The sequence below is a fragment of the Neovison vison genome, chromosome 13 (genome assembly GCF_020171115.1).
Source record: "Neovison vison isolate M4711 chromosome 13, ASM_NN_V1, whole genome shotgun sequence".
Lineage (NCBI taxonomy): Eukaryota > Metazoa > Chordata > Mammalia > Carnivora > Mustelidae > Neogale > Neogale vison.
The window spans coordinates 131,007,343-131,584,058 of NC_058103.1; the positions used below are offsets into that span (position 1 = coordinate 131,007,343).

The 576,716-nt window shown below is 44.8% G+C and overlaps 2 protein-coding genes, 1 long non-coding RNA gene and 2 pseudogenes across 5 annotated transcripts; 2 read left to right on the plus strand and 3 right to left on the minus strand.

The window, feature by feature from the left end:
• Positions 1-10,186: 10,186 nt before the first annotated feature.
• LOC122893656 lies at positions 10,187-10,848 on the minus strand. Its single transcript, XR_006381661.1, has 3 exons — positions 10,732-10,848; positions 10,560-10,616; positions 10,187-10,261 (listed from the first exon to the last, which is right to left on the minus strand). It is a non-coding gene; the product is annotated as an uncharacterized LOC122893656 (long non-coding RNA).
• A 29,507-nt stretch (positions 10,849-40,355) lies between these two features.
• On the plus strand, positions 40,356-46,556 carry LOC122894675 (annotated as a pseudogene).
• Positions 46,557-55,102: 8,546 nt separating this feature from the next.
• Positions 55,103-432,309, plus strand: OTUD7A (OTU deubiquitinase 7A). Of its 3 annotated transcripts, XM_044229897.1 has the most exons (15): positions 55,103-55,269; positions 246,391-246,518; positions 260,121-260,149; positions 272,030-272,125; positions 274,203-274,357; positions 341,414-341,596; positions 347,415-347,633; positions 376,113-376,214; positions 379,934-380,061; positions 380,810-380,922; positions 403,170-403,297; positions 405,878-406,027; positions 426,518-426,632; positions 426,813-426,897; positions 429,259-432,309. In XM_044229897.1, the coding sequence occupies exons 5-15, from the start codon at positions 274,207-274,209 to the stop codon at positions 430,708-430,710; spliced, it is 2,826 nt and encodes a 941-aa protein (XP_044085832.1). In that variant the 5' UTR covers positions 55,103-55,269; positions 246,391-246,518; positions 260,121-260,149; positions 272,030-272,125; positions 274,203-274,206; the 3' UTR covers positions 430,711-432,309. The 3 variants fall into 3 exon arrangements, with proteins under 3 accessions (XP_044085832.1, XP_044085831.1, XP_044085833.1); XM_044229896.1 differs by lacking the exon at positions 260,121-260,149; XM_044229898.1 differs by lacking the exons at positions 55,103-55,269; positions 246,391-246,518; positions 260,121-260,149 and adding an exon at positions 267,390-267,770.
• LOC122894845 lies at positions 341,233-341,358 on the minus strand (annotated as a pseudogene).
• Positions 432,310-524,241: 91,932 nt separating the features above from the next.
• On the minus strand, positions 524,242-568,750 carry KLF13 (Kruppel like factor 13). The gene is made up of 2 exons (XM_044230770.1): positions 567,785-568,750; positions 524,242-524,559 (listed from the first exon to the last, which is right to left on the minus strand). The coding sequence occupies exons 1-2, from the start codon at positions 568,374-568,376 to the stop codon at positions 524,270-524,272; spliced, it is 882 nt and encodes a 293-aa protein (XP_044086705.1). The 5' UTR covers positions 568,377-568,750; the 3' UTR covers positions 524,242-524,269.
• Positions 568,751-576,716: the final 7,966 nt, after the last annotated feature.

Here is a 576,716-nt window from a genome sequence, read left to right on the forward strand (position 1 = left end):
CTTCTACAGTTTTTACTTCTTATTGCTTTTCTTATAACCTGCTAAGTACATGCTGCGTGCCAGGAACTGGGTTAAATTCTTGACTTGAATTATTCGGTAGAACCCTGTAAATGAGGTAATATTGCCCTCAACAAGGGAGAAGAGCTGAGACCTTCAGGTCAGGGGCTTACTGGTAATGGGTCAGAGAGAGTGCAGGCAGAAGGGGTCAGCCCATGGCCAAAACTCTGCCCTCCACTCTCCTCAACTTGTCAAGCTTTCCTGCTCTTGTGATCTTGAGCTTTGATTTGCCCTCCTCCAGGGGTCTAACCGCAGACTCAGTTCTACCTCCACTGTAGACAGCTGAAACCCCTCTGCCTCCAGGAAGCCTTCCTGGGGTCCAGTCAGAGATACTTCCGTCTTCTTCTGGACAAGGCTGGCACTCCCTGCAGTGGTTGAAGGTGCCCTACCCCCCCCTTGCTGGTTACTAGGCATTGAAAGACGGCGTACTCTGTGTATTTCCTACTCCTCAGAGAGTGCAGCACAGAGCTGGGTATGTAGTAAGTCTGCAGTACAGACGCCCAGCTGGAATAAAGAGCTAATGCTCAATGTTTGCATGTTAAGAGGCATGTGGTCTGATCCTCCACTGCCAAATGCTTATGCATGATTTGGAGCAGTGTCCTGTCGAAAGGATTTTTTGGGGGTGGATGGATGCAGGGGGTCTTAACATATCTGAAAGCTAGAAGACACCTATGATATCCAAAATTGTGTCATTATTAAAAGTCAAAAAAATTAGCATCTCCATAGCTAGAACACTTTTATATCCACATTTTTGTCTCTTCAGCAAGCCATCTGCTTGCATAATTTCATTTCTATTCTACAGACACCCACAGGCAGTCCTCCCCTGGAATCAAACTCCTGGCTTGTCCTGTCCTAATTCTCAGGAAAGATCAAATGAAAAGCCTGCAGTTCTCCCTCAGTTAATCCTGAGGACTACTTTGAGGCTTGTTTTATTATCTAAAGCTCGATGCTTAAGGAAAACTTGTGACCTGCTTGCTGTGAAGGAGCTGTGATCTCTGATTCCTGACCACTCAGCTCTACTGCTTTCTGCGGACACCACCTCGCTCTGCTCTCCGGGGCTCTACCTGTGTATATGGATCCTTTGCCACCTCCTCATACACCCCACACTTTCTTCTCTCACTGGGTTACTGTGACAGAATCTCTGAGCCCTGGAAATTCCTCTCGGAAAGTTGCTATAGAAACTCCCGATGGAGGTGTTCAGTAGGATGCAGTGTGAATCCTCCCGGCTGATGCAAGGAGCCTTAGAGCTGTGTGCGTGGCAGCTCCAAATCAAGCCCCCAGCATTTCTCACCCGACATGTGTTGTCCCAGAGGGTGGAGGAGGAAGCCACCCCGCTTCTTTTCTGCTTAACTCCAGCATTGAAAAGAGAACCTTACCTCCTCGGAGCTTGGACAAGGTAGAAAGTTCCTTGTGCCCCAACACCTCAGCTCCAAGTTAGGGAAACTGAGGCTGAGTGGTCCCCAGCTGTTCTGGGTGCCAGGGATTGCCAATAGTCAAAGTAGAGTAACAGGCCAACTCTCATGGAATGCCAACATGTCACATTCTCTCTACTGGCAAGGTGGTGCATAGGGGAGGAGCCTGCGCCTAGCTGGGTCTGGATGATAAACTACTACTCCTGCATCTCCTCAGAGAGTCCTGGTTTTTGCCCTAAAGCCTTTAGGTTCCACCAACTCCAAACTCATTGAAGGCTTGCTGCAGCCAGTGGAAGACCAGCCACTTCTTCATGACTATTTCCAGAGAAAGTCAGTGGATCTTGCTGGTCAGAGTAGTTCAGTCTAAAGCACTGGGTGTGGTGAAAAAATAATGAATACTGTTTTTCTGAAAATAAATAAATTGAAAAAAAAAAAGATGGAAGAAATCATAAATAAATAAATAAATAAATAAAAGAACCTTGACTGTGGAAACAAATGGCCTGAGCTCAAAGTCTAGATTGACCATATTATAGTTGTTCCCTCAGTTTTCCCATCTGTGATAGAGTCATAATGATTTATAAGGTGGCCTTATAACTCGGTGATGTGGTATGTATGTTCCTCAACCATGTTGTTCCAGAGAAGTTACACCTGACTGTGGTCAGGGGCCCCTGAGAGCAAAGGAAGCAAAGGTATTCTGGTGGACACATAGCTGCACGGCAGACTCAGAAGCAGCAGGTAAACCAAGGAGAACTACACCTCAGAGGTGACTTAGGGTGGGCAGGGCCAGAGGCTGCCAGACAGGCATTCTGGGCCCTTGATCCCACATGTTGACAAATGACTGGATTTTCACAGGGTTGCCTGTGAGATTTTCTCTTTTCACATAGTTCTTAAAATAAATCTCACTGGAGGGAGGGTTTCACAGAAGAGAAGTGACAGATATATCTTGTTCTACATAAGATGACTAATAGCCCACAAATGTTCCCAAGAAACATAAGCTGGAGAATGTCAGAGACACAAAAGGCTTCAGAGACATGGGGCCTTTTGGCCCGTATAAGGAATAGGAGGCCAAAAGCAAGGGTGACTTTTCCATCAAGCTTAAAGTCCATTTATCTTAACAGATATCAAGTACCTACTATGTGTGAGACTTTATGCTGGAAATAAGGCAATCTCAGACATACATATAAAAGATGGTCCTCTGTTCCATGGGCATTATGGTATAGTTAGGGAGGGTAAGAAACAAATATACTACTGGGCAGAGTAGTGAGAAATACCAAAAAAGTTGTATAAGCTATGGCTCCTGGAACCAGGATTGAGTTAATTACTTAACTTTGAGGGTGAGGAAGATTTGAGGGTGAGCCAAGTAAGATACATCTGAAGGAGCTTCATCAGAATTATGGCTTCCTGAGACAGACCACAACAAATCAGTAGAGCATTTGTAAGAATCCTGTTTAAAAAAAAAAAAAAGACAAATACAAGTCAAATTTTAAGGGAAAAAAGCCTATCTGAATATTAGTTAAAATAGTGAAAACTGAGGGTAAGAGAGAAATTTTAAAAACAACATGTTATGGGAGATTAGGCAGTCATGTTTTCAAAAAATATTTACTGATATCAAGAAATGTATCAGACAAAATTGTAAAGGGCCTTGACTAGCCCCCTATCTCTAACTAGTGTGGTACTCAAAGGAGAAAAAGGAATGCCTGGCTGAGCTCCAGCAGACTTGCAGAGATCCTGAACATTCTGTGTAGTCCCCTAACTTAAACTCAGAAGCATCAGCCCAACTGGACCAAGATGTTTAAGCACAAGCTCTGGCTAATCAGTAGACAATCACTAAATGATGCTGATTCAGGGGCATTAGCTGGGAAGCCTGGCTTAAACAAACGAACACACACACACACACACACACACACACACTGTTTTTTTGAGCAGGACGTCTTCAGCTTCATACCATCATGGGGGAGACCAACCTAGAGAGTTAGTCCGGACAAATCAGTAAACAAGTTTAAAAAAAAAAAAATGTAAAGGACAGGAAAACCAGCAATTCTGGGAAGAGAAGATGGAAACAGGATCCAGTGTTGCTACATCTAAAATGTTCAGTTTCCAGTGACCATAACAACAACAAACCAGGAGACAGGCAAAGAAACAAGAAAGTGTTCAAAATACAGGAGGGAAAGTGGTCAGCACAAACTCCTGCTTTCAGGGTCCAGATGTTGGACTCCGCAGACAAAGACACCAAAGCAATCATTTACAAACATGTTCAAAGACTAAAGGAAGCTATGTTTAAGAATACAGGAAAAGTACGGTGGCTTATCAAGTAGAGAATAGAAATAAAGATACAGAAATTGCATTAAAAAAGAATCTAATAGAAATTTCAGAGTTGAAAAGTATAGTCATTGAAACAAAAAATGTACTAGAGGGAGTCAACAGCACATTAGAGCTGACAGAAGCAATAATATGCAAACCAGAAGATATGGCACTAGAGAACATCCAAACTAAACAGAGAACATTAAAACAAAAAAATTGAACAAAGCCTCAAAGAAGAGGCTCAAAAGGGACTTAAAAATTATTTAAAAGAACAATAACCAAAAAAGTCCCAAATTTGATTCAAAGAAAACAATCTACACATCTAAGTTCAATAAACTTGAAGTAAGATAAACTGAAAAAATACACACCTAGACAAATGATCATCAAATTGTTGAAAGAGCAAATCTTCACAGCAGCAAGAAAAAAAAATGGTTCAAGTACAGGGAAACCACAATTAGTTAATATCTTATTCTAATGAGAATTCTCATAAGAAAAAAATGGAGTCTAGAAAGCAGTGGGATGACACACTCAAGAGGCTGAAAGAAAAAAATAGCCAACCAAATAGTCTGTATTGAATAAATCTACCTGTCAGAAACAAGTATGAATTAAATACATTCCCAGATAAACAAAGAATGACAGAAGTCATTGCTAGAAGATCTTCCTTAGAAATACTAAAACAGTCCTTTGGGCTGAAAATAAATGATACCAGACAGTGACTTGAATCTGTATGAAGAAATAAAGTGGACTGGTATAGGTAATTATATAAGGAAATATAGATGACAGTATATTTCATCCTTTTTTCTTCTCAACTCATTTAAAACACATTTGCATAAAAATAATTGTAATTCTATATTGATCGTCGAATTTTAACATATGTGTGTGTAACATAAATGGTGATAATAGCACAAATAAGAGGGGAGAAAACAGCCTTATTGGATATCTATATTTTACTTAAATGACATTAGCATTGATCTAAAGTTGGTTGTGATAAATAAAGACACATAATGTAATCACCAGAAAAAAAAACACTGAAAATAATATACTGAAGACAGCAGTTATATAACAAAGTAATTAAAACAGTGAAATAGAAAGTTTCTACTTGCTGCCAAAAATATACAGTAAAGAAACACAGGAAATAAAAAGATATGAGAAATAAAAATTAAATAGCAAAATGACAGATATAAGTCCAATCATATCAATAACTACATTAAATATAAGTAGATTGAACACTCCAATCAAGTCAGAGATTTTTAGATTGGGTAAAAAGAAATGAAGATCTAAAATACAGCTTTGAAGGGCACCTGGGTGACTCAGGGGGTTAAGCCTCTGCTTTCAGCTCAGGTCATGATCTCAGGGTCCTGGGATCGAGCCCTCCATCGGGCTCTCTGCTCGGCAGGGAGCCTGCTTCCCTCTCTCTCTGCCTGACTCTCTGCTTACTTGTGATCTCTGTCTGTCAAATAAATAAATAAAATTAAAAAAAAAAAAACCTTAAAAATAAATAAATAAATAAATAAAATACAGCTTTGAGGGCACATGGGTGCCTCAGTGGGTTAAGCCTATGCCTTCGGCTTCGGTCATGATCTCGTGGTCCTGGGATAGAGTCCCGCATCCGGCTCTCTGCTCAGCAGGGAGCCTGATTCCTCCTCTCTCTCTGCCTGTCTCTCTGCCTACTTGTGAACTCTCTGTCAAATAAATAAATAAAATCTTTAAAATAAAATAAAATACAGTTTTGATCCAAAGATGCACATAAGTTAAAGACAAAAGAATAGAAAAAGCTGCTATGCAGATAGTAACCATAGGTGAGCTGGAGTGGCTATTTAATATCAGAAAAAATAAAACTGTGGAATATCAAAATTTATGGACTGAGCTAACACAGTGCTTACAGGGAAATATATAGCTTTATACTACTGTATTAGAAAAGAAGAAAGATCTAAGTTGATTTTCTAAACGTCCACATTTAAAAAACAAAAAAGAAGAAAACTGAACCTAAAAGAAGAGGAATAAAAGAAATAATAAAAATTAGACAGGAAATCAATTAAATAGACAGAAGAAAAACAATAGAGAATATCAGTGAACTGAAAGTCCGTTCTTCGAAAAGATTAACAATATTGCTAACCCTTTAATTGATCAAGAAACAAGGAAAATTATGAAAACCATGGTAAGAGAAGGGAGACTTCAGTGGTGAATTTATGGAAATGAAAAGGAAACTATTATTACTATTACTATTATGATAAATCATTAAAAGGGAATATTATCAACAATGTTATGGCAACAAATTAGACGACTTAGATGACCTGAATAAATTTGAGACCAACTCAAAAAGAATTTGAAAATGTAAATAGATCCATAACAAGTAAAAAACAAAAACAAAAACAAAAACAAAAAAACCTGAATTCTCACAATTTAAAAATCTTCCCAGAAAAAAAAAAAATGATGAATCTTTCCAGATTCCTGGTTTATTATTAGTCCACTGGGGCTCTTGGCTTGACACCTTCATGGTTTTTCCTTCCTCTTTCTCTGTGCTTTCCTCTTGTGCTTTTCTTTTGTACTTTTCTTTATTTCCTTGTGATTATTCTCTTCTTATAGCTTTGTTTTGAAAACTTAGCTCAATAATGGCCAATATTTCTTCTTTTCTAATGGATGCACTTAGAGTTACATTTTCCTCTAATTATCATTTTAGCAGCATTACTCATATCTTGATACATACTCATTCTTTATCATTTACTCATAAATATTTCATCATTTCCATTGTGATTTCCTTATCCCTTGAATTATTCAGCAATGCATTTTTTCATTTCCAAAGAAATATGGCGCTTTTTTTGCTGCATTTTATCACTGATTTTCATTTTGAATACTTATTAGATACAATTATCTATATTAAAGAAACTACTTAGTATTCACTGAGATTGGCTGTGTGGTCTAGTATCTTCCAGTGTTGCTAAAATTTCAGACTTCTCTTGGGTTCAGGGTTCTAAATATGCTCATTAAGTCAAACTTGCTAATTTTGTTGTTCAAGTATTCTTTACCCTTACTAATTTTTGGTCTGGTTGTCTTATTGAAATTTCCCTTTATACATGTGATTATATCATTTTTTGTTATAATTCTGTAATACATATTTACTTCATTAATTTTCAGTTTGACTAATGTAAGTACATCTGAATATTGTTCTTACATTTGTGACCCATTTATTGTTCCTCCTCTGTGACCTATTCATATCCTTTGTTAGTTTTAATATTGGTTTGTTGGGTTTTTTTCATTGACTCATAGAATGATTAAGGAAACTAATTATTTGTCTATATAATTGTTTGGTTATTATTAGTATATCAGATGCAAATATATTTCCCAGTCTGACATTTCTCTTTGGGTTTGGTCATGCATATTACAGAGTATAGAAATCAGCTTGCCCAGTTTCACTAAGTAAGGAAACTTGCTGGAATGTTTATTGAGATTGGATTGCAATATTAAGTCCTCTCATCTGTGCACATGGTATGTCCTTTCATATTTTAAATAAAATGGACAGAAGGAGATTATAAATAAAAGAGCAGAAATTAGTAAAATAAAAATGCAAACATATAATACAGAAAATTAGCTTGTTCTTTGAAAAGACTTACAACACTGGTAAGTTCTGATAAGACTAATTATAATAAAAAGAATGGACAAAAATAATCAGAAACTAATAAAGGGAGTAAGCAACTTCCTGTCCCCTTCCCCACCAGAGGCAAATTTAAACCACAATTGACATAGGATAAAAATATGAATAATAGTGCAAAAAAACCTTGTGTCTACATTCATTAGCCTTCCAATGAAAACTGTACAGGTCTGAAGGGCTTCACCCACAAGTATTACCAAACCCTTGTGGAAAGAAATAACACCAATCTGACATGATCTCAGAGCATAAAAATTGTGCTTCCAAATAATTTTATGAGGCCCGCAAAATCTAGATATCAAAACAATTCCAGTCCAAATTGGGGAAGATAACTAAAGGCCAATTTCATTTCTGTACCTAGCTAAATATTCTATAAAATACTACAAATTTCGATCTGCCAATGTACAAGAAAGGAGAACAAATCATGACCAAATTGGTTTATCCAAGGATTGCAAGGTTGCTCTTACACTGGAAAGACAATCAATGTATTTTACGACCACTGATTATATCAATAGTTACAAAGAAAACATCACAAAACATACCTAATGAAGAAATTTTGAAAGTTCTCCTTTTAGTGAAAGGAGCAAGAGGTACATTTTAGTTCATACTGGAGATTCCAACCTGTGCAATATGTTCAGAAAGAGAAATAAAGAAGGGTTAGAAAGGAACAGTGAAACTGCCATCACCTGTAGATGATAAAGCTATCATACAGAAAATCCTAGAAAATGTGAAAATTCAAAGGAATAGATTGATAAATTGCACAAAAAATGTAAAATATTGGTTATACTTCTATTTGCCAACCATAAAAACTTAGACAATGAAATTTATACTAGCCTTCACATACACAAACAATAATCTGTTAGAAGGCATAATAGAAGAGAATATACTTCTTATAATATAAAAAATAAAATATTAGGCATTAACCTAACAAAAAACAGTGTAAAACTTAAAGGAGGAAAGCTATTTAAAAAAAACTCTAAAAGAACACAAAGGTTGACTTGAACAACTATAAATACAATGTTATATATAACATTGTTAAATAGGAAGAAATAAAACCAGAACACTGTCAAAACAAAATAAATGTTTCCTTTTACTTTGATATATAACATAATAAAATGTAAATACATGATAAACTTTTAATTTGATATATAATATAATAAAATATAAAACATGTGATAATTATATATACATTTATATATAATACAGCATAACAATATACGTAATTATATATACATATATATTCACACATTATATACAAATGAATACACAAGCAAGAGCAGCTCAGTTTTTCGTGAAAAAAATAGTAGCAGTGGGATGGGCGTATTCCTACCTGATATAAAAACGTATTATAAAGCATCTATGACTAAAATAGTATGGCAATGGTACATCAACAAACAGTGGAACACCATAGAAAAATCCTGAAATGCACATACCTGTAAATAGAAATTGAATATTTAATAAAGGTCATATCTAAGATCAGTGAGAAGAGGTGGCCTTTTCACTAAGTGACTTTGGGAAAATTATACAGCCAGATTAAAAAAAGGAGACAGATCCATCACTCAAATTAGGATAAATTGTAAATGGATCAGAAACAAGCATGTAAAAATTAAAACCGTATAAGTTATAAAGTTAAAAAAAAAAAGTGAAAGCTTTCATAACCTGAAAGTAATGTGTTTTAAAGTATGACTCAAATTACTTAAAATTATTCTCAAATTAGAAGCAAAAAAGGAAAGGACTGATAAACTTGACCACATTAAAATTTCAAAATTCTTGAAAAGAAAACACCATAAGCAAAATAATAAAACTCGGGGCAAACTTGGGGAAACATTTGCAACTTAATCACAGGCAAGAGGTTAAGAGTTTAATATTAAAACATTCCCAAAAAAATGCTCTCATAATTGGAAGAAAAAGACAAACAACCCCATCGAAATATAGCCAAATGTTATGAAGAAACAATTCACAGTAAAAGAAATGCAAATGTTTCCTAAAACATTAAAAAAAATTGCTCATGATTAAGAAATGCAAATTAAAATGATACTGGGATGCTATTTCTTACCTATCAGATTGGCAAATCCCAAGAGTCTAAGAATATACCCTATTGGTAAGAGTTTGGGAAAAGACACTCACATCAGATAATGAGGGAATGCAAAATGTTCCAGTGCCTAGGAGGAGAATCGGACAAAATCAAGAAAAAAATCTGTATCTCTTAGCCAGGAATCCAATGTCTAGGAATCTATTCCTAAAATATATTGGCAAAATATGTACTGACATATGCACAAGGTTATTAGTTGCACAACTGTTTATGACAGCAAAAGATTGCAAGCTACCAGAATGTCCATTAGTACGGACCAACAGGACTGACCCTGATTGAATAGACTAACCCTGAGGGAAGAATTATTTCCTGTGATTCCAAACCATAATATTTTCATTGTATGTCCTTAGTGATACATAGTGATAGTGATTTTACAAAAGTAAAAGAACTATGAAAGAATATTATTCATTGGCATAAATTTTAATATTAGTATTATTTCAAAATGATTATATGTGTATATATATGTAGCATAACGAAGCAGAAACTTATTCTTATCATAGGATACCAAGATTTCTGATGTAAGTAAATGGTTAAGTAAAAATCCAATAGGCTTCAATTTGAATTGTAAATATTAGTAAAAACCCATGTCTGTGTCTGTCATTTACCAAAAAAATTTCTTAATTCTGCCCACCAAAGGTTTAAAAACCTGGACTACACAGTTGAAATGAGTACCTCTGGCACACGAATTGTGGTCTCTGTCATTTACCATAAAGAGTGAGCCAGGAGTCTTCAGAGAAATTGCTGACAACAGGTCTGAAATAGAAAATATATAAGAGTAAGGTGGACATTCTTTTTGTGTCGGAAAGAAGTCAGCTATCGAAGACTGATAAATCCATGCCAAAGGAACACAGAAGCCAATCTGAGAGCCTAAGAGAGACAGTTTGAACATCAAGGAGTAAAATAACAATAGTTATTTATGTTAGTATAAATATTAAACAATTATTTGGTAACTGACGAGGGAGCAGAAGGTTAGGTGAGGACAAATACAAGCTGAAACCCGCAAATCCCCTCCAATCCCCTCACCCACCCCCACCCTTCCCAGTCTGCATACCAGGCTTCCCAGGTGGGTTTGTGTGACATTCCTCCCGCACTCCTGTCTGTCCTGAAACTAAGGGAAGGTAAAAAACAAATGGTTCACTAGTAAAGATCCCAGTCCAGCAAGACAGGAGTCTCCCTCAGTTTACAAATGTCTTAGTGATTTACAAGGAAAAAAACATTCTTACCAATAGTGTAACTTCCAGAGACCTATAGACTCAATTCCCTGAATCCATAACATCACCAACCCATCCAGAATGAAGTGGGAAACCAAGGTAGAAGGGCATATACATTAAAAAAAAAAAGAAAGAAAGAAAGAAAGAAAAGAAAAGAAAAAAGAAAAAAATGTCCTAATAACCTACAGCCCTCTGGCAAGGACTTGTGATAGGCAAAATACAAATAACATTCCTCTAGGAAATTCCCAACTATCTTAATGTTAATGCTTTACTAGAGAGAAAAACAACTTCGCCTTGACAATGGCAAGGCCTCCAGTATCTTGTAGATCCTTTTTTGCAGACAAAAGTCCTTTTGAAAACCTCCCTTTTTCCTTACTCCCAGCTCCCAAGTCTATAATGAGTCACTCCTCACAACCCCAGTGTAGTCTCCCTTTCTGCCCACAGACCTAGTCTTCATGCTTTAATAAAATCACCTTTTTGCTCCAAAGATGTCTTGAGAATTTCTTCTTGGCCATCAGCTCTGGACTTCACCTACATTCCAAACGCTACATCAGTAATGACATTCAAAGTTTTTTTTTTTTTTTAATTATTATTTATTTATTTGACAGAGATCACAAGTAGGCAGAGAGGCAGGCAGAGAGAGAGGAAGGGAAGCAGGCTCCCCACTGAGCAGAGACCCCAATGCGGGGCTAGATCCCCGGACCCTGGGATCATGACCTGAGGTGAGGGCAGAGGCTTTAACCCACTGAGCCACCCAGGCGCCCCGACACTCAAAGTTTTAAAAATAACCAAACACCTCATCAGTCCCTCTTGGAAGTTGCTGGGACACCAACTCATAACCATGAAAAGGGATAAAGGAAAAGAATCAAACATTTAACCTACCTTTCCTGCATGAATGGTATTTCAGCATAACCAAAAAGATGATGAAGGAAGTTCTTACAGGAAAAAACCAGCTAATATATGCAGGGGGAAAAAAAATAAGAGAGGGTTGCACAATTTTGCAACCTCTAATGAAATGATGGATCCTGTCTAAAAAAACGCAGACTGGGTGGATTAGACAACATAAATTGTTTCACAGTTCTAGGGCCTTGGAGTTTCAGAACAAGGTGTCAGCAGAGCTGAATTCCTTTGAGGCATCTCTCTTCGGTTTGTAGAGAGCCATCTTCTTGCTGGTGTTCTCACATGGGAGTAGGAAAGAGAAAGCATGTTCTGGTGTCTCTTTTTATAAGACCACTAATTCTAGTTTAAAACCTTACCCTCATGACCGCAGCTAAACCTATTTACCTCCCAAAGGCCCCATTCACAGGACTTATCTTTAAAAGATTCTGAAATTATTGAGAGACGTTAAAAAGAACAGAAATAGGGGCACCTTTTAGCTCATTTGGTTAGATGTCTGCCTTCAGCTCGGGCTGTGATCTCAGGGTCCTGGGACAGAGCCCCGTGTCAAGCTCCCTGCTTAGTAGGGTGTCTGCTTCTCCCTCCCTCCCTCCCTACCCTTTGCCCTGTCCGTGCTCTCTCTGTCTCGCTCTGTCTCTATCTCTGTCTCTCTCTCTCTGTCTCTCTCTCAAATAAATAAAAATCTTTTTAAAAGAGAAAGAGAACAGAAATAGAGTCTGGAACATACTTTGTCCAGAGTTTGGAATAGTGAATACTGTTGAAATGCAAATTCTCCTCAACTTAACCTGTGAATTCCATGCAATTTCAGGCAATTCTCTATAGTTTTCCCCACCATGGCACTCAAAAACTAATTCTCCAATTTTTATGGAAATGAAAAATGCCAAGAATAGCCAAAATACTTTTCAAGAAGAACAAGATACGAAGAATTGTTTTATTGGATATCAAGACATAATATAAAGTTTTGATAATTAAAACAGGTTGGTGCTGGCATAAAGATTTTTTTTTTTTTTTAAACCCCTGGAACATAAGAGAAAGCCTAGATATGGGACAAAGATGTGACTGCAGAATGGTGGAGATAGTGTGGTCTTTCAGTAATGAATTAACATAATGAAGTATTTTTACCAAGAAGTGAAAAGGCATATCTGATTCACAGTACACATAAAATCAATTCCAAGTGGCTTATAAACTTAATGCAAAAGGCAAAGCAATGAAGATTATAGAGCGAATATGGGAGATTAACTATAACTGCAAGGTAATAAAAATTTCTTAGTGACATAATGGGGTCAGAAATGATAAGAAAACAGAAATCTACATGGAGCTAGAGTTGGTCCTAGGGGTATATTCTGACACCTCTTGGCTTACAGCTGTGTTTTTCTAAATTTCTTTTAAACCACAACATACATTAAGATAGATGTTTTATTTCTTGATATATACATCCCAATACACACACACACACACACACGTGCATGTACATACACACACACCACCTGAAACCAAATTTCACAAAACAATACACACCCTTGAATGTGAGGAATCAAATATTTTCTTTTTTTACTCTATTATTCCGATTTATCTTTTTAACCCTGTTTGCTATCCATTAAAACGAATATGAACTACTAGGGGGTTGTAGCAGTTTAAAAATTGTTAGTCTGGGGTGCCTGGGTGGCTCAGTGGGTTAAAGCCTCTGCCTTTGGCTCAGGTTATGATCTCAGGGTCCTGGGATCGGGCTCTCTGCTCAGCAGGGAGGGGAGCCTGCTTCTCCCCTCTCTCTTTGCCTACCTCTCTGCCTACTTTTGATCTCTGTGTGTCAAGTAAATAAGTAAAATCTTAAAAAAAAAAAAATTGTTAGCCTAAAACAGCATTTTAGCAGGCAACTTAGGTGCAAAAGGGAATAAAGAACCTGATCATGCAGCAAGCTAGTGGGAGGCTGGAAAGGGACTATCACAGTCCCATGTCTGAAAGAGCTGGGGTAGTGTATGGCAATACATTTAGAGATAAAGCGTGGTCTTTGGATCAAGACTTCCTGGCTTTAATGCAAGCCCCTGTGACTTTAGGCATGTGACTTTAGGCAAGCCCCTTATGGGATCTGTGCTTTTAAATGAGAATCATAATGGGGCTTGCTTCGTAAGGTTGTTGAAATGTAAGGTGTTCTTACCTAAAGGGTCAATATATCTAAAGTATTCAGAATAGTGCTTATCTTGGTGAAAGCACTACACCATCCAAGTTGTGAAGCAAGACTAGCAAGTTAATCTTATAATCTTATTTATGGTTGGAGAGATGGTAACCTAGTAACACATGAGTTTTCAGATTCGAGGTGTGAGATTTGAGCCTTGAATGAATAAGGTAGAACTACTCAATCTATTGGAATAACTGATCTCACTGGATTTGTGAGGTTGCCTGTGAGATAGAGATAAGTACCTTTTTCTGGGAGTAGCACTTTGGAAAAGATGGATAGGATTAGTGACAAAATCATGGGGGAGACATTGTAACATTTGTTTTCCCCAAACCTCTAGGAAACCAAATCACAAGCTCCCAGTCTGGATGTGAGCTGTATGTTACCACAGGTGACATATAGGCTGTTGAGGGTTTCTGCTGGTTAAACAGAGTAATGGGGATTTTACTTCTTAGGATGTAAAAGTTTGCAAGAAGCTATTACTCACAATATAGCAATGATAAAAACCCAACTTATTTCAAAATCATCCTATATGATACCCATTAGAGACGTAGAATGCAAAGAAGTCTAAATATGCGTATTTCAGGAGGGGATGGGCCCTTTTAAGGTAAGGGTTTTCTATAACTGCTTTTATCTCTGGAGCATGGCAGAAAGAAAAATAAACCTGCTATTAAAAAAAAAAAATGTGGCCAAGATAAGAAGAACCAACAGAACCTGTAGGTCATCACGATGGATTAGACTCAAGAAAAGCATGAAAACCAGGCTAATCTAGACACCCCATCAATTCTTTCCTTCAAACATTTATTCTCAAATACAGAGTGGTACATGGAAGGCTGGGATGGGGTAAGAGGGCGAAGGGGAAGAGAGAGGTAGGGGGATCCCGTGGTGTAAAAAGCTAGGGGTAAGATTATAAAATAGTTCTCTGAAGTCATAGGAAGCTGGAGAAATGAGTAAGAAAGCAAAGAGAGAGGTGTTCAGAGTCTTGGATCCCAATTCCTAATTGAAAGAGGGACCTGAGGGATGCCTGGGTAGCTCAGTTGGTTGGACAACTGCCTTCAGCTCGGGTCATGATCCCGGAGTCCCAAGATCGAGTCCCACATTGGGCTCCCAGCTCCATGGGGAGTCTGCTTCTCCCTCTGACCTTCTCCTCGCTCATGCTCTCTCTCACTGTCTCTCTCTCAAATTAAAAAAAGAAAGAAAGAAAGAAAAGAAAAAAAAAAAGAAAGAGGTACCTGATTCTTTTTTTTTTTTTTACGATTTTATTTATTTATTTGACAGAGAGAAATCACAAGTAGATGGAGAGGCAGGCAGAGAGGGAAGCAGGCTCTCTGCCGAGCAGAGAGCCCAATGCGGGACTCGATCCCAGGACCCTGAGATCATGACCTGAGCTGAAGGCAGCGGCTTAACCCACTGAGCCACCCAGGCGCCCGGGGGACCTGATTCTTACCATCAAAGTATATGAAACCCATAGCAAACTAAAATTAACTGCAACTGCAGCCCATCCCTAGATGAGCTCAACTCCAGATTGAGGAATAAAAAGAATTACATGTTTGGAAATTTCTTACATTTTTTTTATTTTATTTTATTTATTTGAGAGAGAGAGACAGTGAGAGAGAGAATGAGCGAGGAGAAGGTCAGAGAGCGAAGCAGACTCCCCATGGAGCTGGGAGCCTGATGTGGGACTCGATCCCGGGACTCCAGGATCACGCCCTGAGCCGGAGGCAGTCGTTTAACCAACTGCGCCACCCAGGCGTCCCAAATTTCTTACATTTTTTAATGAATCATCATAATATTAAAGATAGAATGTGACAACTGAAAAATGCATGATGTAGAGCAACACTAGAAAAATCTCTAAACACTCTGAAAATAAGTAACACAATTTTAAATAATCCATGGATCAAAGAGAAAGTCTAAAGGATAGTTTAAAAAAAAATAGACCTGAAAAAAAATGAAAAGAAAATATAAAAATGCGTGGTATGCAACTAAAGCAGACCTGAGATGGATTTTATAATATGAAATGCCCATGTTAGAAAAGAGGAAAGAGGAAGTTCTCAAAATAATAATTTTAAGTTACTACATCAAAAAATTGGAAAAAGAAGAGCAAAATAGACCCAAAGTAAGCAGAAAGAAAGAAAGAAAGATTGGATCGGAAATTAATGAAAGTGAAAGCAGGAAATAATAGAAAAGCTAATGAAACAAAAAGCTACTTCCTTAAACATATTAATATAATAGATAGAACCCTCTATCAAGACTGACAAAAATAAAATCAGAAAAGACACAGATCAACAGTACCAGGAATCAAAGGATATCATTATGGATCCTACAGTCATACAAATGATGCAAAGGGGAAGGGGCACCAGGATGACTCAGGTGGTTAAGCCTCTAACTCAGGTCATGATCTCAGGGTGATGAGACTGACCCCCACATTGGGCTCTGCCCTCAGCAGGGAGTCTGCTTAAGATTCTCTCTCTCCCTTTCCCACTGCTCGCTCCCCCCACAATTTGTGTGTGCTTTCTCTCTCTCTCAAATAAATAAATAAATCTTTAAAAAAAAAAAGATACAAAGGGAACGTTGTAAACAATTTTACACTTCTAAATTTGACAACTTAGAAGAAATGAACTGACTACTCAAAAGCCTTAAAATGGCCAAAATGTAATCACCATAAAACAGATATCTGAATAGTCTGGGAACCATTACAGAGGTCAAATTCATGATTTTAAAACTTCCAAAAAGGGGCGCCTGGGTGGCTCAGTGGGTTAAGCCGCTGCCTTCTGCTCAGGTCATGATCTCAGGGTCCTGGGATCGAGTCCCGCATCAGGCTCTCTGCTCGACAGGGAGCCTGCTTCCCTCTCTCTCTGCCTGCCTCTCCATCTACTTGTGATTTCTCTCTGTCAAATAAATACATAAAATCTTTAAAATAAATAAATAAATAAAACTTCCAAAAAAGAAACCTACAGTCCCCTTTGGTTTCACTGTCAAATTTTACCAGATGTTTATAGAATTGACAATTTTATATAATCTTCGCCAAAAATAGGAGATAGGAATACCTCATATTTCATTTTAGAGGGTTGTTACTAAAACAAAGACAATATGAAAATACACACACACACACAAACACTCTCTCACACACACACATGCACACATACACAAACACAAATATCTATGAACTTTGATGCAATAGTCCTCAACAAAAATATCAGCAAATTGAATACAAAAATGTATAAAAAGAATTTTATATATTCACCAAGTGGGATTTATCCCTGAAATATAAGGATGATGTAATATTTGAAATCAACCAACAAAACCTACCATATTAATAGGTTAAAAAATAGATTGACCAAAAAACAAAAGAAAAAACAAAACAAAAACCCTGACAAAATTCAACACCCATACATGAAAAAACTCTCAGTAAGGTAGGAATATAAGGGAAGTGTCTGAACTTCATATGGAGGATTTACAGAAACCTACAGCTGATGTGGTATTTAATTATGTAAAACAGAATGTTAGCTCCCTAATATCAGGAACAAGGCAAGGGTATCTTCTTTTAATACTTTTATTCAGCATAGCACTGAAAGTTGTAGCTACTGCAGTAAGAAGAGGAAAGAAAAGACCAACAGAACTAAAAAGAAGAAATAAAGCTGCCTCTAGTTGCAGATGACATGATTGTCTTCATAGAAAATCTCAAGGAATATACAAAAATAAAGACCTATAAATAAGAACTGAGTTTAGCAAGAGTGCAGGATACAATATCAATAAAAAAATACCCATCACAGTTCTCCATGCTAAAAAGTGGTATGCAGAAACTGCAATTAAAAATGTAAAACCAGGGGTTCTTGGGTGGCTCGGTCAGTTGAGCATCTGATTCTTGGCTTCAGCTCAGCTTATGAGCTCATGGGTCATGTGATCGAGGGCTGCATCAGGCTCCCAGATGAGTGGAGGGTCTGCTCCAAGATTCTGTCTTTCTGCCCCTCCCCCCACTTGTGCATGATCTCTCTCTCTAAAATAAATAAATATTTGAAAATAAATAAATAAAATGTGAAATTATTTATAATCACACCAAAGAAAATCAAGTGTTTGGGTATAAACTCAACAAAAAATGTATAAGGTATGAATGCTAAAAATTAAAAATATTGATAAAAGAAACAGAGAAGACCTAAATAAGTGAAGAGGTGTACCATGTTAACATATTAGAAGACTCAGTGTAATGTAGATCATTTCTCTCCAAATTAACCTAGAGGTGTAGTATAATTCCCCTTAGCATCCCAGGAAGGTTTTTGTAGATGTAAACAGTGTCATTCATTTATATGAACAAGCAAAAAACCCAAAACAGCTAAAAACAATCTTGAAAAATAAGAATAAAGTGGGAGAAAAAACTGTATCCAATATTAAAGTTTGCTATATAGCTACAGTAGTGTAGACAGTATTGTATTGGTGGAAAGGCAGACATGTAGAGTAGTAGATCAAAATTAAAAACTCAGAAATACACTCTTATAAAGATGGTAAACTAATTTTTGACAGAAATTTTGTGTTTTCTTGGCAAAAGCAACTCAACTGAAGAAATATAGCCTTTCTAAAAAATGGTGCAGGAACAATTGGACATCCATAGGCAAAAAAGTGAACTTGGAACTTGACCTCACATTTTATGCAAAAATAAACTTGAAATGGATCACAGGCATAAAATTAAAACTATATAATTTTTAGGAAAAAAAAAGCAGAAGAAAATATTAGAATCGAGGTCTAGAAAAGACACCTTAGGCATTAAAAGCATAATTCATAAAAGACAAAAATTAAAAATTAGTCCTCATCAAAACTAAAATATTTTGCTTTGCAAAGGATCCTGTGAAAAGGATAGAGAAACAGGCTACAGACTGGTAGAAATTTACTACAAAACATTCAACAAAGGATTAGTATCTATAATATGTAAAAAAAAAAAAAAACTCTTAAAAACACAGCAGTAAAATAAAAAACCCAATTTGAAAAACAAACATTTCACTGAAGATAAACATGCCTACAAAAAATGTTTAACATCATTGTCTATTGGGGAAATGTAAAATGAAACTACAATAAGATATCCCTGTACAATGATCATAATGGCAAAAACAAAAAAGTGACACTACCAAATTCTGGTAAGAATGCAGAGAAATTAGATCACTCATTCATTGTTGGAAGGAATGAAAACTGGAACAGCTACTCTGGTAAACAGTTTGTATTTCTTATATAGCAAATCCGCAATTACCACACAACTTAGCAGTTGCATTCTTGGGCCTTTGTTTCAGGGAAGTGAAAATTTATGTTCATTCAGAACCTTTACACAACTGGGATAGTAAATTTACTCAAAACTGCCCAAAAAAAAAAATTACACCTGGAAACAATGCAGATGTCCTTAAACAGGTTAGTGGTCAAACAAAACAAAAGGGTGATACAGCATACCATGCAATACTACTCAGCAATGAAAAAGGGAATGAACTACTGATACATACACAATGTAGATAAATCTCCAGAGAATTACACGGAATTAAAAAAATCAATTTCCAAAAGATTACATACTATAGGACTACATGTATATAACATTATTTATATGTTATATAAATAGAGGTGGAGAACAGATGAGTGGTTGTCAGGATAACAGGGAATAGAAGGTCAGTTGGGAGAGAAATGAGTACTCTAACAAGAGGGCAAGATGAAGGACACTTGGGATGGAACTACTCTGGATCTTAACTGAAGTGGTAAACGCACGAACTACACACGTGAGACAATTGCACAGAACTAAATAGACACACTGAAAGGCACACAGATAAATACATGGAGAACTGGGGGAATCTGGATAAGATCAGTGGACTATGTCCATGTGAATTTCCTGGGTGTATCATAGTTTGTTTTTTGGTTGTTTTTTTTTAAGATTTTATTTATTTATTTGACAGAGAGAGAGATCACAAGTAGGCAGAGAGATAGGCAGAGAGAGAGGAGGAAGCAGGCTCCCTGCTGAGCAGAGAGCCCGATGCAGGGCTTGATACCAGGACCCTGAGATCACGACCTGAACTGAAGGCAAAGGCTTAACCCACGGAGCCACCCAGGCGCACCTATAGTTTTACGAGATGCTATATGTGGGAGGAGAAGGGTAAAGGGTACACAGGATCTCTGTGTAATTTCCTACAAATGAATGTGGATCTCAGTACTAAACGGTATGTGAACTGTCTCAAGATGAAAAGCTTCATAAAAATGTAAGTTGTAATAGACAGAGCACTGAGGACTTTTAGGGCACTGAAACTATTCAGTATGATACTATAGTGGTAGACACATGTCAACATGCATTTGCCAAAACCCATAGAATGTACAACACCAGGACTGAGCCCTAAGGTAAACTATGGACTTTGGGTGATCATGATTTGTCAGTGTGGGTTCATCTATGGTAACAAATGTATTGTGACAGTGTGGAAGATTGGTAGCAGGGGAGGTTGTGCATATGTTGGGGATATGGGTTATGTGGGAACTCTCTGTAATTTCTGTTCAATTTTGCTGTGAACTTATAACTGCTCTAAAAATTGGAAGTATATGGTTATAAGGTTCCTTATATTAAATGTAAAGCAGTGTAATATTATTTGAAGGTGGGCTCAGAATATTTATAAATGTATATGGTAAATCTAACTAATGGTTAAGGAGAAGTTTAAGTATTAAGTTGATAGAAAAATGAAATAAAATCATAAAAATGCTCATTTAAGCCAATAGAGGGCAGAAAAATGGAAGTAAACAAAAATGAAACAGCAAGATGTTAGATTTTAATCCAACTGTATTAATAATCACTTTCAATGTGAATGGTCTTAAAGGAGTCAATACAATAACAAATTTTCAGATTGATAAAAACGTAAGACCCAAGTATTGGTATAATCTGGTAATATCTGCATTAATATCCAGCAAAGTAAATTTCAGAACAAGTAATCTAATCAGGGATGAAGAGGTCTATTGTATGATGGTAAAGGGATCAATTTTATAAGGAAGTATAGAAATTCTAAATGTTCCTGTACTATCAGCAGAGCTTGAAAATGATGGATCTAAAAGGAGATTATAGGAACACCTGGGTGGCTCAGTTGGTTATTCGGTGATTTCAACACAAATCATGATCTCATAGGTCGTGGGATCGAGCCCCACATCAGGTTTCATGTTCAGTGGGGAGTCTGCTCAAAATTCTCTCTCACCCTCTCCCTTTGCCCCTCCCCCATCTCTTAAATACATAAATAAATCTTTAAAAAAAATAAAAGGAGAATACAGACAACTCTACAGTTACATTTGGAGGTTTCCTCACTCCTCTGTCAATAATTTGTAGAACAGGCAGACAAAACAAAACAATCAGCGAGGATATAGGTGATCTGAACAATACTGTCAATATTGACCTAACTGACATTTCTAGAACATCCCATCCAACAACAGCATACTAGACGTTACTCTCACAGTACATTGAAACAGTCACCAAGAAAGACCAAAGAAATTAATCTGGACCAAAGAAATTAATCTTGAATTTAAAAGAACAAAGATCATACATAGTTATTGTAAAAACACAATGGGATTAAAGTAAAAGTCAGTAGAAATATAGCTGGAAAATCTCAACATATTTGGAAATTAAACAACACACTTCTTAAAAAAAAAGAAATGGATCAAAGTAGAAGTCTCAAGAGAAATTTAAAACATTTTAAGCTAAATGAAAATGAAAACAATTAAGATTTGTGTGAGATAGCAAAGCAGTGCTTAGAGGGAAATTTACATAAATAAGTACTTATATCCTAGAAGAAGAAAAATCTGAAATCAATAACATAAGCTTTCATCTAAGAGACTGGAGAAAGAAGAGCAAATTAAACTCAAATCAAGGAAAGTAATGGAAATAATAGAGATTAGAGCAGATATAAATGATAATGAAAAAATAGATAAAAATTAATGAAACCAAAATTTGGCTCTTTGAAAGAACAATGAGGTTGATAATATTCCGTACAAATTGACCAATGTGAAAAAGGAAGACATAAGTTACCAATATGAGAAATGAGGGAAAGGTTTTAATGTTGACCTCACAGACATAAAAAAAAAAAAAAACTACTGTAAGAAGGCTGTGAATAACTCTATACCCATAAATCTGGCAACTTAGATGAAATGGACAAATTATTGAAAAGCACAAAGTATCAAAACTCAGGCAAGATGTAAATAACTCAAATACTTTCATATCCATTAAAGGAAGTGAATTTTTAAATATTTGTAACAGAATGGTTTTTTCCTCCAAAGGGGGAAAAATCTAAGCCTTAAATGAACATTTAAGGAGAAATAATATTAATTCTATTAAACATCTTCCAGAAAAATAAAAGTGGGAAACATCTTCTACCCCTTAACAAGAGGCCAGATATTACCCTAATATCTCTTTGGGCATAGATACAAAAATCCTCACAAAATATTTGCAAATCAAAGCCAGCACAGTATAGGAAAGTATAATACAGTACAACCAAGTAAGATTCATCCCAGGAATGTATTTTGGCTCAATATTCAAAAATCAATCAATATAATTTGCCACATTAATAGAATAAAAAGAAGAAACCATACAATCCTCTCAGGAGGTACAGAAACATATTACAAACCCCAACTATCCGGACAGCATCAATCCCAAGATGATTCACATGGGGCACCAGTAGAATGAGCCTTTGTTTCCTGCAAGCCCCCAGTCCTTCCTGGCAGCACCTACTGCTAAAAAGTAGAAGGAAAAAGATGTGGATGTGTATTTCTTACATTCAACAGGCTCAAATCCTAAGAAAGGCAAGAAATTACCAGGACCCATGGGTTCCCTGAGTCTGCAGGCAAATGTTATCCTTTGACACATATCTCAAATCATCTTTTCTTCGTCTTCTTCTTTTTTTTTTTTTTTTTGCATCAAGCTCCCTCAAATTCCTTCCCTTATGATAGAGTTTTTTATCTCTGGTTGGCTCTGCTTTGATTTCAGTTTCTCTTATTTGCACATAGTCTTTTCATGTTACAACGTTATGAACACAAAAAAAGAACCAAAGTACCAAAACCAGGACAACTGAGAAAAAGAGACAAGTCTTGGTCTTGAATAGACACTCAGTTCTGCTTGGTAAAAATTTTACTGTGGGCTTCACTCATTTCACTGTTATGGACACAATAATATTAATTTTTTTGCACTTTCTTCTCCTGAATTTATTGAAATTACTGACTTCGCACATTCTCAATCTCTTCCAAAAGTCTATTGTGTCGTGGGATGAATAATCACCTTTTCATAAAGTCGTCTTTTGATCCTTCCGAAGCACTAGCAAAAAGTTGAACAGTCACACTATGCTTGTCTCCAGAGGATGTATTCCTGACAGTGAGTTTCTTCTTTGTAGTGTCTTTTGCTATCTGGATAGACTGCCAATTTTCCAAACCATCCGGTCCTTTTCACTTCTTGCTTGGCAGGTCTTCCCTCAATTTATCTCTCCCTTCTCACATTTTCCTATAAACAGCACGATGAAAACAGGCTGCACCTTTAACACTGAGATTGAGACTCTCCTCAGCTAAATGACCAAGGTTGTCATTTACAATTTCTACTTTCTGCATAACCGCTAAGCACAATTTCACTAAGCTCTCTGCCAGTACATAATAAGGATTCTTGACCTCCAGTTTCCAATCACATTTCCTCACTCTGTTCTGAGCCTTGAGATGCAGCATTACCCGAGCCTAACTCTGTGCGTTCCCACCAGCAGCCGGCTTCAAGTGCATGTTTCTAACGTCTGTCTGTGATGCTTAGGCATCCTGTGAGGGAACTTGGGGTTTCTGTACAAAGCTTTTCACCTCCTCTGAGTCCTCACCACCAGAACCCTTAACATTCCTATCTCTGCTAACAGTCTGTTCAAGGCAGTCAAGACTTGCAGTAATATCAGGCTCTTCAAGGATCCTTCCCGCCTCTGGCCACTGCCCGATTTCAAAGCTGCATTCATATTTTTAAGTATTTCTTACAGAAGCACCTTACTTCCAAGAACCAAAATCTGTATTTGGGTTTTTGTTGTTGTTATTGTTGCTGTGGTAACATATTCACAGGTATAACATCAGATGGTGAGGACTGGGGGTCATGGAAACCAACATCCTGCCTCCTGCACAATCACTCCTACTAAGATCCAAGTGAGAGCCCTGAATAGACAATTATAATTCACCAAAGCCTAATCTGAGATGTGGAAAGGAGGAAGACAGTGGTGCAGCACTTCCTGGGTGGCTCACAAGAGAAGCCCACTGATGCCTGCAGGCTGTCATGGAGCTTCACCGAACCAGAGACTACTCAGTAGAATCTCAAACTCAACCAGTAGAGGAAGGAGTGGAGAAACCGACTCAATGATTATACCAACAGAGGCGAATTACATTGAATATGCATCTTCCTTCCAAAGAAGAACTTAACGTGATGGAAGAATGAATTATTAGTTTTCTTCCTTCCCGTTGCTCCCTCGAAAACACATATGCATGCTTGTTCACACATGTGCACCCTACACACACACACACACACACACACACACACCTCTGCAAATCACTGCGTTTACAGGAACTTTTCACTCTTCAGGTGGGTCTATTAGTTTCCAATAAACACACTTGGCATCTATTTTTGGATCTCATCACCCTAATGAAAGGGTTGCTGGATGCTTTGCAGCCAATTACAGTGTGCAAGATAAATGCATGTATTTATTCATTCTCGATAGTGATGATTAAGAGGGAGTCATTTCACCATAGTCTAGCAGATGTTTAAAATATAAATGAACTGACTGCAACAGAGAATACTTTCTCCACAACCCAACCTGAGGAAAGTGCCACGCTGGATAGGGCTCTTTTGTCCAGTCCTATTAGCATGGACTTGCTCTTTTTTTCCCTTAAGTATCAGTGGGAGGATGAGATTAAACAGATGCATACAGATACCTCTCAATAAAGGGGGTCCTGGCTCTCTTTCTTTTTTCATCTGAGGATCCCAACCTCCTGAGTCTATTCTCCATTCTGGATTTTCCTTTTCCCTAATTGTTTCTCTAACACAGTGCCAATAGGCTGCATTTGATATTATTTCTCTACAGCAGAAGAAATACATTGATACAGAAAAATTATCTTTAAATAAATCTACTTTTGAAGTTATTTACTGAGAGATAAATTCTAAGCAGTGATGTGCGATTATGGAAATATGCTACCTGAAACCTTATCTTTTTGAGGCCCGCTGACAATTCCCAGTCCACTTAGGGCGAAAAAGTCCCCTGTCTGTGACATGATCATTGCTTATTTGATCTAGATGGATGTATTGATAATGGATAGCCTTGCTTACAATGTGCTAAGTGTTGTTTCCATGTGACCGGTCCACCAGAGCAGCTCGACTGATATAGGTGAGAAGCATGTTCTCCAGACCCGAATATTCCACATGATAGAGTTAATGTATTTGGGTGTCAAAATGTACATCTTATATGGCAATATAAACCATATTCACACTCAGCCTAGGTTGTTAGTGTTTTGTGGATACTGGATTTAAACCTTTCTCAATGGCTGAATGACAATTGCTATCGTTAGGTCTTTGGAGGTCCTCATGGCTCCAATAGAGCTGCCATCACGTTTCGCTCTTGGTTTCTCCCACTCTGGAAGCTTGCACTGCATCCACCCTATACACTTGCTCCAACTCTGGCTTCCCTGAGCTGATGTTCTGGAATGCTCAAGAAAACTCTGATAGAAAGGTGATAGAAAAGTTATGAAGTTGGTACTTAATGTATGATACTATATAGCCAAAATATTTCCCACACAGTAATGACCATGTTTTGGGGGCATAGGAGGTGGTGCTAGAAGATCTTGTCTTTCTTCCTTCTCTCCTCTCTGTAAAGCAGAGTGAATAACAGATATTAACAATCAACTTTGCCAATAAAAAAAGAACACAACAGGGTCATGGGGTCAAAGTGCATATGTAACTGGTAAATACTGTTTTTTGTCTCTTTTGCTTTATGAATATATTATAAAATATATTATAACCAAATACAAAGTGTTTTAAATGCTCACAAATATGTATACATTTATATGTTAAAATAAAATATGCATATAATAAATAGTATTTATTTAAATTAAGTAAGTTACTATTTTTTAAATTCAACACAAAATAGTTAGCAAACCAAATAATTCTAACACCAATGAAAAGTTCCAGTTTCTCCCCATTTAGACAGGGTATTCTTCTTCAAACTAGCACTTAACTTAGCTGCTGGGGAGGCAGAGGCATCCAGGAAGTTGTGTCATCTATGTGAGCTCAAATGTCTTGTTCCAACATGGGAGCTACAATCTCAGGACTAGAAGCAACACATGAAATGGACCCATCAGTGCCTGTGCACAGACCACAACCAGAGGCCAGTTGCTATTGTTTATATTAGTATTATGTTCGGGAATGTAATAGTGGGACCCTCTTACACAATTCTTCTTCAGAGATTTTCATCTTAACAAACTTTGAGTTTAAATTCCATCTTCCTCATTTATTTTTTCCCCATCTTCCTCATTTCTATTCTGTGTTAGAAATTCATATAATTGATCTCAGTGATGGCAAATGAATATGTTTTATCTTCCGCTGAACTTGCTCAGGGAAGAAGAAGGCGTGGAGGCATGTAAGCACTTGCCTTGGGAGCAGCCAAGGAAATTACCAATTCTCTCCGAGATTTTCTGCTAACACATTTCCTCCCACTCTTATCTTTTTTTTTTTATTACAAACTTCAAGCTTCTAATTTCCCAAACAAAACTACCTGATGTCACTCACCTCATTGTGGTGCAAGTTTCAAGGGCAGCCTTCCCCATGAGCAGCCAAACAAAATGTAAGATAATTGAGATTTTTTTTAGGAGTTACACAGCATGTAATCAAACTATAATTCTTTTTTTTTTCAAGATTTTTTATTTATCTATTTGACAGAGAGAGGTCACAAGTAGGCAGAGAGGCAGGCAGAGAAAGAGGAGGAAGCAGGCTCCCTGCCGAGCAGAGAGCCCGATGCGGGACTCGATCCCAGGACCCCGAGATCATGACCTGAGCCGAAGGCAGCGGCTCAACCCACTGAGCCACCCAGGCACCCCCAAACTATAATTCTTCATCACAGAGTTTCTACACTATCTGCAAGTGGCGCCTATCATGGTTCCTTTGCAATAAATGGAGCCATGATTCTGCAGGGACATAGCCCTGGCATTGCCACAGTGCCCTACCACAGCAACCTCTGGGTAGGCAATCATCCTTATTGTGTGATTGGTATTTTATAGACTTCATCTTTGTGTAATATCCACCATTGCCATAACTGTTCTTCCTAACAGGCACACAAATATTGTCTTCATTTTGAAAATAGGGAAGTTGAGGCTCAGAAAAGTTCAGTACCCAGGGTCAAATTATGTTCATAGTTAATATAGTAACATTCAAGGATACAAAGATAAGAGTTTAAAGACCTGGCTACATAATTCATATATAGTAATTATATAGTATAATATAAAACTTATAGTATATATTAATATACAATAAGTATGCATTATACATTAATATATGCTAATATCTTAGTATAGTAAATAAAGTATATTAGTATACACCTATAAATATATAGTAATATAATTATATATTTAATGTATATTAAGTATCTTAAATATTCAATATCTTTATATTAAACATAAAATAATAATCTTAATAATATATTGATATTTGTTACACATATTAAATATAATATATTAATATATAATTAGATATATAAAATCATTATATGTTGCCATATATAATACAATATAAAATGTAACTGCATATGATATAATAAAAATAATATAATAAAAGTATCATAAGTATATATTAACATATAACTTTACTTATATAAAAATACATATATTGCATATTAATGTGTACTATATGTAATACATAATTACTATATATTAAGTAAAATTATTAATTATATTTTAACATAGCATGATACATTATATTAATGTAGTATGAAAACAATCATACTTATATTAATAATTATATAATTGTTGAAAGTTTATAAGTAATGTTAATTATAGTTATTAATTAGATTACAAATTGTTAATTATATCAGCACATGATCAATTAATATACAACCTGTTTATTTCATACATACATTAATTAATGTGTACATTACTATTCCCTGAAAACAACAAAACCATACAAGAGGAAGTAAGGGGTCTCATAGGCTCTGTGGCCTATCATGGTTTCAGCTATGTGATGCCTTGTGACTTTCTTGTGCTTCTGAGCCTCTGTGAATGGGTGATACAGAGTTCTTATTGACTGGAGGCTGACAGAGGGAAGAAGTGTCAGGCTACAGCTTGAAGATTTTAAGTTGGATGGGGAGGGTGATTTATCTGTGCAGAGGTGGAAGCCTCAGCATATGAAGTACTGTAATACATGGGCCCAAGATGAAGTCTCCTTTCCTTTTCCCCTTACATTTATGTTCGATGATGCTTAATATTCTTTTATTTCTTTTTATATTGTCTTGAAAAATGTTAAGTGACTGTTATAGGCTAAATTATGCAACCCCCCAAATTCTTTTGTTGAAGTCCTAAGTCCCAATACCTCAGAAAGTGACTGTTTGGAAATAGAAGTTTCCTTTTTTTTTTTTTTTTAAAGATTTTATTTATTTATTTGACAGAAAGAGACACAGCGAGAGAGGGAACATAAGCAGGAGGAGTGGGAGAAGAAGAAGCATTCTTCCTGCCAAGTAGGAAGCCTGATGTGGGGCTCAATCCCAGGACCCAGGGATCATGACCCAAGCGAAAGGCAGATACTCAAGGACTGAACCACCGAGGTCCCCCTTAAGATAGAATATTTCAATGAGATAGTTAAGTTAAAATGAGGTCATTCAGATGAGTGAGCCCTAACCTACTATGTCTGAGATAATTATAGGAAGATATCAGAACACAGATGCATACAGAGAAAAGACCACATGGGAATACACAGGGTGACCATCTTCAAGCCAAGAAGAGAGGCTTTTGAAGAAACAAACAAACTAATCCCTTGATCTCGGATTTTTAGCGTCCAGAATTGTGAGTATATATATTTCTGTTGTTTAAGTCACCTCACCTGTGGTACTTTGTTATGGCAACCTTAGCAAATTAATACAATGATCATAATTGATTTAATATTCCTGCAAGTTTGTAACGTAGAGATTGGGCTCAATTTGCATAATTCAGTATTTAGTAATTATTTGATGATGATGATGATGAGAATTGCAAACATAAATGTTCAGCAATGTTTTTGTCATTCATATAGCTGGATACCTACATCAGCATACTTGGATTATATCTGAACAGCTAAAATCCAAGCAGATCCAAAAATCCAAAATATTTATTTGACAGAGAGAGATCACAAGTAGGCAGAGAGGCAGGCAGAGAGAGAGGAGGAAGCAGGCTCCCTGCTGAGCAGAGAGTCCGATGCGGGGCTCGATCCCAGGACCCTGAGATCATGACCTGAGCCAAAGGCAGCGGCTTAACCCACTGAGCCACCCAGGCGCCCCCCAAAAATCCAAAATAAAGCAAAGCAGAGTGGTGCCACACTTTAATGTAATAAGAAAGCCAGGGTTGGGTCCCAGATCTACTAACAATTTACAGTCGATCTTGCCTGGATCTTTTTTACTTGGGACTTCATTTCTTCAGCAGAAAAATGAGGATGTTTGAGTCTCTTCTACCTCTGGGTAAATATTTTAAGTGAAAAATGATCTTCAAGTCTCACTCTCTGGAACCAGCCATTGTTATCCTAAAACCGAAAGAGAAAAGACCATTGTTTAAAGATTCATATTCTGGCACTGATCTCTTCTAAATTGATCTGTTACTTGAATCTTGTATTATATAATCTGAGATGTGCCTTGCCTCACCAACAAGAATATAACTTCTTTGAGAAGAATGGATGGATCTTATATCAATTCACATCTCTTCCTGCATCTAGTCCTGTTCTATAATCGTACTAGAAGTTTGACTAATGTCTATGCAATAAATTACAAGGATAATTTGTGTGTGTGTGTGTGTGTGTGTGTGTGTGTGTAGTAATAGTCTAGATTTTGTTGAATAAACTGAAATTAAACTAACTTGAGTCAAGAAGGGAATTATTGGCTAATAGAGCTGAGAGGTCAAGGAGCCCAAACAACAATGTCATCAGGACTCCAATCTGCTTCATCATCACACCTACTATCTGTTGGCTGTAGTCATTAGAAGGTCTGCCACAAGTCTATAAACCATATACCTATCTTGGGAAAATAGCCAAAAGATAATTTTGAAAGAAGATAAAAGCAGAAGAAAATAGACATCATAAGATGGAGGAAATAACAAGGAAAACAAGTGGAATGAGGGACAGTAGGTGAGCTCCATCCTATCAATCCCTACCCACTTCAGGAGTTTAAGCACTGGGGAGCTGCCCAGGCTTCTTACCCTCCCCCACTGGTTCCACAGCCTAGTCTAGCCTAGTCTAGCCAAGTCTCATGGAGAACATGGGTGAGGGTGTGGCACAGAACTCACAGATGGTCACCCTGTGTATTCCCAACTGGGGAGAAGTTCCTTATTAACATATCCAGAGATAAAAATCAACAAGTCCCCATTTTTCAGAGAACATTAGGTCAAGAAGAAAAATCATCTTTGACTTGATAGAAAGTAGCTTATACCTACAATTGGTGGGGTTTAGCATTCACAACAAGAAAATCTACTTTAGCCTCCTGAATTGAAAGCCTGGGGACAGGGGACAGATCGATCTCCCTGGCCCTCTATTTGCCCACAGAATGATTTGAATTGAGAATAATGGGAGTGGTGGAACCATTGGAACACATCTACAAACCTCCACACCATCAAAAATTAAAACCAACTCCAGTGTTTTATCAGCTTCAGCCAAATAAATGGGTTTACAGAGCCATGGCCTCCTGACAGCACAAAGCTAAGAGGAAGTGGGCTCAGGGTGGACGCCAACATCCATTTAGAGGATTCATGGGGACAGCCAAGAGTGCTTCCCACAGTTCCCCATCTTCCCAAGCCAAGAGCCGCATTGGGGGCTGAGCCAGTATCTTCCCAGAAGAAGGAGTGAGTGGGAAAGAGGAAAGACAGAGCATAGCAGTGGTTACCAAGCACCGGGATGAGCATCAGCCACTGGGAACAGACTGGAGTAGGGACTTCATGCTGAAGAGAAGAACGTTTGACTCAAAAAGTGTCCTGTGCACTGTTCTTCCCTGCATGGAGACATTGGAGCAACACCACTAAAGTCCCCTCTGAGCCCACCAACACCATCCCAATTCCTAAAACTCCAATGTCACTGTGGTCTCAAGCCTCACCCTCTCACCTCTTCCAATCTGTCTCTAGGCCATACCCACCACTCTATTCTGTCCTTACTGGTTCTTCTTTGCCTGTCACCTTACATACCAGAAAGCCTGGATGAGGCTGCCCCTCAGAGTAAACCAAATTGACCCCATGGCTTCTGCTCTGGGAGAGCTGGGTTCCTGCTCTCCTTTTGTTGGCTGTCCACCCTACTCCCAGTCTTTTAGATAACTGACTTCTTCAGCAATGTCATCTGTTCATCTCAGTTCAGCCTTGTTTTTCATTTGCTTCCAGACCTGGCTCAGGGCAGGCTGGACATCTAATTCAAGAACACTTCCCCCCCCCCCCGTATCCCCTTAGCTTCAGGGAAGATAACCATGAGTGCCAAAACCCTGGTGAGCATTGGAGGAACCTCTTCAGGGGTGGTTATCACAGCTTCTCTTCCTGAGAAAGGGGGGGATCCAGACATCCCTGGCTAACTCCCTTCCCTCCATACCTCTGCCCATGCTGTTCCTGTGCCCAAAACACAATTGGCAGATCTCTGTGTCCCTTCACCCCTGCTGAAATGCTAAGTAAGTGCCCCATCCAGGGACCCAGTTTCTGATACTAAGGAATTCTATTCTTCCTCATTTGACCACTTCTATTGCACATGACAGTCTGCCACACTGCTGCAGGTGTGTGTGTGTGCGTGTGTGATGATTTTATAAACAAAGTAATTGATATTATAGGTTTTACAGATGTGCTTTCAGGTAGAGGAAGTGGGTCGTGTGTCTACCTGAAAGCACAATTATTATGAAGCCCCTAACATCAATTACTTTGTTTATATTTTACCAATTCAGTAATTCGATTCTTATTTTTTTAAGTGATGTCTGGCTGAATAACCTATCATAACAGTGGCAGAATTCTGCATGAAAGCAAAAGGTCCAGCAGGAAAGTAGTAAAGGTGGCCTGTGTCTAGTGTTTTCTGCATGTCAGGCACTCGGTGCTCCATGGGTGTTAACCCATTTCATCGCTAGTCAACTTCATGGGGTATCTACTATGATCATCCTTGTTTGCACATAAGGAAAATGAGGCAAGGATAGGACACATAACTTCCTCAGAGTCAAGCCAGCACCCTCATTTTCAGCCATTTTGTACTGTTTAGCAGCAGACGATCAGCCATGCTCTGGGCTCAAAGCTGGCACACCAAGGATGGAGCACCAGGAGGGCTCCTCCCTGGCTCTCCAAGGAATACTAACATCCCCTGAAAATGAGAAGCTAGAGGGTTCTGTGCCTCCAACCCTCTCTTCAACATGTGTAGGAATTTTTAACCTCCTAGTTAGTAATCACCCAGGGAAAGACAGAAAATGCTGCTCCTTGTGCTTGCTGAACTCAAGGTTCCAAAGGGTGACTCAGCAAAGCTGAAAACCGAGAGGACTCTTTCCGCCCCCCCCACCCCGTTACTTAGAATCCTATGTGCACACCGTAGAGTCCCATAGAGGAACTAAGCCTCCCTTTAACAGTCAGCGCCAGCTTGCCAGCCGTGTGAGTAGCTGCCTTTGAGGTGGATGCCCCATCCAAAGCTTCGGATGATGCAGCCTGAGCCATCAGCCTGATTGCAACCCCATGGGAGTCCCTGAATGAGATGTACCCAGTCAGGCTTCCCTGGGATCCTGACCCAGAGAAACTGTGCACGTTAATAAATGTTTGTTGTTTTAAGATGCTAAATTTGGGGGTAAATACACTAAAATTGATAATTAGTAAGATTATGAATTTGCATGTATTATTTCCTGCATTCGATTTTAGATTCCTTAAAATGATCATTTAGGCACACCATGTTGCATCTAGCACAATTTCTAAAACCTGATATGTTCTCCAGAAATGTTTATTACATGCATGAATAAATGAATGGATTTCTGATTCACTTCAGGGCTGAATTTGTTCATCAAAAATTTATTAAGAACCTGGGGCTCCTGGGTGGCTCAGTGGGTTAAGCCGCTGCCTTCGGCTTGGGTCATGATCTCAGGGTCCTGGGATTGAGTCCTGCATCGGGCTGTCTGCTCAGCAGGGAGCCTGCTCCCTCCTCTCTCTCTCTGCCTGCCTCTCTGCCTACTTGTAATCTCTCTCTGTCAAATAAATAAATAAATAAATAAATAATTTATTAAGAACCTAACTGAAGCCAGACATTGACCCAAAATCTGGGACCTCCTTTTTGGAGTTGGGGTCCTCAGAAGTCAACTATGAGATGAGGATATGAACACGTTCAGAGTCATCCCAACCAAGACTAGTTGTTGGGTTCTCACAACTCCCCACAAAATTCTCTGGTTGAAGGCTGTTTCAGGGTATTCACATCCTGCTATTCTTGGCTTATCCTGTGAGTGAGTCCAAGCATACTCCCAACATGAGAACACAGGCACTCAGGAAGAGAACCTCAGGCACAGGCAGCCTTTGGTACCAGCAGGACACCAGTAGCATCTGCCATGAAATGGAATAAAGCAAATGTCGAGATCTTTAGGAGTTCAGACCATAGTTAAAAGAATGTATAATTATAGTAAAATATTAGCAGTAAAAAACTGTGGACTCTGAAAAACAATCTGAGGGTTTTGAAGGGGCAGGGGGCGGGAGGTTGGGGGATCCAGGTCGTGGGTATTGGAGAGGGCACGGATTGCATGGAGCACTGGGTGTGATGCAAAAATAATGAATACTGTTACACTGAAAAAATAAAAAATTAATAAAAAAATTTTTAAAGTTGCTGGAATTATGAATGATTTCACTGCTCAGTGGGTTGTAGAAGCTTTCACAAGGAGGGGACTTCAAGGTGAGTGAGAATTTGCCAGGAAGACCATGAAGGGAGGGTGTGCTTGGAGGAGAGAACAGCACATACAAAGGCATGGAAGTGAGAGCACACAGTCAGGGAATGGGACATGTACCTCAGCTCCCTGTTGCGAGAGAGCCACTGAGAAAGGGTAAGTTTGCAACTAAGGACTCCTTAGCTGTGAAGGAATTTCCTGATGGCAAAAGTGCCACAACTAGCAGGAAACCTGAATACTTTGAGGATTAGAGTCTATATTGCTGACACTTTCAACTTTCCCAACACTCCCAATATCCCACAAATTCCCGACATTCTCAATACACCCAACATTCCCAAACTCACAACATTCCTAACACTCCTAACATTCCTAATACCTCCTAACATTCTCAATATTCCAAACACCCCCCAACATTCCCAACACTCCCAATATTCCCAATACTACTAATATTCCCCAAATTCCCAATATATCCCCAACATTCCCAATATTTCCAACACTCCCAACACTCCCCCAAGATTCCCAACCCTCCCAATATTTTAATACTCCTAATATCCCCCAATTCCCAACATATCCCCAACACTCCCAATATTTCCCAAGACTCCCCAAATTCCCGACATATCCCCAACACTCCCAATATTTCCAACACTCCCAACACCCTCCAACATTCCCAACACTCCTAATAGCCCCCAAATTACCAACATATCCCCAACACTCCCAATATTCCAAACATTCCCAAGACTCCCCAAATTCCCGACATATCCCCAACACTCCCAATATTCCCAACACTCCTAATATCCCCCAAATTCCCAACATACCCCCCAACACTCCCAATACTCCCCAAATTTTCAACATTTCCAACAATCCCAACACTTCCCCTATCCTGACATCCCCAACACTCCCGGAATTTCTAACAATTCAATGCTCCCTCGAGGCAGCATCACATGCCAGATGAGATTCTGGCCTCTGGAGTTAAATAACTCAGGAAGCAGCCCTTGCTATGATGAATAAGGATTGGAGTCTCTCCCATCTGTTTTGTGACTACTGGGCAATTGAAACCCTTGCCTCTATTTGGATACTGTTAAAGACAAAATGTTTTCATCACACAAAACCTCCTATGTTGAAGCTCTGACCCCTAGTGTGATGGTATGAGGAGGTGAGACCTTTGGAAGGTGATTAGGTTTAGATGACTTCATGAGGGTGGAGCTTCCATGATGGGTTAGAGACACCTAAGACAAGACACCACAGAGCTTTTTTTTTTTTTCTTTTTAATTCTCCTGCCATTTGAGGACACAGTGAGAAGGTGACCATCTGCAAACCAGGAAGAAGGTCCTCACCAGAACATGGCCATGTTGGCACCCTCCTTTTGGAGTTTAAGCCTCTCGAACCATGAGAAATAAATGTCTATTGTATAAGCTACCTGGTGCATAGTATTTGGTTGTGACAGCCCAAGCTGTCTTACAGAGACTGTGCTGGAATATTAGTCTTAGAACAGTAGGGCCTTGCTTTCAATGGCAGAATCCTGGAGGGTTCTTATATTCCTGTTCTCTACCCACAGAAGCTGGACTACCAGCTGGAACCTGGGCCAGGCCCATGGCATGCAAGTCTGCAGAGAACATAAAAGTCCTGAGGCAGTTTTCAGGTGACAGTGACACCCGGGGACCAGAAACATCATCATGGCCCTTTGCTAGAGTGGGGACACCTGAGGGGCTGGTAATAATAAATGGAGCCTGGTTCCGGCCTCTCACAGGGAAGGGCATTGCTGGAACTGTGACTACGTCATGTAAGGTACTCCTAGTACAGTCACAATTCAATTCGTGGCTATTGTTGCTTTTTCATTTTTTGCTAGTGATTTGTGGACTTCTCGATAGGGATCTCTTTCCACATAGGATAGATGGTTTTGATCTAACCCTGTTCTTCTTAATTAAAGCTTTGCTTTCAAGGCTGGTTCTTCATGAGCTACCACACACATGCCAAGAGGCACACCAAAGGAACTGAATTGCTACTCAACAGTATTGTGGTTTGAAAGTCTAATAGATTTATAATTTTTGTGTATGTTTTTGTCCAAGTTAAAAAAAAAACTGTGGCAATTTTATATGTCTTTGTTTTTTGGTAGTTCCCATAGCAGTAAAATAGTCACTCAATAATGACATTTATAACTTTTCAACTACAGGTAGGATTACATCTATTTGAGGTTTAAATCCTTGGCAATAAAGCTTTCTCCCATCTATATCTCTGTTTTATTATGTGCTTAAAATTTGCTCTAAAAGATAAATAAAACGGAGTCGTAGGTTATGAATCTAGAAGTTTTCAAGAAATGCTGATTTATGTTTGTATGACATAATTTATTTTTTAAGCACCTTTCCACTGGTGGCCAAAATGAAATTTTAGGCAGGTCAGGACACACACACGTGCACACACACACACACACACACACCCCACATGTGTATTCTTCTTCCAGTCTTCTGCCAGGTTATGGCTGTGTTTTATATGGTTCCTTGGTGCCATGGCCTCAGAACTGGGTGGAGATGGGTATCTAGCCTTTGTTATGTCACCTTCAATCTGCTATCCCCTGAGAAGTGCATCTCCATAGCTAGTCTCTGGTGTGTGCTGGCTGCTGGTTGCCTCTCACTTCTGAATGCAGGGACCCTTCAGTCCAACCTTCTCCCAGCAACTTTAGGCTCTCTTAGGGACCTAGAAGTAGTCCCCTAAAGCCTATGCCATTCTGGAGCCTCAAGAACTGGGGTAGGAGCTGGGTACCCTCTGTGGTACTCCTGACACAAGCTTCTTAGGCAACTCTGGAGTAAAAGGGAGCTCTGTGATGCTATGTATCCAATAGCCTATGTGACCACAGATCCAGGACCATGTCTATGCTGGGGTGGGGGTAAGGCACTCAGATTTTCCAAGTAGGTGGGCTCTTCTATACTCCTAGATTCCCTGAGTCATCTGGATTCTGCCCTACCCTCTGGTCATCTGCACCTATTCTCTCTGCTAGGGCTCGGACTTCTGGGGGAGTGCCCTGGGATCTTGCTCAGAGTTTCATGACTCCACATTTCCCCTTTTCTTCTCTAAATTCTCCATCCCTCTCCAGCCCATGAAAATTTGATCTACTCTTCAGGACAAAAAAAAAAAAAAAAAAAAAGAATCAAAATGAACACACATTGTTTGTCAGGGCCTAAACTTTGAAACTCAAAATGCTTTTTTCATCTCAGACTATAGTTTCAGATATGATTTGCAAAAGTCCAGTTTTGAGATGTTAAACGATTGTGTAATGCAAATTCTCTCTCTTTCCCTCTCTCTCCTGGCCCCACCCTTTTTCTCTGCCCCTCCCCACTCTGCTGTGCATGGTATACACTGCATACCCTGGCTGATGCCTCACTGGGGGTAAGGCCAAAGATGCTTGGGAGTACTGTGGGAAAAGAATTTGTTGTTTCTCTATGAAATGTTAATCCCACTGCACATGTAAATATTTGAACACCATCTGGAAAGGGCCTTTTGCATCTATCAGATTCCTTGGTAGTGCTAATGATGGCTGGATTATGAGGTGTTGAAGATCACAGGAGACCAGGTTTCACCAGCTGCTGTGGGAGAAGCTTATGATGTGGTCTTTGGGTATCTGGTCCTGACACTCAGTATGATGGCAACTGCCTTGAGGACTCCTCTAGAGGCATGGTTCCAGGGGTTCTGTGTGGAGGAAAATGGGGAGGCTTAGAAACATTTGGCTTGGGAATTTAATCACACAGCATGAGTGCATTCCTCATTTGTCTCCTTCCTTATCCTGCCATAATGTATAAGAGAAAATAGGCACAGTGGAGGCTGAAGGGCGTTCTCAGCCTCTCTGGACACTCCCCATACAGGGCTTCCAGAGACAGGTATGGACGGAGCTGGGGACAAAGGTTGATCTGCCTGGATCCAGATCTTCTTAACCTCTTCACTCTGCCCACACACATGCAGCCCTCCGCCCTCCACTCTCTTTAAATAAAGATATCAATATTGATCTCTTCTTCCTCTTGCTCCTTCAGAGCTAAACTGATATAATAATTTAAGCTGGATTGTTTCTAGTTTAATTACCACTGCTCCAGACTGGGATTGCATCTTCACCGTGGGCCACGTGGAGTTTACTCACCTCCCCTGAGGAAGGGATTTCTACTGCAGTTGGCAGAGAACATTCTGAACTCTGCCCTCACGTCACACACCACATCTCTTTTGTGCTTTTTCAGGCTGGCACTGAATGGCCAAAATCACCATGCTTCCCCCTATAAGAGGTAGAGAGAAATACAGAAGGTGGGTGCTGATGAGCTAGGCTTGAAGGTATCTGGGTTAACAAAGTCTGATATTTGGAAGGAATATATAGGAGCAAGAAAAGTGTGGATGAAGTTATGGAATTTGGGAAATATCACATGTACTTAGAATATTAAAAACAAACAAACAAAAACCTGTGTCCATCATGTGAGTTTTTAAATGCTCAGCACCCCCATCTCTCTGGGGCATTATGTGTGACTATGGGTGCCTCCCACACTAATCGCACCATGGCACACTATCAGTCCTTCAGGGTTCCCTCTTGCTGCTTGGATCTGGGGCTTTTGACTTGGACTCAAGGATGCTTTTAGGGACATTACCCATACCGGCTCCTGTGGCAGAAAATGCCACACTCAGAGCCTTATTCTGTATTCACCTATCCTGAGAAACCTGGGCTACCACCATTCAGTAGGGACCTTCAGCAAATTGAGAAAAATGGTTTCCAAACACAGCTCCCAGGAGGTACGACAGACATTTTCTCTGGAGTTTGGAGAGATGGTTGAATTATGAAACAAGATGTTGGCTTATGAGCTCCACAGAGTCAAGTTATCTGAACTGATGCGAGAGTCCAACATCCCCAATCCACAAAATGTTAGATTTTGCAAAGGAATACAGAAATCTTGATTTTGACTCTTTTTATGGTTTTGAGGATTCTGGCTGGGCTGCCACAACAAAGTACTGTATACTGAGGGCTTAAACAACAAACATTTATTTGCTTCACAGTTCTGGAAAATGGAAGTCCAAGACTGCTGTGTCAGCAGGACTATTTCTCCTAAGGCCTTTCTCTTCAGCTTGTCTCACCTTTGTCACCTTCTCACTGTGTCCTCATGTGGCCTTTTCCCTCTGTGTCCATCACTGGTATTTCTCCCTCTTCTTATAAGGACACCAGTCACATTGGATTAGGGTCCTACTCTATGATCTCATTTAACCATAATTACCCCTTTTAAGGGTGCTGTATCCTAATATAACCAGATTGGGGTTAGGGTTTCAACATAGGAATTTGATGGGGAGGGCATGGTGCAGTTCATAACAATGATCCATTCTGCTACTTTGTGATTTAAAACAAGACAGCATTGCGTTATCTGCTGTCTCCAAAATAACGGTATGAATAGAATGGGATAGACGGGGCACTGAAAAATATTCAGAAATGAAATTTTCATTGAAGATTTCTTCACATCTTCATTGTGAAGATTTCTTCACATCTTCATTGAAGCAGGCCTCTGTAACCCACTGGTTGAGACAAAGCAAGTCACTTTGCCTCCTTGAGTCAGTATTTCTTCACTGGGGAAACAAGGAAAGTGCTATCTAGCCTGCATGGATGGGAATATTAGAAATCATGTTTGCAAAACAGGTACTGACAGAAGATATTGTGAACCAGTGGCATCATTCTGGACACTCCATGGGATCCGAAGTTGCAGTTAAGTCCTTGCCCCCTTTGAGAGGCATTTATCTGAAGGATTCCTGAACATTGTGCTGTAGGACCATGCAACCTTGGATACACAGGCTTGACCGTGAGCCAAAAGCTAAATACACTCAGGAGCGTGACACACATTACTTCTCCTGTGAGAACATTATGGAAATTTTTTGTGGGATCTTGAATGAACATCTGACTTCCCATGAAGACTGGATGTGAGGCTGAGCATGCACCCTATGCTTCCCCACATCTGCCAGTATTCTAACACAGACTTCCTCATATGTGATCTCCTTCTGCATCTTATAATCGAGAAAAAAAATTTAATTAAAAATAAATAGATACCTTTCATAATAATGAACAGGGGCACATGAGGGACTTCTTCAGGTTGTAAACTAGAACATGGATTTTACAGAGTTACACTGAAATTCCTATCACTGCAGAAATATTTAACCAGGATCTGGAGTCAAGGAAAGGGCTGAGGAAGGAGGTCAAGCAGAAAAAGGGAAAGCTGGAGTGACTGATCACAATGACAAAGGAGTCCACACATTCGGGCAGGGATGACTTAAAAACAGTTAACTTAAGTTTCCAGATAAAATAGAGCAAAATGCTTTCATGCTTGAAAGAACAACTCTTAAAAAATAGATAAAACAAATGAAACATGGCTTTACAGCAAAGGATAGTAATCCTTGAGAGATGGGAAATGATAGGAGCAACACTTAACAATTGCCTCAAGTTTCCAGATTACAACACAGAGAGGTAAAACCCAAGCAGAGTCCAGGAGATTGCCTGAATGGAGGAGACAGAACTGAGATTCCAGAGCAAGGCACATAGAGTACATGCAACAGAGTACCAGAGAGGAGAGAGCTACAAAAAGTCCTTGAGTGGTCAGCAGATTATGATCAAGGTATGCATGTGAAGAAACTACCAGAGGTTGTAAAAAGGCCTCCTAAAAGGATCAGAGGAAACAGTGCCTGCATTCCCATGGGCCCCAAATCATATATTTCCCCCAAACCATATTGGTGGATAATTTATAGGGTATTGGGTAGAATCCTAAGAACAGACTTGCCTCAATAAAATTAACCCTTTATTGAACACTAGATCCTGTCTAGCAAATCTTAAAGCACAACCTTAAAGGATCAAACTGTGTCCATGTAACCTAACAGCAAATTGAGCTCAAGAATATTTTTAGGGGCACCTAGCTGGCTCAGTCAGTAGAGTGCAACTCTTGAGCTCAGGGTAATGAGTTCAAGTCCTATATTGGACATGAAGCCTACTTAGAGGAAAAAAAAAGAATATTTATAGGAATACAAAAAGTCCATTGTGTAACAGGAAAATATTCACAATGTCAGACCACAATTAAAAATAATTAGACATGCAAAGAAGCAGGAAAATGATCTGTGAAAGATACATAGAAAAGAACATTCCATTGTTACTCTATTCCAGGTGCTCAAGAAATTTAAATGGAGACATAACCCAAATAAAACTTCTAAAAATGTAAATGATAAGCCTGAGACAAAAAATGAAATACACTTCATGAATCAAAGGGCATATTAAACATTGCAGATAAACAGATTTGTGATTCTGAAGACACAGCAATGGAAGCTATCCAAGAACAAACACATAGAGGAAAAAAATAATTAATGAATGAAAAGAGCATCAGTGAGCTGTGGAACAAAACCTTGAGTGGTCTAATATGTATGTAACTGGTATTCATAGAGGGGGAAGGGCAGAAAAAAAGTATCTGAAGAAATAACAGCCAAAAACATTTCAAACTTGATAAAAATTATAAAGCCAAAGATCAAAGATGTTAAATTCCAAACACAAGCAATATGAAAAAAGAATACACCAAGGCACATCAAAATCAAATTGCTCAAAACCCATCAAAAAGAGAAAATATAAAAAATAGACATGAAAATAGACTTGTCATAGACACAGAAGCAAAAATCAGGGTGATGGTAAATTTCTCATTAAAAACAAAAACAGATGTAGTGAAAAGAAGGGCCATCTGTACCCCAATGTTCATAGCAGCAATGGCCACGATCGCCAAACTGTGGAAAGAACCAAGATGCCCTTCAATGGACGAATGGATAAGGAAGATGTGGTCCATATACATTATGGAGTATTATGCCTCCATCAGAAAGGATGAATACCCAAATTTTGTATCAACATAATCTGGAAGAGATTATGCTGAGTAGAATAAGTCAAGCAGAGAGAGTCAATTATCATATGGTTTTACTTACTTGTGGAGCATAAGGAATGACATGGAGAACATGGGGAGATGGAGAGGAGAAGGGAGCTGGGAGAAATTGGAGGGGGAGTTGAGCCATGAGAGAATATGGACTCTGAGAAACGATCTGAGGGTTTTGAAGGGGTGGGGGGAGGGGTTGGGTGGGCCTGGTGGTGGGTATTATGGAGGGCATATATTGCATGGAGCACTGGGTGTGATGCATAAACAATGAATTCTGGTACACTGAAAAGAAATTTAAAAAATAAAACATTTAAAAAAAAAAAGGAAAGCACTAAGACAGGGGAAATTTTTAAAGCACTGAAAATAAAAACTGTCAACCTAGATTACTACATCCAGAGAAAATATATTTCGGGCGCCTGGGTGGCTCAGTGGGTTAAGCCGCTGCCTTCGGCTCAGGTCATGATCTCAGGGTCCTGGGATCGAGTCCCGCATCGGGCTCTCTGCTCAGCAGGGAGCCTGCTTCCCTCTCTCTCTCTCTGCCTGCCTCTCTGCCTACTTGTGATTTCTCTCTGTCAAATAAATAAATAAAATCTTTAAAAAAAAAATGAAGATAAAATAAAGATATTTTCAGACATACAAAGCCAGAATAATTCATTATCACAAAACAAGGAAATCCAACAGGCAGAAGAAAGATAGAAATATGGATCTACACATTGAATGAAGAGACCAGAAATGATAACTACATTGGGTAAATATACAAGATTGTTTCTTATTATTTAAACCCATTTAAAAGAAAATTGTTTAAACAACAGTAATAGTAATGTACTGTGGAGTTTATAAAATGTATAAAACCATATGGATAACAGCAAGAGCACAAAGGACAGGATAACTAAAAAATATACTTTGTACAGTTCTTATGTTCTACTAAAATTTTTATAAGATCACGTGAAGATATACTGTGATAGGTTAAAGATGCAGTCTATAAATCCTAAAGCAACCACCAAACAATAACACAAAGAGCTATAACTAATAAGCCAACAGATGTTAAATTGTAATCATAAATAACACTCATTTTACCCAAGAAGAAATAGGAAAAAAGGAAAACAAAGTACAAAAGAGATAAACAGAAAAAAATAGCAAGATTTAAAGCTAATTTTGCCAATTATCACAGTAATTTTAAAGGGTCTGACCACTCTGATTAAAAGTTGGGGATTGGCATATTAGATTAAATGTTCAAGATCCAACTATATGCTATCTACAAGAAAAAAAAAAAAGAAAGAAAGAGAGAGAGAAACAGAGAAGCCATGTTTTACATATGAAGATACAAATAACTTAAAAGAAAAAGGATAGAAAATTGTAAACCATATTAAAAATAATAGAAATAGTACTAAATTTGCTCAACTATCAGAAATAGTCAATTCCGGATGATAGAATGCTATCAAAAATAAGCTTAATTCACAATGATAAAGAGGTCAGTTAAAGAGGACGTGACAATCCTAAATATGTATGCAACCACCCATTCAAAATACTTGAAGCAAACTCTGACAGAAATGCAGGGAGAAATAGACAAATCAATAGTTACAGTCAGAGATTTAAATAATTATTAATATTTATTAATTTTTAAGAATTAATAGAGGGACACCTTGCTGGCTCAGTTGGTAGTACATGTGACTCTCAATCTTGGGGTCATGATTTCAAGCCCCATATTAGGTGTAGAGATTACTTAAAAATAAAATCTTTAACAATAAGAATTAATAGAACAAATAACAGGAACTCAGTAACAACACAGAAGACTTTAATAACACAGTTAACCAACTTTTCTTAATTGACATATAAAACATTCCAATAACCAACATCAGAATATTTTTTTCATGTGCTGCAGAAACAATATTAACCAAGGTAGAACATATTCTGGGTTCTAAAACAAGTCTCAATAAATTAAAAGGATTTAAGTCTAACAAAGTACATTCTCTAGCCATAAACAATTAAATTAGAAACCAGTCATAGAAATATCTCTGTTGGGAAAAAAATCTCTAAATATTGGAAACTAATTTACACATTTATAAATAACACATAGGTCAAAAAAAAAAAAGAAACCACAATGGAAACTAGAAAGTATAAATGCAAATGAAAACACAACACATCAAATTTGTGGGCTTGACTTTAATTACGTTAGAAAAAGAAAAGGTCTCAAGTCAATAACCACAGAGTCCACCAGAAAGAAAAAAGAGCAAACATAGTGGATTATATACAGAAGAAATGGAATTTAAAAATAGAAACTAATGTAACAGAAAACCAACCAAAAAACAAATTGATGAAATCAAAAGTCAATTCTTTTAGAAACTCAATAAACTGATAAACCCCTAGCCAGACTGATCAGAAAGAAAGAAGATGCAGATTACACCTTCAAGTGACATTACTACAGATTCTATAGGTTCAAAGAAATATATGGACTATAATTAATAATTTTATATCAATAAATTTGACAAGTTACATGAAATGGACAACTTTTTAAAATATATAAATTAGAAACCTCACTCACGAAGAAACTGATAGCACGAATTGTCCTCTATCAAGGAAATTAAAATTATACTCAACATCCATAAAAAGGAAACAAGTGAAAAAATGCTACCAGACCCAAATATCTTCACTAAGGAATTTAAGCAAGAAATAATATTAATTCTACATTAACTACAAACTCTTACATAAAAATCAAAGAGGAAGGAGTACTTCTCAATCCATTCCATGAGACAAGAATTACTCTGATATGAAAACCAGGAGAAGATATTACAAGGAAAGAAAACCACAGAGAATTGCTTTAATGACTATAAACAAAAAATCCCTGAACAAAATACAAAGAAATTGAATCAACATGTGAAAAAGAGCAAATGTGTGGCCGGTTTGGATTAATCCTAGCACTGTATGGTTGATTTAACATCTGAAAATCAATTAATTAATATACCATGAATTCCAATCATTTCACACCTAGGTATTTATTTACCCAAGAGAAATTGAGGCATATATTCATACAAGAATATGCAAATGAATTTTTATAGCAGCTATATTTGTAAAAGCCAAAACCTATAAAATCTAAAATTCTCATCAATGATTGAATACACAGAATGTATTATGTTCATACAATGGACTATTACTTAGCAATAAAAAAGAATGAACTAGTGATACATGCAACAACATAAACAAATCTCAAAATAATTATGCCCAATAAGAGAAAGAGAACTTTATTTAAATTCTACAAAGCACAAACTGCTAACAGAGCTATCAGAGGTTGACTAGGGATAGGGGCAGACTAGAGAGGTGAAGGAACAAATGATATAAAGCAGCATGAAAAGAATTTGAGGGGATGTCATATATATTTACATTCTTGATTATAGTGATAGTTTAACAGGTATATTCATATGTTAAAACATATCTTTTTGTGTACTTTAAATGTATTCATATTTTTTAAGTGTGAAATATACCTCAATAAAGCTATTTTATTGAAAAAATAATAACAAACGTTAAAAGGCCAGGATGCTTTTGGAAATGTGTGTTGTGGTGGCCACATGTTTGCACCAACCAAAACTTGGGGCCATTGGCACCGCAGAGTGAACACAATACAGAAGCAATGTGCTATCTGCTCTGCCCTGGCTGCCTCAGCCTTACCAGCACTAGTCATGTCTAACGGTCATCATATTGAGGAAGATCCTGAACTTCCTTTCATGGCTGAACATAAAGCTGAAGGTTGCAAGAAGACCAAGAAGTCTGTTTTGCTTCTTAAGAAACTTAAATTATATCAAAAAGGTCTATGATATCAATGGGGTGATATAAAAAAGTTCTATGATATCAAAAAGGAACGATATCAAAGAGGTCTGTGCTTCCCAGTGAATGAGAACTGTCAAGGGCAAAACAAGAAACCATCATTGTATGCAGCACAGGGGACCCTACATCACCTACAATGAAGACAATGGTATCATCGAGGATTTCAGAAACATCCCGGGAATTACTTTACTTAATGTAAGCAAACTGAACATTTTGAAACTTGCTCCTGGTGAACCTGTGAGACATTTCTGTATTTGGACTGAAAGAGCTTTCTGCAAGTTACACAATCTGTTGGCACTTGGTGTAAGGCTGCCTCCCTCAAGAGTAACTACAACAGGCACTTGGGTGGCTCAGTGGGTTAAAGCCTCTGCCTTGGGCTCAGGTCATGATCTCAGGGTCCTGGGATTGAGCCCCACATTGGGCTCTCTGCTCAGTGGGGAGCCTGCTTCCTCCTCCCACTCTGCCTGTCTCTTTGCCTGCTCATGATCTCTGTCTGTCAAATAAATAAATAAAATCTTAAAAAAAATTTTTCAAAAAGAGTAACTACAACATTCCCATGTATAATATGCTTAATACGGACCTTAGCAGAATCTTGAAAAGCCCAGAGATTCAAAGAGCCCTCTAAGCATCATGCAAGAAGATTCATGACAGAGACCTGAAGAAGAATCCACAGAAGAACCTGAGAATCATGTTGAAGCTAAATCCATATGCAAAGACCATACACGAGAACAATATTCATCGCCAGGCCAAGAATTACAAACTCTGGATGGATAAGGCAGCAGCAAACTTAGAAGCCAAATCAGATGAGAAGTGGGGTCTGGGTGAGAAGCCCACGGTAGGAAAGAAAAGAAAGAAGACTACTGGTGTACAGAAGAAGAAGAAACCTTTGGAGGGAAAAAAAGTCGCAGCTACCAAGAAACCAGCAGCTGACAAGAGGCTGCAGAAAAGAAAGACACCATGGAAGATAAGAATCCTGCTGCCTAAAAACTTACATTTATTTGTTCCATAAAAGTCAAATCATTTAGACAGCTAATTTTGAATAAAGACCTGATCAAAGACAGTGGGAAAAAGAAAGATAGAAAATATCCCCAAATTGATCTACAGATTCAACATAATTCCAAATAAAATTCTAGAAAGGTTTTTTAAAGAAATTGACAGGAAGAGATTATGCTGAGTGAAATAAGTCAAGCAGAGAGAGTCAATTATCATATGGTTTCACTTATTTGTGGAGCATAACCAATAGCATGGAGGACAAGGGGCGTTAGAGAGGAGTAGGGAATTTGGGTAAATTGGAAGGGGAGGTGAACCATGAGAGACTATGGACTCTGAAAAACAGTCTGAGGGGTTTGAAGTGGCGGGGGGGTGGGAGGTTGGGGTACCAGGTGGTGAGGTGGTGGGTATTATAGAGGGCACGGCTTGCATGGAGCACTGGGTGTGGTGAAAAAATAATGAATACTGTTTTTCTGAAAATAAATAAATTGGAAAAAAAAAAAAAGAAAACTGTTCCTATTAACAGAATATAATATTATCCATACATAAAATCCAATTGAATTTATGAAAAATAACAAGAAATAATAAGGCTGTAGGATATAAATTCGACACACAAAAGTCAATCATATTTCTGAATAATAGCAATAAACAATGGAAACGGGAACTTTTGAAAATTCAGAATACCTTTAAAAATTACTTTGAAATACTTACAAATAAGTTGACCAAACCACGTGAAGGAACTTGATATTACCAAACATTGATGAAAGAAATCAAAGAAAAAATAAATAGACTTATGTACATACATGTAGCATATCAGTTCTCCCCAGACTGATCTACAAATTTAACTCCATTCCAATCAAAACCTCATCAAGTGTTTTTGTAGATACAGATAAGCTTGATTCTGAAAGTTATATAGAAAGGCAAAGGAACAGGGCACCTGGGTGGCTTAGTCAGTTAAGCGTCTGCCTTTGGCAGGGAGCTGGACCAAGGGTCCAGGGATTGAATGCTTCATCAAGCTCCCTGCCAATGTCTGGCTCCTCCTTCAGTGGAGAGCCTGCTTCTCCCTCTCCCCACTTCTTGTGCTCTCTCTTGCACTTTCTCTCTCATAAATAAGTGAAGTCTTTAAAAAAAAAAAAAAGGAAGTAGTAAAGCCAAATATTTTTGAAAAGAAGAGTCATAGGACTCACAGCATTTGATTTTTAAAATTAATATAGAACTACAGTAATCAAAGAAGGTGAAGGGACATATAAATCAATGCAACATAAAATACATAAATTAATCCACACAATTGATTTTTGGCAAAGGTGCAAAGGTCATTCAATGCAGATAGGAAAGTCTTCAACAAATGTTGAAAAATTAGGTATCTACACAGAAAAAAAAAAGTACCTGGACCAAATCTTCACACCTATTACAAAAAATTAATGAAAAATAGGTGATATATAAATGTAAAATGCAAATCTGTAAAACGTTTTGAAGAAAACATAGAGGATATTTGTTACATGGAGTTAGACAAAGAGTACTTAGGTATCTCACCAAAAATCTGAGCCATAAAATAAAATAAAAAATTCTAAATCAGACTTCATCAAAATTGAAAATGTTTGTTTTATGAAAAAGAAAACCTCTTAATAGAATGAATAGATAAGCTAAAGAATGGAAGAAAATATTTACAAATCATATATTTGATAAAGGACTTGTATCCAGAATTTATAAATAACCCTCAAAACTTAACAGAAATAAAATAATACCATAAAAATGAATTTAAGACTTGAACAGAAAATTCACCAAAAAGAATAGAAAGATGGCAAATAAGCCCATAAAAAGAGGTTCACCGTCATTAACCATTAGGGAAATGCATGTTACGACCATAATGATAGGGAGACATCTGGTCTGGGGTCTGGTGTGTAAAGAACTTGCAAATCATTGTTGTCTCTACAGAAAGAACTGGACAAATGGAAAAGCAGTGACTTTTCCTGGACCCCTCATAAAATTGGTGTTGCAGGAAAAACTACCACCTGAAATCTGAGAAGACAGGTGAATCTAGAAAGTCACACTGAGATCTGCTCACCTGGAGAAGCTACTGGAGCCACACACTGGTAGAACACGTAAACGATAATTTTGACAAATTACAAGAGGCTGAGTGTGGACCAGTTTGAAAGTGAGAAACTCCTGGGGGTCCAATCTTAAGAGGACTCCCACACTTTAATGTACATTACCTCTAGAAACCTTGCCAGGTTCTCACAATGCAGGTCCAAAGAAGATTCCCTTTTGGCATTCACAGGGAGAGAAAGGCTAATCCTTGTGAAATATACCAGAGACTTTTCCATAAAAGAAGCATACTTTCCAGGGGGAAAGCTTTTATTGGAGCCCTGTCCCATTACCATAAAAAAAAGAAAGTCCTCTCAATCCATCCCCTAGAGCCTGCCTGTCTTACCTAAAGCATGAGGGAAGAGGAATCCATAGAAAAAGAAACACCTGTCAAGGTCACAGGGCAGAGAAACATGTGTGCTAAAAGACTCAGTATAATTGGAAGATTATGAAACTCTCTCCCTCACCCATACCTTACCACTATACTGACAGGGTTCGATACTAACAGTGGGTAACAGATAAAAGAGCTGCACAACACAGATTCTTTGAGGAGGAGTCCTTAGGGAAGCTCAAAGAGAGAAGACAACAAACAAGGACAACAGAAGAATTTGCAGCCTCTGGTAACCTACAAACACAGTTGTAAAAACAGAGCATCAATCCTACCCATATTAACATCAATCCTCATTGTAGAGGACAATTTACCTCAGTTCTCATTACCCATAAAAATTTACAAGTCATCATAAAAGAGGAGAACACCATCTTCCATTGTGTATATATACCACATTTTCTTTATCCATTCATCAGTCAATGGATATGTGGGCCCTTTCCATAATTTGGCTATTGTTGATAATGGTGCTATAAACATCAGGGTGTATGTACTCCTTTAAATTAGTATTTTTGTATCCTTCGGGTAATACCTGGGATGACAATTGTTGGATCTAGAGTAGTTCTATTTTTAACTTTTTAAGGAATGCCCATACTATTTCTCACAGTGGCTACACCAGTTTGCATTTCTTCCAATTATGCAAGAGGATTCCCCTTTCTCCTCATCCTTGGCAAACCTGTGTTGTTAATTTTAGCCATTCTGACAGGTGTGAGGTGATATCTCATTGTATTTTTGATTTATATTTACCTGAAAATGAGTGATGTTGAGCATGTTTTCACATATCTGTTGACCATCTGTATGTCTTCTTTGAGAAAATGCCTACTTAAATCTTCTGCCCATTTTTAAACTGGAATATTTGTTTTTTGGGTGTCGTTCTATAAGTTCTTTATAGATTTTAGAGGCTAATCCTTTATCATATATGCCATTTGCAAATATCTTCTCCCATTCTATAAGCTGCTTTTTAGTTTTGTTAATTGTTTTCTTCTTCACAGAAGCTTTTTATTTTTTATGAAGTCCCAATAGTTTATTTTTACTTTTGTTTCCCTTGCCTCAGGACAAATATCTAATAAGAAGTTGTTGTGGCTAATGTCAAAGAGGTTACTGCCTGTGTCCTCCTCTAGGATTTTAATGGTTTCATGCCTCACATTTTGGTCTTTAATCCACTTGGAATTCATTTTTGTATATAATGTGAGGAATATAACTAAGCCATCAAAAAGAATGAAAGCTCACCATTTGCAACAATGTGGATGGAGCTAGAGAGTATTATGCTAAGCGAAGTTAAGTCGGTCAGAGAAAGACCAATACCATATGATTTCACTCATTTGTGGACTTTAAGAAACAAAACCAATGAAACTACAGGGAGAAAAAAGAGAGGAAAACCAAGAAAAAAACTCTTCACTGTAGAGAACAAATTGATGGTTACTGGAGGGGAAGTGGGTGGGGGATGGGTTAAATAGGTGATGAGTATTAAGGAGGGCACTTGTTGGGATGAGCACCAGGTGTTACATGTGCAAGAATCACTAAATTCTGCACCTGAAACTATTATTACACTATATGTAAACTAGCAGGAATTTAAATAAAACTTGGGGAAAAAAGAGAGGCAAACCTAGAAGCAGACATTCAACTATAGAGAAGAAATGACGGTTATGGGGTAGGGGTGGGGGGTTTATTAAAAAAAAAAAACAAAAACGAAAAACAGAAAAACATAAAGAAAATTAAAAGAAAAAGAAACCAACGCTGGTTCTTTGCACAGATCACTCAAATTTGTAAAACTGTGCCAGGCTTACCAAGAAAAAAAGATACAGGGCACAGTGTAACAATATCATAAATGAAAGAGTTTTCATCCCTCCTGACTTCATGAACATTAAAAAAAAAAAAGAATGACAATCAACAACTTTATACCCACAAATGTGAATGTTTTGAAGAAATGAATCAATTCCTTTAAAGACAACTACCAAAATATATGCAAAAACAAGTAGATAAACTAAATGAGTCTGTATTTATAAAGAAATTGAATCAATAATTAATAGCTTTCCAAAATAATCACCGACCTAGATGGTTTCAACAGTGAATTTTACCAAAGGTTTAAGAAAGAAATTATACTAATTTTTTACAATCTCTTCCAGAAGGTAGAAACAGAAGGAGCACTTCCTAACTCATCCTATGAGTCCAGCATTACCTTAATATCAAAACAAGATATAGATTTTACAAGAAAGGAAAACTACGAACCAATATCTATCATAAACATAGACATAAAAAATCTTGAATAACAAAACAGCAAACTGAATCTAGCATTGCAGGGTGCCTGGGTGGCTCTTTCTGTTAAGCGTCAGCCTTCAGCTCTGGTCATGATCCCAGGGTCCTGGGATCAAGTCCTGCATGGGGAATCCCTGCTCAGTGAAGAGTATGCTTTTCCCTCTCCCTTTGCCCTCACCCTGCCCATGCTGTCTCTCACTCTCGCTCTCAAATAAGTAAATGAATCCAGCACTGTATAAAAACAATTACATACCCCAACCAAGTAGGATTCAACATACTTATGCAAGACTGACTCAACATTCAGACATCAAATCCATCACATCAATAAGCTAAATAAGAATTATCATGTGATCATATCAATAGATGCAGAAAAAGCATTTGACAAAATTCAACACCTATTCATTAAAAAAAAAAAAGCTTTCAGCAAACTAGAAATAGAAACTTCCTCGATTTGATAAAGAATATGCACCAAAAACCCTATAGTTAACATCATACTTAATGGTGAAAAACTGGATGTTCCATTCTAAAATCAGGCACAAGGTAAGGATATTCTCTTTTATCACTTTTATTCCACATTATACTGGAAGTCCTGACTAGTTCAAGAGGACAAGAAAAGACAATAACATCCATGCAGATTGAAAAGGAAGAAATAAAACTGTCTCTATCAGTAGATGATAATATTCTATGTAGAAAATCCCAGAGAACCTTAAAAAATACTCCTGGGGCAAGTATAACATATTTGTGAGATATTCAAGGTCAATATAAAGAGTCAACTGCTTTCCTATATTCCAGCAATAAATAATTAAAATTAGAAATTAAGAAACAATTTCATTTACAATAACTCCAAAAATACTTACATGTAACTCAAAATATTCATAGAACCTTTATACAGAAAACCATAAAATATTGCTGAAAAATTAAAAGAAGATCTAAATGAATGGATAGATATTTTATTTCCATGGATTGGAGGACAAAATCTTGTTAAGACATAAATTCTTCCAAACTTGATCCATAGATTAATGGAATCTCAATTATAATCTGAACAAGCTATTTTGTAGAGATCTACAAATTAATTCTAAAGTTTGTATAAAAGGGGGATGGGGTAACTGGGTGATGGACATTAAAGAGTGTACTTGAAGTAATGGGTATTGTATGCAACTGATGAACCACTGAAGTCTACCTCTGAAACTAATAATACAGTACATATTAAATTGAATTTCAATAAAAAATAAAAGTTTATATGAAAAAGCAAAAAGAGCTACAATAACCAACATAATACAGAAGAATGACACTACCCAACTTCAAGACTTACTATAAAACTACAGTGATCAAGACAGTCTGATATTATTGGTCAAAAAATAAACATATGGATCAATGCAACAGAATATACCAACATAGCAATAGTCAGCTGATTTCTGACAAAGAAGCAAAGGTAATTCAGTGGGGAAAGAATAGTTTTCTTGAAATGATGCTGAAGCAACTGAACATCCAAATGCAAAAACAAAACAAAACAAGCAAAAAAAAAAACAACAACAACAAAAAACAAACAGCAACAACAGCAAAAAAAAGCAATTCACCAAAACAAAGAATCTTGAGATAGATCCTAAACCCTCACAAAAATTAAGTTTAAATGGATCATACACCTAAATGTAAGATGTAAAACTATAAAATGTGAAGAAGAAAACATACTTAAATCTATGTGACTTAGGATTTGGTGATTTTTTTGATATAATACCAAAAGTATGATTCTTGGAAGAAAAAAATGCTAAGTTAGACTTTTATTAAAATTAAAAACTTCTGCTCTGCAAAAGACACTATTTAGAGAATGAAAAACAAGCCTCACGCTGGCAGAAAATATTTGCAAAACACACATATCCTATAAAGTACTTTTATCCAAAATACACAAAGAACTCTTAAAACTCAAAAATAAGAACATTTAAAAACCCAAATTAAAAATCAGCAAAGGATGTGAACAGATTCCTCATCAAAGAAGATACACAGCTAGCAGATAAGCATATGAGAAGATGTTCAACATCATTTTTATAAGGGGATTGAAAATTTTTCCCCCAATTTATTTATTTTCAGAAAAACAGTATTCATTATTTTTTCACCACACCCAGTGCTCCATGCAAGCCGTGCCCTCTATAATACCCACCACCTGGTACCCCAACCTCCCACCCCCCACCCCCCCCACCCCCCCCCCCCCCGCCCCGCCACTTCAAACCCCTCAGACTGTTTTTCAGAGTCCATAGTCTCTCATGGTTCACCTCCCCTTCCAATTTTAAATGACAACGACATATGACTCCAGAACTATGAAAATGTCATATATTCCTACATATACATATATATGTATAAATTATACACATATATATCAAATATATTTTAGCATATCAAGGAGGCAGGAAGGTGAGACTCTACATTGCTAGTGGCTATGAAAATGGTGTACACACTCTGGAAAACCATAGGATTCCTATAATGTTAAATGAGTTTTCCATTGATACTCCAAGGTATTTACCGAACTAATTTGAGAACTTTTGTGCATACAACATTCTGCATGCAACTGTTTGAAGAATATCTATTCACAATCGCCAAAAACTGGAAATCTCCCAAATATCCTTCAGTGGTTGAATAAACAAAATGTGGTACAAAGAATGGCATAGCATCCAACAATAAAAAGAACCACTGATACACAAACAACATCGATGAATCTCAAAGGCATAATGGTGAATGAATAAAGTCAGACTCAAAATGCTGCATATGGCATAATTTCATATACATAACATTCTCAAAAAGGCAAAACTATGGCCAATGTCTGTGTATTCGAGTTTGGGGAGGGTTTGGCTATAAAAGGACAAGACAGAATTCTTTGGGTGATGTATCCTAATTGTGTTGGTGGCTACAAGAATCCAAACAAGTGTTTAAACCCCTCCCTCCTCAAAAGGTCAGTTTTACTGTGTATCAATTTAAAAAGTCAAACAAATTCTAAACAATTACTAAACATATATGTAATGTTCAAAACTAAACAAAAAGTCCTAAACTAAGCAAAATAGCAGTTGTCAAGAAAAGCACGAGGATGGTATTAACTAACCTGTAACTTAACGCATTGTTTGGGAGGAAGGGCGTGGTTACACCCACAGAGTGATGGAAGAGTGAACAGAAAGCAGTGAACAGGCCTTGGTATCAGCGAGAGGAACCAATGGAAGTGGTGGCATGAAGAAGTATTAAGAGGAAGGCAAGAATAAGGAAAGGTCAGAACAAGAATTTAGGAAGCAAAAGGAGCAACTTCGCATTAAAGTGATGCATTGGCCAAGCAGGGCTTGGAAATGGAGCCGAGACAGGATGGGTGAGACAAAGTTTGGGAAGAGTAAGCAGGGCGAAGAAGTGAGAAGGGTGGAAAGCACATAGTGTGAGGGTGCAGAAAGCAAAGGCAGACTATTTATGGCAGCTTCTCCTGCAGTACCCCAGGTGCCAAAGGGCAGGTGCCAAGGAGCACCAAGAAGAGCGAGCACTCCTGCGCGGGAGTAACGTGCACTTTTCCTGGAGGTCCCGCGCGCGGTGCAGATCGTAGCCGCGGGCGCGCGCGCTCCGAGGCTGGCCCCGGAGGCGCGGGGGGGCGGGGGGCGGTAGGCGGGGGCGGGGCGCGGCGCGCGCTCGTCCACGAGAGGTGGGGGCGGGGCACGGCTGCGGCCGGTGACGTCAGGGAAGGGCGCGCGCCGGGCGGTTGCGGGCGGAGCCGGGAGGCGGGCGCTGCGCGCGGCCGCGGGCGGAGCGGAGGGGCGCAAGGGGCGGAGCGGAGCGCGGGAGGAGGCGGGGGAGGAGAGGCCCCCGAGACCGCGAGCGGCAGCTGAGGAGGGGGCCGCGGAACCGGAGCGCGAGCAAAACAGCTGATCTGATTTTCCTTTAAAGCGAGAGAAAATGGAAGTCGGGTAGCGGCAACTGCGGCGCTGCAGGCTGGCAGAGCGGAGCGGCGCGGCGCGGCAGGTGAGACGGCGCTGGCCGCGGTGCTGCTGGCGGCGGCGGGGCCGGGGCCGCGGACCCGGCAGGTGCGCTGTCGGATCGCGGGCGCCGGGTCCTTCCGCGCTTCGCGGAGAGGCAGGTGGGCTCAGAGGCCGGGCGATCCTGGGGCCAAAGCGCGAAGGCACAGGGGGCGCGGGGGTCGCAGGCTCCACGCAGGGCTCGCGACGCGCTGCATTGCGGGCTCCGTTCTGGACCCCGCGAGCGCCGCGGGCGCCGGCTCCGGATCGGCGCGCGTCTCCCAGGCAGGGCGCGGCGCTCTGGCTGGGTCCGGGCCGGCGTCTCCTCCGAGCCCCTTAGCTGTCTGCACTGGAACGTGATGACAGGCGTGGGAGGACCGCCCCCCCACCCCCCGGAGTCCGTGTGGGCGCTCCGGGGGTCCCGCGGCGCCGGCCGACTCCCGGGCACGGAGGGGCCCAGAAGCAGCGCGTGAGGCCGCTAGCCGGTGCCCGGGCTGTGGCTGCGTGGGCCACTGTGGCCCGGCGCACCGCTCGCTCGCTTGCTCCTTTGGCTCTGGCTGGACAGCAGGGGAACCGTTAATGCAATTTGGCTGTAAACCCGGAGGCCTTCCCTAGTATCTTCTCACTGGAGGGGAAAAAATTGCATCTGCTGTGCTTTAAGTGCTCCTTTAAATTTGAGAGATGTCAGTGATGTCATCATTAACAAAAACTTTCCTTCATTGGACACAACCGCTCAAGTGTACCCTCCTCCCGGTGCAGCTATTGCAGCCCTTTGAGAAGCTTTGTAAGAGAATGGATTTGCCTTTGCTTCCTAAACTCAACAGCATTGCACAAGTGAAAAAGATACTTATTTTTATTTATTGGCTTGAGAATCAATAGATTTGAGAGTAGCTGAAAGGAAACTTGTTAGATCCCAGCGGATCTGGGAATCGCTTCATCCACACCAAAAGGATCCAGAGGAAAGTGGCTTGCATGACACTTACATGCTTATTGGCTTGCCTTGTCTTTATAAATGAAAGTGAGCTGTGAGATTAAAAAAAAAAAATGAAAGGATATTTTATTTGATGTAGCACATGATGTGTCCAGGAAAAGGTGGACAGTGTGGCCTAAATTTGTACAGGCCTTGAAGGCTTCAGGAAAATCTGTAGCTCTTCTTTTTTCAGCACCCCTACCCCCTCCAGGATGGGTCTGGGAGCAGCCTGCCCTAGGGAAAGGAGTGGCTCCTTCTGTGGGGCCCTCCCTGCCTTTCATTTTCTTACTGTAGCAGCTGGTGTGTCCCACCATCCTTTAGGCCAATTCATCACCCAGGGAGAGTGGAGAGAGTGCAGAGCCTAGAGACCTACCTGCACGGCACATCAAGTTCTGCGGGAATTTTGCCCCTAAATGCAAGCAGCAAGCCATCATTATTGTGTGTGTGTGTGAGTGTTCCATTAGTACTGATTGTTATGGGAACAAAAGTGAGCAAGTTCCCAAGACAGTCTGAATATCTACTTAAGCCTATCATATTGAAAGGATATTCAATAAGGGACAAAAGTATTGACATTTTTGTATTTAATAATTCATGACCACCCCTAATTGCTTAAAATAAGCATGCCTTAAATTATTAGTGTGAGCATATTGGGTCTGTAAAGAAGTTAATACCATATGCCATGTAAAAGTTTGAGTCTGGTCAAGAATATGAAGCTTTGAAATGCTGGAGTGGAGCCAAGAAAATGGGGAAGCAGTGGTTTACTTTAGGGTGATGTTCAGGGTGGCAATGGATGGAGCCCATTGCCTCACGGTATCTTGCCAGCTGTGGGTCTCAGCCTGGTTCTGGTATTGCGGGTGTCTTCATAGGAAGTAACTGCTGGGGCCCCCAGCCTTGGTGGAGGCCAACAGTGGAATTGTCAAGAAGCTAAACTGTGTGTTCTCACCTTGTGGAGAAGTGGAGAAGGGGAGGTGTACCTCCCGCTGAAGCAAGCAGTGTGTACACAGCCTCGCACTTCTGACAGTTGTCAAATATATTCACAATGGCAAGACTGGATGAGACAGGAAGCCTGGTAGCAGAATCTTTACTGACATTTCTGTGACTTTGGTCCCACAGCATGTCGTTGCTCTGGAACTCGAGCTCCTAAGTCATGGCTGAGATTTTTCTATAATTGAAGTGTTCCCAGGACTGTGTGAAATAGTATGAAAATTGTTTTCTTCAGGTTCCAAGCTACGAACTCTTCAGAAATTGAGACTGTGAAATCACTCTGGCTACATATCCATTTTTTTTAACCTGTAGACCTGTGAAAATATTCGCCATAATTTTATTTAACTCACTGCAGTACTTGTAAAAGAAATGTGTTTCCACTAAATCTTTAGGTAGTCATTTATTTCTTAAAAAAACTTCAAAAACAAACACTTTAAAGCCTCTTCATCCCATTTGTATGCTTAGAGTATCATGTCTTCTGTTTCTGAGAAGCCAAAATTGCCTTGCTTTTCTTTTTGTTCCCATCGGATCTTAAGGTCATGTACTTGTGTCTTAGGCCTGGAGACTAAAGGCTGAGTCAGCTCCCGCAGGGCCAGCAGGGGGCGTGCTAAACGCGGGTTGGCAGCCCGTTCTCTACCTGAGCCACCTTGGAAGAGGATCTGGGATGACCAAGTTGAGGGGTGTGTGTGTGTGTGTGTGTGTGCGCGTGTGTGTGTATTTGTGTGTGTGCACACGCATGTCAGTGTGTGCTTGTGTGCACCGCACCTCTGTGTGCCTGTCACCCGAAGGGTGAAAACTGAAGGAAGGATGGGCAAATTACTTGAATGGCCAGAAACTGTGGCTCCAGAACTCTGGCCTCCCTCAAAGAGGCACTGCGATTACTCTCACTTGAAGGGCTCCTGGTCTTTGGAGAGTGGCTGTTGGTTCTAGTCTGAAGGCTCCTTTTGAAATGCCTTTTCAAACTGCAGAAGGGAGGGTGTTGGCTTGGGGAGGAGCTTCTGGCCTCTATCCTGATCCTGGTGAGGACATGACTGCCACCCAGGACAGCCAGAGGAAATGCCACCAACGTCCTGCCAGATTTCCTCTTGGGTTTGACTCCTGTTCACTTAAACCCTGGGACTGTGGGTGGCACCTCCTGGAGGGTTTATTTGCTTGTCTTACCAGGGTTATTGGCCTGGGGTTACTCTGATGGAATGAAGCAAATGTTTATTTACAGTATATTTCTTTTCCCATAGAAAATGAAAACAGGAGAAAAGAGGCAACTGTGCTTTTTGCTTACATGTGCTTAATCTGACACTAGGTATATGCAGGTAGTTCATCGGCAAGTTCCCTGTGAGGCTTCTCCTTGCAGGAGCTGAGTTCCTGAGTGGAGGGTCATCTTGTTGGTTGGGATGGGTGGATGGCTTTGATGATCACTGCAGCATCTGGAGTGGTACTGAGCATCAGATACGCCTCCCTCTTCCCCAGGTCCCTCATGGCACTCACATGCAAAAGGGAAACATAATACTTTAGAAGGGAATAGATTTTCTGCTAGAGAATTCTCTAAATGCTATGGCTGGCTATTTCTTGATACTTCTTGTTCCATCAAAAAATGCATGTAAACCAAATTATTGATTTCAAAGGGGCAAATGGGAAAATTTTTTCAGCTTTGTGCTGAAGCACACTCTTTACTTAGAGCACTGTAGATGGCTACAGGGGGAGGGATGTGCCACTAGTAAGGTAACAGGTGGCACCTTATCCTTTTAGAAGATGTCCATCCCTGAGGATGACCAAAGAACATCTCATTCAAAGGGAGCCCTGAGATCCACAGGAGTTTAAGTGGAAATAAAACATGCTAGCTCCTACTAATAATCTAATTTGAAAATATTTTACCCTTGAAAGTTGGAGGTAGAGTTTTATTGGCCCTTGGTTATACTGCTGTATCCCAAATAGTGTATATGTCAACCCAAGCGCAAGACAGCCTTCATGCAGATGAGACAGAGCAGATGACGTAGGAGCTACTTCATCCACACCTTGGAAATAGGTTCTTTATCATTCGTAGTAACAGGCTGGAGAAATGGTTGAAATCATTCTTTAAATTCTGAAATTGAGAAATGCACTGGACACTGCCTCGCTTCATGTCTGTATTGTGGCGGTGTGTTTAGCTGTCTGACTTGGGAATTATATCTCTTGACCGGGAAGTGGGTAAAGACTGCATTTCCACCTGCGTCAGCCACAGCTTACCACCCTGGACAGCACAGAGTGTGACCGTGCTCTAGGTTCCTTGTGGGAAAAGGAGAGAGCTAGCTTTCTGTCTCTCCAAGGCCTTATCTAATAAAATCATTCTCTTCCATGAGACCCCAGCCCTTGCTATTAAGGATTTGTGTTATCCATCAACCCACATTGTGAGAAGTCAAATGCACATTCCTGCTGATGGAAATTCTAAAGGCCTCTCTCAAGTGGTTTAAGTAGATAAGTCTAAAGTAAACTCATTTTCTAGCTTTGAAGGATTTTGAGTCTCCCTCCAGGGAATTATTTTCTATTTGAACTTAATTTAATCTTACCTCGTTTTCCTTATAAATGTAATAGAAATTTGATGTCTGAATGAATATGCATGAGTAAGATGTTATATTGATTTTTATGAAATATAAAATGAGAACTTTGAAATTAATTTCCTTTTCTGTTTGGTGTTTCACTCAATTGTTTCATTAGATTACTGTAGAGTTTCATATGGCACTCAGGATTGGTATGACTAAACCACCCACCCACCCCTTGGTGAGATTAGATTAAGTTTCTCAGTTACTGAGACGAGTTGAGGAGTTCGTCCCAGAGAAGGCAAATGTGTGGAGCTGAGGAAGATACCCCACATGCCATCCCTGCCAAGTTGAGACTGCTGCCTCTGGCAAGACCTTGCTCTGCTACCCTTGGGGCTGACAAACCCATGGTTTATCCCCATCATCTCCGTGCTTCCATTCTAGGAACTGTCCATGACATGAGCCTCTCCTGGTTCTTTTTTTTTTTTTTTTAAGATATTATTTATTTCAATCTCAAGTAGGTGGAGAGGCAGGCAGAGTGAGAGAGAGAGGAGGAGGAAGCAGGCTCCCCACTGAGCAGAGAGCCCGATGCGGGGCTTGATCCCAGGACCCTGAGATCATGACCTGAGCCAAAGGCAGAGGTTTAACCCACTGAGCCATCCAGGTGCCCCCCTCTCCTGGTTCTTAAAGTAAACTCACGGTTGGCCTGGCTTGTCCTTGTCATGCAAGAAGTCTCTTACATGTCTCTTACACAATGCACCATGTCCTGGGACATGAAGTGCCCCTTGTTCTGCAGACCACCCCTACCCCCAAGCTGAATTGTACCCCTTTATCTTGGGAGTCCAAAAGCCATGGTGACAATCTATTTCCCCACAGTTCCTCTAGTAATGATTTGAAGTTTAGAAAAAAATGCGCATTATTGAGATATGGGCAACACATTTGCTTGTATAATATTTCATGCCTTTAAAACACATCTTTCCAGGGACACCTGGGTGGCTCACTTGGTTAAGCATCCAACTCTTGATTTCTGCTCAAGGTCCTGAGATGGAGGCTGGCATCAGGCCCTGCGCTCAGTACAGATTCTGCTCGAGATTCTCTCTCTCCCTTTGCCCCTCCCTCTGCTTGTGCATGCATGCGCGCGCATATGCACATGCTCTCTCTCCAAAATAAATAAACAAATCTTAAAAAAAAAAAAAACTCTTTCCACATTCCAAGATATACATAGTTAACATTTTCTTTTTAAAATTTAAGAGTTGGATTTTTTTTTTTTGCCAGTCTTTTAAATAATACCATGCTAACCCTTAGAAGAATCACCACTAAGCAATAAAAATAAAATGGACAAGTTCACGTCTCTGACTCGGATGGGGTGATGATCTGTGTGACCTTGGGCACAGTCCCAGGCAGCCCCCTGGGGGAGAATATCTGCCCTAGTCCTCCTGCAGGCTCTGGGGGAGGATCCGCTGGGAGTGTGTGCAGAGAGTTCTTAAATTCTAAGGAGCCATCAGTTGTTCCAATAAAAGGAATTGGAGATTGATTATGCCCGTCTCACTCATCACTAGCCTATTTCTCTCTCTTGTCAGTTGATGGATTTACAGTTTGTACTTGTAACTCAAGGCATTGCTTGAATGAACTTGCTTTGTCTTGTTTTGTAGAGGAAGAAGGAAGCCTGGGTAAGAAGGATAGATGACTTCCTATGGCTTTAGTGATTCTTACAGTTTATCTAAAACTGTGAACCTGCTCTGTTAAAAATACCAAAGGAAGGGGCACTAGGGTGGCTCAGTGGGTGAAGCATCTGACTCTTGGTTTCCACTTAGGTCATGATCTCAGGGTTGTGAGGTCTAGCCTTGTGTTGGGTGCCACACTCCGTGGGGAGTCAACTCGAAGATTTTCTCCCTCTGCCTCTCCCTCCGAGCTGGCATGCATGTGCGTGCTCACACTCTCTCTCTAAAATAAATAAATCTTTAAAAAAAATGCTAAAGGGAATTCCTTTAAATTCAAATAAATCACAAACTTCCCCCAAACTGGGCTGCGTCCCCTGTGCCTTGGATGCTGCTGAGCCCCCAAGGGCTCATTGGATGGTTACAGAGCGCATTTCCTTACTCTTGGAATTGATGAAAGATTGGTTGTTTGCATGAACAACTTGGGGCTGGGGAGAGGAAAGAGAAGAGCGTTCCAGAGGTGGAGTTGTGCCCATCAGTGTCAGTGATGGGCAGTGACTATGACCTACAACCTTGCCAGCATGGTTGGTCCTGGCATTTACCCCTGGCGAGAGGGTGTGCCCAGATCAGTGTCTACACCACTCTCCCCACCCTGAACACTCTCCCTTGTAGGACCTGCTGGCATTCCCAGAACAAGTTTTTGGGCTCTGAGACCATGGAATACCCCTTGTCACTGGCACTGGCTGTGGTGAAGTGTCCAGAGGTCTCTGTGCCACCTCAGGATAATGCAGGCGCATGAGGGAGGAAGTGGCTTTTTTGCAAGCCCTGTCACTTATTAGGTTGACTGAAAGCTCTGTGGCTATTTAACTTGGCACCATGGATGTGCAATTATTGGTAGGCAAATTGAAAGGCCAAACTGAATCTCTTGGGTATCTGTGGCCTGGAAATGCAGGAATGGATTGCAGTTCACATACACATTCCTTCATTATTCTCTTTGCAAAGTCTGTCTTCTCTGAGGTACTGACTGAGAACTAGGTCCTTAGGTCCACTTGGCCAGAAGTGGGCAGTCAACCCTGGGTTATTGGGTGTGTGCTGTCAGCCTGGGCTTCTCTTTGGGGTCTTCTGACTGTACTGGATGAGGTAGGCAGGGTTTCCTTAGGTTTCTTCTGCCACAGTTGACTTATCCCTAGGGGGCTGAGGGAATGGGCCAAATAAGGAAGGGGATTAAGAGGCACAGACTTCCACTTATAAAATAAGTAAGTCAGAGAGATGAAGAGCACAGAGTAGGGAATACAGTCAATAATACTGTAATAACATTATATGGTGGCAAATGGTGACTACACTTCACCATGGTGAGCACTGAGTAATATATACAATTGTCAAATCACTACAGTGTGCACCTGAAGCTAATATAGCATTGTATGTCAACTATCCTTCAGTAATAAAAATGAAGATAAGTTGATCTATCCTGTGGACGGCCTCATAGGGAGGGTATTCAGAAATACATTATCACAAAAGGCAGTTAAGACTTCAGGACCCCCCCTTGGGAGGGGACAACATGGAGGAGAAATTTTGCAGTTTAACATTTGGGGCTCATTACCAGAAGATTAGTGTGCAGTTGCATTTAAATTAGACTCCCTCTATCCCCATGGAGTGACTGGAGGGCTAGGTTACAAACATGGACATGAGTGAGCATCTGTTTGTAGCCTACCAGCTGCCCTGGTGAAGGACAGGTCCTGCCTGCTGGGGAGAGAACTCCCAGCCCAGAGGTGGCCTCCTTCTTGCTTTAGCCTCCACTTTGGGCACATTTCCGAGGTCTAATCTCACATGGCGAAAGAAAAAAAAAATTTAGCTGCCTGTTCTCTGATTATCCCATTAACTCCATGATTCCTTGCAGAATAATTTCCAGTTCTAAGTGCTGAGTAATCAGGGCAAAGAAAACCCAGCTCATTGTTGAGAGAGAACAGGTAGGAAAATTCTGAGGTCTCTTCAAAAGATGTGTATCCGTTTCTTAGGTGGAGGACAATACAGAGCACTTTCACAAGTATGTGTCCTTAGAAATGAGTTGTGTGGACAGCATTCCTCCTCCTGACCAGTAAGCTCCTGGAAGAGATCTCTGATGTACCTTGTTCAGAAGAGACTCTCAACTTGTGTTTGTTAAATGCACTTAACGAGTCCTGTGGGAATTAAAATTAGACATTTAACTATTCTTTCCAGAATTGGTTAGCTCCCATGAGTTCAAAAGCACTGTAGTTGAGAATACGGTTCACATAAAATTTGAAACATTTCCCTGCTGTAGTCCCCAGTTTGCTAGCATGTAAAATTTTTACATGCTAGATTATTTACTGATAATAATCATTATAATAATAATGCATTATTTACAATATATAAATTGTAATATTGCAATATAATAATAAGCATTATTTATTGATTATTTACTGATTCACCTTCTTGGGACTTGCTTGTCACTCAGCAGAGGATAAATTCTGAGAGGAGTTATAGTTTCATATTTTCCATTATATTTTAAAAAATATTTTATTAAGTTATTAGAGAGAGCAAGGGAGCAAGAGAGCAGGGGCTGTGGCAGTGGGATAAGCAGACTCCCTACTGAGCTCAGAGCCTGATGTGGGGCTCGATCATAGGACCCCGAGATCTTAACAGGAGCCGAAGTCAGATGCCTAATCGACTGAGCCAACCAGGCACCCCTTTCTGCTATATATATCACATATATTCTATGCAGTTTCAGGGAATATTGGCTGTATCTGTTTGATAAGACAAATTATTATACTCTAGAGTTTTTTTTATTCTTTTATTTATTTGTTGGAGAGAGAGTGCACACATACAGAAGCAGGGGGAGCAGCAGGCAGAGGAAGAAGCAGACTCCCCACTTAGCAGGGAGGCCAACATGGGGCTCGATCCCAGGACCCAGGGATCATGACCTGAGCCAAAGGCAGATGTTAAACCAATTGAGCCACCCAGGTGTCCCACTCTATAGAGTTTAAAAAAAAAAAAAAAAGTCCTCCCAACCTCAATTTTTCCTGTCTGGGGTTTCAGAGGAGCCGAGAAAAATGAAGTGTTCTATACTATCTATGCAAGGGACTAACTCTTCCTTTGGGTCTCTCTCCACTTCCTGCAGACTGGGGCCAGCGACTGTGCTGTCCCACTTGGTCCCTTGCCCTCTTGGTGCCTGCCTCTGCCTCTGATGAGCTCATCTTCCTGCTCTAAAGGGTCCCCTTGGGGCTACGGGGGCCCTTGGACCTCAACTGTCTGCCACTGAGAGAGATTCCTTATCACCTGCCTTAATGTTATTTCAGTTTGGCAGGAGAGTAAGAGCGACTGGACCGGTGGTAACAGAACACAGCTGTGCCGCTGTGATGGACAGGTCTGTCCCCAAGGTACTGAGTGGGAAACGACGCTTCTGGTTAAAGCACTGCTGGGAAGTTTTTCTTTCAAGCAATTAGCCTGTTCTGTCATTGTTCCATTTCAATATTCTTAATCCTGCCAAAGTGGCCCAAGAAAGAAAGAACTGAACCACTGTATCCTTGATGGTAAAGGGAGGGCTCACAGAAATGCTGCTTGAAAAGCCCTCTATCAGAATGGGAAATCCGTGGTCCTCCTCCTTGCCCCACAGGAGGCACCTGCAGTGGGCTCAGGAGGCCAGGTGTGGCACCCTGGAGGGAGCAAAGAAGGGGCATTACTAAGACAAGGAACGCAACCTCGTATAGACCCTCTGTGGTGCAGGAGGGTATCAAACAGGGTAAAGTCAAGTGTTTCAGATGCAGTGAGGTCCAGAATCTGAGCCACACCCCCAGCCCCCACAGTGTGTGCTCATCATGTCCCACTCTTCCTAACAGGAGGAGAGGCAGGCACGGTTTCTGATTAGGAAGGCATGTTGGCTGCCTACCCCCCGGTGTGATAGAATGACCTGTGTCCATTCACAGAGCTGCCCAGCCTGCAGCAGGGCAGACCCCCAGGTTCCTGATGGCCCTACCCATCAGTTCTCCATGTGTCCCAAGGAGCAGGTAGTGGCCTTTTACCCTGGATTCCCAGTGGCATTCCATGAGCAGCGGAGAAGGACATGAGAAAGCGCCTCTGGAATGGACATCTGGCTGCCACAAGGGAGCTCCCCCAAGGGCTTGGGGTGTGGGCCTGGGCTGAGCATCAGTGACAGAAGGCAGACCCGGCCACTGCACCAGCTTTGGGCAGCTACTGCGGTGGTGGGGAGGCCACACATGAAGGCACCACATGGGGAGAGGACGGGCAAGGGGCACGTTCTCAGGGGAACCAGAGCCTTCAAACCCCAGCTTTAGTCTTCATCTGCACATGAAGCTGTACTTTATAAATTGTCTAAGACTGTACGAATGTAAGAAGCATTTTTTTGGTTTTGGTTTTGGTTTTTTAATGTCGGCGTTGTCATCACATGACTCCCAGTGGCTCATAGAGAATGTCCCATGGATGTTTGTTGCTGGCGCAGCTCGGCTTGTGGGCTGAAAGTAGATTGCAGGTCATTTCTGCAGGGACTGTGGGCATGAGGCTGCCACCTCTGTCTTTGGGGCCCTCCTGTATTCTCCCCATGGATTACTGCTTTCCCCAAATCCCTGAGCGCATGAGACTTGACCCTTCTGCTTACCCTGAGTATTTTCAGGAACTTGACTCAGGCCAGCCCCATGTACGTCCATTAAATGGACCCCCCTTTTAGGGCACTGAGCCCAGAGGGTCCATGTCAGCCCCTGATGTGACTGCCCAGTGGTCTTGCACTTGCTCTCTCCAGCTACTTCTGTGGGATCCTGCCTTCCCAGCATGCTCTGCTTCCTAGAGTGTCTCCAGGGGAGGATGTGGGCATCTGAGTGTTTGTGCGGGGCCATATGAGCTCCCAGGCTGGCTTGGGTGAGATAACTCCAGCCCGGGGGGTCCTGGGGGCTGGAGTCCAAGAGAGGCTTTTCTTTGGGCCTGGACACCGTGGGCTCCATTTCTGTTGGTGCTGCCTCTCCTGCAATGGGTCCCTGGCTGCGTCAGATCCTCCCCAGCCTCAGTGTCCCCACAGTTGACCTTTGTCTCACAAATGACAGCAGGTTCAGGAGACCTTTTGGCTTCCTATGGCTTCTCTCCCAGGCCCTCTTCAGTCAAGACTGAGCTGAAACCATCTGGGCATTAATTCCTTCTCAGTGGGGTTGGGGGAAAGCCTGTGCCATTGCTGCAGATCTCGGGGACCTTGCCGATAGTCCGTATGACTCTGAGCCTCTGTTTCCTCATCCTGGAATGACAGTGAGAGAAGGGACCTCATGGGGTTGTTGCAAGGTCTACAGAGGCCAGTTGTCAGCTGCCTCTGGGAAAGGGAGGAGCTCGTCCAGGAGCTCCAGAGAGGTCTGGCAGGCACGTTCATGAGCTCACAGGAGGCTTTCAGCAGAAAATAGCCTGGAGCTGGAGAGGGCAATCTGGACCCTTCCTTCTGGCATCCACCAGGATTTACTTCTTTGCTTTCCTATGAGGGAGTATACCAAAGAATCGTTCAAACTTGTGTTCAGTGCACATCACTGACATGAATTTTTCAAGCAGACTATTGATGAATTTAATTAATGTGTCAGGAGAGGGAAAGTTGAGAAGGCAGCCCGGAGTGAACTTCACTTTGCTCTTGCTGTTTTGAGTAAAACCATCTGTTTTATTTATTTATTTATTTATTTACTTTTGAAGATTATTTGAGAGAGAGCGAGTGAGCAAGAGAGAGCATGAGCAGGGGTAGGGACCGAGGGACAGAGTACAGAGTACTGATGAGTACAGAGACCACCCCACCGTGGGCTAGATCCAGAGACACCAGGATCATGACCTGAGCCCAAGGCCACTGCTTAACCCACTGGGCCACCCAGGCACCCCAATATAACAATCGATTTTGGAGAAATTTTTTGTGAAACATGCTCCTTAGGAAGTACTGAAATATAGAAAGATTAAATCAGTGCAGAACTTCCCCAGGCCTGCCGCCAGTGTCACCGCGCTTCTTGCACATGCAGAAAGGTGGAAGCCTGGATATTATACATAAAAATAGACCATACTGTTTTTTCCTTTTGCTTCATCAGTCTTTTATTTTGTGAAAATCTAGTATTTGTACAAGTTAAAAGAATTCAAATGAATATATAGTAAAACGTTTTATTTTCAGATCCTAGACCCAAATCTCTTTCAAGAGGCACTACTGTTAATTACTCCTGTGTATCCTTCTAGAAATATATTCTGTGAATGTCTAAGGATATGAACATCTTTTTTTTTTTTTAATTTAAATACATAGGAGCATACAGTACCCATCGTTCTCTGTTCTCCTTTTCCTCACTTGGTCATATAGGAGATTATTACATTTTTAGTCTCTAGTATATGCTATTTATTCATTTATTTGTTTATTTGTCTATTTTGCATTTTATTTTTTATTTATTTTTTTGCCTTTTTTTAACGTCTTAATTTTATTTTTTCCAGTGTTTCAAGATTCATTGTTCATGCATCACACCCAGTGATCCATGCAGTCCATGCCCTCCTTAATACCCACCACCAGGCTCACCCATACCCCCACCCCCCTCCCTTCTAAAACCCTCAGTTTGTTTCTCAGAGTCCACAGTAATATACAATATTTTAGAAAGCATTCATTTAATTTTTTAAAAAATTTTTATTTAAATTCAAATTTAGTGAACATACAGTGTATTATTAATTTCAGAGGTAGAGTTTAGTGATTTGTCAGTTGCGTATCACACCCAGTACACATTACGTCATGTGCCCACCCTAATGCCCATCACCCCATTACCTCATCTTCTCATCCCCCTTCCCTCCAGCAACCCTCAGTTTGTTCCTTAGAGTTAAGAGTCTCTTTATGGTTTGCTTCCTCTCTGTTTTTATCTTATTTTATTTTTCCTTCCCTTCCCCTATGCTCATTAGCTTTGTTTCTTAAATTCCACATATAAGTAAAATCATAAGCACTCATTTAGATTTTGTTTTTATTTAATAATTGAAGGATTTACTGCATGTAAGCCAAATATCTTTATTTCTTGGAGTGTGAAGGTTCCTAAAACATCTCTTTCCCGGTTGGGTAAGTTAGACTTTGGTTACGGACACAGCCCCAGATTTCCCAGTGGCCCTCCCAGGTGGCACTTCCTGCAGCAGGGCCCAGCCTCTGTCCCCTGGGCACACACCATGCGGGTGAGCAGAGGATGCCCAGGAGGAAGAGGATGCGGATTTGGGAGCAGCTGTAGTCTCATTCAGTTCCTGTAAAATTTAGGGAAAACTGGGATACAGATTTGCTTCTACCTTGTGTTTAGAGTTGGTATCAGCTAGCTCCCTTCTGCTTTGAAAGAGGAGGAAATCATGTGGCCACGTTGCCTTCAGACTCCTCCCCTCCCCCACTGGTCTTCCCTTGTGGTTAGAATCCCTTACATCACCGAGACACACACACACCGTGTGCCCTCTCTTAGTTAACCTCAGTTTGCACAGTTACTTGGTCTTCATGAAATATTTACGTGGATTCTAGGATCACACAGAAATCAGTGCTTTTATTAGGCATTCTGGAGGAATTCTCAAGGGCTTTCTTGCAATTCCTCTTTCAATGATCTGAAGTTCATTATAAAGTTCGTTTAGGTCCCTTATTCCCATCCCACATGGCACTTGACACCCACCTGCAGAATAATTGCAAGTTTCAAAGTATAACCTGAAAATTTAAAAAAAAAAATTAATTCTCTTGAAAATTTATGTCAATATAAAATTCTCAAGTCACACTAATCCTTTAAAACTATACAGAAATATTTTGGGAGTTTATAGTTTTTCAGCACTGAGCATGACTGTGGAGAAATTTGAACTACTCCTGTTTTCAGCCTAGTTGTTTGCATGATTGTGTTGGTTCAGTGACTTCATGGGGCTGTTTCTGGATGCTGATCTTTCTGTGTCACTTTCCTTTAAAGAAGCAAAATATAGGGGCGCCTGGGTGGCTCAGTGGGTTAAGCCTCTGCCTTTGGCTCAGGTCATGATCTCAGGGTCCTGGGATCGAGTCCTGTATCAGGCTCTCTGCTTGGTGGGGGGCCTGCTTCCTCCTTTCTCTCTCTCTGCCTGCTGCTCTGCCTGCTTGGTCTCTCTCTGTCAAATAAATAAATAAAATCTTAAAAAAAAAAAAAAAAGCAAAATATACCCTTTCAATTTATGCACACAAGATACTTTATTTCAGGAGTTTTATTTTATTCTATCATTGACCTTTTTCTGTTAATAATTCACAAATGTTAATTATGTAAGTACTGTTTCTTTGGTGTCCTATCTGTCATCTCTTTAATCAACTTGATATTTCATGTCCTTTCACGTCTCATTTGCTTGTCTCTTTGGGTGATTGTTTTCATTCTGTTATTTAATTGTTTCTAGTGTGGTTTTCCTCCATAGCCCATTTATTTTATTTTTTATTTCTCCATTTCTTTCCCAAGTTCTTCTTCTCTTTCTGTTGGTTTATATTATCGTTTTTGATTTCTTAAATCTTTTTAGGAGAGTAAGATAGGCAGGATAATGGTCCCTTAAAAATGTCACTATCCTCTGGATCCCCAGAACGCCTGAATATGCTACTTTACAAAGAAGAGGAGAATTGGAATTGAAGAAAAATAAATTTCGATATGGAATTCATGCTGCTAATCAGCAGACCTTAAAATACAGAGCTTATCCTGGACTGCTGGGAGGGCCCAATGTAATCAGAAGGGTCCTTCAACACGGAAGAGGGAGAGCCAGAGATCTGTCAGTGTGAGAAAGACTTGTCCTGGTGTTGTTTTAGACCTGGACCACAAGCCAAAGCATGTGGGCTAGATGTTGGAAAAGGCAAGGAAAAAGGTTCTTATGTGGTAGGCAGAATAGTAACCCCCAAAGTTGTCCATTTACTAGTCCCCAGGACCTGTGAGTATGTGGTTTTATATGTTAGAGGGGACTTTGCCAGTGTGATTTAGAGTCTTGAGGTGGGGGTATTGTGCTGAATTATCTAGGTGGACCTATTGTAATTCCAAGGGAGGCAAGAGGGTCAGAGTCAGAGAGGGAGAGGTAAGGACAGAACCAGAGGTTGGGTGATGTGGTTCCTGGAAGGAGACTACAGGCACAGGAACCAGGGGTGGCCTATAGAACGCATAAAAATGGGGAGTAGATTCTGTCCTGGAAACTTCCAAAGGAATACAGCCTTGCCATACCTTGCTTTTAGCCCAGTGAGACCCATTGCAGACTTCTGACCTCCAGAATGTTGTTTTAAGTCACCAAACTTCCCAATTTTTATTATAGCAGTAATAGGAAACTAGCAGAGACTGTGGGAGATTTTTTACTAAAAAGGCTCTTCAGCTATTTCCTTATGAGTATTTCTTCATAATCTCCATCTGCCTTCCTTCTCTATCCCCATTTCTATGTCTCAGTCCTTTGCTGGTTACTTTGTGGTGTTAGTCATGCTTTAGTGTAGGCAGATCTTTGTTGAAGGATGGAGCTAAGGCTGACACTGGGGCAGGTGCACACTCGATTCAAGGTTGTGGTCTGGAATATACTTTCGCCAGATGGGTTTTCTTTTCCTTATTAAGTTGGATGTGGCTCTGAGCAGACCTTTTGTCTTGAATTTGCTGCCTTCTTTTTTCTCTATGAGGCCAAGTCCACAGGTGGAGGTTTATGCCGCGGCTCTGTCTCTACATCTGCAAGATCTTTCGTGACTAGTTATATCCACGCCAGGCCATTTCTCCCAGTGGGGTCTGACCCCCCCCCCCCAACCAACGGATCATCAGGTGTGCCCTGGCTTGCTGTGTGCTTTCCTGACTACGTGGGTTCTGGTACACTCAGTGGTTTGTGCTGTATGCTTGTCTGTCTCTCTGATTCATTGAAGACAGAATATAACTTTATAGCGCTTTCTCTCCCTTTTCATTGTTTGGGGGGCTTTCAAAGAAAGTGTGGGAAAGTAAACCCTTCAGGAGAAGCTGCTGTCTCACCAAACCATGGGTCTGTGGATGATGAGGGATTTTGCTTATAATTTTGGGGGACCCCTTGTCCTTTGAGTTAGAGAAACAGGTCACAGTTTCTCACAAGAGCTGAACATTGTTTAGTGTCTGGAATTTTGGAGCTCCTTTTCTAAGAGGTTTTATTTGACTCTAGAACACTTCTGCACAAAAGCCTTACTGTTAGAGGAGAGAAGCTATCATATTAGAGAGTTAGCATCCTAGGCCCTCCCCTGCATAGCAGCCTGGAGGAAGGATGCAGACAGGTTCTGTGCTGGAAATCTGACCCAGGCCTCCTCTGCCTCTGTGGCCTCATCCCACTCCTGCTGTGTCTCAGTGTCCTTGGAGTGACTAACCACCTACATCTCGGAAATCTACATGGCCTTTTGGACATTAATCGATAAAGACTTAAATGAATACTTCCTGCTTTAATCAGTAATGAATATTAAAGTAATGCTGTACTCCCTAAGCAGCAAGAGTGGTTGTCACTGACTGTCATGGGCTTTATTGACTTTATTTGGTTTAAATTTCACAGCCACTCTGGGAGGCAAGTGTCACTGTTCAGGTGAGCCTAGTAGGAGAGCACACAATTTGCTAGCCACACATCTCTGGAAGTACAAACTGTCTTTTACAAACTCCCCGATTAGTTCTTCACACCTGGGAGGTGGGCCCTTGCTTTGTTGGGTTGACTGAAGCTTGTGAACATTTCGTATTCTCTTACAAACTCTTTGTGCATGCAAATCTATTGACCTAAGTATATTTTGGAACAGCTTACCTGCAGTAATCTAAGATAGAGTGCTCCTACAGCCTGTTGTTCCTGTGGCACCTGCCAGGCATGTGGTGTAGGATGAGGAGAGCACACACACTCACTGTCTTCACTTGCTTTGCGGGGACGTTCACCACGCACAAAATGACAGTAGGGTGAATCTCTAGATATTTTTCTTCTTTCTCAGCCTGCCACTGGTTTATAGAGTAAACAGAGGTTGTCAGTCATGGGGATGAGTAACCTGTGGGCCATGTCTTCAGAGAAGCCAGCAGGGCTGAGCCCCACATCCCTGTAGAGACAAGAAGTCAGCAGCACCCAAGAATCAGTTGAAATGATCAACACCATCACTGTGCTGTCTCAACTGTGGAGAAAGAGAAAAATATATTTGGCGTTTGGGAAGAATGACATCCTGGGCTCAGCTATGCAATCAGAATGTGTGAGATCTTGAAGAATGTAGCCCTCCGGAAGCTTCCTTGGATACCTGGGAGGATAAGAGAATGAGCCGTCCCATCTAGTGACTTCTGTGAGCCCTCCCCCACTCCCCACCCCCGTGGATGATTCACGGCTGGCATCAATTCTAGGACATTATTAGCCACTAGCTCTTCAAAGATGGCCTGTTACTACTTTCCTTCTTTCTTTTCTTTTCTTTTCCAGTTACTCATTTATTGGTCTTTTTTGTTCCATTCTTGTTTTATAAGCCTTCTCTTACATTATCTTTCTTCTGGCTTTCTATACTTCATTCTGGATAGTCTGAATCTGCCCTTCATGTGATGCATGTCAATTCACTGGAAAACCTCACCAGCTGGTTTTTTTGTTTCTGTATTAGTCATTTCCATGAATTCCCTTAATTTCCCACATCCTTGGTCTTTTTAAAAGTGTCATACTGTTTACTGATGGTTTTGATCATTTTGAAAAATGCCTGACTCCATCACTTAAAATAGTATGTTACAGTTTGTGAGTAATAGCCTGTTACCTGAACATCGTGGTCGCCAAGGGGGTGTCTGGTCCTACTCTGCTGGATCTGCTGGTCCCTGTTTTGGGGAGCTGCTGCTTATTGTGTTTTCTCACTTGTTTACAGCCTCATCTTTGCCTTGGCTTCAGGGTGGGTACACCTGGCCAGGGAGGTTATATTTGTTTTATTTCCAGCCCCCAGGGCTGCTGTGAGCCTGGGGCCATCTTGCATGTTAACTCCTTGGGTGGATGGTTTTGGCAGCTCTGGGGGCTGGTCTGAGCTGAGGCTCCTCTGAGCCCCTCCCCTTTGTTTATAGTCATGCAGCCTATGGTGAGAGCTGTGGAAATGCTTTCTATGAGACAGGGATGTAGTCAGTGTGGAGGTCAGGACAGAGCTAGCCACATGCCACAGACACTGTGTATGTGTTGAGTGGATGGTTGTCCTGAAGTTGGGAACCGCTTAGAAAGTAAACCCACCAAAGGACAGGCCTAGGAATGTGCAGGGAGCACTTTTCTTGACTGAGTGCTCAGTCATGGCTGGAAGAGTATTGGTTACATTGGGGAACTCTGTCAGTTGCTCTAAGGCCAAGTATTGGCTGACTCTTTGCAACTAAGTGTGTTAGAAGTTTACTTGTTTCCTTCTTTTTATCATAACAACAAGATTGAAAATGCAAAGCTTGGGTGTAGAAGAGCACATAGTGCTTCAGCCCCTGAGTGCTGGGTCAGTGCAGAGAAAGGAGGAAAGCAATCCATACCTTAATGGCTGGAATGTTCTTGAACCTGTTGTGCAGAAGATATGCAACTGAGGTTTCTTTTGCATTTTTCTTGATTGTAGAAAACTTAAAAAAAAAAAAAAGCGCACAGAACATTTGAGAGTATTCCCTACCATTGGGAAACCATTATATGAAGTTCAAGGTTAGACACTGCCCCCAGGCAGATTGTCTACCCCAGCTGCCCTCATTCCAGCTGTGCCACAGTACATAGCTGCCTTGCTCTGATCTTGGCTGCTGGTTTCCCTTCCCCTTTCTTTTTTTTTTTTTTTTTTTTTAAAGATTTTATTTATTTATTTGACAGAGAGAAATCACAAGCAGGCAGAGAGAGAGAGGAGGAAGCAGGCTCCTTGCTGAGGAGAGGGCCCGACGCGGGACTCGATCCCAGGACCCCGAGATCATGACCTGAGCCGAAGGCAGCGGCTTAACCCACTGAGCCACCCAGGCACCCCTCCCTTCCCCTTTCTAGGTGTCTGTAGAGCCTGCCTTTCAAGCACCCCTTCTCTATGACACTTTTTATGGTTTTCCTTCTGAAGGCATTTCCCAGCTTGCCCCCATCCCTGAACCTTTAAAGTATGCGCTCACATCACAGAGTGTGTGCCTTCCTGGGAACTCTACACTTAAGGTCCTGGCTTCCAAAGGGCAGGTTGCAGATTTTCGTGTGTTCATAAATCTCACTCACGGGGTGCCTTCCTTATGGAGGATGGTGCTTTTCACGGTCATGGCATAGGAAAAGCTCTTTAGATTTCCAAAAGCAAGTAATTATTTGTTTTGCACTCCCTTGCACCATTAGTGCCCCCCAAAGTCTTGCAGTATTTTATCCCTCCCCCCCAAAAACAAAAACAAAAACAAAAACATGTACATAGTAGATTTGGGGTCTGAAGTCACTCTATTACTTCTTTGGAGTGTAGAACCCTTACCAGGTCACTATGACTTGGAGTCTTTACAACTAGCCTCCTTCTCCTGGTAGTTGAGGGGGGACACTAATAGTTGTGCATAGCGTTAGAAAACACTTGTCTTGCCCTTTGTCCTTACTGTACCCCTTTGTTCATTTCTGTCTGCACTCCCATCAGGCAGGTGTTTGCCTGGTCCTGCTCTGGCTGCTGTCCTTCTGCATGTTGGGAATGAGGTGGGATAGTGGGAGCACAGACCACTCATTACCTCTTTTGACTCGTGGAAGGTTTGACATGGTCATGAGTTTATGTGACATGTCTCCAGGTGCCCCCCTGTTCTGTCTTAAGCTTTCTCTGTAGTCTGAGCATGCCCTGACATTGAGCACGCATTCCCTGCTGCCTGATTCACCCAAAAGATGACAGAGACAGCAGACCCACTGGGCATCCAGCTTCCTCGACGGAGCTTGGGGGAGGGTGAAAGGGAGTCTCCACTGTCCCCTCTGCACGAGGAACAGGCACGGCATCTCTCGGCGTCTTACTGACTCTCTTCCTGCATTTCATCTTGGCGAAAATGAGCTGCCCTTGGCTTCCTGTCACCTCATTCATTCAACTGACACTTTGTCTCGACATATTCTCCCTCATCAAAGTAGAAAATACTCTCTGGAAAAATACCCATTGGAAAAGAGGTGACCATGTGCGCCAAGGAGGTTTCGTCCAGTTTTGTTTCCCTTTTCACCTGGAGTGATTTCTGGAGGCTTTTCCACAGTATTAAATATTCCTTTTAAGCTGAGGTTTCTGTGGTCACATGGCCCTGCCTCAGCTGAATGTGCTGTGGGTGGTGGAGGGACTATCGATTGAGGGTTCCCTGAGGACAGGGCTCCGTGGCCCCGCGGTGGATGTGTTCCAGGTCAAGAGGGTGCATCGCTCAGCGTGGCCTATCATGTGTGGGGCACCGTGGCCACACCGTGGACATGTTCCAGGTCAAAAGGGCGCATCGCTCCAGCGCGGCATGTCGAGGGTGGGGCTCTGTGGCTGCGCGGTGGACGTGTTCAAGGTCAAGCGGGTGCATCGTTCCAGTGCCGCAGGTCAGATCACCACCACCGGGAGAGCCGCACTTCCTCCCGTTTCTGCTCGAGTGCCATTGCCAGAGCTCTCCCTTTATTTCTGTTCTCTTGGTTTTCAGTCGGCCCCCTCGGCAGTTGTACTCTGGTCTCTGCTATACCCCCTCCTTCCATCTTTCTAAACTTTGTCAGCGGCCGTGTGCTCAGACTTTGCGATGCCGCATCCTCTCTCCAGACCTCCTGCAAAGAAAGCTAAACGATGGTCTGTGTAAGGGCCTACTTAGCCAGAGGGAGCCATTTTGTTGTTTATGCAGTAAACTTAGATTGACCCTGTGCAGTAAACTTAGATTGACCCCGCCCCTCCCAGAGGAACTTACTTGCAAAGCCCAGATACAGGGGCAGGTCAGGCCAGGTGGAGACAGCCAATCAGTGCGGCGCGCATACTGTCTCCCCTGCTGCCAGGGAGACTGGGCCCCGCCTCTTGGGCACCAATTCTGACCAAGGTAATAGGCTAGTTCAAATATCTACTAAGGTAAATTGTAACCTGTGTGTAGCCAGGCTCAACCACATGGCCTTTGCTCTATAAAACTTAGTCTGTGAGACGGGCAAGGGTCGCCTCTTTGGCCCTGACTGGTCAGTTTGATTCTCGATGCTTGACACAAAATAAAGCTTTGCTTGACCTTCACTTTGATCAGTCTCGTTCCTTTGATTACAGACCCAACAGTCTGCACCCCAGAGGGAACAGTGGCTGCTTTTGGCCTCTTAGGAATTGCTCAGCTGACCAGGAAGGAGTTGTGTGGATCAGATTCCTGAGATCAGGACTTCTAGGGGGTCCGAACCAGTCTGAGGCAGAGAGAGGAGCAGCTAGAAGCAGGAGGAAACAGCCCTCAGAACAGCGAATCCCTGAGATCCTGGGGGCCATGGGACTGAGAACTGCCTGGGGTGTAGCCCTAGGGCCACGGACCTACTTGTGCTCTGGAGGTCCCAGGACAATATCTCCTCTTCCTCCTACTCCTCCCCATCCTGCTCCCACTCCTCTTCCTCTTCCTCTTCCTCCACAGGGCCGGCTGACCCTCTGTTGCTGGACTCAGAGTTCTTTGCCTCTCCAGACCTGCATGGGCCTTTCCTCATCTTTCTATAGGGCCAGCTTAGAACATGGGGTACTGGAAGATCTTGGGGGAGGTGTAGGAAGTGCAGGAAGGGCAGGGTTATTTCCAGAGGCACAAGGTGGGTCCTGGTAGGGAGAGAACTGGGCAGTCAAAGATGTCCCAGGCTGGCCTCATTGTGGGCCTTCCACAAGGACCTCATTGAGGTCTCAGGACCTGTGAAGAGGGGCCCATGCTGAGAGGGGGTCTCCTGCCCTGTCCCTAGGGGGCACGTTATGGAGAGCTACAATGTAATCAGCTTCATGGGGGCAGAGGACCAAAAGGCCTCCTCTGCCAGCACTGCCACTGTGTGGTTACCAAGGGAAGGTGTGTCTGTTTAGCTATTGGAAAGGCTGGTATGGAGCAAAGGCAGGAGAACCAGAGGCTCAGCAGCCTCTTTCATTTTACCTCTCCTTGAGATAGACAGACTTAGGACATGGGACAAGGTGTGTATAGACATCAGGAAAATGGGTGTATACACTTCAGGCCCAGTGAAGGAATAGGCGGTGCCACGTGAGACGGGGAAGGCTGACACATCCAAGAATTCTGCTTTTTAAAATTACCATTATTTTATTTTATTTATTTAAAATTTTTTTTTAGTGGGGGAGAGGGGAAGAGGAGCTGAAGGAGAGGGAGAGAGAGGGAAATTTAAGCAGGCTCCATGCCCAGTGAAGAGCCTGATGTGGGGGCTTGATCTCACAACCCTGAGATCGTGACCTCAGCCAAATTAAGAGTCAGACACTTAAACAACTGAGCCACCCAGGTGCCCCCCAATTACTATTGTTTTAAAATAAGCAGTAAGATGTGAATAGGAAGGCATTTGGATGGCAAGAAACCAATTTATTTATAGGAAAGTTGTAGAAGGCATTTCAAATGACGAGTGTTTAAGGGTCATCATCATCTTTCCTTGATTTTCAAATTCCTCATCAAAGTGAATATGTCCTTGGAACTTTGGGTAGTCTTTGGAATGAATAAACTTTAATTTGAATGCTCTAGTGTGTGTCTCCAATCCCCCTAGTTCACGGCCTTTCTGTCCTGGGTCAGGGGGCGGGGGTGGAAAGGCGGTCCTCCCTGAGGCTGTGTGCATTAGGTGGGAGGTACCCTGCCGTCAAACACCAGGTGCAGAGCTTAGAGCCCATCCCACAGAGGATGGAGGGGCGTTCCTAGGCCGCATACCCCATGTAACAGGCAAGCTCTGCCAGTCCTTAAACTGTTTGGTTTGAGTTATAGAACAGGGGGGAAGAAAAAATATAGATAGATAGATATATAGATAGATGCCAAAAAGAGTAACTGACATAGTTAGGCTTTGAGCATATTACCCAGCTCAGCAAAGGTTCTTTTGCGATGCTGTCACCACAGATGTTTGCAGGAAACATGGGCATGACCTGCCATAACCCTATTAGGTGAAAATGGTACAGACTTTAATTTTTAAGTTGTAAGTTTTTAAGGGAAGAACTGGAGACATAGCACAGGTAGAAAAAAAAAAGTCACTGTGGAACATGTTTTAAGGAGGGCTTGATTGGAAGCCTTAAGTGAATCAAGCCTTAAGTGAAGGCTGAATTGGAATTTTTATTGTTGAGAAAAACGTTTAAGATTGTCACATGTAAGATTAAAACTCCTAAGAACAGACTCCCAAGAGTTGTGTAAAAGGTTTGTTTCCAAGTACTTTTAGAGGGTCCTATCCCTCTCAGCCATCAGGACGGTGGTCCTGGTTGGGGCGTGGGCAGTCTTCCAGCCACAAGACCTGGTTGGATTTCCTCTTGTTCCTCTGTAGAGTGGTGACTAAGGTCTGCATAGAAGTGGTGTGAAGGTGCACATGTGGACCCAGGGCTCGGTGGTGTCTCACCCACACCTTCTGCCCTCGCCGTTGGGGAACCTGAGGCATTAATTACCATGCATGTCACATGAGCATTTGGGATCTTTGGGAGGACAAGTAGCAAATGTAAAACCATCTTCTGGAATGCAGTGAATTTGGGATTTTCTTCTGGTCTGCTCTTGCTTAAGTCATGAGAGACATACTTTAAATAGGGAAGCAGCGATGTCATTTAGAGGCACTTTCCTAGCACTAAATAGGTCAGGGTTTTGTCACGGTTTTGACAAGATCACAGGTGAGTCACCGTAAATTTGGAGAGAGTCACGAATCTTGTCAGAAGTCAGAGTGCATTTGCAATCTAGTTAAATAACATGCCTTAATTTCTGACCTGCAGGATGTCCTCTTACCTGCCCACCCACCCACACACCCCATACGGTCTCTGCTGAAACCGGTCATCAGAGGGCTGGGTACCTGCTGGGCCCACAAGGGTCTCCCCCTCAGCAGTGGCTGAGGAAATTATTTCCTCTTGCCTACTTGACTGTAGGAAAAACCAAGTCCTGGGATCGGTATGAGAACCATTTTCTCTCCCTGGCTTACATCTTTTTATAGAAGCATGACCTCACCCAGAAAGGTGCACATCATAAATGTACAGCTTGGTAAATGTTCACAAACTAAATGTACCCTGTTTGCACCCAGATCAAGAAACAGAACACGCCAGCACCCCAGGAGCCCACCTGGGGTAAGCGCGGTCATCACTTCTTATACCGTAAATTGGGGTGGCTTGTTTGTGCTTTCTGCAAGTGAGATCCACAGTGTGTATGCTTCTCTGGCTCCTCCTACCCCTCATGTGTTGGCAGAGTTTGTCTGAGTCCTGGTGTGTCGCCGGAGATCATTCAGTCTCAGTGTGTAAATACACACTATTTACCATGGATGGGCGTGGAGGGGGTAGTTTCCAGTTTGGGCTCTTCTAAGCACATGTCTTTTGCTGAACATTTGGATGCCTTCCTGTGGGGCACATACCTAGGAAGGCAATCGCTGGGTCACAGGGATTCCTAGCTTCAGCATACAAGAGAACTTTAGCTTTCCAGAAATACCACACTCTTTCCAGCCAGGTAGAAGCATGAGTGAGGTTTTTCAGGTAGAGTAAATAAAGTTAACGGCAAATGGGGATTGATACTGAGTCAAGCAAGAATCTAAAGGCACTTTAGTAAGCAGTGATTCTTAGAAATCTGGGAGAAGAGAATCGGATTTTGTAGAGACCAGTTCTGCATTTAAATGAGGAGTTTTTATTCCCACATGGGCTTGTGCAACTCAGTTTACTTTCTTACTGTGCTCAGATGATGTCACCTGCCCACAGAGCACATCCCAGGTCTGATAAACCTACTCTGGGTGGGGGGTTAGGAATGGGTCCTGTAGATGGGTAGATGGGCAAAGGCAGAGCAGACTGCCGAGCTGTCACTGTGGGTTTGTCACATAGGCTCCGGAGGCTAAATCTTGAATTAGGAGACATTTCAGAACAGCCCTCTGAGCTGAGGGAACCTTCCACTCCCATGAGTCACATTTCCATGGCCCTTCAGGATTGAAGCCCGGCTTCCCACAGCATCACCTCCCATATCCTTGGAAGCAGGGAGGAGCAGGGACAGTGTTCCCCTCCTGTCAGAGATGATGAAACTGATGTTCAAGTTCAGTACTTTGCCCCGGGGGCAGGGGGTGTCTCAGCGTGACTCAGAAAGGGGGTCCGGGCTCATGTCTTCTGGCCACAGACCTCATGATAAGCTGCCACACCACAGCCCCCTCCTCTCTTTACCAAGCAGGCAAATAAAGGTGGCGCTCTATTTTACAGTGACTATTAATATGTTTATCTGAGTGACCGTCCCCTTTGGGCATGGTGGAGCTTTGCCTTCCAGCCCCCATCTTGCACAGATGATGGCGAATGTTCTTTGGCAACAGGACGTGACTCTCCAGCAGTCTGTCCTGTCAGCATGAAATCACACAGACCTGTTAACCTTGAGTATCCCTTTGATGTGCTCATTTGTACAGATTCTAAAACGTCATTTGGGGAAATCTGGATAATGGGATGTAGTTGATCAGGTCATGTGGAATCTAGAGATGATACAGATCTTAATGGTTCTTGTTCATGTGTGGTATTTTCTGAAACCTGAGAATTAACTTTAAAAATGGGTTTTCCAAAATTGTTGATTTTTTTAAAAGGAAAAAAAAATAGACCAAAAATAAATAAATAAATAAAAAACCAAAACCATCTGGTTAACTTCAAGGTATGTCTATCATTAAAGGAAGCTTGATAATGTCCAAAGGTTCAATGTTACCTTTGATCGTTCTAATTGAAAACAGACTGCTGTTGTCTAGAGAATAAGCTTTGAGCTCTCTTTGAATAACATCCTGGAAGATTATTTCAGAATCTACTGCTTGTGTCTTGAAAGTGTTAATGGGGAGACTCTTAATTTTACAAAGCAAACTGAGGGTTGCTGGAAGAGGGGTATGGAATGGGTGGTTGGGTTACAGACATTGGGGAGGGTATGTGCTATGGTGAATGCTGTGAAATGTGTAAGCCTGACTATTCACAGACCTGTACACCTGTGGCAAATAATACATTACATGTTAATATAAATAATAAAAAAAGAAACTGTTAATGGGGAATACCAGCCAAAAGAGGTAATATTTCTATTAACAGAAAAGATTTTACTTTGTGCAAATAATTTAGTTCACATCCGACCAAATTAAAGAGCTAAAAACAAAACAGCAGCAAAAACAACAAAAACGCCCAAAGTTTATTTTTTAAGTAAATAAGGCAACTTCTTAACCATGTCATTTATGATTTGCATCTCTACATGTGACCCCTTCACGGCATCTCCCCAGAAAGTGATTATGATGTTTAAGGTTGTTTAAGAATCCCAGCCTTGACGTGAGTGTTTATATCCCAAATCCGCCCCACATGGCTCTTGTCACGGGATGGGTGTTGTTGTTTGTGCCGAAGAGTCCTACAGTGGAGACGCCCCTGTGGAGCTTGTCTGTGTCCCCTCACACGTATCAGTTCCTCAGTCCGGCGACAAGACCCTGCATGTTAGTGATCTGGCTACAGAAGCCCAGGGTAGAGCTTCTTTCTTGCACTATTGGTCCAACTGAACGCCCCGATTTTCACATTGATGTGCTCTTAACGTTATGAAATACGGTCATGGCAATGGAAGTTCCCCTCAGGCATTGCATCTGTGAGGAGGTGTCCACCATGCACTGTGCCCTCCAGGCTTGCCCTTACCCATGTTCCTGCACCCCTGCTGAGTGGATACCAGTGCAAACTTCAGGCAGGAGCTGTGTCTTTGGAAGGTTCTTGTGGCTCCAGGGTATTAGAGCCCCTAATGAGGATCTATTCCCTTTAGAGTTCTGTTTAAAGGTACTTTTCATCCTGCTGGTCCCCTAAGGTCTTTTTTCATTTGGTCCAAGAACCTCCAATGTGCTTACAGTCCTGCCGGCAAGCAAGCGGAAAGAGGAGGAACAGGAACAAGAGGGCCCTGCTCCCCAAAGCGCCACCTCCTGGTAGCTTTGTCACTGTGTGGTGGTGACATCAGGTTGCTGAGGTCAGCCCTCACCTGCTGTGGGAAGCAACGTTGTCACTGAGGCCTGGGGCTGCTGCTGGCCCAGAAAGAAGAGGTGGAGGGAGGAAGCCGCCTGCCTCAGTGTTGCTCTTAAACGTGTCCTCTGAGCCATGGCTGCTCTTGTGGGAGTGCCACGGACCCAGGGGCTGGGAGAGCAGCACACCAGCATCTTAGAATCCCCACCCTAGTCCAGCTCTCTGGTTGGTTCACCCCAATCCATCACATCTGTTGTAATGTTTGGGGATTTCAAACAGTAAGTACTGGATCATGGTCAGAGTTGCATTTGGCAAAGGTTCCTTTGGCTGTTACATGAATTGTAAAAGGGGCCCTACAGGTCAGTTAAGAGTAGTGGGGGCTCCAGATCACTGAAAAGGAGGCGGGTCCTCCAGATCACCAAGGAGGAGTGGGGGGTCCTCTGATCACTGTGGAGGGGGGAGGTCCTCCAAATCACTGTGAAGGAGGGGGTTCCTCCAGATCACTAAGGAAGAGCTAGGGTCCTCTAGATCACTGAGCAGGAGTGGTGGTCCTCTGGATCTCTGTGAAGGGGGTCTTCCACATCAGTGTGAAGGAGGGGAGTCCTCCAGATCACTGAGGAGGAATAAGGGGCCAATGAGATTGGATGGGTCAAATGAGAGGTAAGGATTATGTAATCATGGTCTCTGGCCTCACCCGCTAGGGGTTATTCCTGAGCTGGAGATGATGACCAAGCTTTTACTTTCTGCTAAAGGGTTTTCTGCTGAGCAAATGTTTTTTGGTTTTGTTTTAATTTTCATGAAGGACAATTTATTATTTTTAACTTTCGTGTCATGTCTAAGAACTTTTCACCTAGGCCTAGGTACTAAAGATTTCCTATGATTTCTTCTAAAATTTTATAATTTTCCATTTAACACTAAAACTTATGATCCACTTGAATTCATTTTTTTAGTATCAGGTCTGATGTTTAGGTCACATTTCAATTTCTTTTTTCCTGTGGATGTTCAGTTGCTCCTGCACTACTGAATAAAAAGGCTATTTTTTCCTCCACTGAATTGTTTTTTGCCTTTGTCAGTTTCTTTGCCTTTCTGTAAATATCTTGGAATAAGCTTGTCTATGTCCACAAAAAACACCTTGCTGAGATTCCAGAAGGAATTTGGAGAAAATTGACATCTTTACTCTGTTGAGGCTTTTAACTCACGAACATTGTACATTTCTCCATTTGCTTAGATTTCTTTGGTAATTTCCAGTCTATAAGTTCCATATATGTTTTGCTTATTTTATACCTAAGTATTTTATTTTGAGTGTTTTTGAATTATAATGTGTTTTATTTCTGTTTCCATGCGTGCACTGCTAATATGTGGAAATGGAGTTGATTTTTCTGTTGATCTTATATCCTGTGACTTTGATGAATTCATTTAGTTCTAGGAGATTTCCTGTATATTCCTTAAGATTTTCTAGGTAGACTATTACATCATCTATAAATAGCTTTATTTCTTCTTTTTCGATCTCCGTCCCTTTTATTTATTTTCCTGGCTTTACTGGACTTGCTAGATCTTCTAATACTCTGTCAAATAGCAATGTGAGAGTTATACATCCTTTCTTGTTTCTAATCTTAGGGAGAAAGTGTTCGGTATTTGGTCATTAGTTGTGATAGTAGCTATAGTTTTTTCAAGGATGCCCTATCTGTTTGAGAAAGTTACCTCATATCCCTAGTTTGCTTCGTGATTTTTTTCATCATGAATATATGTTGGATTTTGTTAGATGTTTTCCTGAGGCCATTGATATGATCATGTGGCTCTAATATTTTGGCTATGGATTATATTGCTTGAAACCCAAAAGACTCCACCCCCAAACTACTAGAACTCATACAGCAATTCAGCAGTGTGGCAGGATACAAAGTCAGTGTGCAGAAATCAGTGGCTTTCTTATACACTAACAATGAAAATACAGAAAGGGAAATTAGAGAATCGATTCCATTTACTATAGCACCAAGAACCATAAGATACCTGGGAATAAACCTAACTAAAGAGGTAAAGGATCTATACTTGAGGAACTATAGAACACTCATGAAAGAAATTGAAGAAGACACAAAAAGATGGAAGACCATTCCATGCTCTTGGATCGGAAGAATAAACATTGTTAAAATGTCTATACTGCCTAGAGCAATCTATACTTTTAATGCCATTCCGATCAAAATTCCACCGGCATTCTTCAAGGAGCTGGAGCAAATAATCCTAAAATTTGTATGGAATCAGAAGAGACCCCGAATCGCTAAGGAAATGTTGAAAAACAAAAATAAAGCTGGCGGCATCACCTTACCTGATTTCAAGCTTTATTACAAAGCTGTGATCACCAAGACAGCATGGTACTGGCATAAAAACAGACACATAGACCAGTGGATTTTTAAAAAATCAAACTAGCCTTGTATCCCTGGCATGAAACCCTCATGATCATCACGTATAATTCTTTCTAGGTATCACTAGATTCGGTGTATTAATACTTTGTTGAGGTTTGTTCTGCCTCTCTTTGTTCATGAGAGATGTTGGCACTTCTTTGCAGTGTCTTTGACTGGTTTTGGTATCATGGAAGTATGCCACATAAAAGGAGGTGGGATAATATTATTCTTAGTAAGCATTTCTGTGAAAGGAATCATGAATTAAATGTTGCACTGTAAAAACTTTTTTAGATATTCTCAATCTAAAATAATATGCTTATGGGAAGTGTTAACAGGAGGGGGAAAAAAGTACTTCAGAAGAACCAAGAAATAATTAAGTTATGTGAACATCTCTTTCCAGGTTCTAAAATTGACCATCCCAGAGAGATTGTGAACACCTATAGTTCTGCGTTAGAGAGAGGATATAAACATTTTATCACCTTTGGAGTTTGATTGAAACATGTGTCTTGAGGAGTAAGAGGGAAATTATGTAACAGTGGTGAATTTCAGGGAGAGGTTGGGGACCAAAGGATTTTTTTTTTTTTTTTTGGCTTTACAATGTTGTGGTCATGGTGAAACGCTTTAACTATTGAGTAAGTCTCCTAAAATCACATATGTAATATTTAAATCTGGGTCCAAAATAATAGCACAGTTTAGAAACAAAGAGATAAATATAATCTTAAAAACTGATGAAAACAGGGGTCCTTGGATGGCTCCGTCAGCTAAGCATCTGCCTTTGGCTTAGGTCATGATCTCAGGATCCTGGGATCAAGCCCCACATGGGGCTCCCAGCTCAGCGGAGAGTCTGCCTTTCCCTCTCCCTCCTGCTCCTGCTCTCTTTATCTATCTCTAGCTCTCTCTCTGTCAAATAAATAAATAAAATCTTTTTAAAATATTGATGAAAACAGGGGCGCCTGGGTGGCTCAGTGGGTTAAAATATTGATGAAAACAGAGTAGCTGTACTTGTGGTTCATGGCCAGTCCTGGGCTGCCTCTCCCTCACCATTTGCAGTGACAACTCAGTGACAGGTCTGCCTTGTTCCATGCTGCTTTAGCATTCTATACAGTGACCAGCAGAGAGGGTTTTAGGAAGGTCAAACAAATTTGTGCTTCCTCTATGGTTGCCAGATGTAGCAAATAGAAATATAGGGTGCCCAGTTAAATCCGAATTTCAGATAAATAATGGATAACGTTCTAGTTTTAGTTTGTCCCAAATAGTGCATGGGGCATACTTATATAAAACATTCATTGTTGATCTGAAATTCAAATTTAAGCATACGTTCTCTATTTTATCTAGCAAGCCTCACATTTTTCCATATTTTTTCCCGTACTTTGAACCATGCTCATTTTCATTCAAGATAAAAGCAAAAGAAGTTAGAGAAAATGTCAAAATTCCATAGCAGTTGTTTTATTGAATATAGGACAGCTGTCTTTTCCTGGCAGGTGTACATGGTGACAGACCTTGTATAATGTTTGTTTCTTTTTTCTCTTAGGGGGCCTGTGACAGGGTGTTCAGTCCCTGGGCAGGGATTATGCCCCTCCCAGTGACGATTCGAGCCCCACACCCCCAGTGCCCACTCACACTTTCTATTTGCAGTGATCTCACTTCATTGGTCTTGCCAGCATCTAATTATTCAGAAAGCTTCTTACTCATCCACACAGTCGCACCTCAGTCCTATTTGCAATTATCCTTTTAGAGTGCTGCCTAAATTAGTGCCCATACACTACAGATACATAATATCTTTTACATACTTCTGGGTCAGATATATAAGTAGAAACAGAGTTTATCCATTGCATGCTTTACTTAAACGATCCATCCTTGGTTCTGACGTTATTTGTAGTGTCTAGATTGGATGATTTGCCTAAAGTAGACCTAATAGAATTTCTCTGTCAACACAGATTTCAGATGTCAGTAAGAAGAGGTCTGCCTGGGAGAGAGCTTATGGAGCTCATCCTGCTGTCTCTCTTGATAGCAATGCTGGTCTCTAGAGCTCCCTGTACTGTTCCCTTTCACATTCATTCTGTTCCAGGCAGCTGACAAAACCACTCAATGAACTTGAGCTACTTTGCTAGGAACAGTGTTTTTATATCTGTTAGAATTTGTTTCATGCCAGAGGAAGGAAATGCCCCCGACTCTAGTTTGTATTTCTGGCTAGTTTTAGGGCCCTGGAGGCCATTAGAACTACAACTGTGGTAAAAAAACAAACAAACAAAACAATGCTGAAGAGTTTTACTCCCATAAAGGCCAGATACCCTTTAATTTCAAGTCAGAAAAAACCAGTCAGAATGGCTAAAATCAACAAGTCAGGAAATGACAGATGCTGGCGAGGATGCGGAGAAAGGGGAACCCTCCTACACTGTTGGTGGGAATGCAAGCTGGTGCAACCACTCTGGAAAACAGCATGGAGGTTCCTCAAAATGTTGAAAACCAGTAAGATAAAATCAGAGAGGGAGGCAAACCAAGAGAGACTCGACTCTGAGAAACAAACTGAAGGTTGCTGGAGGGGAGGTGGGGAGGTGGACGGGGTAACTGGGTGATGGGCATTAAGAAGGGCACAAGATGTAATGAGCACTGGGTGTGATATGTCACTGGTGAGTCACTAAAGTCCACCCCCGAAACAAATAATACACTATATGTTAACTAAATTGAATTTAAGTAAAAATTTTCTAAAAAAATTAGAGGCGATTGACAAGCAACTAAAATGAAGGCCCTCCATGGCCTTCCTGTTTCATTTGTAAATCCAAAGAATGTGGGGCTCTGGCTGGGGATAAGTCAGGGTGCACTCCCTAAAAGCAAAGTGGCCGTGTCTAGGGTCATTTTCTGCATGCCTTACGAAAACTGAGCTAGCTATCATCAGGTTTCTGATTGATTCTCAGATTTCTACAATTTCCAACTAAATTCACTTAGGATACAAGTTAAAATTGTTCTTTGTGATGGGTTATTTTATTCATTCAAAATACAGGAATAAGAAATTTGATAATTGCTAATATCTCTGGGATTTTGAGGATGTTTAAGTGTGTCCCAGTTCTAAAAGTTTCAAAGAATTCTAAATATAACACTTTTGTATTGAATATGTTTTATTGGTTAATTTACATAAATATATATTTGTTAAGAATTAGTCTTTTAGTGGGCAGAATGGATATTTTCCTACAATTTTGATGTGATATAAAGGGGAAAATGTTTGCTGTGATTCTATTCAATTTTTGAGAACATTTCTATAACCATTAAACCTGAATAAAGATATTTCCAAGTGGAAATTGCTTCTTTTTTTTAATTTAAATTCAATTCGCCAACATATGGTACATCATTAGTCTCAGATGTAAAGTTCAGTTCGTCAGTTCCATATAACACCCAGTGCTCATTACATCATGGAGTCTTCTCAATGCCCATCACCAAGTACCCCATTCCCTTATCTACTTCCTCTCCAGCAACCCTCAGTTTGTTTCCTATAGTTAGTCTCTTACAGTTTTTCCCCCTCTTTGCTGACTTCCCATTCATTTCCCCCCCTTCCCCTATGATCGACTGTGCTGTTGCCCATATTCCACATGTGAGTGAAACCACAAGATATTTGTCTTTCTCTAACTTAATTTGCTCAACATAATACCTCCAGTTCCATCCAGGTTGATGCAAATGGTAAATATTCATATTTTCTGATGACTGAGTAATATCCATTGTATACATGAACTACATCTTTATCCATTCATCTGTTGAGGGACATTTAGGCTCTTTCAACAGTTTGGCTATTATGGATATTGGGCTGCTATGAACATTGGGGTGCAGGTAGCCCTTTGAATCACTACGTTTGTATCTTTGAGGTAAATACCTAGTAGTGCAATCACTGGGTCATAGGGTAGCTTTATTTTTAACTTCTTGAAGAACATCCATACTGTTTTCCAGAGTGCCTATACCAGTTAACTTTCCCACCAGTAGTTTAAGAGGGTTCTCCCTTCTCCATAACCTCATCAACATTTTACAGAGCTAGAACAAACAATCCTAAAATTTGCATGGAACCAGAAAAGACCCCAGATCACCAGAGGAATATTGAAAAAGAAAATCAAAGCTGGGACATCACAATGCCTGAACTCAAACTCTATTACAAAGCCATGATCATCAAGACAGCGTGGTACTGGCACAGAAACAGACACATAGATCAATGGAACAGAAAAGAGAACTCAGAAACGGACCCTCAACTTAATGTCAACTAATCTTCGACAAAGAAGGAAAGAGTATCCAATGCAAAAAGGACAGTGTCTTCTATACAGGTGCTGGGAAGATTGGACAGTCACTTGCAGAAGAATGAAACTGGACCATTTCTTTACACCATACACAAAGATAAACTCAAAATGTATGAAAGGCCTCAATGTTAGAAAGGAATCCATCAAAATCCTAGTGGAGAACAGAGTCAGCAAACTCTCAACCTCAGTCGCAGCAAATTCTTGCTAGACCCATCTCTAAAGCTGAGGGAAACAAAAGCAAAAATGAACTTTTGGGACTTCATCAAGATAAAAAGCTTCAGAAGAACATAGGAAAGTCGGCAAAGTTAAAAGGCAACCTACAGAATGGGAGAAGATACTTGCAAGTGACATTACAGATAAAGGGCTGATAACCAAGATCTATAAGGAACTTCTCAAACTCAACACCCAAAAAAAACAAAGAATCCAGTCATCAAATAGGCAGAAGCCATGAACAGACGTTTCGTCAAAGAAGACCAAAAATGCCCGACACATGAGAAAATGTTCAACACCACTAGCCATCAGAGAAATACAAATCAAAAGCACAATGAGATACCACCCACCTCACACCAGTCAGAAGGGAAATTGTTTCTTTTGTAAATATTTTGTTTCTTAACTTTATTGCTTAAACCTAATGAAATCCCTTGGTTTCTAACAACTAGGAATTATCCACATACTTGCATCAAATATATACAGTATTGGCCAAACTTTGTGTGCAGATTTACGAGGAAACTTACCAAATTTGGGCATTTTGAGGAGATAGGGACCCTGTTTTAATTACCTGCAACTTCCTTGCCTCAGTTCCTAACTGTGAAGCTCAGTGCTCTGCCCTCTTATTTTTTCTTCTGGGAAAGAATCATAGAATTGCTTCTTTCTTTAAAAAATATTAGGAATATCATCTCACATATATTAGGATAGGTACTATCAAGAAGGAAGACAAGAAAGCAAGAAAAAGGGAGAAAGGGGGCCCCTGCGTGGCTTAGTTAAGGGTCCAACTTTTGATTTTGGCTCAGGCATGATCTCAGGGTTGTGAGAGTAAGCCATGGAGTGTGCTTAAGATATTCTCTCTCTCTCTTTCCCCCTTCCTCTGCCCTTCCCCCACTCTTACTCTCAAAAAAAAAAAAAAACACGTTAGTGGGGCAGGAGGAAGGAGGAGAGAGGGGGATGAAAGAAGGAAGGGAAGTGTTGGTCAGGATATGACCTTGTGCATGGCTGGTAGGAATATAAAATGGTGCAAATCCCATGGAATATAATTTGGTAGTTCCTTAAAAAATTAGAAAAAGGATTTACTGTATGATATAGGAAGCTTTCTTCTGGGTATATACTCCACAGAAGTAAAGACAGGGACTCCAAAAGATATTTGTACACCCATATTCATAACATTATTCACAGTAGCCAAAAAGGGGAAAGAGCCCAAGTGTCCATTGACCGATGAACAAATAAATACAATGCGGTATAGACATTAAATGGAATATTAGCCTTAAAAAGGAAAGAAATTATGACCTATGTTGCAGCATGGATCTTAGGACATCATGCTGAGTGAAATAAGCCGGTCACCATAGGACAAATATGATCAGATCCCACTCAGTAGGTACCTCGAGTAGTCAAATAGAGATAGAAAGTAGAATGGTGGTTGTCAGGGGCTAGGGAAGGGGTAGTGGGGAGCTAGTGTTTGATAAGTGCAGTTTCAGTTTGGGGAGATGGAAGAGTTCTCGAGATGGGCAGTGGTGATGGTTGCAAGACAGTATGAATGTACTTAATGCCCCTAGTCCATGAAAAATGGCTTACATGGTAAAGTTTATGTTACATGTATATTCCAGCAGACTTTTTTTAAAATTTTTTTTTATTTTAAAGATTTTATTTTTTTTAATATTTTATTTATTTTACAGAGAGAGAGAGAGAGAGATCACAAGTAGGCAGAGAGACAGGCAGAAAGAGAGGGGGAAGCAGACTTCCTGCCGAGCAGAGAGCCCCATGTGGGTCTCGATCCCAGGACCCCGAGACCACGACCCGAGCCAAAGGCAGAGGCTTAACCCACTGAGCCACCTAGGCGCCCCTAAAGATTTTATTTATTTGACAGAGATCACAAGTAGGCAGAGAGGCAGGCAGAGAGAGAGGAAGAAGCAGGCTCCCCTCTGAGCAGAGAGCCCTGATGTGGGGCTTGACCCCAGGACCCTGAGACCATGACCTGAGCCAAAAGCAGAGGCTTTAACCCACTGAGCCACCCAGGTGCTCCCCCAGCAGACTTTTTAAAGATTTTATTTATTTATTTGACAGAGAGAAATCACAAGTAGATGGAGAGGCAGGCAGAGAGAGAGAGAGGGAAGCAGGCTCCCTGCTGAGCAGAGAGCCCGATGTGGGACTTGATCCCAGGACCCTGAGATCATGACCTGAGCCGAAGGCAGCGGCTTAACCCACTGAGCCACCCAGGTGCCCCCCAGCAGACTTTTTAAAAAGTATTAAGGATGCATGCCTATCATGGTCCTGGGTGGCTCAGTTGGTTAAGTGTCTGCCTTTGGCTTAGGTTAAGATCCCAGGGTCCAGGGATGGAGCCCAGATTCAGGCTCCCTGCTCAGCGGGGAGCTGGCTTCTCTCTCTCCCTCAGCTGCTCCCCCAACTTGCTTGTGCCTGCTTTCACTCTTTCTCAAGAAAAAAAAAAAAAAATAGGATGCATGCTTGTCTGGAGATCAAGGGACCACTCATTCCTTCCTGGGGATTACATATGCTTAAGCCCTTTAGCTTCTATTTCAGGTCACTGTTCCCTGAGCCGCCATAGATTTGTCCTGCCTCCCCATCCCTTAACGCCAGGGTGGTCAAGGATGCACCAGTAGTGGGAGAAGGACGATGAGTGAACACCTATAGTTCAGGCAGGAGGGGAGGGGGGCAGTTCTCAGCATACCAGCCCAGCTGTTTCTTTTTCTTTTTTTTTTTTTTAATTAAAAATGAAATGCACAAAATTTAAGTATACTTTTAGGTGAGTCTTGACAGATGCATGCATCTTTGTAATATGTTAATTATTACACCAGCAAGTTCTCTCCTGCCCTGCCCCCAGTGCCCTGAAGGCAAAGCCCCTTTTTTGATTTCTCCATTAGAGATTGATTTTGTCCGTTCTGGAACTTCCTGTGAAAGGGATCAGGCAGTAGGCATTCATCTCCGCGTGGCTTCATGTTTCTGGGATTCATCTATGTTGTTGCTTTATGTGTGGCTTGTTCCTTTTCATCGCTGTGTACATTCCATTGTTTCACTGTGCCAGGGGCCGTTTGGCTACTTTCTTGTTGCTGAACTGCTGGGCTGTTTCCAGTTTGGGGCTGGTATGAATAAGGCTGCTGTGAACATTGGGATACAAGGCTTTTTGTGGACAGATGCCCCCATTTCTCTTAGGTTAATACCTAGGAGTGGAATTAAGGGATCCTAGGGCAGGTTTCTAGAACACCACCAGACCATTTTATACTCCTGCCAGGACGTAAGGTGCGAGGGACCTGGTTGCTCTCCATCGTTGCTCACATTTGGCACTGTCAGCCTTATTTCCTTCACGACATGCCAGGAGGAGCATAGTGGTAGATCACTGTGGTTTCCATGTGCATTCCCTAGGTAACTGGTGATAATTGAAGTGTCCAGCTCTTCAATTCATTTTTGACTAGTGGGTCTTTACACTACTAAGTTGTAATTGTGAGTTTTGATAGGCAGAATTTCAACACTTCTATGAAACTAACTTAGCACTATTTATGGTTATTGCTTTCTGTGTCCTGAAAAGCGTTTTGCCTACTCTAGGCTGTGAAGACATTCTCCTATATTTCTTCTTAAAGTCTTTAGTTTAGCTTTTACAGGGAGGTTTGTGGTTCATCTTGATTAATTGTAGCATACGGGCTGAGGTAGGGGTTGAGGTTTATTCTTTTCTGTCTGCAGCTCCAATTTTTTCTAGCACTATTTGTTGAAAAGCCCATCCTATCCATTCTGAATTATAATGGTACCTCTGTCAAAAATCAAATGGTCAGGGGCGCTTGGGTGGCTCAGTCAGTTAAGCATCTGCCCTCGGCTCAGGTCATGAACCCAGGGTTCTGGGATTGAGCCCCGCATCAGGCTCCCTGCTCAGTGGGGAGCCTGCTTCTTCCTCTCCCTCTGCCCTTCCTCATGCTTGCTCTCTCTTTCTCTGTCAAATAAGTAAATTAAATCTTTAAAAAATCTAGTGATCAGATAAATGAGGGTCTATTTCTGGCTTCTTTTTTTTTTAAGATTTTATTTATTTATTTGACAAACAAAGATCGCAAGTAGGCAGAGAGGCAGGCAGAAAGGGGAGAGGAAACAGGCTCCCCACTGAGCAGAGCACCTGATGCGGGACTCAATCCCAGGATCCTAGGATCATGACCTGAGCCAAAGGCAGAGGCTTTAACCCACTGAGCCACCCAGGCGCCCCTATTTCTGGCTTCTTTATTCTCATCCATTGATTGATTTGTGTATCATTATGCCAACATCGTATGACCTCGGTTACTATCACGTTATAGTTAACAGCCTGTACTTGTACCCATCACATTTTTGTGGCTCTGCTCCAGAGTGGTACAGTAGATAATGTTAACATTGTTTGTTCGCATTTGCTTTCCTTACGTGTAAACAGCAAAGATACCCCTGAGTGAAGGTAAGGACTACGTGAATGACCTGTCGTGACATCGGGCATGGTGACACACACAGGACGCCTTCAGTAAGCGCTTATATCCCTCTTTGATTCTGTGAGGGGCTCCCACCTTTGTGTACCCTCATGCACCTCTGACATATGGCTGAGAGGCCCGTAGAGGAGCAACGGGATGACATTATTTTAATTACAATCTTTGATTCTGTGACAGAGGGAAAAACTAAGCTGCAATCTACTTAGCTTCAGTGTTGACACTAGTGGTTTTGTTTTGCAGCCTTCTCCAATCTTTCAAAGTTTATTCTCGGAATCTCAGTTTTCTCTTATGTAAAATGAAGATAAGACACCCCCCCCCCACCCCGCCCAAGCTCATTGTCAGACACATTCGCATTAAGACACGTGAAAGCGCTTTGTAGGGTATAAAACATTAACAGCATAAACAGACATTCTCCCCATCCTTCCTCCACTGGGACTGAAACATTGAGAGATCAGGGGATTCCCCCCCCCCATCTTTTGGGTGTGACTTAGATATGAAGACTCAGATCATTAATTTGTCACCTATTTCATTTTTTTCATTGCCATTAAAGTAATTGTTTCTATCAGGATTTTCTCAAGGACTAGAGATAACAGAGCATATTTGAGTCTCTGTTGTCGCACTTTATGAGCATCATATTTAAAATAATTTACCAGAAGTGTTTAGACTCCAAGAGCAAGCTATTGCCTTTTTGGAGATTTTGTTTAAGACCCAAAGCAAGGCAGGTCTGTGGAATGTGGACACTCAGCCTCGAGTAAGCAACAGATGGTAGTGATATGACTGACCGTCCCCTCTTGAACCATCCAGGACTCTTGGGTCAAGTCTGGAAAAATCCCTTAATCCCTTGACTAGAAGTAGAGTGAGAGCCCCAGGCAGGGGTGGGGTGGGTGGGGTGGGTGGAGGGAAGATGAAGAGAGGGTCAAAAAGTGGTTCCCTGGAGGCAGAGATTGCTGAGGTCACTTGGAGTTCCAGCAGTGGCTTTAGGGACTGTTGAGGAGCGTTTTAGGATAAGTGTGTCTGGAGGTCAGGGAGCCAGCCAGCTCAGGTGTTAAGGAACAGCCCTTCTCATTTACTGTCTTAGATTTTGCGCTTCCGTGTTGCCAGGCCGACAAGCCCAGTGCCATCATGATTTTGGGTGTCCTCTGCCTCCCAGGTTTGTGCTAGAGGATCTCTGGAGCTAAAAGAGGGTGATCTGCAAGGGGGCACAGTCACCCTCAGGCAGTGGGCACTGGTCCACATGGGTGAACTTTGAGGTGTCCATTCTCCTGCCTGCCCAATGCTTATAGGTATGAGTATGAACGTGTGCCATGTTTATGGTGACAACCTGACTTCTAGTGTCCTCCTATCATTCCATGGCGGTCTCTATCCCTGCAGTACGCAGAACCAAGAGCGAAGCCTTCCTCCATCTACTCAGGGTGTAATTTCCAGAACAAAGCTAGCGTGGATGAAGGATAGAGTGTTTGAAGCCTCCCTGTGTTAAACCCTTCTTTTACTGTATTGATAGCTCCAGGCTAAGCCTGAGCCAGAATTTTCTGGAGCTGCAGGAAGTACAAGCATATCAGCCAGGCCTGCCCTGTCCTGGAGGAGAGAGGGGGTGATTTCATGCCTCTAGACTGACTTATAGGCTCTCCTGCTGCCATCTCCCAGTTTGCTGCCTTGCTGGTCATGTCCTGCTCTCCACTGTTAGTCTTCTTGGTTTTCTTTATAAGTTACTTGTTGGCACAGTGATTCTTCATTTAACTGAAGATAACTCAGATACTTGCGGAGGCTGAACTATGAACAGGGACACAAGTGCAAGAGTGGGTGAACCCTTTCTCCTGCCCCAGTGGAGACAGTTTCATGCCACTAGACATCCAGAGGCTTGGCAGTGAAGAAGAGGACCGTGCCCTACGCTATCTGGCTTCTGGCTTAGGGACCCACCCAAGGTGAATAAGACAGAGAGGTGTGGGAGGCAGCAGAGGCAGATCTCCACCCAGAGGGCACCTGGCAATAATTGCTTTGTTTTTATCCAGCCCTACCCTGGCAGTCTGAAAACTCCCAGGACAGAGAAGGTACAGATGGGTGAGAAAATACACCAGACAAATTTGAATCAAGGCCTTACAGTTTCTCAGCTTCACCCCCCATCCGCAGTTTACTCTGCATTATACCTCTCCATGAATAGCGGATTTCATTCTGAGATGACGAAGGACTACAAAAGAACTAGCTAAAGGGGGTCAAGAGCACATTTATCTTGATGAGCACTGAGAAATATCTAGAACTGTTGAATCATTATAATGTACCCCTGAAGCTGAGATAACACTGTGTGCTAATCATACTTGAAGAAGAAAAAAAAAAAAAAAAAGTAAATAAATAAATAAATAAGAGCTAGCATACAGAAAAACCTGAAAGATAAACAAGTAAAAGAAAAATATAGCAAAAGCCTGAAGAAAAATGAAGATGGCTCAGAGACCAGCTCTGGAGTTTAGAAAAGTTAAGTTCTCAGACTCTTGAAGAAAATGCTGATGTGATCTCTGAGACATAAATTGAGCATAGACGATTCAGAGGAGTGAGTGAGACAGAGGAAATCAAGGCCAAAGCTGGCAGAATGCACAGCCAAAGTAAGCAGGCAAAAAAAAAGTAGAAATGATATGGACACAAAGACTAATTCAGAAACCACAAAACAGGAAGCCTCATTGAAAAAAAAAAACAATCAGCAAAGACAGCCTCAGGAAACTACACAAAAGGAACCCAGTATCACCATAATTTGATTTCCTAACATAGAGTTTTAGAAAAGAGGAGGAAAATCTAAGTATATGGTAAGAGAAAACTGTAAATATTCAGGCCAGACTTGACTCTGTCATTCACAAGGACTTAGGTACACATTAAAAACAATGACCAAAACTAGACTCCTATCCTATACAGCATATACAAACTCCAACTCAAAGTAGGTTTTAAATTTGAATTTTAAGACCTAAAACCCATAAAACTTCTAGAAGAAAACGTAAGGTGTAAACTCCTCGACGTTGGTCTTCACAGTGGCTTTTGGATTTGAGACCAAAAGCAAAAACAGTTAAAGAAATATAAGCAAGTAGGACTATATCCAACTAAAAGCTTCTGCACAGCAGAGGATACCATTAAGAAAATGTACAGGCAGGGCATCTGGGTGGCTCCGTCATTTAAGTGTTTGATTTTGACTCAGTTCATGCATGATCTCAGGGTCCTGGTGGGGTTTCCTGGTCAGTGGGGAGTCTGCTTCTCCCTCTGCCCATCTCCTGCTCTGCACTCGCACAAGCTCACGCTCTTTCTCTCAAAGAAATAAACAAAATCTTAAAAAAAAAAAAAAGGGGGAAACGCAAAGGCAATCTATGGAATGGGAGAAAACATCTGAGAATCATATATCTGACGAGGGGTTAATATCCAAAATATATAGTGCACACAAATCAATGGCAAAAAACAAAGAACAAATTAAAAATGGGCAGAGGAACCAAAAAGTCATTTTTCTGAAGAAGACAGACAAATAGTAGCTACATGTAAAGAAGTTCAACATCACTAATCCTCAGAGAAATGCAAATCAAAACCACAATGAGATACCGCATCACACCCATTAGAATGGCTACTTTCAAAAGAGCAGAGATAAGTGTTGGCAAAGATGTGGAGAAACCCTTGTGTACTCTAGGTAGGAATGTAAATTGGTGCAGCCACTATGGAAAACAGTATGGAGGTTCCTCAAAAAATTAAAAATAGAACTAGGATTCAGCAATCCCACTTCTGGGTTTATATGCAAAGGAAATGAAAACAGAACCTTGAAGAGCTATCTGTACTCCTATGTTCATCACAGCATTATTCACAGTAGCCTAGATATGGAAACAACCTAAATATTTGTCAACAGATGAATAGTTAAAGAAGGTGTGATACATATGTCTGCCTTTGGCTCAGGTCATGATCTTAGGGTCCTGGGATCAAGCCCTGCATCGGGCTCCCTGCTCAGTGGGGAGCCTGCTTCTTCCTCTGCCACTGCTGCTCCCCCTGTTTGGGTTTTCTCACTCTCTCTTTGTCAAATAAATAAATAAAATCTTAAAAAGAGAGAGAAAGAGTAGAGAAGTGGTGGCCAGGGGCTAGGAGAGTGGGCGAATACTGAAAAAATGAGAAAAGAAAAACAAAGGAATGACTGATAGTGAGTCATAGTGAATTTCTTGATCTCCTTGGTGCTGGTCACTTGGCACTGAGGCAGAAAAGGTAGGGGACATAGTGGGACGGATCTCAGGTTCTTCCTCTGCCAAGCTACACTTTCTGAAAGGATACTGAGGGATTCTGAGTAGAACAAAGGATGTCCCAATAATTTCTTATTTAGCCAAATTGTTTTAAGTATAAAGACAGAGACAAGGGACAGATATTTTTAAGCACGCCAGAAATCAGAGCGCTTAGCTGCTGTGAGCCCTTTTGATTAAGGGTTCTGAATAAAACTATTGAACGTCAAAATCCAGCCAAAATAGAAGTGAATAAAAGTACGGAGTTTGGTATAAGATGAGTGGTGAACCTGAATTCTGTTTAAATATTAAAAAAGAAATATTGACCATGTGAGTTATTGGCAGCACATAATATAAATGATGTAAACCGTACAAATAGTAAGATACCTTAGGAAAATCATTGGGTGGGAGAAGGGAGGAGCCATGCAAGTGTATCATGTCTTCTTTCCTTTTAAAAAAATTTTATTTAGGGGCGCCTGGGTGGCTCACTGGGTTAAAGCCTCTGCCTTCAGCTCAGGTCATGATCCCAGGGTCCTGGGATCGAGTCCCTCACCGGGCTCTCGGCTCAGCAGGGAGCCTGCTTCCCTTCCTCTCTCTCTCTGCCTGCCTCTCTGTCTACTTGTGATCTCTCTCTGTCAAATAAATAAATAAATATCTTTAAAAAATAAATAAATAAATAGATTTATTTTCTTTTTTACCAACATGTAATGATTTGCTTCAGGGGTACAGGTCTGTGAATCATCAGTCTCACACAGTTCACAGCACTCACCATAGCACATACCCTCCCCAAAGAGCATCACCCAGACACCCTATCCTTCCCACCCCCACCGTTCCAGCAGCCTTCAGTTTGTTTCCTGAGATTAAGAGTCTCTTACGGTTTGTCTCGTGTCCTCCTTCTCAGCTGAAGAATCAATAGTCACTGAGTTGAAAATGTGTTAAGAAATGAGGGCTCTTCGCTTAGAGTTTTATTGTATTTTTGCTACCCTTAGAACAGCCTTTTAGAAAGCCATCTCTCACAGTGAAGAAACATTTCTCTGAACTTCATGAATTCTTTGTGATACTGTCACATGTCCCCCCTTTTCTAAATTTTATTTATTTATCTATTCATTGTTTTGGTCGTTACTATTTACCCGATGCTGTGTGTGCCGTCAGGGATTGGATATAACTGGTGAGCTAGCATTCATGAACAGGTGATGTTGCTATGGAAAGGGAGCCGGGGAAATGATGGTGAATCAGAGGTGAGATGCGGCTAAGGCAGGCCTCTCTGTGGGATGTTTAGGTAAGATCCAGATGCTGAGCGGGAGGCAGCCCAGCTAGGAAGCACAGGGCGCTATCCTGAGCAGGAAGAGGCCTGTTCCAGAAAGAGAACAAAGGCCTTGTTTTGGTGCCCTGTTTTGCTGGGACTCCAGCAGATGGTCAGACTACTGCACAATCCTGTCCCTACCATACTCTTCATGCCTTGGACTGTGTCTTCGGTTTTGCCTATCCAGCTTTTAATCTTTTAAGACTGTCTGGGAGATGCTCAATGAATATGTAAAGCTAGATGAATGAATGAATGAATGAATGAATGAATGAATTCTTTGAGAATGTCAGATTAATGACATATCACAGTTTGTGACATTAGCTTTTTTATATTACAGTTTAATCTGTTTTTAAAAGGTTTTATTTATTTGACAGAGAGCAAGCAAGTGTGAGTGGGGAAGGGGCAGAGGGAGAAGCAGACTCCCCGCTGAGCAGGGAGCTCAACTTGGGGCTTGGTCCCAGGACCCCAGGATCGTGACCCAAGCCGAAGGCAGACACCCAACCGACTGAGCCACCCAGGTGCCCCTAAAATTTAATATTTTTAGAGGAGGTTGCCTTTTGGAAACATTTTACAGCATGTAATATAGGCTTCTATATAACAGCCTACGAAACCAGACAGTTCAATATTCTCTCATCCTCTGGTGAACCACGTGCATTTGTCTTCTAAGACATTTAGGTTCTAAGACACATGTGCAGTCAGAGAAATTAAATTCATGGCCAAGATCCTCATCTGTATTCATTTGAGAAAACAGTACGTTGAGATATTTTCTGTCAGGCTCACGAGGACCTTTTGGAAGCAACACCTTTGCTAATTCATGCTCACCTCTTCTTTGTCCTATGGGTATTGAAACCTCAGTCATCAATAGGATGACTCTTGAAAGCAGGGTAATGAGTCATTTTAGTTCCTTTTTTAAAAATTTTTTTCTTTTTAGAGTTAAGTACTTTTTTTAAAAGATTCTATTTATTTGATAGAGAATGAGAGAGAGCACGAGATGGGAGAGGGTCAGAGGGAGAAATAGACTCCCCGCTGAGCAGGGAGCCCGATGCAGGACTTGATCCTGGGACTCCAGGATCATGACCTGAGCCGAAGTCAGTTAACCAATGTCACTTAACCAATGTTAAGTGCCACCCAGGCACCCATTTTAGTTCCTTTAAAATAAATGTATCTTCGCTGCTTAGTGGGAATTTGCATTTTGACAAACAAATATACAGATTCATTATTTTGTTTAAGTTGGCCGTGATTTACTGGCGTGGAACGCTCTGAGTCTAAACCCCATAACAGAGAGGGACAAAAATGGTCTCCACCCTAGATGCTCAGTTTAGTAAGATTAGTGGGAGGTCACTGACAGAGGTGGTGGGGAGAAGCCCCAGGAACAGTATTCTATGTATAAGTTATTTTTGTCTTTGAAACACAGGCTGGAACGTCCTTTGAACCAGTGTTCTTCAACATGAAATGAAATCTATATCCCACTGATAAGAGAATTTTGCCCCATTTCCCTCTCTTTAGTTTATATATGAAACAATAGGTATTTCAGAGTTTCCATACAAAAAAATCTATAAAATGCATTTTGTCTTGACTAGCTATGATTTAGGGAGATTTTGGTGGCTTCCATTGGGGAATGAGTCTTGCCAACTACCTTGATATCTATCTGCAACTGTGCATTTCCTGGACACGTGTGTGACTGCATTGTCCCCAGGATTTGTTCCCTTGGTCCTGATGGCTTGTTTTCCTTTCTGAGCAATTGGATTGGCATGGCCAGCGGGGTATGAGCTTTGCTCCTAAAAAGGCCACTGGCCTCCTGGATTTAGGATGAAATCTGTCCTGACTCTTCGGTTCCCGATCTTTATTGTGTAATAATGTTCAGACAACTGACATAGTGTGCTGGTTAAACAAAGTTTTCTGTGAATCCTTTGCAAGTGAAGAGAAGCTTGTCTGCTTGTTTGTGATGCTCATTCACTGCCCACAGAGAGGCTGGGAAGCCAGGCTGGGGCATGAGCCAGCATTTGAATCCCCATCTCTAGACGGCACCTGCTTTGTGACCTGACCCTCTCAGAGCCTCTTTTTTCTCTCCTCTAAACGGAGTACACTAGTCCAATTTCTTGTTTTCCTTGTTGTTGCTGTTGCTTCTTTGTCCTTAGGCCAGAAAATACCAGAAACTGGATAGCACTGGAAAGCAGGTCCTTGGAGTCCTGAGGTATCCTGGTCAGATTCAGCTGGGTCTCAGGACGTGCTGGCTCAAGAAGTCAGTGCCGTGGGGAACGCAAGCCTGTGTCTCCCTGACACAGCTCCTTTTCCTGTTGTGTGACTGTCATTCTCTCTCCACGCTAGGCTGGCTTCCTCCCAAGTTTCCACATTCACACAGGGAGCACACAGCCCCCCGCAGCTAGCTCCCTCACTTCAGACAGTTATGACCTGTGACTCCCACACCAGGAGCAACTAAAGTAATAAATAAATAAATAAATAAATAAATAAATAAATAAACTGGACCACATGAAAATTGAAGCCTTTGTACCACAAAAAATACCTTCAAAGAGGCAGGATGGGAGAAAATATTTGTAAAATCATATCTGATGAAGGACTCCTATCCAGAATATATAAAGAATGTTTACAACTCATTAATAAAAAGACAAATGGGGCACCTGAGTGGCTCAGTCTGTTAAGCAACCGACTCTTGATTTCAGATCGGCTCATAATTTTAGGGTTGTGAGGTCAAGCCCCCCATCAGGTTCCACACTGAGCATGGACACTCTCTCTCTGTCCCTCCTGCTCATGTGCTCTCTTTCTCTTTCTTAAAAAAAAAAGACAAATAAGAGCCCAATAAAAAAATAGACAAAAAATTCAGATAAGCATTTCTCCAGAGAAGATATACAAATGAGCAACAAGGACATGAAAAGATGCTGAACATATCCATCGTCAGGGAAGTGCAAATCAAAACCACAGTGAGATACCAATTCATACCCACCAGGATGTCTAGAACCAAAAATACAAGCAAGCAAACAAATAAACAAACAAAAAAACCAAGAGAAACAGGTGTTGGTGAGGAGGTGGAGAAATTGGAACCGTTGCACATTGCTGGTAGGAGTATATAATGGCACAGCCTCTTTGGAAACCAGTTTGGCAGTTCCTCAAAAAGTTAAATGTAGCACTTCCATATGACCCAGCAATTCCACTCCTAGGTATATACTGAAGAGAAGTAAAAACCTATGTCCCCACAGAAACTTCTACATGATTATTCATTAGTGCTTTTTATAATAACCAGAAAGTAGAACCAACCCAAATATCCACTGATGGATGGATAAATAAGATAGAGCATATTGTGGGATACTGTGTATTGTGGTGTATGGCAGAATCGTATGCAGCAATGAAAAAAATGGGAGAACTGGTATGTGCTACAGCAGGAATGATCCTTGAAGACATTATGCTAAGTAAGAGAAGCCTGTCCCAAAAGACCACATATTTTGTTTCCATTTTTATGAAATGTCCAGAACAAGTAAATTTATAGAGGCAGAAAGTAGATTAGTGGTTGTCTAGAGCTGGGGAACTCGGAGAGGATGGCAAGTGGTTGCCAGTAGGTACAGAGTTTCTTTTGAGGGAATGAAAATGTTCCAGAATAAGATTGCGGTGATGGTTGCACGTCTCTGAATGTACTGAAACTCATTGCATTGTGACATTAAATAGGTAAACCTTGCAGTCAGTGAATTGTATCTGAATGCTCAGTAATCGTTTTTAAGAACTTTAAAAATAAAAAGAATCTATATTAAATCTTGATTCCAAATTCCTGGAAAAGGACCCTGATCCAGTTTTGGGGGGGGGGGGCATCCCTCCCTGGTCCCAGAGTTGGATCCTGGTGTAAGAACATGGTTACCATGAGGTTCGCATACCATTACCTGGCAAAGCAGGGCGGCAGAGCGCAGAATAGAGAGAAGAGTGGGTTCCGCACGTGAAGATCACACTAGTGTCTGCCTCAGGGAGTGATATTAGGAGGAAAATGAATAACTACATGTGAGTCATCTAACACAGAGCCCGGTGCACCATACGTGCTGGTGGTAATGGCCGCATCGGGATCATGGTGCTCCTGGAAGAATGGCAAGATTTAGTGCATATGTCAAAGCTCAAAAAATAATTGAGTAATGAACTTAACCTCAAGGAACCTGCAGATAAAACCAAGAATGAGAAGGATCTTTTTTTTTTTCTTCAATTTATTTATTTTCAGAAAAACAGTATTCATTATTTTTTCACCACACCCAGTGCTCCATGCAAGCTGTGCCCTCTATAATACCCACCACCTGGTACCCCAACCTCCCACCCCCCCCGCCACTTCAAACCCCTCAGATTGTTTTTCAGAGTCCATAGTCTCTCATGGTTCATCTCCCCTTCCAATTCACCCAAAAGCACATACCCTCCCCAATGTCCATAACCCTACCCCCTTCTCCCAACCCCCTCCCCCCAGCAACCCACAGTTTGTTTCGTGAGATTAAGAGTCACTTATGGTTTGTCTCCCTCCCTATCCCATCTTGTTTCATGGATTCTTCTCCTACCCCCTTAAGCCCCCATGTTGCATCACCACTCCCTCATATCAGGGAGATCATATGATATTTGTCTTTCTCCGCTTGACTTATTTCGCTAAGCATGATACGCTCTAGTTCCATCCATGTTGTCGCAAATGGCAAGATTTCGTTTCTTTTGATGGCTGCATAGTATTCCATTGTGTATATATACCACATCTTCTTGATCCAAGAATGAGAAGGATCTTTAATTGATAGGCAATCAGGTCGATTGCCTGCTTGCCTGAGAATTGTTCCAGGTTTCTGTCTGTATTGTATTGTCATTAACATTCTGTTGTTGCTGCCTCCAATATTATATATTCAGGGGTGGCCACCAGAAGCAAATAACCAGAATGAGGGTGCAGCGAGATGGGAGTGAGCTTTCCATAACGAACCTTTGTGTCTGACACTCACAGCAGGTTCCATCGTCTGCCATGTGAATGGTACCTACTTCACGGCATTGAGGTAAGGAGGAAGGAACAGATATTTAAAACGTGGGTATCTCACAGACAATCACAAAGCTGTAAATACTGTGATTGTCGTCTTAATAATCACAGTGTGTATAATACACATATTATATATATACTTATATATACTGTATAAGTAATATAGCTTTATATGAAAGTGAAATTTTCGAATTATGGGGGCGCCTGGGTGGCTCTGTCGGTTGAGCATCTGACTCCATTTTGGCTCAGGTCATGGTCTTGGGGTCACAAGATGGAGCCCTGCATCGAGGCTTCCCACTCAGTGGGGAGTCTGCTTCTCTCTGTCTCCCTCTCCTTCTCACCCCTCCACTCACAAGAGTGCTGGCATGCATGCTATCTTTCTAAAATAAATAAATAAAATCTTTAAAAATTCTTTTTGAATTATGCCGGTAAAAAACTTCACAAATAAACAACAACAAAAAAATTGAAATCCCCAAATTCTAGTCTCCCAAACAACTACTGTATTGGTATCTGTTTGGAATGATTGTATTTATTTATTGCTGTACAAAGGTATGGACAGGCTAGTAGTTTCCTTTTCCCTGAACATTTGCTAAATATCCTCATAAGCTAATAGATACGGATTTGTATCATCATTTTGAGGATTATGGTTTTGGGTTTTTTTTTCCACTTTTTGTTTTCAGATAATTTTAGACTTATAGAAGTTTGTGAAAATAGTACTTACATCTTTCTAAGACTCAGCTTATTGGCAGCTCCCTTTGGCCTATCAGGCTTTCACAGGCTTCTTACCCTTAGTTTTTAGGTTTTATTTTTTCCTCTAAGCCCTTATTCCGGCTAAAAAATATTGCTAGATTTTGAATCTGCCCATGATTTATAACAGTAGAGTAAAAGCCCTCACCTTATTAGATCCTTGTTTCTAAAATTTAGTTCTGTAGCAGAAATCCTTGGTTTAATCTCTTATTTTGAAAATTAGAAGTTGTTTCATCTTCCCACTTGGTGGGTCCCTGAATTTATGGCTTCTGTTTCCCCTCATTACTGTTTGCAAATCAGCCAGTTCTTTTCCAAGCTCACCTCTTTCTTGTACCACTCAACCTCGCTAACAGTGACCGCCCTCCCCAACACACGAGTGAAATTCTGCCTTGTACCCCTTATTAAGTGCAGGATCTGCCCTCCAGGTGTTCATTGGAAATCGTTTTAATAACTCATTCATCATTTTCCCAACTCAGATAAAAGTGTCCTTACCACTCTCTGCCCACCCCCTGAGGCTATATCTACATAAATTAATATGTGTTACAAAAGCAGCCCGTGAGTAGATACCTGTTTCTGTATCAATCATCATAAACTCTTTTATGCTTTAATAGTCCACAACTTCAAAATCTCAGTGGCTTACAAAAGTTTGTTCTTATTCCCATTCTATGTCTGTCCTCGGTAGGCTGTGGCCCCTGGGCTGCAGACTGATGGAACCGTCCCTCCACAAAACATGGCAGGTGGCCGAAGGAAAGAGTACAGCCAGAAAGCAGCACAGCACCTCTGCCTGCCCGCTTCGTCAGCCTGAGCAAGGCCATTGGCCTCATGCCCAGGGGTGGAGAAGCTGTGGTCACGAGTCACTCAGAAAGAGGGAAGCCAGACATGCTTGGTTAGCCTCACCAGGGACAACCACAACAGCGTCTTGTTTAAAATGTTAGCTTTCCATCTGCCTTCTGCTCAGATCATGATCCCAAGGTCCTGGGATCGAGCCCCGCATCGGGCTCCTTGCTTAGCAGGAAGCCTGCTTCTCCCTCTCCCACTCCCCCTGCTTGGGTTCCCTTTCTCACTGTGTCTCTTTCTGTCAAATAAATAAACATTTTTTTTTAATTTTAAAAATAAAATAAAATGCTAGCTTTTGAGATGCCTGGGTGGCTCAGTCGGTTAAGTGTCTGCCTTTAGGCTCAGGTCATGATCCTGGGGTCTTGGGATGGAGCCCCATGATGGGCTTCCTGCCCAGCGGGGGAGTCGACTTCACCATCTGTCCCTCCCCCAACTCATGCTAGCTCTTGCTCTCTCTCTCAAATAAATAAAATCTTTAAAAATAAATAAGTAAATAGATAAATAAAATGTTAGCTTTCATTTTTCTCCTTATAAACAGAAATGCAGCAAACATCATCTTTTCTTCATGCTTGTTTTCTCCTTTTTATTTTCTAAGGATAAATTTATAGCCTAGACTTATTCTGTTAAAACGTTTGGTGTCAAGGCTGCTGCGACCCCATCTGGTGTCTCTACATACAGATTAGCCGGCAGGCACTGGCTGGCCAGGTGGGTGACAGCTTGGTGTGAATAAGGCAGTATCTTTTGCAACCCAGGCGGGGGATGTGGCTTGACAGGTGGGTGGTGGTTCCACTCACCGCCCCTCAACGAGAAGGTAGGGCAGTGCACTGTCTTGTTAGTTGTGGGCAGGACTTACCAAAAATCCCAGAAAATGCAGGTTGCCATCCAGAGCAAGTGCAGGCTTTCAGAAACTACTCATGTGTCCTGACTCGTGGGGCCCAGAGAAGAACAAAAACCCTGGGATTTTCATAGATCAGCAAAGGAAAGGCATTCATTGTATAGAACTCATTCTACTCAGTAAATTATATTGAGTTTCTGGATAGAGCACGACACAACAGAAAAAAATGTGACTAAAATGCACCTTATCTCCCGGTGTTCGATTTCTCATTTGCGAAATGGGAACTGCCTTCCTTAGAATTCAGTTCTTTTATTAATCCTGACAACAGAAAAGTTCTCCAGACTTCTAACAAAATCTCACTGGTCAGCTGTGGGTGATGGGGAAATGAGTTAGAATGGTCTGAATACAAAGAGGAGGAAAGGTAATGATTTAAATTGGATAATAAAACTCTGGACAACAACCTGAGTGACCTTGAGATAGACTGGGCTTGGAAAAACCACCCTCCTGGGCACCCGGGGAGACCCTGCTCCCGGACAGAAGCAAGGGTGTTCCCAGCCGCAGTCCAGAAACATTCCCAGGAGCTGCATCTCTTCCTTATTTTATTCTGAGTTGAGTTCTGAGAAGATGATTCTGTGCTTCTGCTGTCAGCCTGAGCTGAGCTAGTTGAGGGCAGTGTGTGGGGGATTTTTGTTTGTTTATTAGTCTGTCTTTTCAAATGTGTTGTCACACGACAGATGCCTTCTTGCTGTTCAGGTTCAGGTCCCCTCTGAAGCATCCCTCCTGGGAGCAGCTAGGTGGGCGGACCCTGTTGGCCATCGCCCACCGTGACTCCCTGAGGGCGGGGGCCTCATTTCCCCCCACGTGGACCCTCCCCTCTCTCAGCACCTGACTTAGTAGATGTGTACTGTTTTGATTTTTTTATATCTCATTTATAGGCTTCATTGTTTAAAAAAAAAAGCACTTAAGTCAGATATAAATCAAGTTCTGCTGGATATTTGCTTGCCAAAGATTTTACTCTAGGATAGCTTCAAGTAATAAGCATCTCAGTGTACATTTAACACATGATTCTAAGTTTTAAAATAATTTTCTTTAATATAATAGGATCGGTTAAGTAAAACAGACAAAACCACACAAAACAAATGGCATTGTGGTTGAGATGGCTTTTTTTTCCCCCCCTTCTCTTTTCTGGCCTTCCAAGGAAAGAATAAAAGATCTTATTTGCGTAGAACAAAAAAGGCAAGTCTGCACCTGGACCCACCACCCAAGGCTTAACGTTACCTTACATTAATTCAATGAGTAGACTTTCCCGATGCATGTCACTCGTAATCTTCTGATCTGAGGAAGGACAGCAGCCGAGTGCACAAAGCAGTGTCTTTGCCTCAGCAAGGAGCAGTTTTTTGCCTGGAGGCCTGTGGGGGCCCATGCGGGATATGTGCCACCCCTGGTCCGTCAGCATTGCCAAGAGGAGGAGCAGGGCTAGCAGCATCAGGTGCCGCCTGCCCTGTGGGCGAGAACCGTGGGGGTTCCAGTTCTCCGCAAAGAAGCCCTAGTCCTTTGGGCAGGGAGAAGGAACCTGCCCGGTCCCTCGGGAAGCTGCCGGTTGGTTATTCTTACAGATGGCACATCACGATACCTCTGATGAACAGCTGCCTATAGGAGTTAGGGGAGGGAGTGCTGCCTCTTTTCCCAGTGGGAGAGGACCTCAGGGCCTCTCCCAATTTCTTCATGTCCTGGTGTTCTGTTTCCTGAATGAATCCAACTAGGTTCCTTCCAGTACAGACTGGGTTCTGAGGATCTTCTCAAATGAGCTCCCACAGAACGCACCATCCCCTCAGGGGCCATGGGGGAAGGCCAGTGGCAGAGGGGCCGGAAGCCCTAGATCCTCAGTGTCCTTGGGTACACATTAGCCAAGTGACCTTCAGCTAGTTCCTTGCTGGATAGATGGCTTTGTTCATCTATAAGAGAGGATGATTTTACGTCACCCTGATGCCCTTGAGGGATGGCTGTGATGATTAGATGGAGGACAGATGTGAGGGGTCACCCAGATTTGGGACCAAGGAGCTGAAGGGAGTTCTGGGTCCTGTAGCAAGATGCTCCCTACTCAGGCATGTTGCTTCTACCTGCTAGAATCTGATGCCTGTGAAGAACTGCTCCCCACTGCCAGAGAATCACGGAAGTCCTGGCTGAGGGCATTTGGAGGGACATGTCCACACTGCATGGATTTGGACAAAGGCACACATAGGCATGTCCTACCAGAGGCCCTTGGCGGGGCCAACAGGAGGGCTCAGAGTTTTCATGCATGCCTCGGATAAGGGACGGGGAACAAATGCTGAGAAAAGCCAGGTGCCTCCTTTGTAGCCCGTCGAGAGTCAGGGCAGGTGGCTTAGAGGATGTGGGGGTTCATTCCAGCCTTGACAAGGCCCCGTGCTGTTGTATAACAGAGAGACACTTGGCCATTATGTGCATGGATTCATACCTGGGCAGACATGAACCACTCAGTAAGCTTGGTTGGAACTTCAGCATACCTTTAAATACCATTTTCTTAAAAGTTAGGGTCCTTCCTTACATCTCCCTATTGCTGGAGTTTGGGTGTGTCAGACGATGGTTGCAGCAGGCTTATCTCCCAGGGTTGTTGTTGGCTGTCTTTCCAGCTCTTTGTCTTTGTCAAGTAATAAGCATCTCATTGCACTAGCAGGGCTGCCCAGGGGCCTATGCTGCCCCATGAGTTGTCAGCTGGAGTGACAGGTGTCACTTCTGGGTTGGGATACTTAATTGCTAGAGTGTAATCCTTCAGAGCTCTCCTCTCTGCATGGTCATGGGTAATGTTTGGGGTTGTCTGCCCCACCAGCCAGCAGCTCAGAGTAGGGGATTCTGGGGCACAGCCTCAGCTGGCCTGCAGTGACTCTGTAGCAGGAGCAAGAAATGTGCCACCAGAGTATTAGCTGGGATTGATACTCTCATTCCTTTTTTTTTTTTTTTTTCTTTACAAGCTGTTATCAGACTGATCCTGTGTCTTAAAACCAAGGTAATCTGATTATTCCTCTGGTGGCTTTTCGGATTTTCCAATAAGGAATCTTTTCAGTCATTCTCAAAAAAACAGGAATGCAGCCTCTCAACTGCAGAGGCAAGAATTGGATGTGGATATCCCAGGACATCTATGTTCACAGAAGCATTTTGGAAGCTAGAAAGCTCTGTGAAATGGTGAAACTGGAGATTTCCCTCATTTTTGTTTCATGATGCTAAAATATGTTCCATTGAAAAATAAGTAAGATTCCTTAATCTAGTAAGTTTGGGAAATGTTAGATGCTCTCATTTGGTTTTAAAGATATACACTGCCCATTAGCATACCAAAGGCTCTGAGAAGGCCTGCAGTAAAGAAATTGTTTACTCTAATGGAGACCTGCACATCCCGGGCCTGCACCATCACCTGCACAATGGGATCCTCTCGGCATGGAACCTGGGAATCTGCATGGAGAACACACCACATGTGATGTTCTCCAGTATTTGAGAAGCTTTGCACCAGATGCATTCTTCCCACTTTTTCTTGGTTCAGGGTCAGGTTCTAAAAGTGGTCCGTTTGGTTCCAGCCTTGAGGCCCAGGGGTTAGGGTCACAAATTTGCCCTAGGGATGTGTCAAGGCCTCATATCCGTGTGTGTATTGAGTTTTGTGGCCTATGGAAGTGACAGCTAAACGCCTACATTTTACAGGAGGCTGCTACTTGCCGGTTAAAGCCCAGAGTGCTGAGGACCAAGTGGTGAGGTCACTAAGGTGGTTGCTGTGGGACTCAGGGGCTGCGTGCCTTGTGCAGAGCTGAGCCTCATCTTCCATGACAATGCTGTGGCTCAGACTGGCGAAGCCTGCCCCACAGTTGACAGATCCAGCCTTCACACATGTGGCTGATCGCCCACACAGTGCCACAGTAAAGGGTGATACGGTTGGAGACAGCCGGGCGTGGGAGCAGGGGAGGGGGCTCCGTGGCCGCTGGTCCGGCTGTTCTTCCTCTTGGATGCCTTTCATCTCAGCCATCCACGTGGTGCGGGAGTTCTTGATGCCTTTGATGAGGCAGTTCTTCTGGAATTTGTTCAGGCACGAAGGAGAGAAATTGGACTCTTTTAATCAGCCCATGAAATGGCTTCAGGGCTTGCATTTCCTTGGGGGCTGTTATTCATGTCACTCAAGTCTCCCCCAAGGCTATTTTCATCTCTCTTTTAGGAAGGGCACCTGCAAAGGAGGGAGAGTACAGATCTTCCTCGACTTATGATCGGGTTACGTTAATAAACACATCGTGAGTTGGAAAGAGCCTCAGCTGAGATGCATCTGCTACACGCAACCAGTGGAACATCATAGCTCAGTGTAGCTCACCTGGGCGGGCTCCGGACACGTACATTAGCCCGCAGTTGGGCAAAATCATCTAACACAAAGCGCATTTTATAATAAAGTGTTGAATATCTCACGGAATTTATCGATCACTGTACTGAGAGTGAAGGACAGAATGGTTGTAGGGGACAGAATGGTTGTAAGGCAGTCGGTTGTTTATCCCAGTGATGGCACAGCTGTCCGGGAGCTTCGTGATGGAGGATTGTACTGCATTTTCACCAGCCCAGGAAAAGATCAGAATACAGTACTTGCACCATCACAAAGTCAAAAAGATCATAAGTTGAACCATCCTAAGTTGAAATTGTCTGTAATTTAAATTCTGCCCCTTTTGTATTCGGATTACTTCGCAATGGCTGACGGCCGGGATGGCCTTTCGAAAGGGATTGCCTTCCGCCGGCTGATGCTGTACCCACCTGATTTCTGCAGATCAGAGTCCTGGGCCAGGGGCCTCCAGGGGGAGTCCTGAAGGCATAGACAGATGGGCTTCCCCAGGGACAAGGTCCGTGGGAACATTCTGGTTTGATGGAGCTCTGAGTCTGGTAACTCGGGGAAGCGGAAGGCTGTACTGAGTCTGGGGTCCCACCCTCAGGGCACCTTTGTTACTGGTCCCCAGGTCAGTGGGTTGTACAGCCCTGGGGTTGTGAGCATGGATAAAGGACCAGCTCAGAAGGACCCAGGTCAGTGCCCCCTTTGTCCCTGTGAAGACTGGGAGCACAAGGTAGTGGGACCCAGCTTCCTCAGGTCTCTTCTGGGCCATGTTGTCCAGATACTGGTGACAGTGAAGCTGACCCTTTAGCACCCCACTTGTCCTGCTGCCCAGCCCCAGCCTACTCCCCTTTCCCGGCCTTTCTGCACCCCACATGGTAGCTGCCGGACCCACAGGGCTGGGCCCTCTTCTTTCTAACACCATGAGCTTTGGGAACATCTGTGGCTGATTGCTCCCCTGTCCCCACCTTCCTTTATATGTCAGAACTGTATTCTGGTTTCCTCTCACTCTCAAAGGAACAGAAAACACACTCCCTCACATGCACATAAACCACAGCATACACTCTTACGTGTTCACACACTCACACACCTGAACACATCACACAGGGGAAAGTACACAGGTCTGCACCTGCACTCACACAGTGTGCATGCACAGGCACGTTCACACATGCACACATGTGCCACAGAGCTGCACATGTATGCCGCACATGGATGCAAACACCAAGACACACAAGTGGGTGCACAGCCTGTTCACCAAGGTCTCACGTCCCCATTGCATTTCCTGGTCTCCCTTGGGCCCCAGACCTTAGAGAGTTGTCAGCCTGTCCTTTTCCTCTGCTCTCCACCCAGTCCCTCACCGAAGCTCAGCCTCAAAGCATATCCTGAGTCAGCCCAACCTCCTGACTGCTCTCTGCGTCCGCTCCACACAGCTGCCAGAGTGATTTTTAATACCATGAGCCAAATCCTTTTACCCTTCTGCTTATAACTGCCTCCGACCAAGGCTTCTCGTGCTAGAAGTGTGAGAATCTCCCAGGATCTACATCCTGCCTACAAGCCCACACTCAGTCCTACCTCAGGAGTCTCCAGGTCCCTGGGCAGCAACCCTCCTTCTCGCACCTCCCAGAGTGGCTGGAGCATCCACAGGGTCTGGGCCCATGTGGATATCCCAGAAGGCCCTTCTTAACTCCCTGTCATAGTGGCCCCAGCACCCTTCTGGTACCTTCTTTCCTATGAGCACGCTCTGCAAAGGGTCTCTTTGAGGGGGTCTCTTTCCTGTTCACATCTGTCTGCAGCCCACGGAGGGGAAGCTCTTCACCAGGGACCTCCTCGTGTAGCCCTGAGAGTGACTGGCGTCCCCCCGCCCCCAGCCGTGCCTCCTGGGCAGACCACCTTATGGCTCTGAGCCCAGTTTCCTCATCTCAAGGAAAAAGCTTGACCTCTGGGGTGTGCATGTGTAACCTTTAATGAAATGTATTGTCGTGATCGTGTAGCAGTAGTCTGCCAGGACTTGCAAAGCAGTGCAGTGAAGGAGAAGATTTACCCAAGATCCTGCCCATGTGCCGGACTGCCTTGCTGTGCTCTCCAGCCATGTGGGAGGTTGTAGGAGGCACAAGTCGCTGATAAGTATTGATTCTTTGGAGCTGCATCTGGAGAGGGTATGAGACCTGGTGCAAACCCACTAGCCCTTCTTGTCACTCCCAGACTGCGGGTTGCTTGGGTGCAGGTGGGTACAGGACTGTACAGGCTCCAAGCTTCCTGGGATGTATTACAGGACATTCAGCGATACCTGTGCTGCCAGAGGCTGGGCGAGGGTCCGCATTTGCCTTTGCAAATTCAGACCCGCCTTCCTCCTGCTCCACTGTCCCCATGGGCTTCCTCAGTGGGCTCTGCGGTCTCTGGCTTTCTGCCGGGTTGGACCTGTGTACCTTCCCCTGTGTGATGTGTTCAGGTGTGTGAGTGTGTGAACATGTAAGAGTGTATGCTGTGGCTTATGTGCATGTGAGGGAGTGTGTTTTCTCTTCCTTTGAGAGAGACAGGAAACCAGAACACAGTTTTGACATATAAAGAAGTGAAGTCCAGCAGGAGCTTGGTGGGGTGTTCCTGACTTCTTGCCTTCTTTCCTGAGGTCACCACTCTGCTCCAACCTATTTTGGCATATGGTCCATGTAGCTCTCTCCTGCCTCTGTCTGTGGGGTCTTATACTCTCCCATGTGGGTCTCAGTGGTCCTTTGCCCCCACCTTTAGGAATAAACCTTTATTAACCCCTTCTTGAATTGTCCTTACCCCTATGCTCTGCTGTCCCTTTCCCGTCTGGAATCTTCCCCATCTTGGCCTGAGCTTTCCTCTCAGCATCACAGCACACAGCCCAGAGTGCAGCCCTTGATCGAGTCCTCCCCACCTGCTTTTCTGAACAGACCATGTGCGTGTTTGCCTCAAACCTAGCTGTGGGTTTCTCTAGCACTTAGCGCGAGAAAGCCCGGACAGCTTAGTGGAGAAGTGCAGCGTGGATGGCAGGCTGGGTCCGGGAATGTGTGGGTAGAGTACATGGAGGACGGTTTTATTATCCTGAGCTGGGATACACACAGTCATAAAAGGAATTCCCACAGAAGTCCTCTAAATCATGAACTTCTCTAGCTCTGCCTTTGCTGAGATTGGGGGGAAAATTCCACTTCTGGTTCCTCTTCAGAATACTTTCTCCAGGGACGCCTGGGTGGCTCCATTGGTTGGACGACTGCCTTCAGCTCAGGTCATGATCCCGGAGTCCCAGGATCGTGTCCCACATCAGGCTCCCAGCTCCACGGGGAGTCTGCTTCTCCCTCGCTCATGCTCTCCCTCATGGTCTCTCTCTCAAATAAATAATAAATAAATAAATAAAATATTTTTGTAATTTATTTTTTATTTATTTTCAGCATAACAGTATTCATTATTTTTTCACCACACCCAGTGCTCCATGCAAGCCGTGCCCTCTATAATACCCACCACCTGGTACCCCAACCTCCCCCCCCACCGCCACTTCAAACCCCTCAGATTGTTTTTCAGAGTCCATAGTCTCTCATGGTTTACCTCCCCTTCCAATAAATAAAATCTTTAAAACAAAAAAAAAAAGAATACTTTCTCCAGCAAGTGAGGTCCGTGTGCCTTTTCCCCTTGAACAGGTGAAAGGGGAGCTGGTGGGGTCCCATGATGGATTTCCATGGTCTGTGTTGATGGGTGAGAAGGAAGGGGGTGATGAGCCCAATCAGTTGTCGCTGTTGGACTTCCCAGGTGCCCTCAAGGCCCCCTGAAATGCAGCATGCTGAGGCCTGGGACACAAGTGTCAAGGCCAGACTAGATATCCTCCAGACCTTGGAGGAGAGGCAGGGGCTCTGCACAGCCATCAGCCATCAGTGGTTAGTCCCTAGCCTTGTCCTGATGATTCCTCTCCTTCTGAAAGCCGTGGAGCTGGACCCTTCCCACCCCATTTCCCTACGGACACCCGCCAGCATTGTTCACAGCCCACTCACAAGATGTTGCCTCCTGTGGATCACCTCTGTCCTGGTGCTCAGGCTGTCAAGGACCTTTTGCTCCTTTAGTGGCTGTCACCTCCCTCCTAGGATATTAGTCACCTGTCATGTCTCCCTCCAGCTCATGGAAGACAGGACCGCTCTTCCCACCCCATAGGCCTCATGCTGGGACACAATGAGCCAGCCCCCTGTTGCTGATGAGGATTGATTGTCTCTGTTGCTCAGGAGGCTGGTCCTTGTTGACATCCTGCCTCCCAGGTGGGACATGCTCCTCATTTGGCCTATGGCTCCGTCCTTCTCACCATTGAAGTCCCAGCCACATGTCTGAAGTGGCCCTCATGTCCCTGCCCTGTGTTCTGCACAGCACCTCCCAGAGTCGTCTGCTCATCTGTCAGTCTGCACCCGAAGCGTGTGTTTATTGCTACTGCCGTCACTGGAGTTTCTTTCCTTTTGTTTGGTTTTTGGCCTGTCTTCCTCCTACTGGAAAGCTGGCCCCAGGCAGGTGCCATGTACCCAAATACCCATTGCCCCAGTATATGATTAGATCTCAGCTGCCTTTGTGGGTGGAATGAATGACTGAGTGAATGAATGAATGCATCGTCGCATCTCTGTGTGCAGCCCTGAAAGGCTGGTAGGGAAGAAGCACGTTGCTTTCGTCCAGGGGACATCATGTTCTGGCTGGGTCACACTGCCTGCAGGTGGGCCCCTGGCCCGTTGTAGCACCACGCACGTGGCTGGCTCTTGTTGTGTCCCAGTGTCCTCACTGTGGAGTGAGGACAGTGAGGCCATTGTTGTGAGAGTAGATGGCCACCATGTGCAGCCCTTTAGATCAGAGCCTGGAGGCTAGTGCTAGTGGAGAGAATCTGATTTCCACTGCTTCTGCCCGTCTCCTCCTGCATACACAGACTGGATGCATGCCCCACATATCACATGTTATAGACCCCACACACCAGGCACACAGATACTGCACACACGCACACACACCACACATACACATATGCACCACACACGTACCCACCACACATACATATATGTACCACCCACACCATGTACACATCACACTCATGCACAAACCACACATACATATATGTTTCATGTATGTACCACACACTGCATGTGTTGTGTGCATGTGCATATGTGCCACACATGAGTGTCACACACAAATGAACCATATGCATATCATACACATGCACATATGTATCACAGTTCACACATCACATATATACCACAGACACATACCACAGATATGCACAGGCACATACCACCCGCATATACCATAACCACAAACACCCCACATACATGCTACAACGCTCCATACCACCTACCATACACAACTCCTATCCCACATCTACAGACACACACACACAATATACACACACCGTATATCACTCACCACACACATACCTATATTCTTCACCCCACATACCACACACGCTTCGTACACCACGTGCCACAGACACACCATCATACCATATATCACACCACACAGACACACCCCACATACACACCAAAGTCCCAAGCACACCATGTATCACACATAGTACACACACATACACCATACCGATACACACCCCCCACACATCATAGACCCACACATGCACCACATACCACACGCACTCCATGCTATATACCACACATACACAATACCCCACATACCACAACATACCCCCCATACATACCATATATCACACACCACACCCACATACCACGAACACATCGCACCCCCAAACAACACACTACATGCACACCATACGACACATACATATGCACACCATATATCACACCATACATACACTTACCACATATGCCACACACCACAAACACACCACATACCGCACACACCACACACACCATATACCGCATACAAACCACACACCCCCATACCATATACCTCACACAATATACACCATACATCACACATCACACATGCACTGTATACACACATCCCCACATATACCACTTATTACACACAACACACACCACACAGACACACATACACACCTATCCCACATAACACACATCACAGATACACATACACCACACACACACACACACACACACACATCCCACATGATGCATGTACACATACCACATATGCAGACCATATATACACACACCCTACAGACACAAATACACCACACAAACACAACACACCCCATCCTATTGCACACGTACACAACAAATCAATCAAAAGGTCCCATAATTCATTTCCCCAAACATCTCGCACTCTGTCTGCCTCTTTCCAATTGTTCCATCCTGGCTGCAGCCATCACTGTCTCTCCCTGACTGAAAATATTATTATCTTTTCCTCCAAATGTAATTTAAATTGCTCTTAATGGTAGGGACTGAGACAGGATGTTGAATCCATGAGGTGCCCCCGCCCCTGCAGTGCCTGATCTAGGTATAATGTGTTTTCGACTTGCTCTGCCCTCCCGTGTCAATAGGAAACCCTCAGACCCTGCTCTGGAGACAAGAGCAAGGCACACTCTGTCCAAGGGCATACAGTATGGGGCTGCCTGATAGATTTGGGGCTTTCTCCTCAGAGGGCCCTTGGCCTTATCCTGTTGGGTATCCTTTAGGATTCAGACCTTCCTGGGCATGAAGGTCTGGGCTGGCAGACACTGCAGAGCTAAGGGACTGGCATTTGTGAGCAGTTCCAGAAGGGACCAAGTTAGTCCTTGGAGCACCCAGGCTCCAAGTGTGGGTTCAGAGCCATCACAAAAATGACTCACTTACGGTGATACACATACACCACAAGTCACTGCCACCAACTCTTGAGGTTATGTTAGTCTTCTTGGGCTGCCATAACGCAAGACTGGGTGGTTTAAACAGTGAACATTTATTTTTTCATGGTTCTGGATGCTAGAAGTCCAAGATCGAGGGCTGTGGAGACTTCTCCACTTGGCTTGCAAGCTGCCATCTTGCTGGGTTTTCCCATGGCGTCTCCTGTGTATTGTGGGGAGGGAAAGAGAGAAAGTAATCTCTGTTTCTCTTTTTCTGCAGAAGGACACTAATCCTGTCCAATTACCTCCCAAGGGCCCCATCTCTAAAGACATCACTGTGGGAGTTAGGGCTTCTACATATGAATTAGTGGGACATGCTGTTCAGTTCATAACAGTGGTGGGGTTTCAGCTAGGTTTTGCTGTGCCCCTACTGTCCTGCATGTACTGTCTGTCTAAGTGGACCCAGATCCTTGGAGCTCTGAATGTGGGCTCATGGCCAAGCCAGCATGTCACATATAGAGGGGGATTCTCCTTGTCTGCTGCAATGACCTCCCTTCTCCTGCTGCCTGTTGAACTGTGCTCTTCTTTTTAACCTGGTACATCACAGTGATTCCATGGAAAGCCTTGGACAGGGTTTGGCTGGGATTCCATTGGACTTACCACTTTACCTTTCTAAGTCTGTGTTCTTATCTCAGAAATGGGGAAAACACACTCACCTAGTATCAGAATATCAGTGGTCTAGTTAAAGAAATACTGCAGAAGTCTTTAGTAGATTAAAAAATGCTTATACACAAGAAAGGAGTTATTATAGATGCTATCACTGAATTACTGACATTCATAAATAAAATGTTTCAGCAGGAAACATAATATGATGTACTATTGGGATCTGAGTAACAGAAAACCAACCAGCTAATGACTTGTTTTCCACAGCTAAGGAGGAGTCCCAGGGTTACTGTCTGGTTTAGAGATTTGACCCATCTGCTTGACATCTCCGTAATTCTCTGGACTCGTGGCCACAAGATGGCTGCTGAAGCCATAAGCATTATGTCCTAGTTCAAGGGAGAAAAGGGGGCCAGTGCTGGCTGCTATCTGATTCCGTTTTATCAGGATTGCAAAGATCTTCTGGAAGTCTGCCAGGTAGTTTACTGCTTAGGTTTTATTGACCAGAACTGGGTCACGTTGCTACCACTAGCTCAAAGGGAAGCAGGGAATGTAGGAAACACTTTTGTCACCATTGGCTTGTGCTAACCAATACCCATCACCTGAGGCCAGGCATACTCACCACCACCACCACCACCACCAAAATCAGGTTTCGATGGTAAGGCAGAAGGAGGAGAATGGGTGTTGTATAGACAGCAAGGAAAAGGTGTGGCCCTCATAGGCTCATACTTTGCTTCCTAAGAGTTGGGATTCAGAATTGCCCATGGTTGCACCTGAGATGGGAATAGAAAACAGGGTTTAGGCTAGTTTAAGGTTAGATATGAGTCTCATTTGGCAGTGTGCAGGTGTTGGAAAGGGGCATGCCCTCCATCAACTGTACCTGGTGTTCTGCCCTCCACTGTATGCCTGCTTTCTTTCCTGTTGGTATCTGTCTTGCTCTCCTCCACTATCCCTTGGTCCTTTGACTTCCTTTGGCTTTGCTTTTCATTCAGTCTCCACTTTGGTCAATTGTGCAAAAAGTTAAAAAATGTGATATTGGTTCTACTTCAAAGTCTTTCATCAAAAAACACAAGACGGTGCTAAATGTAAGTGGAAGAAGCCCAGGCTTCAACCAACCCATGTGGAGGCTAGGGAGACCAGAGCCAGGCTCCCTTGGACACCTGCTCTGCTGAAGGAGGTCAGTACAGCTGCCCAGCAGTTTTGAGGCCCAGGAAGGGAATGTGTGTCTTTCGTTTGTTCTCACACTGATGTGAGTACCCTTGTGGGCAGAGCCTGGCAAGGCCTCGGGTCATGCTGTCCCAACAGCAAAAAATATGAAAGCGAACCCGATGCCACAATTTGGTATCTCTTAGAAGGAAAGTGTTACACTTTGCCTCTGAAAACATAAAGGAAGGCCCTAGATAAATATGGATGGTGATCTTGAGGCTGATTCTAAGAAAAAAGATGGTAGGGTCAAGAAGGATAACACAGCAAAGCTCAAATTGGACCTCTGGGTCAGATACCTTCTTCTGTTTCCAAATAGTCTGTTCCCTAAGTTTGTCCCAGCTCATGTTCCTGAAAGTGCTCATCTGAATGGGGTGCATGCTGGGAAGATCCAACAGGTGTTACTGTTAATACTTGGCTGTATTTCAAGAAATGTGTGCATTCCCTTGGGGTTCTTCTAACAGAAAGGCAAAGTTTTGTTGAAAAAGAAGATGCTTTCTTTGCTTTGAAAGTTTATCCTGGTATCTTGCTGATGGTTTGACCATTCTTGAATTAGGTTTTAACTGAAAATTTGTGAAGAGTATTTGAGGGCTTTTTTTTTATTGGCATGAAATTTTTACCCCAACGTATACAGGCATTTCTTTTGGGGTTCCTAAAACCAGTTCCTGTGTGGGGAGTTTCCTTCAAACATGACACCATACAATTCTTGGATACCAGTAGGGTGTCTGATAATTCAACTTTGTTCTGACACTGTCTACACAGAGACAACATCAGATTCTGTTGTTTAAGGGTTCAGTCCTATAGGGTTGCTCCCATCCCTAACTTAAGATGCATGTGGTATGCCTCGGGCTGCTGTTGCTGTCCTTCTGACCAGCTGGCTGCAGATTAGAGGTGCTGCCTGCTTGAGCTCCTTTAATGTGCTAGAGCGGCTCATAGGACTCAGGGAAACACTTACATTCATCAGTTTATTAAAGGATGTGATCAGTTTGCAATGACATGCATGGAACTAGAGGGTATTATGTGAAATAAGTGAAGTAAGTCAGTCAGAGAAAGACAATAATGAGATCTCACTTATATGTGGGATTAAAGAAACAAAACCAGAACATAGGGGAAGGGAGGGGAAAATAAGACAAAATAGTGAGGGAAACCTTAAGATTCTTAATCATAGGAAACAAACTTGAGAGTTGCTGTAGGGGAGGAACATGGAGAGATGGGGTAACTAGGTGATGGACGTTAAAGAGGGATGTGGTATCATGAGCACTGGGTGTTATGTAAGATTGTTGAATCACAAAACTCTACCTCTGAAACTATTAACACACTATTTGTTAATTAATTTAATTTAAATAAGAAAGAAAGGGATAGAAAGAAAGAAAGAAGAAAAGAAAGAAAATAAATGATCGAAGATAGGAATCAACATCCAGATAAAGAAGTACACGAGATGAGGTATGGGGAAAGGGCAGGGAACTTCGTCTCTGGCTGGGCCACTCTCCCTACATCTCCATGTGTTCTTCAACAAGGAATCTCTCTGAACCCAATCCTTCTGGGTTTTTATGAGGACTTCATTGCATAGTCATGGTTGACTAAGTCTTTTAGTCAGTCAGTTATGGAACAAATTCTTGTGTTTGGATTTTCTTTCTTTTGACCCTGTCTTAGTCTGTGCTGGTTGCTATAACAAAATACCACACTGGGCTGCTTCTAGGGGGCTGAGAAATTGTATTCTCTCAGCTCTGGAGGCTGGGAATCTGAGAACAGAGCACCAGCATGGCTGTCTTCTGGTGAGAGCATTCTCCTAGGTTGCAGACCTTGTGTCCTCCCACAGTGGAACACAGAGGGAGCTCTGTGGGATCTCAGTTGTAAAAACACTAATCCCATTCAGGAGAGCTCTACCTTTATGATTTAAACACCTCCCAAAGACCCCACTACCTTAATACTCATCATCTTTGGAGGGTAGGATTTCAAACATGAATTTGGGCAGGACACCAACATTCAGGCCATAGAAGACTCCTTTCTTATGTAAAAGTATTACATTTTGAGGGGTCAACCAACAAATGAAATGACATCTATTATTAATTTTTAAAAGCTTAAATTATAAAAATGGCAACTATAGGTAGGGAAATTGTCTCAGTACCGTTAAATGCCGAAACAGCACCTTAGTAGAAGCAGTACCCTGAACTCTGGATGGTTTCCTCCTAAATTTTGGGGAAGCATTCAGGTGAAATGACATAGATCATGAGATAGACCACATCCTATGAGGTCCCAGGCAATTTCCCAGAGTTTTTTGGTTGGGTTTTTGCTCTGTGATCTCAGCTCCATTTTACTATTTTTTTTTTTTTTTTGAGAATGCAAGCATCTCATTAAATGTGGCACATTCATTACAGGGAGGCTGACTCCAATGGGCTCTGCTCACGTTTAAACCTTCTTGGGGGAACAGGTGTTCCTGAGCACAGCTGTAGTGCCAGCGGAAGCCTCCCAACTTTGCCAAGTCCACAGTGGGGATATCCAAACTCTTCCTCCAGAGATCTGGTCAACACTGGAGCAGTGGCTTTTCCACGGCAACACCCCAATCACTTTAAACCCAATTAGGAGATTAGGAATATTTCTTCATTTTTCGTTGCATCTCTTGGACCAAATCAGAACGAAATCTGGAGATACTCAGAAAAAGCATTATGTAAGAGCTTAATAATAGGAACTTAGAATTAAAAACAGAAATGAAACATATCCGTAAACCATAATGAGTTGTAGCAACTCATAGTAACTCACACAGACTTTGTCACACATCTTTTCATAGTCACATGTTGTGTGCATGTGAGTGTATGTATGTAGCTGTGTGCGCACACACTTGTTTCCTTACTGGGCCATGTGACTCTGAACAAATCTACTGTGGGCAAATTACTTAGCCTCTCTGAGACTCAGCTGCAAATGGGAAAAATGGTACTGACCCTTCCAAGCCTGGAGGGGATTAAATGAGGCGATGCTATAGAAAGTCTTGTACGTTGCCTGGCACATAGGAACTGGCAAGTAAAGGATAATTGAATTGAATAGAAGTGAAATGACCCACAGTATTACTGAGTCTACAAGTGAGAGAGGGAATTGTGGGGTTGGATGTCACAAGTGGCCAAAGGCCACCCCTCTTCATTCTTGGCAAGTAAGTGAGCCCACATCCCCATGATGCTGGGTGACAGTATCTGTGCACTGTCTGGACCCTTGCCATCTTGATCTCTCAGGATTGTAGACCATATGCACAGCAGCTCCTAGCGGTGGGACGAGGACAGCAGCAATATCTTTCAGAAGAAACTCACACCCCCTTGTTTAACCTTTATGCTGGACTATAAGATGCTCTGTGGTCACTTTTAATTATTACTTATTTTGATAAGTTCTCTCATTTTGATAAAAAGAACTGTTTTCTCTCCATGACCTTAAGACAGGAGGCATAGAAGCTGGTATTGATGGAGTGGTAGGTGGGTTAGTAACTGTTAGCTGCAGGCTGGCAGTGATCACTGGGGGGCTCTGGGAGGGCTCATCCCCTTACTAGGCCCTCCAGGAGGGTCTTAAGAGAAGACTTGAGTGTCAGGAAAAATCTGAATAGGTCTTTTTAGTCATAGGGGCCTTGAATGCCTAGTGTGGTATATTTAACAGACTAAATGGATCTTTGAGTCATTCTCCAGTGCATTTAAGAGATTGACTTGGATAGTCCCTTCTTAAATGTGTTGCTGAGAGAATTGAGAGACTTCCTGACTCACAGGAAAAATCTCTTGTTGTTGCACATGTGGTTTCTTGAACTCCTGAAAGGCACATCACTGAGAGCCCTGGTGGGAAGCTTCCTGCCCAGAGATGCACTGATTCCTACAAGATGGGCCACGTGCTGTTGAGATTGAATGAGACTCAGGAAAGGGTTTAACACCAGCAAAAATCTTACCCAGACTCTTAGTAGCAGAAAATGATCCTAGTTCTCTAGACAGAATGAGCCTCAAAGGGTTTAGGGTTTGGAAGCTAACAGCAGTTTTGCATAAAGCAGTTTACAGGTTTATGGTCACGATCACAATAGATTAGTCGGAATGCCACGCTGAGCTTGTAGAAAATGTCCAAGTTCGTAAACTGCTTTGGTGTATTGTCACATAGAAACTTTCTTAGAATGTGTTTTACGTAATAGGATGTTTTGGCAGTTTGGGGAGGTCAGAGAGTCTGGGAGACATTCACCTCCCGCTGGTCCCGTGCCAAGCTTGGTAACTGACGGTGTATTTTAATTGGTTTGTATTCATTAATTAAATGTAGACATTTGTTGTTCATTTTGTTGGGTTTCAGAGGAAGGAGATCTCAAGAGACCCCAAGCTGTCTCTCAGCTGTCAGCCTCCTAGAGGAGGCCCACAGGGGCCGTTCTTCCTGGGGACTGTGGGTTGAGACCACACACACACCCCCTTCCCATTCCAGAGCCTGTTGCTCTCTTTACACATGTGTGTTCTTAAGTAAAGATGGTGAGTGTGATGAATTAGTTCTTGGACTTTGCCCGATATAACTGTTAGTTCCTGCCTGTGCCTCTGACTTCAGGTGACACAGCCCTGTCTTTGGAAGTGGTGCTTCCACATTCTCTGGCCATGTGCCTGTATGGACAGAGGCAGCCATCACTGCCATCACTGCCCATTGCAAACGGAGAAGGGAGAAATGGGGGAACACGTATCCTGTGCTGAGCACCAGCCTCCCAGACACTAGGCTAGTCCCTGTTGTCTTGCCCTTCCTCCTCACAGAGGCCTTTAAATGTCATTCTCAGCATTCAGGGAGGGCAGTGGGCCCCGGGGGGGGGGGGAGGCAGAAAGAGTCCAGGCCTGTCCTGTGCCACGCCTGTATTGGCAAGTGCCTGCCAGTGCACGTTCATTGCTAAGCCACCCGTGCTCTCTAGGTTACGAGAAAGCCTACACTTGACTGATCCTTTTCAGTTAATTAAAACCAGACTTAATAATCCAGCACGCACAGTCTCGGGGCTGGTAGAGCCTCTGCTGGGATCCACCTCTCACTTTCAGACTGATTCGGGACCCCACTCCTCCTCAGGAGCTATGAGGGGTGTGGTCGTCATGGACCTTCTAACAGGTGGTCTTGGGAAGCATTTCCTTCTTCAGCTCAGTTTAGGGGTAGGAGAAGGTCAAGAGCAGCCCTTCATGGGCGGTTTCCAATTCTTTGGTCTGAATGCCTGTGGGCCAAGGAGGAGCCACGCATAAAGCTGCCTTCTGATCCCTGTCTTCTTCCCAGGCCCCTCCATATGGGGCACTGATGTATTCCTAGTGTTTAGTAATCCCTTCACTGCTTCTTTTGTGCTTTTTGTGAGCACTTCTAGATTTCAATGAAATTATCTAGTCCGTGCTTGAACCAGAGTGGTCTCTACAACTGTGAGCCTGATCTTTTCTCAGGTAGGCTGGGTTGAAATGGCTCACACACATCCCTTGTGGTGTGTATGTCTGCAGGTGACATTCAGCCCTGGGGCCGGGGGGCGGGGCACATGTTCATGGAGACCCACTATGACTGCTCCTCTCTAGGGGGAGTCTGTCAGCCCCCTCGACCCCCGCCCCACCCGAGGACACACAAGTTCTCCTTGATGACTGCCCTGTTTCTGAAATCAAGCCCAGCTCACCGCACAGACACAGAATTGTCTCAAACTAGAGGGAGGACGGGCAGGAGCAGGGGGATGGCGGTGACGCAGAAATGACTCCTGGCCTTGCGGCCTCCTGATGTCCTGTCTTGGGCAGCTGGAAAGGAGAGGATGGACAGTCCCCAGGACAGAGGTGGGCAAGGCAGGAGAAGGAGCCAGCCCTGAGGTTCAGGAAGGGGGAGGTTTCTTTTTTTTTTTTTTTCCAATTTATTTATTTTCAGAAAAACAGTATTCATTATTTTTTCACCACACCCAGTGCTCCATGCAAGCTGTGCCCTCTATAATACCCACCACCTGGTACCCCAACCTCCCACCCCCCCGCCACTTCAAACAAGGGGGAGGTTTCTGGGGAGACTCTCACTCAGAGGGTCAGGTGGGGCCTGAGAATTTCCCATATACCACAAAAGTGGGAGCCCCATGAGAGCTGTGCTTAAGGTCCCATCCCAGGGCTGTCTCCGGCACTCTATGGGAGGAATGCAGGGAGAAGGACACCCCTCTCACCACCCACTCTGCATTTTCAACATCCTGAAATGTTGTCTGTGCAACTTTATCTGAAGAAAGGGTCTGCTCCTAAAAGGGTTTGGAGTAAATGTAGGCCAAGACCGCCTACTGTACCATGATTTAATTAGATCAAATGAATTCATTTCACTTCCAGCAAGACTGAATAACATTTGTCTCTTACCCCTGCTACACTCTACTCCACTGTAGTTTAAAAAAGCTTCTGTCATCCCCCAGCCAAGGGCTTAACCTCATCACCCATTGTCACTGCCTCAGCAGCAGTGGTGGGGAAGCTTCTGGTTCCTTAGGCAGATATGTGGAGTTGGGTTATGCCCTTGTGGGTAAGGAGTTCATCTTGAAGAGTCTACTCATGGGGGTCGTTCCCACAGGTTTATGCCTGGTCCAGGGCTCACCAGGGCAGGCATGCTCTGGACATCAGCTGCATGAGAACCTTGCTTTCAATATCCTCACTGAGGAGGACACTTCTTGACTCACTGCAGTTACAGAAACTGCCTGAGAAACGGGCCACAGACCTCAGACAGCCAGTCCTTCAATTTCAGTTAAAACTCTGTGACTTCACGGGTGCCTGGGTGGCTCGGTTGGTCAGGCAACCGCCTTTGGCTCAGGTCACGGTCCCGGAGTTCCGGGATCGAGTCCCACATCAGGCTCCCAACTCCATGGGGAGTCTGCTTCTCCCTCTGACCTTCCCGCCTCTCATGCTGTCTTTCTCAAATAAATAAATAAAATTTTTTTAAAAACTCTGTGACTTCAGCAGAAGGGCTCAGTAACACCTATGGAAAAGAAATCCAGTCTTTGTTCCTTGTGAAATTCCAGCCAGAGGAGGGACAAGATGGCTTTAAAAGAGATGATAGGTAGATAGATAGATAGATAGATATTTAAAAAAATAAAATGTGTGCAGACCAGTGTCCTCCAGAAGACGATCATAGTGGTGTCCTCTCACCTCCCCGGAAGCCTGTTTACCAAGCACAGAAAGGAGGTATGTCAGTGGCATACTTTGCCAGGGAATCTGAGCCAACAGTGTTGTCAGGACAATAAGAAATAAACTTAAGATACACAATTTTATTTTATCTAGATTTTCTATTTATTTGAGAGAGAGCACAAGCGGGCGGAGAGGGCAGAGGGAGAGTGAGAAGCAGACTCTGCGCTGTGCAGGCAGCCCATTGTGGGGCTCGATCCTGGACCCTGAGATGGTGCCCTGAGCCAAAAACAGACGCTTAACTGACTGAGCCACCCAGACACCCCTAGATACACAATTTTAAAGAAATGTTTTGTGAAAGGGGAAGAAACAAAAGAAAAATGACATTTTTACCCAGTTCTCTTAAGGATTTTGAAGTGATATTGCATAAAGATGTGGAAAGATGTTTTTATTTCTCTGCTCTGAGCATCAGGCAGGGCAGAATGAGGGCAGGATATTTTGGGCCTGCAAATTTGAAATTGCCAGTCTCCAGTCTAGAGTGGGTTGCTAAGTGACCCAGCGACTTGGTCCACTCTGAGCTTCTGTCTCTTTCTCTAGAACATGATTATTGATTGTGTGAATTAGTGGTTTTCAGCTGTGTTATTTTTTCTTGACCTGAAATGCCCTGCTCAAGTGAAGTTTTACCCACAAAAGTAAACAGACAGGCCTATCCACTGATCCTTCCTCCTTCTCTCAGCCAAAAGGGCACCAGGAAGCCTGGGAAAGAGCCTTATGATGGTGATTTCTGGGGATGCCTCTCACTCTGGAAAGTTGTGGGATCTACCCCCTCCCAGCAGTGTTTACCCTGATTCCTATTTGGGGTTCAATTCAGGCCTGAAGGGTTTTGACCTGAAATGATCCCTATGGTAAGTATTTTTATATCAAAGAGGTGGCGATTGCCTTTCAAAGAACCAATAAAAAAGGAAAGAATGGTGACTTCCTGTCTTATTTCCTATATAATAAGTCAGTCCATTAAAAAACGTGTAAGATGTGAATATTACCTGAGCCTACTTAACCCCCGCATTTCAGATGTCCTACAGCAGGACTGAATTTTAGTAACATCAAGGTTATCCCATAAATAGTTACTTCTAATATGAGTATCAGGATAATTGCATTTAATATGCGGTTGGGTATTATTCTGTTTTATTTTGTGACTTCAGGTAAAAGCCAGAGAGAGTAGATGAGAAGCACACTGTTGGTACATGAAATTCTGTGACCTGAACGTAGTGTTGCTTTAGCACAATATATGGACACACGTTTGCTGTGCAACTGATTTTTTAGGTATTTGTATGTACTTGGTTTTATGTTTATTATCATATAACATAGAGGTATATATTTGTGTTATCTTATTCTATTTCATGTTTGTATAAAGACCCATTAGCCATATAACATAGGTTCAGTATTTAAAGCCATTCTGATTTCTTTGGGCTTTTAATCATGGATTGAAGAGTGAACCTCATGTCCTTGTATGCACACACACGTGTACACACACACACACACACACACACACACACATACACACAGGACCCATTTTTATCCTCAGGCAATTTTAGCACCCACAAAGTAGATGATATTTCCTCTAATTTGCTTGATTTAAAAAAAAGAAAAAGAAAAAAAAGACTTCAGGAGCCCCTGGCTGGCTCAGTCAGTGGAGTGTGCAACTCTGGATCTCGGGGTTGTGGGTTCAGGCCCCACATTGGATGTAGAGATTACTTAAAAATAAAATCTTAAGAAACAAAATAAAACCTGAAAATTGTTGCTGTTTCTCCAAAAATGCAATTTTATGTACCTTGAGAAAATGTCTCATGTATCCATGGAGATGTGCCCCTGCTGGCCTGGAGGGCGGCGGCCCAGAGGGCTAGCCAGGGGACCTCCGAGTGCCAAGCACCCAAAGGGCAAGGATGGGAGGAGTTCTGTTTCCTGAGGCAGCCCTGAGCTCGGGGCAGGGACAGCTGCGTCAGGGCCACTCCTGTGTGTTCCTGCCCATCCTGCGGGCCTGGGGAGAGGAGAGCCCTGCCGGCCTGAGAGCCTGGGGGTCTGTCCTTGCACCTGGCCTCCTGTCACCTGGAGCACGAGGCTGCCTCAGCCCTACCTGCGGGCCCTGCCAAAGCTCTGTCCCGCTTGTGTTCAGTGCTGAATGCTCCAGCGATTATTCACTAGGAGAACTAATTGCAGGGTGGAATTTCTGGCCGTATCTGCTTTCCAGAACAATTTGTGGAAACCTGATTCTGTTCTTTTTAAATAATGGGGCTGCCGGGTAATGCTGTACATTAAGCTCTGTGTGTGTGTGTGTGTGTGTGTGTGTGTGTGTGTCCTTTCATTGGTTGTTGTTGCCTGGTTTTTTCATTCCTCCAGCTCAGCAGTGAGAGGCTCCGAGACTGTTCCTCAGGACTCGTGGAGGGGTCCACAGCCAGGGTACCCGCGAGGGCCTGTGTACATGGGCAGGGACTCTAGGCAACCCACAGCAAGAGTGGATTTGTTATGGACGCTGGGACTCCTGTCAGCAGAGAGCTGGGCCACCCATGGGTCAAGGAGTCTTAGGATGAATCAAAGAACCTCCTGGGCCTCATTTTTTTTGGCTTGTGAAGCAGGTGTAGGATTACATTCCCAGTTTCTCTCTCTGAAAGACGGGAAGAACTTGGGATTAGGATGTCATGAGGCACCCATGAGTGGAGAAGGACTCAGCCCTGGACCGGGTTCCAATGCATTGAGAGTGTGGGCCCTCAGGGAGGGCCATGGAGAGCTCAGGCTGTCCCCAGGGTCCAGCCATTGGGTGAGTCAGATAGCAGTGTCCCCAGTGACTCCATCACTGTGACCTTAAACACACTTCCTGATGGCCCTGCAGAGCCCCCTCGACTTCCAGCCTTGGAGAAGGTAATAGGCTTGAGGCCCAGCCTCCCTGGTCTACCCCGTCAGTAATTTGTTATAAAGTGTTAAATGCTACATGAGTGCAAACCATGTTGTTATACCGTGTTTGACCGACCCTGCAGGTCCTATGGAACAGCAAATCCCTCCCTGAGACATTCAGCATTCACAATAGGCAGGGCCCCTTGGGTCTCATACCTGAAGCCCCCATTTGATAACCCAACCCTCCTGGCGAGACCGTTGCATTCACATTCAGGGTGAGATTTCAGTGCACACTGGGTGCCTTGTGTCGTTAGCAATCATCCAGCCACAGATGGGACATGTGCTCCTACTATCAAGGACAGATTTCTGAGTAACCACCTCCTTCCAGCCTACTCCCTGTCTGCAGTTTCTGTTATAATAAACACCCTCCTTGCTATGTGTCTAAGGTGTAGTTCCTGTGACTAGAATATAACACGAGTACCCTGGTTGACCTGAAGGAAACTTTGGGTTGTGTGTGAAGAGATCCTTGACTCAGTGGCTCTCCACCCTTCACCTCAGGCTTCCAGTCTCCCCGGCTTTGTGAGGCCTTGGCTGAAGGGAAGCCCCACCTCCCGCGTTCAGCAGCAGCAGAGCACTGGGAGAAACTGGTGTGAGCCAGAAAGGGTTTGGATTGCAGCCCAAGGCCGTGATCGTATAGTGGTTAGTACTCTGCGTTGTGGATTGCAGCCCAAGCCCGCCACTCAGGGGCCAAGGGAAGGTATACCTTGCTTCTGTCTCTGACTGTACTTTCTCTTCTGCAATTTGGGAATGAAGCATAGCTCCAGGGCTGTTATCAGGTCAAAAGGGACAGTTTGTGCAGATGTTGGCTGGGGATGATGGCTCAGTGGGTAGCTGCTGATACAGGCTCTAGCTGTTAGGATCACACATCCCTGCCCGTGAGCTCTGACCCCCTGACGGGCCCAAACCCAGCACGTCCGTCTATTGCCAGGGATGCCACACGGGCCCAGACACACTGCCCTTCCTACCTCATAGGACTTGACCCATAATTTTGTTCCTACTCTGGAACTACGGCTAGAGAGATCTTCATTCACACATATGAGATTGTGCTTCTCCTCTGTGCAGCTCCCCGTCATGCTGAATGAAGCCCGTGCCCTGAGACCTCCTGGGCTTCTGTCTCTGTCCAAGTGCCTCCCCATCCCCTCCTCCTTACTCGTCCACACCAGCCACTGTGGATGTCCCTCTATTCAAGGAACCACCCCAAACTTGCTCTTGGCTTACAACTTTTGCATTTGATTTTCACTCTGCTCAGGAAGCTCTTTCTCCAGATCCCCACCATGAGGCCCTCAACACATGTCTCCCCCTTGACCACCATGGCCACCTTGGCACCCAGGCCTTCTGCTGGGCCTACTGACCCAGCATCCCTAATCCCATCTACCTCTATGGGACTGCTTTCTGTTCTGCTTTCTCAGAATGATTTACGGAATCGGTGATCTCTAGAGCTGAGAGGGAAGCTCCTCCCAGACAACGAGCAGGCTTAGGTTCTTCTCACTTTTAAAATGCAGGGCTCTTCATCTGTGATAGGGTCCCAATGGCTATGGCATTCCTCACAGGCCCTGGGGACCAGGGAACGGAACACAGAGGCTGGTGCTGTTGTTTGTTGTGCTGGGGGTAGCCAGTTGTCTTGCTGGGGTGAATTAAGTCTCATTGTCTGCTTTTGTAGTTTGTAGCAACTTTCCTTCTGGCCATCCACTATGAGGTTTTGGTTCTTGCCTGACAGATGGCTGCAATGAGCAGCAGAAAAATAAAATCTCTGGCCTAATACTCTCTATTTTTCTTCTTAACCCTGTCTGACAGTCTCCATCATACCCACCAGCACCAGAAGCTTCTCTAATACTGTATGAGCGTTTTCCTCCACTGCCCATAAGCCCCAACCCAGGAACATGGGAATCTGCTCTGACATGCCATCGGCCTCACCCTGGACACCTGGAACAGCAGCCCCAAACAGGGTGTCAGGTAGCACCCAGTAAGCACTTGCTGAATGAGATAATGAACTGTGTGCAGGACAGCAGGTGGCTCAAGGGACCATCTTTATCTCAGTGATGACCTCCACCTCAGAATTTCTGGGAAGGTCATGTTTGTCATGGACTGGATTGTGTTCCCCGTGTGTTCCCCCACCCAAACTCATACAGTGAAACCCTAGCCCTCAGTGTGAGAGAGGACCTTTACAGAGATAATTAAGGCTAAATGAGGTCATAAGGAGGGACCTGAATCTAATGTGACTGGCATCTTTATAAAAAGAGGGAGACACATCAAAGATGTGTGTACATACCGAGAAACCACCAGGGGAGGACACAGGGAGAAGGGATCTGCAAGCCAAGGAGAGAGGCCTTGGAAAATCCAGGCCTGCCAACGTTATGATCTCAGACGTCCATCCTTCAGAGTCGTGAGAACATCTGCTTCTGTTGTTTAAGCCACCAGGTCTGTGCTGATTTGTTTCGGCAGCCCTAGCAGACGTGCTGGAAAGAAATACAGGCATGCCTTGCCTCCTCGCACCCCACAGATAACCGTTTTGTTTTGTTTTGTTTACAAATTGAAGGTTTGTGGCAACCCTGCATCCAGCAAGTCTGTCAGCACCATTTTTCTATTGGCATTAGCTCACTTCGTGTCCCATTTTGGGGAATACCACGATTTTTCTAACTTTTTCATTGCTATTATATTGTGATGATCTGTAATCAATGATTACAACTCATTGAAGCCTCAGATGATCAGCCTTTTTTAGCCATGAAGTATTTTTAATTAAGACATCTCCATTACCTTTGTAGATGTAATGCTGTTGCATACTTGATAGACTCCAGTATAGTGCAAACATAACTTTTGGGAAAGCAAAAATTTCACTGGGCTCACTTCATTGTGCTTCGTCTTATTGTGGTGACCTGTTACCGAACCTATCATGTCTCCACGACCATTTCACGCACGTGGGCTATTTCTTAGAACACTGGAAGTAGGAGCAGATCTCTGATTTTGCTAACTTACTTTAACTTTTGTAAACCTGAATCCAAGTTTGGGAGAGAACATGGGTCCTAAGGCAGGTAGCTCACTTCCAAGTGTAATTGTGATTTATGGATACAACCTAAGGGATAGGGCTCTTCATGCATCATGGGAGGCCTGGGGGCTTGGCTGCACTGGAGAACAGGACATGGCCCTGGTTACATGAAGTCTGTCCTCTGAACTTGGAGACAAAGAGGCCATAGGGAGACACACTGAGAGCAAAGCCAGGAGAGGTGAGAAGGGAGCCCAGTGGGGTTTCAGGCAGCTGGACAAGGAAGACCACCCTGGGGGTAATGTGCAGTGGGAAACCAGGGTGATCAGACTAAAGTTCTCGTGGGTGGCTCCCAAGACTGGCTTGAACTGAAATACCCCAGACATGCCTTGAGCCTAGGGAGCATGGTCTGCTGTGACATAGGAAAGAGGAGGTGTGCTCAGCTGGGAGTCAGAAGACCAAGGCTTTCCTTCCAGCTGTGCCACTGGATGGCCCAAGCTCACGTCTCCATTGTAAGGAAAGAGAGTGTGATCAGAGCAGCCAGACTCAGGTTGTCACGGGTGGAAAATCCAGCCCTAACACCAGACGACCACAAATGCAAACTTTGGAACTGGTTGAAGAATGGGGAGGAGAGCCTTTTGCTTTCAGAATCTGGCTTAAATATAATTAAAAACATTAGTTATGAATCCTTTGAGAATACAGTGAGATGATTCCAAGGTACATCCATGAATTGTTCCTGGCTTCAGGGGCTTCTAGTCTTATAGATTGGAATTGTCCAAAATGGGACACTTTGGAGAGCAAAAGAAGTACTGCTCATAATTTACTCTCCTGGGAAAACGGAGTTGTGTGGTCAGCCTGTTGATAAGGGAGACGACATATATTTGAATAATGATATGTCAGCGAGAAATTAAGAGTTGTTCATAAAAAGGTAATATATTATGCAAATATGGGTGATGTTGTACCGCCCCCACCGTCCCCAGGAGGTTGTTTCTCATTCATTGGGTGAGTCTGCATAAGTCACTCTCAGAAACATTCATGATCCCCAAAGTTGTCATTGACCATCCTCCTCCTCCTCTGAGTCCCCACAGAGAACACCTGAGTGACAGCGCCTAGCGTGAAAGAATCGGGGCAGGCTCAGACAGACTGTAATGAAGCATGACTGAGGGGAAGAGTGGGGGACTGAGGAGCTGTCTGTAGACCAACCCTGGGGTAAGGAGTGTGGTCCTGGATGGGGTGGCAGCCACGTTTGAAGATTCTGTGTCTCTAGTGCAGGAGTAGTAATAATAGGAATCAGAGCAATGCCTCATGTCTCCCCCTGCCCCCCATGTTATCATCCCTCAAGTTTTGGCAAGTTGTGCCACCCCTCAGGTCTGGGCAGTGACTGTGACTGGTCACCGCAGCCCATGTTTTTGCATACTTGGTCACGGCCATTTGTGGTGTCACCACTTGGCACGTGTTGAGTTTGAAGTGGCAGTTACGATGTCTTTGGAAGGGTTACACTTGATTGTGCTGAAGAGAGATGGTGCAGGAAGACCGGGGAAACAGCAGCAGCATGTAAATTTTATATTAATGGACCGATTACTCATCCCTGAGAAATGACCATAAGCCCACATTCCCTTGCCCCCATCAGAACTGTGTTTGCATCAGAGTGACAGCTGAAAGAAACCACTGACTGAATACAAGTATGGAAGAAATCCAGAAGTGATACAGAAGTATGAGGTCATAGTTTACTTGGCCACTTACTTTTGTTTTTATTGCTGTTTAACATAAATGATGTGTCCCGCAATCACAGAGACTGCAGTGGGGAAGTTTATGTCGACCTGGCTAGGTCATAGGATCCAGGTTTGGGTCAAAGACATCTGAAGGTTGCTGTAGAGGTATTTTTTTAAATGTAATTAACATTTTAGGATTTATTTTGCTTATTTGAGAGAGCGTGGGCACATGAGTAGGGAGAGGGGCAGAGGGAGAGGCTCACAGATCTCAGACTCTGTGCTGAGCGTGGAGTCTGATGTCAGGCTCCGTCTCATGACTGTGAGATCATGACCTGAGCTGAAATCAAGAGTTGGACACTTAACCAACTGAACCGCCCAGGTGCCCCAAATGGGATTAACATTTTATTTTATTTTTTATTCATCTATTTTTAAAGATTTTATTTTTTTATTTGACACAGAGAGACACAGCAAGAGAGGGAACACAAGCAGGGGGAGTCAGAGAGGAAGAAGCAGGTTTCCAGCCAAGCAGGGAACATGATGCAGGGCTTGATGTGGGGCTCGATCCCAGGGCCCTAGGATCATGACCTAAGCTAAAGGAAGACACTTAATGACTGAGCCACCCAGGTGCCCCTGTGATTAACATTTTAAATCAGTACACCCCTGAGTAAAGCAGATCACCTTTCTTAAAGATGGGCCTCAACTGATCAGTTGAAGGCCTTCTAAGACAGACTTAGGTGACCCTAGGAAAAAGGAATTCTGCCTTCAGAGTGCCCTTGGTGTGAGCCATAGGATCGACTTTTCCCTAGGTCTCCAACATGCCAGCTTACCCTGCAAATCAGACTTGTCAACCCCCACAATTGTGCAAGCCAGTCCTTCAGATCAGTCTCTATCTCCCTAGATAGGCAGGTGTATAAGTAGTTAGAGACATACAGATAGAGATATGTAGATGGAGGTAGATGCAGATGTAAAGACACGCACATACCCTCTTCAGGTTCTTGTTCTCTGGAGAGCCCTGACTCGTGCAGACACTCGGATTCAGTAAACATGGTGGCGGTCCGGCTCTGGAGCTTCTTGCATCTTGGGCAAGCCCTCCACACCTCAGCATAGCCTGTGATGAAACGAGAACAGTGCTCCATCCTCACGGGGCTATCAGGAGGGTTCCAGGAGACCACGCAGTCGGAGCATTCTCCCAGGAGCCAGGCTCCAAGAAAGCTCGGACGCCAGGTTCCAGGGAAATCCCTCAGCACACACGAACACATTCATTGTCCTCTCGCCCCGGGAGGGTTACCCGTGAGCATGCTGCTCGCTTCACAGAGAGGAAACTGAAGCCCGGAGAAAGGTCAGGGTGTGCTCCAAGTCACCCAGCTGTGCTCCCAGCCCCAGCGATCTGTAAAGCGAGAGCCTCACGCTCGCAGCCCACTCTGCTCCACGCTCGGTGGACCTTCCTGGCAGGACATAGGAAATTCACAGGAATTCCAGCCCCCTATTTTCACCTCCCGGAAACAGGAAAGAGCGCAATCAGCTCACAAGCACTAGCTGTACATTTCATGTTTTCTCCTCCTCCCACCTCGGTTCTCTCTCATTCCACACCTCTTTGGAGCAGTATAAACACAGCTCCCCCAGGGGAGCCCCCTGATAGGAGGAAACTAAAACTGATGAGTGTGTCCGCACGGGTTGATGAGACTGTTTCTGAGCAGAAGGAAGGTGCAAGCACCACGGTGATTGAAACGCCAGCCGACCTCCCTTAAGATGCGCGTCCGGTAGAATGAAGACCTCGGTCATCCTGTGAGGAAGCTTTGACTTGGGAGAGAAATTTTCCTACAGCAAAGTCTGTCCCTGTCACGTAATCTCAAATGAACTGCGTTAACTCTTCCTCTCGGAATCAGAATGGGAGTGCAGATCTGAATTTGTCTAGATTTCTTTCAGCCCAAATTTCTTTCTGCAGAATATAATCTCATTTCCCATCTTAAAGAATTCATTAAAAATAACTAAATTTTATTACTGTTTAAAAGATTTATGGCAGCAGGTATTTTTAATCTTCAGTTTTACGGATCTTTAATCAATGTTAGAACAATAACTGAACTGTAGAGATACAAGAAACTACCTGTTATTTCATTTAACCTAATTGCATTGACTTTGTTTTTAAATTAAATCTTGAGTAAATTGGAGCGCCTGGGTGGCTCAGTGGGTTAAGCTGCTGCCTTTGGCTCAGGTCATGATCTCAGGGTCCTGGGATCGAGTCCCACATCAGGGTCTTGCTCAGCAGGGAGCCTGCTTCCTCCTCTCTTTCTGCCTGCTTCTCTGCCTACTTGTGATCTCTCTCTGTCAAATAAGTAAATAAAATCTTTAAAAAAAATCTTGAGTAAATTAATTTATATATCTGGGTTGTGTATAAAGCTGAGGAGAAACAATAATATTTTATGTATTTGCAGATTAGGATGAGCCCTGTTCTCATGAAATACTCACTCAGGAGGCTCCGACTTCCTACATGCCCTCAAGAGACAAGGCACTCCCTAGGCGGTGGGCGAGGGGGGTGGGGAGGGGGAAGATCCCAGAAGTGATTTCCTGATTTCCAACAGTAAAACGTAAGTTCTATGAAGGCAGGACTTCTCTTCTCTTCTCCTCTCCTTTCTTTCCGTCTTTCTTTCTGTTGTCACTTTGCAAACTGGAGGGTTTTTTGGTTTGTTTAATTGAAGTATAGTTCACATACAATGTTATAGTACTTCAGGTGTACAACATACCAGCTCAGCAACTCCACACATTACCCATTGCCCACCATAGTACATGCACTCCCCACCCATCACCAGACAAGGCCACCACAGTATCACTGACTACATTGCTCGTGCTGTACCCCGGCACCCTGTCCCCATGGCTCATTTACTGCACACATGGAAGTTTGTATCTCTTAATCCACTCTGTCTGTTTCTCCACCTGCCACCTCCCCTCTGGCAATCTGTATTTTGTTCTCTGTATTCAAGTGTCTGTTTTATTTTCTGTCGGTTCTTTTGTTTTGATTTTTAGATTCTACGTAAAAGTGACATCATATGGTGTTTGTCTTTCTGTGTCTGGCGTTTTTCACTTAGCATGATACTCTCTAGCTCCATTTGTGTCATTGCAAATGGGAAAATCTCATTCTTTTTGGTCGAGTAATATTGCATTGTATATTACATACCACATCTTTATTTTTATGGACACTTGGGCTGCTTCCATATGTTGGCTATTGTATATAATGCTACAGCAAACATAAGGGTGCGTGTTATCTTTTCAAATTAGTGTTTTCATCTTCTTTGTGTAAATATCTGGTGATGGAATTACTGGGTCATATGGTATTTCTATTTTCAATATTTTGAGGAGCCCCCATACTGTTTTCTACAGTGGCTACCCTGATATACATTCCCACCAACAGTGTAAGGATGTTCCTTTTTCTTGTTGACACTTGTTATTTTTGTCCTTTTGATTCTAGTCATTTTGACAAGTGTAAGGTGATATCTTACTATGGTTTTGATTTGTGTTTTCCTGATAATTAGTGATCTTGAGCCTTCGTTCATGTTTCTGTTGGCCATCTGTATATCTTTGTAAAAATGTCTATTCCAGTCCTCTGCCCATTTTTATTTGGATTATTTGTGTTTTGGGTGTTAGTTTGTATAAGTTCTTTAAATGTTTTGGATATTAACCCCTTATTGGATATACCCTTTGCAAATAACTTCTCCCTTTCAGTAAGTTCCCTTTTTGTTTTGTTGATAGTTTCCTTCGCTGCACAGAGCTTGTTTTATTTTGGTGTAGTCTCAATAGTTTATTTTTGCTTTTGTTTTCCATGCTCAAGCAGACATATCTAGGAAAATGTTGCTATGGTCAATGTCACAGAAATGACTGCCTATGTTTTTTTCTAACAGTTTTATGGTTTCAGTTCTCACATTTAGGTCTTTAATCCATTTTGAGTTTATTTTTGTGTATGGTGTAAGAAAGTGGCCTAGTTTTATTCTTTTACACATAGCTGTCCAGTTTTCCCAGAACCATTTATTGAAAAGACTGTCTTCTCCCCATTGTATGTTCTTGCCTCCTTTGTTGAAGGTTAATTGACCATATAAGTGTGGGTTTATTTGAGGCGCTCTCTCTCTCCTCTTCCATTGATCTGTGTGTCTGTTTTTATGCCAGTACCATACTGTTTTGATTACCACAACTCTGTAGTATATCCTGAAATCTGGGATTGTGACATACCCAGCTTTGTCTCTTTCTCCAGATAGTTGTTGTTATTCAGGTCTTTTGTGGTTCCATATAAATTTTAGGATGGTTAGTTCCAGTTCTGTGAAAAATGCTCTTGGTGTTTCAATTGAGATTGCATGTGGGCTTTTTTTTTAAATTTAAATTCAGTTGGCTAACATATAGTACATTATTAATTCTTGATGTAGAGTTCAGTGATTCATTAGCTGCATATAACATCTGGTGTTCATCACATCACATGCCCTCCTTCATGCCTGTCACCCAGTTACTCCATGCCCCCCACCCACTTCCCTCTCTGCAACCCTCATTTTGTTTTCTGGAATCAAGAGTCTCTCATGGTTTGTCTCCCTCTCTGATTTCTTCCACTCAGTTTTTCCTCCCTCTCCCTATGATCCTCTGCGCTATTTCTTACATTCCACATATGCATGAAACCATACGGTAATTGTCTTTCTCACTGCTCCCTCATCAGCCTTTAGAATAATGCCAGCTAGCACTTAGTAAGAGCTTAATAAAGATATGTTGAATGAATTAATCATTTGTTTATCAATTTATAGTTTTCTACAATCCACCAGTATGATACCAATGATGATTGGCACTCAACAAGAATAAGAGGTGACAATTTTATATCAGAATATGTGTCTATATTACTGAGATTGTCACATTGCCTTCTGCATGGTGAGATAGAGTTATGAAATAATCTCTTTAAAGATAAAGCTGTCAGAGTAAATTTACTTTTTCAGATACTAAGGCATACCACAAATCTATAGTGATTAAAGATTGTGGTCTTGGTACAAGAACAGGCAAATAACTCTGTATCACAGAATAGGGTGCCCAGAGTCAGACTTCCATGTAACAGGAGCTTAGTGTATGTTTAGGTAGACCCACAAATCAATATGGAAAATTCCTATATAGAAGCTTCCCATATAGGGTAGAGAAAAACAAAACTGGATCCATACCAAACACTACGTACAAGACTTACAGACTTCACTGTGAAACACTATAAAGTTCGTTGAAGAATTCTGATTTAGGTATGGGAAGGACTTCTTAAATAAAACTTCAAGAGTACAAATTATAAAGCGAAAATTAACTTGATCACACCAAAATTAAGAATTTCTGATCAATGGAGGCTACCTTGGATAGCATTAACAGGCAGATGACAGATTGGAAGAAAACACCAGCAATATCAAGTAACAATATGCAAGGAGGAGCTCTTCCAAATCAACAACCAAGAGGAGCCCAGATGGGAAAACAGGCAAAGTATGTAATCAGACATTTTACATAACAGGAAAGTCATAAGGCTAAAAAGCAAATGAAAAGATGCTCCAAGTCATTTTTAATCGGAGAAGCATGCATTGGAAAGCAATGGAATGGCCTTTTATAAATAACAGAGAAAATGTGCTATCTCTTGCCCTAAGCCTTCACTGATAACTCTGGCCACAAGAACAGGAAGACTTAAGAAAATGGTATCTCCTTACCCCTTCCAGAACTGTGGTTTAATAATAACAAGGAATGAGAAGGAACAAAGTTTAGTTTTGGTTCATAAGATGCAGAGAAATGCATGAGTGGGGGTGCTCTCTAGGAAGAAGGTGACAGGGGACCATAGAGGGGTATTGGAAGACTCTGTGGGTAGAGAAGCTGCTGCGAGACCAGATTGGGCAGGAAGTGACCCTCTGGCCCAGTGGAAAGCCATAGAGGCTGGAGGGAAAGAAGAGGAAGTCCCTGGCCTCCCCTCTTGCCCCCATATTGCAGCTGCTCCCACATCTTCTTCACTTCTGCTCAGGCAATCCAGGCAGATGACAGCTCCTGTAGCTGTCCAGAAGGTAGGGATTGAAGAGAGAAAAGACCCCCTCCCCCTGCCACCCACCCAATGGAGAATAGGACAGGGTCTGCCCTATCCCATAGAAAGGGCATTCCTGGCCACTTCCTGGGGAGGTTCTGGGAAGAGTTAGGAAGCAAAGCAGTACAGGTCCCCTGAGCATCCTCACAGATAGTGGAGGTGGTAAGGTGAGCTGGTTTTGTGGTCATTTTCAGTGTCCACATGCCATCTGCCACTTTGTGTTTGGGGCAAGGTGTGTGTGTTTTCTGTGGATGGTGATGAGGAAGACATCAGTCTTGCAGGACTACATGGTAGAATTGCTTAGAATTCCCAGGCATGACGGACAAGCCAACCTGGAAGGAGCCTGTATCCCCTTGGCCCCTGGGGCTAACGCCTGGGGGTTGCACGGAAGAGCTCCCTGATGTTGCCCTGTCACCGCCGAGTCACTGAGGTCCCATTGAGTGTTCACCAAGCACTCTTGGGGGTCAGTCATGACCCTGGCTCTGAGGATGCAGAGGTGGGCAAGCAGAGGAAGCCAGCTCTAAGAGCTTATGTTCTTGTAGGGAGACATACCATACATATATTCTTAAACAGAAAATGATCTGGCAGCGAAAACCACTGTGCAGAGAACTGAAACAGCATGATGTGGTACAGAGGGACTGAGAGCTGCTCCAGCCTGAGTCATGGGCAGAGGGTCTCAGAGAAGAAGCCTTTCAAGGTGGGACGCAAGTGAGGTGAAGAAGCCAGGGAGCTCGATGCTGTGGAGAAGGGGGCAGGGCCAGAGCCAGGGGAGCTTCTAGGAGCCGGGCCATGGGGTCTGGATTTTAACCCAAACACGATGGGAAGTTGTTGGGAGGGTTTAAACTGGGGATGGTGACATTTGGTTTCTGCTTTTTAAGACACCACCTCCTGCTGGGTGGGGCTTGGATTGTAGGTAGGTAGAGTAAATCCTGGGATATCAATCAGGAGACAGTCAGCCAGGCAAGAGATGCTACAAAGTACATAAAGTGGCCGCAGAGAGATAACAAGAGGAGGAGAGATTTGATACATGTGCTGGGTTTTCCCACTGATTGGATGTGGGGCCAAGAAAAGGAAGAAATAAGGCAGGCTTAGGGTGGAATGCTGGTGTGGTTTATCAAGCAGAGAAGAAAGGGATAGGGACAAGTTTGGGAGGGGGCAGGAGCAGGAAATCAAGAGTTCTATCAGGGGGGTGTTGGGCTCGAGGTGAGTGGGAATGTCAGGCAGGCAGTTGGATATGGAAGTCCAGAGTTCCAGTGACTGGCCCATGCAGACGAATGCATTTCGGGAGAGGGTAAGTGGAGACAGAGACTAGAAGCAGTCCAGGCAGTCCTGCATCCTGGCACATTTGTCAGCGGGGCTGCAAAGAACCTGGTGAGGAAGGAAAAGGACCCGGAGAAGGTGGGTGGCAGGAAAGCCTTGGGAAGGCAGTACTTCAGAAGGAGTGAGCAGACAGCTGTGTAGAATATTCTTGAAGGCCAACGAACATAAAGCATACCTCCTGGCAGATTATAGAAATGCGTATCAGACCGGTGAGCCCAAAGCAGACGAGGGAGACTTTCAGGTGCTGGGGCTGGTCTGGGATCTTTTACACCTCACGCCCTCTTCACATGCCTATGGCACGAACACCCATTTGGTTAACTAAGCTTTTGCTATTCTACAAAATAGAACGTAGGTATTGCTTCGACCCTCTTCTTCACAAAAGGGGTCATACCAAGGAAGCCAAAAAGAAAGTAGAATGATGCAATAGAAAATTTGAAAGATCCCTGAGAAGCCCCTTTGAAAATCACCTTCCATATGTAACAAAGCCCTACTTCCTAAAGACCGAGCAACTCACATGAGATTATAGTTGCAAGGTCAGGCTAGAACACAGTGCTTCTGCCTCTTCACTGTTGCTATGATGAATATTCTGGGAAAAAAAATATGTCACTTCTGTAGTTGTTCTAGTTGTCAAATTCTTACCCCAACTTAAAAAGGGAGCCTCCACCTCTGACCCTGTCTCCTTGAGACCTTCTTTTTGGTACTTGTATGCAGGGGCTGTTCCCTCCTGCAGACTTGGGGAATCATGAGGCAGCATCTCCAGCCCCCGAGGCTACCATCAGTGTGCACAAGGGGGATGGTCCCAGGAGGTCTGCAGACCACAGGAGGCAGTTCTGAGTCTGAGTTGCTATGAGGTCATCACCCAGAAGGCAGCTCACTGCATGTGCCAGAACTGGGGTCAGAGGCCAAGTGCACACCTGGAAATCCTAGCATCCCAGGATTCCAGGGTGGACCTGTGCCCCCTCCTTCCACACACTCAGATTTCAGGGAGCTGTTTGTGCTTTCTCCTCTTTTTCTTAAGGTCATCTATTTAATGTGTTCCTTCCCTCTCCATTTTTTTTAAACCTTTCATTCTTGTGAAAGGATTTCTAACCTTTGAATCAAGAGGCTTGGGTTTCAGGCATTAACCTCTCCTTTGAGGGCCTCAAGGTTCTCATGCTTAAAACAAGGGCTCGGGGATACAACAGGGCCGTTCTCCCATCCAGCAGCGTCAGAATCATGCAGACACTTGCTAGAAGTGCATATTTTCTTGCCCCCAACCCCAGCTATACTAACTCAGAATCTCTGGGGGTGGGTCCAGCCACCTTGTTTCCCCAGGCCCTGCTGGGATTCCAACACCTGCCATGGTGGGGGGGGGGGAGGTGCGGCGTTAGAGCTCTTGGCTCTTGTCCCTGGTATGTCTGGGACGAATGACGTGCTTTCATCCCTGCTGACGTCCTAGAGCAGTGATGGCTGTCCCGCTGCGTGGCAGAATCTTGGAATCTAGAGATGGATTCAGCTGCGTGGATTTTAAACCGTATCCTCACCTTTCTGTAGCTATCGAGAATCCTGAGACCCCGTAGGCACTGGTCATGCCAGCGTTGGCACACCTTAGCTCAGATTGCAGGAGAGTGGGGATGGAGGACGTGGGTATTAGAACAAGGGCGGGGTGGGCTGAACTGCAGCACTGGCTTTTTAGATTTTTCCCTCTTTCTTCCCCCCCCCCCCACCGGTGTCTCTTTGGTGATATAATTGTGACAGGGATGAGAGAATAAGAAGGATTGGCATTTTCTGCTCCCTTTTCCCCATTGGCTTCTCTGAGCCACCTTCCTCTTTGTGGCTCTGCTCTGGGGCCCGTTGTGATGATCAGGATAACAGATGGATCTGATACATAGAGGAAAATTAGAGGCTGGAGTAATTTATGCTAGAAAGAGATGAAAGCTATTGCCGAAGGGAAGATTGGAACAGTCAGAGAAGTGGACATGAGGAAAGCCTACAGCTGGGTGGGTGAGGGAGCCTTAGGGCAGCTGATTTAATGTTGGGGTTTAGAGAATCACGTAAGCACAAAGAAGTGACTCAAGCTGGGCGTCTGGGTGGCTCAGTCAGTTAAGCGTCTGCCTTTGGCTCAGCTTGTGATCTTGGGGTCCTGGGATTGAGCCCAGATTCAGGTTCTCTGCTCATCAAGGAGGCTGCTTCTTCCTCTGCCTGCAGCTCCCCCTGCTTGTGCTCTCTCTCTCTTTTTCTCTCTCTCTGTCAAATAAATAAATTAATACATCTTAAAAAAAAAAAAAGTGACCCAGGCTCCTTGTGTCTCATGGTACAATTCCCTGTTCTTAGGTGATCATCAGTGAAGGTATATGCTACACATTTTCTTGCAGAGAGAGTTATGTTTCTTTTGGATGTTCCATCTGCTGAAATTGGAATTAGGGCACGAGCAAAAAGGTCCAGGATTTTTGAGGTATGTGATGTTAAGCCTCAGTAACACCAAACTAAGTGGGAAGAATTTGAGGTTTGGGAAATAAAATCATGGACTAAGATAGATGTGTTATCCTTATTGCTACATCTTTTCAGCCCAGTGAGTTCATATAAAAGAATTGCCTGACTTCATTTTTTATTTCTAAACTTAACAGTGCTAAAGACATTTAGAGGGTTGAAGTTTTGGTAGGGATTACTTTCAGACATGTTGAGATCAATTGGATTTCTTAGGGGATACCACAGTAAGGAAGGAAACAGTTTTCCCATTTGACTGAACATACTCTGATTACCAATTAATTCCTCAGCTGATTCTCTCAGTCTCTCCCCCATGTGAAGAAAGATGTGGCTTGGAGATGTTTAGTGTTGCTTATAGTAAATGCTGGTAGATCTTCTGAGCATCCATTACACAGTGTTTAATGGGCTATATCCTCCCTTGAAAGTGTCATAAAATTGAAATTCATTACCAGCCTCTTTAAGACTTTAATGATGCTAGAGACCTAACTAGGTATAAAATTATGGTAATAGCTATATGACAACAGCCAGAGAGACTGAAGAGAGGATAGAATTTGGAGTTTGGGTCCCTGGACTTTGTAATTATATGGCATTGGCAAAGTCACTGAACCTCCTTGAGTCTCATTCTGTTCATGCATGTGGTGGGCCATTGAGCTAATATGAGGTGTTCTTTTAAACTACAGGGAACTATACAAGTATTTGCTCTATTCCATGGAGAGCTTTGAGTCACTTTCTCAGCACCTCTGTGAGGCCCTTTCCCTCACCACTCACACTGTTGCATTGTGTAGAAACAGCCTTGGCCCCTGGTACCCCTTTCCCATTATCGCAGTTGATTGGCTGGTGGCTTACCCTAGAGGAGACCAACACAGTTCCAACTGTGGAATATGGATGACCCCCACAAGAGGTACCTAAAGGATAATGGATAATGTGGTTTTTTTTTTTTTTCTGAGACTTTCAAAGTGGTTCCTCAGGAGAGTCATCTCTGGAACCATCATCTGTTGTCTATGGCCATCAATAGTCATTTGGCTACCTGAGAGCACTGCTGTCCAGTCTGAAGCCTAGATCTCTTCTGGCCTTAGAGCATCTGCCCTCCCCTTATTTGCTTAAGCTCACCCATGTGGGTTTCTGTAGTTGCTGCCCAAAGCATCCTTTAGCATGATAGCCTCATATTTACATCAGTATAATATTCTCCTGTTTCTCAGCATCTGAAATTGTGGTTTAATGCATTAACACAAGGGAGGGAAAAAGTAGGTATAAATATTGGACAGAGACAAAACTAGTAGCCTTTGCAACCAATATGCTAATTTACTTAGAAAATTAAAGAGGATCCGTTCATTCAGCCAGTTATACAAAAAAAATTAATTCTTGAGTGGTATTCAGGGTCTGGCTTTGTGGATTGACTTAGAATTAGGAGAGCATTCAACAAAGTGGCCAATTACAAGGTAATTATATAACAGTGGGCTTTCATGTTAAATAAAGCATATTACAGGTTCTTTGATGTTGGTTAAGTCTTGGGCCATTACTGGACACTACCCGGCATGAGATTTATTCCTGGGGTCTTGGGCCAGTAGGAACCCCATGATTTCTTCTAAGGAACAAACCATTATCTAAAGACCTTTCCATATTCTATTCATTAGAGGGATTTTGCACTGCTGTGAAGTTGATAATACGTGTGACATTGCCTGCAATTTCTGTGTACCTCTGCCTTGTTTTTATTCAAAGAGTTTCTCACTGTTATGAATTCTGTGATGTACTGTGGAGCTTGAGTTAAGTCTAAAGAACTTTCCACATTTACCACATTCAGGGGGTTTCTCAGCAGTGTGAGTGTCCTGACTTGCAGCATGTTGTTGATGTACATGGGATACCTTGCCATGTTAATCACAGTCATGGTGTATCTCCCCAACCAGAACTCCCCGCTGGGGTCTAAGGCTGCCCCCTCGACTAAAGGCCTGCCAAACTCCTTACAGTCATTGGGTTTCCCTCCTTTATGAATTTTCCAATGCAGATTAGAAGTATGTTTTTTCTAGGTGGACATTTTTTTCATAGCTGATCAGTGCACATCTTCACCGAAAATTTGGAAAATCTGTAACTCCTATTAGAGAATCAAGTCCTCCCCTGTTGTTCCCTTTAAGAACTAATTTTCCAGGTAACCATTACCTCCACTCACTGAGCCAACAAATATGTACTGTCTTCTCGTTCTTTCCCTCACAACCATCCAGGGCCTTTTCACGGCTCCAGTAAGGGGATCTCATGTGGCTTAGAAATATGACATCCTGCCTTGAGACTAAGTTACTAGTTTTCCATGATCACATGCTGGTACAACTTCCTTGGAGCAGGATCCTAAGCCCCACTGTCCCTGTGACACATACATGGCCACATCTCTGCATGTCATTGATCTCTGTGTTGTGGGTTTTTTCCCTGCAAGATCTGATCAGTCCTACTTAGGTTTCCCCACCGGAGACATCTCTAGAGCTAAACAGTGATATTTCGATGTAAAATATGTTCCTGTCTCCTTGAGATCTTCTTTTGGAGAGGGGGCCTCACACTCAGAGTGAGCTGGATTGAGGTGGCTGGACTCTGTCTCTGAGTCGTCAGAGGGCTCCAGTCACAGCTCTGGGGGGGCCATGATTCTGGGTAGCTGCCCCATCAGAGCTCCTGAGGGAGGCCTCCCAGGCTATCCCCTCTCAGAGCTAATGCCTTTATACTGGAAATATCTGTTCTAGGGATCAAAATCTGCCTTCCTTCTTGGGCACATTTCTTCACACCCACCCTGTGCAGCTATGAGGTGAGATGATAGAGGTTGGAACAGAGCCCTGAGGACTGTGGGGCCTAGTGGTACACCCCACAGTACTGAGCTCACAGAGAGCCATGCACCTGTCACCTGTCTTCCAGGCACTGTGCAAGGATCACCACCACACCCACAACCCCTGCAACACACCCCATTGTGGTCACACACTTGCTCCCACGTGCTCACTCCCACCCCTCCCCCCATCTGTCTCGGGCACTGAGGAGGAAGTTCTAGGAGCGATGTATCCTGTCCACACTCTGGGCCTTTTTGCCTGAACTGTCCAGGGGGATTTAGAAAGAAGTACTGCTGGTGGATGGAGCCCTTGCTGTATTAGATAAGAACATTTAAAAAATAATAATAATAGTAGCCAATATTAAATTGTGCTTATTATATGCCCAGCTCTGTTTTGTGTGCTTTGCAGGTACCATTCAATTCTCTGATCAGCCTTCTTTGGAAGATGCTACTCTCCCCATTTTATATGTGGGACAACTGAGGCCCAATATTGTTATGTCATTTGTGCAAAGTGACACAGCTAATTGGTGGCTTACATGGCTTGAGTGCAGGGATGTCATTAAGTTATTTTGTTTTCTGTTTGTTTTTTATTTTTTTATTTCTTTTCTGCTTTTGTTTTTGCAACTGACTGGTGCGAGGACCCCAAAGACTACTGGCACTTGGTATTTTTTTTTTTTAAGATTTTATTTATTTATTTGACAGACAGAGATCACAAGTATGCAGAGAGGCAGGCCGAGAGAGAGGGGGAAGCAGGCTCCCCGCCGAGCAGAGAGCCCGATATGGGTCTCAAGCCCAGGACTCTGGGATCATGACCTGAGCTGAAGGCAGAGGTTTTAACTCAGTGAACCTCGCAGGTGCCCCGATACTTGGTATTTTTACCCACCATTGTATTTGCACCATCAGTATCAACATAGTGAAAAGACACATACGGCTTTGACCTTGTGGAGCCCCTGAAAGGGTGTTGAGGAACCTCTGCTCTGGGATTCCTGCCTGGCCGTAAAGATCCCGTCCCAAGATGTGGGGACACTGCCCCCTCCACACTTGTCCACAACAAGTGTCTGGGCTAAACTTTCATTAATCATTTCCTCTGGCTTCTCACAACAGAGGAAAGCTGCACCCCTTTGCTTCCTAGTCCTCTCTAGACTTTCTTCTCCCGTGCTTTCCAGAATGCCTCGGCTTTTTGGTTTCCCCTCAGCTCAGTGGCCACTCTGTTTCCATCTCACTCACTGGTTCTTATTGCCTTCTCTACCTGACCTACTGTTGGAAGCTTGAAGCCTCAGCCCTCAGTCCTGTTGTCTTTTAGTTTAGCTCTTGTTCGGGGGTCTCAAGCCCCATGGCTATAATCCTCAGTTGTGTGCAGATGCCCAAAGTTACACATCCAGGCAGAAGGTGCTCCCAAGCTCACCAGTCTTCCAGTTGCCTTTGGGACATCTCCATGTCAGTGCCTCACAGCACCTACCATCAGGCGTGCCTGAGGGAGCGCTCCACCCCGCCTGTCCGCCATCCTTCTCCTCTCGGCTCCCCCATTTCCACAAATGGCGTCTCCCCACTGAGCTGTGCCGGATGTTAGAGTCACGTGAAGCACCTAACTCTCAGCACGGCCGATTCATCATGAAGTCTTGAGAAATTATTTCCAGAATTACATTCTTCCTCCTGTCACTGCCATTCTGCCATTCTACCGCCCTTGGGACCTCTGACCCTTTGGGTTAGCACCATCCACCCACTGACACAGCATCCCCAGCACCTAGCACAGGGCAGAGGCACAGAGCGGGCCACTGACTGCACGTCACAAATGTAGGCATGCCAGAAGAGCCCCGACGAGTCAGTGAGAAGACACAGGCCTGCAAACGGCTGGAGGACTGGGGCAAACCGTTCACAAAAGAGAAATAAAAGTGACCCGTGTGGTTTAAAACTCTATTCACCATCACTAGGAATTGGACCCTGGAAAACCAACTGGCAATATGTATCAGGGTCCTTAAAACGAATGCATGACGTTCCACAATTCTGCTTTTAAGAATCTTTCCTGGGGGCCCCTGGGTGGCTCAGTCGTTAAACGTCTACATTTGGTTAAACATCTGCCTTTGGCTTAAGTCATGATGCCAGGGTCCAGGGATCGAGCCCCGCATCGGGCTGTCTGCTTCTCCCTCTCCCTCTCTGCCTGCTTGTGTTCTGTCTCTCACTGTGTCTCGGTCTGTCAAATAAATAAAATCTTAAAAAAATTTTTTTCTAAGGAAATGACTAAAAGTACAATATATAGATTTACATGGAAAGATGTTCATCCTTATTTGAAATCTGTCTTAAATAGCTGAGAGCAGTAAAATTCCCCTCAGTAGGATAACGATAATGAATTGCCCTCAAGCTCGGTGAGGTGAGTGGCCCACTGCGTCTGGAGAACAGACAGTGCCCTGGAGGATGAAAACCCTGTGTGGGGTCCAGGCATTGCCAGGCACGGGGTTCCCGGTGAGCAGTCACAGCAAGTGCTCATTGGCAGAGCTTAAGGAGAGAGCAGCTTGGTGCTAGCTGACCCAGAATAGACCTGGGGTGTGTTTTGCCTTTAAATGATGTACACATTGGCATAGTCAGGTTTTAAAATATATTTGCGTGAGATTACAAGACCATGCCTTTCAGGGGACAGAGCTGGCCAAGCATGGTCTCACAAAGCTGGGGGGTGCCTGGGAAGGGGAGGGGTCAGAGCACGGCTGCCGCCACTGCAGAGCTTCAACCTACCCCAGCTGATGCGGTCCAGTGTTCTGATCACTACTCTTCATGGCCAATGACCCCAAAACTTAGCAGTTCAGAGAACCTTTTTATTAAGCTTAAATTAAGACTGAGCACATTGGGGATGGCTTGTCTTTGCTCCGTGAAGTCTAAGGCCCCAACTGGGAAGGCTTGAAGATTGAAACAGTCTGAAGGTTTATTCTGAGCCCTGGCTTTGGACAGCTTGGATGCTAAGATTGCCAGTTGAGCTCCAATCCAGGGCCTCTCCATGTGGCCTGGCTTTCTGACAGCATGATGGCCTCAGGGTCTTTGTTACTTGGGGTCCACAGGTCTCTAGGCCTGCGTGCAGCCAAGGATACATCGCCTAAAGACCTGCCCTTGGAAGCCACATCACATGTGTCTGCTGTGTTCTTTTGATCCTGTGGTCCTGAGCTGACTCAGAATCAAGGAGACAAGTCATCGACCTCTCCTCTCAGTGGGACAGTTGGTGGGGCCATACTGGAGAGGACCAAACGGGACTGGGGCATAGCAGTGACAGTAGAAATGCCCCATCCTGTTAGAAAACATAGTTTGCCACAAGGGGTATTATGAACAGTAAGCAACCAAACAAGAGGCCAATGTATAACCTTCTTTGTAAATTTGCCATGAAGAATATAAGTGCTAAGTAGATCCAGAATGTTTGTGCCTGTGGTCACTGCATTCTTTCCCTGTGGAAAGCTTGCAGAAGCTGCCAGCTTTTTAGAACACGGGGATGGAAGGACTTGAGTGACCATCAAACCAATGGTTGGCCCATCTTTTCTGTAGAGAAAGCATTTTCAGCCATCAAACCAATGGTTGGCCCATCTTTTCTGTAGAGATGGAGGTAGCAAACATACTTGGTGGAATAATCATGTAGGTTCCTTTGTCTTCCTCCTGCACGGAGGGCAGCTGGAGGACCTCTTTCGTGTTGTAGACCATCTCACTGCGGAAGACTCCTTTCAGTGGTTCCTCTTCTTGTTTAGCTGCCGTATTCTCCCCACAGCAGATGCTCACATGACTTTCTTCAGTCACTAGGAGGATTGTGAGATACCCCTTGCTTAATCCCTTTCCAGGCCCCCTGTGCCTGTACCTTCTGGAACCACCAAGAGCTCAGGTGGCAGAGTCGTCAGGCCTGTGTTCAGAGAGTCATGCTTCCAGAGCTCAAGGTGCTCACTCCATCCTTGCAAGAGTATCTGCCTGTAAATGAGATTTGTTTTAGGATTTCTTTACTTGTTAGTTTAATTCAGGAATTTAATCCAGGGTGGGATTGATTATAGCCCTATTTTTCAAAAGACAAGTAACTGTTTCTTAACATTGCTGAAGCCCCTTTGAGAATTTTATATGTTTGGGACACCTGGGTGGCTCAGTCAGTTAAGCAGCTGACTTTGATTTCGGCTCAGGTCATGATCTCAGGATCTTGGGGTCCAGCACCACGTCTGGCTCCTCGCTCAGCTGGAAGTCTGCTTCTCCCAATCTCTCTGCCCCTCCCCCCACTTGTGCACTCTCTCACAAAAATAAATAAAACCTTTAAAAAAAGAACTTTATACACACACGTATGTGTATATGTGTATACACATTTTATATATGTGTGTACACATATATAAAAGCTAGGAGCTAGTTTGAATGTTAAATGCTTATGTGTATGTTATTAGAAGTGAAGAAAACAACAGAAAAATCTCATGGGGTGAGCTAAATTGATGCATGGCAGCTTTATTTTTAAGTGATTCCAAAAGCAGAGGGGCTGATACGGAGAGTCTTAATTACAGCTCCTGCAGCCTGCCTGCTTCCGCCACGGTCATTTTGTAATCACGCCAGGCACTCTCTTGTGTGAGGACTGCACTGCCCCACCCCCCACCCCGGAGGGGTAAATTACAGCACATGGTACTGCTCCTGCCCTGGCTGTGGAGACCTCTGGGCTGCACTAAGTACACTTCAAAGGCCCTTATTGGCAGTCTGTGGGATGGGTGATTCCCAATCCTGGCAGATCGGGTCAGCAGGGACCTTTGAAAGCCTAAACTCCAAACCCCATCTTCCCCGTGATAGACCTGAGATGGTCAGGCCCTTTCCCATTACACAATGCAGTGTAGCCCTACCCCCTCACATCGACCTCCACGTCTCCCTTACTTACTCCTCCCTCCCCCGGCCTCCACAGTGGCCCAGCAAGAAGGCTCTGGCAGCTAGAGGTTGACAGTGACAACCTGGGTTTAATGTCCTGGGAGTTTCCCCCAAGAACCCAGATCTGTGCTTAAAAAGGTGTGACAATACATGGAGATCTTTTCCTGGGGTTTCAGACCCAATCAGGCATCTGTTTTCAATATTCAGAAGCCCTGGCTGAGAGCAGAATTCTTCTTCTACCTGCTTCTTTCCCAGGACCTACCTCGTTTGCAGGAATGGTGCCTTTTCTTTTCCTTGTATAACAAATGCTATTTATATGAGGTGATTTGCTTTATTATACCTGTGAAATCATTCTAACATAATGGGTTTGCTTTATGGAAAGTAAGGGTTTTTCATGCAGCCTCTAAGACCGTGGATACATGCATATGTTGCCTAGCTGACCGGGAGTGGAAGCTTAAATCAGTGAAGCTTACTTTTCAGTCTGCATTAGCTCTGTCATGACTACTCTTTTTTTTTTTTTTTAAGATTTTATTTATTTACTTGACAGACAAAGATCCCAAGTAGGCAGAGAGGCAGGCAGCGAGAGAGAGAGGAAGCAGGCTCCCTGCTGAGCAGAGAGCCTGATGTGGGGCTCGATTCCAGGACCCCAGGACCACAGGACCATGACCTGAGGAGAAGGCAGAGGCTTTAATCCACTGAGTCACCCAGGCGCCCCATGTCAAGACTACTCCTAATGCCAGTTACCTTTAGGTCAGGGCCAAGTGGTGGTTTGGGGTCACAGCAGAGACTACAGGGGGCGCACTTGACCTTGGGCTCATCAGTGCACTTGGCTTAAGAAAGATGTTAGATTTTGACAGTGAATCGAAAGGGAACAGCCTTTTTCTTTTTCTTTTTTTTTTCTTTCTTTTTTCAAAATGACTCTGCCTCTTCTGTGGAAATGAAAAGTTTAAATGTATTAAAAATTCCTAAAATAAATTCTTATTTTCTCCGAGTAGATTTTTCCATTTAAGACATAGTTGTCTGTGTAGCTATCCTTCCCCGGTACCGAAACACTGCATTTTTACTCCAAATTCACCTGCACGATGATCTCTATGTTTCATTGACCATGTTTAAATTGCCCAAAATGGAGTAGTGAAAGCATGACTCTTGGTTTCGGGGTGGAGGGGGGGGGGCAGGGAAAGAAAGGAACGCTCCTGGCAGCTGTGTGTGTGTAGAATGCATGTGTATCTCTCTTCTGTATTTTTTTTCAAAGAAATTGTTTCATCTTTCCCTGACGCTCCCAGCCGAAGAGGGGTTTCCTCTGCTGCCAGGACACCCCTCATCCACACAAGCAGCCCACCCACGTGGGGTGGGCAGGCCCCGGGACAGGGCTACCTCCTGGTTGCTGGAACACAAACACGGCTTCTTGCTGAGGCCGTGCTGTCTGCAGGGCTTGGCATCTTCCACTTGGGCTTCATTTGTTAGATAAGTGAAACATCTTTTTCTTTCCTATTTTTCTTTTTGAAATGCAATTCGCAGTGAGTGAGTTTGGTAGTCCAAGTCCTTCCCATCACTTTGGGGGATGCAGATGACCCCCCCATCCACCCATTCCCCTCAAGACATAGTCCTTCTTATCGGTTGTCATTTCCTGTGCTTTTATCTGCAAACATAACTGCAGGAGTTCCTGCAGAGGACCCTTGAGGACAGGGCTAGGACTGCCCTGAAGCTCCTTTGGTGTGGTTTTGTATTTCCCTGTCTCTCTGTCTCTGTCTCTGTCTGTCTCTGTCTCTGTCTCTGTCTCTGCATATTCTTGGGCTCTTGTTCTTAGATTTAATGTCTGCTCCTTCTGCCATTTCCAGGTTGCTAATGCCTCCCTCAAGTCCATCTCTCCAGCACAGGCCTCTTCCCAAGACACGCGCCCTTCAATCCCATTGTCCCACACAGTGTTTAAGAACCGCCCCCTTTCTTCCCAGTCTGTGCCTCCTAGGGAGGCCTAGGGAGGCCTCTTGCGCAGCCCGCAAGAGCGTTCCTCTCCATACCTACCTCAAAACACAAACCGGAGACTGGGGAAGAGTCCTGGGTTCCTTTTTCCTTTCTTCTGCCACCTTTTTGTGCATGACCAAGACTGCTCCCCATTGCCACCTGCTCCACCTCCCCGTGCTTGCCCCCTTTCTCCCCTCGGTCTTATCACCTTGGGTTGGGGTTCTTTGCTCTTAGAACTGCAACTGTCCTCCGACCTGGCTTCTGCCTCTGGCCCATTGAGAGTACAGCTGCCAGAGTGGTCCGCCCCTGGAAGGCCTCTGCTTAGCCCTCTTTAGGCAGAACCCACTCCTCCCCCCCGTTCCTAACCCACTTACTCCAGGGCTTGCTGGGAGGTGTTGCTTAGTGTACATTTGGGGCGAGGACCCCTGTCTGGGTACCCACAGGCCCCAGCCTAATGGCAGAGAAACTTGAACCAGTGCCAAACCCCTGCTGCTAAGTGCTATAGTCTACACATGCTGGCCCGGCTCATATGGCCCAGCTTCCCACACCAGCCTCTTTCCTTGACGGGGATTAAGGAAGGGCATTCCTTCATGGCCTGGCCAACCTGAGTGATCTAACCGAGACCTCAACAACCCTGTAGCCCCTCCAGGGACAACACTAGTGCCCTGGCACACCTACCCCCCTTCCCAGGCAAGGATCACATTTAATTATGGTTAAACATTTACCTTGAACCTATGAAATACCCGCCATTAGGAGAGTGCTATCAACTGAATGTTTGCGTCACCCCAGAACTCATGTGTTCAGTCCTAATGCCCAGTATGATGGTATTTGGAAATGGGGTCTTTGGGAGGGGATTCGGTCGGGATGGCAGAGCTATCATGAACAGGATTCATGCTCTTCCAGAAAAGACCCCCCGAGAGCTCTCTGGCCCTTTCCGCACTGTGAGGTCACAAAGACAAGGCACCACTTAGGAAGTGGGAAGTGGGTTCTCAGCAGACATTGAATCTTCTGTCACCTCGATCTTAGCCTTTCCAGCCTCCAAAACTATGAGAAATAAATTTTGTTTGCGTATAAGCCTCTCGGTCTATGGTATTTTTTATAGCACTGGGGGGACTAAGACAAGAGGTCAGATGGCTTTAAAAGAAGACGCTCCATTTCATGAAAGGCTTGACAATAGGAACCTATTAAATAGAAGGCTCTCCTAGTATACACTTAAAGCCCAATTCCATTTACCAGAAAATTAAATGACCACTTTTATGGAGAAACTAATGTTAAGGTTTCAGCTTACGAATCACACATCCCCTGAAGGGTGCTTTAAGGACCCTTCAGATCCTGCAGGCTTTGGTAGTCATTGTGTCGCAAAGCTGTTGGATGCACAAGAGATGCAAGACTTTTTCCTCGGTGCTCTTAAGTTTTATGGTCATTTGACTTTAATTTGGTCGAAGTTTTAGTAGAGCAAAGCAGGTCCCCACTGCTGAAGAGCCTGCCACTGTCCCAAGCCCATCTGGTGGAAGGATGTCCCTGCAGGAGGCTGACCATGGTAAGGCTGTAACACTGTGCTTTGACTGGAGGCATTTCTTTTCTTGCAATCCAGCAGTGTTAGGACACATCTCTGAAAGGGTTCCTTTTTTGGTCATTTTCCCCGTTAATGCTCAACAGATTTTATCTGAGGTTTTCTTCATTGGATTTCTCCCTTTCTGGATCAGATGGCTGGATGTGACTGTTGAATCCTGAATGCGGACCACCCAGAGTCAGCACAGACCCCCAGGTTAGGGGGCTCAGTCCCCATTAAGATGTCCCTTCCTTCAGACATCAAGCACAAGTTGGGTACACGTCCCAGACCCCCTGTATTTCTGACCAACTGGCTACAAATTATAGTTTTATTGTGAAGGATGCAAATAGAACTAGCTAAATGGGGAGACATAGAAAGTGAGGTCTGGGAGCTTCTATGCCTTCTCCTTGTGGAGTCAGGACATGTCACCCACCCAATAAAGGGATGTAGTCACCAACTGGAAGCTTACCTGAGCCATGGTGTCCACTGTTTCTATTGAGCTTTCCTTAAGAAGATACGATTGACTGGATCATCGGCCACATAAAACTCAATTTTTAGCCCTGTTTTCCTGCCAGGAGGTTGGTACATTTGGCTAACACCCGGTTCAAAGACCGAACCGTCTAATAACGTGGCTGGTCTTTGTAGTCCGGTCTTCTGGCCAACCCCTGTTCCGAGTCACCATGTTAGCGTAAACGCAGTTAGGATCAGGGAGCCCACCACGCATGACAAAGATACCCCCATCGCTCAGGAAAACCCAGGGATTTAGACGTTACCTCCCAGGAATCTATGGTAAGAACCAGACAAATCTTTATCATTCAACAAACTGTCTGTCATTCGAGGATGATAGATTGTGTTGTGATCACTAGTGTAGATCTGAGAGCCAGACTGGGAAGTTTCACACCAGCTGTGTTACTGAGAGCAAGGGACTCCACCTTTCTGAACCTCAGTTACCTTATCTGTGAATTGGGGATGATGATATTATTTCATAAGGTAAGTGGACACAATAATATAAAATAATACTTGGTAACTGCTTATAACATGCCCTCACAAATAATACGTCTTTAGTGTTACCTGTCACTGTGTTTAAAAAGATGTACAATCAGGGTCTTAAAAATGCATATATAGGGACACCTGGGTGGCTCAGGTATTAATTCTTCTTTAAATGTATGGTAGAGGGGCACCTGGGTGGCTCAGTGGGTTAAAGCCTCTGCCTTCGGCTCTGGTCATCATCTCAGGGTCGTGGGATCGAGCCCTGCATCTGGCTTAGTGCTCGGCAGGGAGCCTGCTTCCCCCTCTCTCTCTGCCTGCCTCTGCCTACTTGTGATCTCTCTCTCTCTCTCTGTGTCAAATAAATAAGATAAAGTCTTTAAGAAAAATGCATATATACACAAAGCCTAACTTTAAAATGCTGTCTTTCCTTAGCTATTGCTTTATACATCAAAAAATCAATTGATTATCCCTGGTTAGCCAAGTTTAAGTGACCAAAAATGCTATTAAGTGGAGGAGACAGTTCAACTCCAATTTGAAGACCTTCCTTTGTCCATCTGTTCAAGCCTTCCCGGGCCTGCTGTTCGCCAGCAGCTGTGCTGGGAGCTGGGCTTGTACCTGTGGGCAGATTCCAGCCCCGTGTCAGCCGCGTTACAAACTCCTGTAGTGGGAGTGTCTACAGTGGGGCTGCTGTGACACAATACTCTACACCGGGTGGCTTCCTTCTCACAGTTCTGGAGGCTGCAATTCTGAAATCAGGTCACCCACATGGTCAGGTTCTGAGGAAGATTGTCCTCCAGACGGCTGACTTCTTGTCCTAGCCTCACATGATGGAAAGGGTGAGGGAGCTCTGTGAGGGTGAGGGAGCCATCCATGAAGGCTTGACCCTCATGATCTAATTTAGTTCCCAGTGGCCCCCACCTCCTAATACCTTCCATTGGGGGTTGTGGATTTGGGGGACGAAACATTCATTCTATAACAAAGAGTGAGGGACTAGCATCCCGGGGCCCTTCTTTCATTTCTGCCCCCTTTTCTGGTACAGTTTGGGCCTCCCTTCCTGTCACCACCCATCAGCTGGGTCAGCAGATTCCCTCCATCAGCTCAAGTCAGGCTTGAGACTACCCCTCCACCCCCCGCAGAGATACCCAGGGACTGAAATCCATTTGGTATATCTTAACCAGCACTTTTTTCTTAAATGAGATACAATAGAATGAAAAACATATGTGCCCTACAGGATAGTGAGGGTAGCTTTTATTTCATACAAAAGGGCCCTGACCCTCCTACAAACTGCATTTCCTGTAGTTGATGGTGAATTTTAGAACAGCTCAAGGAGGGGCACCTGGGTAGCTCAGTCTGTGGAGCAGCATCTGACGCTTGATTTGGGCTCAGGTCATGATCTTAGGGTCCTGGGATGAAGCTCCACATCAGGCTCTGTGCTCAGCACGGAGTCGGCTTGGGATTTTCTATCCCCCTTTCTGCTGTCCCTACTCCCACTCATGCCCTCTATCTCTCTCTAAAATAAATAAAATCTTTAAAGCTGAACTCAAGGAAAGATGAAATGGCTGCCTTTTTTCACTGGGTGGTTCTGGAACCCCTTGAGGAAGGACCTCCATGAGAAGAGCCCACACTTCCTGAGCTTAGGAAAGCAAGAACTGTACTCTAGCAAGGAGCTCAGGAAACCAGCCCCAGGGTGACCCAAGTCAGACTCAACCGAGTAGCTAGGGCAGCCCCACCCCATGGAAGTGGTTGGGGCTGACAGGCTCTCCAGCCGGCAGCCAGTTCCCCAGATTCTGAGAGTCACCAGCGAGAAGCCCCAGTTGGGGTTTCAAGTGCCAAGGGTGCCTTCAAAGCCAGCCTGGGCACCAGTGCAAGGGAACTGCTAGCTGTCTGCAGAGGAAGGTGAGCAAAGGAAGAGATATGCTCAGACACATAGTTCCAGCATGTTCCAGAACTCTGCCAGAAAGTAAGAAGATGCATGCCTGTGTGTGAGAGAGAGTGTGTGCCTGCATGCGTGTGTGTGTGTGAATGTGTATGTGTACCTCTGTGAATGTGTGTGCATGCATGTTTGTGTGTTATGTGCAGGCATGTGTGTGTCTCTTAGCTTTTAAGTTTCTAGACCAGACCTGCCTGATTTGCCAGGGGACTTTTATGTGAAATCTATGTTCTCTAGGCGGACCTCATCGCAAAATCCCACTGTCGGCTTGGCTCTTTTCCAGCACTCCTGCAAAGCCCAAGTGCTTAAAAGTAGGTTTGTCATTATCTCAAGGCACACTTTGGAATGAGCTTCTGCAGCCCGGTGGGGGGAAGGGGGGGCTTCAGGCCCTGTTGGGAGCTCTGCTTGTGGCTGTGGCAAGGAGACATGGCCTGGGGCAGCTGTCAGAGGCCATGCCAGAGCTCCTAGCCCTTGAACCCTTGCTCCTGCTTTTCTGAGGTGCAGGACAGTAGGCATCTGTGTCTGAGTGGCCGTGGGACGTGTCTGTTTCCACCCACATGCACATTTTCCTCAGGAAGCATTCTTCAGGGTTTTTTTTTTTTTTTAATTGTTTTACCTCAGATAGTAATTGTGTGACTTCTGGACTGAAACTAAGCTTTTCATGCACTGCTGTTGGAAATCAAACAACTAAACTGAGAAATCAAGGGGCGCCCAAACTTACATTCTTCTCTTTCTCTAAAATTATTCCTGTAGGCCTCCGGCAATAAGTCTTTGCCCTGCTGAATGAATGGCCTCTTCGTCAGGATTGAATTAGAAGGGTGGCGTGCTCTATTAAAAAAAAAAAAAAATCACATATGGTTTCTTTAAAAACCAGTTTTCAAATAATGTCTTCCTCCCAGATATTTGCACAGCGAACCACATCATCTTTACATTTCTGTGAACACGTCACCTTCTTGGTGAGACTGTTTGATGTTGTACTCGCCCTCCCCCACACCCCCCTTCTTCTTGTGCAGCACGCCGGGTCCCTTGTTTTATTGATAGCACTTACAGACTTCTTGTTGTTGAATTCACATGGAGTTCTCACGCCAGTTGGTTGTCATCTGTCTTGCCTTCTAGAATATAAACTCCACCAGGGCAGGGATTTGTGTCTGCTCACCTGTAAGTGCAGAACACCTAAAATAGGTTCCATCACATGGTTCTTTGTTCAGCAAACAAGTACATGGCTATTTTAAATGAATCCACGCAGGTGATCTTCAAAATGTACCTGGGCCCGTATATTTTGGCATTTTATCTTTTTAAGCAGCTGTGTCTTCAAGAAAGCAAATAAGGGAGATAACTATTGTATTCAGACCCTCCAGAACTTCGGAGTTGCTAAGGGTTGAATGGGAGGAAAGGTGTATGTGTATGTGTGCACAGACACACCTGGGAGCATACATGAACGTGACTATGTAACACAGAGGAGAGGACAATTGTGTTTTTGGATGGAGCTGTGTCTCTCTTTCCAGTAGCATCACCATTTATGATACTCTTGTTAATCAAAACCAACCTACTGAGAAGTTACCTGGGCCACCCTTCATGGGGCGAATGGCCTGGCCCCACAAGGAGGCTGCTGACAGCTTCAGATGCTGCTCTGGGTGGTCCATTGGTCATCCTGTGTTGGTTGACACTTCATAAGGAAGTGTCAAGGAAGTTGGTTGACTTCCTTAATAAGGAAGAAAAGCACCTCCAGCTTTTTGTTGTTTCACTGCAAATATCTCTTCCTCTCCCCAATTCATTTACGGGCCTGATTGTTTCTCCTGAAGACCCAGGATCACTTTTGAAGCTTTCCTGAAACATGTACTGGGTAGTACCTGGACACCCCATGGAGATGGACAAGGTAATCAGCAACTAGCAGTGAGGATCTGAGAGCCGCCCCTCTGGAAATACATCTGACTCCTTTCTGGGCCTGATATGACCACATCCTCACTGGCAGGCTTGATTTTCATTTCCAGGTGGCAGATTCCAGCCAACATGGCTCACTGCACACAGATGGCCATTTGCTTGTCTTCCGGGATGGTCTTTCTTAGTTCTATTTTTCTCCTTCTCAGAGGATAGTATTTTTCAAAGTGTTGGAACATCCTGATGATAAAGGATGTCAAATGAGATGGTGAAGAGCTGGGACAGAGGCTCCTGGGCACAGACTTGCAGGTGGAGGTGTAGAAGGGGCCAGGAGCTGGTTTAAGGTGGTCTAGGGGCTGGCTGCAACACTTCAGGCAGCAGGCAGCCTGCTTCCGTCTATTCCCAGGCTGCAGAGAGCACCTGTGCTAACCTGAACTTCCTGCTGACTCATGGTTTTCAGTAAGACCCAGGACGCCTTTGGGCAGCCCTCCACCAAGGCTGGCATCCTCTGCCAACTCCAGGACCTGTGGGGCACCACAGAGAAGGCTCTGTCTGGGGGAAGAAAAGAAGCCTTTCATGATGCTTTCTCATGGCATATGGCTACGTACAGTTCATCTCCCGAGGCCTTGATTCCAGCCTTTTACCCATCACGCTGATAATTCCGTTTCAGTAGGACTAATGCAAAGTTTTCTTTTTGACAAACAGTGCAGTTGCCTGTAATGCGTTCTTTGTATTATTGGTTTAAAGATGCCGGTGATCAGATTTTGTTAGGTTAGACATTGCCTCTCCCAACCTCCCACCACCATATACTGTATTTGTAGGACAGGTAAATGTGCTGCAGGGAGGCAGAAAGCCTGCACAGGGTCCTCTGTTGATTGGCTGGAAGTATCTATATATTAGATAGTATAACTTTGCTTATGTCATATGATTTAAGCCCATCAAAAGCTATAGCATCCTGTGGGCTCTTCTCAATTTTGGGGTGAAAAACTGAAACACAAAGATTAGCATAGTCACCTAAATTTATATAGATCGTAAATAGAGCAGCGTGGAATTGAACTGGACTGGTGGGAGAGATGTGGGTACACCAACCAGGCAGTGAATTCAGTTAAATCATGACTTACTCGTCATCTTCTAGAACTGTCAACATATAAATGCATGATATCAATAAAACTCCATCCTCAAGCTCCTGAATTCTGGAACACTGAGCTATGTACCTGCAATAAAAGTTAATTAAATGTTTGTGAAATACACACACACACACACACACACAATTATAACAGCCATGTAGTATCAAATTTTAAGCAATAAAATCAGCTACAGGTTGAAAATACTACAGGAAAAACACCACTTTCAACATTATATTGGAACAAATGCTTACATCACTTTACTTGACATTATATACAGACTTCTTGAAGTCAATGCAAATGAACGAATAAAAGTGGTCATCAATATTTACTGTAGTTACAATTTAGCGTAACACATCTTTATATGCTGTTTGGGCTTAGAAAGTACATTGCAGGAGCCATTTTAACTTCGTACATACATGATGCAAATACAAGGATTATGTTTTTCTTTTGAAGACTTTACTTTCCATGCTTTTATTTTAAAGGGTTTGAGTCAATGACTTTTAACTTGGACTTGGAACATCATGAAGTTGTTGGTCACTTTTAAGCAAGGGAGTAAGGAGGGGCAAGACACAAGATTTCAATAAACCATTTAATTTATTTTCTGAAAAGAAAAATGTTTAATTAGCCACTTAGTCAAGGTGATTTTTTAAAAAAAAGTTTTCTAGAGGACCAGATGATGGATGGAATGGCTATATTGTACCTCTGTAACTAATATAGCACTGTATGTTAACTACACCAGAATTAAAATTTTAAAAATCCCAGTGAATCATTTTAAAAGTTGTTGGTGGAGGCTCTGCATTTATTAAAGTGAGAAATGATAGTAGATGGAGAAATGTTGTAGTGGAGGTGGAGGGAAGCCAGTAGTGGATTCACCATGTATTTTTTTTTTTTCCCCAATTTATTTATTTTCAGAAAAACAGTATTCATTATTTTTTCACCACACCCAGTGCTCCATGCAAGCTGTGCCCTCTATAATACCCACCACCTGGTACCCCAACCTCCCACCCCCCTGCCACTTCAAACCCCTCAGACTGTTTTTCAGAGTCCATAGTCTCTCATGTATTTTGAGGTAGAACCCACTGGAGTTGCAGATGGATTACATGTATGGTACAAAGGATGGAAGGGATCAAGGATAGTTCCAGGCGTTTTACTTGAGCAACTAGGTGACTCGTGCTGTCATGTAGTGGGAAGGGAGTTAGTTGATGGACATTTGGGAATGAATGCAGATTTGGGAGTAACATCAATTATCTATGTCATATTTAAAGTTTAAGACACTGTTAGACATCTGAAGGAAATGACAAAGTCTGTTGAATAAACTAAGACTCAAATCAAGAAAGAGAACATTACCAGCTCCCCAGAAATTTCCTTGTTCACCCTTTAGTAACTACCCTCCTCTGAATCTGCTACATATGGACTAGTTCTGCTAGTTTTTCTGTGGATTTCTTAGAATTTTCTGCATGTAAGCTCATGTCATCTCCTTGTATCTTAGTTTGCTGGGAATTTTTATCATGAAGGGATGCTGGATATTTTTCAAATGCTTTCATTGCATTTTCTGCATCTTCTGAGATTTCTATTTTTTTTTGTCCTTTATTCAATTATATGCTGTATTACATCATTTATTTTTAAATGTTGAATCCACTTTGAATTGTTGGGATAAAGCCAAATTGGTCATGCCATATAAATGTTTCTATGTTGATGAATTTGGCTTATTCATACTTTGCTAATGATGTTTTATGTCTTTGTTCATGGACGATATTGGTCTGTAGTTTCTTGAAACTGTGATGTCTACATTTGGCTTTGATGTCAGAGTAGTACTGACTTCATAGAATGAGTTGAGAAGCATTCCCTCTTCCTGTGCTTTATAAAAGTTTATGAAGGATTGGCATTGTTTTTTCTTTTAAATATTTGATAGAGTGCACTAGTAAAGCTGTTTTGGATTAGGATTAACTTTGTGGGAAGATTTTTTATAACTAATTCAATTTCTTTGCCTTTTATTGGTCTGTTCATGTTTTCTGTTTTCTTTTTGTATAATCTTTGGTAATTTGTGCATATCTAAAAATTTCTCCATTGCATGTGAGCTTTCTAAATTTTTTTTGCTTAAAGTTCTTCATAGTATTCCTCTGTAATACTTCTGATATCTGTAGATTTGGTACTGGTAGCCTCTCCTTCTTTCATGATTTTGATAATTTGTGTCTTCTCTTCTGAATTCTTGGTCAGCATGGCTCATGGCTTATCAGTTTTGTTAATATTCTCAAAGAAACAATTTTTTATTTTTTTCTGTTGTGTTTCTGTTTTCTATTTCATTGCTTTGTATTCTTATCATCATTATGTCATTTGTTCTCCTTGTTTTGTGTTTAGTTGGCTCTTCTTTTCTGGCTTCTCAAGGTGGAAGCCTAGTTTTTATTATTTTGATACTTCTTTGTTATAAGCTTTTAATTTTTTTAATCCTATTTCCAAACTTAGCGTATTGTACAATTGGCTTATATTTGTATACAGTTAGGAGTTAACACACATGCAGGTTTCATCACCACTTCCATAAAGAGTGTGCAGAACAGTTTGATTTCTCCACAAAACTCCCTAAAGCTGACCCTTTGCAGTCAACCCTCTCTTGTGCCTAACCAAAACCACTGCTCAGTACTCTGTCCCTACAGTTTTGCTTCCATACATTTGAAGTCCTACACTGTGTCAGCTGGCGTCTTTCACTCAGCATGGCACAACTGAGATTGATTCATGGTGTGTGAATCAATAGTCCATTCCTTTTTTTAAAATTTTATTTGAAGAACAGAGAGAGTGGGAGAGTGGAAGAGAATCTCAAGCAGCCTCCCCACTGATTGTGGAGTGAGAAGCAGCGCTCCATCTCACAACCCCAAGATCATTACTGAGCCTAAATCAAGAGTCAGACCCTTAACTGACTGAGCCACCCAGGTGCCGCAATAGTTCATTCCTTTTTATTGCTGAATAGTGTACCATTGTACAAGGGTACCCTGGTTTGTTTATTCATTCACCCTTTAAAGGACATTTAGGAGTTCCCACTTTTAGCTGTCACAGGTAAAGTGGGTGTAAACATTCCTGTACAGGGTATGGGGAGAACTATGTTTCCTTCTGTCTTGAATAAATTCCCAGGAGTAGGATCACTAGGTGACATATGAGTGTATGTTTAATTTTATAAAAAACTGATGCACTATATTCAAAGTGATGTTTGCCTCATATATTTTGAAGCTCTGTTTTTTGGTGCCTATGCATTAAGATTGTTATATCTTCTTGGTAAATTGAATATCATTATATAACATGTCTTTTAATCACTGCTAACTCCCCTTGCTTTGATGTCAGTTTGTATCTGATGTCATTAAATCTGATGTTAGTATAACCACTTAGGCTTCTCTCAGTTAATATTTTCATGGCATGTTTTTGCCATCATTTGCTTTTGACCTGCCTGTCATTATCCTTAAAGTTTCATGGAGAGAGCATATCGTTGGATCTTTTCTAAAAAATCCATTCCAGTAATCCATGTATTTTAATTGGTGTTATTTCAACCATTTGCATTTAATGTAATTATTGATAATAGTTGAATTTAGGTTGACAATTTTATTATTTGCTTTCACTTTGTTTTCTCTTTTTGTCTCTTTCTCTTTTCTTGTCTTTTGGTAAAATACTTTCATATTTTTTATTATTTCAGTATTTTTTTCAAATTCTGACACTTCCCATTGTAATTTATGTTTTATTTTATCCCTTTGTATAATTTTTGTTTAGTTCTCTAGAACATACAGTATTCATATTTACCTTTCAAATTCTTTATAGAATTAGTATTTTAACACTTTATGTGGAATGTAGAAACTTTACAACCATGTAGATCCTCAACTTCCCCACCTTTATTTGTGGGTGTCTTATTTTTACATCTGTATAAAAACCCCATCAGGCAGTGCTATCACTTTTGCTGTCAATCATTACAGATATGTTATAGAAATGACAAAGGAAGAACAATATGTTATATTTACCCAGATATTTGTCATTTCCATTACTTCTGTTTTTTGAAGTTTTAAGTCTCCCTTTCATGTCTTCTCCTCCTGTCTGAGCAACTGCCTTTGGCATTTCTTTTAGAGCTGTTCTAGTGACTAATTCCTTTAATTTTCCTTCATCTGAGAGGATCTGCATTTCATCTTCATTCTTGAAGGTTATTTATGCCGGATGTAGAATTCCGGGTTAACATTTCTTTTCTTGTATCCTTTAAAAATGTTGTGTCTCTGAGATGTCTGATGAGAAATCTGTAGTCATTCAAATCATTGTTCTCTTCATAAATGCAGTGATTTTTCCTGGCTGCTTTCAAGATTTTTACCTTGTTTTTGGTTTTCAGCTGTTTCATTATAATGTGCTTCAGATTGGATTTCTTTGATTTCATTTTGTTTGGAATTCCTTGAGTTTCTGGAATCTATAAGTTTGGTTTACACTACATTTGGGAAGATGTCAGCCATTATTTCTTCAAATATTTTTTTCTGCACCAGATTTTCTTCTCTTGGAACTCTGATAACACAAATGATCAATTTTCTTCCCCACAGGTGCCTGAGTCTCTTGATTTTTTTTTTTTCAGTATTTCTTTCTGTTCAAACGAGACAATTTCTGGAAGTCTCTCTTGAAAGTCAGTGAATCTTTCCTTTGTCACCTCCATTCTGCTGTTGGGTCCATCTGATCAATATTTTTAAGCTTATTATATTTTTCACTTCTAAAATTTCCATCTTATTCTTCTTTGTCTATTTTACTTCTTTGCTGAGACTTTCTGTGTTTTGAATTATTTGTCCTCACTTCTAGGATCATGGTTTAAATAGCTGCATCTGTCTGGTAATTCTGCCATTTCTGTCATTTTAAGGTTGACATGTTTTGATGTCTTTCTCTTACAAGTTGAGATTTTCCTAGTTGTTCATATACCAAGTAATTTAGATTGCATGCTGGAATATTATAATATGAATATCTAGGTCTTGTTCAATTGTAAAGCAAATGTCAATTTTTTGTTTGTTTTAGTAGGCAATCAACCCAGGTAAGTTCATGCTTCAAGTTCTAGCAATTCTTCATTGGGATGCGGTTCTAATGTCAAGTCTGTTTTCAGAAACTTTACAATGCTATTTGGATCTTTCTAGCATATGCTTTACTCAGTGTTAAGTGTGGGACATAGACAGTGATTAATCCTACAGTTCTATTATCAGAGTCTTTGCTGTTCTCTTCAAGGTTATCTATGCATACACAGGTTGAAGGTGAGCCAGAAGGTCATATATAATTTATGGAGTCACTTTCTTGAACTCCTCCTCTTTGCAATTTTCCTGACATATTCTGACTCTTGACTTCTTTCAAGGTCCTCTGATCAGAAGACCAGAGCTTTAGTATATCTTCACTGTTTTACCCTTCCCATGACTTTACCCTGTATCAGAGATCAAGTAGTGAAAGGTCAGAGAGAAAACAAGAAACAATCATTCGCTCCAAACCCTGTGAACACAGCTCCTGTGGGCAAACAGAAGGTTCCCCTCCTTGAGAGTTTAAGGTGCATACCTGGAAGCTACTGCTATTGCCACTGTACCACTGCAAGCCACTGCCAAATTAGACCTCTCCATTGGCTTGTTACTTTTTCAAAAACTATTTCACTGTTTTTTTCAAAAACGTTATTTCACTGTTACTTTTTCAAAAACTATTTTTGTTGAGATATAATTCATATATCATAAGATTCACCCATTTAAATTATACAGTTCATTTGTTTTTAGTTCATTCACAGATTTGTGCAACCATCAATACAGTTTAATTTTAGAATATTTATCACCCCCAAAAGAAATCCTATTCCTATTAGCAATAACTCCCTAATCACCTCCCCCCAGTTCTAGATAACCATTAATCTATTTTTTGTTTTTATAAATTTACCTATTGTGGACATTTCATACAAATGGAATCATATAGTATCTTTTGTCACTAGCTTATTTCACTTAGAATAATATATTCTGGGTTCATTCATGTTACAGCAGGTATCAGCACTTCATTCCTTACTATTGAAAATAATATTCCATTGTATAGATACCACATACTTATCTATTAATCAGTTGATAAACATTTGGATGTTTCTACTTCTTGGCTATAGTGAATAGTAAGGCTACAGAAATTCATATACAAATATGTTTTCATTTTTCTTGAGTATATAACTAAGAGTAGAATTGCTGGTTCTTTAGGCAACTCTATCTTCAACCTTTTGAGAAACTCCTATTTTCCAAAGTGGCTGTATCATGTTACATTCCTACCAGCAGTATACAAAGGTTCCAGTTTCTTCATATCCTTGTCAACACTTATTATCATGTCTCTTTCGTTATAGATATCCTAGGAGGTGTTAAGTGTTATCTTATTGGGGTTTTGATATGCATTTCCCTAATGACTAATGACATTGAGCTTCTTTTCATGTGATTATTGACCATGTGTATACATTTTTTGGGGAAGTGACTGTTCCAATCCTTTGCTATATTTTTATTGGATATTTGTCTTTTATAAATGAGTTGCAAGGGTGTTTATATATTTCAGATATAAGTCTCTTATCAGATATAGAATTTGCAAATATATTTCATTTGCAAAAATTCTTCCATTCTGTGGGTTATCTCATCATGTTCTTTATGGTGTCTTTTGAATCATAAACATTTTTTATTTTGAAGCAATCCAATTTATTTTTAATTTGTTGCTTTTAATTTTGGTATTGTAACTAAAAAACTATTGCCTAACCCAACATCACAAATATTTTCTCCTGTGTTTACTTCAAAGAATTTTGTAGTATTAGCTTTTACTTTTTTTATTCTATTTATTTATTTATTTTCAGAAAAACAGTATACATTATTTTTTCACCACACCCAGTGCTCCATGCAAGCCGTGCCCTCTATAATACCCACCACCTGGTACCCCAACCTCCCACCCCCCCGCCACTTCAAACTCCTCAGATTGTTTTCAGAGTCCATAGTCTCTCATGGTTCACCTCCCCATCCAATTTACCCCAACTCCCTTCTCCTCTCTAACACCCCTTGTCCTCCATGCTATTCGTTATGCTCCACAAATAAGTGAAACCGTATGAAATTGACTCTCTCTGCTTGACTTATTTCACGCAGCATCATCTCTTCCAGTCCCGTCCATGTTGCTACAAAAGTTGGGTATTCATCCTTTCTGATGGAGGCATAATACTCCATAGTGTATATGGACCACATTTTCCTTATCCATTCGTCCGTTGAAGGGCATCTTGGTTCTTTCCACAGTTTGGCGACCGTGGCCATTGCTGCTATAAACATTGGGGTACAGATGGCCTTTCTTTTCACCACATCTGTGTCTTGGGGGTAAATACCCAGGAGTGCAATTGCAGGGTCATAGGGAAGCTCTATTTTTAATTTCTTGAGGAATCTCCACACTGTTCTCCAAAGAGGCTGCACCAACTTGCATTCCCACCAACAGTGGAAGAGGGTTCCCCTTTCTCCACATCCTCTCCAACACATGTTGTTTCCTGTTTTGTTAATTTTGGCCATTCTAACTGGTGTAAGGTGATATCTCAATGTGGTTTTAATTTGAATCTCCCTGAGGGCTAATGATGATGAGCATTTTTTCATGTGTCTGATAGCCATTTGTATTTCTTGATTGGAGAACTGTCTGTTCATATCTTCTGCCCACTTTTTGATATGTTTGCCTGTTTGGTGTGTGTTGAGTTTGAGGAGTTCATTATAAATCCTGGATATCAACCTTTTGTCTGTACTGTCATTTGCAAATATCTTCTCCCATTCCGTGGGTTGCCTCTTTGTTTTTTGGACTGTTTCCTTTGCTGTGCAGAAGCTTTTGATTTTGATGAAGTCCCAGAAGTTTATTTTCGCTTGTGTTTCCTTTGCCTTTGGAGACGTATCTTAAAAGAAGTTGCTGTGGTTGATATCGAAAAGATTACTGCCTATGTTCTCCTCTAGGATTCTGATGGATTCCTGTCTCACATTGAGGTCTTTTACCCATTTTGAGTTGATCTTTGTGTATGGTGTAAGAGAATGGTCGAGTTTCATTCTTCTACATATAGCTGTCCAGTTTTCCCAGCACCATTTATTGAAGAGACTGTCTTTTTCCCACTGTATATTTTTTCCTGTTTTGTCGAAGATTAATTGACTATAGAGTTGAGGGTCCATATCTGGGCTCTCTACTCTGTTCCACTGGTCTATGTGTCTGTTTTTATGCCAGTACCATGCTGTCTTGGTGATCACAGCTTTGTAATAAAGCTTGAAATCAGGTAACGTGATGCTGCCAGCTTTATTTTTGTTTTTCAACATTTCCTTAGCGATTCGGGGTCTCTTCTGATTCCATACAAATTTTAGGATTATTTGCTCCAGCTCTTTGAAGAATACCAGTGGAATTTTGATCGGAATGGCATTAAAAGTATAGATTGCTCTAGGCAGTATAGACATTTTAACAATGTTTATTCTTCCGATTCAAGTGCATGGAATGGTCTTCCATCTATTTGTGTCTTCTTCAATTTCTTTCACGAGTGTTCTGTAGTTCCTCGAGTACAGATCCTTTACCTCTTTGGTTAGGTTTATTCCCAGGTATCTTATGGTTCTTGGTGCTATAGTAAATGGAATCGATTCTCTAATTTCCCTTTCTGTATTTTCATTGTTAGTGTATAAGAAAGCCACTGATTTCTGCACATTGACTTTGTATACTGCCACGTTGCTGAATTGCTGTATGAGTTCTAGTAGTTTGGGGGTGGAGTCTTTTGGGTTTTCCATATAAAGAATCATGTCATCTGCGAAGAGAGAGAGTTTGACTTCTTCATTACCAATTTGGATACCTTTTATTTCTCTTTGTTGTCTGATTGCTGTTGCTAGGACTTCTAATACTATGTTGAACAAGAGTGGTGAAAGTGGGCATCCTTGTCTTGTTCCTGATCTCAATGGGAAGGCTACAAGCTTTTTCCCATTGAGGATGATATTTGCTGTGGGTCTTTCATAGATAGATTTGATGAGGTTCAGGAATGTTCCCTCTATCCCTATACTTTGAAGCGTTTTAATCAGGAACGGATGCTGGATTTTGTCAAATGCTTTTTCTGCATCAATTGAGAGGACCATGTGGTTCTTCTCTTTTCTCATATTAATTTGTTGTATCACATTGATTGATTTGCGAATGTTGAACCATCCTTGTAACCCAGGGATGAATCCCACCTGATCATGGTGGATAATCCTTTTTAATGTGCTGTTGGATCCTGTTGGCTAGAATCTTGTTGAGAATCTTAGCATCTATATTCATCAGTGATATTGGTCTAAAATTCTCCTTTTTGGTAGGGTCTTTGCCTGGTTTGGGGATCAGGGTAATGCTGGCTTCATAAAAAGAGTCTGGAAGTTTTCCTTCTGCTTCAATTTTTTGAAACAGCTTCAGGATAATAGGTGTTATTTCTTCTTTGAAGGTTTGGTAGAATTCCCCAGGGAATCCGTCAGGTCCTGGGCTCTTGTTTTTTGGGAGGTTTTTGATCACTGCTTCAATCTCGTTATTAGATATCGGTCTATTCAGGTTGTCGATTTCTTCCTGGTTCATTGTTGGTAGTTTATATTTTTCCAGGAATGCATCCATTTCATCTAGGTTGCTAAGCTTATTGGTATATAACTGTTGATAATAACTTCTGATGATTGTTTCTACTTCCTTGGTGTTAGTTGTGATCTCTCCCTTTTCATTCATAATTTTATGAATTTGGGCTTTCTCTCTTTTCTTTTGGATTAGTGTGGTCAATGGTTTATTGATCTTATTGATTCTTTCAAAAAACCAGCTTCTAGTTTCATTGATACGTTCTACTGTATCTCTGGTTTCTACCTCATTGATCTCAGCTCTAATCTTGATGATTTCCCTTCTTATGTGTGGAGTTGGTTTTGATTTGTTGTTGATTCTCCAGTTCTTTAAGGTGTAGAGACAGCTTTTGTGTTCTAGATTTTTCGATTTTTTTGAGGGAGGCTTGGATGGCTATGTATTTCCCCCTTAGGACCACCATTGCTGTATCCCATAGGTTTTGGACCGAAGTGTCTTCATTCTCATTGGTTTCTATGAATTGTTTCAGTTCTTCTTTGATCTCCTGGTTGATCCAAGCATTCTTAAGCAAGGTGGTCTTTAGCTTCCAGGTGTTTGAGTTCCTTCCGAACTTTTCCTTGTGATTGAGCTCCAGTTTCAAAGCATTGTGATCTGAGAATATGCAGGGAATAATCTCAGTCTTTTGGTATCGGTTGAGTCCTGATTTGTGACCCAGTATGTGGTCTATTCTGGAGAAGGTTCCATGTGCACCTGAGAAGAATGAGTATTCTGTTGTTTTAGGGTGGAATGTTCTGTATATCTATGAGGTCCATCTGGTCCAATGTGTCATTCAATGCTCTTGTTTCTTTATTGATTTTCTGCTTCGATGATCTATCTAATTCTGAAAGAGGCGTGTTAAGATCTCCTACGATTAGTGTATTCATATCAATATGACTCTTTATCTTGATTAACAGTTTTCTTAAGTAATTGGCTGCTCCCATATTGGGAGCATAGATATTTACAATTGTTAGATCATCTTGGTGGATAGTCCCTTCAAGGATTATGTAGTGTCCTTCTGTATCTCTGACTACAGTCTTTAGTTTGAAGTCTAATTTATCTGATATGAGAATCACTACCCCAGCCTTCTTTTGAGGCCCATTGGCATGAAAGATGCTTCTCCATCCCTTCACTTTCAGTCTGCATGTATCTTTAGGTTCAAAATGGGTCTTTTGTAGACAACATATGGATAGGTCCTGTCATTTTATCCAATCTGCAACCCTGTGCCGTTTTATGGGTGCATTTAGGCCATTCACATTGAGAGTGATTATTGATAGATACGTTTTTATTGACATCGAGTTACCTTTGAAGTCTTTCTGTAGACTGTCTCTATATTTCTGTTCAATGCTATTCTTGGGATTTTTCCTCTTTTATAGAACCCCCCCTTAATATTTCCTGCAGTGTCGGCTTGGTGGTTGCATAGTCTTTTACGCCTTGCCGGTCTTGAAAACTCTTTATCTCTCCATCCATTTTGAATGTCAGTCTTGCTGGATAAAGTATTCTTGGCTGCATGTTCTTCTCATTTAGTGCCCTGAATATATCTTGCCAGGCTCTTCTGGCTTGCCAGGTCTCTGTGGACAGGTCTGACGTTATTCTGATGTGCTTCCCTCTGTAAGTAAGGAGCCTCTTTGCCCTGGCGGCTTTCAAGAGATTATACCTACAATTATAATTCCTCAATTTGACTATCAGGTGTCGTGATGTTTTTTTGGAATGTATAATCTTGGGTGGAGACCGTTCAGCCTCTAGTACATGAACACTGGTTCCATTCGCGAGATTGGGAAAATTTTCATGAAGGACCCGTTCCACTATATCTTCTAGACTTCTTTCTTTCTCCTCCCCTTCAGGGATTCCAATAATTCTGACGTTGGAACGCTTCATGGCATCATTTATTTCCCTGATTCTGTTTTCGTGGTTTCTAAGCTGTTCGTTCCAGGCTTCCTCCTGATCCTTTCTATCTGTTTGTCTTCCAGATCACTAATTCTATCTTCTGTCTCAGTTACCCTAGCTTTGAGAGAGTTTAGATTAGATTGGAACTCATTGAGAGCATTGTAAACCTCCTCCCTGGTAGCTTCAGGCTCCGCCCTAACATTGTGAGCATTATCTCTGGTCGCTTTCAGTTCGGCCCTAATCAATTCTGTTTGGTCATCCATGGCTTTCTCCAACCTAGCTATTGCCTGGATAATTGTTAGCCTGAATTCTCTTTCCGACATATTGTCTAGGTTGATAGCTGTTAGCTCTGTTGCAGAAGGTCCATCCTCTGTATTTTTCTTCTGTTGGGCATTCCTCCTCCTAGTCATTTTGGTGGGAGAAGACTGAACAGATGTAGCTGGATGTATCAACTGTGGTGCAGTCAAGGTGCACCCTGGAGTGCTTCTGAGCAATCAGGATTCCCCACCCAAACAAGAGACAAAAAGAAAGAAAAAGAAAAAGAAAAAAAAAAAAGAAAAGAAGAAAAAGAAAAAGAGAGAGAGAGAGACAGGAAAGAAAGGGAAGATGAAAAAGAAGTTTCAGCCCAGATGGGCCCCAAGTTAAGATTTATGAAGTAGACAAACAAAAAGAGATAAAAAGACTGCTACCAGGTGGTGGGTATTATAGAGAGCACGGCTTGCATGGAGCACTGGGTGTGGTGAAAAAATAATGAATAATGTTTTTCTGAAAATAAATAAATTGGAAAAAAAAGACTGATACAAGTATATGACAAGAGAAAAGTATATATATATGCAAATAAAGAAAGAACCTCGTCAAAAAGAACCACAAATGTAAAATTTATATGCTATCAGGACAAACACAAAAAACACAGAAACACTGGTGGAAGAAGATGGGGGAGTTCTTATAAATTCTCAGTGTGTGCGAGGAAGGTTGTTTTGATTCTTCCTGGATGTATCTTGATATCTTTGTTAAAGGACTCAACTTTCCTAAGATAAAGGGGATTAAAAACTGGGTTACCTATAGGAGTAGTATTGATTGGGGAAAGGGGATTACTTTGAAGTTTAACTCTATATGAATATTAGAGGATAAAAATAAAAAGGAAAAAACTAGACTAAACTAAACTAAAATTTTAAAAAAAGAATTCAAAAAATAAAAATGCAAAAGAAAAACATAGGTGTATGTATCAAAAAGTTCAGGTTAGAAAGGTATTATGGAATTTGATGTACTGTACAACTCGCTGTAATGGTAAATAGGTTAAAAAAATTACCTATGTGTAAAAAAATATATATATATATGAACCGGAATAGTGGGAACGAGTGAACAATACAAGTTTTCCTATGAAGTAGTGGTTGTTCTCTTATAGTCCTTTTTTTTTTTTTTTTCCTTTCTTGGTTTGTTTACTGGGTAGGGGCCTGCCACGTGGGTTGTCAGTCAATGATGTTTCCTGAGTTAAGTCCTCCCGCCCCCCTCAAGGGGGTGGGCTCTGAGGAAACTGGTTTTTTTTCAGGCTTTTGTTCTCTGGCGGTTTTTATGCTTGTTCACTTTTTTTTTTCTCTCACCTTGACCGCCTTTGATGGTTTTTGTAGTATTAGAGGAAATCAAACCGCACCCTGATCTCCCTCTCAGAGAGAAGCCTCAGTCTGGGCGCAGAACCTGAACAAGTTCCCCCTTGGCCGCTGGCAGAGCAGGTTCCACGTTGCAGACCCTGGGGGTGCAGGATCTTTTGCTAGTCCCCAAAGCCAAGGCAGTAGCGGCTGTCTGGGAGCTCCCGACCGCCAGAGAGGTTCCAAGCAGCGATCGCCCACTGAGATTTTGCCGGCGGCCCGGGCTGGGAGTGCCCGGCTTGCTCGCACCTCTTTTCAGAGGCGGCTATGGGTCGGGCATGCGTCTCGGGCACTGAGAACGGGGCGCTGGTCCATAAGCCCCAGGCTGGGCTTGTGCGCACCTCTGTCAGGGGAGAGTTTGGGGCGCGTAACTTAGGCTTTGAAACAATGGCACAGGTCAAAGAGCGCTGGCTGGGCCTTTGTAACTCAGGGGAGCATGAGGGACGTGCGCGCATCTCAAGCTTTGTGGTAGGGCTAGCGCGCGTTCTGCCCACCGGCGGGGCTCCCATCCCCTCACAGGAGTCGGAACCCACGCATTCTCCGGCGCGCTGGCGGCTTAGGGACCAAGAGCTGGTTTCTCCGCCGCACTCTCTCTACCTCAGCGCCGGGGAGGCCGTCTGCGACCAGGACTTAAGTCCCTGTCCCTAGCCGCCCCAATTCCCACAATTTCCCCCCGCGATCCTTTGCTCTTTTGGAGTGCTTTCAACCAGCCTCCAAGTTAATGCTGGTCCCCAGACGCAGGGCACTCTCGCTCGTATCGGGATATTACTTTCCCACCGGTCGCCTCTGGTGGCTCCCTCCCCCTTTTGTTTATCTTCCGATATCAGTCTGCTGTTCCCATTCCGCTTTACCTGCCCACTGGTGTCTTCTGCCCCTGTAGAGATCCAGATGTGTATGATTCTGATCTCAGGCTGATTTCATGGGTGATCGGAGTTCTTTGGTACGTAATCAGCTCACTTTGGGGTACCGGCTGAAAAGGCGCCTCCTCCTACTCCCCCGCCATCTTATCCCCGTATTAGCTTTTACTTTTAGGAAATCTATGATATATTTCAAGTTAATTTTTGTGTAAGGTGTAAGATAAACATCCAACTATATTATTTTGAATATTAATACCCAGTTAATCAAGTGTCATTTGTTGTCAAAAGACTTTTTCCCCTCACAGAATTGTCTTAACATCTTTTTCAAAAGTAATTGACCATAAATGTAGGGCTTTATGCAAATACCACACTGTCTTGATTATTTTAGATTTGTAGTAAATTTTGAAATCAGGAAATGTGAATCCTCTCTTTTCAAAGAGTGTTTTGGCTATTTTTGGTTCTTTTAATTTCCTTATTAACCGTAGGATCACATTACCATTTTCTTCAAAAAGCAACTGGGATTTTTATCGGGGATTTCACTGAATCTGGTCATCAAACTGAGAACTATTGCCATCTTAACAATATAACAGTGTTCTGATCCACGAACATGGTTGTCTCTGAACAAATCCCTGGGAGATAGAAGACCATGGATTAATAACTTCAGTGTGTTCAAGCAAATACCTGAAAATCTAAAATTTTATTCCCAGTGCAAACATATTTACAAAATGAACAGTAAAGAATCAAACATTTGGTGACAGAGTATAGATAAATCTTTAAAGATTGTTGCCACAAAGGAGAGCAGAAAAAGAAGAGGGAGCTGGAGGAACATATTACATCTGTCTTCAGGATGAGAAATTTGAAAGCATAATCAAATCATCCACTCCTGATACAGTAGAAATGGGATAATTGGAGGGATTTTATCCCCTAGTAATCTTTAGTCAGTGAAGAAGGTAGCATACAGAGGGAGGTAATGTAAGAGGAAATCAAAGGATGAAGGTATAGAAGCTGGAGTTGATGATGGAATGATCGAAAGTTTCTGTACAGACCATTGTATGGATTAGGTGACAAAGTCACCAAAAGATCCTGAAAGGAGGGAGGTTTTTGAAGATTTGAGAGGGAAGGACAGATATGAAATAGACATCATGGGAGAGTGAGAAAGTGAGATTTCTAAGGAAATATAACAGTTTGGAAATTTTGAGTGCTTATCTGAAGTATATGGTATAAATTTGAAGACTCGTCATCAGCATTAAGATTTTTCCCCAGCAATGTTTAGAAGCTCTATTACAAGTGCAAGTAAGTGCAGTGGTGTGGAGGAGAGGCTGTGCTAGGCATTAATCTTATATGAAAAAGCAGGGCCATGAGTTGATCCAGTCTTTTAGACTAGGCAATTAGAGGAGCAAGGAGGAGGGTGAAGTATGCACAGTGACACAATCAGCAAAGTGGAGGTCCTGAGAAGTGGCAGACACAGGGGCACACATGGTCATTGGATACCTTGCAGAAATTATTCTCTTTGGTATAGTTGCCAACCTACTAAATAAGTGGTACATAATTCTGGCTGCACATCATAATCTCCTGGGGAATTTTTAAACAATATATCAGGGGGTTCCAACCCCACTGATTCAGAATCTCTGAGCCTCAGTGTCTTCTAAAGGTCACAGATGATTTGAATATGCAGACAGAGCTCATAAACACTACAAGAGAGCCTGTAGTTCTGGGTGACCCCAGGGCTGGAGAGGCAGAGCTGCCAGATTGTATAGCACCTAAAGGCACCTCATTCACACAGATTGTAGTGACAGTGACCATATGTGGAAGGTTGTAGCAGTTGAGAGTTTTCTATGATCAAAGGCCCATTCGAGGAGGAATAGACCCATTCTAGTATTGGGAATTTAAAATATCTAGAACAGTGATGCTTAGTCCTAGGGAGGGGCAGCTTTTAAAGAAATCTCAATGCCAAGATAACATCCCAAACTAATCACATCAGAACCACTGGGGATGAAACCCAAGCTAAATCAGAACTTCTAAATGCTCCTCCAGATAATTCCATTATTCATCCAGAAGCCTTGTGGGGAGGGATTTGCCATTTTTTCCCATATAGAGAACACTGGACAGGGTACAGGTTTGGGAGGGGATTTGATTATTTCTTTCAGGATCATGCCAAAATTGAAGTAGCTGGGCTTCACCTAAGGTGGAGACATCAAAGAGGCAGTCAGTGCCAGGTCTGGAGTTCAAAGGGAAGTCTTGGACTGATTCAAAAAAAGTCCCCAACTCTGAGTGAATTGTTGATTGCTATATATTTTTAGAGCCTATTAGTTGTGTGATGTTCCTGTGAAATCTCTATTCCTTATAAATAACCACATGTCTGCACTCTGCATTGAGCAGCATTTGCATACCATAGAGGAGAACATGGTTTTGGTGCAGAAGCAAGAAGCTTATTAAATACAGTTATGAAAGAGGATGTCGTTGGGAGAGGGGGGTGGGGTTATGGACATTGGAGATGGTATGTGCTATGGTGAGTGCTGTGAAGTGTGTAAACCTGGCGATTCACAGGCCTGTACCCCTGGGGATAAAAATACATTACATGTTTATAAAACAAATAAAAAATAAATTAAAAAAAAAAGAGGATGTCAAGGAGGGATGGATTCTGTAGAGTTTGTCTGGTTTGTACTACTAATTCACGGAGTTAGAGGCCCAGATTGGTAAAGGACTCAGGTCCTGTGAAGTCAGTAAAGGGATGATCCAAATCTTCTGACCTGCATAGCAGCTTCAACCCTGGCCATGTGTTTAGAAGGAGATGATAGCATACTTAAGCAGGAAAGAAACTGTTATTTCCCTTTACTTTTGTGAAGTTTTCTTTTTTGTTTTGAATGACCAATATGACGATATTTTTCTTTACCCAAATTTTACTCTCCCATTCCCACATTTCTAGATAGATTGAAAAGGAAGTTGCTATCTTGAAGTAGTTTTTGAACTTCACAACATGATTAGGACTCTCGATCCATTTTGATAATTTTCCAACATTAAAACTATACAAAGCCTGCCTTTTTGGATTCGTATAAAGTAAAAATCAGAGACATTAATTTTTGTAGATTCCATTGAAAAACTTCAGACCACTTGGTAGTGTGTATGTTTTTAATTGCTTCCAGTTAGAATCTGACCATTACTTCAGGGTCAGGCACAGTGTTTGCCTTGTCCGTCGTAAGGATCATCAGTGGATCTACAGTATTTGTGGAAGCTGATTTACATTCTCACACTTATTTCATAGGATATGTCTTTATTTTGTAAAGGCTCAGAGCATTTGATAGAATTAGTTTAAACATCGTTCTCATTAAATTCTAATTTTTCATGTGAATAGTATTTTTCCCAGATTACAGTGATCCGTAAGTACATTTAGAAACTGAATTGTGCTTTTGGGTAAATTGGAAGGGGAGATGAACCATGAGAGACTATGGACTCTGAAAAACAGTCTGAGGGGTTTGAAGTGGCGGGGGGGTGGGAGGTTGGGGTACCAGGTGGTGGGTATTATAGAGGGCACAGCTTGCATGGAGCACTGGGTGTGGTGAAAAAATAATGAATACTGTTTTTCTGAAAATAAATAAATTGGAAAAAAAAAAAAAAGAAACTGAATTGACATTTTAGTACTTTAGGTGGATGCCTTGGGGCAGAGACTATCTTTTCAGGGGAAGAACATGGTAGAATTCCAATGAAAATGTTACAGTAGGCCAGTAATATCCTGGAGGCTGGTTCCCCAAACTCCTTCTTATATTGTTGGTTAGCCTATTTCTGTCTCAAGTTTGTGTGTATCCTTGAGGTTCTTTGAAATAATATTGGATGTTTTCCCTGGACCATTATGTTCCACTGGCAGTGGGGACAGTGGCACTAGGGATAATGCAGTGAAGTCTAGTTCTCTATCACATCCTTCATCTGTGCCAGGCACCCTTGACATGTTCACATATGTTGTCTCATTTCCTCTCTTTGGTAACCCTGTAAGGAAGCTGACATTTCTACCCTTCATTTGCAGAGTAGAAGTTAAGTGACTGGCCCAGGCTTTGACATGGAGGAATTATAACCCCGGCCACATTTGCTCTGATTTAAGAATCCCGGAGGTTCAGCACCTAGGACAGTACCTGGAGATGGGCCATTACTGAGATTTGCTTCTGCCCTACACAAGAGCAGGAGATGGGGTATAGGAGTGAATATAATACTGCAGTCAGGTTGGGTTCATATGAACAGGCATGGAGGGTAAAGAGCTTTCACACAATGCATGCCCCTACCTTCTGTCTCTGTTCAGTCTGCCCTCTGTACGGGCATTACAGTTGCTCCTTGAGGGAAGCTGGAAAATTCTGCTTGGAGGACAGAAATGGTCTCCTACCATCATTTATATAACATGGAACAACAGCAGTGGCTTCCGTATAGCCAGCACATTGTCTACTACTTTCCTGTGCAGACCCTTCTTAGAAGCAAGAAGGGTGCTGGGTAGTAGCCCTGAAGTAGCTGTGGTAGAGAGCCACAAGAGTTGGTAAACATTAACCAGCCTTGTTGAATTCATTGATTTTGCATAACCCCAGGCTATTCTAGATCTCTGGCTGGTTCAGGATTAATAAAAATGGAGTATACATGTGTGTTTGTGGGGTCTGATGCATTTGTGTCCCCAGAAAGGACTGAGTGGGAACACGAGAGAGCAGCCTGCCTTTGTGGTTCTGACCTGCGACGACTTTGGCAGACAGAGGACTGAGGTCCATGGGTTGTCATGCAAACAAGGACAGTGGCCTTTTGTATCAGCACTGACTTTACAGCCATCTCTGAGATCACAGTGACAAGACTTTTGAGGCACTTTCAGGGCCCAGAAGGCACCTGTGAAGGGACAAGGGGGCTTACTTAAGGCATTGATTATCCTCACAGCTCTGTCTGCACTGGTACTTCTTGGTACTGACTTAACAGTTAAAGAGGGAGATAAAATAATGATGAGAAGTGATAATAAAAAATAAATAAATAGAAAATAAAAACATAAAAATAATAAAACAAAGTAAAATAAAATAAAAAATAAAAAACAGAGACACCATGAGGCCCTTAGTCAGAGGTTTGCTGGTTGGAAGCAGGTGCCCTCAGGCCCTCCAATGGGCACAAACACAGCTAGCTTCCTGGGCAGGAAGGAAGTCAGGAAAAGGGGAAGCAGCAGGGTCTGCTCATCTCCAGCACAGTCCCCACTGGAGATGAGGCCTGAAGGCCTCCAATTTGCCCTCCTGCTGTTGACCTGACTCTACAGATGGTGCATGCCCCCATGACCCCCTTCAGTTGGGCAGCAGATCCTCATGCTCGGTAGAGAGTAGACGATGCCAGCCATGTCACACCCCAGCCCCCTTGCTCCCTGGCTGACAGGCTGTTACTGACTCATCTGGGGACAGATCTCGGTCTGCACGGGCCAGAAAACAAGACAACAGGTGAGACTGGGAAGCATTTCAGTGAAAACATCATTCTCACTTGAAGATTTCCTTGATATTCGAGACAAGTGCTATTGTTTAAACGACTCCAAATTTAAGTTTTCCTTTTAGTGATGTCTCACATCTGATACTAATTGACAGGAAAGGCCCGTGTAAGTTTTTGCCCTGTAGCATTCTTACTCAAGAAGCCTTCCTGTATTTGCTGATGTTCCTGGGACCACATAATACTGGCTCTTCCTTCCTCCCCCACCTTACGCCCCTGTTCCCTCCCTCTTTTTCCTTTTGTCTCACCATCTTCCCTTACTCTCCTTTTTCTCTCCGTGCCACCTTCCTTTCGTCTCCCACCCCTCTCCTCCTTAAACAGATGTCTCCTATAACTACGTATCTTCCTGGGTGCCAGCCAGGTACCCCTCCTGTGAGACTGGTAAGGAAATCACTTGGTTGTTCTGGAACCACTGCCTTCATACCCTTAGGCCAGTGCTCCTCAAAGTGTGGTTTGTGGAACCCTGGGTTCCCCATGAAGCTTGGAGGGGATCCACAAGGTCAAAGTCATTTTCATAATAATATTAAAATGTCATTTGCCTTTTTCACTGTGTCGACATTTCACCAACTATACAAAAACAATGGTAATAAAACTGCTAGAAACAACACGAATCAAACCAATGGCATCAAAATAGGGTAGTAATTATTGTATTCTTTATCATTTTCCATAAAAATAAATGCTAATTTCTTTTAGAAATGTCCCTGATGGAACAGTACAATTATTAATTTTATTAAGCTCAGATCCTTAAATATAATTTTTTTAAAATTTGAATTAAAGTTAGTTAACATAGAAACAGTCAAAAAAACAAAGAGGTAACCCACGGAATGGGAGAAGATATTTGCAAATGACAGTACAGACAAAAGGTTGATATCCAGGATCTATAATGAACTCCTCAAACTCAACCCACACGAAACAGACAAACACATCAAAAAGTAGGCAGAAGATATGAACAGACAGTTCTCCAATCAAGAAATACAAATGGCTATCAGACACATGAAAAAATGCTCATCATCATTAGCCCTCAGGGAGATTCAAATTAAAACCACATTGAGATATCACCTTACACCAGTTAGAATGGCCAAAATTAACAAAACAGGAAACAACATGTGTTGGAGAGGATGTGGAGAAAGGGGAACCCTCTTCCACTGTTGGTGGGAATGCAAGTTGGTGCAGCCTCTTTGGAGAACAGTGTGGAGATTCCTCAAGAAATTAAAAATAGAGCTTCCCTACGACCCTGCAATTGCACTCCTGGGTATTTACCCCAAAGATACAGATGTCGTGAAAAGAAGGGCCATCTGTACCCCAATGTTTATAGCAGCAATGGCCACAGTCGCCAAACTATGGAAAGAACCAAGATGCCCTTCAACGGATGAATGGATAAGGAAGATGTGGTCCATATACACTATGGAGTATTATGCCTCCATCAGAAAGGACGAATATCCAACTTTTGTAGCAACATGGACGGGACTGGAAGAGATTATGCTGAGTGAAATCAGTCAAGCAGAGAGAGTCAATTATCATATGGTTTCACTCATTTGTGGAGCATAACCAATAGCATGGAGGACAAGGGGCGTTAGAGAGGAGTAGGGAATTTGGGTAAATTGGAAGGGGAGGTGAACCATGAGAGACTATGGACTCTGAAAAACAGTCTGAGGGGTTTGAAGTGGCGGGGGGGTGGGAGGTTGGGGTACCAGGTGGTGGGTATTATAGAGGGCACAGCTTGCATGGAGCACTGGGTGTGGTGAAAAAATAATGAATACTGTTTTTCTGAAAATAAATAAATTGGAAAAAAAAAAGTTAGTTAACATATAGTGTAGTATTGGTTTCTAGAGTAGAATTTAGTGATTCATCATTTACATAGAACACCCAGTGCTCATCACAAGTGCCCTCCTTAATACCCGTCACCCGTCTAGCCCATCTCCCACCCTCCTCCCCTCCAGCAACCCTGTTTGTTCTATATAGTAAAGTCTCTTTTGATTTGTCTCTCTCTCTGCTTTTATCTTATTTTATTTTTCCTTCCCTTCCCCTATGTTTATCTTTTCTGTTTTTTAGATACAAATCATTTTAGTATTCTGAGTACTTCTGCTGCAGATGATGGTGGTCTTGAGACAAAGCACAGTGCAATTGTTTTGAGTTGTAAGTTGAGTTATGCCACTATTTCCATGGGGCACAATTTTTACCTTTAAGAATGACTGACAAACTATGTTTACTTAAACTTGGTTATTTCGCAGATATTTTCTCAAAACTTTTGAAGTGAGACTGTCACTTCAAGGAAAATAATAGTGATTGTCAGTGATAAAATTGAGCTTCAAACTAAATGTTGGAATTTTTGAAAATGTGATCTAAGGGATATCTGGGTGGCTCAGTTGGTTAAGGCTCTGCCTTTTGCCTAGGTCATGATCCCGGAGACCTGGGATCGAGTCCCGCATCGAGCTCCTTCCTCAGCGGGGAACCTCCTTCTCCCTCTGCTCTCTCTCTCTCTCTCTCTCTCCCTCTTGTTCTCTTTGACAAATAAATAAATAAGATCTTAAAAAAAAAAAGAAAGAAAGAAAAGAAATTGTGACCTAAACAGCTTAATAGTATTTAAAATCTTGATTAGCCTTGGTGGTAATGTCAATTGTATGTGAATTTTTTTCATATTGCATAATAAAAATATGTCAATATTTAGAAAGGCTTTATAACTCAGCAAAACAGTATCCTCCTTATGAGTAATGCATGATATAATAAAATCATGTATTGATAAAAGATTCGTTCTAAATTTAAGCTAGACCAATGGATGGTAGAGTAACAAAGTACAGAATGTTCACTGGTGTGGTTTCAGATTCTACACTGAAACTAGCCTTTAAGCAACTTTCCTTGTCAAGTTTTGTCAAGTATCAAAAAAGACTACCCCATAATTATTTGAAGAAAACTGAATTACACCTCCCTTTTCCAACTACATATCTGTATAAGGCTGTATTTTCCCCATGTACTTTATCCAAAACAACAGAAGCAGAGATAGATAGATAGAAAGAAATAGAGATAAAGGGATATATAAACTATCCATCTATCAAAAAATAAGAGTTTCTATTGATACTTCCAACTCCAGCCTGCATTATGAGTTCCATATTTGTAACTCCTTTTATCAGTAGTGAGACACCTTGCTTTCAATACCCTTAATGTATTTACTCATTTACTCAATCTAGAATATATGGAAAGTGGTATCAGAATTGTTATTAAGTACCAAAGGAAAAGAATAAACCAACTACATAGTTTGGTATTTGCGTGGGAGTATTTTTGAGTTAAATTTACATTAGTAAAATGTACATTTTAATTGCATAATTCAAAAAATTCTGATGAATGTGTATACCCATGTAAATGAAACCTCTATCAAGATATAGAAATTTTCTGTCACCCTAGAAATTTTCATTGTGCTCTGCCCCAGTCAGTACCCCAAGAGACAACCATTTTTCTAAAATTTTTTGGATCTAGATTCATTTTGCCAAATCTTAAATTTCTTGTAAAAGGAACCACACACTTTGATTTCTCTTATTACCAGCTTCTGTGGGATTCATCTGTGTGGCTTCATGTATCTATAGTTCATTCCTTTTTATTTTTGAGTAGTAAGTATTCTATTGTAAAAATATACCAAAAATCGGTTACCTGTTCTCTTGTTGATGAACATTGGACATGTTGTTTTCAGCTTTGAGATATTGTAAATAGCATTGCTTTGATTATTCTTACACAAGTCTCCATGTAGACACATGTTTTCATTTTTCTTGGATAAATATCTAGGAGTGATATTACTGGATCATAGGGTTGGTGTATGCTTTATTTTTGTAGAAAACTGCCATATATTTTACCAAATTAATTGCATTATTTTTGTGCTACCTCCAGCATTTTAAGAAAGTTCTAGATGCTCCACATCCTTGCCAACATTCGATGTTGTCACATTTTTTAATTTTAGCCATTCTAGTGGATATCAACCATGCCTATTTGTGGTTTCAATTTTCATTTTCCTGATAATTAAGTATATTGTGCACTTATTGGCCATTTCTGGATCTTCCTTTGAAGTTCCTGTTTAAATAGTTTGCCTATTAAAAAAAATTGGGTTGTTAAGAGGTGAAGAGGAGTGGGAGATAAAGGCTTCTGGTTATGGAATTAATAAGTCAGGAGGAGGGAAAGTACAGCATCGGGAATATAGTCAATGTTATTGAAATAGCATTGTGTGGTGACAGATGTTAGCTACAGTTGTGGTGGGCATAGGATAATAAATGTGGAACTGTCAAATTACTGAGTTGACCCCTGAAATAATGTAACCCTGCATGTTAGTTATACTTTAACTGAAAAAAAGGGGGAAAAGTAAAATTGAAAATCACAAAAACCAAGACATTTTATTTTTTTAATAAAAATATACTCTATTCCAAAAGGTCCCACTGACATTTTTTAATGATTCCCATCAATGTACCTGAGAGATTAACTCTTTAAGAAAAGAAGGTGATAAAATACAGCCTCTGCAATTCTACCCTCCATTGCACACAGCCATGTCCTTAGTTAAGTGATCAGAAAGACACTGGATTCACTTGAATTGGCAGGACAATTAACAAAAAAATGGGTTTGTTGAATACTACATCTAAAACTAATAATGTACTATATATTGACTAATTGAATTTAAAGAAAAAGAATGGGTTGTATGTACTTTCATTATTATTACAGAAGTTTCTAAAAGATTCTAGATAAGTGTTTTGTCAGGTATATGTCTTATGAGTATTTTTCCTTATTATGATTTGTCTATTTTCTAAATAGTGCTTTTAGATGAGTTGAAGTTTTTGAATTTTGATAAAGTCCAATATACTTTTTTCTTTTAGGATTATTGCTTTCTAAGTCCTAAGGTATCTTTACCTCCCCGTAGGTTGTTTCATTCTAAAAACTTTATAGCTTTAAAGTCTAGTCGTGTGGTCCATTTGTGGTCCATTAATTTGAATTAATTTTCATGTGTGGTATTAGGTAGGATTGAGGTTCATTCCATTTCTGTATGAGAACGCAGCTCTTCCCATCTTCATGTGTGAAGTCTTCTCCTTCACCTCTGAAGTGTCTTGGCATGTTTGTGGGTCTGTTTATGGACTCTCTGGGGTCCCATTGCTCTACTTACTTATCTTCAAACCCTCATCCAACTGTCTTGACTACTGTAGATTCATAGTAACTCGAAGTTTTATAAGACTTCTTAATTCTTTATCAAGATAATTTTAGATATTGTGGGTCAAATGCATTGTCATTTAATTTTTGAATCACTTTGTCAGTGCTTACAAAAAGTGCTGTTAGAATTTTTTAATAAAATCACATTGAATCGATAGATCAGTTTTGGAGGAATTGACCCACAGTATTGACTTGTTGGATTCACAAATAGTGCATATCCCTTCATCCACTTACATCTCCTCTAGCTTCCCTCAGCAGAGTTTTGCATTTCAGTGTAGGAAGTCTTGGCATCTTTTGCTAAATTTGTTGCTTATTTTTTCATGTTTTTCAAAGCCATTGTAAATTTATTTCCTTTAATTTCACTTTCAAACTGTTTGCTGCTAATAGGTATAGATACAAAGGATTTCTCTTTTTTTTTTGTATCAACCTGGTAATTTGCAGTCTTGCTAAGTACATTAATTAGTTGTAGAGATTTTAGAATTTTCTACAGTGACATTCATGTCATCTTCAAATAAAGAAACTCCTACTTTTTTTCTTTCTAAACCTTCTCCCTTATCGCACTGGCTAGGATCTCCTCTACCAGTATTAAGACTGGATGTGCAGGGCAACTGGGGTCTCAGTAGTTGAGCAACTGACTCTTGAGCTCAGCTCAGGTCTTGATCTCAGGGTCATAAGTTCAAACATTGCATTGAGTCTACCTTGAAAAAAAAATTGGATATACCATCCTTGTTCCTAATCTCAAAGGGAAAAGTATTTCACCATGAAGTATGTTAGGCATAGGATTTTTTTATATAAATATACTGTATACTGTATCCAATAAGGAAGTTTTTTTTTTAATCCAAGATTGCAGGACTTTTTCTTTAAAAAATCATGAATACCTTTTGAATTTAGTCATCTGTTTCTTACTTTATTTCTCCTAGTATGGTGAATAATATTAAACAGTTCTTGAATGTTAACCCCATCTTGCATTTATGGAATACACTATGTTTGGTCATCATTTTTTTAATTTAAATTCAATTAGCCAACATACAGTACATCATTAGTTTCAGATGTAGAGTTCAGTAATTCACCAGTTGCATATAACACCCAGTGCTCATCACATCATGTGCCCTCCTTAAGACCTGTCACCCAGTTACCTCATCCCCCACCCACCTCCCTTCTAACAACCCTACTTGTTTCCTATTATTAAGAGTCTCTCATGCTTTGTCTCCAGCTCCAATTTCTTCCCATTCAGTTTCCCCTCCCTTCCTCTGTGATCCTCTGTTATTTCTTGTATTTCACATATGAGTGAAACCATATGATAATTGTCTTTCTCTGATTGACTTGTTGCGCTCAGCATAATGCTCTCCAGTTCCATCCACGTCGATGTAAGTGGTAAGATTTCATCCTTTTTGATGGCTGAGTAATATTCCATCATAAATATGTACACACACACCACATATTCTTTCTCCATTCCTCTGTCAATGGAAATCTGGGTTCTTTCTATATTTCTATATCTTTCTATAGTTTCTATAGTTTTATAGTTTATAGTTTCTATAGTTTCTATAGTTTTTATAGTTTTTCTCTAGTTTTTCTTTAGTTTGGCTATTGTGGACATGGCTATAAACACTGGGGTACAGGTACCCCTTCAGAGCACTGCATTTATATCTTTGGGATAAATATCTAGTAGTTCCATTGCTGGGTCATAAGGCATCTCTATTGCTAACTTTATTTTTAATAAAGATTTTTATTTATTTATTCGATAGACAGAGATCACAAGTAGGCAGAGAGGCAGGCAGAGAGAGAGGGGGAAGCAGGCTCCCCACTGTGCAGAGAGTCCAACTTGGGCCTTGATCCCAGGACCCTGAGATCATGACCAGAGCCGAAGGCAGAGGCTTAACCCACTGAGCCACCCAGACGCCCCCCCCTTTTTAAATTTTATTTATTATTTGACAGAGAGAGAGATCACAGTTAGGCAGAGAGGCAGGCACAGAGAGAGGGGAAAGCAGGCTCTCTGCTGAGTAGAGAGCCCGATGCTGGACTCGATCCCAGGACCCTGAGATCATGACCTGAGCCGAAGGTGGAGGCTTAACCCACTGAGCCACTGAGGTGCCCCTCTATTGAGGAACCTCTGTACATGATTCATTTTATGTGTTGCTGGATTTAACTGGTAGTTTGTTATGAATGATTATGCCTGTGTTCATGATGGCTATTGATTGGTAATTTCTCGAATTTTGGCTGGTCTTGTACAATAAGTTTGACAGTATTTCCCTTTCTTCCCTATTTTTAGAGTTTGTGTAAGGTTGGTATTATTCCTCCCTTAAATGTTTGGTAAAAATTTGTGAGCAAAATCATGTGTGTCTTTTTTTTTTAAAGTAATATTTTCATAATGAATACAATTCCCTTAACAGATTCAGATTCAAATTAAAATATACCATTCATATTTTCCATTTCATCTTATAGCTCATTTAGTTAAGTTGTGTTCTTGAAGAAATGTGTCCATTTCATCTAAATTTTCTAATTTATTATACTGTACATAGTGTTTCATTGTTATCCTTTTGTATGTCTCTGGAAACGGAGGTTCTATCTCCTCTTATTTCCTCTCTCTCTCGTTAGATGTTTATCAATCTTACTAACCTTCCAAGGTACCACGTTTTAGTTTCTGTTATTCTCTCTCTTATTTCTTTTCTTTTTCACTAATTTTAGTTCTTGTTTTTTTACTTATTTTGGTGTTGATTTGCTTATCTCACATAAAGGATACTTAAGGTGAAAACCTAGATTATTGATTTTAAGCATTTGCTCCTTTCTTACAGGCATTTAATACCATAAATTTCATTCAAAGCATTTTCCCTGTATCAGCAACATTCTGCTATGTTCTCAGTATTTTCAGGTTTAGGGTGTTTTCTCATTTTCCTGTGATTTTACATTCATCCCATCTTGACATGTTTTATCTTGCAATTTGGAAGGTTGTCTAACTTAATTCTGATTTCCTCTTTGACACATTAGTTACCTATGTAATACCTAGTTTCCAAATATTTAAGAATTATTTGATTCCTTATTGGTAATGATTGCCAATTTAATCCTATTGTCATAGAACATACTCCGTACTATCTCAGCATTTTGAGTTTTATGAAGACATGTCTTGTGACTCAGCATATGGCCTATTCACCAGAGACAAATGTTCTTTCTGCACTTGAAAAGAATTGATACTCTGCAGTTTCTGAGGTAGAGTATTCTGTAAATGACAGCTGGGTAATTTTTGTTGATGCTGTTTTTCAGATATAGATATCCTTACTACTATTTTTTTAACCTGGTTGTTCTAGCAATTCCTTGAGAAAGAGATTGTAAATCACCCACTATGGTTGTAGATTTGCCTATATCTCTATATCTTCTTTTAATATTTTATATATGTTGAAGTTATATATTTACACATATTTATCATTGCCATGTTTTCTTGGTGAATTGATGTTTTTCATCATAATAAAATGTTTATCACCAGTAATACATTTTTTCCTCAAAATCTACTTTGTCTGACAGTAACATAGTCATTCCAGCTTCCTCGTGCTCAAAATTTGCATGGTATATATTTTTCTATCTCTTTACATTCAAGCTACCTGTGTCTTCATATTTAAAACGAAGGTCTTGTAAATTGCATAGGAGTGGGTCTTGCTTTTTTTAATGAGTGTGACAATTTCTGACTTCTAATTGAAATAAATGTTCTAAGTGCAACTTGAATGTAGGCTATTAACATGTAATTTAATTATTTATATGTTTGGGTCTAATTGTTTTACTGTGCTAGGAAAAGCTTTTGACATTTTACAAATATGAATAATATTTGTGTCATTTTCTTGCTTTGTAAGGAACCTTTTACCAGGTTAAAGAAATTTTCTTCTTTTTCAAGTTTTACAAAATCTTAAGTGAATGTCAGGCTTTTAAAATGTTTTTTTCTACATTGTGTGTTGAAATAACGATTATTTTATTTGTTTCTCTCCTTTAATCTCTTGATGTAGTCAGTTTTATAATGCTATACCATACGTCCATTCCTGGGATAGGCCCAATTTGCCATGATATATAATAAATATATGTCATCATCTCTGTGACTGAAGTTGCCTTCTATTTCTTTTTCTTTCCCTCTTACCACCCTGGCCACACTTTTGTACCAAGATTATGTGCCAGCTTCATAGCATGAGTTGAGGATTATCCCCTCTTTTTCTGTACCCCGGATTAGAGTTTAGAATCTAGACTGAGTTATTTCTTCATATTTTGAGGAAACGGATGTGGGCCTGGAAGTCCTTTTTTAGAAGGAGAAAAACACTGTGTATTGATTTGTTTAACAGTTATAGAACTATTCAGGTTTTCTATTTGACTTTAAAGTCAATTTTGTTGAGTTTTATCTTTCTTTTTGGAATTTGTCCATTTTGTCTGTATTTGGAAGTCTGTGTAAGCATTCTTATTAGAGTCTTATCAATAGTATTATTCTTTTCATAAAACTAATGATAGATCCTATCTACCATCTGTTTGCTTTTGTTTCATGCATTTCTGATCTTCACTACTGTCCTCCCTCCAATTTCTTTGTGTTTATTTTGCTGATTTTTTCCCCAACTTATTGAAATGGCTGCTTGACTCACAAATTTTTGGTCCTTCTTATTTTCTTGCATATACATTTAAAGCAATAAAACCCCTTTTATTAATTTATTCATTTGAAAGAAAGAGAGAGAAAATGAGAGGGGGGAGGGGCAGAGACAGAAGCAGGCTCCCCACTGAGCAGGGACCCCCCCCCCAATACTGGACTGGATCCCAGGATCCTGGGATCATGACCTGAGACTAAGGCAGCTGCTTAACCAACTGAGCCATCGAAGCACCCCAAAGCAACAAAACTCCCTTTAACTACCGCTTTCACTATACCCGACAAATTTTGATTCGCTATTTTTTATTATCATTAAGTTCATACTATTTTATTATTTCAGTCATGGTTTCTTCTTTCATCCTTGGGTTATTGTATTTTTCTAGTGATATTTGCTGACTTTATTTTGCTTACATTTTTGAACATTTAATTATGGAAAATCTTAAATATCTATAAATATACACAGAACAGTATAACGAATCCCCATGTCCCCATCACCCAGCCTCTATAATCACCAAGTCGTATCCAGTCTTGTGTTTTCTATGCCTTGCTTATTGCCACCACAACGTCCTATATTATTTCAAAGCAAATCCTATGGGTTATTTAGAAATGTGTGTTAAATTCCTAACTGTAGTGGGACTTCCTAGTTATCTGTCTAATTTAATTGTAGTATGTTCACAGAACATTGGCTGTGTAATTGCATCCTTTGAAATTCTGTGTGATTTGCTCTATGTCCTTAAATACATATTCTGTAAAGATTTCACATTGTATCCTGCAGCTCTTGGGAGTAAAACTCTGTATGTCCCTTAGATACAGTTTGTCAGCAGCATGTTCAAATCTTTTTTGTCCCAACTCTTACAATGTCTGATTATGTCATTATGAAGTAGTTCTCTTCATCACTAGTAAATGCTTTTTTACCCCCAAGTCTATTCTGTCTGATATTAACATAGCTATACCAGTTTCCTGGTGATTATGACTTGCATAGTATATTTCTTAACTTTTCAGTTTTTATCTTTTCTGTATCTTTGCCCTTTCGATATCTTTTATAAAGAGCCTATTGTTGAATTTTTGTATTCAGTCTGCCAATTCATTGCTTTTAACTGGAGCATCTGGTGTCTTTACATTTAATTTAATTAGTGATGCATTTAGGCTTAAATCTACCCATCTCGTTTTGCGCTTTCTCCTTGTTTCACATCTGCTCCCCACTTCTTGTTTATTGCCTCTTTTCAGATTCTTTTTAAAATTGATTTTCAAAATACATCAAGAATTCAGCCACTTCTCACCACCCCCACTGCTGCCACCTCACCCAGACCATTCTCCTCCTTCCTCTGGATAAGGCAGTGGCCTCCTGACGCATCTTTCTGCTTCTCTCCTTCCTCCCACTTCCCACCTTCCCCCGACCATCTGCTCCCTGAGCAGCCGCCAGAGTGAGCCTCTTAACAAGGAAGCTCCATCATATCACGCCTCAGCTCGAAAGCCTGTGTCTCGGCTCCTCGTTTCACACAGTGAAAACCGTGAATGTCATGCTCAGGGGGACCGCCGGCAGCCTGCTGGGCCTGCTCCCCTCACGTTACATGGGCCTCTGCTCAGACCACCACCCTTGCTCTGTGTACTTCAGATACACCCGTCCATGTGCTGTTCTTCTGACTAGTCAGGGCACCTCCAGCCTCTCCCGGGGTGAGCCCTGCACCCTGGCCAGGTACCCAGCTCACCCACTTACCCCTTCCACATCCTCGTTCCAGACTTTCTCAGTGAGGTGAGCCATGACCACGCATGTAACATGTCCTCAGGTGCACCGTCAGCCCTCCTCCTGCCATTGACCCTGGTCTCGTTTCTGTTCAGTCAGTCAGTCACCGTCTGCCCCCCCATGCACTGTCCTGATGATGGTGTTAACATTTTTGTTTCTCTGCCTCTTTTGGAAAAAAAACTCTGTCAAGGGTGAGGGGCATCTACCTGCTTTGTTCACGGACACATCTCAAGCTCCTCCAATAGGGACTGGCTCAGGGTAGGAGCTCAAAAGATACTAGTGAACAAATGTGGGAATTGCATTTCTCCCCTTACAGTTCTTTGAAAATTATATGCCCTTGTGTTTCTTATTTTTGTATTTCCATAGAAATGACAGTATATAGATTTGACAGACCAAAGTCTAACATGAGCTGATACTGTTACTATCTTCCTCCTGGATTTTACAATGACCTATGAACGCTTTTAATGTGTTCCATTTAATTTGTTTGGGGGGGGGTTGTGGGGTTTTTTTGCGGGGGTGGGGAAGTTGTTTTATTTGTTTGTTTGAGGAAGGGGACAGGCATGGGAGAAAATTCAGTTTTGTGGGAAACTGAATCCAGTATTTTAAGTCTTAGACTGACAACAGTGAAGGACTAAAAAAGTCACTGTGCCTCTACTTGTCTTTTTTATAGAAATCAGCCAAGTAAGAGCAGGTGTTTATCAGGTGCCTGCATTGGTTTCAAGAACTTGTCTGTATGCTAATGGCTTTCAGTGGTTTCCAAAGGCATTTGATCCAATGTGAGTGGGATAAAAATACCTCAGGTGCTTGTAAAAACAGACATTCCCAGATCTCCCCACTCAGAAGTTCCCCTTTGGGGGTGCCTGGGTGGCTCAGTGGGTTGGAACCTCTGCCTTCGGCTCCGGTCATGATCCCGGGGTCCTGGGATTGAGCCCCGCATCAGGCTCTCTGCTCAACGGGGAGTCTGCTTCCCCCCCCCTCTCTGCCTGTCTCTCTGCTTACTTGTGATCTCTGTCTGTCAAATAAATAAATAAAATCTTTAAAAAAAAAAGTTCCCCTTTGATAAGTGTGGGCTGCTCCTCAGGAATGTGTGTTTTTGCAAGTCCCTAGCCTTTCTGAAGCCCCACCCCGTGGAGAGTGGTCTGCAGCCTCCCTAGAGACCATGACACACAGCCCCTGGTCAGAGTCAGCGTGTCATCTGTAAGAGCTTGGTAACAGAACAGCAGTAATTTAGGGAGCCACGGAGATGGCAATAGAAGTTTAAAACCCTCATCAGAGGAACGATTTGAATAGTCTTTTTTTTTTTTAAGATGTCGTGAAAAGAAGGGCCATCTGTACCCCAATGTTTATAGCAGCAATGGCCACAGTCGCCAAACTATGGAAAGAACCAAGATGCCCTTCAACGGATGTGAATGGATAAGGAAGATGTGGTCCATATACACTATGGAGTATTATGCCTCCATCAGAAAGGACGAATATCCAACTTTTGTAGCAACATGGACGGGACTGGAAGAGATTATGCTGAGTGAAATCAGTCAAGCAGAGAGAGTCAATTATCATATGGTTTCACTCATTTGTGGAGCATAACCAATAGCATGGAGGACAAGGGGCGTTAGAGAGGAGTAGGGAATTTGGGTAAATTGGAAGGGGAGGTGAACCATGAGAGACTATGGACTCTGAAAAACAGTCTGAGGGGTTTGAAGTGGCGGGGGGGTGGGAGGTTGGGGTACCAGGTGGTGGGTATTATAGAGGGCACAGCTTGCATGGAGCACTGGGTGTGGTGAAAAAATAATGAATACTGTTTTTCTGAAAATAAATAAATTGGGGAAAAAAAAGATTTTATTTATTTTTTTTAACAGAGAGAGATCACAAGTAGGCAGAGAGGCAGGCAGAGAGAGAGAGAGGGAAGCAGGCTCCCCACTGAGTAGAGAGCCTGGGATGCGGGGCTCGATCCCAGGACTCCGGGATCATGACCTGAGCCGAAGGCAGCAGCTCAACCCACTGGGCCACCCAGGCGTCCATGAATAGTCTTAAACATAGGGAGGCTTCTTGCATTTTCCAATCCCAGATGGTCAGAGCATCAAGGTATAAATGTTGCAGGTGTGGGCCTGCCTGATACCCACCACATTATACCCGTGACCTCTTGGAGGCTCTCAGAACCAGGGTCAGGCTGCAGGGTCCATATGCCATGGGAGGGCAGCAGTGGTCCTCTGCGTACGGCCCCAGAAAACAAAATTATTTGGGGGTTATGCTCCTGTTTCTTCCTGGATTTCAGGTTTCACGTGCTTTACATCACAAGGAAAGATGGACAGCAGGAGGGCACACGAATGTGCCTTGGGAGTAGCTCCAGCCAGTAGGTGGTCACTGGTCCTTTCCTCCCAGGAAATCTTGACACTTGCCGGTTAGCCTATCATTGCCGGATTGTCGAAGTTACTGGGCTCACTGTGTTGCTCTATAGGAACGCTCCTGGGATGGTCTAAAAAGGTGACAGACTGCCGGGGGCTGGGTTCATGCGGGGGGCAAGGGCAGGGCTTGGTATCTCCCCCTTCCCTCCATTCTGGCTGAATACATACTCAGGTCTTCATCTTCAACCAAATTCTTTTCTCTCCCCTTTACAGTTAGTTGGGATGCTAGTTACCGAAATAGGAAATAATAGTCCCACAGGGCCCTCTGACCCATGGAATCCATCATTTGCCCCACATCCCCAGCCACACCCCCGCCGCCTTCTGTGCCTGTTCCAGGCATAACCAGGCTCACCCACTTCGCCTGAGGCTTGATCTTTATTGGCTCTTACTTAACTACTTATCCCTTCCTTGAAATTCTTCCCTCCACCCACTTGGGTTCCCTGGCAAAATGTCAACCTTTTACAAAAATACTCTTAATTTTTTTTAATCACAAAAGTAATAGACGTTTTTATAGCTAGTGAGAGAATGAAAAGGCAGTTTGAAAATGTTAATAATACGCCCCCCCATTTATACTTCCCTTAGCTAATAGATGTTATGTAGAAATTACTAGCTACACCTGTACTCATGTTCATAAGGACAGAAGTGTCTTTTGTACTTGTTTTTACAACCACACGTCTGTGATTCTGTACAGTACATATACCTGTGAAGCTTCTTCTCCTCAGGCAGCTGTGCATCGTAGATGTCCTTCCAGAGCAATAAACCAGATCTGATTCATTTTTTTAGCCTAGGAGCACATCTAATATATCAAGTTATTCTTCATTGGGAAACATTCTGATTTTCAAATTCTAATTTGATATCACTGAACACTTTCTAATATACTACTGACTTCCTTCTGTAAGAAATAGTTCCCAAAATGGGACTGCTAAAATCTTCTCTTTTGAATTTGAATCCTTTTCAGATCACTTCTCAAAAAGAGCTCGGAAATTCACATTCCCACCAAAAACCGCAAAGGTGTGCAGCGTTCCCTATAGTCCCTCTGTCTCCAGATGTCATCACTAGGTTTTTTTGCCCGTCTGCCTGAAAATTATATTACATTGGCAGTTTGCATTGTTTCCTCATGACTAGCACTCACGCGAACATCGCTTTCATGCATTGTTGGCCTTCTGCATCTTATTTCCTATAAACTGCCTGTTCATGTCTTTTGTCTGAGTTTCTATTGGGTCACTGTGCGATCTTTATCTCAACAGTGTATAATATAACCCTTTTTTAGAAGGATTTTACTGGTTTTCAGGCATATGTTACACCTATTTTACTAAGTCTTCTAATGTCTTTATATTTTTTCTGCCTGATTTAAGAACTTTATGTGGTTAAATGTTTTTATTATTCGTAATTTCTGGACAGCTTGTATTGCTTAGGAAAGTCTTCCTCACCCCAAAGATACAAACATTTTGTTGCATTTTTCTTGTAATATGCTTATAGTTAACTGTTTAATATTCATATCTTTATCTGGAATTCTCTGGAGCCATGAGGGTGGGGTGCAAGTCTATTTTGTGCCAACTGGATTTATTAAATGGACCACTCTTTTCCCTGGGAACTGAAATGCCACTGTGGACACACATATGTGTCAGAATATATTGATTAGCTCAGCACTGTGGTGAAGTAAACCCTCCCTTACTATTATTCCATTCTTTGGTTTTCTTGTTTGCTCTTAGAAACATGTTAATAAGGGTGCCTTGGTGACTCAGTCGGTTGAGGGTCTGTGTTCAGCTCAGGTCATGATCTCAAAACCTTGGGACTGAGTCCCGCATCGGGCTTCCTGCTCAGCAAGGAGTCTGCTTCTCCCTCTGCCTGCCACTCCCCTTGCTTGTGCTCTCTTTCTCCCTCTCAGGTAAATAGATAAATCCTTGAAAAAAAAAGGGGGGGGGGAGTGCACCTGGGTGGCTCAGTGGTTTCAGGCCTCTACCTCGGCTCAGGTCATGATCTCAGGGTCCTGGGATTGAGTCCCTCATCGGGCCCCCTGCTTGGCGGGGAGCCTGCTTCCTCCTCTCTCTCTCTCTCTCTCTCTCTCTGCCTGCCTGCTTGTGATCTCTCGCTATCAAATAAATACATTTAAAAAAAAAAGTGGTAATAAATGTAAAGACTTTAGGACGGTGGCTCTTTTTTGTTTCCTACTGACCTGATTTTACTGCTATTTTAACAGTTATGGAAAATACTGAACATCTATAACTGTATCAAAAAAATATATTGAAGCCCCATGTGCCCATTATTCAGCATTTGTAATTAGCAAGTCACGGCCAGTCTTGACTTTAGTTCTATACCCTCACCCACTGCCACCACGAGTATAAAAATGTTCACTGCTTTTATTAATGTTCTTACTATTCTCATCAGTTCTTTCCTTCACACTTCAAAATCATTATATCCAATTCCCCAAAAGACATTAGAAATCTGACAGACACTGCCTTCCAGTTTTGCCTTAGTTTTGAAAGAATTGGCATTTTTGTGATGTCCTCTCATCTTTCTTGCTGAAATGCAGTCAGCTGTACCATTTTGTCCTGTCTCTGAACCCTGTGGCTTTCAGTCTTCCTCTGGTTGCTCTGGATCTGGGTGGCCTGCTAGTGTTACCCGCTCTCTTGACCTTTTTTTTTTTTTTTTTTTAAGATTTTATTTATTTATTTGATGGAGAGAGAGAGAGACAGCGAGAGAAGGAATTCAAGCAGGGGGAGTGGGAGCAGGCTTCCTGTTGAGCAGGGAGTCCAATTTGGGGCTTGATCCCAGGACTCTAGGATCATGACCTGAGCCCAAAGCAGACACTTAACGACTGAGCCACCCAGGCGCCCCCCAGCTCCTCCCTTTTCTCTCTCTCTCTCTGGATTTATGATTTTATTTCCTTTACACGTGGCTGAGACTTGAGCCCTGAGTTCTTTTTCCCAAAGCACTCAAACATTATCTATCTACAGCTGATTCCCAGGGAGACCGTTCCAACCATGACTTTTCATTTATTCAGCAGATGTGTGTTGAGCATTTGCTATGCCTGTGCCCTGCTTCATGCTGAAGAGACAGTGGTGAGCACAGCAGATGCACTGTCTGCTCCCTGGTGAGTGGAAGACACACTCAGGGCAGAGAGCAAGAGGCTGCCCTAACCTGGCTTTTGCAGCCCAGGAGGTCTTCCTGGAGGAAGTAGTGTTTAAGTTGAATTCTAAAGAGCTGATCAGAATGTGCTTGGCAAAGGAGCAGGATGTGAAAGTTGGGCGGGGGATGGGTAGAGGAATGAAGGTGGGAAGAGTATCCTGATCCCAAGAACAAGGGCCCCATGATGAGTCTGGGAGGGTGGGTCACATCAGCACCATCTAGTCCCACCCTTTGTGCGTGGTCTCTGCCCTGAGCCCTTGGCGTTGACCTCATTTCACCCATGCAACCATCCAAAAAGGTAAAGCATGCTCTCAGGTCACCCAGTTGGCCAGGTTTATGTAGTCAGAAGGATCCTGGGTCAGGTTTGAAACCTGGACTCTCGAGCCTCCCATGGCAAGCCAAATGCATCTGAGGAGCCTTTTGCGGCAGACTGAGCAGCTTCCACTTGCGGTGTTTGGGCTGCTTGTGAAGGAGCAGTTCGATTGTGCCGTAGCTGCAAGGAGAATGTGTGGGCTGCGGTTGGATAGGATCATTGTGGCCACAGCAGAACACACAGACTGACCCCCAAAGGAAAATGCAGCTCAGAAAATGCAGGGTAACCCTGAGAGCAAGTTTCTGGGAGAAAAAGCGCCAGGAGAAGGAAGCGGGACATGGAAATAAAGACAAAATGAGCCTTTGCACTAAATCTACCTTGATTAACAAATATTTTACAAAGGACTGTGCTGTCGCTGGAGGAGCCACCTTTATAAAGTAAAACCAACATGCTGGTTTGGTCTGCCTTCGGAATCTGTGTGGCAGCTTCTCCAGGGAACTGGAGTGCACTTCTCCAAGAATCAACTTTTTGGTTATTTTAGCCATATGTTATGAATAGCTTCCTAACACGAATTGTATGTCTCAGTGGCTTATTAAGCTGAAGTTATGCAACTAAATTTATCCCCTCCTTGACATAAGTATGAAGCATGGCATAATTAAAAGCACATTTAACTAGGAGGCGGGACGTGCTGTTTCAGCTCTGGCTTCCCCTGGGGCCATTCTGGGCATCTCTCAGCCTCCTCTTTCTCACAGTTTTCTCTAGCCCTGCGTACCAGTCAGTGGCAACTTTTCTAGAAGAGTACAGTGTTTACATCTAAAGAAAATGGCCATAGGAAACTGGCCGTGGGGTGAGAGAGAGTCCAAGGGGATGATTATTCTGTTTTGTGATGCCTTTTAATTTTAAAGAAGAAATTTCAGGGAAGACAGGAGGAAAGAGTCTGGACTGCCCTATACTCTCCCTGTCCTGTCTCACCTCCTCCTGTCTGGGATTCTGCTCCTCAAAGGACTAGAGCGTGTTCAAGAAAGAGTACGGGGGGTACCTGGGTGGCTCAATGGGTTAAGCCTCTGCCTTCGGCTCCAGTCATGATCTCAGTATTCTGGGATCGAGCCCCACATCGGGCTCTCTGCTCAGCAGGGAGCCTGCTTCCTCCTCTCTCTCTCTCTCTCTCTCTCTCTCTCTCTGCCTGCTTCTCTGCCTACTTGTGATCTCTGTCAGTTGGATGAATAAAAAAAAAAGAAAGAAAGAGTATGGGAGGGGAAATGTCTGTGTTCATGTGTTTGCGTGCTTACTTGTTTTTCCATTGGGAATAATTTCTTACCTTACTCTTTTGAAAAATAGATTTGATGGTTTAAGTCAGGTAGAGGTGTACAGCAAAATTAAGAGCAAATTACAGAGAATTCTTATACCCTCTGCCACCTTTCACACACATAGCATCGCCCATTATCAACATCGTCCACCAGACTGGTACACTTGTTACAATAATGAACCTACGTTTTCGCATCATAATTACTCAGAGTCTGTAATTTACATTAGAGTTCACTCTCTCGGTGTTTTTCATTGTATGCATTTGGACAAATGTTCAGTGATATGTATGCACCATTGTAGCAACAATCCTAAAAATCCTCTGTGTTGAGCCTGTTCAACCTTCTCCCCCAACTACCCCTGGCAGCCACTGATCTTTTTACTGTCTCCATAGTTTTGGCTTTTCCAGAATGCTACAGAGTTGGAATCATGCAGTGTGTAGTCTTTTCAGATTGGCTTCTTTTACTTAGCAATATGCATTTAAAGTTTCCTCCATGTCTTTTAGTCGCTTTACAGCTCATTTCTTTTTAGCACTGAATAATATTCCATTGTCTAAATGTACCACAGTTTATTTATCCATTCACCTACTAAAGGGCGTCTTGGTTGCTTCCAAGTTTTGGCAGTTATGAATAAGCTGCTATAAACATCTCTGCTTATCTTACTCCTTTAAAATGCAAAATCAGAATATAACCCCCAACTTCTGAATATGGAAAAACTCTTTGGAATGTAAAAAGGGATCTCCCTTAGAGAAGGATTTTTTTAAAAAAGGGTGTGATCTAACTGCATTTAGCTAAAACATCAAATAGTAATGATATTTTTTAAAGATGTATTTATTTATTTTAGAGAGAGAGTGCTAGAGAGAGCGTGAGTGGGGGTGGGGGGAGGCACAGAGGGAGAGGAAGAGAAGGAATCCTCCGTGAAACTCCCCAGTAAGCACAGAGCCCGACACAGGGCTAGATCCCAAGACCCTGAGATCATGACCTGAACTGAAATCAAGAGGGATGCCTAACTGGCTGAGCCACCCAGGCACCCCTCAAATAGAAATGATATTTAAACTGATAAATCAGTTTCTGGGGCTTACATCACAGCCTGACCAAATTAGGCCACAAATGCCCTATTCCAGTAGCTTTCAATCATGCACCTGCTGAAACCCTTAGGTTGAAGAGAAAATTTCAACCATTTGGGAAAAGGGGAACATAGATCTATTCCTGGTTACATTTTATATTTATGTTTTTTTTCCCCCCCTTGGACATTTCAGTAACTTGATCAGGGAGCTTCTTAATTCTTCTCCAGTGCAGAAAACATCACCTATCTGAGCTTGAACTATGTGTGGGCATCTCTACCCCTTCCTTCATCCCCATAGTCACCGTGCTGCCCAGATCCTGGGAGGCCCCTCTCTGCCTGCCCCCGTCTGAGTGCCGTGTGATGAGAGCTGTCCTGTGACATACTCCCATGTACGAGATGACACCAAGTTTTAGAAAGCCTGAGAATCCTGCCCAAGGTCACACAGTTAAGGCCTCATCTGTACTGTCCATTGGCAGGAGTCATGCTTGACCCTCGTTATTTACTGTTGTTGCTGCAGTTTATGCTCTAGGACATAACAGTCCCCAATGCACAACTAAAACATGAGCTGAATCTGAATTGCTCTGCTTGATCAAAGTAGACATTTCAGAGCCAAACACATAGAGGGTATTTTAAGCCTTGGAAATAGACAGATGAACTCTTGCAAGGAAGGTGTGATAGAGGTCCGCAGTAGGGGCGTGAGACAAGGAGAACCAGTGTCAAAGGCAGTCGATGACAGGCACTCCAGAGAAGAAAAGAAGAGTAGAACAGCTTACTGGAAGGCAAGAACTGGAAGCATGAAGGATTCTATCTCACAGTCCAAGCTTCTATCACAAAACACCACACCTTGGATGCTTAAAAGTTAGAAATGTGTTTCTTACCATTTTGGAGACTGGGAGTCTGAGATCAGGGTGCATGGGTTGGCTTCTGGTGAGAGTTCTTTTCCTGGTTTGCAGACACCACCTTCTTGCTGTGTCCTCACATGGTGGACAGAGATCATGAGGCCCCCACCTTCTAAGATCACGAGGCCATTAGGAGGTCAACATGCCAATTTGGGGAGAACGCAAACATTTAGTCCATAGCAGGAATTACTGGTATTGTGGGGAAGAGAGTAAAGGAAAAATAAAACATCCCTGAGACCTGGTAAAAGAAATAAGCATGGAAGACAACCAGCAGGGGGTTCAGGAATGTGCAAAGAAAGAGGGAACTGATAGGGCAGCTGTGGATGGAAGGCTGGGACAGGAAGCTCGGTTTACAGGAGGGTGTGAGCTGTGCCTACAGGAGGGCGCTCGTGAGCGCCGTCCCGGGGGAGGCAGGGGAGCAGACTTCCCCCAGGAAGGTGAGCAGATAGGATTAAGGGTACAGAAAATGAGGCATTAACGTCTGAAAGAGGAAAATGAAAATAAGGCCCAATTTTAGCTGCATTTACTTTGGTTTGTTTGCTTCTCCAGGTGCCACATGGAATGCCCTGGAAGCTACACTAGGTGTCGGGTCTGTTATATTATTTTAGCTCCAAAAGGAAAATCATTAAATGGCCACCCCTTGTTCTGAGCACTCCATGAGCTGCCTTCCCAGGTCGTCGGAAAGCAAGCTTCTGTGCCACGTGACTCGCCGTGACAATAACGGGTTGCTGCTGACGTCGGCACATTATCATCTTTCTCTCCTGACAGTGCCAGAGCAACGACACGACTGGTTACAAACTTCCGTTATCTCTTTATGTGACAAATAGGCATGTTGGTGCTTATTTGGCACTTCCTAGGTGTCTGTGTGCTAGGTATTGTGCCAACTGCTGGGTTCTCGGTGGAGATGAACAGACATGATCCAACCCTTCCTGGAGCTCCCAGTGTAATGAAGGATAGAGATAATAACATGCACACACACATGCACATGGTTGCAATCCGTGCGAAGCCTCGTAGAGGAGAAAAGTGGGTTCTATGAGAAAAAAAATCAGGTGGGACGTAATTTAGCTAAGTTAATTGGGAAAATCTTTTAGCAAATGACATAGGACCTGAAGGATGTGTGCGTGTCATTACAGGAAGAATGGCAAGCAAGGAGGAAGACTACTTAGAGAGGCTGAGGGAAGAATCGTGGGGGTGGGGAGGAATTGTTGGCATTGGACGGTATTTCAAGACATGGGTGCTGACTACATCTATGAAGAAAATGTAAGCTAGAGCTCAGGATGGGGCTCCAACGAATGTGTCATTTACAGGTCAGACATCTGTGGAAGAGCCAGAAAAAAATATTGAGAAGTGGAAGCTTAGAAGTAGTAGGGAATCAGGAGAGCAAGTATTATGGAGCCAATAAGGGAGAATGTTCTAGGAAGGGCTCCTCAAGGGCATTGAACACTGCACACAGATCTGATAAAATGAGGAGTGAAAAGCCCATGGGATTAGAAATGTGAGTCTTAGCAAGAACAGTCTTAGAGGAATGACCAAAACTGAAACCACTTGGCACCAGTTTGGAAAATGAATGAGAGTTACATCCTATTCTTAGATAGGAAGGCCTGGTGCATTGGGTGAGAGTTCCTTTTTTTTTTTTTTTTTAAGATTTTATTTATTTATTTGACAGTCAGAGATCACAAGTGGGCAGAGAGGCAGGCAGAGGGAGAGAAGGAAGCAAGTTCCCTGCTGAGCAGAGAGCCTGATGCAGGGCTCGATCCCAGGACCCTGGGATTGTGACCCAGGCTGAAGGCAGAGGCTTTAACCCACTGAGCCACCCAGGCGCCCCTGGGGTGAGAGTTCATACGAGTCAACCTCCAGATGCTATTGAAATCCCAGAATTTCAGCATGACTTTTTATGGAACTTGATGAATGCTATTGAATAGAAGGTCTATAACCAAGGCAAGTGGAAAAGAGAAGAAGGGGGTAGATTATCTAGTAGAAATCAAAGTTTTAAATTAATAGTGACATAAGTATATGGTATTCACATATGGGATAGGCACCACGGAACTGGAGAGCCTAAAAATGGACGGAGAAGTATGCAGGAACTTGTACAAAACACAGGCAGCCCTAAAAAGCAGCTAGAGTTCTCTTGTGGGAAGATGGGGAAAGTAAGGGTATGAGGGTGAGGTGGAGGATGAACCCACCAAGAGTATGGAGTACCAGGATGGGAGATTTGGGATGGTCAAGATATTGTGCTAAAGGTGAGGAAATGATGGATTTGAGACCTCATAAGGAAGTAGGCAAGCATCTGGACCTAGCATGGTGTTCCTGGAGGCTGCCCAAGACGGCATAGCCCTAACCCATAACCTACCATCTCCATCACAATTGGCCTCACCATTCTGATTACGGGTCAAAATAAGCTTGATGGGAGATGGTAAGTGGAGATCTCAGACCTTTTCCATCTCTCTTAGGACGTACTGAGGCAGGTCGAGGGTGTTTTTCTGTTACTGTTGCCATTTTCCATCTTAGATTCAGACAACTTTCCTAGAAAATGATTCCCATTGCAAAGCATTGACAGAGAGAGCCTTGACCTGCCACCATCGGCTCTCACATTCAGATCTCCTTCAGAGTTTGCTCTTGGCTGGTGGGTACCATGACTCATTGCAGCTAATGGGACTCTGGATGCAGTATGCTGGTGACTTATGGGCTTTCCATGAGCAGTGCCCTCAAGGGCATGTTCCTTGAGGAATGTATGTCATGGGAACATGGCTGGTTTCAGTTTTCACTTGCTTCTCATCTGTGATTGTTGAAGAAGGTTACTGATGATAATGTTCTGTTTTCAAATTTTGCATTTTCTGTTTGACGTGATAAAGCATTTACTTTTCTTTTTCTTCTTCTTCTTCTTCTTTCCTTTCTTTCCTAGTTATACTATACAGGTTATTCTTTTTAATTATTACATTTGTTCCACATATTTTTACTTACGTGAGGAAAGAAAATTTAAACACTTTTTTTCAATGGGTGTGTGTGTTTTGACATTTTCAAAGGTCCTTTTTATATTAGGCAGTATTGATTGATTTAAGAGTCAAATTCAGGAGACAGGAACAGTGTTCTTATTCAATTTCAAGAGTCCAGGCTAATGTAAGCACCATGTAGGAATGAAGTACAGTGTCCTGGAAAGGTGTTAAATTGGAACATTTGAAATTTGGAATACACTGGTAAATACGATATTTCAGGAGACAAGATTACTGAGAAGAGTGTGGATTAAAGAAGAGAAAGGAGCTCAAGATGAAAAAAACAAAAAAAAATTTCCTAGTCCAAGGGGTGTGGACTGAGCTGTCTGAGCAGTCTGAGAATCATCGGTATAGGGAGACTTGAAACCTGGAGATGAATGGAAATACTTGGTTTATCAATTCGCTTAAGTTAGATACAGTAACAAATACCCCCTACATCTCAGAGGCTGCACCCACAGAGGTTTATTTTCATAGGTCTGCTGGGAGCTTGCTTCATATCACTCTCACACAGGCTGACAGAGCAGCTGCCGTCTGGAATGTCACCAGGCTCGGTGGCAGGAGGAAGTGAAGGACTGCAGAGTCGAGGCCCAGCAATTCTATGTACTGACTCAGAATTACGCACGTCATCTCACCTCATGTTTCATTGGCCAAGAAAGTTTATTTATTTACGTATATTTATATATCTACATATATATAAATAAAAAGTATATTTATATATATTATGTATATATACATATATTGCATATGTATATATTATGTATTATGTATATACATTATGTATATATAAATAAAATTATTGTATATATAATATATACAAATTAAATATATATATATGAGAACATATATACATCTCTTCCGTGTATAGCCTCAGGGAAAACAAGAAGTACAATTTTTCTGAGAGCCCAGAAGCAGAAGAAACTCAGATATTAGTGAATAGTGAACAGTTTTATTTTTTTTATTTTAAAAAAAATTTTAAAGCATTTTATTTATTCATATGGCAGACAGAGATCACAAGCAGGCAGAGAGGCAGTAGAGAGAGAGGAGGATGCAGGCTCCCCGCTGAGCAGAAAGCCTGATGTGGGGCTCGATCCTGGGACCCTGGGATTGTGACCTGGGCTGAAGGCAGAGACTTTAACCCACTGAGCCACCCAGGCGCCATAGTGAACAGTTTTAATGTCCACCACAGCCCACCCTTCTGCTCACCAAATATTTGATTTGGTCTTTACACACAAAGAGCAAATGTAATTGCTCCCCATGAGAGACAACTCTAAAGTCTCATCAGCTTCAAACTCAAGGATTTCTGGTTTTGATTTTTGCATTTGTATAATTAATGTCACTAATTAATGTAAGATAAATGTAATTTTCAACATTTGCCTACTGTAATCTGTATGGTGTTCATCCAGTAGTTGCTTTGTAAGATCCAGATACAGCTTCTCTTACTCTGAAGACCTATGGACTAGAAAACAAATCAGCTGGCACCCTGCAATCCCTGCACACACACACAACCATGCAACTGCACGTACTACACCCACACAACCATACATACCACACTGAAACACACACACACACACACACACACACACCCCTCCCCACCCCTCACACATAGCAGTGGATTAGAACAGTATAACCACAGTGGACACTCCTAAAATGGGGGAAAGGTGGCAGTCACTGGCCATAGAAATTCTAGAATTCCACTGGGCAGAGCTGTAAGGGCCCCTTCCCCTTGACCTGGTCCCAGTGCTTCCCAGCAGGGACTACACCATCTACTATTCTCCTGGTCTCAGCTTCTCCCATTTTGGAAGAGAGGGCATTGAATACCGTGGCCTCCTTGGGGCCGACAGCTATGTGTGGATCAGTCTTAGAAGAACCATAATCCAGAGAACGTTCCTTCAGGGAAAGTCGGTCACTCTGTTCCCTTTGGTCTCAGGACCAAGGATGGCTGATGCCTTCATCCAGGCATTTGTCTTATGACTATAGAAGATACCATCTCGGGTGTTCACAGGTAAACAGCTACCTTAGCTTCTACATGAGTTCCCAATCTGTGAGCCACAGAAACTGAATCTCAGTTCCTTGAAGCCCTCACCTGCCCCACCAAAGCTCCCACCACCCACTCCTTGTGTAAGGATTGCATCAAAGGCAGATTTAGTGTATGATAAATGTGGTGTTTATCAGTGATGAAAAGGAGACCATGAAGTACACTAGTTACTAGACCATGAAGTAGCACTTGGTTATCCATATGGAAGCAATTCACTACCATAAATCTCTTCTACATACAAATGTTCATTCCAGATGTATTCAGGTATGAGCATTTGCGGGGGAAACACTACAAGAACTATTAAAAAGAAGCATCAGAGACTAGCCTTTATTTGGGGGGTAGGGCTTTCTAAGCAAGCCACAAAACTTTAAAAATAGAGAAGAGAAATAATGCAGGTTTTATTTAATTCTCTACTTTCATGGGTGAAAGTGATCATAAAAAGAGGAAAGGTAAGCAACTGATGATGAGAAATTAATTAAAAATATTATATCCAGGGGCACCTGGGTGGCTCAGTCGTTCAGTGTCTGCCTTCGGCTCAGGTCATGATCCCAGGGTCCTGGGATCAAGCCCCGCATCACGCTCCCTGCTCAGTGGGAAGCCTACTTCTCCCTCTTCCACTCCCCCTGCTTGTGTTCCCTCTCTTACAGTCTCTCTCTGTCAAATAAATAAATGCTTTTTAAAAAAATTATATCCATAATACACAAAGAGCACCTCAAATCAATAAGAAAAATAAACAAGTAAAATTAACCAGAAAGTATACACAGGCAGTTCACAGAAGAAATAAAAATGGCCTGAGGACAAGTGAAAAGTTTATCAATCCATGAATAATCAGAAAAATGCAAATTAAAAAAAATAAGCTCGAAGATACAACATTTTGTTCACCTAGTTGGCAAATATCTAAAAGACTGAAGATGCTCAGTCTTGGGGAGGGTGTGGGAGGCAGACACTCACATGGTTCGTGGGTGGTGGTATGTAAGTTGGCATATGATTTTCTCTTTAATTTTAGTGAAATTTATCTTCTCTGGTTTTTTTGAGATATAATTGACGTATAACATTGGAGAAGGTGTACAACATAAGCATTTGCTGTATGTATATGTTGTGAAATGATGACCACAGTACATTTAATGAACACCCATCTCCTCACAGTTGAATATTCTTTTTCCATGTGATGCACGAAGGACCTTGTGCTAGAGTCCAATTTAACATCTAATTCCATTTTGTTTAAAGACTTCATTTATTTGTCTCAGAGAGAGAGAGAGCACAAGCAGGGGGAGCAGCAGGCAGAGGGAGCAGGGAGCCCATAGCAGAACTTAACGACTGAGCTACCCAGGTGCCTGTGGTTGTGGTTTTTTGTTGTTGTTGTTGTTGTTGTTTTGAATCACACACACACACACACACACACACACACACAATTACAATTTATCTTTGATGGTAGTACTAGTGTTACTCAGAGCACAACAGACCGCTACTGGAATCTACACTCCGCCCCTCACTTGCATGACATCGTGGCAGGGGTTTGGGAGTTGTGGGGACAGGGAACTTCAGCTAAGGGACAAGCCTTACCGAAAGAAATGCTGGTCCTACATCCTTCTGGACCTTTCCTTTACAAGCATATAATTAACATATCAAGGATAGAATTAAGATCCTCTTGTAGAGTCTTGGGTGGCTTGTTTCTCCTAACTATGGCTGTTTTCCCATGCCAGCAGACAGAGCTCATTCATTTCCCCCCACGGGCCACAGAACTTTCCACTGGGTCGATGTACTGGGGATCACTGAGCTGCTCCCTTGCCTTAGGCTTTATCTTATTATAAAACAAGAGTGAAATGGGGACCCTTGTCCAGGTACCTTGGCCTGCATAGGCAGAAATGGCTGTAGGAAAGATTCCTGGAAGTGGAAGTGGTTGTTAAAATGGAATTAGGTGTTGGGGACGCGTGGGTGGCCTGTTGGTGAAGCATCTGCCTTCAGCTCAAGTCATGATCCCAGGTTCCTGGGATCGAGGCCCACATCGGGCTCCCTCTCGGCAGGAAGTCTGCTTCTCCCTCTCCTGCTCCCTCTGCTTATGTTCCCTCTCTCGCTGTCCCTCTCTGTCAAAAAAATAAATAAAATCTTAAAAAAAAAAAAAAGACACACTGAATAACGAGGAAAAAAGTTCTGAGAAGATCGCAATGTTCTGTAGCAAAGTTGAACTCTCTGGTCTCCTGCTGCCTGGGTGGCGGCCACTTGCAGGCCTCGTTCTGTCATGGCGCTCTAGGGCCTCGGCTCCAGCAGCCAAGCCTCACCACACGGCTGCGCATTCAAGCTGTGCTTGCGTTCAGAAGCACGTTTGCACACCTGCGTTTCCAGCCAGGGGAGCTTTGGAGCCAGCTAGTGGGCATCCCTGAGGAGCTGCCCGCTTTCTGAGCACTCCATGAGCTTCTACCAAGCAGCTCTGTGCCATGTGTAATGTGCACACCCCTGGCAGCCCGGGTGTCTCCAGCGGGGGGGTTGTGTCAGCCTCAGAGACCTCACAGTGGTTCCAGGGCGGCTGAGGCGAGAAGGGACAGGGTGTTCTGGGGACCACCCTCCCCCTACCAACCAGACCCCCATGCGCATGGCCACTTCCAGTTCCTGCCATGGGTTCTGGGCGAACCGCTTTCTTCCCTTCCTTTGCCGGCTTCAGAGAGATCCCAGAGCCTTGTGTTCCCCATAGTATCTGTGGGCTGAATGCCCAGAATCCATGCAAGGAACGGAGGATGAGCTTTTACCACAGGCTGGGGCCAGCCGTTGTGCTCCGACAACTGTTAGCACACCCAGGTCCTGTCTCCTCTTCAACTACATACTCATTCACTCCGCCAACAGACTTTTATTGAGCACAGACTTCAAGTTGCACGTTGGGAAAGTGGTGCCAAATACACCGACCATGACCTCAGGGAACCCCGGGTTCAAGGTGGCGGTCAATGTGCAGAACATCTGCCTTGACTTTTGTATCACGGGCACGCCGGGCACAGCAGCTGTGGCTCGGTCTCTGTGCGGGGGAGCCGCGTGATCTTTTCCGTGTCCTTCACTAACGTCATATGAAATGTTAACTTCACGGGCAGAAAGAGGAAACCAAGCAATGGTGCCATTGATTTAGAAATCATTAACCTTATTTTGTGTTCGATGAAATTCTTAGGGACTTTCACACAGAATGCCGGAGAAAATGAGTAGTAAGGATTTTTGACTTGATTTTCAATTTTTGTTCTCGAAAAATGCTCTCAGAGGCTCACTGTGGCCCAAAGATTGTGCCCTGAGGGAGGAGAGCACAAAAGGTGTATTGATGTAGAAAAGAATGGGAACATGAAAATGGAAGAAATTACCTGAGGCCACTTATTTTGACTCTGCAGGACACAAGTGGTTGCCCAGAGGCCCAGAGCTCCTACAAAATGTGCATTTGAAGCAACATCGATTTTGACTTCATTTAAACCTAATGATACTGTTCTCGTACCTTCTCCCCCGTCCCACCTTATAAAGCCAGTTGCTGTCTAATGCTGTACTCTCACACCCTGATTATCCCAAGGTAATACACACTGATTATTTAGAAATAGCTACTTTATTGGATATGACACAGAAGGACATTACTGAAACAGTCTATAACGTGTGGGCGAATCCTGCAACACCTGTCTCATGGTGTCTTGTGAATGGCTGTAAACTCCCCCACGATTCTTTCTCTGTTCATAATATCTTAATTAATCATTATTAATATTAATATATATCGTCATTAAGCCTTTACAAGGATCAGCTACACTTCTTACTCTCTGCATGCAACATGTATTAGTATTTAAGCTTAAAAGCAAAAAACAAACAAACAAAAAAGCAAAAAAACAAAACAAAAAAAGGACAGATGGGTCTGACTGTCTCTAACTTGATGTTGTTGGATTCCCTTTGCTTAGATATGGGCAGTACCATGACAGTTTTTCAGCCTGGTTTAATAGGCCAAGAGCAGCCCAAGTCCACCTGTTTTTCCTTTTAAATGAAAACATGCCATAGATTTCCAAAGAACACTGCACTCGACACCCTGAAAACTGTGCCTCTAACTAGAAAGGGGAGTTAGAAACATCCTTTCAGATGGAGAACTCATTGCATTTCCATTTAATTTTTTAAGTATGTATTGTGTTCCTATTTGGGGCCAGGCACAATGTATTAGTGAGCAAATAGAACTCCATATCCTCATGGAAATTCTGTTTTAGTGGGCGAAATGGATGAAAAAATAGATGTGTGTGACATATAGATTGTGAGTGATCAGTGCTGAAGGGAACAAGTAAAGCAGAGAATAGAGATTTGAAGCTGTGAAGACCCACGGGACAATTGAGCGTTTAGACAAGGGGGTCTGGGAAGGCCTCACCCAGAGGTGATTGTGAGGAGGACCTGAAGGAGGAGAGGACAGAGCCGGGGGCAGGAGAGGGATGTCTGTCCCAGGAAGAAGAAACATCCAGGAAGAGTATGGCTAGTTGGGAGAGAAGGGGGAGAAGCAGATGGGATCAGAGTGGAACCAAGCATCATGTCATCAGAAGTGTTATGGAGACTTATAGGACTTCGGCTTTTCCTCTAAGTAAGATGGGACACCATTGGAGGGTCCTGGGCAGGGGGCCTTGCTAACCCTAACCCAGTGTAGGGTTAGCAAGATCCCTGGGGCTGCTGTTTTAAAACTAGATGTCAGCCTTTCTGGGAAGGGAGACTAGTGAGGAGACAGTTGCAATAAATAATCCAGGTGAGAAAAGGATTCCCTGGATGAGAATGTGGGCAGGGGAATCCGTGAGCGGCAGGCAGCATTCAAATTGTATTTAGAACCCAGCAGGACTTGCCGATGGGCTGGATGTGGAGTGGGAAAGAAGGTGTTCACATTGACTCCTACAGTGTTTGGCCATGAGAAAGGGAAGCCTGGGGTTGCCCTGCAACAGAGACAATAGGGTTGCCCTGGAATCTGGAATATTCCAGAAAGGTGGATTTGGAAAGAAGTATCGAACTCAGTGAGTTCGAGATGAGTACATTTCTTCGAGATGCATGTTACACATCCAAGTTATTAAGAAATCACTCATTTGTGGAGCATAACCAATAGCATGGAGGACAAGGGGCGTTAGAGAGGAGTAGGGAATTTGGGTAAATTGGAAGGGGAGGTGAACCATGAGAGACTATGGACTCTGAAAAACAGTCTGAGGGGTTTGAAGTGGCGGGGGGGTGGGAGGTTGGGGTACCAGGTGGTGGGTATTATAGAGGGCACAGCTTGCATGGAGCACTGGGTGTGGTGAAAAAATAATGAATACTGTTTTTCTGAAAATAAATAAATTGGGGAAAAAAAAGAAAAAAAAAAAAAAGAAAGGGAATATTTTGGGACCAAAACTGAAGAAGGAATTTAAAACATGATGGTCCAAGTCCCAACATATGAAATAAGAATGCAAATTGTAGTGAGAGACTAATCTGGCTCTCTCCGGAACTTCCAACAACAGGGAAAAAATTAGGAAGGGTACAGAAGATCTCAACAACACAGTTACAAGACTTGATCAAATATATAGAACACTGAAGAATTATATGTTGTGTAGAATAAGAGGGTTCCCACTGTTGTTTTGTGTTTTCCCTGTTCACTTGTTCAGCAAACATTTACTGAGCTCCTCCTATGGACCTGATAGGTTCTTTACAGGGGTAGTAAAGAAATTTAAGTCACAAACCCCACTGCTTAAGCCTAAACAAGTGGGCAGGGTATGGGATGGAAGAGAAGCATGAGGGTATTGAGGTCATGGCAAGATTTGAGAAGGGAGGATAAGAGAAGTTGGGGAAACTTACTAAACTGGCTCTTTAATGAAGAGCAATACAAATTACCCAGCAAAGATGTAGAGGGTGTCATGAGAAGAGAGTCAGAGAAGCATGGTGTGTTTACAGAATTCGAACTTCAGGAAAAAAAAGCACCGCCATAAAGCAATGGGGGAAATTCAGGTGGACCTGGGGACAGTTTGAGCCTCAAACTAATCATAATAGCAACAGGTCATTACTTATTAAGTAGATAATGATTCCTAGTGAAGAAAAATGCATATGTCTGTACTAATGTAAATAAAGGAGTAAATAGAGAAATAGGAAGGGGGTAAAGAAGAGCTTCCTCTTATAGTGGAATACCAGCTAGTAAGTGTAGAAGAAAGAAAGGAATTAGAAAATCATTTGACAACCACCAAAGTTTTAGCTGTTATAGACAAGAATATATTGGGTGCTAAGCCAGTGGAGGCAAATTCAATGAGATGTAGAATATTTACACAAACCGTCTCCATACAAGGTAATATTAATTACAGATGAAGACACAGTAACATTACAGTGGAGGAACCAGACAGACATCCTGTTAGGGAGAGATCAAATCAGCATCATCAGGGATGAGCAGAACTAGAGCCCGGGAGGCATCATGTGTCTCCCGGTGCTTGAGACTGGGGACAGACCCATCACTTCTGTCATCTTCTTGCCAGAAATGTACAATGACTAAGCACGAGACATCACAGGACATACCCAAATGGAGAGACATTCCATACATAAGTAGGGTGGCAAGGTCATGAAATGAAAGACTGAGAAGCTGTCTCAGATTTTTAAAAACTAGATTAGACACATAATCATGAAATACAATGTGGGATCCTGGACCAGAAAACAAGTGTTTTGCAACAAATGACATTGTTGGGACAATGGGTAAAACTTGAATAGGATATTTAGGTTAGACTCATACATAGAATGATAAAGTCAATGTAAAACTTTAACATTTGGGGTGTCTAGTTGTATATAGGTAAATGGGAATTCCTTGTCCTGTTTCTGCAACTTTTCTCTATGTCTGGAATTGTTTCAAAATTTAAAAAATTCAAAGCAAAGTAGACAATATTAAAGCAAAGAAGGCCATTTGCACTGCATTATAGTGGTGTATATGTAAATTATTCTGCCATCTTCATGGTTCATGTGAAATGGTGTGGCCCCTGAGTGGCTTTCAGAGGGAAGTAACCTGTTCAGATTTCTGTGTGTCCATATGCACCGATTTTACAAAGTTCCTCATGGAGGGGTGCCTGGGTGGCTCAGTCGGTTGAGGGTCTGCTTTCAGCAAAGGTCATGATCCCAGGATCCTGGGATTGATCCCTGCATCGGGCTCCCTGCTCAGTGGAGAGTCTGCTTCTCCGTCTCCCACTAGCCTTTTCTATATAGCTCATGCTTTCTCTCTCTCACCCACTCTCAAATAAATAAATAAATAATCTTTAAAAACAAAACAAAGTGCATCACAGGGAACATGCCATTTGGTTGTCTTCATTTTTTAGATAACTTCTAATATCTGAAAAATGTTCCACCAAAGTCGATAGATCAGATGTCCTAACAGTGTTCCTTGGTGCTGGGTCCTCCCCTCGTATCCCGCGTGTCCTCGCGATGCCATGGCGAAGGTCTTTGAGCACCGTCTGAGAGCGCATCCTTTCTTTCCTGCAAGACATTCTCATGGCGCTCTTGCTGGTCCAAGTATGAGCACTTCACTGGTCTCTGCTCCTTTCTGCCCTGTTTCTTCCTGTGAGCGCGGTGCCCATTCACACTTCCTGCACAATTGTTTAGTCTGTTTTCTTTGTCAGGGCATCTCAACAATGTAATGTTTTAGACCACAGGATAAAGGTGTTAAACTGTATTATTGAAGTAATTAAGCAATATTCTTTTAAAGATTTATTTATTTGAGAGGGAGAGGCAGAGAGAGCGCAGGGAGAGGGGCAGAAGGAGAAGTAGACAAGAAGACTCCCCACTGAGCAGGGAGCCCTGCTGCAGGGATCAATCCCAGAACCCTGAGATCATGACCTGAGCTGAAATTAAGAGTCAACACTTAACCGACAGCGCCACCCAGGTACCCATAATTAAGCAATATATTTTTTTTTAAATTAGTAGGTCAATATAGTTACCAGTAAAACTTTTTAAATGCTTTTCCTCTGGTTGTTTCTTGGGTTTCTGACCCCCCCAAAAAATGATTGGTTTCATTTTATAATAATTTTTACATTTATATAACTTCATCACAAACCAGTATGAAGTACAGTAATTTGTGTCTCACTCCACCACTGAAATGTGGGCAGTGTGCATATCTTAGTGTACCCTCAGCAACCTGCTGAGCCAGGAAGTACTCAGGGCAATTTTGTTGCAGTGGCATTGTACTCTTCAAGAAAGTCTCACTTTGGAGTTTAGGGGGCAATGCTCAGGTGTAAAGCAGAGGAATACATTGAATAGTTAGTTGCCCTTATAATTTTCCTTAACTTCTTCAACATACTTTTACTGAATAGCCATGACCCTGACCTGTGCTGTGTGCCAGTGCTAGATCCCAGGGAGAAAAACACAGGCAAATTCCAAGAATTTAAATTCTCCAGAGAGCACACATACAGGCTAAATGGACAGATGAATGGATGGCTGGGTAACGTTATTACAGATGATGGTAGTTCTCCAGAAGTCGTAATTGGTGTGGTAATGAAATAAAGGAGACGGCAGTTTAGATGGGAGTAAAGAAGGCTTCTCAGCAGTGGTGAAATTGACAAGGATGCTAGGAATGAAAGGAAGAGGTTGAGGAGCACTGTGGAGACTCTTCCTGCAAAGTCAACCATAAGTGCAGGAAAGGCAGTACCCCGCATGTGTAGGATACAGACCCAAAGTGCTGACCCAGGACAGCCCTGGTGCCCGGTCAGGCCGGAGAAGTGGATGCAGGAGGCAAGGCAGTGCAGGACAGAGAGACAAAGACATTAAAGGCTGAGCAACAGTCTGGATTTTATTCCAGTGCAGTGGGAAACCATTGGTGGGTTTCAAGCCGGGAATGATGTGATACAATGTGTATCTTTTAAAGATCTGTCTGGCTGTGGGGAGAAGGGCTTGGAGGAAGGTGCAGACTGGTTTGCTGATGTGGATAAAAGTGTTCAGACTGAGTGAAATGATCAATAGTGTGCTAGCAAATGTCCAGCTACGTGCCAGGAAGGCTGTTTTTCAAAAATGTGCGTAGACAGAAGTTGGATTGGAGAAGTCCTTCATGAGCCTATTTATTAGGTTTCCATAAGGGCTCTTTTATGGCTCACAGATTTTTACTGCCCATCTTTTTTATTGAAGTATAACATACCTACAGAAGAATGCACATCAAAGTGTACAGCCTTGTGAGTTATAGAAATGCAAATATCCCTTTGTAATCACCAATCAGACCAAAAAATAGCTCATTAGCTGTGTCCATTCTGCCCCCTGGTGTTTTTCCCCATCACCCCCTTTTTCCTCGGTCCACTCCAGCCACTGTTGTGACTTCTAGTCTGTAGGTTATTTTTAAACTTCGTGTGATGAGTGAGATAGTGTATTGTATATAGCATGAGGTCATTCGTTCATACTATGCTACTTACATATACTCTGTCTGTGTGGGCATATATACCAATCTGTTCATTTTATCATTGGTATTCATTTGGGTTGCTTCTAGTTCTTCACCCTGTGAGTAATGCTGCTATGAAAATACTTTTCAATGCTTTGGTGCCCCTATGTACACGCTGTGGTTGAGTATATACCGAGTACTGAAATTGCTAGTCATAAGGGTGTATGTGTGATTGGTTTGGGTAGATCCTGCCAAGTAATCTTCCAAAAGTATTGAACCAGTTACACTCTCACTAGCCCTGGAAGAAAGGTCCAATTGCTTCACATCTTCACCAGCACTTGTTTTTTTTGTTTGTTTGTTTGTTTGTTCTAGTAGTTTTAGATCTGGCAGGTAACTAGTTTTGATTTTAATTTAATTTGGGTGGAAACTGATGAGCCTGAGCAGTTTCATTGATTCTTAGCCATTCAGGTGTCCTCTTATGAAATGTTCAGGTACCTTTCCACTTTTCCATTGGATTAACTATTTCTTATTAACTTCTTTCTGCATTCTGTGGGTATTGGGGAACTTTTCTATCTTTCTTTGGTTTACCTTACCCCCTATTAATGATGTTTCCTGGTGAAAAGCTCTGCCAGGTCTAGGGGGCATAAGGGGAGGTCTGGGGTACACCTCCAGTTCAAACTTTTCTTCCCCTGCCTCAAATTTAGCAAAATATGCCAGGGTTTACCCCTTTACAGCAGGCAGGAGCCTCCAGATCAGGCTTAGAGGGGCAGGAAAAGGCTTACCTTAAATGAAGATTGAAAGGTGGAGATGTAATGAACGCAGTGGACAGAATTCATTCCACTTAGGATGCAGACCATGTTTGTAAGTCGGGGTATGCCAGATTCCCATCCAGTGGAAAGAACAACTCTTTTGAATTTCCTCAGCTGAATTCCCTTTTTAAAATAGGAGGTCAGAAGGAGAAGAAAATAAGGTTCCTCTTTGATTACTTCCCCATGTTATGCTAGTTGAGTTTCCCGGAGTCGTTACGTGGGGAGCTAACTCCCTACTTAGCACTCAATATCTATCAGACCTGTGGCCCAGACAGGCCTCCAGGGCAGGACCCCATGTGTGCCTTGTGGCATAGCTGTCCTTCCTCGACACAGCTTTGTGAGTGCTCAAAATGTCTTTGCCCAGGAAATAGAGAGAGAAACACATACCCATCTGCTGAAGGAGGCAGGAGCAATCCCCTTTGGGGCCACTGTCCTGGTCTGTGGCCTCCCAGTGACTCAGAATTTACCCACAGGGAGAGCCTCAAAGAATGCCAGTGATACACCCCAACTGGAGATGACACCCAGTACATTATTCCCAATTATCTCAAATGTGTATTGTTCTCATATGTCCTTTGAACCTCCGTGCCAACCGTGGAATCGATTCTCAGACTTAAAATTAGTGGTTTTGCAACTTTGCTAGGAAGAAAAAAAAAATGCCTCGTTCTAAGAAGTGTTAGGGAGGTAAAAGCTTTCCCATTCTTGAGTTTGTATTTTCCTATTTTCAAGGCTTTGTAGGTATTACAGATATCATCGTGCAATTTGGATTTTATTCCCCGTGGAGAACCAGGTGACTTCAAAGTGATTTATAGCAAGTGAAGTTGGCAGAATTATGGAGATTAGTGATAAGAAGTAAGGCAAGGGGGAGGGAGGAAAAGAGAAGGAAAAACAATTTTGAGCAGGGGATTTAGGACGAGGCAGTGTGATTTAAAGCAAGGGGAAGAAAGTGAGACGCTCAGACCCAGCAGGCATCACCATAGCCAGAGGTGCTGTGCTGCTTTTTGAGCGAAGCCAGCGCTGGGAGGTGGGCTGCGGTGTAGAGAAAGCGATGACATCACCCAGGTCTATACCCTGAAGGAGTAACTGAGAGCTGACAGCCTATTTCACATCGCTGTGAAGTCAAAGGCCTGCTGGAAAATCAGCCTTTTTCATCCGTCACACCTTTGCATGATGGGCTTGTCCCATTACTGGTTCGGAAAATCAGGCTCTCATCAGCTCACGAACCAGCTGGTTAACATTGAGCCTGAGGCTCATTTCCTCACTGCTCATTCTCATTCTGTCTTAGTCACCTCAGCCCTTCCGCTCTGTGTGTGACCTCGTCTGAACTGCAGATGGAATGGATGGAATATTCAGCATCCTCAGACTCTGCTCTGGACCTCGCATCATCCCCCGCTGCTCCCACGCTGGGTGGTCTCGCCCTCTGTACCAGGCAAGACTTGGCCCCACAGTGCTTTACTGTCTAAGGCGGGCACTGACTTTCTTTCCACACTCTGGAGACCAGTCCAAGGGGGCTGGCTTAATTTCGTTATCCATTTTCTAAAGGATCCCCTTTAATTTGATGGAGCAGCCAAAAAGTCTTAGGAAGGATGGAATCATGTTATAGAAAAAGAGGCTGAGGGGCCCCTGAGTGGTTCAGTGGGTTAAGCCTCTGCCTTCAGCTCAGGTCATGATCTCAGGGTTCTGAGATCGAGCCCCACATTGGGCTCTCTGCTCAGCAGGGAGCCTGCTTCCCCCTCTCTCTGCCTGCCTCTCTGCCTGCTTGTGATCTCTGTCTCTGTCAAATAAATTAATAAAATATTTTTTTAAAAAAGAGGCTGAATATGTGCAGTTTAACTGGTCATAATCCCAAATACAAGTTCTTTAAAATATAGTATTAATAGAAATTTTGAGACATAGTAAGGCCAACACATCAGGGAATGACTGCTATTCAAAAAGCAGTTGTTAATCACAGCTCCCAAGAAAAGAGGGCACACCATGTCACAGAGGGTCATAAAGGGAAGTGCCAAGGTTGGTCAGGAGGTAGAGAGAATACGGGGAAAACGTGGGCACGAGGATTTACTGTGGTTTCCGTGGGAAGGAATGGGCGAGGCAGGGTGACAGGGTGACTGACTAATGTGGATAATTCCAGTGGGCCCTGGGGCATCATGGCTGTCCCTGGTTGTCCAGTATCTGGTCCTGGGGGATCACAGAAGCTGGACGGTGGCTTGGAGTATCCTCCATAGGGGGAGTGGTTGGGGTGTGGTCTCTGATTGGTTGGTTTGTATAGGAAAGGCATGCTTGAGGGTGAGTTCTTTACTATTTCTAGGAATTGGCTAACTCTGGGAAGGACTTTCCTGAACTTCAGGATTCTCAAGGCCCCAAGATACCAAAGCATCAAGTATAGGAGATTGAAGACACAGTTAAGATACAAGTACAACCCTTGGTCTGTGCCAGCTCATTTTGGGGTGGGTGGAAGGAAATGCAGAGCCAACCAGGCATGTGATCTCCTGTTGACTATGACCCCTCCTTCCTAATTCAAGGTGGATTTGCAGAGATGCCAAGCCTGAGGGGCACCTCTGCCTTGCTCACCACACCCTTCCGAATTGAGGCGTTGGGCATTCTCTGACCCACTTTTGTATTTCACCCATCTGGAGAGGTGCTCCTTGAAGCTTTAATTCTTTCTCCCCTATTTACTGTGTTTCGATTTTAATTCTGTGTAATTTACATCTGTTAAGTAGGGCCAAAGGATGGTGGATGGTAAGTCACATTCAACAAAAGACGACAAGAGAAATTAAAATAGAGTTCATTACTCTACATGTCCCAGAGGAAGTACGTGTATGCCTCTAGGGACCAAAAGGAGAGGTCAAAGAAGGGTGCAGAAAAGGAGAAAAAAATAGCAGGACCTGGGGCTCACAGGTTCATATTAAGGTTGGTTGTGGGAATGCTTTAGGCAATGCTGAAATAAGGCCAGATGGTTCCAATCAAACCAAAAAGACGGGGGTTTTGTTCAGTTCCACAGGTGGTCTTATCTAAGGAGCCTAGGAGGGGAAGCCATGGATGATGGCAGAGACTGTCTATCACGAGGGCTGTTGGAGAAGTCCTATTAGGAACTTGCATTTGCTTGTGACGCTGCAGACTACTGTCTAGGACATGTGTTTGCAAGAGGCGGCCGGTGTCAGTTAGGGGCCCTGCAGGATATCTGACCAAACAAAATGGATGCTGGGGCACCAATGCCATGAAGTAGCGGAGCCAAACTCTTGAGAACCTGCCAACACTAGCGAGCAAGAACGTCTTGTCTTTCTCCCCAATGCCTGGCACAGCACGGCTATAAAACACTCATTAATACACGTCATGGAATCCATGACTTGGGTACTTGGGACCACCAGGGACCTTGTGCATTCCATGCAGCACTCTTGGAAAGTAGATGCCATAAATGCAAAACAAAACAAAAAGTCTTCGTGTCCGCTTAAATTGGCTCAAGATCAGATTTAAGTGCTTTAAGCAGATGGGGCTGGTTTCGTCTGCCCCCACTGGTTATGCCCTTGTGCCCGCAGTGCCGAGAGGTTCGGGTGAGTCCCCTTCCCCATCTCTGTGAAGTTTCATGGTCTCTCTGGTTCAGCAGTTGCAGCGGAGAAAGGCCCAGTTGTAGTGCGGGCGGCCATGACCTTGGTCCCTTGTCGTTGTCCTTCTCTACGGCCTTTTCTGAGTTGCATCTTCAAGCCTCCCTGGCTGCAGGGCCTGGGGTGCTGCTGTTGAATCATTTTGTGCTCTATTTACATACTGGCTACAGGAGCAGAGATAAAAGCATTTCTTTATATACAGCCTCTTTGGGGCTATTGCCCACGTTCTAATTGGATTGTTTGTCTTTTAGAGTTGAATGATGAGATTCTTTATAAATTCTAGATAGGAGTTTCTTGTCAGGGATGTGGCTTGCAAACCTTTTCTCCCAGCCTGTCATTTTGCCTTCTTAACAGGGTCCTTTCCAGAGCGGAGGGCTTTAATTTCAATAAAGTCCGATTTATTGATTTTTGGCTTTTGATTTGTCACCAAGCCCACCATCCTGAAAATTTTCTCCAATTTTTTTCTTCTAACAATTATGTAGGTGTGTGTTTTACGTATGAAACTGCAACCCATTTTTACTTAATTTTCTCTATAAAATATGAGGTTGAGGCTTTTTGGTTTGGGGTGGGTTTTTTGTCTGTTTGTCTGCTTGTTTGTTTGCTCTTTTGTTTTTGGCTGATAGATATGCAATCAGCAAACAATATCTGTTTGCCCAAAAGACGTCCTTCTTCCATTGGATTACTTTTCCACATTTATCAAAAGTTGATTGGCCAGTAGTCTCTTTGGCACTACGTGCCTGTTGGGGTCCATTATCAAAGGGTTGAGACTGAGACAAAGTGAAAGTTATGCAAATCCTTATTCCATACCAAGCATTAGAAGTCAGACTGACCGGCCAGGGCAGCCTCCAAAGAGAGCGACCCCCTCCCGATCTCACAAGCTGGTTTTATAGGGCATAACTGCAGACCCAAGATACGTGGCTTCTATTGTTAAGGTGTTTACTTCCAGAATCGATACCCGGAACCATACCAGGAACTACTGGGGTGTTTGTTCCTGGAATGAAGTCCATGGATGCAAACAACAATATGGCTACCTAGGCAATATGGAGTTGTTCTGGCTAAGCAGGCCTTAATAGTTAAATAGGTTTTAACATTGAATTGGCCCTGACAGTGTACAAGAATAGGACTGATACAGAGAAAATGACTATAGGCCATGTACAGGAATAACATGTAATTTCATGAAGTACTTCATTTTTTTTTAAGATTTTATTTATTTATTTGACAGAGAGAGAGGTCACAAGCAGGCGGAGAGGCAGGCAGAGGGGGAAGCAGGCTCCCCCCTGAGCAGAGACCCTGATGCAGGGCTCAATCCCAGGACCCTGAGATCATGACCTGAGCCAAAGGCAGAGGCTTAACCCACTGAGCCATCCAGGTGCCCCAAGCCCTTCATATTTTTTAAATGTCACTGAATTGCTTACTTAAAAACAGTTACAGTGGCAAAATTTATGTTACATACATATTTCCATAATTTTTAAAAATAATGTAATATTACAATAATCATGGAATTATATACTTTTAGTGCAATAATTGTATGGTACATGAGTTATATTTCAATAAAGCTCTTTAAAAATGCAGCTAAAGCAAAAAAAAATCAATTGGTTGTACCTGTGTAGGTTTATTTCTGGGTTTTCTATTCTGTATTGCTGATCTATGTAGCTATATAATAAACTACACCTGTATAATTAGTCTTTAGTTCAGGCAGAGTGATTAATCCCATGTTATTTTTATTTTTCAAAATTGTTTAGATTTTCTAGTTTCTTTGTCTTTCCATATCTATTATATAATACAGTGTCTATCTCTACAAAAATCTTGCTGGGGTTTTGATAGAAATTACATTAAACCTATACATCATTTTAGAGCGACATCTTTACAATGGTGAGTCTTCTAGTCCTTGAACATGATATGTTTCCCCATTGATTTAGATCTTCTTTTATTTCTTTCATCAGTGTTTTACAGTTTAAGCATGTAAGTCCTGTACACATTTTGTTAGATTTATACCTAAATATTTCATCTGTTTCCTGAGTGAATATTGTACAATAACATTGTGAGTGTTATTGTATTTTTAATTTCAGTGCCCATGGGTTCATTGCTAATGTTTAGGAATAACAGTTTATTTTTGTGTATTGATCTTATATCCTGTGACCTTGCTGAAAACTGACCTATGCTAGGAATCTTCTGTAGCTTCTTTGGGGTATTTTCTATATAGACTGTGATGTCATCTGCAAGTAGGAACAGTGTATTTCTTCCTTTGTCCTGTTCCTTTTCTTGTCTTATTGCTATGGCTAGGGCTTCCAGTACTATGCTGAATAAAGTTGTGAGGACAAACATCATGCCTCAACCCTAATTGTAGTTAGAAAACATTCAGCCCTTCACCATTAAGTATGTTAGCTATAGTATTTTTACATAATTCTGTATCACATTGAAGAAATTCTCCTTAATTCCTAATATTCTGAAAGTTTTTGTAATGAATAATGTAATTGTGTGATTTGTCTTCTTTAGCCTGTTAATATGATTGATTACAATGATCAGTTCTTTAATATTGAACCATCCTTGCATCCCTGGAGTAAATCTGACTTGGGTTTATATGTATATAATTTTACACATACACATATATGTTTTTTATACTATGACCAAGTAGGGTTTATATTATTTATTATACATATTTATATAATACATTATTTATGGTATATAAATAATATTTGTGTTCATATTTATTAAGAATATTGTTTTAATTTGAATCTCCCTGAGGGCTAATGATGATGAGCATTTTTTCATGTGTCTGATAGCCATTTGTATTTCTTGATTGGAGAAGTGTCTGTTCATATCTTCTGCCCATTTGAGATATCACCTTACACCAGTTAGAATGGCCAAAATTAACAAAACAGGAAACAACATGTGTTGGAGAGGATGTGGAGAAAGGGGAACCCTCTTACACTGTTGGTGGGAATGCAAGTTGGTGCAGCCTCTTTGGAGAACAGTGTGGAGATTCCTCAAGAAATTAAAAATAGAGCTTCCCTATGACCCTGCAATTGCACTCCTGGGTATTTACCCCAAAGATACAGATGTCGTGAAAAGAAGGGCCATCTGTACCCCAATGTTTATAGCAGCAATGGCCACAGTCGCCAAACTATGGAAAGAACCAAGATGCCCTTCAACGGATGAATGGATAAGGAAGATGTGGTCCATATACACTATGGAGTATTATGCCTCCATCAGAAAGGACGAATATCCAACTTTTGTAGCAACATGGACGGGACTGGAAGAGATTATGCTGAGTGAAATCAGTCAAGCAGAGAGAGTCAATTATCATATGGTTTCACTCATTTGTGGAGCATAACCAATAGCATGGAGGACAAGGGGCGTTAGAGAGTAGTAGGGAATTTGGGTAAATTGGAAGGGGAGGTGAACCATGAGAGACTATGGACTCTGAAAAACAGTCTGAGGGGTCTGAAGTGGCGGGGGGGGGTGGGAGGTTGGGGTACCAGGTGGTGGGTATTATAGAGGGCACAGCTTGCATGGAGCACTGGGTGTGGTGAAAAAATAATGAATACTGTTTTTCTGAAAATAAATAAATTGGGAAAAAAAAAAAAAAAAGAATATTGTTTATTTTTTGTATACCGTATTTCTTAGATTTTGGTATTAAGATAATACTGGCTTTATTAACTTAATTGAGAAGTGTTACTTTTCTGTTTTCTGGGAGAACTTATATAGAATTGTTATTCCTTTTAAACATGTGATTGTATTTTTCTTTTTTTTTTAAACATGTGGTTGTATTTTTCAAAATTCTTCAGAAACAGTGTGAGCCTGGATATATCTCTTTAGGAAGATTTGAAATTGCAAATTAAATTTCTTTGATAGGGAAATATTCAAATTATCTGTTTCATATTGAGTGAGTTGTAGAGCTTGTGCATTTCAAGGGATTGGTCTATTTCATCCAAGTGACCAAGTTTATCTGTATATAGTTGTTTGTAATATTCCCTTACTATGCTTTTGGTGTCTGAGAATCTGTAGCAATATCTCATTATATGTAATTTGTGTCTTTTCTTCTCTTCTTTGTCAGTTCTGCTACAGGTTTGTCAATTTTATTGATGTTTTCAAAGAACCAGTTTTTGGTTTTAATTGATTTTTCTGTGTTGTTTGCTGTTTTTGATTTTACTGATTTCTATTTTTTATTATTTTCTTCCTTTTGCTGGCTGTGTGTTTATGTTGCTAGTTTCATTAAATGGGAGCTTAGATTATTGATTGGAGACTTTACTCTTTTCTAATATAAACATTTAGGGCTATAAATTTACCTTTTAGTAGTACTTTAGCTGTGACTTACAAACTTTGTTATGTTGTATTTTTATTTTCTTTCAATTCAGTATATTTATTTTATTTCTCTTGAGACTTCTTCTTAAACCCATAGATTATTTAGAAGCCTGTTGTTCAGTTTCTAGTATTTGAAGGCTTTTTAATATTTTTTTTCTATTATTGACTTCTAATTTTGATTCTACTCTGGTTATAGAATACACAGTATGAGTCAATTCTTTGGTTTTTTAATAATTTCTCCAGGTATTACATTGTATATATGTAACTTACACAGTATACTGTTGTTGATATTTTACCAATTTGAATAAAATATAGATACCTTCCTCCTTTTAAGACCTTTTACGTTCTCCTATTTATAATTATTTTAAATACTTCTTCTATGTAGTATTTTGAGAATCAGATCAAAGTTAAAATTTTTGCTTCAAAAATTGAATATGATTTAGTAAATAAGGAAAATGTCTTGTATCACTCAAATTTTTACTTTTTCCATTGTTTTTTCCTTCCTTCCTGGTGTTCTAAGCTTGGGGGGATCTGTTGTTGTTGTTGTTGATTTCTTTTCCATTTTAAGAAATTCCTTAGTCATTCTTTTAAAGTAGGTCTATTAGTGACATATTTTCTTAGATTTTATTCCTCTGAGTATGTCCTAATTTCCCCCTTTACTTTTGATGGTTATGTTTGCTTGATCTAGAACTCTGGGTTGACAGTTCTTTTCTTTCAGCACTTGACAAATGTTATTCCACTTCCTTCCAGTCTTTATGATTTCTGAGAAAACAATTGTCACTTGAATTGTTTTTTCACTATAAGTGAGATGTCATTTGTCTCACTCTCCAGGGGTTTGATTATTTTATGTTTGGCATTGATTTTTTTTTTTAATCTTTCAGGTTTGCTCAGCTTCTTGAAACTTTGGGTTTATGTTTTTTGCCTAATTTGAGAAATTCTAAGATGTTATTTCTCCAAACACTTTTCAGCCCCAGATTCTTTCTCTTCACCTTTTGAGACTTTGATGACACAAATTTTATGTCTTTTGCTATATATGCACAAGTCCCTGAGGCATGCTTATTTTTCTTTCTATTTTCTCTGTTGTTCAGATTGGATAATTTCTATTGTTCTATCTTTAAGTTCAGTGATTCTTTGCCCCGTCCTATTAATTTTGCTTTTGAGCCTATCCAGTAAGTTTTTCATTTAGGTTATTGTATTTTTTTCAGTTCTGAATTTCCATTCGCTCTTCTTTCTATCTTCTGTTTCTTTACTGATACTTTCTACTACCTCATTTGTTTCAAGCATACTTGTAATTGCTTGTTGAAGCATTTCTATGATACTTGCTTTAAAATCTGTTAGAAAATCCCATCGTCCCTGCCACATAGATGTGGCATCCATTGATTGTCTTCTCTCATTCAAGTTGAGATTTTCCTGGTTCTTTGTATAAGTGATTTTCAATTATACCCTGCATATTATGTTATGAGATTCTGAATCCTATTTAAAATTTCTGTTTTAGAAGTCCTCCTAGGACAACAGGCTGGGAGGGGAAGGCGTGTTCCACCTCATTATTTCCAGGTGGGGATGGAAGAACGATTTCCTGATTCCACCTCCATGGACACCCTAGGGAAACGAGAAGGGATACCTTGTAACTGCTGGGCTGAGGTGGGAGTCCAGGCTTCCCACTGGGCTTCAGCTGCTACACCCCTGGCTTCAAGGAGGGGGAAATCCCTCGTACTGTTACCCATTTAGTCTCTACAGACACTACTTAGGTGGAGAAGAGTGCTTTGTTACTTTTGGGATTTCAGCCTCCGCATATAGTTACAGCTGACAATATAGGTAGAGAAGGTCTTCTTACCACCAAACAAGGGTGAAAGTCCTGCCCCCCCTCTTGACTTTCTCTGACATCACCTTTGTTGGGGAGATAGGGGTGTCTCATTTCAGCCCAACAAGGGTAGAAGTCTAGGTTCCTTACTCAGGAGTTAGGCGGAGTCACAGTTTTTTTCCATGGTGTTTGGCTAGTGTAGTGAGGTCATTGCCTAAATTTTTTCTATCCTGCTAGGCTGCCTCTTTCTTGTCCTTTGGCCAAAGAGAGCAGGCTGTTTTTGAGAGTGTCCATTGGCATAGCCAAGTTGCTCTCTTGTCCAGCATCCAGTCCAGTATATATTAGATATAAAGGAACCCCAGGGACCTCACTATTGTGTTGTCTTCCAGGTCCCAGAGTCCCTAGCCAGTCTGCCTTTTACTCCCTACCTTTCAGTATTCCTAGACTTGTTTATTGTTTTTGTCTGTTTGAGTCTTTGTTTTAGTATAGAAAGCCCAGAGTTTTAAGCTGTTCTCAGTAATGAGAACAGGTGAAAAATTATCTATTCTGTCTTTTCCTGGAACTGGAATGTCACTTTGTTAAACTATTTTATTTCATCCTTTCAGGCTGGCTGTGTTCAAGGACAGCTCTATCATTGTAAACCATGCTCTGTTGTTCTGACACTGAAGACTTCCCTTCTAACCAGTGTTCTGCAGCAAGTATGGTGGTCAAGTGTCCTCCTCCTCTGAGGACTTTTTTCATCTTCAGGGTTTCTCATTTTAAACCCTATTTCTTCATGTTGATTAAATCATGGAAGTAAACAGAGGATTTTACAGGAATAACTACACATTCTTCATGTTTTTTCTCTTATTTGGTGTTTACAAGGCCACAGCCATAACAGCCCACTGTTACCAAGACAGGTGTGGCTGGCTGTGCAGCCCAAGAAGTAAGCCCAGTGATTTTCTCTAGTGTTAGCTCCCAGAACAGGTAAGTATCTTGAGGCCCTAAACCACAAACTGGGGAGGGTCCTCCTTTCTTTGTTACTGCCCAGGTATTAGTCTTGTCCTCTCATTTCTCCCTCTAGTGTCCGCCTTGCCTGAGGACTTGCTCTTACCTCTCTGCACCACCATTCATTGTGGGTGGCCAGTCCACAGACACCAAACACGATAGCGGGGGAACAGGCCTGCCTCCTGATGTAGTGGGAATCTGCTTCTCTAAGAACCAGATCCTGCTTTTCAGGGATATATATTCCCATGACAGAGCAACTTAATCAAATTCAAGTCTTGGCACCTCATTTGCAGAAACTGGTTTTTCAAGATGTGTACCTGGGACACTCATTCAGTTGTGGATTTAGGTTTGTGATCATTCTGCTAATTTGGTTGTAACCTTATTAGGGAAAAAAAAAAGAAAAACTTTTCTGTAATGAGTAGCAAAAGGATTTAAATGCCTTAATGCCTTTTTGTTTTTTTGTTTTAATGTCTATGTTTTTCTGATCACAAAAGTGGTATAGGACTATATTAGGGAAAATTTAGAAAACACATAAAAGACCAAAGGTGATACCATTTACCTATCATCCTGTCACTCAAAAGCTTATGACAGATAACATTTTCATTCCTGGTTTTTATTATAAGAGAATATGTATTCATGTATCAGTCTATACTCTCTCCTTTAGCCTCTGTCTCCCTTCCTTCCCTTCTCTCTCTCCCCACCCCTCTATCCTTCTATCTCCACCTCTATGTCTCTCTCGTTCCCTCTCTCCCCTCGCTCTTTCTCCCTCTGTCTCCCCCTTCCCTTCACTCTCTCTCTTATGAATGTCTTTCTGCAAAACCCCATTATACTGCTGCATTCTACTTAGAATCCGAGAGATCTTCTCCCATAATCACAAAAAATGATCAAAGTATTGTTTCCATCCCACTGGTGCTTTTACTTACTCCCTTATCTTCTTTTTTTTTTTAAGATTTTATTTATTTATTTGACAGAGAGAGATCACAGTAGGCAGAGAGGCAGGCAGAGAGAGGGGAAGGGAAGCAGGCCCCTGCTGAGCAGAGAGCCCGATGCGGGACTCGATCCCAGGACGCTGAGATCATGACCTGAGCTGAAGGCAGCGGCTTAACCCACTGAGCCACCCAGGCGCCCCTCCCTTATCTTCTTGACATTCCTCTCTACCTGGTTCTTTGGCCCAGAAAGAGTACAGGATGACTATATCTCCTAGAGTCCCTCCCCCAACTTTCTCTCTGCCAGAGTCACTGCAAGTAATGGGCTTTCTACTCCTTCATCTTGAAGTCTTGGGGCCTCTCTGTCCCTGGCAGTAGTAAAGTTCTCTTTAGTGACTGATGTATGTTTCCCTCAAAAGGCCTTGGAAAGCTCCACTATTGGAATTCATACAATTATTTGCTTGCCTTCTCTGTCTCCAATAAGCCTGGATTTCAAGACAGAATTCTTACTAAGGAGTTAAGAAAACCCAGCATTGGGACTCAGAGCTGGGGGGGTGATTTCTTTGATTCTGAGTTTATGTCAACCTTAAAGGGGAAAGCTGCAAAGAAAACATGATTTAAGGAAGAAAGGTGTAAACCTTCTCATTACAATATCATGTGGCTATATGGATATAAAGGATATATGGCTATATCCCCTATGGATCATGTTCAGACTTGCTGTCACAAATAATGCTGGGCATGGCAGAGCCTATTCGATATAGCTTATTTTTTTTTTCCTGTTCTAGAACTCTTAACTTCTGTTGGATAAGATCTTTGAAGTATGATTCAAAGGGCATGTGCATTTTGAGGCTTAGTATGGGCTGGCACACTCTTTTCAATTTACACTTCCATCAGTAATGTGTGAAGTGCACATCTTCACCGCCAGTGGGTGTTAGAGATTCTTTTTAAGTTTTACAAATCTCATCAGAAAAAAAAATAGTACTTTGTTTTGCTTTGCATTTCCTTCATTGTTTATGATGTGTGGTAGGTGGTGCATTCCCTCTCATCCTTATCAGCCATCCTCTACGCCTCCTTTATAAGATTAGCTTTTGCAGAGGCACCTGCTGCCTTCAGCTCAGGTTGTGATCCTGAGGTCCTGGGATCGAGCCCCTCCGTGGGGAGCCTGCCTCTTCCTCTCCATCTGCCTTCCACTCTCCCTGCTTGTGCTCTCTCTCTCTCTCTGTCAAATAAATAAATAAAACCTTAAAAAAAAAGAAAAATAAGAATGACTTTTGCCTACTGTCCTCTGTTGTTCTCTATCATCTGTGTAAGGTTTTTGTACATTAGGAAGTCTAATTATTATCCAACTAATAATTCTTCCCAATCTCTTTTCTACTTTGTACATTTTATTTGTATTTTGCTGCAGGAATGCATACCAAAAGCAAGAATCGTGCAAAGTATGAATTTTTAATTAAAGGACTTTAAAATCTACATAATAAGAGATATACTATGCTGATGGGTAGGGAACCTAAATTTGAAGACATCAACATTTTTGAAATTAATATATAAATGTAATGTACAGCTTAGATCAGTACCCTAGATTTTTGTTTTTAGTGAGGCCCAAATTTACAAATATTAGCAAGAACTGCTTGAAAAATAATAGCAAGATGGACTTATGTCATATACTAAAAGTATCAGGGCATCTGGGTGGCTCAGTTGGTTAAGCAGCTGCTTTCGGCTCAGGTCATGATCCCAGGGTCCTAGGATCTATCCCCACATTGGGCTCCTTGCCCAGCAGAGAGCCTGCTTCTCCCCTGCCTGCCTGCTGTTCCCCCTGCTTGTGCTTGCTCTCTGTCTCTCTCTCTCCTTTGCTCTCTCTGTGTCAAATACATAAATAAAATCTTAAAAAAAAAAAGTTAAAAGTATCACATAGCATACCAGACAAAAGGTTGAAGCATTGGTACCGCAATGAAAAAATAAAAATAAAAATCACTGAAGGTGAGTAGGAATTGTACAAGCAGATTGAAGTATAAATGTATTATAACTCAACAGGAAAATATGTCATATTTAATAAATATTGTCTTAATCAATGACGTTAGAAGAAAATAGAATTGGATGCCAATAATATGCCATGTAGATGAGTAAATTCCAGATGAATTTTAAATCTTAATATAGGGTAAGAAGTCAGATTATAAAAATATTAGCGAAAGTTTAAAAGACTGCCCCAGGAGGCCTTCTTAAGTCAGGCAGGAATCCCAGAATGATAAAGGAATCAATTGGCAGATTAAGTGTATGATAATATGTTGCCATAATTTCTTTGGGGTTTTTTTTTGTATATACATTTTTTTTACATTTTTAAGGTGATATCATATATGTGGTTTTCTCTTAATTTTTCTAGTCACTAAGTATTTCCCCATGGCATTTAAAATTTCAGAAATGTAATTCAGTGTCTTTATATGTTCTACTTTATGCATATGCTGTCATGCATTTAGAACTTACAATTTTTAAACAGAAATCACAATTCTTTGGAACAATATTTCAGAAGTAGAAGGCACATTCCGTAGTGTCTTGAATAAAAATCTGACCTGCAAGCTAAATGGCTGCCCCACAGCACGGTGCTTTCGTCCTAACTCAGAATGAAGCAGCTGAGGGCCATATGGCAAAACAGACCTCATGCTCTCACATGTAATCTAGTGGGAAAACAGTGTTCAATAAACTGTTAGCATCATTTAGTATAAATCGGGAAGAAAATTAATAGGTCATTTCCCCACACCATATATATATAGATAATTAGAAGATGAAGTAGAGTGTTCCAAGAACCGGGTGCTGATTACAGATGTGTTGCAAAATTAATGTGTAAAATCAACAATATATCCAGGAGATTTCTCTCCAATAGTACCCCGAAGAATTTTCATAAACACTTTTTGTCACTTTTTTTGGAGATATAACTGATATTTAGCATTATCTTAGTTTTAGGTGTACAACATGATGATTTCATATATACAGAGTGAAAGAAATCATTAGTTAACATCTCTTGCCTTACGTAGTTACACATTTTTTCCCTGTGGCGAGAACTTTTAAGATCTACCTTCTTACAGGAGTTTTCAAATATATAATATGATGTTGTTATCTGTAGTCATCATGCTATATGTTAGATCCCCAGAATTTATCTTATAACTGGAAGTTTGTACCCTTTGACCCCCTTCACCCTTCTTGTCCACCACCCTCTCCCATCTCTGGCAATGATTCATCTGCTCTGTTTTTTAATTAGTTCAATTATTTTTTTTTAGATTGCACATAAAAACTTTTTAGGAGTTTTAAGAGGAAGGATAGAAATTTGATTCTCCAAATGATGGCAATAATGTCCATATTACATACTATGCTGGGACAGGTAGCTATAAGAAAGGAGGGCATCTGTAGGGAGAGGGTGGTTGGGTTATGGACATTGGGGAAGGTATGTGCTGTGGTGAGTGCTGTGAAGTGTGTAAGCCTAGTGATTCACAGACCTGTCAGACCCCTGGGGCTAATAATACATTATATGTTAATAAAAAATTTAATAAGTAAATAAATAGAAAGAAGGGCATCTGGTGAATTGTCTCAGTAAAGAGGAAGCATAATGTGATGGTTAAAAACACACACATCTGGGGCGCCTGGGTGGCTCAGTCATTAAGTGTCTGCCTTCAACTCAGGTCATGATCCCAGGGTCCTGGCATCAAGTCCCTCATCGGGATCCCTGCTCAGCAGGGAGTCTGCATCTCCCTCTGCTCCTCCCCCTGCTTATGCTCTTGCTCATTTTCTCTCTCTCTCTCTCTCAAATAAATAAAATCTTAAAACACACACACAACCATATTTTAATCAGAATATTTAGGTTCAAATCACTAAGCTTTCAGTTACCTGTTGTTAATCTTGGAGAAGTCAGATCACTTCTGGGTCTGTTTTTTTTTTTTTCATTTATAAAATGAAGATATTGGATTTTAGATTATTTCTGAGACCCCTTCAAGCTGTAACACTGAACTTGTAAATTCATCATGACAGTCCTGTAACAATGGGAAAGTGTAGCCTGGATTTCAGTTTAAAGAGATAGGATTCACCATTGTCAGTTACTATAAACAAAGAACACATTATCTCTTAGTCATTTAGTTAAGCCTAGAAATGGGTCTGTAGCAGTTTGCTACAAGGCTATGCCTTCCTTCCTGTCTAGCAATTTTAAAAGTGCTATAGAATAGGGATTGGCTAACCTATACAGGGAAGCAGGGAACTGGGAGCCAAAAAGAGTTAAGACGACTTCTGAAAGGTGGGAACTATGGTGTGTCAAATCTAACAAGATGAAAATCAGTACTGATGAAATAGAATGATGAGTTTAGATTAGAAGGTAAAAATCAAGAAAGGAAACAAACAAACAAAAAAAACAGCTATTTAAGCAGAAGCAAAAGCTGTTGCTTATCTAGTAACTTCATATGAGTTTCTGAAGGTGCAGAAACTAGAATGGGACAAAATGGGTCTCAATTAATCAAGGCACTGAAATTTTCTGCCCTGTGGGCTAAATCATGTCCGAAGCTTTTCTCATTTCTTGGTCAGAGCAAAGAAGTCTAAGAAGGAAGTAATTTCCTTCTAGAAATCAGATACTAGAGCTCTGATGGAAAGGGAAAGAATAACCACTGGCTGTTGAATTATCCATCATAAAAATCAGTTGGGCATATTTGTGTGGCTCTACTTCTGGTTTCTGTGTTCTTTTCCACTGATCTGCATGTTTAGCCCTCCACTAATGCCACAGTCTGATGACTGAAGCTCCGTGGTAAACCTTAATATTGGGTAGATGGATCTCTCCCTCTTGGTTCTTTTTTTTTTTCCTTCAAAATCATTTTATTAAGAATTTTTTTAAAAGATTTTTATTTATTTGATAGAGAGAGACACAGCAAGAGAGGGAACACAAGTGGGGGGGGGGAGAAGCAGGCTTCCCCCCAAGCAGGGAGCCCTATGCAGGGCTCGATCCCAGTACCCTGGGATCATGACCTGAGCCAAAGGCAGATGCTTAATGCCTGAGCCACCCAGGTGCCCCTCAAAATCATTTTAACTGTTCTTATTCCACTGCCACTGCCTTTCCATGTAAATGTATTACATTAATCTTGTCTGTATCTACAATAACTTTTGCTGGGTTTTTGACAGGAGTTTTATTAAATCTGTTTATCAACCGGAGGAGTTTTTGCACCATTAGTATTTTGACTCTTCCAAAACATGGACACATCATGTTTCTTCACTTATTTAAATCTTTTATTTCTTTCATCAGTGTTTTGTAATGGTCAGAATATGAGTCCCACCCATGTTTACTAAGATTTACAACTAAGTATTCATTTCCTTAATGAGTGATTATAAATGACAGTGTATTTTTAATTTCAGTGTCTGCATGTTTATTGCTAACATAGTGTTAAACCTATACATGGGTCTTTGTGTGTTTATCTTGTGACATATGACCTTGCTGTGCTCATTAGTACTAGAAGTTTTTGTAGATTCCTTGGGATTTTCTACATAGAATATCACGTCCTCTGGAAATAGCAACATCTGTGCTTCCTTCCTTCCAACATGTATGTCATTTATTTCCTTCCCTTACCTTATTGCATCAGCTGAAACATTACATCAACATTACATGAGAGTAATGAAAGCAGACATCATGTCTTATTTCCTGTTGTAGGAGGAAATCATTGAGTCTTTCACCTTAAGTATAATATTAGCTGTAGATTTTTATAGATGCTCTTTAAGCTGAGGAAGTTCTCTTCAAGTCTTATTTTTCTGAGAAATTTTGTCTGGAAGGGGGGTTGAATTTTGTCAGGTTTTTTATATATGTCAATTGATACTATCATGTGATTTTTCTTCTTAGTCTATTAATGTGGTGGATGATACTGATTGATTTTCAAATATTGAACCAGCCTTGCATCCTTAAAATAATATTAGTATTAATACTAGTATTATACTAATTAATACTAGTATTAATTAATATTAGCATTAATTAGTATAATTAATTAGTATAATACTAGTATTAATACTAATATTAATTTGTATTAATTAATACTAACTAACTCTGCTTGGTCATGGTATGTAATTATTTTTATATATACTGAATTCTATTGGCTAATATTTATTAAGGATTTTGCATCTGTATTCCTGAGGAATGTTTTAGATTGCCTACTTCTCCTAAGATCCTCACATAATATAAAAAGAACAAGAGAGCTCTCTGGGGTCTCTTTTATAATGCTCTAACTAATCCCCTTCATGGGAGCTCCACCCTCGTGACTTAAGCACCATCCAATGTCCCCTCATCCTAACATTATTGCAATTGGAAGGTTTGAGTTTCCACATGATTTTTTAAGGGGGGACAAAAACATTCAGCTTATTGCATTAACCTTGATCACTTGATTAAGGTTGTTTCTGTGAAATTTCTCTAATGCAAAGCTACCATTTGTAATTAATAAATGTCTTGTGGGAGATACTTTGACACTGTGATGCAGATGCTCTTTTTCTCATCATAATTCTGAGTCTGAGGAGAGTCTTCAAGCCCTCCTGTTACACCACTGCATGAAGTCAGGCAGGCCACCCAGTGATGGTGGCACCAAGAGAATGGACAGAGGAAACAGAAGTCCATTCTCTATCAGTGTCAGAATTGTGTGATTTCTGGGGCTGGGGATAAGAGAGGAAGGGTGGGAGACATGGAGAAAAATGGAGAAAAAAAGAGAAAGACTGACTCACAGAGAAAGACATGTAACAGACCCACTGAAATAAAGAGATAGAAGTTGAGGGAGAATTTAATTATTAAGTCTTGACTGACATGGTGAATAGGCAGTTTTTCAAGGAAGATAGATCTTAAAGACTCTGAGGTACCATTGAGATGTTCAAGTAACTCACCATCAGGGAGTTGCGGATCAAAGGGTAGAAAAGACAGTAAGGCTAGAAAGAGAGACTTGGGGGCCATCTGAACATAGGTGGTTATGAACATTTAATGAGCATGATGAGCTATCTGAAGGGAAGAGCTGACCTAAGGATAGCTCTAGGAGAAAACCCATGGTTTATTGGGAAAAGGAATTAGTGAGACAAACTAAAGTGGTCGGGAGAGGAGTAATAAACAGATCATAAAGAGGATGGTATCAAATATAAAGAATATTCCAAGACAGTAGTTGTGGGCCGCTGGTTAACTACAAGTTGCTGGTGACATTTGTGACTATGATTTCAACTGAGTAGTCAGGATGGGATTAAGATTTGGATAGAGGAAAGGGGAGTACAAAGAATGGAATAAGTGATGAAGAAATCAATGGCCAACAATTCTTGTGAGCATTTCAGCAAGGAACTGTGTGAAAACAGTGCAGAAGGAAAGATAGCTATCATGTCACCTACCCTAATAGTGGCAGCCCGATAGGGTTTTATTGCTAAAGAAGATCCACAGGGCTTCAAATGACAATGCTTATGAATCTACAGTTTATTGCTGAGAAAGGATATGATATAGCCAAAAATAAAACAAAAAAAACACAGAAATAAGGACCTACAGCATAGCCAAAGACTGCCTATCAGTGAGAAGTTTGGAGAGGACAAGGTCTACACAGGCTCCCCACAGTTGTCTTCCTTTTGCATGGGTATACCAGATGTACTTTTTCTGAACCACCAACCTATCCAAATTAGGGAGCCCAAAAGAAATTTCAGCTGGAACTTCTTATATACCCTTGTCATGGAAGCACATAATTACTAAAAGACCAGCCCCAATGTTGGAGCTTTCTTCCCTTCCCTACCCTACACACTCCACCCCTACAGTGAAACTACATATAAACCTTCAGTCTCATGATTATCAATAAATGTTACTAACAAACTAGCACAGCCTACCCTGAAACTCATTTTGGGTCCATGAGTAAAAGGCAGCAATATTAGTCACATTTTATCCTTTGACTAAGTACATCTCTTACTTCAGCAAAGCAGCTCAGGCTAATTCCAGGCCTCTTAAAATTAACCCTCATAGCCCATCCTTATCCTATGTTACTTCATTAAACTCTTAGTTTAGCCTATTTAGTAGATACTGTCACTCCTAGAGACTGTGATAACGCAAAAGGATAAGTGGCCAAGGTGGCAGAGGTAGGAAGGAAGAGAAGAGAGTTGAATATATGGCACAGGAGGTCAAGCAAAAGATGCTTTTTCAAGAAGAGGACTCCTGAGTAAGTTTGAAACAGGCTTGGAGAAAAAAGTAGAGAGGAAGAGCTTGTAGGAATGGGGGAGTGAAGGGATAATTGCAGAAGGTTGGTCTTTTGGGAAACAAGAAAGAATGAGCTCCTGAGGCTGCATGCAAAGAAAGAGAAGTGGGGGGTGTTGGGAGAGGACATTCCCAGGCTCTCTGTAGCCTCCAGCTCAGTGGTTCTGCACTTGGAGGGCTTGTGAAAAACCCAGATTGCTGGGCAGCATGCCCTGGGTTTTTGATTCAGCAAGTCTGGGAGGAGCTAGAGAGCTTGCATTTCTTTTCTTTTCTTTTCCTTTTTTAAGATTTTATTTATTTGTTTGTTAGAGAGAGAGCACAAGCGATGGGAGCAGCAGCCAGAGGGAGAAGCAGGCTCCCTGTTGAGCAGGGAGCCCCACACAGGGCTCAATCCCAGGACCCTGGGATCATGACCTGAGCCAAAGGCAGAGGCTTAACCAACTGAGCCACATAGACATCCCAGAGAATTTGTATTTCTAACAGGTCTCTGGGTGATGCTGATGCTACAGTCCAGACACTCCACTATGGAACTGCTGCTCAATGCAGGGGTGGTTGGGTCATCTGGAAGCAGCGGAACTGGGTATGGTAGGATGGGGGCCTGGAGAAGGGGCCTCTCTGGCATGGTCACCATGGGGAGCCTGGTCACCTGGTCTGCCTGTCTTTTAACAGAAACATCAACAGGTCACAATACTAGGGAAACAACCACAATTAAAGGTGCCAGGGGCACCTGGGTGGCTCACTGGATTAAGCTTCTGCCTTCAGCTCAGGTCATGATCTCAGGGTCCTGGGATGGAGCCCTCCATCGGGCTGTCTGCTCGGCAGGGAGCCTGCTTCCCTCTCTCTCTCTCTGCCTGCCTCTCTGCCCACTTGTGATCTCTCTCTGTCAAATAAATAAAATCTTTAAAAAACAAACAAACAAAAAAAAGGTGCCAAAGGTTGATAAATGCCAGAGTATTAGAATGAAGCATGTTTGAGCTGCTCAGCTCTGATGTGAAAATTTCCCAGTTTAATAAGAGCAAAAAAAAAACAAAACGAAAACAACAACAAAACAAACAAAAAACGGAGACTAGCAGACTATTTTCTTGCTAATATGAAAGAAAAAATTTCATCTTGAATAAGAGATGAAATTGTCATAGCATAATTTCAACCTTTTCAAAATAGAAAATATCCCCAGTGGAGGAGGGAGGGCTTAGGAAAGAACGTTGGGCTGCTGTTGTGGGAAAAGCAGGTAAAGCTTGTTTCTTGAGGAGCGGTAACAGGACTCTGGACTTGGTTATGGGGAGGACGTTTCAGGTGGGCAGAGTACCTTTGGAGCTCCAGGAAACAAGGGGAGTAAGGTGCCATGAGAAAGAGCTTCATTAGCATCTCTGCACCTCAGGAAGTGGCGTAGTAATGTTAGAGCGGGAGCTTTGATTTTGCTATTCAGCTTCTAGGTGACTTACTGCAGTAGGACCTTGGGTAGGTTTCTCACATCCTCTGGCCACAGGAGAGGTGGCATTTAAAGAAGGCATGCTTGCCCCTCAAGTGTGGATTTGTGGTAAAATGTAAGGAAGAGACATATGGAATGTAGCTAGCATATTGGAGACACTCAAAAAAGTTCTTGTCTGCTTCAAGGTCACACAGAAAACTCTTCACTTTCCAGCAGCTGTAGCTCTGATTGTTCTCAAAACCTTGTCAACAATTGCTTCCAGAGCCTGAAAACCAGTGTCCGTGGGCCTTGGTGGCCACATGGAGGCCCAGCCAGGTCCTGCAGGACCCTCCCTGCGGTGGCTGACTTCGCTGGGGCAGTGTCAGGCCCCAGAACAGCCTTGAGATGATATTGAGTCGGGTCAGGTCTGCTTCCAGACTGCTGTGCTGCTGGCCATTCTGTCCCCAGATCACCGTCCCAGCCTTCTTCACACCTCAGCTGCCTGAGCTTCCCAGGCCCACCTGCCCAAGTGCCGGGCTCTGACTTGGGTGGAGGACAATGCTGTGATGTTGCTCCTGCCCCCTGTGGGCTGGCATCCTGCTTCTGCGTGGACAGCCCTGTCCACCTGCACTTCCCGGGCTCACCTGACCCTGACCTGGTCTAGCTCACTGCTCACTCAGTGCCACTTAGAGCCTCATTGACCTTTATTTTTTTTTTATTTGTATTTATTTATTTGACAGCAAGAGAGCAGAAGCAGAGGGAGCAGCAGGCAGAGGGAGAGGGAGGAGAGTCTCCACTGAGCAGGGAGCCCAAGGCGGGGGCTCGATCCTAGGTCCCCGGGATCACGACCCGAACAAGGCAGACACTCAAATGACCAAGCCACACAGTCGCCCCCTAATTTACCTTTAAACCTACAGGTAGAGAATACTAATATAGCCAGAGCTCAGCCCACCCAGTGAGATTGTGACGTGTTAGGAATACTGCACTTTCCTAAGTACGCTGGGTGACGACCCCACAGTCCATTGCAGGATGTCCTTAGATACCATTAGGCACAGCGCCTTCCACTGAGGAGGGGAGGTGATTTTGAATTCCCCTGGAGAGAAGTGCTTGCAGGCTGGGACTCTCTTACAGTGAGGGGTCTCAGCTTTAATTTGCATGGGGCCTGAGTAATGCATTGCTCACTTGACCTCTATCCAGAGAGAAGGCTGGAGGGGGAGAGGGAGATGGGAAGGCTGACCGACCCAAACATCCAGTCCTGCTCCCAGACCCAGGCACAGGACAGGGTAGGCAAGCAGTGCCTGAAGGGCTGGGATGACAGGGGCTGGTGTAGCTCTCCCAGCTGTGGAGAAGCACTGCCCAGGAAGTAAGCTAGGCATCCCAGGGGAGGTGGCAGGAGGGACCCGAAGGTCAGGTGCTCGTGTCCCATGCAGCCCAGAAGGGAGCTGTGCATGCAACAAAGATATGTATTCAGGTTCGAGCTATTTCATACCGAGCGCCTCCCTATGAGAGAGGTCCTATTATTATCCCCACGCAGGAGTCACGAAACTCTCCTGAGGCCACAGAACTCATGAGCAGCTGTGCGAGGACTGGACCCAATAGTGCTGGCTCGGAGCCCACCCCAGTCTCCCCCGTATCCCCCCTTAAGACCTGTGCCATCTGTTCCCTGTTTGGGCATCCCCTTGATCTCTCCCCACCCCGCCTCAGCGGAAAGCCAGGGACACTGTGTGCCCCTACCACACCCCTGTGCTTGGCTCCTGCGAGCTCTCGAGTGCTGTGGAACAAAGGGAATCTTATGTTGGGGCGGGGGCGGGGGGAACATTCAGATATTTTTTCATTGGTAGGTCCTGTCCCACTCTTGGACCCAGGCCAGGGAAGCTATTAGGGGCTGAAGGACTCACTTGTAAGTGACAAGGGGCAACAGCTAGGCCCCAGAGACCAGCAGAAGTGCATTTGCCTCTGTCTAGGATTGGTCTCTGAGGGCCACAGTGTTCAGATCCCCCCGCGGCAGAGCAGCCCTGCCTGTCCTGGAGCCTCGCGCCTGCCCAATTCCAGTCAGCTCTAAACGAGTCTCGGAGTTAAAGGTCCGGCTGGTTGGATCTGCCCAGACCTAGATCACGTTGGTTGGATTCCCACCTGCTGCCCCAGGAACTACTCTTATTCAGTTTTAACCTGCCTGCCTTTAAAGGTCCTATGATGTCCTTGAGGGGAAAGAGGGATCCCCCTCCTCTCTCCCATGCTGCAAGCTTGTTTGTTTCCTTCTGCTGATAAAGAATGTTCCCAAATGATGGTCAGAAGCAAGAAGGAGCTTCCACGGGAAGCAGTCAGGGCAAAGGGGAGAGAGGAGTCCAGTCCGAAATCCTGGTGTCACCTTGACCCACCACTGGGCCTCTGGGTCCACGTGAAGGTCAAATTCAAAGCAAGAAGAAGCCAAAAGGAAAGGGAACATCCATCTTCAAACTGGGGAATGGGGCCAGCTATGGGGTCAGGAAGCCTAGGAGGGCAGTGACACCTTCTTTCTCTTGGGAAACATAAATGTCATCTTAGAAGTGAATTCCCAGACAAGGAGTAAGTGGATGTTTGGCTCCATGACCCGTGACAGAGACCCTCTCACAGAGCAGCAAGACTTCCTTCCTTTTTATCTCTCCTTGCTGTGGTCGCTGTCAAGAGTTACCACCTGGCTCCGGGCCCTCCAAGGTGGCCAGGACGCCAGACACCTAACCCCTTCCAGGCAACAGAGGCCGCTGCCCCCTGAATCACCCATCACCTCCTTGGGTCCCATGCTCCACCTGGCCGGCAGACGCGCCTCAGGCCAACAGCAGGAGGCTTGGACCCACCCTTCAGAGCCACCCTGGCTAGCTCTTCTTTGAGCTTTCCTCCTCTGGAGCTGTCCAATGGACTCTCCTGGTGGGCACGCGGCTCCCACACGTAGATGGCACAGCAGACACAGCGTGTGCAGGTAAAGGATGGGTTGCGGGCCCGTGAGTGAGCAGAGCCAGGCAAGGCCACAGGGTGAGAGAGAGAAGCCTGTGGAGGCCCTCAGTGGGGGGACAAGATGGTGTGTCCCCCAGAGCCCCTTTCCTCAGCTGTATTTGTGAGATTACCTGAGAGGACTCACAACCACTGGTCCAGGGAGTGACACAGAATAAGCCCTTGACCAGCGCTGGTTCTGTCGCCCACTTCTCTTGGGAATTCTGTAGGACTTGAGTTCTAGGCCGAGTGTCTTTTTCTTTCTGGCCCCTGAGGCAGATGGCACAAAGCACCGTGGCTTCCCCTGGACTTGGAGACATGATGATTTCCTGCTTGTCTCCTGTTTGGGGCCGCAGGATACACAAGGGCAGATACAAGCCTGCTTTATGTCTGCCCCCCGCCTGCAACTCCTGGTAAAGTAGGTGCCCATCAAAGGTTTGCTGGTTGAATGAGCAGCAAAGATTTATTAAGAGAAATGGGGCTCGAAGGGACCCTGGCTGGCGAAGGGGCAGGGGCATTCAGAGAAGTAGGGGAAAGGGAACCAGATGAAAAAATACAAAAATATCTAGGTGGTCGTTGGGAAACATAAATGTCAAGAGAAGGAGCAAGAAGGCCAGGGCCTGGGCAGTCTGGAGAGAGCCCCTGGGCATGATGAGACATTCACACACCTCCCTGGGTCCATCCTGGAGTCTCTCCAGCAGCCCTGGGCACCTCCAGCCTTGGCTCCCCTGCTGGATGATTGCTACCCTCTTTGCTCCTGCTATTTACTTAGCAGCCAAATCTGGGACATAGTGGACTTTATCTTTAGCCCCCTATGTGCCTGCATTTTTTACCTTAGTATAATATCCCCTTACAATTGTGAGCCCCTTCAGGTCCCTAGAGCATTTTCAGAGTCCTGTCTCCAACAGTCTTCACCGGGAGGCTTGGAACCATCTGAGCCCCATGCTTGGAACCATCTGAGCCCCATGCTTGAAATGGCTTCCCAGGACGGCAGGCAGGCAGGGAGCTTGGAGGGTATCAATCCCAGGTCATCCCAGAGGCTTTTCCAGTGGACTCTGCAACAGAATGGAGGTAGAGGCAAAGGAAAGAGAATCCAACAGAGCAGCATCTTTCTGCTTTCACGTGGGAGTTATTCTAGGCTCTCACCTAGAAGCTTCCAAACATGTGGTGTGTCCTTGGTTTCCAAGGACACTCCCAGGCGCTGTCTGCAGTCAGGGGGCGTCATAGAAAGCACTGCCAGCCTTATGATGATGACGTCTGCTGTCTAGCCACATTCCAACGTTCAGAAACCAAGACACAGAACTAAAATGGCTATTTTATTTAAAAAATTATTTTTCTCCCAGGAGTTCCCACAAAGCATCCGTCCCTTTGTTTTGGCTGATAGCCTTTCTCCTCTCTTCGTTGTGTTTCTGATCTGCATTGTTCTTCAATCGCTAGAAATTTTCTTGCATTTCCCTCTAGAGGAACTTGCATTTTGAAAAGCAGTTCAGCGTACCCGAACTTTACACCCTTATTCTGGACATATTTTGCGCTCACAATATCTTACGGTACAAAAAGGAAATCTCCCCTTTATTTACAGAAGTGGTCACACTTTTCCTGAATGTTAACTTCCCGAAAATTTAGCCGGGACCTGCTGCTGCAAGTTTTGATTCTGTTAGAGAACCAGAAACAAAAATGCATACCCCAGGCCTGAAGCCGCTGTGTTTTGTTTTTTGTGACTTCTTGAGTGACAGACTAATTGGTGATCAGTATGTGAATTAAAACTCATTTCCTAGAAAAAATATTTCTCTTAAAGCTCTCAGGAAGACCAAGAAATAAAGCTACCCCTTATATGCCTATACCAACGCATTTGGCTATTGCAAATAATTTTGTAAATATCTGCTTCCGTCCCTGCTTTCAGTTCACATAAGCATATATCCAGAAGTGGAATTATGTGGTAATTCACTGTTTAATTTTCTGAGGAACTACTATATTGTTTTCCTTTGAAGCCTTTTTACATTCCCACCAGCAATGCACAGGGTTCCAATTCTTGTGTATTCCCACCAACACTTGTGATTTTTAATTTTTTTTATAATAGCCATTTTTAATGTGTGTGAAGAGCTATCTTATTGTGGTTTTGGTTCGCATTTCTCCAATGATTAGTGATGTGGAACATCATTCCATGTACGTATTAGCCATTAGGAGAAATGGCTATTTGCCGAATTTTGAATTGGGATGTTTGGGTTTTATGTTGAATTGTAGGAGCTCTTTATATATTCTGGATATTAATCCCTTATCAGATAGATATATGATTTGTAAATATTTCTTCCCCTTCTGTGGGTTGCCTTTTTCTGTTGATGGTGTCTTTTGATGCATAGGACATTTTAACTTTGATGAAGTCCAACTATTTTATCACTTGAGCTTTGAACCCCAAAAAATCATCATCATAAATCCAGCATTATGAAGTTTTTCTCCTAATTTTCTTCTAAGAGTTTTATAGTTTTAGCCCTTACTTGTATGTCTTTGGTCCATTTCAAGTTAATTTTTATATATGGTGTTAGATAAGAACCCAGCTTCATTCTTTTTCATGTGAATATCCAACACCATTTGTTGAAAACATTGTCCTTTCCTCATTGAATAGTCTTGACACTCATGTTGAAAATTGTTTGCCCATAGATGTGAGGGTTTATTTCTGGATTCTCCATTCTATCCCAGATAGAATCCTCATATGTCTGTCTTTATAGACATACCACACTGTTTTGATTCCTGTGGCTTTGCAGTAAGTTTTGAAATCAGGAACTATTTCACCTTCAACTTTGCTCCTCTTTATCAAGATGGTTTACCTATGGAGTCTCATTCTTTTGTATTTAGTCTCTTCCCATTTCTTTTTTTTTTTTCCCAATTTATTTATTTTCAGAAAAACAGTATTCATTATTTTTTCACCACACCCAGTGCTCCATGCAAGCTGTGCCCTCTATAATACCCACCACCTGGTACCCCAACCTCCCACCCCCCCGCCACTTCAAACCCCTCAGACTGTTTTTCAGAGTCCATAGTCTCTCATGGTTCACCTCCCCTTCCAATTTACCCAAATTCCCTACTCCTCTCTAACGCCCCTTGTCCTCCATGCTATTGGTTATGCTCCACAAATGAGGGAAACCATATGATAATTGACTCTCTCTGCTTGACTGATTTCACTCAGCATAATCTCTTCCAGTCCCGTCCATGTTGCTACAAAAGTTGGATATTCGTCCTTTCTGATGGAGGCATAATACTCCATAGTGTATATGGACCACATCTTCCTTATCCATTCATCCGTTGAAGGGCATCTTGGTTCTTTCCATAGTTTGGCGACTGTGGCCATTGCTGCTATAAACATTGGGGTACAGATGGCCCTTCTTTTCACGACATCTGTATCTTTGGGGTAAATACCCAGGAGTGCAATTGCAGGGTCGTAGGGAAGCTCTATTTTTAATTTCTTGAGGAATCTCCACACTGTTCTCCAAAGAGGCTGCACCAACTTGCATTCCCACCAACAGTGGAAGAGGGTTCCCCTTTCTCCACATCCTCTCCAACACATGTTGTTTCCTGTTTTGTTAATTTTGGCCATTCTAACTGATGTAAGGTGATATCTCAATGTGGTTTTAATTTGAATCTCCCTGAGGGCTAATGATGATGAGCATTTTTTCATGTGTCTGATAGCCATTTGTATTTCTTGATTGGAGAAGTGTCTGTTCATATCTTCTGCCCATTTTTTGATGTGTTTGCCTGTTTCGTGTGGGTTGAGTTTGAGGAAACAGTCAAAAAAACAAAGAGGCAACCCACGGAATGGGAGAAGATATTTGCAAATGACAGTACAGACAAAAGGTCTCTTCCCATTTCTATTTAGGAATCCAGAAAATGTATTATCCATGAAACCATTTTGAAAGAGCTACTCAAAAACTCCCTGTAGTAATATAAAAAAATTAATTAAATAAAAGAGAAACAAGATATGTAAATTATCTATGACTAATTAACAAACAGTGAAACATAATCATGTATTGTAATTATTAACAGTGTAGCCATGAAGCTTAAGGCGATTGTTAAGAACTGATCCCTAAGAAACTACAAGCATGAAAATTAAAAGCAGTTCAGAGTATTTTAAATAATTTTAACAAAATATACCAGATAGCAAAGGAAGGAAAGGAAATTACATTGAACTAATGGTCTTATCCTGTGTGGAAATTAGAGGTTGTATCTGTTCATCAATTCTCAGGATAAAAAAAAAAAAAAAGATTAATATACCTGTGTGTGTAACAAATTTAAGACAAACACTAGAAGGAAAAATAAGATATATAACTTCTAGAAAACGAAAAATAAGACCAATCAAGTCAACTGAAGACAGTAAAGAAAATAACACCATAAAATTTGAGAGACAGGAAGTACTAAAACAGATGTTGGGGAAAGGGACAAATATACCAGTCATCTCCCTCTCTTTCTCTTAATGCTACTCAAGAAATAAAAATGGAACGGGTTAAATTCCCCAATTAAAGGACAGATACTGGAATGAAGAACTGAAATTGAGTAAAAAAAAAAAAAAAAGCCTAAAGAGGTTAAAAAATACAATGGCATAAGTAAAACTATTACAAGCAGTATTATAAAAAAAAAAAAATGAGGAGTAACAAGACCAGTAACAGAGTGGAATTCAAGGTGGGAAGGTAAACACAAGACCAAAATATATTTAGTAAGAGGTAAAAACCACCAAAAACAGGGAGTGCATTGCATTAGCTTTGAAATGTTGAAAGTAAAGCAGTTATGCTTATGAAGACATGGTATTTCTCCAACTGGGTGGGAGATATCAAAGGGGAAGCCAGCCAGGGATCTGGAGTCCCATGGTACTTAGAACTACGGGGACAGGACATACCATCCCGGGCCTCTGGGAACACCATAGACATTCCATAGACACAGGCAGGATCCCCAGACTTCACCCACAGCCTAGCTGTGATCATAGAGGAAGGAGGGGCTCCTGTACCCCATGGTGTAGTCTGTGTAGGGTGCACAGATGTGACCCAATTCCCTCCATTCACCTGTGAAGTCGCAGGCCTTCTAGCTTAAGAGCATCTTAGGGCTCTGATAATTCCACATGGCATATAAGTGAGTGGATCTCAGGAGTCAAGATGCTGTAGAACAAGTCGAACCCACCTGGATGGAGGTGTGGTCCACAGGGACCCTCTCCATTCCCAATGCTCTTCATGACCCCCCTGCCCTCCATATGGAGGACAGTGCACCCTGCCAGGACCAAGGTGTGGTCATCACTGTGACCACCTAGATGCCCCACGGTCCAGGCAGGAGTTACTAACAGCTTCCTGACTTCGAGATTCCTCATAGACCACACCACCTGTGAGTCCCATGGAATGTCAGAAAGGAGGCTTTGTTTGTAAGTCCCTCTGGGAAGCACTGGGCTCCTCTCCTGGGACATCAGCATAACATATGATCTCCTCGTGTGTTCTCACCCACAGTCACTTCTCACAGTCACCCACTGGGGAGACCTTTCACATTGATCCTGACCTCCCTCCAGATGCCCGCACTTATTTCAAAAAGAGTGGGAAGGTGTGTTAAGAAGCGGGGCACAGGGATGTGGGGTTCACTATCAAGACCGTTTCAAGTTCATACTGAATATTTAAAATGATGTTTAAATTTGAAATTACATTTAATTTTTAAAATATATATTTTTAAAACTTATATTTTAAATTCTCACTTTGAGTGAAATGTGAACATTCTATTTTTATTCTTGTGTTTTCTCCAGAGTTCTCAGGGGCTGCAGTCTGACACCATCCATTGGGGCAACAATGGGCCATTTCCAGCAGGGACGGTGCGCCATTTCCCTGGATGCCTGACGGCCACCCGCCTCCAGAGAATCACAGTGTCTGAAAAGTAAGTCTCATGTTTGTGGGTCCCAAGCGACTGTGCTGGAGGGGCACGTGCAGTCAACGCCTCTAGCAACAGACCTGGTACTGGTCCTTGGAGCAAATTGCCTGGAAATCAGATCTAAAGCCAAGGATGGGGTTATTTATTCCCTGAAATCCACTGAGAACGAGTTATGAAATGAGATTCTTATTGCACTAGAATTTGCATTTAGAATGATAAACACTATTCTCAAAAAAAAAAAAAATGACTGTAGTGAACAACAGAAAAGTAATTTGATTTACACCAGCACTAGTACAAAATTTATGAAGTAATTCTGTTGCCCTCTGTAGCTATCATGATTGATTTGTAAAGTATTATAAGACTAATCTAAACAACAGTAGTCTTATCACTTTCACATACTTTCCTTTTTAATGTTTCCTCTTAGTTCTTATCCCAAAATGCAGTTTTTATCTAGTTGATTAATAGCATAGTAGTTCCTTTGCCTTATGACTCTTCGAACAAACATTTTACTTTCAGTTTGCTTTTCATTTTTTTTTAAGATTTTATTTATTTATTTGACAGATCACAAGTAGGCAGAGAAGGGTGTGGGGGGGAAGAGGCTCCCTGCTGAGCAGAAAGCCCAATGCCGGGCTCAATCCCAGGACCCCGGGATCATGACCTGAGCCAGAGGCAGAGGCTTTACCCACTGAGCCACTCAGGTGCCCCTGATTTTCATTTTGATAAATTTTACATCTATTAAAAAATGGAAAGTGGATGCTTATATATTCTTCACTCAGATTTACCAGTTGTTTACCCACAAAGACAAACACACACACACACACACCACACACACACGGTATATGTACTCATGTGTGGTATGTATGTGTGTTCAGTGTTTCTCTCTGAATCATTTAAATTAAGTTGCCGACACATGACATACTTTGGGAAACATCTCCTCCATCCATAGGTTTTCTTCTTCAAAACTGTAGCACCATTATCACTGGGGAATTTAACATCGATAAAGTCATCTTCTCCAATGTACAGTTCCTATTCAAATGCCTCTGGTTGTCCCCAAAATAGTCCTCATAGCTGTTTTTTCTATGCAGCATTTGGCTAAGCATCATGTCCTGAATTTGGATCTGTCTCTTTACATCTAAAGCAGAACACTGCTTTTACTTTTCTCTCTTGTGATTTTGACATTTTGGAAGAACCTAAGCCATTTGTTTCCAGGAGAGTCTGGATTTGTCTGGCTGTTTGTGCTTAGGTTCAGCACACATTTCATGTGTTTACACAACATCCATGGGTCCAGCATGTTCCTGGGACCTGGTGTTGGTGAGGACTAGTTTGTTCACGTGGCTCATGTGGTTTCTGCCAGAGCTCTCCTTTATAAATTACTATTATTTCATTCCTTATAATGAATTAGTAATCGGTGGGGTGAACTTTGAGACCATGTGAACATTCTCTTGTTTAGTTCATTTTTCACCCATTACAGCATCCACTGAAGGTTGTATTATGATTTTCAATTAATCAGTTCACCAGCACCATGGTCTTCCTTCCCTGTCCAACGGTTTTGTTATTTTTTTCATTTTTCCACGGTTGTGAGCTGCCACACAAGGGAGTGTCTCGAAGCAGTCAAGAGAAGGGCTCTGAAATTAGACCGTCTGGATGCGTGTCTAGTAGGCACCCCGTCTCCGACACACACTCGCTGGGTGACCTTGAGCAAATGTTGCATCTCATAAACCCTCAGTGACCTTAGGATTAAAATTAGGAGGCAACAAGTGACCACAGAATGAGTGTCTGGTCGGGATGGAGCCCATGGTGGGCCTCACTAACTATTGGCTAATAATTATCACAGCGGCAGAGGACGGGCTGCGTGCCTCCTAATGCTGCTTCACTCCCAGCATCTTCTGTAATCTCCGGCTGAATAAGACTTTGGGCAAAAAAAAAAAAAAAAAAAAATGCTGATAAGACTGAGTGATGGGATGGAGGTCCCCCAGGATGTGACTGGTCATATTTTTAAGTCTCTAAAGTTAGAAGGTGGCCTTGAGGAGCAACACCGTCACGACAGGAAGCATGCGTCATCGAATGGTGTCCAAATGGCGTCCGCTCTGCCATGCTGGTTACTTCTAGCCTCCTTGGTTGGCTTCTGCCCCTGGCTAGGCCTGGATCCCCCTAGTCTGCTGGTTGCTTTGCCTTTCAGTCACTAGCAACTGATTGAAGGTGATTAGGATTCTTTCCGTTTAGATCTGGTCACCATGGCTTTATCTGAGCTCCATTGCCTTGGAATCTTCTTTGAGAACCTTTGAAAATTCTACCAAGAAAATAGCTTGGGGATATACATGTTAGTTTTTGAGCTGCACATGGGCATGGATTAGGCTGAGTCTTTAAAAAAAAAGATCGCCCTTGGAGAACATTTTTAGCTAGCATATCTGAAAAATGCTTCCTCGGAAAATGTTACTTGCCTAGATTTTTTTCCCCACGACTTTGGGAACAGATGAGGGCTGGTTTTCATAAAGAGGGGCTGCTGGCAGCATGCATCCTATATCCAGCATGTTTCCTGCCTCATGGCTTGCTAGGCTGGGCTTGAGGGAGGGCCCTGCCCCGAGGTGTCACGTGTTCTCCTGCTTTCTGGGTGATGCCAACCCGGCCAGCCTGAGGTTAGCTGGGGCAGAGAATGGGCCCTGCAGACCCAGAGGTAACAGCCCTGCATAGGCACCAACCCAAAGTCTCCCCCAAAGGCTCCCCACCTCCTCCTTCTATTTTCCACCCTTTCAGCTGATTGCAGGCCGGGATCCTCTGCCTATCTCTGTGTCCCCTTGACAGACTCCTCGGGGAAGGGACGGTGGTGTGGGCACAACATAATAGTTTATACGTTGACTGAAGTACAGTTGAAAATTAAATCTGCAGTTCTGCATGAACACAGAAGGCTCACTTAGGTGTCCTGTGACTATGTGGGTGGAAATATTAGGGCTGCCTTTTTTCTGTTCTATAAGTGCTTTCTGTGAAGTTCTATCCACTTGGAAACCTGAGTTATACTCTTAGATGAGAAGCATACTCCTAACCTGTGTGCTTGAGCCTGACGTGGATCTGTGTGAAGCCCTAGCCATTGTCTTTCTGTTTGTGGGGTCCGGGATCTGGTGCTCATTCCCTGCTTCCTAGCTGGGTGACCATAGTCTCCCATCTGCCCAATGGGGACAGCAGCCCCTGTTGGGTAGGTCTCCCAGGGCAGATTGGGGATGGTGTTTCCCTCGGTTCCAGGGACTGAGTGTTGAAGGGCACCTCCTTCTTCTACCTTCATTCTCCTATTGGTGCATCTAGCAGCACTCAGCACTGGGGATTCCACAGTTTTCATGGCAGAAGGGAGCTGCATAGAGCAAACGCTAAAGCCCATGGGGCCCATATGGGGCTGTCCCGCAAAACATCCTAAGGTTTTCTTTGAACTGTTATAAATGGAAACACACTGACATCCCCACTTCCTCCTTGAGCAGAGGGAGCTGCAGATGGAGAAGGATGAACCACCGTCTCAGCGTGGCACCACGGCTGCCACTCCTCTCCTGGGGTGGAGCTAAGGTCTCCTGTCCCCTGGGGCTGCCAGGGATGCACCGATGTCGTTTCCATCCATAGAGCTCGGGCCCAACTCCTGGCTACACCAAGGCCAGGCTGGGGGCTTCAGTGTGGATGAGCTCTGTAGATCTCAGCTTCCTCGTCTCTGAAATGGGAATGGCGATGGTGGTGCCTTCCACCCAGGGCCCAGGTGAGGACTAAGTGAGTTCCTTCATGCGAAGTTCCCGGAGCCGTGACACCTGGTAAGAATGCTAGAACTCACGGTTGTAAGCATGAGGGCCTAGGCCAGTGCATAGCTCACAGTGAGGAGTGACTTTCAGGTCCCTGTCCCCTGTCCTCCCACACACTTTGACTCAGTTACTAGGAACACCGGTGTTGTGAAATAGCAGAGTGCTGTTCTGGAGGTCACTTTGTGGTGAGCGGAGTTGTACCCCCTGGGTCAAGCCCTGAACGGAATGCTTTATTATTTTGGTCTGTTTTTCATGGTTTTCTTGTGTGCCCAGAATTAAAGCTCACTGTGCCCACCAAAAGCACTTGAGGCTTTGGACTGGACTTGGAGCCCCTGGCCCTGTGCCACCAGCTGTATCTTACCTCTCAGGTGAGTGACAGGGCTGCTTAACACCAGTCCCACCTGAACTTCCTCCTGTGCCGTTGTTCCTTGGCCCTCAGATCCTCCCCTGGCCTTTCCTTCAAACCAGACTGTTCCCCAGGCCCAGGATTGCTCCAGAGACTGTGGGAGCTAGCTGCCTCTGCTTATGAGCCTTTCTTCTGACATTCCCAGATAGGTCTGCCCGTGACCCAGGCTGAGTCCCTCAGCTAGTCCTTTGCTTGTGGGTGCACACCTGCGTGCCCATCTAACATTGTGCATCATAAATTTAAATAGGGACAAAGATGTAATTTCTAGCGTATTGTAAGTAATGACATTTAAAACAACACAGGTATGTCACTTTTTAAATAAAATTTTATTTATTTATTTGAGAGAGAGAGAGAGAGAACAAGCAAGCACAAGCAGGGGGAGTGGCAGAGGCAGGGGAAAAGCAGGCTCCCTGCTGAGTAGGGAGTCCAGCGTGAGGCTCGATCCCAGGACTCTGGGATCAACACTTGAGCCAAAGGCAGACACTTAACCAACTGAACGACCCCGGCACACTGATATGTCACTTTTTTATTGAAGTATAGGTGACATATATTAGTTTCAAGTGTACAACATAATGATTCAGCAATTCTATACATTATACAGTGCTCACCATGATAAGTGTAATTACCGTCTCTCACCATACACTGTTACTATAATTATTATTGACTGTATTACCTATGCTGCACTTTTCATTCAGATCTATCGTTTTTTAAAAATATGCACAGTCAGGGCACCTGGGTGGCTCAGTCATTTAAGCATCTGCCCTCAGCTCAGGTCATGATCTCAGGGTCCAGGGATGGAGCCCCATGTTGGGTTTGCTTCTCCCTCTGGTCCTTCTCCCTATTCATGTTGTCACTCTCTCTCTGTCTCCTCTCTCTCAAATAAATAAATAAAATCTTTAAAAATAAATAAATATGTAACAAGATACCCAGTCAAATATAAAGACCATCCATTCAAAATACGGAATACATGATTCTTCCTTCACTTTGAAAGTTTATATACCATTTTGTTTCCTCCTTGAATTCATGTAGAAATAGGAATAGAAATTCCACCTGCTCCACAACTTTATCATAATTTTCTTCCAGAAAGACATTCACTAAAAAAAAAAAATGAAAGGCATTCACTGGTGATTCTGTCACCTGTTTTTTGCATATTTGTTCGTGTATGTATGGTACACAGACCTATATATAGATATACATATGTATGTTAAAATATTTCATGGGGCTGTTATTGATACTATTTATAGTATTGATTAGTCACAGATTATCAGAACAGTATAATTAAATACAAAATAAAATATATCAGAGGAGAGGCTCTTGATGAGACGGATGACAGAGAGGTTCCTGGGGAGACCTGGGTAACGACTCACTGGCTGTCCCTTTGTGTGGTGTCTGGATGTTTCCACTCCAGAGAGATGTAGGGTGTGGGAAAAAAGACCGTACAGGGCAGTCATCTTATCCACAGATAAGTTTTAGGATAGATTATACAGGGACTTGAGAATTCGGAATTTAATTGTTTGAAAGTGTTCCACACTTGTCACCCCTTGAAGAAACTTAATGTGCCTGGGGTGCCCAGCTTCAGGCTGAGAGCCACAGGCTTTCCCTGCTCACTCAGATCTAAATCCAGTCTCCCTGCCAAGGTCAGATCCCCTGTCATTACTGTCCTTACCTCTGTGTCCCTTCCGTGTGACCCAAACCACCCCCACCCCTACAGCTTCCTTTCAAGCCATAGAATCTTCTAGAATGCAATTGTGTCCTTTGTCTCTTTATGGTCTTCCCAGGATCTGTGTGGACTAAGTCTCCAGAGGAGTTCAGAGAGAACATTTTGGTTTTGATACTTTAGAGTATATAGTATGTCATATTCTAGATCTTTCTTTCCTGGAGTCAACATACTTCTCCATGTTAGCTGCACCTTCACAGGTAGCATTTCCGGATGTGGCTTTTTCTGTAGACCCATGGCAGTGTGTGCATCTCAGTGTGAGATTGTTGGCATCACCAGTCAGGAAACCCTGGTAACCAGGACTCTGCTTCAGAGCTTCCTCCTCCAAGCCCAGGTGCTGAGCCATGTAAAAGAGGCACAGTCCCCAGTGAGACAGAATGAATATCAATTCTTAAGGGGCTTCCATGCCCAGGGGAAGTTCTTGAATCTTCTGTAACCAGAGAGGCCTGCTATCCACATGGACATTGTGCCACCATGAACATGTGCTTGTGGTTTGGCCAGTTAAGATAATGCCAGGAGAGCAGTTTCTATAGGGTTCATTTTCCAGTGCTTTGCTAAATTCCTTCTGTGCTTTCTAGGCATTCTTAGAGCATGGAAAGCCCAATTCTCTCACGAAATCATTTGTTAGCATGTACCAAAACTTAATTTTACTCATTGATAAGAGAACCAGCAAAAAGATAAATGGTCTGACTCCAAGTATATTTGAGTAACTAGAACTTATAAAGTCATTTGGAAAAGAAATATAGAAATCAGATGCTAAGTTAAGCTGAGTCTCCGGGGTTGGGGGGGGGACCCTTGTCTGGAGTTAACATTTAACTGAGGGCAATAAAAATCATAATAAGTTATCAATTTCTGCAAGCTAGCCTCTAATTTTATAGAACTACAGAAACTTTTCATCTTCATCAGTTGTTAATTATTGGATAATAATAAAAAAAATTTTTATTGGAAATCAGTTGCTTCAGACTTGCTGTGACTGTTTCCTCCAGAGAGGCAATGCTTCTCATGCAGTCTTAAGCCAATGTTTAGTGTTTGAGTGCAGTTGGTTTCAGCGTTGTTTCCTCAGGGGAGTGGAGACATATATATTTTCTGCTTTAAAAGGCATTTTCTTTCTTGACTTGAACAGCTGATCCTGTAAATTTGAACTTCATATTCATCTGTTTCAGTATAGAAACAACTTTTTTTCATAACGGTAAGTTCTTTTAATATGATACATAAATTGCCAAAAGCAAATTTTTGAAAGAGTGGTACTCCAGAGGGTTTTATTGGGTTTCCAAAATTATTAGTTTGAGAACACACTGGCAAAGAAGTAAATAGATAATAAGAATCATAATCATACCTAAGCTTTTTTGGTGCTCCCTATGAGCCCAGCACAATGTTTCATAACCACCACCACAACTGCATAAAATAGGATCTGTTATCCTTGTTTCGGAGATGAAGCAATGAGAACCAGGGATTAGAAGTACGTTGTCCTAGTTTTATTTCATACTGGGGCGGATTTGTATCTTAAGGCAGGTGTTTCTAGCGACTAAAATTTAAAACCCGGGTAGCTCAAGAAGAACAATTAGTAGATTAACACTTTGGGTCACCAGATTGCCTGATAATTAATTATAGAGAAAGCTGGACGCATTCTTAAAAATCCATTTATCTCAGTGCTATCTTCTTTAAGTTTTCAGAGTCATCTAGGATAATGTCATCTGTAGGGATATATGTTTTCTTTTTTCTTTGGTTTGTTTATTTGTCTAGATAAACTGGCCTATCCTATTCGAAAAGACAGATGTTTAGATAAAACACACTGAATTGTACCAGTCACTAGCATGTATAGGTATTCAACTAATATGGGCCTAAAAAAAAAATAAGTAAAATACAATAAAATGAAACTCCCAAAGCTGAAATTGTCCTGTACTTGTTAAATTTAAATAATTTTGATAGAAAAAACTATGGCATCTGCTGCCTTTGTTTCACTTACCATACGTACACTGAAAACTTCCAAGTGCAAATGTGTGGCCAACTGGTACTTCTCTCCAAAGTTCTCTTAGACAGCTTTCCCCACATTACCCCTTGCACACACAGACACACACAGACACACACACACTCCTGAACACATGAACACTTACATGGACACATATACATGCACACATACAAGCATGTGCTATACACATAAGACACTTAAAAACACATGTATATGTGGCCTATGACCCATTTATAATTAATTTATAATTAATCAATTTTTTTGTATTATGTGATATGTAGATTGAGTTTCTTTGTTCTTTCTTTCCTTCTTTCTCCTTTCTTTTTTTTTTTTTTGGCATATTGATGTCCGTTTTTTTCAGTACCACTTGTTGAAAAGTTGGTATTTTTTGCACTGGATTATTTGTACACCCTTGTGAAAAAGCTGTTCTCTATTTTCCATTCCATTGATCTATGTGTCTAACCGTTGTCCAATACCTACTATCTTCATCAGTGTAGGTTTATAATGCATTTTAAATTAGGTGGTGTGGATCCTCAAACATTGTCTTCTTTTTCAAAATTGTTTTGGCCATTATAGGTCCTTTATCTTTCCATTTAAATTTTAGAAAGAGCTTGCCTGTGTCTACAAAGAATCCTGCTGGAAAGTTGATTGGGATTATAGATATAGATCAATATAAGAATGATTGACATCTTTTTTTTAAGATTTTATTTATTTATTTGGCAGACAGAGATCACAAGTAGGCAGAGAGAGAGGAGGAAGCAGGCTCCCCGCAGAGCAGAGGGCTCGATCCCCAGGACCCTGGGATTATGACCCGAGCCAAAGGCAGAGGCTTTAACCCACTGAGCCACCCAGGCACCCAAGAATGATTGACATCTTAACCATACTATATCTTACAATCCATGCAAACATTACATCTTACCATTTATTTAGGTTATCTTTGGTCTCTTTTGTATGAATTTTTGTAAACTTAGTTTTTTTTCTGAAATAAGTCCTTGCTCTGTTGTCCTCCAAGGTTGTACACATCCTGTTCTATCTTTTTGAGTCTGTCCACACTGCCCCCACCCAACACCCACACAAAGACCCGCCCTCTTCCTCTTAACCTAGGCAATCCCTAGGCCTACAGTGGTTTTCTGATGAGAGATCTCTTCCTCAGAGTCACTCTCTTTCTCTCCTACTCTCCAGTGTAGAGCAACTTCCCTGCCCATGAGTTTCTGCCATCTTGTCTCTCTAATAGCAGAGTGTGATGGAACTGCTGCTTTAATATTTTTAGGCCACTAAACTCAATATTCTTCAAAGGCAGAGACCATATCTGATTTGGGGTTGTATCTTTGGCACCTAATATAGAGCAAGGGCTCAGTTAACAGCAGTTGATTAGACAAATGGGAAAATAAAGGTGCCTAGGTAGCTCAATCAGTTGAGTATCCAGGTCTTGGTTTCAGCTCAGGTCATGATCTCAGGGTCATGAGATCAAGCCCCAAGTTAGGTTCTGCACTTAGGGTGGGGTGGGGATGCAGCTTGAGATTCTCTCTCTCCCTCTACCCCTTTCCTCTCCTCCAAATAAATGTTTTTTTTTAAAGAAATGGAGAAATAAAGGAATAATGGGAAAAGAAAAAGGGGTGAAGATAAACTAGTACTCATTGTGGCTCTGCTCTGTGTCTATCACTATGACAGGGCAAAGCGAGATGATAGTTAGAGGGATGGATGGATGGTTAGATGGTTGGTTGGATGGCTGGATGGACAGATAAATAGATTTTTCTTTAAGTTTTTGTCAAGCCTTTTTTAAAAAGATTTTATTTATTTATTTGGTACAGAGAGACACAGCGAGAGAGGGAACACAAGTAGGGGAAGTCCAAGAGGCAGAAGCAGGCTTCCCACTTCCCAGGACCCTAGGATCATGACCTCAGTTGAAGACAGATGCTTAATAACTGAGACATCCAGGTGTCCCAAGTTTTGTTAAGCCTCACAAAATTCTGATAAAGATGTGGCATCTTCCCCATGTACAGATGAGGAAGGAGATTCGAAGAGGTTTAGTGACTTCCCCAAATACCATACTTGCAGAGAATGACAGAGGAAAAATTCAAAACTGTCTCTACCTTTCTCCAAGGTTTATTCCCTACACACCATCTCCTTTTATTCTCAGACTTTATACATATATACTTTAGCACAGTCCCTTGTCGTATCTTGCTTATCTTCTTATTCAATAGCTTCAGTGGAACATGATGTTTAAAATACAGTATATTACATGAGCACAAGGGCAAAGAGCTTAGAAGACCAGAAAGTCAAATTGACAACCCCACTCCACTCCTTCCCACAGCCCCACACTGCTGAAAGGCCGGTACAGTCATCAGGTGTGCCTCCTTCAGATATTTGTCTACATGAGAATTTTTCTCCCTTTAGCAGTTGTAAATTACACTGTAATACATGTGTCTTACAGAAATTTCCATTTTAACACCCATATGATAGGTCACATTCTAGATGTGTCATACTTGTTTCAGCCAACCTCCTACAGACAAATGATTGTTTTATTTAATACTTCTAGCCATGCTGCAAGGAGCATCCTTATACATGTTTCTTGATGTACATGAGCAAGGTTGGCTTTAAGGAATATAATGGGAGACAGAATTGTAGAGTTAGAGGGTATGCACATTAAAAAAAAAATTTAGACACTGAGAAAAAAAAATGTCCTCAATTGACCTTGCTAACCCCATATATCCCCCCCATAGTAATATAAACAAGTGCCCAACTCATCTCATTAGGAGTCATGTTTTCAAACTTAATTTTTTAGGCAGCCTTATGGGTAAAGGAGGTATTTTTTTTTGTAAGCACATTTTTATTTACATATTTTTATTTTTTTATTTATTTCTGAAAGCACATTTTTTTAAAGATTTTGGGTTTTTTTAAATTTTATTTTATTTTTTCAGTGTTCCAAGATTCATTGTTTATGCCCCATACCCAATGCTCCAGGCAATACCTGCCCTCCTTAATACCTACCACCAGGATCATCTAACCCCCAGCCCCTCTCCCCTCAAAAGGAGTCTTATGGGAAAGGGACTTTTATGGGTAAAGTGTGGGTAGGCATGGCTCGTGGTTATCTTATACTTTTATTTGTACTTCCCTTATTAACTAAGGCTGATTATCTTTTCACATGATGATTGGTCATTTGGGTTTCCTTTAAGTTGCACATTCATGTAATTTGCCACTTTTTTATTGTTCCATGTATCTTTAATCACTTGGGATTGTTCATCATCTATTCTAAATGCAAACCCCCTATTCATTATACATTTTTTCAAAATCTCCTGTTCTGCTATATAACATTGACATTCTTATGGTATTTTTTGTGAGTTCAGAAGTTTGTTTATTGATTCTGTTTTAGCTATTAATAGTTTTAACAATTTTTTCTTTATGGGCTTTTTTGCCTTAGGAAGCCTTCCTGTATTAGTCAGAGCAGACTAAATGCTACATCAAACATTGCCCCAAATCCCAGTGCATTGAAATAATACAGCCTTATTTCTCGCCACATGAGCTAAATATGTGTAGCATAGAGAGCCCAGATTCACACTCCCATGCAGGAAATTCATCACCTGCCAGGGTCTGGTCTCAGACTCTCCAAGGAATCCTCTCTAGGGAGGTTGCAAATGAGAGATAAGAGAGAAGTGGAAGTTCCAGTTGGGGAGAGGGGTTGGGATCAGTCCTAGAAATGGCCCACGTGACTTCCATGTCAAATTGCATTGACTAGAACTTAGTCACATGGCCACACACACCTGTGTGAGGACCAGGAAGTGGAATCTGAGGAAGAGGAATGGGATGTGGTCAGCCTCAAGCAGGTCCTCCAGTGCTCTTCCCTACCTCAAGGTCTTAAGCATATTCACGTCCATTTTTCTCTCATGCTTTTATCATTTTATTTCTTTTCTGTATGTATTTAACTCATGTGGAATCTGTTGGTCAAGGGAGTGTGTAGTTTCCAAATGTACTGCCTACTTATTTTATAGTTTTGTCCTCTCCCCCAGATTTCCGGAAATGTGAGGAATTCCCCCCGTTTATCATTCTGTCAGATAGCCACGCTGTCGGCCTCATATGATGGGCAAGTTAACTAGCAGGGGCTTCCCTGAACGTTATGTCTTCTTTCACTCAACAGAGAGTCTGGAGTCAGTGCTAGCCTTGGGGTGGCTGCTTGGTGATGTCAGGGCAGCACCTTTTTTTTTTCTTTTTTTTTAAATTCTAGTTTTAAGTAATCTGTACACCCAACATGAGACTCGAATCCACAGCCCCGAGGTCTACAGTCTCGTGCTCCACTGACTGAACCAACCAAGCACCCCTCAAGTTCTCTTTACATTTCCCTCATGATCACAGACTGGCACCGCTTCCCTTTTGCATCCCTTTCAAGGGGAGAATAGGGAATTCTCTGCATGCCCCTTTTTGTTAGAAAAGCAAAATATTCACTTAAGTGGCCTAGCAGATTTCTTTTTTGAAATTTTGGGGCTTGTAGAGAGGGAAGAAATTATCAGGACACTTTCAGCTGCAAGAAAAGTTGGTGAAGCAGAAATCAGAATTGCCTTGATTGGCTTAGACCAGTCGTGACTTATTAGATGGGGCTGAGTACATTGCAGCCAGGAACAAAAGCAAGTAGCTGTGAACTAATAAGAAGAATGGGTATTAGATTGAAAATTAAGAGCGCCTGCCACCTTCATATATCAAGTTCTCTTCCTGTCTCCCTCTTTTCCTTCCCCTCCCTTTCTCTCTCCCTGTCTCCTTCTCCTCCCCCTCATTCTTTCTCTCTCTCTCATGCTCATGCACACATACGCACATAGGGACCTGTCTCTGCATTGCTTGCCCTCCTCCATTGGTCTATGTGAGTCTGTCTGCCCCCGGGCCACTCTACTCTAAGCCCAGTGCATTTATGTTTGATATGGGGTAGGACAAACTTCTGCATCCACTTTGGTCTTTCTCAAAATTGTCTTCAAACGTGTTACTTATTTAGTCTTCTAAATTTTAGAAGTTGTTAACTTTCAGGGTGCCTGGATGGCTCAGTGGGTTAAAGCCTCTGCCTTTGGCTCCTGTTGTGATCCCAGGGTCCTGGGATTGAGCCCTGCATTGAGCTCTCTGCTCAGCGGGGAGCCTGCTTCCTTCTCTCTCTGCCTGCCTCTCTGCCTACTTATGATCTCTTTCTCTGTCAAATAAATAAATAAAATATTTTTTTTAAAAAGTTGTTATCTTTCATAAAACCTCTGTCGGGATTGCACGGAATTTATTATAAATATGAGATTTGGTGTCTTAAAAGTATAGCCTTCCTACACATTTATTTTTCTTCAATAAATATTGTATGCTACAAACAAAAATAAAAACAAAAGAAGTTTATCTCATTTTGTTGTGTTATCCCTAGTTAATTATAGGAATTTCTTTTTGGTGTTGGCTAATATAAAGTGACCTTCTATTTTTTTTTTTCAGTGCTTAGGTGGCTAATGTTGGTATGTAGAAAAGGTATTGATTTTTGTATGTTCATCTTGTTCCAGCCATTTAAAATGTTTGTATCTATTCTAATATTTAGTCATGCTTCTAAACTTTTCATTATTAGGTAGGATAATTCTTATAAGTTGGGGATCAATTCTTTTCTTCCAGTTTTACTGAGAAGTAATTGACACACATCATGGTATCAGTTCAAGGCACACAGCATGATGGTGTGATTTATATATATTGTGAAATGATTGCCACAGTAGGTTCAGCTAACTTCCATCTTCTCTTACAGATGCAATAAAGGAAAAACGTTTCCTTGTGGTGAGAACTCTTAAGATTTACTCTCTGAACATCTTTCCTGTGTATCATGCAGCAGGGTTCACTATAGTCCTCTCGTTGTGCATTACATCCCTAGGACTTATTTACCTTATAACTGGAAGTTTGTACCTTCGTGACCACTCTCCAGGAGTCATCTCCAGCCCCTGTGGTCAGATTGGGCTGGAAGATGGTCTCCACAACTCCCCAGAGCTGGGGCTATGATTTGGCTGCTTGCCTGGGTGTAGACAGGCCAAACCGTAGGGCGGCACAATTCCTGCCTGAGGAACCAATCAGGCAGATCTACACCCAGCTGAGTTCCCTGGTCAGTGTGTTTCCTACACACACACACACACACACACACACACACTCTCTTAGTTATGCAGATGAACAAAACCACTGGTTGGGATTTCTGCTTGGGACACTGCAGGTATGAACTCTGTCTGCTAGGATGGTCTTGTCTTTTTATGTCTTTCTCTGCTGTTTGGATTTGTTAATTATTGCAAGCTCCTCCCTCTTCTCTGTCATAGTCAGAGCCCCCTGTAATTCCCATGGTGCCATATCAGAATAAGAGCTCCAGCCAAGTTACCCCAATTGCTGGGGGCAGTTGGGTGTCCCCCCTGGGTTCTCTTTTCCCTCTGGAGGAAGCAGAGGATAAGGGGAGACTTCTGTGGGGGAGAGGCAATGTGGTTAATGTGTAGCCATGTTACTTCCCCTTCTGAGGTAATCTGTCTTGCTCTCTGTGCTGCAAGGGGGCTGCTTCAGCCTCACTCCCCCAGGATTCTCTCAGTGGTGTCTTTTCCTGAACAGTTCTTAGTTGTTTGTCATGTGACAGGGGAGTATACTCAGAATAACCTGTGTTACCCTCTGAGCATTGTCACTCTCCAGGATCAATAATCCTTTAATAACCCCTGGTTTGTTTTGAGTTGACATAATGAATGAATGTGGACTTTTCAGCATCTTTTGAGTTGATCATTTGATTCTTCTCCTAGAATTTGTTAATATTAACATATTAGCATTAGAATTATGTTTGGCTGTTAGTAAAAGGGAGAAGAAATAATAGGGGGTTTAGTAAGTGGGGAATTTACCTCTCTTGTGTGGCTCAGGAGTGAGGCCTTCTAGGGATGGCTGTGGCAGCTCCTGAAATTCCCAAGGACTATTCTCTTTCCATCTGAATGCTGCAGTTCTAGGTCCCTTTCTTTGTCTTTTTTTTATGTCTTTTTCTATAGCTTGGATTCACTTCCTAATCTTTTCTTTTAAATTTTACATAAATGTTAATAAATGACAATAGCCTATGATTTTTTCTGTTACTTCGTTTCTAATTCTGACTTCTGAATTATTCTACCTTCATGGAACAACTAGGAATACATTTAGCTACAAGTAAACAAGTACTTGATTTACTTGGCTTGAACAAATAAGTGTTTATATGAGAAAAATAATCAGAAGTCCAGAGGGGTAGTCTAGGTCTGGTACAAATATTCACTGATGCCATGAAGGATAAGCTTTCTATCATCTTTGCATGTTGGGTCTTGTCCTCTGACTTTCTTCCTCAGAGTCCCAAGATGATGGGTATACTTGTAGATATTATTTCCTTGCTTAGGAAAGGCAAAGTAAGAAAGGACTGTTGTTGGGTTGAGCCTATCCCTTTTTATCAGTGCAGTTGACTTCCATTTCCATCACATGGACCTGAATCATTTATTATGGCTGCATTGAGACTGATGAATCCCAGGTCAGGGGGGAAAGATTAGCAGTGACTGGCTTTGGCCCATTTTGATTCATCCCCTGCTGTTTGGAATTCAGTCTTCTCAGAAAATCTACTGCTACCTGATAAAGCAGTAGAGGAATGGGTATAGGGTATAGGGTGGGCAACATCTAGGAAAATGAGTGAGCAACTTTTCATTTCTTTATGTGCCTTTGATCCATTTTTCACTCTGTTACCAAATTTTTGTGTCTTTGTTTTCCCAAAGCTCATGTAATTTTCTCTCTTTTCCTCCCACTGGCCTCGTGTTACAGTCTAGCTAATTATCCTGTTAGCCCAGAGGGTCTGAATCTAACCTTCACCTCTAGTCTCTGTGCCCACTGTCTTCCCTGCTCTTTGTACCACTGGCCCCTGGACATGCAGATGTGTTCATGCTTCTTGGTCTCTGTCCATGGTGCTCATCCCGCTTGCAGCGTCTTTTCAGTCTTCCTAAATCCTTCTAAAAAACTCATCTTCCCTTTGGTCCTCTTCATTTTGTTGGTCAGAAAGATCTGTTCCTCTCTAGTATTATAATGGTTTTCCACACAAACAATAATATAGTATTTATCCCAATCTGAGTTGAATTACAATTATTTTCATGTCCACCCATCAAAATGCAATAGGAACTTGGATTTTAATAATTTTAAGTTTCATTTTATTCATTCACTCAGTAGATTTATTTATCATCTGGTATAAGACATCTAAATATGAAGACAAATAAAAGATGAACTCTGCCCTCCAGGAGAAAGAAAAGGAGGCAAACAGGCAGAGGTAGCAACCCAGAGCCTAGATGCAATATTCAGAGTGTTCCCCTCCTGTCATGACAAAGAGGGAGGTGCAGGGGAGGGTCTGACCCTTTAGACTAGGCTCTTTTAACTTGATATGAAACGTGTTTTTTTTTTCCCCAGAAAAAGAGCTAAAGAAAATGATGAAATAAATAGTAGAAATATAAACCTGATTATGACTAGTGAATTGTTCAGATCTTTTTAAGCCCTTGTTGATGGCACATTGGTCTGGTTCAGACTCATATTTTCTTCTAGTGTGACAGCTAGATTTGTGGGCCTGGAGAATAAAAACATAAATCCTTCAAAGCAAAGCAGTCTTGTAAGAATTCCAGTGCTGGAGGCTTGGACTTGTGCAGGGAAGCTTTGCTGCAGATTTGCAAGGATGAGATAATGCCTCTAACATCCAACTTCCCTCGGAACGTGATCATCCTGGGGTGGAGGCACATGACACAGTGGCAAGGATGTAGCTGTTCTTTACAAGTCACAACGACTGTCTGTCTCAGGGCCTTAAAATTGAACTTCCATGTTCAAATACTATAGTCAATATTAGTGATTATGATTCCTTGTGCATTCTTTAAGAATTGCTTAGTCTTTAATATGAGTTCAAGGTAGAAGTGCCATGGAAAGAATAGTCTGTAATGGGGATCATGAGCCTTGAGCATGATGACAGTTGTATACCTGCTTGCACATTAAGAATCCTGAAGAATTAGATAGTTCACTGATTATTATTTCAAAGATTTTTTGTTTATTTTAGAGAGAGAGGTGGGGACGGGGCAGGGAGAGGAGAATCCTAAGCAGACTCCACACTAAGAACAGAGCCTGATGCGGGGCTCGATCCCAGGACACAGATCATGACCCAGGCTGAAACCAAGAGTCCATCATTTGGCTGACTACAGTACCTGGGGACCCCGTATTATTTCAATGCATACAAGAGAAAAACCTCAGTAGATCCTATACTCGCTACTATTCCCCAAAATAAACATTTTAAGAGAGACTTTTCTTCCATCTTTCCATACTGTGAGAAAATCATTAACAGGTATAATTGAGTGTCACCTAAGGAAATGTGTCCCTTCTGATCATGCATCTGTGCACATAGTGTATTTCAAAAGTACCAGATATTTTGACTTGGCAACATTTGAGGACCCCTGTACCGTTGTAACGGGAAGGTGAATGGTGACGTGTGGATCAAAGTGGATCTGTGTGGGAATCATAAGTGTGCCACTGGGCTCTCTGGTTTTCAGTAAAAGGAGAAAAAGCTTTATGGCTCATGGAGTTATTGTCTGTATTGTAGTTAACTCACCCATATAACATTTAGTACAGTTGTCATCGAGGGCACTCAGCAAGTTGTAGTTACTTTTCTCAGATAGGATTTAAACCCATGAGGAGAATGGCTTTCCTTGTCCAACTCTGTTCAAATAAGTTTGAAATCCAAGATAAAATGGATAGAACTGTAGAAAAATAGAATCTAACAAAATTGAATCCTACTGAGGTAGAAAGCCTAAACAGAGTTATTTCCATAGGAAAACAATAGAGAAAGTTGTAAAGGAGTTTACCCCAAAAGAAGCCTCAAGAACATATTGATTCACAGGGAACACTGGCTAAACCTTCAACAATCAAATGACCCCAATGTTACTTAGCTTTTGGTGAGAAAGTTGAGAAGGAAAATAAACTTTTAATTTTGTTTTATATATATAACGTTAACTGTAAAATTTGACAAAGATTGCATGTAATCAGGTGAACCATGAGAGACTATGGACTCTGAAAAACAAGCTGAGGGGTTTGAAGTGGCGGTGGGGTGGGAGGTTGGGGTACCAGGTGGTGGGTATTATAGAGGGCACGGCTTGCATGGAGCACTGGGTGTGGTGAAAAAATAATGAATAATGATTTTCTGAAAATAAATAAATTGGAAAAAAAATAAAAATAAAAAATAAAATTTTATTCCTAAAAAAAATTGCATGTAAAAATAAAAACCATGTGTCAAGCTAATATATTAATATTTATGTAGGAATTTTATTTTATTTTATTTTTTGAGAAAGAGAGAGCACAAATGTGGGGGAGGGGCAGAGAGAGAGAGAGAGAAAATTTAAGTAGGCTTCTTGCCCAGTGTGGAGCCCAACATGGGGGTCGATGTCATGACCCTGAGATCATGACCTGAGCCAAAATCAAGAGTCAGACATTTAACTGACTGAGCTACCCAGGTGCCCCATCAGTGTAGGAATTTTAAATAAAAATTAGCAAACTAAAAAAAGCCACATAAAAAAGAAATACCAATGAATGATTAAAGAAGTTTTATTCCAGAAATATAAGTATGGTTCAATATTTAAGTCTGTTAATAGAATGTATCATATTAATAGATCTTAACAAAAAAGTCATGTGAAAGTCAACATCCATTCATCATAAGACCACTCATTCAGGTATATGGATACTTTCTAAACATATGTATGGGTATGTGAGCATATGTATGTAGTTCAAAAGCCAGCACTTATCATCTTAGTCTGTGTGGAAATACCAAAATTATTCCCCCTAAATTTAGGAGCAAAACGAAGATTCCACTGCTTCTACTAATATTTATTATTATACTGAATTAGTCAACTCAACCAGGCAAGAAAAAATGAGGCTTGAGAGTTGAAAATTAAGATGGTAACACAATCTCTACTTGCATTTGATATGCTTGTATATCTGTGGAAAACTATGGAAAATTTTCTATAAAATTTAGGAATTTAGAAAAATAGCAGAATACTGAGTTAACATCCACAAATCAATAACTTTGTTTGTTAATATGATAACCAGTTAACACACATAATGGGAAAAAAAGATACCTTTTATGAATACCTAGGCATATATCTAACAGAAAAATCAGAAATAGACCTAATCGTGTATGCAAACGTGGTGTATAATAAGGGAGGCATCGGAAATCAGTCGGGCTTACTCACTGGTGGATGGCCTTTTCCATAAGTGGTGCTGGAATTGTCGGATAGACATAGAGAAAATGATAAAATTGGATCTATTCTTCACTTGATGCACTAGGACCAATTCCAACTGCATCCGAATTTTAAGTATAAAAAATAAAACCCTTCAATTTGTGGAAGAAAATGAGTGAATTCTCTATAATCTGGCAATGAGAAAAAAATTTAAATTAAGACTCAAAATCCAGAAGCAGTAAGGAAAAGAGACAAAGCTATATATAAACTGTTTTTAATAGACTTGATCAAGCTTTTCAACAAACTTAAGGAAAAAGAAGATGGAGGCAAAAACCTATAAATTAAAAAAAGATTTATCAACCAGTTACAATGCATGGACCTTATTTGAATCCTGGTTCAAACAAACTGAACAATTAAAAATAAGTATATGTGTAGCATTTGAGATCATTGGAAATTTGAACACTGTCTAGATAGTAATGACGTTCAGGAAGCATTGTTAATTTGGAGTGTGATAGTGGTACTGTGGTTATGTTTGAAGGAGACTTTTCAGAGATACTAGCCATCAGGTAGCAAACTCGGGACGTGTGCCCATGCTTGCCCACCATTTGGAGCCTGAGGCAAAGGAAGAGTTAGTCATACTGATCCTACCTTCATTTAAAATGCTGATATTTTGTTCATCAAGAATATTTTGGGAGGGGCGCCTGGGTGGCTCAGTCGTTAAGTGTCTGCCTTCGGCTTAGGTCCTGATCCCAGGGTCCTGGGATCGAGCCCCACGTTGGCCTCCCTGCACAGCAGGAAGCCTGCTGCCCCCTCTCCCACTCCCCCTGCTTGTGTTCCCTCTCTAGCTTTGTCTCTCTGTGTCAAATAAATAAATAAAATCTTAAAAAAAAAAAAGAATATTTTTCCACTAACTTTTTTTTTCATGTGGTACCAAACCATTATTCATCTTGATTTCTGAGATTTTTGTCACCCCTTTAGTTTTGCACCTGACAGGGGCCTCACCCTTGTCACCTAGTCCTGATCCTGCTGGGTGCCAGGTACTGTGAAGCCTGGAGAACAGAAAGGAGAAGGAAATTGGATTCAAGCGCTCAGACAGCAGGCCCTCCTTTGGGATAAACAGACGTAACATACAATGATATGCAAGGCATTGACTAGCTTGTTTGTGACTCTGGAGGTGGAGAATAACCCTCAGGCACTCATTCTTCCCACGATCTTCCTCTGTCTGTCCCTTGAGGTCAGACCGCCAGCTTCTGCCTCCATCTCCCAGTCTAGACCCATCCATCCCGTCTTGCCACCTTCCAGTTTCTGGTTATAACATCTGCAGACAAATAAAATAGAGATGTGCTTTATTTAGGCTCAGCTGAAAGAAAGTTAACGAGAAATGGATCCCGATGCAATTTTAGTCTTATCCCGCTGCATCTCTTCCCTAAAATTATGTTCTCTCTGGTTAGACCAATTCCTCCGCCCAACAATGGCCCAAATCTGGCAGTCTCTAAGGCCTGCACCTGTTTCTGCATCTCTCTCTCTGCCTGCTGGAAAGCTCCTGGGGAAGCCCAAGGAGCTCATGGCGCCCAGCATTTGAGTCTTACACATTCATGAGAATAGCAATTAAACAGAGGGACAGCCCAGTGATGCTCATTGCTTGAAAGATAGACGAATGCAGCCACCTTGGATACTGGAAAGAAGGTGGTATTGAAGTCATGAACATCCATACAGCATGAACACCCTGTGATTCCAAGCCAAGGCACTGGAGGCAGGCCTTGAGCTGAGGTCTGAGAGCAATAGCCCTAAGTGTGAGGAGGCAGGGACCCTCCTGGAACCTGTGCAACAGGATTAGTGTGGCCAGAAAGGACAACTCTGAGTGGGGAATGGAGACTGTGAGCAACACTGGGAAGGAAGGCAGAGCCTCAGCAGGAGCTGGGCATCCCTTCCTGGACCAGCAGCCAGAACTGTCCTGGAGGGGCATCAGCGAAGGGTGGGGGGGAGGTGGAACAAGAAGTTTGTTGAAACAAGGCCTGAGTTCTGAAAATCTGGCCAATTCTGTGTTTCAGCTGAAGAAGGAAGGGAATGATTTTTTTTTTTTTTTTTTTTTTTTTTTTTTTTTTTTTTTTTAGGGAAATGGGGAGGCAGAAGTCAACAGAAGCGGAGAAGGCAATTATAAAGGGGAAAAAAAAGGCCACCATGTTCGTTCTGATGCTGTATCATTATTTTTACCTCTTTCCAAAATGCCCATGAGCAAGCTAAATTCACATCTCCGAGAGCAGTACCTCTGGGACCTCAGCACACAGCAGAACCCCCGAACGACATGTAAAACCGGTTGGCAGGCCTCCCCATAGAGACTCTGATTCAGCAGGTCTGGGGCGGGGCCTGGGAATGAGCATTGCTAGCAAGTTCTCAGAGGAAGCTGCTGCTGACCTGAGAAACACGCTTTGAAAATCACTGTTTTAGAGGCCGTGGCTCTAACCCCCCGGTAACAAGAGGATGAACTTAAATATCTGTATCGCCTATAAATGTTTACAGAACACTTTCACAGACATGTAATTCACTTAATCGCTCATAAACCTTGCCTTGCCTGAGAGAGATCGGCCATCAGCCCAGTCAAGGTCAGCACTTATTAGGATGTGGCCAAGCTAAGGAGGGTTCTTCCCTGCTCAGCCTCTTGGCGGGGAGGGAACAAAGTCATATACTCCTGCCCATACTTAATTAAACTAACTTAACAAAACTAAGTATTTTATATAAATGCGTGGAGTACTTTCTAGGAAGGTGGATGGTTCTTTGCTTCATTTGGTTATTTTAGCCTATAGGAGCTTGTAAACTTGACATTAACCTTCCTACTTCATAGAGAACAAAACTCCAATGTGTAACAAAATGTATGGATAGTGTATTCCGGCAATATTTCAGTTTTGGCAGTATTGCCCAAAGTGTGGCATAGAACAGCCCCCATCAGAATTGCCTCATGTGATTCCCCAAGGGGATGAGCCCTTCCACCAGCCGCCCACCTATGACATGCGTTCTGGTGTGTATACATGGGCACACGTGCTTGCGCTCACGCCACAGCCCAGTACAGAGACGCAGAGGCAGAGAGCCACGGAGATCTGCAGTTTAGGAAGACTGGTAGCAGGCTTTTGTCTCCTCTAGTCTGTGGGTAGGTAGCATGACAGCTTACACTGTCACAGGAATTAAGGGGACACCAATGGGACAGAGTATGGCTGGGGGTTGGACAGGGGTGAGGCACTCAGCCTTGTCCCAGGAAACTCTGATGGGAGCTACAGGAGGAACATCCTCAGTGAGAGCCAGCCAAGAGAACACACTTGGGAGTGTGCAGGAAGCTCTCCACGGAGGGTGACCTCAGGGAGTCCAGCGCCTGGGAGGGAGGGAGCCAGGGGCTGGAAGAGGGGCAGGCCAGCCCAGACTGCTGTGGGACACCAAGATGGGCATGGGAAGGGCTTCTGTGTTCTCAAGGTCATGGTCAGCCCCGCCTTGCTGCCTGAAGGGAAGATGGAGAAGGTCATGGACCACTCTTGAAGCTAGACGTAGAGGACAACATGGGGAGACCCGGCCTATCCCAGTAGTGCCCCCCCCAGAGAGCTCTCCCCTTCTCCAGACCTCTGTAACCTCACAAGTAAAGAGGAGTAGTGAGAATACCTATTCACTACAGAGGATGTTCGGTGAAATGGTTTTCAGGAAAGTGCCTTGCCAGGGATTTTGTATTTGGGATCGTGTAGTGACTCTAATCATTCTCAGACAGTCACCACTGTCCTGATGGTCTGTGACCAGAACCAAGGCTGCAGCCCTCCCTCGAGCCACACAGGTGGCCCCAGGAAGATAACGGGCCACTGGCCATACCCCACGTACCCTGTTAAAAGCCATCTCTCAAGCACTCAGGGAACATTGCTCTCCTCCAATGTGCCCCTTACCCGCCGCATAAACCAGGGAGACACGCCACCCCCAGTGAGTCTGGGTCAAAGGGCTGCTTGCGAACCGAAAGTGGCAGACACACGCACACAGGTAGAAGTAACAGAGAAGAGATTTCTCAGCGTCATTTGTCATCACTTGTCACATAGCAAATGGAAACCTATGCTCCTCTCTCTTTTTTGAGACATCCAAACCCTGGGATGTTCTAACATAAAGGGTCCTTACTCACCTAGTCAAAGCACGGTATTGTGCGGGGAGGGAACTGAGCACGGGCCTGAGGTGAGGCCATCCAGGCGGTAGTGATGGGGACACTTTGGCACCAAGAGATTGATTCCAGGACCCAGATGTACTGCTTCTCTGAAGGCAAAGTCACAGCAAAAACAGCTTGACACACCGCTGTTCCCAGGGTGAGACCCTCAGAGGAGTTCTGTCCAAGGAACAAGATGAACAGGCATAAGCCAGATGGCGGAGCCAGGACAGGGCCCCCCTGGAACCTCACATCAATAGTACCATGCCATGTGCATGCATTGGTTCATGAAGGCTGAGCGGCCCAGTGGTACGCTTGAAGAGGTGGTAGGGAAAGTGGGGTAAGTGTGGCCAAGGTGGCCAGGAGCCCATAGTCCCATGACCCATCTCCCTGTCACCACACTGCATGACTATGAGGCCTTGGAGGCGGTGGGGTATTGGGTTTAAAAAAGAAGTCTTTGAGGGGATAGGCAGAGTAACTTCTTGCCATGCAAGTGTTTATATTTGATTGTGACCCCCCAAAAATTGTATTTTAAACCCATTCTTTGATCTCTGCATGGAGGACAAGGTACAGAGGAGGAGGTGTGGACACAATCCTGGACTTTAATGCTGGTGAAAGCTTAACATGGTCACAGCATGGTGACCTCTATAAGTGGAAAAGTGATTTAGACTGACCTACTCCCAATACCGAAACGTGGAAACAACACAGACACCCAGCTACAGATCAATGGATAAACAGAATGTGGTACTTCCATGCGATGGATATTCCTCAGCCTTGTTGTGGACTGCATCCGGGGGTCCCCCCAGAATTCGTATGTTGAGGCCCTACCCCTCAATGTGGTATAGTAGGAGCTGGGGTCTTCGGGAGGTAATTGTGTCTAGATGAGATCATGTGGATAGAGTCCCCATGATGGGATCAGTGTCCTTATGAGAAGGAGAAAGAGAGCTTTAGTCTCTCAGTCATGTGAGGACAAGCAACCAGGCGGCAAGCTACAAGCCAGGAGTGGGCCCTTACCAGACACCAGTTCTGCCCACACCCTGATCTCGGACTTCTCAGCCTCCAGATGGTGAGAAATCATTTTCTGTGGTTTAAGCTGCCCGGTCTGTGGTATTATGTTACAACAGCACACAAGGACCAAGTCAAGCCTTAAAAAGGAAGGAAATTCTGATACCTGTTACAACACAGATGAACCTTGAAGTCATTATGCTTGAGCAGAACAAACCAGTCATGAAAGGACAACACCATATGATTTGCTTATACAACACACCTAGAATGGCCAGATTCAGAAACAAAGTTGATGGTGGCGGCCAGGTTCTGGGGTTGGGGACAAAAATGAACGTGAGTGTTTAATGGGGACAGAGCTTTGGTTGGGGAAGATGAAATAGTTCTGGAAATAATGGTGGGGACATTTGCACAGCAATGTAAATGTCAATGCCACTGACGTGTACACTTCAGAAAGGTTAAAATGGTAAATTTCATGTTATGTGTATGTTTTCACAACGAAAAAAATAACTAAGATTCAGTGTATTCATATGGTGATTGTAGTAAGGTTTTAAACAGCTCTGTAGGGGCTCCTGGGTGGCTCAATGGGTTGAAGCCTCTGCCTTCGGCTCAGGTCATGATCCCAGGGTCCTGGGATCGAGCCCCACACTGGGCTCTCTGCTCAGCAGGAGCCTGCTTCCTCCTCTCTCTCTGCCTACTTGTGCTCTCTGTCTGTCAAATAGATAAATAAAATCTTAAAAAAAAAAAAAAAAAGAAACAGCTCTGTAGGCGCAGCTGGGTGGCTCAGACTGTTCAGTGTCTGACTCTTGATCTCGGTCATGATCTCAGGGAGGTGAGATCGAGCTTCACATCGGGCTCCGTGCTCAGCTAGGAGTCTGCTTGAGATTCCCTGTCCTTCTCTCTCTGTCCCTTGCCCCCGTGCTCTTGCTCTCTGTCTCTTTCTCTCTCTAAAATAAATATTTTTAAAAAACAAATACAAAATAAATTAAATCGCTCCATATTGTGAACAGGATACTCATTGAAATATAGATACTTGCTAAAACAAGGAACGCTGGGGATCCCCCTCCCTTGCAGAAACCACCCCCACAGATATGGGGGTGGGCCCATGCTGATGGTGGGCCAATACGCAGGTGCCCGTAGGGCTCAGGAGAACAGTGGTACACCACAAACAGTTGGCCTCAAACGCAGTCTCATGTGACAAGAAGCAGAGCCTTCAAGCCTTCAGCTTCTGCCTGCAAATAAGAATAACATGCTCTTATTCTCTGATTTGTCCCCCAGGTAGAAGAGTGACAAGAGAAGAAACCTCCCAGGCGAGGCTCTGGTCCGTGGGGAGAAGGAAGAAGGCAATCTCCTAATTGGTACCATATACATCAGGTCCAATAATTTTCTTACTTTCTAGCAACACCAACTGAAAATTTCACCCAAGGAAGAGTCACGTGCAAGATGGCATAAAAAACAGTGAACAGCTCTGAGGTCGCACACCTCCCTGCCTGATCCCCCATCCCCATGGTCTGGAACCTTAGATAGACTTATTTCCGCCAGGCTTACAAATGCAGAGAGGGGCTCTGAGAGGTTAGACGGCATGTCCCAGCTCGTCAGAGTGGCGGGTCAGAGTAGGCCAGCGAGCCTGACTCTGAAGTAGGAGCACCTGTCAGAGAATCTGTCCCCCAAGCAGAGCATCCGAGTTTTACCTGGGAAGAAGGAACGGGGGCATTCATCAGTAGCATGGGACTTAAGCCCACAGCAAGTAAAATTAATTACATGCTTAATGAGATGCTTACTTTATACAGGTATAACATTTTCCGTGGGCTTTCAGATCCGGATAAAATCTGCAGTGGGCTCAGCAAACTTCCCCTAATGGTCCAGCTCATTCATGTTTTTACTTCAGTGGTTCTTATGGTCTCTATTTTAACTGCTCACCTTAGCCGTGTGCCAAAGCAACCAGAGACAACATGTGAATGAGTCGATGTGACTATGTTCCACTACCACTTTATGTACAAACACAGATGGTAGCTCCCACTTGGCCCATGGGCCATCGTTTGCCCAGCCCTTGCGTATGCAGATCTAGGGAGGCATTTCCATTTTGTCAGCCCTGACCAAGTATCCACTGGTGACCCAGCACTGGTTCCCAGGTATGAGCCTCCCAGGCCAGGTGCGGGCTGCTTTCCTCCAGCAAAATTGGCAGGTGCGTTCTGTGGTCAAGCTGCAGGATGCCTCTTGTCTCTTTCTAACCAGGACTTTGTTCTACCTGGGAAATCTCACATCTTTTTGAATTTTGTTGGACTGTGCCTGTGACTATGACGATCCTTGGAGAGATGACAGACAGCGTAGGTGTGGTACTTCAGTCGACTCTGGATTGTGTGGACTCTTTCCTGAGAGCCAAGTGGGGGGTGAGAGCCGAAGGAGTGGGTTGGCTCACAGATAAAGCCATAATTGGGATGTAGTCGGCAATGCAATCACCGGAAGTGGAAGTGTTGTGTGCTTTGTTAACTTCGTTAACTTGGAAATATATTGGAAATCTAGTAACCCCAAATTAATCAATGTGTACGAAGATGTTTGATTTTTTAAAAACAATGTAGTCTGTCTTCTTTTAAAATCTTTTTTATTTAAATTCAATTTAATTAACATATTCTATATTATTAGTTTCAGAGGTAGGAACCAGGGATTCATCAGTTGTATGTAACACCCATTGTTCATTGCATCAAAGGCCCTTCTTCATGCCCATCACCCAGTTACCCCAGACCCCCACCCACAACCTCTCCAGCAACCCTCAGTTTGTTTTCTATAGTTAAGAGTCTCTCATGGTTTACCTCCCTCTCTGATTTCATCTTATTTTATTTTTCCCTCCCATCCCCTATATTCATATGTCTTATTTCTTAAATTCCACATATGAGTGAAATCACATGGTGTTTGTCTTTGTGTGATTGCTTTATTTCACTTAGCATAATAGTTCCATCCACATCATTGCAAATGGTAAGTTTGCATCCTTTTTGATGGCTGAGTAATATTCCATTGTATATCTATACTACATCTTTCTCCATTCATCTGTCAAGGGACATTTGGGCTCTTTACAGTTTAACTGTTGTGGACATCTCTGCTATACACTTTGGGGTGCAGATGCCCCTTCGAATCACTATGTTTATATCCTTTGGGTAAATGTCTAGTACTGCAATTGCTAGTTTGTCTTCAGTCTGCTGTCATTGGAATGGACAAAATGTAAGGTTGGAAGCGCTGGAACTGGTAATGCCCCCTGGGCTCCCATGGAGCTCCCAGAGGGGTGATACTTGGGTTTGATTTTTATTCAGTGTCTTCCCTGCAGAATGGGGTGTTTGTCCAACACGGGCAGAAATGGTTTCGGCTCTCCATTCTCTGCATGTGTGGTCACTTGCGGGCACTTTTGCCTCCTACATCCCCGCTTACAGCCCTATGGCTTCTCTGTCCTTTCTTGCAGATGGATGGTTTCTAGCCTGCTTGCAGACCCCACCTCGGCTGAGTGTTGGGCAGCCCGTCTACATGAGCCTATGACTCTTGATATGGACGCAGTCCTGTCAGACTTTGTTCGGTCCACGGGGGCAGAACCTGGTCTGGCCAGAGACCTGCTGGAAGGTAAGCTGGCCTGGTCATCCTCCTGCCATTCTCCTGGGCGTAACGACCTTCTAACCGGTGGGGGGAAAAAAAAAGATAAGAAGGCTTTTGTTACCTGACAGTGGTACTGGGCTCATAAAAGGAAAAAAAAAAGTTGATGAAATTTTTGTTAATCTTGGCTTTATTTTGAGTATGGAATCGATTATTCAGCTCTCTACAGTCAAAGTAAAGAAGGCATTAGTGGCTTGGCTTTGCAGTAAAGTTTAAAGATAGTCAAAATTTATCAGAAATTACTTTTTTAAAGGAAATAGAGAACAGCAGAACTAAAAGAACATTGAAGAGAACACTTTTGTTGGAGACCTGAACGTTTCTTATCTCTATCGTGACTGAGACAAAAATACCTCAGGCCAAAGTTTTTGGTGAAGAAAAACCACATTGTAGCCAGTAAATAGATGGTAATAATTCATACGCAAGAACGCCAAATTCCTCCTTAAACCTTAAGTGTAGATATCATTTGTTCCATGGGAAATGTGCAGTTTCTGTCTCAGGCTCCAAAATGGATTTACTTTGTTTATTTTAAAAATCTCTTTGTGTGCCTGTGTGTGGTGCAGTAGAGATAAGAGGTGGGAAGAGCCTGTCGTAGCTTCTCGGAACAAGCAAACGTGAGAGAGCTTTTGAATGATTTCTCTTGGCTTCCGATGTATAAACTGTTGTTTATGGAATTAGCTAATTCTTGGTTAAGTATCCTAAGTCAAATTATCCCTTAATTCATTTAGGGGGCAATGTGGGTTAGTACACTTTTTTAAAATTATTTATTATTTTTTATAAACATATATTTTTATCCCCAGGGGCACAGGTCTGTGAATCACCAGGTTTACACACTTCACAGCACTCACCGAAGCACATACCCTCCCCAATGTCCATAACCCCACCCCCCTTCTCCCAACCACCCTCCCCTCAGCAACCCTCAGTTTGTGAGATTAAGAGTCACTTATGGTTTGTCTCCCTCCCGATCCCATCTTGTTTCATTTATTCTTCTCCTACCCCCTTAACCTCCCCATGTTGCATCTCCACTTCCTCATATCAGGGAGATCCTATGATAGTGCACGTTTGCATGAAAGATGGAAGTAACTGCTGAAATCCCATGGAAAATTAAGAACCACCTCTTCGAGGTACTGAGAAAATGCCAGTAGGGCGGTAGCCGGTGTCATTTTTAACTTTCCCTGAAGCTCCCAAAATTTCAAAGAAACTCAGGGTGCGGAATAAAAATGGGCAGCGAATGTTTGTGGTCTACATAAATCAAAGTGCGATTCGCACCCCCCTCCCCCGATTGCCCATCTCCTCCCTGACAGATCTTCCTCCCTGAAGGGAGCAGCTGTGCAGAGAGACAGGGCCAAATCCTGACCCAGCCACTTACACGCTCTGCCGCGCAGGGCGGACTGTTTTCTTCCCTTAATCTCATTTTTTTCCCAGTATATTGAGCCTAACCCTAACCCACCTTCTAGGATGATTGTGCACATTGGAAGCTGTGATGTCAAATGCTTGCTGGGGTGACTCGCGGGTAACAAAGGCTGCAAAAGCGGTCAGTGACGACCCCGATTGTCACTTCAGTCCTTGTAACTGATGCTGACGTTGCTCTGAATGTCTGGATGGCCTTAAGCAGGAAACAAGAGTTGCCAGTTCTTTTCTTCCTTAATCTTATTTTTTAAATGAAAATACTGAAAAACTGACCTTTGGGGGTACAGTTCTAAGAATGATGCATCGGTTTATGTTATTACTATCACTCTAAGACACAGAACCACCTCGTCCCCCACACCCCTGCCATCTGCCCTCCTGCTGTGCTGGGGCGTCCCGTCTCCCACCCCGTCTGCTGGCAGCCGCTTTCTGTCTTCCGTCACATTCGCTCTGTCTCTTTCAAGACTGCCATCTAAATGGAGTCAGGCAGAACCTAACCTTTTGAGACTGGCTTCTGTTCACTCAGCATCATTATTTCGAGATTCGCCCAAGTCGTGCCTGTCAACAGTTTGTTCCTTTCTATTGCTAAGTACGACCGGTCCTCGAGAAGGACGACAGCTGGGTTCTCCAGTTACCTGTGCAAGGGCGTTTCAGTTGCTGCCAGTTTGGGGCAGGTACGACTAGAGCTGCTCTTAAATGTGTATTAGACAACGGGGCTTTCTGGGAACATCATTTAAATTTTTCCACAGTGCACGTGCAAGAATGGGATTTGCTGGTTTATACGGTAACTGTGCATTTCACTTTATTAGAAACTGCCCAACTGTTTTCCAGAGTGCTGAACCGTTTCGCATTTCCACCAGCAGCCTAAGAGAGTCCCAGCTGCTGCACATTCCCATCAGCACTTGGTGTTTCTCTCCTTTTTTTATTATTTTCTCCATTCTCCTAGGTGTGGATGATATTTCTCCATCACTTTGGTTTTCATCTCCCCACTGAATGATGATGTTAAATGTTTTGTTATTATTCTCCATCCGTATCTTCTCTTGGGTGAAATGTTCACTCAGTTCTTTTGCCTATTTCTAAATGGAGTTATTTGATTTCTTGTAGTAGAATTTTGAGAGTTCTTTTATTTATTCTGAGAATAAATCACTTATTAGAGATGGGATCTGCAAATATTCTCCTCTGGTCTCTGTCTTGACTTCTTATCCTCCTGCAGGTACCCTTTGCAGAGCAGAAGATTTTGATCTTGATAAAGTCTAATTCATCATTTTTTTCTTGTATGGATCATGTTCGGGTGACATGTTTAAGAGTTTTTGCATGACCCTAAGTCGTGAAGATATTCTCCGAGGTGGTCTCTTGAAAGTTTTATACCTTAGATCTCTGACTCATTTTAGTGGATTTTTGTAGAACATCTGGGGCAGAATTCATTTGTATCCATATGGGAACCAAATTGTTTCAACACCATTTGTTGAAAGTATCCTTCCTCCACTGAGTTGCTTTGCACATTTGTCAAAACCAACTAAGTGTATCTGTGGGAAGCTACTTCTTGATTCTGATTCTGTTCCATTGATCAATACATCTGTTCCTCTGCCAGTATTTCTCCATCTTGATTAGTACAGCTTCGTGGTGAGTCAAAGTCAGCATGATTCTTCTAACCTTATTTTTCTTTTTCAAAAGTGTTTCAACTACTCTCTTTCCTTTGCCTTTCCATATACACTTGAGGATCAACATATGTCTCTCTATAAAATTTCCTGCCGGGATTGTGATTGGAATTGTGTTAAATCAGTAAATGAATCCTATATTTTGCTTTACAACCCATGAAATCAGTGTAGGCATACTTTCCATTTATATAGGACATCTCTGAATTATTTCATCAGCATTTTGTAGTTTTTAGCATATAAATCCTAGGGTTTTCTTGTGTTATTGTAAATGCTATCTTTTTTTAAAATTTCAGTTTCTAATTGTTCATTGTTAGTATCAAGAAATACAACTGATTTTTGTGTGTTGCTCTTGTATCCTACAATTTTGCTAAACTCAATTATTGTCCTAAAGTATACATGTATGTGTACATCCTCATGCCTGAGTGCACATGCATGTGTGTGTGTGTGTGTGTGTGTGTGTGTAGAAAATCCAAAGGATTTTCTACATAGATAGTCATGTTGTCTCTGAATGAAAGTAGTTATATTTCTTCCTTTCCAATGGGTGGCCTTGTATTTATTTTTCTTGACTTATTGCTCTGGCTAGAACATCCAGGAAAAAGTTGAATGGTAGTGGGGAAAGAGAGCATCCTTCCCTTGCTCTAGATCTTAGGTGAGAGCAGTGCCCCCATCAGTCTTTCACCATTACGTAGAGTAGCTATAGGTTTTTGTAGATGTTCTTTATAAGCTGGAGGAGAGTCCTTTCCTATTTTGTTGAGAGATTTATCATGAATATGTGTTAAGTTTTTCAAATGCATTTTCCATGTCAATTTGATATGATTAAGCGAGTTTTTTTTTTTCCTTCTTTAAACTGCCTGTAAAACAGATTATATTGATTGCCTTCTAGTAATAAACAGGCTGTCAGTCATATTTAAAGATTTTTCTACTCTGTGTTTTTCTCTTCTCCTTCTGGGACTCAGATGATATGAGTCTTAGAATTCATTATTGTCCTCAGATCACAACAGTTCTTAAAAAAAAAAAAAAAAAGATTTGTTTACTTTAGAGAGATAGAAGAGGGAGGGGCAGATAGAAAATCAGATTGCACAATGCAGAGCCCGGGCCGCCTGGGTGGCTCAGTGGGTTAAGCTGCGCCTTCGGCTCAGGTCATGATCTCAGGGTCCTGGGATCGAGTCCCACGTCTGGCTCTCTGCTCAGCAGGGGGCCTGCTTCCCTTCCCCTCTCTCTGCCTGCCTCTCTGCCTACTTGTGATCTCTGTCTGTCAAATAAATAAATAAAATATTTTTAAAAAAAAGAAAAAAAATGTAGAGCCCGAATCAGGGCTCGATCTCACAACCCTGAAATTACGACCTGAGCCAAAACCAAGAGTCCTGTGCTTAACTAGCTGTGCCAACCACATGCCCCATGATAATTAGAGTTCTGTTCACTTTCTCAGTCTTTTATCGTCAATTATTCCAATTAGATCATTTCTATTAATCATTTATAAATTTACTATTTACTCTGTCAGCTCTGTTTTGTTACTGAACCTTTCCAGGGAGCTTTTGTTTTTGTTGTTGATTTTTTTTTTTTAATTTCTAGCATTTTCTCTTGATTCTTCTTTATTTTTCTCTGTTGCTTTGCTGAGACTCTCTGTTTTTCAAGAGTGTCCTCTTCTGTTGTAAAATACTTATAATACCTGCTTTGAAGCCTTTGTCAGGTAATTTCAATATCAGTTTCATTTCAGTATTGCTATTGAAATGTCTGGTTTGGGGGGGGGTGTTTGGGTTTTTTTGGTATGCTGAGTAAATTTAGATTGTATTCCTAAACATTTTAGAGATTATGTTTTGAGACTGTAGTTGTTGTTTAAACTTATGGCACATGTTGTTTTTGTTTTAGAAGGCACTTGCCCCAATTGGGTTCAGACCAGTAGTTCCAGGTTCCCTGAGATTCCTGTGCATTGTGGGTCCAAGGTCAACTCTATGTGGTTCTGTCTCATATGGGTACCACCTAGTGGCCATTCTGGGAGCTGGGCAGTCGTCTGTCCCATATTACACTACGCAAAGCCTCTGGAATCTGTTTAGGATCAAATTCATACATGTACAGCTCAGGGGAAACCCGAGAGTTCATAAACAACTTTAAAGAGTTGCTTCCCAAATTTCTGCTTCATTGTCATCTCAATAGTGCTGGGTCCCCAGGCTTTGTTTATTCCCACATTCGTACACACTTGATTTGACTGTGCTTATGTATGAACTAAGCAATCAAAATCCAAAAAGAAAAAAGTCATGGAATTTACCTATGGGGATCATACATCCCGTGATTGAAGAGGAACATTTTCCCTGTCTCCCAGTTTTTGTTTCCCGCCATCCCCCATTGCTGTGGCAAAATTGCTTCAGGTCTGGGGCACTAGAGAGCTGAGAAAATTTTTTTGAAGAAAAAAAGACAAATGAGGGGTTTCTACACACCCTCTGAATGTTAAGAGACTGCTTTTCTGCTTCTGGGGTCAGAGCTAGAGGGCTTTTCCTGGAGCTAATGCCCACTTCTGGTTTGGGGCTGCACTGAGTTCACATGGGGGAGACTGGAAGGAAAAGTGAGCTAATGCAAGTTGGTGCAGCCTCTTTGGAGGACTGTCTGGAGATTCCTCAAGAAATTAAAAATAGAGCTTCCCTATGACCCTGCAATTGCACTCCTGGGTATTTACCCCAAAGACACAGATGTCGTGAAAAGAAGGGCTATCTGTACCCCAATGTTTATAGCAGCAATGGCCACAGTCGCCAAACTATGGAAAGAACCAAGATGCCCTTCAACGGACGAATGGATAAGGAAGATGTGGTCCATATACACTATGGAGTATTATACCTCCATCAGAAAGGATAAATACCCAACTTTTGTAGCAACATGGACGGGACTGGAAGAGATTATGCTGAGTGAAATAAGTCAAGCAGAGAGAGTCAATTATCATATGGTTTCACTTATTTGTGGAGCATAACAAATAGCATGGAGGACAAGGGGCGTTAGAGAGGAGAAGGGAGTTGGGGTAAATTGGATGGGGAGGTGAACCACGAGAGACTATGGACTCTGAAAAACAATCTGAGGGGTTTGAAGTGGCGGCGGGGGGAGGTTGGGGTACCTAATGAATACTGTTTTTCTAAAAATAAATAAATTGAAAAAAAAAAAAGCCCAATTGGGGAGGGGGGAAGTGAGCTAAGTCACCAGCAGTTCTGGAAATTTTCAGTTATGGTCTTCTTCCCCCATCTGCCTGCTCTCACGTACTCCTCTGAGTCCCCCAGTAGCTGCTCCAATGCATTCTGTCCTGGTGTCCTGCTGCTTTCAGCAGGAGAGATGGACTGCAGTGTCCCTGCTCCAGCTCATCTAGGGTGGATCCTGTCCCCTATCTTTACCAGTGGGCAAACTATGGTTACAAACTATGGTTCTTTCAGTTGTGAGAGTTATTTGGGTCAAAATTTTTTCCAAAGCCCGTGTGTCAAAGAATGAAATATTTTCCTGGTGATCTTGCTAAGGGCAAAATCACACAGTGATGGCAGAAGCTGGGTGAAAATGTCCCTGGACCCTTTCTGCCTGCTTTTTAAACTTCTTCATGAGTGTTTTTAATTACTCATTTCAAAACAAAAAGTTTAAAATACATATATAGCGATGGGAATCACAACAGAGCAGAGGACAGAGAATGAGAAGAAAAAATAACATGGGTTGATAAAGAACCTGACCAAAAACAAAACAAACAAACAAACAAACAAAACACCTGGCAAAAAAAAGACAGGGTAGGGACAACAGAAGGACAGAAAAAAATGCACAGTGATTTGCCTCCAGTGAGGGGGTGCATCCTTACCTGGCTGTCTCGGCCCTTCACATCTGCCTATTCCACATTGGCAAAGAGGTCTTTCTGAAATAACGTTGGGTTGAATGATTGTGTCTCCCCAAATCCTTTGATAGCCCCTGTTACATGTAGAATAAACTCCTCAGCATGGCACTCTGTTCCTTTCAGCCTGTGCTCTGTTCTGTCCCTTCCCCCTCATCTCTGGTGCATTTCTGCACCGTCCTTTCCCCCAGACTCGCCATTTACCCCTGTGCTTCAGGTCAGGCTCAGTTCATGCGTTGTCTCCTCCCTCTACACACACTGTCTCACTTGGAGATTCTACTCTTCTTCCAGATTGGTGTATGAGCACCATGACAGCAGAGACTGTGGTGGGTTTTGCTCAGTATCCCTCTATTATTTAAAACGATTTTATTTATTTATTTGACAGAGAGAGAGAAAGAAAGAGAGGGAGGGGGAACTCAAGCAGCAGGAGTGGAAGAGGGAGAAGCAGGCTTCCTGCTGAGCAAGGAGTCGGATGCAGGGCTTGATCCCGGGATCATGACCTGAGCTGAACACAGACGCTGAACGACTGAGCCACCTGGGTGCCCCTTCAGTGTCCCTCTAACACCCAGTACATGCCACCCAGTACATGCCAGTTTCTCAGTGGGATGATCTGGCTGCTGGCTGTATAGCAATAAGCAACCAGATGAAAATCATCATCCTCATGGACACAGACAATAAATAGCGTTAATCAATTATATAGTATTTTCATGGTTAGTGCTATGGAGAAAACTATATCAAAAGGAGGGGTCTGGGGGGTGTACATGTGGATATAGTTTTTAATTAGGGTTGTCAGAGGAGGACTTATTAATAAAAACAGTCTGAGAAAAGATTTGAGGCATGAGAGAGTAACGACGTAGCTATCTGGAGAAAGAAGTTTCCAGCAAGAATTGAAATTAATTGGTCATTCTTTGCCATTCCTCAGAGCTTCGCAGACTTCTGTTGTCACATATATTTGATTTTGTCTTATTTTATAATTAATCACATACTTGTTTTCTCATTTAAATTGGAAGTTCTTAGAATCAAAGACAATAACATTGACAATAGTAGTTAGTATTTATGTTGGACTGTTATATGCCAGACGCTAGGTTCTTTAAATGTGATGTCTCATTTAATCCACACAGTGAATTACAGAAGTGTTAGATTTCCCATTTTATAGGCAAGAAAGCTGAAGCTAAGAAATTTCCCTGAAGTTATACATCCAAAACGTAGCAGAACCAGCATTTGAACCCAAATGTGTCACTCAGCCAAGTTCTTTCTGCAAAAACTTCTGCCATTTATCTTCATGCCCACTGTCCTCGAGTGTAACAGCATTTTGTGTTGCTGTATGTGTGCAAAAAAGTTTTAACTAATCACCAAACAGATATTTTAGTCACCCATATTATGATATGGCTAATTAACTTTTTAAATAAAATATTACTTTAATAGACCACAAAAACTATTCAAAAAACAGAACTAATAATTAACAATCAGATGCCAAACACTACATACACTGTCTGGCCACTTTAAATATATTAAAAAAGTTACTTAAAAAGATTTTTGAGTGGTAGGCCAAATGCATGAGTTGTTTACAAAGTATTTGTTCCCTTCTTAAAGACAAAACAACTCTCATGCTTTTACAGTAACCCTGAGTCTTGCTCAGCTCTACCAAGATACTCTTTTCAGTGCAACCAAGCCTTAATTTTGTTGTGACCCTGAGGAAAAAAAAAATCATCAAATAAACAGCCAAGTTGCATTTAGAAAGAATATTAACTGGAAATTAACATCTCATACGTCCCTAGTATAATCCTAGAATCCTTAAGGAATTAGCAAAGTTAAGGAAAGTTAATGGCAACTAAGTTAAATTGTCCACACATTTTAAGTTGCATGTCTGTTTGCCAGTTGAGTTGAAATTTGAGGACTAAAGTACTTAGAGTTGTTTATGGGGAAATGTAACCTCTTTTGTAATCCTGGGGCCCTTAGATTTGAAACATATATGGTTTGGAATTTTCCATTCTTGGTCCTTTCTTGGTCCAGCTCACACAGAAAGGTAACTCCCAATAACTTACCAGTCCTAGTGATAGGATGTCCCATTAACACTTACATCTGGCCTATGAAAACTTTTCCACAACTGGGGACAGCAGCTGCTGACTTAGATCACTATAATAATGCCCCCAAAGAGTACACCCAAGAAATGGGGGAGGGGATGAAGGCAACTGAGAGAAGAATGTGTTTAGTAAATTTCTCTCATTAGCCCACAGCTGTGAATGGGATCTGCCCACAACAAACCCACATAGTTGTTGTGGGCATTCAACAGAGCAGACAAGATGAAATTGGAAGTGGTAGAGCAGAGGTCAGAGAAGCCAAATGGGACTCTGCCTGAAGACTGGGCAGTTGCTGTCACTGACCCATGACTTACACACGCAAGAAACTGAGGTAGGCTCCAGAATAGTGTTTTAATTAAAATGAGAAACGCATTTCAAGGCTGGATATCCCAGCTGTGTGTAACCAGAGCATTGTTTCTCTTCAGTCAAGCTAGCTCTGAAGCCTCATCTTGAACACATGCCATCCGTTTACCAGAAGGATTCATTGCTGTAACTTTTTCAGGTTTGCATGATTAAAAACTTAAGTGGGATCATTCTTGGATGGGAAGGAAAAAGTGGCCTGGTGACCTTAGATCCTAAACAGGAGTTAGAGGAGGAGAAGGTTTGATGGGTTCTGGCCAGTGAGTCTAGAAATACTAGAATGAAAACACTTGCTTCTCCCCCTGCTGTCCTGCTCCCACTGGGGACAGCTCTGCCATTACACTAGACATATTTAAAATAATACAACCAAAATTTAAAAATCCTGTTTAGGATCAGACTTCCAAGATGCCTCCTCTGGCATGGCCCCTGTTTAGGAAGACACATACTCTCTTTAGATAGGGGAGAGTATTTAAATACTCTTGGAAACACAGTGAGATCCAGTACAACCACGTGTGAGGAGTTTTCTTTCGGGTTGCTAATCAATGAAGTAGATCTTATTTCCCTCATTTCGTTTCCATTAGGGTAGACTGTAACCCCAGGCACTATTATTGGCCTGTTTTATTGGCTTTACTCAAGAGGCTGTCCCATCTTGGCTACTTGAAATGAAATGTTTCCTCTCTGGAAAGCCAACCATGTCCATGACAGTCTTCTCAATCGATGTCTCCACCTGGGCTATCCCATAACCTCCACCTTTTAGGGTTCTTCCACCTTGCTTTGCTGATGTGCACATTCCTAAGGGGCTCCCATGCCAGTGCCCTCAGTCGTGTGGACTGAAATTAACTGTGTTGAAGAGGGAGGGTCAAGAGAACGGCATCCCCTGGTGGAAGATCCTCTGATATTGTGGCTCAGAATTGGAGTCATCTAAAGTCAAACATTTTTTAAGATTAAAAAGTAGCCGTGAAAACCAAAATCAATTTTTAAAAAATTTGAGCAGGAAAGGGGAAGTTGCTACATATTAAGAACTCCCGCCTAAGCAAAAACAATGATGAGGTCAGTCTACAAGGATGTACGAGGGACCTCTGACCTAGATGCTGGACATCCAGTATGGAAGAAGGAAGGGCTGTGCCCTCTGCTCTCAAGTATTTAACAACCCTCTGCTGTCACAGGTAGCTAAATGGCCAAAATGAGGGGTCCAAGAGGAGAACCCAGGTTGGCTTAGGGTGGTCCAAGATGATACCATAGGTTGCTGAGGCTCAGAGGTGGAAAAGGAATTTAATAGGCAGAAAGGGGTGTGTGTGTATGTGTGTAAGATTGGGGAGTTGCAGATTCCAGTCAGAGGGAAGAGCATTTGCAAATGTATGGAAGCATAAAAATCAGAAAAGAGAAGTAGCTCAGTATTGCTGTGTCACAGACTGACTGGAGGGGAAATGGCAGGAGATAGATGAGACTGTGTGAATGGACACATCTCAAAAGACCTGGGTTCCATGCAGAGAAGTTACCCTTTAAGCAGTGAGAAGCACTGAAGGGAAGTAGGGAGGTCCCAGGAAACACTATGAGACTAGAGTGCAAAATAGATTGTATCCCATTTCTGAATCTTAATTGTCTATGGTTCTGCCTTAAGAACTGTGCCTGCCAAAAGCATGAGCCTGAGGGTCAGAGGGAAAGGGGATCATTAATTAGCCACAGTCCTCATGATAACAACTGGTGCCACTAGAGTTCATATCTCTAAACCAGTAAGGAGATTTCTGCTACCTTCCAGGCAAGGGATAATGAGCAAATGGCATGAAATGCCATCTGTGACTGCACATTGGGTCAGTAAGTTATGGGATCAGCCTCCCAGTGAGCTGGTTCCTTCAAACTCCCACCATGGGGTCAAGCATGCTTTGGGGAATTAGTCTCACAGACTGCCTCTGGTTGTTTCCAAGACACGGATCAAGGACAGGATTGGAATGGTCTTTTCTCATTATTAAGATCCCACCGGATCAGCTGTGCTGTGCTTATGTCCAGGGGTGACACAGGCCGAATGAATGGGATGTTTGTCATGGCACCAAGAGTTGAGGAGGTTCTTCTGGCTACTGGTCTCAGTTGCCCTCATTCCTCTGAGTTGACTTTATCCCATCCGTAGAAACTCCTCAAGTCTGTGGGAATGTGAGACCAGGCTTCTGGTGCAGAACTGTATAGCCACAGTTTTTTGGTGGTACCTAGCATTTTCTATATATATAATCATATCTTCTGCAAATAATGTCACTTTTCCCTTTATGATTCAGATACCTTTTATTTCTTTTTCATGCATGATTGCACTAAGATTTCCAGCACCATGCTGAATAGAAGTGGTGAGAATGGACACCCTTGCCTTGTTTCTGATCTTAGAAGGAGACTTTTTAGCTTTTCAGTGTTGAATATGTTAGCTATGGAACTTATATATGATCTTTATTATGTTGAGATATAGTCTTTCTATACACAATTTCTTGGAAGTTTTTACCAGGAGAACATGTTATATTTTGTTGAATGTTTTTGTGCCTCTATTGAGATTATCATACGGTTATACCTTCCATTCTGTTAATGCAGTGCTGCATCACATTTATTAATTTACATATGTTGAACAGTCCTTGCATCTCAGAGACAAATCCCACGTGGTCATTTATGATGATCTTTTTAAGGGACTACTGAATTTAGTTTGCTAGTATTTTGTTGAAAATTGTTACTTCTATATTTATCAGGAATGTTGACCTCTGGTTTTCTTGCAGTGTCCTTATCTGAATTTTGTATCAGGGTAATCCTGTCCTCATAAAATGAGTTTGGAAGTTTATCCTCTTCTTCAGACTTTTGAAAGTTTTCCACAGATTGGTGTTAATTCTTCCTTAAATGTCTGGTAGAGTTCATAGACGAAACCATCTGGTCCTGGACTTTTTTCTCTGTGGCAAAGTTTTTGATTACTGACCTATCCCCTTACTCATTATTGAACTGTTCAGATTTTTCTATTTCTTCATTATATAGTCTTGGTAGATTTTATGTCTCTAGTAGTTTATCCACCTTTTTTATATGTTCTCCAATTTCTTGGCATATAACTGTTTATATGGTCTTGTACAATTCTTTGTATTTCTGTGGTATCAGTTGCAATGTCTTCTCTTTCATATCTGATTCAATTTATTTGCGTTCTCTCTTTTTTTTCTTGGCAAGTCTAGCTAACAAATTGTCAATTTTGTTTATCTCTTCCAAAAACTAGCTCTTAGTTTCATTGGTTTTTCTATTGTTTTTCTGATGTCTGTTTTATTTTATTTCCACTCTGACTTTTATTTCCTTCCTTCTATTAACTTTGGACTTGGTCTTTCTTCTTTTTCTAGTTCCTTTGTGTATAAAGCTAGGTTGTTCATTTCGGGTCTATTCTTTTTCTTGATATAGGCATTTATCACCATAAAATGCCATCTTTAGACTGTTTTTGTTTCATCCCATAGGTTCTGATATGTTGTGTTTCCATTTTAATTTGTCTCAAGATTCTTTTTCATTTCCTTTATGTTTCTTCTTTAACCCATTGATTGCTAAGGACTGTGCTGTTTCATTTCTAAATATCTGTGAATTTTCCAGCTTTTCTTCTATTGTTGATTTCTAGTTTCATATCATTGTTGTCAGAAAAGACAATTGGTACTATTTTAACCTTCTTAAATTTGTTGATATTTATTTTGTGACCTATCATATGATCTATCCTAGAGAATGTTTATGTGTGCTTGATAAGAATGTGTATTCTGCTGCTGTTGGGTGGAATGTTCTGTGTATGACTCCTAGGTCAACTAAATCTAAAGTATGATTCAAATCCAGCATTCCTTGTTGGTATTCTGTCTGGATGATCTATCTACTGTTGAAAGTGGGGAATTAAACTCCCCTGCTATTATTTCATTGTTGTTGTTTCTCCCCTCTAATTTGCTAGTGTATGTTTCGTGTATTTAGGTGCTCCTGTGTTGGGTGCATATGTATTAAGTACTTTTATATATTCTTAATTAATTGGCTCCCTTACCATTATAAAACTATCTTCCTTGTCTCCTGTAACTTTGCTGTAAAGTCTATTTTATTTGATATAAGTATAGCTACCTTGTTCTCTTTTGATTTCCACTTCCATTTACACTTTCTTTCACTTGTAACCTATGTGTATCCTGCAACTGAAATGAATCTCTTACAGGCAGCATATAGTTGGGTACTGATTTTTTTATTTACATATAATGTATTATTTGCCCCAGAGATAAAAGTCTGTGAATCATCAGGCTTACATATTTCACAGTACTCACCATAGCACATACCCTCCGCGGTACCCATAACCTAGCCCCTCTACACCTACCTCCTCAACCCCCAGCAACAATCAGTTTGTTTTGTGAGATTAAGAGTCTCTTATGGTTTGTCTTCCTCCCAATCCCATCTTGCTTCATTTCTTCCTTCCCTACCCCTGACACCTTCCCTGCCTCTCAAATTCCTCATATCAGAGAGATCGTATGATAGTTGTCTTTCTTTGATTGACTTATTTTGCTCAGCATAATATCCTCTAGTTCCATCCATGCCATTGCAAATGGAAAGATTTTGTTTCTTTTGATGGCTGCTTAGTATTCCATTGTGTGTGTGTGCATATATATATATATATATATATATATATATATATATATGGGACGCCTGGGTGGCTCAGTTGGTTAAGCAGCTGCCTTCGGCTCAGGTCATGATCCCAGCGTCCTGGGATCGAGTCCCACATCGGGCTTCTTGCTCGGCAGGGAGCCTGCTTCTCCCTCTGCCTCTGCCTGCCTCTCTGTCTGCCTGTGCTCGCTCTCTCTCCCTCTCTCTCTGACAAATAAAAAAAAATATAAATATATATATATATATTATATATATATATATATATATATATATATATTTCTTGCATCTTCTTTATCCATTCATCTGTTGATGGACATCTAGGTTCTTTCCATAGTTTGGCTATTGTGGACATTGCTGCTACAAACATTCAGGTGCATGGGCCCCTTCAGATCACTACATTTGTATCTTTAGGGTAAATACCCAGTAGTGTGATTGCTGGGTCATAGGGTAGCTCTATTTTCAACTTTTTGAGGAACCTCCGTACTGTTTTCCAGAGTGGCTGCACCAGTTTGCATTCCTATCAACAGTGTAGGAGGGTTCCCCTTTGTCCATATCCTCACCAACATCTGTCATTTCCTGACTTGTTAATTTTAGCCATTCTGAATGGTATGAGGTGGTATCTTATTGTGGTTTTGATTATTATTTCCCTGATGCTGAATGAGATGGAGCACTTTTTCACATGTCTTTTGTCCATCTGGATGTCTTATTTGAAGAAATGTCTGTTCATGTCTTCCGCCCATTTCTTCATTGGATTATTTGTTCTTTGGGTGTTGAGTTTGATAAGTTCTTTATAGATTTTGGATATTAGCCCTTTATCTGATATGTCATTTGCATATATCTTCTCCCTTTCTGTCAGTTGTCTTTTGGTTTTGTTGACTGCTTCTTTTGTTGTGAAAAGCTTTTGATCTTGATGAAGTCCCAATAGTTCATTTTTGCCCTTATTTCCCTTGCCTTTGGTGATGTTTCTAGGGAGAAGTTACTGCTGCTGAGGTTGATGGTTATTGATTTTTATCCATCTAGACACTCTGTGCCTTTGATTGAAGAATGTCACCCATTTACAATTAGAATCATTATTGTTAAATAAGGACTTACTAATGTCATCTTATTGTTTTCTGGCTGTTTTATAGCTCCCTTTCTCCTTTCTTCCTCTTTATTGGCCTTCCTTTATAGATTGATATTATGTAGTGGAATGCTTGAATTCCCTTCTGTTTATGTTTTATGAATTTACTGTAGTTTTTTGGTTTCTGGCTGCCATGGGGTTTATATAAAACACCTTTTTTTCCTACAATAAGTATTAATTTTATATTAAGTAAAAGCTGTAAGCATCATACACATATGTAGAATTACAGTAACTAGTTATATCTCCTCACCAGAGATTATCCTTCTGTGTCTAATATTGGAAGATCAGGGTTTAATTTTAATAAGGTAATAAAAGGTAAGTTTTTCTTTTTTTAAATTATGTTATGTTAGTCACCGTACAGTACTTTATTAGTTTTTGATGTTTCTGTGATTCATTGTTTGCATATAACAACCAGTTACAATACGTGTCCTCTGTAATACCCATCACCAGGCTCACCCATCCCCTCACCTCCCTCCCCTCTAAAACCCTCAGTTTGTTTCTCGGAGTCCACAGTCTCTCATGGTTTATCTCCCCTCTGACTCCCCCTGCTTCATTTTCTCCTTCCTTCTCCTAATGTCCTCCATGTTATTCCTTATGTTCCAAAAGTAAAACCATATGATAATTGTCTTTCTCTGCTTGACTTATTTCACTTAGTGTAATCCCCTCCAGTTCCACCATGTCAATGCAAATGATGTCTGAGTAATATTCCATTGCATATACGGACCACATCGTCTTTATCCATTCGTCTGTTGAAGGGCATCTCAGCTCCTTCCACAGTTTGGCTATTGTGGACATTGCTGCTATGAAGAATTTCTCCAACTCAACACCCAAAAAACAAATAATCAAGTCAAAAAATGGCCAGAAGACATGAACAGACACTTCTCCAGAGAAGACATACAAATGGCCAACAGAGATGTGAAAAAATGTTCATCATCATTAGCCATCAGGGAAACTCAAATCAAAACCACAATGAGATGCCACCTGACACCAGTTAGAATGACAAAAATTAACAAGGCAGGAAACAACAAATGTTGGAGAGGATGTGGAGAAAGGGGAACCCTCTTACACTGTTGGTGGGAATGCAAGTTGGTATAGCCATTTTGAAAAACAGTATGGAGGTTCCTCAAAAAGTTAAAAATAGAGCTACCCTATGACCAATTGCACTACTGGATATTTACCCCAAAGATACAGATGTAATAAAGCATCTTATATTTGTTAACAGTTTATTTTATACTGATAACAACCTCAATCATATACAAAAAGTCTACCCTTTTGCTCCCCTCTTTGTGTTTTTGATGCCATAATATCTCTTTTTATAATGTGTATTTATTAAAAATTATTGTAGCTATGGTTATTTTAATACTCTAGTCATTTAATCTTTATACTGGAGTTAAATAGTTAACATTCTACCATACTATAGCATTAGGGTATTCTGAATTTGACTGTAAGGCTACCTTTCCCAGTACATTTTATATTTTCATTTTTTTTCATTTTACTCATTAGTGTCCTTTCATTTCAGCTTAAAGAACTTCTTTCATCATTTTTCATAAGGCAGGTCTCACAGTTATGAACCCCCTCAGCTTGTTTTTCTAGAAAAGTCTTTATCTTCCCTTCATTTATGAAAGATAACTTTACCACGTATAAAGTATTCTTTTTTTTTTAAAGGTGGTAGAGTTTTTTTTTTAAGATTTTATTCATTTATTTGACAGAGAGAGATCACAAGTAGGTAGAGAGGCAAGGCAGCAGAGAGAGAGAGAAGCAGGCTCCCCGCTGAGCAGAGAGCCTGATGCGGGACTTGATCCCAGGACCCTGAGATCATGACCTGAGCCAAAGGCAGCAGCTTAACCCACTGAGCCACCCAGGTGCCCTGTATAAAGTATTCTTGGTTGGAAGTTTTTTCTTTCAGTACTTTGAATATATGATCCCACTCACTTCTGGCCTGTGAGATTTCTCCTGCTTCCACTGGTACCTCTTTGGGTGTTTCCTTGTGAATTACAGACTTTTATTTTTCCCTCTTTTTTTTTTTTAAGACTATCTCTTCATCTTTGATTTTTGATAGTTTTCTTATAATGTCTTGGAGAGGATCTCTTTAAGTTGATTTGGTTTAGTGACCTATGAACTTTATAAATTGTCTATCCACATCTCTTTCCAGATTGGGGAAATTTCCAGTTATTATTACTTCTTTAAATATGCTTTCTTCCCCCTTCTTCCTCCCTTATACTTCTGAGACTTAAGTAATTCATAAATTTTTAAAAATATTATCCCATAGATCATGTAGGCTTTCTTCACTCTTTTTCATTTTTTTTTCTTTTGTACTCCTTTGACTAAATGATTTCAAAGATTCTGTCTTCTATCTTACAGATTCTTTCTTCTACTTAATTCATCTACTGTTGGTACTTCCTATTGCATTTTTCACTTCATTCATTGTATTCTTCAGCTCTAGGATTTCTGTTTGGTTCTTTTTTGTGATTTCCTTCTTTTTATTAAACTTCTCATTTTGTTTGTATATTGTTCCCTAATTTTATTGAATTGTCTTTCCGTGTGTCTTGTAGCTTGTTGGGTTTCCTTAAAACAGCTGTTTTGCATTCTTTACTAGCTAAATTGCAAGATCTCCATGTCTTTGTAGTCAATTGCTGGAAGATTATTGTGAGCCTTTAGTGGTATAATGTTTACTTGATTTTTCATATTCCTTGAAGTTTTGCATTACTGTCATCACATTTGAAGTAGCAGTCACCTCCTCTAGTTTTTACTAACTGCCTTCAGGAGAGAAATACCTTCCCTCAGTCAGGCTAAGGATTTTGAGGCTTTCTCGGACCTTCAGTGGATACACCTGCTCCATGTTTCCTGCTCCCTCTTGTGGCTGAATTCTTAAGCTTGTATGACTTCTGATCTGCCATGCTGACAAGCCTCCCTTTTGCTTTGCCAAAGGCTGTGTTAAAGCTCAAGTTTTGGTTTACAAACAGATCTCTTCCTAGAGTGCTGATCTGAGCCAAATTTCTGTGTGTGCTCACTAGCCATCTGCTAACTTTCACCAGTATTGGGGGGGCCCTTTGGCCAGCTGGGGTATCCATGGGTGAACCGTTTACAGTGGCTCATGGGCAGATTTTTTTGATGGAATCCATGATCCGGTTAGTAGGATCCGCATCCTTTTAATGCCTCTCCAGAGTCTTATATGCCACTCTCCCAGCCTTTCCCCACCGCTCAGTCATGCAGCTCATAACTCAGTAATCTGGATTAGGTTAACTTTTTTGGCAGCGCCCCATATAGCAGGGAAAGCTGGTGCTTACCCACATAATCGGGCTCTCCCCCGTGGGAGAAATCATGGACCAAGATGGTTTCTTCTGGCATTAAACTCTGCTGCCTTGGGGAAAAGATAATGCAGGTAAAGTCAAACTGTTCCTCTAATCTTCTCCAATGTGACAAATCTGTATGTTTTTTTCTTGCTCCAATGTTGTGCTGGAACTTCTTCTCTGGGAACCTGGAGTTCTAGGTTCTTTCATCCATGCATGATTATCTAAAACTGTGTTTTACATGGGCCCTCAAACTGTAACCAAGAGGGGCTGGAAAGGTTCATGACAGGGTCTACAGCTAGGACTGAGGTCTGCATGCCTATTACCCAACACATGAGTAGGTGAGAATTGTCCTGGATCCCACGGCTGCCACAAAGGCACTTTTGTCCATGAATGAATGGCAAATTATTCTTGGAGCAGAGAGTGGACAAAAATGCAAGATGTCTTATTCCACCATGATGCCAACATCACTTCTTTATAGTTCTTAATTTGAATTGAAATTACTAATATGGACTTAGGATATGTTTTATTTTAAAAATAGATATTCCCTAGATCTGTATACTACAGTCTTAGAAACAACCTATCAGCTAAGCCATGAGCAACTATCATGCCCAAATTGTGCATGCCATTTATCATTTCTCATAAAAGGAGTGAGGGCTCCTTGGAGAAATGTCTGATTCCAGTTCTGGGCAAGATGTCAGCTGAATTAGGAACACCGTAACCAGAAATTAGGAAAGTTGTCTCTGTGACCTGGTCTTTTCAAAAAGACAAGAGCCACTCTGGAGAAGCTCCCATAGACAGAGGTGTGATAAATGAAACGTCAATAAACACAAGTATAGTAATAGTGAGATTCTAAACACATCAAATATGTTTACATGCATGAATTGGTAATGACACTGAAAGACAAATCGTTGATATTTTTGGAAGATGCTAAGGAACCAACTCATTATTTTGAATAACTGGACAATAATAAAGGAAAATAAGCATTGTCCTGCCTTTCTAATACCACCTAGTATCACTGTGTAACTAAATAGTTAATGAGAGAAATGTTCTCTTTATAAAAGTTTTTGAGTTTAGGAAGAAGGGCTATAGAATTATATGACCATTTTGTAGCCTCTATTGAATCTAGACAGGATCTTCAGTAGCTGACAATATCACGAAGAGAGATTTTTAGCCATTTCTTGCCTCTTGGCAGCAGTACTAACAGCATTTATGGAAGTCTTATTAAAAGTGAAATGAACCTGAGTCTGATCAAAACTCTGACAGCAAATACAAAGGAAGAAGGAGCTTGTTCTATGACAACGCAAGTATGCAACAGCTAAATCTAGGCTATAGGTTTCTTCAACAAATAAATTCCAAGGTAAATTCCACAGCTTGGGAATTTGTTTCCTTTTTCCTTAAATTGTCAGATAATATATGTTTTAGGTTTTACAGGCCAAGCAGTTTCTTCAGCTCTGCTGTTGGAGCATGAAAGCAACCACAGACAATGGGTGCAACTGTATTTTAAATAAACTATTTCCAAGAGCAGGCATACAGCCCACGGGCCATAGTTTGTCAGCCCCTACTATAAATTTAAAAAGACTTAAAGGACATGTCAACCATTTAAAATGTATCCACATTACTTAAGTGTCGGTTCAAGAACACTATAAAAAATAAAAGAAAAAGAAAAATAGGGACACCTGGATGGCTCAGTCAGTTAAGCATCTAACTCTTGGTTTTGGCTCATGTTGTGATCTCAGGATCCTGAGACCAAGCCCTGTGTTGGGCTCGGTACTCAACACAGAGTCTGTCTGAAGATTCTCTCCCTTTTCACACCCCCCCTTATCTCAAATCAATACATAAATCTTAAAACAAAAAAAGAAATATGATAACACAATATGGAAAACTTGAACACAACACTTACTGGGTATTTGATGATATTAAGGAATAATTATTAATTAGCTCTGGAGAGATTATACTAAGAAAAATATACACACTGAAATATTGATGGAGGAACTATCAAGCTGAGATGGGGGGTGGCGGGGGGATGGGTGAGACTAGAAATGAAGCAAGATTAGGCATGAGTTGATTATTCATTAAAACTGGGTGGTGCGTGCAAATGGATCCATTGTTATCTTCTGCACACTTCCCAATATGTACAAAGCTTTCCAGTATAGAATGTTTTATTTTTTTATTTCAATTAAAATTGTTAACATATAGTGTATTATTAGGTTCAGGATAGAGTTTAGTGATTCATCGGTTGCCAGTGCTCATTACATCAAATGCCTTTCTTAATGCCCATCACCCAATTACACCATCCACCTACCCACCCATCCCCAACCCTCAATTTGTTCCCTAGAGTTAAGAGTCTTTAATCGTCTCCCTTTGTTTTCTGTTATCTTATTTTTCCCTCCCTTCCCCAACGTTCATCTGTTTTGTTTCTTAAATTCCACTTATGAAATCATATGGTATTTTTCTTTTCTGACTTATTTTGCTTAGCATAACACCTTCCGGTTCTATCCATGTCACTGCAAATGACAAGATTTTCATATATATATATATATATATATATATATATATATATATGAACTTCTTCTTTATCCATTCACTGTCTATGGACACCTGGGCTCTTTCCATATTTTGGCAGTTGTGGACATTGCATTACGTATGTCCCTTTGAATCACTATTTTTATATCTCTTGATAAATACCTAGAAGTGCAATTGATGGGTCATAGGGTAGTTCTATTTTTAACTTTTGGGGGAATCTCCATACTGTTTTCCAGAGTGGTTGCACCATTTTGCATTTTTAACAACAGTATAAGAGGGTTCCCCTTGCTCTGCATCCTTGCCAATACCTGTTGTTTCTTCAGTTGTTAACTTTAACCATTCTGACAGATGTGAGGTACTATCTCATTGTGGTTTTGGTATGTATTTCCCTGTAGTAAGTAATGTTGAGCATTTTTTCATGTGTCTGTTTGCCATTTGTATGTCTTTGGGAAAATGTCTATTTATGTCTTTTGTCCACTTCTTGACTGGAATTTTTTGGGGGGTGTTGACTTCGTAAGTTCTTTATAGATTTTGAATACAGCACATCATTTGTATCTGACACATCACTTGCAAATATCTTCTCCCATTCTGTAGGTTGCCTTTTAGTTGTGTTGATTATTTCCTTTTAGAATTGTTTGTTCCAGCTCTGTGAAAAATACTGGTGTTATTTTGATAAGAAGTACATTAAATGGTAGATTGCGACATTTTAACAATATTTGTTCTTCCAATCCATAAGCGTGGAATTTTTTTCCATTTCTCTGTGTCTTCTTCAGTTTCTTTCGTAAGTGTACTATAGTCTTCAGAGTATGGATCCTAAGGTTTATTCCTAGGTATCCTGTGGGTTTTGGTGCAATTGTAAATGGGATCAATTCCTTGATTCCTCTTTCTTCTGCCTTATTTGTATAGAAATGTAACAGACTTCTGTGCATTGATTTTATATCCTGTGACTACTGAATTCCTGCATGAGTTCTAGCAATTTTTTGATGTAGTCTTTCAGGTTTTCTACACAGAGTATCATTTCATCTGTGAAGAATGAAAGTTTGACTTCTTTGTTGATTTGGCTGCATTTTATTTATTTATTTTTGCCTGATTGTTGAAGTTAGGACTTCTAGTGCTATGTTGAAAAACAGTGGTGAAAAAGGAGAATCCTGTCATGTTTCCTGAGCTTGGGGAAAAACCTCTCAGTTTTTCCCCATTAAGGATGATCTTAGCTGTGGGTCTTTCATATATGGCCTTTACGGAGTTGAGGTATGTTCCTTCTATCCCTATTTTGTTGAAGGCTGTTATCAAGAAAGGATGCTTTATTTTGCCAAATGCTTTTTCTGCATCTATTCAGAGTATCATATGGTTATTATCCTTTCTTTTATTAATGTGGTGTACTATGTTGAGTGATTTGTGAGTGCTGAATCTATATAGTCCTATAACCCAGAATAAATCCCACTTGGACATAATGAATAATCCTTTTAATGTACTGTTGGATAGAACTATCTAGTGTCTTATTGAGAATTTTCAGTCCATGTTTATCAGGGATATTGGTCTTTAATTCTCCTTTTCAATGGAGTCTTTGTCTTGTTTTGGGATCAAGGTATGGTGGCCTCATAGAATGAATTTGGAAGTTTTTCGTCTATTTCTGTTTTTTGGAACAGTTTCAAAAGAATTGGTATTGATTATTCTATAAATGTTCGGTAAAATTCCCTGGGAAACCATTCAGTCCTGGACTCTTATTTATTGGAAGATTTCTGATTACTAATTCAATGTCTTTGCTGGTTATGAGTCTGTTCAGATTTTCTATTTCTTCTTGGTTCAGTTTTCGTAGCTTCTATATAGAAGGTTTCTAGCAATTTATCTGTTTCTTCCAAATTGCCTAGTTTGTTGGTACATAGTTGCTCATAATATTCTCTTACAATTGTTCATATTTCTGAGGTGTTGGTTGTGATCTCTCCTCTTTCATTCATGATTTAATTTATTTATGTCCTTTCTGTTTTCTTTTTGGTAAGTCTAACTAAGTGTTTGTCAATCTTGTTAATTCTTCCAAAGCACCAGTTCTAGTTTTGTTGATCTCTTCTACTATTTTTTTTTTATTTCTGTCACATTGATTTCTACTCTAATCTTTGTTATTTCCCTTCTCCTTCTGGATTTAGGCTTAATTTGCTGTTCTTTTTCCATATCCTTTAAGTGTAACATTAGGTTGTGTATTTGCTTTTCTTGCTTCTTGAAGAAGGTATAGCTATATATTTCCCTCTTAGGGCAGCCTTTGCTGCATCCCAAAGGTTTTAAACTGTGATGTTTTCATTTTTATTTGCTTCCATGTCTTTTCTAAATTCTTCTTTACTTTCTTGATTGACCCATTCACTCCTTAGTAGCACGTTGTTTAACTTCCATGTAATTGTGGTCTGGAAATATGCATAATATGATCTCAATCTTTTTGTACTGGTTGAGTCCTGATTTCTGACCCAGTATGTGATCTATTGTAGAGAACATTCCATGCACACTTGAAAAGAATGTGTATTCTGCTGCATTAGAATGAAATGCTCTGAATATATCTGTTAAGCCCAGCTGATCCAGTGTGTCATTCAAAGCCTTTGTTTCCTTGTTGATCTGCTTAGATAATCTGTCTGTTGTTGTGAATGGGGAGATTAAAGTCTCCTACTGTTATTGTATTATTATCAATGAGTTTCTTTAAGTCTGTTATTAATTGATTTATATATTTGGCTGCCTCCATGTTAGGGGCATAAATACTTACAGCTGTTAGATCTTCTTGTCAGAAAGACCCTTTCATTATGATGCAATATTCTTCTTCATCCTTTATTACACTCTTTGGTTTAAAATCTAGTTTGTCTAATATAAGTATGGCTACTCCAACTTTCTTTTGATGTCCATTAGCATGATAAATATTTCTCCAACCCCTCACTTTCAATCTGGAGGTGTCTTGGGTCTAAATGGGTCTCTTGTAAGCAGCATATCTATGGGTCTTGTTTTTTTGCTTGTTCTTGAATCCATTCTGATACACTTTGTATTTTGATAGGGGCATTTAGTCCATTTACATTCAGAGTAATTATTGAAATACATAGATTTAGTTAAAATTGCTGTTCCTGTAGATTATCTCTGTTCTTTCTGGTCTTTGTTACTTTGGAGCTCTCTTCACTCAAAGGGTCCCTTTTAATATTTCTTGAAGTGCTGGTTTAGTGTTCACAAATTCTTTCAGTTTCTGTTTGTCCTGGAAGCTCTTTATCTCTCCTTGCTGGATAAAGTAGTCTTGGCTGCATATTTTTCCCCTTTAGCACGTTGTATATATAAGCCAGTCCTTTCTGGTCTCCAGGTCTCTGTGGACAGGTCTACTGTCAGCCTTATGTGTTTACTCTTGTAAGTTAATGATGCCTTCCCCCTAGTTGCTTACAGAATTCTCTATTTTTGTATTTTGCAAGTTTCACTATGATATGCCATGGAATTGACCTGTTTTTGTTCATTTTGAGGGGAGTTCTCTTTGCCTCTTGGACATAAATGCCTGTTTCCTTCCCCAGATTAGAGAAGTTCCCAGCTATCATTTGTTCAAATAAACATTCTTCCCGTTTTTCCTGCTCTTCCTCTTGGACTCCTATGATGTGGACATTATTTCATTTTATGGTATCACTGAGTTCCCTAAGTCTACCTTCATCATCTAATAGTTTTAATGCCCTCTTCTTTTCAGCTTCACTATTTTCCATAATTTTATATTTTATATCACTGATTCACTCTTCTGTTCCATCCATCCTCATTTTTATGGTCTCCAATTGGGACTGCATCTCAGTTATAGCATTTTTAATTTCAGCATGACTAGATTTTAGTTCTTTTATCTCTACAGTAAGGGATTCTCTAGTGTCTTCTATGCTTTTTTCAAGCCCAGCTATTATCTTTATAACCACTCTTTTAAATTATAGTTTAGACATCTTATTTATATCCGTATTGATTAAATCCCTGGCTGTGAGTACTACCTCCTCTTCTTTCTTTTGGGGTGAATTTCTCTGTCTTGTCATTTTGCCCAGAAAAGAAAAGAAAGAAAGAGAAAAAAAAACAAATAACACACTCAAGAAAACTAGGTCCTGGGTGTGTTTTGATCTGTTTGTTAGAAGGATTTAGATCTCAAGCTAAGAAATAAAGGAAAAAAGAAAAAGCTAAAGAGAGAGAGAGAGAGAAATAAAATACAATGAAAGGAAACAAAAAGTAAAAAATATACAAAGCATACGTAAAAAAAGTAAAAAGATGAAAGAATTGAAAAAGTAAAATAAATGAAAAAATTATAATACAAAAATAAAGAAATAAAAGGAGTTAGGTACTATTTTCACCTAGAGCTGAAGCTTTGCAACGCTCTACCATCTGTAAACTTGGTGCCATTGAGTTGTTTATGTTGCTCTTCTGGGGAGTGGGCCTGTTGTGATTTTCAGGTGGATTTGCCCTAGTGGAGATGCACCTCCAGATCACAGGGAGACAGAGCTTGGTGTGTGAGGCTCTAGCCTCCACTAGGTGGCACTGTTTTTGCTTCCTGAAGGTTTTTGTTACTAATGGGTGGGATGACTGTTGCTGCACCTTGCTCTCTCTCTATAGAGCCCTCAGCTGAAAATGCACACTCCCCGCTTTTCATCGAGACTTCACAGGAAAAAAGTCAATCACTCTTGTCTCCCCAGTTTCCATCAGAACTCTGTGTTCACCCTGCCTGTCTCCGACTATTTATCTCAAGCACACAACTGAATTTCAAAACTCAACTTTTAGGGACTCCCAAGGCAGGGACCCATGATGCTCCTCCCAAGGAAGGTATCATCCTGTTTCTGCCTTTTTGTCAGACCTGTTCCAAGAAAGCAGTTACATAACCATGCAGTGGTTCAGTTTAAGCCAACACAAAGCAGAAAGCCAGCGCCTGGACTCACTGTTCTCAGCTGTCTTCCCACACTCCTATGCCTGGGAACTCTGCAGCACTCAGGCACCACCCATTCTACTTGCAATCTTGGGGATCCTCATACCATACTGTCACATTTGGGATTCTGCCTCACTTCACCACCTGAACACCTTTAAACCAGGCATGTTCCCCACTGTAGACTTCTAAAAGTTCATATTTTGTGCTCTGCTGCTTATAATGTTTTATGGTATCCTCTTTAAGCAGACTCCCTCTCCTTTGCCATAACCTCAGCTATACCACACTAGATTCAAGTCTCCACAACTCCTACCTTCCCAACAATGATCACTTTTCTACTTGTAGACTTACATTATTTGTTCTTCCAGACCTACAATTGATTTCTCAGGTGTTCAGAATGGTTTGATAGTTCTCTAGTTGTATTTGAGGGATGAGACAAACTTATAGCACCCCTACTCCTTCTCCATCTTAACTCCCCCACCTAAGTCAAAATGCCAGAAGAGAGTGTTTTAAAACAGAAAGACTAGGAACCATGCTCTAGACCAGGTGGAGTATCAAGAAGTAGCTTTACATTCATGCTCGGAAAAAGAATAAAGGGCAGTATATATGAAACAAAACACTGAACATTAGACAGTAGAGGACAGTGATCCGCAAAAGATGAGAATCAAACAAGGTTAGTTCTAGGGTTGCTTGCCTGATTTCCCTGACAGTGTTTCCAAGATGTGGTGTTGGAAGGAGGAACCCACATGGAATGTGGCAGACTCCCCAGTGCAAGGAGACAGAACTGAGAGTCTAGGGAGTGAGGGAGACTAGAGTTTGATATCAGAGCACAAGATAGGAGAGAGCTGCACAGTAAGAACTCTAGCAGTTACGGAGGATTTACTTCTGCTGTGTGTGTGTGTGTGTGTGTGTGTGTGTGTGTGTGTATAAACTATGTGCAGCTGGGGAGAGAGCAAACTAGAAGGATTAGAAGAGACAGCACCCACTGCAGACAGAGGACCAAGAAAAGAACCTGTATGCCTCAGCCAAACTGGAAAAGCTCTGAATATAACATCTAAAAGGGGCTTGCCTCTGTAAGAGGCAATATGAAGAATAATTAGCCCAGGAATAAAAATAGGTCTAGTCTCACTAATGAACCTTTAAAAAAGACCCAAAAGGACCAAACTGTTTCCAAGAAATATAACTATATTCCAGAATAGAGCTCAGCAATATGATAGGAATATAAACTTGCCCAGCACCAAACAATATAAAATTCATAGTGTCTGGCAACCAATCAAAAGTTACCAGGAATGCAAAGAAGCAAGGAAGTGTGACTCATAATGAGAAGACATTATTTTAATCAAAACCAACCTGGACCTGACAAAGATGTAAGAATTATCAGACCAACATCAAATGTTATTATAACTGCATTCTATATGATTGAAACTTTAAATAAGGACATAGAAGATATTTTTAAAGGCCCAAATCAAACCTCTAGATATGAAAACTACCAAGTGTAAGAACAAAAATAACTCAGTAAGATTAACAGTGAAGGGGCACCTGGGTGGTTTAGTGGGTTAAAGCCTCTGCCTTCAGCTCAGGTCATGATCCCAGGGTCCTGGGATCAAGCCCTGCATCGGGCTCCCTGCTCAGCAGGGAGCCTGCTTCCTCCTCTCTCTCTGCTTGCCTCTCTGCCTTCTTGTGATCTCTGTCTATCAAATAAATAAAATCTTAAAAAAAAAGATTAACAGTGAATTGGATATCACAGAAGAAAGATTAATGAATGTAAAGACAGAGCAGTAGAAACTCTCCAAAATGAAACAGAAAATAAGATTAAAGAGATTTAGAAAGCATCACTGAGCTGTGGGGAAAGCATAGTCAGTCTAAAGTATAAGTAATTGGAGCCCCTGAAAGAGGGATGTGGGAGTACAGGAAAAAATATTTGAAGAATCAAGCAGTACTTTGGTAGAAATTTATATCACTAACCACCTCTATTAGAAAAGAATCAAGGCGTCAAATCGTGACCTCAGTTTCCACCTTAAAGGCTAGAAAATGAAGAGTTAATTAAATGCAAAGTAAAAAGTTAAAGAAAAAGTTAAATAATAAATACCAGACCAGAAGTTAATAAAATAGAACACAGAAAAATGGAGAAGGTCAATAAAACTAAAGGGAGATTTTCTAGATCAATAAAATCGATAAACCTTTAGCCAAATAACCAGGAGAAAAAGAAGATGCAAATTAATATAAAGAATGAGAGAGATGACCTCAATATAGGTTGTACAAGTACTGAAAGAATTATAAGGGAATAATATGGACAAGTCTATGCCAGTAATCACAACTTAAATCCCTTGAAAGTTGCCAACTAACAAAGTTAATGCAAGAAAAAGTAAATAACATGGATATATCTGTATATATTCAAAAAATTTATGTTGAAAAAACCCTTCCTACAAAGACAAGGCAGGCATAGATTACTTCATTGGTAAATTCTATACATATAAAGAAGAGATTATAGCAATTCTACACAAACTCTACCAGAAAATTGAAGAGGAGATACTTCCCAATTCATTCTTTGAGACCAACATTATGCTAACACACACAAAAAAAGAAAAAACAAACAAAAAAAACAAAGACTGAACTCAGATACTCCTCATGAAGATCAATGCGGAAACTCAACAAAGTTTTAGCAATTTAAGTTCTGCAATATATAAAAAGGATAACACATTATGCCCAAGTGGATTATCTCTTAAGAATGCAAAAGTAAAAGGCGAAAGATTTATGCGATCTAAAGAGAAACAACAGATGAATGGATAAAGAAGAGGTGGTATATATACACAATGGAATACTATGCAGCCATCAAAAGAAACGAAATCTTGCCATTTGCGACAACGTGGATGGAACTAGAGCGTATCATGCTTAGCGAAATAAGTCAAGCGGAGAAAGACAAATATCATATGATCTCCCTGATATGAGGAAGTGGTGATGCAACATGGGGGCTTAAGTGGGTAGGAGAAGAATCCATGAATCAAGATGGTATAGGGAGGGAGACAAACCATAAGTGACTCTTAATCTCACGAAACAAACTGTGGGTTGCTGGGGGGGAGGGGGGTTGGGAGAAGGGGGGTAGGGTTATGGACATTGGGGAGGGTATGTGCTTTTGGGTAAATTGGAAGGGGAGATGAACCATGAGAGACTATGGACTCTGAAAAACAATCTGAGGGGTTTGAAGTGGCGGGGGGGGTGGGAGGTTGGGGTACCAGGTGGTGGGTATTATAGAGGGCACAGCTTGCATGGAGCACTGGGTGTGGTGAAAAAATAATGAATACTGTTTTTCTGAAAATAAATAAATTGGAAAAAAATTTTTTTAAAAAATAAATAAATAAAAAGGTAAAAAAAAAAAAAGAAGAATGCAAAAGTAGTTTAGCATTCAAAAATCAATCAATGTAATCATCATATTAACAAGCCCCAAACTAGAAATTATATGACTGTCTTGATAGGCGTAGAAACAATCTTTTGACAAAATCCAACATGCATTCTTAATAAAAACTCCCAGAAAACTAGGAATAGAAGGGTACTTTCTCAATCCAATATAGAGCATTTAAAAAACAAAGCAAACAAGCTAAGAAAAACCCCAAGCAAACAAAAAAACAATGTACAACTACCATGATGTTTACTGGTAAAAGAAAGAATGCTCTTCCCTAATGTCAAAACAAGGATGCTCACTTTCACAGTTACTGTTCAGCATTTCTCTGAATATTCTAGCTGGTGAGGTCAAGCAAGAAAACATATCAAAGACCTTCTATATTGAAAAGGAAAAATAAGCTGTCTTTATTCACAGAAGACAGGTAGGCCTGTATTTCTATAAACTTCACTCTTAGAACCATTTTTGCTGCATCTCAAAGGTTTTGGAGCATTGTGTTTTCACTTTCATTTGTTTCCCCAGGTTATTTTGTCTTTGATTTTTCTGGTTGACCCATTTATATTTAGTTAGCATGTTATTTAACCTCCATGTATTTGTGGCCTTTCCAGACTTTTTCTTGTGGTTGACTTCTAGTTTCATAGTGTTGTGGACAGAAAAGATGCATGATATGACTTTGATCTTCTTGAATTTGTTGGGGCTTGTTTTGTGGACCAATATGTGACCTATTCTGGAGAGTTTTCCATGGGTATCCAAAAAGAATGTGTATTCTGCTGTTTTAGGAGAGAATGTTTGGGATATATTTGTTAAATCTGTCTGTTCCAATGTGTCATTCAAAGCCATAAACAATGGCTTGTTGATGGCTTGTTGATTTTCCATTTAGATGACCTGTCCACTGATGTAAGTGGGATGGTAAATTTCCCTTCTATTATTATATTATTATCAATTAGTTCTGTTATTCTTGTTATTAACTGTTTTTATCTTTTGAGTGCTCTTGTGTTGGGTGCATTTACAATTGTTCTATCTTCCTGTTGGGTTTTCCCTTTTATTATTATATAGTGTCCTTCTTTGTCTCTTATTACAGTCTTTGTTTTAAAGTCTGTTTTTTCCGATATAAGCATTACTACTCAGTCTTTCTTTTTATATCCATTTGCATGATAAATGTTTCTCTATCCCCTCACTTTCAGTCTGCAGGTGTCTTTGGGTCTAAAATGAGTCTCTTGTAGGCAGGATATAGGTAGGTCTTGCTTTTTTATCCATTCTGTCACCCTATGTCTTTTGATTAGAGCATTTAATCCATTTACATCCCAAGTAATTATTGATAAATATGTATTTATTCTCATTTTATTATCTGTTTTCTGGTGGTTTCTGAAGGTTTTTCTCCTTGCTTATCTTTCTCTAGTTCATGGTTTGATAGTTTTCATTAGTGATGTATTTGGATTTCTTTCTCTTTATTCTTTGCATATTTGTTAGTGGTTTTTTATATATGGTTACCATTAAGTTTGTATACAACCTCTTCTGCATGTATGAGACTATATTAAGTTGATGGTCATTTAAATTTGAGCCCATTCTTTATTCCTCTCCTCCCCACACTAGAGGTACATGTTGTTTTTATTTTTACATTCTATTTTGTGAGTCCTTTGATGTTTTATAGAAATATTCATTTTTACTGGTTCTGTGTTTTCTACCTTCATACTGCCACCTTTGGTCTCTCCCTTCAACTCAGACTTCCCTTTAATATTTTTTGCAGGGATGGGTTAGTGGTCATGAACCCCTTTAGTTTTTGTTTTCTGGGAAACTCTTTATCTCTCCTTCTATTCTGAATGAAAACTTTGCTGGATAGGGTATTCTTGACTACAGATTTTTCCCGTTCAGCACTTTGAATATATCATGTCACTCTCTCTGGCTTGTAAAGTTTCTGTTGAAAAAGCTGCTGCTAGCTATATGGCGTTTCCTTTGCAAGGTACTGCCTTTTTTTGTCTTGTTGCTCTTTAATTTTTTTCCTTTATCACTATATTTTGCAAATTTAATTACAATATGTCTTGGTGTGGATCTGTTTTTGTTGATTTTGTTGGGGTTTCTCTGTGCCTCTTGGATCCAGGTATCTGTTTCCTTCCTCAGATTAGGGAAGTTTTCAGCTATTATTTCTACAAATAAATTTTCTCCCCCCTTCCCTTCTTCTTCTGAGACATAGTTACACTATGACTCTTATTACTTTTGATGGAGTCACTGAGTTCCCTAAGTCTATTCTCATTTTGCATAATTCTCTTTTCTCTCATTTGTTCAGCTTGATTGCTTTCCATTACTCTGTCATCTAGGTCACTAATTCATTCCTCTGCTTCTTCCATCTTCCTCTTCATTCCATCAAGTGTGTTTCTCATTTTGTTTATTGAGTCCTTTATCTATTCTATGTTATTCCTCATTTCTGTATTGAGTCTCATTCATGTCTTCACCTCTTTTCTCAAGTCCAGTGAGTATCCTTATGATCATTACTTTAAATTCTCCATCAGGCATCAGGCATATTACTTATATCTGTTTTGCTTAGATCCTTTACCATGGCCTTGTTCTGTTCTTTCCTTTGGGGATAAATTTCTCTGTCCTCTCTTTTTGTCTAATTCCTTGTATCTCTTTCTGCAGGTTAGGAAAGTCAACTACATCTCGTCTTCTTGAGGCTAATGGCCTTATGAAAAAGAGGTCCCTTAGTGCCCTGATAGCTAGTATCCTCTGTTCCAAAGGGCCTGTCACTTATGGGAGTATCTCTAATGTGTGCCATGTGTGCTCTCCTGTTTTGTTCTGACCACTTTATCCTTCAGGCCCATCATCTTCAGAGGCTCTCCCTACCTGCTATGGGCAGTGTTTGGCCCCTGGCCTGACTCTGGCACATTTTCACTAAGTGTGCTCTGGTCTGTTTGTGAAAAGAGACCTGTTGCCACCACTGCCAGAACTGAGGCTCTCTAAAACTCCTGAATTGGGAGATGTGGTATAAGCAAGGGGTTGAGCCAGTCTTCTGGAGGAGGGGGCCCACCATGCTGGGACTGATACAAATATGACTCAGAAGCGTAGATCTGCCAGAGCATGAAAGGCTGGGGCTTGGGGTATACAAGTTGGATAACAAGTGCTGATATTTCTCTGGTCCCCGCAGGTGCTCAGGGTCTGGAGAGGCAAAGGATACCTGCCAGTTTCTTTGTTCCTCAAGGGATCTCTCTATAAATGTTGTCCCTCTGGGATATGCTCTGAGATGAGTGAATAACCTCCTCATTATGTGCCCCAGGTGCTCTTCAGATCAGTTTCCACACTGTATGTCCACAAGTTGCTTGCCTGCCTTCTCTCAAAGAGCAATGCAGTGCCCTCTGATCTCTATCTCAGCCAAGCCTGCTGACCTTTAAAACTCCAGGCTTTATTCTCTACTCATTGCCAGAACTCACGAACTTTGGCTCTTCTCACTTTCTAAGCCGATTGTACAGGGATCTGTTTTCCCCATGAACTCCACTGTGTGCTAGTCTATCTCTTGCCCTTCTGTGCAGCTATGGGTCCCACCCCACAACAGTGGCCATGACCCATCTTTCTCCAAAACCATGTCTCCACACTTCCTACCTTCTTCAATGTAGCCTCTTTTCCACCTTTACTTGTGGAGTTTGTTCTACTAGTCTTCAGATTGTTTTCTGGTGTATTTAAGATAATTGAAGTTATATAGTAGTAATTTGTGGGATGAGGCAAGCCTCGGGTCCTACTACTCTGCCATAATCTTCCAACCTACCTTCCAAACTGATCTTTAAATTCAATACAATCTCAATCAAAATTCCAACAGGCTTTTTCTTATAGAAATTGGTGAGCAACTTTAATATTGAAAGAGAAATGCAAGGACCTAGAACAAACAAAAATTTGAAAACTTTGAACAATGTTGGAGGCTCACATTATCTGATATTATGATTATGAAGATAATGTAACCAAAAGAGTAACCAAGAGTGTAGAATTATCACAAAGATAACCAGATTAATGAAACAGATAAGTCAAGAAATAGCTCACATGTGTAGACTAATGAAAATAAAGATACAAAGGCAGTTGAGTGCAGAAAGGATAATCATTTCAAAAGATGATGGTAGAATGATTAGATATTCATTTGCAGAAAAAAAAGCTGGATTCATATCTCATACCTATATCAAAGATTGCTTGGAAATGGATGATAGACCTTCACATTTATGTAACACCTAAATCTCAGAATCTTTAAGAAAAATAATAGGGGAAAATCTTTATGGCCTTGAATTTTTTTTCCAGCTTTATTGTGGTCTAACTGATGAACAAAATTGCAAGGTTTTCTTATAATTTTCTTATAATTTTGATGGTGTGATATGTGATACATTGTGAAAGCATTGCAGTATCAATTTAATTAACACATCCATCATATCACATATTTACCCTTTTTTCCTTTTTGGGGGGGAATGAAAAAATTTTAGTTCTACTTTCTTAGCAAATTTTAATTATACATTATACTGTTATCAACTATAGTAACCATGTAATACATTCGATTTTCAGAACTTTTTTTATCTTATACCTGAGAGTTTGAATTCTTCACCAACCTTTCACTATTTCTCCCACTCACCAGCCCCTGGCAACCACTTTTCTACTCTCCATTTCTGTGAGTTCTGTTTTTTCAAGATTCTACACATGAGCCATGCCATCCAGTAGCTGACCCTTGAACAACATGGGAATTAGGGATGCCTACAGGCCACATTGATATCTATGTATAACTTTTGTCTCCCCCAAAGCTTAACTACTGATAACCTACTGTTGACCAGAAGTCTCACCAATAAAATGAGCAGTTGATTAACACGTATTTTGTACATTATGTGTATTATATGTTGTATCCTTACAAATAAAGGAAGCTCGAGAAAAGAAACTATTAAGTAAATCATAGGGAAAATAAAATACATTTATAGTACTATACTGTGTTTATAAAAAAAATTGACACATCAGTGGACCTGCACAATTCCAATCCATGTTATTCAAGGGTAAGCTGTATTTTTCTTTCTGTTTAACTTGTATCACTTTGTATAATGCCCACCAGGTTCATCCATGTTGTCATAAATAACAGGCTTTCCTTCAGTTTTAAAGGATGTTGAATTTTATCAGATGCTTCTTTGGCGTCTATTAAGATGATTATAGGATATGTATATTTCATTTCATTAATATAGTGTATCATATTTACTACTTTATGGATGTTTAAAATCACCAGAGTCAAGACTCCTGGAGTGGTTAGCTGGATGGTTTTCTGACTCTGAGCCATTCCCGAGATTGCAGTCAAGTTTTGGCTTCCATCATCTGAAACTCAGCTAGGGCTGGAGGCTCTGCTTCCAGGCTTACATGTTAGCCAGCAGGCCTCCATCCTTCATTCAGCGTTGGCAGGAGACCTCCATTTCTCCCTACATGCCTGAATGTTCTCATAAGATGTCAGTTGACTTTCCACAGAGTCAGTGATAAGAGAAAGATAGACAAATAGACATTCCCACAGCAGAAGCCACACTATTTTATAATGTAATCTTGGACCTGACGTCCCATCATTTCTGCCATATTCTATTGGTAGAATGTGGCAGGGCTACACAAAGATATAAATCACAGAAAGTGGGGGCTGTCTTAGAGTCTGGCCATCACACATGGGGAGAAGGTCAAAGCAGCTGCTGGCAGAACAAGGAAATTGTAATCAGGGCCAATAGGAGTGTTGGGTAGCTGAAGCTTTTCTGTGAAGTTGACCAAGGCCAACTAGACCATTCTGTGTCAACGTTCAAGTCCCCCAAGTCCTAGACCCTCTGCTGGATCGCTGGGCCAAGGAGTTTGACTCTCTAAGACTCAGCTCTTATAGCTATTAAATAGTGGTGTGATTAAATGAAATAATTTACATATAGCACCATAATGGTACATTATAGGGTCTCAGTAGAGGGCAGGTATCAATAGTTCATACAATTTGCAATTTATACCTTTCATCCACCATAATTTTATCCCATTTTACTGTTGAGTACTACATGTACCAAAGTCCATCTGGGAAGAACCCAGTAGGCTACTGAGAAACACTTAGAGAATGCTAGTCTCAAATTTATTTTTTTCCTGATATTTAGAAAGTTTTTGTCATCTATGACTATGTGTCATCTGCCTAATTAGTCATGGATATTCCTCTAACAGCATTCTCCACATTCATTGTGAAATGTTAATGCTTATGTCATGATCTTGCAGCTTTCAGCAGACTTCCTTTTTCTTCATGCATGATTTATTTTAGTAATAATAATCAGGTTTATAAGAATAAATACCACTGCTTTTAATTTGGTGTTAAATTTAGACCAAGAGTGAATCATAATAGACTAATTAAAAGATACAAATGTATAAAACTACATTTTTGTTTATATTTTTATACTTATATTTATAAACATGCTTATTTTATTTTGTTATGAATTAACAGCTTTCTTAATCAATTGAGAAAAAATGAAATGTATTTGCTCTTAATGTATTTGTTCTGTTTAGGAACATCTTAGACCCAGTAAGAATAAAGATAAGGCGTTCGGGGTTACCAAAGGATAGTAAGTCAACAGAAAAAAAAAAAACAAAAACAGTCTTTTACATTCCTACACAAAACAAAGTATTTCAATGACAAGCCCCAGAGAAAGTAATGCACAGAGCTGGTTGGTTCAACAGGAAGGTGGGGTGAGGGGTGCAGCATGGTGTAACCATTCCAGACTCTGTTCTCTGAATAGAGTCCGAAGACTAACTGCCAAATAACCAAGCTAACTGCCAAGTAACTTCTGAGTGTGGGAAAATTCTAGAGAATTTGTGTATTTTGTATTAATAGCTTCCATGTAACATTGTGCAATACCTGGTTCCAAATAAACCTAATAAGGCATACAGAGTCTTTGAAATTTGATACAAAAATTTATATTTTATATTTCCTATTAAAGTATTACATACATACAGAAATTATAAAAATCTTAAGTACACAGCCTAACGAATTCTCACAAAGTGTACCATCCATGCAACCATAATTGCCATCAAATAAAAATCTGTGACGTTGTCAGCAGCTCAGAAGTTCCTTTCCTTCCATCTTTCTTTCACTAAACCTTCCTTCTCCCCAGAAATAACCACAGTCGTGACTTCTAACATCTTATGTGAGTTCTTCCTGTTCTTGGACTTTGTATACATGGAATCATACACTGTGTATTCTCGTGTTTCTACCTTCCTTTGCATATGGTAGAGGTGGAGCTGGACATGAAGAGACCAGGCTTGCCGGGGTTATTGATAATTTTAAGTCTCTTCAAAGAATCACTTTATGGCTTATTAATTCTTTTCATTGTTATTTGTCTCTTTTGTTGAATTGTGATCTTTATAGATTCTTGATAATATTTTGCATAGAGCTATCATTCTCTATTTTTTCTTTGTCTTATCTATTCATTATTCCATTCTTTCCTTCCATTATATTTTTATTAAATATCTTATTTTAAAAACTATTTAATATGGACACTTAGATCAGGAATTGATAAACATTTTTCAGCAAAAGGACAGATAGTAAGTACATTTATTTGCAAGCCACATATGGTCTCTGTCACATACCAGATAGTAAGCACATTTATTTGGAAGCCACGTATGGTCTCTGTCACATATTCTTTTTTAGCCATTTAAAAATTTAAAGGTCATTATACAAGGCTCATGTATTGTACAGAAACAGACGGGTTGGAATCAACCATGGGCCATAATTTGCCAACCCCCAACTTAGATTATTGATGTTCAGTTCAGCCTCTTCTTTTCAGGGATTTATATCGAAGGCTGGACATTTCTGCTAAATTCCCAAGAAGTTGAGCATTTTCCAATTATCTTCTTGATATTAAATTTTGTCTAACACACACACACACACACACATATGTTCAGCTGGTAAAGAGACAATGAGCCATTTTGGGATTCAGTTTATGACTTAGTTAGACAGGGAGTGATGGGTGGCTGGAGGTGCCAGATTCCAGGTCCTTGTCCTGTCCACACACCCAAAACAACAACTGAAACACAAGGGCCACATCCCTGTTGTGTGAACTGTAAGATACTCCATTGCTGAAGAGCCAGGGCGAGGCTGCATTTATATCTGCACTGATTTCTTTTTGTTAGCCTGTTCTAAGTTACTGAAAGCACTTGATTAAAATCTCCAACAGTGATTTTGGACTTGTGTATTCCTCTTTTATTTTCTGTCAGCTTTTGCTTTATATACTTTGAGTTTAAATACATTCAGTCTTGTGTTGGATTGACCCCCTTATCATTATGAATATTTCTTCTATCTTTATTAAAGTTTCATTAAAAACCTCCTTTTCTTTTTTTTTTTTTTGAGATTTTATTTATTTGTTTGACAGAGAGAGATCACAAGTAGGCAGAGAGGCAGGCAGAGAGAGAGGAAGGGAAGCAGGCTCCCTGCCGAGCAGAGAGCCCGATGCTGGACTCGATCCCAGGACCCTGAGATCATGACCTGAGCCGAAGGCAGCGGCTTAATCCACTGGGCCACCCCGGTGCCCTAAAAGCCTCCTTTTCTGATATTAGTATTTCTACATTAACTTTCTTTTGTTTGGTGTTTGCAATATCTATTTTTCTATTTTTCGCTTCCAACCTTTCTGACACCTTGTATTTAAGATGTAGCTTTTCTAAGCAATATGTAATTAGGGGTTTTTTTTAATCTGCTGATTATCTGTCTTTAACATGGAGTATTTAGTTTACCTACATTGGCTGTGATAACTGATATATTTGGTTATAGATCTAACATCTCACTGTTTGATTTTTTTTGTCCTATCTGTTGTTTTTCTTTTTTTTAATCTTTTCTGCCTTATTTTGTAGAAATTAAAATTTTTATTATTTAATTTTCCCTCTGTAGTTTCTTAGCTATACATTCCTTTCCTATTCTTTTAGCAGTAACTACAAAGATTGCAATGTGCATCCTTGACAGTGGTTTCCCTTAAATTAGTACTTTTATCACACTTCAGAAGGTTCAAGAAGTTAGAATTTAATTCTGTTTACCCCCTCCTGCCTTTTATGCTAATCATGTCCCATAATTGGATTCTATTTTAAACCCTTAGGGCAATATGATTTCCTATGGAGTCAGTACTCAATTTAAACACAGAAAAACTGTCCATTGCTCTTCCCACATCTCTGAGCTTCAGATGGGGGTAATTTCCTTCTGCTTAAAGAACACCCATTATCATTTACCTTAGTGTGGTCCACTGGGTAGTAAATGCACTCAGAATTTGTTTATCTGGACTTTTTTCATTTTACCTTTACTTTTGAAAGGTAACTTTTACAAGATATAGGAATCCAGATTGGCATTTATTTTCTTTCAGCCCTTTGAAGATATCATTCCATTTTCTTCTGGCCTTCATTATTTCCATTGGGGAGTCAACTGTCTACCTTCTTATTGCTCATTTGAAGGTAATATGTCTTTCTTTGTTTGTTTGTTTGTCCGTGTTTCTAAAATTTTGTTATTCATCCTAGGTTTTTATCACTTTTATTATAGATTGCCTCCTTGTGTTTTCTTTATGTTTTCCTCCTTGAGTTTCATACCACTTCTGAACCTGTGACATGATATCTTTCATTAATTTTAGAAAATTCTGTCATTATCTTTTTTAAGTGTGACTTCCATCCCATCCTCTATACTCTGACTTTCTGGGACTCAGTTATACATATTTTGGGTCCTATGATCTTTGTCTGTGCTTGTCCTGCCACCCTTGTGCCCTGCTCTGTGTGTGTGTGTGTCTGTCTATCTGTCTGTCTGTCTGCTTCAGACTGGAGTTTTTCTTCTGACCTATCTTCCAGTTTATCAATTCTCTTTTCATGGGTATCAAGTCAGTTCTTAAACATACCCACTAAGTTCTTCTTTTTAGTTATTCTATTTTTCAGTTCCAGCTTTTCTGCTTGGCTTATTTTTATATTTCCCAGTTCCCTGCCAAAAGTCTTTAACTTCAACATATTAGTCATAATTATTTTAAAGTATATGTTTAATAACTCCATTGTCTAGATCTCCTATTTTTCTTCTCCTACTGTCTGCTTTTCTCTTATTTTTCTGTCCTGCCTTGGTTTCTCATAATCCTAATCATTTTAATTGAGTGCTGGATATTATATATTAAAATTTTGAAATATAATTTTAGGCTGTGGGTGATTTTATCTTTTTCCAGAGAGAATTAAATTTGCTTATTCAAGGCAGCTGGGGCTATTATCTATTCAAGACCACCTTAAGCCAAGCAGGGATTTAAGGGATTTGAAGCTAGACTTATTTCCATGCTATGGATGCTCTATTCTTAGTTCACCCTGACTCTTGGGTCTAACTCTTTAAGTTCCCAGATGAAAGCCTGGGGTGTTGACCTAGATCTATTCTTCTTTGTGGGCCCTGAGTTTTGGGTTTTGTCCTTCCAGATCCAGAAAATTCATTGAAAGCTCTGCTCAACTTCTCAGCCTCTCAGCCACAGCTTTTATCATTGGTGGTATCCACAATGGGGAAGTGGCTTCTAGTGCTAGGCTCACCTCTCATCCTGCATCCCCTCCAAGATCTCAGCCTTAAAATTCCTTACTGCCTTTGTACTCCCCAATGCCATCAAACAGCCTTCCTACTTATATTCTGCCCTAATTCCTAGTTATTCCATTGTCCGTGTTTGTCTGAAACAACCTAGTCCTCCATTTCCAGAAACAAAACTTCAGGTATGGTTTGAATTTGTCTACTGTGATGTCACTGATAAATGTTTCAGTATTGGAATAAGCATATTATAGCTTTTTGTATGACTTTTTATATCAAAGAATCCCAAGCTGGTTGATGTCAGCATTATATGGTTAATGTTGAAATAAAATATTATTTCTTAACTTGCATGTGGAAAAGAGTGGTTGTAAATATCACCTGCTCAATCATCAGATGGTAGCTCTTTTTGCCAAATTGAACAGATAGCTACTGACTTCCGAAACAGAAGTTGTCTATTAGAGAGTTAATGTGACAGCTGTTGGCATCAGGTTTTGCATTTTTGTAGTGTTGTAGTTTACATGGATGACTTTTGCACAGGATGTATAATTTCACAATGTGACCTCATACATTTTTGCAAGAAAGGGAATTTTTCTCAAAATGATGAGCACTGATTATCCACCATTGTTTACATTTTGCTAGTTATGTTAGAAAATTCAGTTAATTTTGTTAGCCATCTACATCCTGCCCAGTTTATTTTAAACAACCTCGTGTACCACTTGTATCAAGAAGTAACTTCTTAGGTTGAAAGGAATTTAATATTTTTCCAGCTCTCTACCTTCATGCATGCTTGTGTGTGTGTGTGTGTGTGTGTGTGTGTAATGGACACCTCTATAAACCTGCCCTAGCTCTGCACTACTTTGTCTCTGTCTCCCTGACCCTGAAGTAGACTCACCAGGGCTTTGCAGGTGAAGAGTATAAGATACTAAGACAAAGTTCCATAAGAGCCCTGTAGCTCTAGCAGGAGGGCTCTTTAGAGGACGTATAAGCTATTCTGCATTTGCGCTGGGCTAGACATCACAAACAAAGGGCAGCTATGACTAGAATGTTAGGATGTGTGTAGCTCATGGGAGTCAAACCAGTGATTTGGGGGTTGAAGGTCAACTAGATGCTCAACTTTGGTTGAGGTAAATGAGCTTTGCTCCTCATAATATTCTGCTACAGTGCAGATTGGACTCCAAGGGTATCCAGAAAGGCCTGTTGGTGTTGATACTGCTGCCTTTGTGATGGTGGCACTTTTGGATTCCCCAGGGTCCCACTAGTCAGAACCCTTCATCCACCTCTGTCCTTGCAGTCACCAAGGCTTCCTTGTGGCTGGAGAAAGGAAGTGCGGTGGGAGGCCCTGCTCCCAAGGTCTCTCCCTGACAGCACTGTGACAGCGCTGTGGCAGTGTCTCAGGAGCCACTGGGGTTCCTCACATAATTGACAGGATGCTTGGCCTCAGGCATTGGTAAGCCATTCTAAAAAATGAGTCTGAAAAAAGGAATTGATTGTTCTCTGTTTTAATCTGTTTGTTCCATGATTGTAGAAGTCATCATTCGGAGAGTGAGCTCAGGATTTTAGATGTTCTCATTTCCAGGTGGGGCTGAGGGAATGCCCTCTGCATGTGTGAGCTTAGCAAGGAGCTTGATCTGTTTAAACTATTTGGTTTCCTTCAGTGCTAAAACAGACATTCTCATCATCATACCACTACGGCAAGACTGCCATTAGGATTAAAGATGTCATGTGTAAAATGGCCCAATAGATATTCAAATAGTGAATGTACAAATGAATGAGAATGAATGAGAAAGGGAATGAGGGGAGGTGAGTTGTACCTCTCACTCAATATGCAAATCCTTCCCCCTCCCCCCAAAAAAACCAAAAACTAAAACTAAAATCAAAGCAAAAGCAAAGAAGCAGACAAATATAGAAGATTCATCTCTCCTGACCAGACCTTACATCCTCCACATACTTCACCCAGAGGCAGAGCCCGTTCCTCTGCCCTCCTCAGGCCTGCAAACCTCCCAGGCTGCCCTGTTCTTCATGCATCTGCTCACAGAACCTTCGGGCTGCTGTGATAGCTCATGCAAGCCTGATAATGTCAGGCTGGACCTACTTTCCCGCCCAGCAGCCTATCTAAAGCCCAAAGCACAGAGGTGAGGGATGCAGCTTTGTCAAGGCCGTCAGCGTGATTGCCCAGCGTGTCAGGGCATCTGACTTCGCCCTGGGGTTCCTCTCGTAGAGTCTGGAGTTGTAGCCACGCATTTCCTCTGAGCCACCTTGCTGGCACCTGCCTGAGCCAGTTCCTGGTGTAATTAGGGTGAAGCTCTCCCTTACATACCGCTCTGGCAGTTGTTTGCAGACTCTTTTCTGAATATAGGTCTTGACTGAGATGTTCAGGAGCTCCCACAGGTCTGATCAGTGGAGCTGCTCTCACCTGGGCCAGAGCCCGAGCGTCCGCTAAGAACAGTGTCACGGTTACAGAACCATGGGGGGCCCCAGGCCCATAACAACTGTGTCCCAGGTGAACCCAGACCAGGCTTCCCTGGAAGTTATGTGAACCTCCAGGGCCACCAGCCCATCTGAGCCCAGACCATGGAAAGCAGGAAACATCCTGCTTTTCCAAAAGCCTGAGAGCTTGCTGCTCTCACTGACCCTTCACAGCCAATCTGTCGGGAATTCCTGCTTGGCTCCCCATCAGGAAGCCCTAGGCTCTCCTGTAGGACCCACACTCCAGGCACCACCGTCTACTGCCTGCCTTCTCTCTGCCCCATTCCTCAGATAGCCAAGTGGAGTTTAACATGAACATAAGGGAAAGGAAGGAAAAATAAAATAAGATGAAAACAGAGGGAAGGAAACCATAAGAGACTCTTAACTCTAGGGAAAAAAGAGGGTTGCTGGAGGGGAGGAGGTGGAGAGGATGGGGTAACTGGGTGATGGACATGAAGGAGGGCACGTGATGTGATGAACCCGGAGTGTTATATGTCACTGATGATCCACTCAATTCTACTTCTGAAACTAATAATAAACTATATGTTAACTAAATTGAATTTAAATAAAAAAGTAAAAAAATGAAATGTAAAATATAAATCGCCTCCGCAGAAATTTTAGAATCAGCTTAATCAGTTTTTCGAAAAACAAAGTGCTGAAATTTGATTGGGATCCATTGACTCTGTGAGGACCTAAGGTAGGACAGCCCTACAGTGGGAGTGCAGAGCTGGAGGCCCTACAGGGCCTGACTTCCAGCTGCAGTAATCAGGACCATGAGTTGCTCAAGTCAGAGACACAAGCAGTGCATGGCAGAACAGGAGAGAGTTCAGATGGGGCCCCGTGCTGGCCATTAGCTGAGGTTGTTTAAGAAAAAAATAAAAAAAATAAAAAAGTTACTAAGGGAAAGGAAAACGTCTTTTCCACCAAAGGTTCTGGAATAACTATAAAATAACACAGAAAAGGAGGGAGGGAGGGCAGGTGGTACAGGAAAATGTTGACCATCTGCCTCACACCACACATATAGGTTACTTGAAGGTGGGTTACAGACCTCAATGTAAAAAACTATAAAGCTTCCAGAAGAAAACATGCAATAAAAATATCTTGACCATGGAGTTGGCACACATGTTTTAGAGAGGGCAAAAAAAGGACCATGAAAGGGAAAACAAGTGATAAATTGAACTTCATCAAAAATAAAGAAGTGTCTGTTCATTCCAAAGACACGGTCAAGAGAAGAGCCACAAACCGGGATGTAAAACATATATCTGATATTCTCTCTTCCTTGCCCTTTGCCCCTCCCACTCTGCCACTTGTGTTCTCGCTCTTTCTCTCTTTAAAAAAAAAAAAAAGGGAAAACATATATCTGATAAAGTACTTGTATAAGTAACAACCACAAAAATATTAATCATAATTTATAAATATGTGAAATAACATAATTTATAAATACAATTTACAAAAATGTAAACAATATGTAACAACTGCAAATTAACTATAAAAATATAAATAATAAAAAAGTGAGTAGAAGACTTCTTAAAAGAAGATAAGTGAATGACCAGTATGCACAGGAAAAGATTTTTAAATCAGTCATCAGGGAAATAAAAATTAAAACCACAATGTGATATGACTACACACTCACCGAAATGATGAAAATTAAGAAGATTGACAATACCGAGTGGTAGAAGAATGTGGAACAAATGCTGGTAAAAAAGCAAAGTAATACAGCCACTTTGAAAAACATTTTGGTGGTTTCTTATAAAATTAAGAATGTACTTTCCCCTTGAGCCAGCAATTCTCCTCTTGGGTATTTACTGAAGAAACACATGTCCGCAAAAATAGCTTGTACGTGAAAGTTCATAGCAGCTTTAATTGTAACTACTGAAGTCTAAAAACCACCACAAACCTCTCAACAAGTAAATGGATAAAGTGAGTGCCTTGTGTTGGAATACTACTGAGCAATAAAAAGAAATAACTCTTCCTGCATGCTACAACAGGGTTGAATCTTGGAGATCTTAATCTGGGCCAACAGGCCAGACACAGCAAAGTAGGTATTGCATGACTCTGTTTTGATGGAGCTCGAAAACGGGGGCTTTGTGTGTGGCAGGCACAATTCCAAAGACACCCCCGGGATTCCCGTTCCCTGATGTGCCACCAGATACTGATCTAAGTACTGCTGCAGAGCAACTTCTCAGATGAAATTCGGGTTGCTAATCAGCTGACCTTACAAGAGAGAGATTTTTCTGGATTTTCTGGGGGAGGGAGAGATCACAGGAATCTTCTGCCCTTGAAAGCAGAAGGGATATGGAAGATTCCAGGAGATGCGGAAGGAAAGATCAGAGAGATTTCAAGTGTGAAGAGGACACACCACCATTGCTGCCTTGAAGATGGAGGAAGGGGCCACGGACCAAGGAGCAAGGTGGTCTCTGAGGGAGCTGATGACCCTCAGCTGACAGCCCCCAAGGAACTGAGGATGCCATGCTATTGCCGCATGGACCTGACTCCTGCCACAAGGGGAAGGAGCCTGGAAGTGGGTGCTCTTCTAGAACTTCCAAAAAGAAACGCAACCTTGGAGACTCAGCGCAGAGAAGCCAGCCAAGCCCACGGAACTTCTGGCCGCTTTCTGTGGGACCATTCACTTACACAGCAGCAGGAAACGACTGCATAGGGATTGGCTGGGAGGGGACACAGTACCCTCCTGGGTGTGACCACCGTGGTCCACCTCCGGATGGCAGCGGGGGTTACACACACGCATGCCCGTGACCAGAGTCCTCAATCTGAGCACAGATCTGGGTATTCACTCCACTGCCTGTAAGTGATACCCCAGATTTTTTTTTTAATTAAATAAAAGAACATCAGAACCTTGTTTTTGCAGCTCGCAAGTCTACTAGTGGTCTAGTCTCTTCCCAAATCAAACCGGCGACTTTGGTACACCCCACCTTGCACTGTCTGTGCATAGGCCATCTTGCTCACGTGAGGACACCGTAGCCACGCAGGCCCGCTGCAGGGTTTGACCTTGCTGTTCAGCAAAGAACGCTAACCTCCAAACAGCACAGGACTCCTTCCTTACCTGTTTGAGTCTCTTACCTTGTTAGGGAAGTATTCGGTGTCAAGTCCTAAAGCAGCACACAGCAGCACCCCCTGTATCCTTGCTGGGTGCACACACAGGCCTCATGGGCAAGGCCGGCCCCCTGGCCCTCAGGCCTTACACAGCACGGCGGGCTCTGCACCTGCCCCCAGCTGTGTCCTGCTTGTCCGGGGCATGCTGCCTTCTCCACCAGGGGGCAGGCCCTGCTGTCCAGAATCCCAGTCTTTACATCGTTATGATTGAACCGTTTTGTAGACATAGGGTCCTGGCAGGATTTCACTGAATCTGAACAAGCAGAAGGTATCCAGGGAGGCCAGACAGCCTTTCTGCCTCTGTTGTATGGACTGATGAGTGGCCCATGGCAGGTGTCTGAGTACACCGGGGGCTCAGCCGGGCTGGTCTTACTCCAGAGCCCCCTAGTTCTCCAGAGAAGAGCCTCGCTGCTTTGTGAAGCCTGACCCCATAGCTGAGTAGTCTGCACGGTTAGCGTGTATATACACGCTGTGGGAGGGGAGCTAGCAGGCGTCCTGGTAGAACTGGATGGAAAGAGCTAGAAGGATTTCTTTAGAAGCCACAAATAATCAAGACTTCCTGGTGTCTACCAGACTCGACCAAGTTGGCCAACATCCACGAGACAGTGATTTATTTCTCAGATCTTCAGGATTCGGTCTTATTTCAAGTGTTGTAAAAAGCTGCCCCAGGAATTTTTAACTGAAACAGTTTAACGGAATGAAGTGTCTTTCTTTCTTACATACTGTAGAGATGGAAGGCACGGGCTGCAGAGTGGGGGTGCACACTCAGGGTGGACAGTCCCCGCGTTAGAGGGCGGCTTAGTCTCAGCAGGGCTCCCCTTAATCATCAGAACTGAATGCTTTGTTTTAGCAGTTGACTTAACGATCTTGGACTTTCCGAAAATCAGTACGCAGATCCTTTGTAAAGTCCGATTTTAAGATCAAAGTCTAGGACACCTGACTTTAGTAAAGAAGTTGCTGCTGCTGCTGACGGCAGTGAGTAGCTTGGGGCTTGGCTGCAGAGAAGACCAAGCTGCAAGTTAGCTCTGCTCCTTGCACCACGAGGTTTTATGGGGACAGTTCACCCCCACGGAAGGAATAGTAGGAATGGTGTGGCTTAGACACCAGCGACCATGGCAGGGTGGGTGACTGGGCACAGCCAAGCCACTGAATTCCTCCTATATTTGTCCTCTAAAACAAGTGATATTTTTTACAAAATCCTTCTGACTTTGAAATCAAAACGTGTATTTTTAGAACTCCACCTGAGAGACTATCATTTTGATCCTCCCGGGTCAACCTCTGTGGGGCAGCCCTGCTGACCTCTTGTTTTATAAATGAGCCACAGATCTGTGTATTGGCTACAAAGCTGGTTGTTTCTTCCCTGCAGGCTGAGTCCCCTTTGCTCCAAAGCTGCCAGCCCAAACTCAAAATTTTCACACATCCGTTTGTTTTAAACATAGCCCAGTTAAGCAGATTTTCATGCATTGAGAGCCTTCCTGCTTTGCATTGACCGTTATTTTCCCTCCAGCATCTTGGCCATTGAGAAGACAGAGCCTGTGGCTATGAGACCACAGGCTGCTGCTGCCCTTGGACAGTCTCTGACCCAGACTCCCCACGGTGCTGCTGAGTACATCACCTGGGCACAGAAGCCTCCCCTCTGTCCTCCTCTCTCCTGGAAGTTCCCCTGCCCTCCTCCCATTCTGAGTAGAGATAGCTCCTCCTGTGAGAAACTCCCTGAATACAAGCATCACCCCCATAAAGCTCCCAAGGGCCACTTCACGGTCATTTATTTTTTTCTTGATCAGCTCCCACCTCCCTGGAGCCCCAGCACATCTGTACAATTTGTGGGACCAAGAGTGGTTTTGCAAGCCTCTGAGTCTCTGTATAGGTTCGTCCCCTGCATTGCCCTTCCTGTTCCTCTTCTGGGCATCTTGGCCACACCTGAATCACAAATAAGGGGGCACACGGGCCCCTCTGAAGACCCCCAGCTCTCCATACACACTTCTCTTCTACCCTGTCTACAACAGGGGTTTTCATGCCTGTCTCCCCTCTCGCTCTGGCAGCCTCTTAAGAAGCGCACATGGGTCCTCATTCATAGCCCTATCAACAGCTCCCATGGGCACCTGCCTGAGCTGGGAGCCCACAGTGTGGATCCGTGGCTTTCCTTAGAGGGCAGCATGGGAGCCATCCCTGTCCTGTAGCTTTGGGCTGGCCAGTTTAGATCTTTCTTCAGCTACTGTGAAAATGGTTTATCATGTATCGTGGTATCACTGTTTAGATGAATTGCATCCTGAGTGTAGAGAGCCCAAGCATTTGGAAAGACTTAAAACGGATGCTCGTTTATAAGCTCTGGAGCGTGTGAAATCCAAAAATAGAACTTCTCAGACTGTAAGTACATATTCACACATGTATTCTTACAGCAATAAAATCCTTCATTTGTGTATTAAATCAGTTAAATGAGTGAGTGTCTGATATATGCAAAAATTGCTTTCCTCTTATTCAGTTGATATATATAGGACCAAATTGAACGTTTGCTTTTTAGAATTGTTTTATCACTTTATTTTAAAAATAAACTAATCAGAGTACCTGTACATCACTGTGACACTGGTAGTTTCAATTCTGATCTTTGCAGAGTAACACAAGATACTCATGACTCGATGCTAAGATTGGCGATCTTAATTTACTTTTCTGTATTATTTAACCAGTTGTTTGAAACGGTTGAATCTATGATTTATTTTCATGTTTGGCTATATGCATATTCATTAAAAGCAAACCAAAAAGGACATAATTAGTTACCTAGGCAAATAGTCATGTCCACCAGGCATTCAGGTCAGTGGAGGCCTGGGGATAATTTAACATTAATGTGAACTCAGTGAAAAAAAAAAATTAAGAAAACACAGCATGAAGAACTAAGAGTCATTTGCGATCCTTCCCCTTTGAGAGAATCCTGGGGATGTTGTGATATCTCTTCTTTCCGTTTTCTGAAACTGAATGTACATTTCCTGAGGAAATGAGGTTTGAGGAGTGACCACGGTGAAGCAAGGGACAAGGGTATGCTCCTCTGTCCTTTGCTCCCTCTGGCTGAGTGGGCCGGGACCCCCACACCAACCTTGGGAGTCACATGTTGCGGATGGCACCAGGGTCCCCAGATGACTGTGTGGAGGGGAGCCACCAGAGGCCTGGACTCCCATCCTGGACTGCTACGTGAGAAAGGAATATACCTTTCTTCTTTAAGTTACTGAATGGGGATGAGTGTGGGTTGGTCTCTTAATTATCATACCTACCCTAACTAGTACATCATTTTTGTTAAAAACTGAGATGATACAAAGTCCTATCTGTCAAAACTGATTGTAAAAGTAATGCATTTTTGAAATTCTGTGCTTCCTATCTACATCACAGTGCCTCCCCCTTCAGTGGCAACCTCCACCCTGGAGGTTGTGTTTCTTTGTATTCTCTTGTTGGCCTTGACCTTTACCATGGATGTCTGCATTGCCAGTTAATACACTGGTTAGTAATGCATATTTTGAACTTTATATAAATAGGTTGAGACTGTGTGAATTTTTAGGAACTTCCTTCTTTCCAGCAATAGTATGCTCCTAAGAGCTACCATATTGCTGTATGAAGTTCCATTGATTTTCCATTGCTGCATCACGGGAATAGACCAACGTGTATTTGTTAATTCTACTTCCCATAAGCACTTGGATTGTTTCTTATTTCTGCTGTTATGAAGCAGGCTGCTGTGAACATTTTTCATGGGGCTATTTAATGCATATGGTAGAGGCACAGACATTCTGTGATATTCTATATCTATATCCATATTCTAGGATATATTCCTGGAAATGGGATTGCTGGAGCCCAGGGTACACATAGTATTTTACATAGAATGATCGGGAAGAACCTCTCTGATGATGTGTAGTCCCAGGAGAGAAACCCATAATGAAGTAAAGGAGAAAGTAATACAGATATTTTGGGAACTAGTATTGGCCAGGTGACCAAAGTGATTGGATTCCCAAGAGGAAGAGGAGGTGACATCGTGGAGTCCTCATTGGGTGCCCAGGAGTCAGAGAGGGAAGGGTTAGGGGTTGACGGAGAGAACTTTGGACTCAGTTGAAAAGTGCCTGGAAGTCTCTGAGGTTGAAAAGGAGAGGAATAGGACAAAATTTCCATTTCCCCAGGGTCATCCTGGCTGACCTATGAACAGACTTCAGGACACACAGAAGTAGAAAGAGCCAGAAGACTCTTGCAACAATCCAACAAGAGATGTGGCTTACCTGGTATGGTAATGGTAGAGATTCTGAGACAGGACTAGATCAAGGGTGTGTATTTTAAAGTAACACTGGAAGGTTTGGCTGGTGTGGAGTATGAGAGAAAAAAACAAAATCAAAGATGACAGCAAGGATTTTCATCTAAAAGTGGATCTCCATGAAGCCAGAGTCTGGAGGAAATCCAAGTCTTTGGTTCAAGTCTTGTTAGGCCTGGGAAGCCCTGTTATGAGTCTGTTCCAGTAGCCGTAACAAAGTATCAGGAACTGGAGGGTAGGGGAAGAGATATTTCTTGGGTCTCTTCCTCTTTTCACAAGGACACCAGCCATATCAGATTGGGGTTCCAACCTTTAGGAACTCATTTAATCTTTAATTTTCTCCCTATCTACAAACACAGTCTCCTTGGCAGTTAGGGCCTCAACATAACAATTTTTGTAAGACGTCTAAGTTGAGGTGTTGCATCAGAAGTTGGGTATGCAAATCAAGAGCTGCCCAATGACAAAATTCCAGGGGAGGTCAGTGCATACTTAGCAGGTGGCACTCACCAGGAAGGGCTCGATGGGTCACCCAGGTGGCGAGCACAGGTGGGCAAGAGAAGTGGTTCCAGGGCCAGAGGTCTCTCAGCAAGTGGAAGCCAGGAGCATGAGAAGAATCCACCAAAGGAGACCCAGAAGGGGCTATGGGTATAAAGGAGGCAGATCAAAAGGGTGTGGTGTCCTTGATAATAAATGAAGAATCTGTGGAAGAAGGTAGTGATCATCTCTGAGTATCTGCAGGAGGCCATTGGTGCAGTTACAGGGGTCTGTCACTGGGGTGAATGAAGGGACATGAAGGGAAAAGGGGGCTCAGGCCATGATGGGTGGGGGAGCGGGTTGCAGCAGTGAGTGAAGCGAGGCATCCGTGTCATCCCCAAACCCTATACCCCTTTGTCTCAGTAGCCACTTTTTCCATATAATAAAGAGTGTCATTTCGATTTCTTACAGCCCATGGCCTACTTTGATTTCCACAGTGTATGTTACTGGCACTTTTATCTTTTTTTTTCTTTTACAATATATAGTTTTATTTAGTTAGCCCAATGCCTTTAAGATTCATTCACATTTCTGCATGAGTCACTGGTTTGTTCGTTCCTACTGCTGCGTGATACTCCATTGTAAGGAGGTACCACAGGGTGTTTGGGGTTTTTTTCATCTGTTTGCCAGCTGAAAAACATTTGAGCTGTTCTCTATTTTTAGTGTTTCTGAATAAAACCACTATAAACGTATGCATACAGGTTTTCATGTGAATGTAAGTCCTCATTTCTCTTCAGTAAATACCTAGGAATGAGATTGCTGAATCACAGGTAAGTGTATGTTCAACTTCGTAAAGAACAGATGAACAGGTTGCAAAAGTGGCCATGCCGTATTGCGTTCTCAGTGTATGAGATTTCCAGTTGATCCATGTTCTCACCAGCACTTGGTAGAGTCGGGGTTTTTTAAGCAATTCTAACAGATAATAAAGAGTGTCCATTCCGGATTTGGGGGTCCAGCGGCCCTCTCCAAAATCCGTAATGTGTTTGTGACTGGCATTTTTACTTTACTTCCAGCAAACCTCTAAATAACAGTGGAAGCCACTATCTTCCCTTGTTTTTTTTTTTTAACTTTCAGAATCTTAAAATTTAGGGAGAATCCTACAGAGGTGAATTTCAACCATCTCTCCTTAAGGTTGCTCAAAGTAGGGCTCAAAGAAGCAGCAGAAATTGTCCAAGGTCACGGAGCAAGCCCACAGAGGGCCTGTGGCCAGAACGTCATGCCTGACACTTGCTATCCTTCCCTCCCTCACCCACCCACATCTGATCACCTGGGTGAATTCGCAGGACATCAGGACTGAATGCCTGCTTTATGGACAGCCCTGGGAAGCATTTGTGTAGAAAACCCCGTCCTCAGTCATAGGAGGACTAGACTTTCGGTACATCATAGCCATGTTTTAAATTTATGAATATTTGAGCTATGTACACGGCATGTGTGGAAATTAGACTTTCATTCCAAATTAAATTCATTTCATTCCATTGATCAGTGTGTCTGTTTATGTGCGAGTACCACACTATTTCGATTTGCCTTATATCTTGTATCTTGAAATCTGGGATTGTGATACTTCAGTTTTGTTCTTCTTTTTCAAGATGGTTTTGGCTATTCAGGGTCTTTCATGATTTTACACAAATTATAGTATTATTTCTCCTAGTTCTGTGAAAAGTGTTGATATTTTGTTAGGGATTGCATTAAATCTGTACATTGGGTAGCACGGACATGTCAACAATATTTATTCTCCCATCCCATGATAATGGAATATCTATTTGTATCGTCTTCAATTACTTTCATCATTGTTTTAGAGTTTTCAGAGTATGGGTCTCTCACCTTCCTGGTTAAGTTCATTCCTAGGTATTTTATTATTTTTGGTGAAATTGTAAATAGGATTGTTGTCTTAATTTCTCTTGTTGCTACTTTGTTATCAGTACCTAGAAATACAACAGATTTCAGTATGTTAATTTTGTATCCTGTGACTTTACTGAATTCATTTATCAGTTCTAGTAGTTTTTGGTGAAATCTTTAGAGTTTCCTAGATACAGTGTCATGTCATCAGCAAAAGGCAACAGTTCTTATTCTTCCTTACCAGTTTGGATGTTTTTTTTTCCCTGTCTGATTTCTCTGGCTAGAACTTCCAGTATTATGTTGAATAAAAGTAGTGAGACTGGACTTCCTTATCTTGTTCCCGATCTTACAGGGAAAGCACCCAGTTTTTCATAGCTGAGTATGAAAACAGTAATTTGAAAAGATACATACATCTCTATATTTACTAAAGCATTATTTACAACAACCAAGCTATGGGAGTCACACAAGTACTTGTACCCATAGATGAATGGATAAAGATGTGGTGTGTGTGTGTGTGTGTGTGTGTGTGTGTATACTATACATACACACACACACATATACATAAACACATACACACACACACACACACACACACACACACACATTAGGCATAAAAAGAATGAGATCCTGCTATTTGTAACAACACAGATGGACCTAGAGGGCATAATGCTAAGTGAAGCAAGTCAGACTGAGAAAGACAGACACCATATGATTTCACTCTGGTGTGGAATTTAAGAAACAAAACAGATGAACAGAGAGAAAAGGAAAACAAAAGAAGACTGTTAAATACAGAGGACAAACTGGCGGTTGCCAGAGGGAAGGAGGGCGTGGTGAAGTAGACAAAAGTGGATCAAGGGTACATTTACTGTGATGAGTACTGAGAAATGCATAGAATGGTTAAATCATCATATGGTACACCTGGAACAATATAACACTGTATGCTATTTATACTTACATTTTTTAAAAAGATTTTATTGATTTGTGTGACAGACAGAGATCACAAGCCGGCAGAGAGGCTGGCAGAGAGGAGGAAGCAGGCTCCCCGCTGAGCAGAGAGCCCAATGCGGGGCTCTATCCCAGGACCCTGGGATCATCACCTGAGCCAAAGGCAGAGGCTTTAACCCACTGAGCCACCCAGGTGCCCCTATACTTACATTCTTTTTAAAAGTTAGTTCATTTTGAAGAAATGAACTGTCAAAGCTGAGGCTGATGGCTCCTCCCGAGCAGTGTCCACCTGCTGCGTATTCTCTCTGGTCTCTCTCCATACCCCTGCTCTTCCGTGGTCCTTCTACATTGGAGGAAAGAAGCTGGCCAGTTAGATATGCTCCTAGCATAATAGGAAGGGTTAGATGACAATCACGAAATAGTAACTGGCTGCAAGACTTCCTCCCCAGAGAAGGTATAGGATGGACCAGTATAGCCTCGTTCTTCAGAATTCCTGCAGAATGTCTACTCTAGCCCCATCTACCTTTCTCTATTTTAGTATATTCATCCACGTACACACAGATACATAATTTTGCATAACAGGATCCTAACATACGCATCATTTGTTTCTAGAAAATCCTCTTTTATGCTTGTGTTGCCCTACCCCCTCCTTCTCTACTCAATGCATATCACCACCAACTACTAGAAACCCATATTAACAACCTATTATGTCTTTCCATATTTTTCTCCAAACTCAAATAATCAACTGCAGATACATATGTAATATATATTAAACACAGAGAAAGACACACAGACGTATACACATGCATGAATGCAGCCAGAGCTCTCTTGGGAACACCTAAGACACTTGAGGTTTGCAAGTGAGATGGATTTTAATACAGGCACTTAAAGGTTTACACCACCATTGAAAGGGTTGATGGAGCAAAGGTCAGGGATGCCACAGAGAAGCAGGTTTGTAGGGAGTCACCGTCAACCTCAGGAATGTCAGAGGGGCCAGGCTGCTGCTGTTGTTACCTGCAGAAGGCAGCTGGGATTCACAGCTACTATGAGGTTCCCCAGAGCTACCCTAGGAGCTGTGTGTGTTCACAGCTGGTCTTGGAGTATGATGGCTTCTCCTTCTTGCAGCCTTGCAAACTTTGCATCAGTGCTTCTCTTTTAGGACCTGGAACTTATCAGGAAAGCAGTTCTGGGAAGTGTCCCTTCTGGCCTTTTTTTTTTTTTTTTTTTTTTGGTCACTTCTGGCTTCTGCCCCAGTTTGCAGAGGAAAGTGAAAAAGGAGACTGTAGGGAAGGCAGTGATTGAGTTGGCAGTGGACTCTCTGGCACTCTCTATCCTTTTACTCATATCCTCATCCATACATATCCTTGATCCATACTCAAACAAGCAGCCACAATAACACCACATCCCGCCAATCCCCCACACAACCGAAGATGTACTCACTTCTCACCACCTGCAGGAGGTGCAAAGCCCCATAAGTTCCAAACCCATCTTGAGTTGTGTTCATTCCTCACCTGGTTGAGACCATGACTTATCTTCAGAAAACTATAACTTGAAGACTAAATTAGGAGCTTAATCACACCTAGCCTACTTTATGTCATATAACAAGGGAGAATGGCACGAGTTGATTCATATATACCTACTGATAAATAACAAAACAAGGGAGAAAATATGCAAACCATATCTTGAATCCTGCCCCTTGCAGACTGCCCTTGGGGAGTTTGTAACATCTTCTTCCATGACACCTGCCCTGCTCCGCTTGCCATCACCCAGCACCCAGACCTTCATATCCAGACTCTGCACCCTTTTTTAATTAGGTTCAATAGCCAACATATAGTACATAATTAGTTTTTGATGTAGTGTTCAGTGACTCATTAGTTGTGTATAACAACCAGAGCTTATCAGAACATGTGCCCTCCTTGATGTCCATAAACCAGTTACCCGATCTCCCCACCCCTGCCCTTCTGTTTGTTTCCCGAGTCTAGAGTCTTTTGCTTCTGCTCTTGGCATATTTGGTCAATTCTCAGTTTAACATTTGTAAAAATCTAATCCTATGCACTCCAGATTTTTACTAGCAAAAACCTTGGAATTCTTTTGATGTATATGGAACTTTCTCCTAGGCCATCTTCCTCGTTATGAATGTGAAAACTTTTATGAGACCTGGGTTTTAAAACTGGACATCTCCATGAAACGCATCTTCTCAGAAGAGGTCGTTGCCAGGTCTTCAGACAATGGGGAAGGGTGGGCACGGGTATTGACCAAGGGAGAGGGGCTGCCTCTGCTGGTCCGATAAGCTCAGGGCAACTGGAGATTCAAGGACTCCAGGTTCATCAGAACCCACTTGGTATTCTCAGGATCCCATCCAGCTTTCAAAGCCCAGTCTTTTCTGCTCATTGTCCTACTGCTCAGGACTTTTCCCGCATGCTCCGCAGCACAGTCAAGGGGGTTCACCCACCACACTCCTTAGATCCCATCTTTGCATCACAGTGACTGTTGATAACAGCTGTTAGCTTTTCTACACCATCAGAGAACTAGCCTCATCTCTGTCTTTCTGCTTTTCTGGAACAATCTCCAGTACCAAATTCTGATCCATCAGCATTTGATAAAGAAGAAAGAGGTCATTCTAGGTATTTCAAGTAGGAAAGGGAAATAGGGGTTTGTAGACCAGAAGAAATACGTGAAATCAGAGAGGCTGTGCTCAAAGTTGGAGGCTCACTGGTGCTCACTGGAAGTCCTTACAGCCTCGAGTCATGAGGCACCCTCCCCACCTACCCTGGCAGCTGGATTGCCAAGCAGGTGCTTCTTAGGAGTTTGCCCCAAAGCTACAGCCAGTCTCCATCTGCTCTCTGCCCAGGCATCTGCTTGCATCCCCCCATAGAAAGCCAGCCTGTGCTCAGCCTTCCAGTCAGTCTTGCATGAATGCTTCTCATTGGAGTCTGTTGCCAGAACTCTACTGAGAAGGGACTTGCAGGAGCTTTCTCTCATACTTCTCCCCTGGGATGAGCGAGGGTGTGCAAAGGCATAGCGGAGGGTGGGCAGGGCGGGTGCAAAGTTGACCTTGGATGCTAAGGCATGATGATGCTGGATGTGGACCAGGCAGAGCTGTGTTTGCTTTGTTTTACCCAAGGTGATTAAGCTGCACACACTGTCATCATACTGCTTTTCTCACTCAACACTACTTCACTGAAATCCCCTCAAATCAGTTGTATATGTAAAGTCATTCTTTTAGTGGCTGAGTAATCTTCCAGATGTGGGTTATTACCATAACCCAGCCAGCCATTTCCTGGGCAGTCTGCAATATCCTAGATACATGACTTCGCCTCTCCCTCTCTCTCCATCTAGCCCTGAGGAGAACCACCACCACCCCCTGACCCTGCTTCTCCATCCTCACTGTCACTGGGCCAGGCCATCTCGATTCTCATCTATATTGCTACAGATCTCTCCTAATGTTCTTTCTGCCTCCAGCTTCCCCAATTCTAATGCAGTTTCTGCTATTTAGCCAGAGTAAATTTTTAATAAAAATACTTTCTTTTTTGAAAATAAAAATTTGATCAAGCCCCACTTCTTTGTCAATGCTTCAGTGACTCGTGTTTGCCCTTGGGATAAAGTCCAAACCCCAGCACATACTTCACAAGATGCTTCAAGGAGCACTCTGTCCCAACACCTCCCTCTCCCCAAGCAGCCTCTCCTGGCTCCTCTTGGCACTGTATTCATCTTAACGACCTTCATTGCCTTAATGGACAAGGTCATTTCTCCTCCAGGTTTATCCATGTGCTGTCCTCTTCCCAACCTACTTCCACTGCTCCTCCTGCTCCTGATTCTTTGCCAGAATAGCTTTCATACTTCCTTCATGTCTCAGCCTAAATGAGAACACTTCTGATCATCCCCTAAGTCTCAAGTTATATCCCATCCTGGGTACCCTGTCAGACTGGTGCCTAACTCCCAGTGTAGACCTCTCCTGTCTCTATTTTTCTGTATTAGTTGGGGGGTAGCTGGCAGTAATCTGTCCAGATTCTTATTCAGGCTTTTTCCCCCCCTCACTCAGCATTCTTGGCAATTGAGCTTTTTATGCTTTTTACCTCATGTTTGCAAGATGATTGCCACAGCTCCAGGTAATATGTCTGCATTCCAGTCAGTAAGAAAAGGGAATAACAGCACAGGTCAGCTCTCCTCTTAAGTCTACATTCCTTTAAGTCAGAAGTAAAAATGTCTTTCAAATACCTCCTAACAGAGTTTGACCCAGATCTGAACAGGAATGACAACATCTAGGGATTTAATGAAAGAGGAAGAGGTGCTGTTAAAAGGACAGGAGTAGAGCAGCCATTGGAAAAAAAAAAGGATGACTAGGGGAGTGCGATATCTTAGAAGTAAGAGAATGGCAGTCACTGTGTTGTACATTAGATTCCTCCCCCCAAAAAAGGGAGTAAATTAAGGAGAAGAGAGAGCTTTATTGGTAGGGGACAGATAAATGACCTTGGCTTTACCTACACCAAGCTTGTTGGTAATCTTGAAAAGAGCTGCTTCAGTAGAAAGTGGATCACAAAAACCATTTTGCCATGGGTCACAGAGTGATTGTGCATAAATATATTTTCTCTTTCAACATTTGTTTAAATTTGCCACACATACCAGCCTCTATTGCTGTCAATAGAATGCAATAATACCAGTGTCTTTTTTAAGTTTTCAACATCAAAAATATCAAAATATCAGTCATATAATTTTGTTATATTATTATCATATTTGTTATATTTGCATAAGCATCTGGTGAACTACAACCTATTGCAAGATTAGTTGAGCAAGGCTTCGGGCTGATTTCCTTCTCCACGTTTCTATAAAAATAAACTACTGAAAACAGCCTTACAAATATCAGCTAGCTAAGAGGTCCAGTTCTTTCAACTGGTTCTTTCCATTTCCATCTGTATTTAATAGCCAGGAAATTCAGAATTGTTGCTGTCAATGGAAATAAGATGCAGACTTCCAATTCTGTAGTTACGGCCCCCTACATATTAAGGGAAAGTTCTCACTGGGTTGCACTTCAGGTATTGTTTAAACAATGAAAGTATTGTTTAATCCTTTAAAAAAAATTAGACATTTAGTTTTATTCACTGTTTGTTTTCTATAACTGATTTATTCAAATAGTTCAAAAACTCAAAAGAAGAAGACATTGACAATATCGTACCACCCCCGTCCCCTGTCCCCCACTCTTGATCACCACTTGTGCTAGTTTTTTATTTATCCTCCTGATCTTCGTATACGCAGATGCAAGCACGCACTTATTTGTGTACATTAATATATAGAGAGAATGTATATATTCGTTATTCTGTCCTTACTCAAAAGTAGGATTATGAATATTTAACACCTTCCTTCTTTCACTCCCAGATGTGTGCTAGAGTGCAATGTTCCATGGCAGCTTCGGCATTGTTTCATGCACTAGCATATTATGTTAAGTGGAGTGTAGTTTATTTAAATAATCTTCCATACATGGACAATTAGCTCGTTTCCATTATTTTGCTGTTGTAAATGATGCTGCAATGACTATATTGTACATACCTCCTTTTATGTGTTTAGGTATTTCTCTAGGGCAAAAGCCCAGAAGTGGGTGGCTGGGTCACAGGATAAGTACATTGTGATTTTGATGAATACTGGGAAATAGCCTTGTGTGAGGGTTATATTATTCTGTACTTTTAGCAGCCGGGGGATGAGCGAGCCCGTTTATTAACAAACTTGGTAACCAGGTGGGTTCCCAAATTTTGCACTCACCACTTTGATATGTGTAAAATGGTTTCTTGGTGTATTTGGTTTTTTGGGTTTAGGGTTTAAAAAAAAGGTTTCTATGTATTTTTGTATGGGAGAGAGAAAGAGAATAAGCACAAGTGTGGAGTGGGGGGCAGAGGGAGAAGCAGAGTCCCCACTGAGCGGGGAGCCTGATGTGGGGACTCCATCCCAGGACCCTGGGATCATGACCTGAGCTGAAGGCAGACACTTAAGCAGCTGAGCAGCCCGGGAGCCCTCTTGGTGTACTTGTGATTTGCATTTCTTTTGTGAGTGAAATTAATCATCTTTCATATATTTAAAAGCCATTTATAATTATTTTTCAATGAAATCTTTGTTCAAGTCCTTTGCTTATACTTCTGGGTTGTTAATCTATTTTCCCCCTTACTGGTTTCTGGGCAAACCACATATACATGCACTCTGAACTCGGGAGAAAACAGAGGGTGTGGCATATGCTCCTGTGCTCAGATCCTTTTGTCAGGGGGTCCAGGCACTCCTGCCAGGGTGGGGAGCAGAGAGTGACACTGCTGATGACTCACAGCTGACTATGTCTTCCGGTGTGAGCCCCAGGGGAAGGAAGTCACTTCATCTAAGACTCTCCCTAACTGGGGGAGAGTCATGCAATGCATTCTTTATGTCTGGGCCCTTTACTATAATACAAATTCATCTGAAGGGCCATCCCTTTTCCTGTGCTGCCCGTCAGTTCAGGGAGGACCTTAGTGGCACCTTCATGGTGGATCTGCTGCTTCCCCCCTGCCCATGCCCCGCCCCCTGCCCCATCCACACTAGCCCTCCTGCATGCATACCCCTTCCTTAGACTTAGATTTTCTCAGCCTCTGACCCGCCTCAGAGATGACTCCTGGTGTGTGATATGAAATGCAGGCCTTTCCCCAGATCAGTATGTCTGTTTTGACATTGCAAATGTGTTTCAGTCTCTCTGGGACTTCCGTCATGTTCCATGGTTTTATTCAGTTGTTCATATAAACAGGAGAGCCAGTTGCCTGTGTGGGAGTGCCCCTCCCTCCTGACTGCTCCTTTGTTTTAGAGGGTCCCTGGTTATTCTCGCTTAGTGTTTCAAATGACTGTTACAATCAGCTTGCCTGATTCCAAACCCTGCTTACATTTTTTATAGGGATCATATTAAATTTTTAAGTTAGATGAGGAAGAAATGATGATATTGACCCTGCCATACTAAGAACATAGTGTGTTCAGTCCTGCTTTGTGCCTTGAGAGACAGTGTAAGTGTTCCATTTAGATGCTCTACATATTTCTTTTAAATTTTTTTCTCAGTATTTTAAAAAAGATTTTTATTTATTTATTTGACAGAGAGACAGCAAGAATAGGAACACAAGCAGGGGGAATGAGAGAGGGAAAGCAGGCTTCCCACTGAGCAGAGAGCCCAATATGGGGCTCAATCCCAGGACCCTGGGATCATGACCTGCGCCGAAGGCAGATGCCTAATGACTGAACCACCCAGGAGCCCCTATTTCTCAGTATTTTATCTTTTAGTTGCAGTTATGGAATTGCATGATGAAATACTTCCTTCAATTATGTCATATGACTTGTTTTTGTTTATGCAATTTTTTCAAGATTTTATTTACTTATTTGTCAGAAGGAGAGAGAGAGAGAGAGAGAAAGCACAAGCAGGGGGAGTGGCAGGCAGAAGGAGCAGCAGGGTTCCCGCTGAGCAAGGACCCTGATTTAGGACTTGATCCCAGCACCCTGGGATCATGACCTGAGCTGAAGGCAGATGCTAAACCAGCTGAGCCACCCAAGCATCCCCAGGCTATTTTGTGTGTGTTTATGTTAATTTTACATCCTGTGGTAGTTATTAGCGCTGTTCAAGGACAATGTTCCGCAGTCTAACTCCCCCTTGTGGGTCCTTGGGAGAACTGCCCCTCCTGGCTCCTGTGGTTGGATGGGACCCTGTGCCTAGTATGAGCAGTGGGTTGGGAACAGAAGTCAGAGGTCACAACTGGGCCAGAGTATTTGATTGTTAATGGGAGAAAGTCAAGGGATTTTTATCCCTCTGTCATACTGATAGGAAGTTTTTAAGACTGACTGCTCTGTCCTCCTGAATCCCAAAGCGAGATGTGACAGAGCTCAGCCAAACTTCGGCCAACTCATGGCTTGAGCAAAAAGCAAGCCTTCGTTGTAATGGCCTCAAGAGTCTGGAGGCTGTTTATTCCCACATTATAATCTATCCTGCTACTTATGGCATTCTCTTGTTAATAGTAAATTCCAGTGTTTCGTGGCAATTTCCGCTTTGTAAAATTTTCTACTTTTCTATTTAGTATGCATATATTCATACTTCTTATGTCTTCTGTTTTAATATGTATCTGAGATTTGTTCTAACAGGTCTGGTAAGACACAGGCATGGAAATCAGTGTCACAAAGGAACAGGAGGCTAGGAACAGGAGGCAGGCCACGAGGGCCACACAGAGGAGTAGCAGGGTCAGTCAGGAGACACAGGGAATGGGGAAAATACGAGCAAGAACCTTTAGTGTGGGTTCTGCAGGAAGAAAGAGGTAAGGCAGGGTAAGCAGGGTAAGTTGTTTTAGAATTGGCTAGGTTGGCTGGAGAGGCTGTCCCAAGTTGTACCTGGCTGTGGGAAATCGGCATGGGGGAGCATTTGCCCTGACCATGAAAGCCTGATCATACGTGGTTGGGGTGAGGGGTTCGGATTGGCTGGTTTGCACATAAAAGACACACTTGCAGGGAGGAAGTTTGCTATCACGAAGACTCAGATAGCCCTGAGTAGGACCGTCCCCCCTGGGTCATCAAGACCTCAAAACTACAGAAAAGAAAGAGCATAATCAGTACATCTCCATTATTTGAACACTTTAGGGTTATAAAGTGGCCTTCCTCATCTTAAATAACTCTTTTTGGCCTTAATTTTACTTTGTTTGATGTAAGACCATGTCTCCTATATTGCTTTTAGTTTTTGTTGTTTTATCTTTGCATGTTAAACCTGATACAGCACTATCCTTCCCTCTCAGCTGCAACTTTTCTGAATCACTTTGCTCTAGATAGATCTCATATATACAGCAAATAGTTAGACTTTGCTTTGTGAGATAATATGAAAAACCTCCTATTTAAATAGTTGCATTAAGTCTGTTTAAAGGTATTGCTCTGACAGATATGGTGGTTCTTAATTCTATCATATTGTGTTTTCTATTTTTATATATAAATATTTCAAATGTCTTTCAATATATTTTGTTAGGTTCTTATTTAAAATATATTTCTAATTTTTAGAAAAGTTGCATTTTTTATCTAGTGATTTACTTTTTAAAATTCTACCTTTGTGTAACATCCTGTTTTCTTTTCTTTTAGACCATATTATTTCTTACAATCTGCCCCAGCAAAATTAGCTTGTATCTTCCTCTTCCTCCTTCCTCTCTTTTTCTGTCTCTTTTCATCCAGTTAAATCAGTAGTATATCTTTTATCTGGTTTTGGCATTCATCTCTGTACTATTAAAAATGTTTATGTATTTATATTTAATCTTTCAACTTTAAATATTATTATTTTGTGTTCCCATGTAGCATAGATTAAGGGAACTGTTAGTTGATTCTACTTTCTGCCTTCTACCATTTTGTTGACTGTACCGTTTTTGCTCAGCAATCTATTGACCTTCTCCTCTTTCAATTGTATCTGTACCTTTGCTTTTTCATAGTTGTACAGTTAAATAAATTTACTACTGCCTGGCTGTCCCTTTGCCAAACTCCCATTCATCTCTTGACTAGCTGGAGCCCATTCTCTAGTAGTTTTCTCAAGAAAGATCTATTTGAGTAGTAGTTCCTGAACTCATACACATTTAAAATGGTTTGTCTGCAGCCTCTGTGAATGAAAGGATAGCCTCTATGAGTATAAAAATTTCTTAGCCCACATTTATTTCTCTCTTACAGTATCTTGTACATGTCACCCCACTAACTTCAGACTTTTGAATGTGGTTGCCAGGAAGTATGTTAATAGCCTGATTTTCTTCATTTTTTTGCTTAAATATTCAGATAAAAAATATACTCAGTATGAAAAATATATATATTATTCAATACAAAATAATTTTATAAGGATATATCTTGGTATTGATTATACTAAGAGACCCTCCTTTTATGCAGTGTGCCTTTCAATATATGGAATCAAATCTTTGCATCAAAAGCTTGTTTTTTTAAGATAGTTTTTAAATTCTTTTTTTTCCATTATTTTAGATTTTTGTTTTTAAGATTTTATTTATTTATTTGAGAGGGAGAGAGAAAATGAGAGAGGGAGAGCATCAGAGGGAGAAGCAGACTCCCTGTTGAGCAGGGAGCTCAATGCCGGACTCGATCCCAAGACTCCAGGATCATGACCCGAGCCAAAGGCAGTCACTTTACCAACTGAGCCACCCAGCGCCCCTATTTTAGATTTCTTATTTTAGGCTCTAGTTATGCATATGTTGTATGCCTGTATTCTACACCTACCATTTCTCTGTAAATTTTTTTGTTTCACTTTTTCCACTTTATTTATTTTTCATTTTCTTGTAAAGATTTGTTTATTTATTTTAGAGAAAGAGAGCACAGGTAAGGGGAAGAGCAGAGGGAGAGGAAGAGAATCCTCAAGCACATGCCCCACTGAGTGTGAAGTCCCACAACGGGCTTGATCCCACGACCCTGAGATCATGACCTGAGCCAAAATCAAGAGTTGGACACTTAAACAACTGAGACAGCCATCTGCCCCTATTTTTCATTTTTACTGTCCTTACTGTGCTATCTGTGGTCTGTTTTTTCTTTGCTCTCTTACAATTTAACTTCATTTCAGAAAGGATTCTGACTCTTTTTTGCCTTTTCCCCTGAGTTTAGTCAGTTCCCATTTCACATCTTCCTGTGATCTCCTGCATCTCTGCTTTATAGACCCAGGTTCGAGGGAACTATAGCCCCCCAAAAGCTTGACAGACCCGGATTTGAATCTCAGTTGCCACTTACTAGCTGGATTTCAATCACAAGCCATAGAAGTTAGACGTAGCAGAAACTTAACAATGAATGATCATAACACCAACCACCACAGGCTAAGATCTTTACCAACATGACCTCCTAGTCTCACTTAATCCTCCTAAGAATTCCCATTAGATGGATTTTACTCTCCCCAGTTGTGCAGAGAAGTAATCTGAGGTTTCACATGGTGAAATGTTATATTCTCTCTCACAGAAGTAGCTACAAGGCGGAGCCAGGGCTGGACCCAGGCCCCAAAGCCTGTGTTCGTGACTGTTCCCCTGGACCAATTCCTTCCTTGAAATGAATGCCCCAGCTTCAGAGGCACATACAGCCCATGGCCACCATGATCACTCAGCCTATCGATTCCATCTGGGCCTCAGCCCAACCATTGTGGTGGTGAGGCCATTGTGGTCCTCTGGGCTCTTCCTGCTCCTCCTGAATCTGGGTGACATCCATTAGAATTCTTTGAGACTTGGAATGGAAAAGAAAGGAGAGCTTGAGTCATATGATCTCAGACCCCCCAAAGCCCACTTCCGGGCCACCAGGAACCCACCCCATCCCTGTCCCCTAGATTTCCTGTTTTTAGGTACAACCTGTACAACCTGTCAATACCAAGCTAACCACAGAGGCCTTCCCAGTCCACATGTCTATAAATCACCATTTACAATCCTGGTCTTCCCGAGCTGCCATCTTGGGAATTGTGCAGAGTAGGAAGCCATCTTGAGGGCCTCCGACTCCCTCAACAATTAATGAATGTGTCTGTCATCTGTCTTGTTTTCTTCCCATGTCAACGGCCTTTCCACATTTATGGACACTGAAGTACTGACTCCTTGAGGAATTCTTTAAAACTTCTAAAGGGAGTGTTTGGGAGCTAGGCTTCTGTGACAGTGCCGCTGCCCCTCCTCTCTTCCCTCTTCATTCTCATTTAACGGTTAATGAATTTCTGTGATGAGATGCAGCACAAGGAGGACCAGATGCTGCCTGGTTAAGAATACAGGGCAGGTGCGCAGCAAAGTGAGCATGAGTGTGGGACAGCAACAGGAGAATGCAGGGTGGTCACAAGCAAGCCAGAGAATCAGCAGTGAGGAGTCCCAGAACACACAGTCCTTCCCCAGTGGTAGGACACCTGCCTCGTCAGCGTGTCCAAGTTGATCCACTAACAGATTGTGAATGGGAACACACCCGCGTCCTGCAGGACAAAGCTGCAGCACTGGCCCTTGGGGGCCTACTCTCACACTTGGGCCCAAATACCTTATAGTGGGAACAGTGGATGGGGGTTCTCAGAAGGGTGGGGAATAGACAGAAGCAGCAGAAGAGGCTCTTTCCACTGGGCATAAGAAGCACAGTGGGGCGGGAGGGGGCTGGCTCCCCATATCAGTGCCCTGCCAGCAGGATTAGGGTCTACAGCTCTGCCTGGACCAGGTTTTGTGTGCTGGGCAGCCCTGCATGGGAGATGCAGCTCGGGCGGGAAGGACAGATTAGAGGGTCCACATGCAAACACCGTGATGTAGCAAATGAGGAACTGCAGGTAAATGCCGTAATCAGTCTACGTGTCACTTTCTGTCTGTGATACACCACAATAGTGCCTGTTCGCTGTTGAGGCCTGGGGACGATGATCCTCCTGGCTGCACCTGGAGCTCCTCAGGTGCCCCCCATGGAATGCTTCCCTGCTCTCCCATCCCTCTTCACAACCAGAATTCATGGTGCTGATGTTACCGCTAACACACACATCCGTGCCGGAAGGTCTGCGTTTTGTGATAGGAACTGGCATCAGAAATGCTCCTCCTCCACCTCCCCTCTCGACCTTCCTCCTCCACGCAGCTTTGACCCTCCTCTGGGTATTGCCTTAGAGCCCGGCCGTGCCTTGGAGCAGGGTTCCTCTCACATTATCACCCCTGCTAAGACATCGTTTTCCTAAAGGCAGGGTCTTCTCTTTGTCTTCTTGGAACATTAATGCCCGTTTGATAGTCACTCTCCCTTAGACTTGAGAATGCCAGGTTTTGAGCATGTGGGTAGTATGTGTGCGCTGTGATTATTAGTCCCATGTGAGAGCACAAGTATGTTCTGACATTTCTGCTTCAGTTTCCTTTCCCCAAACCAGCCCTGTTATTGCCACCACCCCAGGTCCATGGCCACAACCACCACCTTCCACTTCCGCAACTAACCATAATCAGGCTGCATTACACCAGGACCCCCTATTTATTATCACTTACAAAAACACCAGCTCCTGCTGTTTTTTTTCTGTTGTGTGACCCAGATTAGTTTGCTTTTCTTACCCACTGAGATGGTGCAAAGATGCTACTATGGCATCTTTGTTAGCTGACTATGAAGGGTGGGGAAATGTGATTAAATTACAAATGGCCGTATGATGTCTGAGAGTATCAAGTCTGCACTAGATGTGGAAGGAACAAAAAAACCAAAATGATGTCCCGATATTTTACACATTCAAAGCCTCATGATATTGTATATATACGCAATCCAGCATATAATTAGGTCAATACTGTTAATACCTGCACTTTGAAGTTAACCAGGAGAGGGTAAGATTTTATTTGCTCTTTAAAATGAAAGTGAGGCTTTTAATTCTTTGTCTTCAAAAAGCTCATGATGCCTGATAAATGGGACGCAGTATGCAGTGTCTCCGTCCCTCCATTAGAAGGCCGTTGACTCAGACTCAGAATTAGAGACCCACGGAGTACCAGCCCCCACAACAGCTCTCCCTGGTGTTGCAAAGAGTCCCCTTCAACACCCTGCACCCATCTCCGTGCCCAGGGGCCCTGTTTAGAGCTGTCCCAGGCCAGGACCCCAGTCCCCAGGAGTATCTCACCCAGTTCAGGGTCAGAGGTCTGAAGACTTATTCCTACTAAGTCTTTACACAGAGAATGACTCTCAAGATTCTGCTTTTCCCATATGAACCTTAGAAGGAGAACTAAAACTATAAGCAAAAGCCTAGAGAAAATTTGGGTATTTTTTTATTGGTTGTTTTGGGGTTTGTTGTTGTTGTTGTTTGTTTTTTGTTTGGGGGGAGTTAGTTTATATTTTGCTTCCCTCTGAGAATACGCTACCTCTACAAGCTGATTTTTCAAAGGGGTGGAGGAAAGCAGAATAATTAGGAATATAATGTTTTGACACATGTGTGCATGAAGCTAGAGGCGATGCGAGTGAATACAGTCACATATTTCGGATGGACGTCAGTCGCAGGTGTGAACCCCTACTTACACATCAGGCCCTTTACTCCTCTGAAAATATGAGCGTTACTGGTGGAAAGTTCATTACTAAACGTGCTGAGGAGGAGCCCTTCTTGCACAGTTTTTTTCAATTAGCAATAATTGCGCCTGGAATAAACCTCATTGGCTACGATACTGCCACTGCGCAAAGCTCGCACAGTGTTTTTCCTACAATGAGATCCTTAATATTGTCATTTCTTGGCCACAGGCAAAAACTGGGACCTGACCGCCGCTCTGAGTGACTATGAGCAGCTCCGACAAGTGCACACAGCCAACCTGCCACATGTGTTCAACGAGGGCAGGTGCCCCAAACAGCCAGAGCGAGAGCCGCCCCAACCCAGCCACAAGGTGGAGCGGCCCTGCCTGCAGAGACAGGACGACATTGCCCAAGGTACCTGGTGAGGGGCTGAGCCCAGAACGGCTTCCCGGGTGTGCCGTGGCTTGCATGGGGTGGCAGGGATGGGGGGTGGAGGGCGCAAAGGACCTGGCAAGGGCATCACCTCTGGGCTGCAGGCAAATGGGTCTATGCGTGCTCATCAAGCTGAGATGCGCACCGCAGCTTCCGTTTCAGGCTCCTCCCTCTGCCTCAGAGAAGCCAGAGGAGGGGTCCAGTTGCCCAGGACCCCACGTGATTAAAGGGGGGCACTCCTCCTGGAGCCTTGGTCTCTCCAAGCCAACGCCCTCTAGTCCGTTCACTGAGTTCCTACGTAGCGTGGTCTCCGGATCTGCTCATCATCCGTTCGTTGCTCCCCGGGCTCCCTTTCCTCTATTCTTTTTCTTAATCACAGAAGTCAGATGTGTTTATCCCGATGAAAGAAACAGTACAAAGATATAGAGAGAGAACTTAAGAGTTTTCTTCACCCATCTCAGAGCTCAATGATGTAATAACCAAAGATGATGTCTTCGTCTGTCCCCTCCTTGCTTTCCCTGTGCTCTTTCAAAATGCGTCAAGGTCAAATGCATATGATGCTTCTCAAATCAGTTGTTTCTGGGAACACTGAATCATGAGTAGAGTCTCAATATTTTATTCCACAACCTACAGTAATATTTAAACCACTCCGGTATGAATGGTTATTCTGAGTTTTCTTGGGTTTTGTGTTTTGCTTGTTTTCAATACTACTAACAATGCTAAAATAAGCAATCGTATGCCTGTGATCTTAGATATTAGTGTTTTATTTCTCTAAGTCAGTGTTCCCAGAGTGGATTTGCTGTGCCCGTACCTGTGTGTCTTTAATTCAGTAACTTCAGGACTTTTTCAGATGCATTTCTGCTGGCGATGTGTGAAACGAGGTATCTGCCTCCACTCTTGCTAGCACTGAACGTTTTTGTGGTGGCTTTACGTTGCTTTTCTACTGTGAAGGGTGGAAGAGGGTATCTTGTTTTAACTTTCATCCTGTCATTTGTTAGTTAGCCAGCTGGATTTCCCCTTCTGCAACATGCCTGTTCTCATATTTTGCCCATTTTTCTGTTGATTTTTTTTTTTTCAGTTTTCTGATCGATGTGTAGCATTCTTTGTGGTTAAGATTAGGGACATGTATTTTTACACATGTGTATGCCTTTCGCGGGATATCATTTGCTTTATGACTTTGTTTACAGAATATTCTGCCACACAAAACGTTTATATTTATTATTATGCATTCATGGCTGATAGGAGTCCTCTTTCACTTTGGAAGGTCTCCCGGAGTACACAGTGACTGGAATATGTCCCTATATTCGTTTTAAAATTTTGTTCATTGGTCTTTCGATTGATTTGAAATTTTTATACAAAATAGGAAAGAATCTAGTCTTGCTTTCTTCTGAATCAAGAATGAGTTACTCTAGCACATATATTGAATAAAACATTCTCTACCCACTGAACTAAAATGCCAAAGTTGCCTTATATTAAATTCCCAAATATATTTGGATCTGTTTCCAGACATTGTCAATACATGTGGTCACTTGTCCTGTTACCTTAACTCTGGTAGTCCATTTACTATAAGCTTTGTTAAGGAACTTCTTTCATGGTATTCTTTTCCAAAGTTTTTTTCACTATTTTGGGGCATTTTATTCTTTTTTTTTTTTTAAGATTTTATTTATCTATTTGACCGAGAGATAGAGAGCACAAGTAGGCAGAACGGCAGGCAGAGGGAGAGGGAGAAGCAGGCTCTCTGCTGAGGAAGGAGCCCGATATGGGGCTCAGAACTAGGACCCTGGGATCATGACCTGAGCTGAAGGCAACCGCTTAACCAACTCAACCATCCAGGCACCCGTGGGGCATTTTATTCTGCCATGTAAACCTTAAGCTTGGAATTCCGGTTGGAATTGGATTGAACTTTTATTTTAAGAATAATTGGCATATTATCATATTGTTTTCGATTCCAAGATTTTAGACCTAGAGAAAAGCGACTTACTTTTTCATATTTATGTTTTATACAGTAATTTACATAAATTCTCTTATAATACTAATCATTTTTTTCTAAGAGAACATCTGGGGTTTTCTAAATATATATATATGGCTCCTGCTCTTCTTGACTGGCAGCAAACCAACCAACCCATTATTTTATCCTCACATTGAGAATGCTAGAAGGACCCTTCTCTCTGCTTCCAGAGAGGTTGATGGATTCAGAACCTAATAAATGTAAGTGAAAAATTAAGTCTGTCACATAATTCCATTAACTGAGTTTTTTGAACAATCCTATGTACTTTTTATAAAATAGAAATTACAGTTTCTGATTTAGATACCCATATCCTTTGAGTTCTTGAAATCATAATGCATACATTGACATGGAAAATTAATGATCCATATTATAAATTGGGGGTCAGCAAGCAATGGCCCATGAGCCCACTCTGGCTACTATCTGTTTTTTAAATAAAGTTTTTATTTAACACCCTCTTGCCCATTCATTTATACACTGGCTGTGTAAGCTCCGGCTTACAAAGCCTAAAGTATTTATATCCGCCCCTTTCAGAAAGACTTGTGCACCTGTTCTTAAAATACCTAGGATTTGTTTTAATCAGATATGATGAGATATGCACACATGGAAAAGAATATCATGAAGGAAGTTGTTATACTCACAGTTCCCAAAAAAGCAGGAGACGTGGCATGGCACACCATGCAGGACCACACGGGGAAGGACCAAGGGTGGTCAGGAGGCAGAAGGGACTGAGAAGAAAAACATGGACATGATCTTTTATTGTGATTTCCTTGGAAAAGGCAAGGGAGGATAAGCAGATTTAGGATTGGCAAGACTGAATAAGTTCAGCAAGCTCTCTGGGGCTTAGAAGCTATCCCCGGTTGTCTGGTACCTTGCCCCGGGTCGCAAAGAAATATTGCTTCCTGGAGTGTAAGAACCAGAGAGAAGAGGTGGTTCAGAGTGTGGGTTCTGGATTCATTGATTTGTATAGAAAAGGCATGCTCCTTTCCTAGGAGTCACTGGCTCTCAGAATTAGCTACTCCTAGTAAGGAGAGTCCCTCCACACTCAGGGATGCCCCAGATGCCAGAGTATCAAGAATACAGAAAACAAGAAAATACAGTTAAAACAGCTCCCCTGGCCTGAATCACATCAGTATGAGTTGGTTTTGTCAATAGTTGCAGAATTCTGTGTGTTTCGCTGTGTTTTTATTTAATATCTGTATTTCTCTAGGGTATAACTCTGAGCATGGTCATTCCTATAAAACAATTCATTTATACCTCTAAAAGAAGGATCGCTGAATTCATGTTTAAGGAATCAGTGTGTGTGTGTATGTGTCTGTGTGTGATTACATATATACATTCATGGAGATGGTGGTGAGCAAGTGTTAGAATTAGGAGCATATGTTTCTCACTATATGAGCTTTAACATAATTTACTTTTAGTTCAAAAGTTTTTTTTTTCTTTTTTTAAGATTTATTTATTTATTTGAGAGAGACAGAGAGAGAGCAGAGGGAGGGGCAGAGGGAGAGGGAGAGAGAATTCTTAAGCAGGTTCCCCACTGAGTGTGGAGCACAACGAGCGTCTCAATCCCAGAACCTGAGATCATGACCCAACCCGAAACCAAGAGTTGGACACTCAACCGAATGAGCCACCCATGTGCCCCCAAAATGTTTTTTCATTCAGACCCCAAATAGTTACTATGTGGAACTATTTAATAGCATCATATTGTACTATGAGTCACAATGCTCCTAAGGTCCTAATAGCATCTCAATGATTGGCAAAGAGGTACTAAGTGATAAGCCACGAAGGAGTGTGGATGACTGTGCCCAGCAGATTCCCACTATTGAGAGCTGCGTCGTGAGTCTGCCCAGCGGACTGTAACACCTTGGGTGTTAAGGAACGTCTGATGCCCATCTCCATCAGGTCCCCAGGGGGTGAAGCAGTTTCTACTTTCCCAGATACAGAAGCAGTAGTCTGTATCAAGAAGTGAGACATCAGCGTGGCTTGTGAGATCTGGAGAACATGGCAGAAGGAGTCAGAGTCTCCTTCGCTCCTGCTCTCCAGACTGTGGGCCGAGTGCAGGAAGCAATGGGGCCATCCCCAGCGGTAGACAAGCCAGGCCCTACATGCTCCACGTCTCTTCTTTCTCATGGCCAGGGTGGTTTAACTTCTCTTTGCCTTTCCTCAAAATACAAAATAATGAGTCTTCATGGTCTCAGAATCCAACCGAAGGTGAATTAAAACTACTCATTTTAAAATACTCTCTCTGTGGGACTCACCATTCATTTTAATGCCCAGATACTTGAGGCTTCTGGGAATTGACTTTAAATTTAAAACCAACTTACCCCGGGATCAAAAGCCTTCTGTGTTTAGTCTGCTGTAGCAAAATGATTTTGATGACATTTCTGTCCACGGCCCTTGCACGTGGGGAAGTAAGGAGCTCCCGTTCCAGAGGAAGGCGCGAGCATGGGCTTTCGGTGAGCACAGGTGGGCAGAGACATGCTTCCGACTGGCATCAGCATGGACACAGAGCCTGATCGGTGGGCAGGCTAATCTGAAATGAGGTGGCAGTCCTCGTGACCCGAGTGGATCCACTTAAGAATTTGCCACAGGGCTGAGACAACACCCATTCAGACACCAGTCTGAATTTTGTTTTCCTGAGCAAATTAAAAGAGCACTTCTGCCTTCCTAGAAGAATTCTCCGTTATTACGACTATTGGTTGTAAAAAGAAAACGTCCCCCCTAACACCGTGATTTTAAGAATTCTTCTATTATGAAGAATGCCTGGGTGGCTCAGTCGATTAAGAATTCTTTTATTATGGTTAATGTTAGCTATGAAGAGCAGGGCTCAAAAAACCAAGTGTGAAGAGAACAAAGACATCTGCTTTTTTGCTGCACGTTGGGAGCTCGGGATTAACTCCCTCCCAGGGCACCAGCAGGAAATCTGCCCTACACATCTCACCCTTGGGCTGGAAACTCCAGGCAGAATCAGACCAGAGTAGATGGGCTCTTTTCGAGTGCAGAGACAATGTCAGACCGAGACAGAAGAAAAGCAGGGACGCCTGGGTGGCTCAGGTGGTTAAGCGTCTGCCTTCAACTTGGGTCATGATCCCAGAGTGCTGCGATCTAGCCCGGTGTTAGGCTCCCTGCTCAGCGGGGAGTCTGCTTCTCCTTGCGCAGCTCCCCTCTCCTCGTTCGCTCCCTCTTCCAAAGAAATAAAATCTTTATAAAAAGAAGAAGAGAAGCAGATGTGATGGCTTCATATTTTTTTATTTGGGGCATAATCATCCCATGGGATATGTCTATCAGAGTACCTTTAGTACAGTAAGCTCTCTTATAATCCAAGCCACATGGGAAAGCCTGAACCCACTGCTTCTTGCTTGAAATGTAAGAATGTCTAAAACAAAGAGCAGTCTGGCTTGTGGCCTTCAGCCGAGCCCAGGGCAGCTCTGCTGAACTGAGTTAGATGTTACTTAAGACCCAAAAACGCAAGACCAGCTATCTTCCATGAGGCCGCTGGGTACGTGTGCGGTAGCCTTGCAACTCGCCTCTTTCTGAATGGTTTCCTGACTCAGAGTGAGTAAGCGCCGTATGCCAGGTGCTGGTAATGTCAGCTCTGCGTCAGGGAGGTCTGCAGGAAGAGTGGCGGGCGTGCGGGTGAATGTGTGCGTGCCTGGGTGTATGTGTGTGCGTGTGGACTTGGGTGGGGGCATATGTGTGCGTGCAACATGTGTGCACGTGCATGCCCGCACAGCCACATGCCCCCCTCCCCACTCCGTTCCTGTGGTCATCCTTCCCCCTCCCCCACCCTTGCAGAAAAGCGACTTTCCCGGGGGATTTCCCACGCCAGCTCGGCCATCGTCTCCTTGGCCCGGTCCCACGTGGCGAGTGAGTGCAACAATGAGCAGTTCCCCCTGGAGATGCCCATCTACACATTCCAGTTGCCAGATCTGAGCGTGTACAGCGAAGACTTCCGGAGCTTCATCGAACGGGACTTGATCGAGCAGGCGACCATGGTGGCTTTGGAGCAGGCAGGTGAGTGGCGGGTCCGGCAGGCCCGTGTGGCCTAGGCTCGGGGAGTGACATTGGCCAGTAGATCAGTGAGCAAGGCAAAGAGGCCTGTTGTCTCACCCGAGGGTTTTCAGTTCAGACTGGAGGGACTTGCGGCAGACCTCCTGCTCTGCAGTCACGCCCTGCTCCAGCCCAGGGCCGGACAGACTAGTAGGGATCCATGACAGTGTGGTTCTGAGACCTCTTGGGTTTTCCCTTTGCTTCCAGATCCGGCCTGGCTAGGCCGGCCCTCTCTAAGGAGAACGCTCTGTGGTTTTGCCTTATTTTTCTCCTGTTTCCATCTAACGCTCCCATGGGTGTCGAATGAAAGGCAAGAAAGACCATGGGCTCTGAGAAGGACAGGAGACTGTCACTTCCTGGGGACAGGAGAAAGTTATGTAACCGCCCTGAGCCTGTTTTCCTGCAAAGACGGGAAGGCAGGTGGTGCCTGGCGAAGCTCTTCTATCTTGTGTGGCTGCCGTCGCCTGCCCTCCCGGGCTTCCCGGCCTCCTGGTTGAAGAAACACAAACGCTGACTTCACCTTCCCCCTTCTTCTGAGCGTTTCTTCTGACATCCAATGAGGAAGAGGTTTGGGGAGCAAGCCAGGCTTGTCTTCTTTGGCACTCCTAAGGACGAAACAGTCAGTTCAAAACAAATGTCTAAAACAGATGTAGGTTCTTCTGAGACAGAGCAAATATCCTATCTTACTCATCACTGTTTTCATCATGTATCTTTGCAAAACCACATGTGCAGGGACTTCTCGGACATGCATCCAGAAGACTTGATGCCCTTCTCAGGCCCAGCATCCTCTCCCATGGGGCCCCACCTGCCACTGTGGGTTGTCAGTGCACGAGGAGTGTGTCCTCGCCCAGCTGGGCTGGGGAGCAAGGCTTTATGATTCTGACTCCATGGTCAGCAGCTCTTCTCGGCTGCTGTGGGTTGGAGCCCCCATTTCAAAGGCCTGGTATATTGAGGGGCTCCTGTGTGGCCCCTCCCAGGAGAACAGGATGGGGAACCTCTGACTGAGCATGGCGGAGAGGGTGTGTTCAGTCCTGCAGCCACGAGAAGTGCTCTGTCAGGAAATCAGGCTGGTCTCAGCCCTTCACCAAGACATAGTTGAAAATGCCCAAGCCTTTGGAGGGCTGCAGAAGACTCAAGAGAAGGATCTGTCGTTGGTATGATCTTGATCTTGGCAGATGGACCAGTCATTTCCTACCAGTCCTGGTAGCAAAGAGGCAAACGATGAGAGTAGCTGATGGAGGCACTACTTACAGAAGGTGTGGCTTCTCGGAGAACAGATTCTGGAAATATAAACACTCCAGACACCTTGTTCCTCCACCATCTGGGCTCTGACCAGTGCCTCTCACCAGTAGAAGGGCAGAAAGCAGAGAGCCCATTACTGGGGTCTGTGCAGGTCGCCCTGTGGGTGCAGAGTAGGGGGAGCAGAGATCTGTGGGACAAATAGGAAGCATCCAGAAAGTGGGCTCTTGGGTGTTCTCCCCAGATCCCAGCTACTGTGTATACTCAGCCTCCTCCCATTTCATGTAGAACAATCCAGGAAACATCCTCCTCTGCCTGCTCCAAGAAAGAAAGCACAGAATTCACGTAGACATAGGAAGGGGTGGTAGTGTGGGGGCTTATTTGTGCTGCGCAGCCTGGTGATCTGTCCCAGCCACAGGACTCGGGGGAGACTGGGCCATGGCATGCTTGGTTTGAGAACAGGGTCTACAGTCCCAGTAATTCATTGGATCTGATGTTGTGACTGTAGGTGACTTGTTACCTCCGCTGTTTCAGAGCTGTCCAAAGCGACCCAAAGACTAACACCCACAGCCATGCTCTGTCTCAGCTCACGGTCACCAACTGATCAACAATCACAAAACGATTCACCTGGATTAGCAATCATCCTAAACCACCCCCGATGGGGAGGCTGGCTCTTTTAAAGATGCTTCTACGTGAATCATTCAGATAAGAGATTTTTTTTTAAAGATTTTATTTATTTATTTGACAGACAGAAATCACAAGCAGGCAGAGGCAGGCAGAGAGAGCAAGCAGGCTCCCTGCCGAGCAGAGAGCCCGATGTGGGGCCCGATCCCAGCACTTCGGGATCATGACCTGAGCTGAAGGCAGAAGCTTAACCCACTGAGCCACCCAGGTGCCCCAGAGATTTTTTTTTTAAGATTTTCTTTCTTTATTTATTTGAGAGAGACAGAGCATGAGAGGGGAGAGGTTCAGAGGCGAGAAGCAGACTCCCTGCTGAGCAGGCAGCTGGAAGCTGAACTCCATCTCAGGAGTCCAAGATCATAACCAGACCTGAAGGTAGTTGCTTAACCCACTGAGCCACCCAGGCGCCCAAGATAAGAGATTTTTTTTTTTAAGATTTTTTTTTTTTTTAATTTATCAGAGAGAGAGAGGGGGAGAGAGAAAGCACAGGCAGACAGAATGGCAGGCAGAGGCAGAGGGAGAAGCAGGCTTCCTGCTGAGCAAGGAGCCCGATGCGGGACTCGATCCCAGGACGCTGGGATCATGACCTGAGTCGAAGGCAGCTGCTTAACCAACTGAGCCACCCAGGCGTCCCAAGATAAGAGATTTTTAACAAAGGATTCACTCTTCATAGAGAAGGGGGAAATTGGTAGAAGTTAAGAAAGAAAAGCGTCTCATGAGCTGATGTCTCTCTAATGCTACCCAGCTCGGACTTTATAACCTTAGGTCCTGACAGTGGCTGGTAGCACCCATAACTGGCTGTTTCCCGGCAGAGGGTGCAGCGCCCCCACCCTGGCACGATGAATGCCCCCTCCTTGGACCCTGCTATGCTTAGCAAAACCCTATACTTCTTTGTAAGGTCTTTTCTGTTATTTCTTCCATACATTGCATACTCATTTTTATCATATACATCTTACCTTCTGGATTAGTATCTAAAAAGAGGTACTATTCCACTCCAACCATCCAGGCTTGGAAAGCTTTAAAGAACCCAAACTTAGGGACCGCTGGGTGGCTCAGTGGGTTAAAGCCTCTGCCTTCGGCTCAGGTCATGATCTCAGGGTCCTGGGATCAAGCCTCACTTCGGGCTCTCTGCTCAGTGGGGAGCCTGCTTCCTCCTCCCTCTCTGCCTGTCTCTTTGCGTGCTTGTGATCTCTGTCAAATAAATAAATAAAATATTTTAAAAAAAAAATCCAAACTTACTGAGTGAAGATGCTAACTTCACCAACACTGTTTCTGTCACATGCCAAGAGGACGGAGAGAACGGGCAGCTGGGATCCCCACCCAGCGCTGGGAAGGCACCCCATCCACGCTTCAGGAAGCCTTGAGAAGGCTGGCCGGCTGTCGCCCGCTTTGGGAGCAGGGCTCTGCCTAGCACAGGGAAACAAGGAACTTAAAAACCCTGTGGGCAGAAAGAATAAATGTGTTCATTTCCTCAGCATAGAGCTAACCCCAGCCTGCCAAGCATCTGACTTCTCTTGACTTCTTTCCTCAACTCCCAAGCAGGGGTGTAGACTAGATGATCCATGAGGCCCTTTCTGTGCCCGGATTCTGGTGAGGACCCTGCTCGTGCCAGGGGAGCCCCAGGTGGTCCCCAACCCCAGCTGGAGGAGGAGTCTGGCCCACTGTGAGGCCGACTTATTCTTTCCCACCCAGGGTGCTCTCCGGTGGCTACCATCAGGCGCCATTGTTAACGTCCGTGGGGAAGAGGGAGCTCGACCATGAAACAGCGATTTGAGAAAGCCGCTCAGTGTTGCCAGGTGTAACGTGTAAATTCCTCCTTGTAGTAACTTACTGCTCGGGAGAGTTGTGGATAAGCTGCTGATATACATGTGTGCGCATATACTATATTTGTGGGAGAGTGACATAGATGCCAAAAAAATCCACTTGTTCGAGGCATAATTCTAGCTGTCTTGGGAAGGAAATATCATCTCTGTCACAGAGTGGGAGGTTGGGGGTGGGGGGCTCTCCCAGCCCCTGGGACACTACAGGAACTGGGATTTGTGTGGTCCAGAAAATTTGGAATACATTGACTTTCATTCAGTTAGTTTCACCCCTGGTCCACCCCAGGGGCTTAGCTCTACTCTCTCAGTGCCTGTTAAGGCATGGGACAGCCCATCTATCTAAGAGGAGCCCCCGTGTTGAGTGGGGTGCCAGGCTTCCCCTCCCACAGAACCCACAATGCCATTCTCCGGGGCTTTAAATCCCTGCATGGTACAACACCCTCCCACACCATGAGTCTCACAGGCAACAAAAGGACAGGGCTTCAAAATTAACAAAACAGGAAACAACATTTGTTGGAGAGGATGTGGAGAAAGGGGAACCCTCTTACACTGTTGGTGGGAATGCAAGTTGGTGCAGCCTCTTTGGAGAACAGTGTGGAGATTCCTCAAGAAATTAAAAATAGAGCTTCCCTATGACCCTGCAATTGCACTCCTGGGTATTTACCCCAAAGATACAGATGTCGTGAAAAGAAGGGCCATCTGTACCCCAATGTTTATAGCAGCAATGGCCACAGTCGCCAAACTATGGAAAGAACCAAGATGCCCTTCAACGGATGAATGGATAAGGAAGATGTGGTCCATATACACTATGGAGTATTATGCCTCCATCAGAAAGGACGAATATCCAACTTTTGTAGCAACATGGACGGGACTGGAAGAGATTATGCTGAGTGAAATCAGTCAAGCAGAGAGAGTCAATTATCATATGGTTTCACTTATTTGTGGAGCATAACCAATAGCACGGAGGACAAGGGGCGTTAGAGAGGAGTAGGAAATTTGGGTAAATTGGAAGGGGAGGTGAACCATGAGAGACTATGGACTCTGAAAAACAGTCTGAGGGGTTTGAAGTGGCGGCGGGGGTGGGAAGTTGGGGTACCAGGTGGTGGGTATTATAGAGGGCACGGATTGCATGGAGCACTGGGTGTGGTGAAAAAATAATGAATAATGTTTTTCTGAAAATAAATAAATTGGAAATAAAAAAAAAAGGACAGGGCTTTAGTGCATACAAGCACTGACCTCTTGAGAGATGAAGGAAAAATGTCTTTCATTCTTTAATGATTACCTGCCATGGAAAATACAAGAAACCATAAATTTCCCCATTGGGTTTTCTTGCTTCATTTATGTGTAAGAAGACTCTGAGATCACGAGTTCTAGGCCTGAGGAGTAACGACCTGTGCCTCGTCCAGAAGCCCGCCGCTGTGGGCAAGATGGTGTGTGGTGCTTCAGTGAGGCTGTGAACCCAAAGGGCGGAGGCATGTCTGTGTAATACAGTAGTGACTGCACACCTGAGAAATTGAAGTATAGTCAGAAAATATTTAGGGAACCCCTTGGCTTGTGGTGTCGAGTCTCGGCTCCATGGAAGGGTGGTAGCTTGAAGCAGATTGGCCAGGAGAATGGTTAAGATGTGCAGATGTTCCCCAGGCTTCTGACTCAGGCCAACCTGGCCAAGTTCCGGTCAGCTGGAAGAACTTGGCCAAGTTACTTGACCTTCTTGAGCCTCACTTTCTTACATTTTGAGTCGAAGATGTGTGAGAGCTGCCAAGCCAAGACCAGTTCATCCAACACAACCCTGTGCACCCACGAAACAGCCCATTGCAGGTGCTGGGGTCATGACTCTAAACCTCGCAGGTGAAATTCCTGCATTCGCAGAGGTTAAATTCTAGGGGGGAAGAATGACAATAAGAGGTAGACCATAAACGTGAACTGAGGCGGTGAGGACCGTTGTGGAAGGGCTACGAAATAAGGTACGGGGTACGAGGATATGAGGAGACAGGAGGGAGAGTAAGGCAGGTCTCTGGAGGGCAGGGAGGAGGGAGAGATGGAGACTTCCAGCTCTGGTGGTCCCGGCAGAAGGGGCTTAGCCTCAGTCTTGCGCACTACATAAGGAAGGCTAGGCATGAGAGCAATTGGAAGGGGTGCTGGAAAGGAAGGCAGAAGAATGGTGGCCAGGGGCCCAGGGAACCACTATGAGCCCTGGGACTTAACTGTAGGCCGGATATACAGTCCTGGGAGGATTTCGAGCAGGGGAGTGACATGTTTGGATCCCCATCTGATGCATTCAGGTGCTCTGTTGAGAATGGAGTCTAAGGGGGCAAAAGAAGAAGCAGGAAGAGCAAGGAGGAGGTAGCTGCTTTAGCTCAGGGGAGGGGGGAGTCAGCACCCTGGGGGTAGCAGTGGAAGTCACAAGAAGCTAGATATTGAAGCAGGATCTGTGTTGAAGGTGGACCCATGGGACTCGCTGATGGACTGGATGGGGACCATGGCAGAAAGGCTGAGGCAAGCATGAGCCCAAGAATGTTGCCCGTCCTTAGTGGGTAGATGACAGTAACAGTACCATGGGGAGATGCAGACCCCTGCGGGGAGGAGCAGGCTTGGGGGGGCGATGGCTGGGCCAGGAGGGTCAGGCTAGGTCAGAGATCCTGGTGAGACCCGTGACACTGCTGTCCAGTTGTACATGAGAGTCTGGAGGTCAGGAGCGGCCCGGGTTAAGGATATGGATTCGAGAGTTAACGGTGGGATAAGAAATCCCCGGGCAGGAGGTGAGCTATCATAGCAGCAAGCTCCCATCGCGCCCCCAGCACAGCTCTGCTCTGTGTTGAACACCAGGTGGATGGCGGGAGGTGGGGGGTGGGTCTGGAGCTGGACAGAAACGCTAGGGAGAGAGACCTAGAGCAACACACTGTAGTCCCGTGGGAGGGACTTGCAGAAGCACAGGCAAGACCCAGAGAAGAGGGATCAATGACCTTGGGTGTGTGGAGTCACTCCATAAGGGAAGTGATGTTAAAAGGAATCACAGGGTCATGTTCAGGGCACGATGTGCTCGTCTTGCTCCTAGAGACTTATCACGTTTTGTTTTCTTCGTGGGTGATGAGCAAAATGACATCTTATTTTAAACTGTGTGGTAACCATCTGTTACAAAGCTCAAGTTAATTGGTCCCATTATCGTGTATGAATCAGGAACGTTGCTTGGAAAAGGCAGAATGAGTGACTAATCGCTCCTCACCCGTAATACCACCAGCCTCCCTCGATGGAGTTCACCCACCATTTTCTTCTCTGCAGGTGCTCACGTCCTGTGGGGTTTTTTCTATTCACAGTGCAAGTTCCCACGTTTGCATGTCTGTCTCCTGTTCTTAAGTGAAATTACTGTGTGAGGAAACTGAATGACCATTTTGTCAAAGCTAGAAATAGGAACTTTGTACCATGTTCCCAGTCACGCTGCTTGTGCAAAAAACACCTTAATTGTGGACATCCCAACCTGGGTCTGGCTGGAGATGTTAAAATAGTGCAGAGCCATTTTTCGTTCTCCAGAGGCTGGAAAGCACTGGCATTTATCATAGCTGGGTCATCTTCCTGGGGCAGTCACATCCGACTGACGGTCCTAGGAATACTCTCAACTGCGTGACAATCTTGACTTTCCGGAAGCCAACTGAAATCAAGCCACTAAGCCTTGGCTTCCATCCCCCTAGCCACATACTAAATTTTATCATGATTCAGTTACCTTCCAAGTGTGACTAACTATGTGGGCTACAGTGAGATTAAGAAAATGACACATTGCCCAGAAGAAATTTGAATGAAGAGAAGATGCCCCATTTAAGATGGCATTGATTCTCGGACCCAGAAAGGTTACTTCCAGAGATATGTGATTCCTTTTACATTTTCTAGATATGCAAGATTCCTTCTAGAGGAAAGATGACTTCTGGCTGTAGCTGGTGAATTTACACCCCTAAGGCTTTTTTTCTGGGGTCAGAGTCCAGGAATGCCCCACGAAGAGGTGGAAGGCAGCCTCCCCTCCCCCAGGAGGGCAAAGCTGCTTGGGATCTGACACAGGTTCTGCTTTATCGAGCGTGCTTTCAGGATGTGCCCTATTTGAGGTAGATGAGCAATTCATGGAAGGAATCACTATTGAAATTATCTGGCACAATGAGATATCTAACACACGTGCTGGTGTCCAAAGCATCCTCTGCCTACCTAGCAGCAACGTTAGCGACCCATCCTCTGACGTATTTTCTAGCAAATGAACATGGTGGCATATAGGAAGACAAGAAGGTAAGAACAAGAATCTGGGCAAGGACGCTATCTAAATTGCATTTATAAAAACACCTTATATGGGGCACCTGGGTGGCTCAGTGGGTTAAAGCCTCTGCCTTCCACTCAGGTCATGATCCCAGGGTCCTGGGATCAAGCCCCGCATCGGGCTCTCTGCTCAGCAGGGAACCTGCTTCCCCCATTCTCTCTCTCTCTCTGCCTGCCTCTCTGCCTACTTCTGATCTGTCAAATAAATAAATAAATAAAATCTTAAAAAAAAAAAAAAAAACACCTTATCAGGGGCACCTGGGTGGCTCAGTGGGTTAAAGCCTCTGCCTTCACTCAGGTCATGATCTCAGGGTCCTGGGATCGAGCCCCACATTGGGCTCTCTGCTCAGCATGGAGCCTGCTTCCCCTTCTCTCTCTCTGCCTGCCTCTCTGCCTACTTGTGATCTCTGTCTGTCAAATAAATAAAATCTTTAAAAAAAAAAACAAAAAACACTTTATCAGGTAGCATTCTCACCCCCTGAAAGGTCAGGTGCTTTCCCTGTTCTATGTAAGGCCTCAGGTTGCTGAGAATGTTGGAAAGCTTTTAATAGCTGGGGTAGATGGCAGTATTTACCCTGGATTCATCACGTGAACAGGACAAAAAAGGGAAGAAATCTATCTTTTGGAGGCTCTGGAGGATGAGAATATAATCTTACCAAAGGGGCTTCTAAAAGGTATGGAGCTTGTCCCCCCCACCTCTGGGCAGGGTGCCTTCACCTGGCCTACAGTGTCATGCCACTGGTTCCCTCAGGATCTGAAGGTCATGCTTTCTCTAGGTCAGTCTGCTCCTTCTCCGCTCAGCACAGGGGAGCCTGGGGCTGCTGGGACCGCACCTCCAGGGTCAATCCAGTGCATGTTCAACCCCTCTGTGTCCCAGGGGTCCCCAAGGAGGAGACGTGGGCCTGCCCTCCAGGGCTCACAGGCCAGAGAGGAGACAGCTGCAAGGCTGTGAGAGAGAACCCGAATGACATGGGTGGTTTGCGATGCGATGCATACGGTGACCTGAAGGTGACCTGAAGACAAGGCTTAAGCATGCCTGGGGCAGGGGTGGGGGGTGGGGGGTGGGGCAGAGGTGGTCCCTGTGCTGGGGACCAAGGCCTCCAGGACCAAGTGGCAGTGACCAGAACGGCAGCAGGGAACATATGAACAGCAAGCCTGCTCGTGCAGGTTCCCAAGAGGCAGTGTGTCTTGAAGAAGGAAAGAAGGTGGAGAAGTGTCCCTGAGAGCAAGGACATGCCAGGCCCCTGGAAGTGAGGGTTATAAGAGGAAAGGGTTCCTAGAGAAAGCAGCACACCTCCACCTGTCTACCAGTTTCCCCCAGTTTTCTAGACATCTTAAAGAAGTGCCAAAGTGGAATTGAGCTAAAGGGACTTTTTTGGCCATGCGTGTTAATATCTGTTCATGCTTCAGGCTTCTTGAGACTAAGAAACTGTTGGGCAGTGTGAAGTGGGTGGACAGGGTGAAGATCAGGCCCTGCCATGTCCTGTCCAGGATGGGTCTCTGGCAAGCTGCACCCCATCTTCCTGCCCTGTCCTGGGTGTGCACACGCTCCCAGCCCTGGGCCAAGGCAGTCTCTGCTTTCTTTGTGACTGAAGGTGTTTGTTCATGCATGGTCGATCCCCTTAGCATGGTGTGCTCAAGAACAAACAGGTGTGTCCTAGACACTAGACACCGTCCCAGGATGGGAACAAGAAACAAATAGACACAATTCCTTTCCAAATGTCCTCTGGCTGAAGGATGCTATATCCATTTTCTGTTGCTGCATAACAAGGTACCACAGGTTTAACAGCTATAAATTTGTTGTCCGGAAGTTTCCGTGGATCAGAAGTATGTACCTATTAGCTGGGTCTTCGGCCCAGAGCCCCTCAAGTCTGAAATCCAGTTGTCAGGGGCTGTCTTCAACTGGAGGCCCAGCTAGGGAAAGATCTACTTCTGAACACCTCCTGGAGCTATTGTCCGAATTCAGTACTTTGTGAGGGCACCTGGGTGACTATTGATTTAGGCTCATGGTCGTGATCTCACTGTGGGGTAGAGCACTTTGTCCAGCTCTGCTCAGTGAGGAGTCTGCTTGCTTGAGAATCTCTCTGCCCCTCCCCCACCTCTCTAAAATAAATATATAAAATCTTTAAAAAAAAAAAAAAAAAGACTTCGGTTCTTTGCAGCTAAGTTCCAGCTTGCTTGATAGCTCTTGATAGGGGAAGTTCATGGCAAATAGAAAAGGCTCTAAAGACCTAGGCATTTGTCACATGGCCCTCTTTACAACATGTCAGATTACTTCTTCAAGACTAGCAAGAGGATCTGTCTCTTCTCTCTTCTCCCTCTACCCTTTTATGCCTTCCTCCCTCCTCCCCTCTCCTCTTTTCTTCTCTCTCCTGTCTATGACTTCCTGCCTCTCTGACCACCAAACTCTTTTTTAAGGTGGTCACCTGATTAGTTTGGGCCCACCAGACTACTCTCCCTTTCAGGTCAATTGATAAGTCAACCAATTACCTCTACAAAACCCTTATATTGCCAGGAAATGTAACCCAACCACGAGGGTGTCATCCCACCCACACTCAAGGGAAGGGGATTCCTCCCCCTCCCAGAGGTGGGTGTCTTGGTGTCACCTTAGAAGTTTGCTTACCACAGATGCAATGTTGTTATTTGCATTTTGACAATTCTCCTGTGCTTAAAGTTCCAGAATGGGAGCTTAAATCATGTAGAATATATTATGGTCAAAGGAATTTTCCCAACTTCCCCATGTGTCATTATTAGCCACTTCACTGGGATCAGTAATATATCTGGGTTGAATCCCACTCTTGATGGTTTCAGATCAAAAACAGCATGTTTTTGAGTCTTCTGAGGAAACCAGGCCTTCTTACTGGGCTCTCTTGAAAGATATGGTCATTGAGTAGGGTGGGGTAAGTGCTAAGATACTGTGCTTTTAATCACACTACTGGGTATTTACCTCAAAGATACAAATGTAGTGATCTGAAGGGGCACATGCACCCAAAAGTTTACAGCAGCATGTTCACAATAGCCAAAAATGGAAAGGGCCTCAGTTGGTTAAGCAGCTGCCTTCGGCTCAGGTCATGATCTCAGCGTCCTGGGATCGAGTCCCACATCGGGCTCCTTGCTCGGCAGGGAGCCTGCTTCTCCCTCTGCCTGCCTCTCTGTCTGCCTGTGCTCGCTCTCTCTCCCTCTCTCTCTGACAAATAACTAAATAAAATCTTTAAAAAAAAAAAAAAAAAGGAAAGGGCCTAGATGGCCATCGACAGATGAGTGGATAAAGAAGATGTGGTATATAATATATATATATATATATAATGGAATACTATGCAGCCATAAAAAGAAACAAAATCTTGCCATTTGCAATGACGTGGATGGAACTAGAGGGTATTATGCTGAGCAAAATAAGTCAATCAGAGAAAGACAATTATCATATGCTCTCTCTGATATGAGGAATTTGAGAGGCCAGGGCCGGGGGTCGAGGGTTGGGGGTAGGGAGGGAAAAAAATGAAACAAGATGGGACCAGGAAGGGAGACAAACCATAAGAGACCCTTAATCTCAGGAAACAAACTGAGGGTTGCTGGGGAGTAAGGGAGTAGGGATAGGGTGGTTGGATTATGGACATTGGGAAGGGTATGTGCTATGGTGAGTTCTATGAAATGTGTAAGCCTAATGATTCACAGACCTGTATCCCTGGGGCAAAAAAGATATAGTAATAAAAAAATTTTTTTTTAATTAAGGCCAGAAGGGGGGGGGGGCTCTGTTATTGTCCCAAGGAAATGCGATATACTGGGATCAGAGAAAATTGTCACAAGAGGATAAGTGCATTTAGAAAACAGACTATTACTCAGCCTTGTCTGAGCTGAATTGTGAATTGAAATAATTATTGTGGCCAAATCCTAATTCTGTGGATGAAGAAGAGCATTTGATGATGGGGGTGAGAATTGAGATCTCTCTCAATGGACCCTTAAAAAAACCCTGTTTATCATTTAAAAAAAAAAAAAAAGATCCTATGCTTTTGATAATAATAGCCATCATGTATTTGCATAGCATCTGCTTTGTGCTAGGGACAGTATTAGTATTAATGGCCTCCACATTTCCCATCAGCTGCTCACATTATTTCCACTTTACAGGTAAGGAAGGGGAGACTCAGAGAAGCACCTCCACTCACCTGTGGGCACCCAGCCTGTAAAATAGCAGAGCCATCAGGACCCGGCTCTTGGGAGGACACACACACACACACCCTGGCCTTTACAGGACACCTCCTCAGTTCTGCTTAGAACCTTGCAAACTGTAACCTTTTCCCTCAGGCTATTTTCTGCTGAATTTTCCATTCCACATAATAATTGCATGATTTCTTTCTTGCTATTTTCAATGACGTGCATGGAGCTTGAGTCTATTATGCTAAGTGACATAAGTCAGTCAGAAAAAGAGGAATACCATATGATTTCACTCATATGTGGAATTTAAGAAACAAAACAGATGAACAGAGAGGAAGGGGGGAAAAAGTAGAAGGGAAGCAAACCATAAAAGACTCTTAAGGATAGAGAACAAAATGAGGGTTGAGAGAGGGAAGTGGGCACTTGTTGTGTGAAGCTCTGGGTGTTATATGAAATGAACAATACACTACATGTTAACTAACGAGAATTGAAAATTTTATGAAAAGAAAAAAATAATAATTGCATGATTTCTTGATTTTCTTAAAAGTGCAAATCACCAATACCAGAGAAAATCTCCAAGGGACTGCTCTCTGAGAGGCCTAAGATGAAGTAAGCAGCAAAGTCACTTAGTCATAGAAGGACATATTGCTGATGGCATTGAGCAGAAACATCGGACAAGGAAGCAAAATGAAGGAGTCTCCCAAGATTACCACAGTCCCCAATACTTGCATCAAACACTCCCATTCTGACATGTGGTAACTCATTCTAGAGTCTCATAGTATGCAGGGATCAATGAAGCTCATGTGATATATCTAGTGAGCAGATCTCATACAATCAAAAAATACCTATTGTCACTGTTGTATAGTCACTGTTCTCATTTTTATTGCGTGTGAGGAAAAAAAAAGCACCAAAAGGGATTCCATTTGGTCATCCAGATATTAGAAGTAAAAAGAAAGTAAGGGAGGTGTCAAAGGAATGGTTAGAAAATAGAACTTTTATGATTTAAAAAGTGATAAAATAAAATAGATGGTGGCTAGATCTATAAAACATCCATTTATCAATAACTGTGTAGAAATAGGAAAAATGTGATGTTGAAGTACATTTTAGTGACAGTGTGTATAGTGATTTTATGACTCAGTCTTATTTTTATAAACATTATAGTCTTATGTTTATTGAAGTTGCCTCTTCAATATTTCAGAAGCACTCTTGCATTTCATGGGGAAAATAATGTGGAATGGAAGTATTTGCAAATTGGGGTTCTCCAAGGGTCTTTCATTTGGCAAGCACCAGCTCTCAGGAATCTCACCCCTTGGACCTGTTTTTTTGCCTTCAAAATATCTTCTCCAGTGCCAGTGGCTTCCAGCTGTCTCTCTCTTGTGATAGTCTCCAGAGCTAGGCTCAACACCCATTCATTTTTTTTTTTAAGATTTATTTATTTACTTACTTGACAGACAGAGATCACAAGTAGACAGAGAGGCAGGCAGAGAGAGAGGGGAAGCAGGCTCCCCACTGATGCAGGGCTCCATCCCAAAACCCTGAGATCATGATCTGAGCTGAAGACAGAGGTTTAACCCACTGACCCACCCAGGCATCCCACCCCTTCATTATTTTGAACTCTTTATTGAAACAGAACACACATGCAGAAAAGTGTGAAAACATTTAAGTTGCAGAACCAGACACATTCTAACAAGGATTCCTGTCAAGAAATTCAGATAAAGAAAATAGATTTCTAACAGCATAGATTTATTTGGCCTCTATGAGAACTGTATATAAGTGGAATCATGAAAAGGTTGAGTTCTGGATTCTTTCACTTACTATTAAGCCTGTGAGATTCATTCTTATTATTAAGTGTAATTATAGTTGATTCTATCACTATTTGGTTTTGCAGTGGATGCATATACTACAAATTATTTATCCATTATATTGTTAATGGACTTTTGGTTTCTTAGACCAGGCTGCCATAACGAAATACCAGAAACTAGGTGACTTTAAAAAACAGAAATTTGGGGCGCCTGGGTGGCTCAGGGGGTTAAGCCTCTGCCTTCAGCTCAGGTCATGATCTCAGGGTCCTGGGACTGAGCCCTGCATTGGGCTCTTTGCTCAGCAGGGGGCAGGCTCCCTCCCCCTCTGCCTGCCTCTCTGCCTAGTTGTGATCTCTCTCTCTCTCTCTCCCCCCGTCAAATAAATAAATAATTTAAAAAATAAAAAACAAATTTATTTTCTCAAAATTCTAGAGGTCTCAGATCAAGCTGCCAGCCAACTCAGTTTTCGGGGGGACTCTCTGGCTTGTAAACAGCTGCCTTCTGGCTGTGTCCTGATGTGACTTTTCCTCAATACATACATGCAGAGACAGAGAGAACAAGCTCTCTGGTGTCTCTTATAAATATATTAATCCTTTCAGAACAGGACCACAAACATATGACTTCATTTAACCTTCATTACTTTCTCAGAGGCCCTATCTCCAAATACTACTAAAGATTAGGGTTTCAACATATGAATTTGGCGGGAGATGCAAACAGTGGTTGTCTTCAGTATCTAATTATAAACAGTACTGCTATGAAATTCTTACACTTTTTTTTTTTGGTGAACACATGTATATATTTCTTCAGTTATGTACCTAGGAGTGGTATTGTTGGGTCATGGGATTTTACACATGTTTGGCTTTAAAACAGTTTTCAGTGGATATAACAATTTACCCCTCTATCTAGAGTTCTGGTTGCTCCACATTATTTGTCTTATTAGTCATTATTAGTCATTAATGCTCATTAGTTTTGAATGTCTACAGGATCTGTGATGATGCCTCCTTTTTCATTTCAAATGTTGAAAATTAACTTCCTTTTATTTTCATTAATAATGTTGTTAGAAATTTCCAAATTGTACTAATCTATTCAAAGACTCTTTTTGGCCTCTTTTGGCTTTTTTACTGTACATTTATTTCCTGTTTCATCTCTGCTATTTATTTTTTTCTTTCATCTTCTTCCTTTGGGTTAGATATGCTACCCTTTCTTCTAGCTTCCTGAGATGGAAGCTTATGCCATTACATTTTCTTTGGCAGTGTGCTATATAATTTTACACATCTCTAAAGCCATAGTGTTTCTCTATGCAGTGTTTTAGCTGGACATTACAATTTTTGATAGGTTATTCTTTATCATTCAATTTAAAACATTTTCTCATTTCTCTTGCAGTTTTTTTCTTTGATTCATATATTATTTAGAAGTATATTGCTTAAATATGGGTTTGTTTTAGTGGGGTTTTTTTTCCAACCTTACTTCTTCTATAGTCAAAGTGAATTATTTCAGACATTGTGAATCATTTTAGACATTTAGATTTTGTTGAAACTTGCTTTATGAACCAGCATATGATGAAGTTTAGAAAATAATCTCTATGTACTTGAAAAAATTCAAATTCTGCCCTTCTCAGCACATACCTCCCCAATGTCTCAGATATAGTGTTTTATATGTGTTAATTTTTTAAAGAATTTTATTTATTTATTTACTTGAGACAGAGAAAGAGACAGAGTAAGAGAGTAGGAGCAGCAGGGAAGAGCAAAGGGAGAGGGATAAGCAGACTCCATGCTAAGCACTGAGCTCGAGGACCCTGAGATCATGATCTGAACTGAAACCAAGAATTAGATGTTTGACCAACTGAGCGCCCCAGGCACCCCTTATATGTGTTAATTATATCAATTTTGTTTATTTTTGTTGTTCAGATCTTCTCTATCTTTAACTGAGCTTTTGTCCATTTGTTCTACCAGCTACTAAAAGAGGTGTATTAAAGATTCCCCTGTGATCATGGGTTTCTCTATGTCTCCTTCAATTTTATCAACTTTTGTTTTATATACATTGAAACTGTTATTAGGTATATACAGATTTAGACTTGTTATTCCATGCTAGTATGACAGGGTTTTAGTTTTGTTTTAATGTGCAGATCAGAGAGCAAAGAATTGTCTACTTTGGTTGGTCTGAAAATGCCATTATTTCCCATTCGTATCTGAGGGATATTTCTAGGCTTTGCCGGTCATGTAAGATCTCTATCACATATTTATTCTCTCTCGCCTCATCTACCCACACATACTCTTCCCTCCTTCCCTCCCTCCCTCTGTCTCTCTCTCTCTCACACACACACACACACACACAAATGATTTTAAATACATAAAAATCATTCTTCGTTTTTAGGCCATACAAAAATAAACCGTTGGCCAGACTTGACCTACAGGCTAAAATTTACTGACTCCTGATCTGTGTACTGTCTTCTACTTTGGGTTTATTTACTGTTTCTTTCCTAACTTCTTGAGTTGAATGCTTAGGTCATTAATTCTTAATATTTCTTCTTTTCTCTTATAAGCATTTACAGTTAATTTTCCTCAGATTACTATTTTAGCCACATTCCATGAGTTTTGAAATGTAGCAATTATTGTTACAGTACAGTTCAAAAACATTCTGATTTTGATTTTGATTTATTCTTTGACCCATAGCTTACTGGAGGTGTTTTTTGATTTCTAAATATATGGGGAGTACATTAAATATTTCTAGTTACTTTTGTATTACTGATTTCTACCTTAATTTCTTTGTAGTCAGAAACCATGATCTATATGACTTGAAATTTGTTGAAACTTTGTTGAGACTTTTTGCTTTATGGACCACAATATGATCTTTTTGTCTTTTTAATGTTCCACGTCTGCTTGAAAATAACATAGTCTTGTATTGAGGCCTGCACTGTTTTATATACGTACATTTTACTGGATCTCTTAATTACTGAGAGATGCATGAGAATTTCCCATTGTGATTATGCATTTATTCATATCTCTTCTTATTGTTATGGATTTTTAAATCAAGTAAAGTTTGTGTTATTAGATACAGCAACTTGCCTTCTTCATGAACAGAGGTGCTAAACATTATAAAGGGAGCTTATTTTTTTTTAATTTTAAATTTTTTATTTTTTTTTAATTTTTTACAAACATATAATGTATTTTTATTCCCAGGAGTACAGGTCTGTGAATCACCAGGTTTACGCACTTCACAGCACTCACCATAGCACATACCTCCCCAATGTCCATAACCCCACCCCCCTCTCCCACACCCCCTCTTCCCAGCAACCCTCAGTTTGTTTTGTGAGATTAAGAGTCACTTATGGTTTGTCTCCCTCCCAATCCCATCTTGTTTCATTCATTCTTCTCCTACCCCCTTCACCCCCCATGTTGCATCTGAAGGGAGCTTATTTAAATCTAATAATGTTTTCTTGCCTTTTAGTTTGTTTTATCTGTTACCCTAACTTTCTTTAGGTTAAAATTGACCTGATGCACTATTTGCTGTACTTTTACTTTTAGTACTTTTTTATTCCCATGTTTTAGATATATCTTTTATAAATAGCATGTAATCAATTCTTAAAATCACTTTAACAACTTTTGTCTTTAACCTGTGCATTTATTTTTAATGTAACCACTCTTTGTCCCTGTTCTACGTGGGGTTTTTTCCTCTCCTTAAAAGCCCTCTTTTTATTGCATGGAATATTTTTTAATCACTTCATTCTTTTCCTTTTTTTAATTATTGAGAGGTTACCCTAATTCATATAACATACATACGAATCATACCTCACATTCATCAGCATCTTTTTTTTTGAAATTTTAAAACCATTTGCAATAATATTCAAAAAAACAAATGCCAGGTATAAATCTAACCACAAATGAATAGGATCTAAATCTAGAAAACTAGATAGTACCAAAGATTCATCAGCATCTTAACCTATACCCAGAAAAAAAAGGGATCTTAAACTAGTTTAATGTTATTCATAGCCCCCTTTCCCTGACTTAGGTTATTGTCATTTATTTTAATTCTATACTTTTAATCTCATCGGACATTATTTTATACAGTGTTCATTTAGACTTACCCATATATTTACGACTTTTGTTTCTCTTCATTTCTTCTTGTATATTAGCTCTTCTTTCTGTTTGAAGTTCATCCTTTAGAATTTCCTTAGGTGACTGCTGGTTTTACTTTCTCCACTTTTATGAGTCTTAAAATGTTTTTGTTTTGCCCCCATTTTTGAACAACATTTTTGCTGCACAGAAGTTGCCAGTTATTTTCATGCAGCACATTGAAGGTGTTATTGCATTGGCTTGTTTTCCATTGTTTCTTTTGAAACATCAGCTGTTGGTCTGCTACTCTTTTGAAGATAACTTATATTCTACTTTAAGATATTTTCGCTGTCTTATATTCTGCAGTTTCACTAGGATATGTCAAGGAATGAACTGATTACATTTTTCTTGCCTGGGAAGTCTTAAACTTATTAAATCTGTGAATTTATTTCCATATATTTCTTCTGAAAAATTCCTCAGTCAGGATCTCTTCAGTATTGCCTCTGATTTCAGTTAGACAGTGTCAGAGTTTTTCAATCTATTCATGTCTCCTAGCCTATCTTTCACATTCCTTCTTTTCTCCCCTCTTAGTTGCATTCTAGATAATTTATTCTGATTTATCTTCCCATATATATTTTTTCCTCAACATTGTCTAATTTGATATAAAACTGATTGTGGTTTTTTTATTTCTCTTATACCCTTTCATTTTTAAGTCCTATTTTTGTTTTCCAAATCTGTCTCTTATTCTTTGGAAATGTTTGTTTCATTCTTTTATGTCTTTTCAACATTTTAAGCATATTTGTAGTCTCTAGCTGACCGTTTTTAGCTGCAAGGCCATAGGTGTCTATGATTTTGTGTCAATAAGCCTTACTCATGATGGGTGATTTCCTGTTGGACTTGCAATTTGGGGATGTGAGCAAGATATTATCTGTGGAATCTGGTGGTCTGAGTTGAGGGTGTTCTCAACTATTTTGAGTGATATATTTGTTTGTTTCTTTGTTTATACCAGACTCCCAAAGGAAATTACCATCCTATAACCAACCTTTATGTTAATCTCTTTGCTTAGGCATTACAAGTCACAAATCAGTTTTAGCTCAAATCTGAGCTAAGTCAATAGTTACAACATGGCTGGAAGAAGTTGGTTTGGTTTTGTTTTGTTTTTTATTTCTCTGCTAAGCCCAGTCTAGAAGAGACACATTTCCCTCCCAGCTTCATTTGCCAGGGATAACATTATTTCTAATCCTTGCACTTAGGAGGTAGTTTCTGAGGGTCCTAACGTCATGTGGGGTGAGGGTTCCCTGGTTCCAATTCCCCACATCACAGATTCTCAAAGCCTTTTTTCAGATTCTTGTGAAGTGATAAAACAGGCAAAATGTCTCCACCTACAGGAGACACAGGGTTAATGCATATTTCTAATTTCCTTACAAATTTATTTTTGGTCACTGGGGATTTATCACACTTTATTTCAGAGTTATATATACATTTCAAAGGAGTGTTGACAAGGAGGATTACTTTTTCTGATTCCCTTTTCTCTTTAAATCTGTGTCTCCCCTTTGTCTCAGAGAGAGGGGCTTCTTTTCCAGTGACTGAGGACAAAGCCTCCAGCTCCCACGGTCCTTGCCATTCTACACACATGCACATAAGATCTTATATCTAATTGGATTTTCTAAGTATGGCAAAGAAATTTGGAATAATTAAATAGAGAATAACAAACAAAAATAAAAATCATCAGGAAGTTGTAGGGATATAAGAAATAGTTCAGTGTTCCTGAAGAGTCATTTTATTCCATCTTTTGGACTTGATACCTGTAAGGCCAGCTTGGTTCCTCCTCTTTTCTTATATTCCTAATGTGATTCCTTTTCCTTTAGACTTACTCAATTTTTTTTTTCATCAAAAAGCCTCTTTCTCCTAATACTACAAGCTAAAGAGTGAATGTTTGTAGATACCGACTTGATTCAAAGGTATAATTTGCATTTCTGAGGACTTCTAAATGAGGCTTCTCAAACCATCTGTACTGAAAGACCACTTTTTTTAAAATACTCCGTTCACTCTGAACCAATACTCCTGATGTGGTTTGAGGTAGGGTTCAGGAGCCAATGCCCAAGAAAGAATTCTCGAGACGTTTTTGGTGCAAAAAAAGGTGGGAGGGAGACAGTATCTGTGGGCAGAACGAGCCACCCTGGGGTTGTGAGAAGTAACTGATTATATAAGATTTTGGATCCTCTAGAGGGGAGGGTGATGTTAGGACTCCAGGAAATTTGAGTCTATAGGAGATTCTGGAGATTGTTTTTTTCTTGTAAATCATAAAGACAGTTGCAAACTGCTGACACTCAGATCCAGAAGGACTGTGATCTTTGTCGGTTAACCATTTGTTTTTCCCTTTCCTTTGTTCTTGGGCAGTCTGGAGTGCCTGAGGAATGTCACAGATTTCCCACCTGGGCTGGGGAGGGGGTGGGGGGCTTTGCCTTCAGCTTACCTTTTGCTGCTCGCTTCTATAAATTCAATAAAAGTATTACAGAAAAGCCCATTGCTGTATAAGTTCCTCTCTCTTCCTGTGCTCACCTCATTGTGCCCCATTTGACCTCACTGAGCAGCACTGGGCAGTCTGAGTGGAAAGAGCTTCCCTTAGCCCTCTCCTCCAGGAGTGTAAAAGCAGCTATGCTTACCCCCAAAAGGGCCTCAGTATGCAAAGGTACTTTTCAATCCAAAGGGTGTGGTTCATTTATTCACTTATTAGTTTATGCATAAATACCTTCCTTGCTTTAACCCAGGGTTTTGGACCTGTTTTGACAAAAACACATATATGGTACTTTCTTTATGCCAAGTCCTGTTTTAAGTGTTTCCCAAATAGAGAATTACATATTGCTCATAAAAATTCTACTAGATCAATACTATTATTATCCGCAATTTTCAAGAGGGGACTGAGACATTAGAGTGGCAAAGTAACTTGTCCAAGGTCCTACTGCTAAGAAGTAGTAGAACTGAGATTTGAGCTCAGAAAATCTAGTTCCAAGGTCCCTCTGCTTAAACACTCTGCTGGCTACCTCTCTGAGCCTCAACTGTCTCCTGCTCTGGCCTCAGATCTGCAAAAGTAGGTTTTCCAAAGCCTGCTTTATGGGTGAATAATTTATTTTGTCCCCATTGTCAACGTGAAACAATCGGTCATTATTGCACATAGCTCTAAACTGAAAAGGATGAGTAGGTCTTCTGTTTCTAACGATTGATTAGCATGTCTGCCCTGAAAAGGATGGTGATTTATTAATGCTGTCTGCATGGATGCAAAAGGGAATCGACCTGAGACACATCAGAGAAATCGCCTGTAAGCTTCTGGGCTCGGTGCCTCTGAAAATTTTGAAAATTATAACCAAACTGTAAAAATTCCAACTCGTCTATTGAGGAATAATCTGATGGAACTGGTAACTGCACCACTTAGATTCCCCCAAAGTGTGTTTAACTGAATTCAACTCAATTTTTTAAAAAACTAAATCAAGACAAATGAGTTAATTTACATAGATACTGTCCTTGGCACCAGAATAGAGCATCCCCATTTACAAGGGTAAAACTGAAACAAATCCACAGGGCATTCGTTTTATTTTGAAGATTTTTAAACCTACAGGAAAATACTCCTTGCAACAAGAGTCAGCAGTTTTCAGAGTTAGGTCACATTTACTTGATCTCTTATTTTATATAAACATAACCTTTTTCTGAACCATTTGAATGTGTATTGCAAGTGTGTATCTGAAAATTATCCTATGAAACCAAAACATTGCCACTTCTAACAAAAATAACATTTGCTTAATATGCTAACTAATATAGGGCCCATATTCACGTTTTCCCAATTAGCGCACAATTTTTTTCATCTCAGAACCCAGTTTCTGCATTTCATTTGGTGATATCACATTTTTTTTTTTGCCTCTTTTAAACAACATTCCCCCTATCTTTTCTTTCGCTTTTCATGATAATTTTTTTCAAGGGTCCCAGCCTATTCTCTCATATCCAATTCTTCAATGACCCAATGGGATTCATTCACCACTACCTCCCCCTAGGGGCCATATGACTCTGGCTTATTCCCCCAGTTCCTGGAAGAATGGCTGGAACAAGGGGAGGTCCGAGCAGTGAACTGTCTGGTCTGGGTGCTCTATGGGGAAAGAAAGGGGACGAGCCTGTTCTGCCTGAACCCTGGCAGTGCCTATGAGTGATGCTGGGTGCGGGGAGACGGAAGCAAGGGGGGATGAAACAAAGGGAGAGGGAGGACGGAATATGAAAAAGAAGGAAATAAAATGGTTTTGATGTGGAAACCAGAAGAGAGGAAGAAGCCTCATGCAGGACACACATTTTTCAACCTTGAATTTACCTGTTTTTATGCTCTATAACGCAGAGGTCACCAAATTCACGTTGTGGTACTGCTAGCGGGGGAAGAATGGGAATGAAAACTGGGGAAACGACCTTAACTCGATCTTTAGATTTTTCTTCTTAAAACATCAAAAGGAACAAGCTGAAGCAGATATGACAGGGTTTGCAGGGGTCTGGTTCTGTGTGGTGGGTGTACTGCCCTCAGCCCTTTTCAAAATTTTCACAGTCAAAATAGAATGAGAGAAACAAGTGAGAGCAGAAAAGGGAGAACGAACAACCCTTGTTTCTCTAAGGCAGCACAGTAGAAAGACTGGGCCTATGACTTTAGCTCCACTACTTTGGGAAGACTCTATTTTTTGAAATCATACCAGCTCACAGAAGTTAAAACCAGCTTGCCAACAAACTCAACCAAATCCAACTTAATTAGAACAGCTTTGCTCAGGATGGGATTTTGGCCTCCATTGCCCTCCCTGAGCAATGGCGCCTTTAAGATTCAGTGCACCATGGCTTGTTCCTTGACTCTCTGAGCCTGTTTCCTTGACTGTAAATCGGAACTGTGCACCCTCCTCCCCCACCCCTGGCACAGGACTGGGGGATTCATGGTCAGCCCTGCAGTGAGCAGGAGACACTAACCTAGCCAGCAGGACCAGTGACTGTGAAGTCGATGTGAAGAACAGGAAGTCTGGGGACAGGGATGCTCATGGCAGGACTGAAAGCTCTCCGTGTCTTCAAGGACCCAGGTACACACAGCAGGTCAGTGCTGCCTCCCTTCAGGGTGCCATATGGCTAGAGATGCATCTGGGGACACGTCCCCACATATCATCTAGGGAAACAAGGGAGAGACCCTGTTTATGTCCCTTCTGAAGGATGAACAACACTTTCCCAGTAGCTGCCCCGTGGGCCAAGGGGCGGTATGTGGTCACACCAACACTGGTCCCTGGCAAGAAGCATGGAATTCAAGGAAGGAATCTTGTCACAGCAGGGTTCTGGGAGCAAGGATGGGAGGGGAAAGCTATTAGATGGGCAAACCACAGGGTCTGTGCATTAATGCAGATCACCTCCTCATTAGCATATTCCCACCTCCATCCTTCCCCTGTTTCTCCATTAATATGGCCCCCGCTGGCTCTTGGGAGGGGCCACTACCAGCTTGGAACACTTCGGAGAATGAATGGGGCCATCCCACTTTAACATTAAATGAGCTGGGCTTTCAGGGGTTAAAGCCCATTATGCTGTGTAAGCAAAAATTGTAATTTTTCTTCTACTTTGTGGCAACCCAGTTTTAATATCTCCCAGCCTGGATGTTTTTTAAAAGGTCTTGGAAAAAGTCAGGTGAGACGGGTTGCTATCACAACCTAGGAAAAAAAGAAAAGAAGTTACCCAGTGATGGCATGTTATTTCCAGTTACATCTCCAACCAATGAGCCAGTGGCACAATTAAGGCCCTTAATTGCCTTTCTCATTTAGCTTTAAAAAGGTGACTCAAAAGTGGTCAGAATACCCCAATTTGTTAGCATAAGCATTAGCATCATCAATAATAGAGGCTCGTCTATTTAATTTTGCCGTGTTAATTTCAATACATGTTTTCATTTAGAATTAAGGGTACAATTATTTTGTATTAATAAGATCACTTATCATTAAAATGCAGTTACTAAATCTTCACCAAAAAGCACTGTAGAGCAGATCAGTATCCCGTTCAAACACATTACTGACACAGTTTATTATTTTAAGTTTTGCTATTGAGGTAATCCCTTAGGCAGTAATTCTCTATTTGAGGGCCTTAACTTCCCGCATTATTGTAGTTCTGTCCTTCATATTTCGTTACTGATTATTGAAAGCAGTAACACCCTTTGTTAAAATTAATTCTTAATAAAAACAAGTGGTTTGTTGGAATGTAAATAATGCAACACCCCTCTGACTATTCAAATCCTATTAGTATAATTCTCTCTCTTAAAAAAAATTTTTTTTTCAATTTAATGTTTTCACAACTTCTTGGAAATATCAATTATAAACATTCTCATTTGACTGAAATTCCACAAAGAGTTAAAGGCCCCAAGAGGTGGCTATTCTACTCTATTCCCCCAAAGTAAAAAATCTATGCCACAGAGACCATGCAGTGGCATGATATATTCAAAGCGCTGAAAGGAAAATACCTACAACCAAGAATACTCTACCCAGCAAGATTATCATTCAGATAAACTTTGTATTTTATGAGGCTTTGGAAAAACTCTGTTTTGTGTCAAGGACTGTGAGACGTCCAGAATTTTACTCTGCTTCAAAGCTAATAAACTTGTCTTCTGTGGCTTCCTGGATGCTGACAGAAAACTTGGGACTTCTGGGTCACAAGAGAAGGATGCTGCCACATTTGAAACATGTCCAGCATTTGGGAGATCTCACAGGAGCACTTTCCTTCTTGTAGAAGCCTACAGGGTGATCCTGATACATGATCAATGTACCACCTTCCTGATATGTTCTGGGGTCTGGGATGTTCCTTCCCCACATGCTGGAGTTCTCGCTTCCCCTTATCCCTTACAAAATTGTCAAACACCATCCCAGTGCCTGTAACTTCCCCTTTGTTTGCAAGCACTTCCTAATCACAACTTGACCTCTCATCCACAAAGGTCAGCTGTAAGAGGGACAAAAGCATTTTTATAAAACTGAATCATAATTAAGTCTGAATCCCCTAGGTTCCCTTTTGTTTAAACTGTCACCCACAGGGTGTGCCAAACAGGCCAGCCTGGGGGTGCCATTACGGACAAGAAAGAAGGAACATGGCCAGAAATAGCCAGGGAGGAATTGAATTTTCAAAACAGTTCTATGTAACCTTGGTCCTGTTCATCTTGCTCATTCCCTGGGAAGCAATTGAGAGGGCATGGTCCCTTTTGGGGACAGCCATATTCAATGAGCAAGTTTTCTTAAGGTACTGTTATGGACTGAATATTAATGTCTCCCCAAATCCATATGTGGGAACTCTGATCCCTAGGGTGATGGTAATTGGTGTAGGGCCTTTGAAAAGTAATTAAATTTAGATAAAGTCATGAGGATGTGGCCCCCATGATGGAATTAGTGTCCTTATAAGAGGAGGAAGAGAGCAGACCTCACTGTCCACCATTTGAGGACACAGCAAGAAGGAAGCCACCTGCAAACCTTGAAGAGGGTTCCTACCAGGAACCAAATCAGCCAGCATGTGAATCTGGGACTTCCAGGCTCCACAATTATGGGAAATAAATGTCTGGTGTTTAAGTTACCCAGTTTGTGGTATTTTGTTATAGCAGTCCAAGCTGACTACTTTTCTTGGTTATCTCATTGATTTCTAGCTTATTTTTAGTATGGCCAGAACATATAGTGTGAATGATTTCAAATTCTTGAAATTTGTTGACACATTTTAATGGCCCATTGTGTGGTCAATTTTGGAAAACATTTCATGTGACTTGGAAAGAATATGTACTTATTTTGCAGTGGGTGAGGTTTACCTATAGGTCAAGTTCACATAATTCAAGTTATTGAATTATGTTCATCTAATCTCTCCGAAGTTTTTGTTTGTTGATTCTATTATTTATCAAGAGAGTTTGGTTGAAAATCTCTGGTTTTGATTTGGTGTTTGTCTACTTCTCTTTGGAGTCTATCAATATTTGCTTTGCATGCTTTTTAGGCTAAGTCTTAAGTATATATACCATAAGTATTGGTACATTTTCCATTTGACTTTACTGTGTTATCATTATGAAATATTCCTCTTTATCCTGTTCACCTTCATCTGACATCAGTAGAACTTTACCAACTTTATTTTTGCTGAGTTTTTAAGTGGTATATCTTTCTCTACCTAGTTACTGTTAAATTTCTGTGTCATTATATTTATGATGTCTGCTGTTAGCAGCATATACTGGTTTATTTTTAAGCAAGGCTCACAATCTGTCTTTTATTTATTTATTTATTTTTTAAAGATTTTATATATTTATTTGACAGAGAGAAATCACAAGTAGATGGAGAGGCAGGCAGAGAGAGAGGGAAGCAGGCTCCCCGCTGAGCAGAGAGCCCGATGCGGGACTCGATCCCAGGACCCCGAGATCATGACCTGAGCCGAAGGCAGCGGCTTAACACACTGAGCCACTCAGGCGCCCCACAATCTGTCTTTTAATTAGAGTATTTAGTTCATTTACATTTAATATAAATACTGGTATATTTTGGTTTAAATCTGTTCTCCTGCTGCTTGTTTTTTGTGTGTATTGTGTCTCTTTTTTTCCTCTTTTATTCATTTGAATTATTTAAGAATGTTTATTACTCTGGTTTCTTCTCTACTAGCTTGTCAGTTGTACATTCTTTAATTATCCCTTTAGTGGTTACTGTACAGTTTCTAAAATGTACCTTCCAGCTATTAGAATTTACCATAAGTTAGCACTAGTACCACTGCCTGGTCAATGTAAGGATGTTGGGATTTATGTCATTTAGTACATATTCCCGTGTCTTGTGTTATTGCTGTCCTGTGTTTTAATTCTATGTATACTTGAATCCTCAAAAAGTCATTTTTAATATTGCTTTAAACAGCCAATAGTTATTTATATTTGCCAACAAACTTGCCCTTGCCAGCCTCTTTATTCCTTCTGTGTGCCCTAAAGTATTCTTTACTGAATCCTTTTAGGATTCTTTACTGCAGGTCTGACGGATTCACCACCCTTTCTGTTCATGGGAGGTCTGGAATTCCACATTGGTAGTAACTACCAGATAAGGGTGAAAGCAGGGTTCTCCAGTCTGCCTCTGTTGACACCTGTGGAGGAATGGACTTCTTGGTACTGCTAGGAACGAGCGTGGAAACTTATTACCACCAGATGGGTGAGAAAGGCCAGGCTCCCCATCTGTTCTCAGTTGGTAGGGGCTGAAGTCCGTGTTACCACCCAGAAAAAAGTGCTGCCTATGTGCTCAGCATTTTCTGACACCATCTGGCATTGGGGGAGCAGGTGGTGAGTGACTCATTACTGCCTGGTAATGGTTGGAAGTTTTGGCTCCCTACTTGGCCTCTGCCAGCCGGGATGCTAACAGGCTACAATTTCTTCTGTGTCATTTTGCTAAAATAGAGCACTAATGTCTATCTTCCTAAGCTGCCACTTTCCTGATATCTTGTCTAGAGAGAGCATGATTCCTTTGTCTACCCTCATTGGCATCTTCAGGTTGCCAACTTCTACAGTACCTGGTCTAGGATTTGGGGACAAAAAAGAAATTTCAGGGAACCTACCACCATGTTGTTTCTCAGATCCCAAGTTTCCTGGTCCGTCTGCCTATTCTCACCACTTTTCAGTCTTCCTGTGTTATTTTATACATGATGTCCAGTATATTTAGTTGTACTTAGTAGAAAAAATGGGGGTAAGTATGTCTACTCCATCTTCCTGGAAGCAGAAGTCTCAAGATGTGTTAATGAGATTTAATAGGAATATACCTAAGTAGCTATAATGATTTTGATGTGTTAAATTAAACATAAACTATACTTTTGGAGGTATGTATGCTTCAAAAAAGGATGGTGCAAAAGAAAAAAACTACTTTCAGAAGAGGAAACTGTGTTCAAGGAGAATGCACAAAGAGAAACTTTACTTTTTGTATAAGATGTTCCCAGATTCAAGGAGAAAAGGCTTTATCCTTGGGTTTCTCAATCCTCTTGTTAATTAATGGGAGGGTTTGCGGGCGCCTGGGTGGCTCAGTGGGTTAAGCCGCTGCCTTCGGCTCAGGTCATGATCTCAGGGTCCTGGGATCGAGTCCCGCATCGGGCTCTCTGCTCAGCAGGGGGCCTGCTTCCCTCTCTCTCTCTGCCTGCCTCTCTGTCTACTTGTGATTTCTCTCTGTCAAAATGAATAAATAAAATCTTTAAAAAAAAAATGGGAGGGTTTGCTCATTTCTTATCTTAGAAGGGGAAAAAATCTGTATTTTATTTAAAAGTAGCCATAATGATATGCCTTCCCACTGAAGTTCTCTAGAACCTCTCAAAAATCCTCTGCTGATGTTTATGCTTACTTAGCAAACACTTACAATGGTCTCTTCTGGGAATCTCTTCTAAAGTGAGTTTCTGTTCCAGGTCGCCTGAACTGGTGGTCCACTGTGTGCACGAGCTGTAAACGGCTTCTTCCTTTGGCCACTACAGGGGACGGGAACTGCCTTTTACACGCCGCCTCTCTGGGTAAGCTCCACTACAGAGACCGAGGGCAGCAGTGCTGCGGGCCTGTTCTGCTCATTGTTAAAGGACAGGCATCTGCGAAGTAGAGCCATGAACATCGCTCATCTGGAAGATTCCCCAGGGGTGGTAGCCAACAATCTAGCCCTTCTTGCCAAGCAGCTGGCAGTCTTGGTGGGGACACAGAGCACACATGAGAAAAGACCTGATAGGGGGTCTAAGGGGCCTAATCATGAGCCGCAGGAATGGGAATTAGAGATCGTGATGTAGAGGACTTCCTGGAGGAGGTGGGATTTTATTGAGATCTGAAGGACTTGAAGATTTTTAGAGAGGACATTCCAGGTAGGGAGACTTCATGGAAAAGCTTCCAAACATCTTGTTAAGGATGTTTGGAAGCAGGGCTGAGCTTAGTTGGCCTTGAGCAGGAAGTTTGGGGAGCAGCACTTTAGGTTGGATGGTTTGGGGCCACTGCATCAATAGCAGTCCATGCACTTGGACTGACAGAAAGGCATGGTTTGGGTAAATCATAGGGGAATCACTTGGGTACTGACAAAAAGACGTGGGTTGGATAGACTTTTAGGAGGAAAAATTCTGGATTCCACACTGTGAGCATAGTGAGATCATAATTTCACTGGAAGGATAGGCAAAAGATAGTAAGCCAAAACATTAAAAGTGGCCATTGCTGGGTGGTGGGATTGTTGATTTTTATTGTTGGTACAGGGGAGTCACCTGGGAACTGACAAAAAGACATAGGTTGGGTAAATCTCTTGGGTAAATCACAGGTGAATCAGCATAGTCAGAATATACAGCCAAGAAGTCAGCAACCTTCTGAGAAGATGTGAGCTTTTGCAGAAAGCCATACCAGCAGGTGCACAATCATTGGTAGCACTATTTGAATAACTGAGGGGTCATGGTAGACTTCCCAGAAGCTTAATTACTCCTTCTAGGTCCATCCTTATATACACAGAGGCAAACCGGTTTTGACAGATAGGATTGGACCCCCAGCTGTCCTCGTGAGTCCTACAGTAAAGGGTCTCTCTCCACCAATGAGACCCTAAAATGAGAATATTCTTAGTTGAATTTGACCGAGGATATTCTTGTTGGTCAAACTTACCTCCCCAGGTAAACATGGTCCATGCTCTTACCCAGAGCAAGGGCCCAACCCCAAACCTCTCTTCAACCCTGTAGTGAGGCCTCTTCAACAAGAGGAGGATAGAGGTGAGACTAAACCCCACAGAGGGAAATGCACGGGGTTTGGGAAGGGACCTGAGAGCCTCAACGGAGAACGGAGCCCCAGAGCAAGGGGAGCATTCCACATTCCACAGGTTTGGCAGCGGGTGGGGGGAACACAAGGGCTCCCACCTACCTGCTTCCTTTCCATTTCACAATGAACATGTTTCTATTTGTTGATATTGTAAAAGTATTTCACATTCATCACGGTAAGAAAATAAAAATCAACAACCCCACCACCCAGCAATGATCACGTTTAATGTGTTGGCATATTATCTTCTGTCAGTTCTTCCAGTGAAATTATGATCTCATTATGTTCACTGTGTGGAATCCAGCATCTTCCCCTTAAAGTTCTATTGTGAATGTCCCATGCTATTATTCTTCAAAAATAGGTTTTTGGTATTTGTGTCATATTTTATCATAATGTATCAACTATTCCCTATTGTGGAATGCTTTCATCTTGTGTGTAAAATCTGGAAAGTACATAAGAACATCAGAGAAGAAGTCTCTCATCTGTGTCACACAACAACTTCCTTACAAAGGGAAATGCCTGTGTCCCCCAGAAACTGCATTGTTCACTGCTCCAGGTGGGCAAAGCCACAGATAGGGTCTCGTGCCACCGTGGTCTGGTCTGAGGGCAGGCATTTTCCCAGTGAGCACAGTGGAGCTCCAGTCTGCCTAAGAAGAGAAAGTGTCCTGTGGACCAGCCTTGCTCCAGCAAGGTCATAGCGGAGTCTGGAGCTCATCGCCAATTGGCTCTTTTCTCCCGGTACTTTGTTTTCCTTTCATGGGATTTAGCTGTTTGACCTGACTGATCAAAGGAGCCTTGCAACACTGACCAGCAATGCTTATTGAACCGCTGACCAGGCCTGACATTGACGTAGGGTTGTGGGACACACACAGAAATGACAGAAATCATTTCTGAGCCAAGCTTGTAAGCAAACATTAATGGGGCACGGAGACCCGCCCTGCAAGAGAGACCCAAACAAGGAGCCATGGGAACGGAGGCTGGACTTGCCGTGCCTGGGAGAGTCCCGAGAGGCCCCTGCAGGTGGGGCTGAGGGATGAGTAGGATCTGCTCGGCCTGTTTATAAAAGAAGCAGGAATGGCCACTTCTCTTCTCTATGTTGTAAAAAAAAAAAAGGACAAAAGCCTCAGTTGATGGAAAACCCATAGCAGCCTCTGGTTGTTGCATGTCTTTGCACAAAAGGATGCATGGCCAGATCGGGTCTTTAAAGATTAGGTCAGTGCAGGTCACTCCTCTTTTAAAGGCTCTCCTGGGTCATTTTAAAAGTCCATCTTTCCACTCTCCACCTTGTCCCCTTGATCCCACCTCCGGACACCTTTCCCGTTTGCTGTTTCCGAAGTATGACTCGTAGACGCCCCCTTGGGGCTGGCCCCGGCCTTCCCCTCTGCCTGGGATGGCAACTCCGCTCCCTCCTTCACCCACTAGACCCTGATGTCCCCTTTCTTGCCTGAGCAGTACCAACCAGCACCTTGTCCTGCTTCATCTCTCCATATAGTGCTCTACCCCTGACAGCTTATGCCAGATGCTAATTTGATGGCTGCTTCCCATTCACTCAGTGTGCACTGTGAGATTATAGGAACTTAGTCTGTCCTGATGGCTGCTATGTGTATTCCTAAAACCGAGAATGGTGCCTCACCCCTATTATGAAATAAGTTTGGAATTAATTAAGTGGAATTAATGCCATTTAATTAAATGGATGGATGGATGGATGGATGGATGGATTTCGCCACTCTTTACCCATAGCCTGAGCTGCACTTCTCATTACTGTTTCCTCCATTTGTTGGATCTCTTGACCACATCTGAGCTGCCCCAAGAATGTACTCAGAGATGGCTGGCTTTTCTTATAACCCCTCAACCCCCAACACAGACTGGGTAGGGAGTAAGGGGAAAAAGACCTTCTCCCCTGAAAGCAGGTACTTTCTCTTGGGTCCAGATGTTTGTAGTGGTGCTCACTGATGCTCTGCTTCTCAGGAGGTCGAGGTGGCTTAGGGCTGAGACATCGATGATGTCAATCAGACCTTAGATGAAGCCAGGGTCTGATTGCCATCCTGGCTTGAGGACCTATGTGAGGACATGTCCCCAGCTTATCCACAAAGACCATCTTTCACTCAAAAACAAAAACCTGGACGGTGAACATTAGGACCCTCAAAGCAAACCTAATAGATTGCCAGTAGCTTACCAAGGATCCCAGAGAGAGGCAGCAGGGGATCTCATCCACTGTTGGTTCTCAGAGAAAGGGACATGCTCCTTTATTCACCGACTTGCTTCAGTGGGAAATGGGGAAATCTCTAGAGGGGAACTGCTAGCTCCCCATGAGAAATGAAGAGCTGACAGATGGCTCGTGTTTGTGTGTTCAGATGCAGGAGGCCAGGCCTGGTAAGTCGTGGCAGTCTGAGCAGCCTCCTGGCTTGTCCCCCTCCTCACGACCTGTCTCTCTCCTCTGCTCCTCACGGGCATCCCGCTGCAGGAATGTGGGGGTTTCACGACCGGGACCTGGTTTTGCGGAAAGCTCTCTACACCATGATGAGGACAGGGGCTGAAAGAGAAGCCCTAAAACGCAGGTGGAGGTGGCAGCAGACGCAGCAGAACAAGGAGGTTGGTACCCGCTGGTGTGTCCAGGGCCCGAGACCCACACCAAGCGCAGCACGGGTGGAGTCCGGAGCTGGGCCCCAAGGCCAAGTCCGTCTTGTGAGGTCAGACAGCAATGGCTTCCTGGGACTAGGAAAGCCTCCCTCATTTAAAACAACTGAGGAGGCCCCCATTACAGAAACTGTCCCTGCATAAACATGAAAACCAACCACCCTCACTGTCAGAAGGTGTCCTGACTTGATGACAAATTACAAGTCACTTAAGTCTGATCACTCCTGGCAGCTTGAAGGCCGGGGAGGCCACAAGGTGGTGGTTCCTTACAGCCTACAGCCCCCGCTCCTGTACATGTTTCCAATCCAAAGAGAATCCCAGCCGTCCTGACAATGGGGGACATCAGCACTTTGCTGTCCTAGAAAGATCTGCCTGCATTCTGAGTGAAGTTGGCCTGTCATCCCTTTAAACTTTTCAGTGCTCAGCCCCAAATTTGGTGTGTGCACATTAATGTTTGGTCATTCTCACCCCCTGGGCTGGTCCACCCTTGCTGGGTAGACAGCCCCCCCCCACAGCATTGAAATTAGAGATTTGGGGGTTCTGAAGAAATATCAAACGGGGACACTCAGCAGCCACTAGCAGGTGTCCCCGGCCTGGGTGCTGGTGGGACTTGGACTGAGCCAGTGGGTGGGGGGTCCGGCAGGGCGGCCAGGCTCACCTCCTGCCCGCCCACCACCTCCTGAGCCGGCTTCCATTGTGCCAGTCAGGGCTGGTGTACACCGAGGAGGAATGGGAGCGGGAGTGGACGGAGCTGCTGAAACTGGCGTCCAGCGAGCCACGCACGCACTTCAGCAAGAACGGTGGCACAGGCGGGGGGTAAGTGCGGCCCCTCACTCTCCCCGGTGGTCACCTTAAGATCCTGCCGGCCAGCGTGGGAAGCGGTTCGAGGGAACGTGGCCACCCCAAGCTGGAGGAGATACAGCGATTTCTGCCTTTGGACGTTAGGTTCTCCTCAGGGACACAGGGCAGAGTTGTGGGGCACGGCTGGACCCCTGCAGATAATTGGGGGAAGTGTACATAGCTTTCACATACACTTTGCAGGTAGAGGTGCAGAGGTCACACATGTTGTCCCTTCCCCATTGCAGGCAGCAGTGGGAAGGGGACTCACTGGAGAGCCAGCCTCTGCAGGGGGAATGCAACCTGGTGGTTCCCGCACACTGCTGTTGAACTCACGAGGCTCAGAAACCTCAAGCTGCCGGGTTTGGACTCTTTCCAACTAAGTATTTATTTAATTTCTGGCTTCAAGAAGTCACGCTCAGAGCAGAAGGTCATTAAGTGAGTCCGGCGTCTCCCAGGTGAGCGGACGGATGCCATCCACATTCCTGGCAAAAAAGGCTTTGCCTTTGTACACATGCAGGGAGTAGCTTGTTCCTGCAGACACAACTGAAATGTCCCAGCCTGAGAATAGAGTGTGGCCAAACAAAGCAGCCACCAAACCTGCAGCCCCAGCGTTTCAAAGGCACATGTGTGCTTTGGTTCATACTTATGGAAGCTGAGAATCAAGTTGTAACACCTAGAAAAAGTCTCAGGCAGACACAAGAAAGCCTGGGCATTGACAGTAAGAAGATCCAAGAAAGGATCAGACTCCAGTAGACAGCCCAGGCTGGCAGTGTGTCCTGGCCCCACATCTCCACACCCAGGCCCTCAGCTGCCAGCAGCAGGGTGTGGGGCTTCCCAGGCCTGGCACGATATCGAGGACCCTCAAAGATGAGCTCTCTTGTCTGGAAACCCATCAACACAATTCCCACAGGGTCATTTTGTCACTTTGTCTTCATAATGTCGTGTCTCAGTGCTAAAGTCTGTCTTATTTAGGACTTTTGGGGACACATAGTCTAAAGGCTCAGTCCATTCCTGAAAATTCCTCTCTCATGCTGAGTCACGCCTGAGCTGTGTCTGAAGAATTCTCTAGCATCCCTTTCATCATTGCCTCGCTAGTGCCTGCCAGAGGGCAGACACCCTATAAATGCAGGTGGATTGACTCTAGCCCAGTGTGTCTTCAGGGCTGGAGTCAATAATAAGTGGCCATCACCACATACTATGTCCCCTGAGTTCCCGCATCCAGGAAGCACTTGGCCCAACTTGGTCGCACAGTTGATCAGGCCTCAGCTTCTGCTCTTACTCCCTGGAACCCAAGAGGGCCCAGAGCTGAGTGAGGGCAGAAGGAGTGGGGCGTCTGGTGTTCATTCCTGTCTCCTTCCCACAGGACTCAGGTTCGCCCACTCAGTTGGGGCAGGAGGTCTGCAGAGAGGTCTCCTTGGTGATGGGCAGCAGCTCTGCCGTTCTCTGTTGTTCCCCTCAACTTTGGGATAGTGGGGGAGAGACAGAAGGCACTGGACCAGCTACTCCCTCTCCCCAGCTCACAAGAAGAGTGCTCTGAGTTGCTGAGACCTCCCAACCCTGCTGTAGCGATCGCACACCCCCAGAGTTCCTGCCTCCTCTCAGGAAGCTTTCAACCTTCAATCTGGTCTCAGTTGTAAAGACAAAAAATGTGTCTAGTCAGAAGCAATGAGTGATATACAAAAGATGTTATTTTTTCCCACCAAGAGATCCCTTGGGTTTTTTGGTTTCTTGTTTTGTTTTGTTTGTTTTTGTTTTTTAGTCCCCTCCACTACGGGTTGGGCCAGAACGTTTGAGGAGCATATAAGCTTCACGTGAGCTACCAGCATCCTTCTCTATTGGGGATGGTGTTGGGAAGGGGTGGACACCATTCAGTGTGGGCGGGGACTCTGACACTGGCAGGACCTTGGGGTCACCCCCCTTTATTATCCATTGGTACAGACCACAGCAAGGAAATACTCTTCAGGATGGTGTCCAGGCCCTGATGGCTACTTTTTCCTGGATTTTTAACGGTTCCAAGAGCTCAAATCCTGCCCCCGTGTCCCCTCCCATGACAGAGCTCAGAGTTTTCTGTCTGCATGTCTGTAGCTCACAGGGCCATGTTTGGGCTCTTGTTGGTCACCTGGATCCCACAGCAGCTGGTAAATCCCACAAGGAGGCAAGGAGCTGCTAGAAACAAGGCAATGTTGGTTCTGACTTGTTATTTTTATAAATATGTGTGCTCTATGCATGAGACACTGGGTCTCTCTCACCAGGTATTTTTACCTTTCCTTTCATTCTGAATTGCTCTCATACAGCCAGGCTAGCAGAGAGTACCAGTATGTTTCCTCCTTCCAGGAGAGGCTCCCCTGCCATGGGGGGTCCCACCTTTCTCTGGGTTCAGAAGTCCAAAAGAGAGGCATTTTTCCAATGAGTCATTTATGCCTCTGCATTTTGCCTCTGTCTTCCCTAGGCAAAGGGAAGAGGTTTTCCTACTCACATTTTGCTGAGAGATGTGAGGCCTCCCTGGGACTTGAGGGCCATAGAGACTGGTACCTGATGCCTGCCTGGCTGAGGTTGGCCAGCTTCCAGGTCCTCAGAGCCATGGGGCGTTCTGGGGACCTACGGGCTATGCATGCTTCCCAACCACCAGCAGTGAACCCTGGGATGAGGCCTGAGATGGACTGTCTTCAGGAGGACTCTTCGAACAAAAAGGGTAAACCCCAGAAGCCAGGCCAGAAGGGTGGTCACAACCCACCAGCTTGGATTGTTACCACCTCTGTCCAGGGAACTGAGGGCAGAGAAGGTCACCTGTGGGGAGACCTGAAGACCCAAAAAAAGCACTTCCATAGAAATGGGGCTCAGCATTTGGATCTCTATCAAGCCCAGTGGGCACCCAAAAGAAAAGTCAAGAAGGACTTTGCCATTCTCCAGCATCTCCTCTCTGGCTTGTGCCAACCAACCCTGCAGGGAGCCACAGATGGCATCCAGACAGTGACGAGGCAGTGACATGAGAAACAGAGAAGTGGCTGGGGCCTGGGAGCCCATGGAACAGAAGAGAAGTGACACACATTTTCCAGATTTTATGCTGGGGATAAAATCATCTGCAAACTCATTATCTCTTGACTAGCTCTTTTCATGGACACTGGCCTGGGGTCATTTTTTTAAACCCACTCCTTTCCCAGAACACTACAGGTTTAAGTATCTGAAGAGGCTGGAAGGGACGGAAGGGCAGATTCAAGGATGAGCTTGGCCCTCTTTCTTTCTTCTTCCTGCACAACTCACAGGGGCTGGTCCCCAGGGTCTCTTTCAGAACAGCGGCAAGAAACACTGGAGGCAGAGATGCATGTCCTCTGCTCACCCAAAGAGAAGGTTGTAGACGAGGTTGGCATCCAGGCAGGGCAGGCTACGAGTCGGATAGCCTCCATGGACAGGCTGCTTATGGCTAATGCCCCAGAGTACATGATCACAGAGTCGGCCACCCTGGAAGAGCCCAGGGAGGTGAGGCGGGTATGAGCTTCATGTTGAACCTCAGATGCACGAGGAAGACAGAGGATGGCACCACAGACATGGACTTGGCAAGCACAGTGAAGAGCCAAGAGCCAGGCAGGGGCAGGTGCTTCTGAACAGGGCAAAGCTGCAGGACGATTTCCCTCTGATGCTTGCAAATCAAAATGTAGCCATGTCTCCATGGCCAAAATAAGGGAAGCCAGATATTCTGTGCCACTGCTGCTGCTGCTACTGCTCCAGAGAGCTACTGAGTTACCACATATGAAATGTATCCCTCCAGAAGGGCTGCTGCTGGAGTTTTTATAGCCCAGTCTAACCATCACCATTGTTGCATCCTGTGGGTGCTTGGTCCCACATGGGGAGCAGAATGCTCCCCAGCAGGAAGACAAGGAGGAAACAAGGAAATAACTCTACCCTAAGTCTGGTTGTTCATCATCTGCTTGCCCTGCAGCCCCACACTATGCCCACTCTGGCAAAAGAGGGTATGCAATCAGAAGAACCTAATTCCTTGTTCCAAAAGTGATAAAAATCTCTGACAGCAAGTAGTTAGCGAGGGTCTCTGTATACTTCTGGTTTCATGGCAACAGCGAAAGGGGAGCAAAGTAAAAGGGCCTTGCCTGGTGGACCCTGACCAGAGACCCGGACTTAAATGCACTGCGTTGTAGTCCCAAGCTGGTCATGTGATGTTGGGCATGTCCCACAAGCTCTCTGAGCCTCAGTTTTGCTCATCTGTAAAATGCACTTGGTAACAGCCTCCCTACCAGGCACTATCAGGTTTTTTTTTAAGATTTTATTTATTTATTTGACAGAGAGAGATCACAAACAGGCAGAGAGGCAGGCAGAAAGAGGAGGAAACAGACTCCCTGCTGAGCAGAGAGCCCGATGCGGGGCTCGATCCCAGGACCCTGAGATCATGACCTGAGCTGAAGGCAGCGTCTTAACTCACTGAGCCACCCAGGCGCCCCCACTATCAGTTTTTGATGGTTGTATAGCAGACCACCCCAAAACTGAGTGGCTTAGAGCAGCATCCACCAGATTTGCTCATATTCTGGAGGTCCCTGGAATTGCCTACTGCCACTTGTGGAGCAGCAGTCATCTGGAAGTTGGTCTCAGTGGGGCTATATAGTCCAAGATAGTCTCATATCATAGCTCTGAGGCTGAGAACTAGCTCTCCTCGGGCCTCTGTCCACATGGATTTTTATCTTTGAAGAGGTCCAGACTCCTCACAATACAGTCTCAGGGCAGGAAGAGACGGCGGCCCCTGATTTGCTGGGCCTTCTCAAGCCTCTGATTGCATCACTTTACTAATGTCCCATTGACCAAAGCAAGTCACACAGACAAGCTGACCTCAGGGCACAGAGGTAGACTCCACCCTTGATGGACAGAGGGGCAAAGTCACATTGCAAAGGGACAGGTACACAGGAGTGAAGGATCCATAGCCACCAAAGCAGTCTGCTACATACTCAGATATAATTGGTATGGAGTGATAAAATCACAGGTTTGAAGGTGTTTGGAAAAAGGTAGTTTTACAACAGTAAAAATAACATTTATTAAGACATTGTCACACTTATGCTGTAAGTTGTCATGCCTGCTGCCTCTATGGTATTGTAAAGGCCCACCCCAGATATCTAAAATGTGTTCCTTCTTCCTGACTTTCCGCTGGCTCATCTAGTGTCTGATAGTCCATTCTTAGCAATTTATTTCTTTTAGTCTGAGGGCTTTTGGAGTCTTTCTGATTGTGGAGCAAATCCCTTCTGTCAGTTTATACACCAAGGATATTACATTTTATACTCTGTGGCCTGACCCCCCAGAGCCTACTCCAGTGGGAATGGTACACAAAAATGGCTTCTTGGTTTGTGCTGGGCACTCAGGAGAGAAAAGAAGGGAAGTCTGCTGAGCACCTACCTGCCTTACACAAATTGTTTTCACTTTATAAATTAGGCCTTATGCTCCTTTAAAGATTAGGAAGCAAATGCTCAGAGAGATTTTTTTTTTTAAGATTTTATTTATTTGACAGACAGAGATCACAAGTAGGCAGAGAGGCAGGCAGAGAGAGAGGAGGAAGCAGGCTCCCTGCTGAGCAGAGAGCCTGATGCGGGGCTCGATCCCAGGACCCCGGGATCATGACCTGAGCTGAAGGCAGAGGCTTAACCCACTGAGCCACCCAGGTGCCCTCAGAGAGATTATTTGACTTGCCTCCAGTTTGTAATGGGTAGGGCTAGAATACAGTCCCAGACATGTCAGAATCACAGCTCTGAGGTTTCCCAGAGATACTATGACAAGTCTCAGTATCTTCTTAAGAAAGAATGCACTGTAGTTAGAACTTTTGAGTCCTGGCTTATCTGAATCTGTCTTTATTTTTTACCTCATCCTTGGTTGGTAGTTTAGCTTGGCATAAAACTCTAAATTAATGAGTTGAATGATGTCATCAGAGAAAAAGTCAGACAGAAAAACATCTGCTTCCTGGCGTTCAGTTCAGGTTAGCTAATTTGAAATGAGAAACAATTATATGAAACCCAAAGACAGAGCATATCCAACTTCATCTTTACAAGTTCTGAAAAATATTTACTCATTAGCTTAACATCTATTAATTGCCTTCCATGTGCTGTGCATTTTTACATACACAATTTCATTTTTCCATCACAATAACCTGTGAGATTAAGATTATAATCTTCATCTAACATACAAGGAAACTCGGATTCTGGATGGAAAAGGACTTGTCCAGGGTACTGAATGACAGAGCCATAATTCAAAATCAGATCTTCTTCTTCCTTTTTTATTTTTTATAAATACATAATGTATTTTTATCCCCGGGGTACAGGTCTGTGAATCCCCAGGTTTACACACTTCATAGCACTCACCATAGCACATACCCTCCCCAATGTCCATAACCCCACCACCCTCTCTCGACCCCCCTCCCCCCAGCAACCCTCAGTTTTCAAACTCAGATCTTCTGTCTCTCAGGTCCCTTGCTTTTTTTCCTCTGTCCCTTAGCTTAGGAGTCTATCTCCATTGTTACAGAGAAGTGGATTTTTGCTGCCCTCTCACCTTTAGTTCTGTGGATAATGGAATAATGACTCTGTTTTCTAGTCCAATCCCAGTTGTGTTTCAAGGGAATACCATTTGAATCCCAGTCCTTACTAACAATAGACTAAACCTCCACATCCATTGTCTTGCTCTGTAAATGTACAGAAAGGCATTTTCCAATTCAGCCTCCCTGAATCTCCCTTTGCTCACCTCTCAAATTTTGAAAATCTTTGTAAACATTAGGTCAATAATGAATTATTGAGAGGAATTATCTTAAATGCATTTACAATGAATTATTACCAAGCAATTTTCAACATGACCACTACACTTTTGAAAGGAACGGAGTAAACCAGGATCCTTTGAGTTTTAAGAATATAATGCAGGGGCGCCTGGGTGGCTCAGTGGGTTAAAGCCTCTGCCTACGGCTCAGGTCATGATCTGAGGGTCCTGGGATCGAGCCCTGCATCGGGCTCTCTGCTCAGCAGTGAGCCTGCTTCCCCCCCCTCTCTATTTGTAATCTCTGTCTGTCAAATAAATAAATAAAATCTTTAAAAAAAAGGCAAAGTCTTCCTTTAAAAAAGAATATAATGCAAATGAAAAATCCACTACACATGTATTTGAAGATTGAAAAGAAAATGTATTAACAGTACCAAGTACTGGTGAAAATGCAGAGCAAATGGAACTCTCATACACTGTTGGTGGCAATAGAAAATGGTACAACCACTTTCAAATACAATTTTACAGATTCTTACAAATTTTTTAAATTTCTATTTATTTGAGAGAAAGGGAGCAAGAGTGGAAGAGGGAGGAAGGGAGGGGAAGGGGGAAAGGAGGTTCCCCACTGAGCAGGGAGCCCAATGTGGAGCTTGATCCCAGAACCCTGGAATCGTGACCCAAGCCAAAGGCAGACACTTAACCAGCTGAGCCACCCAGGTGCCCCTGACAGATTCCTATAAATTTAAACATACACTTGCTGTGTGGTCCAGCCATTCCACTCCTGAGTATTTACCCTACAGCAGTTGTTCTCAGCCAGGGGTAATCCCCACCCTGGGACATTTGGCAAGGTCTAGAGATAATTTTGGTTGTCATAACTGTAGGGTAGGCTAGGTACTAGTAGACTCTAATGGGTAGACGCCAAGAATAATGCTAAGGGTTCCAAAATGCACAGGACAGCCACTCAAAAGAAATAGTTATCTGGTCCAGACTTTCAGTATTGCCAAGGTTGAGAAAATCTGCCCCAGAAAAATAAAAACATATTCACACAAAGATCTGTAAAACATAGTCTATAGCAGTTGTATCCATACTTGCCAAACTGGAAACAACTCAAATGTCCTTTAATAAACAAATTGAGGTACATTTATATTATGGGATCCTACTCACTAATAAAACTACTAATACATGGAACAGCTTTTATGAAATTCACAGGCATTCTACTGAATGAAAAAAAATTAAATCTCCAAAAGTTATATACTGTATGTATGATTCCATTTATCTTTTAAAGATTTTATTTATTTGAGAGAGAGATAGCTAGAGAGAACACAAGTCAGGGAGGGGACAGAAGGAGAGGAAGAAGCAGGCTCCCTACTCAGGACTCCCAGCACTTGATCCCAGGACCCTGGGATCAGGATATGAGCTGAAAGCAGATGCTTAACTGACTGAGCCACCCAGGAACCCTGTATGATTCCATTTATATGACATTATCCAAAAAGCAAAATTGTCTTGATGGTGAACAGATGAGTGGTTCATTTACTTGTGAATAGACGTCCAATTTTCTGTTATCATTTCTTAAAAAAACTATTCTTTCAACATTGAAATTCTTTAACCTTTATCAAAAATTAATCAGTATTATTTTGTAGGTATTTTTTTCTGCATCCTCTATTATTTTCCATTGAAATATGTGTCCGTCTTTTGACAATATTACCCTCTTGATCAGTGTCACTTTATAATAAGTCTTAAAATTGGTCATTCCTCCAACTTTCTTCTTTTTCAGTATTTCTAGTTTGGGTTTGTTTTTGTTTGTTTGTTTGTTTTCACTTTCTCATATAAATTTGTAGAATAAGTTTATCTGTATCTGAAAAATAATCTGCTGGGATTGTGACTACTGTTACATTAAATCTATATATGAATTTGGGGAAGATTAAACTCTTTACAATATTGAGTCTTCTAACACATCTTTTTCCATGTGTTGGAGTGATGCAGTATGTCTCTCCACTTATTTAGATCTTTTTTTTTATTTGTTTCATCAGCATTTTACAGTTTTCAGCATACAGGTCCTATATGTATTTTATTAAATTTATACCTGAAGGTCACATGGGTAGCTCAGTCAATTAAACATCCAAATCTTGATTTCATTGAGATTCTCTTTCTCCCCTGCTTCTCTCTCTACCATTCACCCTGCTCATCTGTGCACTCACTTTCTCTCTCACTTTCTTTCTCTAAAATAAATTCTTTATTTTATAAAACCTTTATTTTATATTTATTTTCATCTTTATTTATATTTATATTTTATAAAATATTTATTTATAAAATCTTTTTTAAAAATTATACCTGAGTAATCCATTTGTAGCTACTGTAAATGATTGTGTGTGTGTGTGTGTGTGTGTGTGTGTGTGTTTTAATTTGGGTTTGCAATTGTACATTGCTACTCATAGAAATGTGATTGATTTTTGTGTTGGCTTGGTATCCTGTGATATTACTACACTCATTTATTACATCTATGAGAGTTTTGGGGTAGATTCCTTCAGATTTTCTACATAGACATTCGTATCATCTATGAGTAGGGATAGTTTTCTTTCTTCCGTAACAACCAGTATGCCTTTGTTTTTCTTGACTCACTGCCCTAGTTAGGACTTCCAGTACAATATTGAGTTGGCATGGTAAGAGAGGACATCCTCTCCTGGTTACCAGTATTAGTCAGAAATCTTTCATTAATATGATATCAATGAAGGTTTTTAGTAGATATCTTTTAAGGAAGTTTTCTTCTATTCCTTTTGTTAAGAGTTTCTATCATTAATTAATGTTGTATTTTATCAAATAAATGTTCTACATTCTACATTTATTATTTTAATATGATCATGTAGGGTTTTTCTTCTTTAATGTTAATTAATTAATATTGTGGGTTACCTTGAATGATATATGAGTATTGAGCCAGCCTTGCATTCCAGAGATGAACTCTTAGTGTATTGAACTTTTTTATTTTGCTCATTCAATTTGGCAATATTACATTGAGGATTTTTGCATCTGTGACCATAGAGATTATTAGAATATAGTTTTCTTTTTATACTACTGTCTTTGTCTAGCTTTGGAGGAATGCTAGTCTCATAAAACACACTGGGAAGCATTAACTTCTTGTATTTTCTAAAAGAGATTTTGCAGAACTAGAGATATTTCTTCTTTAAATGTTTGTAGAATTCACCAGTGAATCAATCTGCAACCCAAAATTTCCTTTTCAGAAGGCTATTAATGATCAATTCAATTTATTTAATAGCTCCAGAAAGTAGAAATAAGTGAATTTGGGTAGCTTCTTTTTGGGAAATTGTTCATTTCATCTAAGTTGTTGAATTTATGTGTATAGTATTGTTAATAATATTCCTTTTATAACTTATTAATGTCTATGGGGGTCATTACTGATAGTCCCTCATTCTTTCCAAACTCAGCAGTTACTGTCTTTCTGTTTTTACTTTGTCATCCTTGCTAAAATTTTATCAATTTTGTTGATCTTTTAAAAGAACCAATTTTGGTTTAATTGGTTATTGTTTTCTAGTTCTCAGTTTCATTGATTTCTGGTCTTATCTTTCATGTTTCCTTCCTTCTGCTTGCTTTAGGTTTATTTTGCTCTAATTTCTCTACTTTGTTCATGTGGGCACTTACATTATTGATTTGAGAACTTTCTTTTTGTAATATATGCATTTAAAGGCTATGTATTTCCCTCTTAGCTCTGATTAGGTACATACAAAAAATTTTGGTATGTTGGATTTATGTTTTTATTCTGTTTAAAATATTTTCTAATTTCCCTTAAGAACTTCTCTTTGACCACTGAATTCTTTAAAAGTAGCTGTGTAACAGATTTTTATTGTTTTTCTTTACTTATTCTAGTTTAATTGGATTGTGACCTTAATGTAATTGGTATGATTTAAGTTATTTTAAATTTGTCAAAGTTTGTTAAGAGGTGAGCTTACAGTCTAACTTTGTGAATATTCCATGTGCTTTCTACAAGGATGTGCTGTAGTTCAAATGTCAGTTCAGTTCTCAAAAGCCTTTGCTGTCCTATTCCATACATTACTCAGTCTGTGACCTGGGTACAATCTATTCAGTCTGTCCCCAGAGACTTTGACACACCAATTAGGACCAAACCTATACATGTACAGCCCAGATTTGGGGGAACAGGAGTCCGGGAATTCATAAACAACCTCATGGGTTTTTTTTCTCAAGTTCTCCCTTTCCATGATCTCCCAGGTACTTTTTCAGTTCCCTACAACCCCATTTTTTATCCACCAGCCAGAATTCTAGAAACTTAGATACAGCACTGTGCCATATGATTCCATGACTGCACCTGTATCCTGGGCCCAGATAGCCAGGATGACACAGAGGGGAAAATACTAAACATTTCACCCCTGCCTACCCTCTTGTCATCACAGCTCCACTGATCAGTGAGGAAGGTTCCTCTATTTTAGATTTGTGGCTCCCAGTGGCTTCTGTTGTGGCCTCTGCCACAGCCTGTGGAAGAGTTTTGAGAGAACATAAGAGAGAGGAGAAGAAAAAATGGGGATTTCTCTGCTTTACTAGAGCTTGAGGAGTTCCCACTCCTCAATCCCAAACTAGAGGCCACCTTCTGGCCCTTCACCAGTGCCCACTTGTGGGTTTCAGAATATGTTGCATTCACATAAAAAAAAATGGAAATTACATTTTCTTCCTTAATCCACCTGCTACTATTTACTTTCTAGAACCTTCCAGTAACTCCTCCATGCATTCTATCCAGGTGGGTGGGTTGTATTCAGGAGGAGAGAAGGTATGGAGTGTTCTTTCTTGATCTGCACAGCAGCAAGAATCAGACACAAGGTGGTAGACCAGAGGTTTGGAGGTGGTAGATGAAACAGGAGTTCTCAATCAAGAGAGCAGGTGAGGTAGACAAGGTAGGCTGAAAGGGGCCTTGGAAACCTGTGTCCTCACTGCTTCTCACCTGCATCCCCCTCTGTACACACACATCAGAAGACATTCCTACCTAGGTTAGCAGTTGAACATTTTCTCTCTATTTTTTTTAAAGAATTTATTTATTTATTTGACACACTGAGAGAGATCACAAGTAGGCAGAGCAGCAGATGGGGGGGCAATAAGGCAGGGAGCTGAGCAGAAAGCCTGATGCGGGGCTCGATCCCAGCACCCTGAGATCACGACCTGAGCCCAAGGCAGAGGCTTAACCCACTGAGCCATCCAGATGCCCCTGAACATTTTCTTAATCCCAATCCTTCCAGATCCATTTTGATAAGTTATATGATGTGGCAAAAATTCAGGTGTGCTCCAGCATTTATTTCGGGGGGTATGTAGCCTGTGCCAAGAGTTTTACATGTTGTTATTGTATCAAAACTAATCTGAATGAATGATGGGGCTGTTCGTGCAGGAATTCCCTCTGATGTGCTTGGTCTTCCTCACTTGGAGACCATTAGGAAGAGCTGCTCCCTTGAACTGATATTTCCATCCAGAAGGCAATGTTCTTGTTCTGGAACACTTTTGACTTCCCAAGGTGACTTATGCACCAACTTCTCCCCTAAAGTTTGATGTGTTTTGTTGGAATCTCTCCAACAACTGAGAGGCTCCAGAATGCCTGTTTTGTTTTGTTTTGTTTTGTTTTGTTTTGTTTTGTTTTAATTTTTGGTCATTTCTTTTTTTTAATATTTTATTTATTTATTTGACAGAGAGATCACAAGTAGACATAGAGGCAGGCAGAGAGAGGGCGGGAAGAAGGTTCCCTGCTGAGCAGGGAGCCCAATGTGGGACTCGATCCCAGGACCCTGAGATCATGACCTGAGCCAAAGGCAGAGGCTTTACCCACTGAACCACCCAGGCACCCCTCCAGAATGCCTTTCTGATTCAAAATTTGGTAATTCATCACCCTGAAGACATAGATTTCTAGGTGCTGCTATTTTTGTTCTATTTACTTGCATGTCAATAATGCAAAGGTCTTGAAAGGGATTCAGCTATTTTTGTGTGGGAAGTGGGAAGTATTTTTGTGGGACAGGAAAAGGAGGAGTGTATTTAGAACCCTCTCGAAGTTTACTTTTTCAAAGGATATGTCTATTTTATTGTATTTTAAACTCTTTGGTAACATGGATTGTGTCTGTGACCCCACATCTCAGAGGATCGGGGGAACGGTCACTTCTGCATTATCTCTTTAAAGTACCCTTTGTTTGTACTCTGCCCAGAGAAGTGTTACGCCGCTGTGCACATCACCCTGTCCTGGGCCCCTTCCTCATCCGGGGCTCGTGTCTGTTTTATATTGTCTCCTCCTTGAGACTGTAATTTTCTGATGGCCAGCCAAACCTATTAGCTCTTTTTGGTTCTCTTCCAACCCAGCTCAAGGCTAGGTACCAGTTGCTATGCTATATGTACCTACAGAGCTGGACCCAGGACCAGCAGACCTAGAGCTGACCATTTGTGCTGCCACACACACCCAGGGGAGATGTTCTTGCTCAGGTCCTATGACACCAGCAACCAGACCTGACCCATTGGAAGGCAGGGCTCAAAGGCTACTCCCCTCATGGGCCCAGTGCTCACCCCTTTGACTGGCAGCCTGGGACCCAGAGTAGGGAGCTGCGGCCTTCCCAAAGAATCTGGATTTCCTAGGAATCAAGGAAGTGCAGCACTGTCAGGCAGGAATTAGAGCTGTGTCGTCCACTGAACACACTTATGTGTTACATTATGTGATGCGTCAAGCAGAGCTGTGAAACTGTCATTAAAATAGCCAATGACAGAACCAGAAACTGAGATTCAGAAAATCGGGTCAGTTCCCAAAGTCCCACAACCCACAAAAGAGAGCCAGAATCCAAACTTAGAACTGACCAAAAACATAAACCCACGCTCTTAACAAATGCAAAGCAGGTATGGAGAGCAGAAATTAACAACTCATCTTGAGATTTGTGATAAAAATAACTTTTTCTCTTTAACCTTTTATAAAAGAAGAGTTTACTTGTTTTCCATTCAGTGAGATAGGGTAAGTGGAGGCTGAGAAGCTCTTAAAGCAGGAAAGAAAAGAGACACAGAAAAGGGGTCAGTTTGAGGACCCCTAGGCAGCCCTCACAGGGCATCTCTTGTCCTGGTTCCTCACTTCTCTTGTGTGTTTCTCATTCTGCTTTTCCTCTGAAGTTGTTTCTGCAATTTCATTGCTATGTTTACATAATTTTGTAGTGTGTTTCCCGCATTTCTTCTTTATTGACCTTTTTCAGAAATGCCTAGAATTCTAAATGATTTCATGAGGCACAGTCTCAGAGATAGAAACTTAAGTCTTCTAAGGAAAACTAAGCAGTGTTCTCTGCACTCCAAGGCCAGGGGATGGCTTCTCCTTAGACAAGAAGCTTTCTTGTGAGTGTTCCTTAGAGCTGTCTGACCTCCACCAGCAAACCAAGTAGGAAAAGCATTTGTTCAGCTACGGAGTTCTCATGTTTGAAGATGTAGAATCCAGGTCTAATCTTTTAAAGACTTTCCTAGCTAGAAATAAGACCAAAGTCCACCCTTCATCTATCAGGGGCCTCCCTGACCTTCCTGTCTGAAGAAACCACCTTTCTATCATTGAGTTTATTAATACCTGGTAGTTTCTTATTTGACCTTCTGTTAACTGAGTGTTTCCACCCCTAGACCTGTATATGTGTCCACACATGTGCACACACACACACACACACACACACACGCAGAGGACAGTGCTACACCTATCACAGATAACTCAGTAAATATTTGTCATACAATTGACCCCAGCTTATTGATTCCAGCCAATAGGATGAGTCTTCGCCTCCAAGGCACCTGGCTGCTGTATCGGAGTTCCTGTCAAAGCCTGAAACCCACTTGGCCCCTTCAGAGTGCCAGGAGCGCTCACCATTCTTCATTCTTAGCTTCCCAAGCCATAGCTCTTAGCAGAGTCCCTGCTGCCTACCCTGTGTCTAAAGGCTGCCACATAGGCAGACACAGTCTCTGGCTAGGTGCAAAGGCCCACAAGAGGAACAGTCTAGCCTCCCCTTTGCTCAGGGCCCTGGCTTCTAATCACCAGGCCCCGGAAGTCTACACGCCATTTCATCAAAGGTATTGTCATGGCTCTGAGCCCTGCCTGGGGGAGGGGCTTGATTCCCACCACTCAGAAATGCGGCTGGTGACATATGCATGAGGAGGGCTGTGGCACTGTGAGAGGGTGAAGGACCCCATATACTGTGCTGGAAACAACTCTGAGATGCACCATTCAAAAGGAAAAGCAAGAGTCAGAATAGCATCATGCCCTTACACCTAGAGGTGGAGGCGGGTATGTGTTTGTGTATAGAATCTAAATATCTTGATCTTATATCTTCACATGGAAGAGTACACCAAAAACCAATAACTCTGTCACCATAGATGAGGTGATCATACAACTTATATCCAAATCGGTGCACTGTTTGGGGGGTTGGCGGGGGAGTGAATACCAACCACTCCAGATGTATAAATCAGGATTTTCCTGAGCAAAATGGGAGGTGTGGTCACCACACCTGGAGGGAGGAGGACACAGGGAAGATCCTAGGAGACTTGCCCCTCTATGTGGGCTGGTGACTGCCCTTAGGTGAAAACCCACCAGCCATCCAGATTGGCTTCCTTGTCCATAACTGGGCTCTTGGTGGATGGTCTCCAAGGGTTGTGGCTGCCATTTAAGCCAGAGCACTCCCAAATCTGTCTTGTACTTTTGACTCCTGCCACCATTCTCTGTGACCTGTGATACCATTTGGACCTCACTCCACCATCGTGGCTTCATGCTTACCTGGAGGAAGCTCCCAGCGTGGCCTCTGCCCTGGTCACATTTCACCATCCTCCCCAGGGGGTATTCACTAGGTGGATGGTCTGGCCTTTCTCAGGACTCCTTTCTCCCTGAGTAATGTTGCAGAGGAGGTGATGCATGTGCATTATGCCACAGAACACATTAGGAACTTGTTGGGGGTATGCACAGTGTCTTTGAGGATGAAGTAGTTATACTTGCATTTTAGTCTTCTTAGCAGTAAACACCAATTTTAGACATTTTTACATGTCTTTTCCCAAAGACCAGATTCTATTTACAATCCTAGGTCTAACATTTGCTCAGTGAGCTCACAGGAAGATGATGTTAAGCCTCTGGGTAAGAAGTGGAAGAGAATTTTCAGGATTGGTTTCACTAGAGTTGATTTCTGCCTGTGGGCTCAATCACAGTAATTCACAAGGGCAGGCCATGGTTTCAAAGTCTCATCCCAGAAATGATCCCATTTGCCCATGAGAACAGCCTGAGAAGATGCAGAGCCAATGTTCTCAGCCCGAATTCAACAGAGCAGGATCAAGCACTGGAACATGGCTGTGATGTTGAGGAATAAGTGCAGAACAAGCCCCCACCCCCAGTTCAAACACACTCCCTAAAACATGTAAGCAAGCAGCTAGAAGCAAGGAGGGAAGGACATTATGATTCTCAGACTGCCCCTAGGGTGCAGCTGGGACCTTCTCTGCCACATACTGGGTCACTGAAGGTTCATAGTTGACCTTTGGCTCTCATGTTCAATCTCACAGCTGGTATGGAGAAAGGTCACTATGCTCCAGACTGGCCTCCATCACCCTCTGGCAACTCTGTGCTCTATCCCTGACACGGAACCAGGGATAGACAGATGGGTAGGTGGGTGGATGGATGGAAGAATGTATGATGGATAGATGGATGTGTAAGTGTCTGTACAAGTAGGTGGGTGGACAGATGGATGGATGTGTTTGTGGATGGATGGATGGATGGATGGATGGATGGATAAACAGATGGAGGGACAGAACTTACTTGAGGGCCTCTGCAGTGCCTTTTACCATTCCAGCATATAGTAAGTGCTCAGTAACTATTGGCTGGTTTTTCAGTTTGAAATATAATGGCTCTGCTTCAAATTTTGCATGAGCAGAATGCTGTGACAGTACAGTAGTGCCTCATACTTGGTCAGCCCTTGCACTGTTGCTGCAGTGAGGCCCCTTCTGTAGCTATTTAGACACCAAAGTGTTCCATCATGGAGTGAAGGTGCAACTGAGAACCCAGGGATGAGAGAACTCCCCTTCCCCTTGCTATTTCTTCTTCTCAGCATTCGTATGTGACTCTCTGATGCCTCTTCTCTTTCCAGTGCTGACCTCTCCATCCACTGGATTAGGAAAGGAATAACATTCCACATTTCTAACTGAGATATTTTTCCTCTCTGAGTATGCAGTTTATAATTCTGTGTTCCCTCCTGCCCATGCTATTTATTACCTTGTTCAACTGTCCACTGGCTTGTGAGCACTTACTAGGTGACAGGGACAAGCAAAGGGCTTCTAGAAGCACTTGAACATCACATACACAGCGGCCTCCCTCTTAGTTGTGACTGGACAGGTTAACCACCAAGGATATTTTTTTAATTTAATTTTATTTTTTTTCAGTGTTCCAAGATTCATTGTTTATGCATCACACCCAGTGCTCCATGAAATTTGTGCCCTCTACAATACCCACCACCAGGCTTATCCAACCCCCCACCTCTGCCCTCCAAAACCCTCACTTTGTTTCTCAGAGTCCACAGTCTCTCATGGTTTGTCTCCCCCTCCAATTTCCCCCAACTCACTTCCCTCCACCTCCCCATGTCCTCCATGTTATTCCTTATGCTCCACAAGTAAGTGAAACCATATGGTAATTGACTCTCTCTGCTTGACTTATTTCACTCAACATACTCTCCTCCTGTCCCGTCCATGTTGATACAAAAGTTGGGTATTCATCCTTTCTGATGGAGGCATAATACTCCAGTGTATATACGGACCATATCTTCTTTATCCATTCGTCTGTTGAAGGACATTTTGACTCGTTCCACAGTTTGGTGACTGTGGCCATTGCTGCTATGAACACTGGGGTACAGATGACCCTTCTTTTCACTACATCTGTATCTTAGTAAATACCTAGTAGTGCAATTGCAGGATCATAGGGAAGTTCTATTTTTAATTTCTTAAGGAATCTCCACACTGTTTCCCAAAGTGGCTACACCAACTTGCATTCCCACCAACAGTGTAAGAGGGTTCCCCTTTCTTCACATCCTCTCCAACAGTTGTTGTTTACTGTCTTATTAATTTTGGCCATTCTAATTGGTGTAAGGTAGTATCTCAATGTGGTTTTGATTTGAATCTCCCTGATGGCTAATGATGATGAAAATTTTTTCATGTATCTGTTAGCCATTTGTATGTCTTCTTTGGAGAAGTGTCTGTTCATGTTTTCTGCCCATTTTTTACATGATTATCTGTTTTGTGTGTTGAGTTTGAGGCCTTCTTTATAGATCTTGGATATCAGCCCTTTGTCTATAATGTCGTTTGTGAATATCTTCTCCCATATATTTTGCCTCTTTGCTTTGTTGACTGTTTCCTTTGCGGAGCAGAAGCTTTTGATCTTGACGACGTCTCAAATGTTCATTTTCACTTTTGTTTCCTTTGCCTTTGGAGACATGTCTTGAAAGAAGTTGCTGTGGCCAACATCAAAGAGGTTACTGCCTATGTTTTCCTCTAGGATTTTGATAGATTCCTACCTCATGTTGAGGTCTTTGATCCATTTTGAGTTTATCTTTGTGTATGGTGTAAGAGAATAATCATCTAGGATAATTTTAAAAGCACACCCACAAGCATTGTGTTTAGACTTGGCATGTATATGTGTTAAAATACTCCTCTTCCACTTCTCTTCCCTTCCTGAAAAATTCAGTCCTAAAGCCATGTAGTGTGGCAAAGCAAGGAGGCATCTGCAATGAACAGGTGGGGACATTGGTAGGGCCCAGAAGACCAAAGCCAGAGTGTCAGAGCCAGTAGGATGAAGAGGACAACTTGGGGGCAGGGTGACAGCAGAAATAGAGAATTGCTTACGTGGGTTGGGTGGGGGCGTGGAATTTATCAAGTAAGGAAATAGTTTAAGACTAATAGAAACCAAGTTGCTTACTGTTGGAGATGGGAGTTAGAGTAGAATTAACATTGGGGTGTTAGATTGGAATGGGAGTTATCAGTGGACTCTAAGTTAATAGAAAGATGACAGATGGAAGTATCTGTGCACGTGTGTGAGTGTACACACAAAACACACATGCCTTCACTCCATTCACTGCATCTAGAAGCAATGATAATCCAATAGTGATGATTATATTTTGGCTTCTAAACACCATTATCCACTATTTAAAAACAAACAAACAAAAACAAAAAAACCAAAAACCAAGAACAAACAAACAAAAAAAACCTTTGAGAAATGGCTGAATCCAAGGTTGAGGCAGAGAAGGTACAAAATGAACCTGGATAAAGAAAATGTGGTACCTATATACAGTGGAATATTACTCAGCCATCAAAAAGAATGAAATCTTGCCATTGGCAATAACATGGAAGAAATTAGAGGGTATTATGCTGAGTGAAAGAAGTAAGTCAGAGAGGGGCGCCTGAGTGGCTCAGTGGATTAAGCCTCTGCCTTTAGCTCAGGTCATGATCTCAGGGTCCTGGGATTGAGCCCCACATTGGGCTCTCTGCTCAGCAGGGATCCTGCTCCCACTCCCACTGCCTGCTTCTCTGCATACTTGTGATCTCTGTCAAATAAATAAAAAATCTTTTAAAAAAAAAGTCAGAGAAAGACAACTATCATATGATTTCACTCCTATGTGGAATTTAAGAAACAAAACAGATGAACATAGGGAAGGGAAGGAAAAATAATAAGATATAAAATAAAATAAAATAAGACAAACCAGGGGCGCCTGGGTGGCTCAGTGGGTTAAGCCTCTGCCTTCAGCTCAGGTCATGATTTTAGGGTCCTGGGATCAAGCCCCACATCTGGCTCTCAGCTCAGCAGGGAACCTGCTTCTCCCCCATCTCTCTGCCTGCCTCTCTGCCTACTTGTGATCTCTCTGTCAAATAAATAAATAAAATCTTAAAAAAAAAAAAAAAGATAAACCATAAGAGATTCTTAACTCTAGGGAACAAACTAAGGATTGCTGGAGGGGGGTGGGTAGGGGGATGGGGTAATTGGGTGATGGGCATTAATGAGGGCAGGGGGTAATGAGCATAAATTCTACTTTTGAAAATGATAATATGCTATATGTTAATTAAATTGAATTTAAATTTTAAAAAATTTTAAAAAGATGAACCTGGGCCATATTCTTGTGTCAGAAGGCTAGGAAGTCCTCTGAAAAATGGCGGGACTATGTTATAAGGACACAGCTTGAATGAGCCACACTGACCCAACTAGGGCATATTTGAGCATCAAAATCATCACTAATAGATTATAACTCATTAAATGAACTAGAAGCCAGGAATGGGATATCAATAAATGCATAAAGATTTGGTGAGAAGTAGTATATGTGCAGAGATTTGAAATTCCTCTCTACGAAATGCTTATTAATGACAGAGGGGAAATGAGTAGCTCTGTAGGGGGAAGCCTAACAGATGATCCGAGGAGAGTGGCCCAAGTCAACATCACCAGTAATGGGACAGTCCAAAGGTCCAGGCCACGTGATAGGATGCTGTGAGAAGGGCACAGCATAATCCAATACAATCTAATCATAGGAAATAGAGGAGCCCAAACCAAGGACATGCTACAGAATACCAGGCCCCTAGTCTTCAAAAGTGTCAAGGTCAAAAAAGACAAGGAACCTATGAAAAATGTTCTAGACCAAAGGAGTCTTTTTTTTTTTTTTAAGATTTTATTTATTTATTTGAGAGAGAGAGACAGTGAGAGAGAGCATGAGCGAGGAGAAGGTCAGAGAGCAAAGCAGACTCCCCATGGAGCTGGGAGCCTGATGTGGGACTCGATCCCGGGACTCCAGGATCACACCCTGAGCTGAAGGCAGTCGTCCAACCAACTGAGCCACCCAGGCGTCCCTAGACCAAAGGAGTCTAATGAGACACCACAGCTAAAAGCAACCTGTTGGAGTCTTGGTTTAAAAGGCATTTATGGGGCAGTTGGCAGACTGTGACTTGCCCTCTGTCATGGTGATTAGATCAATCAGTGTAGTAGTGATTGGATGTACCCTTGATTTTGATGACTGTGTTGTAGTTCTGTAGAATGTTCTATTCATAAGATATGCACCTAAATTTTTCCAAGGTGCTGGATTTCAGATAGGCAAGTTACTTTCAAATGATTCCAAACAAACAGAAAAGTAATTTAATACTATATGCACCAACTTTTTGTCATCGCTGTCAAGTATTTTTAAGTGTAAAAATAAGGCATTCTGGGGCGCCTGGGTGGCTCAGTGGGTTAAGTCTTTGCTTTCGGCTCAGGTCATGATCCCAGGGTCCTGGGATCGAGCCCCGCATCAGGCTCTCTGCTCAGCAGGGAGCCTGCTTCCCCCTCTCTCTCTGCCTGCCTTTCTGCCTACTTGTGATCTCTCTCTCTGTGTCAAATAAATAAATAAAATCTTAAAAAAAAAACTTTCAAAAAAAAGGTAAGGCTGAATCAGCGTGAATCAATCAATCGATTCTTAGAAAAAATAGGTACAATAACAACAACAAAACTTCCCAGGTCCTTGATGCATTCCTTAAGAGTCACAGTTTTTGCTCTAGAAGTAACTCAGGCTGTGGGCTATGAATGTACAGCTGTTTCCCCAGGCTGCCCCACCCTGGGTTGTCCAGCAGAGCCCTACTTGCTAGCTCTGGCCCCACCCACTCCAGCACTGACAGACCTTCCTCAGTTAATCCTGGGCATCCTCCAAGGGCTCAAGAACAAGTCCAGGTGCCACCTGAGGGTCTTGTGTGTGTCCTGCCAGAGACCACATCAAGCTGTGAGCTCTGACTCTCTTGTCTCAATGGGCTCTTCCCTCAGGGTGGCCGGGTTGTGAAGGACATCAAGGCTACAGTCTTCTGTCCGAATATCTGAGTTTTGAGTGAACACATTTCTTAGAGCCAGTTCTTTCCCTGAGCCCCAAACATGAGTCAGGGGTGTGAGGTGTGGAGGGACCAAGTAGCCTGGGTCAGAATTACTCCTCTCCCGCTCTGAGGATTGAAATCCAGGTAACCTTCCCACTGCCCTCTTCTGTTCATGGGGGAGTGTTTCCTAGAAAGGCTCCAGATCTTTTTAACGATGGACCCCACCAGCCCACGTGACTTGCACAGATACACCTGTGCCCCTATGGGTAAGGTTTCAGCTCAAGCTGCTGGATATAGGAATAACCCAAAAAAGGAAGCCTCAACCCTCCTGCCCCCACTGCGTCCTTGTTAAGAGCCTTCAGATAACTAGCCCCATATTGCCTTGTGCTCTGGGTGGGCTGCCTCTGCCACCAAGGGGACCTTGTCTTAAAGGTGGCCAGCAACCGTCACCAGCAGCTTCTCTCCCATTGTCCCCTGAGACCATGGCAGGTAGTGGTGAGGAGCTGGGGCTTGTGTTTTTGCTATCAGTGGGTGGCGTGGCAGGGAGGGGGCCTCCGAGGGCCTCAGTAGGCAAGGTCCATGGAGGTCAAATCTGGATGGAGGGTGTTGTCTTCAACATCTCCCACCCTAACTCAGGCTTGCTTTGCTTTGTCTCCTAGTGTGGACAACTCTGAGGACCCCGTGTATGAGAGTCTAGAGGAGTTCCATGTGTTTGTCCTCGCCCATATATTAAGAAGACCAATAGTTGTCGTAGCAGATACGATGTTGAGGGACTCAGGCGGAGAAGGTAAGTTAATACACTAATAAAACAGCCATATATAACGCATGACCCAGAAAACGTAACAACCCAGCAAAGGAAGAGACAGCCTAACATATCAGTTGAGGTTCTCAGAAGGCCACAGAGCCTCATTCTGCAGGGAGGAAGATTCTAGTGTTCCTCATTTCTCCTCAACTTGATGTGTTTCTTTTTCTTCCCCAGTGGCAGGAAGGGTTATCTTCGCCACCCACCCATCCACCTAGACTTTGTGTCCATGGCAGGTGGTCATGAGGAATCTGGCTGAGGGGCCACTGGAACTAAATCCAGCCCCCGCCCATTGCTCAGGATGAGGCAGAGAGCTCATGCCCCACCAGGGATGCCAGACCTCCTCCCAGCCACTCAGCGACTCTAGTCCTCTCCTGCCCCTCGGCAGGCTACATATGTCAAAAAGAAAAGAGAAAAAGAAAACAAGAAACAGAAAGCATGAAGTCACGGGGCAGAATTTGGACTGGGGAAGAAGGAAAGAAGAGGAAGCGCTGCTTTTCTCCTTCCCCCCAAGAGCCAAGCACTGGTTCTCACAGCCCCTTTGCCTGTGTTCTCTCCCTTGGCCCTCTCCGCACCCTCCCAGGGTGGACACTGAAGCCCAAAGACACTACACAATGTGCCCCAGCCTCAACTAAGACCTCAGAGGAACTAGGTCATCTCAGTGCAGGGAAATGCCTGGGGCAGGTCCTCCCTCCAGCTTTGCTGCCAGACTGAACAGCAAGGCCACTTGAGAAGTCCATGGGGCAGCCATACTATCTGAAGAGGAGGGAAAGAAGAGGGGCCAGGGAGGTTGGGCCAGGAAGTTCACCCCCAGTGCGACTGCCCCAGCCTCTCAACAAAACCCCCCATTTCCAACCCCTCCCAGACCGTTTTCACCTTCCCTTCACTTCCATTACCAGCACAAGCCAGTCCCTTTCAGCACCACGTTTCCCTCTCATCACTTCTCAGAAGGGTCTTCTTGACAGGCAAATGCCAGAGAGTGACTTTTCCCTCCAACTTAACTTAAATTTAAACCTGAACCTTAACAAAAGTTGTGGGACTTCCAGACGGTCCTGCAAACCAGGATGAGGCTCTTCACGCTAAATCACAACTGCCAAAGGAAGTCCAATGGGGCCACGGCTGTCGTGGTGGGAGAGAACTGGGACTACATTGGTCTTGCCCAACACCACATCCTTCCCTGTGCAACCCAGTGACAGGGGCGGCTGAGATCTTCAGCCTCTCTGGGTACAGAGCCAGGACCTTCACTGGGGCTCCTAGGCACATGAACCTGTACCCTTCAGATCCCACAAGACTTGCTCAATGCTTCTTTCCATCCCACCTGTGCTCAAGAGTATAGCTCTCTTGAAAGGAGACCTACCCCACCTCTAAGCCCATGGACAGAACCACAACCAAAAACCAGTGTTTGGGGTTTTTTTTTTTAATTTTTTAAAATTTCTTATTATGTTCAATTAGCCAACATATAGTACATCAAAAAATTTTAAAAATAAAATAAAAAAAGAAAATTACACAGTTAGGAAAAAAAAAGAAAATTGCATGGTTAGTATTAATACCCAAATGATCTAATACTGAAGCCCACATTCCTCAGCATATGCTTATTGCTTTCCATAAAAGATTTAAAGTAAAAGAACAAAAAATAAAACTTTTTCAAATTGTTTAAAAAAAAAAACAAAACGGTGTGGCTAAAGCAGGGCTTTATCCTGAGGAACACTGAAGAGTTCCTCAAAAGCATCGCGGAACTTACTGTTGTTGCATTCAGCTCACAGAAATACAGTGAGTGAGTCATTGATTCCAAGGCCAAGAGGCAAGGTTCTTTATGATTAAAAAGCATGTGCTATATTGGGGCAGATATTTCTGGGAGTTATTCTATTTTAGTGAGGGTTTAAGTCTCTCTTCCTTCTCTTTGATGAGTAAGGAAATAAACATGATTATGTTCCCGTTGCTAAAGGAGCCAATCCCTATCTCTCATTTCCCATCTGACTCACACTTTGGTTCTGGAGTTTTCTGGTTGGTTCATTTGGACTCAGCAGAAGAACTTCTCAAAATATACAACAAGCAAGCATAGATTTTGTCCTGGATACAAATGTTTTCATGAATACATGGTGAGGAAGACAGTCATCCAGAAAAACATGGATTCCCAGGCAGTCATCAGTGTATGTCATTGCTCACCGTTGTGAGTTCTTGGTCACTTGTGCAATTCTCAGGACAGCACGCTGTCCCTGGGAAGATCGCAGCTAAAAGCCCTCAGCCCTGTCCCACTTGTCCCCGGGGTGCAGTCTGACAGAGCCAGGAGGACTCTGCCTTGGAGGCAGAAGGGAGTGAGGGGTTCGCTGGGCATGTGCGGGATTGCAGGTCTCATCCCCAGGTTCCTGTGAGCCTGAGCTTTCTCACGCATTGCCACATGGGCAACACCCAGCCTGCCACCCTGTGGGTGGGGTGGCTGAGACCTAAAGCCATGGTCTGAGACCACTGTCCCTTCCCTGTGCCCCACCACATCATCCAGTGTGGTGAGGGATACCACCCGCGTTCCCTTCAGGCTCCACATGCCCTCACCATTTCTGTCCACAGCATTTGCTCCGATCCCATTTGGAGGGATTTACCTGCCCTTGGAGGTGCCTCCCAACAGATGTCACTGCTCACCTCTGGTTCTTGCCTACGATCAAGCGCATTTCTCTGCCCTTGTGTCCATGGAGCAGAGAGATCAGCAAAGAGAACAAGGTATGTCCGCTGCCACCTGAGAGACAATGTGCAGGGCAAGGGTGGGCATAGGAGGGCATGGGGAGGCATGGAGGACCCCAATGTGGGGTCCTCCGTGGGGAGCACCCCCATGTATGTATATGGTGTATAAGTGGGTATGTATGTATTAGAATGGGTATGTTATTGGAAATAACAGTGTTAAAGACAACTTTTAATTTGAAATACAAAACAAATTATTAATTCCCACCACACTTAAATAGCTCTTACTATTTTTCCCTTTCACATGTATGTATATTTATATAGATATAATTCATCTCAGATGTAATTTATTTTTAAGTCCCTAGATCAGGGTCAGCAAACTATGGCCCACTGCCAGTTTTCGTAAATATAGTTTTATTGGAACACAGCCACACTCATTCCTTGATGTATTATCTGTGGCTATTGTTTTTGCACTACAAGGGCAAAGTTGAATAGTAGCCACAGAGACTGTGTGGCCTGAGGAGCCTAAATTATTTACCAGCTAGCACTTTTTGGGAAAAACTTGGCCAACCTCTGCTTTAAAGTAAGCTTTTGAATCAAAACATTGATATTCTCTTTCAAATTATTACAACTGTTTCCCTGAGGTAGTCATTTCAGTGCAGCAGACAGGCTCACCAGGCCAGTTACACACACTGTGCACTGCACAGTTCCAGGCCACCAGTCATTCATGCAGAATCTCTCTTCCATCAGTGCAATATGCATTTTTGCTGTGGAAACGGTGGGGTTCGGATTGGAATGGTTGTTATTTTCTCATGTTAACTATTGACTAGCTGAGTGAAGAGGGGGAAACTCATCCTCTTGTCACTCCTGTTTCTGGTTTGGACAGAGAATCCCCCAAGAGACTAAAAGACAGGCGGGACTGACAGTTTCAGGACCCTGACTTTGGATGTAGTCTCGGGAAATGCATGGTGGCTAGTCACGCAGTGATGTGAGTCCCAGAAGGAAAAGGAGAGCAGGGTTGCTGGTTGCTGCAGCTGTAGTGGGAATATAGCATCATTTTTCCACATCATTTACAGACATCTCACTTGGGTCACAGCAAACAATATTTAGCCATGAAAGCCTGAGAGGCATCTCTGCCTTTTCTGTCTGCCTTCTGGTCTTTGTGGGTTTTTAGCTCTTCTCCGTGCTTACCAGAGCCCTTGGGCAATGGGGGGCCCTTTCTCAGGCCCCGGGGTCCCAGCAAGGATCTAGGCCCCTCTGTGCAGTCTCCCCAGAGATTCTCTGCAGTCAGGGAAAATGAAAGTCCCAGGGCTGGCATCTTTGGTTGTTGAGCAGAGGACTCAGATGTCCAGCCCCCTCCTCACAGAAGGCATTGAGCTTTCTTCTAGGCCTTCCAGGTACTACTTTTTGGTGTTTCAAGGTGAATATGCTGGTGCCCCTCAATGGTAGGATGAAGGTGGAAGGGCTCACTTGACTTCTCTCAGGGAAGTATTGCAGAAGTGAGAGTGGTCTCACCTCTGACAACTTATTTTTCCCAAAGTTGAGTTTTGGTCCCGGTCCTCGGTTCCATGTGTCTGTGCCATGGGTTCCTGTAGCTATGCCCACTGGGTTACTCCTCAGAGCAGTGGGGGTCCCTGCCTCCACTTTTGTGGCCAGGGCTGCCCATCGACCCATCCAGGCCCCGTGAGCCACTGCAGGCAAATACTCCAGTGCCACCTTCTGCACAAGCAGAAGCAAAGCACATATAAGTGGCTCCCACAGTCTGGGTAACTTCTGTGCTGTGTGTCAGACCCTCATACAGTTGGAGGGAACATAAGTGCTCTGCAAACTTTTAGGCTTTGGGTATTGCTAGCAACTGTTCCCTGTGCCACCCCTGCCAAGCTAGGGGGTGCTGGCAGGCATGACCCTGCTCCCCACACCACATATAAGCCTGAAGTTCAGTGGTCCTGCTTTATTTGTTTGGGGGGCCAGAGGTTAGTTCAGTAAATGTATGTCAAGCATCTGCCACATTCAGGTTTGGGGCCCCAAAGATGAGGGCATCCCTGCATTAGGGTTCTCACTACCTTGTAGGGGAGACAGGCAACCCCATCAAGCCACAGTACAAGGCAGAATATACACCAACAGGCAGCAGCTGTATTCAGGAAGGGAGCAATTATTCCAATTTGGAAGAGCAGACAGAGAGACCCAGAGACAGGTGGGTTAGAAATAGTGTTGGAGGCTGTGTGATGTCCAGAGGCTGGCAGAGGACAGAATAGGCCTAAGTGCTGGGTTGCTGAGTGAGTGTTGCTGTAGAGAGAAAGCATATGTGGTTAGAGTGTGGGTGTGGAAAGGCCTGGGAGCTGCTGCTTCCTTGTGTGAGGGGTGCTGTGTGACCTCCCAGGCTGGCTTCCTATCTGTGGGCCAGGGCAGTGACACCCACCTCCCTGGATGCTGAGCCCTTTCACCTTCCCTGCTGTGCCCTAGACCACCTCACCCTCACTGAAACACATCACCATTTAACTATGAAGTGACCGCTGCAGGTCAGTCCCTCCATGCACCGAAGTCCTCAACGGCCTTGCAGATAATCACTAGGAAACAGCATTGTCTATCCTAAGGCAGTCCTATCTCCTGATCCTTCAGTGCTGCTTCAAAGATAAACCTAAAGACTGTATCCCTTCCTGTCCACAGTTAGTGTCTGGTGTCCCCCTCAAAAGGACCTGTTGAAGGTGGGAGGAATAGAGAGGACCTGTCAAGGGAACCATCGCCAGAGAAAGCCAACCCCTGGGGCTCCTGAGGAGCACTCTCCTTCTTTCCTGACCTACAGCAGAGACTGCAGGGGCCTTTTTGCAAATATCTGATCCTAGCATTTCAGTTGTTACTGTTACCTGGTGGTTGGAATACTGGAGAGAAGCTGAGAGATCAGGAGCCCATATAAGGGACAGACTCAGCCTCTCTTCCCAGCCCTTATAATTCCAAGGAAAATGGAATAAAACACAGAAGGTTATGCTATAAGACCTTTCAAAAGGAGATGTGTCCCGAATAACACTGGGCTGCAAGGGACTCATAGGGAAAAGGGGCCACTGCTGCCTCTCTAACGGGGAGTCCTTCCTGAAGTGGGTGGTCCAGGGATAACACAGCAGCTCTAAGTATTCTCAGGGATTCAAGTTCCTGGTCTGTCCCTGATCCACCATTATTTTCCTTTGGTTTTACCCTCATGGTCATAAAATGGGTGCTGCCACTCCAGGCATCACATCCAAATACCTTCCCTTCCTGAAAGTTTATCTTTTCATTTAGGGGGAAAAACTTTCCCAAAGGACTTGTGTTGGCCTCTTGATAACCAAAGCTGAGTTCCACGCCTACAGTTTCCGGGCGGTAGAGCCGTCTGACAAGGGAGTACAGCAAAGGAAGGAGGGGGCGAGGTGGTTGGTGGGGGCTCAGTGAGCCAGCTCTGAATCAGGGGGTAGCATGATGTTTTAGCAATTCCATCTGGATTGTGCTCTTTCTTTCGGCAGGGATGAGTCCCTTCTATCTGGGGAAAGGCAAAAGCATAGAAAGAATTCTTTCCAACTGGCCCCTTGTCAGAAATAAATCACTGTTGACTCTTGGGCTCTCGATCCCTTAAAAAGCCATGGTGCATGAGGCTTTCAGTCCCACTCTTTAAAAGAAAACCCATTCTCTTTAAACACAGGGAGATAGGCAGGCTGTCCTGCAGAAACACTCAACACCCTTGAGTCTTGTGGTTCAGGGACACCCACAGGCTCCATGCAGTCCTGGCTGTGGCCAGTGCCCCCACAGGAGGGGGAGTCCTTGGGGGTCCTGCTGGGAGAGACTCTGGGGCCAGGCAGCTGACTAGATGGTCTTGTGCCCCCCACATCTGAATACCACCTGGCAGTTTCCATGTTCAGAGGCTTTCTCTCCTCAAGCCCTGGGCCTGTGCCAGGATCCTCTCGGACAGGAGCACAGCTCCGGACCCATGGCCTTCCAAACCCTTCTGAACTGAGAACGTGGCCAGGCATGAGGGCTTCCCTCTCTGTCCTTAAAGTAAGCCTCCATGGCTCTGTGGCTCTGTGCCTTCAGGCTGTGTTGGGCTCTGCCCCCAGACAGCACCTTTTTGGAAACAGGAAGGCTTTGCATTGCTGAAGTCACCATGCGGGCTAGCATCCTTGACGGCAAGGATGGGCAACTGAGGGAGAGGAGATTTAGTGGGAAAGCTATCTTTCTCTTCCTTGGCTCTGTCCTGCCATGCGTCTTTCTCCATTCACAGAGTTCCCTGGAGCCTGTTAGAGCCCCTTCAGCCGCAGGTAACCAGCTCAGCGTGGCTTAGACAGGAAGGGTGTTTGTTCTCTTCCAACCATCTGGAATCTGGCAGGCCCCACGGGACAAGGGAGGCACTTCAAGGATGTCCAAAATGACTAAGTCCCTCTGTCCCACCCTGTAACCTCCTCACCTTCCATGCAGGACAAGCCACTGCCACCATCCCCAGCATCAAGCCAGTCCTGTTTGCCCCCAAACACCTGTGTCTGAGAGCATGGCTAGATCCAGGGTAGGAAGTATACACCAAGATCCCAGAGCAGCTTGTCCTGGAAGAAAACGAGACACCCTCAGGAACCACCAGGGTGGTGTTAGAAGGATTCCTGGGCTGACTGGGCACGCCCCCCCCCCCACAGGACAAGAGGGACAGTGAGGATCATAGCTGGGAAGAGAAGAAATATGACCAGGATGCTTCAGTGCACAAATTCACAATGATACTCAGGGAAAGGCTCACTTATCGCCTCTGCAGGGCGCTTGGTGCCACACATAACTTCCGAAACTGGTAAATAGTAGGAAAGGATCAGCCAGAATCCCACATTCCCTCGTGAACTGGTGAGGGAGTTTTGCTCTGAGTTGAGGTATCCCCATGTGTCATGAAAGGAGAGGCAACAGCATTGCTGAGGCTGACTTCATCTGTTGAAATCCTAACCTCTATTCCTCAGGATGTTACTGAATTTGGAGACTGGGCCTTTTGAGGGGTAAAGTGGGCTCATGGGGGTGAACCCAAATCCGCCTGACTGGTGTCCTTCTAAGAGATTAGGACACAGACACACGCAGAGGGAAGGCCACAGGAGGACACAGGGAGGAGACAGCTATCCACAAACCAAGGCAAGAAGCCTCAGAAAGAACCCTCTCTGCTGACCCCTTGATCTTAGACTTACACCCTTCAGAACGATGAGAAGATATATTTCTGTTCTTCAAGCTATGCAGTCTGTGCTGCTTTGTTATAGCAGCACCAGCAAACTAATACAGAATGAGAATACCGAAGTCTTCAAGCCCAAGTGAAAGGATGGGTCTAAACACATACCAGCAAGTGCCGCCAGTGCCGTAAGGCTGCCTCCTGCACTACCCTGTGGACCTGAGCTGCAGGGATGTTCTTGCACAAATGTTCCCTGAGAATGTTGACATGATGGCACACCATTCCAGGCACCTGTGACTGGCCACCCAGTTTAACGGGCTTAACCTGGTATAATGCGTACCTGTGGTTGGGTTCCTTCCTTCCCAGGGGCAGGACCCAGTGGCTCCGGGGCCTCGGGCATGAGTGCGAGCAAAGCAGAGCCTCACTAGATGACCCGGGCTCATACAGAGAGAGCTGAGAGGCAGCAACTATGAGCTCCAGGGCCAGGTGCCCCAAATTCAGCGACCAGTGTCCACAGCTGGAGGAGACCCCAAGGCATTGATGGGGCTCTTTGTCATGCTCCCAATGTCTCCTCTTGCCGTACAGGATGCCGGAGCAAGGGTAGAAAGTCCCAGATTGTGCCCTCGAGTCACGTGGCATCTCGGCTTGGGGAGGGACATGGAAACCGCTTTGACACTGCAGTTACCAGCGTGGGTTCAATGTAGGAGGCTCTCAGACCTCAGTGGGGCCAGAAGCTCAGGAGCAAGCAACCCCGTTTGAGGCAGGTGGGAGAGGAGACTGGGAAGGTCAAGCTCCAGGACACCTGCTGATCCCCCACTGTCAAGTGTGGTCATCACACAGCCACTGTGGTGCCCTGCCTCACGCAAAGGACACCTTGTGGAGAGTGCCCCCCACCAAGACCTCCCAGCACCCCAGGGCCAAAAGCCAATAGATACAGTCACCACAGGCTCCAGCGGGGCAGTCATCTTGTCCTTGTGTCTCAGGAACAATGTTCTGGGAGCCTCAAAATAAGAAGAAAAAAAAAAAAGTGTATTCTAGGTTGTGACCTAGACCTTTCTTCCTACCACCCGCTTCTTCCTCCTGCTTGGGCCAGCATGTCTCATCTGTGTGTGCAAGCTCCTAAAGGCTTAAAAATGCAAGAGGCATTCTTTAAACCTCTCATCTAAGTGTCTTCCCTGTCGAAACGATCTTCTGAAAGAACTCAATACATTTTTTTTTTTTAAGATTTTACTTATTTGAGATAGAGAGTGAGAGAGAGAGCGCACGAGTGTGGGGGCAGAGGCAGAGAGAGAAGCAGGCTCCCCGCTGAGCCGGGAGCCCCCACCCCGACACGGGACTCGATCCCACGACCCCGGGATCATGACCTGAGTCAAAGGTAAATGGTTAACCAACTGAGCCACCTGGGCGCCCCGAACTCACTACTCTCTCAGAGTTCTTTCTGCCTCAGCCGGGCTGCTCCCCACCCACCAGTGAGGTCAGCTGCCTCCAAGTGCAAGAGTCTTCCTGGGTCTTGCAGACCAGGGTTGCTCGTGGGGAGAGGCAGGGTCTTGCAGAGGGAAGGCTGGGGCTGCAGAGATTGGTCAGGTGTGGGCACGAGGAAGGTGCAAGGCTTTTCCGGTCCGTTTTAAGACTTAAAATAAAATGATGTATACTTTCTTGGTAGTTTCCATATCCATGCTTCAGAAGACATTAGTCCTTGGCCCCGTGACACCTTGGGCTGTGATCTTTCAGCGTGCAGGGAGGGCCCTCTGGTGGCCGCAGGCATGACACCTGTGGGCTTCCCTGACACCACATGTTCAGATCACTCTGTAAACTCCTGCTCTGGGCTGGGTCTGCACCCCACAGCCACACCACAGTGCACGTCCTGTGTGCAGGGAGTGTTCTTTCCAAGGACAACTATCAGCTCCCCCCACCACCATTTTCTATCCACACCTGACAGTGGGGGAAACTGAGAAAGGGCGGACAATTTCTGCTCCCCAGGGAGCAGCTGTAGTTGGTGAAGCATTGCTCGGACAGGTCGGACCGTGTGACTTCCAGAAAGGAGAGTTGGCCAAAGAGGGTGGACTTCAGGGAACGCGCTTCTCCCAGAGAGGGGGTACAGCAAGTTGTACCCAAACCAAAGCTTGCTTGGAATAAACCAGCACCTGGTAACTCGGGGCTATTTTTTTCTAAAAAAAAATCAATATATAAGGTAATCATTTAAATAATCTTTTCCTCCTAAGTGCAAACAACCTGACAGCCTTTGGAGCATATCCAGGGGCCACAGAGAATTCAAGGAGCTCTGCCCTTGTCCCTTCAGGCCTCCCACTCACACTACCCAGAAAGCAGTGTACCACGGTCCCTAAAAATCCCACTGGTCACAGATGGAGGGGGGGTGCCAGTGTGAATAAGAACATGGGCAGTGATGCTCACATAACTGTCAGTCGGCTCCAGACAGCTAAGACCAGTGTTAAAGATGATCACACCAGAGTCTGCTGTTCACTTACTGGAAACAGAGACTCAAAATGGGATATTTGCAGGAAAAAAGTGTTTGCAAAGAGCATTCTGAAACTTTTTCTCTTGCCACTTAGAAAACAGTATGCCATATTTATAAAAAAGAATCATTTGGGGATTTTATGGAGCCAGAGATACCCCATATAACAGGTCATGAAAGCAGTTTTTAGTTTTGTATTCGATGCACATCTCATAGTTAAATTCAGTGTCAATCCATAGTTCATTATTGCCCAAACCAAATAGAGTCTAAAATTTCCTTTCCCATCTATCTGACAACAAACCATGCTTTTTCTCACAGGATTGATCTATAATATACAGCACCATCCCTTGTTAAGTAAAAATTTCTCTTCACATGTTATCAATATGAAGTACCCCATTTAAATGAAGTTTATAGTATAATTTTGCAAATATAATAATCTAAAATAAAGTGATTTTGACTCAAAGTCACTTTATCATATTCCAAACAAATGGGCCCATCTGTGTACCTGTCTCAGTAGAATAACAGAGAAAATATGGAACAACCCACCTATTATAGGACATTATAAGAATCAAATAAATTCCAATTTATTTCCAAAGCAAGAAGGCTTTGGAAACCAGAAGGTGCCTAAGGAATGCAAATTACCTTCATTGTCTTTGCAATTAGCCTCCCTTGTCTTTAGCCACTTTCTAAGTTTGCAGATTACCACTGAAAGATAAAGCTCAGGGTAGGAGGCAAGAGCACAGCTTTGCCTTCCCCCTGTGGTCTGCAGCCAGCCTTGTTGGACTTTGTGCCACATTCCTTTGCTGCTCCTCCTAGAGCCCAGAACCCAGCCCCTGAGGAGGACAGCCTCTGTCTACAAAGGCTCCTCGTTAGAGAAAAAAAGGAAGAACTGGTGTGGGGAGCATCTAGAATTTTAGCTCAGACCCCTGCACCCCAGGGACTGGGGACTAGAAAGGGCTGTTGCTTTAAAATTGGTTCTTGACCCACAAACCCAGCAAAGTGCCACCATTTCAAGGTCATGGAGCTCTGTCCTTCTGGTTTCCAAAGGGACACCCGCTGTGGTCAGCTTGTGTGGGAAGAACTGGCTGAGGGTCTTTGACCAGTAATACCGAGGGCCTAGAGAGATGTGAAAGCAGGAATGTGCCTTGATGACAGGGCCCCCATCTGATGAGCTCCACAGCAGGCCAGACACCTGGCTCGCCCACCATGCCCTCCATGGCCCATGAGGAGCTCCCCAAGGAGCACAGCAGTCACCATCTCCCTCGATTCCTGAATCAGCCCCAGCCCCAAGCAGTATCACGTGCAGCATCCGTCAGGCTGCACTGGGCTTTTTGTGGACCTGCAGGTACTGCGTGTGGTCCTTGGTGTGTGCTGGTGGAACACTGCTCCCCACCAAAACCCCCTCAGAAGAGGGGAGGGAAGCAAAGCATGGCAGTCCTGTCAGTCCTGTCCTCTTGGACATGGGGAGCAAGCTTTTTGGTCGACTAGCATGACAGCATGAGAAGACCCTGGCAGCCATGTCTGGTGCATGCACCAAGGACACGCACTAGGGGCTGAGACTGTCACCACCCATTCTGGGTGTTCAGGAGCCCAGGGGTTGAGTTTCCTTAGCCTGAGCATTTCTTTGGCAGTACAAGTCCCTGAATTCCAGTCTGCATGCTTTCCAAGTTTGTCGGAATCCATTCAGGCTCCTGTAAGATAGTACCATAGATCGAGCAGGTTAAACAAAGGAAATGCTTCCACTCACAGTTCTGAGATCAGAAGTGCAAGATCAAGGTGTTAGCAGATCTCCCATCAGGTGAGGAACCTCCTCCTTGTTTGCAGATGGCTGCCTTCTCTTGTACTCACATGGCAGAGACAGACAGACAGACAGAAAGCACGCTCTCTTGTGTCTGTTCCTACAAGGGTACTGATCCCAGTTATGGGGGCTCCATCCTCTTGACGCAATCACCTTCCAAAGGCCCCAACTGCAAAAGCCATCACATTAGGAGATAGGTCCCAATATACGAATTTGAGAGGACACATTCAGTCTATATAGCAAGTTTAGTCCACAGACCACTGACCAAGCCAAAGACCATATCTACATATAAAAAGCTGGAGAAATTGTGTTTTCCACCTGTAATCCTGGCTTGATAACTAGTGGATGATGGGTTAGGACACTTAGTACCTCTGGGCTTCCATTTCCTCTTCTGCAAGGTGGATCCATGGATCACTGGGATCATGTGAGTCAACTCCACTTAGAATGTGCACAGGAAGCACCAGACTCCTTTCTGTTGTTACTGTCTTTCTAGTGTTGTTTGTTTTTGTATGTGTCATACCTCCAATGTGCCTGCTACCAGTTCCCCTTAAACTTCTTTCAAAAGGAGCGAAGCCCATGCAAAGTAGAAACTCTCCCGGCCTTTTATAGTGATTATTTCCAGTCTTCCTTGGCAGTCTCTTTCACACAATGATATACGGGTGGGTCAATAGGAGCACCCAGTTCCAGGGTATACAGGAAGGAGGGGCACTGTCTAGAGAGAATTTTAAAACAATAATAAAACCAACTCAAAGTCAGTCGGCTTTGCATCATCACCATGTCCTGTAATTCTAAACAATATTTGTGCTAGAAACTCTCCCCACTGGGAATGGCTGTTCCCACTGCCCCACCTGTAGTCTGTCAGTGTCCAATACCTACATCTACCTCAACTTGCCTTCCAATAATCCATTTGCTTTTCATAGAAATCACAACTTGCCTATATGGGTACTTAATATGCCAAGTATCTGAACTGTGTAATGATAGAGGCAGTGTGGCCAGGATAGACTGGAAGGGGCAGGCACAGCATAGTGTGCTCACAGTGACCCAGCACCATCTACCATGGGCCTGAACAGCAACACTAGGGGCAGCCTTCTCCCCAAGATTAGAGAGGCCTTGGTGGTACCACATATGATCAGAGGAAATGGACCGTTTCCTGGTAACCTGAGGCCCACTAAGAGAATTTCTTCAGCGGACATTTGTCCGGGGGAAAAGTTCTGTAGGAAAGAAACTTTTACCCCATCAGAAACCAGTGGGCAGGTTGGAGTGTGAGGCTATCCGTGGCTCATCCGCCAGGAACTAGCCCCTTTCCTTGCAGTAGTCAGAGGTAAAGGACTGCCATTGCTTTGTACATCAAGGTTTTGTGAAGCAAATCCTAATAAAGTGGGTCTGATTTTTCCCAGAGGTACAAGAATGCAAACTCCTTGCCCACCCAGGGACTCTACATCAGGCCAACCAGAGACCATTCTCAGACAGAGAACTGAGCTGTGGCTGCGCTGGGAGGGGGGATCAGGGAGAGAAAGAGGACAACAAAGATTGCTTTTTGAAGGGTCCCTGTTCTTCATCAGCCAGATCCTGAACATCTTGAAGCCAGACATGATATGTTATTCATCTTTGTGTGTCTAGCTTCAAGACACCTGAGAAGTATTTAATAAATGTTGAATGAATAAAGAACGAATAAGATTAGATGATCCCAATGTACTAACTTTAGGTAATTCAGAGAAAGGCAGTGTGACATAATAGAAAAAAAAAAAAAAAACCTGTACATTGTGGAGTAAGGCAGACCTACATTTAAATCACAACTTTGACTTTGGCTTGGGCAAGTTATTTATGTACCAGAGCCTTCATTTCCTCTTTTGGAAAATTGGAACAAGAATCCTTTGACTGGTGAAAGAATTATAAGTAATGAATATAGAGCTCCTGATAACAGTGCCTGGTATTGATTGAGGGTTAGACACAGAGATCAATGGCAAAGAATATAGAACCCAGAAATAACACCACACAAATATGCTTAGCTGATTTTTGGCAAAGGAAAAAAATCAATTCAATGGAGGATGGAGTGTCTTCTCCACAAATGGTGATAAAGCAATTGGACATCCATAGGCAAAAATATGAACCTGAACCTAAATCTTAATAATACAAAAATTAACTCAAAATGAATCATAGAATAAATATAAAATGTACAACTATAAAACTTAAAGAAAATATGGGGACCCAGGGCTAGCCAAAGAACCCTAAGCCATGACACAAAAGCATGATCCAAAAAAAGGAAAAACTGATGAATTGGACCTCTGTTCTGAAAAAAAAAAAAATACAAATACAAATACAAATGAGCACAACAGCAATAATTAAGAGGTGAAAAGACAACAGAGTTGGAGAAACTATTTTAAAACCCCATATCAACAAAGGATTTGTATTGAAAGTATACAATGAACTATCAAGATTCAACAGTTAAAAAAAAAAAAAAATCCAAATGGGAAAAAGCCATGAACAGACATGTCATCGAAAAGGAGGTACAGGTGGCAAATAAGCACATTGAAAGATGTTGAACATTAAAACCAGAATACCACAATGAGGGGCGCCTAGGTGGCGGTGGGTTAAGCCTCTGCCTTCGGCTCAGGTCATGATATTAGGGTCCTGGGATCGAGCCCTGAATCGGGCTCTCTTCTCAGCAGGGAGCCTGCTTCCCCCTCTCTCTCTCTGCCTGCCTCTCTGCCTACTTGTGATTTTTCTCTTTGTCAAATAAATAAATAAAATCTTAAAACACACACACACAATGAGCTATCACTCCACACCTATCAGAATGGCAGGTTTTAAATTTTTTAATTTTAAATTTTAAAAATTTTAAAATTTTTAAAAAGTGATGATATCAAATGGTGGAGAGGACGTGGAGAAACCAGATCTCTCACACATTGCTGGTAAGGATGTAAGACTCTAAAAAAACAGTTTGGCAGTTTCTTATGAGACTACACATCACTTACCACATGACCCAGACATAGAAGAAAAAAAAATTGTATACCAAAGGAATGAAAATTTATGTTCACACAAAAGCATATACACAAATGTTTGTAGCAGCTTTATTTGTAATAGCCCAAAACTGGAAACAACCTAAACGTCTTTCCTGGGTGAATGATTAAAGAAATTATGGTACATCCATACCATGGAATCCTGCTCGGCAGTACAGAGAAATGAATATGATACATGCAATGACTTGGGTGGCTCTCAAGGGAATTATAGTGAATTTAAAACGTCAGTCCCAAAAGATGACATACTATATGATACTGGTTACGTAGCATCCTTGAAATGGCCAAACTATAAAGATGGACAACAGATGAGTGCTTCTATTAGTCATAGATCTCCAGAAAACAGAACCAGTAGGATATAAACAGATATATATAAGAAGAAATTTATTTTAGGAATTGGCTCACACACTTCTGGAGGCCAAGAACTCTCACCATCTGCCTGCCATCTGCAAGCCAGAGACCCAGGAATGCCAGTGGTATAATTCAGTTCTGAGATCAAAGACCCAAGAAATGGGAGCCAATGGTACAATTTCCCATTCGAGTCTGAAGGCGTGAGAACCAGTAGTACCAATGTCCAATGGCAGGGGAAGCTGGACATCTGAGCTCAAGAAAAAAGAGCAAACTCTTTCTTCCTCCGCGTTTTATTCTATCCAAGTCCTGAATGGATTGGATGATGCCTGTTCACAGTGGTGAGGATGATCTTTTCTCAGTCTACCAATTCAAATCCTAATCTCCTCTAGAAATACCCTAAATGTGTTTTACTAGCTATCTGGGTCCCTTAGCCCAGTCAAGTTGACATATAAATTCATCCATCACAGCGGTGGACAAGGATAAGGGACAGGCATGAAGTGTTGAAAGAAGTGGGCGTGTTCATAAAAGGGTGGCACAAGGGACCCTTGTAGGGATGCAACCATTCTGTATCTTGATTGAGGGCATTACACAAATCTACACATGTGATAAAATTTCATAGAACCAAATACACATGCACACACACAAGTGAATGCATGGAGAATTTATGTAATCTGAATTGTAGAGAAAGACAATTGCAGAGAAATGGAGTATACCAGTCTATATCCTGGTTGTGATAATACACTCCAGTTATGCAAGATGTTAGCTTGGAGGCACCTAGGGTTTGGATACACAGCATCTCTCTGCATTATTTCTTACAACCGCATTTAAATCTACAATCATCTAATGATGCAAAGTTCAACATTCTAAAATGTGGTCTTAAGGTATGATAAATGTGCATTGACTACGTAGGAATATTAACATCTTAATATCATTTAAAAGCATAGACTACCAGTTATCCTAACCTCTTAAAATATGAATTTGGATAATCCATTGTTTTTATGTGTCTTTTCTGAGAAATAGTTTTTGATTTCTCTGATTTGTCTGTCTTTCTAGTTTCATTGATTTCTGCTCTTTATTATTTCCCTCCTCCCCACCTTTGAATTCAATTTGCTTTTTTTTTTTTTTTTTTTTTAAGATTCTTGAAGCAGAAATTTGGATTACAAATTGGGAAATTTTCTTCTTATCTAATATAAGCATTTTAGTGCCATAAATTTTCCCCTGAGTACTGATTAGTTACATCATACAAATTTTGATATATTGTGTTTCCATTTCATTGTGTTCAAACTATTTTTGTAATTTCCCTTGAGACTTCCTCTTTGACCCGTGGATTATTTAGAAGCATGTTGTTTAAGTTCCAAATAGTTGGGGAGTCCCCAAATATCTTCTGCTATATGTTTATAGTTTTATTTAGTAATGGTCTGAGAACAAATTTTCTATGATTTCTATTCTTTCAGATTTGCTAAGGCGGGCTAAGAATGTGTTCTATCTTGGGGAATATTTCATGTTCCCTTGAAAATGAATGTGTTCTGATCTAGTTTCATTCTATAAATGTCAATTCTTTCAAGCTCTCTATGATGTTCAGGTCTTCTGCCTCCTTTCTGATTGTCTATCTACTTATTCTGTCAATTACTAAGAGAAAAATGATGAAGTCTCTAATCATAATGGATTTGTCTGTTTCTCCTTTCATTTTTGTTAGTATTTGCTTTTAGTACTCTGAAGCTCTGTCATTAAGAGCATGCACACATGTAGGACTGTGATGTTCTCTTGGAGAATTGAGCCTATATCATTGCATAATGTTTTTCTATATCTTTGGTAGCATTCTTGGTTCTGGAGTCTACTTCATCTGACATTAATATAGTCACTCTAGCTTTTTTATACTTAGTATCTCTTAACCTATCTGTGTCTTGATATTTATTTATTTTTTCCTTTTTTTTGTTGTTTTTTTTTAATTTAAATTCAAGCAGCCAACATAAAGTGCATCATTAGTTTTTGTGTCTCCATATATATATACATATTTTTTTTTAAGATTTTATTTATTTATTTGACAGGCAGAGATCACAAGTAGGCAGAGAGGCAGGCAGAGAGAGAGGGAGAGAGGAGGAAGCAGGCTCCCTGCTGAGCAGAGAGCCTAATGCAGGGCTCGATCCCAAGACCCTGAGATCATGACCTGAGCCGAAGGCAGAGGCTTAACCCTCTGAGCCACCCAGGTGCCCCTGTGTCTTTATATTTTAAATGAATTTCCTGTAGTCAGTAGAATTGAGTATTGCTTTTTCTATCCATTCTGACAATTTTGCTTTTTATTTATTTATTTATTTATTTTTAACGATTTTACTCATTTATTTGACAGAGAGACACAGTAAGAGAGGGAACACAAGCAAGGGGAGAGGGAAAGGGAGAAGCAGGCTTCCTGCTGAGCGGGGAGCCCAACGTGGGGCTTGATCCCAGGACCCTGAGATCATGACCCGAGCCAAAGGCAGATGCTTAATGACTGAGCCACCCAGGTGCCCCCAATTTTGCTTTTTAATTGGTATTTTTTGACCATTTACATTTAATGGTATTAATCATATGGTTGGATAAGTGAGTTTTGGGGTTAAACAAATTTATTAATGGCTCCATTTTACCTCCACTATTGACTTACTATGCCTCTATTTTTCATTATTAGTGATTTCCCTAGAGTTTACAATAAACATTTTTAATTAATTAGATTCAATTTTCAAGGAATATTTTACTTCATGTGTTATATAAACATCTTATGACAGTTTATTCCCAATCCCTCCCTCCCATCTTTTGTGCCATTACTGTCAAGCATTTTACTTTTACATATGCTATAAACACATAATACACTGCTGCTCTCTTTACCTTAGTCTCTTAGAACAATTAAAATGAAGAAAAATGAGTTTTATTTTCGTATTCATTTATTCCACTTCTATTACTTTTCACTTTTTATGTAAAATCCAAGTATCTACTGGTAGCACATTCCTTCCCTTAAACAATTTCCACTTTCCTTTAATATTTCCTAGTGCAATATATATACACATTTTTCTATATGCAGTTCTATGAGCAATTAATTTTTTTTTATTTTTGTTTGAGAAAGCATGTCTCCATGTTTAGAGATATTTTTTCTGGGTATAGAATTATGGATTAGCAGTATTTTATTTCAGCATGTTAAAGATGTCACTCTATTGTCTTCTGGCTTACCTGTTTTATCATGAATAGTCATGATAGTATTTCTTATCTTTGTTTCTCTGTATGTAACGTGTCATTTTTCTTGCTGCCTTTAAAATTTTGTCTTTGGTTTTCAGCAATTTAAATATACTAACTATAGGGATATTTTTGGTGGTGGTGGTGGTAGTGGTGGTATTGTTCTCCTACTTGTTTTTTTCTTAGCTTCTTGGATCTATGGCAGTATTTGTCATTCACAGTGGAAATGTTTGTCAGCCATTATTTCTTTAAATATCACTTATCTTGCGCTCTCTTTCCTTCTGGGGTCATACTTGCACAGATCCTAGGCAGTCTGGTATTGCACCACAGCTCTTGGATGTTCTGTTTTGCATCCCACCCCACCCCCTGCCTCCCGCCAACCCTTTTTTTTCTCTCTGTGTTTCAATTTGAGTAATTTCTATTGATCCATCTTGATGTTGGTGGATTCTTTTCTCAGTTGTGTAAAGCGTACTGATCAGCCCCTTGAAGTCATTCGTCATCCCTCTTACTGTGCTTTTTCATTCTAGCATTTCCATTGCTAGAATCCATTGATTCTTTTTTTTCTAAGTTTCTCCTCTCTGCTGGAGAGAAATTAATCATCAGCATGGTATCCCCTTTTTCTATTAGAGTATTCAACTTATTAAGCAGTTACTCTAAATTCCACATCTGAGAGTTTCGATACCTATGTCATAACTGAGTCTTGTTCTGTCAAATGCTTTATCTCTTGTCAACATGTTGAGTGGGGTTTTCTGGTCTTTTATTATGCTAGCAGTTTTCCGTTGAAAGCTAGACATCTTGAATAGGACAATAAAGACTGAGGTACATCATTTTGATTCTTGGAATTAAGTGTGCTTTACCTTTTGTTATGTCTTTAGCATGGGGCTTACATTAGTCTAGTCAGGACTTGAGGTAGGTTTTGGTTTCATTGCTGCTTTGGTTGCCCTTAGGGCACTCAGCCTTAAAATTTCACTAGTGATATCTTGTGTTTTGCTGGAAGGTTTTTCTTGCAGTCTCCTTCCTGCACCCTTTCGTCAAACTCTGTCCCTCTTCTGCTATTACTTGTAGCTTGTTAGCCTGGATATGGAAGTGGGAAGGGTGATGTTTTTGTTATTCTAATTAAGTTTCTGTCTTAGGCTGGTATTGTGTTTCTAGATCTTAGAAAGGGAGTGAACTTCCCCAGCTGCAGTTTTGGGCTCAGCATGTAGTCCCTGCCCCTTCCCCAGAGAAAAAGAGGGGTTTTTTGTTTTGTTTTGTTTTATTTCCTCCTTCCACCTCAAGCATTACTGGGGAAAGACCCCAGGGCCCTAAAGCCAACAGTGTTTACTGCCCCACCTCCACAACTTAAGCTTTTGTTCTTTAGTATAGATAGAGGAGCAAGATCTATGAAGGACACTTCTCAGAACTCTTGCCAATCTTTTTGTGAGCACCAGGTTGGGTCCCACGGAAAGGGTTCTACAAGTACATTTGAATTTCCCTTATAGCCCCCAGGGTTCTAAATATTCTTTCACTAGGCTGCATTCTTCCTTTACCAATTTATAAACAATTTTAGCTGAATTCTTTTTACCAGAGTCCAGCTGAGTCTGCTCCAGTGAGAGTCATGTCCATTTCTCCTTGTGTGCACCCATCTGTCCTTAGACTTGGAGATAGTTGGTTGCCCTGTGACTTCCACTCTCTACTGGGTTAAAGGAAAGTTGTGTATCTGCAGTTTGTCTAGCTTGTTGTTGTTGTAATGATAGTGCCACACTCTTCTGGAAACAGAAGCCAGAAGTGTCCATTCATTTTTGGAAAATAAGTACTGAAAATATGTCCAGGCGGGTTTGAGATAGTGTCTGTATGTTTTCAGGTTAAACAGGAGATCCATTTCAGGGAAAACAAAACAAAACAACAATTTGCCTGCTTATTTTGAAAAGCATTTGCTGTTCCTGACATTGCCACCAGAGGGCAAGTTGCCCATCACTACATATCTCACAGGGTGAGGCCAGGTTTCCAATTGGGAAAAGTGAATGTGTAAAGTGGGAGGCAGAGGCATCCAAAGCAGCTAATGCTTGCAGGGAGGGCCTGTTCTCAAGGCCTTCCCGGCCTGTGCAGCTATGCTTTGGTCTCTCATTCCCTCTGGCCCTTGCCCTCACCCACATGCCTCAGTTGTACCCTCTGCAGAGAAGAAAGATGCCTTTCATTGCAAGCACGCATGTCCCTAGAGCCTCTCTGAGTACCTGGTCCTCACCCCACCAACATTTATGCTGAGAGGCGCCCAAGACCCTGCTAAGTGGTCAGCTTCTAGCAACTTCGGGTGAGTCCAACCTTCTGCTCAGCAGGGCGCAACCCAGGGAGTCAGTTCCAATCCAAAGACTGAGGATAAAAATTCCCAGGAGCCCCGTGGTAGGGAGTTGAGGCTGAGGGGCATATGGATCTGTACTACATTAGTTGGTTTATCTGAAACAAATAAACCAAAATCATAGGGAGAGAAGTTTGGTTCTCATACAAACAAAGTCTAAAACGGGTGTTCCTGAGTGGCAAGTAGATCTTCTCCAAGTGGGGGAGTCAGAAGCTCCCCCCTGCCATCTTCTAGCACCATCCTTTTCAGCATACAGGAGGATGGGGAGGGGTGTGGGGGTAAGGCCGCCCACACCTAACCACACTGCCCAGCACCTCCCACAGAGCTTCTGCTGTCATGCCATCCGTACAGCCCGAGCACATGTTAAGTGCTGGGGGCTGGGAAGTGTAGCCATGGCTGTGTGGACACCTCCCAGCAGCACCCCTCCCCCGGGAAGGGAATGGACAGCCAGACCCAAATTGCCCAAGTTGTACTGCAGTAACTACTTCCAACAGGTTATTGCTCTAGGAAAATATTTTCCAGATTTGTATGATTTTAAAAGTCACAGAGGATGCTTAATAAAGGATGCTTCGTTCCTTTTCCTGGACATTCTGGTTTGGCCATCTGCCTGGGGGCCTGGAATCAGTGCCTTTATCAAGCACTCCAGAGAGCTATGCTGCCCTAGCTAGTGTTTACAGAAGGATCCATTGCCATCCCCACCCCCTCCCAGTGGATGGGAAGCCAGGCCAACTCTCTCTCTGATTCGTGTTGAGTTGTGGAACTGTGGGAAAGACTTCTGGTCATGGCCAGAGGGAGGCAGGTCCTGAAGAAGCCCTGCATGCAGCCCTCCCTGAGTGTGACTACCCAGCCACTCAGTCCTGGGAGGGGCAGCCTGTGGGTCATGGCCATGTCAAGGCAGAACCCAGCCGCCTATGGCGGGGGCAGACCAAGCCTCCCTGGGCCGACCAAACCAGAGCACAGTACTGCCTGTCCCCAGCCACTTTAAACAGAAACACCCCCACCCCCCACCCCCAGCAAAACAGTGTTTCCTTTATCTGGGAGTGGAGGGTTATTTGTGCTCCTGTTTTCTCTCAGCATCACTGGAGGGCAGCAGTGAGTCAGTGTTTGCAGTTTTTTATTAGAAAGTCAACTCTTAATAGTATTCAGTCATAGATTTTATTTACTTATTTGCTTTTTTGTTCTTTCCGTGACACCCTTGCCATGAATCATGGGAAATGACACCAGGCTCAAGGCCACGGGGTGGCGATGGGGAGGAGGAGGGAGCGGCAGAGTGAGGAGGCGGAGGTAGGGTAAACCCAGGGGAGGAGCAAGCTGTTTAAGCTGTTCTCTTGTTCTCACTGGGCGCTGGGTCCCACAGCAGCTCAGAAGCTTCTTTCTAGCAGATCGAGGCAAACCCTGTGAACACCCCACTCCGCCCCAGCCTTTCTGAGATGGGCCAAGACTTTCCCCAGGTGGGCGTTTCACTCCGGAGCGTTTGTGATGAATGGATCCCTGGGTGCGGGCCAGTCTGTCCTCGCTGCAGTTTCCTCCTACACGTTACTTCCTCAGAAGCCTCCCTAACCCGCCCTAAAAGGCTTGCCATAGCTCCCCCACCCCGGAGTCTGCGGTTCACGCTGCAGGGTACTTGTCACCACCTGAGATTATGAGATTTTTTGGTTACCTGGGAGCGCCTCATGGGAGCTCCCCTCCCCGCCCCCCCCAACTAATACAGAATTATTGAATGAGTTCACAAGTGAGCAGATTGGCGGGCAGCCCTTCCTTGCCTAATTTGTACACTCTGAGGTGACCAAGAGCCCGGCTTGGGTCCTTCCTCCGAAATAACAGAAACAGCAATAGGTTTGGGGTTGGGTTTTTTTTTTTTGTTTTGTTTGTTTGTTTGTTTTGTTTTTTTGTCTGCTGCCCAACCGCGGTACCTCCCTTCTGACAGACCCAAATCGTTAGCAGAGCCCGGGTGAGGTCTCCAACTGCTCTTCCACGCCCACAATAAATATGAAGTATTTTAAACTCCGCGTAGTGGTTTTGACACCTGTGCTCTTAACGCTCCTGCTGGCACAGATGGTCTGTGTTCGTCTCCACGCGGTTTCCTTAATTAAGGAGACACCTGGCCTTGGAACTCCCTTTTCTGGCCTCCCTGGGGGTTGCTGGGGCCTGGAGCCTCTCAGCCCGCCCGTGGGCCACCTGGCACCGCGTCTCTCTCTTCTGTTCCAGCCGTGATCCCCCTGACGGATTCGGAGCACAAGCTGCTGCCTCTGCACTTTGCCGTGGACCCCGGGAAGGACTGGGAGTGGGGCAAGGACGACAACGATAACGCCCGGCTGGCCCAGTGAGCCCTTCCCCGTGCCCCTCCCCCAACGCCCCGGAGGGCTGCCGTCGCCCGGTTCCCCGGCGTGGGCTGGGCCGCCGGTGCTCCTCCCGAGACAGCTGGCGTGCCCGGGGGCGGGGTGCGTGCGGGCGAGCGCGGGCCCGCTGGGGCGCGTTTCAGTCGGTCTTCTTCTTTCACCAGCCTGATCCTGTCGCTCGAAGCCAAGCTGAACCTTCTGCACAGCTACATGAATGTGACGTGGATCCGGATCCCCTCGGAGACCCGGGTGAGCCTGGCACGTGCCCGGCCCCGACCAGCTGGTTGGGTCCTGGCCGCTCACTCGCCGCCCGCGCGGTGGGGGGGCGCAGCCTGCAAACGCTGGCCCCGGGCTGGTCTCCCCAGCGCCCGCCCGGCCGCCCCCACCCATCCTGCCTGGCTCCGGCGAGAGGGGGCTCGGGTTGAGCTGGAGCGTGTGTGCCCGCGTGCTTGTGTGTCGTACGTAGGCGCGCGCTCCGGCTAGGGAGGTGGTTGGTGGGGATTTTTTTTTTTTTTTTTTTTTTTGGTCCCTTTATTTTCTCCAGAAGGAGAGGAATAAACACACCCACTCAGAAAACAAACCGTAGGCAAGTCACAACACAAAACTATCTCTACCGAGATCGGAACACGATGTGCTGCAGCGGAGCAGAATTAATTATAAACTGTGTGTGGGTCCTTGGAAAAGTCAGAGAACCGGGAGCGCCATTCCTCAGCGCCCCCTCTTTCTCTCCGCCTTCTCGATCCTCTGGGAGGGCAGTGAGAAGAGGAGCTGCCCGCCCCCACAGGGCTCCTCCCCCAGGGAGAGTCTGTTCTGTCCCTGCTTCGAGATGCTAAGGATTCACTTTGAATGTCTGATGTTTTTGTTATCTCAATAGTGAACCCTCAGTGAAAGGGATTCGTATTATATTAAAAAAAAAAAAGACCCCCTTATACATCACTATAGTTGGCCAATGGCCATGAGGTGGGGCTCATAAGCAATATTAAAAGGGCGAGTGAGGAAGGCAGTAGGGCGGTGCCTGGCACAGAGTCGGTAGCCAGGCTATGCCAGGCCCTGCTCAGGATGTTTTCATACATCAGCCTTTACTTTTATTTAATCTTCGTAAGACTCCTGGAGGCAGGTACTGATACCCATTATACTGAGGACACAAAGGGACAGCTGGTGACAGCCTGGCTCCAGAGTCCAGCCTCTTAACCTCCACAGTGACCTGTCAACTGCCTGGATGATGCCTGTGTTGCTGGGGGTGTTCTTTCCTAGCACACACATATGGTGTGAAGACAGCAACTCTAGATCTAGAACCGGGAGGCTCTTGGTCTGGGACACAGCTCAGCATTGCAATGAGCAGGACCCCCTGCCAAGCCATGGCGGCCCCCATGTCAGATTTAGGGCGCAGCAACAACCCTTCCACCCCGAGGACATTTCAGCCAGGGCTCCTTCTTCACTAAGCTCCCACCAATGGCCACTGCCAGCACCAAGCACAGCCCCTTTCCTGGGCTAAACCCCTGAGCTTCTGCTCTTCTGTGTCACTGAGAAACCATTTTGAGACCTCTACCTCCTTCCAGACCCAGGACAGGGTGGGAAGAGGAAGAAAGGAATTCAGACTGGGAGGTGGTGAGGACTGGCTCCTGCTTGCTTCTGGGGACTTGGTTGCAGGAGGTCTCTTGGACCCCTCTCTTGGACTTGCTTGGGGGAGGGAGAGGACAACAATAAAATGACAGAACAATGGGGCCTTCTCCCAGGATCTTCCCCTAGAGGCGAGGAAAAGTCCATTTCCGGGTGAGCAACAGCTCCAGCCACTCAGCCTCTAGTAGGTTCCTGCTGTTCACCCAATGATGCTATGGGAATTCTCTCTCCTCCCTCAAGAAGGAGCCTCCACAACGCAGCAGTAGGTTGCACTCACTGCCTTTCTCAGGCTCTCCACCTCCCTCATGGTCCTCCAGGTGCCCACACCGGCCTTGCCCTCCTTACTGGCTGACCGGGAGCCTTATCCAAGGTGGTCACAGTGATGCTCCCTCCTCACACCCTAGGAGACCTTTTTCTGGGAGTGCATCTTTCCTGCTAAGTGCAGGTCCTGCTTCAGAATCCTCAGTTTAACACTCTGCATTGTCTATCTGTGGAAAGGAAACCCTAGAGTAAAATGGTCATCCTTGGAACTAAGGGCATATTTGTTCCAATGTGAGGGCAAGAGGTCTATCCCCTGCCTGGAATGAATAGGTGAGACACCCTTTTTAGGAGAGACACCTACAGATGCGGGTGAAGTGTGATCCTTTCCAGAAGGCCTCTCGCCTTCTAGAGGACAGCTGGGACCTGTGTCTGGTCATAGACCAGCCTCACCAGGGCTAGAAGGGCAGAATCTGGGCATGGTAATTCTAAAATGTGAGGCTCTGGAACACAGAGCCAGATGGGTATCTTCATTTTGCCCAAACTCCCCGCCTCGGCGTTCCAGGCTACCAGCAACCTGAGCTCATCAAAAGGCATCCTGAATTGGGGCAGTGGGATCCCAAGGCCCCACCTTAGCAGACCGGGAGCCAGGGTGGTGCCTTTGTTGGTCCCACATGAGGATGGCTCTTATCTAAACATCTTCCTTCTTTCCCTGACCCTCTCCGGCTACAGGCCCCTCTGGCACAACCGGAATCCCCAACAGCCTCCGTGGGGGAGGACGTGCAGTCCCTGGCCGACTCCCTGGACTCGGATAGGGACTCGGTGTGCAGCAATTCCAACAGCAATAATGGCAAGAACGGCAAGGACAAGGAGAAGGAGAAGCAGCGCAAAGAGAAGGACAAGACCCGCGCGGACTCCGTGGCCAACAAGCTGGGTAGCTTCAGCAAGACGCTGGGCATCAAGCTAAAGAAAAACATGGGCGGCCTGGGCGGCCTGGTGCATGGCAAGATGGGCCGCGCTAACTCCGCCAACGGCAAGAACGGCGACGCACCGGAGCGCGGCAAGGAGAAGAAGGCCAAGTCGCGCAAGGGCAGCAAGGAGGAGTCGGGCGCGTCGGCGAGCACGTCGCCATCGGAGAAGACCACGCCGTCGCCCACGGACAAGGCGGCCGGGGCGTCCCCGGCAGAAAAGGGCGGCGGGCCGCGGGGCGACTCCTGGAAGTACAGCACGGACGTGAAGCTGAGCCTCAACATCCTACGCGCCGCCATGCAGGGTGAGCGCAAGTTCATCTTCGCCGGCCTGCTGCTCACCAGCCACCGGCACCAGTTCCACGAGGAGATGATAGGCTACTACCTGACCAGCGCGCAGGAGCGCTTCAGCGCCGAGCAGGAGCAGCGACGCCGCGATCCCGCCGCCGCAGCCGCCGCAGCCGCGGCCGCCGCCGCCTCCACGGCCAAGCGGCCGCCGCGCAGGCCAGAGACCGAGGGCGCGCCGGGCCCTGAGCGCGCGTCGCCGGGCCCGCCGGCCGGGCCGCCCACGCAGCTGGTGCTCAAGCTCAAGGAGCGCCCGAGCCCCGGGCCGGCGGCGGGCACGCGGGCAGCGCGGGCGGCAGCGGGCGGCGCGGCCTCCCCGGGCCTCGGCGGGGGCGCGCGGCGCGCGGGCGCCAGCGGACCGCTCCCAGGCCGCAGCCCGCCGGCGCCGGCGCGCCAGAGCGTCATCCACGTGCAGGCGGCGGGCGCGCGGGACGACGCGTGCGCGCCGGCCGTGGGCGCGCTGCGGCCGTGCGCCACGTACCCGCAGCAGAACCGCTCGCTGTCGTCGCAGAGCTACAGCCCGGCGCGCGCCGCCGCCCTGCGTACCGTCAACACGGTCGAGTCGCTGGCGCGCGCCGTCCCGGGCGCCCTGCCCGGCGCGGCAGGGGCGGCCGGCACCGCCGAGCACAAGTCGCAGACCTACACCAACGGCTTCGGCGCCGCGCGCGACGGCCTGGAGTTCGCCGACGCCGACGCGCCGGCCGCCCGCTCGAACGGTGAGTGCGGCCGCGGCGGCCCGGGGCTGGCGCAGCGGCGCTGCCAGCGCGAGAACTGCGCGTTCTACGGGCGCGCCGAGACCGAGCACTACTGCTCGTACTGCTACCGCGAGGAGCTGCGGCGGCGGCGCGAGGCGCGCGGGGCGCGGCCCTGAGGGCGGCGCGCGCGCCAGCTTTTACCATAAAGGATTCCTTTTCCATTCTGTCGGTGTCTTTTTTACATGCCCTGGTCCACCGGAAGGCCGGCGACTCCTCGGTCAGTGCTGTGTACGTGTTTGGTCCAACGTTCCTAATGGTGCCTGAACCTACACTGACGCCACTCAGGTAGTAGACGGATAGGAAACAAGTCATACTGTTGGAAGTGGGTGTGCTAGCTAGCATCTGCCTCGTACCTGTGGAAACTCAATAGCCATTGCAAGAGTATTTTTGTTCCTCAATAAGAGAAATAAAGAAATTTGCAGCCCTTTGTTTTTAGAAGGGAGTGTTTTACCTTTTTTTTTTTGCTTTTCTTTTTTCCCGCCCCCACCCCACCCCAGCCCAGCGACTGACCTCGTCCACGTAGCGATCACACGTGTGCGGTCGGTACCACCCAGGGTTTAGAAGCAAACCTGCAGCCCGGGACTGCAGCAGGGGCTGTGCTGCGGGCTTGCACCTGCTTCCCCTCCCCGAGTCCCGTCCAGGGAGGACAGGGGGCAGGGTGCCGCCCGCTCACGCGGTCTAGTGGTCGCGGGGGCCCTTTAGGAATACACCGCTCCATCGCATAAGCAAAACCTCCTTCCACGCTCCCCTCTCCCCCAAAAAACAACCCCTGTCTCGAGCAACATTCACACTGCCATCAAAGCCACAGGCGTCCTAGGATGGGCACTGGACAACCTACCTCGCAGGGCGCAGGGAGGTGTAGTCATGGCTCCCGGTGCCGGGCAGCTCAGGTGACAGGAGCTTTCCAAAGACACCTTGGGTCCAAAAAGCAAGATTCCTAACTCACTATTTGGAATTGCCCATGTTTGAGCAAAGATGACAGCCTGCTCACATCGCTTCTTTGAAGACACTTCCACAGTGAACTATCGCCAGAGGGCCCCTAGGAAGTGATTAGGGGTGCCCCAGGAGAGAGGCGAGGTCACTGTGTAAGCCCCCACACTAAGCTACTTTGAAACCCGGCCTGTGCCCTTTTCCAAGGGGAAGAGGCTGAGGGCAGCCCGGAAGGAAGCCCATCCCCACCTCCACCTGCATCTGTCTGGGTCCAGCCAGGTAAAGGGGCGCCACTCCATTGGGGTCCCCTCTGCAGGGTAGGGTAACCCTGCCTGTGGCTCCCTAACACATTGAGGGGGCAGCCCCATCCCTGAGCAGTCCCTTTTTTGGTGCCTCCTACATTTCTTGAGGAAAAAAAAAAAATGTGTCCTTAGCTACCCTATTTTGAGCAGCAATATGCAGCCTCTTCCTTCCAAGATTACCTCTGGAGAATCCCGTTCTTGGCCAAGGACACTGAGGAGTTAAATCTGCCTCACTAAGGAGAGATCTTGTTTCCAAGAAATACGGATAAGATGGGTAAAATCCTCACTAGCAAAAGAATACTTTAAAACCTGCAGGAGCCTTAGAATAGCTTCTAATAATCCTAAGAAAGAGAGGAAATAGCACCCAGCTTTGCTGTGGGTGTATCCTCAGAAAATGCAGGAGGTAGACCATCTCTTCATTGGAGCCAGCTTCTCCTTCTCCAGAAAGGATGCTTTTCCCTCTGACATAAAGAGCAGCAAAAAAACAAACAAATAAATAAAATAAAAAACAAAAAAAAAGTTTTTTTTTTACTTGTTTGAAGAATTATAGTAATTTCAGTATCTCCTGTGAGTAATTCCTTTTTGTTTTTAATTATTCCACAGCACGTGGAGTTTTCAGTAAGTTATTCAAGTTTTGCATAAGTGGTTCCTTACCTAAATCAAAATTATTTATTAAATAGAATCTTTAAGAAATTTTTTGGAAGTTTTACTTTTCAAGCCGAATAATACTTTCAATGTGTGGTGATTACTAACATCCATGTCCCTCATATTACTGGGATTTCTTTTGTTACTCAGAAAAAAAAAAAGTAGTTTTTTAAAAATCTCTCATCGAGAGGGTTTGTGGCAGCTTTTTGGACTGATTCTTTGTGTCATGCTGAGCAACTGCTTTGACATCCAAAGCTGTGAGGTCACAGGAAGTATTGCATCATGTGTAGACACCAACTATGGCTCTTGCCCCGCCCCTCACTCTTAGAAGGTTGAGACAGCCAACATTGAAAATGCTTAATTGTGCGTTCTGAAACCAAACTCATGTGCACAAGAAGTCAAAAAGGCATAAAGTAAATTTGCTTGTTTTTTTAATTTTCTAATGTTAAAACAGCCAGCCAGAAATTTCCCACACTGGCTATGCAAATATTTTATCTTTCTCATGCCAGATTAAAAGAAAAAAAAAAAAAGGTGGGGGCGGGGTGCAAGCTGAGAATAAACATGGTCCATTGTAAGACCAGAGAAAAACCTTTGAAACCAGGCAGTATAATCCGTAGGTATTATTTTTTTTTAATGGTGACATGTTTCTATCTCGAGTTTCAAAGTCCCCTCCACCCCACCACACCCATAGATGTGCCATGAATAAAAGCCTAAGATCCAGCTACCAGCCACCATGGTGGCTTCCCCAGCCATGTGGAAGGTCACAAGGTGGCTCAGCTTGCCAGGGTGCCTGTGGGGGCTTGTCCACATTGTTTACAAAAAGCTGTTTCCTTTTGTGAAAGATCTGGATCCCTTCCTCTAAATAGTATTGACACAGTGAGAGAATCTACTGTTACATTAAACTTTTTAGTCCAGTATACGAGGAACGTCCCATGTCATTCAAAAGAGCTCTTTAGACCTGGTCCCTGGCCAGAGTTCCCTCAAACCAAATTAGTCTGTCAGGCTGAGAAGTAACTATAAGAAACGGCTGTGTTGTTTACATGTGGGCCAAGAAGTCTTCTAATATCCTTCTGTGACGTGGGGACCCCTTGTGGATCAGGGAAAGGTTAAGTGGATTATAGACACTGGAGAAAAGGAAGAAAGCCAGCCTTGATTCTAGAAAGGCTGAGAACCCCACCTGAACACACGTTCTAGACTTGGAGTGCATGGCAGACCCTGCCTGTGAATGGCCTTCTTGTCTGATGTGGCCATACTTCCCTTTCCGGGAAGGTCAGATGTCTCTAAGTGATAGCATGTTTCCAGAAGGATCCTAGATACTTCTGAACCCCAGTGGATGTTGTTTGAGTAATTTGCTTCACATTTCCCGCACATGCGATACCTGGGTATATATTTTTTAAAATAATGTATTGTTAAAGGAAGGTGTTTTTAAGTGTATTCTGTTTGTAGACTTTATGCTATGTTACATTGAAATTTTACAAGCCAAGCTTAAACTGTACTATAGAAATTATTTTTATATTATTTTCAGAATATGCCGCAGAGCAATATTTTGCGCCCTTACATTGTCACAGGGTTGTCCCCTTGGAAGGGTAACTGTAAGTGGGAAGGGGCTCCACACTGTGAGCTCTTGGGTAATTGGAAGCTTGATCTTTTTTGTTGTTGTTGTTCTGTCCATGGATTTGGGTACTGCACCTTTCCTCTTAAGTGAATACTTTATACTCACAAAGTTACTGCAGACTTTCTCTTACCTGTTACCACCCAGTGACTCAAGTGGAGTTCTGAAAAGTTTGGATCTGCTACTTTAGAATTTTAATACTTTCCAAAATGATTCATTAGTTCTAGCAGCTTACCATCAGGAATTTGGCGACGGGAGATAAAAGGTTTCTCCACACCCCCAGTGCACTTGGTTCTCACCCCCTCCCTTAGCATCCACAGGCTTATTTTGCAAACCACTCTACTTTGCACAGATAAACTTAACCTATCAAAATTTATTTCACATGAGTTAGGGGGGAGAAAAAAGGGCTGTACTTATCGGTGGTGGGAAATTTGTGCGAGGGGGAAAAAAAAGCTTTGCCAAACCCATGTATGTGTTAAGTTCCATCTCTGCGAGTCTTTCATGTTTACTTACAAGACCTGGAGTAAAAGCTGAAGCATGTTTGGGGTTTCTTCCTTTCTCCTCATTGTGGTGTGGACTTTACAAAATAAGTTCCTCCAGTGTTTTTTTTTTTTTTCTTTTTCCCTTTTCTTTCTCTCAATGCTTCTAATAAATAAGACAAAAATGTGTTTCCGTGGCTGAGTGAGCCCCGCCTTGCCAGACTTCGGCCACTGTGGCATCACCCTGTGGGCTGCTGAGGTGGCCTCTGCTCTGGCTAGAGTCTGGTTCTGCTTTCACCCGAGGGCAGACACACCGTGCAAAGCCCCAGAGGTGGCTGGCACTCCCTACACCAGAGAGAAGGCACCCCCTTCCCGAAAGCCTTAAAGTGGTGGCTCTCTGGAGACCCTGGGCACCACCTCCCCATTCAGTCCTGACTATCAACCGTTTCCTACTCACAGTGCCCCACTTGGGTGTGGCTCTCCAGGGCAGAAGGGGGGGGTGCTCAATTACATCCTTTCATCCCTGACCACCGGCATCCCTCCCCACAGCTACTCTGCAGCACTGGTTCTGCCGGCACAGAGCATGTTTCTGACAGTCTGGACGCGGGGGTGGGTCCAGGATAGCTGCGGCTAGAAAGACCTGCAGGGCATGCATGGTGGGGACCCCCCCACTCCCCTCAAGAAGCCCCCCCCCCCCAGGCTGCATGGAGCACCTCCAGGGTGCAGCGTTTTGGAAGATTGGTATTTCGGCTCCAAGCAGGGTTCAGAATGGCCTGTTGGCAGTTACATAGTCAGCCCCAAAAGCAGTCCTTCTGGGACCACACCACCTCCAGCAGAGAAGAGGGAGGCTGAGGCCCTGCATGCACCCTCCAAAATGACTGGCATTTGTGGGCTCTGCAATAGGGATATGCTTTACTCCAAGGGGCCAACTTAACCCATAACCCCAAGGACAGCACAGAAGCCCTTCTCACCGAACAGTCCTCACCATGTCACTGTTTCTATTCCATTCTGCAAAGTAGTTGGTTGAAATTTGCATTTTCACTGTTCGATTCTTGCAAAACAAAGGAGTCCCGCCAGCCTCAGCTGTGTACATACAGAAGGATACCCATGGCTTACGCTTTTTTATTCACCAAGAGAGCACCTTAGTACATACATGTGTGAACAAACATAGGTGTATGTGTGTATACATATATACACACATATATATAACCAGTTCTTTACAAGGTGAAGAGTAACAGTTGATTTTAAGGGTAGAGGCTGAATCAACTCAAGACCAAAGCAATCCGTTAATTTAACGAGGACAAGTTAGTAAAACCAGCTGTTTCACAGTATTGACAGTGGAGGACGACTCTCAGTGAAGAAACAGCCAAGTCCTTACAAAGACCATTCCCACTCCAGCACTTCTCTGACCTTCTCCTCCTCCTTGTTAGCTGCTCCACTGCAGCAACATGGGCCTGCCTCAGGGCCTTTGCACATGCTGTTCCTCCTTGCACATGGAATGTTCTCTGCTGCCCCCCCCACTCCAAGCCACCTGCCTCACCCTTAATTATCTGCCAGTCTTTGCTCCAATGTCACTTTAAAGGAGGCCTTCCCTGATTTATTGAAAAGGACAACACATCTCACCCTCCCTGCCACCATCCTGTGCATTGTCTGTGTGTTTCTTACCATTTGAATGCTGCACATATGAATTATTCATTCACTTTATGTCCTCCCTCCAACCTCCCATAGAATGTAAGCTCCATGTGGGCAGGAATTTCTGTTTGTTTGCTCACTGCTATATTCCTGGTGCCTACAACAGTGCCTGACACGTATTAGGCACTGGATAAATATTTGTAGAAGAAAAGAAATGAAATGAATTATTTGATAACTATGAAGCCTAGTAATACCCATTTCAACCTTTATCAAATCCATAGTCCCCCAAGTGGGGAAAATTTTAGCTGATAAAGCAGCACGGCTGCTCCAGCCGGTGGTCTGTGATGCCAGATAGGACAGTGAGCACATCAACCCAACCGTGGCAGGTTTCTTCATGTCTCTGTAAAGGCCTGCCCGGTGGCCCTCCCCCACAGCTATGAGACCCCACTGTTTACAGAAAGCTCTCTGGAACAAGCTACAGCAGGGGCAGTTTCCCTACAGGGCGCCTCTCACTGTCAGGCACACTGTGATGGACCTCCACAATGTCGTTGTGGGCCTGGACCATTTTAGGGAGTCCCTTATAATCAGCCCTGTGGACACTATTCTTCCACAGTGTCTCCAGGGAGGCTGGCATTCCTTCCTGTAACAAACTCAGGGGGCAGCGGATGACCCAGCCCAGGGAAGGAAGTCAGTCTGACCACTAGAAAGACCCATCCTCCTGTCACCAAAAGCAGGCCTGCAAAGGAAGAGGAGCTTCTCACGCAGAATAATGGGGGCCGGCATGGGTAACTGGACTGACAAGGGAGCAGCAGGGGCAGAGAACCACGGCCCCTCCGAATCTCCCCCCTTCCCCCCCTCACTGGCGGGCATGTGCTGGAGGGACAGAGCCTTGACACTGCAGAGCCAAACAACACACACCTCCTTGGCCCTGGCCCCCCACCCAGAGCAGGAGGCCCTCAAGTGCAGTCAGGCGACCTCACTCACCCGCAGGGGAGGGATGTTTCCTCCTCTGAACTGCCCACCCCTGCAGAATGACTTTCACAACTACCTAATGTTGGTGTTTACTTCCAGGTCCTTTGGCCAAATGTGTTTTCCTCTAAGAGTTGTTGGCAAAATACTGTTATAAGCTTCTTATAGGACCTTTGTCCTACTGTAGCCTAGGTAAAAGGCGTTGTCCTTCTCTTGAACCCCCTTCCATGTTTTTTGCTGTCATTTCTCTGGGTGCCATATCTTAGGGTCCCTCATGGTGGGGATGTGAGGTTCCCTTCATAACAGTCCCTCTGCACCTGCCTGGCAGACACTCAGTGGGCCCATGGGTGACCCTTTGCTTAAATTGCCAAATAAACAGCGTCCCTTTCATTGCTGCCCTAACAAGCTAGGGGCACACTCCTGCCAGTACTCAGAACACGGGCTTTCCCAGGGCTGCCCCCTTGATCCACTCCAACCTTTCTCCAGGGGCAGGTGCCCTGTGGTCTGCCTAAGTTCTTTCTACACATTCTTCCCGCTTGCATGGAATGGGATCCAAACACCTGATTTGAAATTACAGTCTGGCAGGCAGACGTGGGGCGACTTGTCTCCACTAACTTATGACCAAAACTAGTAACACAACCATGATCATGGCCGGAGATCCGTCATGGCCCGGAGCCTCAGGAGAAAGGCAAACTCCACCTCTGACAGAGCCGGTCACCGTTCGACACAGGAGGGAGGCCTGGGTCCTCGGCCACGCCCACAGAGAGGCTACTAGAGGTGCAGGGAGGCTGGCCTGAATTTGCTCACAGTCTTGCCGCAGAGCCTGAACCCTGTTCACCATCATCTTTGATTAAGTTGGTCTTGTTTTAACCGAGGGCTGTTGAAGTGTAATTGCTTTGTTCCTTCAAACATGCATGGGTTATGGGAGTCAGTGAATATTATCTCTCTGTTTCTGTTCCTTTTTTTTTTTTTCACTTATTTGACCCATTTTGGAATGAAATACATTGCTTTGTTTCCCCGATTTACTCGATTCCTGTGGACAAGAAAGAACATGGAGGCAAAAACGGATCATAAATCCTATTACTTTGACCAAGTTACCCAGAGCCCTTGTGTACCTGGGAGCGTTCATTCTAATCCCAATGCAAATATTCTTTTCCACCCAGTCCAATCTTGGAGAAGGAACCCGTTCTAAGAGCTGTCTTTGGTGGTCGGGTTGTTACTTTATTAAGTATTAAAGCACTAAACCAATTTTTGCAATATGTAGTAAATCTTGCTTTCATTTTGGAAAACTTCCAGTAATGACTACTGCACTTTTTATAGAAGAACTGTATTTCATTTCTTTCTTTTATGAAAGATCATTTCAAGTAAAAATAGCTCTGTAATCCGTGTGACACGGCTTCTCCATTCCTTGACACAGAGAGAAGCTTTCATGCCTACTCAATAAAATTAACATGTTTGTAAAGCACTGGTTGGTCCAATTATTTGTTCACTCCTGTGTTCCTGGTAGAACAGTATCTAAGAAAAGCTTTATGGCCCAGAGGGAGAAGATTCTATCCGGCATCCATTCACACCAGCAGTTTTTAAGTCAGATGAGCTATAAACCAGTTATCACAGTTTCATCGTGTAAGAGATAAAAATGATCCTTTTAAAAATGGTCATGACACATTCTACCTAAATGAAATTGACAGGATTTTTTTTTAACATCACCTTTTTTTTTTTGTCAAGATTTTATTTATTTGACAGAGAGAGACAGAGAGAGAGGGAACACAAGCAAGGGGAATGGAAGAGGGAGAAGCAGGCTTCCCGCTGAGCAGAGAGCCCGATGCGGGGGCTCAATCCAGGACCCTGGGATCATGACCTGAGTCGAAGGCAGACACTTATTAACACGTGAGCCACCCAGGCGCGCTGACAGGATATTTCTTAACCCATGTATGCCAGAGGGGGCAATGTAAGCAAGAGGATACCAGCGGGGAGCTTAGAGGATGAAAGTGGATTCACAGGCGGCCTCATGGAATCTCCCTTGCGGAAGGTTGGGGTTGGAGTGGGAGCAGGGCAGTGTGAATTAGTGTGGACAGAGGAGAGGAACGATGCTCAGCTGGCCTATGGGACCCTCTAAGCCAATGGCCTCTGCACACTCCTCAGATCAGCGTTGAGGCCACTAAGACTCGTCCACGTCTAGCCCTGATGTTCTTGGTTCCCTCAGGACAGCCAGGGAATCCCAGAGGAAAGGCTGATTCTCCCACGGGTGCAGTATGGGAGGGGACGGGAACCCTGCACTGGGAGACAGAAAGCCAGACCAGGATTCTTAAAATGAGGGATTCGAGAGCAGGAGCGCTAAGTCCCCAACCAAATCAAGGAGTCTGGGTCATTTAGGGAAAAAGAAACTGGGAAACTGGACGAACAGGTAGATCAAATGCACAAAAAGGGAACAGAGAGGTCCTGTGGTGAGAGCGCCTGTGGGAAGCAGCTCCTCGCGGGACTGGGCTGGGGAGCGAGGCTGGAAGGCCCGGTCGTTCAAAGCTGCAAGGGAAGAGAGGAAGAGGGTGGACCCCACAGACCTGGCCTCAGGCCTCTGCAAAGGGAGGCTGCCCGACCAGTGCCTCTGTTTCTGGGGTCCAGAGGAGGAACCCCGCCGGGCTGGGTTCCCATCTCGGAGGAGGGGCTGCTGTCTCCGGGGGTGCGTGATTCTGCAGGGCCCTCCACGTGGGGGAGAAACAAAATTAGAACCAACGGCAGCTGCCAAGTGAGAGAGTATTGCCAGGACAAGGCTGGCGGGAACTGGAAGCAAAAGGAAAGAGCAAGTCCTCGGCATCCGTGTGTCTGTCTAGGCATGCGCATATGTATGGATACACGCATACGTGTACGTGGCCACGATACACACACATGTATGTGGGCATGCCCACACGTGTGTTTGCATGCACGAATATACACACACCGAGCATGGAGGAAAGGAAGGAGATACGGCTCTCTGCCTCAGTCGCCTGGTCTGTCACTGGCCATGGGACTGTGGCTGATATTCACAACCTTTTTTCCATGACCCCTTGCACTCCGTCAGAAGGTCAGCTTGCTGGGATTCTTTACCTGATGGATAACACCCACTTCCATTTCTGAAGGGTCCAAATCCTCAGCAGTCCTGCTGAGTTTACCATTAACTTTTATTTTGGGATGTGGATATAATTAAGGGCACCCTGAGGAGCCCCCGGATTTCAGACATCAACGCCCTAGCACCCACGGGCTAGCAGCAGCTCACGTTTTCCCTGATAATGAAGTCCCCAACCCCCCACCCGTGCAGTGATCCCCTTCTTCTCATCGATGCTGTAGTTGGACAAACCCAGAATGGCCCGGTGTCCCCTTCCTGTCCAGTCACGCCGCTGCTTAGACCGGGTTGAGGCCCTCCTTCCTTGGTAACTCAGACCTACAAGCCAGAAGAGCTTGGGGAATGGGGCAGGGAAGCCTTGGTTCTTGGTTATGTTGCTTAGCGGTGCCAAGAGTCACTCTTCCACCTACCCCTTGTTTCCCAGACCGTGTGTTCTGGCCACGGGATAAACACCACCACACGGCAGTTGCTGAATCAAATCATAAACTCCTTCTGGAAGACAGAACTCCCACCTTTCCGGGAGCTGTCTCCCCACTGGCATCATAAGGAAATCTTCAATGGGCCACTCCACAGCTCTGGAAGGCCAGTTGCTTCTGGGTCAGTAGGGTGTGTAGTGAGTGAATTCCATGTGCCCGATCCCATTGCTGTAAAACCAGACTTCGTCACCAGAAGCCACATTGTGGTGGCTGGGTGGTTCGGCCGGTTAAGGGTCTGACTCTTGGTTTCGGCTCAGGTCATGATCCCAGGGTCATGAGCTGCAGCCCCACGTCCAGCTCTGTGTTCAGTGCAGGGTCTGGTTGAGATTCTTTCCTCCTTTGTCTCTTTCCCCCTCCTCTTCCCCTCTCCCACTCATGCTCATTCTCTTTTCTTTCTTTCTCTCGAAAATAAATAAATGAAATCTTCAGAAGGAACCTGTGGAATACCGTAATGGTGAACAAGGCATTCACGATATCCATGAATAGTCGTTTTCAGCGGAAGCGTTGCCAAAGGGCAAATCTGAATCCAGAATACATCTCTTCCAGGGAAGGGCAATTGCTTTCCCTCCATAATGGAAGGGATCTGGTGTGATCAGCCAGCCACAGGGATCTGGCCGGCCATCGCAATCAGTGAGCTCTGTGCTGATCGCAGAAGTTGTGATGGCACGGCAGGGGCAGTCTCCAGGACCGCCTTGGTGAGAGGAAATCTGGGTGTTGTGCTCATCCATAGCCCCCATCCCCATAGAGGCCCATTAAGCAAACATCGGGATGGCTGGGGAAAGGGCTGGCTGACATCACAGAACATGCCGTCTTGTTCACCTGATTTTTGACAGTCTTCTCTGCATAGGGGACCTTTAATGAGCGTAAAAATGGGGCACAAGTATCTTTATGCTCATGCACATTTTGAGAGAGCCATCAAAAGACATCTTCCCGGGGCACCTGGGTGGCTCAGTGGGTTAAAGCCTCTGCCTTCGGCTCAGGTCATGATCTCAGGGTCCTGGGATCGAGCCCCACGTTGGGCTCTCTGCTCAGCAGGGAGCCTGCTTCCTCCTCTCTCTCTGCCTGCCTCTCTGCCTACTTGTGATCTCTGTCTGTCAAATAAATAAGTAAATAAAATCTTAAAAAAAAAAAAAGACTTATTCCCTCTGTTCCCATACCTCCTTGTCAATCTCTGAATCTTGTTCCTTCAATGTTCCTGATCAGTCAAAGTATTTGCCCCAGTGTGGGTCAGGGTTTCTTAATACTGCCATTAGTGGCATTTGGGGTCCAGTAGTTCTTTTCTGTAGGGAACTGTCCTGTGCATGTTGTAAGATGTTTAGCAACATCCCTGGCTGACCTTGACCACCAGTTGCCAGTTGTGCCCTCTACCTACCAGGATGTGACAATCTAAAATGTCCTCCCGACATTGCCAAGGTCCTCAAGTTGGGGACAGGGGGACCATCCCTGTTAAGAATTACTAGTATAGGTTAATTCTTCTGGCTGTCTTTCAGCCCCAAAAAGAGAAAAACATTTGTTCTGCTCACGTCTCGTCCACTAGGATGATTTCCCTTCTCCACGGTCTTTCAAGGACACTCCAGACTGGGATTGTATCTCTCATAGCCTGCTCTCAGCTGGAACCAGCACATCCCAGAGAACCATCTGGAAGCAGGCCTGCTCAGCCATCTGGTCCTAAGGAACTGCCCATGAGACATAGATTGAAGGAGAGGAGGGAAGAAGCAAGAGAACATGTCACAGGGTCTGAGCCACCTGCTCAAGCAACTGACATATGCCTTCTGGGCTTTCTCGATCACAGCCTCTTAGGCGCCGTCTCTGCTCAATGACAGACTGCAGCTGCGTGTGCTTGACCTTATAGGTGGGCGGGCCAGATCACACCCAACCCATGCTGCGCGGCTCAGGATTATGGAGTCAGTCCGTGTCCTCTGGTCAGCTGTGCTGTCCCGACACGGACCAGCAATATTCCAGCAGCTGTTTCTTAGAAAGGAGAACAGTTAAATGCAGCAGAGGTCATGGTTTTGTTCCAGAGCCCTAGAGTCTGTACTATGATGCGCCCTCTGGGGTTCCCTACAGCATTGCTGTTGGCCATGAACACTCGAGTACCACTGGGTCTGTTAGGGGATAAGGCCCCGGGAGTTCCCACTCAAAACTGGTGGCCTTACTCATTGCTTGGTAAAAAAAACAATGCATTGGCAAAGCATACCCAAAGAGCACATAGGTTGCCTTCAAAATCCAAAAGTCAGCAAGTGTCAGGCCTCTTTTGGGGGGGTATAATAATGTAGTTTTCACTTTGATGGGGTATCCTGAAAAGTCCTTTAGGGTCCCCTGAAACTTCACCAAGGTAGTAAGTAGGGCCTAGAATATTTGTGGAGTTTTCCTCCCACTTCTGTGTCTTACTGAGGCAGACGTAGTCAGCATAAGGAGGTCAATAATGAGGTGCAGTATTGTGTACTGCGGCATCCCGGTCAGCTCTAGTTTGGCAGAAAGCAGGGAAACGGGCAGGAGGAGAGATCACGCTGTTGGCACTTCTGGACATGCGCAAACTGTTTCTGGTGGTTCTTAACAAATCGATGCAGAGAACCAAAGTCACCCACCAGTGCCCAGAAGAGGTGTTTCATCCAGAGCAGCAGTAGCAAGCGAAGGCTGACTGTGATCCACTGCCTTCCTCCAGCGGGCATCGGTCTTCCACGTAAGTCAAACAGGCAAGGGACAGGACTATCCTCGGACCCTCTCCCCCCTCACACCGCTCCAGTCCCTGATGGCACCGCTAATCTCTGAGATGCCCCCAGGTGGAGAATTCATTACCCTTGATTTATCACTGTGTAGGCAGGGGATAATTCCAGGCCTGAATTTCACCTTCATCCCACTTTCTACCAAAAACGCATCACTTCAAGGCAGGAGAGCTCACTGCCGAATGGAACTTTGCCAGCTACGCATGGGAAACGGGAAACACACACAGGTCAGGCCCACAGACCCACCCATCCGATGGACATCCATGCTTGGAACAAAACTCTTTTTTTTTTTTTTTTAATTTGTCAGAGAAAGAGAGAGAGAGAGAGAGAACACAAGTAGGCAGAGTGGCAGGCAGAGGCAGAGAGAAAAGCAGGCTCCCCGCTGAGGAAGGAGCCCAATGTGGGACTCGATCCCAGGACCCCAGGATCATGACCTGAGCCGAAGACAGTGGCTCAACCGACTGAGCCACCCAGGCGTCCCCGGGCAAAACTCTTTTTATCCTCTGACTTCCACAAGCCTCCACCCTGACGGGAGGATCACCGTGGTATTTGCAGTTCCGTGACAAGGCAGAGCCAGTGCTGAGTGCCCTGAGTGACTGAGATATTCCTGTCCCCCATGACTACATGGGAATAGACATTTGCCAGAACGAGTCTTTTGTCCCAGGGCACAGCCCCCCCTCGGGAAAAGTCACAGACCCCTGGAGGAGGTTTGGAGGAGAGCCACAAGAGACAGCTAGGGTGACACGCAGGGTCTTCTCTCAAGGGGGCCTGGCTCACAGTTAGCCAAGGGGTTCCAGACCTGGGAAGTGGCTCAGATCGGCCAATTTGACGAACGGCTGCGTCTGCGCTCTGTGGTTACTTAAGTACGGAATTTTGCCTTCAAACCAGAAGTGGAGTTTAATAGAGTTGATGTTGTTGAGGTCTCGTTTACGCACGGTAAAATGCACAGGGACCCAAGGTACAGTGGAATGACTGTTCAAATGTATCCTTTCCGTTTCCCACCCCCACCATGATCCAGACCTACACCGTGTCATCACCCCCAGGAGACCCCTCCTGCCCTCCCTGGCACTCCCCCACCCCCACCCCCAAAGCAGCTACTGTGCAGCTTCAGGTTCAGGCTCTCTGCTCTTAAATGTCTTGCAAAAGGAATCCTAATGTGTCCCGTCTCACGTCAGTTTACAGCTGCATTCCGTTCTGTGACTACACCACACTTTGGGTATCCATCTTCCGATTAACGGACAGTCAGATTGTTTCCTGTTTGGGGCTGTTATGAATAAAGCCGCCATGAGCCTTGGTAATAAGCATTTTGTGGATATAAGCTTTCCTTTCTTCTGGACACCTACAAAGGAGCAAAACCGCCGGGTCCCAGAATGAGTGTATACTTCACACGGTTAGAAATTTCCATCCAGGGTACCACAGAGGTTGTGCGGTTTTACAATTCTACCAGCAAATGGTTTTCGTTACCTGAGCTGTGAATGTACGCTGTCTGGTTTTTCTTTTCTTTATTTTATTTTATTATTTGACAGAGAGAGATCACAAGTAGGCAGAGAGTCAGGCGTGGGGTGGGGAAAGCAGGATCCCTGCTGAGCAGAGAGCCTGATGTGGGCCGATCCCAGGACCCTGGGATCATGACCCGAGCTGAAGGCAGAGGATTAACCCACCAAGCCACCCAGGCGCCCCCTGCCACCCCGTCCGGTTTTTTTTGATGCCTATGCAAGGGCTCCCACCGACCTGGAGCAGCCCGAGTGGGCATCTGCTCCCGGCACACACATAGTTTCACATCCCCAAGTGAGGCACATGCATGAAGCCCAGAGTCTGGTATTAGCACACACCTGCGCCTCCTGTCCCCGTCGCCTCATGCATCCCACCTGTTCCCATCCTCTTGGCAGCCAAGCTTACCTACCCTCTGCCCTGGCAACCTCAACGTGTGCTTCATTTCCTAGCATAGGTGTTTGGCTCCTGAATGTCAGGCCCTTTGCCTGACATGCCGTGATCCCCATGGACACCGAGCCCATGGCCGTGACTTTTTCCGCTGGAGCAGAAAAAGAGCCCTCTCCTCTGGGAGCCCAGATGAGCCTGGCAGGTAGCCGTCACCCAAGAAATGGGAGTAACCTGCTAGGTGCTTCCCACAGAGTGGCTGGGAGTGCCGTGGAAGAACCCCAGAAAGTGCTGGGGCTCAGCTCTGCGCAAAGCAGAGATTGTCCATAAAGTCCGACTTCTCAGGGGAGGTGAGTTGCGTCAGACAGAGAAAGAGGGTCAAGGGGGAATTCCAGCCCATGGAGCATGGGCTCCTCAGACAAACCCTGACTGGGAGCCAGCTTTGTACTGGGCTCCCTAAATGCTGGAGATTCACCCAGGAATATGACAGACTGGCTTCCTCTCCTCCCCTCCCACCCCCATCCCCACCCCCAAAACACACACAATGGGAGAGAAAGCAGGAGAGAGACATCTACTGATGAGTGCAGAAACTGCAGACAAGGGCAGCTATAGCGGGGGCCACTTCCTCCCTGCCGCTGAGGGCTAGGGATGGCCCGCAGTGGGCTTGGGGCTGTCCCGGCACAGCCTGGCCATTGTCACACCCAACAGGTAAGACCGCCATTACCATTTGTAGATCCAGAAACCATAGCACACGTGCGTCCTGTTCAGACACCCGTGGGGAGGGATGCCCAAAAGAAGCAAAGGGACAGCCATGCCATCTGTCCCCATAGGGACAGCCTGCTAGGAGATGAGGATGGACGTGGTCACACTTAACTTTCCTCTGCGCCTCCCCAGTGCTCTGTGTTACTGACAGGGTGCAGGTGCAGGGTCTAGAGGGGATGGTCTTTGCCTGCCTAGCTCTGACGACCCCTATCGCTGGCCTGCACCACGACCTGCTGGACACACTGTCTCTCCTAAAATGCCTGGTTTCCCTTCCCTCTGCAAGCATGTCCAGGACAAGCACAGACTGAGGGGCCCTATGCAGCTGCCTACTGTCTGCCTCGGCCCCAACTTGCTTCGTGGCCTCGGGTGTCTGAGCAGGACACACATGTGCTATCTGCACCTCTACCCATGGGCCAGCACCTGCACCCATTCCAGCTGGACAGGTGCCTGAGGAGCCCTAGGGTGGCAGCCACGCCACCACGGCAGAGCAGCAGACATAGTCTTGCCTTCCCGGGGCAGCCTCACCCTGGCAGAGCCTCGGCAGTCATCAAGTTCCTGTTTGCGTTCTGAACTTTTGAGCTTCCGGATCCCAATGAAAGCATGATGGTCACTGGGATGAGAGCTCCCTGGGGACCTAGATCAGGAGTGAATGAGCCATATGCCCTCTGCTTCTGGAATGCTCAACAGCCCTTTCCTGAGCAGTTATGCAGAGAGACAGAAGGAGGGCGCCTGGGAAGAGAAAAACGTGAAAGACCACAGGACAAGCCCTTGGAGGATGGTTGCAGGTGTGAAAATAAGGGGTTGAAATCGTCCCGCCCCTCTGAAGTTCAGCTTCTACCAGGGCTCTCATTCTTTTGAAAAAGATTTGACCATGACTAGAGATGCTAGAGCCGAAAACCATTTTATGACCACCATGGAAGGAAAGATCCCCATGGGGAATAATGTTGGGCAGAAATCTGCTGCAAGAAAGAGGAGCTTAGAAGCTGACAGCTTAATTACCAATGGGGCAGACAGAGCTTCCTGGCAGAGTACTGGGTGACAATGAAGAAGTCTCGGTGCTGGACCCAGACCCAAGAGGACTTCGTGCAGACCAGGAGCTCATGGGTGAGAACCCTTGGGCCCAGGCAGAAGCACCAGGAGTGGCACATCACCCTGGCTGGCGGCTGCCCCTTGATTCCTACTATTCCTCCCTTCTCTTCTCGGGGACCTTCTGTAATCTGTGAAGAACATGATCCCCATCCAGACGCTCTGTCTTCTCTGTGCCATGGGTGAAACAGGTCAACAGCCATGTTGTTAGGGGGATGTCTGGTCTAGAGGTGGCCACACATTCTGGGTCAATGACGCTAACCTCAACAAAACAGGGTCTGGAGATGTGTTGGGGTGTGTGGTTGTTGACTCATCTGCTGTCCAAAAGGCTTTGTCTCTTTTGCAGGACTGTCAGCTTTTTTCTTAGTTGGGGTCCACAAAGCCGCATTTAAGTGGTAAATAAAAGACCCACGTGATGATAGGAAGAGAAAATACAGAGAGTAGTTTTTTTTTTTTTTTTAGACTCCCCGTCTTGGAGGGCTTTTAACTCCTTTTTTATTTTCTACATACTTTAAACCAGTAAGGAAATTATGCTAAGGGTCCTAGGAAGTGTGAATTACACCCATTTCAGAATGAATGAAATGGGATATTAATATTTCCTTTGTATTTGGTACTAATTCTAAATCTGTTGATTCATAGTTTTAAATTTCTACAGTAGTGAATATATTAATTCTGCCCTTCACACTTGAATACAATTTGAGGCCATGTACGTGTGTGATTTTGGTAGGAAGATACACCACCTGCCTGCCTATGGACAGATCCGCAAAGCCACATTGCAGCCAAGGTCAGCCAAGTGCTGCCCCCTGGTGGTGGGGCCGCCATGCTGGGTCTGCAGCTTTGAGGGGCAGCTGTGAAGAACTTGCACTTGACACTCTCCTCTCCTCAGCTGTCAGGGGCTCCAGAAGATCCACAGCAGGGTTTTCAATGTTTTCTTCTTTTTTACACAGGTTTTTGACACAGGTAAGCCGTCTTTAACAAAGCAACAATTTACTTCTGCTTTCAAACCCAGTGCCCAGACCCATTGGTTCTGCAGTTCTAGATTTTCTTCACTTTGTGATCCTTGATCTAAAACCTACAACCTACTACGATGTCCCCCTAAAGTAATAAACTCAGAAGTTTATGGGGCACCTGGGTGCCTCATTTAAGTGGTGTCCGACTCTTGATTTCGGCTCAGGTCATGATCTCAGAATCATTAGGTAGAACCCCCCTCCCCATGTTCAGGGGGGAGTCTGCCTGAGATGCTCTCTCCCTATGCCCCTCCCCCACTCATTCCTGCACACTCTGTGTGTGTGTGTGTGTCTGTCTGTCTGTCTGTCTGTGTGTTTCTTTAAAATAAATAAATAAATCTTTTTTAAAAGCTTAGACTTAACACTTGACCCTTTATTATAAAGTCCAGCCTCTTTGGGGTGCCTGGGTGGCTCAGTGGGTTAAGCCTCTGCCTTTGGCTTAGGTCATGATCTCAGGGTCCTGGGATCAAGCCCCGCATCTGGCTCTCTGCTCAGCAGGGAGCCTGCTTCCCTTCCTCTCTCTCTGCCTGCCTCTCTGCCTGCTTGTGATCTTGTGATCTCTGTCTGTCAAATAAATAAATAAATTTTAAAAAATAATAATAATAATGATAAAATAAAAATAAATAAAATAAATAAAATAATAAAGTCCAGCCTCTTTGCCACCAAGGGGTTTTGTCAAACACCCAATCGCCGCTGAAAAATAGGAATGAATAGTAACACAAAAGGCACCGACCTCAAAAACAACTTTTTCCTTAAAAATAATCAACTCTGTTAGTTCTATGTTTTTTGTACCATGTGTGCAAAAAGCCTTTTCTAGGTGCCTCAGCACTACCGCCACAAGGAGTATTTCTACCAAAGAAATACAATAGATTTAATCACAGACCGCTGCCACCTGAGGAAAAATGCTTTCAAGGTAGTTTTCATAGCCTCAAGGTGAGGGCTTATTTGAATAATTTTTGGAAGCATCTCTCCACATCTTCCCCACCCTGAGAAAAACCCAAGGCTCTTGGTTAATGCCTATGATTATTTCCTGCCACAGCTAACTGCGATTCTGGGAGCCGTTGTGACAGGTGCTCTGTGGCCTCAAATGAAAAGTCACTGGGCACTGGGCTGGAGGTGTACTGAGGCTCATTGGCTCCAGACGCTGAGGGATGGACAAGGAAGAACTGTGAATAAGGAGCGGGCTAAGGGCCCTTGGGCAGAACCTGAGTGTGATCTGGAATGTTGGTTGGTGGTCCCCATCTGAAAGCTTTTCAGTAATAGTTAATGATGATCCTTAGTCTTTCTCTTCTGTTATGGACTGAATGTCTGTGTCTCCCCCCACCCCCAGGATCCATATGTTGAAATCCTATCCCCAGTTTGGAAGTGGTACTTTAAGGAGATGATTAGATCATGCAAATGGAGTAAGAAGAAGCCAGAGGGCATCTTCTCTCTGTCTCTCTCTCCCTTTCTGTACCCACCCCCACACCACCACCATATGAGGACACAGCAAGAAGAGAGCCATCTGAACACCAAGAAGAGGGCTTTCATCAGATACCAGATCTACTTGAACTTGAGCTTAGATTTCCCAGCCTCCGGAATTATGAGAGCTAAATGCTCACTGTTAAGCCCCCTAGCTATGGGGGGCTTGTTACCAGCCTAAAGGGACAAAGACACCTTCCAAGCCTTCAAGAACTGACTCTGCCATTTTCACTCTTTCAACTCGTGAGATAGCCTTCAAGAGTGTCACTCAAAGGTGTGCATGGTAAAACAGTGGAAACACTCTTTTCCATCTGAATATTGGTGATAAATTTATTGGGAAAAAAGAAACAATCCCTTGGCAGGGTCCCTGTGAACGTAAGGAGGGAGGCAAGTTCACAAGTACACCAGGATTCACCTCAGAGCACCCCTGGGATGCTGCCCACACATGCCAGGGGTGTAGACACTGAATGCCAGTGTGTCTGTGCACCCTGCACCACCATTCCCCAGATCCAACTCATGGATCTCTCGTGGGACTCTCTCAGTGACCCAGAGTGAAGAAGGAGTCCAGATGTCAAGCCAACGGTGCCAGGTCAGCTGAGAAGTCGGACGATCCAGTTGGAGAGCTTGCCTGAGAAAAGCTTGGGAACCTCCCCTTCTACCGCGAACGGAGTCATGGGAGCCAATCCATCTGACCTATCCAACTAGAAAAGCTGCATAAAATATAAGAAACATCTGCTAACAGACATCAGATTAGCAACAGGATTATAAAGAATGACAACATTTGGGGCCATTTTTAGTCTAGGGATGACTACCAATTCTACAAGAGTGGAAACATCAAAGTTCAGGACGCATCAAGAGTAAAAGCTCCGGGCGCCTGGGTGGCTCAGTGGGTTAAGTCGCTGCCTTCGGCTCAGGTCATGATCTCAGGGTCCTGGGATCAAGTCCCGCATTGGGCTCTCTGCTAAGCAGGGAGCCTGCTTCCTCCTCTCTCTCTGCCTGCCTCTCTGCCTACTTGTGATCTCTCTCTGTCAAATAAATAAATAAAATCTTAAAAAAAAAAAAAAGAGTAAAAGCTCTAGGGGCGCCTGGGTGGCTCAGTCGGTTAAGCATCTGCCTTTGACTCAGGTCATGATCTCAGGGTCCTGGGATCGAGTCCCGCAAGGGGTACTTTGCTCAGCAGCGAATCTGCTTCTCCCTCTGCCTGATCTGCCTGCTGTTCCTCCTGTTTGTGCTCACTCTCCCTAACTCTAAGTAAAATATTTAAAAAAAAAAAAAGAGAGAGAGAGAATAAAAGTACTAGTGGTTTCTTTGGTCTGAGAGATTAAAGGATTTCTCTCTAGGAGAGGCAAGAAAATTAGTCTTTATAGGACTACAGCCTGGCTTCAGTCATCAGAGTGGCCCAGGAGACCTCAATTCCTGATTTGGATTAAAGGGATCTTGGATGCCATGAACTTGCTGGAAAGAATCGGAAATTATCCATAAAAAGACGATAGCATTATCCTATCCTTCAAAGTATTTCCACAAACAGCTTTTCACGTAGCATATCTGACTCAAAATAAAAGATAACCAAGCGTCAAGAAGACAAACCCACACAAATTAAAACCAGCAGAAACACTAGCAATAGAAACAGGCTCACACAAGTTCCAGATAGTGAAGATACCACTCACAGATTCTTAACTAGCTACGTTGACTACTTTCAGAGAGATAAAAGACAGGACTAAGATTTTGGTAAATTTGAAACTGTTGTTGTTGTTTTTTTTTTAATAGCATAAATGAAAGAAGCCAGATCCGAAAGTCTATATATCCTATGACTCCGTTCATATGACATCTGCCAAAGGCAAAACTGTAAGGACAGAAAACACACCAGGGGTTGTCAGAGTTGGAGAATCAGGAAGCGGCTGACCTCAAAGGGGAATTTTTAGGGCAATGGAACTGCTCTGCCTGGTACTGGGATGGTGAATACAAGACTCTTCATTGGTCAAAACCCACAGCACTGCACATCGAAGTGTGCCCTTCAACGTACACAAATTCTGAACACGTAAAGGAGGCTGGGGGATCCCAGGATGGAATGCAGACTGTGACCACAGCTTCTCACCATATTACAAATGTATGGCGTGGCCTCTGGGAAGGGGGCGGGGGTGGAAAGCAGCTGACTTAAGTATCTTGGGAAAATGGTGTTTTGACCGGAAACTGAAAGACTGCAGACATAAACAGTACTTAAACACTGCTTTAGCTTCTCACAAGATCAACAATTACAAAACCGTTTCACATGTGTGCTGGGATTGAACAAACAGGCGACCGCACAGTGAGTGGTGGGAGCTGGTGTCTCACTGTTGGAGAGAGAGGTTACAGATTAGCAGAGGGAGGCAGGATGAGTCCTTCCTGAAGGGCTGCCCCAGCGTCTGAGACATCAGTGTGATGTTGAGCACGTGTTTAGTTCAGTGTGCAGGGACAGGTAGAGAAATGATTAGAAGTATGTGTGCGTGTAAATGGGTGGGGACACAAACATATTTCCTGGCTTTATCTGCTCGGAGGGGCTAGAAGCAGCGACCCTCTGGGAGCAGGGAGCACACCCAGCGCCCAGATCTTGGTTTCTAAATCCCATTTTCCTACAGAAGAAATCAGGGCTCCCTAGAAAAATGGCCGATTGGGGTGTAGTAGCTGGGAGCAGCAGGGGGCTGGAGTGTGCCTCTCTGGTTGCAGGAAGCAGGCCTGGGAGAGAGGTGTAGGCACTGGTTCACCCACCTGCTTCTCTCAGCCTAGGTCATGGGAGGCTGGGCAGTCCAGCGGGTTGGAGGAGAGTCAGCTGCCCAAGGCCAAGAACTGTCTTTGCCACCGTGATACAAAGGTCAATGTCCTTTACCACGTTTCTGCGAGTGAAGATATACATACATCCCCTACAGTAAGAAGTCATGTATAAGAGACACTGCATAGAAATACACATTTCCTAATTGATCGCCAAGAACCTTTCTTCTTCCTCGCACACTTACTAGTGGGTACGACCGCACTAACGCTGGGTTTAATAGCTGTTGTGGACAGTACAGTAAAAAGATCTCTATAAAGAAGAATTCCATAAAATGTTAGGTAGGATCCTCTGAAGACAGCTGGATTGATGACTTTGCTAATAAACAAGATGTTAAAGAACACATGACTATAGCAGAAATCCCCCAGTTGTTGAAAAAACTTGTATTGAAGATCACAAGTGGCAGGCCCAGGGGGGGTACGCCCTTGCTGGGAAGGGGTTGAGCCAAGACTTGAATCAATGATGTCATGACTTCAAGGGAGACTCTCTCTTCTGACCTCTCTTCTCATAGGCTTCATATAATCAAAGTGCTAGGCTTTACTTGAAAGCGCAAAAATGCATGATGAAGATAGATGTCTCAGTCCATCCTGGTCTCCGTAACAAAGTGCCACAGGCCGGGAGGCTTATAAACAATCGAAATTTGTGTCTCCCAGTTCTGGAGCCTGGAAGCCTGAGGTCAGGACACCAGCACTGTCAAGTGAGGGCCTTCTTCCGAGTTGTAGACCACTCTTATCCTTACATCGTGGAAGGGGCGGGAGAGCTCTCTGGGACCCTTTACAATCCCATCATTGGGTTCCACCCTACTCCCAAAGATTCCAGCTTCTACTACCATTATTTTGGGGATTAGAATTTTAACATATGACTTTTGGGGGAGGATGCAAATATTCAGAGACCACAGTGATACATTAAAAATAACCTGTGTTGGGCGCCTGGGTGGCTCAGTGGGTTGAGCCGCTGCCTTCGGCTCAGGTCATGATCTCAGGGTCCTGGGATCGAGTCCCGCGTCGGGCTCTCTGCTCGGCAGGGAGCCTGCTTCCCTCTCTCTCTCTCTCTCTCTCTCTCTCTGCCTGCCTCTGCCTACTTGTGATCTCTCTCTGTCAAATAAATAAATAAAATCTTTAAAAAAATAAAAACCTGTGTTAAAATTTTCAACAAGAAGAAAAATTAAGACCCCTTATTTGAAAAGAGAAAAGCCCATGCTTTCTCCTTAGTTCCTTCCAAGGCAAGATCTAGAGGTAGTGATTGATGCTTTTCTCATTATGAATCCTCCCTCGGGACATTGTATAGCCTAGGGCAGGTACGAAGGGAGAGAACAACATTCTTCACTTTAAGAGATTGATTACAAGCACAACCCTTCCTAGTTGAATGCTGTTCTCATTTTACCTCAGTAAATCAAAATATAAATCAATGGCACAGATATTGAGTTTTTAATATTTAATTTTTTTATTTTTTAAATGATTTTATGTATTTACTTATCTGAGAGAGAGCCAGAGCATGAATTGGGGTGGGGGGGCAGAGGGAGAAGCAGGCTCCCCACTGATCAGGGAGCCCAACTCAAGGGCTCGATCCCAGAACCCCGGGATCTCAATCTGAGTCCAAGGCAGATGCTTAACTGACTGAGCCACCCAGGTACCCCATTAAAAATATAATGTTACTTGTGAAAGTAATTAGTGTAAGCTTATATATGTATTGCCTGTATACCTCAAGGTCAAGGAATGGCTTTCATTGCAGTTCTAGAGAAAAATTAACGGCACAAAATATAGTATAATAACCACGATGAGTAGTGCCATTGATACTGAGTACTATTTCCCCTCATATTCCCCAAATTGCTTCTGAGCAAGAAAGAGAGTGTGTGTGTGTGTGTGTGTGTGTGTACGCAAGTGTGTGTGTGTATGTGTACACACACAGATTGGTCACAGCTGAAGAGACTCTGAACTGGAAAGCAGGTGTGAGATGCGGGGTCCGCACCAGTTTGGAGGGGATATACACTTCTGCTATATTGTGTGAGTGCTCGTTAAGAGACCTCTTTCTACTCTGGAAAACTGAGGAGGTCACAGCAGACGGAGCCCAGGTACGGACCCCAGGATTGGGATTTGCCAGTACGGAGTCCAGTGGGACTGATCCCCATACCCATCCCTGAGTCTCAGGCCTGGCAGGCAGGAGGTACACCTTCCTTTTTCTCTGGGATTTTGGACAAACCTGACAGTTGGATAGAGGTTCTTCACCTGTGACAGCAGTGGTGATAACATCTGCCTGCCTCTATCCCCAAGGTATGGGACAGGCAGGAGAAGACAGAGCCGGGGAAGGACTTTGTGATCAGAAACCGGCCGAGGTCCGGGAACTCCTCCTTCACAAAACCCTCTCTGCAGCTGCCTGGCTAAGCCTGGGGGCAGAAGCTCAGTTCTGGCCCCTCCCACCGCAGGGATCCCTGGGGAATTCTGGTTCTCTCATCCTCGATAACCAGGGGCACTTACCCCAGCTGCAGCGGTATACTCCTCCAGACAGAGCACTGAGGTTTCCCTGGGCCTGGCCAAAGCTCATTGTATAGAATTTCAACCCATAAAAGCCAGTGACTCTACTACCCACATGTGCCAGCATCAGGGAGATTTTGACAAGGTAGGACCAGAGCTGCCCTGATGTTCCCTTCCCCTTTCTCTACATCAGCCTTCAAGAACCTAAAGCCAGCTGCCCTGGTCTGCATGGATCGTCAGGCCCCCTAACTGATCGAAGGTTTTCGAGAAGCAGCCCGTAGGGTCTGTAACGGGCTTGAGGTGTTCCTCCTCCTGGACCATTTTCAGAAAGCTACTAGAGCTTGGCCTCCCTGGGGACCAGAAATACACCTGAGGAGAGCCCTGGATTCAATCGCAGCCTCACCAGCCATACCCTGTGGCCCTTACTCTGCTCTAGGATGACCTCCCGGAGGAAAGGAAAGGGTTGGAAGAAAGAGCGGTTCACCAGCTCGCTGTGAAGGGCAAAGGCTCATCAGAGGGGCGTCTGCAGCCGCAGGCCCCTCCCAGATCCAGCGGGCGTGTGCTGGGGGGGCTCTCCTCCCCCTGCACTTGCTCAGAGCTGAACTGCAAGGCCCACGGGTGCTCCTGGGGGGCTTCTCGACCTTCTGAGCACCCTGTCCACGGACCACAGAGCCCATGCTCCAGCCTGGCATGCAGATTCCCCAAGGACAGGACAGGGCTCCCCAGGCACGGCCTCCTACCACCACGTGGGCGAGAGTCGAGCCAGGGCTCAGCAAACCTGTGCTGCAAGAGGACCACAGGGAGGGAGAAGGACCCCGAGGTCGGGCCGGGGACAGAAGGAGCACCTGGACTGGCCACCGCGCTGGACAGAGCTGAGCGCACCACCGCTGAGAGGACCGAATTGTGCGCACATGCAGAACACGTGAGGCAAACTGTGCCCGGGGAAGGAGCACACCAGGAGCTATTTCCCAGCAGGGCAGAGGTCCTGAGCAGGAGAGGGCAGGCGCCCACCCCCACCCCCGTGCAAGGACACAGCCCCCTCCCCCGCCACCTCCCCCTCCCCCACCACTCCCAGTCAACTACTTTGCTAAGGAAATGTGAGCCTTCAGAGAGAAGGGTCTGGGTAGGGATGCCAGATTTAGAAAGAGGGAATGAAGTATACATGCCTGGTTAAATGTGAATTTCCAAGAAATACCGAACACAGTTTTCAGTTTAAGTGTGTTGTATGCAGTATTTGGGACATACTTCTACTGAAAAATTTTCCATTGAATTTCCACTCAGATTTAATGGGTCTGAGTCTGTTCAGGCTGTTTAGGCTGTCATAAGAGGACACCACAGCCCGGGTGGCTTATAAACAACAGACATTGATTTCTTACAGTTCTGGAGGCTGGGAAGTCCGGCGATCTAGGCACCAGTGGATTCGGTGTGCGGGGAGAGCCCTTCTTCCAGGTCCAGAGACAGCTGTCTTCTTGCTGGGTTTTCTCATGGTGGAAGAGGCCAGCTGGCCCTCTGGGGTCTTTTATAAGAGCACTGATCCCGTTCATGAGGGCTCCCTCATGACCTAATCACCTCTCAAAGGCCCCATCTCCTAATACCATCCTCTGGGGATTAGGATTTAACATATGGATTTTAGGGGGCAGCAGGGAGGGGACATAAGCATTCAGTCCATAACTAGTGGGCTCCAGTGTTTTCTCTGACAACCCTAGCCTGGTGACTCCTGAGGGACGGGTGGCCCCACCAGCTACGTGGGCTGAGGTGGATGAAGGGTCCTCCCCCACTTATGCCGACACTAAACCATTATGAACCCTTCATCCCCAGGATTTGTGACCCAGTGTCCTCCAACTGGACTCGCCTGAGCAGAGGGCCTTCTCTTGAGTCGGGGAGGAAATCAGGGAGAAAAGGAAGGGAACGTGGAACCTGCGCTGACAGGCCAGCTGGCAGAGGGGGCTTTGTGGGACTGAGCAGCCCACCACTCATTTGCTGACATGCTCCACGACTCCGTGCTCCGGGGGGCTGTCTACCACTCCGGTTCTCTGCCCCACCCCACACCCCCCCAGCCCGGGAACACTGAGATGACTCCCCTCTGGCTATGGGGAATGACTTACTTAGATCTGAAAAATGGGTCGATGGTCGGAGCAGAACTAGCCCTTCGAGGGCCTCAGGCCTCACCAGCAGTGTCTGAGGAAAGTCCCCGGAGATCCCGTGCTGTGAGAGCCAGCAGCAGGCAGGGAAGGAGGCAGCTCACACCTGCCGCAGGTGTGCACGTGGGTGTGAGGCGGGCCCGTGTGACAAGCCTGCCTGCCTCCTAGAGAAGATGCCCCACGGTTTGGGGCCCAAGCCTGGCTCCGATGGAACGAGTCTGCAGAGAGGCTCAGCCACAGGGACATGTGAGCTTTTGTTGTGTGCCCCTGATTGTCTGTGTGTCTGTGATATGTGTGTGTGTCCATGTGTCTGTGTGCGTCCATCCTGGGTGTGTGTGTGCGTGTCTGCCGGTATGTGTGTATCTGTCTGTGTGGGGTGTGCCTGTGTGTCCCCTGTGAGTGTCCGTTAGTGTGTGTGTGTGTCTGTCTGTCAGTCCATGTCTGTAGTGCCTGTGTGTCTCTGTGTCTCTGTGCCTGGCAGTGTGTCTCCACGTCTGAAGGTGGCTGTGGGTCCCTGAGGGCTTACATGCTTGTGCTCACATGGGGAGGCGTGTTTCTTTTGCCACAGCATGCCGGCGTCTCTGCCTTTGAGCCGTCAAGGGGGAAGAAGCAGGCCATCTTTGCATGTCTCCCAGTGGCAGGCTTAAATTCTCATGAGATCCCCTTACAGTGGCTCAGTCAGTTAAACATCTGTCTTCACGTCATGATCCTGGGGTCCTGGGATCGAGCCCCACATCGGGGTCTCTGTTCAGCGGGAAGCCTGCTTCTCTCTCTCTCCCTCTCTGCCTGCAACTCATCCTGCTCTCTCTCTCTCTTTCTGCCAAGTAAATAAATAAAATCTTTAGAAAATAAAAAATAGAAGGCCTCCTGAGGGGGTTTCCCTTTGGTATTGGGGCACCTGGTGCCTCCCCTCGCAGGTCCCCAGAGCCCGCAGCGGGCAGGAGCAGGCAGCGTGGGAAGGTTTGAGGTGAGTCGCTCTTAACTCCAGCTCAGACAGCAAGTCGGGCCAAAGCGGCTGTTGGCCGTGCTGTGGGGAGCTGGAGTCTGGGTTTGTCTGGAATCCCCGGTAAATAAACAGGAAATTCCCAAGTGGCTCCTGAAAAGGACTTGCATACAGTAGAGGGAAAGTGGATAAGTCTTTAGGAAAAACAGGGCTCATAACTCACACTTTTCTTCCCAGGCTCATTTTTTTCCCAAAGAGATGTTTTTGTAAAGTTGTGAATGGATTTTAAACGCACATCATAAAAGGACATGGAAAGCAGACTTAGAGGGGATGGAATCCCGATTTAGTGCAAGGAAGCCAAGCGACGCCGGGAATCCAGGTGCAGACACCCACCCCCGGTGCCACAGCCGCCGCCTGCAGTGTGCCGTCGGCCTCCCGGATGTCCAGGCGTATGCGAGCATGTCTGGGGATACTTGGGCCAGCATTTTCCCGCGCGCCGGAGCTTACAGAGCACATAGCAGGGGCAGGCGCGCGCCATGCGTCAATGGGTGGAGCTATACTTCTGCTGTCCCCTGTCTGGTGGGCTGTAGGCGTTTTCCCGACTTTTGTCACAAGCGCTGCTGCGGTGAACACCTTTGCCATTTGTTTTCATTTGACTGATTTTTTTTTTAAGATTTTATTTATTTATTTGACAGAGAGAAATCAGAAGTAGACGGAAAGGCAGGCAGAGAGAGAGCGAGGGAAGCAGGCTCCCCGCTGAGCAGAGAGCCCGATGCGGGACTCGATTCCAGGACTCTGAGATCATGACCTGAGCCGAAGGCAGTGGCTTAACCCACTGAGGGTCCCTTTGCAGGATTAAATTCTACAGACGGAGTCACTGGATCACATGTACACACATGTCGAGTGATGCTGCCGATGCCCTCGGGAGTGGAGGGAGACAGAGCCACGAGGGGCCGGACACGAACCACAAAGCCACCGACCTCAGCCACACACCACACACCCCCGTGAGGGACAGAGGAGCAGGGCCAGCACACCCTGAAGAGGTGACAAGTGCTACCCACACCCAATACTACCTTAGGGGCCAGGGGGAGAGGGGAAGACCCTCAAGTGTAATTCCTCAATTTTTTTTTTAATTTTATGTATTTATTTGACAGAGAGAGATCACAAGCAGGCAGAAAGGCAGGCAGAGAGAGAGGAGGAAGTAGGCTCCCTGCTGAGCAGAGAGCTTGATGTGGGCCTCGATCCCAGGACCCTGAGATCATGACCTGAGCCGAAGGCAGCGGCTTAACCCACTGAGCCACCCAGGCGCCCGATTCCTCAATTTCTGTCTCATTCTCTTCGAGTTCCAGTTCATCCCTCCCGAGTTGGTCCCATAACCAAGTCTGTCTGTCTTCCGTGTCTCACGTGCCAAGCCACCCAGGACACGGGGCTGCCATGGGTGGATTTCCTCAGCCACTGGGGGCCTGGGACCCACCTGCAAATCCAGAAAGTAGCTGAGGCCTCCAGCCAGGACCCTGCCTTCTGCCCCCTCGTGGCCTGTGGGTGGGCTCCTCCGCATGACTGGCAGCTCTCCCATTCTCACTACTGTGAGCCACTGGGGCCGACCAAACCTGACCGACCACGAGTCCCGTACACTGGGCCAGCAGAGGGACATGTTCTGAGATTCGGCCACCCAGGCCCCACATGCATAACCAGATGCCAGGTCTGGGCCTCACTGCCCAGGGTTCTGTCTTCATCCTGGGGCAGCCCATAGGCTGCTTACACAGAACACAACGACAGCTCTTGAACCTCGCACAGAAGGAGCTACTCTCCACCCAGAAACTCCCTCCCATAGTACATGAGTTTCTCTTGTACATTCAAAGAACGAAGGAGTCATTAAAGTGTATAATCTATGCTGGTAAAATTTGGGAGACCATCATACAGAGTATATCCTCTGCCCATGATGAAATCAAACTAGAAATCAATACCAAAAATGCAACAAGAAAATCTATAAAGACTGAAAATTAAATAATATACTTCTAAATAATCCATGCGTCAAAGAGGAAATCTCAAAGGAAATTTTAAAATACACAGAACTGAATAAAAATCGTGATAGCTAATCTACCAACTTGACTGGGCTGAGTTGCCCACACATATCTGGTTAAACATTACCTCTGGGTGTGTCTGGGAAGGGATCAGCATTTGAATTAACGCATTCAATAAAGCTGAAGGCCTCCACTCAGAGGGTGGACACCGTCCCATTCAACAAGGGCCTGAATAGAGCAAAACGGCAGTGGAAGGTTGAACTCACTCTCTGCTTGACTCCTTGACCTGTAATGTTAATCTTCTGCCCTCATTGGACATGCTTCTCAGGAAGAAGTCATGCTGGACGTCCTTCACCTCTTCTATTATTTAAGTGGACTTAAAGTGGAATCTATAGCATCAGCCCTCAGGTCTCGGTCCTTCCAACTACACCTCTGATGGTCATGGGTCTCCAACTTGCAGACGACAGATCATGGGACTTCTTAGCCTCTGTAACTGCATGAATCAATACAATTTAAAAAATCTCTTTATATAGATGGAGATAGTTGGATGATAGATAGTTAGATGATATAGAATATTGAGATACAGATATAGGTATATAGGCTCTGCCCATGATCCACTTACAGTTAGATGATAAAAATATATAGAGAGAGCGCCTGGGTGATTCAGTGGGTTAAAGCCTCTGCCTTCGATTCAGGTCATGATCTCAGGGTCCTGGGATCGAGCCCCACATTGGGCTCTCTGCTCAGGAGGGAGCCTGCTTCCCCCCCCACCTCTGCCTGCCTCTCTGCCTACTTGTGATCTCTGTTTGTCAAATAAAGAAATAAAAATCTTTTTTTTTAAAAAAGTCTTAAAAAAAATAAAAATAAAATATATAGATATATGGATATATAGATATCCTATTGGTTCTGTTTCTCTGGAGCCCCCTGACTAATACCAAAAAAAAAAAAAAAAAAAGGAAAGAAAGAAAGAAAACACAGCCTATCTAAAAAAGCAAGATGTAGCTAAAGCGATGCTGAGAGGGAAATTTATAGCATTAAATTCTTATAATAGAAGAGGAGGTGAAGGACTTCCAGCATGACAACATAAGGAGTTCTGGGGACTTGCTCCTCAGTGAAACTACTGAGAAGCATAAAAAAACAACTACTTAAAGTGTCGGGCAGTGGTCCCAAGGATATATAGCAAATGAAAAAAAACAAATAAACATGTATTCAAGAAAATCTGCTATAATTCCATGAGGACAGTGAGAGTGTGTAGTATTTGAATCAAAGCCTGCTTCAGTCCCCACTGGTAACTTTTCCACTTTGGACATGGTGCCACTTAAATATAGGGACCCCAGAAACCTTGTAAGGTAGTGGTTCCATTCTAGGAAAGGCAAAGAAACACAGAGGCTACTGCCCAACCCGGTCTACCAGGCGCTCAGCTCCAAAGTATGGATATCACCTGAAGAAAAGTACATCATTTTCCCCCACCCCACCTCAATAGCCAAGGATCAGAGATTCTGCCTGGTGGGAAAGCATAGAACTTGAGAAAGAAACCCTACAGGGAATGCATCTAGTATCAGAACAAACAATGACACCCAGAACCGCTCTTTGAAAGGAGCCATAATCTGATTGGATTAGTCTACAGAGTAATTGTTGAGAACAATATAGCAATTAGCCAGCAATTAGTGGAGCATAATAGTTGGGTCAGAGAAAGAAGCCAAAGCCATGTCATTACAAAGTGACTGTGGCTATACTCAAGGCTGTCCCCCACACTGTTAGAGCAATATCAAAGCTTAACACTGCAGAGGGGAATAAATTCTACAAAAAAAATAACCCAGCCATTCTCTAAACAAATAAACTTGCAAATAACAATAGCAAGCTTTCTAGGGGAGTTGAGTACCAGTAGTCAGAGTTGCCACAAGATACTATCCAAAACATCCCAACAAAAAAGTAATGAAACATGCAAAGAAACAGGGAAGCATAACCGATATACCAGGAAAGAAACAAACAAGAGAAACTGCCTGTGACGGTGACTAAAGGTCAGATTTAGCAGAGACTTTAAAGTGGCCATTATAATACATTCAAAGAACCCAGTGAAACCATGACCAAGGAGGTTAAGAAAAGCGTGATGACCATGTTGCCTCACATAGAGAATATCAATAAAGAGATACAATTTTTTTTTTAAAGCAAATGGCAATACTGGAGTTGGAAAGTAACATAAAGAAAATAAAATTGCCAGGGCACCTGGGTGGCTCAGTGGGTTAAATTCTCTGCCTCTGCTCAAGTCATGATCCCAGGGTCCTGGGATTGAGCCCTGCATCCAGCTCTCTGCTCAAGAGGGAACCTGCTTCCACCTCTCTCTCTCTGCCTGCCTCTATGCCTACTTGTGATCTCTGCCTGTCAAATAAATAAATAAAATCTTAAAAAAAAAAAAGAAAGAAAAGAAAATTGTCACTAGAGTGCCCCAACAGTAGATTTAAACTGGCAAAAGAAAGAATTTAAACAAAACTAAAGATAGATCAATCTAGAATATGCTAACTGAAGAAAAGAGAGGAAAATAGACAAAGAAAAAGAGATCCTCCAAGATATGTGGGACATTATTAGATACCCCAATATACACGTACCATAGTACCTCCCCCTGCCTCCATCCATGGGGGCTACATTCCAAGATACCCAGTGGATGCCTGAAACTGAAGATAACACCGAACCTTCTATAAACTATGTTTTTTTTCTATACATACATACATATCTATAATAAAGTTTAATTTATAAATCAGGCATCGTTAGAGATTAACAACTAATAATAGAACAATTGTCAAGTTACATGAATGTGGTCTTCCTCTCTCTCTCTTTCTCCATATCTACTGTATTGTACGTACACTTCTCATGATGATAAGAGAGAAAATGCTTCTGTGATGAGATGGCGTAGGCACGGTGAAGTAGCGTTAAGCTACTACTGACCTTCGGTGATACATCAGAAGGGGATCATCTGCTTCCAGACTACAGCGGAATGCAGATAACTGAAACAATGGAAAACTAAATCATGGATAAGAGGGGCTACTGTAATGGGAGTACCAGAGAGTAAATAAACAAGGAAGCCATTATTCTGAGGTGGCTTTACTGCCTTGAGAGCTGGTCAAAGCAAAACAAAACCCAAGATGAAGTCAGCTTTATAAATGTGCTCATTTCTGAGAAAACGAAATTTGAGAACAATCGACCACAAAGAGCTAACTGGGTTTTCCCAAAGAAGGCAACTACTTACGCCATAGCGAATCCAATAATTCCTTTGCTCTACTTCCATATCTTCTCTATAAAAAGTCTTTCTATAAAAAGTCATTCCTAACTACTTTTGGTTTGGGTCTGCCCAATTCAAATTGATGTTTGCTCAAATAAACACTTCAAATTTTTAATGTGCCTCAGTTTATTTATTTATTTATTTATTTTAGAGAGAAAGAGCATGGTGGAAAGAGGCAAATGGAGAGGGAGAGAGAGAAACTTAAGCAGACTCCCCAGTGAGTGTCTTTATCTCAAAACCTGAGAGGAAATAAAGAGACAGATGCTTAACTGACTGAGCCTTCCAGGTGCCCCTTCTCAGTTTATCTTTTAACAAAGAATAGGAGAGAGAGAAAGGAAAAGAAAAAATACCCAAAGAAATGATGACTGAAAACTTCCAGGTTTATCGAAAAGTGATAATCTACACGTCCAAAAGCACAATGAACTCCGGAAATGCTAAAAACCAAAAACAAGTAGAAAGTTTTGAAAGCAACAAGGGAAAAACAATCTATCTCTTACAAATGAACTCCAAGAAGATAAACAGCTGACTCTCATCAGAAACAATGGTGACCAAAAGAAAGTGGGCTAATCTATTCAATGTGACCAAAGGAAAAGACCATCAACCAAGAATCTTACATCCAGCAAAGCTCTCAAAAATGTAAGGTGAAATAAAGACATTCCCAGATAAATAAAAAGCAAGAAAATATGTTTCTAACATCTCTCCCCTATACAAGAAATACTAAAGGAAGTTCTCCAAGATGAAACTAAGTGATCCCAGAGGGTAATTGGAATTTACACAAAAGACAAAGAACATTAGTAAAGAAACTTATGTAATAATATTGTTTAATTGTAAAAGATCCCATAAATGTCTATTTTTCATTTTCTTTTCTTAACTGGTTTAAAAAGCAGTTACATTCAATGATATGTATATAATGTATAGTGGGACATATATATAATATATACAATTTAGATTCAAAGATACAACTAGATTGAAAGTAAATGAATATTAAAAATATATCCAGGAGCGCCTGGGTGGCTCAGTGGATTAAGCCTCTGCCTTCGGCTAAGGTCATGATCTCCAGGTCCTGGGATCAAGCCCCGCATGGGACTCTCTGCTCAGCAGGGAGCCTGCTTCCTCCTCTCTCTCTGCCTGCCTCTCTGCCTACTTGTGATCTCTCTCTCTCTCTGTCAAATAAATAAATAAAATATTTAAAAATATATATATATCCACATAAACGGCAATTTCAGGAAAATTGAGGTGGCTCTCTTAATATCAGACAAGCTATATTTAAAACAAACAAAAAATGTTATGAGGGGTGAAGAGAGCCTCAGAACAGGTCAACTTGCAAATACCTCCCACAAAGGAACTCCTACACTCATCTGGAGCTCTAGGTTTTGCAATTTTTGCCAAGAGATCACCTCCAGATTGCCTGGTCTGGAGGCCAGCAGAGTTCACAGTTGTGGTCCCAAAGGACTATATATATTTGCATATCTTAAACCTGCTGCCTGAAGGTCTAGCTTTCAATCAGCCAGAAGCTAGGTGCTAACAGAGATCCCTCCCTCTGAAACAGTCACAAGTGTTGGCTCACCGTCAATAACTGGGACAAATTAAGAATAAATCAGGCTGATTAGATAGTCACAGAAGTTCAAGAGACAACCAGGAAGTAGGGCAGAGTTAAATGATAAATTTCATCTCCTATACAAGGCGACTCCTTCAAGACCAGGATAGGACAGAGCATCGAGCAAAATGAAGAAACGGAGGAATGTTTCAAACCAAAGAACAAGATACAACCTCACAGGAAAACCTCAATGAAATGGAGATAAGTAATTTATCTGATAAAGATTTCAATGTAATGGTTATAAAGATGCTCATTGAACTCAGGAGAATAGATGAACACAGTGAGACCTTCAATAAAGAGACAGAAAATATGAGAAAGAACCAAGGAGAAGTTACAGAGCTGAAGCATACAGTAATTGAACTGAAGGATAGAGGGGCTCAACAGCAGTCAAGATGAAATGGAAGAACGGATCAGCAAGTTGGAATACAAGGCAGTGCAAGGCACCGAATAAGAACAGAAGAAGGGGCGCCTGGGCGGCTCAGTGGATTAAAGCCTCTACCTTCGGCTCAGGTCATGATCTCAGGGTCGTGGGATGGAGCCCCACATTGGGCTCGCTACTCAGCAAGCAGCCTGCTTCCTCCTCTCCCTCTGCCTGCCTCTGCCTACTTGTCTGTCAAATAAATAAATAAAATCTTAAAAAAAAAAAAAAAAAGAACAGGAGAGGAAGGTGGAGGAGAGGGAGGGGGAGGGGAAGGGGCGGGGAAGGGAGAGAGAGGGAAAAGGATGTAACCTTTTTGGAAAATAATCTGGCAGGTTTTAAAACAGAGATCCCATATGGCCCAACTATTGCACTCCTGGGTCTAGCCCCAAGAAAAATGAAAATAGATGTCCACACAAAAACTCGTACACTGATGTTCATAACAAAGTTATTCATAATAGGAAAAAATGGAAAAAAACTAAACGTCCATTGAGTGAAGAATGTATAAATAAATGTGGTATGTCCATACAATGGGATATTATTTTGCAACAAAAATAGAGTATTGATACATGTTACAACATGAATAAGTTTTTTATTATTATGGTAAGTGGAGGAAGCCCATTACAAAGGACCTCATATCATAAGATTCCATTTATATGAAATTTCCAGAGTAAGCACATCCAAAAAGATTAGCCATTTTCTTAAGCTGGGGATGGGAAGAATGGGGTGACTGCTCATTGGTATAGTGTTTCTTTTTGGGGTGATGAAAATATTCTAAAATGATGGTAATAGTTGCATAGTTCAATGAATACACTAAAACTGTTGAATTGTACACTTTAAATGTGTGAATTGTATGACATGTTAATTATGTATCAAAAATCAATAAAGTTGTTATATTTGAGATCAATAAATTAAAATAGAGGAATAGAAAAAAGTCAATGAGGCGAAAAGCTGGCTAGACAAAACAACCAATAGCACGGATAAACCATGAGCCCATTTAGTTTTATAAAAACTGCCAAGCTGATTTCCAGAGCGGCTGTACCATTTTACATTCCCACCTCTAGGATCCTTCAAAATATAGAGGCAGGAACAAAAAATAAAACAGTCTCCATATAAAAAAAATAAAAATGCCTTGACTTTTCTACAACACAGAATAGCAGAGACAGTAATGTTACAGTTATGTTAGTTAACATAATGTTACTAATGTTCAGTAATGTTCTAAAATGTTTCGAGGAATGCTTCCAGTCCAAGAATATCTTAGTGCATTGGGGCATTCAAAAGAACACATGAGGAGCGCCTGGGTGGCTCAGTGGGTTAAGCCTCTGCCTTCCGCTCAGGTCATGATCTCAGGGTCCTGGGATGGAGCCCCGCTGCCGCGGCCTGCCTCTCTGCCTACTTGTGATCTCTCTCTGTCAAATAAATAAATAAAATCTTAAAAAAAAAAAGCACGTGATGTCCCCCGAGCACTGAGTGTTATATACAACTGATGAATCACTGAACTCTACCTCTGAACGTAATAACAGACTATATGTTAATTCATTGAATTTAAATAAAGAAAATTGAAAAATAAAAGAAAAATAAAAGAGTTACACCTAAGTAAAAAAAAAAAAAATCCCATCGACTGGATGGCTTAAACAGACATTTTATTCGCATGATTCTGGAGGCTCAAAGTCCAGCAGATTCACTGTCTGCTGAGGGGCTGCTTTCTGGTTCACAGATGGCCGTATTTTCACTGGGTCCTCACATGGCAGGGTGAATGGGAACTCTCTGGGGTCTTTTTTGTAAAGGCACTAGTCCTACTAATGAGAGCGCTACTTCCAGACTTAATCACCTCCCAAAAGCCCCATCTCCTAATACCATTACAGTGGAGGTTAGGTTTCAACTTACAGACCTGGTAAACAATCTAGAAGAAACTGTATGGTTAACGCCACTGTATTTCGTGTGCAAAAGTAAAACGGAAGGGCTTCTTAGATATGCAAGTGCTTTCTCAGAAAACACACCACCCAGAATTCTCATAGACATAGTTCCAGCTGAATGAGGTAAAAAGCAACTTCATGTTTTAAAAAATGAGAAAAATACGGTGTCAAAGGTGCACGGTGAGCACACAAACCAGTTATAAGAAGAGGTCAACCTACATCATTGCTATGAATCTAGATACAGAATTGAAAATGAATGCTAAGAATTCTTGAGACCAAAAGTACTTAACATAACAATGTTCCCTGCCAGTGATCTAGATATATATACACACACGAGGCTATTCTGTTAAGGGCCAAGAAGTGAGTGGATAAGAGACTAGGTGAGGAGAAATCTTTTCTAAATGTATCCTTACGAATACAGGTAATAATCTAAAAGAACCCTAAGAAAAGAAAAAAACAAAGCAGAGAAGATACCTTCCAAAACACAGGAAAAGATAACCACCAAAGATAACAAAACCCAGCTAATGAAAGAAAACAAAAGAAAGAGCAAGAAAGGATAAAAGAAAGCATGAAACAACCTGGTGAAAATAAGACCGAAGGTATCAGTTACAATGACAAATGCAGAATAAGTCAAATACCTCTGTAATGAGACATAAACTATTAGTTTAATTCAAAAAACAATATTGAACCATGTGTTGTTTGTAAGAGACACACTTAAAACTAAAACTAAGACACACTTAAAACTAAGGTTGTTTATAAGAGACACACTTAAAACTATAAAACTTATAAGGTGTCCTTATAAGGACACCTGGGTGGCTCAATGGGTTAAGCCTCTGCCTTCGGCTCAGGCCATGATCTTAGGGTCTTGGGATCAAGCCCCGCATCAGGCTCTGGATCGAGCCTCTCATGGGGCTCTCTGCTCAGCAGGGAGCCTGCTTCTCCCGTCTCTCTGCCTGCCCCTCTGCCTACTAGTGATCTCTCTCTGTGTCAAATAAATAAATAAAATCTTTAAAAAACAAACTAACGGGGCGCCTGGGTGGCTCAGTGGGTTAAGCCGCTGCCTTCGGCTCAGGTCATGATCTCAGGGTCCTGGGATCGAGTCCCGCATTGGGCTCCCTGCTCAGCGGGGAGCCTGCTTCCTCCTCTCTCTCTCTGCCTGCCTCTCTGCCTATTTGTGATCTCTCTCTGTCAAATAAATAAATGAAAAATATTTAAAAAAAAAAAACCTAACTAAGGTATGGAATGTGATTCATACACACAAGGACAGTGACCACAGGCTGTCCTGCAGAGCCCAGCCCTGAGACACCATGAAGCATACAGGAAATATCCAGCACACCTTTGCTGATGAAAACAAAGGGGTGGGCAAAAAAATGTGCTAGGCAAATGCAGACAACAAGTGAGTGCAAAACACAGATAACAATATTTTTTCAATCATAGAAAATAAAAATTTAAAAAGTATTCAAATAAAGCAAAGAAGATTATCTTATTTTGCCTAAGGATATAAATTGTATAAGTCATGAAAATTATAAATCAAATCATAATTCCATTATCCTTCTTGCATGTGAAATGCTATGACATCAAAATATATAAAATGAGAAGTTTGTAAAACACCAGGAGAAATTGGTAAAAATGCAATTGTGGTGGAAAGTTGTACCTTAACCCTCAGGCTCTTTGACAGAAGTGGTATGTTTGAAACCCACACGAATGTGGAGACCTTCAACAGCATGGTCAATCCTGCTGATTTAACAGACTGCTGGAAAAATTGATACCCCACCTCCCCTCCTAGCACAGTTAGTATTTGTTCTGAGATGGAAGTTGTCATGTGAACTTTTTTTCCCTCAATGGAGGAGTCTATCTGGGGGAACCAGGAGTCTTTGGGGAAAGATGGGACAGCAAAGCAGATGCTCCCTCTCCAGTCCCTGGGACAGGGTTTGAGCTCCTGAAGTTAGAAATGAGAACTGAAGCTAAAGACTCAGTTTTCCTGTGCAATCTGGTAAATTTCTGGGCCATGGAATGACAGCCAGAGGTCACCTATCAATTGAGGGAAAAAATCTTAAGAGTCCAGACTGGAGCTCAAAAGGATCTCTACTGGGTTCAGATGACAACATGTGGCTTAGGGCTGGGCAAGTGCCCATCACTGTTTCCACTCCAATGTGGAGATGGGCCATATTCGGTGGAGGTCTTGACTTTGTCAATGGGGTAGGCTGTGGGAGGGGTCTGTACCTTCATAATTTGGGTATAATTTGGGCATTGGAGGGATATGCATATTACGTTGTGGTCATAGGCTAGTGACCTGTGAGCCATGTCCACATCAAATTTTATATAAAAACAAACATTGTTCCTTCCTAGCATTCAAGAAATATTTATAAACCTGGATTACATATTGGGACACAGAGAAAACCCCAATAAATACCAAAAAGCAGAAAGTGTATTGAGGCTTTAAAACCTCAATGCAATAAATGTACAAGTTAATGACTACAGCTTAATTTTTTAAATGCACTATATGTAAATCAAACCTCAGTGTTAAAAATCTAACCACTCAAAACTTAAAAATAAAAAATCCCCTCCTGAATGAATGTCAGGTGGCAGAAGAGACCAAAACTGCAAGTACATAGACAAATGATGAGAATACTACCCAGCAAAACTTAGGGGATGCAGCCGTAGCCGGCTTTCATTACCATGCAAGAAGGAATTAATAAAAATGAGATGAGTCATCAACATAAGAAATTAGAAAAAGGAACATAAGATATGAGGACTGTGCTTTTAAAAAACACAAGAATAAAAACAAAAGCAAATGTATTAGAAGAGGAAAAGATCGAGTCTAGATAAATAAATAAAATTCAGGTCCATTCTGTAGAGAGACTCAACATCCTGCGGGGGGTTGGGGGGGAAAATATTGGGGCCCTGGAGCCCTGGGGTCCTGGGATTCCCCTCCCGGCTGTTGACATCCAGCAGGGCCCCTCTGAGCCTTACCCCTTTCTCCAGCTCTGCGGGCCAGCTGGGGTTGTTTGAGGTTGAATGTAGATCACAAGACTGTAGACCCCACCCCATGCTAAGGGCACTGGCATTTCAGAACCCACAGGGAGCATGTTGTGAAGAAGCCCCTGGTACCAATGTGTCCCCTTTCTAAATCTGCCCTGTAGCTAATGTAACAGCTAAGTAGCTTTGGATGCCTTGGATTTGGTCCTTGGTTCCCTGTGGATCTCAGCCTCCTGACTGCAGTCCCCTCCAGTGTTAGGGCACAGAATGACCCAACACAGAGGAGCTTTGTAGGCCCTGGCATCCAGCATGAGACCCAAAAGCCAGGTCTAGGTAGCCATGAGCAGAGAAGGTTCTGGGCAGATGGGGTCTTTAAACCAGCTCTCCCTGCTGAGCCCCCAGGGAACTGCAGATTCATAAGCAAAATAAATGTTGCCATTGTTAAGCCACCAAGCTCTGTTTGCCTCACAGCCACAGTGACTGGGAAAGTCTATTAAGGATGAAATTGAAGACGAACCAAGTCTAAATCTCCCGCTACCCCAAGTCGTAGGACTGACATCCCTTACACTCAGTTAAAAAGATGTTGTTAGGACAATAACTATACCCCTCGGTCGTTGTCAGGACAGAGGCTGTATGCAAAGTAGTTGGCAAAGTGCCTTGCACACAGTAGGTGTTCAAGCAGCAAACAGCAGTGGCCAGCATCCTCATCACCAGTGGCTCCCGGGGACAGCGAAGTACTCAGCCAGTGGTATTACGTGTGAATTAGCCGCCCTGTCCCTGGAGCCACTGCAAAGACATCAAGGGTTTTCTGTGGTCAGTGTGGTCCCTATGCTAATGTCCCTTGCTGTTTCTTTCATTCATGCACCTCTTTTTTTAATTAAAGGCCCTTCTTTGCAAAACTGGTCTCCAACCAGCCTCCAGGCTTAAAAATAGGTTCTGGGTGAAGCCGAGGCGGATGTGCTGCGGGGGGCGCGCGCGAGGACCACAGAGCAGCGGCGGCGCAGGGTCTGGGGGGGGCGGGGGCGGCTCCGGGGCGCGGGCGTCTCCCGGGCGGCCCGCGGGCGCCGCCCATACTGGCAGGTCACCGCGACCTCGCTGCCGCTTTCGCTCTGACTCGCGCTTTCCGCTCCCTCCGCCCGGCGGTTCCCGCTTCCTCGGACTGTGAAAGGCCGGCGGGGTCAGCGCGGGCCGCCCGCTCCCGCTGCCTGCCAGGCGGCCGCAACTGCCGCAGGAGGGGCGACTGCCTGCGCCTGGGGTTCAGGGTGTCCCCGGCGCTCCCGGCGCTCCCGGCTCCCCGACAAAGGCGGGGGCGGGGAGGGAGGCGGGGTCTTGGGCCCGTGGGGGTGGGGGGACCCGTCCAGTGGCGGAAGGCAGCGAAGTTCCGCTGAAGTGGGATCGGACCGCAGTTACGAGTGCCCGAGCACGCGTGGCCAGGCCGGACCCGCGACCTGCCCTCTGGGAGGCCCCTGTCCCCCGTGTGTGGGGAGCGGGGAAGCCCCGAAGTGAGTCCCGGATGAAGCCGCCGGTGCAGCCCGCTGAGAGAGACCAGGCTGGGGTCCAGACCCTGGGAGAGGTCTTGTGAGCAGGGGTGACTTGGGAGCCAGAGTGAAGGGATCCACGTGGCCGCACGCGTGCACCCAGAGAGAAGGCCCTGTGCAGGGAACAGCGCCTCCAGGATCCTGGGGAGAGGCCCCCTGGAGGAGGCCCGGGTTGGATATAGTTTAAGGAAAAGAGAATGGGGGGCAGCATTAACCCGCATCAGCCATTAACTTCAATCAGCGCCAACATCAGCAAGTGCAGAAGTGTTTGATAGAGAAGGAAGGCAGGGGTGTAGGTCCCCACCATACACTGCGGCAACAAACTGCCCCAAATCTTGAAGTCTGAGCACAGCAAAGGTATATTTCTCCCTCACGCATTGTACACTTCAGATCTGGGCGACTCCACGAAAAACATCGTCTGGGTGGCCTTTGGTTCTCCAAGCGGCCCTCCTTCTGTGGCTCTGTCTCCACCGGAGACCCCTAGGGTCTCATCGTGGGAGGGAAGAGGAGCCTGGAGAATCACCCCGGCCAGAAAATGCCTCCCCACAAAGGTGAGAGATGGCCCTTCTGCTCACAAGGCAAAGCTAGATCCTGTCACATGACCCCATTAACTGTGAGGGACCAGAGGTGTCATCTGGTCCTGGAAGGAGAGGAGGACCCCATAGGTCAGCGTTAGAACTTTCTAGTATCTAAGAGCCTGAGCGCCAAGGGTCAGTTCTGCCTGCACTTTGTTTGGGTAGATGGCTGGCTTGTTACCCAAGGCCATGCCCAAGTCAGGGGTCAGTGGAATGATTGAACAATCTTGTGATTGTCTTAGAAGTCATATTAACCAGGTTTTGTGTGAAAGATTAGCTGAAGTGTGAGGCGTGTGAAAGATCGCAGCACTGGGCAGGCTGAGCTCCAGGAAGGCGGAGGGACAAGCCGTCCCTTTCCCTGTGAGGTCACTGTTAGAAACACATGGACTAGGGTAGTAAGCAAAGGAATTTGCACTGGATTGAAGGGCAGAGGCTCACAGCTGTCCTTGAAACTTCCCCTTCCCCATTGGTACATGGACCTCCTACCCACACAGGAGTGGGCACATGACCCAGGGCTGACCAGAGCTCTGCCTCTCCAGTCATAGGAATCAGTCCAGGGCTGGGCACATAACTCAAGGGGAAGAGCAGTCAGAGTGGCCTCAAGGACTTAGTCTTGAGCTCTCTGTTCTGAAAGCTCTAGCCTGTCTGAACTTGAAGCTGTTGATGGTCAACTTGCCACCATGTGGGGGAGCTGGCCTGAGGGAGAAGCTAGAAAGAGAGGAAAGCAGAACAGAAAGAGAGGAAAGCAGAACAGAATGGAGAGCGAGGGAGAGAGACAGAGACACACAGAGAGAGGGAGAGAGATTGAAATTGAGATAGACCACAGATACAAACTGAGCTCCTGGATCCAGATATGCCTGAAGCTAACCATCCAGTTACAAAGCCAATGAATTTCCTTTTCCTGTGGCAGCTAATTTGGACTGTACCTTCAAGGAATTACAAATGGGAAAAAGTCCTGGATAATACAATCACTCAGTCGTCTTTGGCCTCGAACCCCAAAACAGAATTCTTTTAAATTGGGCTGTACAACTAGAGTCCCTCCTTCTGCTGAGGCTAAGGTTTGAGGGGGTCCCCTTTTCTTTCAGGCCAACTTGTCAGTGAAAAAAGCAGGTTACCTGGCTCCAGTGTGGGAGCAGGAAAGACAATGGCCTTTCTGTCAGAATTGTGTTTATCCCTGGGATTTCCCTCTTGTGCACAATCTTCTGCTTTCCCTCACTCTCATGTCCTGAGGCTCTATAGGTCGGATATGAGTGTGCTTCCAAGGACAATTAGAAAGCCCCATCTCCTCTGGTGTGGGGTGCACAGGGATCAACTGGTGAAAGTCTTCTGCTCCCCCACGGAGAGTACCTGGAGACCAATGCCCTACCCTAGAGTCAGGATGCTAGTGGGGAAGAGGGTCCAGGGGAACAGAGACCTTTTCCAGTGAGCTTGGGTGGGGAGTATTTCCTAGCAGCCCACAGGAAATCACAGCACACCCACGTGAGGGTTTGTGGGCCCTCTGGAGCACACACAACTTCTCTCTCCAGGCTCCTTTGACGACCTGTGGGATCTAGTTTCCCTGCCTTGGTCTTCCCACGTCTGCTCTGCCCATGGGCTCTGCTGCCTGGTGGCCTACCCTGGCTGTCCCAGGCCTACAGCCTCAGCCACAAGCCCCTGCAGACTTCAGGTTGAAAGGCCCAACCACAGAGTCTAAGGTCTAGATGGTAATATTGCCAGAGAAAAGCCAGGATACCTAGGGAATACTGGAGACATGCTACACTAAAACTTTATTTGGTGTTCCTTTAAAATGCAAATATAACTGGACAACTTGTATTTTTATTTGCTGAACCTTTAGGGAGAGGGGTTAAGGTGAATGGGGATCCCAGAACTTGCCTCTTGCTAACTGTTTCCTGGGGTCTACCCCTGCCTGCCCAGATCCCACAGACCCTAGGGCTTTAAAGCAGCCCTCTCAGTACCCTGCTCCCACTGGGGGAGCTGTAGATGGCTGCTGGGGCCCCTAGAGCAAGGCCACAGACAGAGGCAAGATAAAGGAGAGGCACCTAAGCTGTCCCGTGCATACTCCCCACCCTGGTCACCTGCCGGGCCCCTGGACCAGCGCTTCAAGATTCTTTCCTCTGCCAGCATCTGCTCTGGGCAATGACGTGTGGAGCCTCCCAGCCGCCCTGGGGTACTAAACTGCTGGGGTGGATCTCTAAGCTGCTCCTGTAACTGTCTTTCCATGCAAAGGTGATAAACATTCATCCCCTCTTGCCCTTGCCCACAATCCATGTAAGGGCTTGGGGGAAAACCCGTATATCCCAGATGGCCTTGGGAATCAGGGCTGGTGACCCACACCGCCCGGCCAGCTGGGCTAGCAGCCTGTACTCTGTGCCCCCTGCCACTACCCCCCCACCCCCGCCCTGCAGCTGCAGATCCCACCAGAAGGCCTTGTCTGCAGCAGGCTTGAAACCCCAGTCCTTGCAGCACTGGGCAGGTTGAGCTCCAGGAAGACGAAAGCCGCATATTCAGCGCCACCCTGCCCAAAGTGCCCCACAGGGTAGTGACTATGAAAAGAGGCTCCTCGGGTTCTTTCCCAGACTGGTAACAGTGTCACCTGATTAAGGGGCCCCACGGTCACAGGGAGCCACAGCAGCCCTCAGCCACGCCTCTCTGAACAGAGCCTCCAGGGCCCCATGCCCCTGCCTGGTGGGTCCCCGGGTTACCTGACGCTGTCCTACCTTGAACTCCTCCCACCCACCCCGCTGCAGCCCCATAGTGGCCTGGGGGCGGGAGGAGCCTCCAGGACCCAAGTCCCTTCAAGAATGAGAAAGAAGCTCTAGCAGTTTTGAAGTAGAGTCTTTTGGGTTTTCCACATATAGTATCATAGCATCTGCGAAGAGTGATAATTTGACTTCTTCTTTGCCGATTTGGATGCCTTTAATTTCCTTTTGTTGTCTGATTGCTGAGGCTAGGGCTTCTAGTACTATGTTGAATAGCAGTGGTGATAATGGACATCCCTGCCGTGTTCCTGATCTCAGTGGAAATGACAGATGCTGGCGAGGATGCAGAGAAAGGGGAACCCTCCTACACTGTTGGTGGGAATGCAAGCTGGTGCAACCACGCTGGAAAACAGCATGGAGGTTCCTCAAAATGTTGAAAATAGAACTACCCAATGACCCAGCAATTGCACTACTGGGTATTTACTCTAAAGATACAAATGTAGTGATCCGAAGGGGCATGTGCACCCGAATGTTTATAGCAGCAATGTCCACAATAGCCAAACTATGGAAATAACCTAGATGTCCATCAACAGATGAATGGATAAAGAAGATGTGGTATATATACACAATGGAATACTATGCAGCCATCAAAAGAAATGAAATCTTGCCATTTGCGACAACATGGATGGAACTAGAGCGTATCATGCTCAGCGAAATAAGTCAAGCAGAGAAAGAGAACTATCATATGATCTCCCTGATATGAGGAAGTGATGATGCAACATGGGGGCTTAAGTGGGTAGGAGAAGAATCCATGAAACAAGATGGGATAGGGAGGGAGACAAACCATAAGTGACCCTTAATCTCACAAAACAAACTGAGGGTTTCTGGGGGGAGGGGGGTTGGGAGAAGAGGGGTGGGGTTATGGACATTGGGGAGTGCTGTGAAGTGTGTAAACCTGGCGATTCACAGACCTGTACCCCTGGGGATAAAAATATGTTTATAAATTTAAAAAAAAAAAAAAGAATGAGAAAGAAGCACATCCAGGCTCCAGGCTTCTGGCCCAATAAGCTTGTCTGATAAACACAATGGACTGAGTTCTGAACGGGGGCCTTTATTTTCAGTGTTTGCCAAACATCAGATTGGGACCCACGAATGTGTAGACATAAGCTCAGTGGGAGGTTATCAGTTGAAAATGGGAGCGTGTTACACGCGGAGCGTGTCACACTTAGCGTAGGTTGAGAGTTGTAAAAATGGTATCAGACACACACACACACGGATGTAGGTATGCATCTGTGTATGTCTGCACATACACGGGAAAACGTGAGTCTGCTTCTCCCTCTCCCACTCCCCCATTTGTGTTCCCTCTCTAGCTGTCTCTGTCTGTGCCAAATAAATAAATAAAAATAAAACCTTTAAAAAAATGTTTTCCATTACAGACATAGGTGTGTATAGACATGTACATGCACACACGTGTGTATATGTATGTATACGTGTGTGTATGATCTTGTCGTGTAAATTGTACCATCTGCTGTGAGTCACAGCCAAAGAAGTTTAAGAAGGTCCTATGTTCTGTTTACCTAAAAAGAAAGAAAAACTAATGAGCCAAAGTACCCTTGACTTCTCAGGAAGTGGGCGATAGGCACTTTCAGGTCAGGCTCTGGAGGTACAGGGGTGGGGACTGTGTCCTGCACCTGCCATAGGCATTGCGTGGCTGTGGACGCTGCCGAGATGTCCAGGAGAGAGCCTCGATTTGGGAGGCTGGAAACATTGGCAAACACCCCAGCTTCCCTGGTCCCTCATGTCCCTTCCCTGTCCTCTGTGCTTCTTGAGGCCGTTTGGAGATTAAGCTTGCTATCACCGTGTGCTCAGTGTGTCCCTAAAGGGGACTCTCGCCCTTGTCACTTTCACAACCAGAGGTTTGTAACTTTCCAAGAAAGGCAAAGGGGTCCCCAGTGTCCTTCTCGGTGACAAAGGCCCCTAAGACCCAGCCTGCCTCCAGCCTACAACTCACAAAGGAACAAAATATGGACTTAAAACTTGAAAGAAGTAACAAGGCACACACACCAAACCCGCCCGGTCCCTCGGCGTGCGTAAAATATACACAGGAAGGAAGTGGCCGGGCTGATTCAAAGAGGCAGAGCCTCGATGTCTCAGGGAAAGGAATATTTTCCGACAAGCCCGCCCTGACTGTGGTTTTGAACAAGAGCTCAGACGTAGCTTTGGCCGGTCCCCCCCACCCCGACCCCCCACGGGACTGGAGCGTCTGCTGTCTAGACACAACAGTGAGGGCGGACCCCCTGCAGGAAGGCACCCCTGCGGGCTGCTGCTCCAGGGCAGCCGGGTTGGACCCAGGCAGGCGAGCGAAGACTGCTACCTCCGGTCGGCGTGGCCAGTGCTGTGGTCCGGGGCAGGGAGGCGTGGGCAGCTGCCCAGTCCGCAGGGCTAGGGGAAGGCGCCTGCTTCTCAGTGCACTCCCAGCTACTGACTCACCAACGGGCTGGTTTTGATTTCTGGTTATAACCAGCTTCAGGCCCCCGCAGAGCCAGCCCTGTGGAACCAGGGCAGCTCTGAGCCTGTCACTCCCTGACTCAGAAGTCCCTACGACGCTCCTGTGACCCTCGATGGCTTACCCACAGGACCCAGTCCTGCCCCAGCCAGAGGCTTCCGCTACTCTCTGACCCCTCCACCGCCAGGTGCAGGCTGTCTGTGGCAAGCTCCCTGATACCTCCCTGTACCTCCCTTGGTCTGTGCTGTTTGTCGTCTGTCCTTCCTTCCTGCCCTCATCCCAAGTCCTGCTCACTCTGGCTCAGCACCACCTCCTCTGTGCTCGCAGCAGTCCCTTGTGGTCGCTGGTGTGACATTTTACCATGTCGCAGCTCCACGTCCAACTGTGTGAGCCCGAGCAAGTCCGTTAAATCTCGGAGCCTCCTTCTCCCATCCAGAGAATGGGGATAATCAGAGTTGCCGGCTGAGACGAGATCATGGGTGGGAAGCATGAGCCCGGCGCAGGGTACTCCCCCTCTGTGAGCATCACGGGTGCTGTGTATCCCAGTCGTCCTGATGGTAATGGGCTTTTCATGCCCTGCAGATGGGAATCTCTCTGGAGCGGGACTCAGTCTGTCGTCCTTCCAGCCTCCCTCAGTCACTACAGAATCTTTCCACGATGTAGCAGCTTCTCGGAAAAGAAACGTGAGGGTCTGTGTTTCTGGTGATCTGAAGCCAGGAGACTCTGCATGGCAGACATCCCCAAAAAGCCAGACTGTCCTGCCCAAGGGACAGGAACAGCAAAGGGGTGACTGTGCCAAGGTTGCCGGGACTGGCCAGGCGTCAACTTCCACTGCTCAGAGCCCGGGACGTCAGCGGGAGTTGGCTGTCCTCCAACCACCCAGGGGCAGGGTCGCATCCAGACCAAGGGCTCAGGAAGACCTTGCAGGCTGAGTGCCCAGTGTGGGTGTGTCTTGGAGTTGACGTTCGCTGGGACTTCCAGAGGCTCAGTAGTCTGAGCTCCAAGGCTGCACAAGGATAGGAGAAGGAAATGTGGGCATTCCATAACCCCATGTTGTGTTCGGACAGAGAAAGACCTTGAGAGAACCTTGGGGTCAGCCTGGCAAGGGGTGAGAGGGCCCCTCTGTGGTCTAAGGAGACAGGTGGCCCAGACATATGGGAAGAGGAGAGGCTGGGACAGTGGCTGGGCCCTGTCCCAGGTCATGAAAGCATCGAGTCACAAGAAGCTAGGCCACCGGCAGCCAGATGCCCGCAGGGGCTTGTCCTCCGGCTTTTAAAGGGATAGCCTCTGATGAAGTCCAGAGAGGAAAGGGAAGGGATGTAGCCCAGTCTATACCGTTCTAGTAAATGGTCTACTGATGCTGACTGCGTGGTTGCTGAGGTCACTCCGATCTTCCCAGCAGAGATGCCTGTTCTTTGGTCTGGACGCATGGTTCTTGAGACTTTCAGGACAGAGATTCTGTTTGAGGATTTCTGGCTTTTCTCAAACCACTAGGCTATTGTCAGGCCCGTTACCCAGAGAGGCCTACAGGACCGAGACCCTGGGGGTGCCAGACCCTAAGCGGACCAGCAGGGCAGGTCCCGGACAGATTCGCCCAGCACTGGGGCTTGAGAAAAGGGGAGCCTTTTCTGAAGGTGAATCTCAATGGGGTGAGCCCAGGGGGTTGTGTTTCCATGGTGATCATCCCCACAGGACCTGAGCACCTGTCCTGGACAGCAGCCTGAGATCTGAAACACGGAGCAGGTCCAGAACTCCTGTGGCGCTCCTTACACGGGCCTTCTGGGCCTCTGCGCTGCTGTACCCCTGGCCCACTAGCCCTCCACTCCCGTGGCCATCTCTTCTCTCCTCTGGCCTCCTCCTCCCTGAAAAGAAAGAGGCATCAGACAGAAATTCTGAGACCTCCGCCTGCCTGCCCTGTACCCAGAGCCTTGTCTCCTGTCCCAGGAGTGGGAGGTCCTACCTCAGGGTCCAGCCTCTCTCTCGTGGGGCAGCTATATCCCCACTCGCCACTCATGGACACTGCTTCCCAGTCCTCCGTTCTCTGCATCTTCAACTTTTCATTCTTACCAGCTCACCCCCGTCGGAGGACCGTGGTGTCATTACTCCCACTTTTAAACCAACCTTCTCTGCCTTCCCCGCCTACCCAGGGCAGAGCAGCGGGAGCCAGATTTATCCTTCCTCCTGACGCTAGGACACAACCAGACAAGCTGGGTGGGCAGCAGAACATCTGGAGAAGAAGGACGGTGGGTCCCTGAGAGGTGGAAAACGGATGAGGTGAGTCCTATGACAGGCTGCTCACTGTCTGAGAGCGTTCAGTGGTGCAGAGCAGACAAGGGACCCTGGTAGCATAGAGAGGACTCCCTGAGTTCAGAAGATAGGACTGGAAGTCCAGGAAGACGAAGGCAACTAGAAGGTTCAGGACAGAGGACCAGAAAGGAGACTGCTGCCGCAAGAGAGCCCTGACCATCTGCCGGAGGTCCGTTCCAGAATTCGGTGAATGTCTGTGAAGCCCACCCTAAGGGTATAGAGAGCTGTGCCTAGTGCCCACCCACAGCTCCCACCAGCCAGACTGGAATCCTGGATTCACGAGGCACTGGGTACCATACTCAGGGATTTGCCTAGACTGAGCACAGCTCCAAACCCACCTGATGCGGCGTAAAAGCAAGACCCAGAAAGGTCCAAGGACTTCTAAGTAACTTAACTGCGTCACAGATACGAGCTCAAGAAGATTTGCAATAAAAAAAAAATCAAGCATCAACGTGGTAAAAGTTAAAATACATGACGGCCAATTAAAATGACCTTGCATTCAGGGCCGTCTGGGTGGCTCAGCTCGGAGAAACATCTGCATTTAGCTCAGGTCATGATCCAGGGTCCGGGCTGGAGCTGCCTCAATCTCCCTGCTCAGTGGGGGGAGTCTGCCTGTTTCTCTCCCTCTGCACAGCCCCCTCCTGTGATGTGTGTGTGTGTGTGTGTGTGTGTGTGCGCGCGCGCGCGCGCACGTGCTATCTCTCAAATAAATAAACAAAATCTTTAAAATGACCTTGCACACAAAAAAAGCAGAAAAACACGTCCTCTAAAGAAAAAGAACTGGGTCTGGTCTAGGTGGCCAGCACAGAGGTTTTTGTGTAGGTCAGAGGCCGTGTCTGCCTGGGAAGCAGCCACGACCAGTGGTCAGGAAGGTCCAGCTCATGAAAGCATGAAAAAGAGCCCAAGGACAGCGGGTGGGGGCAGGGCAAGAGGTTATTAAACACACAGAAGAACCGGGAGGAAATCATCTCAATTCCACTTCCTCCTCCACGAACGTTCCTTTTTCGGCAAAAGTACATGTTCTCACACACTTGCCCTAATCACTCTCCTTTTTTCTATCTTTCCTCCTTATTGTGAAATATAATATACATCCAGAAAATGTTTAGGATATAAATATTCAACTTAGCAAGTTATTGCAAAGCAGATCCTTTTGTATCTATCACTCAGATCAGATGCTTCCCAGTCCTGGTCCCTTCCTAGGATCTCTGCCACCTGGCATGGCCGGGGGGATTTGGACCTGAACCTGCACTGTAGTTTGCTGCAGTAGCAGGAGTGTTTAAAAAGAGTGAGATTTTCATGCCTGTGAAATGTCTATCAATGGAATCATGCAAAGCATGTATGATTTTAGAGCTAGCTTCTTTTTCTCAACATTACATGCTTTTAGGATTTAACCATGTTGCTGCGTGCATCTGTAGTTCATTCTGCATCTGCAGTATAAAATCCCTTGTGTGAGTATACCTTTTTTTTGGTCCATTACACTATGGATAGACATTTCCATTATTCCCATTTGGAGACTATCTCAGTTCAGGCTACTGTAACAAAAATACTATAGACTGGGTGGCTCAAACAATAAGCATTTATTAGCACAGTTTTGGAGGTGGGAAGTCTGGGGCCAGGGTGCCTGCAGTCGGGTTCTGGTGAGAGCCATCTTCTTGATTTATAGTTGGGTGTCTGTCTTCTCACTGTGTTCTCACCCTGCAGAGGGAGGGAAAGGGAGGAGAAGCAAGATCTCTTGTGTTATTTCTGTGTAAGAGCATTAATCTCACAGGAGGGCTCCACCCCCATGACCTAATCACCTCCCCAAAGCCTTATCTTCTGAAACCATCCCACTGGGGATTAGAGTTTTAACATATGGATTTGGAGGACAGGAACAGTGAGTCCGTAGCCGGTGCTATGATCAAATATTGCTAAGAACATATTTGCATATTCATTTGGCTGCAAACACACACATATTAGTAGGCTTGTAGCCCCTAGTGGAATTGCAGGCTCGTGGGTGTGCTCATCTTTGGCTTTGGGAGACACTGCCACACCATTCTCCAAAGTGACTTTACCTCTGGCTGTGTGCTGAGTGCCGGGACTTCACATATGTACCAACACCAGGCACGACCAGTCTCATTGGTGTGTGGAGCTGTCTCACTGTGATTTTAATTTATAGGGTGAAGGAACATTTATGTTTCTTGTTTATTTGGATATCCTGTTTTTCAAAGTGCCTGTTCAAACAGTTTGCCCATTTTCCCCAATTTACTCACTGTTCTCTTTTTTCTTATTGATTTCTTATTGTACTTTGTATATTCTGGGTATGAGCCATCTGCCAGTTATACATATTGCAAATATCTTTAAAAATTATTTATTTATTTGACAGAGAGAGACACAGCTAGAGAGGGAACACAAGCAGGGGGAGTGGGAAAGGACAAGCAGACTCCCTGGGGATCAGGGAGCCTGATGCAGGGCTCAATCCCAGGACTCTGGGATCATGACCTGAGCTGAAGGAAGACGTTTAATGACCAAGCCACCCAGGCGCCTTGCAAATCCCTTCTTCCACTCTCTGACTTAATGTTTTACTCTTTTCATAATATCATTTGATGAAGAAAAGTTTCTTAATTCTAGTGAATCAAAATAATCCAAAATTTCCTTTACTGTTAGTGCTTTTTGGATCTTATTTAAGAGAACTTTCTCTAAGCCAAGATGATGAAGCTATTCTTCTATACTTTCTTCTGTTCTAGATTGTTTGCTTTTCATCTTTTTAAAACTTGTGTTAAGATATACAAAACATAAAATTTGCCACTGAAGTCATTTTTAAGTGTACAATTCAGCGGCACTAGGTTCATTCCCACTGTACAGCAACCCACACTATTATCCATTTCCAGAAAATATCATCTTCCCAAGTGGAACTTTCTACCCATTGAACACCAACTCTCACATTTCCCCCCAGTTTTCTTACCCTCCCCCACCCCAGCACCTTGGTAACTCCCCTTCTACTTTCCACCTCTATGAATTTGGCTACTCTAGGTGACTCGTGTAAGTGGAACCATATAACTTTTGTCTTTTTGTAACTAGCTTATTTCGCTCAGCGTCATTTTCTCCAAGTTCATTCACACTATAGCCGGTGTCAGATTTTCCTCCCTTTTAAAGGACTTATCTTTTTAAGTCTACACTTTTCTCCACTTGGATAACTGTCCGCACTGCTCTGCAGTGCCACCTCTTGTCATAAGTCAAATGAGTTTTTAATGCCTGGGCTTGTTTCTAGTCTCCCTATTCTGACCCATTGGTTTATTTTACATTTTCGATCCAATAACTGGGGCCAAATCATGGGTTTGCAACATATGCAGCCACACAGGTCCCCATGTTCAGAAGAGGCCTGCACTTGATTTAAAATTCTCCTATTGCTGCCTTGAAATTTTTAATAATTTTTGAGTAAGAGGTCCTTCATATTTATATTGCAGTGGGTCCTGCAAATTATATAGCCAGTCTTGCCAGTAATATATTGTCAGAATTACTGTAGGGGCACTTGGGTGTCTCAGTCACTAAAGCATGTGCCTTTGGCTCAGGTCATGATCTCAGGGTCCTGGGATCAGCCCTGCATCAGGCTCCCTGCTGGGTGGGGAGTCTGCTTCTCTCTTTGCCTTTGCCCCTCTCCCAGGCTCATGCTCTCTCTCTGCCTCAAATAAATAAATATATAAATAAATAAATATCTTTTAAGAATAAAGAATTATTACAGTTTATAAATTTGAGATCTGGTAGAGCAAATCTTCCCACTTTCTTCCAATACTTCCTCAAGAATATTTTGACTATTTTAGTTCGCACCATTTCCATATAAAATTTAGAATGAGTTTCCCAAGTTCCACCAAAAAAAAAAATTTTAGGATTGTAAGGTTGCATTAAATCAATAAATTACATTAAGGGTACATTAAATCAGTTACATTAGATCAATTTATGGAGATTTAACCTTTGAAATACTCAGCCTTCCCATCCACAAACTGTTAATTCATCCGAAGACTTCTCTCTCTTCACATTTTTTAAAATTTACACTTTTATCCCTATACATTGTACAAATATCCAAGGGACTTGATTTTTTTATTGTAGTAAAAAACACAAAGCAGAAAATTGCTGTCTTAACCAGTTTTCTTAAAGATTTTATTTATTTGAGAAAGAGAAAGAGAGAGAGGAGGGTGGGTCAGAGGGACAAAGAGATTCCCCGCTGAGTGGGGAGCCCAACTCAGAACTCGATCCCAGGACCTGAGATCATGACTTGAGCCAAAGTCAGATGCTTAACCAACTGAGCCACACGGGTGCCCCACCATCTTAACCATTTTTAAGTGTATAGTACAGTGTTATTAACTATGTGCATTTTCTTGTGTAATAGCTCTCTAGAGCTTTTTCATCTGGCAAAACTGAAATTCTATACCCATTGAACAACTCCCTTTTCCTCCTCTTCCCAGCCCCTGGGAACAAGCATTCTGCTTTCTAACAGTTTCCTTCTTTTGGATGCCTCATATGAATGAAATAATACAGTATTGTCTTTTGGCAACTGCCTTATTGGAATTAGCCCAATGTTTTCAAGTTTTATCCATGTTGTAGCATATGACAGGATTTTCTTTCTTTTTTTAGACAATAATATTCCCCTGTATGTATACATCATATCATCTTTATCCATGTAGCTGTCAGTGAACAGTGAGGTTGCTTCCAACTCTTGACTTCCATGAATAATACACTGCAATAAATCTGGATATGCAAATATGTGTTTGAGCTCCTGTTTTCAGTTCTTTTGGATGTATATACAGAAGTGAGATTATTGGATCATGCGGTAATCCTTTTCAAAGTTTTTTTTGTTTGTTGTTTTGAGGAATCACCATCCCATTTTCCACAGTGGCTACACCATTTTATATCCCCATAAACAGTGCTCAAGGGTTCCAATTTCTCCATATCCTTGCCAACACTTGTTATTTTCTGTTTTTTTGGTGGGGAAGATATTGGCCATCCCACCAGGTGTGAGGTGGTATCTTATTGTGTGTGTTTTTTTTAATTTCCCTGATGAGTAGTGATGTTAAACATCTTTTCATATGCTTATTGGTGATTTGTACATCCTCTTTGGAGAAATATCCATTCAACTCCTTTGCCCAGGGCATGTGGCTGGCTCAGTCACAACAGCATGGGACTCTTGATCTCAGAGTCATGAGTTCAAGCCCCACCTTCTGCCATTCCATAAGTTGCCTTTTCATTCCATTGATTTTTTCCTTTGCTGTGCAGAAGTTTCTAAGTTTGGTGCAGTCCCATTTGTCTATTTTTGCTTTTGTTCCCTGTGTTTTTTACATAATATCCAATAAATTATTGCCAAATCCAATGTCATGAAGCTTTCCCCCATGTTTTCTTCCTAGGAGCTGTATAGTTTGTGTCTTACGTTTTGGTCTTTATTCCATTTCTAGTTAATTTTTGTATATGGTGTAAGGTAAGAGTCCAGTTTCATTCTTTTGCATGTGGATATCGGTTTTCCCAACACAATTTGTTGAAGAGATTATCCCTTCCCCCTCATGTGTAACTTCAGCACCGTTACCGAAGATCATTTGACCATATATGGGAGGGTTTATTTGGGACTTCTCTATTCCCTTCCACTAGTCTATATGTCTGTCCATATGCCAATACCAAATTGTTTTGATTACAGTGACTTTGTAATATGTTTTGAAATCAGAAGTATGAGACGCCCAGTTTTTTTCCTACTCGGTAGTGGTTTTGTTATTCAAGGGTCTTTAGAGATTCCATATGAATTTTAGGATTTTTTCCTATTTCTGAAATAAGGATTTTGATAGCAATTGCATTGGGATTTTTTTAAAAGATTTTATTCATTTATTTGACAGAGAGAGAGGTCACAAGTAGGCAGAGAGGCAGGCAGAGACAGAGAGGGGAAGCAGGCTCCCTGCTGAGCAAAGAGCCGGATACTGGGCTTGATCCCAGGACCCTGAGATCATAACCTGAGCCGAAGGCAGAGGCTTAACCCACTGAGTCACCTAGCAGCCCTGCATTGGGATTTTGATAGTAATCAATCTGTAGACTGCTTTGGCAAGATGGTCATTTTAATAATATTAAGTCTTCCAGTCCATGAATATAGGATGCTTTTCATTCATTTGTCTTCTTTAATTTCTTTAAACACTGTTACATAGTTTTCAGTGTACAAGTCTTTCACCTCCTTGCTTAAGTTTATTCCTAAGTATCTCATTATTTCTGAGGCTCATGTAAATGGGATTGTTTTCTTCATCTTCTTTCTGGATTGTTCACTGTTAGTGTATAGAAATGCAGCTGATTTGCGTGTGTTGACTTTGTATCCTCTCACTTTGCTGAATTCATTAATGAGTCCTAAAGGGTGTGTCTCTGTGTGTGTGTGTGTGTGTGTGTGTGTGTGTGTGTGTAATCTTTAGGACTTTTTACATAGAAGATCATGCCATCTGCAAGCAGAGATAATTTTACATCTTCCTTTCCAAATTAGATGCCCTTTATTTCTTTTCCTTACCCAATTTCCCTGGCTAGAACCTCCAGTACAATATTGAATAGAAGTGCCTAGAGCAGATTTCCTTGTTTTGTTCCTGATCATAGGGGAAAAGCATCTAGTCTTTTATTATTAAGTACGATGGTAGCTGTGGGTGTGTCATAGATGCTTTTATCAGATTGAGGAAGTTCCTTTCTGTTCCTTGTTTAATGAGTGTTTTTTTCTTAAAAGGTGTAGAATTTTGCCAAACGATATTTGCAATGTTCATGTGACTTTTGTTTTTTAGTCAATTAATTGATGCGTTATATTCATTAACTTTCAGACATTAAACCAACCTTGCATACTTAAGATAAATCTCAGTTGGTCTTGGTATATAGTTCTTTTTGTCTATTACTAAATTTGAGCCCAATATACATGGGTTTATTTTTGGACTCTCCATTCTATTACAATGATCTATACTTTTTAAAAATCTTTATTCCAGTTCCATACGGTTTTAATTACTATGTCATGAAATTCTTGAGTCTTGGAGTCAAAAAAGTCAAAAGTCAAAAAGTCTTTGAGTCACATCATATAATTTCTTCAGTCCTGCTCTTATTTTACAAAGCGTGTTGCCTAATCTTGCTCCTTTACATTGAGTTTTAGAATCCGTTTCCCAATATCAGTAATAAAGCCTGTTGAGAATTTCATTGGGATCTCACAAAACATATAAATAAATTTGCTGAGAATTGCAAGCTTAACATTATTGCATCTTCTAATCCATAAACATGATGTAATTGTCCACTTAGGTCTTCATTGATTTATTTCATCAATATTCTGTAGTTTCAGTATTCGAATCCTGTATGTATATAGGCACACTCATTTTTGTGTGTGTGCTTTTTGAAACGCTAACCTGAAAAAAAATGTAGTTCCAATTGTACAGTGCTAGTATACACTACAATCAAAATATAATTGAGTACAATACAGAGATACAATTGATTTTTGTATATTGAATTTGTATCTTATACCCTAGCTAAACTCCTGTATTAATTCTAGAAGGTTTTTGGTTTTGTTTTTTTCCTGTTTTTTAGGGTTTGTTTGTTTGTTTGTTTGTTTTGGTAGAGTCTTTGGATTTTTCTACATATTCAGTGGTGTCATCTGCAAATAAAGGCAAATTCTTCCTTTTCAACCTATATGTCTTTTCATTCTTTTCTTTTCTTTCCTTCTTATTGTTGTTGTTGTTGTCATATTACAATGGCTGGGATCTCCAGTGCAATGTCGAATAGGAGTAGAAAGGGAACACATCATTGCTTTGTTTTTAATGCTAGGGTACATGTATTCAGTTTTTCATAATTAAGTATTTGCTAGCTCTCTGTGGTTTGGTCTGTTTTTGTACATGCCCCTTTCATGTTAGGAAGGTTCCCACTTATTTCTTGTTTACTGACAATTTGTTTTTTCTTCATTAACAGATGCTGAATACTGGAAATGTTTCTAGTACTTCCATTGAGTGGATCATATGGTTTTCTTTTTTATTTATTTTTCTTTTTTAGTTTTTAAAATTTATTTTAGTTTTCTTTTTTTAAAAACTTTCTTAATAAGGTGAATTACATTTTTTTTAAAGATTTTGTTTATTTATTTGAGATAGAGAGACCATGAACAGTGTGGAGGGGCAGAGGCAGAGGGAGAAGCAGATGGCCTGCTGAGCAGAGAGCCTGACATGGGACTCGATCCCAGGACCCTGAGATCATGACCAAAGGCAAAGGCAGATGCTCAACCAACTGAGCCACCCAGGTGCCCCAATAAGGTGAACTATATTGACCAAACCTCAAATGTTGATCTAACTCTGCATTCTGGGGATAAACTTCTCTTGGTTGTGATGTTTTATCTTTATATCTTGCTAGGTTCAATTTATTTATGCTTTATTGATGATTGTTGTCTCTATAATCATAAGGGATATCAACCTATAGTTTCCACTCCTTGTACAGCCTGTCTCAGTGTGGTACTAGTGTAATACTGGGCTCAAAAAGTGAGTTGGGGGACGCCTGGGTGGCTCAGTTGGTTGGACGACTGCCTTCGGCTCAGGTCATGATCCTGGAGTCCTGGGATCGAGTCCCGCATCGGGCTCCCAGCTCCATGAGGAGTCTGCTTCTCTCTCTGACCTTCTCCTCGCTCATGTTCTCTCTCACTGTCTCTCTCTCAAATAAATAAATAAAATCTTAAAAAAAAAAGTTATAAAAAAAAGTGAGTTGGAAAATGTTGCCTCCTCTTCTGCTTTTTTGGAAGAGATTGTGTAGAATTGGTATTATTATTTCTTCCTTAAATATTTAGTGGAATTCATCAGCAAGCATATCTGAGCATGAAGTTTTCTTTATTGGGAGGGGTTTTTTTCTTTCTTTTTATTTGTTTTCAGCAATTTGAATATGCTATGCATAAGAGTGGCTTTTCTTTTCCCTTCTCTTCTTTTTTTTTCTTTTCTTCACTCCCATTCTTCTTTTCATTCTTCCCTCCCTCCTTCCCTCTCTTTTCCACCTTGCCTTTTTCCTTTCTTTCTTTCATTTATCCTATTTGGCATTCTCTAAGCATCTCAGATCTATGGCTTAGTGTCTGTTATTAACTTTGGAAAAATATCAGCCAATATGTTTCAAATATTTCTTCTCTCCTATTCTGTTTTCCTTCTTTTAGGATTCTATTTGGTGTTTTCCCACAGCTTTTTTTTTTTTAATTTATTTATTTGACAGAGAGAGAGATCACAAGTAGGCAGAGAGGCAGGCAGAGAGAGAGGAGGAAGCAGGCTCCCTGCTGATCAGAGAGCCCGATGCGGGGCTCAATCCCAGGACCCTGAGATCATGACCAGAACCAAAGGCAGAGGCTTAACCCACTGAGCCACCCAGACGCCCCTTCCCACAGCTCTTGATGCACTCTTTGGTTTGGTTTTGTTCCTCTTGTTTTCTCTTTATGTTTTCATTGTCTTACTTTCAACTTAACCTTGATTCTTACCTTCTCTGTAGCTTCTCTACTGATGAGCCAGTTGAAGACATTCTTTGTCTTTGTAACTCTGCTTTTCACTTCTAGTATTTCCATCAATTCTTTCATATAGTTTTCATTCCTCTGCTAAAATTATCCATCTGATCCTCAGTATAGCTTATTTTTCCTTAAGAGCCTTTAACAGGGTGCCTGGGTGGCTCAGTGGGTTAAGCCTCTGCCTTCAGCTCAGGTCATAATCTCAGGGTCCTGGGATCGAGCCCCGCATCGAGCTCTCTTCTCAGCAGGGAGCCTGCTTCCCTCTCTCTCTCTGCCTGCCTCTCTACCTACTTATGATCTCTCTGTCTCTATCAAATAAATAAATAAAATCTTTTTTAAAAAGAGCCTTTAACATGTTAGTCATTGTTATTTTATATTCCCTATGACATAGTTCAAACATCTGCACCATATCTGTTTGATCTGTTGATTGCTTTGTCTCTTGGGGTTGTATTTTTTTTCTTGCTTTATCATATAGTTCATAATTCTTTTTTTGTTAAAACACAGACATTAGACAGTAGAGGCTGAGTAAATACATTTTATGCTTGGGAATGCGTACATACATCTTCCCTTCCGTTAGGTCCTTCTACTAGGGGGTCTATGAATGTAATCAGGAGCCAGGCCGGGTTTGGGCTTTCCTGTCGCCATTGTTGCCCTCACGGCATAACAGGGTTTAAGTTCTTCCAGTGATAGAAGTTTAGGGTGTTTGGGGTGGGGGCTCTTTTGATGAGGTTTAACTTCATCGTGCGCTCTACCCTTAGCACTGGGTTTTTAGTACTGCACTACAGAGACCTCGGCCTCTTGGGGCAGCTTCCCCAACAGTCACTTGGTATCCTTAGCTGGAAGGGGGACATTCTCATCGGGACATTCTCCAACATTCATTTTAAGCCCCAGTCCTAGGCAGGCACTGTGTCCCAGAGTCTTGGGGATGTGTCTTCTCTAGCTATAGTTCTGGGCCTACATGTTTCCTGCCCTTTCCCAAGGGGCAGAAGGTTTGTTTCTATTCCCTTCCCCAGCTGTAATCAGTTTTCTTCAGTACCACAAGGGTGACACTGTCTGTTGCCCTTCTCCATTCTTGTAGTTTAAGGCTTCTTCCCATTGGAGAGGAGTTGCAGGGAGAAGGAGGGTGAGAAACATAGGGGAGAAGTGGTATGCGTCACTAGGAAGGCTTCTCAGGGTCTCCCCAGTCTTCTTTGTGAGTATCTGATAGGCTTCATTTCAACTTTCAACTTTATTTGTACGAATGATATGTTATTTGTAGCGGAGGAGTCTACTCGTTTACATGTGTTAATTTTACAACCTGCGATCTTACAGAATTCTTTTATTCTTTGAAGTGGTTTTACCAACAGTTCTCCAGGATTTTCTCTCTAGGTACACTGTCTTGTCATCTGCAAATAGAGATAGTTCTACTCCTTTTTGAATTTGTACCCCTGACTTTAATAGGAATGTCTCCTTCCCAATTGTTTTATCTGATTGCATCAGCAATTACGTTAAATAATAATGAAAGTATTCTTGCCTCGTTCCTGACTTTAATAGGAATGCTTCTAGTGTTTTCCCATTAACTAATTCACCAGCTTTAGGACTGTATTTCATCCTGGTAAAGAAGAACCCATTCATTTTTTTCAAAACTGCAAGTACAAATATGTGCTGATTTTTTTCAAAGGCTTTCTTGGCATCTGTGGAGATAAGCACATAATTATTTTTCTCCTTCAGTTTATTAATGTGATCAATTTTAATAGTAAATTTCCTACTACTGAGTCATCTTCGGATACCTGGTATAGAATTTCTTCTCACTGTGGTACTGATTTAGCTCTACCATTTGGGGAAGTTCTAATTTTTCTTTTTCTTGATTTCATTTTCTTGTGGCCAGAGTACAACTCAAGGTGTACTGTCTCAGAATAAGTCCATGGGAGGTCACCTTTCAGAGTATTTTCTTGTATAAAATATATATACATATATTTTCATTGTAGCATTAAGATAATTTCCCCTTAAGCCTTGAAGGACATCTTCTTTTTCTCGTTAGCGCACCACACCGCTGATCTTCCTCTGCCCGTGACATGTACCCCATCCCTCTCCAAGGCAGCCTTTAGGATTTTCTTTTTTCTTTCTAAATATGCATGATAGAGTTCCCAGGTATTGATCTTTTCTTAATCATTCCATTAAGTAACTCAGAAGAGTTTTTGTGAGATTAAGAGTCTCTTATGGTTTGTCTCCTTCCCGATCACTTGTTTTAATTTTGAAACTTTTCCTCCTTTTTTTAGCTCTGGGAAGGCTTCTCCCATCATTTCTTTATTTCCCGCTGTGGTCCACAGAGTAATGGCATCACCAAAGATGTCCATATCCTAATCCCTGGAGCCTGTGAATGTGTTATCTTACATGGAAAAGAGACTTTTACAGATGTGATGAAGTTAAGGAAGTTGAGACAGGGGGATTTTCTAGGATTGGCTGGATAAGCCCAATGTCATCACAAGGGTTCTCATAAGAGGCTGGCCACAGGATCAGAGTCAGAGAAGGCACTATGATAGCAGCAGAAGAAGGAGAGAACACAATGCAATAAAGGGAACAGGGGTCGCCATCAGAGAGTCTTGAAGATGCTACCTAGCTGGTTTTGAAGACGGAGGAAGGGGCCATGAGCCAATGAATGCAGGCAATTTCCAGAAGCTGGAAAAGTCAGGGAAATGAATTCACTCCTAGAGCTTCCAGAAGGAAGACAGCCCTACTGACACTTTGATTTTAGGACTTCTGGCCTACCATAAAGTAATATATTTGTGTTGTTTTAAGCCGCTAAATTTGTCACAGCAGCAACAGCAACCAGCACACTTACGTTCCACATTTTGTCCCCTTCCTTGTTTCTGAACTCCTGTCGACACATTCTGGACTCCTTGGACTGATGCTGCACATCTCTTAACTTTCCTTGAATGTTCTTTGTCTTTTTGCCCTATGGTCTCGGAAGTTTCTTTGACTACATTTTCCAATCCCTCGCCTGAGTGTTTGGTGTTTTGTTTTGTTTTGTAGTCATATTTTTAATGTCTATGAACTTTTTCTTGTTCCCTGATTTTTCCTCTCTTTAGCTTCCTGTTCCTGTTTTGGGAACGTAATACCTCCACACATGTCTCCGAGGTGTTAATCATGATTTTTGGACTTACTCATTGCCTTTGTTATCTATATCTTCCCGGAACAGCTGTTACTTTTGTTCATAGGGGGTCCTTCTCTCTTGTGGTGACTGTTTTCCTTGGTTGCCTGTTTACATGTACAAATGAAAGACAACACTGGTGCATATAGACAGCTGGCAAGGCTTCCGTCTGTGGCTCCCGGGTCTGTTTACTCAGCAGGCCTCGCCCCTTCCCGAGAAGGCTGGCTTGAGTTCTGCATACAGGGTGACTCATAGTAACGGACAGCCTTCATTAGAGGGTGCCGGAGCTCCTTACCCCACAAAAAGACCCAACTAATGAGGGCTTTACGCAGGTGGGTACTAAGCCTCCTCCCAAGGTCATTTCCAAGTGCAAACGTAGCACTGTTGGCCTCAGGGTGGAGTCTGGGGGTGGAGGCCCGCAGAGTGCTCTCTCTCTGCAATAGTTCTCTCTCTCTGCCTCAGTTCTCCTCACCGTGGCAGTACAACCCTTGTCTGACTTCCGTTCTCAAACTTCAGATTCTGAGCTCACAGCTTTCCCAGGTACTCAGGGAGGCTAACACCTCTACCCAGACTGCCTCTTTCATACCTAGTGGGATGCGGTCTCCTCAGCCATGGTTTTTAATCAATATGACCATACCTGATTTCTACATTCTAGAAATCTATGTAAGTCACCAGTTCACGGATTCTCTCCTATGCACCCATCTTCTTCTTGAATCTGCTTGGGGTTACGTTATGTGGCCATTTCCGTGGGGTTTGGAGAAGGGCAGGAAGTGAAAAGATGCACAGACGACTCTCTGGACAGCTAAGCTAGCACAGCTTTTCTGTAGGTCCCTAAGGACTAGACTCATGCAGTCGTCACCATACTCGTGGTCATGTGTCTATGTGTAGGAAGCCTCTTGCCTACAAGACCAGAGCCATCCCACCACTGAATCACCTTCGTTTAGCTACGGTGTTCTAATGTAACGAAACTACATAGAACCACTGGCTAACTTTTGGCGTGAGAAACAGAATTGACTATACACACCCTGGGAGTGGTGGGTGAGGATTAGGTGGGTGAGGATTACCTTTGGCTGTGGGGGAAAGATACTCTAAAAACAGTAGTGACTTTAAAAAGACAAGAGTTTCCTCAATGTGGGAGGTAGGAGAGTCTGCTAGGGAGGCTGCTGCATGTCAAGGTTTAGGCTCTCTCTTTCCCCTGCCTGGCTGTGTGTGGCTTTACTCCCTAGATCGCCGCATGGTCTAAGAGGACGGTGCCAGCTCCAGTCATCAAGTCTACATTCCAGCCAGAAGTCTGCACTCCAGAAGAAGAGAGCGGGAGGAAAGGCTCCTCTGCTCCTTTTAATGCTATTTCCCAGAATGGAAGTCATTCGTGATGCTGCCACTCACATCCCATGGGCCAGAATTGGTCCAGATAGCTTTGTGCCAAGCTCAAACCAGAGGGTTCCATTATTAAGGAAGGGGCATATATGGTGGGGCCTATTGGGGGTGGGCGCCATGTCCCTTCCATGATTTTATCCTCCTCATGGGACTGCACATCATGGATGGGCACTTGGGAAGATAGCAAGCTGACTGTCCGTGGCTCAGAATGGTCTGCTCAGGCCTCACCCTCTTTGCCGTGGCCCGAACGTTTGTGCCCACCCAGAATTCACATGTTGGAATCCAGACACCCATTGGGATGGTGTTAGGAGGTAGAGCCTTTGGAAGGGGATTTGGTCGTGAAGGCGGGGAGCCCTCATGAATGGCACTTGCACTCTTTATGCAAGAGGTCCCACCTACGATGAGAAGTCTGCAACTCAGATGATCCTCACCCAACCATGCTGACTTCCTCATCTCAGACTTCTGGTCTCCAGAAGTGTGAGAACAAAGTCTCTGTGCTAATTTGTTATAGCAGCTGGAACATGCTAAGACACCCTTGCTGGGCCTTTAAGACCTGTGCAACATGTTCTCTGTCTGGAGACAAGAATTCTGGGGCCAGAGTTAATGCTTTATTATTCGCTAGACACCCAGTTTCACTGTGGACCTTGATTTCAAATACATCACCCAGCATTATCCAGCCCAGAGGGAAAGCTCTTGCCCCATACCAGTTCAGAGTCACAAAGACACTAAGAGAATCAGGGACATATCTGTGTCCTCGAACATTCCAGGGGTCGAGGGAGACTGCTGATTTGAATTGGCAACAGAGCTTCCAAGGGAAAGCCAACAAACAACTTGTTTCCCCAAGCCTTCGAGGAGCCCGCCCTTCCTCTGTTAGGCTTTTCCTGCTGCGTCCCCAGGGTCCTGCGCCCTGCGCATCAGCTCGTCTGGAACCAGTTACGGTGGGGGCTGCTTGGAAAGAAGAAAACAATTCGTGAGTGCCCTCGCCCGTCCTTCCAATGCAAACATTTTCCAAAGTATTTTTTCCACATTTTCGCATCTCTTGTTTGGATAAGGCCCCATTTACTGCTGTTGGCTGAGCCAGAACAGTCTCTGCATCCCAGGGGAGGGTCTGCCCCAGTTGAAAGAGTTCCAGACTAACGAGCTGAAGAAATAAGTGTTTGGTGACGTGCGTGCAGAGGACACTGAGCCTGCCTTCCCAAGCTCCACCCTGGGCTTCCTGTGGCCACTGCTGCTGGGGAAAGAGCTCCTTATCCTCGCTGGCAGTCAGGAAAACATGACAGCCCTGGGTCTGGTGCCTGCTAACACTCAGGCGAGAGGCGATCGCTGGGTCCTTTTCCAGATGGGGACGTTCAGCCTCGGTCCCTTTTTCTCCCACATCATCCCCTTCACTCACCCCGTGACTATGCTGCCTTTCTGGGACCTTTATCATCTGGCGCTGTCTGGGGGACCTGGGCTGGAAGTCTTGGTCCAGACTCATCTCTATGGCAAATGAAGTGTCCCCAGGCCCGAGTTTCCCTCCACCATCCCCCTTTAAGCAGTGCCTGTGGGGGAGGGGTCCCAGCAATCTCTCCTTCTCTTCTCACTTTGGCCTCCTCTTCTCAAGCATAATCTTGAAGAAAGAAGCTGTCCCATGCTGAGAGGTCAGAGACGCTGTGTGGACATATAGTATATTCCCCACCCAAGGAGACACAGAGCTGCTCACCTGTCTTCTCTCTCTCCTCTGGGGAGAACCGCATTTTCCAAAGTTAGCAATAAATGGGATCTCCCTCTGACCCAACTTCAGATCTTTGTACCACCAGCTCTGACCTTCCTCCCGCAGAGAGGCAGAGGCTACACTCCCTCCTCCGAAATCCAGGGAGGGTGCCACTCTGGGGTAAGTGACACACTTTGACTTCTGAAGCCAGGTCACAAATGTTGAGACAGTTTCTGCCTGGCCATCTTGGGACTCTGCCCTTGGAAATGCAGCCACCGTGCCTAAGGAAGGCCAAAGCTGCTGAGAGGACACGTGGAGGTTTCTCATAATAGTCTAAGCCAGCATGTGACCAGGCGATATGTGGTCACCTTCAGCCCCAAGCCTGGTGGTCCCCACAGCCTTGGAGTCCTCCCAGTGAGGTCCCAGATGCCACGAACAGATTTCAGCTCTACTTGCTGCGTTCTTGCCCGAATCCTGACGCTCGGGAACAGAACAGAATGATCAACGCGTGACCGGCACTGCATCCTTTGTCTGACAGAAACATCACCCCTCCTGCCCCTTCGGAATGACACGTGGCCATGTGGCTTGCTGTGGGCCAGGCAATCAGAGAGCAAAGCACGTGGGACAGGTCTCATTGCTGGGCTCCGTTCCTTACCTGTTCTTCTGGAAGACATGGAAACGCCGCCTCTGCTGGTCCCATTGGACATATGGCAGGAGCCAAAAACAAGCCTTTGTTTTCAACCAGTGAGATTTGGGGGTTGTTTGTCATGCCAGCCTGTTGTGTCCTGACCGCTACACACACTGTTCCGGATGCAGTACCTGGCCCGGAGGAGACTGCTGCTTCTGGACTGAGCCCTGTAGCCTCTAGGATCCTCAAGACGGGGGACTCATCCTAGCTCATGGCTTTCCCATCCAACTTAGGGAAGCTGCTCTCAACTCAGGGCTTACCCTTTTTCCACTTTCCCTGCTCTTTAGTACCAGCAGAATGTGCTGCTGACCAGACCCAGGACAAGCTGGGCTCGCCCCAGTTCTGGGCCAGCCCCTGGAGGCTGTGACCTCAAACAATGAGGCTCTCTGGGTTCAGAGGAGCAGACAGGGCTGGCCGTCTGGGAGGAAAGATAGGGACCTGGAAGCTAGAGAGCAAGGTTCAGGTCCCTCCATGACCTCCCAGGGGTGTGGCCTTGGCCAAGTCCTCCGCCTTGAGCTTCGGCTCTCTCATTTGTAAAATGGGCATGATGACATCAGCATCTGCATCTGCTCAGGCTGGCGGGAGAGAATAACCGTCGACTGGTGACTTACAACGAGGAACACAGACCTTCCTTCCCTCACGATGAGATTCCATCCCACTATATCCATCATAAGTGGAAAAGACCGTACGTCGAAGACGCATTTAAGACATTTAATCTACTGGGGGCGGCTGGGTGGCTCAGTGGGTTAAAGCCTCTGCCTTCGGCTCAGGTCATGGGGATCGAGCCCCACATCGGGCTCTCTGCTCAGCAGGGGGCCTGCTTCCTCCTCTCTGCCTGCCTCTCTGCCTACTTGTGATCTCTGTCAAATAAACAAATAAAATCTTAAAAAAAAAAGACATTTAATCTACTGAACGTTATAGCTCAGTCTACCTTAAATGTGCTCTGTACACTCACGTTAGCCTACAGGGAGCAAAATCATCTTACGCAAAGCTTATTTATAAATAAAGTGTTGCCTGGAGGTGTCAGGAGGACCATAGCATTTCTATGCTGCCAGGTGCTCAGGCTTGGAAATCTTAGAGCCAGCATATGCTCCTTCTTCCTTTCACGGTCAAAGCCACCGAATCCAGCCACTGGTCCTTTCACAATGTGGTCACATGTGTGTCCCCACTCCGCTCTCCTCCACCCCTTGGCCTACAGGCTGTCCCGCCCACCCTTCCATCTCAAGACCTTGGGTTTGCCCTTCCCTCGGCCTGGAAATTCTTCCCCCACATATCTGCTAAGTCCTATTAACTCACCTTTTCCAGATGTAGATTTAAATGTCACCTGTTCAAGAAGGCCTTCCTGGCCAACGCATTGAAAACTGCAAACCAACCCCTCCACTTTGGGGTCCCCTTCCTTTCATCAGTGTTATCTCTTTTTCCCTGTAGCCAGCAGACACACGTGCTTGGGGGTCCACAGCCCCTCACCCAATTAAAATACAAGCACGTGAATGAAGGCAGGACTTCATTTTCATCTTTTCCACCGCCCTCTCTGCAGCAACTCCTGGGGGCAAATTCATGGGAGAATGCCCCTTTCCCATCGACCGATGCCAGGCAGAGGGACAGGAGGGTGACGATGGCACAGAAGAGTAGGACCCAGCACCTGACAAGGCGTTGAGAGCCACTTGCTGTGGCTCCTGTGGGTTCGAGAGGCGCTGATGGAAGCCTGAGGGTCTGAGGCACCGTCCCCATGGGCAAGGCAGTGGAAAGCCCCTGGTTGAGGGTCAGAGCTGAGTTCACTGAAGCTGTGAAGGGTCATCCAGCAAAACACCTTGGAGCCGACGAGGCACTGAGGTGGGGGACCCAGTGCGGCTGGAGTCCTGGAACCCAGAGCCAGGCTCTCATTTCCTCCCTGGCAGACCTGGGCCACACATGGATGAGACAGAACTGGCCTGAGGCCCACATTTGCACCAAGAGCTCCCGGCTACAGGACCCTGCCTCACAATGGCAGGTGCCCCGGTGCCCTGCAGCAACCCCAGGCTCACATGCCTTCCGGACGAGTCGGATCTCACTCACGCTGCACCCAGCGTCCTGCACCCAGCCCGTGGACGGCAACTAGGCGGTTCTCAGGGCTTTTGGACCCATCTGGCAACAGATGGGGCAGGCCTGGGCCTGGACCTAGAGCAGTGGGTGTCAAGGAACCCCCAGAGGCTAGCCTCGCACCTGCGTGGGCCTGATGGCTCCAGGAAGCCAAGGGGATTACCTGGTGGTTTGGCACAGTTGACCCCCGAAACTGTGGGGATGCAGATACCCTGCCAGGAGATCCCAACCCTTGGATCCCCGAAGCTGCTGGGCTGGAGAGGCCCTCTCCATTTCCAGAGGGGTCCCAATTCCCCTTGGAGGGGGACTGGAAAAGCATGGCTGAGGGGGTCTTGGCTTCCCCTCCGACCAGCGCTGACCTCCTCCAGGGTAGCCTGTATCCTCGTCCTCTCAGAAAGGCAGTGAGGAGGATCTTGGATTCTGCCAGGGACACAGGGGTGCCCGGGCCAAGAGGAGGCCAGGCCTCCCCAGGCACCAGCTCCAGGGACAACCTCACTGAGAACACAGCCCCACCCAGTGGGCGGATCAAAGCGAGCTGTGTGGGTGAGTTCAGTCCGAGGCAGGACCGGCCCAGCGCTTCCGGGCCTGGGTGCCCCTTGGCCGCCCACTGGGTGCCTGCAGCTGCCCAGGCAGGAGGGGAAAGGGGTCCTGTGGTGAGGTCCGCCCTCCTGCTCTGCAGCTCCGGGGCCTTGGCGTCCTGCCTGGTCCCTCCAGGGCCTAGGGTCCTGCTCCAAAGTCAGTCCTCCAGTGACAGCGGCCCCTGATGTCACACGGCAGCCGGGAGGAGAAGGGGGCCCAAGGGACCTGGTACTGAACTCTGGGGAAGCGGGGGAGGTTCCTTTCTGGACAGGACCCAGGAGCTGAGGTGGGGGCGGCAGGAAGACCTGGCTCCAGGGCATTCCTGGATGGCTGGCAGGCACCTCTCTGGGGAGGGGGACAACAGCGCCCAGCACGTCTCTGGAATGAGCGCTGACCTCGAGCCTGGGAGCGTGCTGTGGGGTCGGACCCTCCACAGAGCTGGCCCGCTGTCATGACTCCCAGAGATCACTCTGCACACAAATGCCGAGCACTGGCTTTGCTTGGGAGGTGACTCTCTTCCTCTTGGGACATCTGTCAGTAAAGCTCAAGTTTGGTCTACTCTGTCCCCTCCAGCCCTGTCCCCTGATGCTTGGTCACTGGGGAGACCGGCTTGCGTGTGAGGCCCAGGCTCCCACCGCGTCTGGGGGAAGGAGGAAGCATGGAAAACACCACAATTAGGCCCCACCCTGAGCACGGTGTGTTTTGTGATGGGAACCTGTCCAGACAAAGGCCTTATCCGAGATATCTGGCAAATTACTGGGTAGCCATCTGAATGAAGCCTAAGCACAGAAGTGCATGTAGCAGGCACCTTATTAGACTAATTATGGGCTGACTCCTTGGCCCGCCGATACTGTGGAAAATGTGAAATAAACTCAGGGTTGGCCTGAAAAGCCAAGGTGGTGTTTTCCTTGGGAGGAACGCTTGCCAAAGGTCCTCTGGTTGAGGCCCAGGAGGAAAAGATGGCAGAAATGATGGGCTGGAGGACCCCACAAAAGAATTGAGGGATCTGTAGACCCCATACCAACCTACAAACTCTGCACAGCCCCGCCCAACACCCACCCCCCAGCAACTCCCTTATCTGTAAGCTCAACCCTCCACGCATAAGTGGCGGGAATTCCTGGCCACGGGGTTTGGTTGATAATGGTAATGTTACTGATAAAATTGGCTTTGTGCTGTACACAGATTAGCTCATTTAATCCTCTGAGCAAAAGGATCCTGTTTTCAAAGGTGGGGAAACTGAGGCCCAGAGATGTTAAGGGGCTTGCTAACAACTTTCAGAGCTGGAAACCAAGAAGCAACCCCAACCCAAAAAGGCAAGCAAGCCCAGAAACTTCCCAGAACAGACAATCCTGGAAGATGTGGCATGCTGGGGAGACCAGCACCCTTCCCTGAGGGCCAGGCCCCTGCAGGCTCCTAGCCAGCAGAGCAAGTCACTGGGAGGGAGGAGGCCAGGCCCAGGCCCCAGGGTGTCAGAATGCTGATCGGGCTGTGGGTGGGCCGGCTGCAAGGGGCTCCAGGTCAGGGAATCACTCAGCACCCAGCGCACCACTGACAACCTGAATGCACCAGCCCCGATCTCCCTCAACACCCTCTTCCACCCCCACCGATCTGCCAAATTTAAGCTGCTGGGGAAATGATCCCTGGGGGCTGTCCCCTGCAGCAGAGTCAAAGGAAAAGTAAGGACATGAAGAAAGAGAGTGCCCACTGAGCCCATGGGCACCAGGAAGGGCCCCTGCACCACCTTCACCCCCAAGCCTTCCACAGCCAAGATTCTGCCTGTCGCTCTGCGCACGAGGCTTGTCACATCCAGTCCCCTGGCCCACCTCCCTTCCCAGTGCACGGTGCCACACTCACAAAGCCTCGGCGGGCTGAGAACCTCCAGGGCCCAACCTACCCGTCGAGGCCTTCAAAGCTTGGAGGATAGGGACAGGGTCTCATTCATACACCCAGCAGGGCCCAGGCAGGCTGAGACAGAGCCAAACACCCAGGACACAGGGCCCCTCCCTTGGGGTCACCAGGAGTCACCCAGAAACTCCAAGTGCTTCCCCGAGGTTCCTGAATCTCCTGCAACCCTGATCCCCACAGGCCTGGAGTCTTATATGAAAACATCAAGTTCTAAATTGGACCGAAGGGGCCCACTGGGCCTTACCTATCTCCTCTCATTCCTTCTCTTTCGTTCAGCGAAAAGAGCAAAGGAGCACAGGCTTGCTCCGTAGGGAGGGTCCTCAGAGTACAGTCAGGACCTACAGCAGCAGCACGCTGGGGAAGAAGCCCAGCGCTCCCCAGACTTCCGGCATCAGAAACTCCGGGGGTGAGGCCAGCCACTGGGTTTGTAACACGCCCCCCAGAGGGGTATGGGGCAGCTCCAGGGTGAGCCCTCCTGGCTCACAGCCTCCCTCTTCCATTCTGAGATATGACCGTCCCCGTGGATTCCCTCCATTTTTTCCTCCTGAACCCCAAAATGTTTCTCTAGAGAAATACCTCCATAGGGCTCCTCCCGGGTCTTCTTGTCTGAAAACCACACCCTGCCTAATGCCCGGGACTCCTCATCCGTCTGAATGTCCCTCTCACTAGTGGCGGGACAGGGGCATGAGGGAGGCTTGGGGGTTGGACCCCCTCCTCAGCCCAGAGGCTGGAAGCGCCTGTCGCATGGATGTCACCTTCCAATGAGGCCAGGGCTTACATATCTGCCTCAGTGTCTGCTCCTTCCTCCAAACGTGGTCCCCAGCATCTGAGCAAGGGAAGCATGGGACATGGTGCAAGCCCAGCCTGCCTGAGAGAAAAAGCAGAAAGGAAGTCCAGAGATGGGGATGGCTTTCACAGAAAGGTGCCTAGACCTGTACCCCAAGAAGCCCCCAGAGCCTGCCAGGGCACCCTGTCCCTCTACTGTCCCAGTTCCCAGGATCTGTGCTGATGGGATGCCCTTTCATGGCCCTATCCTGACCCTGCCCAATGGAACAAGGTGTGCTTACCGCCCCAGGTTGCAAGTGTGAGCTGAGTTACACAGGGTGTAGGACCCCCCCCCCCAGGGGCTGCCTCAGCCCACCCACCAAATCTCAGGGCTGGGACTCTGCACCTCATTTCCTTGGCCCACCACCTCCCCCATCCTCTCTGCGTCTCTGTATTGGGCCAAACCAGCCACTGGAATGGCCCTGCCATCCCCCCACATCAGCCAAGCCCTCCGCCCCTCCAACCCACAGACCAGGGTCCTTCCTCTCCTCCAGGGTCAAGTTCACACATCTCCTTGTCTTGCTCTTTGGAGTAGCACCCCATGCTGCCCCTGAAGGGCAGATCGGTTTCTCCCTTGAATTTGTACTCTATCTGCCCACCCTCCTAGTTCCTGCCTTCGTTCCAGGCACATGGGGGGTTCATGAGTCAGAGAGTCATGAGTCCTGTTCCAACCCCAGTCCTGCTCCTTATAATCTGAGTGACACCGGCCAAGTGAGTCTGTGAGTCCCAGTTTTCTCACCTGTAAAATGGTTCTTCCCAACACCTTCCTTATTCATTTGGGCACTCAGCAAATACGTACTTTGCACCTGGTAATGTATGAAACACTGCCTCGGACACCCAGGAGGTATCTAGGGTGTCATTCTGATCGAGGACACAATGAACATCAGAGAAAAGAGTCAAGAACGGCCAGATAGTGGGAAAAGGAAGAGAAGATACAGTGACTACCAGGACAGGGGACTTGCTTGGACCAGGTGGTCAGGGGCACCTGCCCAGGAGAGAAAAGAGGCAAAGGAGTTGGCGGGCATAGGAGAAGGAAGCGTCCAGCAGCACAGAGCAGCTGGCAGTCTCTAGACGGCAGCCCATCCGTGATTCCAGGGACAGATGGGAGGCCCGAGAGCCTAGATGGTGGGGGAGGGGAAGCCGGGGACAGATGGCCGGAGAGGGCAGCCAGACCCGTGTGCAGAGCTAGGGGCTCATTCTGAGGGTGATGGGAACACATCCACGGGGTTAAGCAGGGGTCACACTTTTAAATGGTCTCTCGGGCAGCGATGGAGATAGCTTTAGGACCGACCACAATAGACAAGACCACTTGGGGCCAAGGCTGTGACAGGGCAGCCCTGCTCACCCTGGGGACCCTCCTGGGCTCCCGTGTCAAAGGAGTGAAAGGAATTCTCTAAAACCCCAGAGCTCATCTCCTCACTCCAATGCAACTGGAGATTTGTTTTAGGTCTTCAAAGGGTACATTTTGTAAATAAAACTCAGAGCTTATGGTATTTAAATTTTCTTAAATTAATATTCAGTTTATCAAAGTCCCAGATATAAAGGCCTAGTTCTTCCTTAAGCCTTTAAATTCTCCTACTAAACTTATTTTGCACAAAAAAATAGCAAAATTGAACCATCATTTTGTGGAGGAAGAGTTTTAATTTATGCTTGGCCCATCCACATGTTTTATTAATTACACTCTTTTAAACATATTAAGCTACATTTGTACATTTAATTTTATTCAATTTTTAGTAATCTAGTCGTGTTGATGAAAAAAAACCTTCCCGAGTATTTAAATACTGTTTTATAAATCTAATACATGAAAATATAGTGACTCACATTCTCTAAGTATTCCAATACTATATAAGTACTTAGATTTCTAGTTAAAAATCTCAAGCCTAAATTAATTACTCAATTATGGCTTTAAATTCTAATTAGACAGCTGGCCTATGACTCTACCAGATTATCTTCAACAGGACAAATGCTGAAAAGACCAAAAGCGTATGTTTAAACAACGCTAAAATTGTGGGTTTCCTTCTCGTAGACATTTGGATAGATACTTCTACAGTGTTTTCATCCAAAATAATACCAGTTACCTTTCCAAGGAATGTCGGGCTGTGTTCTTGGCCCGCAGAGCTTTTACTCTCGGCAGAGACCCTGCCTGGTGCCCACCTGCCTGCCAGGCTGTACTTGGTACATGGTGGCTCCACCCATCCCTTCTCCAACCTAGCAGAGGGCCCGTCTTGGCAATCAAGTCCCCGGACATGGGTGACCTGTCCCCTAATTCCTGACTCTATTCACAGATGTTGGTTCTCCCCATCCTCCTGTCTCCACACTTGTATCCAACTGGTCTATGTATTGCTTCCTTCAGTCTTGGATTCTTTGCCAGGTCTTCCTATATGTTAGCAGTTATTTATTCATTTACTTTTTTTTTAAAGACTTTGTTTATTTATTTTGTCAGAGAGAGAGAGAAAGCACAAGCAGGCAGAGTGGGAGGCAGGCTCCCTGCTGAGCAAGGAGCCTGATGCGGGACTCGATCCCAGGACCCTGGGATCATGACCTGAGCCGAAGGCAGAGGCTTAACCGACTGAGCCACCCAGGTGTTCCTATTTATTTACTTTTTAAGTAGGCTCCAGGCCCAGAGCAGAGTCCAGCGTGGGACTTGAACTCATAAGCCTGAGATCAAGACCTGAGCTGAAATCAAGAGCCGGATGCTTGCTTAACCGACTGAGCCATCAAGGCGCCCCTGTTGGCAGGTACTGATCCGGCTGCTCGGTAATGTTGTCCTCTGTGCTCTGGTCTTCTTTCCCTAGCTAGACCATCTTAGACTGTGCTGTTTGGTGGTCGCAGCCCACCCCAGGTGGGAGTCCAGCAGCATAGAGCAGCACAGACAGCAGTGTCCCTCCCCCCCATGGACCCGGAGTTCCAATCTGTGTGGGGGAGCAAGCCCCAGCCATGGGCATCCCCCACAACCAGCCTCCCCGCAACAACACCCCCCACCCCCCCACCCCACTGTGTTCAGAGACAGACAAGAACAAGTGTGGGTGAGGATGTGAAGTAACTGGAAATGTAAAGTGGTACAGATGGCAAACAGTCTGGCAGTTCCTCAAACGGTTAAACAGAGTTACCATGTGACCCAGCAATTCTACTCCTCGGTGGAGACCCAAAAGAAATGGACATCTGTCCACAGAAAAACATGTACGTGAATGCTCAGAGAAACATCACTCATGATAGTCATAACATAGAAAGAACCCAAATGTCCATCAGCTGATGAACGGATTAAAAAAAGCATTTTACCTACTGAGTGGATTATTATTCAGCCATGAAAAGGAAGGAAGTACTGATACACCTTATAACATGGGTGAGCTTTGGAAAGATTATGTTAAGTGAAAGAAACCAGACACAAAAGGCCATATATTGTACCAGCTTCATTGCATGAAATATTCAGAACCGGCAAATCTGTAAACACAGAAAGAAGATTCATGGTACCTTAGGGCTGGGGGCGGGGCATGAAGGAGAATAGCAGGGTGAAAGTAAAGGGTATGTTTTTTTTTGTTTTTTTGTTTTTTTTTTAAAGATTTTTTATTTATTTATTTGACAGAGAGAGAGATCACAAGTAGGCAGAGAGGCAGTCAGAGAGAGAGGGGGAAGCAGGCTCCCCGCTGAGCAGAGAGCCCGATGCGGGGCTCGATCCCAGAACACTGAGATCATGACCTGAGCTGAAGGCAGCGGCCCAATCCACTGAGCCACCCAGGCGCCAAGGGTATGTTTTAAGGTGGTGAAAATGTTCTACAATTGACTGGGAAGATGGCTGTATTTCCAAATAATACCAAAATCCATTGAATTGTATCCATGGAATGGGTGAATTGCATGATCTATAAATTCTGTTTTAATAAAGTTGTCATACCTCTCTACCTATGTCCACAGGACTTCTTTTTGCAAAAGTAGGTGGAGTGTGTGTGTGTGTGTGTGTGTGTGTGTGTGTGTGTACACGCAATGGCAGGAACACCCATGCCTGCCGGTTACTCCATCTGTGTCCTGGTGATTCATGGGGGGAGGTTCCTGGATCCAAGTGCACGTGAGCACTTGGTGGTAGGGGGAGGGGAGGGCTGCTGGGCTCACCCTCAGGCTGGGGTGCTGCTCCCTGCCGCCTCCGGCTTCTCACCTGTAAACCGGCTGTGGTGGGAGTCAGGCAAGTTGGTACCGGTCAAAGACGTACAACAGTGTCTGGGACATAATGACCATGATTTAAGTGGGAACTCTGATTATGATTACCCTCACCTTCAAGGCCAAGCAAACCCATGTCTGGCTGGGAAGCCCTGCCTGCCGCCTGGCACGGTGCCCCCTCTTTCGTCTTGGGGAGAAGCAGCTGCAGCCTCACTCCAGAGCACAGTGGGGTGGAGTACCAGAAAGGAGGGAGACTCACAGGGCTGTGAGTGAGGGCCTTGGGAGAGATGAACAGAGGGTGCGTGGAAGGGGCTGTGGTGACAGCCTAGGAAGCACATGCCGCCATTGGAGCGATTCTGGGAGGGGCCGAGAGTGGTACGGGGCAGGTGTGCGCCTCGCGGGAGGAGTGTTTGTACAGAGAGTCGCACAGTGTGAGGCACAGACCTTGATATCTGTGTCCAAAATGCCAAAGGTCCGGGGCAGGGCTCACTTGATGTACGCCAGACTCTGCCATGAAGCCCTTGTGATTCCAGCAAGGTGGGGGCTGGCAGGAAGGTGAAGATGAGGCACAGTTCTGGGAGAGGCAGGTGCCAAGTCAGGTAGGGTTCCGTGAGATTGGGAAGGGAGTCATGTTCATGTTCTGATCAAAAAATTATCCATGCATCTGCCTCTAGACTTGGAAGGCTCCTGCAGGGTCTGGGAGGGGACATTTTAAGTTGTATGTGGCCTGTCAGTTGTGGCTGCTGTCTTAGTCCAGGCAAAACAGAATGGGATCTGGAGCCCCAGGGCAGCACCGTGGAGGTGCTGCGAAGCCTTCAGAGAAGTATTTACTTTGATGATGGGGCCAACAGAGTCGGCATCTATCCATCTCCATGGGCAGCAGGGTCTAACTGGATCCTGGGCATGTCTCCAGAGTTGTTAAGTCTGTTAAGTCTATGTCTGGCGAAGAGACCTTCCAGAAGTTTCAGGAGGGCAGGGGGAGGGTTGTGAGAGGGGCAATAGAGGAAATGCGTGTAGATCCCCAGATGGGCTCTTGGCCCAGTTCCCACCTGACCCATGTGTGGGATCCGTGCAGAGCCCACACTGTTAAATAACATGAGCAGACTCCTCACTGAATTTCCAGAAGGACAACTGCCCAAGCTATTCTGCTTTCTGGTCCTTATACAGGTTCTCCCCAAGATATCCTTGGGAGTCCTCCAGACACTATGGCCCCAATGACTCCAGAACATGGAGGAAGGATCCCCATGGAATGAAGCAGAGCAGCAGTGGCCCCCAAGGACAGGCATGAGGGGTCAGAAGAGACAGAGCCACTTGGGACACCACCATAGACCTTTCCAGTAAGTGAAGGACAAAGGATATGTGGCTATGGACCACAGAAACCAGGGTATTCTGGTTATGGAATGGGGAACGGGGGAGAAGGCTGGGCCACTGGCCTCATGGATACAGCTCAGCAAGTCCTGGAGAGGGCTCCAGGCTCAGCCCATCACTCACTGAGGCCACCACCCAAAGGTGGCCTGCAGAACCTCAGTGGGCCTTCTGTAAAGGAGGATGGAGTCTCCCCTCCCTCTCCCTGGGGATCAGAAGCAGCCTTAGATGAGCTCATGGCGAGTAAAAAGCACCTTAAAATTACAAAGTGCAAAGAAGAAAGCAAGTGATGATTATTGTCATTATTCCCTGAGACTACGACATCATTTTTCGATCGCGTAAGTGATGTGCGTGCGTGTGTGTCCCATGTGCATGCATGTGTGTCCCAGAGTGGCTTCAACACAGTCTCAGAACCAGAGGGCTGAAAGACATGTGGGGGCTAGAAATACAAACTGTAGCAGCCAAGGGCAGCATCTGGGAGTCCTTGGGCCGTCCTTGGGTGGGAACCGAGCACAGAAGCCGAAGGGGGCTTCCTCCCGCGCCAAGGGCAGTGCCCGGCGCTGGTCTGGAAGTGGGCAGATAGTTGAGGGAGGACAGGGGCACTCCCGGGGACACGAGATGCAGCCAGAGGATTCAGACGTAGGTGTAGAGGCAATGGGTGCCTGCGTGAACGTCTGGTGCGGGAGGACCCACGGGGGTGGCGGGAGCCTGAGACAGAACACGGGCATGTCGTCTCCCGTGGAGCTGAGTGGAGCCGTGAAGGAAAACAGAGCTTTGGGAGGGGTGCGTGGTGTCGGCCAGGGCTGGGTTAGAGGGAGAGATCCGAGGGGAGCACAGCAGCCCCCGTGAAGAAGCCCCCTGACTCTAGCCTTGCTGTCACACGTGCTGTTTCACGCCTGTCGGTCCACACAGGAATCCGGAACCTCCCTGGCTTCTATAGAAAACCCTCTCACGGAGCAGTTTTTGAATTTCAGGAATTTATTGGAGCCTGGGAAGCAAGGAGGGCTTCCCTGCCCGGCCCTTCTCTCCTCCCTCCTTCCCACCCCATCTCTCATTCCCTCTCCCTGAATGTTTCTAGGAGCCCCTGAAGGCCTGGACCCTCCAGTGTCCCATAGCCTCATCCCACAGTCTCACCCAGAGCCCCGCCCACAGCTTCACTGACAGCTCCGCCCACAGTCCACGAAGCTCCACCTGTAGCCCCCACAGGCTCCGCAGCCTCACCCACAACTCCGCCCACAGACCTCTAAGTCCCACCCACAGCCCCCGACAGTCTCCACAGCTTGGCCCATAGCCTCACTCACAGCTCAGCCCACCGTATCCCACAGCTCCACCTATAACCCCACCCTGCAACCTCTCAGAGTCCCCCACAGGCCCGCACACACCAGCCCCACCCCACAGCCCCCGCCCCATAACCCTCCACCTGGCAAAGGAGACTCATGCAGTGGAGACTGTGACATCCTTTCCTGCTTGGACAGCCTAGTAAGGGTGAGGACAAGGTGCTTCCCGCTGAGGGGGGTATGGGCACTGCCTGGGGACAGGGATGCTAGGGTAGGCTGGAAAAGGACAGGACTGTCTTAGAGGATGTATGAGATTTGAGTATAGAACTCTGTTCCAGCTCAGGGAGCAGACCGGGAGATAAGAGGGAAGGTAAATAGGAGTATAATCCAGGACAGAAAAAGTGAAAGTAGAGATAAGACATACAGAAAGTTGACTCTCTCTGTCTACCTTCCACTAATATGAAACAAAAAAGGAGACGCCAGGAAGGGAGGAAAATTATCAATAAAACATCGAAGAAAATATTTTCAGTTCTAGAGAGACACATGGGATGGAGGATGAAGGAAAAAATGACCTGCCCTTACAAATACCTGTTTGAAAGTGCGAAACAACACGGAGTAAGAAAAACTTGAGAGACTTCAAAAATGGTAAAAGTAAAATGTTTGCTGCAAAGACCTGAGCAAAGGCTCAGACTTCCCATCAGTAGCAGTGGACATAAGAAGACACAATAGACACATGAAAAAGTGCTCCACATCACTCGGCATCAGGGAAATACAAATCAAAACCACAATGAGATATCACCTCACACCAGTCAGAATGGCTAAAATTAACAAGTCAGGAAATGACAGATGTTGGTGAGGAGGCAGAGAAAGGGGAACCCTCCTACACTGTTGGTGGGAATGCAAGCTGGTGCAACCACTCTGGAAAACAGCATGGAGGTTCCTCAAAAAGTTGAAAATAGAGCTACCTTACGACCCAGCAATTGCACTACTGGGTATTTACCCTAAAGATATAGATGTAGTGATCCGAAGGGGCACGTGCACCCGAATGTTTATAGCAGCAATGTCCACAATAGCCAAACTATGAAAAGAACCTAGATGTCCATCGACAGGTGAATGGATCAAGAAGATGTGGCATATGTATACAATGGAATACTATGCACCCATCAAAAGAAATGAAATCTTGTCATTTGTGACGGCGTGGATGGAACTAGAGGGTATAATGCTTAGCGAAAAGAGTCAGTCGGAGAAAGACAACTATCATATGATCCCCCGATATGAGGAAGTGGAGATGCAATGTGGGGGGTTTGGGGGTAGGAAAAGAATAAATGAAACAAGATGGGATCAGGAGGGAGACAATCCATAATAGATTCTTAATCTCACAAAACAAACTGAGGGTTGCCGGGGGAGGGTGGTGGGGTTATGGACATTGGGGAGGGTATGTGCTATGGTGAGTGCTGTGAAGTGTGTAAACTTGGCAATTCACAGACCTGTACCCCTGGGGCTAATAATACATTATGTGTTTATAAAAAATTTAAAAAATAAGAAAAAAAGGAATTTCCATATACCTCCCCCACAAAAAAGAAGACACCCAGGAGGTAATTTTGAACCTAGTGTTCTATATTTAGCCAAATTATCACTCCAAGTATGAGACAGAATAAAGATGACACCTTTAAAGATGCAAAAATACGCATATATGCTTCACACACATTCTTTCTTGGACAGTTACTTGAGGATATATTGCAGCAAAGTGAGAAAGAAAACGAAGAAATAGAAAGACGTGGCGGAGGCACCTTACATTAGTTTGCTAACAAAAAGGAAGAAAGGGGATTAAAAGCTACAGAAGGAAAACATGTATATAATAAAATGACGTCTCCAATATAATGCAAACTAAAATGTGATACGATTTTAAGCTACTGATGGAATAAAATGTGTTCACCCAATTTGCCCTGGATGCTAAGAATGTCTTTCTGTAGGCTCACAGAGAAGGAAATGTCCCCAAGCCTAGGGCCTGGCTGTGCAGTGAGTGACAGGTGTGTCACCAAAATGCTCACAGCCCCGGAGGATAGAGGTTCTTCTTGCTGTGCCACTTGAGTCCACGTTTACTGTGCAAAGTTTGCAAGAGTACATGACTGAGGGGTGGCCTGGGCGGGGGTGGATGGCAAGAGCCATGGGACCCTCACTTTCCAGAAAGGGAATTAAAGACATGGACCAAAGGTGGGGCAGCATTCATGGGAAAACCAGCAGTTTGTAAAGCTTCAGAGAGAACCTACGGAGCTCAAACATTCCCCGTCATGTAAGCACAGGGTGGACAGATGGAATTAACCAATCCTCTTTCATATCAGGAAGCCCGTGTATTTTATCAAATGCTCACAGACCGCAAAACAGGAGGACAGACAAGCATTTCACTGAGGCTTGAGGGAATAACTAAAAAGATATTTATAAAGAGAAATGATAATAAGGAAAGGGTTAGGCCTGGGGTGGTAGAACTTGGGTGGGGCGGGGGAGCAGGAGGAGGGAGATTACTTTATCACTGGATTTTCTGGCATTTGTTTTTTTAACCTTGTTCACATGTATTACTTTGATTAAAATTCGCAAATGTTAAAAATGAAACCAATGGTTGAATTGCTTCCAAAGTCCTTGAACACCATGACTCAACACTCCATAAAGCAAAGTAAACATACTTTGCTGTTTTACTTTGTAAAGCATGTCACTTTCTCGGTTAGTTTTACAGTCATCACCAAATGTGTACAAAGCATGCCTTCCTTACTCTACCTGTGCACATGAAGGGGAAAAAACCTTCAGGTTTTTACCTAAGGGTACAGCGCTGGGCGGGGTGAGGAATAACGAGTCCCCACCCCCACCCCCAGCTGGGGCTCCAGGTCCCAGAGTAGGTAACAGGGTCCCTTCCCAGCACTCAGGGCCAGCATCCCTCCATAGTCTCAGATCCGTGAACACTGCTCTCTTTCCGGAGGCTTCCCAGCAAAGAGCCCCCCGCCCACTTCCCTTTGGCTGGAACAGGTCTATTTTTATTTCCCGTGATCCACAGCTTACATACCTAGCCAGCGGCCATGCTCCTGGTGCCAGGCTTTGCCCAATGCAGGGGGCGGCCCGAGGCCATCACAGTACACTGTAAGGACCGCCTGCAGGCCTGCCTGGACGAGTGCAGATGCAGGAACCAAATCCCAGGACCACGTAAGATTGTTGACTGTTTCACACCTAGAGCAAATATGCAGAAAGAAAAACAGCCGCCACAGCTCCCACCACGTAGCAGGTACAGGTGAAGGCCTCTGAGCTACCTGCCTCGACGTCCCCCCACCAGCATGGTTCCACACGCCTCGCTTATGGGGATGGACGCACGAGGAGCACCCAGCATTGCCCTGCGTTTTCCAGCTCACAGGCATGTCGTCCTATGGCAGGGCTTCCTTTCTGCTGTTGCTTTCATTACACAGCGCTGTTTCGAACACTCTAAGGTTGATGCGCTCGGTTCTACGTTGCACCTTTGCACGGATGGGCCGGCAGCCACCGCATATGTCCTTCCTTACACGGCCGTGTGTTTAGGAGCTGTTGGGCTGTGTCTGGGTTTTGCTGTCCCCAAGGACACAGCCATGGTGGATAGTGGCCATCTCCTGGGGGTGGGAGGTAGGCCTCCCAGCTTCCTCTGACAAGCTCTTAGCCTTAGCCACAAAAGTGGTATTGTGGTTTTTAATTACAAAAGTTATACCTGGGTCATTTGAAAACTTAAAAAAAAAAAAATAAACAAAAATAAGTAAAGAATTACAAAAGTTATACCTAGGTCGTTTTGAAAACTTAAAAAATAAACAAAAATAAGAAAATAAAAAAAAATAGGGGTGCCTGGGTGGCTCAGTGGGTTTAACCTCTGCCTTCAGCTCAGGTCATGATCCCAGGGTCCTGGGATCGAGCCCCGCATCAGGCTCTCTGCTCAGCAGGGAGCCTGCTTCCTCCTCTCTCTCTGCCTGCTTCTCTGTGATCTCCGTCTGTCAAATAAATAAATAAATAAAATCTTAAAAAAAAAAAAGAAAGAGAATAAAAAACTAATTTGTAATCTCCACTACTTGCAGATAAAAGTGTTTGTATTTTGTCTTTTACCAGGAATTTTTCTATGCATATATACATAAGCACAATTATATAGGTAGAGAGAAAACTTTTTTTAAAAAAAAGATTTTACTTATTTATTTGACAGGTAAGGATCCCAAGTAGGCAGAGAGGCGGGCAGAGAGAGAGGAGGAAGCAGGCTCCCTGCTGAGCAGAGAGCCCAATGCAGGGGCTAGATGTGGGGCTCGATCCTGAGCAGAAGGCAGAGGCTTTATTTAACCCACTGAGCCACCCAGGTGCCCCTGAGAAAACTTTTTAAATAACATGTGATTTTACTTTGTAAACTGTTTTATTACCTGCCTTTTTTACTTAATAGTATATTGGATACTGGACACAATGGATGTTACATGGTTCACTTAGCCAATCCCCTATCCCTATATACGCTATTTTAAACATTTTGGTGTTTTTCAACAGAGATTTTAAGTATTTTATTATTGAATATTTGCTGCATTCACAAGAATATATATAATGGAGGTGCAAGGTGGGTTTTTGCTGTATTTTTTGTTTTGCTTTGTTTTTTTAAGAGAGAGAGTGTGAGCAGAGGAGGGAGGGGCAGAGGGTGAGAACCCTAAGCAGACTCCACACCCAGTGCCCAACCCCACACAGGGCTCGATCCCACAACCCTGAGATCATGGCCTGAGCCAAAATCGGGACTCACCCAGGCGCCCCCAGAAGTATGAGTTTTGACCTCCCCACCCCCATCCCCGCAGAGCCGGCCATGGCTGCCACTGGCCACTGGCTGGTCCCTCCACACTAGAGGCACCCACTCTTCTCCATGTGGGGTTTGTGTTTCCATGACAATCGAGGATCAAGCATTAGCAGCTGTTCTTCCTTCCCCAGGTGAAAGTTATGTAAGAAATTCCCTGGACCAGGGTTGGGAGAGAGCTGGGGAGGCCCGGACTGAGCTGCCCTCCCTGCTCTGGGCGTCCTACCCCCGGGGGGCCCTGCGATCAGTCTCTACCAACCTTCCAGAATGTGCTCATAGTTAGAAAGGGCAGGAGAAAGACCAAAGACAGGGAGCAGCTTACGTTCATCAGAGCCAGCCGTCAGTAACCATTTTCCAAAAGCAATAAGGGATCAATCAGCAGAGGTCTCCCGCGGTGGCTCTGTGTGCTGATGACTCCTCTGAGGAGGAAGCCTATTGATGGTGCAAATCATATTGATATTTCTTGTTGATACTCTCCTGGGGAATTAATAAATGACTCACTGCCCCGTTGCAAGGCTGGAAATAGAAGGCACTAGGGCCGGGACGAGGGTAGAGAAGCCGACTAAGTCCCTGAGTGCTGTTTCCCCGCCTTGCCCTGCTGGGGAGCCTCCAGGTGAATGGGGGGCCCTGCCCTACCCTCTGCCTGTGTGGAGGGTCTTCATGGAAGGACCGAGCCTCCTAACTGCTTGTGATGGGGTCGTCTTGGCGGCCGCGAGTGGGAGTGGAGGCCATACCCGAGGGAGCCGTTGTCTGGGCACAGACAATTTTTGCTGACTTGGTGCCTGACATCTGGTGTATCCCAGTGAACTTGACAAGTGCGCGTGGCCCCACCACCAACCCGGTTTCCCCAGTGAGGCAGGAAGGTGAGGCTCAGAAGAGGATCTCTCTAGGGCTGCTGGGTGGCCTGCTCAGAACTGAGAGATGCTGTCCTTGTGTCTGTGCAGAGACAGACCTTCCCTTTGCGTGAGGGTCCCGCCAGCCGCCGCAGGCCCGCTGAGTTGCAGTTCTCAGACGATCAATCACTTCTTCTTCTTCTTAATGGTCAGATCACTCATTTTACTTCTATTGTTTTTAAGATCTTATTTATTTATCTGAGAGAGAGACAGAGCAAGAGCACAAGAAGGCAGAAGGGCAGAGGGAGAGAGAGAAACAGACTCAATGCTGAGCAAGCAGCCCCATGGGGGGCTTGATCGCAGGACCCCGGGGGGGATCATGACCTGAGCGGAAGGCAAACGCTTCACTGACTGAGCCACCCAGACACCCCTCCCCATCACGTCTTTAGAAAGAATTGCGGCGGAGTGACTACTGTTTCCATGGTTGTTATTTCTACTTTTCAGAGCTGACAACAGAAGGAAAATACCGTGGAGGACTACGGAATGCACGTGGCAGGCGCTGGGTCTGGTTTAATTTCCCGTGTGACTGCAGGGTTCTCCCACCACGTGGGGGTCGCTCATGCCTGCGTCTCTCCGACGTGGTCCCGCCCTGCCTCTGTGCTCTCCCGTGGCTCGGGGTGGGTGCAGGGAGGCCACGAGGGCTGGGGCAGGTGCGAGGTTATCCTGCACTTCATCACAAAGACCCTTATAAGAGGGAGGTGGGAGGTCAAAGAGGAGAGACGTTGCTATACTCTTGGCTTTGAGGATGGACGGAGGGGCCAGGAGTCAAGGAGCGGAGGTGATCTTTGCAGGCTGGAAAGGGCAAGAAACAGATGCTCCAGAGGACACCAGTCCTGCTGACCGCTTGAGTTGACCCTATTAGACTCATTGCAGATTTCTGACATCCCAAGCCATAAGAAACTATGTGTCACCTTAAGCTACTCTGTTGGCAGTGACTTGTTACATCGGTAACAGGAAACTACTATGGGCCAATGCTTCCAACAGCATCTCCACCAGACCCTGTGTGTACCACTGCTGTGGGCTCTCCAATCCATGCCAGTGGCAAGGTCAGGACAGAGGCGACAGCCCTGTCAGGAGGGACCAGGTGCCATCCCTGGGCTAAACTGCTGTATACTAAGGACGCTTAGGGCTCGTGCTAATGGCAGGAATTTTTTTTTTTTTTTGAAGATTTTAATTTATTTATTTGACAGAGAGAGGGGGAAAGAGAACACAAGCAGGGGGAGTGGCAGGGAGAGGGAGAGGGAGAAGCAGACTCTCCACTGAGCAGGGATCTCCGCATGGGGCCCGAAGGATCATGACCTGAGCGTAAGGCAGATGTTTCACCGATTGAGCCCCCCAGGTGCCCCTAATGGCAGGAATTTTATCACGGAATGCATGAGGTTTGATTAAGGGGTACTAAGCCATCCATGTCCCCAAAGTGAACTACACAGTCTAACCCACCAAACACCAGCCGCATCCCCAAGATGACTGACATGGGCATAAAGAGATTGGTTTAGAGGATTATGCCCCATTGGGTCCCCCTGGAAAATCCTGTGACCTTAGTTTTGCCTGCCAACCAGGCTCCCATCCAGAGTCGCTCTGAGGCATTTGGGGCGGGTAGCACCTCAGCCTCTGCTTGAAAACCTCCAGCAGGGCGGTGATCACTGCTTTGCAGACTCCTGCCAAATGATGGGAAGTTCCTGCAGTTGGTGGACCCTGCAGGGCTCTGCCCCTGATGCTAACCCCTAACCTCTCCCCTCCACCCCGCTCAAAGCCAGCACTCCCGGTGTCCCCAGGAGACCCGAGGGCGGGTCAGCAGCAGCCGGTCATAGGCTGGGTCTCCTCCAGACTCAGTGTGGTAAGGTGGGTCTGTCACACTTGGTTTTGTCGGTTATGGTCAGGGGCTTGTTGTCATGCTACTGGCCTGTTGATGCTATTTTGAATCCTCTGTTGGTCCAGAAATTAACTACTACATCCCCATCTCTGTGCAAACCCTCTCCTACAGTGCACACTTCAGCTAACTGCCCCGGGTGGGACGTTGTAATGCAACGTCCTGATAAAAAAGTGCCAGGAGTGTTGGGCAAGGAGTGTGTGGGGGCTGAACACCCTGCAGCACCCAGCCCCGCTCCGTCCTGCAGCACCCAGCCCCGCTCCGTCCTGCAGCACCCAGCCCCGCTCCGTCCTGCAGCACCCAGTCCCTGCTCCGTCCTGCAGCACCCAGCCCTGCTCCGTCCTGCAACACCCAGTCCTGCTCCGTCCTGATAGCCCATCTCCACAGACCCTCTGCCCCCACACACTGCTCGCGAGCTTTTTTAAACACCAGGAAAACCTATTGCTTAAGCGTTTTCTTTTTTTCTTTTTCTTTTTTTTTTAAGATTTTATTTATTTATTTGACAGAGAGAGATCACAAGTAGGCAGAGAGACAGGCAGAGAGAGAGAGGGAAGCAGGCTCCCTGCTGAGCAGAGAGCCCGATGCGGGACTCGATCCCAGGACCCTGAGATCATGACCTGAGCCAAAGGCAGAGGCTTAACCCACTGAGCCACCCAGGCGCCCAGTTGAGCATTTTCTTCCTTCTGCATGACTGGGTACCTCTCAAGGTCGCAGGACACACCTCGGCCCTTAGATGGAGGCTCCCTGAATGCCAGGCCCCCATCTTCTAGAAAGGAGCCCCAGCAGGAACCGGGAACTTCTTGCAAACCTCAGCAGTGATGTCACAATGGATGGCTGCATTCCCCCCACCCCGTCAGTATTTCATTCTTTCTTTTTTTTTTTTTTTTTAAGATTTTATTTATTGGAGAGACAGAGATCACAAGCAGGCAGAGAGGCAGGCAGAGAGAGGAGGAAGCAGGCCCCCTGCTGAGCAGAGAGCCCAATGCGGGACTCGAACCCAGGACCCTGAGACCATGACCTGAGCTGAAGGCAGAGGCTTTAACCCACTGAGCCACCCAGGTGTCCCCCTCCCCCGTTAGTATTTCTAAAGCATCTGGGCTCCTGTCAACACACAGCTATTTATGGAAATGGATCCATCCGGCTTGCTGTGATCAGGGAGTTCCCCAGCAGAAAGAAATGGTGTCTGAGAAGGCGGAACACCGGCTCTCCTGGGAAAATGCCCCCCCGAAGACGGGGTTCTCCATGTCTCAGCACCAAGACACATTTTTCTGAAGATGCGTGCTTGTTTTCCGGCTGGTTCCTGTGTGCTCTGGGGCCTTCATGTGGCGGGCCTCCCTCCTCAGCTGTGATATAGAAAAAAAAAATTTTATTTATATATATATATATATTCCCCCCCCCAGGAAATATTTTAATCGGGAGTGCCTGCCAGTGTAGATGTCGCTTTAGGAAAAATCACCTTTGATCAGTTCCAATGCGTGTCGCTCTTATCAGTCATTTTACATTTCTCTGTTTCTGAGTGCTTGCTGAACCACAGGTGATAATGTGAGACACCCGCACTGTCCCAGAGGCAGGCCTGGCTCTGCCCCGGGCTGGGGGCTTCTCTTTGTGCTCTGTGGGCACAGGCCACAGGCCAGACCCCATCACCCATCTCTTCCCACTAGCTACAAGCTTTACACTGCCTGCTGCAGAAATGCCCTGTTTTGGGGGAGCCCCACAATCACGGGAGACTTAAACGAGCTCTGGCATTAACACATACCATGCCAGTCCCTGGACCCCAAGACCTGTCGCCACAACTCCGGGCTGCCATCTGTGGCAGAGTGCTTTGGGGTCAGTGCCCCCAGCCACCCCCAGGGGCTTCAGTGGCTGCAGGCAGGTCATTCTTCGGACTCTGGGCAGAGGGGCGAGGGGAGCAGACGGGCATCTGGCTGAGGGACAGCGTGGTCTGAGGGGCTGTCAGAACCTCCGAGGGGAACTGGGGTGGAAAAATGGGGCTGCTGCCCTGGGGAGATGAAATGCTGGGCTTTATGCGGAGTTCAAGGGACAGTCACTATGCCCTGCTCAGAAACCCATCATTGCTGCCACCCCAGGGCCTGCCTTTCTCCTTGATGCTCCTGGGGATGGAACTGTCAGGGTGACCTTTTGGGGGGAAGAGGGTGGGAAGGGAAAAGAGTTGAGGGGTGAAGCTGTGACAAGCTAAAATCAGCTGAGTAGATGGGAGGGGATAGCCAGAGGGGCACCGACTCTGTAAAGCCTTCTATCCTACAAAGTCCCAGGTGGGTTTCTGCCCTCTCAGCCAATTATATACGGCTGCTGGAGTTGGTCCCCTTTGATTGCTCCCCTCCCCCACCCTGGGGCTCTCCAAGGAACCAGCTCTGGCAAATAAAATAATGAATCATAAATTTTATTTCAAAATGTAAACGTCACTAAACATGCATACACGTTAAAACAATAAAATTTACAATTTAGTCATTTTTTTTCTTTTTGCATAGGACATCATTACAATATAGAATCTATGCCATACAAAATACATACAAAGTTTTATCCGAGCAAGCCAAGGCCAGATTGGGAACTGTACAACTGTAATACTTCACTGTAGTGATCCAGGAAGGATGAAACGTGGCCTTCGGAAGCATGGTGTGGTGCTGGTTAAAAAGAAAAAAAAAAGTTCCTACAGAAAAGGAAAATGTGTGCTCCATGGAAATGGTCTTGGACCCTTGGATTCTGCCTTGGGATTTTGGCAAACGGTTCCAGAGAGGCTCCATCAATGGCTTTGGATGAGGAAGGGGTCATTTGTGCGGGTCTGGGGGTAGCTGACTCATGCGCCCGACATACCCACACAAGGTACTCCTGGTTATGTGGGGACACGGCAAGCCCCCCCTCCCCACAATGCATAGCTCCTGGTGATGCCACAGAGCCCTCGGGTTCCTCGGCACCAAGCACGCGATTCTCCAGGGGGAGACGAGAGGGAGCCCACCTGCCCCACCCCACCCCACTCCACACTGGCACCCTAACCCGGGAATGGCCGCCACACCACTCCCCAAGTGGCATTTGAGCCCAGCTGGGAAGTGGTCCTTGTCACCCCACACACAGGGCGGGCTGGGGAGGGATCCTGCCGGTACACCCAGCCCTTGTGCTCCTGGTGGGGGCGGGGGTCGGTCAACCTCCGGCCAGACTGTGGTTGTCTCACCTGCATTCAGCGCACATACTTGGGTTTCTACATGAGCATGTACAGCATCCTGCCAACATGTCACTAGGAAAATGCCCCTGAGCCCTGGGAGAAAGCTGCTCATGTGGTCCACTCCCCTCCCATCCTGATCATCTTTAAATAAAAGTAGTCAGGTTTTCAAGCTGCATGAGAAGGGGAGAGGCTGGGCAGAGCCCGCCAGCGGCCGCACTGCAAGTCCAACATTGCTACGGGGGGTCGGAAGAAACCAAGTAGGGCCCCTCCATCCTCATGGATCTGGGGCCACGGCTCCCACCAAACCCAATCTTCACACCAGTGAGTGGCAGGGCAGGCGGTGGGGGAAAGGCCTCGCCCTAAATGACGTTCAGGCGTTTATCAGTAGTAAGCTGGATTGCACATCCAAATTCTGGTACAAAATTCTCTGGAATGTGTCTTGGACAAACCTTTGAAACTGAGCCTCAGAATCAGGAGTGTCAGTCACAAGAGCTGGCTCTTCCCTGGCCAAGCCTGCATTCGGCAAGTGGCCCACATCCTCGATTCTACCTTTGGAAAACATGGTCACCAGAATCACATATGGAATCTTTGGGTAGCAAAATATGCCGGTGACCAACAAAGCATCTCTTACTGTTTTCGATGCAACCGCTACATCAGACCCTTTAAACCTTCCAGCACTGTTTTTGACTGAATGACTTTTTAAAAATGGGTTAAAAAAAAAATCAGTGCTATCTGTCATAAGTCAAAATAATCAGGTAGTCTTGTAAACAGCCCATACCAGGAGTCAAATGACAAGGGGATGCTATTGCTCAGATCCCGCTTGCTTGTTAGGTGGCACTCCTGCTAGCTGAGACCACTGATCACGTCCCTGGGGAGTGCTGCGACCCTGTGCTTAGCACCTACTTCTGGCAAGAAAGGAGGCTTCGTCTTCTGAAGACTCTGGGCCGGGCAGCAGACAGCTCACCTGGAGACGCCAGCTTGGCCACACTTCACTTGGGACCACAGGAAGCCACCAGCCTGCTCTTCACGTCCCAACAGGTGGGCTGGGGGGCCACCTGTGGCCTGGCTGTCCCTACCTCCGAGTCCCTACCCACTGGTCTGAGCTGTGACCCAGGGTACAGTGAGATCCGGGGACCCCAGTGCCCCTGATGTTTGCACCTGGAGGCTGCACCGTAGCAAATCCTGAACCTGCCCGGTGGCATGGCCTCGGAATACAGGGTGGGCGGTGTCCTGCACCTCCAGAGCCAGAAGTGGGGGTGTGGGTGGGATGCAGGTAGGGTCCCTCCAGGACTACCTTCCCATCAGGGGCATCGCTGCCTGTTCCTACATAGCACCTTGTAGAAGAGGACCCTGAGGCCCTTTGTGGAAACGGCTGTGTCCACCTGTTCCTTTCCGGATGGCTGTAGGATTCCATGGGCATGTGGGGAGGGGACAACTGGCTCCCTCACATGGCTGATGCAAAGAGGGGCTTTCTTATTTGGGATGTGATCTAAACACCAGCCCCCTGATGGTTGAGTCCTGGGTCACTTTTAGGACTTTTTGGAGGAAATCCTCCCTGTGTTCAGGCAACCTTCATTTTGAGATCTCTGCCCCCTTGGCCTGTGAGAACAAGTCTGTTACAAAATAAAGGTTTCAGTTTTCACTATTCTGTCTAGGAGTCCTATGGGCTCTTCAATCACACTGAAGCCAGTAAGCATGGCCATAAACCAGAAAAATGAAAGACCCTGAAATAGACCCAGGCTGGGAAGACATTCTACATCTTAGAAGAAAATGCAGGCTGTATCAGGAGGGCCCGCCCCATTAACTACTTCCAGTGGGGGGCCCTGGGGAGTCATTTTCCAAGGCCCACTGCCCCCTTCCACGATCACTCATTTCATGATGATGAGATGCCGGTGAGAGCCCATTTAAACCTTGCCTGAGGTTCATGGATCTTTCCCCCACCCTTCAAGTGAGATGAATTCTAGCCCCAGATGAGTCAGGATGGTCCAACCGGAGCCCCAGGCCAAGTGCCCAGGGATGCCAGGCGGGAATTCCCTCCAGGTGCCCTAAGTCAGCTGAGCAGTGCCCCATCTCTCCGGCCAGGCCCACAGCGGAAGGACCGCACCCTGCCATTAGACCAGAACCACTTTGGGAATGAAGACACACTCGTTTGCCAAAAATAGCCAATGCCTGCATATTTCTGTTTTAAGGCAATGTTACCCTTCCATCTATCTGATGGAACAGCCCTGGGTCATTTAGAAGAAAAATTAAATTAAGTGCTCTCTTTGGAAACAGCAAACACCCGCTTACCCTCCCCCACCCCCCACCCGCCTCTAAAACAAACCAGCTCTTCTTTTATTCCAAGATGACTGGGTTTAGAGTCCTTACTCCCCTTCCTATGTGCAGACAGATGTGGGGTTAGAAACCCTCCTTCTGAGATGCCTGTGGGCAGATCACAAGGAGACTCCTGGCTCCTCAAGGGGACAGCACTGCGTGGCCTCCCAGAGACACACGGCTCCCTCTCCCTGCCTTTCGGGGACCCGTGGACGGTAAGCACACCAAAGGACTTTGGAATAAAATTCCTGAACCTGGAATGTGAGTTCCTGAGACATGAAATGTATTCAGTGTGGCTTTCTATGCCTCACACAGAAACAACTTTGGGAGGAGCCTCCAAGGGCCTTCTGGGCCTCACTTTGGAACTGGGCACCAAGACCTCTCACCCTCAGCACTCAGGGCGCTCTATAGGATCTTCCACTCTCTCCCCCAGACCAAATGCAAGCAGGGCTGTCATGCAGCCCAAAGGGGGCACCGTGGCTAGGGCCAGCAGCTCTGCACCTGATTCCCCCCAGCCCCGCTTGGCTTCCAACCACACCAAGAACGCTGCTGCCCAGCTTGGTACCTAACACGCCACTCAGAGGCCACCACCATGCCACTGGCCGAGCCCAGATGACTCACAACAGAATTCGAAAGGGATACCCAAGTGTTGCAGAAAGCAGACTGTACTCTTGTGCTCACCATGGGCAGAGGGTACCAGCCTAAAGCCAGGGCCAAGGGCTGTGAGCACCAGCCATGCCTGGGTCTCTGGGGCTTCTCTGTGCTGCAGCCCACGCCGTGACAAGGTGGGGACAGAAGCAGGATGGCCACAACCAAGGCACTCTGGGCCCAGGAAGCCCATCTCTAGCCCTCTGAGGTCCCGAGGGTCATTCCTCCTCACCAAAATGAGCAGAGGTCTCTGCAAGATACCCCAGATCCACCCCAAACCCACACCCCCCATCCCAACACACACACATACGCACACACTGTCCTGGGGCTTGTATTTACACGCCCCGACTCTCAGGAGAAAGGGAAGGGAGGTGCCCGGGCAGCAGCACTGAGGTGTAACCTCCAAATGTGGCTGAGCAGCAGCACGCTGGAGCCCAGCCCAACAGCCGGGCCAGTGCTCAAAGCCCGGCCCAGCCCAGGCGGGGGCTCCTGGAGATACCGCTTGGCTCTCTGCTCTTCCCCTCCCAGCAGAACGCCGGCGACAGAGCCCCCAAGCCCCAATGCCCCCACGAGCAGGTGTGGGCTGGATCCTCCCGGGCAGGAGGGGACAAATGGGAGGGAAAGGGAGAAAGAAGTCCAGGGGGTGCAAAGCTCATGGAGAAGCTGGAGGTTTGCTAATTCCGAGCTGGGAACACGGTGGGTCTGAGCAAAGTTATTTCCCACAACTTTCTGTCTGGCGTTCCCCAGGGAGGAAACAGAATGCACATTCTCCGACAGCATTTCCCTTAACATCTGCTTTACCACTCCCGAAAAGTTCCAAGTCACAATGTTCCGGTCTCTTGCTACAGAACTATCTCTGTGAAGCACCGAGCGCTGCCACGTGCATGGCCACATACATGGGCCTCTGGCCAGGTGGCCCAACGACCTTCCCCACAGTTGCAAACAAAGGTGTCTGGAGAGCAGGGCCATCCAGGAGAACGCAAGAACTAGAGGCACGGAAGACACTTTCAGACGTCTCTGAAGACCAGGATTCCCAGGCGTTGTTTTCCAGCCAGAGAACGTGGCTGAGTGAGAGGTCTCCATGTGCCTTCCGCAGGACACAGACGACCAGGTGTCCCTCCACAGGGCACATACCTCAGGCAGGCCAAGGGCTGGGCAAAGGTGGCCCCGGGCCCCATCACATCGGTCTTCAGATGTGCACTGGACTGACCAGCGAGGCTTGCATCTCTACCCTCAGTGCTCTGAGAGGCCCCGAAATAAGCTCCTGGAGGCAGGGGGAGGGAGATGGGCAGCCCCCCCCGCAAGGCAGGCATTTCTGTGGTCTCCCCAGGTGGAGTGCTTCTTTTGCCCGGTGCAGCTTAAGGCATCCCTCTGAATCATCTATGTCCTGAGCCCGGCCGGGCTGCTGGGGCAGAAGCTGGCAGCTGGGAGGCCCCCTGCTTGGGAATCTGGCCTGGAAGCAAATGTCAGTGACCGTGTCCGCTCAGAAGTGACTGATCTACTGACCCACAGGCTGGATGCTGAGCCCCACCTGCACTGCTCCATCTCCTTTGTCCCCAGTGTGTTCCCGAACCTAACAGAAAACTCCAGAGTGCAAATCTATGTACAGAGTAAGGCGGCAGGAAGGGGGTGTCCTCACTGACCTCGTGGAACATGTCCATCCCTGAGAAAGGGGGGGGGAAGGGTTCAACACCACTGAATCTCACCTTTGTGGGTATGTCTATTGTGCAATTTGTGGATGGTGTTTTTTGAAAATTTTTTGTTTTTTTACAAATTTACTTTTGACACCTGAGGTGAAGAAATTGTGTTGTTGTTACTGACTTCATAAAGTTCTCTCTTCTTTCTTATTACAAAAGGAAAAGACACGGCATCACGAGAGGAAAGGGCGAGCATCTGCTCATGGCTGTAGTGGGGGCGGAGTGTCCTCGGCCAGCCCTGGGGCGGGGCGCCCGCGGAGGGGTTGGCGGCCCCCGTGGAGGGGCGGGGCAACCGCGGAGGGGTGGGGTGGGACCCCGGGGAGGGGCAGGGCGGGGCACGGGGGGGTGGGGCGGCCGGGTAGCCGACGGAGGGGTGGGCGGAGCCCCGGGGAGGGGTGGGCGGGGCGCCACGGAGGGGCGGCCGGGGCTGTGCTGCTGGGGGCGGGGCAGCGGCCTGGCTCAGGGCGAGCTGGCCGGGCTGATGGTGGGGCTGCTGGCGTCCGAACGGCTGTAGTCGCTGAGGGAGCCGGTCCGCGAGCCCCCGCTGCGCCGCTGCAGCATGCCCGGGTGGAAGTTGGCGTGGCGGCGCGCGTGCTTCGTCAGGTGGTCGCTGCGCATGAAGCGCTTCTCGCAGATGGGGCAGCTGAACTTCTTCTCGCCGGTGTGTGTGCGGTAGTGCCGCGCCAGCTCATCGGAGCGCGCAAACTTCTTGTTGCAGTCCTGCCAGCTGCAGGCAAAGGGCCTCTCACCTGTGGGCGACAGGGCAGAGCGTCAGCCCCAGCTCCTGACCCTGCCCTCCACGAAAGCCCCTTCCTTCCTCCCCACCCCTAGCTGTCTTCCCACCTCTGCGACAAACCCATCAGGGCAAAGGTGTGCCTTGCCAGTGCCCTCCAGCTGGTACCCAAGGCAGACAGCAGACCTCTCCCAGGATGAAAATGGCAGCATCTCAGGTAATGGGGCTACAGGGCCCACGGCCCCTGGGGAGCTCAGGCCCATCTTCAGAATCAAAGACTGGTTGGTAACCAGGAGTAAAGGGTCTAGGGGCAGGAAGAGCTTTCCGGCCTGCACAAGTCCAGCTGCCCCCACACTGGCCCTGGGGGAGTCACACTTCAGAGCCCCACACCTCTCAGGGCCAAGAGACAATTCCCAGACCCGAGTGCCCTACCCCCATCCTGACCTCTGCTCAGTTTCCTCATCTATAACATGAGAAGCCCAGACCAGGTAATTTTCGTCTCTTGTTGTGCCTTCTCTTATAGAAGTTCCAACAGGGCCAACAGGTAACAGCCAGCAGAGAAGGAGAGTACAACAAGGCTTTTGTAGACCCAAGCCCAGAGACAGATCAGGGTGGCTACTCAGAACATTCCATGAGAGGGAGATAACAAATATGTAGGCTATGATCAGAACCATTCCCTTCCCTCCTATCCCTTGCTCAGAGCAAGGAACAGTTGAGCATTTACCCAGGCAAACTCTGAACCACAAGAAAAATGACATCAACTGCTCAGAGAGAGCCAGCAGAAGCTCCCTGGCACCCCAGAATACAGCCCTTATGGCCCCTGGGTGGCCACGCAGCCACCTTTCCAACCGTTTACTTTCCCCTCCCTCCCCTACTCTGGCTCTAAAGCCAACAGCCAGTCCTTGAAGCTGGCCCACCTGTGTCTGGAGGAGGAAATCCACACCACCCACCCTAAATGAGGCCATCAACCTTAAATATAAACAAACACCCAGGGATAGCCAGATGGCCAAGGAAAATCAGCAGCATGAAAGGGAAAAATCCAAGAGCAACAAAACAAAGCTTACTCCAGGGGAAAAAGAGTGAAGCCAGGAGACAGAAGAGAATGTCAACCTAAAAATTCTAATTAGTATTCTAAGAGCAATTTCAGACAAAATTCATGCATCAAGCAAACATGATACCATCAAAAGGAAGTTCAGAGAACAAAAAATAGTGTTTAGAAGCTGAGAGCATTGTTGCCCAAACAAAAATTCCACAGAAAAGCTGGAAATAAACTCAAGGAAATATCACAGAAAAACAGAACAACATCAAAAAACCTCTAGAAACATGTGAATGTTGCTGTGTTTTCTGTCTCCTAGTAATGCTAAAACTAAGAGCTATGTGTGGTTGTGTATGTCTTATTGACTTTATGTGGGATTTTTGGAGGGGGAAATGGTGTGTGTTGGGGGCGAGGGATTCAAAGTCAAGTAGGAGAGTAAACCATGATCATTTCCTAAACCTATCTAACAGTTTACAAATGATAGTTCAGAGTTACAGGGACTCAATCCTGGGGGGTGCAATAGTTAACTAATTTCTGTTAAAGAAAAAAACAGGGGAAAAGGGAGGAGAGCAAAGTACCAAAGAAACAAGAACACCGTATCTGTCAGGATCAAGTAAGACTAGCTACCACAAATGTGGGCAGGCTAGTGAGTAAAGGCTCCCGCTATGAGAAATTCTGCAATGTCAGAACACTGAATAAAAAGAGACCACAAAATTCATTAGAAAGAGGTGAAAAACAAATGCCAAGTTATCTGTAAGGGAATAAGGCTGGGACACACACTAGACTTCTCATAAATCACACTGGATTCTAGATGACAAAGAGATCGGGTCTTCATGTTTACCTCTCAAACTCCAGCAAAAATAAGAAAAAAACAAAAACAAAACAAAACAAAAAAACCTGAGAAGCCAGAGAGATGAGCGAGAAATGAAGGGGTGTTCAGGAGAGTGAGGTAGAGACCTGGGGACCACTGAGGCAGTATTCATAGGGGGGTAGTTCCAAGAAGAAAGTGAGTTCCATGCATCAGAGAGTATGATCAAGAGGCTGAATATACTTCAGGACACAGTGAGGGTACGTATTATTCTTTATTTAAAACAAAAAAGAGAGGCAATTAGAAACTCCAGGAAAAACAGAAGACATGCAAGAAAACTGGGGTCTAAACTGGAAGCAAACTAAAATGCTGTAAGACTCTGAGCAATCAGGGAAGAGCTCTGAGCCAAACAGTGGTCTAGGGGCTTTTTGTATGTTAAACTATTTATCTTTCACAACAACCCCATGAGGCAACAGGAGGGAATGAAATCCCTGTACAGGCCCTGGCATATGGAAGTAATCTTTTCATAGTCATGGTCATGTGAACCCTAGCACCAGTTAGTTGTCTGTGTAGAATCAATGTTATAGACAAAGTCCATGCAACTGACTCGGCCCCAGTAGAAAATGATTTATAAGAAAGGTAGGAACACACACACATGAACAGTCAAAGGAAATGTCTAAATGAGGTTAAAGTTATAAGGATAATCAACAAAAAAATTAATAACATATCCATCAATTCAGGAAGAGGTGATGGGAAGGGTAGGAATGAGGTTAATCCTTAAATTTCATGGCAGGAAGATCGTACCTACATCTAAATCTAAATCTGAAATATCAAAGAACAGTAAAAAAAAAAAAATTCACATATGTTTATTTATATCAGTAACCACCAAGACAACTAAAATCAGAGCAGTGTTGGTCTCTGGGGAGTGAAGCTGCACTGGGAACAGGATTTTTGTTGCTGTTGTTGTAAGCTCTTCTGTGTTACATGTCTTCTTAGAACTGAATATATTGTTAGTTGGTTCTGGGGGGAAAAAACCTCGTCAACAAAAATGTCCGAGAAATGCTGCATGCTAAGTCCACTTTAGGAACTTCACAATGCACGCTGGTCATTAAATGTTTGGAAAGGTCCAGCATTAAATACAATGGTTTCATTTCTGTGTCGCTGGGTGCTGAGTTCAAGAGCTTGGTGTGCTAGGTGTGAGGTTTAGACCCATCCTCACAGTTTGCTGAGTGTGGCTTAGATAAACATCTCTATGGAGGAGTAAAGAGTGCCTTCCCTCTAAGAAGTCCAAGTCCTAACCCTTTGAACAAGGAATCCTCGAATCCCTTTCCTTATTTGCAAAAAGGGTCTTTGTGGATATAATTAAGGTAAAGATTTTGAAATGAGATCACAAGTGACCTTAGAAAAACACAGAAGAGAAGGCCAAGTGAGGATGGAAGAACAGACTGGAGCGACGCATCCACTCGCCCAGGGCCAGCAAGCACTGTAGGGCGGCCCCGGAAGCTAGGAGAGAAACGTGAGATGGATTTCCCCCTCCCTGCTGCCAGCAGAGCCTTCAGAAGGTGGGCAGGGGAGTGAGCTGCCAAAACCTTGATCTTAAATTCTGCCCTCTAAAACACTGAGAAAGTGCATTCCTGTTGTCTCAAGCCACCCAGTTTACAGTAATCTGTTTCCAGTAATCTGTTCTGTCAGGCTACTTAGTTTAAGGTAATCACCCAGGAAACAAATAAACTACCCCTTCCTCCCAGTGGGGTACACGTGGTGATTCCTCGAGGTCACACACAACCAGGTCGTGGCACCATGCCTGGCACAGGCCAAATGCTTACCTTTGAAACGTTAAGCTGTTAGTTTTGCTCTTATCCATTATTTTTGTCACCTGTGTCTTCTCAAATTGAAGCCTGTGGTGGGAGCAGGGGAAGACCAACCCAAATTCAGACTCCCCTTTGCTTTCTAAGAAGCCCTGGGCCCTCACTGGGGGTTTGTCCTTCTCAGGGTCCTTAATGCTTACAGCTCTGGGAGGCATGTGAGGCAGGCACAGTCAGAGATGGCCCCAGTGATGTCAGGGCCGCAGAGAACGGCAGCATCCAGTGGCATGGGATGTGGTACCAGCCGGCCTGGCGCAGCAGTGGCAGAAGGGAGGGAAAGCCCAACACCACCCCTAGGCCAGCACACGGCTCTTGGTCTGTCTAGGCGTCAGCAGCTCGGCACTTTTATTGAACACACACCCAGTGTCTGGCCCTGGGGATAGGGTCCTGATGCAGACAGGGTCCTCGATATTCCATCCTTCATGCCTCTGTCAGTCCACTCCAGGAGGGCTGATGGCAACAAAGTGGCCCACCAACAGATGAAGCAGACGCCTGCAGACACCTGGAAGTTATGATTCATGCTGGGAAGGAGCGGCACCAGGGTCTGGCTGGGCTGGGGACACTCAGGCAGCACCCAGGGGCCTAATGAGGAACAGCCAGGAAAATCGAGAACAGGTGGGGTTAAGGCAGCCTGGACAGGGGGACAGAGTCACCCACGACCGTGTTTCTCATACTTGTGGAGAGGGACCCAAAGAGAGTCTGTTCATATGGGCTATATCTGTTGATATTTATCGTATTAGAAATTAAAACAAAAAAATTCAAACTCAAGCACACATTCCAGTAGCTGACAGAGGGATGATGTCATCACTCATCATTTAGCTTTTGGAATATGCCATTATATTCTTTTGAGAGAATAAAGGATAAATGATGTTATTATTTTGAAAATAGTTTTCCTAGAAGGGTCTCAGGAACCCAGGCCTCCCTCTGAAAACTGCTCTGCTTGGGATTGGCCCCAAGGTGGTGCGACCAGACTGGAGTGGGGACCCAGCAGGTCTGGGCCCTACAGGGTGTGTCGGCCCTCGGGACTAAGTGAATCCTAGCTTCCCTCCTGCTGGGCTCAAATTCTGCATCTGCTTCCTCTTGGGCACATGACAGGGAGACAGCAGGAGAACCACAGGGCCATCACACCGAGAGTGCGCAGTCTAGCTCAGAAGTGACATGGGCCCTCTTGGGACAGGAAACCTAACCAAGGATTCCAGATCCTTGAAGGGAGCTCAGCATTAAATTGGCTCTTGCAGCACCTTGCCTGAAGCCTAAGCCCGGCATGGCTCACTGAAGACCCCCTGCCCTCACTTTCCCAAGGGGGCCAGGATTGGGGCTGTGGGACTGAACGGTGAGAGGGCCTTGGGAGGGGGAAGCAGAGTGAGAGGAAGTGGGTAGAGGTCAGGTTTTGTGGGGTACAGGGTACACAGGGAGGGAGGGAAGCTGGGGGAAGGCTGGAGTCACTGTGGGGGGCTGGGGAAGGGGGCCAGGCCATGCTCAGGGTGGAGGGAGGGGCCTGAGGCTGCCAGGCTGCAAGGCCAGGGGATAACTGGTCTGTACTGAGCGGGGTGCTACTGGTGTGTAGTAAGTGGGGGCAGCTGGGCAGCAGGGGCGCCAGGGCCAAGGGCTCGTGGGGCACAGGGTGGGGGTTACATAAATGTTCCCTGGCGCTGCAGTGAGGCTGTGAGAGCGATTGCCTCATCTTATCAGGGAACACTGCGTCCCACATGCTCCTCTTGCCCAAGCCACAGGCCTGGCCTGGGACAGCTTGTTCCTCCCGGAAGCCGCAAGAGGCCAGACTGGGAGCACAGGGGCTTTCCTCCTTCGAGCCCCCGACTGGGCACCGAGCCCTGGGCCCTCCCCTCGCCCCCTGCTCTGCAGCCTGCAGGTGCAGCTTAGGGAGTGTGCACCATCCAGCTCCTGCCCGGGGCGCAGGCTCCGGACACAGGGAGACTCCCTCTGGCTCTCACCCCTGTCCAAAGGGCATGCTCCCAATTAACTCAATTGCTCCAACCAGTCTGGGCCAGACTGCCAGCTCCTACAGGTGAGTGGGTCCCTCCTGGCTCCAAGAATGCCTGCGCAAGGCAGTTCTTTTCTATCTGTGGGCCTCTTGGGTGCAGTCCTGGGGGTCCTTTGGCATTGGCTCCTAGTGCCACTCACAGAGCTGGGGCCAGAATCATGTCTGTGGACTAAAGCCTTTCCTGCCTGTGGCCAGTAAGTGCCCTTAACTATTGGCCCCCTTGACCTCCTGCTGGCTCGTCTCAGCTCAGGCCAGCTTGACCAGCCAGGGCTCTGGGAAGCCGAGCTGAGCTCCTCTTTGTGGAAGAGAGAAGGGATAGGGTACATCTCTGAACAGAGGGCCCCAGAGAGAAGACCCATCGACATAACGGCAGTGCCTCAGGTCCCATGAGCAGACCTCAGCGAGCAGAAGGAATCCACATGGGTGTGTGTCTGGGCAGTGACAATGAGGGGCAGGGCTGGTCAGAGTCAGAGGCAAGCACAGGGAGATGCTGCCCTCCCCCCCCAGACACGCAGCTTCTCCAGGGCCCCAAGGCCCCAGCACCCAGGTCCTGGCTAGTCACTGCCAGTGAGTGGGCTGTCCCCTTTCAACAGCTAGCTCTGAACTGCGGCCACTGGCATGGGGCCACTTCCAGCTCCCCACCTTGACACTGCCATATTTTCCCCTCCGGGGAATCCCTCCTGCTCACCCTTCCACCCTGGGGCAGCTTGGCAGTCGGCCAGTCGCTGGAGCCAACCAAGGGCCAGCCTCCAAGGAAACCCGGGCACACAGGCAGCCTCAGGGTCAGCAAAAAGGCCTGTCCCCTGTGGTGGAAAGCAGACTGTCCTCTCCTTAAGGAGGCCACTGGCTACTCAACTGATCACTGACAATGCCCACGGTTTATAGACCCACGTGGAGCGGACAGGAGGATGCCCTGTCTCACAGAACACCCATGTTGGAAGCCCCTCCCCACTACAGTACAAGGGAGGGAGGTGAGGCCCAGCAGGAGGAAGAGCTGCCACTCAGCTGGGACCCCTCTTGCCCTGGGACTCTGCCCAGAGCCAGAGAGGTGCTTTCCGCATGGAAGCAGCCTCTGCAGTGGTCAGCCCCCACCACACCCCTGCACCCCCCTCCCCATTTGCTGACAGCTGCAGAGGCTGTCATCTGGCCTGTTTCTTCTCACAGTTACTGGAAGACTTAAGTGGGAGCACATACATGCTCATACGAGGGACACTGTTATCACTGTTGCAGGGGGGTTGCTCCTGGGCTCCCCAGCCCCTTGAGGGGGGCTCTCATGAGCAAGCCACTGGCAAATGACCATGGTGGCAACCACTGGTTGCACATGCAAGCTCCACACCCGTGAGCATTCATCTTTGCTGGAACTGCCCCCGCCCCAGGGCACTCTGGTCTCCTGCTGCTGTAATAGCTGCACCAGTGTTGCCGATCCCTCGCTCCTGACACTGTGGCATGAGCCAGGCCGTGTGGAGGGACGGCAGACTGCTGCACAGCCTAGGGGGCACAGTGGGAACAAAACCTGCCTTTCTACAACAGATGCAAGTGTATTTCTAAAGTAGGCGGTTTTGGTGTTGCTTTGCTTTGTTTTGGACTGGTATAACTTGATCCTAAAATTCCTACAGAAAAACAAACAAATAGAAAGTGCGAGGAAAACAGAAAGATTGATTTGGGGGTACCAGACCACCAGATACTCCACATCTGCCACATAAGCAGGTAACTGGTCAGTGGAGAGGAGCAGAAATGCCAGAACTAGACCCCAAAAGAGCGGGGAAACAAGTATGGCATAAATCACCATCTCAGATGGGTGTAGGGGAGAGGACCCAGGATACGCGCAAGGACAGCTAAGTAGCATCTGGAAAGAAAGTAAGGACCATGCTAGGGTAGACGTTCTTTCTACGAATGGAAGTTCAGTAGCCATAAATGAAAAGATGGATGAGTCTGACTACAAAAGCATAAAATACTTCTCGAAGCACAAAGCTACCAGAAACAAAGGCAGCAGATAAATGATAATCCGAGGAAAAAAATATATTTGCAGCTCGTATCACAAAAGGCCTGCTCTCTGATACAGAAAGAAAATACAGAAAAGGAAAAACCAACACCCAATAGAAATAAGGGCAAAGGCTGTAAGACAGTAGAGAAAAAGAACACAAAGTACTCCCCAACACCTGAAAAGATGCTCAGCCTCACCTATCAGTGAGCAAATGCAAACCGACCCCCCGCTGAGGTCCAACTTTGCACCTGCCAGGGGCCACGGCAGGATGCTTGCTCTCCCAGCTTGCCCAGGGGAAGCACAAACTGCACCAACCTCTACTGGGGGCCACCTGGTGAGGAGGCTGATCACAATTACAGACATGTGCAAACTTTGACCCCACAAAACAACTCCTGGGAACTTATTCTATAGACATACCTGCACCCCTACAAAATGGGATAGGTACCTGATTATTCAAGGCAGCAAAAGCCACAGAACAACTCATGCCCTTCTACTGGGGCCCATTAAATCAATTCTGGAATAGCCGCAGCACAGAAGACTGTAAGAAAGAAGTGGATTGGGCTCCTTATGAACTGATGCGGGAGATCTCTGAAGCAGTACTATTGATATTGAGGGAGGAAAGCAAGGTTCAGAGCAGAAGGCATGAAATAGGGTACATGGCGAGTGTACGTGTGTGCATCTCTCTGTGCATGCAGCAGGATCCCCTGGGAGGACACCTAAGAAAGTCACAGCAGAGGTCACCTGGGGACAGAGCTGGGAGGGTGGAGGGGAGGTTGGGAATTTCCTTGAAAACTGCTTGCATCTCTTGGAGTTCAAAACACTCAAACGTATTTATTTACCTATTCAAATGATGAAAAATAAGAATCCATAGCAAACTAGGAAATGCTAGCCACAAAGAAGGCAAATTTTAAAACAGGAGTCAAAGAACAACATTCTCTGCCTTCCTGGCCAGGCCGACTCACACCACACGTGGCCTTGCATATCCCTCAGCACATTCCGCAGACACAGACAATCCTGAGAGCGCCCCTTAAAATAGATTCTCCTCAGGACAGGGGAGGGGGCAGGGGAGCTCCTTGGCGTAGGAGAAATCCAAAAATAGCAATGAGGTCCAATCTACCTTTCTGGAAGGTGTTCCTGGGTGTCCCAGGACTTCTGGGGCTCGAGTCCCTGGGTCACACCACAAATTGCTAGCGTTCGAGGGCGCTCCCTGACACCTGGTTGGACAGACCCGGTCTGACTTAAAAGGGCAAGGGAGAAGGAAATGAATGGCAGCAGACCCAGATTTGTGACTGCATGTGCCCGAGGCCCCTTCAGGCTCCTAAACACCATGCGCCTATCATTAGTGTCATTGGGTCCAGCCTCACAGGACTGGACAGTCGAGAATCAGCCTCAGTAGATGGGCGAGGCATTTCCAGGAGAGTCCGTCCACCTACCAGGACACAGGCCCCAAGTTCAAGACAGGAAAACTGGTCCCCTGGTCCCCTCTGCCAGGGACTGGGAAGAAGGTGGGGACTAGAGAACCCGTGCAGGCTTCTGGGAAAGATTTTTCTCTTGTACCGAGGGAGAGGAAAAGGAAGGGAGGGAGGGAGGGAGAGAGCACAGAGGGCCAGGCATGTGGGGGTGGGGGAAATAGCCACAGATCAGAAAAGCCTCTGGCAGGCTGTGCTGGGCTGTGACGTCTGGGGTGGCACCAAGTCATTGGCGGCCACACAAGGAAGTCTGCAGGGACTCACAGAGAAGCCAAGATGCTCCTAGACACAGACAAGCAAACCTTGAACCAACCTGAGGCTGCCCACACCACCCCCTCCCCAAAGAAACAAAACTTTTTAAGGTCAGCCACGGCCCCTAGGAGAGGGCAGGGAGCAGAGCAAACGGGTTCCCTTCCAGACACCATCTGCCAGCGTGCACCACCAGCTGCCCTGCTCTGCACCCCAAGGGCTCTCTAGGCAACCAAGGGAGGGGCCCTGCTCTGTAGAGCCTTTGGCAACCATTCTGTCCCACTTCCTTTTCCTGTGTCTCCCCCCTCCCCCAGCCTTCATTTCCTCACTGGGTGGGTCTCGCCAGTGCCTCCTGGGTGGGCCTCGCCAGCAGGGACCTGGCCTGACCACAGCTGCCCCCATAGCAGGGACAATCCACAGCGCAGACATCTGCAAGCACAGAGCCTACCAGTGCACAGTTTTTACTTCTGACATCTGCAAGCTATGGGACTCTACCCTGAGGGAAAGAAGGGTGTGGAGAAGAAACCTATCTCAGAGATGGGGACTAAAGGCAGAAAGTCAAAAGGGCCTCACCAAGGCCACACACCTGGCATGGCTTGCCCTCCAAGTCTAGATTTCCCTTAGAAGGAGGACATTCTCACAGCTCTCCCCACTGTGGAGCAGGAACCGCTATGGCAAGCTGCCCAAGCTGACCTCGGCCGTTAGTGTCCTGGGAGCTGAAAGAGGAAGAGTGACCGTCAAGGCCAAGGGGCCCATCTCACAGATGAAGGCACAGAGGCCCAGCACACACACCACAAGTTGCCACCCTCGGCATCCTAGGGCCTCCAGCTTCCCAGGGAAGAGAGCTCCCCAGGAGCACGCCCAGCTTGGGCGAGCAGAACTGGGCCCCTCCGCCTACTGGCAGCCTTGGCAGGCAGCCACCAGCCCTGTGCAGCATGTGGCCGCACCTAACGTGGGGACGAGCTGGGCAGTTTTTTTCCAAGAGGCCCTGCCCACCTGTCTGAGAAGGACTGAGCACCCCGAAGCAGTGCGCTCAAGATAACTGAGCTCAGAAGTGGCTCCTGGGGAGCATGTGCTCGTCCTCCAGACCCCGCACCTACACCTGGCCTGTTCCATGTACTAAAGCAGTCGTCCACTTCCCTCAGGGGGAGAAAAAAAACAGTCGCAAGGTTTCAAACAGAATATAGCAGAACAATGTATTTGTTAAAGCAAATAAATCAGGATAAAAACAAGTAAGTCATTTTTCTATAGTCCTAAAAATGCTTTGGTTTTTGAGGTAGCTGATGCAAAAAAAAAAAAAAAAAAAAAAAAAAGGGCAGTCACTGACCTACCTTTTCTAGAACAGCTGAAGAGTGCTGAGGAACTGCTTCAGACACTCCCCGAGAGCTCCTAGGGCCTCTCCTTCAGTAGCCCAGGTCACCAGACCCACCACAGCCTCAGCCACTGGGAGCAATTTACACCCTGTGTGTTCTAGGAAAACTACGTTTTTTTTTGTTTTTTTAAAGATTTTTAAAAATTTATTTATTTGAGAGAGAGAGAGAGAGAAAGTGAGGGAGTATGAGAGGGGAAGGTCAGAGGGAGAATTAGACTCCCCACAGAGCTGGGAGCCTGATGTGGGACTCAATTCCAGGACTCTGGAATCATGACCTGAGCTGAAGGCAGTCTATTAACCAAAGGAGCCCCCAGGTGCCCTCTAGGAAAACTATCTTGTTCACAAAATCTCCTGCAGAGAACAGGATACTAGTACTATAAGCCAGAGGCTTTGCTCCTCAGTAAATCTGAGTTCCGTCCCCAGAGAGGAGGTGGCCCCCCCACTGCCTTCCGCAGCCAGCCCTCTCCCCACCTGAAGAAACCCACGTAGAAGAAAGAGCATTCCCAGGGCCCTTTGAGGCTCAGGGCACAAAGGCCAGCCCCTTCCCTATCACAGGGCCTGCCCACTGCTTCTCATTCACATCCTGCCTAGCGCTCAACCCTGTTCTTGTGCCTAGCATGGAACAGTTCACTAGGGGGGCTGACCCTGAGGACAGCAGCCAGCAAGAAGCAGATACCCCTCTGCACTGCACCCCTCACCATCCCTCAAAGTGACCCCTTCCTTCTTCCGGTGACAGCTCTGTAGGGGTCTCTATGACCCAACGCTACCTGCATCAGCCTGATGACAAGGGAGGCCAGCAAAAGCTGGGACAAGCTGCTCACGGCAGGTGTCACCCCCAATGTCACTGGAACCAGGCTTCATGTGCTGGGTAAGCAGACAAAGGAAAGGTCAGCACAGAGGGTGACTGGCTGTCCCCCTCTAAAGTCCTGGAAACCACAGACAGGGATGCAATTGTAAATAGTTGTATTTGCACAGACCAACCAAGAAAACAGCACCGAGCAGGTGAGCCCCACTGTCCCAATGTGTGCAGGAAATGCACACGCTACAGAGCTGTAAGGGCAGGAAGGAGACACAGCCATTCTCTTGGAAAGACGGGATTCATGTGTGATTGTCCTTTCTGCGTTTCTGGACTCTTCAGCTGAGCTGCTTTTTGCAGAGTGCAGCGTGTTATCTCATGCAACTGGATGCATGCGCATTTATCTGCATGTGTGTACTTACGTGTATGTGTTCTAAACCTCTGTTACAAAATGATAATAGCTCACCCAAAGTCCCGCTCACTAACTGGCCTGCTTCCATTGAACTCAGCATCTCTGGCCTCTGGTGAGGGAGCAGCACTAACTGACATGCATGGGTGCAATGTGGCTGGAAAGGTCAAAAGATCACATGCCAGAAATTTCACAAAGGTGTTTCCCCCATTTTGCTAAGGGTTACAAAACACATTTAAAAATTTCCGTTCCCAAGGTCCCATTTAAAATAGCAGTAATAAAATACTAATGATTTCTGCCAGCAGGGAGCCAGAAACCACCCTGAACAAGGGCCCTAGAGGTCCCCCACCCCCTTCACACGACACACACAAGCACGCACACACATTCTGCCAAAGGGACATGGAGAGAGAGGTGTATCAGCTCCCATCCCCAAACACTTCCAGATTCCGGACTGGAACAGTCCACCAGGTGGCCAAATGTGGTGAGTGAACCCATGGGAGGTGCCCCAAAGCACAAACACGTCCATCTCTTTCCCATCTCTTCTGAGCGTCACATCACTCACAGTCTCCAAAGGGAACCCAGGAGCACTTCTCCTGGGCTGACAGTGTGACTCACGTCAGGCTCCCCAACCCCCCTTCCCTCTGCAATCTCAGAGGGAGCACCCCCTGTTTGGGAAGCCAGAATGCTGTCCCCAACCCTGTTCTTGCATCTGTGATCTATGGCACATACGGCACTAACAGCAGCTGACAACTTAGGGATGACATTTCAGTTGCTCTTTTCAGAGGTTTTCTCAAACAGCAAGGACATGAGTTTGGAATCCGTGATTAAAGATTCAGGTTTACTCATTTGATAAAAATGTTCTTCATTTGAGGCTGACTAAAAATAAAGGAAACTTTATTTTCCTTACTTTATTATATAGAGCAACTGGAACTCTTGTTCATTGCTGGTGACAACGTGTCTTATCATAGTCATGTAATAAGACAGTGTGGCACTTTCTTATAAAGTTAAATACAGACTCACCATACAGCCCAGCAACCCCAGCCTTCGGTATCTACCAAGTGAACTCAAGAGCCATCTACAAATGTTTATAGCAGATTTACTCATAATCAGTGAAAATTATAAGTAAGTATTGATTCACAAACAGAAAAAATGGTTAAGTATCAAATGCATTTTGCTAAGTCAGAGAAGCTAGATCCAGAAGTCTATGTATCCTATGACTCCGTTCATATGACATCTGCCAAAGGCAAAACTGTAAGGACAGAAAACACACCAGGGGTTGTCAGAGTTGGGGAATCAGGAAGTGGCTGACCTCAAAGGGGAATTTTTAGGACAATGGAACTGTTCTGCCTGGTACTGGGACGGTGAGTACAAGATTCTTCATTGGTCAGAACCCACAGCACTGCACATCAAAGTGTGGCCTTCAACGTACACAAATTCTGAACACGTAAAGGAGGCTAGGGGATCCCAGGATGGAATGCAGACTGTGACCACAGCTTCTCACCATATTACAAATGTATGGCGTGGCCTCTGGGAAGGGGGCGGGGGTGGAAAGCAGCTGACTTAAGTATCTTGGGAAAATGGTGTTTTGACCGGAAACTGAAAGACTGCAGACATAAGTAACAGTACTTAAACACTGCTCTAGCTTCTCACAAGATAAACAATTACGAAACCATTTCACATGTGTGCTGGGATTCAACAAACAGGCCACCACACAGTGAATGGGAGCTGGTGTCTCACTGTTGGAGAGAGAGGTTACAGATTAGCAGAGGGAGGCAGGATGAGTCCTTACTGAAGGGCTGCGTGAATGTATGCTTAGCTCAATGTGCACACAGAGGGCCAGATAGAGAAATTATTAAGGGTATGAACATGTAAATGGGCTGGGACACAGACATGTTTCCTGGGTCCATCCACTGGGATGGGCTAGAAACAGTGACACCCCCAAAACCGGGAGCACACTCAGTACCCAGATCTTGGTTTCTAAATACCATTTTCCAGCAAAAGGAATCAGGGTTCCTTAGAGAAATGGGTGATCCTAGGACTAGAACAGGAAAAATAGAAGATGAACTTGATTTATCTTACTAATGCCAGAAAGTAAGGAAGTGCACAAAAACCCAAAAGGATGGGAATGGGTTAAAGGGACAGCAAAACTGACAAGAGTTCCTGGCCAACGCTGGAACAATGAGCAACAAAATAAGTATCTGCAGCAATCACGTGGTAATGTTCTCCCACTGATACAGCCTGATGAGAAGGGTACTTCACCTCTGGTATTTTTCCCCAAAAGCCATAAATCAGTGTCATCGCAAGAAAACCACCAGACGAATACAAACTGAGGGACAATCTACAAAATATCTGGCCACTGTTCCTCAAAACTATCAAGGTCATGGAAAACAAGGGAAGTCTGAGAAATTGTCACAACACACAAGGAGCCTGAGAAGGCATGATAACTACAGTTCCACTAATAAATTACAGAAAACCCATTTCACTCACATTCTGTGATAACTGCAGCTGCGACCATGTAGCTCATTTCTAAGTAGTAAGTCAGTACTTCCTAGCCAGGACGAATGGCTGCTATAGCTTCAATTGCTGGGGAAAAGGTAAATGATGGAGAAAACACATGATTTCTGAGATTCCTCAAACACTTTGGGAGCACTGGCTCATGCAGTGGTCACCTTTGCTAGCGGGGTCCTTCTCTGATCAGTGCTTGCTGCCTTGAGGACAAATGCATAGGAGTCACCCAGCGACCATGACAGTGACAACCCAGTGACAGCTGGGCCAGCCTCTGCTCTCCGTCTCTTCTTTCCCTAGATAGCACGACTGACGTTTACAGCCACAACGCACCCAGAAAAGGTGGTTCCTTTCCGACTCCCTTGCAGCTAGGATTCGCTTTGTGAACTGACTGCAGCCAGTGAGTTCTGGATAAGTCACCGGATAAGTCTCATCATGATAAAGAGGACCACGTGCCTGCTGCCCTTCCTCCCGCCTGGAGAATGTGCCAAGGTTGTAGGACCAGCAGCTGTCATGCAGTCATGGGTGGAAAGCACAGCCTAATTCCTGTGTCAACAATGTCTAACGAGAAAGATACGATGAGACTTGGTCCCTTGGTGGCATTCTAGAGCTGCTACACCAGCCCTGGATATCCACTCTGGGACCTGTAACTGAAGAAAGGAACCCAAACCTACCAACCTTAGGTTTAGACCTTCTTTTCCCGGGCAACTGTGTTCTTGTGAGCTGCCTACAGTTGCTTCAAGATTATTGCTCACTGGTAGCTTGGGGGCTGGACAGTTCGGCCAGTAGATAGGAGCCTATGTGGGAAGGGACTCTCCTGCTACTGAGGGAGGTCCTCGTCTTGCCCTCTCATTCCTCCCTAGACTTCCCTGCACTGGCCCACAGGCCAAACAGGAACTCTGGATAAACACAGTAGATCACCACCTTCGCATCCCCAGATCCCTCTAAAATGAAAGGAAAGGGATTTTTCAAGGACTAAGTGAAAGGGAAAGGAGAAAACAATAGTAATTTGGAAGCTGGAAATTAGAGGGATGGCGGAGAGAGAGAAGAAGCACGTTACCCTGCAGGACGTGACCTCCCGAAGGCTCAGGAGCTGGCAGTGAGGGTACAGCTGGGCAGAAAGAGGGGGCACCCGACACATCACAGCCGCCCGACTCTTCCCCACCTGTCGAACAAGTTACTGCTGGTAGGTCACGGCAGGTGGAGGCTCCGGAGACTCCAGACACACACACACAGCTCACAGCAGGCAGGACAGCCTCCCCAAGGGGGGCCTCAGGAATAGCTCGCCTGCTCCCTGCCGCCACTCCCAGCCCTCTCCCTACCTGGCCCTGGATTACCCCCCAGGCAGCGGCAGAAAGACACCGGGCCCCTCCGTGCACCAGTCCTGGCCTTTGAGCAGTATCCCCAGAAACCAAGGACGAGGAGTCAGGGAAGTGCCTCTGAGCAGGGCTGCCGAGCAAGCGATCTAAACCAGCAAGCAGAAGAACGCAACCCAATGGAGCGCTGGGTGTGGTGCAGAAGTAATGAATACTGTTATGCTGAAAATAAAAAATAAAAAGAAATTTAAAAAAAGGAAAAGAAATAAAAAAGAAAGAAAGAAAGAAAGAAAAACGCAACCCAGAGGAGACAGAGTCCATGCGACCTGAGGGGAAGAAAACTTCCAGAATGGCGAGTCACCACAGAGCTAAGACACGGCACCGTGCGGCAAGGACAGGACGCGCCTTACCAAGAGACAATCCAGTGGAAACCTGAGTCTGAAAGTCGAGACACAGCAGGGGAATATGGCAGAGGTTAAAATCTCCATTTCAGAGTTGGACGAGAAAATGGAGAAAGTTTCAGAGAAAACAGAGCAAAATGACAAGTAAGCAGATGACAGAGGAAAGAGGTAAGAAAATGGAAGGCTCAGCCGACCGCTTCAACTCCTGACAAAAGGAACCCCCAGAGCCCTGAGGACACAGAAAGTGGACATCATCCAGAACACGTGCAAGAACGGGTCCCAGAAGCCCAGGGCGCTCGTGGCCACACCGATGGGACTGCTGCAGGAAACAGGGCCTCGGGCCCAGCACTTCTGCCACAATCAGAGGAGGGGCAAGACACTTCCAGACACGAAAGTCTCTAAGCCGTGGCCTCCCACGCCTGCACCAGAAGGCAGAGGCATAGGGTCCAGGATATGGGGCCTCAAGATGGGGAGGGGATCTCAGGACAACCAGGGGGCTGCCAGAGGTCTGGAGAGGGACCTCCACCCCAGAGAGAGCCCCGTGGACAGAGGCTGTGGGGACAAGTCAAGGACAAAAGCACTGAGAAAACCAAGCAAAAAAACGGAGCAACTATTAATTCTACAGAAAAGAAATGTGTGACACTAGGGTCACCACCAACTAGCATTCAGGTAATCCTGGTCATCTGTAAACACTGAATGCAAAATCCCCGGCCAGCCCAGTGAGCCAGCGGGGACAGGGACGGCAACAGGGAGCTCACGGCTCACCTGCCACTGTGGGAAGTCAACGGATGATGCTCAGAGCAGAAACACAGAGCAGAGCCCCCAGTGGAGCACGCAGTGGAGAGCTAGGAGAGTAAATCCCAAAAGAGGCCGCTGAAGGAGCCCATGGTAGCCGCCTCTGGCAGAGGGACGGGAGGAAAGGGGCACAGTCTGGTCCTCGTTTATCACGATGTGCGGCAAGATTTGGTCCATGTGTTACCTGATGCATTACTCTAATACATTTTTATTTTTATTTTATCGTTTAAAGATTGTATTTATTTATTTGAGAGAGAGACACAGAGTGCTCGAGCTGGGAAGAAGGAGCCACTGAGCAGGGAGCCGGGTGCAAGGCTCCATCCCAGTACCCCGGGATCATGACCTGAGCCAAAGGCAGACGCTTTACCAACTGAGCCATCCAGGCGCCCCCCCAGGACATTTTTTAAAGTGATTCACAAAATGGGACAGAGATAACATTCATGGTGGCCAGGCCCTTCCATGCAGAACCGCGGTGCCATCCCAATCACCACTCTGGAAGCCCTGTGAGGCTTTGCTCCTCCCTGGACCCTCGCCCCGAAGGAAAGCCCTTCCTGGGGAGCCGGGCATCCTCCCTTGCCTACTTGTCTTACCCCGGTAGCACTTCTGGTTGTCTTTGTTGCCCCTGCTTCCGAATTTCCATAGAACCCGTTCCAGAACAGTTCAGCACAAGCTCCCTTCTGCCTCCAACCAAGCACCGCCCTGAGAGGGTGTGGCCCGCACCGCGTCCCCATCTAACGAGTACTCTGGGGTGACTTCAGGCTGTGGCTTTCTTTACTCCATATTTAATTAGTGTTATTCTAGCATTAGACACCCTGGACTTTCATTTAAAAATGTGCGGCACTGAAATAGTAATGAATAAAATGATACGGTGTCTGGGATTTCCTTGAAAACAATGGGGGTTGCTGGAGGGGACCCTGGGGATGTGGGCATTCGTTACACGGTCCTCTCATGGTCTCTCTGTCTGACACTCTCCCTATGGCAGGGACATGGGGTGGAACCACAGGTCCAGCCTGGGGGCCCCTCTGCTCACAGGATTTCAACCCTCCTTTGGCTCTCCCAAGGCTGGCTCACTGCACCCCAGGCTGCTCTCTGCCCGCCCTCCCGTGGGCAGGCAGACACCCTGCAGGCCTGGCCAGTGCCCTGGACTCGCCACTGCCATTTGTCCACGCAGGCCCAGTGCTTGCTCCCACAGATGGGAGAGCGGAGGGCGCCAGGCAGGACTGGGTCTGGCCAGGACCCTCGAGCCTGATGCTGTCTCTGGGGCCTCACTGTGGCCACCAAGCGCCATGTCTGACCCCAGACTGTGCATGCCCACTTGGTGCTGGAGTCTGGGAGCTCTGGGGAGTTCTTGAGTCTGTGCACTAGGCAGGGGGGCAGGGGTGTTGTCTGAGAAGCAGCCTGGCTTCTGCTGGAAAGGAAAAAGGGGCTCGGAGCAGAGTGCTCTTTTGCATGTTCGCACCTTGTGGGTGCTGAGCCCCTGGCAAGAATCGGGCTGGGGGAGGGGGCGTCCTGCCTGCTGAAGGCCCCCAGACACCTCCCCTCTCCCCTCCCCCATCCGCCTGGGGTAGGGGGAGGCCGGCGGCAGGGAGCTGCCCCAGAGCACCCTGCCAGATCACTGTGGGAACTCTGGCCGCAAAGGCCACAGCCCCCCTTCCCGGCAGCTATTCTCGGTCTGTGTCTCCCTTTGGGGGGGAGGATAAGGGTGGAAATGATCAGAAGCTAAAATTAGCAAACGGCAAACAATTGAGGCCAGGAATCTGAGGTCAGCTGAGGATAACGGTTTGTTTTTTGCGGCCCTGAGGTGGTTTGAGCAATAAAGGGAATTGAAAATGAAAACAAATCTGGAAGCAGCCCAACCCCTGCAGGGTCCAAGGCAGACACTGGGTCAGGCAGGGGTAGGCCAAGGCAGATAGCAGGGACTTCGCTCAGCCCAAGCCCCCTGCAGGACTCCCCTCCTCCCACGGGACTTCCTGCTGTTTTCCTCTGAGCCAGCCTTCCACAGCCAGGAGGACACCTACAGCTGTGAGTTACAGAAGGCTCAAAGGGTTCCCCAGGCACTAGTCTGGTTTTGAATTCCACTCCCAGGAGGGCCGGCAGAGGCAACGGTAAAAGCCCCAGTCACGGTGCCATGTAACCAGGGCTACGAGCCTCAGCTCTGCTTCTGTGGGCACCTACCTTTTCAGAACCCAGTAAACTGCCTAAGTGACGGGCAGCCCATCCGGCCCAGCGAGGGTCTGTGGCACGCAGGGCCACAGAGCCAAGCCTGAGCCTGGTTCCCTGCCTGGCACACCTGCCCCACCTTCCACCTGCACACCTCTGGGAGACCCGGACAGAGCTCCTGACCACAGCGGGCTGTGAGCCGAGGGTCCGGGGCCCCAGGTCAGAGGCAGGCAGTAGTTTTGAGTCCTGACTGCCCCGAGGTGGGCCAGCTGTAGACAGATGGGGGGAGGACAGCCCAGCATCAGCACTGCTCAATGGTCAAGGGGCTACCTCCTGCCCAGAGCTCCAAGCAACAGCCCTGGAGTCCCCATGCCCAGGGGTCCTAGGCTTCTATCTGGATGTTCACAGCTTGGGCCCTGGAAACAATGTCCTCCTGTCACTCCTAAGGGCACTCATCTTGGCCCTGTGATGCACAAGACTTTATACGGTCTTTTCCTACAGTGCATGGGAGCCTTGAGAGCCTGGAGAGCCTGAGCCCGAGCCCTGGGGACAAGGCTCCTGCCTTCAGGACACAGCAGGTGCCCAGAGACTTTGCCACGGGGCCAGCGCCAGAAGAGGGGTGAAAGCCACACCGAGTGACACCACTGCCCATGTGTGCTCATCTCAACAGTCACCCAAGCTGCTTCAAGACTTGCTCCCCAGCCATACCTAGGCCTGCCCCTGACCAGGCCCTCCTCACCAGCGGGCTCTGCATGATTCTAGCCAGCTCCGACCAGAGCCCAGATGGCCAGCAGGTCTATGTGCTGAGCGGGGCCGAGGATGCTGGGAACCAGGAGAGTCAGAGGGGCGGCAAGGCGAAAAGTCCAGGGCATGTGGAGGGCCCCGGGCAGACTGCGGGGCTGAGAAGAGAGATGCGAACCCCCGGGTGTGGCTGGAGCCCTAAAGAGGAGAAGAGCTCCCACAGCCGCCTTCCCAGGCGGAGCGCTGCTGTAGGAAAACTCCCCTTTTCCTGACCAGGAGCTCTCCAGACGCCTGGTGTATGAGGCCACACCACACAAACTACTACAACTGCGAGCGTCCAGAGTTTGGGGACGCAACAGGGCAGTGTGAGGGTCCCAGTGTCAAGAGTGGGCCTGGGGCTTCTGTCAACTCTGTAAACCAACTACCTCGGTTCACCGTGGAACCCTTCCAGGTCTCTCAGAAGGCTGCCCCGCCAGGGGGCCAGACCGCGGCTCCACGTATGGCTGTGCTGTTGGGCTCATGCTCCCTTGTCCCTAACTGCACATTCCCCTACTTGCTCCCAGGAGTTCATGCTGTGAAAACAACAAAGACAAGTCCGTTGCGGGGTGCCCTCAGTCATGGGGTATCCCAGAAAAGCAAGTCGCTGGAGGCGTCACAGCCACCGACCCCCAGGGCCTGTTTAGGTTACCGGAGATGACCTTTCTGAAAGGCCGGGTCAAAAAACCAGTCGGCATCTCAGGGATGTGATCATGACAGAATGTTCCAGTGGGAGAAGTACGGAACGTGAAATGACTTCTGTGAAGCAATCCTGAGTTTTGTACGAAAACACACAGAGGCAAAAATGTTAACCGTGGTGACTTGTGGGCGGGTGGGACTAAAGTTATTGATATTTCTTCATGTTTGTCTTTCTCTTGATACTTCACTGTTTCCCAAATCCTTTTTCATGAACATGCCCGACTTTACAATCAGAGATGAAAATGAATGCAGTGCACCCAAGCCAGGCCTTAGGCAAGCTGAGTTCTTGTGAGAAACAAGAACACGCATCTCACCCCTCCCACAGCACCAGAAGCCAGTCCCTGCCACGGGTGGAGCACACAGTGTCTGACTGCTGCTACACCCAACTCAGAAGCTGCCACAGGTCCAGGCATGGCGGATGTGGGTCATCTGGAAGGGCAAGTCATTCCTGCAGACGCTGTGGGATTCTCCACTTGGATGTCCACCAACGTCCCCTGTTCGGTATCCTGATTCTCACCGCACCACCAGGTTCTCACACAAAGGCCATGAAAAGCTAGGCTCCTCACCTATTCCAAATTACTGTAGCCCCAAAAGCACGCTGGGCCCTGGGTGTCAGCCTGGGTTCTAGCCTGGCTATGAGGCCTCCTCTGAAGCCTGCCTAGAGGACTGTACCCAGACCAAAGTCACCCTGTGGATCCTCTGATGTCGACCGAGGCCGTGCTACACACCAAACCGTGTTCTCTAAACACTGAGTGGGTGAAGCAGGTGCAAAGCACCAAGCCCTAGGCCTCATTTCTTTTACCCCACATCCTGGGGGACACAGCTCCCTATACCTCAAGTTTAAGCATCTGATGAAAACAGAACCTAAGGGGAGCGTCCCCGCCCGGAAACTCACACACTCCCCCCTGTGATATATAATGAGATGCAGTTCCCAGACGTCTACCTGTGACCCAGACAGAGGAGCCCAGGGCAGGTTCTGAAGCATGGGCCTGCGGGACCTATGGGACCTGGTTCTAGCCCTCCTGTTCCCTCCCCAAGCTAGGATCCCGGATCCGGCATGCCCACTCCCTGACTGGGACTTGAGTAGACTCTTTCCCTTTCTAGCTTGCACCTGCACACTGGTTTAAAGATGAAGACCACATGCCACACCACCCTCCCAGTTCTGGGAGGTCAGGGGAATTCTCTGTAGGGCTTTACTTGGTGGAGAAGAGCCACATCATCCACAGAAATGTTCACAAATTCTGCAAGAGCTTCTCAGAGGACTTGGCAGTTTCAGCAACTCTCCGAGTACCTCTGGTTCAGCCAAGGACACGTGACCGATCACTTGTTCTACCATCTAGCTTCATGTGGAATTCCAGGGACATCTGAACTCAGTCTGCTTTCTGTTAATTCACACCTAACTTTGCACTGGCAGGAAGGGTGCTGGAAGCTGTGACGGCTCCCTGGCCCTAAAGCCCTCCAGCCCCAGGAGAGAGAAGCTAAAGCTACCTCAAGCACCTGAGGACCCTGGCTCCTGACTCAGGACCCCCATCCGCCTGGTCCAAAGACAGTAACCCAAGTCTGGCCCACACCTGCACCCCAGGGGCCTGGCAGGCGCCCAGTTCCTCCTCACCACCTGCTAGATCCCGCGAAGAAGGTATCGCCTGCGTGATCACACAGCCTGTGGGAGTATCCGAGGTGAGTGGAGGCTGGACGCTGCCAGTACCCAGTCGGGGGCCTGGAGACTCAGGTCCAGGATCAGGCAAGGCATGAGTCAAGTGCACATTTGATCCCTGGCCTCCCTGACTGTATACCATTCAATTCAGGAGAGAGTTGCTCCTCCCACCACAGCCCAGCAGGACGCATGCTTATCACGTGGGCCAGGCCAGGTGGCTGTGGGGGAGGGGAGACAGCTGCTGTGGGCCCATCCCCAGCTCTGGGGAAACAATGCCTAAACCAGGACCTGTCTAAGTCAGGAAAGCACTGGGCAGCATTTCCATGGTCCCGGGATTCCCCCAGAAGGAATTACAGTCACAGACCATGACCCTTCAAACTCAGGCATCAAAAAGCCCCTGCAAGTGGGGGTGGTGGGCCCCTGGGGAATATAGCATCTCACCCAACCCATATCTCCACGCCCCGGCTCCTGAGACAACATCAGGAGCTTAGGCTGTACCCCAGAGCCCAAGCACGGAGGCTTGGCTACAGCCTGAAAGAAGAAGCCAGGAGGGCCCTGAGCAAGCCGGCCATGTGCCGCCTTCGTGGTCGGCCATGCCGTGGGCTCCAGGATGGGCTTCTTGGGCTGAGTGGCAGTGAGTTACTGGCTTGCCAGAGGTGAGACCGGCCGAGCAGCAGTGCCCTCCAGGAGGTAAATCCACATGTGCTGCTTCACCTTGGCTTTGACGCTCTCTCTATTTGCAGAACTGTTCGCAGCTACCGAACACTTGCAGGAACAATCTGTGTGCGTGTGTCATGCACAACATCTTTCTTCCCCGAAAGCACACAGAATGGGCCGACCCCCAGACCTTCAGCACAAAACCAAGCTCACAGGAGCAGCAGGGGCTGCCCGCGCTTGTCGGCTTCTGCGGCCTGCTCTTCCTCCGACACGGGACTGCTCCTGTGGCCATCCTGAGTAGCACGGCCCACCTGAGCATCTTCCACTTTTCTCCACCTGCAGGGAAACCTGGGGTGGGTTGTGCCTTCAGCCACAGAAGCCAGGTGCCCAGATGAACAGCAGAAAGCTGCCCGAGTTGAGGCAGATGCTCCAGGGGAGGGAATAACCAAGCAGGAGACAGCAGGCATGGAAACACACATCTCCTCCTTGATGAGGGAGCACGAGGCTGGCTGAAGACAAAGCAAAAGCTGGCACCTTGCACCCCCTCTCCACCCGCTCCCCTCGGTAATATATGTGACATTCCTCAGGCACCCCTGACTGCCACAAAGGAGAAACAAACAGTTAACTTGCAGAGATCACATCCTGCAAGACAGAGTCTCCCTTGGTTTACAAATGTCCTAGAGATCTACAAACAAAGAAGTTACCTTATCAATAGCACAATTTCCAGAGGCAAATAACTCAGTTACTCAAGCCCTAAATAAAGTTAAATTTCTTCTAAAACCCAAATCTCACTAACAAAGACGCTTGATAGCAGAAATGTGAATGGCTTGCCAAAAGACAACATTGATCACGCAGCAAGGCCTCTGGTGCTTGATCACCTTGTAGGCCCTCTTTAGCATATGAAAGTTCATTAAAACCTCCCTTCCCCTAACCTTCCCTCAACCGCATGGTAACTAACCTGCCATCTCTCACAGCCCTGGGCAGCAGCTCTTCCTGCCCACGGGTCCTGTCCCCGTGCTTGAATAAACCATCTGGTTTTAATAAAACCATCTTGCACCAAGGATGTCTCAAGAATTCTTTCTTGGTCATCAGCTCCAGACCTCAGCCCACCGAACCTCACCTAGGTTCTAGAACTTCATCATCCTCAGTGTGGACCAGCTCCATCCCAGCCTGGAGGGTGCTGGCCCCACGAACGTGCAGTTTGGGAGAAGCCAAGGAGATGCCTGAATGTTCCACCAAAGCTGCCCATGGAGGGGCCATGCACACAGCCACAGCACCTGGGAGGCCAGGGGACCCAGAAGGGCAGGACGTGCCAGCTACCATGACACCCACTTCATTCTTCTCCACGTGGCCTCTCTCTCTCTTCTCCCCTTTTCTGGTGCTCCCCACCCCAATCCAGACTCCGGAGGCAAAAGGCTGCTACAGAACCTCTCTCCCCACCCCACCATCTCTCAGGAGCAACAAAATCCCCTCTATCTCCATGACCCAAGGGGGCTTGTCTCTCATTGCCAAGGCCACGCCTCCTCTCTACAGACAGGTCCCCAGCCCTCCCTCTAACTTGTCCTCTGCTACCCAGCCTGTCAGGTTTCCCAACCCCACCCCAATGATGGGGCAGCTCCTCCCTGCTCCCACACCAAGCACAGTCCCGCTGCACACCAACCCCTCAACAACATGAGCATTGCTCAGAAAAGACCCCCTCTCCCCAGCCCCCCCCCCACATAAGCACCAGAGATCACACTTCCCAGACCACCCATCCGTCCAGCTCGCCTCACAGAAATCAGTCGCCTAGTGGCCCTGCACTCCCAGGCGGTTCCCAGACTAACCTCCAAAGCCTTCTCCTTGGAAGCCTTGGTACTGCCAGCACAGTTCTGGGGGAACACCTGCTGATGCAGGAAGGTGTCCAAACCCGAAATCCTTGCCTAACTAACCTCATTTCTCAAGCCTGTGAGTACTCCTCCTCCTACCTACTGAGTCTGGAGCCCTGACACAGACCTGACCCCACCACACTCCCAGCTGAAGGCCAATGACCAAGGGACCTGAGATTCCAAGGGACCTGAGAGCCCCTCTGTGCTTGACCCTTCAGGCTGGCCCCCCTCCCCTGCCGCCCACCCAAACCACCACCCCAGTCTGCACTTCCCTGACCTCAGCCGCCTGGCCGCTGACTCCAAACCCTGACTGCCACCGGGTGGGAGCGCAGTGCCGAGGGGAGGGCAGTGATGCGCCAGGCCCAGCTACCGAGTGCCTGGCACACCCCTGTCTAGAAACTGCATGGATCTGAGGCACAGGTGGTGTTTTCATTTCTTCTTCCAGTTGAAGATGATGCCTTTGAAAGAGAAAAGAAGGTACGGAAGTGAACCGCTGTGACAAAGCAGGTCACTGCCTCATGGGAGGCCCACCCCAGAGCAGAGGCTGTGGTTGTGGGGGAGGAACCCCTAGCCTGGGAGCACCTGAGACCCTGAGAGGCCAGGAGACCAGGAAGGACCTGAGGAGAAGGAAGAGAAAGGAAAGGTGGCATGGCGTCACGGGCGGGATGGGGATGGAGGAGCACAGGGCGCAGGCCTGTGGGAGACAACAAGGAGCCACGCCACGACTGGGGAAAGGCCAGAGCAGGGCCTCGTGTGCAGGCTTCCCGGAGCCAGGAGGGATGGCCCAGGCCCAGGCTGGCAAAGTGAAGGGCCCGCTGAGGACAGCTCTGTTCCTGACTCAGGGGGTAGGGAACGAAAGCTCCAAGTTTCAGAGAAAAGACGAGGGAGCTTTCTGGGAACTAGGGATGGGTGATCTTCCCAGAGACAAAAGAGTCAAAACCATCAACCTGGTGTTCCCTGCAGAGCAGGCCTGGATTCCCATGGGGATAGACTGGAGACTCATGAGGGGCACCGGGTAAGTGGGGGCATGTGCCAGGACCAGGGCTCACATTGGGCACACACACAGGCACTCAGGTGTCCTAGCCCCTCTGTGCACAAGCTCCATCTGTGTTCTGGGGATGTCCTGGGACATGGCTGCCCTCTGGTACTTCTCCTTCAGAACCGGGATCAGAGCAAGCTGATGTGTCATCACTGCCAGTGCAGGGAAACCTTACCCAGGGGGCAGCAAAACAATGAGCTGGTGGGAGCGGGGTGGGGGGAGCAGCTAGAGACCTCAGCGAGGTTGGCCCATTGTACATGGGTGGTGTGAACGGGATTTCACGCGGCTAGAAACATCTGAAGATCTTCCACCAGGTTGGCTGAGCAGACATCCTGGGGCAGAGAACTGGGCGCTGGCCCAGCACTGCTGTGGTCAGTCCTGTGACAGGGAGGTTCACCCCTGGTCCTGGAGACAGTGCGCTGGCACAACTGGGCACGGCAACCTCGGGCTGCTGGAGACTTAGCCTGGCATCTCTGTGATGACACCCCTGGGCACAGCATGCCAGCTGGGTGGGGCACTGCCAGTCCCCAGTGAAAGGCGGCCACAGGGGCAGCTCACTGCTCCGGCTCTCCTCACACTCACTTCCTGTGCCCCCCCCCATCACACACTGCTGGGCACACAGTGCTCACTCAGGCCTGGATCTGCCCCCACCCCCCAGGCCTTCTGAGAAGGCATGTGAAGGAGGGACAGACCTGGCTGAGTGGGATGGGTGGAGCACCCAGGGTAAAGGAGGGTTGGCATGAGGGACACAGACCCCCCCAACCCAGGCCCAGAGCAGCACAGGGGTAGGGCCATGTGGCACTGGCCTCACAGACACCGAGTCTTCCCCTCAAGGGGCAGAAGCACCAGCTGGAGCCAGGACCCTTGAGGCGCTCAGGGAATGATGGACAAAATCCCATGCCCCGCATCCCTCACCCCAACACTGTCTGCTGACACCCCACAAATGCAGCTTTACACACCAGTCCAGGGTGTGCCACTGGCTGGAACGGCTCGAGCCCACTCCCACACCTGCCAGCCCATCACCTTGACCCCTGGCCACCTTTTCTCCCCACTCCTGAGAGCCCAGTGCCACTCAGCCAGCCTGCAGGGTGGGTTAAGACCCTGTTGACCACTCTCTTGGGACCTGGTGTACCTCCTGTCTGCCCCTTGCTGGGGCCAGGGTGTCATCACTAGTTCTGTTTGCTAGACCCAAAAGAGCCCTAACCCAACCACCCTTGACTAAAGCCTGGGCAGCCAGGGTGGCAACCTTCTGAAAGGTGAGAGAACAGTGACCACAGACCCCAAAAGTTACCCACCCCAGACTCTGAGGGCCCACCTCCCTCGCCCAGCCCCAAGGGTTAGCCTGTACCTAGCCTGCAGCCTTGAGGGTTGAACCCAATTCATCCACTTTCTTCCCCTCCAAATCATTGAAGTACAGAAGCAGGACCTACGCTAGCCTAGGGACAACACAGCCAACCTCGTTGAGGGGTATGTGGAAAGTGACCCAGAGTGCTCAGTGATAAAAGGCGCCATAGCCAAAACCCCTCCAGCCCCTACAAGCAATCCTCCCCAGCTCCATTCCACACTGGAAACCATGGGATTTGGTTGAAGGAAATATTCTGCAGCTTTTAGGGAAAACAAACAAACAAACAAACCCCTATAAGCTCAAGGACCAGGACTCATTCCCCACATTCTTAGGACAAATCCTCTGACCACCATGTTTGGCCCTGGGGAAGGGTGTGGAATGACAGCCCAGACCTCGAAGTGTTCTCCCTTATCACTGGGGTCAACAGACCCCTCAGGCCAGCCTCCTGAGAAGGGGATGACCCCTCACCCCACCATGGATCCAGCCCATGACAGTGGGACAAGAGCAGTCCACCCCACGAGGCAAAGGTCACCAGCTCAGATACTGAGGAACCATGTCTGGTGAGTATCTGGGCCGCTGCTGGGTCCTGGCCTTGCTCCCAACACCCTCAACCCCCACCCTGGAACCCCAGCCAACTGGAGGGGCATGGAAAATTCTGAGCCACCACCCATTTCAAGTGGAACAGCCTGAAAATTCAGGTGAAGGGAGTGATGCTGACACTTAGGAGACCGCTCTGCTGACACCCCAGCCCTGTGCCAAGTGAGGGGTGAGGCCAAGTACCATCCGGCCTCGAGGTACAGGCTGTTGTCAGGACAGATCTGAGGGTGCCCCCACCTGTATGAACAGGGTTGGGAGAGTAAGTCCCACTTCTGGAGCTGGAGGGAAGGGCTCCGGGCTGCACCGGTACCAGGCGCTAACCTGAGATAGCTGGGAAAGTATTGGGGTATTTGCCCAAAGGGCTTGGGGAGTGTCTTAGTTTGCTCAATCTGCCACCAAATAGCACCAACAGGATTTCTTAGAAGAACAGAAATGTATTTCTCACAGTTCTAGGATAGGAAGGCCAAGATCAAGGCTCCAGCATGGTTGGGCTCTGGGGAGGGCCCTCTCCCTTGGTTCCTAGCTGATGCCTTCTCACTGTGTACTTACAAGGAAGAAGGGGCAATGGACAAGGGCAATAATCACATTCATGAGGTCTCAGGACCTAATCACCTCCCCAAAGCCCAACTGCCAAGTATCAACACACAGGGCATTAGAATTTAACCTGAGAATCTCAGGGGACACAAACATTAGAGCAGGGAGCATCCCCCAAGGTCGTGTCATCCCCAGGACCCAGCCATTTGTGCCACAAGTAGTTACTGAGTAGGCATGGGCCTGTTGCTCTGCTTGGTGTGACCTGTTTCACTGGGAGGAGGGAGACACACTATTACAAAAAACGCACCCAGAGGGAAAGGAGGTACAGCGGGGGGAGGGGCAACAGTAAGATACCTCCTGAGGAAGAGACACAAAAGCAGGACAAGCACATGGAGCACCTTGGAGCTGGGCAGGAGCCCAAGAAAGGCGACTCTGCCCTCCAGGAAAACTGAGAAGGCAGACTCCTAAGGCCCTTCCCAAGCTGGTTCAGGAACAGGAGACACCAACTCTGTGCCTGGGAGCTCAAGGTGCCGTTGGGATTTCTACCTGGCTTTTGCAAGGCTGTCTTCCAAGGAGTCAAGGCAGTCCGAGTCAGAACATCCAAATCCCAGAGGGCATGCTGAGCACCCAGGGCTGGCCCTCTTGATAATGGACAATGTAAGCAGAAAAGTTTTCCAGGTCATTTCCTTGTGGCTGGAAATGGTCCCCTAACATATGAAAACGCCATTTGCACTCCTGTGGCCCAGGATGTGGCTAGCACAGATGGTCACATGGCCCTGCGAGAGCCCATGAATGCTCAGGCCACCCACCAGCTGACATGCCTCCCCATTGTGGGCCGCACAGAAGGCTGGACACCTCTCTAGCCTTCTGGTCTTCTCCACGCTGGGAGCAGCCTGCGGGAATCCCTACTGGAGGCTGCACCTGCCCACCTTTCAGCACAGACAGCCCTGGCTTTTGACCCTGCGCCCCATGAGAAGGACAGGGGCACGCTTGTCTCTGCACTTCCATGAACACCCAAATGTGGCCATCACAGACCTGGGACTGTTCCTCCCCAGGGGAGATGTCGAGCAGACACCTGTAGCAACTACACTGGAGACACCTGAACCGTCCTGTGCAGGGCTGGGGGCGTGCCCAGCTCCCGGGCTCACCACAGCCCCGGTGCTCAGCACGCAAGGGACACAGCTTACCCCACGAGCAGGGCACAGCAACAGCCCAGGCCCCCAGTGGCCTCTCCTGGCAGAGCAGAGGCGCCGGTCCGCAGGAGACCGGGGAGCCCCTGCCCCTACCCAACATTCATAAATACCTTCCAGAACAGCGAGGTACCAGGAGAGAGGAAGGAAGGCCAGGCTGGTGCCCAGGTGTCATCTCAGAAGTGATGCCCTCAGTCCTTATATTCATTCAAAATATTCACCTCAGACCACACAGGAAGCATCTCGATGCCAAACACCCTCAGACGGAGATGAAAAGCAAGCAGGAAAGGAGTATGAAACTGTGGTCCGAAAGCTGAAAACCCAGCCTCAAGAACGCTTTTATGCTTCCCTTTAGGAAACAATTCTCATATCTTGCAAACTGTCCCCCTTCCCCTCAAAAAAAGAAAGAAAAGAAAGGGGGGAAAATCCACAGATGGCCCAAAGCTCACGAAAGCAATCCCTCCTGCAAACAAGTAGACTGCATGCTGAAAGCAGAGAAGCCCAGGAAAGTTACAAAAATAGCAAATGTAAGTCCCGAGTGGGATTCCCAGCCACCTGACAGTGGAGCCCTGTGCCCTCCCCTTGAGGAGTCGCTCCGAACTTGGGGTGAAACAGGCCCCCGGCAAACACAGTCTCTGCTGCTCCCGGGCCGCAGAGCTGGGCGGCCGGTCACCAAACTCTTCCATCCCAGCACCGGGGCCTCCCCGAGGGGTGGCCAACCTCCTCCAAAGACTGCACGGACTCGGGAAGTCCTTCCACTTCCACAGGGGGGGAGTCGCCTGGCAGGGCTGGCACCGCACCTGTCACCCCTAGACCGACCCTGCGAAGGGGAGGAGCCGCCAGCCGGGTGCCCATCTCTGCTGGAGCCCACCGGAGCTGCTCTGGTGACCAGCGACGGGGTCACCTCAAGGTCCCAGGCCAGCTGCTTCCGAGCCTTAAAAACCGTCAGGCCTGGTGCAGCTGGCTGGGGCCTGGGAGGGCTCCGTCACCTGGTAACAGATGAGGCGCACCTGAGATCCCGGCTGCTACTCCCCAGGCTGAGCGCAGCTCCCCCAGCAGCAGGTCTCCATAGCAACAAGATGCTCCCAGAACCTCCCAGCTACACTGGCTTTCCATGGCCAGGCTCCGGCTTCATCCTCCCACTGCCAAAATGGGCATTTTCTGGCCTGGGGCCCTCCCCAGGGGGCCGGAGGGTGGGGGTACGAGCTGGCACCAGCTTCAAAAAAGGAGTTCTAAATTGTCTGTTGTTGTTGTTGTTTTTTGTCCAAAAGAGAAGGCAGCAACAATGGTCACTCAGGGGCAGTGGGTGAAGTTCTGTTCCAGCAGGTTAAACACAGACACACCCACACCCCACCCGGACACGTGCAAAAGCCACCGGCACACAACACCTTCACAGGGCACAGGCCACGCCACTCACACACCTCCCACCAGGCCCCTGGAGCAGGGCACACTTGCCTCCCGCTCCGGGTCAGCACGCCCCGACCTGCTTTCCACAGAAGAACACCAGCCCGAGGCTCAGTCTGTCCTCACTCCAAAGCCCCTCCACCCCAGTCCTTGACAACACGCCATTTTGTCTCTCTGTTTAAATGACAAAGTGTATCGGGCAAAAAGGACTTTCTCCCATAAAAACAGAGAGGCTCCAGGAGAGCTGCCTGGAACACAGCAACTTCAGCACAGTGGGGAGGGGAGCGCGGCACTGGGCCGGGGCTCTGGGCCGGGGCTCTGGGCTGGGGCTCCAGGTCCAAAGCCCAGGTTGTTAGGCAGGGCTTACAGAGTGCACAGAGACACTGGGTTTTTGACAAAACTCCCAAATGGATTAGAACTTTGGACTTCCAACACTTTTCACACAGTTTAATACCTTTAATTTGTGTCTTTTCACCAACTTTATAAAAAAAAAAAAATCAAATTCTGCACATAGCCTCGAAAAGGGTCTCTTAGAAAAAGGGAGAAAGGGTGACAAGAAGTCTTCTCAGTGCCCACCCAGGTAAGGAGGCTGCCCAGCACTTGACAGAAAAATCTGGAGAAGCTGAAAGGCACAGGGCAAGAACCGGTAACACCAGAGACTCGCCACAAAATAAATGCAACCAACAGAGACATTTCTTTCAGTTTTGGGGCTGGGAGAACTGTCCCCCCATGGCGACTGCAACGGCCCCTGCTGCAGGGAAAGGCTCTCGACACAGGTACACACAGGCCGCTGGCTGTGAAGAGGACAGAGCGGCCTCAGGGCAGCCGTGCCTAACTCAGCAAGAATTCAGCCTGTCTGAGTAGACAGAAGGGCACCAAGAGGCCCTTCAATGAAGAGGGGACCCTGGATCCCTGGCTGGGTGTCAACTATAAGGCTGCTTAAAGGATATTTCACCCCCCACCCCCGGGTGCTGCCTGGCCCAGAAGCCCTCTCGCAGGTCCTCCCTGGGACAGCCAGCAGGGTGGCTGGAGGCATGACCTGGCCCAGCCAGCCCAAGCTTCCTACATGGCAGTTACTGCTGAACAGCAAGCACCAGGGCATCACCTGGTCCTGAGGTGTAAAACTAGTTCACACGGCGGCCTCCCACGAGAATTCCGTCCCAGGTGGAGAGAGCACTGCCGGGGCTCAGAAAGACTTCAGGGTCTGTCAGATGGCTTCGAGAAGCTCCAGTTGTAGGCATCCGAACACCCCGAGGTAAGAGGCATCTCCCCCAAATTTTCCATGGAACTTACTCAACCTCAAAGCCAATACAATCCTGGTGTGGTGTTTACGTAAGTGCTCCCAGTGCCTGGACCCCTGCCAGTGCTCCCCGCCTGTGGCCCAGCCAGCTGCCTGCAGTGGGGGCCCTCGGTGCCACCCCCGCCCTGCCTCGCCACAGTTTAAAAGAAAAAGTCAATGAATCACTGGAAGAAACATTCCTCCTATAAACGGAATATAAAGGTTTATTAAGAAATTATAGGAACCGGGTCAGGCATTTTGGTATCTTAGTCACTCCAGCTAATTAAAGAAAAAAAATCAAAACAGAGCAGCATCCCAGAAACTTGAGACAATGAGAACTCTCGCCACAAGCACTTTGAGCCCCAGCTCGGCCAGTTGCCGAGGTGACCCAGTGTTTACCTCCCAGTTTGTAGGAGGAGGCTGTCTGCCCAGGAACAGCCCACCGGGCTAACACACTGGGAAGGGCCAGAGCTACAGCACCAAGGAGAGGCGTCTTCAACAGCTCTCAAGCCCCCAGGGCCCTACTCCCCAGCACACCTCCAGTCTTGGTCCTGTGGGCTGGAAACCTGAAGACAGATTAAAAATGTGCTTATATCCTAGGGTGCAAGGAAGGTGAGGAGAAGGGGGAGGAGGAGAAGGGGGAGGGGAAAGAAGAGATGGAAGGGGAAAGAAGGGAGAGATAGAGGAGGGGGAGAGGAGGAAGGGAAGGGAAGGGAAGGGAGAGAAGGAAGGTGTTAGGAAAGAGGGAGGAGGAGGAGAAAGAGGTAAGAGAAGCAGAAAGAGGGAGAGGAAGACTAGGGAAAGAGGAGGGGAAAGAGGGAAGGGGACAGGGGTGGGAGGAAGAGGAAGACTAGGGAAGGGAGGGGGCTGGACTAAGGGGAAGGGGTAGGGGGAAGGGAAGGGAGAGAGGAAGGGGACAGGAGAAGGGAGAGGAAGACTGGGGAAAGGGAAGGAGGAGGAGGAAGGGGGAGGAAGAGAGCATAAGAAATGAGGGCACATGGGGCTGCACACTTAGCTGGGTAGCTAAAGAGCTTTCATTTCCCTGGCCTCAGCCAGGCCCCTATACCAGGCTACCTGCCCCAGTGGAAAAGGTCAAGGGCAGAATGGCTTGAGAAGGAGGACTTCATCAGGGACCAGGAATGCACGCCCTTCAGCTGGGCTCCAGGAAACCCACTCTACCCTGAAGGCCAGACCTGCCCAGCATGCACTGCTCCTTCCTTCTGTGCTCTTGTAAGGCACCAGCCTGGATGTAAAACAGCCCTACTGGGGGTCATGGAGAAAAAGCCATCCCTGCTGCAGCCTGTGCCACCCGGCCAGATGCCCTGTGACTGGCTTACTTCCAAAGGAACAATCCCCTGAGCTTTGGCAGGCGGCTGACAGTGCACATGCATGCACACACGCACACACATGAATATGTCTTCCGGGGCCATGTGTGATGCTGAATATGAGACAGGAGGGCCTGGGTATGGGAAGGAGTTTAAATGCTCAGCTCAGATTCAAGGATATGAGTGAGATCGGGGAAAGGGAAAGGAAAGTGGAAGTTTTAGAAGACCAAAGTTAGTACACTTTAGAATGAGGCAAGTGAGCAAAATGCTAACATGAAATACCCACCAATCATTAGGGAAGGACAGCTTCAAATCAGAACCTCCAAGAAGCTGAGGCTGAATTTCCTGCAAGACCCAGAGGCCTGACAGTAACTCAGGACAACCACCTTCATGCTCACCACGGATGCCCATGATGGCAGATGCCTGTCGCGGGACCACGGACCCTCCACAAAGAGGGCATGGCACAAAATGCCGAGACTACATTTCATCACAATAAAAGCCAGTGTCTCGCAAAGCCCCTCAGACCCTCCTGAGAGCCCCTGATGCATAAAGCCAAGCAGCAAAGTAATTTTAGAAAGCAGGAAGTGCCACGCAAGCAGCCACAAAGGGGTATCCTGGAAAAGATGAGGAAGTCTTGGGGACTGCCCTCAGCACACAGGGTGGCAAGGAGCCAGAGTCCCTGTGGACCCTCACACACTGCTGGGAGGGGTTGCGTCTCCCACCACAGGGTCCAGAGATCCAGATGGAAATCCAGGGTGTGAGGCTGTCAGAGGAGGCAGGCAAGATCTCTGGGAGGAATCAGAGGGGACCTGGGCATGGCATCTCCAGGGCCTGAGTCCCCACCAACCCTACCAAGGCCATTTGGCACACCTGCTAGGAGACCACCAGGGCTGGGGCCCAGGGAGGGGGACACCAATGACCAGAGGACAAACCAGCCACGGCCGGTCGGGGGAATGAGGACAACAGACAGCAAGTCAGGGAAGCCGACTGCGGAGTGTTAACTAAGACAATGGAGAGACTGCTAAGGAGCTAGACTGCCCAACACTTGTTACAATGGCAACTATGCAATTCGCTCATATTTATTATTTCTCTTTCGATGAAAATATGTTGAAGTTTGTTACTGGGAAGATGTCTGAGGTGCACCCATGGTGACAACACCCAGTGTCCAGACCCTTCCCCTGATTCCAGACATGGATTTGAACAACGAGCGCAGCGAATGGCCCAGGCAAAGCATCACTGGGTGCCAAGAACACACCTAGGTTCCTGGGCCCCTGCTCCTCTCCCCACAAAGGGCAGAGCTCTAAGCCTCTTCTGTTTCCTCTCTTTCCCAACACCTCCTTGCAAAAACCTCTACTCTTCATCTGCCATTAACTAACTTCTACCCCTAGCCTCAAATCAAGTTCCCTTTACCCTCTCTGTGTGAACATGTTTACCATTAAAGAGAGTTAAAGGCAAGTGTAAAAGCTCAGAGGAGTTCATGGGGGTGGAAATTCCTCTCTATATGATAGAACCTATTCTACTCCAGGAGAATGAGCTCAGGTCTACCTAATTCAAGAGTGTCAAGAGGCCCCAACTTGGGTCCTTGACCATGGGCCAAGCTGCCTGGCCATCACCTTGCTTATGTCCCTCCATGTCTCTGTGGCAGTCCTGGGTGGGGGGCAAGAAGCCTCCTGAGCTCCTCTGAGCCCACTTCATCTTCTCTCCATTCCCAAGCTTCCTTCCAGTTGGCTGGTGGTTGCAGGACACAGGCATGTGCCAGAACTCCACCTTCAGAAGCTCCTGGGACAGGAGCCCAATGCGGGAGCCAAGCCACGTGCTCTCTGGTAAGTGATTTTTATTTGGGCCCCCAATCCTTGCAAAGCTCTTCCATGATGTACCCTGGGCTCTAACTCCAAGGAGACCAGCTTGTGCCCTGTGCTCAGGGACCATGGGTCACCCACCCATGCAGGGAAGGCCATGCCCCTGGCGCAGCAGCACAGGGACATTTAATCTGAGGCATCAAGCCTCAGTGCTCTTCCAAGCAGGTCACCTTGGGACAGACTGGCCAATCACCACGGAGTATGGCCAAGTTCCTGGTTAGCAAGTGTGTTTGTGTGATGAACTTCAAAAAAGGAGAACAATAACAGATCCCCCCTCCTCAAAAAAAAAACCCAACCAACCAAACAACAACAAAAAATACCATCCATACCCTCTGTTCTGTTTGTCCAGAATGATGTTAGTTAAAACTATGGACTGAGCAAGGCTACTTGCTCCCACCACGCACACAACAAGCAACAGCAAACAGGGACGAAGCCCAGGCCGTGGGTTGGAAGGGAACGGGAGCTGGGGGTAAGGCCCATCAGTGCTGGGCACTGAAAGTGGCAGGAGGGTCAGTAAGGCAGACAATCTGTCTCTATACCACCACCTCCTTTCAGCTGAGGAACTCCAATGCCTCCAAGAAGCCTTGGTTGACCCACAGATGCTGGAAGATAGGGTTCAGAGTGACCCTAAGGTCAAAGTGAATAAACACACCAGAATCACAGGATCACACGTCCCAAATAAACATGTTCTAGGTTTGAACGCAACAACAAACAGGATAGCGTGTGCGTGTGTGTGTGTGTGTGTGTGCAGCCAAATGGCAGAGCTTTTCTTACATCAAGTGCCTAGTGTCAAATCACTGCCAGCAAAGTAAAAAGTTAGCATTTGAGTCTCCATTACACTGACCTAGAGCAGGGGCCAAGGCCTTCCGAGCTCAGGGTCCCACCACAGGCCCTGGCAGCCAAACGCCCAACACCCTCCCATCCCAGTCCCGCCATGGCAGCTCCTTCAAAACTGCCAAACTGGAGAGAACACTCCAAAGTCCAAGTCCACTGTGATGGGAAGCTGACTTCTCAAGAAATAATCCCACTTGGGGCTATGAAAGGGAAGTAAGACAGACTAAGGTGTGTGGACTTAGATCAGTATTTGTTTTTCCTGGAAAGCAAGCAGAGACCCACCAGGACCTTGAGGGTTTCCCTGGCTGCAGGCCCCACCCAGGCCTGGAGGATGGGTCACCTGTGGCCACAAAGCCAGGGTGCTGGTGGGCTAAATGAAAAACAAACAAACAAACCAAAACAAAACAAAGGCTATAAATACCATCTGGAAACATTTTCTTTCTTTCTTTTTTTTTTTTTAATAAGATTTTATTTATTTATTTATTTGACAGACAGACCACAAGTAGGCAGAGAGAGGGGGAAGCAGGCTCCCTGCCAATTCCAGGACCCTGGGATCCTGACCTGAGCCAAAGGCAGAGGCTTTAACCCACTGAGCCACCCAGGTGCCCCTGGAAACATTTTCATTCGAAGTAAAATTAGGGCGTGTTGTTTGTCTGGGAAGGGAGAGTACCTAGAACTTGGCTGAGCTATCCTTTGATTTTAAAAGGGCTCCCAACAGTGGGACCCAGAAACCCCAGTGCTTGTCCAGTCAAGGAAGTTGGAAGAAGCAGCAGAAACCTCCCAGGTGCACCAGATTGAAGGGGGTTGAATAAAGGTGACCAGGCACCCAGATATACACACAAGCCCAGCAGCACCCTAATCTTCCCAAAACCCAGTGTCAAAGTGTCACCCTAAGAGATACCTATTATCAAGAGAAGAATGTCCCTTTATAGAGAAGAAAGCCAGCAGACACTGCCTTAACCACGGACGTGATCTAGCAACCATGTGACCTGACATCACCTGCTCCCACGGTGGTACATGCCCAACACTACCTTGTCTCCTTTTTGACCAAAGTCTGTTTAAGCTGCACGTAATCAGGGGAAGCAACCAGACAAACCCAGACTGCAGGATATTCTACAAGACGACTGGCCTGCAGCCCTAAAATGCCAAAGCAACAAAAGGCTTGCAAGAAAGGGGACTCCTTCAGACAGCAGGAAACTGAAGAGGCCGACCAAACGCCAGGTGTGATTAACTGGATCCCGCATCCTATAAGGGACATTTTGGGAATCATTAGGGAAACTGAATATGGACTGTATGTTACATAACACATACTATTTAAAGACAAAGAAGAGACAGGGAAGGGACACGATACAGTACTTAAAGAAAAAAAAAAGGAGGAAGGGGGAAAAATGATAAAGAAAAGGTGACAAAATATTTAACCAATGAGTCTACGAGAATGTCTGAGTGTTCACTGTATTTCAGAGTAAGAATTTGGGGGCTGGGGGGAGCAGCATGCTGGCGACACAGAGGCTTCTAATCCCCTGAGGCACTGCCCACCTGTCATGCCCCAGAACGCAGGTCCAGACAGGAGTCGAAGTTGGGCATGGCGGGGGGTACCTAAACTCAGCAGTGCCCACAGTGCACAAACCTCAGCTCCCCCCTCATTTGCTGTGCGACCTTGGGCAGATCCCGTAACCCATCAGAGCCCTGGCATCTGTATTGGAAGACTAGTCACAACAGCAGTGCCTTTTTCAAAGGGTCCTTGGGAAGGTGAAACTGCTTACTGGAGACGAATGCAGATGGAACCATGCCTGCCCCAAGCAGGCAGCCCACAAGCATTAGATACAACTCTGAGAGCAGAGCGCAAACTTCTACAAGTTTTCATTTCAAAAAGTAGCTTAACTGCTTCCCTAAACCACAGACCAGTGTCCTGATACCTCAAGATCGCTGTTATTAAATAACAGTTATGACAGAATACAGACCTTGGGGACCGCTGGGGAGGGTGACACCCCTGCACTGACAGCCCCACCTGTGTTTCAGCTGTTTGGTTTTGATGGGCTTCTCAAGTTATATACTTAAGGACGCAAGCAGATACAGACGAACACATACTAATACCTCGTTGGTTTCTTTCCTTCCTCACTTGTAGCTGCTATCAACACATCTCCCTCTTCCCCTTTCGATTTGCTACGTCTAGGAACCCAACCACCCACTGGATTCAGAGCGAGGTCTGAGCAAACGGGCCCTCACTGTGTCTGGGCTGCGGCGAGCTGGGTTCGGTGAGCCGGCTTCAGAGCACCTCCTCTGAAGGGGCAGGGCCCCACCTCTGTTGTGTTCCAGATCTGACGCCCCACACGCAGGACCTCTGCTCACTCAAGTGTGGTGCTAGCGGCTGGTTCACACAGGAGGGGCTCCAGCCCTCTTTTAGCCAGAGAAGGGAGAGTTTCAAATAGCATCACCCCAGCCCCGTGCCCAGTGCCAACAAGCCAGGAGGCACAGGGATGGGGGGTGGGGTGCGCACACCTGACCCGGGTGGGGCCAGGGGGTAAGCCAAGTAAAGATGGTGGGAGGGCATGAGGCGTGAGAGAGTAATGGCGGTTTTGTTCGTGTTGTTCTAAAGTGTTCTCAATATGACGATCTCACACGTGCAAAAGGAGAACTGGGAGAAGTTTAAAAAAAAAAAAAGGGCAGCAACACAGCAGGAACCTCAGTACTGGGGAGACCAAGACCTCCATCTATTTCCTTTAAAAACATAATGTGCTATTTCCTTTAAAAACATAATGTATCTTTTAAGTCAACAGAGAAACTCCACAGTGCTTTGAAATACCGTCTACACTACGGTCAGTAACACTGCCAAGGCTCGATCTTACAGAAATGCCAGCTTCCCTGCACCGACACCCACACCAGAGTCCACTGCTATAGGCAGGAAACAGCAGAACACGGGAAAGGCATTGCAGTATCCTTCCAGCAGGTGAGGGGTTCACAGGTTGTGGACCATGCAGCCATGTGGAGTACCACGCAGGCAGGAAAAAGAACGAAGGTGCCTCGTTAAACAAGCACACAACAGAATCCTGTGGTAGAATGTATTTGCTAGGATCCTGCATGTGTACTTTTCAAATGTCTGCATGTGCATGCATAACATAAATCCGTTACAAGGGCCTGGAAAGGGATACACCAACACGTGGGGAGGGTGGTTAGCCAGAGGAGGGGAAGGCTGGCACGTTCTATCTACATGCTTCTGTGTTGTTTGAAGAATTTCACAACTAGGCCCCCTGGCAGGCTAGGACCATGTGGGAGCAGGGATGGGAACCGCCAGCCTGCCTGTATCCTGAACAAAGTGCTGGCTCTGTGCCAGCCTGGCTTTGCCCGGGGTGAAGGAGAGCTAAAGTGGCTCACACTCTACCCGGCAGGCTGCTGGTCCAAGGCAGCTGCGCCGGAGGGCACCTGCGAGGGGCCCAGGAGAACAACGTGGCTGGAAACCAGGCTCTAGGGCCGGACTTTGTGTTGGGGGAGGGAGCCTAAATACCCTGCCCCAATAATCTCATTCATGATCAAATCCCTTGTTTGGAGGCTCAAGATAAACTTCAAACTAACCCCACCCAAATTATTACAGGAAATGGCTGAGAGAAGGCAATCTTACTCTACTTCCACCCCTACCCCAAAAGGGCCAGGTAACCAGGGATGTGTCTCTCCCGAGGTAGGCAGGAGGGAGGAGCTGCGTACAGCACAGTATCCCCCTTGTCAGCCAGGCCCCCAGAGTTGCTAAAATGGACCCAGCCCAGGCAGCTCACAATCGGATGTTTTAGCTCCTCGTGCTGCAGGGAAAACAGGGCACAGAGGCATTCTGAAAACAATTCTTTGTGGGAACAAATAGGTAGGAATGTATTCAAGGCATCTCTGCCAAAAAAGACTGAGTGACCATTCTGCTGGGGCCTGCCAAGCCCCACCACTCCAGACAACAAGCAGGAATCTCCAGGTGAAGGGCCTGGCTGGCTCAGAGGGAAGATCTGCCCTCAGAGGGCCCCAGGCCTTCCCTTCTGCAAGTCCTGAATGTTCACATCAAAGCCCTTCAGCCTCCAAGAAAATATGTTCCTGGTCTTGCTATTCCCCAAGGCAAGACTTAGCAAATTCCCAGATCTGGACTGGGAAATTCTGACTAGCCAAATAAGTGGCTTTAAAAAAAAAAAAAAAAAAAAAGTGTGTTGAGTTGCAAAAACCTTAGCGTCTTTGTTTCATCACATGTTTGCTATAATATCAACAATTACCTTAATGTAACAGGGTAATCAGTCCCCAGGAGACTGGCATACGACTCACCAGGACAGGCAGCTTTCTTGCATTCAGTTGGGCAGGCAGTGTACGTGGGAGACCACAGCAGAGTTAGGGAAGGCTGGATCTCCCTAGAGTCAAGGCTCAGCCCTGTACTTCCCGAAGGGTTCTCAAACTCATAGCCTCATTTCCCACACCTTCCAAGTGGTCAGGGGAGACATCACCAAGCTGCAGGGAGATCTGGGGACCTGTCCTTGCCCACAGGGCTAGACAGAGCAAGCTGGGAACTGCCTTCTTGGCTAAAGTGGTTTTGATATTCACCCCCCACCCCCCGCCATAAAATCACTATGGGTGGGTGGGGTGGTGGTGGTGGTTCCTAGTGGAGTAAAAGGCCTGGCATGACCTGAACCACTGCCAGCAGGGACCCCCCCCCCCCAGAAGCCCACAAACCAAACCACAGCAACCTCAGAACCAATGTTTGCTGCTCGGGTCTTTCCAGGGTAGCCTGGCCTCTCAGTCACCACAGTGGCCTGTGAACTACCCCCTTCCCCTCTATGAACACCAGCTAATTATGTTCTGCACACCTGGGCACAGGCTGGAAATGGGCTCCCTAGAGGTGCCCTCCACCAGAGGCTGAACCAGACACCCTCAAGAGGTAGGCTCTTGGTTCATAATCAGATTCACCTGGGGCACCACTTAAACTGTGTGTTCAGTGGGAGGTCAGTATCTGGGACCTGGAAATCTACATTTCCACGGCCCCCAAAGGAACCCTGTTCATTCCTGACTCGAAGGTCTACATCTGCTGTGGAGGTAGGACACACTTGGAGGGCAAGGCTGGCTCCCTGCTCTTAGACTCAGCACACTGCAGCCAGAGTGCAGTCCATCCTCTCTTACCTTTTTGGGGTTTCAAATCACCCCAGAGAGATTGGGTTCCACCCAGTGGGGGAGACCCGGGTTACCATGGCCTCTGTCTAATCCTCTCGCCAAGAGACCCGCTCAGGGACATTGGAGCCTGAATTAGGGAGTGAACCAACCCACAAGCTATCCTCCAGCTCAGGCCCCCATTCAAGCCTGCTCCGCCCACGCCAGCGAGCCCCGCCCCTCAGCCAGCCCCTCCGCAATTCTCGAACCCCGCTAGTCGGCTGGAAGGCCACAGTGAAGCAGGCTGCGAAGTATCCAATCCTTAAATTACCGGTCCACTACGGACCTCGCGCCCCAAATCGGTCCTCGAGCCAAGGCCCACGCACTGCCCCCGCCCCCGTAATCTGGGTGCTCCAGGATCCCAACCTAGCTTGGTCTCTCCCCTACGGCCACACCCACCCTTGCAATAACCTTCCTAAATTGAACCAAGATCCATCCCTACACTAACCCCACCCCCCATCTCTGTCCACACACACTTAATTCTGACTCAGAATGAGTAGAAATGGCCCCGCCTTCACCCTCGACCCCACCACCAGCCACGTGATTTAGGGCGCTCACAGCAAGTGACCAAAACCGCGGGGGCAGCCTCCGAGGTAAAGGTTTGTCTGAAATCCGCCGGTCTTGACACCTTTAGACCTCGGGACAGCTCAGTTCCAAATTTACCAGGAGAAAGGGGTCTTTCAGCTCCAGGGTCTTGAGGAATGCCGTTTTTACGCCAGTCTTTTAACCAGTTTCTGTACTGCCTTATAAATGTGAAGTCTAAATCGTTGGTAACAAGGCAACTTTATTTATACGGGTTTTTAACCTGGTCCAAATGTGGAAGAATTAAGTGTAACAGAAGAGTTGGCGTGAGCCCAGGAAAAATACACAATTCTTTAGACCAAACTGGGAGAGAAAGGTTGCATCCCACCGTTGTGTTTAAGAAAACGAAAAACCACCAACGACGAGGTTCCGGGCCCATGGGAAGGGGAGGGCTGCCCGGGGGTCGGGGGTCAGGCGATGGTCCTCTGAGACCGACCGCCCCCCGTGCAGGTGCCGCCCGGCAGGTGAGAACAGCGCAGAGAAGAGGGCGGCGCGGAGGAACCGGCTGTGGAGTGGGCGCTCCTTTCCGGAGAAAGCGCCCCCGGGCCTAAGAGCCCTCTCGGGTCGGGCGCGCCCCCGCTGGCCGGATGGGCGGGGCTCCCACAAAGAGCCTCCGGCGGAGAACCCGGACCGCCCCCCGCCTAGGCCGCTGCTGGCTCTGGTTTCGACAAATTAAACCTTAGAACGCTGGAAAAATTACAGGAAGAGGAGAGCGAAGAATGTGCCGAGTGGCTGGAGGGAGCCCTGTCCCCGCGTGAACTTCGCCCGCCGCTCGCCCGGGCCGGGCCCGGCCGGGCGGGCCCCTCCCCTCCCGAGAGCGCGCTAGGCCGGCGGGGGAGGGGCCGGGGCGAGGACACCCCTCCCCCGCGGCCCCGAGGCGCCCCCGCCGCCCAGCTCCCCGAGCAGCACGCGAGGTCCCCACCCAGTTCGCCCGCACCTGCCCGCGCAGCAGCCCCCCTGCCCCCCGCGGGGTCTACGCCCGCAGCCCCGATGACGACATCCGCCCCCGCGGCCCCGCCCGAGAGTGCCCAGGGAGGGGGCGTGCCCGGCGGGGGCGCGGTCGCCGGGCGGGCGCCGGCTCCCAGCTCCCGAACCCGCCTCGCTCCGCGCGCGGGGCCGACCACTGGACCGTGTGGCGGGGGAAGGGGCGAGGCCCCGACCGTTCCCCGCCCGACCGCCCCTCCCGCCCCGCCGGCAGCTCCGGGGGCGTGGCCCGGTGGCTGGCGCTGTCCCCGTCCGCGCGCTCGGGGCGCCCGGGCGGCCCTACTGACCTGTGTGAGTTCTCAGGTGCGCCTTGAGGTGCGAGGATTTCCCGTAAACTTTCTCGCAGCCCGCGTAGTGGCACTTGTGCTTTCTCTGCGGGGACTCGAGGTCGGCGCGACTTCGGCCCCGCCGGCCCCTTTGTCTGAGGCCGGGTTCGCCGCTCCCCGCGGGCCCTGGCTCCCGCTCCGGCTCCAGCCCCGCCTCGAGCTCGGCCTCGGGCTCGCTCCACGCGGGGCTGAGGGGCGCGGCCGCAGCACCTTCGCCGCCAGGGGAGGCCGGCTCGGGGGCGGGTGGCGGCGCTGGCGGCAGGCGGCAGGGGGTCCTCGCCTTCCGGGCCGCGGCGCCCTCTCTGCGCTCCGCCGGGACGGGCGCCGGCGCTTGCTGGTTGAGGTCCGCCAAGATCCGCGCCACCACGAAGAGCGAGGCACTGTCCTTGCCGTCGCGGCGCTCCTCGACGCGGGGCAGCGTGGCGGCGACAGCGGTGGCCGCGCCCTCGGGTCCGGGCTCCGGACCCTCCCGCGGCCCGTGCACGACCGCGCGGCTCGACATGGACACGAGGCACTCGGCGGCGAAGTGGTCCACATAGGCGGCGGCTGCCATGCTGCGGGCTCCGGCCGGCGGGCCGGCGGCACTGCTGGTCGCTGCGAGTCGTCAGCGGCGCATCCGCACCCACGGCCTCCCGAGAGCGGGCGGGGGGCGGGGGCGCGGCGCGCCCTCTCCTCGGGCTGGGCTGGGCGCGCAGCCGCCTCTGCCGTCACCCGCGCGGCTCCGCGTCCGCAAGGCGCCCGCCCGGCCGGGCACCAAAGAGTGAACGCATGGAGGGTGCGGGCCAGTGGGGTCCCCGCGCGGCGTCAGGGGCGGCCTGTCCTAAGGATGCCGAGCAGCGACGTTAGGGACTACCTCGCCAAGTCGCGGCCGCAGCCTCGCCGCGCATTGTGGCAGGCGGGACAGCCGCCGTGCGCGCCGCGGCTCGGTGTGGGCGGCCCGGCCCCGGGGGTGGGCGGGGCCGGGGCCACATCTGGACCCGACGTCAGCCCCCAGCCACATCCTGGCGGCGCAGGTTACAGGCGGCGGCGGCCGCGGGGAACTGCGCGCGCGGAGGGGGCGGGGATCCCAGAGCGCGCATCATCAGGATAGAGCGGTCGCGCGCCCGCGGCTGAGGAGGGGGCGTGGCCTAGGACAGGGGCTGACGCCGTTGGTTCGTCGGTAGGCCGTCGGACCAATCCAGGCGGCCAGAGGGGCCGACCCGGCCTGGGGGCCCGTGCTCGCCAATGGGCGTGCCCTCTTGGCCCGCGGGAGGAGGAGCGGAAATTTGAGCCGAGAGCCGGGCACGCTGACGCAGGACGTCCGAGGGCGGCGGACCGGGGCGTGGCTGCGCGGGGACCGCTCCCCACCCCACCCCACCCCACCCGACCCCACCCCCCTAGCAGCGGGGAGCCCGCGGGGCATTTTCTTGCCAGGGCTTCTGTACGGTGACAGCCTCGAACCCTGGAGTGGAAGCGAGCGCTTGGGAGGGCGCCCCTTTGTCCCTCCGTCCCCGCCTGTGAGGGGCGCCGGGGATGGGCGCGCCTCCGTGGGGGCTCGCCTCCGCTTCTCTCTTTCCTTCCAGAGCGGCATTTGCACGGCGGGGAGGCGTGTCCGCTCCGGCTGGGCGTGGGGCTGCCGGCCTGGCCTGGGGGAGGAACAACTCCCCGGGCACCCCGCCGTAGCAGGGTTCCTAGGTGGCCGCACCTCGAGGCGCAGGCCGCTCGCCCCCCTCCATGCCCTCTCCCTCTGCTCAGCTCCGGACCTCGGTGCGGCCCGGCTGGGAGCGAGGTCACGGGTGGGGCGAGGCCGCTCCCGCAGGAAGGACCGGCTGATTTCCCGACCCAGCAGCCGGAGACCCCGAGGGGATCGCGCTGCGGGTGAGACTGTGTCGGCCGGAGTCGGACACAGTGGCTAACCTGCCAGCGTGGGTGACGTGCCCACCGCGTACTGTGCTTGCAGGAGTGAACTACGTGCTGGTGCAACCGGCGCCGCTGTTCAGGGAACGCGGGGCCCCTTCCTCCTCCCCGCCCCGGCCTGCTGCCAACAACTTCTCCAGGCTGCCCCTCTCCCAAGGCGGTGGGGAAGGCTTCAAACGCCACCAGCTGCGAGGACCCCGCCCACCGCGCCCCACCCACCCTCTGTCTGGGCCTCCCGAAGGAAATACTCCCCGGCGCCCAGCCCGCGTACTCCTTGTCCCGGCCCTGCCAACTTGCCCCTGACTCTCACCGGCGCCCCCACCCTCATCCCCTCGGCCCCACCATCCTTCTGCAGGCCTAGACCATCTCTGGAGAGGCCAGTATATTACTTTCTACTGCTTCGGAATCAAGCGCCGCAAGACCCTTTCCGGACCCTCGCCGGCAGCCCCTGAACCGGAAGGCGGAGGCCTGGGTCAGCCCGCTGGGTGGTTTGCCTTCATGGACGGTTTGCACGTGTCCGCCGGCCGCAAGGGGACCCTGCTGGGTGACTGGGTGATGGCAGCCCAGGCACTCAAACCCTACGGACCTGAGAAGAGGGCTGGGTGGGGCGAGGTCGTCCTGTGCACAAAATTAAGAGCGGCCATTTCTCACCAAATTAATTTGAGGCCTGGGTAGGAAAAAACCGTCTTTCCAGGTAACGAAGAAGGAACTGAGAGAGACGTTCTCTGTTACCTGCTAGGAGGAACCGTAAACTGGCATGGATGATTGATCACCCTGGGTGTCTGTAACCGAAACTCTAAATAAACTCCCCTCTCCCTGATCAAGTTGGTGCCCTGTGGGAAGACTACTAGCCTGCTTCCCTGTGGTGGGCTCTGTAAGGGCCATCTGGGTCAGGGCCCTCTAAGAGGGTCTCCTGCAGGAAGGAATCATTCTGTCAGGCAGATTGTGTTGATGACATTTAAAAGATTTGTGTTCTGACCAAATAATGATGCAGAATGTTCCTGTAGTCCCACCACGTGCTGCAGTCAGTCACTTACCAGCACCCATCCCCTCTCTATTCCCCTCCAGCTGGGGTGGGGGATTCTGCCCCAGTCTTTGAGAGTCCACATCTCTTGGCTTTCTCCATGATCCCTGCTGGGATACTACTCCCCCCACCCCACCCCCACAGCCCGCACACTCACACTGGCCATCCTCCTACAGGTATGCACTATTCTAGGCATTGGGCCACACAGCCATGGACAAGACACCCCCTCTGGGTGAGGGGAGGTCAGCCTGGGTCAAGGGTCCTCTGCATTGCCACACACCCCACCTCCATCCACAGCCCAGAGCAGTCCCTAGGCCTCTCCATGAGTGCTGAGTGCTGTCTCCCTAGGAGTTTCAGGAGTGCCCTGTGGCATTCCAGATGCAAAACTCAGCCCCTTGGCTGGTTTCTCACCCATCTGGTGATCACTGAAGGCCTCAGACCCTGCAGCCTTTACCATGTAGAAGTAGGTTCCAGTATCCAGAGATTCATTTCTCTTCCCCAGAGCTGTGAGTCCATGTTTTTCTTGCTAACCAGAATTCTGGCAGAGGTAGCTCATTGTATATACGAGGGTGAGTGGGGGGCGAGTATCAGGTGGAAGGCACAGAATATAAAAAAGCAGGAAGATCAGATGAAGTAGATGAAGATGTGCCTAGGGAGTAAAGAGGTTCAGGACTGGGGTTTCTGGTAAAGATGGTGGACTGGCTCTTCATTTCCGGAGCCTCCCGGAACAACAGTAAGTTTGTTTGTTGTAAGACAGAAATTGCCAAGGATGGAGAGAGCAAGGGAAGAAGTAACAACACCACAATTTTTGAAGCTACAATACTTAGCAGACCGGAGAAAATGAAATCATGAAATGAGAGCCAGGAATATACCTTGGAATATCCAGAAACGTCACGAATAGGTGGCACTAGGTACCTCTGGACGTGAATGTGAATGAGAGGCTAACCTAAGAATAAACTGGAAGGCTCGGTTAAGAGGTACAGAGTTGCCCAGATCCTCTCCCTAACTCTGTGCAGCCTTCCCCATCCTGACAAAAGACTGATGGTTATTATCTAAAGAAGGTATAAGGGAGCATCTTGGGTTGGGAGACCCCAGGCACAGTTGACAGCAGAGGAGCCATAATAGGAAGGGGGGGATTAAATGAGCAGATAGACACTGGTTGGTGAGACCAACCCCGCTCCCTTTTTGGCATTTAAGATGGCAGGGGCCAGGAGACAAAGGGTCTTTTCTGTGGCATCAGACCGGGCCAAGGGAAACACCTAAACTTTTTGGCAGCTGTAGTTGCACAACTATGCCAGATCACCCAAAGGAAAGGCCACTGTTCTTGAGCCCCACATGTGTGGATAGGGCTTCTAATCAGTCTTTGACACACAACCAAAGTTGACCTGGCATCTCAGGAAAGCCCTGTGTCATGAAATCTAGAGCCCCAATGGAATTTTTCAAAAGCAAGTTGGAATGTACAAAGACTATACAGAGAGAAGTCCATGTCAACATAACTACTAATAATGTCATTGAAGAAATTAAGATATAGCAACCCATGAAAGCGGGACACATGTAAAGAAACATTCAGAGAACTAACAAAGCTCTTGGAAATTTAAAATAAGATAGCAGAAAGGGAAAACCTTCAAGAGGGGAAATGGAGGGTAAAGTTGAGGAAATCCCTAGGAAAGTAGAGTAAGAGGTGCCTGGGTGGCCCAGTCGGTTGAGCATCTGACTCTTGATTTCCTCTCAGGTCATGATCTAAGGGTCCTGGGATTGGCCCCTGCATCAGGCTCTGTGCTCAGCATGGGGTCCGCTTGTCCCTCTCCCTCTGCTCCAACCCCACTTGTGTTCTTTCTCTCTCTCTCTCCCTAAAATAAATAAAATCTTTAAAAAAAAAAAAAAGGTAGAACAAAAAAGAACACCAAAGATGGGAAATAGAGAAAAAAAATTAGAGGACCATCCAGAAAGTGCATTGATCAAAAAACAGGGACCCTGAATGAATGATTAGAGAAAACACAAGGGGTGGGCAGAGTCATCAATGAATTAATCCAAGAAAAGTTTCCACTAGTGAAGAATGTGTGTTGAAAGGGCCCACAGGGAGCCCAACACACTGGGAAGAAAATAGCCCTACCCAAAAGCAGATTGCTGTTGAAGTTCAGAATAATGGGGACAAGAAGTGTCCTGACAATAGAAGCAGGTCACTTCGAGATTGTCAGAAGTCAGAATGTCTGTGAGCTCCTCCACAGCAACAAGTAGAAGTTAGAAGGCAAGGAACAAAGCCTCAGGCAACCTAAAGTAAAATTATTTTCCCATCTTCACCCAGAGTACAAACCAAATATTTTTAGATGCACGAGGTCCCACAAAATTTACCTTGCGTACATTGTTTCTTATGGTAGGAAGCTACCAGAGATAAGGCTTCCAAGATGAAGAGCTCCAACAATGAAGAGGGAGGCACATGATCCAGGAAGCACCCCACATGAGAGGGAGGGGAGAGGCCCAGAGGGCAACCAGATGAAGCTGGAGCAGGACAGAAGCTCTGAGGACACCCTTCCAAGGGTAAGATAGACTGTATCAGTCAAGAGAGGCTGGGCCATTCTGCAGAACGAACAACCTGCAGATCTCAAAGGTTTATTTCTGGCCAAGCTACGAGTCCCCAGCGAGGCACCCGGGGACAGACAGGTTGATGGAGCAGCCTCTCTAGAACATGCTGGTCATCCTGGCAGAGGGACAGTGAGAGCATTGACCCAGAGGTGTCACTCGAGCCTTCTTCCCCACATGCAAAATGTACTTTTCCCCTCCCCAAGTGGGCCTGCCCCACTTCCATGAGCCTTTTAAATCTGGATCTAGAGGCCAGGGACAGGGAGATCCGAGACTGAAGGATGACAGGGATTTGAGGCGAGGGAGACTGCAGTGTCCCGTTCGAGTTCCAGGACCTCTGAGGCAGGCTCAGTGGTCTCTATATGTGGCTGGCTCATACCGCTCTTTTTAGTCTAGAAACCCATGACCTAAAGATAAGTTGTCTGTGGCCCCTACCCCCACCCCACTCCTAGCCCCGATGCACAATCCCAGTGCACCGTGGGAGAAAGGGACAGAATAACACAACAAACATCCTGATTCAGAAAGCAGAGGAGCAGGAGGGTCCCGGTAAACTGCATCCATAGCAAACCTAAAATCCTGCCTGGCGGGTTATTTTTCCCCACCCAGGAGCAAGGATATTCCTGGAATCATCCCAATCCTGCTGCCTGGGATGGCCTGGCCAGTGCACTGGTCTTTAGAGTCTTGCTTCACCCCTGGGGGTTCTTTCTTCACTACGGTCTTCCTTATCTGCACGGGTGGGGGTGGGCTTTGGAAATACTCCCTCCTTGGGAGCTGGGCGGTTCCCAGCCCATTTCCATCTGTAGAAGGGTGGAGATTAAGGGTAATCATAAATTCCAGCCACAAATTCTATTAGTCCTTGTGCATAGTTTCTCTTAAAAATTTAGTTAACTTTTTTTCATTCTTAAATAATTATATTTTCAGAATATTTTCAACAGGACATTGATGTAAACATGGGGAAGATAATAAATATAGTTCGTGCCCCTCATTTAAAAACAGGACAGATGTGAGAGGCATTTCGGATATGATTTCTTAAGATACATAGGCTCTAGCAGTGCCTGAATGGCTCAGCCTGTTAAGCTGAGTCTGTCTTCGGCTCCGGTGATGATCCCAGAGTCCTAGGATGGAGTTTCTGCATCAGGAGGCCTGCTCCAGGGAATCTGCTTCTCCCTCTTCCTCTTCCCCTCCCTGCCGCTTGTGTGTATGCACGCACGCTCTCTCTCACTCTTGCTCAATTAAATAAATAAAATCTTATAAAAAAAATGCATAGGCTCCAGAGCAAATAGTAGGTTGTTCCCATTTCAATCCACATAAGAATGCAACGAAATTCAAATTGCAATGTTCGTGCCTATATGGCTCTGGTGAAAATATTATAACCAAGGAAGAATTGCAAAATATTCTCCAATGACAATAAAAAAGTAACTATAGATGTTGTATTTATACAGCATAAGCTATATATGTAAAGTGTTTTTTTCTTCATGCCTTTGAACTTGAAAACACAAAAAATACAGAGAGACAGTATCAACTTGCAAAGTCACAGGTCTGGAAATGTCATTTCTTCATGGTTTCACGGACGTGTGTGCATATTGTAATTTGTATTTCTTCCTTCTGTATCCTCCTTATCTGTGGTGTGTTTCTGCGCAGTCCCTTGTGGCAGCTTTCCTCTGCTATTTAGACACCCCTAGTCAACACTTGGATACATTTACTGGCCTGGCTGCTGGGGCGGCACAGCTGAGTGTGTAAGCATTATGACCCACATCAAAAGGCTGAAATTCATTGATTTTTTTTTAAAAGATAAAGTGTTCTCATTTTAAATATTACTAACCTATGAAATTAGAATGTACTTAACTTCTTACCTAATCTGTTTGATTCCAGTTCGCTAAGTTGTCAATAGACACTTTCTGATGCTTTTTGATACATGCATTTTTCTCTCAACGTAATTGCGAATTCTTTGGGCCTCTTAATCTTTGGTGGTAGAGTAATACCCCTAAGTCTTTTTTCTTTGATTCTTCCAAGTTACCCCAGGTGACAATTTATCAAATACTCTACCCCTGGGAACATGATGGCCATCCTCTGGCCCTCACCATCGGTTTTCTCTCTGCCTGCTCACCAGCCCTTAAACCAATGCTACAAATCTGATCTTCTGCTACAATGACACCCCCGCACTCGGTTACCACTCTCCATCAGTCAGGAGCAGCTAAGTTATGTTATAGCAACAAATGATTCCAAAAGCTCTGTGGCTTCAAATATCAAAAGTTTAATTCTCCATACATCGAGGGTTGGCTAGGGACTGCTCCGGGTCATGGTCCCCCCTGATGCCAGCATCCAGATCAATGGGGCAGCCCTGCTCTGGAACATTGACAGTTACTTCTGTTCATAATAGTCACAAGCATTGCCCTACCTTACAGAGAGCCAGGTGCCGAGCCATGAGGTCCCCAGAAGACAAGGAGCTGAGCTACTCAGCCAAGTAGTAATACCTCCCCCAAAACCTGTGACTTCCACAAAATGTGGCTTCTGAGGATATTGAGAAAATAGGTCAAAAGTTAGTGGTTGAATTAATGGTAAGTACATAGAAAACTAAGTGAACAAAAAAGAAGGCAATCAAGAGCTCCAAAGAAAACAAAAGGAGTCCATTGTAGCTGACCACTTGGCTCAGTTACAGAGGGTATTTCCATGAGAATAACAAACGTGGAGCATTGATCTAATGAACTGCTCTATGTCACTAGATCTAATGGGACCTTTTGAGGCATGCACATGGGCGAGGAGGCAAGAGGGTAGGAGGCTAAGTCCACATCTGCATATGGGGAGATAACCAACAGCACCCTAAACTGAAAGCCCAAGAGGCAGCAATGTGATCATGCTGTGGGGGACAGAGTTCTAAGACGCCCCCAACATTCCAGTCCCCGGTCTACACATACCTCCCCCCACAGAGTCCAACACTAAAGCAGGTGTTTCTGCAAAGGCATTTTACAGATGTGATTAAGGCCCAAATCAGTTGACCTTAAGATGGGGAGATTATCTGGTAGGCCTGATCCAATCACCTGAGCCTGTTTATCTGGGTCTACGGGTCAGATAGGGAGGTCAGAGAGATTGGAAGCAGGAGAGGGATTTGAGGTGGGGGAGATTTTTGTGATGCTGTCTTTGAAGATGGAAGAGAGACTATGTGGCAAGGAACATGGGTGGCTGAGTCTGGCCTCCCGATGACAGCCAACTGGAACTCAGTACCTCAGCCCCACAACTACAAAAAACAGACTTCAGTCACGATCGTGGGAGCTTGGAAGAGGACCCTGGACTCCAGAGGAGTGAAGCCTCGAATGTGGCCTCGTCAGAACACGAGCAGAAAAGCCAGCTGGCCCATTCCTGGACTCTGACCTACAGAGCTGCCAGACCATGAAT

What these genes read in the sequence shown, in the direction of transcription:
- OTUD7A (XM_044229897.1), top strand. Translation starts at nt 274,207, where the DNA reads ATGGTTTCTAGCCTGCTTGCAGACCCCACCTCGGCTGAGTGTTGGGCA. An exon ending in GGTGGCTTTGGAGCAGGCAG is followed by an intron (nt 347,634 to 376,112) that starts GTGAGTGGCGGG and finishes TTTCTGTTCCAG; the next exon opens with GTCGCCTGAACTGGTGGTCC. An exon ending in AGATCAGCAAAGAGAACAAG is followed by an intron (nt 406,028 to 426,517) that starts GTATGTCCGCTG and finishes CTTCTGTTCCAG; the next exon opens with CCGTGATCCCCCTGACGGAT.
- KLF13 (XM_044230770.1), bottom strand. Translation starts at nt 568,376, where the DNA reads ATGGCAGCCGCCGCCTATGTGGACCACTTCGCCGCCGAGTGCCTCGTG. An exon ending in GCACCTGAGAACTCACACAG is followed by an intron (nt 524,560 to 567,784) that starts GTCAGTAGGGCC and finishes TGTCGCCCACAG; the next exon opens with GTGAGAGGCCCTTTGCCTGC.